Genomic DNA, 576716 nt, shown 5'->3' on the forward strand with positions numbered 1-576716 from the left:
CTTCAAATAAAATGTACATATTTATCCCGATTTTACCCAGTTTTGGTACTTTTTTGTCCATGTCTGTTCTCCCGGATCTTTCCCAATCTAACCCTTCTCACTCAAGTTCCAAATAACAACATATTGGTTAATTTTTGTAAGACTGGAGGAACCAATGTTTAATATTTTATCAAAAAATTGGCTTAATTATGTCGGATAAAATGTATTTTTTGTCCATGTCTGTTTTCCCAGATTTGTCCCAATTTAAACCTTGTCACTCAAGTTGCAAATAACAACCTATTGGTTAATTTTTGTAAGACTGGAGGAATTAATTATTGGCTTAATTATGTCGAATAAAATGTATTAATCCAGGTTATACCCGTTTTTGTACTTTTTCCCATGTGGAGATGATACGATTTCACATTTATTTCAATGGTTATAGGTTAAAAAGTTTTTACCCGTTTTCTCCCCCAAACTGTTCGAATTTCAAAAAAGTACTAAACAACTGTTGCATTTCAAATTGTGTTTGTATAAGTTTAAAAGATATAATGTCAACGAATTTACCCGTTTCTACCCCCTAAATCTACGAATTTCCAAAAATTCCCTTTTTCCTTTGAAATATATATCACAGATATGGACGTATTCGGTGAATATTTTGACCTCAAAAACTCATTTTCAAAGGAAATCTGAGATTTTTTTATTCCTCATTTTTTTTTATTATTTTATAGCTTAAACCAAATTCGTTTAGACCCCATAAAATTTGAAAATAATTTAAGACAATTTTTATGTCTGCGGTTTTGTATATTTATCTCAACAAAATATCTATCTATACATTCAATATATAATGTTGTGTACAATATTTTTTTAAGATTAAATAAAAATTCGTATAATTTTTTTTGCAAAATAAAATTTCTATCTATTTGTAGGTTTGTATGCAGATGTATGTATTTGGCAAAGTTAATTATTTATGACTTAATATTTTTTTTTTAGTAGCAAATGGATTAAATTATTATAAACAAAAATAGAAACAATTATATAACCATTTAATATCTATTACAAATATTTGTGCAATACGACATTAAATTAATAAAAAATAAAAAAAAAACACCAGAGTTTTTAATTACAAACACAATTTCATTACTTAAAGCCTTGTGTGATTGCCTTACTACCTCAACAACAAATATTTTATCTAAATGTTTATTTTTTTTTGTATTTTTTTGTTAAATAAATTTCAAAATTTTTAAGGAATGGCTTGGCTTGCTTATTTATTTAAATTTGTTTGTTCATAAAGAGGTCACCATTTTAACATTCTTTTGGTCTTTGGAGGGTTTACGTTTTGTATTTTATTTTCCTACATTTCTTGCGATATTTCCTGCTATGAAATAATTGTTCAAACGAACGTGAGTCATTTTTTTTTCTTTGTGTATTTAGATACACATATTTTTATTTATTTATGAATATATGCGTTTGCTTGGTTTTACTCAGTTTTTTTTAAGGAAAAATATTCAATCATATTTAAAAAAATATACATATATTGTTGATAGATATTTAAAAATGATTAAGAAATGTATGTTATTCTATACATAATTTAAAAAAGGGACTTTGAAATACAAACAATTCTAGATATATTTGAATGTAATTTACTACTTCTGGTTTGTTTCTTATGAAAAATAGCAGTTTAAACTATTAACTGTATTATCGTTACTACAATATGCCGATCTATTTACTTCTACTTTTGGTGATCTAACATCGTACCGAAACTCAATGTTTCGCTAGTTTTCGGAATACATTTGTGACCCTGTTTAAGCTCAAGAGAAAGGATTTAGATGTTCAAAGATCGTTAAACTAACGATCTTTTCAGAAGACGAGTCTTTCGAAACTAGTCAAATCCCATAAAACTGTTTTGTATATAAAACAATTCGGAGCTAATGATCACTATTTTCTTTAAAATAACAAGACAAGCAAAAAATACTTTTGCCAGGAAGAATAACGCGACTAAATTGCATTTATTTGAGTTTGATCCTCAAAAATATAAAATAAACTTTTTCTAATTTTTAGCTTTTATTTTCAAACATTTGTACAATATAAAGTTATTCAAAGTTAGATATCATCTTTTCCCATCTTTCTGGCAACATATGGATTCCGAGCCAAAAGAACTGCTCATCTTTTGAGCACTCTGTTCCGAAGTGAAAAATATCCGAGAGAGAGAGCGATCTGCATCGATCGCAACAAATAGTAGTGAGAGGGGGCAAGGTCTAATCTATAAGGAGGAACGGGCAAGACTTGCCAACCTTATTTCTAAATAGTTTTTAACAGGTTTTGCAACATGAGACCGAGTGTTGTCGTAATGGAATATTATAGTTTCATATCTGGCGGCAAATAATCGCTTCAAACAAATCAGTTGCATGCGGTACAGGTTCTCTGTGATGGTCTGGCTAGATTTCTTCAGCAGCTTATAATAGATAGTACCCTTTTGTTCCCACCAAATACAGAGCATTGCCTTAGCGCCATGGATATTTGGCTTTTGTATCGATTCGGCTTGTTGACCGGGCTTCACATACGATCTCTTACACTTCGGGTTATCGTAATGGAAGCACTTTTCATCGCAAGTAATGATTCGCTGCAAAAATTACTTTCTTTTATAGAGTTCAAGCATCATTTCGGACTTGCGAAATCGTCTTTCAAGCTTCAATTCGTATGGTATCCAATTTCCCTGCTTTTGGATGAATCCTGCTGATCGCAAATGTTTTAAAATTTCTGTTTGAGATTCTTCCAATGATTTTGCAAGCTTTTGTTGAGTTTTCATGGAGTAATGCCCCCAAATCTTGGTCTTCTAACTTTTTTGGCTGGCTGACAAAGATCGCCAACTTTATCTTCGGTGTCAAAAACCATTTGTATTTGTTGAAGAGTTTTTTCGGTCTTTTTATACCCTTCACTATGAGTGGCAAGGGTATATATAAGTTTGTCATTCCGTTTGTAATATCTCCATTTTTCATTTGCGACCCTACAAAGTATAAATATTCTGAATCATAGATGGCGGAGTCGATATAGCCAAGTCCGTCTGTATGTTGAAATCAACTTTCCGTAGCTCCAAATAACGTGCATACACGATTCATACATCAATATCTCCGGAATTCCTCCGATGTTTCAAAGACCTTTGCAATGACGTATATAAGACCTTAGTAAGTTGGACCTAATGGTCAAAATCGGAAAAAATATTTTTTAACCAGAATATTTTTTTTAACCAAAAGTTTTTTTTCGCTAAATATTAAAAAAAATAGAAAAACAAAAAAAAAAATTTTAATTTAAAAAAAATATATAAGGCCATAGTAAGTTGGACCTACAATGGGTCAAATCGGTAAAAATATTTTTTAATCCGAATTTTTTTTTCACCAAAAAAATGTTTTTGTTATAGATTTTTATTTCACTAATAATTTTTTTTTATAAAATTACAAAAAAAAAAATTTTTTAATAAAAATTACAAAAAAAATTTAAAAAAAACAATTTTTATTTTAAAGTATAATTTGGTGAAGGATATATAAGACTCGGCAAAAATAAGAATAGCAAAAATAATATTTTGATGAGATCAATGTTTTGTTATAAAAAAGTTTTGAAATTGGTTCAAACGTATTAAAATTAATTATACCCTACACCACCATAGTGGGGAGGGTATAATGCGTTTGTGCAGATGTTTGTAACGCCCAAAAATATTGGTCTAACCTTAAAGTATACCGATGGACTTAGAATCACTTTCTGTCCGTCTGTCTGGCTGGCTGTCCATGTAAACCTTGTGCGCAGAGTACAGGTCGCAATTTTAAAGATATTTCGATAAAATTTGGTACATATAAGTTTTTCAGCCCAAGGACGAAGCCTATTGAAACTGGCTGAAATCCGTCCATTATTTCACCTAGCCCCCATACAAATGTCCTCTCGAAATTGGACTTTATTGGTCATCAATGTTTAATTTATATATGTATCTACACAAATTTCGCTCCAAATAAGTTTTATATATACAAAATTCATGTCACCAAATTTTGTTACGATCGGTCCATAATTAGGCATAGCTCCCATATAGACCCGCTTCCGAAAATCACTTTAACGTGCATAAATCTCTTAAAAATGTCGATATATACACCAAATTCAACATAAATAACTTTCATACAGACATAAATCACACGACCTAATTTCATGGCGATCGGTCCATAATTGGTCATAGCTCCCATATAAGGCCCATTTCGAAAATCACTCACGAATATAAATTATTGATATTTTAAAAGAAAAATCTTTTTGATCATTTACTTGGTGTAGGGTATTATATAGTCTGGCTTGACCGACCATACTTTCTTACTTAATTTTCTATAATTTTCAATTTTATTGAGAATTTAAACAACATTAAAATTAGCTCAGGATTTGTCGCGAAAGTAAATTTTTAGAATATTGTGCAGAATTAATAAATATTTTAACCAAATATCAGTTAGAAGATAGGAAATGCATAAATATTTGACAAAATAAGCGATTGATTGAATTACTTTATCAAGGTGGTTCGGATGGTTTTAATGTTACGGCAAAATGATCGAAATAGTTTAGAATTTTAATGAGATTTATTCAAAATCGGAAATAGTTTGTTAATTTTGCAAAGCAACTTTAAAACTTTTAAAAATATGGTAAATATAAGCTTTTAAAAAGTCACACTTTTTAGAATTTCATTTGGAGTATCCAATTATTACCTGATCAATATTACAACTGATCTCATTACCCAAATTTAGCTTAAACCACAAAATAAAACACCTACAATTTACAATTTATATTTATATTAAACAAATAATTGAGATTTTTGCACTAAATAAATGTAAATGTTGTGTTTTTTTGTTTACGCACCACAGAATTCAATATTGAGGACATAGAAATTGGTCACCCTCTCTATTCAGCACAATGTGTGGTACAGATTGCTGTTTTTATTTGATTTTTTTTTGTGATTTTTTTTTTAAATAGTATTATTACATCATTAAAATAATCTAGTCAGTCGTCGCTGTAGTAGCCAAACACCATACACACAAAAATTAAACAAAAAAATAAATAAGCTATGACGGCAAAAATAAAATTTTGTCTATTTTATAAACAGACACAGACACACACACAAAAATCTAACGCCGAAAAACAGAAATTGTACCAGAAACCGAAAACATGAAAAATATTTTGGTGCGTGTTGGCGTATTGAAATATAAATTGTTTGTTTTTTTTCTTCTTATTTAATAAAAATTTAGCTGAAAATATAAACAAGTGTACAAATAAATATATAAACGAAAATATTTTGCTCAAAATCATTTCTAAATATGTACGAAATATTTGTACATTTATTTGTATGAGCCATGATGAACTTTGTTCAAAACTATTTTGTAATTATATACATTTTGTGTACAATGAATGAGTGAATGAGCGAGCGGCATTTTGACAATGTTGGTAAAAAATATTGATGCCATATTTATAAAGAATTTTTTTTTATTATTATTAGTTTTGCTAAGAAACCATATGTGGCATAATCGTATATTATTACGGCTATTCTAGGAGTTAATTTCTTTTAACTGCTATTTATGGCAGTACACCCCCTACTGCTAAGAATTTTGGGTATATACAGACAGACAGCTTTTTTTGGAATAAAAAGTTTGTATTTTTTAATAATATTCCTGATATGTATTCCCTTATATAAAATAAGTAGAATTTCTTAATAATATAATTTACATTATATTTTACAACAGTGGTAGGCTCTCATAGCCACCAGGGTCAGAACATTTAACCTGTAAACTACATGAATCTCAACGAAGTTTATAAAAATTATCAACTAAACAAAAATCTCAATGCTGTTCAGTATACAACAGTGATTATTACAATCTATATTCCATTGTCTCCCTATGCCCACCATTGCTTTACAGCGACATTAGTTTTCACGAAGACTGAGTCTTCGTTTCGGAACGATGCGAGTTACTCCCGGCTAAATATTGTGTGGTCTGCAACAACTGTATCAATTTAAAGTTTTTCCACAAAACATCAATGTTGGCTACCGTAACCGCTAAGCCAAACCGCAACACCAACTCAGCAGCACTATCGTTACCTCTCAGTAGCGTTAACAAAATAACTGTTATTACTGCTAAAATAGTTTAAAACTAGTTTGGCTGGCTACATTTACCTATAAAATACCGTTGCCGTTATTCTATAAACATTTTGAGTTATGAAAATATCTACAGCCTAACCACAAAAGCCTTAAAGTCAATTTTAAGTCCATAAAGTTGACTATTATATGAAATTTCGTACCATAAAACAAATTTCAAACTTTAATTTAAAATGTTTTGTTTTATTATTTTAAAATAAGCTTTTTGTTTGGAACTTTTATGTACTTTTTTTTTTTTTTTTTTTAATTTTTGAAAAATATTTTCATTTATTATACCCTTCAACTTCGTGAGAAGGGTATATATAAGTTTGTCATTCCGTTTGTAATTTCTACATTTTTTATTTCCGACCCTATAAAGTATATATATTCCGGATCCTTATAGATAGCGGAGTCGATTAAGCTATGTCCGTCCGTCTGTCTGTCTGTTGAAATCAATTTTCTGAAGACCCCTGATATCTTTGGCATCCAAATATTCAATAATTCTGTCAGACATGCATTCAAGAAGTTTGCTATTTAAAATCAGCAAAATCGGTCCACAAATGGCTGAGATATGATGAAAAAACCAAGACAACCTCGATTTTTGACCTATATCTGGATTACTAAGTCTTTAATATAGACAATATGGATATCTAATGGTAGATATTTCAAAGACCTTTGCAACGACGTATATAAGACCATAGTAAGTTGGACCTACAATGGGTGAAAATCGGGTGAAATTTTTAAATTTAAATTTTTTTCCAAAAAATTAAAAAAACTGCAAAGAAAAAATAAATTTTGTTTAGCTAAAAATATTTTTATTTTGAAGTATAATTTGGTGAAGGGTATATAGGATTCGGCACAGACGAATATAGCCCTCTTACTTCTTTCCTATGGTTCGAAAAAAACAGAAATTAACTTTAAATTTTCTTTTATGGTTAGGGTGACAATGTTTTGATAACAATAATTGAGTTTATTAAAATCTAAAGAAATTAAAATAATTTTATTAGTTGTAATTCAATTCAGAATAAATTTATTTATCAATTAAATACCGTTACCGAAATAAACCAAACTACCGTTATGAAATAATCCAAATTATCGTTACCTTATAACTGTTTTGAATTGCTAGCCAACTTTAAGTTACATTAAGGAAAACCTACGTAAAACCAAGGTTGGCTTTTCTTACCCCTAAAATATCATTTCCAAAATATGTAAATCCAAAGGCCGTTACCGCTAAAATACTTTTTAGCGAAATAATTGAAAATACCGTTACCTCAAAAACCGTTATCGGTTAACTGTAAATGTTAATTTACGTTTAATTCAGAATGAATTTACCGTTATAATTTAAATACCGTTACTGAAATATGACAAACTACCGTTACCACTAAAATATCGTTAGCAAAATAAACGTAAATACTGTTGCCTGTAAAAAGTGCCGTTATCGTTTTAAATACAAATTTTGTATTTCCATAATTGAGTTTTTTGAAATCTACAGAATGTAAATGTAATTTAATAACACCTATGTGTCATCTTATTTTTAATTTTTATAAAGTTCATTAATCATTTAAGTCAGACTGAAATAACCATTATCATTAAAATATCATTACCGAAATAATCAAACTTATCGTTAGCTAATAAACATTTCGCCAGTGATACCCCTAAAATATATTTTAACAGTGACTACAGTTACATCTAAATCCGTTACCGAACTAATTGAATTAACGTTACCGTTAAAATTTCTTCAACGAAATAATCGAAAATACTACTATCGCTGTAATTGCAATTTTTTTATTTCCATAATTGAGATTATTGAATTCTGAAATTGCCGTTACCGTTAAACCAGGAAATACCGTTTTATTTCAAATTCGTTACAGAAATAATTGAAAATACCGCAAAATAGTTTTAAATCAAGAAACTACAAAGTTTTGATTTCCATAATTGAGTTTAAAGAAGTTAAAATATATTATTAAAATACCGTTAACGTAATAAAAACAAATACCGTTACCGAAATAATCCATATAAGCGTTACCTTTGCCTTTTAACCGTTTCGAATCGCTAACAAAAGTGTTTAAATTGTTTTATTTTTTAAATCAATTTATAAGAGAGCTAAATTCGGCTATGCGGAATCGTAAAAAATTTTCAAAAAAAAATTTAAATTTTTGTAATCCAGATATGGATAAAAACAAGTATATCCTTCACCAAATTATACTTAAAAATATTTTTATTTAAACTAAATTAATTTTGTTTTTAAATTGTTTTAAAATTTTTTTTTCCAAATTGTTTTTTAATTTGTTTTAATAAAAGTTTTTTCCAACTTTTTTTTTCATTTTAAAAAAAAAAATTTGGAAAAAGAATTTTGTTTGACAAAAAAAGTATTTGATGAAAAAAAAATGCGGGTTAAAAAATTTTTTTTCTGATTTTGACATATCGTTGGAATGAACTTTGAAATATCTATCCTTAGATATCCATAGTATCTATATTAATGACTTAGTAATCCTGATATAGATCAAAAATAGGGCACAAATCAACGTTGTCCCGGTTTTTTCTTATTTCTCAGCCATTTGAGGGCATATTTTGTCGATTTTAAATAGCAACCGAGCCGGAAAAATTCCCGATATATATATAGACGGACATGGCTATGTCGACTCCGCTATCTATAATGATAGCGGATGGTGAAAAGTATAAAAATGTAAAAATAATTGCTTTGCATTTTGTAAAAGAACTTCTATCATAACATTAGAAGCACAATTTATAATTCAATGATATGTAGGAATAATTTCTGTGTAATTTCTGATTTTTTAATATTTCCAAATTCTACTTCTTTTTTGCTTCTTTGGAAGTACTTTTTGTAGGTTTTCTGATACTAAATACAATATTATATTCTACATCTTTCTAGAACTCTCTAGGTATGTAGAGTTACTCATAGTGCGACCATTAAATCATTAAATCAATACTTTGCTGTTATTTTACATTTCATATAGAGAGGTTTACTGAACCTTTTAAAACCTCTACTACTACTTATTTACAGATAATATTAGTGTGTCTCTGTTATGGCCATGACTCATTGAAAAAAACTGAATAATTCTATTAATTTTATTACATTTTACTGGCACTAAACAATTATATTTTTGCATTGAGACGACTAAGTAGAATTCGAAATTGTGTAAATAGTAAAACTTGTTTTCTTTTATCTTGGAACAATAGTTAATATTTTTCTGTTCACATAAATAATTGTCATAAACATTACTCAACAGCTAGAACAGTTAGCTAATAATTCAATTTAGACATTTAGACGAGAAGCAATATTAAAGTTTTTTGTTGAAATTTTTAAGTTTATTAATATAGATCAATTAATCATTTAAAATTTTGTAGAGAAAGTAATCTGGGTTATTATTATTTTCGGATTTATCATAGGCTCATAGTTAAAACTCTTAAGAAATAATTATGAATCTTTTTTTATTATTGTTATAATAACTTATTTAAAGAATTATATTATTGTTTTATTTTGTCGAAAATTTGATGAGCATTTAAACGAATAGAGGTGGAGCCGAATTACACCATTCGAGATCGATCGACACTGAAGACTTTGCAGCTAAACATTTTTTGAACTATTTCCGATAGTCGTTCTCATAAAGATTCAGTTGGGTTTCACTCAGAATTTTCCAAAAAAAATTCCATATATTCCATGAATGTTTTATTTACGTGTTAATATGTGATTATTATAAATGTTTTGTATTTTTATTTTTTTATTTTTAACAAATTACAAAAATATGCAAACATCATTATAATCATTTGTTACTTAATGCACAAGTTGAAATTAATTTAAAATACAAATTCTGTCACGATTTAGAATTTTTGATTTTAGAATTGTTCTTAAAAAAGAATGTGTGGTGTCATTTGTTGTACAGCAATAAAAATAGTTTGAAAAATAAAATAAAATTTTTTTTTGTTTAAATATAAATTACAAAATTTTATTCAAAGAAACAATTTTTTTTTAACGGAAACGGCAGCTACCGTTAATTAATAAATAAAGTTTCCAAAATAATCCAAAAACCTAAAAAAACTGTTTCAAATTAGAAAGAATCTTTATATTTATGTTACATTTACTTAAAGTTGCCTATCGTTACTCCTAAAATAGCCCTTCAGATCGTCCACCGTTAGCTCTATAATACCGTTACCGAAATAACTGCAATTGCCGTTACCGTTATTCTATAATTAATTTTAAATAATGAAAATACATACTATTGCTAATAAAGTTTACAACAGCGAAACCCTAACAGTAACGATATTCGTTACCGAAATAATCTAAAAAACCGTTACAATTAAAATACTTTTACCAAAATAATCCAAATTACCGTTAACCATTACCTTTTAACAATTTCGAATCGCTAACCAACCTTGATACTTGTATTTATGTATGTCACTTTTAATAATAATAAAAAAAATAAATATCCACTAAACTGGAAAAAATACCAGGTGCTGCATCAATTAAACAAAATCATATAAATTTATTTAATTTTTATTTCTGCATTTGTATACAATGAAAATATTTCCATACCAACTAACGTTTTTTCTCTCGCATTTTTTTGAATAATTAAAAATAAACATCATCATGTGTGTGTTTATTTAATAGTTTTGCATTATTTTTTACTTTTTATAATTTATTTATGCAAACTATTTTCCCTGTTGCTGCTGCTCTATACTTTTAGCGATGACACAGAGACTAAAACTGAAACAAATAATAATGACGTTTTTGCATAAATTTGAATTGAATTTTTATTTTTTTCAGTCATATCGCACAAAACTTATCAATGAATAGAAATATAATAGAAAAATAATAAAAAGGTTTTTGTTTTAGATTTATTGAAACATGAAAACTCTTTTGTTTTATTTTATTCTACATTTATTATTTGTAGGTTTTTACAAATTGTTTCTATTTTTTAATTTTGTCTGCTTTTTTAAAAAAAAATCGCTGTTCTGATGCCTTCAATTTATGTTTGTTTATTGTTATAAAACGACCCAGTTTTGTATAATTTTTATTGTTTATAACACACAGCCAGTCAGTCAGACAGACGGACGGACGGACACACACATGGCACAATATTTTTATAGTAATTTATACATGTTTCTATTCTACTCTTCAATTTTTATTACTAAAAAGATGAAAGTGGAGAAAGGCAAAACAAAAATGTATGAAATTGTTTAATTAAAATAGTAAAGAATGAATATGATTTTGTGATGTCTTGTGTGAGTCTTGGGCGAGTTGCTAGGTGCTTTAGACATGGAGAAAAATTTGGGGAAAATCACGGGTTTTAGGTGAAAAACTAATTTAATGGTGAACATTTGTTTTTGTGCAGAAAAATCTCGTTTTTTGGTGAAAATCTCTTTATGTGGTAAAAATAATTTTTTTTATGAAATTCTGCTTTTGTGGTGAAAAACTGTTTTTGAGGTGAATATCTTTTTTTGAGGTGAAAATCAGTTTTTTGTGGTGAAAAACAAATTTTGAGGTGAAAATCTTTTTTGTGGTGAAAATCTGTTTTAGTGGTGAAAATCTGTTTTTGAGGTGAAACACTATTTTCAAGGTGAAAAACTGATTTTGAGGTGAAAATCTGTTTTTGTGGTGAAAAACTGTTTTTTGTGGTGAAAATATTTTTTTGTGGTGAAATACTAATTTTGAGGTGAAAATCAGTTTTTGTGGTGAAAAACTGCTTTGAAAATCTGTTTGAAACACTATTTTTGGGTTGAAAAACTATTTTTGAGGTGAAAATCTGTTTTTGTGGTGAAAAACTGTTTTTGTGGTGAAAAACTGTTTTTGAAGTGAAAAACTGTTTTTGAAGTGAAAAACTGTTTTTGTGGTGAAAATCTGTTTTTGTGGTGAAAAACTGTTTTTGAGGAGGTGAAACACTATTTTCAAGGTGAAAAACTGCTTTTGAGGTGAAAAAATTGTTTGTGGTGAAAATCTGTTTTTGTGGTGAAAAACTGTTTTTGTGGTGAAAAACTGTTTTTGTGGTGAAAAACTGTTTTTGTGGTGAAAAACTGCTTTTGAGGTGAAAATCTGTTATTGAGGTGAAAAACTGTTTTCGTGGTGAAAAACTCTTTTGGTGGTGAAATTCTGTTTTTGAGGTGAAAAACTGTTTTTGTGTTGAAAAACTGCTTTTGAGGTGAAAAACTGTTTTTGTGTTGGGAAACTCTTTTGGTGGTGAAATTCTGTTTTTGAGGTGAAAATCTGTTTGTGGAATATCTCGAATCGTAGATAACGTATCAGAAGCAGTCGTAGTTTTTTGCTCATATATCAGAAATTTATTGATCAATTTTGCAGATTTTCAAGAGCAAAAATCTAAACTGAAAGTAAAAAATCTATCTCCAACTCTAGATTTTTTAAAAGAAAATCTATCGCCAGCTCAAGCTAATTTTAACTTTCTTAATATAAATTCTATCGCCAACCAGCTTAAGCTTATGAAATCTATGGCCAATTCTAGTTATTTATTTCTTAAAAGTGTATGTATCGCCAGCTCAAGCTTTCCTAATAGGAAATATATTGCCAGCTTAAGCTTTCTTAATAAGAACTCAATCGCCAATTCAAGTTTCCTTGAAAGAAAATCGTTTGCCAACTCAAGATTTCTTAATAAGAATTCAACCGCTAGCTCAAGCTTTCTTAATAAGAACGCATTCGCCAACTCATGCTTTCTTAATAGGAGGTCTTTCGTCGGCTCAAGCTTTCTTAATAGAAAATCTATCGTCAGCTCAAACTTTCTTAATAAGAACTCAATCGCCAGCTCATGTTTCCTTGATAGGAAATATCGTCAGCTTATGCTTTCTTAATAGAAAATTTATCGCCAGCTCAAACTTTCTTAATAAGAACTCAATTGCTAGCTCAAGATTTCTTAATAAGAACTCAATTGCCAGCTCAAGTTTCCTGATAGGAAATATATCGCCAGCTCATGCTTTCTTAATAGAAGGTCTTTCGCCAGCTAAAGTTTCCTGATAGGAAATATATCGCCAGCTCATGCTATCTTAATAGGAGGCCTTTCGCCAGCTCAAGCTTTCTTAATAGAAAATTTATCGCCAGCTCAAACATTCTTAATAAGAACTCAATCGCTAGCTTAAGCTTTCTTAATAAGAACTCAATTGCCAGCTCAAGTTTCCTGATAGGAAATATCTCGCCTGCTCATGCTTTCTTAATAGGAAGTCTTTCGCCAGCTCAAGCATTCTTAATAAGAACTCAATCGCTAGCTAATGCTTCGTCGTTCTTAATAAAAAATTTATAGCCGCTTCAAGCTTTTTTAATAAAGAATATATCGCTAGATCAATCTTTCCTAATATCACAGTGGAATTTAAAAATATTTATCAGATCAGATTTTCTTCTATATATGTATATAAAAATTAAATGGTCCATGTATGTAATGGCATCACGTGAGAACGGCTGGAGCGATTTGGCTGATTTTTTTTTTATTCGATTCGAAATTTTCAGGAGATGGTTTCCGCGTAAAACTCGGAATTTTGTTTTTTTGAGTCCAGTCAACTGTAATAAAAAAGCTCCCTAAAGTATGCAGTACAAAATTAGATATTTTATTTGCAAATAAATAAGAACTGGCGTATGCGGGTTGGTGAAACTTGAAGAACTAATATTAGTAAATGATACCGGGCGGTCAACTAGTTTATTATAAATTCAAGAAGTTTTTGAACAAATAACATAATGCAGCATAGTTGTTTAACTCCACAAACAACATCTAATTTATAATATAAAAAGCTCTCTAAAAAGTCGATTTTAATTTTGTGCAGTGTATACCTACGTCAAAACTTTCAATTGCATATAAGAATTAGGGCTCGCTTTTCAAACGCTTGTGTATTTATGTTAATTAAAAACAGTTTGTTTGTAATACAATTAGACTGGGCAGACTATCAGCTACTTTTTCTCATAAAATCCTCATAAATTGTTTATCAAATTTTATTGAAAAATACTCGTTTATGAGTCATTTATTTATTATATACAAAGATTGAATTCACATAAACACAACATGAAGTATTTTTTCTAAGAAACATACAGAGAAGCAAAGGGAATTTATTAAAATAATAAAAAAAAAACTATAGAAAGACATTAACTCCAATAAGTATTTAAAAGATAGAAAGAAGGGTGGTGATGATAATAATCACTTAAAATGGAAAAAATAAAAGAAATTATAATGCAATGCATCATAAATGTAGTGTAATATTGAATAAAGTCAGGCTAACTGTCAGCTTTAAGAACAATAATCAATGAAAGTGAAAGTTCAAAGGTCATTTAGCAGCAGATAACAATAACAAAACATTTTTGTAGATAATTTCTTCACTTAAAACTGAATTATGGAAATTTTATTTTATATTGTAATAAAACCCAAGTAAAAGGGTTCACAAAGAACCATCATACAATTTTACATAAAAAAGCAGTGATATATTTTCATAATCACACTGAGAGAAAAATAGAGAGAGAGAATAACTGCCAGTGAGAGCAGAGTTTGATAACCAGAGGTTATAATGCAACAAAAACAAACTGAAACCATTAGCACTTGGCAACTGGTGAAATAAATGGTTTAAAGCGACAGCAACAATAACAACATCAACAACTCGCAAAAGAAAGAAAATAAACAAAAATAGACCCTTTAAAAAAACAACAAAACCAGTCAGAAAACCTAAATCCAGACAAAAATGTATTGTTGTACATAGTTATTTTTTATTTTGTTTGGTTGGGTTTGTTTGTTGGAGTTGGTTTTTTTTATAAGATTTTTTGGCCAGTCAGGTTTATTATACCTCCTCGCAAAAGTGCAGCCAGCAGTCATGGTGTGAGGGACACATGCTAGTCAAACAAGATTTAAGCGAAAACTGCTCTTAAACATTTCTTACTCTCAAAACATTTGCTGCTGCTGCTTGCTGTGTTGTGCTCCCAAAAATGTAAATCTAGTATGTTGCATGCATGGCTTTTTCCATATATAAAATCATTTTCAATATTTCGTACTCTGGCTTGAATTTCGGTTTGAATGGATGCGATGGGATGGTATGGTATGGGAAAAAGGGCTGCTGCTTAATGTTGTTAACATGATAATGATGTAGTTTGTTAATGATAATAATATGACCATGTCAGGCACAAGGCTAAGCTGATGGCAATGCACTTTTATTGTGTGTATATTTTTGTTGTTGGCTGTATGCTTGGTTGCATTGTTTTTTTATTTTTTTATTTTGGCGATCTGCTGTTTCTGTCTGTCTGGGCCGGTCACACGCTTATAAAGACAAACCTCTACTACAACGGCTTTTGCTGCTGCTTGCTAAGTTATTGGGTATTAAGTAAATGATATTGGTTGATTAGGTTTTGCTGTTTTTCTTGAGGAGTTTTGTATTATTTCTTGCGTGTTGTGTTATATTTTTATAGTGCATTATTTTATATCATAAGTTGGCTGAAAATAAATTTAAAAAAATAAAAATTTGAAAGTTTAAACTAATAATCAAATAATCTACATATTTCTTAATAGAAAAGTTCGAGCATTTAGTATCTTAATAAGAACTCAATCGCCAGCTCAAGCTTTCTTATTAAGGAATCTATCGCCAGATCAGACTTTCTTAAGTCTTTCACCAGCTGTAGCTTTCTTAAAAGAAAGTAACAGCTCAAGATTTCTTAATAAGAATTCTGTCACCAGATGAAGTTTTCTAATAAGAAATCTATCGCCAGTTCAAGATTTCTTAATAAGAAATCTTTCTCCAGCTAAAAAAGACCCAGCTCATGCTTTCTTAATAAGAAATCTTTCACCAGCTGAAGTTTTGTTATTAAAAATTCTGTAGCCTGTTCAAGCTTTCTTAGTAAGAAATCTATTGCCAGCTCAATCTTTATGAATAAGAAATCTTTCTCCAGCTAAGGCTTTCTTAAGAAGAATATAGTTTCAGCTCCAGCTTTCTTAGTAAGAACTTATTCGCCATCTCAAACTCTCTAAATTGGAAATATTTTGCCAGCTGGAAATCTGTCACCAGCTGAAGATTTCTAATAAGAAATCTATCGCCTGCTCAAGCTTTTTTTTTCAAGAAAGTTTTCTTTTCAATTGAGATTTCACATTAAAATCATTTTTTCATCTCAAAAAAACCACCTTGTCCCCACAAAAACCAGTTTTCACAACAAAAAAATATTTTTTTATCAGAAAAAAATTTTCACCACAAAAAATGTTTTTCACTTTTTTACCACAAAATCCATATTTTCCCCACAAATTTAGTTTTTAAGCAAAAAAAAAAATATTCACCACAAAAATTGTTTTTCACCTCAAAGTCACTTTTTCACCATAAAAACCGATTTGCTATCACAAAACTGGGTTTTCAGCTCAAAACCAGTTTTTCACACAAAATCAAGTTTTTCACCTCAAAACCATTTTTCATCCACAAAAACCGATTTTTCATCACAAAACTGGTTTTTCACCACAAAACTAGTTACTCACCAGAAATTTCAGTTTTTCACCACAAAACCCAATTTTTCACAAAATCAAGTTTTTCACCTCAAAGGCGTTTTTCACCCCAAATCCATTTTCAACCATAAAAACCGATTTTTCACCACAAAACCAGTTATTTACTAGAAAATTAAGTTTTATTCACTAAAGGGCGATATTTTTCACCATACATACATTAAGATTTTCAATTAAAATTTTTTTCACCACAAAATCAGTCAAAAACCGATTTTTCACCTCAAAGCAGTTTTTCACCACAAACCATAAAAACCGATTTTTCACCACAAAACTGTTTTTTCACCTCAAAACCAGTTTTTTTCAATTAAAATTTTTTTCACCACAAAATCAGTCAAAAACCGATTTTTCACCTCAAAGCTGTTTTTCACCACAAACCATAAAAACCGATTTTTCACCACAAAACTGGTTTTTCACCTCAAAACCAGTTTTTTACCATAAAAATCGATTTTCCACCACAAAACTGGGTTTTCAGCTCAAAACTGATTTTTACCACAAAATTAATTTTTCACATTAAAATCCGGTTTTCACTACAAAAACCAGTATTTCATAACAAAACTGGTTTTCCAAATAATCGATTTTTCAACACAACATCAGCTTTTCACCATTAGATAATTTTTTTTTTTATCAAAAACCGATTTCTTACCTCAAAAGCAGTTTTTCACCATAAAACGATTTTCCACCACAAAACTAGCTTTTCACCTCAAAACCAGTTTTTCTCCTCAAAATCCAGTTTTTCACCACAAAAATAAATTTTTCAACACAAAACTGGTTTTTTACCTCAAAATTCAGTTTTTCACCACAAAAAAATTTTCAACTCTCTAAAATGTAAAATTTGTATAATGAACACTTAATAATTTATGTCTTAATTTCTGTTTTCTTTTTAGATTTTAAATATGGAGGATGATTCAAATTGGTATCGTGCTGAACTAGATGGCAAAGAAGGTTTAATACCCAGCAATTATATAGAAATGAAAAATCATGAGTAAGTTGGTTTTTATCAAATACAAATTATATAAAAAAGAAAACAAAATATTAATTAAATTATTATTTATGACAACAACAAAACAATAATAGCTGGTATTATGGTCGCATAACTCGTGCTGATGCTGAGAAACTATTATCCAATAAACATGAAGGCGCTTTTTTAATACGTATCAGTGAATCCAGTCCGGGTGATTTTTCATTATCGGTCAAGTAAGTAGTAGTAGAAGTAAATGTGTGTTTATTTTAAATAATAATAATAATATTTAATTGAAAAATTCTTTAATATAATTTGTGTGATGCTTATTTGCTTGTGCCAAATTTCCAAAAATGAACAGATGCCCCGATGGTGTTCAACATTTTAAGGTATTACGTGACGCACAAGGTAAATTTTTCCTTTGGGTGGTTAAATTTAATTCCCTCAATGAATTGGTGGAATATCATCGAACGGCTAGTGTATCAAGATCACAAGATGTTAAATTAAGAGATATGATACCTGAAGAGGTAATTAATTCTTAAATGAAAGTATTTGATAAAGAATTTCTTTTTTAACTAATATTTCTTATTGGTTTTCTTTAATTTAGATGCTTGTACAGGCTCTGTACGATTTTGTGCCACAGGAATCGGGTGAATTGGACTTTAGACGTGGTGATGTCATCACTGTAACAGATCGTTCTGATGAAAACTGGTGGAATGGTGAAATTGGCAATCGTAAAGGCATTTTCCCAGCTACCTATGTAACGCCATATCATTCATAATTATTGCTAAATTATATTAATAATAATAATAATAAAAATTTCAACCACAACAAAAACAACAACAACAAACATTTACAAAATAAAAATCCTATTAAATTATAAAAGAACAAACAACTGCAGTTAAATGTCAGAACCACAACACATTGTAAACACCGTCATCTCTCTTCTCTTTTTCTCTTTTTTTTGTTTGTTTAAATGTTTAGACCAACTACACACACACAACCACAACACAACATACCATTTTAAGTTAAAATAAAAACAAACAAAACAAAAACAAATCCTAAATATTATAAAAAATATTAAAGAAAGAAAAAAACTCCGTGAAAATGCATTTTTTTAGAAAAACCAATAAAACATGAACAATTATTTTTTACTTAAAAACAAAACGTAAATTAAAAGAAAAAAATAATATTTTTTTTAGTAAAAAAAAACTAATTTTTTTACTTTATAAATAATAAATTAATTACAAAACAAAATAAAACAAAAAAAAATATGATAAAAATAAATTTAAACATTTTTTTACATAAAGTTTAAAAAACAATTTGCTATAAAATCATGTATAAATTAAAATTTAACTTAAAATATTATTATTATTATAATTATTATTGTTTGCTTCCATTTTTTGTTTAAAATAAACTTAAAAACAAAAAGAAAATGAAAAAAAAATTATATAAATTTGTATTAACACAAAAATTTACTATGAAATGCTGTTTAATACAAAACAAAAACAACAAGAAAAATTTGCCATATTTATAAAACAATTTAAACAAATAATTATTAAACAAAAAGTATTTTATTAAAAAAAAAGTATAATAACTAAAACAAAAAATATTAAATTAAAAAAATTATCTTTATTTAAAGTAAAAGACCATAATTAAACAGCTTTAAATTTATATTCTTTATAAAACAATTATTTTCTGTTAACAAATTCAGCATTTCGTTTCTTACTCTTTTATTATTATTTATATAAAATTAAAACAAAAACAAAAAAAACGACAAATCATAATTTGCTTTACGTTTAGGCCATATATAGTATATATGTATGTATATTAGCTATTTTTTATTTTGAATTAAAATAAAATTTGAAATTTTAAAGAACTTTTTCAAATTACACTTTTGAAATTTAAATAAATATTGATAGAAATTAAATTAATAGAAAGTTAAACAACAAAGAAATTGAAAGTTTAAAAGATGTTTTGTTTAATAGATAATTCAAAAGGTTTTAAATGTTTTTCAAAACTGTAATTTTCATTTTATTTTGAGGACAAATTCTGTAATTCGTTAAGAAAATGTTATTATTTGAATTATAAAATGTTTCTAAACATTGCTAAATATTCTTATAAATGTTGCTAAACATTTTTAGAAATGTTTCCAAACATTTTTAGAAATGGTGCTAAATATTTTAATAAATGTTGCGAAACATTTTAATAAATGTTGTTAACATTTTAATAAATGTTGCTAAACATTTTAATAAATGTTGCTAAACATTTTAATAAATGTTGCTAAACATTTTTATAAATTTTGCGAAACGTTTTAATAAATGTTGCGAAACATGTTAATAAATGTTGCAAAACATTTTAATAAATGTTGCAAAACATTTTAATAAATGTTGCTAAACATTTTAATAAATGTTGTGAAACATTTTAATAAATGTTGCTAAACATTTTTATAAATGTAGCTAAACATTTGTATAAATGTTGCTAAACGTTTTTATAAATGTTGCTAAACATTTTTATAAATGTTGCTAAACATTTGTTTAAAGGTTGCTAAACATTTGTTTAAAGGTTGCAGACATATTTATAAATGTTGCTAAACATTTTTGTAAATGTTGCTAAACGTGTGCATAAATGTTGCTAAACATTTTTATAAATGTTGCTAAACATTTGTTTAAAGGTTGCAGACATATATATAAATGTTGCTAAACATTTTTGTAAATGTTGCTAAATATGTGCATAAATGTTGCTAAACATTTCTTTAAATGTTGCTAAACATTTCTTTAAATGTTGCTAAACATTTCTTTAAATGTTGCTAAACATTTTTATAAATGTTGCTAAACATTTGTTTAAATGTTGCTAAACATTTTTATAAATGTTGCTAAACATTTTTATAAATGTTGCTAAACATTTGTTTAAATTTTGCTAAATGTTGCTAAACATTTGTATAAATGTTGCTAAACATTTGTATAACTGTTGCTAAACATTTGTATAACTGTTGCAAACATCTTTAAAAATGTTGCTAAACATTTGTATAACTTTTGCAAACATCTTTAAAAATGTTGCTAAACATTTATATAAATTTTGCTATACATTTGTATAGATGTTGCTAAACATTTTTATAAATGTCGCTAAATATTTTTGTAAATGTGTCTATACATATATTTAAATGTTTAGAAAAATATTCAAAAATGTTTGTAAACATTTTCTTAAATAAATCTAAACAGGTTTTAAAATGTTTCTAAACATTTCTATAAATGTTTCTAAACATTTTTGTACATGTTTTTAAAATTTTTTATAAATGTTGCTAAACATTTTAATTAATGTTTCTAAACATTTTTCTTGAATTTCTATAAAAGTTTTGAAACAGCTTAATGAATGTTTTATAATATTTTTAAAAATGTTTATAACCTTTATATTTTGCAGATGTTTCATTCGCATTTTTAAACTGTTATAAGTGCTTCTAATTTTTTTGAATGGAATGAATTTCTTTATTTTGGATTTGTGTAAATCGAAACCACATGATTTGCGCTTTTTACTTTCTAGTAAACAAAACTGATTCAATTTAGAAAATCGTAAGATTTAGAGAACATAAATTTTTCAATTATTCGGTTTAAAAATAAACCTTAGAGAAATCACATACTAAAAATTGAACTGAATTGAATTGAATCTTTCTGATTACATAAATTTTTCCACAATTTCCGGTAAACCACGAATTGCGGTATAAAATATTTCCTGATGCTATAGCATTTACAGTTTTGAATTACCTTTAAAGATTTTGAAACAACTTCTGTATAATTGTTAATTTTTTTTAGCTTTATTTTACAATTTTCTTTTTTAATTTTTATCAAATCCTCAAAACCTTGCTTTTTTAATTTTGAATGAAAATTAAACCCTTTAAATGATATTTAATACTAAAAGTAAACAAATATTAAAAAATAAATAAACAACAATCTATAAAAATACCAGCATGCAGCAATATTATTAAAAAAATACGAAAAAATAACTAAAAAAAAAAAATATTTATAAAAATAATTTAATTATAAAGAAAACAGAAAAACAAATATGGTTTGCTATTTTATTTTATTATTTTTTTTTATTTAAACTTAAGTGTTTTTTAGTTTTGTTTTAAATTCTATAAAAAAAACTTTTGCTTTTTTTTCTTAAAAACAAAAAAAAAACTTAAAATATAATAAAATAAAAACATGTGTGTAAATTATTTGTTTTGTTTTATTTTTATTTTATTTTCTTTTTACATTAAAAAAAAGTATTTTTTATAACAAAAATAAATGAAAAACCATAAATTTTGCTTAAAATAAAAATCATATGTTTAATGCCTTTGATATAATCTTATAATATTAAAACTAAATAATAATAATAAACAAAAATAAAAATAAATTATATACAATAAATAAAACAAATAAATTTTAATTTAATATTTACTTTTTCTTGATTTTTTTTAATTTTAAATAAAAAATATTTAATATTTGCAAAATTAAACAATAAAATTAATTGGCTTTTATTCAAAACACATTACTAAATAAAAAAATAACACATTCACACACACAAAACAAGGAATTTTATATAGGGATTAATAAAAATAAATTCAACAACTAAGACAGCTAAAAACAAATTAATTTATTTAAAGTAATACTAAAAACACCAATATTTTACTGACAAACAAATTTCAAAACATTTTTTGTACCAACAACTTTTTAAACACAATAAACTAATTTAATATGAAAGCAAAATAAAACATCCCTTTAAATAATTATAAAAAAAAAACATTGCCAAATTATAATAAAAACAAAACAAAAAAAAAAACATCCTACTCACACTTCATCATTAATATAAATATTTAACTTTAACATTAACATCGTAAATAAAATGCCAACTAGTAGTTAGGAAACGTGAACAATTACATCACATTTCTTCAAAAAAATTAAATAAAAAATAATAAAAACCTTAAAAAATCTAGCGTTTACAACAAATTATGTAGTTTAGCCCACATTTTATATCATCATTTAAATAAAAATCATTCATTTCATCAAAAGCCGAATTAGCGCATTCGTAAATGTTTTACGAATGAAAGTCAGTTTTACTCAATATCGAATGCGTTAATTCGGCCCCCGATGTATTCAATTCAAGCACAAAATTTCTTTTAAGTTTTTATGTGTTTAAAAATTTCTTTAAATCAAGTCCGTAATATATATTTTTTTTAATATACAAACATCTTCATATATAAAAACTAAATTAATCACTATACAGAAAGAATAAAAAAACAAAAGATAATTGCACTTTTTAGTAATGATCAACACTTATAATTATTAATATTATTAAATCAAATAATAATTTAAAGTAAAAACAAAAACATTAAATTCAAACATCCAACAGAAGAAAATAAAAACATCTACAAACTTATACAATTCATAATTATTAAGAATAAATGAATCTGATTTAAATAAAGCAAAAATCACAATTGTTTAGTGATAAACAAATACTGATCAGTGAGTAAAATAACAAACAGAAAATATAAATAAAAATTATATATATTAAAACAAAAAAACAAATGAACTTGAAAATAAAATACAAGTTTTATTTAAACTGGTGGTTTTTTTCATGTTTAAATGTTTCTTGGATCAGCTTTAATTTTACTTTATATTCGGCAGTGACGAATTTTATATATCCACCACCAATCTAATACTGGCCCCGTGTTTTTTACACTTATCAGGGGGCAAATTCTCGTAATCGAAATAACGGACTTATTCTTGAAACTACTAGATTCTTGAAACTACTAGAATATGGCGCTCTGTATAGAAATAGTAACAGCGAGTTGCTGTGGTGTGGGGCTGTATATCATAAGTAGTTAAAATCAACTGTATTACCAGTTTGTGTATTAAAAGAGTGACTACATATTTATTTAAAGGAAATAAACCACCGTTTTTAAAAGGTAAAAACCTAACAATATTAACTACAATATATTTAAAGAAAGTATTTAAATATCAACTTTTTTGGATGTTGTCTGGTTCTACTTGATAGATTGTGTTCATTTTCAATACCAAACATTTCTGATCAACAAAGAATATTTTAGAAAAATGTCATACCCCTTTTGTAAATATGAATATTTCGTTGTGTTACAAATGGAATGACACAATATATGTGGGAGTATAAGAATATGATTTGATATAAATTTTGGATAAGTTTTGGTTGGATTAAATTTTAGGTTAAGTTTTGAATGGATTCAAAATCGTTACTAAACATATTACTTGTACGAGTTCTAAAATTGCAATTCCTCAAATAATTCATGTGGATACGATATACAGAACATAAAAACTGTGGACTTGTTTTAAAAACGAAAACGTTAGTCGAATTTACAGAACAGAATAATAAGATTTTTAGACAATTGTCCTATAAAACAGTAGTGGTTTTCACTCTTAGTGGTATATTTATCACACTATCGCCCATATTCTGTATGTATATCGAGTGATTTCAAAAACGAGTAAAGCTACGTTTCCGCATACACCGTAATCGGCACCGAAAACGAAATTCCATACATTTGCACCGAAAAAAGTTCGTTTCAAATAATTTTTTCGGTGCAAATGTATGTAATTTCGTTTTCGGTGCCGATTACGGTGTATGCGGAAACGTAGCTTAATTGAGTAATTGATGTTATGCAAATCGCACGATTTTGAATATTGAAACTGGTTTGTTTACTCGAAAGTAAAACGAAAAAATATGTGAATTCGTTACTTGAATTGATTGCTGTTGGAGTAACAATTAAAACCCAGAAAACATATTAACACAATCTACCCTGATTCCTATATTGAAGATATGGTCCACTGGAAGCAATTATTAGGATAAGTATAGTAGTTTTAGATTCCTAATTGAAGATATTAGTCGATCAGTATACTTGGTGATAACCTGGCAATAAAAAAGCTCAAACAAAGATTTCTTAGCAAGCAGCAGAAGAGAGTTTTCAAGCCTTCACCATGAGTGGTAAGGGTTTATATAAGTTTGTCATTCGACATTTTTAATTTGATTGATGTTAGTAGAATTTTTTTAATTATCAAATTCAAACTTACTATAACAATTTTCAAGCTTATTCTTAATCCATTACTTTTTATTTATACAATTATGAAGTAATTCTGTATAAATCAAGTGAATTTAATAGCCTTACACAGTAATTTCCATTTCCATACTATTCCTGAGCAGATTTTTCAAAAGTATTTACTAAATCTACTACCTTTTATGCAACTCTGTAATAATAATACATAAATTGTTCCAATTGTTCTCTTCACATACACATTTTGACACATCATACTTACGTTTTTTAACATCTCTAAAATACTCATACGATTATCAGCTCTCTGTCCGGTTGGAAGAAATGTGAAAAAGTAAAAGAAAAATTTCAGCGGCTAAATTAACGCAGAAATCGTAAAAAAATCACACGCAAGCAATATTAATAAAAGAAATAACAAATACATATATTTTAATAAAATAAATATAACAAATCATATTTAAAAGAAATTTCTAACAAAGCCCACCAAGAGTACAAAGTCAAACACGTGAAGCAGCAGCAGCAAAAAAAAAGAAATTTTGTACTTTTAGAAAAAAGGGGGTTGAGCAGTGTATAAGGGGTGAAGGTAAAATAAAAGTGCAAATTTAATGAGAGTATAACAAAAAATTACCAAGTGCAAATTTAAAAAGAAAAAATGTGTGAAAAATAAATACACATAAAAGTAAATAAATTATACATATAAAATTAAACAAAAAAAAAAAAACATTTTCCTTTTTGTTATAGAATCGCAATTTGCTCAAGTCCCATCTTATGCAAATCATTAAGCAAAGAAAAGTCACTTCATGGTAAAAGTGTGGATATAAAAAGAAAATTTTGTATATATTGTTGAAAGGGGAAGAGAGAGCAGGAAAAAGAGGAGTGATCAAAGAAATATACTGTTTTTTTTTATATTCAAACAACAATAATAATAATGGCCTACAAAGACCGCATACTCACGCCACAGCAATTGAAGAAATTGTCCGAACATAAGTACTCATGCAGCAGTTCAAGTTTAATGGATCCTTGGCTGCAGCCCTGGTGGAATTGGTTGGTCTCCAAGACACCGCTATGGTTGGCTCCAAATCTTATAACCATAGTGGGTTTAATCATAAACATAGTGACCACATTAATCTTAGTAGCGTAAGTATTTATACATATTTTGTTTATAGTTTAATTGCTTTTTTTTAACACATTCAATCAATGCAATTGTAAAATTTATTATTATTTTTGTTTGAGTTTCACTTGTTGACCCTGAAATTTTCATTTCTATTTTCTGTGTGTTTGAGTGTGTGAATGAATGTGGCCTTGCAGTTTTTTTTTTTGTAACAGATTCTCAGGCCAGTTTGTTTGAATTTGTTTGTTGGTTTGTCGTCGTCATCATCATCATCAGCAGCAGCATTTTCGTCGTTGTCATTATTTACTGCTACTGTATTGGGTTTGTGGAGCACAATTGCTATTTATACTAGATTATAAATAAGAAAATAAATATTATATATATTTTTCTTCTTCTTAATTTCCGGTTGTATTTTCTTTTCAATTCGTTTGGCTATTTTTTTTTTATTATATGGAAGATTTCACAATTGCACTTATTCTTTTAATGCATTCATACATTCATTCATATTGCAGCAGGCTACATTAAACAAATTTAATAAAAAATATAAATTTACCATTTTATTGCTGTAATTGTTTATAAATTTTGAATTCCACATGTGAATTGTTTATAGTCCAGTGAAATTCTTTAAATAGTTTTTTAATTGTTTGTGTAGGTAAGTAGTTGGTTCTGCTATGAAAGTTCATAGATTATAGTACTGTTTTATTGAGTCATGGAACATTTAGTATATTGGACGACATACCTAGTTAGATTGGCATTTATTCTATTTTATATTATTCATAGCTAAAACCTTTATATCTATTATAGACAAGTTCAACTTGTTATCCTCCATCTTAAATTTCTATTGACATTTTAATTTTTTTATGATTCATTGGAAATATTTATTCAAATATATTTTTGTCCATGTGAGGAGAAAACTAGCACATGCGATTTTGAGGTCTCAACTTACATATGTATGGTTATATGAAGTTATGTACGGTAACGTTTGATTTTTACTTACTAGACGAATTATTAATGCAATTGCAAGATACGATGTAGGCACCATGTTTTAAGTATTGTGGAAAGTTTTTTAGGCTGCTCTTTTAAGAAATTTTTGTTGTTCCCTAATTTGTGTATGTTTTACAAGTTCATGATATGTGGCAAGTCTTTAACAATGCTTAGAGTTTTCCTTTGTTTTACCTCGAAATAGATATCCACACCTTATTTACCTCAGAATTCTCAGATCATCAGTCTTTCCTGTTTTCAAATTGAAACTAATGAAACACATTTCTACTTGTAGTTAATTATGTATGTATATTTCTGTTGTTTTTTATAGGGATATCTATACCCAAACAGGACTTTTGTTTAATTATTCTTTATTATTTAAATTTATGACCTGGTTTGTTTTATGTTTGGGGAGCAAATATGGGAACTTATAAAAAAATAAAATAAAATTTTTAAAAAGTTTGTCTTTTTTTTAAATAAAATTTTGAATATAATTTTTTATAAAGGTACTTTTTTAACTTTTTTAAAAATATTTAAAAATGTATGTACTTTTTTTTAAAAATAAGTTTTGAAAATATTTGAAAAGGTACTTTTTTTTAAATAAAATCTTGAAAGATACTTTTCAATTAAAAATAAAACATATTACTTGTGCGAGTTCTAAATTTGCAATTCCTCATATAAACGCTTCTGTTCTGCAAATCGAGCTCGAATTCGGTTTTCAGAACACAGTCGAATAATACGTTTTTTATACAATTGATAATTTTGAAAATCACTCGTTTTTGTAACCACTCGATTTACATAACAGGGGCAAATAATTCTTGTGGATACGATATACAGAACATAAAACATGTGGACTCGTTTAAAAATCTAAAAATTAAGAAAAGCTTTTTTTTAAAATATTGAAATACATATCGCACTGGTTCCTCTAAAGAGCGTCAACTCAAAATTGTTCAATTATCAAGAAATCGATGTGCAGTGGTCATATCTACCCACTGTAAAAATCTGATATCTTTTTCTCTACTCTTTCGCCAAAAAATACAGTTGTATCCGTGCAGTTGTTTCATTGTAATGCATTGAAAAAAAATAGTTTTTTGCTTCTACTGAACATTTTAAAATTTTGAGTTGAGGCTCTTTAGAGGAACCAGTGCGATATGTGTATTCACTTTCTGAAAATGTTTAAAAAGGTACTTTTTAATATAAGATTTTTCAAAAAGTACTTGTTTAAAAGTATAATTAAAAAAAATATTTTTAAAAAATAAAAAGTATTTTTTTCAAATAAAAAGTATTTTTTCAAATAAATTTTGAAAAACGTACTTTTTTAAAAAATTAAATTTTGAAAAATGTACTTTTTTAAAAAATTAAATTTTGAAAAATTATTTTTTTTAAAAGATACTTTTTTTAAACAAAATTTATGATTTGAATTTTTAAAAATAAAATTTTTAAAAAGGTAATTTTTTAAAAATAAAATTTTTAAAAAGGTAATTTTTTAAAAATAAAATTTTTAAAAAGATACTTTTATGGCCTTTTCTACGCTGTCGAAAGCAAAATGAAAAAATTAAAATTTTTAAAAAGATACTTTTTAAAAAAAAAAAAATTTAAAAAGGTACTTTTTTTAAAATACAATATTGAAAAGGTACTTTTTTAAATAAAATGTTGGAAGATACTTTTAAAAATAAAATCCAAAAATTTAAGTAAAGCTCTTTTTTAAAATAGGGAAATATTTAATTTTTGAAATTGTTTAAAAAGGTACTTTTTAATATTAAATTTTGCAAAAAGTACTTTAAAAGTAAAATTAACAAAAAAAATATTTTTTAAAATAAAATTTGAAAAATGTACTTTTTTAAAGTTAAAAAAATATTTTTTCAAATAAAATTTGAAAAAGGCACTTTTTTAAAGTTAAAAAAAAATATTTTTTCAAATAAAATTTCAATATTTTCAAAATAAAATTTTTGATTTGAAATAAAATTTTAAAGGGTCTTTTTTAAAAATAAAATTTTGAAAAAGCTACTTTTTTAAAAATAAAATTTTGAAAAAGATACAATTTTAATAACGGTACTCTTTTGAAATTAAACTGTTTAAAAGGTACTTTTTAAAAGTTTAATTTTAAAAAACATACTTTTTAAAAATGTTTAAAAGGTACCACCTATAAAGGAAACTTAAAGTCATAAAATTTATTACAACTAAAATATTGAAACTTATTCATTGTCATAATTTATTGCCCCGATAGACCAGTCGACCAGCTGAACTATTAATCTGAGGGTTGCGGGTTCGATTCCCGCCAGAGACTCTGGGTGTAACAGCAGACAAGCAAAACGATTTGCAGTATGTGTTTGTTTTAAAAAAAAAATTAGCACAAAGAAAATCCTGTTAAGTCAATTTTATAAATCATGTTTTTTTCTATATACATACAAAATTAAAATAAATTTCTATGTCGTCTTTTTGAAACAATATTCTACTCTAATCAGGCCTATTCAAAAATGCGATCATTCCGAGATGACATGAATTATATTTCCAAAAAGAGAGAACAGAAATAACCTGAGATAATATAACTTCAACTTTAAATATACATTTCTTAAATACTTAAAACTCTTATACACATGAATTTTTTATAAGAAAATTCCTCCCTAAACATGCTGCCTAAAAACTTAAAATCCCACAGGTTATAAAAAAAACAACCCCAAATTAAAAAATAAAATCAATACTGCTTTAATATATTATTTAAAAGTCCTTTGGAAAACCAAACTAAATAATTTCTTAAGAAAATAATACAATCTATTATTATATTACATTGTTAGCCTATAATTATGGAAATAATTAAAACAGTTTTTTCATTTCTATTAATAAATGAGGTCATTGTTAAAAAGGGTTTTTGTTCTTTATTTTAAAACTAATTATTGAACTTTAGTTCAACTGTATTTTTATAATATTTTGTTTAACAAAACATTGTTTAGTGACTTAATAGTTTTAATAGTATAAAGCTTGCTAAAAAAAACTAGATTTGTTGCTATTCATATATGGTTATGTAGGTCATTAAGCAAGAATTTCATAAAGTATACATATGTATACATAAATTGCGTTTAAACACCAGTTGACTGAGAGCAGTGAGCAGTTCACTTAAACTTAAATAGAGAATAAAGTAAAATATTATTTTTTAAGTGTTTTTTTTAATAGTTTTAACTAAAAATATATAAATATAACAATAACATAAAGTATTTAGCAAGATGAGATGAACAAGTACTTGTTATTATAAATGTAATTCTTTAGTATGCTTTATAAGAACACATTCAATTAAATTTTTATTATAATATCTATTTTAATTGTTCCATTTTTTGTAGGTCTTTAAATAAAATTTTTGAAACTAAATTTTAGTCTCTAAGGCCTTTTGATTGTCTTTGATTACCTCTTATAGTTTTGTTGACTTATTTATAATCTATTTAATATTAATATTGTCTCGTCAGATGCCAAGCTAAAATTTAAAATATATATACATTTATACATACATTGTATTGTACGTACAAAACGTTTAAAACTGATAAGGAATTCTATGTTTTATTAGATTATTTCCACTACGTCTATTTATCGTTCAAAAAAAAAAAAAAAATGAAAACAACAATAAAAAGAGCGGTATTACGTATGCAAATTGAATTTTGAACTTTGACCCTAATCTGGCCACCATAAAATTTGATTTTTTTAGGGTTAAAGCAAAAAAAAGTTTTAAACTATTTTTAAATTAAATAATTTTTTTTCATAAAACAACTTATTAACTAATTTTAAAATATGTAGGTATAAATACATTTATATATTTTTCATAATTTTATATAATAATATCAAATTATATTGAAATTTGTTTGAATATCATCATGTCATGATGATAATTGTTTAAATAAACATTTGCTTTTATTTATTAGATTTTAATAATACAGTATCTAAAGTCAGTTAAATATTAAATTGTTTTTTTTTTATTCATATTTAATCACAACAATTCAAATTTCAAATTATATTTATTGTTGTTTATATGTAGATCAAAGTTTGTATTTGCTGTTTACGATAAGTTTTTTTCTCTTTCTCGTATGTATAAATGAAAAAAAGTTTAGTTTTCTATCTTATCACAGTTTACTGCAACACTACTTTTTTTAACTAATAAAAAATAAGTATGTAGTTTATTTTTACAAACCCCCCACTATTTAGTGTAGTAGTATAGTAGCCTTACTCTGATTTCATCATTATGGCGTAAATTTTTTTTTATCAGTTTTCTTTTTTTATATTTTAAATATAGAAAATAATAGAGCAATCTAAGAGTATTTTGCCTGTAGACAATTTGTTGAAAAAGATGATAAAATAGTTATTTATTTTAATTTTGTATTGAGAAAAATTTTCAGTTTATTTAATTGACTTAAGAGGAATTTAATTCTTTGTTAAACGAGGAGTGTTAGTTTCAATAATAAGACTGATAAAGAATAAGTTTTAATGTTTTAAATGAAATAAATTTTAAAACTAGAAGAAAATAATTGAAATACATAAAGAAATAGGTAAAAAAGTACCTATTTAAACATTTTATTTTAAAAGCATATTTATACATATTTTAATAAAAAAAAAATTTATTACAAAAAATTTACTTTTTCAAATTTCAAAGAAGTATTTTTTAAAAATTTTATTTTGAAAAAAAAGTACCTATTTAGATGTTTTATATTAAAAATAACATACATATCGATCTCTTAATATAGAAAAGTCGTATCTCGTATCTCGTTTTTTTTTTTTTTTTTTTCAAAATCGGGTTTTTTACAAATTCTGGTAGACAAAACTCACTAGACCTCCCTTAAAAAAAAATCAGTTTCCTATGTTGACGAATAACAGATTTAAAGTAATTATAAAAAAGCCCTAACTCATTTAAAAAATCGTTTGAAAGGAAAATCCCTAACTCATTTAAAGTTGAATGCATATTTTTTTTAAACAAACAACTTTTCTAAAAATATTTTTTGATATATTACAAATTTTTAATTGTTTTTTTTTCAATTTCACTTTCTGATATTATTGAATTTTTTCCTTCTCCTGTAAAGTAACTAAAACTTGATATACGACCTGTCTATATTAAGCCATCGATATAATCTAATTTAAAAATATTTTATTTAAAAAAAAAATTTTATTATACATACAGTGGTTGACAAAACAATAGAAACTTTTCCAAATATTTCATTAGTGACCTAAAATCTGAAATATTTTTTTAAAAAATTTTTAAATTTTTGTAGTATTTTATTTGTATACTTTTATTAACTTAATTTAACAAAAAACAAAGGACATAATTAATTAAATTCTAAAAATGAGAAAACAAAATTAAAAGATTTCTTTATTACGGCATTGACAAAACAATGGAAACTTAGGTATTATTTTAACAAATATGTTCTAAACTTTGCAATAACTCAATATTTTGTTGGGTATCCCTTATTTTTTATAACTGCTACACATCGACGATGCATTGAACCAATTAAAGAGTCAATGGTCTCCTTTGAAATATTTTGCCATTCCCTTATAACCGCCTCCGATAAATCTTCCTTCCTGGTGTAATTTTGGGTCCTTATTTTACGATCTACAATTTCCCATAGATTTTCTATGGGATTGAGATCTGACGATTGGGCAGGCCACTTCAAAATACATACCTCGTTGGACTGTAACCACTCGGTTACAACCCTAGAGGTGTGTTTCGGGTCGTTGTCGTGTTGGAATCTCCAAACTAGGGGCATATTTTCCTCAGCGTATGGATACATAACATCGTTTAATATGGTTCTGTATCCTATACCTGTCATGGTATCTTTTATAATATGAATTGCCCTGAAAAACATCCCCATACCATAATATTGCCACCGCCAAACTTTACAGTCTTATTTGTGTACTTTGGATCTAATCTTTTTCCCTTTGGTCGTCTTACAAATGTTCTCCCATCACTGCCTCTTAAATTGTATTTGGATTCGTTGGAAAAGAGGGCAGTATTCCATTTCTGTATCGACCAGTTTAAATGATCCCTGGCAAATTGTAGACGAGCAGAAGGTTTTTTTTAGAAATGAGTGTTTTTTTTCACAGGACGATAGCAACCAAGACCAGCCTCATTTGCCCTGCGACTAACTGTTCCGGTACTTATTTTTAATTTTAGGCTATTAACAACCTCTCGAGGAGTTATTTTTGGGAATTTCTAGAACTCTCTCGCTATTAAATTATCTTGTCTAGGAGTAGTCTTACGAGATCTTCCACCTAAATGTTGAGTTTTTACAAAACCGGTCTCACGAAATTTCTTTATAATTTTTGAAACTGCTGATTTATTTATTTATTGAATATTTGTCACAGATACTTGTTTGTTTTAAACCAGCTTTAAAATCGTTAATTATTTTATTTTTTAAGTCTTCACAAATCTTAACTTTAGCCATTTTCGTTAACTTTGTAAACTTAGAAAAAGAAATTGTGAAAAATTACCAGAATTTAAAAATAAAATAACTGTAAACAGGATGCTTTTTACATCGTTCTTTTAAATATTATTTTCGTTTTACACTTCTTTCTTGCAGAAGTTTAAAAGTTTCCATTGTTTTGTCAGTAGCGAAATAGTGAATATTTATAGTTTTGTTCCCTTTTTTCAGAATATAATTATGTTGTTTGTTTTTCAGTTAATTTATATAAATAAAACTATACAAGTAAAATACTAAATATTAAAAAACTATACGTTTTGCTTACATAAAAAGTGGTGCATTTCTAACCCTTTGATACAATTGAGGGTGAAACATGTAGCATATATTCAGGGTTTTAGGGTAACATTATTAGAAAAAAACACGACCAAACTACATTTTTTTCAGAAAAGAACACAAAGAAGGGTAAAGGGCAGAATAAATGCGTCATTTATGCCAGAAAAGAAAACACCATTAAATTTTGGGCTACATATGGAATATTTGGTTTTTAGAAAATTACCTTTTAAGACTTTTTTAACAGTAGCTTTTAAAACCTTTTTTTAAAATTTAATCTTTAAAAAAGTACCTTTCAAGAAAATAATTTATTTAAAAAGTACTTTTTTAGAACATTAGTTTTTTAAAAAATTATCTTTTAAAATCATTAATTTTTGTGAAAGTACCTTTGAAAAATATTTAATTTTTGAAAAAGTGACTTTTGGAAAAAAGTACCTTTCAATGATTTGTAATGATTGAAATTTAAAAAAGTTAAAATGCTACTTTGTATTTTTAAAAAAGAAACTTTAAAAAAATTGTTTGAAAAAAATTACATTATCGCAAATTTAGTTTTTAAAAAAGTACTTTTATAAAAATTTAATCTGTATAAAAGTACTTTTTTAGATGTTTAATTGTTTAAAGAGTTATTTTTCACAACTCGTTTTTAAGAATGTATTAAATGTCATTGAATGATTTAATTTTTGAGAAAGTAACTTTGAAAAATTTTTAATTTTTAAGAAAAAAAAATTCTTGAAAAAGTACCTCTTCACAAATTTGATATTTAAAAAAGAACATTTTCACAAATTTGATATTTAAAAATTACTTTTTTAAATATTTTATTTTAAATACCATATGTAGTTTTAAAAACCTAGAAACCTTTTAGAATTTTATATAAAAAAGTACCTTTTTACAAATTTATTTAAAAAAGTACCTTTTTTAAAAAATTAAGTTTGTAAAATACTATTTAAAAATTAAATTTTTAAAGTTAATTTTCAAAAATTTTATTTTTTAAAGATTTAAATTAAAAAAAGTAGCTTTTGAAAATTTTGATTTAAAAATTCCCCAATTTTGTAATAATTTTGCAGTCCCAAAAATGTTCTTATTTCGTCTAATACACAAATCTTAAATAGAATGATTGCTTTAATTTGTATAAATTATAATTTTTTTTCGTAGTTCATTACTCTCTCATCAACAAAGAATCAAATTATTTGAACTTATACGATTATTATGAAAATCTAATTTCTATATTCTATTTAAAGATGTATTCTCACAGTTTGCACACTTCTATACAAATTATTTATTTAATTAAATTGAGCAAAAGCGGCCTATAAAATCTAATTAAATAAATAATAAATAATTTGTGTAGAAGTGTGCAAACTGTGAGAAAGTCTCAATTAAAGCAAATTAAAGAAAAGAAATAAAAAAAACATGTGTTTAACACGTTTCATTAAAGAAAAAAAAACTATACAAATGTTTATTTTCTTTTATAACTAAAATGAACGTGATTTTGTCTAGTTGAATTATTTGTATAAATTGTTTATATAATAACAATTTTGAAAAACACCTTTTTTGTAAAACAATTACAAACGCCAAAATGATTCATTTACAATTTTGAAACAATTGTTACTAACTATTCATCGCCAACACAAGCAGCCAGCCACATAAACAAAAGAGATTGTTTTATTCATACTTAATAAACTAAAAAGAGATTTTGAAAAAACAAATGTAATTTTTTGTTTGAAATAAATTTAATTGTAGCAATTGCAAATAAAATTGATTTTATGAAAGGAAATTTTAAGAAACAAGTTTTAGGTAAACATTATAACTTGTTAGCTATAAATACCTATAATAATTTTGTTTTTCATTATCAAATTGTTTGTATTCATTGTTTTATTGCAAATATTACCCTCTTTTATTAGACAATATGATTTACATTTATTTATCTCTGCTGTTTATTTTCACACAATTCAGTTTTCTCTTTTTTACCCCTAAAACAAAATTTCATTCAATAATTTATTTAATAAAGACAAAAAATTCTCTTTTAGTGTCTTTTATTTTGGTTTGTATATTGACTTTTACTTGCCCTTTTCGAAATTTTGTGCATACAAATATTCTTTGATCTAGTTTTTATTTATTTAATTGCTAATTAAAACACAATTGAGGTGAACAACATGCTACATTTACCAACGAATAAAATTTCCGTTTAAAAAACAATGAAATTAAATGAAATAAAATAAAATGTATTTGATAAACTAAAGCCAGGTGTATATATTCCTCTGACCACAAAAACAACTTGATAAAGTTCATTGATTTACAATATGTACATTGGAATATGGCCTAGATATTAACTAACTAACATATGTTAAAGATAGATTTAAAATGTATTGTAATATAAAATTATTAATTATTTATTTATTTTTCTATTTTTGTAGTCACAGCCCAGAAGGCACTTCACCACCACCACGATGGACTTGTTTACTTTGTGCCTTTGGTTTGTTTGTGTATCAAAGTTTAGATTCCATAGATGGCAAACAGGCTCGTCGTACAAATACTTCCTCACCCTTGGGTGAATTATTTGATCATGGCTGCGATTCCATTTCCACTGTATTCGTAGCTCTATCAGCATGCATATCTTGTCAATTAGGCCATTATCCAAATTGGTTATTCTTCCAGGTAGGTTTCTTTACAACAAACTAAAAAGAAATATTTTAAAATATATTTAACATTTTCATAATTTTCTTTACAGTGCTTTTGTGCTATATCCTTATTTTATTGTGCTCATTGGCAAACCTACGTTTCGGGCACTTTGAGATTTGGCAAAATTGATGTAACTGAGGCACAATTTACAATTATGGGTATTCATGTAATCTCATTTATATTCGGTCCAGAATTTTGGATGACTAAGGTAAGTTGAGCGATTTTTTATTACAAGTTACTCGTATGATTGATTAGTTTGTATAATTTTTTAATTATATTTTGTTTTATTTGAAATAGCTGAGACGTAAACCATTTACTTTGTAATTAGTTTAAACAGGTCGCAATTTCAAAGATAATTCTACAAAATTTTGTACAAGTTATTGCCCCAAGGTCAAAGCCTATTGAATTTGGTTAGAATCTGTCCATTATTTCTCTTAGCCCCCATAGGATTGGCCGTCCTATCTCAAAATAGTTAAGCTATCATAAATGTCTTAATTATATAGATATCCATACCAAAATGTTGGTATTCAAATAGTCATAGCTCCCATATACATTTTAAAAGAATACTGTTTATAATCATCTTCTCGATCATATGGTCGGGCTTGACCGACTATACTTTCTTACTTGGTTTTATTGAAAAAGTTGTTTTCATTATTTTTATTGAATTTTTAAAGAAACTTATTATTTAATAAGAAATTTTTTAGTGAAATTTTTTTTTTTAAAAAAATTATTTTTATAAACTTGTTTGTGAAGAAAGCTTAATGAAAAATATTTAAAAAACGCTTTTTTTTGGCGAAAAATATTTTTTTAAAAAGCTTTTCATTATGAAAAATTTTAAAAATTTAATTTGTGAAGAAAGCTTTTCTTAATGAAAAATAATTTTTAATAAAAAACTTTTTTTGACGAAAAATATTTTTGTAAAAAGCTTTTCTTCAGAAAAATAATTTTTTACTAAAAGCTTTTTGGTAAAATAGTTTTAGATAAACAAGTTTTATTTGCCAAAAAAAAGCTTTTTTTTATTGAAAAATCTGTTTTGTGCAAAAAGATTTTTTTGATTGAAAAAGCTTTTTTGATAAAAAAAAAAGATTTTTTTATTGAATTTTTATTTTTCTTAAAGAAAAAAACTATTTTTAATAAGAAAGCTTTTTTTAATGAAAAATAATTGTTTAATAAAAAGCTCTTTTTGGCTAAAAAATATTTTTTTAAAAAAGCTTTTTTCATTTTGAAAAATAATTTTTTACTAAAAAGCTTTTTTCATTTTGAAAAATAATTTTTTACTAAAAAGCTTTTTGATGAATTTTTTTAGATAAACAAGTTTAATTTGCAAAAAAAAAGCTTTTTTTATTGAAAAAGTTGTTTTTAGTGTAAAAGATTTTTTTATTGAAAAAGCTTTTTTGAAAGAAATCCTTTTCACTAAAAAACACCTTTTCAATAAAAAGGTTCTTGTTGTTGGTAGAGATTTTTTAGATAAACCATTTCTTTTGCGAAAAAGCATTTTTTTATTGAAACAGCTTTTTTGAAAAAAATAATCAAATTATAAAAAAAAAAATGTTCCTGATAAACTTATTTTTCTCAAAGAAAATTTTTTATTTTATTATGAAGTTTTTTTTTTTAATGAAAAAGGCTTTTGGAAGAAATTTATTTCGAAAAAGTCTTCATTTGAAAGTCTTTTTTAATATCGAAACTTTCTTTTTGACAACATTTTTTTGGTGACAGTTGGCAGGTCTCATTTTAGCGTAGAATTAAGAGACCATTTGCTACGAATTTGTGTTCGAACAATTGTTTGAATTGTCTAGTCGGTTGAATATTGTTTAGTTTGTGGTTCCAAATTCATAATTCGGTAACAATTACAATCATCTAAAAAAGCCTTAATCTCATGATATCTGTTTCCATACAGCATCGCTGTTTTCTGGGCAAACTACCGATTGGTATTGAAGCAAACAATGGATTAAACTAGGAATACACTGGCTTAGAATTAGGCTTTCTGTATCATAATCTGATTAGTGTAGTCGGTTGAATATTGTTTAATTTGTTTTGTGTCACCAATTTTAATTTTTATGGAGATCGAATACTGAAATATGTATTTGTCTTACATAGGCGAACGAATTCAATAAATAAAAAGTGTCTAGAGATTCGCTCACGAATCTTCGCGAATTTAATTTTTTTTTTATGAAAGAAAAAATTAATAAATTTGAGTTCGAGAACATAAATTTTATGGAGATCGAATACTGAAATGTGTGCCTTAAATAGGCGAACGAATTCAATAAATAAAAAGTGTCTAGACATTCGCTCAAAATGAAGAACTTTGAGTTTGCGAATTTTATTTTTTTTAATGAAAGAAATAATAAATTTGATGTATTCAAATGGTAAACAAAATGTTTTAAACTCAATATAACAATTTTATCTACCCCAGTATTGCCATGTGACAAACTCTTACAACTCGTAACTCTGGATTAAGATTTCATTTATTTAATAAATGTATATAAAGTATGGTTTATGTCTTGGCTATTTTTAAACATATAAATATATTTTTTTTATTTATTTTTCGTTTATTTATTTAATTAATTACAAATTCTTTAAACATTTTTTTTTACAAAAAAAATAATATTTCCAGGAGATTATTAAATTTATTTATAAATTAAACCATAAAATGGTTATATTATTATTTATTATGCTACATAAAAAAAAGTACCCTTTAAAAAACATTTACCACATATTCTAAAAATTTATGTTGTGTTTTGTTTAAAAAAATAAACTTATAATTAAATAACTATAAAAATATTATTACATAAACACCCTCCTAACTACTCCCTTAGATATTTGGTAATTTAGAATTATGGTCTTCCTTATGCCTAATGACAATAGTTTGTGGTATTTGGTCATTGTCACATATATTCTCTGTTGTTTTGGCTGGAGGTGTTGGCAAGAATGGCTCAACAGTTGCCGTAAGTTTTGCTAAAGAAAATAAATTAAAAAAAAAAATGCCATTCTTTATAGTACATATTACCTACCTACCTTTGTTCTTTTGGCTAATTGTTTTTTATTAGAAATCAAACAGAAAACTAAACTAAACAAATATATAACGAACCTAAAAAACTTTAGTTTTTTTTACGTTAATCCTTTACTCCTAATCTTTGTAACTTACTCTGTTTTTCTCCTACCAATAAAAACCTACCCTTTTAAACTTGCTCATGTTTTAGTACTTAAAACTACTTTTGTAAATTTCTTTTTTTTATATTAAATTTGTTTTTAAAAAATTAAATTGGTTAAAGGCCCAGATTTTGTGTTGACAGTTTTTTTATAGACACGATTTTAAATTATAAATTTAAACCATTATTTAATTTAGTTGAATGATATTCTCGTATGCTATTGTTTTTTTGTTTTATTTTTTTTATATAATTTGTTATTAAATTTTTATTAATCAAAATTTTACTAATTTTTTACAAAACAATTAGCATTATAAGTTATATTAACAACTACTATATTATAATATATAAAATTGTAGGGTTTTTAAAAAAAGAGATTTTTAATTTGTTTACACACACATTAATTACAAGCTAAATGTATGGTGTCATTAAACGTAATTAAAGGGTATAATTCAGTCGTCATCAATTGAAATTTTTGTGGTAAGGATGTTTAATTGGCCCTCAACATAATTGTTCGTATAGCATTAAAGCATACAACATCCTTGTGGTTTCATATAAAAAACCATTTTAAAAATATTAAATTTTTTATTTAATTTTGTATCTATCAACCAACCAACACCTGGAACTATTATAAGGACACTTTATTTTATGTATTTTGATAATTGAGACATTAATTTGTTTAGTTCTAATACATCTTACACCATTGACATTTATTTTTTTTTTATAACAAACATATATTTTTCTTATTTATTTTTTTTTTAAATTTAGCTACCAATTGTTGGCTTTTATAAAAATTATATTATTTTATTGGGTATAACCATCTGTTATTTTGTAAATTTTACGAATTTTTGCAAAATGTTCCTACATGGCGGCAGTGGCAAAAATGGTTCCTCAGTTGCTGTAAGCATTATTCAAAAAACACCACAATAAACATTATAAACAAAAAAAGAAATTCTAAATTTGCAATAAATCGAAATACAAGGCTTTAACTATATAACCAACCAAAACAAAACCAAACACCCACCCACCACCAATATATAAACCTAAAATTCAACAAAAGTCTTCTATAAAACTCATCAATATTCCAAATTTGATAAAAAACAAGTAAGAGAGCTATATTCGGCTGTGCCGAATCTTATATACCCTTCAACAAATTATACAAAATTTTATTTTTTTTTAATTGTTTTTAAAATTTTTTTTTTGAAATTGTTTTTAATTTTTTTTTAAAAAAAGTTTTTTCCAAATTTTTTTAAAAAGTTTCTTCCAAATTTTTTTAAAAATTTTTTTTTTAGTTTTTTTTTTGGAAAAAAATGTATGACAAAAAAAATTTTTTGATAAAAAAAAAATTCGAATTAAAAAATATTTTTCCCGATTTTGACCCATTGTAGGTCCAACTTACTATAGCCTTATCTACATCGTTGCAATGGACTTTGAAATATCTATCATTAGATATCCATATTGTCTATATTAATACTTAGTAATCCAGATATAGATCAAAAATAGGTAAAAAATCGAGGTTGTCCCGGTTTTTTGCTCATATCTCCGATATTTATGGACCGATTTTGCTGATTTTAAATAGCAAACTTCTCGAAAGCATGTCTGACAGAATTATTGATTTGGATCCCGAAGATATCTGGGGTCTTCAGAAAATTGATTTCCACAGACGGACAGACAGACGGACATGGCTTAATCGACTCCGCATCTATAAGGATCCAGAATATATATACTTTATAGGGTCGGAAATGAAAACTGTAGAAATTACAAACGGAATGACAAACTTATATATACTCTTCTCACGAAGGTGAAGGGTATAAAAATAACTTAAATAACAATATCAGCCCAATTATGAATAAAAATTCCCCGTGAATTTTTTCCAATTTTTCCTATTTAAATTAAATGGGAAATAACGGGGAATTCTTTATTCATAATTGGATTGTATATACCTTGATATGAATGTTAACAGTTTTATTTTAAAGACTTTTTTGATTTTTAGTTGTTTAAATAACCTCCATTGATTTAAACTTTAAATATATCTAATACTAAACATTAATATTAATCTGTTGCTCTCCTGTGTTTAGTAGTTTTTAATTAACATTTAAATGGTTTCCATTACATTTGTTTTTTTTTTTGTTGTTTTGGTTTTATTATAATTGGATTTTTTGATTGAGATTGAGTATCATCTAATAGAGCCGCCCCATTACATTTTATTTCTCCCCCTTAATGTTTAACCCAATATGAACAAGGTTAAGGCCATTGCTGCTTTAAAAATAAAATTGGTTTTAATAAATAGCTTTAGTATCGGTCCATTATTATGTATCTCTATATATAAATTGTGTGGTTTACAAATAATATAAATTAATTTAAAACATTATTAATTTAGGTATTTTTTTATCATATAAACAAATTTTAATAAGGGTTTTAACATTTTCAGCTGTATGCACCAACAATTATTCAAAAGCTGCCTAAAGATAGTGCTGGTTCCTTGAGCAAGTCTTGAGTTTATATAAGAGAGAGGAGAGCAAAAGTGGAACATCTTTCCAATCTTCTCTCCTGTCTCTTCTATAAACTCCAGACTTGTTTAAGTAAACTTGATGTGTGTAAACCAGCACTTATATCAATTACAAAGATCAATTAAACTATTTTGTTAAATTTTAATAATTGTTTGTGCATAAGGCCGAACAAAATATTGTATTTGTTACATAAATACTTAATATTATTATAAGCTCATTATTATTATTATATTATTTATTGCTAATAGCTTTAATATATGTATATATCTAAATTTAGATCAACATATTTATTTTTAATTTTATACTATGGTTCATCACATTCTTCTACTAATGACTGGTTTAGGTATAGATATTTATTTATAATTTGATTTTAAGTCATTTGTATTTATTTAATCATTAGGTGAAAGTTTATTTATTTATAGCTAATCAAACATTAATTTATGTATATCGACTGATGAATACTATTTTTATGATATTTTAACCTGTCCACAAGGGAATAATCTAAAGTCCATAGAGAATTATACATAGAGACGAGACACTCCGATTTGTCAAACAAAAATACAACAAATCATATGTTTGATACAACAACAAAATACATTGAATTACATGTATTTAGTTGTTGCAAGAGATAGGTTTTTGACAACAGACTTAGGTTTTTGACAATTACGTCTCGTCACTATGTTACACTATGCTAAAGTCTATATTCTATTAGGATTTTGCTCAACAATATTACAAAACAATGGAAACTTCCAAATATTCCATATGTAGCCCAAAATTTAAAATATTTTTTTTTAAAATAAATTTTTTTTTTTTAGTATTTAGTACTGAAAAACAAACAACATAATTAATTATATTCTGGAAAAAGGGAACAAAATTAAAAATATTCACTATTTCGTTACTGACAAAACAATGGAAACTTTTAACTTCAGCAAGAAGGAAGTGTAAAACGAAAATAATAAGGGTACTCATTTAAACGCTTAAGTTTCCCATTTGTGCAAATGGGCAAATTTGCGCGACATGTTTCATGTCCTTTTCAATTTTGTGCAAGTTTATACAGAAAATTTATATTTGTCAAATAAAAATACATAAATTCAACAAAAGCTTTAATAATTTTTTTTCAAATTGTATAAATTTTAATTTTAAAATGTTGAATGAAAGTTAAATCTTTGGAACAAACGGTGGTATACATAGTTTGGAGGACTTTGTTTATGTTCTAGCTGTTGGTTAATGTTTTCATACACAATGTCATTTAATACAATCATTCTGTTCCAAAGTTACACAATTTTCACATGCACAAAATTTTTATATTTTATTTGATTTTTATTTCTCATAAATAAAAGTAAACAAAAGCAGCTGATTCATCAAATGCACAATAAATTCAAGTTTGCGAGTCTAAATTGTCGCGCAAACTTATCGGAGTTGTGCAAACGAATTTCCATACATTTTTTGACATTTCATTTGCGAGAGTGTAAAAATGCACAGATTGCACAGTTTGCGAGGCTTTTAAGCGTTTACATGAGGACCCTTAATATTTAAAAGAACGTTATTTATATTTTTAAATTCTGGTAATTTTTCACAATTTCTTTTTCTAAGTTTTTCGCATAATAATTGTTTTTTTTTAAAGTTAACGAAAATGGCTAAAGTTAAGATTTGTGAAGACTTAAAAAATAAAGTAATTAACGATTTTAAAGCTGGTTTAAAATAAAAAAGTATCTGTGACAAATATTCAATAAATAAACAAGCAGTTTCAAAAATTATAAAGAAATTTCGTGAGACCGGTTCTGTAAAAACTCAACATTTAGGTGGAAGACCTCGTAAGACTACTCCTAGACAAGATAATTTAATAGCGAGAGAGTTCAAGAAATTCCCAAAAATAACTCCTCGAGAGGTTGTTAATAGCCTAAAATTAGAAATAAGTACCCGAACAGTTAGTCGCAGGGTAAATGAGGCTGGTCTTGGTTGCTATCGTCCTGTTAAAAAAACCACTCATTTCTAAAAAGAACCGTTCTGCTCGTCTACAATTTGCCAGGGATCATTTAAACTGGTCGATATAGAAATGGAATACTGTCCTCTTTTCCGACGAATCCAAATACAATTTAAGAGGCAGTGATGTGAGAACATTTGTAAGACGACCAAAGGGAAAAAGATTAGATCCAAAGTACACAAATAAGACTGTAAAGTTTGGCGGTGGCAATATTATGGTTGGGGGATTTTTAGGGCAAGGTATGGGCCCAATTCATATTATAAAAGATACAATGAGAGGTATAGGATACAGAACCATATTAAACGATGTTATGTATCCAATACGCTGAGGAAAATATGCCCCTAGTTTGGAGATTCCAACACGAATGTCTAAATATTTCAAAGGAGACCATTGACTTTTTAATTCGTTCAATGCATCGTCGATGTGTAGCAGTTATAAAAAAAATAAGGGATACCCAACAAAATATTGAGTTATTGCAAAGTTTAGACCATATTTGTTAAAATAAAATGCCGTAATAAAGCAACCTTTTTAATTTTGTTTTCTCATTTTTAGAATTTAATTAATTATGTCCTTTGTTTTTCTCCGTAATAAAGAAATCTTTTAATTTTGTTTTCTCATTTTTAGAATTTAATTAATTATGTCCTTTGTTTTTTGTAAAATTAAGTTAATAAAAGTATACAAATAAAATACTACAAAAATGTTAAAATTTTTTAAAAAATTATTTCAGATTTTTGGCCACTAATGAGATATTTGGAAAAGTTTCCATTGTTTTGTCAACCACTGTATAACCTTAAAGAAAGAAGCAGTAATTTGAGGTTCTCATTGTGCAAGCAACCCAAAACAAGCCTTGTAAATTTTGATCTTCAAAAATGTTGGATAGTAGTAAAAAATTTATAATTTGACATTCCATTTATAGAAAATTCTGTGTCAATTTAGTCACATCATTTAGCTGCTAAATAAAGTAGTTTCCCATATTATTCCTAATGTTAGTAGATGTGGTTAAAAACTATGAATACTGTAGTGCAGTAAGGTAACTATAGTATATAGATGTTTTAAGTTCTCAACTAAATTATAATGTCTAGCCAATTCTTTTTATTTAACACCATTTAATATTTCAAACCTCCGCCTATCAATCCTGTAAATTGTTGTCTCTAGAATTCGACATAAATGCTGTTAAATAAGTTTGCTTAATTCTTAATTTTGTTGTTTTTTGTTTTTTTTTTAATTTTAACTACGATCTTCTGGAAATTTTGAAATTATATTTTGTTTATTATTTAACAAAATTATACAATTATACAATTTTATTTCAATTAAGTTTTATTTTGTGTTATTATTTCTAATTAGAAATCAAACTGATTTAATATTTTTTTTTTAAACCAAACATATAAATCAAAAAACAAACAAATAAAAAAAAAATGAAATGAAATATTGGAACTATAATTTATCTATAGCTACCTTATGTTGGCTGTGAATTACGCATAATGCCTTTATATTTTGCCTGTGGCATTGATATTTTATTAGCTTTACGTTATGCCAAAGTTATAACAACTGAAGGATGTGGAAAAAATGGATCTTCAGTGGCTGTAAGAGAATTTTGTTAACTTCTACTATAAATCTATATTCATATATACACTTATTATATTACATTCATTTAGTTTTAAACTTTAAGTGTTCTTCTCTTAAGTGTGTGTGTTGTGTGTGTGTGTGTATTAGAAAAATAAATCAATACATATTTTATTTATTTTATTTTTCTTTTATATAAACATTTATTTTATCTATTACTACCACACTTTGTACTTTGTTTTTGTACTCAAATTATATTTAGATTCAGTGGAAACAAAATTGTTTTATTATTACACACTGTTTACACTTTATTAAATATGAAATTGTAATTGAAATACACACATTGAAACACTACACTACTATTTACACTTACTTATAAATTGATGATATTATTGTTGCTTTAAATCCACCCACAAAATTATACTTAAAAGCTTTTTTTTTTAAACAAACAAAATAACTTAGCTCTATTCTGTAAACTTTTTTTTTAACAATTTCCAAAGATTTTTATAATATAAACAAATCGTTATAAGATTTTATAAATATCTTTAAATGTACACCATTTTCAATTGTATTTCAGAAGTTTCTAATTGTATTTCAGAATTTTTTCAATTATATTGGCTGTATGACTTAAAAATCGGGGATTTTTTAAAATGTTTAGCTTTTATTTTGAAACATTTGTACAATATAAATTTATTCAAAGTTGGCTATTCACCCCTATCGGCAATAACATGTGAAATTTTGATCCCAGGAAAATTGCTATCGTGATATTCCCATGAACTTTTCATTCACAATAGTTAATTTTGTTCGTAACAGCTGTTTATTGTTTACAAAATTCCATCTCAAAATTTCACAACAAGGGGAATTTTTTTATGTGAACAAAGTTGATGAACGAAAAAAGGAAAAGGGAAAATATTTCATGTGGAATATTGATTCGCGATAGGGGTAATTACCTTTTCCCATATTTATTTCAACACATGGATTCCGATCCAAAAGAAGTGCTCATCTGGCCGAGTTTTGTCATGATGGAATTTTAAAGTTTCATGTCTGGCAGCGTATTCTGGGCGTTTTTCGATTCGGTTGATTGGCCGGGCATCACATACGATCTCTTACGCTTCGGGTTATCGTAATGTATCAATTTTTCATCGCAAGTAATGATTCAGTGCAAAAATTATTTTCTTTTATAGCGTTCAAGCATCATTTCAAATATACAGAATCGTATTTCAAGGTCTCTCGGCTGCAATTCGTATGGTACCCAATTTATCTGCTTTTAAATGAATCCTGCTGCTCGCAAACGTTTTTAAATTGCTGCTTGAATAGCTCCCAATGATTTTGCAACCTCTTGTTGAGTTTGACAACAATCTTCATGGAGTAATGCCTCCAATTCTTGGTCTTCAAACTTTTTTGACTGGTCTGGACGATTTTTTTTTTGTCTTCCATATCAAAATTACCACATCTGAACCGAACAAGCGGAGTTAATATAGCCATTTCCGTCTAAATGTTGAAATCCCCCAAATAACTTACATACATGATTCATACATCAATATATCCGCTATAGACCCGGTTCGGTTGCTATTTAAAATCGAGAAAATCGGCCCACACAAATGGCTGAGATATAAGTTAACAAGTAAGAAAGCTATATTCGGCTGTGCCGAATCTTATAAACCCTTTACCAAATTATACTTCAAAATAAAAATTTTAAATATTTTTAGGTGAATAAAATTTATTTTTTTTGCATTTTTTTAATTTTTTGGAAAATAAATTTTTTCGAATTGTTTTTTTTTAAATTTTAAAAAAGAAAAAATTTTTTTTTTGGTGAAAAAAAATTTCAGAAATTGCCAATTAAAATTTTTTTCCAAATATTTTTTTTAAAAAAAATTATAGAAAAAAATTTTTTTTGGTGAAAAAAAAAATTCGGACAGAAATATATTTTTTATGATTTTGACCCATTGTAGGTCCAACTTACTATGGTCTTATATACGTCGTTGCAAAGGTCTTTGAAATATCTATCATTAGATATCCATATTAATGACTTAGTAATCCAGATATAGGTCAAAAATCGAGGTTGTCCTGGGGTTTTCCTCATATCTCAGCCATTTGTGGACCGATTTTGCTTATTTTAAATAGCATACTTCTCGAAAGCATGTCTGACAGAATTATTGAAGATTTGGATCCCGAAGATATCAGGGGTCTTCAGAAAATTTATTTCAACAGACGGACAGACAAACGGACATGGCTTACTCCAATCCGCTATCTATAAGGATCCAGAATATATATACTTTATAGGGTTGGAAATGAAAAATGTAGAAATTACAAACGGAATGACAAACTTATATATACCCTTCTCACGTAGGTGAAGGGTATAAAAACCAGGACAACCTCCATTTTTGGCCTAATTTTGATCTATATCTGGATTACTAATTTATTAATATAGACAATATGGATATCTAAAGTCCTTTGCAACGCCATATATAATGTTATAGTAAGTCCGACCTACAATTGGTCAAAATCGGGAAAAAATATTTTTTTCACCAAAAAAAAATTTTAAATTTTTTTTATAAAAATTAGAAAAAAAAAATAAAAAAAAAAAATAAAAAAAAAAAATTTTTAATTGGAAATTTCTCAAATTCAATTGGAATTTTCTAATACTTCGGAAATACAATTGGAAATGAAGTATTCGAAAAGTTGGTGTATAAAAAGTTTTTATTTTAAAAGAATGGGGCTGATTTTTTGTTTCTTGTTTTCATTTACAGCAAACAAACATTATGTTCAATTCGCTATTTATTTAACAAAAAAAAAGTAGAAGACAGCAAATTACAGTCATACATTCTAGACATACATACATGTGTATATAACTATTATTTTCCTAGATTAATTGTAGCAACTGAACAGTAAACACAAATTGTAATTGTAACTTTAGCTGTAAGTTTTACAAAATCTTTACACTCTGTAGTTTATTTTACTTATACAATAAAATATTATCCAGGAATGTCTCTAGTCTCTAGCCTTTCTCTATCTATACTACTAACTTTATTTATAAATTGGGGTTTTGGTCTTTATATTTTAGTTATTTTTAATTTCTTACTTTACTTTTGTGTTGTCTAATTGTTTGTGTCTTGTTGTTTTTTTTCTTATTTTATTTTAACATTATTTTTGTCACTCACCTATCCACACCATTTATTTGTCTAACCTGGTTTGTCTTTATTAATTTACTAAAAACAAAAATGTTTCATTCTCACCTTTTTTTTCCATTTAAATACTAATTCTAACAAATTTGTTTAAATTTTCACCTAAACTTGTTAACACCTTTCAAAAAGAAAAGCTTTATATAACAAGCTCAATCAATATCACTCCCTGTTATAAGTAATTAACAATTAAAAAAGCCAAAAGATTTATTTAGACGTCATGTTTTTTTTTGTAAAGGTTTGAAAATGAAATGGAACTAGACAAATTTAATTTAAAAAAATATATTATTTAAGAACCTGATTCCATAGATAAATACACAAAGATGGAAAACTCGCCTGTCAAAGACCTAACTCAGTTGTGAAAAACCTAAATGATGAGAATCATTAGAAAACAAAAACAACATTCGTATGTGTGATTATTTTGAGTATTTTTTTGTTAGAGATTTTTTCTAGTTTCCGCTCAATGTGTATTTCTCTATGCCTGATTCAGAAACACTTTGGCAGGATAGTTTCCGATCTATGTGTATTTATCTGGGGCCAAATTACCGCACTCGTGATCGAATGAGCTATCGCATCGAAAAATGGTTTCGAAATCATGTACCAAATTTCTTGCTCGATATCGAATGCCGTAATCTCAAATAAGAAAATTACGATTAATTTTACTTGATATCGAATGCGGTAATTTGGCCCCTGGTTTAAAACTGTCCTTCATTTCTGTCATTTCATTTTCAAACCTTTTGTTTTTTTGAAATACAATTTCTTTAACCACACTTATCTTACAACATAACTAATAAAATCTTTTTTCTTATTTAATTCAACAACAATTTTGAATCCGGCTGTTCATCATCATCAGGGTACTAGTGTATTATCGCCTAGTATACCATTGACTTTGGTAGTATTGCCTGCATTTATAATTGCTCAAAAATCGCCGGAAAGTATATTCACAGAGCACCCGTCTCTGTACATAGTAGCATTCGGTATGGTGGCCGCTAAAGTCACTAATAAATTAGTGGTGAGTATAAATTCTAAAATTCTGTTTTATATAAATGCTATAATTGCATTATTATTAGATTGCCCATATGACTAAGGCTGAAATGGAATATTTGGATTGGTCTCTATTTGGTCCTGCATTGCTGTTCCTGAATCAATATTTCAATTGTGTGGTGCCCGAAATTTGGCTGCTTTGGTTTACTTTGATCTGGGGTACCCAAGATTTAATCAGATATTGTTCTCAAGTAAGTGTTTTACCGATATGTTCTACCAAAAGTTTAAATATAAACTTATTAACTAATAAATTTCTTTTATTTTTATATTTTTGCAGGTGTGTTTGGAAATCTGTGCTCATTTACATATACAACTCTTCACCATACCTTATCCATCTAAGGGTGCAGCTAGTAAAACCCATGCCTCAAAATCTGGCCAGACTAACAATCATGGCGCCAAGCCCAAGGCTGGTGTACAGACCGTCAACCAGGGCACCAATCCCCCTCTGAAGCATAAAAACAAAAAATCTCTAACTATTGTCAACAATGATCTGGGCGAAGATTTGGATGCACTTTGAGTGTTGTTAGATGGTTCCTCCTTTCCTTTCTTTTTTAAATAATAATTATCATAATTATTATCATTTTAATTTTAGAATTTATCCTGATTATTTTTTTTTTTGCCTTTCTTTTTTGTATATTGTATGTGTGAGTGTTTCAATTAAAAGAAGTTTGCCGAAAACAAGAAATCCAAATAATTTAAATGAAAATGAATCAAATAATAGTAATTTTTTTTAGCTTAGAATTTATTACATAATAAACAGAAATGATGAGCGTAAAATAACAAATCTTTAATACAAGTTTAGTATATATATTTGTGCTACAAACTACAAACTAAAACAACAAAAACTTAAAGTAACAAAATCGTTATATTTAAAAAAAAAACAAATGAAAATTATTACAGCATGGAAAACATTTATGTAAAAAAGAAATAATACAATAAAACTGAATTGTTTGTGAAATTTCTTTATTTCTTTTATTTTTACTTATCAGGCCTGTCACAGAATTCCATTCCGATCGAAAGTGGAATTAATTCCGTATTTTGCTTCTTCAGAAAAAGTTAAACGAAAATTTCTTTCGGAATGAAACCACTTTCAGTTTTTGAAGTGGAATTGATATTTCTTTGTAATTATTTGTTTTTCTGTTCCAAAAACTTCACTTTTGATTCAATATAAAAACCGCTGTCAAATTAAAATTAGAAATGCGGAATTATTAAATATTTTTCAAATTAATAAATAACACGGAATTTGAAGAACCTAAAACGAAATCGATCGGAATCAAAATTACGGAATTGAAACCATTTCGAACAAAATGTGTGACAGGCCTGTATATTATAGTACAATCCGAAAAAAGAGTTTAATAGGGTTATGAAAGGCAAGTAACTGAAAATTCTTATACATGCGGGGGTTCTTTTTTGAAATACCTAGTAACTTTTTAAATAAGTATAGTTTCTAAAAAGTACCCAGGCAGAGAGAGCGTTCTGCTTTACTTTGGAACAGTATCCGATATTGGCTTGATTCGTTGTTTGCCTCAAAAGATGAGCAGTTCTTTTGGCTCGGAATTCATATGTTTCAAAATAAAAGCTAAAAATTTTAAAAAATTTCGCATCTTTAGTCATACAACCAATAAATATTGAAAAAAATTTAATTAAAAAAAAAATATTGAGAAAAAAATTTTGTTAAAAAAAATTTTATGAAACAAGTAAGAGAGCTATATATTATACTTTAAATTAAATTTGTTTAAATATTTTTAGGTAAAAATTTTTTTTAATTTTTTTTTAAAAAAGTTTTTTCCAAATTTTTTTTAATTTTTAAATTTTTTTTTTTTTTTTTGAAAACAAATTTATGACAAAAAAATTTTTTTTGGGAAAAAAAAAATTCGGGTTAAAAAATATTTTTCCCGATTTTGATCCATTGTAGGTCCAACTTACTATAGCCTTATCTACATCGTTGCAATGGACTTTGAAATATATATCATTAGATATCCATATTGTCTATATTAATGACTTAGTAATCCAGATATAGATCAAAAATAGGTCAAAAATCGAGGTTGTCCCGGTTTTTTGCTCATATCTCCGTTATTTATGGACCGATTTTGCTGATTTTAAATAGCAAACTTCTCGAAAGCATGTCTGACAGAATTATTAGAAAATTGATTTCAACAGACAGACGGGCAGACAGACAGACGGACATGGCTTAATCGACTCCGCTATCTATAAGGATCCAGAATATATATACTTTATAGGGTCGGAAATGAAAAATGTAGAAATTACAAACGGAATGACAAACTTATATATACCCTTCTCACGAAGGTGAAGGGTATAAAAACATGTTTTTTTTTTTGGAAAAAAATTATTTGCTAAAAAAATTGTGTGTGAAAAAAAATGGTTACAAATATTTTTCCCGATTTTAACTCATTTGTGAGCCGATTTTTCCAAATTTAAAAAGCAACCTAAGTTATACTATAGCAGATATATTGATGTATTAATCATGTATGTAAGTTATTTGGGGGCTTCGTAAAGTTAATTTCAACATACAGACGGACAAGGCTATTTGTATATATAAAGTGTATACAAAAATGAGGTTATGGAATTTTTAAGGTCTAAGAAAAAACATATGGTCAATTCACAAGGTTCGAATAATGCTTTTTTATAGCGGAATATTACTTTCGGTTCGACTCTCAAAAATAAGGTTCTTAATTTTACATAACTTTTAACAACATATTTGGAACGATCAGTCGCTATTGCTCTTTATTTTAAATTATATTATAATTTTAATTGTACTCTAATTCTTTATAAATAAATAAAATATTTGGAACAGCAAATCGAAATTTCATTCCCATTTCATTGTTTTGTTCATAGAGACGAGAAACTCCGATTTGTCAAACAAAAATACAACAAATCATATGTCTGCTGCAACAACAAAATACATTGACTAGCACCAAAGTATATGAGCTATATTCTTTGCTAGCACGTATTTTGTTGTTGTTGTAAGAGTTAGGTTTTTGACAATTACGTCTCGGTCTTGTACCTATGTTACCCTATGGTTTTGTTTAATCTAATTTTAATTTAAAACTACATACCTATTACAAATTTATTTTCAAATAATTTATCAATTCCATATCCTTAACATCTAATGTCACCCGCCCCCGGTGCAGTGTCAACATGTAGGCATCCTGCAGCCTTTGCGTTAAATACAATTCCGACGATGTCTGTAAAGCCTCCATGGCTGTGGGTGTTATCTTAGTTACTTCGCTGGAAGCATCATGCATGAGTTCACGCACCAAACGTGAAAACGGTAACATGGGTATAAGATTATCGGTGCGATTTTGAAGAACTTGAACGTCTTTCCAAAAACGTTTTTCAAGTTGTAAAGGATTGCGGTGTTTTCGTGGTTTCCTAACGACTTGTTTTTTATCTTCAGCTGCAGGAGTTTCGTTGGCACTTAAAGTTGTTTCTTTAGGTATTGGAATTTCTTTAGTTAATGGAGTTTCAGTGCTTTTCGTTTTGGTTTTTCGTTGCTTGGTGAGTTTTTTGGGAGGCATGGTGGATTTTTGTGGCGATTTAGTAAGAGTAGAGAGAGGTGTGCTGTTTTCTGTGAAAATTTAAGGTTAGTTTTAAATTCGATTAAAATATCTTGCATTAGATGATTTTCATAGGTTTCTTTATATATTAGAAGATATGTATGTGTTGAATGAAGGTTATAAGTTTCAAAATTAACTTTGATGTTTTAACCATTCCATTAAGGAATTCATTACGTGTTAATTTATATGCTTAATTCCTTTTATTTCAAAAGCATTAATTAAATTTCTTCCATTGAGAATTCTTTCTTTATAGAATTAATTGCATACTGAATAGTCAACATTTTCTTTAGTTTAAATACATTACAAAATAACTTAAAAATTAATTGAACTGTCAAGCATTAGAGAAATTGTTAAACCCGCCACTAAAGCGATGGGGGTATACTAATTTTTCATAGCGTTTGTAAAATATTTAAATATTCATCATAGACCCAACAAAAAGGGTCCTTATCAAATTCTAAGCCTACAGTGAAGGACTTAGGGATCCTAAATGAACAAACTCGGTTGAAAAACTTGATATTTTTCCAAATTTCTTTAAAAATGATTTTGAATCTTGTTATTTCTGTTGCCAAATACAGACTTGACGAAAGAAATAATTTAAAAAAAACACAAACAATTTAATAAAAATGCAATGCTCCTAAGTATATCTTGTAGTTTCAACATATTCCTGTTTAATATTTTACCTTTATTTGTTTTGTTTGCTTTTTCAACACCCCCGCCACTTTCCTCTTGAGAACTAGCGGCTGTTCTTAATGTTGAACATCTGCGTGGTGATGGATTTTGTATATTGCTGGTGGTGAACTCCAAACCATAATCGGTGACATCATTTTCCGCATCGGGTGTACGAAATTCCGAAACATTATTCGCTCCTCGTTGTGATCTTAATGTGTTTTCAGTTTCTGGCGTTCCTGATGCTTGGTTGCTATTATTATCTATAGTTTGTTCTGGGCTACTATCATCAGAATCGGATTCGGCACTAGTTTCGCCCAAAGTGCCACGTTTTGCTAAAATTTTACTTTGTTTCGCTGATTTGGGACCAGGTTTTCTGTGTATAACTTTGGTCATTTTTTTTTAGAAAAATTCCTTTGGTAATAATAATAATAGAAATAAACAATTTACTTAAAAAGACCCGCTCTTTAGGAAAACAGTGTTGTAAAATGTTAATTGATTTGTTTACAAGGGTTTATTTTGACATTTCATTTTACAGTATTGTTGTTGTGTTTTTTTATAGTACAAAAAATAAACGTTAGAGGTCTCATTTTCTAAGAGAATTTAGACGCCATCTGTTATAATAATTATTTGTAAAAATATAACTGTATGGTTTGGAAATTAGCTAAGTTTAGTTTTTTTATATTGTATTTTTTCTCTTTTCCTTTAAAAACTTCTAATTCTGACACTTGTTTTGTTATAACTTTCTTAACGAATTTAATTCTGACATTTGTTTTCATGCACAATTTTCATTCAGTCTTGTTTTTTGTGTCGTTCAGTCAACACGTTTGGTAAATTTACGGTCGCTTAAGAAAACGCGTTTTATTGTGTAAAAAATAAACTTAATTTAAGAGAATTTAATATCATAAAAAAAGCTTACGAAAAACAAAACAATTGTTTTAAATTAAGCGGTGAAAAGTGTTTAGTGTGTGTAATTGTTAAGCAATTTATAAAATAAATCAAAAAATGCCGCAACATTTTTAATTAAAACAAACGAAAATCTATACAAAACAAAATAAGCAAAAATCACATTACATCAAATCAAACTAATAGAAAAAGAATACGAACAAAAAAGTGTTTTTATCTTAAAATCAATTAATAAAAGGTGGGAAAGTGTTTTATTAATTGTTTAAGAAAATAAATTAATACATATTTAAGAGTTTAAAGTATTTTCTAACAAAATATTAAGGGAATTTATAGGAAAATTAATTTAAATTTTATGTTTTTGCTTTTCTTTGTTCTTGTTTTTCTTATAGTATATCTCTGCCTGACTTTCGTCTTGTTGTTCTTTCTTTCATTCATGTGTGTGTTACAATTTTTTTATTTGTTATTCCTGTATTCACTGGTGTTTCTTATTGTGTTGTTTCTTTTGATATTCTTTTTTATTGTTGTTTTGTTTGTTTTTCTTTAAATAATTTTTTTTTGTTTATTTTTATCATGACATTCATTTGTTTTGTTTGTGTTTAATTCTTGTTGTAATCGTTTGTTTTATTACAATTTCCTTTTAACAAAAATCAGTGTGTTTTTCTTCAAAATTTATTGAATTTGATTTTGTCTGACGGATTCTTAAGAAAAATCGCGCTTTTCTTTATTTTATTTTTGTTTAATGTGATTTCGGTGTGTTGGGTCTGTTTTCTTGTGTTTTGTTTTGATGTGGTTTTCGTTGGAAACTCCATTAAAGGGCGTACGTATCTCAAATGTTTATGGTATTTATTTTATTTGGAATTTATAGTGTTATAAAATGAATTTTATAAAGTTTTGATATTAATTTGGGTGCAATTATTTAATTGGAATTTATAAGAAATAGTGATAGTTTGGACAAGAGATTTTCTAAGTGGAGCACTCCGCCTGTCGGCTCAGACACCAAAACAAATAGCTAGTATGTGAGTAGTACCTTGTTTGGTTTGAGATTTGTTGTTGACTTCAATTTACTTGCCTGCATTATTCGGTGCAGAAATGCAGAAGCGCAATTTGTGTTAGTAACTATTGATTTTTTATTTTATAATATTGGGTCAGACATTTGCTGCATTTTTCCCATTGATTTTGATGATTTTAATGAAAATTTAGTTAGCTACGGCTATATTTTAAAGCTGTGTTAATATTTTAATTCAATATGTTATTAGTCAAGCTAATTTGTTATCAAATATATTGATATTTTTCGCTATAAGAAACTGGACAGGAGAATCATGCTTATTCGCCATTTAACTTCTTTTCATTTTAATTCAATTTAAACTCCACTTCCAGTAAGAGTTTTAATGAAAATACATGTCTTTAGCTAGAAATTCTAGAACTTAAAAGTGAATTTCATCAATTTGTGAAAAGTTAATTGCTCCAAGTGATTTTTTGGAATTCGACATAACCTCCCTCCATCGCGAGGATTATACAACCTGTGACAAATAAGTATCTACAGTGTGAATAAATTTGATGGATGTGTGTGACATTGTTTGCATAAAGAAATTACGAAAATTTAACCGGAACCAACATTTTAGAATAATAACTGAATTCTAAAGAAATTGTCACAAAAAAAGAAGACTTAAATGGTCTTTAACTTCCTCAAATTGTGCAAAGAATGTCAATAAGGTTAGATTCCACAAGAAAAAAATAAAGGTATTTGATGATATTTTTAAATATTTCTTAAAAACATTTCGTGCAAAGCTATTTTAAGAAAGAAAAATCCAAAATTATAAGAAGGCAGTAAAAATCCTAGAAAATCGTTTAGGATTATAATTGTATTCCAAACACAATTCTCAAAAAGGAGGCAAAAGCTCTGGAACTTTTACACATTGCGGACATAAAACAAGACAATAAGAACCGATTTCCATGTTTCGATGAATTAACTATCATAAAGCTTAGATTCTTATTAGAATCTATGGTATTGAGACATTTAAGCATTATCCTTTTATTAAACAAAAACATAGTTCTACCTTTATAATTTAGCTTAGTATGGAGCAGGTGTGAAGTTCCACTCGGATACCATAAGGTCACGGAATCTTTCAAAGATTAGCTTGTAGTAGTGACAAATAGAAGGTATTACTTCCCGGTTCCAAATACTATGGTCCAGATCTGAGGCATGTCTGGCCATTTCATCTGCTACCTCATTTCCCTGTATATTACAGTGCCCTGGTACCCAATACAATCTGATTGAATAATATATCATGTGACATTTCAGAGCCTTAAGTATCGCCTGTCACTAAAGAGAATAATTTAATTTTTATGTGAAGATAAACATTTTTGCTTTCTAAATATTTTAGGACCCTTTCAATGGATTTAAAATGCGAATAATACAGAAAGTGGTGTAAATCATGCAAATATTAAATGTCATATACACACAGGTCTCGTTTTATGCGGATTCAAATTTATGCGATTTTTAAATTCAATTTTTTTTAGAATTTTAAAAATTTTTTAAATTTAAGATGTTTTTAAAGCTTTTTTACCATTTTTAAATTAAACCAATTTTGCATCACTGATTAATGGTTATAGTTTGTTTTTTACAAAATCAAATTCTTAATATACAGTGGTTGACAAAACAATGGAAACTTTTCCAAATATTTCATTAGTGGCCTAAAATCTGAAATATTTTATTTTAAAAATTTTAACATTTTTGTAGTATTTTTTTTGTATACTTTTATTAACTTAATTTTACAAAAAACAAAGGACATAATTAATTAAATTCTAAAAATGAGAAAACAAAATTAAAAGATTTCTTTATTACGGCATTGACAAAACAATGGAAACTTAGGTATTATTTTAACAAATATGGTCTAAACTTTGCAATAACTCAATATATTGTTGGGTATCCCTTATTTTTTATAACTGCTACACATCGACGATGCATTGAACCAATTAAAGAGTCAATGGTATCCTTTGAAATATTTTACCATTCCCTTATAACCGCCTCCGATAAATCTTTCTTCCTGGTGTAATTTTGGGTCCTTATTTTACGATCTACAATTTCCCATAGATTTTCTAAGGGATTGAGATCTGGCGATTGGGCAGGCCACTTCAAAACACGTACCTCGTTGGATTGTAACCATTCGGTTACAACACTAGAGGTGTGTTTCGGATCGTTGTCGTGTTTGAATCTCCAAACTAGGGGCATATTTTTCTCAGCATATGGATACATAACATCGTTTAATATGGTTCTGTATCCTATACCTGTCATGGTATCTTTTATAATATGAATTGGGCCCATACCTTGCCCTGAAAAACATCCCCATACCATAATATTGCCACCGTCAAACTTTACAGTCTTATTTGTGTACTTTGGATCTAATCTTTTTCCCTTTGGTCGTCTTACAAATGTTCTCCCATCACTGCCTCTTAAATTGTATTTGGATTCGTCGGAAAAGAGGACAGTATTCCATTTCTGTATCGACCAGTTTAAATGATCCCTGGCAAATTGTAGACGAGCAGAACGGTTCTTTTTAGAAATGGGTGGTTTTTCCACAGGACGATAGCCCTGCGACTAACTGTTCGGGTACTTATTTCTAATTTTAGGCTATTAACAACCTCTCGAGGAGTTATTTTTGGGAATTTCTTGAACTCTCTCGCTATTAAATTATCTTGTCTATGAGTAGTCTTACGAGGTCTTCCACCTAAATGTTGAGTTTTTACAGAATCGGTCTCACGAAATTTCTTTATAATTTTTGAAACTGCTGATTTATTTATTGAATATTTGTCACAGATACTTTTTTGTTTTAAACCAGCTTTAAAATCGTTAATTATTTTATTTTTTAAGTCTTCAGAAATCTTAACTTTAGCCATTTTCGTTAACTTTGAAAAAAAGCAATTATGCGAAAAACTTAGAAAAATAAATTGTGAAAAATTATTAGAATTTAAAAATAAAATAACTTTTACATCGTTCTTTTAAATATTATTTTCCTTTTACACTTCTTTCTTGCTGAAGTTTAAAGTTTCCATTGTTTTGTCAGTAGCGAAATAGTGAATATTTTTAATTTTGTTCCCTTTTTCCAGAATATAATTAATTATGTTGTTTGTTTTTCAGTTAATTTATATAAATAAAACTATACAAGTAAAATACTAAGAAAACAATTTTTATTTTAAAAAAATATTTTAAATTTTGGGCTACATATTGAATAATTGGAAAAGTTTCCATTGTTTTGTTAACCACTGTATAAGCTAAAAACAATGAATACCCCGATTTTTACCTATATCCCGATTACTTAGTCATTTACATAGACAATATAGATATCAAATTGAAGGCATTCCAAAATCGTATAGATAAATATAAATTCGGACCGACAATGGATCGGAAAAAATATTTTCAACATTTTTTTATTTCACCAAAAAAAGTGTTTAAACAAAACTTTTCATCTCACCAACAAATTTTGTACAAAATTTTTAAAAAAAATAAAGAATTTAAACAAATTATTTTTTTTTTAATTTTTAACTAAAAAATTTAATTAGTTTACTTTAATTTTGACAGCATTTTACTGACTTACCTCGACCTTCCTGACAATTTCTAGTAAATAATTTTTATTATGTAAAACAAAACCCACCAAAAAATAAACTCGATCTTTTAGATCACGCAAATAAGTAAACAAAATTAATAAATTGTAGCAAATTTTGTGTTTATCAATGTTTAAATATGCTTATCACACAACGTACAATTTGCTTTGAACTAAAGCCGACTACGGCGACACTGCTGACTACATATTTCGTAATATTTAGCAGCTAATTGGAATAGCTGCTAAAGTAAACAAGCAAAATATAAATTAAGCCCATAAACAAATAAAACAAACACTAAATGTTTATTAAATATTAGAAGAAATATAACAATTTGTAACACAGAAATACTTTAAATTTTATATAAAAATAACTAATTAATATTCATGCTTAATAATTATTTTATAAACATTTTATTTCTTTTTAGCAAATTAATAAATAAAACAAACAAACAAAAAATGCTTTTAAAGAATTTAAAGTAAAAGGAGAATAATTTTTTAATTTTTCTTGCAAAACTAAAAAAACAAATTGGCTGGCTTTAAAGGCCTACAATTTAATAAGCCATGGCTTATGAGGACAATAAGTCATCAGTAACAGCAACGACAGCAACAACTATTAATAATTTGGCTTTAAGACTTTTCAAATGCCATAAATTGTCAACTTTACAAACGTCAAAGAGCAATCAACACAACGAGCCGGAGGTCATTAGACGAAATAACAGCAACAACAGCAATCTAAAAATACCTAAAAATATCATAAAATCTCAAAATGTGACAAAATGCAGTCACTTAATTGCAACAACTAATAAAAAGTATTTGACACAACAAAAAATTTCCACCATATTAAAACCATTAACAACGTCAATACCAACAACAATAACAACAACATTGACAACGACATCAGCAGCAGCAGAAGCAGAAGCAGCAGCATCGTTGTCATCATGTAATGAAACAAATTTATCTTGTTTTTGCGTTGCCAATAACAGCAACAGCAACACAATCAGCAATTCCAATATCACCTCCTCCGCCAATGCCACTACAACCTACTACAAACACCACAATACCCTCAACAAACCAACAACCAGCACCACCACCACATCATCATCATCATGTACACCAAAAATAAGAACAGCAGTTACAGCTTCAGCTTCAACAACACAAATTTCTATTACAACTTGGAGCAGCAGCAGCTACAGCAACACCTTTAACTGCACATCGTTACGTTTCATTATCTTAGTTTTATATTTAATTTTAACGAGCTGTGTTGGCGTTAGTTTGCAATTAAAAAATGGTAAGTACAACATTTTATTTGTTGTTTTTTTATTTTTCATTACTTTACCATATACAAAATTGTTGTAGTTTAGATAAGTTTGGGAGGGGGCTATGGGTATTTGTGTTTTCGACACAACAACTTTAGATTATTTTGTTATTATCTATCTACCTATTGTTTTTTAACTTGCTTAAGACAAAAACGAATTGTAGTTTTTTTGTTGCGCTGAGTGCAGAATAAAACTAAAATAAAATGGTTTTCGTTTTGTGGTGCAATTAATTTTGTGTCGATAAAATAGTGAGTAACTATCATGTTATGGAATTGAAATAGGTTTTTTAAGCTTAAATAAGATTACAAATAAATTGAATATATTTAAATTCAAAAGATTTCAAACAAATTCAAATCCTACAATTTTCGATAAGAGATTTTAACAAAACATTAAAAACTGAATAATCCAGTACTTATGAACTGGACATTTCCATAAAAAAAATGTTCTTAATGAACAAATGATTGGGTGTATGACTTAAAAATGTGGGATTTTTGAACGCGGTATTTGGTTTTATTAACTTATATGTTTTTTTCTGAAGGAGGGTATACGTGGTTGACAAAACTATGGAAACTTTTCCATATGTAGCCCAAAATTGAAAATATTTTTTTAAAATATTTTTTTTTTTTTTGTATTTTACTTGTATAGTTTTATTTATATACATAAATTAACTGAAAAACAAACAACATAATTAATTATATTCTGAAAAAAGGGAACAAAATTAAAAATATTCACTATTTCGCTACTGACAAAACAATGGAAACTTTTAAACTTCTGCAAGAAAGAAGTGTAAAACGAAAATAATATTTAAAAGAACGATGTGAAAAGCATCCTGTTTACAGTTATTTTACTTTATTTTTAAATTCTGGTAATTTTTCACAATTTCTTTTTCTAAGTTTTTCGCATAATTGCTTTTTTTCAAAGTTAACGAAAATGGCTAAAGTTAAGATTTGTGAAGACTTAAAAAATAAAATAATTAACGATTTTAAAGCTGGTTTAAAACATGTGACAAATCTGTGACAAATATTCAATAAATAAATCAGCAGTTTCAAAAATTATAAAGAAATTTCATGAGACCGGTTCTCTAAAAACTCAACATTTAGGTGGAAGACCTCGTAAGACTACTCCTAGACAAGATAATTTAATAGCGAGAGAGTTCAAGAAATTCCCAAAAATAATTCCTAAAATTAGAAATAAGTACCCGAACAGTTAGTCGCAGGGCAATTGACGCTGGTCTTGGTTGCTATCGTCCTGTGAAAAAACCACTCATTTCTAAAAAGAACCGTTCTGCTTGTCTACAATTTGCCAGGGATCATTTAAACTGGTCGATACAGAAATGGAATACTGTCCTCTTTTCCGACGAATTCAAATACAATTTAAGAGGCAGTGATGGAAGAACATTTGTAAGACGACCAAAGGCAAAAATATTAGATCCAAAGTACACAAATAAGACTGTAATGTTTGGCGGTGGCAATATTATGGTATGGGGATGTTTTTCAGGGCAAGGTATGGTCCCAATTCATATTATAAAAGATACCATGACAGGTATAGGATACAGAACCATATTAAACGATGTTATGTTTCCATACGCTGAGGAAAATATGCCCCTAGTTTGGAGATTCCAACACGACAACGACCCGAAACACACCTCTAGGGTTGTAACCGAGTGTTTACAATCCAACGAGGTACGTGTTTTGAAGTGGCCTGCCCAATCGCCAGATCTCAATCAAATATAAATTGTAGATCGTAAAATAAGGACCCAAAATTACACCAGGAAGGAGGCGGTTATAAGGGAATGGCAAAATATTTCAAAGGAGACCATTGACTCTTTAATTGGTTCAATGCATCGTCGATGTGTAGCAGTTATAAAAAATAAGGGATACCCAACTAAATATTGAGTTATTGCAAAGTTTAGACCATATTTGTTAAAATAATACCTAAGTTTCCATTGTTTTGTCAATGCCGTAATAAAGAAATCTTTTAATTTTGTTTTCTCTTTTTTTGAATTTAATTAATTATGTCCTTTGTTTTTTGTTAAATTAAGTTAATAAAAGTATACAAATAAAATATTACATAAATGTTAAAATTTTTAAAAAATTATTTCAGATTTTAGGCCACTACTGAAATATTTGGAAAAGTTTCCATTGTTTTGTCAACCACTGTATCTGTCATTTATTCTCACTTAATTATTGAACATTATAGTGTAACCATCAAAGTTGTTTATGCTTCAAAAATGTCGAAGTTTTGCTTTACTTCTTTAATTTGAAAAAAGTGTAAAATACCAATGGCGCTTAGGAATTTCTCTGAATTTGGTGGGATCAAAAGGGTCCTATCTGCTGAAATCTGACCAGACGATCACAGGGAACCTGTATCGAATTCAAGTGCTTCATTTAAACAACGCTCAGCAACATGTTGCCATCCCTGTTAAAAAGTAATTAGAATGAAGTGGTTGAGAAGTTTTGCTTCACCCGCTTTATAGTCCAGACCTTACCCCGTCCGACTACTATTTGTTTCGATCAATGCAGAACGCTCTCTCTGGGATACGCTTCACTTTCGAAAAGAGTTTTCGATTTTGGCTTGATTCGTTCTTGGCTTCAACAGATGAGCAGTTCTTTCGGCTCGGAATCTATATGTTGGCAAAAAGATGAAGAGACTTTGAATAAATTTATATTTTCGGCTAAACTGAGTTGTTATCATGAGAAAATTAGACGGAGAACTAAAAAAAATATTTTTGTTCTTAATCTTAGCTACTTTTAACGACAATTTCTGTTTAGTATTTATTGTTTACTACAAATTAAAAGATGCCGAACAAAGCTTGATTAACGGTAAATTGTTCATTGATTTTATTCTTGTTCCAATGTCACGTTCTGATACTCCCAGATCGCTCTAATAAAGTGGTGAAAATATGTATTCTTAACTAAATTTAATGGCCTTAACTACAAAACTAACTTACATCTAATAAATACTCCATTAAATTGATATTCAAAGTGTGTCGCGTTCGCGATAAAAAATATTTTCAGCTAAACAGAGTTGTTATCATGATAAAATTTGACTGGAAACAAAAAATATTTTTGTTCTTACTCTTAGCCGCTTTTAACGAAAATTTCTCTTTAGTATTTATTGTTTACTACAAATTAATTTAAAAAATAAAATTAAAAAGGTCGAACAAAGCTAGATTAACATTGAATTGTAAATTGATTTTGTTCCTGTTCCAATGTAGAGTTCTGGTATCTAAATCCTCGTTTGTTATCAGTATTCCCAGATCGTTCTAATAAAGTGGTTGTAAATATGTATTCAAAACAAATATTAGTGGCATCTTGCATCTAAGTAAGACTCTCTTTTAAATTAATATTCAAAGTACGTCGCGTTTGCTATCCTAAGTGTATCTGACATAAATCCAGATCATGACAACAGCTTGTATTTTAATAATTTTGTTTTGCTCCCTTAATTATAAGCATGAAAATATATCAAAGGTGTACGAATGTCACGTTCGGTATCGTGGAAATGCTCATATTGACATAAAATATCCTGCATTACAATGTTTCATTATTATAGACTTTGAAAAATTGATTATTATTGAAAACATAAGACAAAATAAGCGAATATAATATTGTAAATTTTAAGTTTGTGGAAATATCTAAAATAATAGTTGGTTTATCAAAAACATATTTTTGGGAAAACTAAATTTATTTTGAAGAAAGATTTAGGTTTTCATGTGCTAAATTCTCAAGTTAATTCTTGAGAAATTCACTGAAATTTATTATTGCCTAGTTTAGTTTTTCAATTTTAATTTAACAACCTATTCACATTCTGTCTATTGAAATCAAATGTTCATAATTGATTTCTAGTAACACTTGACCATTTATACTCGTAATTCATATACAATATTGTACGAATATTTGTATAATGAATGTTGGAAAGAAAAAAAACAATCGTTTAGTCAAATAAATTGCCCTAATCATTAGAAAACTTTCGTCTTTGATTTTTTCTCAAGTGCTATTGTATTCATTTTTTTTTATCCCTATTCTAACAATATATCACGCCACACCATCATCAGCGTCTTCAACATCATTAGCAGCAGCCAAGTTCATTAACATGCATTACGCCTTCGAAAATGAAATTCGAAGGAATGAAATTATTTAAAAAAAAATAAATATAAAAAATCAACTTCAAAAGACGTCTATTACAAAAAATATATATAAATTTACTATGAGTAAGAACGAATGACTCGAATTTTTTGTGTGTATTTCAAATTGCAGCCTAGCAAACATACGAAACATGTTAAAGTTCCTTCCTTCACTACTTTTGAAATGCATTAGGAAAACTTGTTATTCTCAGTTCTAAGGATTCCTGTTCAAAATTTTTAAATTCACAAGTATGTAGTTGATCGAAACTAGCAAAATATAAACATTCGTTTGATTTGAAATTATGTATTTGAGAAATTCGTTTCTTAAATTTGAAACTAAATTTCAAGGCTTGAGCAATGAAATCGAATCTATATTTAACTCCATTTACAATGTGTTTGCTGGGTTATTAATGTGTATTTGAACTTGTACAATTTCGATTTGTTTTTCGTTTTTCAATCCTATAAATTTTACAAAATTTTACATGTTTGTGTGTGAATTTATACAATTTAAGGTTTTTGTTGCGGTCTTTTACTACATAAATATACAACAACAAGCACAATACATATTCTGCAAGTGGCATCACATGAACAACAACAAAAACAACGGCAAAAAATTTACCCTTGAGCGCCCTTAATGCATTGAATTTTCAATTGTTTGTTTGTTTGTGTACATGTACAATATTTTCTTTTATTTTGTTTTTGTTGATGTTGTAGACTTGTGTTTGTTTGTTGTTTGTATTTATATTTACTTAATGATTGTCAATCGGGAAGTTAGCTGCTGTTGTTGGCCCCCCTCCCTCTGCTCTTGTTTTTCTTACTCACTCTTGTTCTTAATGGTACTTGTCAATATTTCTATTTTATTTACTTAGATTTCTACATACATCTGCACAGTCACTCACTCACTTACTCACTCATACAAGTGTTAAAGTGTATGTGTTATATTTTTTTGTTTTGCTCTTATTTTGGCAAATTTTCTACCAAATTTACTTTCCTATGATTGTTAAGGATGTTTGTTATACCCTACACCACCATAGTGGGGAGGGTATTATGCGTTTGTGCAGATGTTTGTAACGCCCAAAAATATTAGTCTAACACCCACCTTAAAGTATACCGATCGACTTAGAATCACTTTCTGAGTCGATTAAACGATGTCCGTCCGTCCGTCCGTCCGTCCGTCCGTCTGGTTGGCTGGCTGGCTGGCTGGCTGGCTGTCCATGTAAACCTTGTGCGCAGAGTACAGGTCGCAATTTTGAAGATATTTCGATCAAATTTGGTACATATTACTTTTTCGGCCCAAGGACCAAGCCTATTGAAACTGGCTGAAATCGGTCCATTATTTCACCTAGCCCCCATACAAATGTCCCCTCGAAATTGGACTTTATCGGTCATAAACATTTAATTTATCTATGTATCTACACAAATTTCGCTCCAAATAAGTTTTATATATACAAAATTCATGTCACCAAATTTTGTTACGATCGGTCCATAATTAGTCATAGCTCCCATATAGACCCGCTTCCGAAAATCACTTTAACGTGCATAAATCGCTTAAAAATGTTGGTATACACACAAAATTCAACATAGTTAACTTTAATATAGACATAAATCACACGACCCAATTTCATGGTGATCGGTCCATAATTGGTCATAGCTCCCATATAAGGCCCACTTCCGAAAATCACTCAAAAATATAAATTATTGATATTTTAAAAGAAAAATATTTTTACTCATTTACTTGGTGTAGGGTATTATATGGTCGGGCTTGACCGACCATACTTTCTTACTTGTTTTTCTCTTGTTGTTGTTTTTCTTGTTGTTGTATTATTCTCCATCTTTTTCTTCCTTTGCCCTGTGCCAAAATGAAGAAGAAGCTGATGAAAAAAAAAAACATTTGTATGTACTTTGTCGGCACATAATTATGGTCTAGTGATTATCATTTAATTAAAAAGTTTAAAACAATTTTGAATTTAAAAGCGTATAAATTATTTGGATGGTTTAAGAGAATATAATTAGGAAATTATGTTTAATGAAGTTTTTATTTTTGTGTCTGCCTTTTTTTTATATTTCTTCTAATTGCGTGTAAAATACTTTTTAAGGAAATAATTTTAGAGCAAGTTCACCATTTAAAATGTTAATTAAAAGTTATAAAGTATTTAAATACAATTTAGTTTTATATTTAAAAACTATAATTTTTACCAAACGATTCCTATATGAAACAAATATTGTTTGGCTTCATTATCTCATCGTGGGAAAACTTTTGGTTGCAAGTTGTTTTCCGATATGTATTATTTTCTATAATACATATCGGAATTTGGGACTATCGCTATGTAAATTCTGAGAAATTTGTTCATACATAACTGAGATAATGAAGAATAAACAAGATTGTTTCTAGTTTATTAAACAAAAATTAGTTTTCATTAAAAATGTTTAGTTATTTTGCCAAATAGTAAAAAAACATGTTCAAAAATTTTGTTAAATATTTTTGCAATAATTTTAGAAAAAAAAATCTCAGTCAATTTTAATTAAGCCCATTTTGCAGAGCAAAATCTAAGACTTGAGATACAATCCAAATTTTTCCAACAAAATCGTAAAATTCAGGAAAACTTCTAAAGAAAATATTTTTTTTTATAAAATCTTTGGATTTTCATTTCAAAGTTTTTTACAGAATTTTATTGTGGATTTTTCTGCACACTGTTATTAATTGTTCTTCTGCTTAAAGTATACCAAATATCTGCAGTTCATGCTCCTTTCAATAGTTTCAATATTTTTTTTTTATACCCTACACCACCATAGTGGGGAGGGTATTATGCGTTTGTGCAGATGTTTGTAACGCCCAAAAATATTAGTCTAACACCCACCTTAAAGTATACCGATCGACTTAGAATCACTTTCTGAGTCGATTAAGCGATGTCCGTCCGTCCGTCCGTCCGTCCGTCCGTCTGGTTGGCTGGCTGGCTGGCTGGCTGTCCATGTAAACCTTGTGCGCAGAGTACAGGTCGCAATTTTGAAGATATTTCGATGAAATTTGATACATATTATTTTTTCGGCTCAAGGACCAAGCCTATTGAAACTGGCTGAAATCGGTCCATTATTTCTCCTAGCCCCCATACAAATGTCCTCCCGAAATTGGACTTTATCGGTCATAAATGTTTAATTTATATATGTATCTCCACAAATTCCGCTCCAAATAAGTTTTATATACACAAAATTCATGTCACCAAATTTTGTTACGATCGGTCCATAATTAGTCATAGCTCCCATATAGACCCGCTTCCGAAAATCACTTTAACGTGCATAAATCGCTTAAAAATGTTGGTAAACACACAAAATTCAACATACTTAACTTTAATATAGATATAAATCACATGACCTAATTTCATGGTGATCGGTCCATAATTGGTCATAGCCCCCATATAAGGCCCACTTCCGAAAATCACTCAAAAATATAAATTATTGAAATTTTAAAAGAACAATATTTTTGCTCTTTTACTTAGTGTAGGGTATTATATGGTCGGGCTTGACCGACCATACTTCCTTACTTGTTTTTAATATTTTTGTTTGGATAGATTAAATGCAATTTCGAATCACAAACGTACTTTTTCCGCAGTTGCAAAACGGTATTTCTTATTGATGCAAGAAAAAAAGTAGGTCCTTGTGCAGGCGGATTATAACTCACAAATTCTATATTTTGAGTGATCGGTAAAATATTCAGAAGCAACTAGAATAAATTACATAGTCAATAAGTCCTTTTTAATTCAAAATATTAAATAATATTTTCGAACTAATTTCAAAATTCCAAATGCGGTAAAATTATCTTATTTTGTTGCAAACATACAAATAAAAAATTTACAAAACAATTTTCAAAGCTATTTTAAAAATTCGAAATTAAGTTCGACATTTTCTATCCATAAAAATGTGTAAAATATAGAAAAATATTTCCAATTTCATAAGCTTTTTTATATAAAAATCAAAAAATAAATGTTTTTGACCAATTTCGAAAAATCGAAATTATGTTGGAAATTTTGAATATGACAATTGGTTGATTAAAGCAAAATTTATGGGTAATTAATAAAATAAACTTTGTAAAGAAGTTTTAAAGCTTTTTTAGAAATTTGAAATTAAGTTCGAAATTTTCGAACATATAAAAATGTGCTAAAAAAAAAAATGAAAAATACGCATTTTTAATAAGGGTTTCTAAAAGGTTATATAAAAATCAAACATAAAGATTTCTGACCAATTTCGAAAATTAGATATTAAGTTTGAAATTTAGGAACATGTAAAAATGTTTAGAATATAAAAAAATATTGATGTTTAATAAGCTTTTCGTATATAAAAATAAAAAAAATAATTTTTCTGACTAATTTCGAAAATTCGAAATTAAGTTCGAATTTTCGAATATGACAAAATTTTTTAATTAAGCAATATTTGCATATCGAATATGTTTGTATGACTAATAAATTTTATTTTCTCACTAAATTTGAAAATTCGAAATTTTTGAATATATAAATATCGCTTAAAAAGTGCTTATTTGTTGCAAATTTCCAAATAAAAAACTTTGACAAGAAGTTTTAAAGCTATTTTGAAAACTCGATATTTAGTTTGAAATTTTCGAACATGCAAACATTTTTTAAATTATAAATATTTTCTGGCAAATTTTGAAAATTCGAAATTTTCAAATACATATATGAAAATCGCTTAGTTTTAAAAAAAAACTTTGAAAAGAAGTTTTAAAGCTATTTTGAAAATCGATATTAATTTTGAAATTTTCGAACATAGTAAAATCTTTTAAATATGGAAAAATATGCATGTATAATAAGCATTTCGTATATAAAAATAAAAATTAAATGTTTCTGACCAATTTCGAAAAATCGAAATTAAAATTGAATATTCGAATATGACAAAATTGGTTAATAAATGCAAAATAATGCCTATTTAATAAGATTAAGACTTGTAAATATTAAATAATTTTTTCTGATTAATTTTGAAAATTCGAAATTAAGTTCGAAATTTTGTTAATGTATAAAATCGATTAAAAAGTGCTTAAATTTGAAATTTGTTGCAAATTTCCAAATAAAAAAACTTCGAAAAGAGGCTTTAAGCAATTTTGAAAATTCGATATTAAGTTTGAAATTTTCGAACATGCAAAAATGTTTAGAATATGGAAAAATATTCATGTTTAATAAGCTTTTCTTATATAAAAATAAAAAAAATAATTTTTCTTCGAAAATTCGAAATTAAGTTCAAATTTTCGAATATGACAAAATTTGTTAATTAAGCAAAATTTGCATATCGAATAATAAATTTTATTTTCTCAATAAATTTGAAAATTCGAAATTTTTGAATATATAAAAATCGCTTAAAAAGTGCTTATTTGTTGCAAATTTCCAAATAAAAAACTTTGACAAGAAGTTTTAAAGCTATTTTGAAAATTCGATATTAATTTTAAAATTTTCGAACATAGTAAAATCTTTTAAATATGGAAAAATATGCATGTTTAATAAGCATTTCGTATATAAAAATAAGAATTAAATGTTTCTAACCAATTTCGAAAAATCAAAATTAAGTTTGAATATTCGAATATGACAAAATTGGTAAATAAATGCAAAGTAATGCCTATTTAATAAGATTTCCAAATAAAAAACATGTAAATATTAAATATTTTTTTCTGATCAATTTTGAAAATTCGAAATTAAGTTCGAAATTTTGTTAATATATAAAAATCCATTATAAAGTGCTAAAATTTGCTAATTTGTTGCAAATTTCCAAATAAAAAACTTCGAAGATGCTTTAAGCAATTTTAAAAATTCGATATTAAGTTTGAAATTTTCGAACATGTAAAAATTTTTTAAATATGTAAAACAATGCATTTTTAATAAGCTTTTCCTATATAAAAATTAAAAAATTAATTTTTCTAACTAATTTCGAAAATTCGAAATTAAGTTAGAATTTTCGAACATGACAAAATTGCTTAATAATTGCAAAATAATGTATATTTAGTAAGTTTTAGTGATTTCTAAACATTAAATAATGCTTTCTAAACGATTTTGAAAATTCGAAATTTTCAAACATGAAAAATATTTAAAAAAAAAAAAATTTTTTTTTATTTTTTAAATAAAATATTTTTAAAACATTATATTGAAATCTTCTAAATATGAAAAAATATGCAAATCTTATAGATTTTGGTAAATAAAAACCAAAAAAATTATGTTTTCTGAAGAATAAAATTCGAATATTCGAGTATGTATTTCAAAACTGAGATGGAATCGCTATTCTAATATATTGCATATAGAACCATGGTTTTTCTTACTGTTACTATTTTAAGCTAATACCGAGTAAAAATGACTAGAAAAGGTTTCAACAGTGAAAAAAATTAAAAAAAAATACTAAAATTTATTATATAAATATGTCAAAGGACCTTTTTTAACTTACTCTATTCATATTTAAAAAATAAATATGTTTAAAAAAATTGAACGGTCCCTGACATTTTCTTTCTTACTTTGTGCTAAACTTTTTCTGACGTAACATCATCCATATTAAATTTCTTAAATATTCTTTATGAACAAGACAACAAGAAAAGCGGAACAAAAACTGATGACGATGATGTCAATAAAATAAATATTTGTATAACACAGCTCTTTTCTTTTGATGTCCTTTTCACTATTATTACTTTTATTACGAATAGTGTAAGCATACACGTTGCATCATGTGGCACGTACATTTTCCCTTTAGTTTTGTGCAGTTTTCCATAGTTTTTTTTTCTTTTCTCTCTCAACCATTCTTTCTTCCTTTTGGTTACTGCAACATACTTCAGTAATCAAAAAATTCCTTTACTTCTCCAAAAACTCTTTACAAGGACAACTATCCAAAAAAAAAAGGAAAAATAAAATACAGAACATAAACTCCATAGATGAAAAAAAAGAAGTAAAATATAAATTGTTAACATAAACGTGAGAAAAAAAACTATAGTTCTGTGAACATGAAAAATAAAAACTGAAATGAAGAAAAAAGAAGTTTTGTTTTTTTCTTTCATTATATGGTTAAATGTATGATGACGACAACAACATACTACTACTACTACTTACTTTGAACTAGTACTAGCTACCGAAAAAGGGAATAATGGAATAGTTGTACATACCGGTGTAGTAATGTATAGTATATCGAATATAGTTTGTTCATATGTACCTATGTAGTGTGCCAATGTGTGTCTGCCTCAGCCAGCCTCTTCTAGTAACGTGCACTTCATGACAAGAGCTCATGATGATGTGAAGCATATTCATACATCGTTCATATTGTACTAAAGGTACTTGTACTCTTCTGTACTTGTAGTTAGTTTGGTAATGGTTTGAAAGGAGCAAATGAAAACATCCAAAAAAAGAATTACTAAAGAAGAAAAAAACCTACTTTACTTCTTCTTTTAATGGTAATGGCAGAAAGAATTCAAATAGGAAACAAAAAAATTCGAAAAAAAAGAGAAAAACAAATTCTAGTTCTAGTAAGTAAAAGTGTTATATTTTCGTCAGAAACGAATTAAAGAAACACTTCAACATACACCTACAATTCGGTTGTTCACAGTAACGGCATTTGGTAAAATAGTGGATTTAATTTGTAGGTTCTTTTCTAAAGGTTTAGTGGAATGTGAATGACATAAGGATGTAGAATTATTTCAAATTTCGTAATGAACCTTGATTATGGAATAATGAGAAGTGGAAGATCTCGTGATGTAGATCGTCACCTCTGGAAATAAGGTTACTGTCTACGTGGATAGTCAGTCAGCAATAAATACTCAGTGCCCAGTTAGGATTTCTCCTAGATGAGTCAATGTCACTCCGGAGTGTTGTAGAGTGTGCGGGGACAAAGAGGAGTTTGTTTATCAATTTGGAGATTAATGTTCTAAAAAAATAGGGAAATGTCATTTCTCAACAAACGATAAATCAGTATATCGTTAGACCAAACCCCTTTAGGGTTTGGATAAGTCTTGAAGCTTCACCGTAAATTTCCAAAAGGTCTCCTTAATGAGGAGAAGATTGAAAGGTAAAAAGTTGTTGTGATATTTCTGATTTCGGATTGTCAGGATTCGATCGTGGTATGAAATAAGGTCAAATATTCGGTCATCTACATAGTGTCGACGGACCCTAGAATGTCGTTCAGACTTCCTGATGAATGCAATGTCTTTCAGAGATACTGACAATCTTAAAATCCATAAATCTCGTGATGGAGATTGTCACAAGTGGGAATAAGGTGACATCATTACAGACTCACTGTCCAATTAGGACTTGGGCGAACAGATGGGACAACATCACTCCGGAGTATTGTAGAGTGCACAGGGACAAAGAGGAGTTTGGTTATCGAATTGATAAGAGATTGAAAGTTGAGCTTCTTGTGATGTCTGATTGTCCAGATTTGTATGAAGTAAGTCGAATATTCGGTTATCTACATAGTGACGATGGACCTCAGAATATCGTTCAGACTTCCTGATCAATGCAATGTCTTTCAGAGATACTGGCAATCCTAAAATCCATAGATCTCGTAATGGAGATCGTCACATGTGGGAATAAGGTGACCTTCTTCGTGGATAGTCAGACAGCATTAAAGACTTACAGCCCAGTTAGGACTAGGAGGAACAAATGGAACAACGTCATGCCGGAGTAATGTAGAGAGTGCGGGAGATTGGAGATTAATGTTCTACGAAAGAGGAAAGGTTTCCTCAACAAATGCTAACTCAGTGTATTTGTAGACCAAAACCCTTTAGGGTTTGTAGAAGTCTTGAAGTTTCATCGTAAATTTCAAAAAGATCATTCTCATTTCATTATTTTGCTCTAGAGAGCGTTTGAAGTTAAAAAGTTGGGATTCTTGTGGTGTTTGGTTATCTAAATAGTGGCGACGGATCCTAGAATGTTGATCAGACTTCCTGATGAATGCAATGACTTTTTGGCTAAGATACTGGCGATCTTAAAATCCATAAATCCATAAATCTTGTGATGGAGATCGTCACCTCTGGGAATAAGGTTACTTTCTAGATGGATAGTCAGGCAAAATTAAAGTTACTGACCAGTTAGGACTAGGACGAAGAGAAGGGACAACAAAACTCCGGAGTATTGCAGAATGTGCAGGGACAAGGTGTAGTTGGAAGCAATTTCTGCCAATAACCGTAACTTCAACAGCACAGATTTAATTGGTTAAGTGGTCATTTCCATGAGGGAGCTGTAGATCAGAGGAAATTATCGTCTATATTAGGGGATTGAGCTGTTTGGAGTTGGAGGTTATACACTTCTGTAAAGCTCGATTAGTTTCGAATCATAGATAAAGATTCGAAACTCTCCTGCCAAGGACCTAACTCAGTTGTCAAAAACCTAAGAGGTGAGAATGTATTTGTAAAAAAAACTATATGAAAACAAAACAACACTCGTATGTCCGATAATTTAGAGTAATTTTTTTGTTAGAGTTTTTTCTAGTTTCCACTCTATGTGTATTTCTCTATGCTTAGATTACTTACCAGCTTGTTGGAGTTGAAAAACCTAGAGATCCGTATTCGATCATGGATCTATGATCTTATTTACTTCTTTTGAAGCTACGAAAACGAAGTGGTTGAATATTTTTTAGACCAATTGATCAGATTAAATGTTCATCTACTGAAATGCATGGAAAACAGATGTTATTGTATACGATTGCTCACCAAACCTTATGGTAAGTGTTTTCCATCGATTTCAACGTGCTAGAGATGTTTTTTTCCGGTTCAGAAATGGTGATTTTGACATGGAAGATCGCCCAGAATAGCCAAAAAAGTTTTAAACCCAAGAACTGGAGGATTTACTCCATGAAGATTGCTATAAAATTCAATAAGAGCTTGCAACAACATTGGGAGCTAATCTAGCAGCAATTTCAAAACGTTTGCGAGCAGCAGGATTCATCCAAAAGTAGGGAAATTGGGTACCATATGAATTGAAGCCAAAAGACCTTGAAAGATTTTGCATGACCGAAATGATGCTTGAACGCTATAAAAGAAAATCATTTTCGCACTTCCGATGAATAATTGATCCACTACGATAACTCGAAGCGTAATAGATTGTATGTGATGACCGGTCAACCAACCGAATCGACAATGAAACCAAATATCCATGGCGCTGAGGTAATTCTCAGTATTTGATGGGATCAAATGTGTCCTATCTGTTATGACCATCCCAGGGAACCTGTTCCGAACGCAACTGATTCGTTAGAAGCGAGCATTGGCCGAAAAACGCCCAGAATATGCGGCCAGACATGAAACCTAATATTCCATCATGACAACGCTCGACCACATGTTGAAGTGGTTGGCAAGATTTGCCTCACCCGGTTTATAGTCCCGACCTTGCCCCGTCCGAATACTATTTGTTTCGATCGATGCAGTACGCTTTCTCTGGGATATGCTTCACTTTGGAACAGAATATCCGATTTTGGCTTGATTCGTTCTTGGACTCAGACCTTGCCCCGTCCGAATAGTACATGTTTCGATCGATGCAGTACGCTCTTTCTGGGATACGCTTCACTTTGGAACAGAGTATTCGATATTTGCTTGATTCGTTCTTGGCCTCAAAACATGAGCAGATCTTATGATTCTATTGGGTCCAACCATATTATGATTCCACTTCAATAAGATAAGATCATATTATGGTTGAGCCCAACCATATTCCTGCTCGATGATAATATTATTATTTATATTACATGACATAATCATATTGTGGTTATGAATAACTAAAGACATCATTTAAGATAGTTTGTAGTCTTATCTTTGCCCAAAATTTAAAAACTTCCGATTTTAGTGACATGTCTAAGCAACATTTTAATTCACTTACCCAAACAGTGTAAACGTCAAACGAAAATTGTATAGTTGCTTAAAAAAAAGTGAAACTTTTAAAGGATTTGTTTTTTTCTTCAGTACAAAGTGTATAGAACATACGCATACTTTTGTTACAAGCATTTTTTCCCTATATTTTTTTCTTTTTCTTCAGAATGTTGTGTGTGGAGTAACCCCTTCCGCATACAATTCTTTCATTTTTTTTTTGCCAGCTTCTATTTTCATTATTGCACTTTCTCAATGCCTTTGAGATTTGTATGTTTTGGATAATGATAGGAAAAAAAACTGGTAGAAGGAAGAAAAAAAAAATTATAAAATAAAAAAGAGAAAAAGAAAATGCAAAGAACTCTGTGAAATTGGTGCAATGTCAATGACGAAATAAGAAAGAAAAAAAGTTAGCAAGAGAAATGGTTTGGTGCTCCTATACGTTTATAGCAGTTTTTTTTTTATATTTTCATTCTTAGAAAACTCTGTGATTATTTGTGAAGGATGTGTGTGTGTGTGTGTGTGTATTTCCTTTATTTTCCTGCTAACATTCCAAAATGCTCAGCATATTTTTGCTGTAAAAAAGCTTTATCCATTTTTTTTCTGCTTGTATAAGCAGCACTGGCAGCGACAATATTGAATTGAATTTTAAACGTTTTATTGAAGCATATTAAATTGTAGTTTCTTTTATGACCATCAGCCATCATCTTACTCCAACTACTCCAAGCTCATCATCATTGTCAGCATCATCAACATCTACCTACTTGTTGTAGTTCTTAAGTCTAGTATGTCTTTTTCTCCTTTGACTTTTTATACGATGCGTATTTTTATATAATTTCTGATATTTTTCATTCATTTTTGTGATTTTATTTTTTATTTTATTTTTTTTTTTATCTTTTGCATTCCTGTCAACAATTTTTTTAATCCTGTCACCACAAAGAGCTGTTTGTTTTTTTTCTTCACATTTCTTGCTTTATTACGTTAAACATCCTTTTTGTGTTGGGGTTTTTTTTGTTTAATTTTTTATATATTTTTTTTTTCACTATATTTAGTTAGTCAGTACTTATCTTTTAGGTAAATGTACTTAATACTATTCATTCATTCATTCACTCATTTTGCTACAAAAGTATGTACTACTCTTTATCATTAATTTCATTTTTTTCTCCCATTTTTTTCTCTCTTTATTAAGAGCTTTGCTGTATTATTTTCTATAAATTATGCAGAAAATAAGATAACTTTAGTCATCTCATTGATATTATGTTTATTTTCTTTTTAATTACTTTGAAATAATAGTGGTTTAAAGGGAAACAAAAACGATTGTCAGGGACAAAGTAACAACTTTGTAAATAAGTTTTTTCTTTCTTTCAGCATTTGGTCAGTTAAAAGTACTTAGTTTTAAAGGAAATTACTAAAGATTTTTGTTATTTAAGTATTTATTGCAGACCTCTTGTAAAGTTGAGCCCTTCTTTTAATGTCATCAAATTGTTTAAACGTTTAAAGGCATTAAAAGAAACACTTAATTATTACAGGGTAGTGCAGAAGGTAATTAGTCTCTATTATTAAACTTCAAGAAGTTTTTGCAAAGAGATAAAGCTCTCTGCAAGTGAATGATAAGAAAATTATAAAAATTCATACAGGAGAGAGGGGGAGAGGGAGGGAGTACTTATTTTTATAAAGCTCACCTTGGTTATAAAGTGATATCAACTGTTTATGACCAAAATTATCTGTGAATTACCTCCAAACGTGCTAAAAATGCTGAATATTGATTTCAAATGGAATTTTTGTAAAAAATTAGGGTCAGAAATATTTGCCAAATAAATTGAAAATTAAATTTGTGTGGTTTCGATAATTCAGATTCTAGTGCTCCTGATTTGATTGCTCCCAACTTATTTCATTGAAGATTCGAATATATTTTAACTAGTCACAACCATGACAACCCTAAAAGAGGACATACAAAAAGAAATTTGTTAAAAGTGTAAAGGATAATGCTAGTTCCTCAATTCCGACACTTTTAAAGGATGACTAAACATTCACGGACCCGGTTGATAAAGCCAACCTTTTAGCTGAATTATTCGCAAGAAATTCTCACACTCGAAAGAGTATCAGTGACTATGCCAAATATATTCTTTCGAGCTCGTGCTGTTAAAAGGGTTTTATCGGATCTCAACGTAAATAAGTCTCCTGGGCCAGATGGGATACCAGCACTGGTCTTGAAGCAGTGTTCTTCGACGCTAGCTCGTTCATTAGCTAACTTTTTCAGCACTTTATACCGTGCCGGCAAATTTCCTGTATGTTGGAAGGTTGCACAGAGAAAACAGATTCGTAATGGCAACCGAATTTGTTGCCAATCGAATGATTCGGTTGCATATGTAGAATTTTTCGGTTTTAGCAACTGAAAATCAATTGATAAAGAAGAATTTCAGTTGAAGCAACCAAATTTTTGTTACAAGTTCTAAAATTTTGTATCCACAACTGTAAAATTCGGTCATCAAGGCAGAATCATTCGATTGGCCACAATTCCTAAAAAGGGAGAGGCTAACAACCCTGAAAATTATCGCCCAATAGCAATTTGTTCTGAACTTTCCAAAGTTATGGAGAGTATGGTTAACTACCATCTTGTGAAATATTTAGAGTCCAACAAATTACTTAGCGACCGGCAGTATGGCTTTCGTAGAGGACGCTCTACGGGAGACTTGCTAGCCTTCCTATCGGAAAAATGGTGTCGTTTCATACAACTTTTTGGCGAAAGTAAAGTGGTGGCTCTAGATATTTCTAAAGCGTTTGATAGAGTATGGCATGGTGCGCTTTTATTTTTCTAAACGACCTTCTACGTCAAACTTCCAACCCTATCTATTCTTTTGCAGATGACAGCAACATTTGCCATTCTTATTCATTCAGTTATAGACCAAGCCTGTCGGAGATTGGGGCAATGAGGCAAAACTTGAATGATTCCCTCAATCGGGACCTTGTGACAATCTCTGTGAATAGGGTCGCTTTCAACGCTCGCAAGACTCAGTGTTGCATGTTGACATAAAAACGAACAACAGACTATGTTGGTTCATCCGTATTTATGGATGGTGGAATCAGACGCTCTTGGTGTTCTCGGCATGAAAATACAATGTGATGTCCTTTGGTCTAAACACATTTTTCAAGTGTCGAAAGAAGCATTCAAGTGTCTCTGATTTCTGAAACGGTGTTGGAATTACTTCACTCCATCTGATCTCCTCACTATTTACACCACCCATATCCGACCGAAATTTTTTTTTTATGGAATACAACTCCCATGTATGGGCCGGTGCTTCAAGGTCTATTTTGGAGCTTCTCGACCGCATACAGGAGAGGGCGAAGGTGATTATTGGTGACAGTAGGGTATCCAACTCTATTGATTCACTGGAGCACCGACGAAATGTGGGTTGTGTTTCACTGTTCTATCGTTACTACAATGGAATGTGTTCTGATGAAATTAGGGAACTTGTTCCTGATACCCGCAGATTTGTACGTAATACACGTTTTTCATCAAGAACTCATCCCTTTGTGATAGATTGGCCAGACACATCGAAATATTGGTCACAAAAGTACATATTATGTGCCCTTATAAAATTCTAAGACGAGACGAGACTGAGAGAACCTAGGGGATGAAATTTACCCCAAATATTCTCAGATAGATTAGAAATGTGTGGAATTGAAAATGGACAAAATCAAATACATGATAGAGGGCACCGAACGAGTAGGACGAAGGCTATACGCTTTTCCCCAAATATTCTCAGTTGATCAGAAATGTTTGGTATTATATGGCCACCTTGGCTGTTCTTGAAGAAGCTCATTCTGGACATCCAATTATGGGCCACTTTTTCGAGCAATGCTGGCCTCCAAGGCGTCAATTGTTGCTCAGCATTCACCAGTGACTTCACGTGGACACACAGAAAATAATCGAAAGGTGACGTACGATCTTTCAGTATAATTTACAGGTTCATTTCTCAAAATCAAGTCGTCGCCAAATTTTGATTTCAATAAATCGAAGGTTGTGGTCGCCGTATGGCACGTAACACCATCCTGTTGAAACCAAATCTCTCCTGGATCAATGTCATCCATATTTTCAAACAAAAAATCATTGTGCGGCAACGATATCCATCGACCGGAACACGAGCTATGGCTTCATTTTTCAATAAATAAGGTCCGATGATGCCACCAGCGTGAAAACAGTACCAAGCGGTGAATTTTTCTGGTTGTAATGAAGTCTGTAGGGTATGTTGTGGAATGGTCTCACTCCATAAGCGGCAAATTTGGTTATTATTGGGCGTACGACTTGAAAATGTCGTATTTTTTTTTTAAATGTTTAGCTTTTATTTTGAAACATTTGTACAATATGAATTTATTCCAAGTATTGGCCATTGTTAGCTTTGATCTGTTCCCATCTTTCTGGCAACATATGGATTCCGAGCCAAAAGAACTGCACATCTTTTGAAGCCAAGAACGAATCAAGCCAATATCGGATGCTCTGTTCCAAAGTGAAGCGAATCCCAGAGAGATCGCTTTGTATCGATCTAAAAAAATAGTAGTCCGACGGGTTAAGGTCTGGACTATAAGGCGGGTGAGGCAAAACTTCCAAACCACTTCATTCTGAATAGTTTTTAACAGGTATTGCAACATGAGTCCGAGTGTTGTCATGATGGAATATTACGATTTCATGTCTGACCGCATATTCAGGGCTTTTCCGGCAAATGCTCGCTTCAAACGAATCTCTTGCGTTCGGTACAGGTTCCCTGTAATGGTCTGGCCAGATTTCTGCAGCTGATAATAATTAGGACCCTTTAGGCCCCACCAAATACAGAGCATTACCTTAGCGCCATGGATATTTGGCTTTGGTGTCGATTCGACTGGTTGGACGATCTCTTACGCTTCGTGTTATCGTAATGGACCCATTTATCATCGCAAGTAATGATTCGGTGCATTTCAGACATATAAAATCATCTTTCAATGTCTCTCAGCTTCAATTCGTAAGGTACCTAATTCCCCTGCTTATGGATGAATCCTGCTGCTCGCGAACGTTTTAAAATTGCTGATTGAGTAGCTCACAATGATTTTACAAGTTCTTGCTCAGTTTGACAACAATCTTTATGGAGTAATGCCTCCAATTCTTGGTCTTCAAACTTTTTTGGTTGGCCTGGGTGTATTTTAAAAATTCTGCCTAAAAATGGTTGAAGTCCTTGCTAAATATAAAACAATCGATTTATTTATTTATCCACATTCCCCTTCTAACGAATTTTCTACACTTTATGCAAATTCTAAGCTCTAACCAACCAAAGAGAATTCTAAAATTGCAGAATATTTATTTGAAACAATGTTGCCTTCACGGCTTCTTAACATTATGAAGACTTTTTTTAGTTTAAAACATCGTAACACTTTTGTGCCTTCCTCTTTATTTTCCGCTTATTCTACACATAATTTTATCAATTCTCCCCTCTATAAATTTATGCTACGAAACAGCCAAACATGATATGTTTCTTATAGTGATGGGGATTCTTTCTGGCTTGTTATTCTCCTCGGCTTATCACTTATCGTAATCTTGTAATTACGTGTGTAGCACAAATGTTAATATGATGGCCAAAATGAAGGAAAATCAATGGGAATAAACGAACAGCCACGAGAGCGAGAGGCATTAAAGGAAGCCTGGCAAAACATAGGAAGCGAGAATGAGTATGAACAAAACAGAATTACTGTTCGATCATCTAAGCAGGGAATGTCAGGCAGCAGTGAATGAGCATTACAAGTAAAAGTGTAATTAACGAGATATCAGCGGCAACACAGAGCATCAGGCAGACATCATTGAGCATCATTGCACGATTAACAATGTTGTTAAAGCAATAAATGGCGTGTGGAATGTTTTATAATGATTACATTAAGGACTTTGTTATCGCAATTGCAACCACATAGTGGAAGCTCTACTTAATATAAATGAAATATTTTTAGAGTTTGTTTCTACGGAAATACATATAAATAAATGAATTAAAACTACAAATTTCAAAGAACTAAAATAAATTTTGAAAACTTTTTTGAAAAGAAACCCTCTGTTAGCCTCTTGGAAGTACAAACAAGTATGTTTTTAAGATCTATCTGTTAGTTATTTATGTTTGGGTATTTAAATATTTTTTAAACGATCTTTGTCAATTGATCTTTCTGTGTTGTTTTCTGAAGATGTAGAGTTTATTATCATGTTGTTTGTTTTGGGTTTGTGTCTTTTAACGCAAGGTGTATTAAATAAAACAAAACAAAAATTTGGTTGTTTCCAGGTAAATGGTGTTTTAAGTAAATTTTGGAAATTTAATATTTTAAAGCTTTAAAGAAGTGAATTCATAGGAATTCTTTTTTGTGCAGATGCTATGAAAATGGGCGTATGTTTTTAATTTAAACAAGTAAGAAAGCTATATTCGGCTGTGCCAATATTTTTAGGTAAACAAAATTTAAAATTTTTTTTTGAAATTGTCTTTTTTAATATTTTTAAAAAAAAGTTTTTTCAAAATTTTTTAAATTTTTTTTTTCGGTAAAAAAATTTATTACAAAGAAATGTTTTTGATGAAAAAAAAAAAATTCGGCTTGAAAAATATTTTTCCCGATTTTGACCCATTGTAGGTCCAACATACTACAGCCTTATATACATCGTTGCAATGGATTTTGAAATATCTATCATTAGATATCCATATGGTCTATATTAATGACTTAGTAATCCAGATATAGATCAAAAAAATTCCAAAAATCTATGTGGTCCCTGGTTTTTTCCTTATATCTCCGCCATTTATGGGCCGATTTTAAATAGCAACCGAGCCGGAAGAATTCCCGATATATTAATGTATTAATCAAGTGCTAAAGTTCGGAAAGTTAATTTCAACAGGCATACTAACACGGCTATATCGACTCCGCTATCTATAACGATCCAGAATATGTATACTTTTTATGGGGTCGCAAAAAAGAATACACAATTTTGTTGTGAAAAAATAATCGGGTTAATAACTTTTTTTCCCGATTTTGACCCATTGTAGGTCTGAATTTCTATGGCGTTATATACGTCGATGGAAATGTCTTTGAAATATTGGGTGTATGACTGAAAAATGCGGTATTTTGTCAAATGTTTAGCTTTTCTTTTGAAACATTTGTTCAAATTTATTCAAAGTATTGGCCTTAGCAATGACCTTTTCCCATCTCTCTGGCAACATATGGATTCCGAGCCAAAAGAACTTCTCATCTTTTGAGGTCAAGAACGAATCAAGCCAATATTGGATACTCTGTTCCAAAGTCAAGCGTATCACATAGAGAGCGTTTTGCATCCATCAAAAAAATAATAGTCGGACGGGGGCCCGCGGGGCACGGTCTATTATTTATGCAAAATCGTTTTGAAATTGCTGATTGAGTAGCACTCAATGATGTTGCAAGCTATTGTTGAGTTTGACAACAATATTCATGGAGTAATGCCTACAATTCTTGATCTTTAAACTTGTTTGGCTAATCTGGGCTAACGATGGAACACATTCACCATAACCTTTGGTGAGCAATCGGTATGCTTAAGCGGCACTTTTTGTCAAATTAAAGAAGTAAAGCGAAACTTCCCACATATGACGCTCGGCAGAAAATTCGACATTTTCGAACCAAAAAAACTTTGTTGATTAAACAAAATGTTCAATAATTAAGTGAGAATAAATGACAGATATCTACCCTTCAAAATGACAGATACGCCATCTATTACAAATCCCTCATTTTTAATCATACACCCAACTGTTATGCACAAAATTTTTTTCAAAAAACATTTTCTATAGAAATATCTGTTATACAAAATTTTTTTATAGAAAATCTGTTATATAACTTTCTATAGAAAAATCTGTTATACAAATTTCTATAGAAAAACTGTTATACAAATTTCTATAGAAAAACTGTTATACAAATTTCTATAGAAAAACTGTTATACAAATTTCTATAGAAAAACTGTTATACAAATTTCTATATAAAAACTGTTATATAATTTTCTATAGAAAAACTGTTATACAATTTTCTATAGAAAAACTGTTATACAATTTTCTATAGAAAAACTGTTATAAAATTTTCTATAGAAAAACTGTTATACAACTTTCTATAGAAAAACTGTTATACAATTTTCTATAGAACTGTTATACAATTTAACATTTTGTTTCTCTAATAGTCGTCAGTCTACTTACTCTCTTAACTCAACTATTCTGAAAACAATCTCTGACTAATTTTTATGTTTAGGGTATAACAAATTTATTTTTATTACTTGTTTTATTTCTTACTACAAAATGCACATAATTTTTAATGTTGTTTTTAACTCTTTGGTGATAAAATTTTATGATATAATTGTAAAACTTTAATTTTATTTTCTATTTAAATAATTTTAATAGGGCTGAAAAAGTTTTCTTTGTCATTTATTCTCTAACTTTATTTAAAATAGTGTCCAATGTTTTGCCATTTTGGCATTTTCATAACACTTAAGTTATTTGGACATTATATTGTTGTTGTTGTTATTGCTGCTGCAGTATTTCTGTGTATTTCGACTGCCTGCTGTTGCCACAACTAATATGTTATTCTGTGCTAACAAGACACATTCGTTGCGCCTTGTCTACTCTACTCTGCTGTTGTTGATCATGATCATCCTCCTCATTATTATGTTGGGTATGCTGGTGGTGTGTGCTTGCTAGCTGTTTTTGGTGCTGGTGTGGAGGGCATTGTTGTTAGTTAGTTGTTGTGTTAACTTTGCCTTAAGACAGGCAACAACTCAAAACCAAGAACACACAGTGTACCACACTCAAAATACACACAGATACATACTTCCTTCTAGATTTTGTACAAAAGTGAACTGACTCGTGTTCATTTGATTGGGGAACATAAAACACAACAACAAGTTGGAGTAATGTATTCGGCCAAGTCGAATTTTAAATACCCCTCACATTAGAATCAAATGAAAAGCCATGAATGGCTACAGTTAACTGATCGTTCCCACAACAATTGGATCTTCGCTCTGGAACGTTCCGAGTCTTACTCGGCCAAAGATTGTCAACTCAGTGACAACTGGAAGTTTTTTCTATAGGGAAGATCTTTCGATTAACGGTGAAGTTATCTGCTATTCTAAAAATAATTTTAAATTATGAAAATAAACATTTTTGATTCCAATAATTGAGTTTATTGAAATCGAATCTATAAAAAAAACTGTTATACAGAAATTTTTCCATAGACAAAACTGTTACTTTTAATAGAAAATACTGTTATACAGACAAGTTTCTATAGAAAATACTGTTATACACAATATTTTCTATAAAGAAAACTGTTATACACAATATTTTCTATAGAAAATACTGTTTTAAACCATAAAAAACTTTGAAATAGTAATTGACTAATCGGAGCTACATAAATATGCCTTCAAAATTGGTTAAAAGTAGTTTACATCCGACTTTGTTCAATCTAATTCCAAGCAATAGGGAATCCAAATATTACATACGCCCTTATCACTCATAGTGAAGGGTGTAAAAAGGAGAATCCTATAAAAAACAAGGAATAAAAACAACAAAAATTTAAAAATTTTGATGTGGGGAGGAGTACGGCAACAACAACAGCAGCAGCAACATATATACAATACTCGAGTTTCATGACCGAGTTGAAGAAAACAAAACAAAAATCAAATAAAATAAAAACAAGTAAGAGTGCTATATTCGGCTGTGCCGAATCTTATATACCCTTCACCAAATTATACTTCAATATTTTAAATATTTTTAGGTAAACAAAATTTAATTTGTTTTCCAGTTGTTTTTTTAATTTTTTGAAAAAAAAATTTTTCGATTGTTATTTAAATTTTTTTTTTTTAAAATTTAAAATTTTTTTTTTTTTAAATTTTAAAAAATTTTTTTTTTTTTTAAATTTTAAAATTTTTTTTTTGTTTTTTAAATTTTTTTTTTGGAAAAAAAATTCGGGTTAAAATTTGTTTCCCGATTTTGACCCGTTGTAGGTCCAACTTACTATGGTCTTATATACGTCGTTGCAAATGTCTTTGAAATATCTATCATTAGATATCCATATTGTCTATATTAATGTCTTAGTAATCCAGATATAGGTCAAAAATAGAGGTTGTCTTGGTTTTTTCCTCATATCTCAGCCATTTGTGGACCGATTTTGCTGATTTTAAATAGCAAAATTCTCGAAAGCATGTCTGACAGAATTATTGAAGATTTGGATCCCGAAGATATCTGGGGTCTTCAGAAAACTGATTTCAACAGACAGACAGACAGACGGATAGACAGACAGACAGACAGACAGACGGACATGGCTTAATCGACTCCGCTATCTATAAGGATCCAGAATATATATACTTTATAGGGTCGGAAATGAAAAATGTAGAAATTACAAACGGAATGACAAACTTATATATACCCTTCTCACGAAGGTGAAGGGTATAAAAAGGGAAACAAAACAAAAGCAACATTTACTTGCACGTTATTGTGGGCTTAAATATTGTTTTGGCTTTTGTTTTGTTACGCCTGCCCTGCCCTGACTTGGGCTGCCTTGCCGGAGTTTTCAACTCGTACGTGAAGTGTACAACAAACAGGCAGCAGCAGTATAAGTTGTAAAAGGGAAGGTACGTAGTTGAGGAAGAATAACAAGATGAAGAAGAAGTTGAGAGAAGCAGCAGTAGAGTTTTGATTGTTTTGTTGTGGTTTATTTTGTATTCAAACAATAACAACCGTTTTAATGTTTTGTTGTTGTTTTCGATTCTTAAACTTTTAACTCTTTAACATTTTGTTGATGTTCTTTCTTAGTTTTTATTGTTGTTGTTTGGTTTGGTTGTACTTTTTGGTGTAGTTTCTCGTGCTTTAGTTCTTTTTTTTTTGTTTTCTTAAACTATATTTTCAATGCCAAAAGCGATTTTGGTTTTAGATTTCAATTTCAATACCATTTTTGTGTTGCTGCTGTTCTACCTATGTATGTAGTTGTTGTTGTTGTTGGTTTTTGTTAAAGTTATAATAGGAGTCAGTCCTCTTTATCTTTTAAAAGGCTTCTTTTTTTTAAATTTTTCTTGTTGTTAGAAATGTTCATGGTCTCTGTTTTTAGTTTTGTTTTCGATTAAGGTAATTTTCATCAGTAATTTCAAGATATAAAATCGTTATACAATAGAAAAAACTGTTAAAAAAAATATTTTCTATAGTAAAACTGTTATACAGAAAATTTTTTATAGAAAAAACTGTTATACAGAACATTTTTTATAGAAAAAACTCTTATAGACAACATTTTCTATAGAAAAAAACTGTTATATACAAATTTATCTAAAAAAAACTGTTATACAGGAAATTTTTAATAGAAAAAACTCTTATAGGCAATATTTTCTATAGGAAAAACTTTAATGTACAAAATTTTCTATATGTATACAATATTTTGTATAGAAAAACTGTTACACAATTTAATATAGAAAAACTGTTATAAAATTTTCTTTAGAAAAACTGTTATAAAATATACAGAATCTTTTATGGAAAAACTGTTATACAAATATTTTCTATAGAAGAAACTGTTATACAAATATTTTCTATAGAAAAACTGTTATAAAAACATTTTCTATAGACAAACTGTTTTACAAACATTTTCTATAGACAAACTGTTTTACAAACATTTTCTATAGACAAACTGCTATACAAACATTTTCTATAGACAAACTGTTATACAAACATTTTCTATAGACAAACATTTTCTTTATACAAACATTTTCTATAGAAAAACTGTTATACAATTTTCTATAGAAAAACTGTTATACAATTTTCTATAGAAAAACTGTTATACAATTTTCTATAGAAAAACTGTTATACAATTTTCTATAGAAAAACTGTTATACAATTTTCTATAGAAAAACTGTTATACAATTTTCTATAGAAAAACTGTTATACAATTTTCTTTAGAAAAACTGTTATACAGTTTTCTTTAGAAAAACTGTTATATAATTTTCTATGGAAAAACTGTTATACAGTTTTCTATAAAAAACTGTTATACAGTTTTCTATAAAAAACTGTTATACAGTTTTCTATAAAAAAAAACTGTTATACAATTTTCTATGGAAAACTATTATACACAGAATGTTCTATAGAAAAACTCTTATACACAACATTTTCTATAAAAAAAACTGTTTAAAATGTTCTATAGAAAAACTGTTATAAAATATTCTATAGGAAAACTGTTATACAAATAGCTGTAAAAAACTGTTTTCTATAGAAAAACTGTAATACACATAATGTTCTTTAATAAACTAGTATACAAACAATTTTCTTTAGCAAAAACTGTTATATAGAGAATTTTATGTTATATTCTATAGAAAAATCTGTTATTCTCATAAATATTTTTTTAAAAAATTTGTGTATAACACTATAAATATTCTTAAAAAGATATTTTTCTATATAAAAAACTATTATACACAAATTTAGCTGGAGAAAATACTGTTATACACTACAAATTTTACTAAAAAAAACGTTATACACAAACTTTTCTGTGGAAAAAACGGTTATACACTAATTTTCGGAACTTAGAAAACACAAATGAATGCATTTACTTAAACATCTGTTTTTTAAATAAATTTAATATCTTGTTCTTGTTTCGTAACGATACGAGACGAACATTTTTTGGGGCTCCCTATTGAGTTTCAGACGTTACTTGTTTAAGACCAAAAAAAAGAACATTTTGAAATCGTTGTTGTTGTTGTTTTTTTGTTGTGTTTAATGGTGTTTGCAACATACAAGCAACCAACCAACCTTTAGCTAACTAAACTCAAATTTACCTTTCATTTCTTCTAAACTTGATTATAGTATTTTTTTTATTTTTTTTTTTCAGAAAAGGTGTGATGTTTTTGTTTGTTCTTGTAGGATTTTTTTTGTTCAGTTTAAACTTCCTATGGTTCGTTTAACTTGTGGAAACATTAATTTTCCAAATAACAAGGTTCTATTTAGCACACTGAGTGCAAAAAATATTGAACAAAATACTTTAAACACAGCAGCTATGTACATGAAGATGAGAATGTTCAAATTTCATTTCATTTTATATATTTGTTTAATTTTTAAAGTTTTTTGACATACAATCATGTTTAATATTTGTCTTGACAGCCTTTATAAAAAGTATTAATAATAAATTATGGATGTTTTTTCTAAGTTTCTAGCAGAATGCCCGTTGTTTTCAGCGGTTTCATAAATATTGTGCAAAAAATCTATTAGCAACTCTAATCAAATGTCTGGATTAAAATTTATGCGCAGAATATGCTTTAATTTGCTATATATTCTAACGCCATAAGGCCAGTGCTTGAAAAGTTAATTTAAATTTCAAATGAGTTTTGTGACTCTTGGTAGAGAAATGTTATTTCTTATATTTTAACACCCACCTTCAGAGGAATGGGTAAAATTCGTTGTACGTGTACAGGAACGTATAGCAATATGTTTTTTATGGCTGATAGCTACCAGGGGCTGAACATAACACGAATGTTATTCTTTAGTCTCCTCTCTAGTTTCGTCTCAAGTCTCGTCCCTAGTCTCTTTTCTAGTCTTGTCTCTAGTCTCATCTCTAGTCTCGTCTCTAGTCTCCTCCCAAGTCTCTAGTCTCGTTCGTCTCTAGTCTCGGCTCTAGTCTCGTCTTTAATCTTGTCTCTAGTCTCGTCTCTAGTCTCCTCCCTAGTCACTAGTCTCGTTTCTAGTCTTGTCTCTAGTCTCGTCTACAGTCTCGTTTCTAGTTTCATCTCTAGTCTTATCTCTAGTCTCGTCTCAAGTCTCCTCCCTAGTCTCGGCTCTAGTCTCGTCTGTAGTCTTGTATCTAGTCTGGTCTCTAGTATCGTCTCTAGTCTCGTCTCTAGTCTCGTCTGTAGTCTTATATCTAGTCTCGTCTGTAGTCTTGTATCTAGTCTCGTCTCAAGTCTGCTCCCTAGTCTCATCTGTAGTCTCGTCTCTAGTCTCCTCCCTAGTCTCTAGTCTCGTTTCTAGTCTTGTCTCTAGTCTCGTCTCTAGTCTCGTTTCTAGTTTCATCTCTAGTCTTATCTCTAGTCTCGTCTCAAGTCTCCTCCCTAGTCTCGGCTCTAGTCTCGTCTGTAGTCTTGTATCTAGTCTGGTCTCTAGTATCGTCTCTAGTCTCGTCTGTAGTCTTGTATCTAGTCTCGTCTGTAGTCTTGTATCTAGTCTCGTCTCAAGTCTGCTCCCTAGTCTCATCTCAAGTCTCCTCCCTAGTCTCGTCTCTAGTCTCGACTCTAGTCTCGTCTGTAGTCTTGTATCTAGTATCGTCTCAAGTTTCGTCTCTAGTCTCGTCTCTAGTCTCGTCTCTAGTCTCGTCTCTAGTCTCGTCTCTAGTCTCGTCTCTAGTCTGGTCTATAGTCTCTTCTCTTGTCTCCTCCCTAGTCTCATCTCTACTGTCGTATCTAGTATCGTCTATAGTCTCTTCTCCAATATCGCCATTGCCTCCAACTTGTATAAATTCGCCTTGATTGTGTAAATTTAAACCCGAATGAATTCGCCTGAATTTGCTGTCTTTTTGTAGCACTAAACCGTTTAGTTATTTATATTTTTGAATTCAAATATTTTATCGCATATTTCTTGTAACAAACCCCATTGTCATTTTAATCAAAATCTTTATCAATTTTATTTAAATTTAATATCAAAATAAACATAATTTTTATTTCGTAAACCACTTTTCAAATTTGTTTTGCAAATTATTAAAGATGTTAGGAAAACTTTTTAAAATAATCTTTTATAAAAACAAATTTTTTAAAACATTTGTTTAAGTTTAAAACTTAAATCAATAGTTTAAAATTCCCCATAAAACAAACAAACAAATAAATAAGTGATATCTATCAACTGCCTAAATCTAAGAAATTGTTAAAACATTTTTGTATCTTTTTCAAATTCTTTTAAATAACAATTTACATGACAATAAAAAACTAATCAGCCAGCGCCATATTCAACACTTTCAAACTAAAAAAAAAACCATACACAAAATGAAATAGAAACTTAACTATTTTCAACATAAATACGAAACAAATAATCAACAGAAACTCGTTATAAAGACGGTCGTCGGTCATCTTCAAAAAGATTTGAAAATTTTTGGTATGAAACTAAAATTACTAAAATCTCTATTTGTCTCTCCAGTTGTGTTTAAATACATATGTAAATTATTTATGTATAAGTTCAAAATAGTCTGCTTCGATATTTTATTAATAATTTAACACTTGTTAAATAAAAATAGATTAATTTAAGTAGAATATATTAGCGTAAAACACTATAACATTTGCATAATTTTTTAATAAACAAATTAACCCGTTAATAAAATAAATAACAAAATGTACAGGTGGAAAATTAAAAGTTCAACAAACAAAAATTTAAAGCTAATTAAAAATCATAATACAAAAGTGAGCGATGTAGGTCGATAGCATATGTACCCTATTTTCAGATTTGTATACAAATTTTAGACTTTATGGAGTTGAGTATTCCAAAAGTCCAACAAACGACTTCTTGGTTGGATAAAAGTTGAATAATCGATTTAAGCATAAAAAGTCGAAAGGTCGAATATTCACAAATGGAAAAAGTTCTCTAGTCGACTTTTTTTAGCTATTAAAACCCTATTGTTGCCATAAATTTATTATCTTCCATGATTCAGATCATATTTTCCTTTAAAAAAGTACGATCCAACTATAGATTCCTGCTGGCAGACATGTATTTTTACAATAAAAATTTCAAAAAGTCGAAATGTTGATTCTTCATAAATCGAAAAGGTCCACTAGTCGACTTTTTTTCAGCTATTTTAAAACCTATTGTTGCCACTAAAATGATTATTTTTCATTATTCTGATCATATATTCCATTTAAAAAGTCGAATATTCATTAATTAAAATAAGGCGAAAAAGATTAGGTCGATTCAAAAAGTCGACTATTCATAAATAAAAAAGTCGTAAAGTAAACTTTGTTTCAACTATTTTTAAAACAAAATATAGGATCGTCTACGGTCTCGTCTCTAGTCTTGTCTCTACTCTCGTCTCTAATCTCGTCTCTAGTCTCGTCTCTAGTCTCGTCTCTAGTCTCGTCTCTAGTCTCGTCTCTAGTCTCGTCTCTAGTCTCGTCTCTAGTCTCGTCTCTAGTCTCGTCTCCAGTATCGTCTCTAGTCTTGTCTCTAATCTCGTTACTATACTCGTTTCTTGTCTCATCTCTAGACTCGACTCTAGTCTCGTCTCTAGTCTCTAGTGTTGTCTCTAGCCTCTTCTCTAGTATCGTATTTAGCCTCGTCTATAGTCTCGTCTCCACTATCGTCTCTAGTCTCCTCTCTAGTATCGTCTCTAGTCTCGACTCTATACTTGTCTCTATATTCGTCTCATTAATAATGTCTAGTATCCTCTCTAATCTCGTCTCGTCAAGAGTCTCTAGTCTCCTCTCTAGTATAGTCTAGTCTCGTCTCTAGTCTATTCTCTAGTCTCTTCTCTAATCTCGCCTATAGTCTCCTCTAAAGTCTCGCCTATAATCTAGTCTCTAGTCTCTACTCGTCGTCGACTCTCGTCTCTAGTCTCTTCTCTACTCTCGTCTCTATTCTGGTCTCCACACTCGTTTATTTCCACGTATCTAGTCCTTTCTCTACTCCAGTATCTATTCAGGTCTCTACTCTCGTTTCTTCTCTTTCATGTAGATACCTGTTCAAATTTTCGTTTAAGAAAATCATAAAGTAAACTATTCACAAACTAAAAAAAAAGAGTCGATAAGTTGACTTTTTGTTTCAACTATTATAGAAACCCATTGTTGCCATAGTTTGCATTTCTCCCATGATTCCTATACATATTTTGTTAAATATTTTCCGACATTTTTTCACTGAAGCCTTTTGAATTTTTTTTCCATAAAAATACCAATTCAATAAGATTAACTTTATCACAAATAAAAATGTAATATTTTTGTTTTCTTTTTTTTTATTATTATTTTACTTTGCATGTTCATATTGTATAAATGCACAGAAATTCCAATAATTTTCTATGATTTCCATTACAATTTTTTTTTCTTTTAAAGTTTCGAGTAATAAAAAACACAATATTCAAGAGCATTTCTAAAAATACCAACACATATTGTGAAAAAATATATTTCAATTGCAAATAATACGAAAAAAAATGTATAAAAAAATAGGGAAAAATTAAATAAAAAACAGATAAATGGAGAGAGAGCAAAAAATAAAAAAAAAATTACAAAGTATCAATGAACAAACATGCCTCAAGAATCATTGAAATGTGAACTGGTAATAGTTTACTTTGTGGTTGGTTAAAGTTTGTTTCACAGAGGAAATAACAACAGCAGCAGCAGCAACTAAATACATACGAGTATCTGTGTTACTATTTAACTATCTATCTATCTAGCCATCGAACCAAACAACCAAACCAACCATTCATCCATCCATCCGTCCGTCCCTCTGTCCATGTAAGTCCCTTCCTGTAATATTTATATCATGAATATAGTTGCCATCACCATTACTATTACTGTTTAATGACTAAACAGCTAGAGAGAGAGATACGGATCTGTATATTGACAGATGCAAACTGCAAAAAATAAATTACAAAAAAACCAAATGAAACGAATTAAATTGAAGAAGTTGTAGGTGGCAGAGTAATGGTGTGTTCAGGGGTTTATTATTATAAAAAAATATGTTTATAATTAAAAAATATACTTATATTGAAATCTATTGATATTATAACAATAATAAAATCTCTTTGTAATTGTTACACTCCTTTTAAGGTTTGAGAGTTTAAAACAATTGCAAAATATTTGTGTTACAAATCTTAGTCAAAAGTTACACTTTAATAATTAATGAAATCTTTAAATAAAGTTTAACCATAGTTTTACTAAACTAAGGTTTTTATTAAGGGGTTTAATAGAAAGGTTATATTTTAACTACAAAGACAGGTTGTCTTAAACACTTAAATAAAAAAGATGGCAGCTCATTTTTTGATATTTCGTCATTTGACAGCTCAACTTTTATATAGAAATTTAATTTGAAAATAAACTCGGTTTTCTGTAGAGAAACGGTCTGTTAGTATTCAATTTCATATCTCTAGTCTCTTCTCTAGTCGCGTCTCTAGTCTCGTTTGTAGTCTCGTATAGAGTCTTGTCTCTAATCTTGTCTCTAATCTTGTCTCTAATCTTGTCTCTAGTCTCGTCTATAGTCTCTTCTCTAGTCTCGTCTCTAGTCTCGTCTCTAGTCTCGTCTCTAGTCTCGTCTCTAGTCTCGTCTCTAGTCTCGTCTCTAGTCTCGTCTCTAGTCTCGTCTCTAGTCTCGTCTCTAGTCTCGTCTCTAGTCTCGTCTCTAGTCTCGTCTCTAGTCTCGTCTCTAGTCTCGTCTCTAGTCTCGTCTCTAGTCTCGTCTCTAGTCTCGTCTTTAGTCTCTAGTCTCGTCTCTAGTCTCGTCTCTAGTCTCGTCTCTAGTCTCGTCTCTAGTCTCGTCTCTAGTCTCGTCTCTAGTCTCGTCTCTAGTCTCGTCTCTAGTCTCGTCTCTAGTCTCGTCTCTAGTCTCGTCTCTAGTCTCGTCTCTAGTCTCGTCTCTAGTCTCGTCTCTAGTCTCGTCTCTAGTCTCGTCTCTAGTCTCGTCTCTAGTCTCGTCTCTAGTCTCGTCTCTAGTCTCGTCTCTAGTCTCGTCTCTAGTCTCGTCTCTAGTCTCGTCTCTAGTCTCGTCTCTAGTCTCGTCTCTAGTCTCGTCTCTAGTCTCGTCTCTAGTCTCGTCTCTAGTCTCGTCTCTAGTCTCGTCTCTAGTCTCGTCTCTAGTCTCGTCTCTAGTCTGTTCTCTAGTATCGTCTCTAGTCCTGTCCCTAGTCTCATCTCTAGTCTCGTCTCTAGTCTCGTCTCTAGTCTCGTCTCTAGTCTCGTCTCTAGTCTCGTCTCTAATCTCGTCTCTAGTCTCGTCTCTAGTCTCGTCTCTAGTCTCGTCTCTAGTCTCGTCTCTAGTCTCGTCTCTAGTCTCGTCTCTAGTCTCGTCTCTAGTCTCGTCTCTAGTCTCGTCTCTAGTCTCGTCTCTAGTCTCGTCTCTAGTCTCGTCTCTAGTCTCGTCTCTAGTCTCGTCTCTAGTCTCGTCTCTAGTCTCGTCTCTAGTCTCGTCTCTAGTCTCGTCTCTAGTCTCGTCTCTAGTCTCGTCTCTAGTCTCGTCTCTAGTCTCGTCTCTAGTCTCGTCTCTAGTCTCGTCTCTAGTCTGTTCTCTAGTATCGTCTCTAGTCCTGTCCCTAGTCTCTTCTCTAGTCTCATCTCTAGTCTCATCTCTAGTCTCGTCTCTAGTCTCGTCTCTAGTCTCGTCTCTAATCTCGTCTCTAGTCTCGTCTCTAGTCTCGTCTCTAGTCTCGTCTCTTGTCGCGTCTCTAGTCTCGTCTCTAGTCTCGTCTCTAGTCTCGTCTGTAGTTTCGTCTGTAGTCTCGTATGTAGTCCCGTCTGTAGTCTCGTATCTATTCTCGTCTCTAGTCTCTAGTGTCGTCTCTAGTCTCGTCTCTAATCTCGCCTGTAGTCTCGTCTCTAGTCTCGCCTCTAGTCTCGTCTCTAGTCTCGTCTCTAGTCTCATCTGTAGTCTCATCTAGTTTCGTCTATGGTCTCGTCTATGGTCTCGTCTCTAGTCTCGTCTCTAGTCTCGTCCTGTATATTGCCTCATATGTAGATTTTTTGAATTCCTTGGCTCAATCAATTGGAAATTATTTATTTTTCATTTAATTCAAATTATAAGCCTGGAAAAAAATATGTAAAATATTTTAAATCTTGACAACTTAATGACACATTTCCCAAACTAAAAAAAAATGGTATGAAAATAATGAAGAACCAACAAAAAAATAAAAAGGAAAACAAAAAGAGCAGGAAAAACATTAAATGAAACTCATTGAACCGTAAACATGTGGCAAACTTTTGCATTCCTGCACTCGTTTTCTGTTTTCAGTTTTCGTTTATATTTTTTCTTCTCCTTCTGTTTTGAGAAGAGAGTTTGCAACGAGCAAATTGTGATTGTTTTAAATTGCATAATTAAATTTAAATGGGTGTGAATGTTGCACACTGTCAAACACATACACACGCAAATATTTAGTAGAAGGCACCTCATGTCAAGGTATGTGAGTAAAAAATAAATGTTTTAACAAGAAACGTTAACGATACGCAATTTCAACAACTGAGTTTTTTTTCAATTTTATTTATTTACATAGGAAAATTAATATCATTTACAAAGCATAGCATCCCAGCAGTTCTGGGAGACTGTTCCATACGTAACTAGCTACGTAACTAGTTATTTTAGCATGTGTATGTTCCCCTAAGCAGGGGGACAATTGAGCCCTTGTGATTACAATCAACAGTTAAAAAATGGCTACACTCTAGATTACTTAGAGATATTTAAGTAACAATTGACTTCACCCTAGATTACATGGGATATATAAAATAACTAATTGACTTCTGTCTGCACTACAAAGAGCACATACGTGTCAAATTACCCAAAATATAATATAAATTGGAGTCAGACATTACTGTCTATAATGGATACATTTGTCGTCTTGCTTAACTGCTGGGATGTTTGTAATAAATATTGTAGAAAAACACACACACAATGAAAAAAATATAACAATTCAGAAAAAATGCAAATGACAGTAATTCACTTGAGGCTAAAACGAATTTTGAAGGCACTGCTAAAGAAATGTTTAATGTTACAAGGAATTTTAGTGTACTTCAATACAAAAATGACAAAGTTGAAATTTGTAACCATAAAACATTGTTATTCGTAATCCTCCAGTAGGTGGGTTTTTTAAAAATTAATTCTTAATTACATTTCAAAATCAAAATAAATGTTATCTCTTAATCTTTGCCTTAAATAATTAATTACAAGTTAATTCATAGGCTTAATTCCTTAGAAAATGACGAAGTTGAAATTTGTAACCATAAAACATTGTTATACGTAATCCTCCAGTACTTAGGATTTTTAAAAATTAATTCTTATTTAAATTTTCAAAATCAAATTAAATTTTATTTCTTAATCTTTACCTTAAATAATTTATTATAAATCAATTCATAGGCTTAATTCCTTAATAGTTCAAAAGTATTGAATGTTTTCTTTTGAGAATTCATTCTTCAGAATGAAGGAAGGAATTAATTCATATCAATTGAATGAATTCTATTCCAATAAATCAATTTGAATGAAGCTAAACAGTTTGTTTTGTTGTAAATGTAAAAGTAATCAAAAAAAATTTCCCGGGAGTTTTTTCGCTTTTCTTTTTTTTAACATAGAATTTGAATAGGAAAAATGAGAAAAGGGGAAAAACTCCCTGGGAATTTTTTTCCATAATTGGGCTGTATATATTCTGGATCGTTATATATAGCGAAGTCGATATAGCCATGTCCGTCTGTATGTTGAAATCAACTTTCCGTGGCCCCCAAATAAATTATAGACAAAATCGGCCCACAAATGACTGAGATATAAGGCAAAAACCGGGACAACCTCGATTTTTGCTCTATATCTGGATTACTAAGTCATTATATAGACAATATGGATATCTAATTATAGATATTTCAAAGTCTATTGCAACGATGTATATAAGATTATAGTAAGATGGAGCTACAATGGGTCAAAATCGGGAAAAATATTTTTTTGGAATTTTTTTTTCATCAAACAAATTTATTTTTGTCTAAAATCTTTTTTCCCATAAACAATTTTTTAAAAATTAAAAAAAAAAATTTGGAAAAACTTTTTAAAAAAAATTAAAAAACAATTTGGAAAAAAAAATTAAAAATAATTTTGTTTAAATAAAAATATTTTTAAGTATAATTTGGTGATGGGTATATAACATTCGCCACAGCCGAATATAGCACTCTTACTTGTTGTAATTAAATTATTAAAAGTAATCGCATAAAATCTTAAAATAAATTTTAAAAAATATTCGATTTTGTCAAATAATTCGAGACAAAATAACCGGTTTGTCGAATAACTCGAAAATCGTTCTTTTGTAAAAACCGGTTTCAAAAATTTGGAAAATTGGAAAAAACCGGTTTTCGAATAATTCGAAAACCGGTTTGACAACTCTATTTATATCTCAGCCATTTGTTGGCATTTATTTATGGTTCTGTATCCTATACCTGTCATGGTTTCTTTTATAATATGAATTGGGCCCATACATTACCCTGAAAAACATTCCCATACCATAATATTGCCACCGCCAAACTTTACAGTCTTATTTGTGTACTTTGGATCTAATCTTTTTCCCTTTGGTCGTCTTACAAATGTTCTTCCATCACTGCCTCTTAAATTGTATTTGGATTCGTTGGAAAAGAGGACAGTATTCCATTTCTGTATCGACCAGTTTAAATGATCCCTGGCAAATTGTAGACGAGCAGAACGGTTCTTTTTAGAAATGAGTGGTTTTTTCACAGGACGATAGCAACCAAGACCAGCCTCATTTGCCCTGCGACTAACTGTTCGGGTACTTATTTCTAATTTTAGGCTATTAACAACCTCTCGAGAAGTTATTTTTGTGAATTTATTGAACTCTCTCGCTATTATCTTGTCTAGGAGTAGTCTTACAAGGTCTTCCACCTAAATGTTGAGTTTTTACAGAACCGGTCTCACGAAATTTCTTTATAATTTTTGAAACTGCTGATTTATTTATGGAATATTTGTCACAGATACTTTTTTTGTTTTAAATTAGCTTTAAAATCGTTAATTATTTTATTTTTTAAGTCTTCACAAATCTTAACTCTAGCCATTTTCGTTAACTTTAAAAAAAACAATTATGCGAAAAACTTAGAAAAAGAAATTGTGAAAAATTACCAGAATTTAAAAATAAAGTAAAATAACTGTAAACAGGATAGGATGCTTTTTACATCGTTATTTTAAATATTATTTTCGTTTTACACTTCTTTCTTGCAGAAGTTTAAAAGTTTCCATTGTTTTATCATTAGCGAAATAGTGAATAATTTTAATTTTCTTCCCTTTTTTCAGAATATAATTAATTATAAAATACTAAAAAAAAAATTTATTTAAAAAAAATATTTTAAATTTTGGGCTACATATGGAATATTTGGAAAAGTTTCCATTGTTTTGTCAACGACTGTATATACATATATGGGGTCGCAAATGTATGACAAACTTATATATAGGGGCCATCAGTACAAAAGTGGTGTAACCCACAATTTTTATATTGGTTACTGTTCTGGTGTTACATACATTCCTTACATTACCATTACTATCACTATAAAGTGGAGGAAGCCACCTTTTGGTACTCAAAAGTAGATGGAACTGAAAAAATTGTTTTTGGACAGAGCATAATATAACAAAGTAATTGAGCAAAAGTGGTGTAAGTTACTCCAAAGTATATAGTTTGGGGTTACATCACTTTTGCACTGATAGCCTCATATCTTGCCACTCATTGTGAAGGGTGTAAAATAGACCAACTTTACAAATTTACAATTTGTTGAAATCATTGAGAAGAGAGTTGAAATGATTTATCTATCGATCATTTCTGGCGTGAGGGCCTTTTTTAAAATAAAAATAATAATGTCTAATTTCCAAATTCGTTACATGTTATCGTTAACGTGTCAGAAATGTTAGCTTACTCAATTAGTGACACAAATGCCATGACAAACTTAAATGTACACCAACAATCTGAAGTGTATTTTAAACGATATGTGCAAAAGTATATGCAAAAACCAAAAAAACGTATATAAATATATGTATAATATGATGTGTGTATAAAAAATTGTTTAAACAATGCAATTTAATATGCTTGGTAGGCAAAATATGTCATTATTAACATGCCAAGCAATCAGCAAACCAGTCATACCTTGTCAGAAGAAAAAAACACAGTGAGAGAGTAGTCAGTCGTCGACGACATGTAAAACGTACATACAACATGCAGACGTCACAACATTGCATGCTTCGAATCATTGGTTGTGTTACCTCTTAATAAAAACAAACGTCATAAAAACAACAACTACAATAATAATAATAATTAATACAACAACACGAAACTCCTGTAAATGTTAATACATATTGTATTATGATTTTGGACATACTTTGGTACAAGGGAGCAGCAGGAATAACCATACACATCCATCCAGCCATCCATCCACTCAACCATCCAAAACATTCAAGCAAGCAACCAACAATCCAAGCATACCTCTACCTACCTACCTACCTTTTGTACTTATATAACAAACATATCATATCCATAATGTACTACAGATGTATCCATACAAAACCAAACCATCTTCCAACTCACCACTTAACAACGACTGACTGACTGCAGCAAGTAAAGTAACCAACGAAGCCACCATTCAAGCGACCGACCAGCCAACCAACCAACCAACATACTGCATGCAACATTATTTCATACGTAAATCAGAGCAGATCAGGAGCAGAGCTGAACAGAGTATTCATATGACAGCATAGCTAATGTGCAAATTGTAACACATTCTTGTGGTAATTAAGATAAAGTGTACTGAAGCAAATGAGATAAAGAACCGATTTAAACAAGGGGAAAAACAAGATAATAATCATGTAGCTTTTATGGTTAAGTGATTTTTATTTTGTTTATACACATTCACTTTAGATTCACGCAAATATTCCCACTTTAATTTCATTTCATTGCATTTAGTTTATGCTTATGTTTCTTTCTGTTGCTGCTGCTGCTGTTGTTTTTTTTTTTTGGATAAATGAATATGACAGATTTTTGTGAAGAAGAATGAAAACAAAGCAAATTGGATTTCGTTGAGACAATTTTAAAGGATTTCTAAGGAGATACGGGACAGAAATTTGTCAGAAAGATATTAAATCAGAGTTGATTTGACACTGCAAATTGTACACTTAGATAAAATTTGAGTCATTGCAGACTTGGCACAGGTCCTGGGCAATAGTACTATAGGGTCTTCCAATAGGAACTTTCGAACTTTGACAAATGATATCGGCCATATTGTTAAAGCTAAATCTGTCGATAGTACTATAGGGTCTTCCAATAGGAACTTTCGAACTTTGACAAATGATAGCGGTTATATTGTTAAAGCTAAATCTGTCGAATTGTCTGTGATTTATTCAGTTTGTTTTGCAAATCACCATTGAAGGATATAACGTTCAATAACACCTGCAAATTTTGAAATTATTTGATCAAAATGGGTGTTCTGTTTGCGGAACGTTTCGTGCTTTTTACCCATTTTACGATGAGGTCCATTTCTAAATGAATGTGTAAGACCACAAACAAAATTGTCGAATTTGGAACGATACCAATCCACATGAGATCCAAGAGCGTCCAATGCATTCCGAAAAAGTCAATGTTTGATGTGGATTTTGGGAGACTTTGAGAACGGCGTTGGCCAAATCATAACCGTCAACGGCAAGATTACCAACGTCTATAGACCTTAATTGGATGATATGGACACCAACGCCATGTGACACAATAGGATCATGCTACATGCTACACAGCTCATGCCACATTCGACATTCTGCACGAGAGATTTGAGGGCATGGTCATCTCTCTTGGAGGTAATATGAACTGGCCACCGATATCGTTAGAATTTTTCTTGTGGGGTTTTCTTTAGTCGCAGGTCTATGCGAATAAGCCAATAACCCATGCCATCCGTCAAATTCAGCCTGATTTATGCGCCAGAGTCATGGAAAATTAGACATTTGGGAAAGTGCGCCACCCAGCCACGGCATAATGTTATGATATTCCATAACATAATGGCATCGATAGGCTTTTCAAATGAACACACACTTTGTTTCATTTAAATTTAAAGATAGGAAGCGCTTAATGAAAAACCCTTTGCTGTGCTGTGCAGACATATTTCTCCATGGATATTTGTTGGTATAAATTCGTGCAGTTTCCTTCTCAAAATCACCAAATTTTCTAGCATCATTGCCCACAAGAACATCGAGAATGGTTTTAAATCTTGAAATATGTTATTTCAGATGCTCTTTCGGGAACCTTCTTGCTGTGTTTCCATCATTCGTATTGCGTGATCTTTGTTTTGGTTGATCTATAATCAACCAGTATTTGAGAAATTCGTTTTGAACAAGTTGCTTCTTTTAACTTCTTAACTCCTCATTGGTGTCGTTGTTTCTTATTGATCCTGTAGGTCCAAAATCCAAATCATAACTGATTTTTTAGTATGTCTTCCATGAATCGTATTCTTGTATGTAGCAGTGATAATCCAAATTCATATGCATCAGTATTATCTAATCATTTTTCCGAGACTTGGTAAGTACCTTGATGTGGTTTAACATATAATGCAGCAGGATGAAGGCTTCTATCATTGTTAGCGCTAACTGGAAGCTTACTTCAATTGTCTGGACTTCAATCTGTATTTCGGATGTAGTTGAAATTTGATCTCTAATATCACTGACTTCTTTTTTTAATAGCAATAGAGTTTCCTATTTAAATGGGTTCCATGAATCGTATTCTTGTATGTAGCGGTAATGATTTTTCCGGTACTTGGTTTAAGTATCTTGATGTGGTTTAACATATAATGCAATTGGATGATGTCAATCAAAGCCTGACCTACTTTTCCATCTATCATTGTTAGCAATAATTGATAGCTTACTTCAATTGTCTGGACATCAATCTCTAATTCGAATGGCTGTAGTTTTGCAATTTCGGCTCTAATATCACTGACATCTTTCATGAGTTTCCTTTTTAAATTCAAATTTAATTGGTCTGCAGTATTTCGTTGAAGATGGTGTTTGAATTTTCCAAATATCCTTTGTTTGCATCCTATTGGTCGAAGGCTCCGAGTCTTCCAAATTCCGAGTCTTTATCAATCGCAATTGTACAAGTGATCTGCACAGAGAAAACTGATTCGTGATAGCAACCGAATTTGTTGCCAATCGAATGATTCTGTCTTAGTGACCGAATTTTACAGTTGAAATTCTTTATCAACTGACTTTATGTTGTTAGAACTGAAAAATTCAATGTATGCAACCGAATCATTCGATTGGCAACAAATTCGTTTGCTATCACGAATCTGTTTTCTCTGTGTGTATCTGAAGTATTTTCACATACATTTTTCTTGTATTGTTTTTGTCCATAAGAGCCATCACATCCCCATTAGCTGCATGATTAAGTAGATCTTGAAGTTGTACATCTGCCGAAGTCGGTGTGAGTGTAATAGGGGCCCTTGGATAGAGATTTGAGCCTTTTTCCATCGCACGCAATCTGAGCTAAGTATATTGCGGTTTTATTAACTTCCAATCCAAAAATAATGCTTATGCCTCTTCATTTGAGAACTTTTTTTCCTCGCTTGGCCTTGGAATACTTTTATCGACTTTTGTGAGTTGATCGTTATTGATATAGCAAAGTTTCTTGAATATTTTCACATCTGATTTCTTCAATGATATCCTTAAGTTTCCGCCTTTTATATCTATCGCTACAGTTGTCGAGTGATTTTGGTGGTCTCCCAAGATTGCTTTGATAAGTTCGCCATTTAATTAGTTTTCAAAGCAGGTATAAAATCTTTGTTTGCTCCATCCAACCTTTTTGTAGCGCTTTATTAAGTTTTTGAGGAAATCAGTTATTTTAATTTCCAACTCCAATTGTATTTCGGTGCTGCATGAATATAAGTTTATTATACCCTTCACCTTTGTGAGAAGGGTATATATAAGTTTGTCATTCCGTTTGTAATTTCTACATTTTTAATTTCCGACCCTATAAAGTATATTCTGGATCCTTACAGATAGCGGAGTCGATTAAGCCATGTCCGTCTGTTAGTTGAAATCAATTTTCTGAAGACCCCAGATATCTTCGGGATCCAAATCTTCAATAATTCTGTCAGACATGCTTTCGAGAAGTTTGCTATTTAAAATCGGCAAAATCCGTCCATAAATAACGGAGATATGAGCAAAAAACCGGGACAACCTCGATTTTTGACCAATTTTTGATCTATATATGGATTACTAATATAGACAATATGGATATCTAATGATAGATATTTCAAAGACCTTTGCAATGGCGTATATAAGGCCAATTTAAGTCGGACCTACAATGGCTCAAAATCGGAAAAAATATTTTTTACCCCGAATTTTTTTTTTTACCAAAAAAAATTATTTTGTCATAAAAATTTTTTCAGTAATAAATTAAAATAAAAATTTGGAAAAATTAAAATAAAAAAAATTAGAAAAATTTAAAAAAAAAAATTAAAAAAGAATTTTTTTTTTAATTTTTAAAATACATTTATTCTTACGTTATATTCCTAGGTAGCATAAATAGATACTGAGTACTGCTATTTTGGTGTTCGCAACTGCATATACATATTCTGATTTGAAAGGATCACATTCGAAAATACTGGTTTTGGCATAATTTAGTATTGAAACATTTCCAGGACTTTCCGACAATGAATAGATTTTTTTAATATTTCCCGGGAATCGATCAAGTCCGGGAAATTAGAAACCCTAGTTAGCAAACCTTATAATGATTTGAAGTACTCTTTTTGAAATTTAAAAAAAAAATAATATCAATATTCAACCATATTTTGCCTTCCCTAAGTCACTGTAATGTTTTGTTTACGTTTTTTTTAAATAATAATAATTCTACACCCAGCTTAAATTTAATGGTTGGTATAAAAACAAAATATAATAATAACAACAACACAACTAAAAGCAAAAGCAAAAACAACAATCTCAGCAGTAATAAAAAATAACACATTAAAAAACGTGCAACGAGCTTAACTAAGTTGAAATGATTTAAGCCTCGTTGTTAGCTTGTTGTATGTTAAGTGCTGGCTGTCTGGTTCGTTGGCTGCTAAGAAACTAAGAAGAAGGCAGGCAGGCAGGCAGTCAGCCAATTCAACTCTTGTAAATGTTAAACGAAATACAGGCAGGCAGGCAGCAAGCAGCACCACCATCCATCCATCCAACATCAGCAAAAATCATTTTAAACTACAGAGTTTTTGTTGGGGAACGGAGGGGTGGATACCAACTACCAGCATGATAAATAGATAGATATGTACAAGTCGAGCTGTTGTTTGAATGTTGTTTATATGCCTGCCGGGCTTAATGTCGTTAACGATAAGGTCCGCTTAGTTGGCTCTAAAGCTGCTAGCTAGAATCTCTGTGTGTTGTGGTGGCCACAGTTATGGAGTTGGTTAATTGTGTTTATGGTTTTGATGATGATCATGAAGTTTCTTAATGAAGATCATGGTGATGATCATGATCTCAAACATCATTAAATTGTGAGTCTCTGATGGTGGTGGTTGGCTGGCTGGTGTTTTGTTGATAATTTAAGTTGATGTTTGGGTGTGAAGTTCTTTATATTTTTTAATCGTTTTTAACATTTTTTTTTATTTATTTTTTTTTTTGGTTTCTTCATAACTATGCGTAAATTTATGTCTTTCATATGGGCTATATAGATATTTAAATGTTTAACATAAAAAAAATAACAATAATTTGTATTTATTGTTAATTCAAGTTTGTTTGGTTTTGGTGTGTTGCTCTGGTCCATAATGTTGCTTGAAATTATGATATGTATTTCTTTTGTTAGCTTGTGAGTGAGGAATAAATGTTATGCGTTCATTGGCTTTTTCAAAAAATTAAAAAAAAGAATGAAGATTTCTAATAAAACATAAATTTATTGGAAGATGTTTTTTCTCGAAGGTTTCTCTACATTTTAGGTCATTGTTTATAAAGTTCTTGATATTATTGGTAACAGGTGGAAATTAAAGCTGAAAGTCTGAACTATACTCTACTTTTTGTCTAGATATTGACTTATGTAGCTTTTTTAAATACTTTTTGATTTAACTTAAAAAAGTTGGGTTACTTGTTTCAAAAAGTTGCCAACTGTCGATCCAAATTTTTACTTCGTTTGAAATCTATCATTTGATATACATATCTATTGCCTATGTACTGAGATACAGTGGTTGCCAAAACAATGGAAACTTTTCCAAATATTCCCTATGTAGCCAGCCCAAAATTTAAAATATTTTTTTAAAATAAATTTTTTTTTTAATATTTTTTTATATAAATTAACTGAAAAACAAACAACATAATTAATTATATTCTGAAAAAATGGAACAAAATTAAAAATATTCACTATTTCGCTACTGACAAAACAATGGAAACTTTTAAACTTCTGCATGAAAGAAGTGTAAAACGAAAATAATATTTAAAAGAACGATGTAAAAAGTATCCTGTTTACAGTTATTTTATGTTATTTTTAAATTCTGGTAATTTTTCACAATTTCTTTTTCTAAGTTTTTCGCATAATTGCTTTTATTCAAAGTTAACGAAAATGTCTAAAGTTAAGATTTGTGAAGACTTAAAAAATAAAATAATTAACGATTTTAAAGCTGATTTAAAACAAAAAAGTATCTGTGACAAATATTCAATAAATAAATCAGCAGTTTCAAAAATTATAAAGAAATTTCGTGAGATCGGTTCTGTAAAAACTCAACATTTAGGTGGAAGACCTCGTAAAACTACTCCTAGACAAGATAATTTAATAGCGAGAGAGTTCAAGAAATTCCCAAAAATAACTCCTCGAGAGGTTGTTAATAGCCTAAAATTAGAAATAAGTACCCGAACAGTTAGTCGCAGGGCAAATGAGGCTGGTCTTGGGTGCTATCGTCCATTTCTAAAAAGAACCGTTCTGCTCGTCTACAATTTGCCAGGGATCATTTAAACTGGTCGATACGGAAATGGAATACTGTCCTCTTTTCCGACGAATCCAAATACAATTTAAGAGGCAGTGATGGGAGAACATTTGTAAGACGATCAAAGGGAAGAAAGATTATATCCAAAGTAAAGTTTGGCGGTGGCAATATTATGGTATGGGGATGTTTTTCAGGGCAAGGTATGGGCCCAATTCATATTATAAAAGATACCATGACAGGTATAGGATACAGAACCATATTAAACGATGTTATGTATCCATACGCTGAGGAAAATATGCCCCTAGTTTGGAGATTCCAACACGTCAACGACCCGAATCACTTCTAGGGTGGTAACCGAGTCATTACAATCCAACGAGGTACGTGTTTTGAAGTGGCCTGCCCAATCGCCAGATCTCAATCCCATAGAAAATCTATGGGAAATTGTAGATCGTAAAATAAGGACCCAAAATTACACCAGGAAGGAAGATTTGTCGGAGGCGGTTATAAGGGAATGGCAAAATATTTCAAAGGAGACCACTGACTCTTTAATTGGTTCAATGCATCGTCGATGTGTAGCAGTTATAAAAAATAAGGGATACCCAACAAAATATTGAGTTATTGCAAAGTTTAGACCATATTTGTTAAAATAATACCTAAGTTTCCATTGTTTTGTCAATGCCGTAATAAAGAAATTTTTTAATTTTGTTTTCTCATTTTAGAATTTAATTAATTATGTCCTTTGTTTTTATGTTAAATTTTTTTAAAAAATTATTTCAGATTTTAGGCCACTAATGAAATATTTGGAAAAGTTTCCATTGTTTTGTCAACCACAGTATATGCAAAATTGTTTGAAATTTTAAACCACGCCCACTCGAAAGTAGGCGCCACCGATTAATAATTTCTTAGGGGTAAAAATCTGTCAGTTGATTCATATCAAAATTTGAACAAGCTGTGTCATTTAGTTTGTGTTTGACAGCCATTGACTTGAGGAGAAATTGGAAAAAGTGAATTTCGTATACTCATGAAGCATTATTTCTTGCAGAAAAAACCATCACTCCAACCAAAGCTAAGCTTGATAAATACTATTAGAACTCTAAACCATCAGTTTCAATGGTAAAAAAGTGTTTTACTGAATTTCGTTGTGGACGTTCAAGCACGGAAGATGTCGAACGTTGTGGACCCCCAAATGATTGTTGGAGATTGAATGTACGATAGATTGTGGAGCCATAGGCATCTCACATGGCTCAAATTTTGAATGATCACTTGGGTATGATAAAGAGTTCCACAGGACGTCTGCCGCGTTTGTTCACAATTGGGTGCACAAAAGGTTGCACAAAGATTCCATGTCAAAAATCGATGAATTAGTCAAGTTTCCGCCTTTTAGAAATGCTCCCTCTTCCACCCTATTCTCCGGATTTAGCCCCGAGTGCCTACTTCTTGTTTCCAAACCTCTCAGTGACATTTTACGCATGACTCCACAAAGAAAAAGTGTAACGGGGTAAAATCGCACTGTGACCTGTTCACATCACCTCCATGCCCTCAAATTGCTCGTGCAGAATGTCCAATATGGCTTGAACTGTGTGGCACGTAGCGCCTTCTCATTAAAACCACATGTAGTTGGGGTCGGTATCATCCAATTCAGGTCAAAGAGGTTGATAATCATCGACCTATAGCGAAAAGGCGACGGCCTTGCCAACATCGTTCTTAAAGAAATATGTTTGTTTGTTGACCTACCTATTCATCTAGAAATGGGCCTCATCGCTGACGAAGATTTTTTTTAATGAAAATTAGGGTTAGTTTCCAACTGCTCCAGGACCCATTTTGATAAAACAATTTTATCATTTGCACGTGTCATTGAACGCTATATCCGTCCATGTTAGTTTGGCAAAACAAACTGAATAAATGATAGTCAATACGACCGATGTAGCTTCACAATGTGGCCGCTACACAGAGAAAACAGATTCGTAGTAGCAACCGAATTTGTTGCCAACCGAATGATTCGGTTGCAAACATAGAATTTTTCTGTTCTGTCAACAAAAAATCAGTTGATAATGAAGAATTTCGGTTGCGGCAACCGAACTTTTGTTACCCCTTCTAAAATTGTGTAGCCACAACTGTAAAAGTCGGTCACTAAGGTAGAATCATTCGATTCGAATCTGTTTTCTCTGTGTATCAACTTCAAAAGTCCCTATTGGAAGACTCTTTACTTTAAAGTTATTGAATTTATTCCGTTGAGAATTCATTCTTTATAGAACTAGTTCCATATTGAATCATTCAAGTTTCCATTACAAAATAGCTTAATCAAATGTTTTTTTCTTCAATTCAAAATCTATTACAAATAGGCTTTAGGCAATTTCTTCAATACATTTTGATTTAGCCATTCCATTACATAGTTCATATGCTTAATTCATTAGTAATTTTAACGTATTGCAATCACTCCATTGAAAATTCTTTACTTAATGAATTAATTTTATATTTAACTTACCTTTAATTCATAGCTATTGCAAAAATGCTTAATGAAATTTATTAAATTTATTTTCAATTCAAATCTACTAAGAAAAGGTTTCAATTAATTTTGTAAATTATTAAAAAAAAATGTCAACCATTCCAATATTGAATGAATTTTATTATGAACTACTTCAACAATGAATGAATTTTATTCAAATAAAAGGCTTTGAATAAAGCTAAAGATTTGTTTAGTTGGGAATGGTTTTTCTGATTTAAGATTGTAGAGAATTATTCGTAACCCTGCTCACCATCACCTTATAAATCATGATGCTGGATTTATATTTAATTCTCTCCTTTTCTTTTCTAAAAAAAAATTCCATTAATTCTCTACCATTAATGATACGGACCGCAACACTTCATATAAAACTACATATCTTATTCGAGTAGCAAGCACACCTCAATTAACTTTTAACCTCTACAAAATGCTATCGTTCTGTCATTTTCTTTCACACTTTACATTTATTTCTACATAACTTTTTTTTAATTAACTTTTGTATACAACAAAAAAAAAAACAAAATCCATTAAAATAATCTTACTTTTCTTATGTTTATAAGAAAACCTGTCTCTCTCTCTGTCTCCAACTTTATGTTTTATATTAATTTTTTGTTTTTTATGTATTTTCAATTATAATTTCCATCTCACAATCAAACATATCATCTTGTATTAAAATCCACCAACCATAATGGAAACAAATCACTTTTACAATTGACAAGATAAAGAAACTGCAACGCAGAAGTAACAAAAAAAATAAAATAATATGAACGCAAGAGAAAAAAAAACGAAATAAATAAAGAACCAGCGATAATAAAGTGAGTGTGATGTTGTTTTATGATCATAATATAATAACACGATCAAAACGCATACATCATTTGTAATGGCATGCCATAACATAACATGGCTATAACCGAAAACGTTAATACCACAGCTAAGCTGTAAAACAGTCACACAGTCAAACGAATGAACATTATTATCTCGAATGAATTTGGGAAGACCGTATTCAGATTCAATTTAAAAAAAAATTATGTAAAATTTTTAATCAGAGAATTAAGAAGTATATAGCGGAGCATATTTGTAGGACATCATTTTGCCTTATGCAGGACCAGAGCTTTAAATTAATTTCTTCAATTTAATAAAAACGTTATCAATTCTAAATTTGTTTACTGAAATTCATTGAAAAAAAATCAATTTTTCACTCAAAATTTTTTACAAAAAGTTAAATTTTTCACTTAAAATTCAATGTATCAAAAATTAACCGATATTTCACTAAAAACCAGGTTATTCACAAAGAACCGATTTTCATTAACAATCTAATTATTTTCTAAAAAGTTCAGTTTTCAAATTATCCTTAAAAATTTCAAACATTTTTTTTTCACTAAAAATCAAAATTCAGTACTAAAAAAAAAATTTCATTAAAAATTAAAATTTAATTTTTAAAAAAATTCAAAATTTTATTTTTAAAAAAATTCAAAATTTTATTTTTCACTACAAATTTAAAATTTCACTTAAAATATTCATTAATTCAGTTTTTACTAAAATTAAATTTTTCACTAAAAACTCAAATTTTTTTTTTACTAAAAATTCAAAATTTTATTTATCACTAAAAATTCAGTTTAAAAAAAATTGTTCACTAAAAATTCAAAACTTTATTTTTCTCTCAAAATTCAGTTTTTTACTAATATTAATTTTTCACTTAAAATTCAAAATTCAGTTTAAAAAAAAATTTCATTTAAAATACCAAATTTCAAAATTCTGTTTTTACTAAAATTAAATTTTTCACTATAAAATTAAAATTAAATTAATAATTAAAAAATTTTCAACTTAAAATTTTCATTCATATTTAAAAATTTTATTAATTTTCATTAAAAATTAGATTTTTCATTAAAAATTCTGTTTAAAAAAATTTCAAGTTTTATTTTTTACAAAAAATTTCAAGTTTTATTTTTTACTAAAAATTCAAAATTTTATTTTTCACTAAAAATTCAAAATTCATTTTAAAATACAAATTGTTCACTAAAAATTCAAATTTTATTGATCACAAAAAATTCAAATTTTATTTTCACTAAAACTTCAAATTTTATTTTTCACTCAAAATTCAGTTTTTATAAAAATTATTGGTCACTAAAATATTTACATTCAACTCTCACTTAAAATTTAAAATTCAGTTTGAAAAAATATTTCATTTAAAATACAAAAATTTCAAAATTCTGTTTTTACTAAAATTAAATTTTTCACTAAAAAATTAAAAATAAATTAATAACTAAAAAATCAAAATCAATTTTTCACTTAAAATTTTCATTCATATTTCAAAATTTTATTAATTTTCATTAAAAAATTGATTTTTCACTAAAAATTCAAACTTCAGTTTAAAAAAAATTTCAGGTTTATTTTTCACTAAAAATTCAATTTTTTCTAAAAAAAAAATCGAAATTCAATTTTTCACTTAAAATTTAAAATTCAATTTTTCACTTAAAATTTAAAATTAAATTTTTCACTTAAAATTTAAAATTCAATTTTTCACTTAAAATTTAAAATTAAAATTTTCATTAAAAATTCAATTTTTCACCCAAAATTTAAATTATCATCTAATTATTTTCTAAAAAATCCAGTTTTCCAATAAAAATTTAATTTTTCACTAAAAAATTAAAATTAAATTTTTCACTAAAAAATTAAAATTCAATTTTTCACTAAAAAATTAAAATTCAATTTTCACTAAAAAATTAAAATTAAATTTTCACTAAAAAATTAAAATTAAATTTTTCTCTAAAAAATTAAAATTAAATTTTTCACTAAAAAATTAAAATTTTATTTTTGACTTTAAAATTATAATCCAATTTTTCACTAAAATTCAATTTTTCACTAAAAAATTAAAATTAAATTTTTGACTTAAAAATTAAAATTAAAAAAAATGGTTCACCAAAATAAAATTTAGTTTTTCACTAAAAATTCAAAATTCAGTATTTATGAAATAAAATTTTTTACAAAAATTTTAAATTCAGTTTTCTAAAATTAAATTATTCACTAAAAAGTAATTTTCTTATAAAAAAAAATCAAAATTAAATTTTTCACTTAAAATTTAAAATTAAAACGTTATTTTCAGTAAAAATTAAAAATTAAATTTTTCACCAAAAATTTAAATAATTTTTTTACTAAAAATATTTTTTTTTACTAAAATCCAGTTTTGCAAAAAAATCCAATTTTCCACCATAATTTTGATTTTAAGCTAAAACTTAAAAAAATCCTATTTTTTTTTCATAACAATAACGGAGTTTTCACAAAGAACCAATTTTTTTTTACCAAAAATCCGATTTTCACAAAAAAGTTATTTTATTCTTTAAGTCCAGGGTAAGATTTTCCACAGATAGATATAGTTTTCTAACTTGTTTAATACCCACTTCAGAAACTGTAAATTGTGTGTTAACTAGGTTTAACAAATAGTACAGCAAAAACCCACCTAAATATTGAATTCCAAGACAATCTGGTCTCTCTAAGTATCGTTTTATACTTACTCCTGATCTTGGTTGCCTCAACACCATGATCATGCAACCGGCTGGCTGGCTGGCTGACTGGACCAAAACAAACATACAAAAACAAAAATAATGTATGTGTGCAACAACGAAAAAAAAACTAAAGAAGACATCGATCGTTTGTAAATGTGGAAATTGAAATTTTATTGAGACTGTGTCTTAAACTTAATGCTATAGTAAAATAATTGAGGTATAAAATATGGCTAAAGCTGTTTATAAAACGTTAAACAAATTGCTATTGAACAACTGGTGAAGAGGCAGGCCAGGCAGTCAGGCAACTGACTCAATGGCCTGGCCCGATGCTGCGAATACGTTTTAAAGTATTAACAACGCACAGGCAATAACAACAACAACAAAAACTCGTGAGGTGCAGAAATTGTATCGTAATGTAACTCAACAAATTTATAAATCAATTTCCGTGTCTGTCTTTTGATTTTCGTTGTCTGCTGTTGTTTTAACTTCTTACGTTTTTTGCTTTACATTTGGGCTTTTATCTCTTTTGGTATCAAGCTGCAAATGTAAGCAACATTTGTTTTTGTTTAATTTTTTCTTAAACAAATTGTTTGCATTTAAAAAAAAGCTAAAAAACAATTTCTTTTACAAAAAAACAACAATATTTTCCATACACAATGTTTACAAACATTAATATTTACATTTACATTCATTCTTGTTTATAACGTTATATTTTCTTAACACAGTGTTGCATTTTGATTGCATTAAGTTGTTGTTGTTTTTGTTTTTCCATTTACCCATATTCTGCTTACTCTTTTTTATTTGGTGGGATATAACGGAGTGTGTGGAGAAGAGAGAGGTAGCAAATTGTTTGTTTATCATTTCGTTAGTTTATGTCAGATAAAATAGACAAATATGTGTGTGCAGTTTTGCTTTGAAGACAGAGATAGAAAAAACTAAAAAAGATTAGTTTTTCTATTTATTCAAATTATGTGTGAGAGTGTGTGTGTGTGTTTTTTTCAAACACCATATGGTGTTAGACATTTAACAACAATAATAACAATATTTTCATTAAAAATTCAATATTTACTTAGTAAATCAAAGCAATAATTCTTTTCATAAAGATATTAAATTAAAAAAAATGGTGTTTTCCGGTGACACGTACATAAATAAATATTGCAAATGATTGAAATTAGTAGGTGTAAGTAAATAATTGTTGTTATTCATTTAATTAAACAAGTTATTTTCAATGAAATCTTTTAAACTTTGGATCTACCAAGAAAAATTTTCTAAAAAAATTTATTTCATCATTGGAGTCAAATCTCTTTCCGCCGAGAAATTTCTTTAGATGTGGAAACAAGAAATAGTTACTCGGTGCCAAAATCGGATAATTCAGCATTTCGTAGCCGATTGTGACGAAACGCTGCAGCTAACTTCCAAAAGTTTTCTCATACCCATGTGATCATTCAAAATTGAAACCACTGAGCCATGTGAGTTGCCTATTGCTTCCATAATCTCTCGCACTTTCAATCTGCAATTGGCCAACACCATATCGTGATTTTTTTCAACTATTTCGGGTGTAGAGACCTCAACTGCGCATCTTCCGTGCTTGTATGGCAACAACGAAATTCAGTAAACCACTTTTTTACCATTGAACTTAATGGTACAGAGTTCCCATAATATTTATCAATCTTAGCCTTAAAAGATAATGCTCAATTGCACACGAAATTCACTTTTTTCCAATTTCTTTTCAAGTCACGAGGTAGTCTGCTATCAATAGCCGTCAACCACAAACTAAATGACGCAGCTTTTTCAAATTTTGACAATAGTCAACTGACAGATGCTTGTTGACAGGAGCAGTGTTGAACTTTCAGTTAAATACCGGGAAATTCAACAAGTCGGACTTATAACATCACATTTATGTACAGGGTCTTCCAATAGGGACTTCCAAACTTTGACAGTTTTTCATCACAACATTACCTTTAGCGACGAGACTCATTTCTGGATGAATAGATACGTCAACAAATAAAATTGTCGAATTTGGGACGATACCAATCCAAGAGCGTCCAATGGATCCCGAAAAAGTCAGTTTGGTGTGGATTGGCTGCGACATCGGTTCATATTTCATCGACCAGGTCATCACCTTCAATGAAGACCGCTATAGGTCGATGATTACCAACTTATTTTGGCCTGAATTGGATGATATGGGTACCAACGACTTGTGGTTTCAACAGGACGATGCCACACATTCAGCCTGATCATGGAAAATTGAACATTTCGAATGGGATTCGATGATATCTCACACAAACTTTGTTTTATTTAAATTTAAAGATAGAAAGCGCTTAATTAAAGACCCTTTATTTCAAATATAACCTATAAATAATTACAGTCTCTCCAAGCTTTTAAAAGTATAGTTTTAAACTCATTTGAATTTCACAACATTTCAAAAATGTCAACATTTTTATATATAACAGTTTTGTTTTCTGTTTAATTTAATTCTTTTAAATTGAGCAATTTAAAATACATACATAGATACATACCTACCTACTACGACAATTTGTTTAAGAATAAGTGAACAAATAAATATGTACAAAACATTTTTCTTGATTTGCTCCTATATAAAATTTTATATACGTGGATACATCGTTCATTAGTTGCTGTTGGTTGTGTATTTGGTATATATTTGTATATTTAATTTAGGTTTCATTGATTATATGGCACAGACATTGATTATATTTGTCCTAAAATGCTGTTGCCTGCTGTCGTTGTTGTTATTGTTGCTGATTGCCTTACTATTACTTGGCAGTCTGTCAGTTCAGCATCTTATTGAATCAATTTAAATCAATGCAAGCAATTTTTGTTGTATAATATTTGCACAGTTTATAACTCTCAATACAGGAGATGTGGAAGCATTTGCATTAGGGGTCGACTTAAATGTGTATTCCCATGTTAAAATTAAGGTATACTTAACTTTAAGATACCATTTCTCCAAATTTGTGAACTAGCTGTAGGCCCGGACGATCAATCTTGTTCTTATAAAATTCTAAGATGATCTAGCCTTGTTTGTCCGTCTTTCTGACTGTTGAAGGCACGATGGGAATCAGAGACATGCGCCGACTAAATTTCACAACGGCGGCTGCTGACTCCAAAAAAGGTCGTCTGCAGCGGATTGCCGGCTGTCAGCCGACTAAAGAATAACTACTCAAATTCTAAATAGTCTACAATTTAAAAAGTGAAATTCTGAAAATTTTATGAAATACTAAGGAACTTTTATCAAAAAACGGCGGCTATTTTCAAAGCCGAACAAAAATTCGGCGGTGGCGGCTTTGAAAATTTATCGGCGGCTCGACTCGCCGGCTTACAGCCGTTCGGCGCAGGTCTCTGATGGGAATACAGGGAAGAACTTATGGCGATGGCATTTATTTTAGTTGACAGCATTGACATTATTTCTGGGGCCATGCTAATCTATATGAAATCAATTTTATACATATACACACAGCCTCATAAGTGAGTAAAAACCAGCGAATTTTTTTGATTTTTTTAAGATCACGAACAATAATTTTTTTACATCCGAATCTATTATTCAACCCATTCTCCAACATACCGAAACTTTTAAATTTTAATCGATAGATAAATTATAGGATTTTCATTATCTTAAAAAAAATCAAATAATTTTTGGTGTATACTCACTTTTGAGGCTCACTGTATGTATGACTATAAGTAAATATTCATACATATACCATATATATTTGTATATACGTCTATACGATTATGCTGCAATGGTCTGGAATTATCAGAAACTGTATCCAGCTCTTCAGCAAGTTGTCAATATATCCCTTATTGACAGTAATTATCACTAATGTCTGATCACTTGGCTGACACCTATTCATAGTATATTTAACACGTATGTGCTCTTTGTAGTGCTGAGAGAAGTTACTATATACGTCCCAGGTAATCTAGCATGAAGTCAATTGCCACTTAAGTGTCTCTAAGTAATCTAGAGTGTAGTCACTTTAAATGTTTTTTTTTTTTGTGAGTAATCCGAACAATGTAGTTTTATATTGGGTATGTGACTTAATAATGCGGGATTTACAATAGATGGAGTATCTTTTGAATGCGGTTTTTGTATTTAATAACTTAGATGTTATTTTGAAGGGTACATATTGATTGGTCATTTTTTTTCTTGGACCAGCACTCAGGGGATGACCCCTACTCATGCAAAGCATTGTGTTGGAACTAGGAAAATAGGTAATGGGAGGGAGTAAAGAGGGAGTATTGTTTTTTTGCTTCGAAAATGTTGAATTTTGTACCAACAAAGCGTCATGGGGAATGTGTTCCATCGGCTTCAATGTGCGAGAGATGGTTTGTTCGATTCAGAAGTGGTGAAGTGGTTTCAAAATTATTGGGAGCTACTCAAGCAGCAATTTCAAAACGATTGCGAGCAGCAGGATTCATCCAAAGGCAGGGAAATTGGTTACCATACGAATAGAACTATTAAGAATAAAGTGGTAGTCCAGATCGTACCCGTCCGAATACTATTTCTTTCAATTGAAGCAGAACGCGATCTCTGGGATACGCTTCACTTTGGAACAGAGTATCCGATATTGGATTGATTCATGCTTTGGCCTCAAAGGATGAGCAGTTATTTTGGCTCCGAATCCATATGTTGCCAGAAAGATGAGAAAAGTTCATAGCTAACAATAACCAATACTTTGAATATATTTATTTTGTACAAATGTTTCAAAATAAATGTTAAAAATTTGAAAAAATTTCGCATTTTTAAGTCATACACTCAATATTTTTGGGTAATTTGCCACGTATATGCTTTTTGTAGTACAGAGAGAAGTCAGTTGGTTACTTTATACATCCCAGGTAATCTAGCGTGAAGTCAATTGTAACTTTAGTGTCTCTAAGTAACCTAGAGTGTGGATAAAATATGCTTTAGGTCCGATAACATAACTCTCTCTGGCTTCACCCACAGCTAAAGTATTGAACAACATCTTGAAAATCTATATAAATCAAATTAATTTCCTGGAAATCAATTTCCACAAGCTCATTACGTGCCTCCCATACTAGCAGCAGAACCTCTTGTATCGTTGGCTTGAAATATTTGATTATGGTTACAGTACAAGAACGAAAAGATAGTGAGGGAGGGAGGTAGAGAGACAGAGAGGAAACCCAAGCCAGCAACAACATTTAAATTGAAAGCAACATATTATTTTTTGGCTTCATTCTGTGGTGGGTTATTTGTTTTGGGTTGCTTGTTACTGCTGCAACATACTACCAATTAAATAATCATACATAATTTTGTTTATTTTATTCGAAATACATATTTAACTGTCCTGTCCCCGGGTTGACAACTTCTTCTTCTTTTTTTTACACTTGTTTCTTTATTGGTTGGATGGCTGGGTAACTGGCTGGCTGTCTGTCTGTCTATCTGTCCGTCTATCTGTCCGCCTGTCTGTGAATATATTTATGTTTTGTGTAAACATTATGTATGATTTGAGCGTTCCTCCTCTAAATTCTGATTAAACTTAATTTTATATTCCACTCACATAATTGACAGTCAGTTATATATAATTTTTTATTTATTTATTTTCTTGGCTTGTTGATTTAAGGCAGTAAATTAAAATCATGTTCATGTTTACTTTTATTTTTTATTTTTTTTTGTATAATTTAACTTTTTTGCATATTTATGAGAATTTATTTTTTATACCGAAGAAGAGAAAAAAACATTGAACATTAACAACTTTGTTGAAAATTACATAGCTAGTCCTTTGCGAAACACACAAAAAAAATCCTGTTTTTATCAGCTTTATTTGGTTATTTTGTATAATAAACTGTCAATAACAAGCGAAACTGTCATAATCAAACAATTTTATTAAAAAAGTAAAATAAAATAACGATTGTACATTTTAATACTTAAGGGAATTTGTGTATTTTACAAGCCACATTTTTTTATGTTTAAATTTACTTTAAATATAACTCTATAGCTCTGTTTAAAAGTACGCAAAGAACATTTTGTATGCGTAACAGAATAATGTTAATGTTTCCGCATGTAGAACATTAATTTGTTATTTTATATCCGCGTAGTGAAATGATATAATAGAGGTGACAATCAAATTGCTGTCAACCCCTTATAAAATATGACATTTTCTCTGTGTTTTTCTTACTCTTTAATGTTTATCAGAAACAACTATAGGAAGAGTAAGAAATACATACTTACACAGAGAAAAAAAGTTTTGCTTTTACAAAGGAATGTAATGCCAATTGAATAATTCAGTTATCATCATCGAAATATTAATTATGTTAACAAAAATATGTTTATGAAAATTTCATTTGCACAAAGCAATAGAAGGACTAGATTTTTGGTTTGCCAGCAATATGTTTAAATTAGAAAATTTACACAGAATTAAAGAAGTATTTTGTCATAATTCCTTATAGCTGTAAAAAATCTAAATTTAAATGGTGGCAAATAAAAGCTGATATAAAAGTGGACTCCCTATTTTCTCTCTCTCTGGTCTTACTACCGGATGATTTACTGGATTATGCTCCTAGCCGATTTGTATATAAACCAAAATCAATTAAAAATTTATTTTAGAAAAAACTGTTAATGTAAAAAATGGTAGATAAGGCTATATATAGTAAGTTGGACCTACAATGGGTCAAAATCGGGAAAAATATTTTTTAACCCGAATTTTTTTTTTATCAAAAAATTTTTTTTGTCATAAATTTTATTTCAAAAAAAAAAAATTAAAAAAAAAAATTGGAAAAAAAATTTTTTCAAAAAAATTTGAAATACAAAATATTTAAACAAATTTATTTTAAAGTATAATTTGGTGAAGGGTATATAAGATTCGGCACAGCCGAATATAGCTCTCTTACTTGTTTCTAATGTATTTATTGTTGTATTATGTATTTAAAAAAAATCGCCAATTTTTAATTAAATCACTAAAGTAACAAAAATGGCCAAGAAAAATCGCTAATTCAAAAAAACTAATTTCCAAAAAAAACGCCAATCAAAAACCACATTTCATAAAAAATTAGCAATTTCTGCAAATTTAAAAAAATCTAAAAAACACAATTTCACAAATCTTACAGAAAACGTCAAAAAAAAAAAGAGAAAAAAGAAATTACTGTTTATAAAACGTAATTTAAAAAAAATATAAAATTTCACAAAATCGCCAAAATGAAACAAAAATCGCTAATTTAAAAATTTCAATTTCACAAAAATTACAAAATGAAAAAAAAAAACAGAAAAACCACAAATTTACAAACATAAATCACTTATTGAAAAATATAATTTCTCAAAAATATTTAAAAATATAAATCAACGCCAACTTAAAAAAATCCCTAATTTTACAAATATATTAAAACAAAACCTAAAAAACCCCAAATATCTCAAAAAAAAAAATATTTCACAAAAAACGCCAATTTACAAAATCACAAATAATCCCCATTATTAAAACCAAAAAAAGTATTTTGAAATAAAAAATTCTCAAAAAACAATTTAATTCCACAAAAAGCGTCAATTTACAGAAATTTATTATTTCGTTAAAAAATCGCTAACTCAAAAAATTACAATTTCTAAAGAAAAAACGAATAATTCTCAAAAAAACAATTTAATTTCACAAAAAGCGCCAATTTACAGAAATTTATTATTTCGTTAAAAAATCGCTAACTCCAAAATTACAATTTCTAAAGAAAAAACGAAACATCAGAATTAAAAACAAATAAAAAAAGCGAAAATTTCACAAAACAATTTTATTTTCAAAAAAATCTATTTCACAAAAAACGTTAATTAAAAGTCACAAACATATTTCATAAATACAATGAGACCTCGATTTTCCGTAATGGTCGCGACCGGGAGCATTCTGGATAATCAATTTTCACGGTTAATTGAGTAGTTTTTTAATACATATAGTTTAGTTTTGTTTATTTTTGAGTGGAATATTTTTGTTTTTCATTCACTGTTAATCCAGAAAATAGAGTTCCTTTAACGTTCCTTCCGGAACCATTCATAAACTATAAAATCTAATTTTAGTTCGTCAGCAGTCTTTAAAGTTGTTCGGTTTCGAAAGCCAATAACATAATCACTTTATTTTTTATAATGTCTAACACTAACAATCCGCACTTCTCAAATTTCTAAATTAAATACGTGTAAATATGTATAATGCAGGATAATAGAGGTAATTACGGTTAATCGATGCCAACAAATTTTAATCGATCCAAAAATATTTTCTTTTTCATCCACGGATAATCGATGTTACCGGTTAATCGAATCACGGGTAATCGAGGCCTTATACAATTTTTCAAAAATTCCAATTTCACAAAAAAACGCCAAAACAAAAATTTTAATTTTACAAAAAAAAAAACTATAATAAAACAAGTAAGAAAGTATGGTCGGTCAAGCCCGACCATATAATACCCTACACTAAGTAAAAATTCAATAATTTATATTTTTGAGTGATTTTTGGAAATGGGCCTTATATGGGGGCTATGACCAATTATGGACCGATCACCATGAAATTAGGTCGTATGATTTATGTCTATATTAAAGTTAACTATGTTGAATTTTGTGTGTTTACCAACATTTTTAAGCGATTTATGCACGTTAAAGTGATTTTCGGAAGCGGGTCTATATGGGAGCTATGACTAATTATGGACCGATCGTAACAAAATTTGGTGACATGAATTTTGTGTATATAAAACTTATTTGGAGCGCAATTTGTGTAGATACATATATAAATTAAACATTTATGACCGATAAAGTCCGATAAACTCAGAAAGTGATTCTAAGTCGATCGGTATACTTTAAGGTGGGTGTTAGACTAATATTTTTGGGCGTTACAAACATCTGCACAAACGCATAATACCCTCCCCACTATGGTGGTGTAGGGTATAAAGACAACTACATATTTCAGAAAAAAATACCTTTTTCTCCAAAAATCGCTAACTTCTTTAAAAAATAAAATACAAATGTCAAAAACGCCAATTAAAAATTACATAATTTCACAAACAAATACAAATAAAAAGACCCAATTTCATTAAAAATAGCTATTAATATAAATTCACAACAAATTGTTTTAAAAATTTAACGATTTTCAAAAAAAAACACTTCACAAAAAGCGCCCATTTAGAAATCGTGCAATAAGCGATTATTAGCTTATTTCAATAATTCTAAAAAAAATTTTAGTTTCAGAAAAAAATGAGAGAGATACATATTTGTCTAAAAAAAATCACCAACTTTCAAAAAAATAAAATTTCACAAAAAGCGCCAATTTAAAAATTACACAAAAAATATCCATTGTTGCTAACAAAATCCAGTAAAAACAACAAAATTTCATTAAAACTCTCAAATAATATAATTCGACAACAAACCGGAAAAAAAATTTCAGAAACAGAAAAATTTCTAATTTTACAGAAAAATCGCCAATTTAAATTTTAGTGTAAAAATCGCTAATTTTAAAACTACAAATTTTTAAGAAAAAAATAAATAAAATTTGACAAAAAATCAGCAATTTCAAAAAAAAAAAATAAAAAAACGCCAATTTAAAAAATCTCAATTATATAAAAAATTCCCAATGTTACAAAAAAAAAAAAATACACTTATTAAGACTCGCAAAGAATATAATTAAGAAAAAAACTTAAAAACGCAAATTAAAAAAATAAATTTTCAGAAACCACTTAAATTTTCTAATTTAAAAAAAATCGCCAGTTTAAATTTTAGTTTAAAAAACGCTAATCTTAAGATATCGTCAACTTCTCAAAAAATACTAATTCTGCAATTAAAAAAAAAAAAAAATAATTGATTTTTTTTATTAAAAATCACTAATTCACAAAAAAACAAATTTTGTAAAAAAAAATCCAAAATTTTAAAAAATTAGAATAGATTTATACGGGTTTACTCTTTGCAAGCAAGAATAAAGGTTATGAATGTACTTAGCAGTGGTCGGCATAAAGAGAATATGCTCTGTCTTTTTCTGTTATAGATTGTGGGGGAAATGTATGGGGATTATTTCGTTATAAGTTATATATAAAATTATTATTACAAGAATAATCATTATTAAACATTTTAAACATGCATTTATTCTAATTATTGTACTTTCTTTTTATTTCATTTTAGGTAAGTGTACCTTATTTACTAGTAAAAGTTTAAACTTTTTAAAACCGGTAAAATCGGTAAGTGTTTTTGTTTTATTAATTCGATTATTTACATTTTAAACAAATATTAATGGAATTAATTAATATTAATGGTGAAACATTTTTTGGAAATCGGTATATTCACTATAACTGTCTTGTTTTCTGGGAAAAAAGTTTGAATTGTTTAAAGTCTATTAAAGTACCAATATTGTGATTATTGCAAAAATGGGAAAACGGGCAAACTTATTATTATACAACTTGTTTTAAAAGTTTCTTAATTATTTAAAAGTATGCATTTGATAAAATGTACAACTATATTTCAAACAGTTTTGAAATAATCTATGTACTTAGTAATTCCAAATACACATGTTCCATATCCATTGGGGTACTTGAGGCTGCCCTTTCATTGAAATATTTTATTTGTACACAAAACAAAAGCAAACAAATAATTCAATAAACCCAAGGTAACCCTAATTCAATTATAAAATTACAATTTTTTTTTTCTTTTTTTTCAAAATAATTATTTACTTTAGTCAATTGAAATCAAAAAAAAAATACAAAAAACAGAACAAAACTCAAGTGTTGGTTTTCAGCTAGAATAAAAGTTTGTGTTTTTTTTTAAACAGAAAATGATTTCGTTTTTGATCCGAATTTTGTTTAAAACATACAAGTGTTTTCTTTTTTTTTTTGGTTTAAATACATATATTTTCTAACCCCCTTTAATTAAAGTTTTTTTTTCACAGTTTTCTCCAACTAATAACATTTTTGTTTTTCTGCCAGAAATTTTAATATTTCACACATTTTTTTCGTGCTTTATTTTTTGCATTCTAAAAATTTATTAAAAACTTTTTTTGTGTTTTTTTTTTCACATAAATTTTCTTTTTCTCCCCGTAGTTTTCAGTTAATATTTACTATTAAATTTCTGGCAATCAAACATGGGTTGAGCTAAAAAGTTTTCACTTCTACATACATATATTCCCCTTTTGCTATTTTAGAATAGTAGTTTTTTTATTTTGTTAACTTCTTTGCTTAAAGTGGTGTTTTTGGAGGAAAAAAAAAACATAAATATGAAATGGTTGAAAAATATGTGTATATCTTGCTGTATTTCAACTTATTGTTGAAATGTTTAAGGATAAAAAGGGGCAAATCTTTAGCACATAGAGTGCACGCAGAGAAAAAACATTGTTATATTTATAATCATAACATTCTCACTAATAATCCATAATATGATCATGTGGCTGCAATCATAATATGTTCGTGTAATATAATACGAATCATTACATGGTTAGACTCAATTATAATATGATTGTGCTGCAACCATAATATGGTCATATCACCTATCATGTTTTTGCATAATCATATTATAGTTGAGATGGAATTATAATATGGTTGGTCTCTATAAATATGTTTTAATAGTAGCATAACCATATTTATGATTCCATCTCAACTATAATATGGTTATGTAAAAACATGATGGGTGATATGATCATATTATGGTTGTAGCACAATCATATTATGATTGAGACAACCATGTTATGATTCCTATTAGATTACACGGTATGATTGCTATTATCATAGCATGATTACAATCTGTTTACCCAACAAGTAAGAGAGCTATATTCGGCAGTGCCGAATCTTATATACTCTTCACCAAATTATACTTCAAAATAAAATTTTAAATATTTTTAGGTAAACAACATTAATTTTTTTTCCAAAGTTGTTTTTTAAATTTTTTGGAAAATTTTTTTTTTTTAAATTGTTTAAATTTTAAAAATTTTTTTCTTTAAATTTTCCATTTAATATTTAGCAAAAAAAAACTTTTGGTGAAAAAAAAATTCGGGTTAAAAAATATTTTTTTCGATTTTGACCCATTAATGGTCTTATATATGTCGTTGCAAAGGTCTTTGAAATATCTATCATTAGATATCCATATTGCCTATATTAATGACTTAGTAATCCAGATATAGGTCAAAAATCGAGGTTGTCCTGTTTTTTCCTTATATCTCAGCCATTTGTGGACCGATTTTCCCGAGCTGAAAGAATTCCGGAGATATTGATGTATGAATCGTGTATATAAGTTATTTGGGGGCTTCGGAAAGTTGATTTCAACAGACAGACGAACATGGCTTAATCGACCCCGCTATCTATAAGGATCCAGAATATATACACTTTATAGGGTCGGAAAATTATATTGTGGAAATTACAAACGGAATGACAAACTTATATATACCCTTCTCACGAAGATGAAGGGTATAATAACAAATACATAATTATAACAAGGCAATAAATTATGCTTAATTATGATCATATTATGGCAGCAAGCATTAAACCAAATCATAATATGACTCTGTTCCATTATTGTCACCACAACCCTATTTTTTCTTTGCGTGTGGAGGACATGTGTTATAGGAAAGAGTTTAAAATGAAACTCATTTTTAGTTTTGCCTACTGAAAAAATTTTCTCAGCTTTAACAGCACAAAGTAAAGCAAGGAAGTGTGTTTTATTAGCCAAACTTTAGCTCTTCATATATATGTAGCATCCATATCATTATTTAAATGTTTGCTTGTCGTAAGCATCGAGATTCTTGAATCAAAATGACAGATCCATAATGGATTTTGTTAGATTTGTGGTCGCTAAACATGAATATTAAGTCAGATTTTTAAAATTCGATTAGCTTGGACCCAATATCATGGATCATAAATTGCCAAGTTAGAGATATTCTAGAGAATATGACAAAAGTAATTAGCATATGATGGAGGTCTCTTATTCAGAATCTGGAAATTAAAAAAAGTAAAAAAACATGTAAGATGTGCCGTATCTAATATAGCTCTCACCAAATTATACTTTAAAATTCAAATTTTAAATATTTTTACTTCGAAATTTAAAAAAAAAAACATTTTAAAATAAATTTTCTTTTTATTTTTTTAGTGAAACAAATTTTTAATTCGAAATTTTGAATTTTTTAGTGAACATTTTTTTTAAATATAATTTTTGTTCAATTTTGTTTTTAATTTTTTTTTTAAATTTATTAGTGAAACAATTTTACGATAAAAAATTTTGTTCAGGTGAAAAAAAATAAAATTTTTAATTTTTGTTCAATTTTGTTTTTAATTTTAAATTTATTATTGAAACAATTTTAGGATAAAAAATTTTTTTTAGTTGAAAAAAATTTCGGTTAAAATTATTTTTCCCGATTTTGACGCATTGTAGGGCCAACTTACTATGGCGTTATATACGCCGTTGCAAAGGTTTTTTAAATATTTATCATTAGTTATACAGTGAGGCCTCGATTATCCGGCAACATCAATTATCCGTGAAAGAAAAAGAAACAAATTTTGGATCGATTTCAACTTTTTTGCATCGATTAACCATAATTACCTCTATTATCCGGAATTATAGCAACATTTTTTTTTCGATTACTTTTGAACAACAAACACAATGTGAATAAAGCGAAAAAGGGGAATTCCCCATTCGACACTGAATATATTTAAAGACAGTTTATGAATTGTCAAAATATTCCACTCAAAATTAAACAAAAAAGCGACATGGAATTCACAAACTTAGGAGACAAATCTTCAGCTGATTATATAGCTACCACAATTTTTGTGGGGAAATTTAAATGAATTCATATTAATAGAAAAACTCAGCAATGAACAATTTTCCACAAAATGTGACGTCTTTGATTTAAATGTCATTATCGAAAAACTATACTGCAAAAAATATTCACGTCAGTCAATAGATACGAATTTAAGAAGACGTTTAACATCAAGAAAGCACTGTTGTCAATAAATAATTCTTGGAACGCTGTTAGTTCTGTAGTTTTGAAAAATGCGTGGACTAACTTACTCTGCCCAGAAAATGAAGGGGTGTGGGCATATGTACGAAATTTAATAAAATCCTTATATTATTTAAACATGTACATAAAATCCTTTAAAAAACTACTCAAAATTGGTACTCAATTAACCAGGAAAATTGATTATGCAGGTCCCACTGTATATATTGTCTATATTAATGACTTAGTAATCCAGATATTGATAAAAAAAATAGGTTGAAAATCGAGCTTGGCCTGTTTTTTCACTTATATCTCAACTATTTGTGGGCCGATTTTCTCGATTTTAAATAGCACCCAAATTGGAGGCTGTCTGATAGTTAAAAATCTCAAAACATAAATAGTATAACGTTAGAATATTTTAAATTTATTAAATTGTATTCATTCCTTTATTTAACAACTAAAGGGTATTTTTTTAAGGCCTATACAACTTACGAAGAGTTAACTGTCATACTGCTGTCACTTTCTGACATTTATGATCAGTATACTCTGGCAAATCATCATGAATAGATTGACGCTTGAACAACAGTAAATTATCCTCCAAATTTTCTTTGAAAATCAGTCATCGATAACAAAATTTTTTAATGGATTCATTAATCCCTATCCTTATGCAACTTATTGACGTCGATTTTATCGCTAAATTGTGTTCAGCGATGAGGCTCAATGTTGGTTTGTTAATAAACAAAATTGCCGTATTTAACCCTTTAATGCATATTGTTGCCAATTGTCTACATTCCAGTTCCAATTAATTTTAGACGAATATAACCTTGATACTAGGGATGCCAATCCCGAAATCCCGATCCCGAAAATCCCGGGATTTTTCGGGATCGGGATTTCCCGAATCCCGGGATTTGTGAAAAAGAATCCCGGGATTTTTCGGGATTAACAAATCCCGAAATATTATGAGATTTTTGATATTTTAGGAAGATTTTTGAAGCACCCAAAATACTTAGAAAGCAAAATTTCAGCATATTTATAATACTAATCTCGCTACAAATCCAAACGCAGCCAGATTTTTTCATTTGAATCAGGGAGCAGCACGTCTCCCTTGCATTGACAGGCTTTTACACAATTTACATTTTTACGAATTTTATGTTCAAGTTATTTTCTGAAGGGGACTAGGGGCAAATGTAGCCCGATTTCCGCAGTACTCTACAGTATAATTTCAGTACTTACAACTTATTTTGTGCAAAATTTTATAAGGATTGCCGCATAATCAAGATATTTATGACTGCTCAAACAATACTCCGGGGGACAATTGTATGGAGCTAGGGGAAATCATGGACCATTTTATTTTAATTTAATGCATTAGTTTTTGATTTTTTATATTTTTACTTAAATATATTAATGAAATTAATAGTTTTTATTGTTGAATTTGATGTTTTTGAAGTTTAACTAAAATCCCGAAGTCCCGAAAAATCCCGAAATCCCGAAAAATCCCGGGATCCCGAAAAATCCCGGGGTCCCGAAAAATCCCGGGATCCCGGGATTTACATTTCTAAAATACCGAATCCCGGGATTTGTAAAACCCAGTCCCGTTTGGCATCCCTACTTGATACTAATTCAGATTCTAATTCAGAAAAATCAAATGGAGTACGAAAAGTTTCAGTTAAAGAAATTCTAAATCAAACTAAAGCTAAACTAAATACAATAAATAAAAATCAACTAAATATTTAATAATTTATAGAAAAATAAAAGTAAAAATCATGCATTTAAGGGTTAAAGTGAATCCCTACAGACTTCATTACATATAGAAAATTGTAACGCTTGGTTGGGGACCTTATTTCTTCAAAAATGAAGCCGGTCAATGGAGATCGTTACCGCAACATGATCAATGATTTGTTGTTGTTTAAAAATATGGAAGATTGATCCGGGCTAGATGTGGTTTCGACCTCATCTTGATTACGACAAATCGACCTGTCAATTGGCCTTCAAGATCTTTCGATTTGACGCCTATCGATTATTTCCTGTGGGGCCTCGTAAAGTCACTGGTTTATGGATGATAAATCAGCAACAATTGACTCCTTGGAGGCCAACATTGTTCGTGTTATTCGTGTTATACGACCAGCAATGCTTGAAAAAGTGAAAAATCATTTTCATTTCATGTTGATTTTTCGAATTTTTTGTTATTTTTTACAATTTCAAGTTCTATCGGTCTTAAAAAACACCCTTTATATAATTTTGTTTAGTTTGATAAAAGAAAATAATATATTTTTTTGTTTTTAACTTTTTCTGAACACATTCAGGCTTGTTAAAGAATTTTAACAGCTTCCAAAGTTCGTTCTTTATACGTTTTATTTTTTCAAGAAGAAAAATAGAAAAGAACTGGAAAAAAACCTTAACGAATTTGAAGTTTCGTGACCATACTCAAATGTTGCCAATAACTTTCTTTTGTATTTACAACTTCCTACTACCATATCTACGATATTGCATATAGTAAAACTAAAGTACTACAGGCTGCTTCCTTTAACATACAACTCAATACGGCAGCAGGCACTATGAAATATTTGCAGCTGCAAAAAAGTTTACTTTTGAGACCTTAACTCTTATTGACTTAAGTTTCTTTTGCTGTTCAGCTTTATCTTATATTGCTTACAGTTTTTTACTACAATTTAGTTTTCTAAAAAGAAAAATAATACATTTTCATATAGTCTGAGTGGAGGAAGGTAGGACGAGCGGAAGGACGCAAACTGACAGCCAGTTAGTTTGCTTGAAATACATATTGCACGTACGATTACTCGTGCATATGGAGGCTAAAGTGGCATTTAACAAAGAAAGAATAAAACCCAAAATATAAAATAAAAAAAACACAAATCGAGTAGGAGGTGTTGGCTGTTGTTACTGTTGAATATTGTTCATATTGGTTGCCTGATATTTGCTGCTGTTTTTTTTTCTTCTTGTTTTGACAGTAACGATTACAATTTGTGCTGAAATTTTTTTTTTTTTTTTTGCAGAGGCGTGAGTGAAAAACTTTTTTTTGGTTTTTGTTGCCAGCCGGCAGGTATATTAATCAGTATGAATTTCATATTGTATGCAGAGTTTTCTAAAGATAGTTTATGGACCTTTTATGATCATAGAGATTAACTAAACCAGGTTTAACTAGTGGAAACTTATTTTTGGGATTAAATTTTCGGTTATTACTTTGTTTTACCTTGGTAAAGGCTATCAAAACGATTTAACCCTTAAAGAAAAGCCTTAATTAAGTTTAAATAGCTTTTAAATTCATAACCAGATTAACTAAACCAAGTTTAACTACTCTTATATCTTTAATAAACCCTGATTTTGTTGTAAAATTTTCCCTTTTTTTTAATGTTGTATTGTAACAAAAAGGGCGAAACAAATTCATTTGTATTAAACTACAACTGCCCACAACTTTTTGCATAGTTTTCTTTCTTTAAATTAAATTCATTAAAATATACAATATTATTATTATTACTGTTTTTTTTAACCAGCGAAAGGGAAAAGGAATATAAAACACACGGCTCTTAGTAAAAATTTACATTATTCATCAATTATGCAGCTGCATTTTTGAAGGAATATAAAGAAGGCAATGCAACAAAACATAACTGAATCAACTCCAAAAAGTCTCCTCCAACTCAATTCACTCTAAAATAATGGTTAGTATAGTCAGTCAGTATGTAGGTGGTGTTGACGATGAGGAGTAGGATGATGATGATGTTGTTGTTCATGATAATAGTGGTTGGTGGTAGTATTAGTTTGGTGTTGAAAACTCTTTTATATCCCAAAACCAAACTATTGAAAACTGGCTGTACGAACAGCAGCCTTAGGGGCTTTTTTCCACATCATGATGCAGTTGTCAGTGGTTTTTTTTTTAATTTTTGTTTAAATTTTATTTTGTGTATCTTGCAAATGTCCATCTGCCTGTCAACTGCCTGCTTAGGTTCTGTGCAATTTTTTTTTCGGAAATTTTTAGCCTAAGTACAGTGGAGTTTGATAATGAAATGTAGAAAAAATATAAAAAAATCAGGGATGTTGCACTTTCTATTAGGCTATACACTAAGATTTTCCTCGATTATTCGAATAAAAATTATTCGAATAATCGAATTTCTCAATTTAGAATAAAAAAAATATTCAATCAATAATTGTCGATTAATCGAATAGTCAAATAAATTTATTTTCATGTTAATACTAAAAAAAAAGCTAGTAAGAAAGCAATATTCGGATGTACCGAATCTTATATACCCTTCACCAAAGTATACTTCAAAATAAAGATTTTAAATATTTTTAGGTAAACAAAAATTAAAAAAAAAAAATTATTTATTAGCGAAAAAAAATTTATACCAAAACATTTTTTTTAAAAATTGTTTTTAATAAAAAAAAAAAAAATTATTTGTGAAAAAAAATTTTATTCCAAAAAATTTTTTTTTCGTGGACAAAAATTCGGGGTAAAAAATTTTTTTCACGATTTTGTAGCTTTGAAGGTTATATACATTATATACGTCATTGGAAAGGTCTTTAAAATATCTATCATTTGATATCCATATTGTCTATATTAATGCCTTAGTAATCCAGATATACGAATAGATAAAAAAGTATAAAAATCGAGGTGGTTGTGCTTGTTTGCTTATATCTCGGCCATTTGTGATTTTCACGATTTTAATTAGAAACTGAACCGGGACTATATCGAATATATTGATGTATAATTTGTGGGATACGGAAAGATCATTTTAACTTACAAACCGATAGGCGGTTTGTCGAAACACCCATTGTTCTAATCTGTATTTTTAGACTTAAAAAATAATAACGAAAAAATACCAATAATTACTTATGTTTCTAGGTCCATTATAAAAAAAAACAAAAAGTACCATTAGAAGAAAGAAAAAGTACCATGATTTCTCCATATGTTTGAATCAGCTATGTTTTATTTCGATTAATTTAATAACTTCAAATACATATTAAAAAAGTACCATTAGCAGAAAAAGTACCAATTTCGCTTTTCACTCTTGAACACCCATCAAGTTTGAATTTTCAAAATACTCCGTTTTGCGCACATTTTTTTGTGATCTCAATCGATTGAAATCTGTATCCATACTTTAAAAAAGTACCAAATCTACACCTTTTCCCAGTCTACACCTTCACACTCGAAAAGTACCTTTAGAAGAATGAAAAAGTACCATTACATCTTCTTATATTTGAATCTAACCTCACTGCGATGTACATCAGCTAAGTTTTATGTCGATTAGTTTAATTTTCTAATATATAAAAATCTCGTGTCACAATGTTAGTGTTTGAACTCCTCCGAAACGGCTCAACCGATTTTTATGAAATTTTGTGTGTATGTTTGGTAGGTATGAGAATAGGTCGTAAAGTATATTTCATACAGCTAGGTCATTAGGGTGACCCTATCCAGAATTTATTTTTACCATTTTTTGGCTAAAAGCTTTTTTTTCGCATTTTATTTATTTGGCATTATAAAATTCAAAATTCACCCTCACCCAACCGTTTTTTAGCCGAGATTTTAGTATTTTGTATGAGCAATATCCAAATATCAATATTTAACTATTTTTATGAAATTTTGTATATATTTTTGGTAGGTACGAGAATATTATATATCATACCGCTAGGACATTAGGATGTCCCTATCCACCCATTTTTTAAAATATTTTACGCCAAAAAATTTTGTTTGTATTTCTCTTCATTTGGCATCAAAAATACCTATAATGCCAACTTCACTTAGAATGCATTCGCTATTTTTTATTTAACAAACAAAATATTCACTAGAAATAATTTGTATGGCAGAACAACGTTTGCAGGATCAGCTAGTAATTTAAAAATATTAAAAAAGTTCTATTATCAGAAAAAGTACCAATTTCTTTTTTCACTCCTGAACACCCGTTAAGTTTAAATTTTCAAAATTATTTGTGATCTCAATCGATTGAAATCTTAATTCATATTTTTAAAAAGTACCAAACTGTTTACCCGGATTTATCCCAATCTACACCTACACACTCGATTGCCAAATAACACCAAACCCTATTAGTTAATTTGTGTATGACCCGCAAATTTAAAAATCCAATTTCCGGTTTAACCGAAAAAACCGGTTTCGATTATTGTCTTTTAAAAAACAGGTTAAGCGGTTTCGGGTTTTGTCTTCAAAAAAACCGGTTTATATTAAATTTTTATTTGATGTAAATTTAGCATTTTTTTAATTCTTTATGCAATTATTTTATATCTTTTACGAAATGTTGTCAAATGCTACAATTTTCTATAAAATAAATCAATATTTTTAAAAATGGTATCAAAGTTTTTCATAAATATGTTTGAATGAGCTTTAGAAAATATATTTCATTAAAAACCGGTTTGTCAAAAAAGCGAGAAGTTAAAAAAAACCGAAACCGGTGGAGTTTACAAAGATTAAAAAACCGGTTTTCGGTTTTGGATACTCTAGAGTCTAGACTGCAGCAACCAATGTTTAAAATTTTATTAAAATTGGCTTAATAATTTCGAATAAAATGTAATTTCCCGTTTTCACCCCTTTTGAGTACTTTTTTGAACCCACTGAAATGATACTGAATTTTATTTAAATAAATTTTAGCATTTTATTGGGAGGTCATAATAAAATATTCATTTTTCTATGTCAACAATCTATGAAACAAATTATTTTATGAAAAAAGTTTAATTTCAAAAAGTACTAAATTTGCTAGTTTTTGATAAGTAAAGAATATAATTTAAAATTTATTTCTATTTTAAAAGATATATAGGGTAGCAAAAAAGTACCAAAATACGGGTTTTACCCGTTTTCTCCCCTAAAGGTTCGAATTGCAAAAAAGTACCAAACACATGTCTGTAATTTCTTAAGTAAATAAAGATAAATTTTCAAATTTACCCTAAACCTTTGAATTCTCAAAAATTCCTTCTTATTTTCCCTACATAGGTTTCATGTCTCGACCTTTTGGCGTTTTTGCTGGGCGATGTTGAATCAGTCAACCACTCAGTAACGTTACTTTTAAATTGTTTGAATAACATATTTTACATTTTATTCGTTCCAAATTTAAAATCAATCGATTACTCGAATAATATTTATTCGATTAAAGTAAAACTCGAATAAGTGACAAACCCAAAATGATCATCGCAATCATTTCAATATTATTATATGATTGCTGCAATCATGTGAATCGTAACTAAGATATTATTGTTGCCGCAATCATATAAAAATAACAGTGACCATAATATTGTTAAAAATTATTACGGTGATCATGTATATTATATTTTTTATCTACGTGTAGATTTTTAGTTCTGCCACATTTTTCCCTTGATACAACCACTGTGCCTCGCAGTTTTTGTTGTTGTCTTTGTTGGTCCTTCAGCCGTTGTTAATTTAAGTTTTGCAAAAATAATGCAGATTTGCTTGGTAAACACATAATGATGTTGGCCTGCCTGCTCCATTGCTGCTGATACTCGTGGTAACTGAGTCCATGACGTCCGTCTCACCCAAAAAAAAAAAAAAAAAAACTCTTTAGCTCTGTTTAGTGCTGCAGCCTTATGCTTGTGTCATGGTCAACATTTATTGCTTCAACTAAAGTTATGTTGTTGTTGTTGTTACTGGGCATTTCTGCAACTCATCAACTCTTTCTGCTTGTTCATCATGTTTATAAATGTCAGTCAGTTAAGTTAAAGTCGGTCTGTTTTTTTTGCTGTGAGTTGCTTGGTTCCTTGTAAGCTTTTCATTTAAATTATTTAGTTGGAGGGCTTTTTTTCTTGTTTAAATTATATCCTTGTTATAATACATACATACACACACATGTGTGTATGTGTGTGTGTGGGTTTGTGTTAGTATTTATACATGTGTGTTGGTGTAAGCCTTTTTAGCCTGGTTCGCTCGCTAGCTCGTTCGTATGTTTGTTTTAGTTATAAATTAACAGCTTGTGTTGCCTTAGGGCAAAATAAATATTGTTGACTATTTTAAATGCCACTTATTTCAGTTTTTTTGTATCCCTGCTCTCACAAACTTAACTTCTATATGAGATTTTTTTTTATTTAATTTTGCAAAATTCCTTAGGATTTTTATTTTCTACACCAGTCTATTAAATCATGGCTGTTAACACTGCTGCTGCTTTGTTAGGAAAGTTAATTTGTGTGTGCGGGGGATTAAATTTATTATATTGTAGAATAATTGCAATTTAGAAATGTTTGCTGCTTATGGGCTCTTAAATAATTTATCTAAAGCAATGTTTAAGTTAGCCTAAAAGTGGGGTTATGTTAGCTTCAACAGGCAATTACTTTTGAGTCCACTTTAAAGCGGTTGTATAGAGTATTTAGAGGTGCAGTTTATATGATCATTATCAGTTTATATGATCATTAATTCAGACCTAAATTACATTTAAATACCGTTACCGAAACAGCATATACCGTTGCCGGTAAAATGCTTACTGAAATAAACCAAAATACCGTTAAAGCTAAATTGACGTTACCGAAAATATCCGTTTCGAAACGGTAGCCAAACTTGCTTGTTACACAAATTCGGTTTTAATTTTATTCTTTCCAGAAATTTGTTTAATATTTTTCAACATTAATTTAATTTATTTCTTATAACATCCGTTCAAATCAAACTTCTAACCTTTTCAAAACCAAGATTAGCTACCGATAGATAGACAGTTAAAGGTAACTTATTGCTGTAGCGAAAAATCCTAAATTATTTACCATAAAATTAACAAGATTCACTTACCTACATAATTGTGCTCTTATTGTAACAACAAATTTTAATTAAACACAAAATAAAACGCAAAACTTGTTAATGACTATCATCAAATTAACCTTAAGTGTAATGTCAAATAAAAATGCTGACATGACTGACTGCTGACCGTATAACAAAATAACATGGGGGGCTAAGCTAACAACACACTATAATCAACATGTTGGCAACATTTCCAAACTATGACAGCCAGAAAAAACAACCCACAACTATGGCAACATTTACTAAAGTAAACAACAACAAAACATGCACAATAATGCAGTTAAATAAAGAAGAAGAGTGTGTGTGTATTTTGAGGTTGTCAAATTAAAACAAAAACAAATAGAGAATGAGGAGCAAGAGTTACCCAACAAATTAACCAAAAAGTGAAACAAATTTTTATATTTTTAATGTTGAGTTGCCAGTTGTAGTTGTCAGAGTTGATGGTGATTTTGTTAGAGTGCCGGAAAATATTTACTTACTAAACCATAGTGTTGTATTTAAATGAAATCATGTTGGTAACATTAGTGTTTATATTGCAGAGGTTTTAGTTGCTAGAATTGAAACTTAAACCAAAAAGAAAAAACACCTTGATGTTTAAAATGTGCTACAAACTAAAACAACAACGAAAAATATAATTTAAATGATGTTAGTTAACGAGTGGCTCCTCCGCCGCCCTCTTTCTATTTCTCAAGCGAAAAAAACAAATTCAACCAGTTATCGCCAACCAAACATGCAGTCATCCATCCATCTAAACATCTAACCAGCCAGACAAATAAATTTCAGATATTAAAGGTACAAATTCGTTAAATTAATGTAATCTTTAAGGGATTTTAAAGAGTTTAAGTTTAACAAAGTAGACCCCGCATAAAATGCATTCAATCTTTGAATATTTAATTTTTTTATACAAATCCTATCCAAATTCATTCAATTTGTTATTGTTTTGGTTTTAATCATTTAAAAAATTCAATTAGAGACAATTTTTATGAATCTATAAGAAATTAATTCTATAAATAGAAAATTCCCAAAGGAATGAATTCAATATGTTTCTAGGAATTAAGTTTATGATTTTTTTAAGGGAGTATTTATTTAAGAGATAAAATTGAATTTGATTTTGAAAATTTAATTAAAAATTAAACTGAAATTGAATTCTTTCGAACCATTGCTCAAACGTCCGCCATTTGTAGATATATTTAGATAGGTGGGTTGCTTCTATCCCAGACAGGGTCAGAATATTTTCCATATTCTGCAACTGATGATAGCAGGCTACCTTAGTTCGGTCTCTCTCAACGCCTATTCATCTATCAAATTCGATATCGCCACTAACCAACAGACCCTAAAAATCCCATAAGAAGACGAGGATACATCAGCCATTTGTAGATATATTTACACAGAGAAAACAGATTCGTGATAGCAACCGAATTTGTTGACAATCGAATAATTCTACCTTAGTGATTGAAGTTTACAGTTGTGGCTACAGAATTTTGGAAAGGGTAACAAAAGTTTGATTGTTTCAACCAAAATTCTTCTTTATCAACTGACTTTCTGTTGATAGAACTGAAAAATTCGATGTGTGCAACCGAATCATTCGATTGGCAACAAATTCGGTTGCTATCACGAATCTGTTTTCTCTGTGTACGTAGGTGAGTTGCTCCTTTGCCCGAGAGGGCTAGAGCATTTTCGAAATTCTACTATTGGTGATAGTAGACCATCTGAGTTCCATCTCTCTCAACGCCTATTCCTCTATCAAATTCAATAACTTCACCAACCAATATAGCCTAAAAAGCCCATAAAAAGACGAGGATACACTTAAAAGCTAAAAAGGGTGAAGGCTAAAATCCTTAGGATGGTGGATAGCAGACTACCACCATCTTGGATAGCGTCAACAAAACAGTGGCAACAGAAAGCAAGACAGAGTTCCTAATTGATCAGTATTTAAAGTAAGAAGAGGAGGATACAAACAAAATCTAAAAAGAGAGAAAGCTATACTCTCTAGGATGTTGAATAGTAGACTACAACCACTTTGGCAAGAGTCAACATAGCTATGGCAACAAACTAGCAGGACCATGTTCCTGATTGATTAGTATTTAAAGTATTTGCATAAGAGTTGCCTCGAAGGATGACCCATTATTTCCGCACTCGTTATCGATTTCAATTTCCCCAGATGCCCTAGAGACCTGGAACCCATGGTGTTGTTCAAGTTGGGAAAGTGTATGAATACAGTCGGGAAGACATTTCGATCTAATAACGTTGGTGTTAATAGAATTGATTGGCGTAAGGTTGTCCAGGAAGATACTAATAGTCGAAGAAGTTTCATGATTTAATTCGCGGATTCTTCTTCTTGCGGCTGTATCGATGCCATAGACCTCTGCCTGGATAAATTCCGGGCAGTCTAAAATATACCAAAAGATCAATTTCAATTCTCAAGCCCTTTTCCGTCTTTGAGTGGTTAGGTTCTATGGGCCACTCGTCAAGCAGCTCACTGATCCCTTTGTGATACCCAAGAGGTAAACAGCAGGGTATTTATAATACTTCCGTTGTCTCCGAGGGGAACGAACCAGATTCTCTAAAGAAGGAGTAGATTCATCCTTGATAGCTCATCTAAACACGATAGGAATGGGCAGGGCCTTGTCAGAATAGGTGGAACACAGTCTTCTCCTCGTCTTCGTTATGACAGCTTCTACAATAGTCGTTCCACCGTAGGCCCAGTCGTCTAACATGTGTTCCAATTATACAGTGTCCTATAATAAAGGAAACAATTAGCCTTATTTGCTCACGATGGAATTCCATAAGTAGATTCGTCCTACCGGCATCATATACGGGCCTAATCGACATCGTTGTAGCACAGGTGCGTTCATTGGGCCACCTGTTTTGTGCAGTCTCTTTGAGGGAGTCAGTGTTGATTGAAATCGCGTCGTTTCGATGAACAGAGTTGGTGGCCCATTCATCTCTTGTTGATATTATAATCCTAAAGGTCCTATCAAAATTCAGTGTAGGTACTATAAGTGCCTATAAAGTCATACTTTAGTTCTCCCGACTTCTTGAATCTTAGAACAGACTTAGCAGAAATGAATTTGATATAGATATCGAGAGGAGGTATTTATATATTTAGAAAACAGATTAAAAAACAAATCGAATTTGGAACATCATGGATTGAAGAACACATTCTTTGTCTGCTCTGAGAATCCCATATATAAGTTACTATAAACATGTTAAAATCACAACAACATCCTTGTTATAAACGTCACCATCATCATCAACTTGATAACATCGTAGTCGTCCTCAACACAGCATCTCTCCTCAGCCATGGATGAAAATAAATAAAAATAAAAACACAAACAAATAAACAAACAAACAAACAGCAACAACATCAGCTACAGCAAAACATAAACATTAAAGTAGCAGTTAACATAAACATGCCTCTTGTAGATGCAACAACAATATGCAACATTAAAGCTTTTTTACTTGTATTTATTTTTGTTTGTCCGTCTGTCTGTCTCTGACTGACTGTTTGTATTCCTATGGTTGGCAATGTGTGCGCATCATTTTGGGATGTTTTTTGTTGTTGTTGTTGTTATTTCCAGACGGACAAAATACTTATTTACAAACAAACAACCTTATATTGCCAACTACTAAGAAGATGGCTGGCTGGCTGGCTACACAGTTGCATACATTTCTATACGTGTAGTTAGCAGCCAAGCGAGCAAAGAAATCAGCTACAGCAGCAGGCAAAGGCAAGTAGTCAGAGCCAGTCATTGTTGTAGTACGGATACGCAAATTCATGGTTAAATATACAGCAAGAGCAACAACAACAAAAAACTTCAGCAAAATGTATAAGAAGGCAAAGAAGGTGTTGTTGTAACAAGCCAACTTAATGCAAATACCTAAATAAGCATTAAGTCAACGAGATAAAGAGATACAAACATAGAGACAGACAAACATTCAGACACAGACTCCCAAACAGACGAGACATTTTAAACGGGGCAACAAACAGACAGACATACACAGCCTCACAGACAGACTAAAAGACATTGTCGTTCGTAACGTGTAAATATAGTTACAAGTTAACGAAACCATCAAAAGTATTTAATCATCAACGCTATTTTCTACGCTGTAGTTGTTAAATTATAATGTACAAAATCCTTTAGATACAGTTGATTGTTCATTGCTGATTGTAAGTTTATGCCAGAGCTAGCTATATGTGTGAACTTCATAGAACTAACTTACAAAATTAAATACTTTAATGTGAAACGTAATAGTGGAAACACAATTTCTTGTAATCATATAATAACAGATATTTTAGCGATTATCACAGATTTGCAGTAAAGCTTAAATAAATGTTATTTGGCTTTCAGAAAAAAAGTAAATAAAAAATAACATGGTTGATAATAATAATGCTCTGGTGGTGGGTATTTTATTTTAAAGCGGCGTTGCCAATTGCAGCGAATTTAATGGTGAAGCGAAAACTTCATAGTGTAACGAAATGTAATATAATTTAGCTTTTAAACTGAAGTTAAAGCTACTTTATTAGAAAATTTAACAGCTTAAATGTTATTTTTTTTAGGGGCATGAAAAATATATCATATATCAAGATATCTTGGATAGAAATTCCAGATTTAAGATCTGGTCAAAGAAATTTATTGTTACGATTGTTGAGCTGTTGTTCTCTAATGTGTTTGATGCCTGGACGCAAAGAAAAATCATGATTGTAGTGATATGATTATGCCTAACCATATTATGATTCCATCTCAACTATAATGTGGTAATTTAGAAACATATATAATATGGTTGTAGCTCAACACAGAACATCTATTTTGATAAAACAATTTGATTTCAACTACTATTTCGGTCAAAATGGTCACCGAAAAAAGTAGGTGGAAAAAAATTTAAATTTTTTTAAAAAAAAAACAAGTAAGAAAGTATGGTCGGTCAAGCCCGACCATATAATACCCTACACTAAGTAAAAGAGCAAAAACATTTTTCTTTTAAAATTTTAATGATTTATATTTTTGAGTGATTTTCGGAAGTGGACCTTATATGGGTGCTATGACTAATTATGGACCGATCACCATGAAATTAGGTCATGTGATTTATGTCTATATGAAAGTTTACTATTTTGAATTTTGTGAGTATACCAACATTTTTAAGCGATTTATTCACGTTAAAGTGATTTTCGGAAGCGGGTCTATATGGGAGCTATGACTAATTATGGACCGATCGTAACAAAATTTGGTGACATGAATTTTGTATATATAAAACTTATTTGGAGCGCAATTTGTGGAGATACATTTATAAATAAAACATTATGTATCGATAAAGTCCAATTTCGGAAGGACATTTGTATGGGGGCTGGGTGAAATAATGGACCGATTTCAGCCAGTCTTAATAGGCTTGGCCATTGGGCCGAAAAAATAATATGAACCAAATTTGATCGAAATATCTTCAAAATTGCGACCTGTACTCTGCGCACAAGTTTTACATGGACAGCCAACCAGACGGACGGACGGATATCGTTTAATCGACTCAGAAAGTGATTCGAAGTAAGTCGATCTGTATACTTTAAGGTGGGTGTTAGACTAATATTTTTGGGCGTTACAAACATCTGCACAAACGCATAATACCCTCCCCACTATGGTGGTGTAGGGTATAAAAAATATCAGTATATTTCAGACCCAAGTTTAAAGGACTATAACAGGAAAATGGATAGGCCCATAAATATAAGATATACACTTAATAAAAGCCTATATCAATGTTTATACATATATGTTTTGAAGTATGAATTTCTATATGGTAAAACAATTGAGATATATGTAATTAAGTAAAGCAGTAAAATATTAAAAAAAAATTAACAAAAATATGATTCAAAATTTTTTGAACTTCTGGCGCTTCTGTCGGTAAAACGAAATGTCCAATTGAAAAACCCATTTGTATTGGAGGAGAGCAGATTGGCAGCTTCGGAAAAAACTTCGTTTTTCTAAATTCTGAAGATACCGATTTTTATAATTTTGTACACCAAGATTTTGATTTGGAACCACAGTGCGGATGTGTTGGGAGCTCTTTTGAAAAAGCTTTCTTGGCTTTAGAAACATCAGGTTTTCTGTCAACAGACAAGTTCTCACGATACTGTTTAATAAGATTGGAATCAGTGGGTTTGGTTTTTGTTGATTAACGTTTTTGTTAATCTGATTAAATGAGCGACGAGATTTAATCAGATTAACAACAAATGAACATAATTGATATTAAACATAAAACTGACATACTTTTCAAAGCGTTAAACGTTTTAAGGAAAAACGTGTGTTAAGGTTATTTCGATCTCACTCCTTAGAACACAGGTAACCCAGGACATGTCCAATTTTAAGCGTAAGTAGACCACCTCGTCCAAAAAGGTAACGGAAGCAACTAAAAAATCTTTAAAGGGATAAATTTATAAATACCGAGTAATATGCCAATTAAAGTATCCAAAAAACCGGCAAATTTAAAAAAACCGGTTTCCGGTTTAACCAAAAAGGTGTGTTTTTGAAAAAACCGGTTTTGATTTTTCAAACCGTTTCGGTTTTTGTCTTCAAAAAAACCGGTTAACCGGTTTATATTAAATTTGTATTCAATTTGAAAAATACGCACATTTTTGAATTCTTTAGGCAATTTTTATATATTTTATGAAATATTGTCAAATGCTACAATTTTCTATATAATTAATCAGTATTTTTAAAAATGGTATCAAAGTTTTTGAAAATATATTTCATTAAAACCGGTTAGCCGTCTTACAAAAACCGGTTTTTCATAAAACCGAAATGTTAAAGAAACCCCAAACCGGTCGAGTTTATAAAGATGAAAAAACCGGTTGACCGGTTTTCGGTTACGGTTTCGGTTTTGGATACTCTAATGAATGAATTTGCATAGTTTTGAGAATTTTTATATTGAACGGTTTAAATTTTATTTAACTTAATAGAAGTGTAAGTTTTTTTAGGCTCACTCTTTGTATAGCTCTGAATAAGAAACCACAAAGTCGGAATTAATGGTAATTTCTCTTGTTTCTATTATAATATTGAAATATGAAATTAAGCATATATGCTCCTAAATAAGAATACACAAGGCCTGACTCTATGGTACTATTTGTCTTCTATTGCTACTTTTTAAAAATTATTTAATAATAAATCTACAAAAATATAATTAAATTAATGAAGTGATAAAATACAAAGGGAAAATTAATTGTACTTTTTCTTTCTCTTAATGGTACTTTTTGAATTTTGGATCTAGAAACACAAAATTAAACAAGTATTGCTCTGAATGAGAAATCACAAAGTGGGAATTAATGGTACTTTTTCTGGTTTCTATCAAAAATTATTTAAATTTTCTATAATAATGGACCTTGAAACATGAAATTAATGGTACTTTTTCACTTCTATTGGTACTTTTTAATAATAAACCTACAAAAATAGAATTAAACTTAATTATATGATCCTGAATTATATGATTTCTTCCTCCTAATGGTACTTTTTGAATATTCTATAATAATGGATCTAGAATCACAAAGTGAAACATTTATGGCCCATAATAAGAAACGTCAAATAGTTCTTTTTGAATTCTCTATACCTAGAACACGAAATTAGATACATTAGAGAGCATCCACAAAAGGGTACTCAATGGTACTTTTTCTGACGGAAAAACGTACCCTTTAAATTGGAATTAGAGTTTTTTGTTTTTGTATATAAACCATAAATTTACTGCACCACACTCGTTATAAAATCTAGTATAGATCATGTAAACGATTTTGTTTATTATTTATTTACTTTTTTTAAAATTAAATTCTATATAAAATTAAAATTACAAACAAATAATAAAAAAAACCAACCCTACTTAACAATTATATTCAATTTATGATAATTATAGTACTTGTCGAAAGATTTACTCTTCACAAAACTTCACAAGTTTACTCCTTATATAGTTTTTTTTTTATTATTTTCATCTCATGCTTCCTCCTCTGAAGATTTCTTCTTGTTGATGTTGTAAATAAGGCAATTTTCTTGCCATATTTAAAGAAAAATAAAGAAAAAACGTTCCTTATTTCTGCGAGCAACATGGGGAACGAACGAAACAACACACACATCATTGTTATTATAATCATGTTGTGTAGCATTGTTTTCAAGTTGATGATTTTAAAATCTGTTGTGTCTGATGTCGTAGTAGAGTTTATTTTATAAAATTTCGTTCGAAAACAACTTATTCATCGTTTCGTCAATCAGGCGATGACATGCAAGAACCGCCTTAATACCTTTAAACACTCCTCAATATAATCGAGTCAGTTGAGTCTTCAGACACAGCCATGCAGCCTGCCTGCCAGCCATCCAGCCAGACAGACTCAACACACAATAATGCACAATCCAACCAACTAACTCCAAAGCTCACTAAAACAAACTGACCCACAAGAATAAGTAATTTTTTCCATTTCTTTCTTTCGCAATTTGCTTTTTTTGTGGCAAGTTTTATTTTTCTTGTTGCAAGTTGCTGAATATGTGGAATATGTTGTTTGCAAACATATTTAAGATTACAATTTTAGTTGGCACAACAAAAACAACCTCAACAACTTCAGACAGCACATATGGAAACGATAATAATACATGCTCCCTAACTAATGAAGGCTTGAGATTTTAAATTTGGTGTGTGTTTTTTTTGGTCCTGTTTGTAAACTCAATTTTTAAATGATCAATTTTAAGATACAGGATATCCTAAATTTTTGCTTGTTAAAGATGGTAAATAAATGTTTATGTATTATCATATGGATTTAACCCTTTAAGTGGAGGATTAATGTATGGTTTTTTATTCAATCAGTAGCAAAAAAACTCAAAAATCTAAAACCCTTAATATCTTTGTAAATACGGGTTTAATCGAGAAATGGAGATCGATCTGTGATCACTCATATTTCTAACCAAAAATCGATTTTTCATATGAAAAAACTTAAAAATCTAAAATCCTTATTAATTTTGTAAACAAGAGTTTAATCGACAAAAAGGAGCTCGATCTGTGATCACTCATATTTCTAACCAAAAATCAATATTTTATATGAAAAAACTTAAAAATCAAAATCCTTAATATCTTTGTAAATACGCGTTTAATCGAAAAAAGGAGATCGATCTGTGATCACACATATTTCATACCAAAAATCGATTTTTCATATGAAAAAACTCAAAAATCTAAAATCCTTAATATCTTTGTAAATACGAGTTTAATCGAGAAAAGGCGCTTTATCTGTGATCACTCATATTTCAAACCAAAAATCGATTTTTCATATGAAAAATCTCAAAAATCTAAAATCCTTAATATCTTTGTAAATACACGTTTTATCGAGAAAAAGAGCTCGTTCTGTGATCACTCATATTTCTAACCAAAAATCTATATTATATATGAAAAAACTCAAAAATCTAAAATCCTTAATATCTTTTTAAATACGCGTTTAATTGTGAAAAAGGAGCCCGATCTGTGATCACTCATATTTCAAACCAAAAATCTATATTTTATATGAAAAAACTTAACAACCTAAAATCCTTAATATCTTTGTAAATACGCGTTTAATTGAGAAAAGGAGCTCGATCTGTGATCACTCATATTTCTAACCAAAAATCGATTTTTCATATGAAAAATCTCAAAAATCTAAAATCCTTAATATTTTTGTAAATACGCGTTTTATCGAGAAAAAGAGCTCGATCTGTTATCACTCATATTTCAAATCAAAAATCGATTTTTCATATGAAAAAACTCAAAAATCTAAAATCCTTAATATCTTTGTAAATACGCGTTTAATCGAGAAAAGGAGCTCGATCTGTGATCACTGATATTTCAAACCAAAAATCGATTTTTCATATGAAAAAACTCAAAAATCTAAAATCCTTAATATCTTTGTAAATACACGTTTTATCGAGAAAAAGAGCTCGATCTGTGATCACTCATATTTCAAACCAAAAATCGATTTTTCATGTGAAAAAAGTCAAAAATCTAAAATCCTTAATATCTTTGTAAATACGCGTTTAATCGAAAAAAGGAACTCGATCTGTGATCACTGATATTTCAAACCAAAAATCGATTTTTCATATGAAAAAACTCAAAAATCTAAAATCCTTAATATCTTTGTAAATACACGTTTAATCGAAAAAAGGAGCTCGATCTGTGATCACTCATATTTCAAACCAAAAATCTATATTTTATAATAAAAAACTCAAAAATCTAAAATCCTTAATATCTCTGTAAATACACGTTTAATCGAAAAAAGAAGATCGATCTATGATCACTCATATTTCTGACCAAAAATCGATTTTTCATATGAAAAATCTCAAAAATCTAAAATCCTTAATATCTTTGTAAATACGCGTTTAATCGAGAAAAGGCGCTCGATCTGTGATCACTGATATTTCAAACCAAAAATCGATTTTTTACATGAAAAAAGTCAAAAATCTAAAATCCTTAATATCTTTGTAAATACGCGTTTAATTGAGAAAAGGAGCTCGATCTGTGATCACTCATATTTCTAACCAAAAATCGATTTTTCATATGAAAAAAGTCAAAAATCTAAAATCCTTAATATCTTTGTAAATACGCGTTTAATAGAGAAAAGAAGCTCGATCTGTGATCACTAATATTTCAAACCAAAAATCGAATTTTCATATGAAAAAACTCAAAAATCTAAAATCCTTAATATCTTTGTAAATACACGTTTAATTGATAAAAGGAGCTCGACTCATATTTCAAACCAAAAATCGATTTTTCGATTTAATCGATTTAAATACTCGATTTATCGAGAAAAGAGCTCGATTTGTGATCACTCATATTTCTAACCAAAAATCGATTTTTCATATGAAAAAACTCAAAATTCTAAAATCCTTAATATCTTTGTAAATGCGCGTTTAATAGAGAAAAGAAGCTCGATCTGTGATCACTGATATTTCAAACCAAAAATCGAATTTTCATATGAAAAAACTCAAAAATCTAAAATCCTTAATATCTCTGTAAATACGCGTTTAATCGATAAAAGGAGCTCGATCTGTGATCACTCATATTTCAAACCAAAAATCGATTTTTCATATGAAAAAACTCAAAGATCTAAAATCTTTGTAAATACACGTTTAATCGAAAAAAGGAGTTCGATCTGTGATCACTCATATTTCAAACCAAAAATCGAATTTTCATATGAAAAAACTCAAAAATCTAAAATCCTTAATATCTTTGTAAATACGCGTTTAATAGAGAAAAGAAGCTCGATCTGTGATCACTAATATTTCAAACCAAAAATCGAATTTTCATATGAAAAAACTCAAAAATCTAAAATCCTTAATATCTTTGTAAATACACGTTTAATTGATAAAAGGAGCTCGACTCATATTTCAAACCAAAAATCGATTTTTCGATTTAATCGATTTAAATACTCGATTTATCGAGAAAAGAGCTCGATTTGTGATCACTCATATTTCTAACCAAAAATCGATTTTTCATATGAAAAAACTCAAAATTCTAAAATCCTTAATATCTTTGTAAATACGCGTTTAATAGAGAAAAGAAGCTCGATCTGTGATCACTAATATTTCAAACCAAAAATCGAATTTTCATATGAAAAAACTCAAAAATCTAAAATCCTTAATATCTTTGTAAATACACGTTTAATCGATAAAAGGAGCTCGATCTGTGATCACTCATATTTCAAACCAAAAATCGATTTTTCATATGAAAAAACTCAAAAATCTAAAATCTTTGTAAATACACGTTTAATCGAAAAAAGGAGTTCGATCTGTGATCACTCATATTTCAAACCAAAAATCGATTTTTTATATGAAAAGACTCAAAAATCTAAAATCCTTAATATCTTTGTAAATACTCGATTTATCGAGAAAAGAGCTCGATCTGTGATCACTGATATTTCAAACCAAAAATCGAATTTTCATATGAAAAAACTCAAAAATCTAAAATCCTTAATATCTCTGTAAATACGCGTTTAATCGATAAAAGGAGCTCGATCTGTGATCACTCATATTTCAAACCAAAAATCGATTTTTTACATGAAAAAAGTCAAAAATCTAAAATCCTTAATATCTTTGTAAATACGCGTTTAATTGAGAAAAGGAGCTCGATCTGTGATCACTCATATTTCTAACCAAAAATCGATTTTTCATATGAAAAAACTCAAAATTCTAAAATCCTTAATATCTTTGTAAATACGCGTTTAATAGAGAAAAGAAGCTCGATCTGTGATCACTAATATTTCAAACCAAAAATCGAATTTTCATATGAAAAAACTCAAAAATCTAAAATCCTTAATATCTCTGTAAATACGCGTTTAATCGATAAAAGGAGCTCGATCTGTGATCACTCATATTTCAAACCAAAAATCGATTTTTCATATGAAAAAACTCAAAGATCTAAAATCTTTGTAAATACACGTTTAATCGAAAAAAGGAGTTCGATCTGTGATCACTCATATTTCAAACCAAAAATCGAATTTTCATATGAAAAAACTCAAAAATCTAAAATCCTTAATATCTTTGTAAATACGCGTTTAATAGAGAAAAGAAGCTCGATCTGTGATCACTAATATTTCAAACCAAAAATCGAATTTTCATATGAAAAAACTCAAAAATCTAAAATCCTTAATATCTTTGTAAATACACGTTTAATTGATAAAAGGAGCTCGACTCATATTTCAAACCAAAAATCGATTTTTCGATTTAATCGATTTAAATACTCGATTTATCGAGAAAAGAGCTCGATTTGTGATCACTCATATTTCTAACCAAAAATCGATTTTTCATATGAAAAAACTCAAAATTCTAAAATCCTTAATATCTTTGTAAATACGCGTTTAATAGAGAAAAGAAGCTCGATCTGTGATCACTAATATTTCAAACCAAAAATCGAATTTTCATATGAAAAAACTCAAAAATCTAAAATCCTTAATATCTTTGTAAATACACGTTTAATCGATAAAAGGAGCTCGATCTGTGATCACTCATATTTCAAACCAAAAATCGATTTTTCATATGAAAAAACTCAAAGATCTAAAATCTTTGTAAATACACGTTTAATCGAAAAAAGGAGTTCGATCTGTGATCACTCATATTTCAAACCAAAAATCGATTTTTTATATGAAAAGACTCAAAAATCTAAAATCCTTAATATCTTTGTAAATACTCGATTTATCGAGAAAAGAGCTCGATCTGTGATCACTGATATTTCAAACCAAAAATCGAATTTTCATATGAAAAAACTCAAAAATCTAAAATCCTTAATATCTCTGTAAATACGCGTTTAATCGATAAAAGGAGCTCGATCTGTGATCACTCATATTTCAAACCAAAAATCGATTTTTTATATGAAAAAACTCAAAAATCTAAAATCCTTAATATCTCTGTAAATACGCGTTTAATTGATAAAAGGAGCTCGATCTGTGATCACTCATATTTCAAACCAAAAATCGATTTTTCATATGAAAAGTCTCAAAAATCTAAAATCCTTAATATCTTTGTAAATACTCGATTTATCGAGAAAAGAGCTCGATCTGTTATCACTCATATTTCTAACCAAAAATCGATTTTTCATATGAAAAAACTCAAAATTCTAAAATCCTTAATATCTTTGTAAATACGCGTTAAATCGAGAAAAGGAGCTCGATCTGTGATCACTCATATGTCTAACCAAAAATCGATTTTTCATATGAAAAAACTCAAAAATCTAAAATCCTTAATATCTTTGTAAATACGAGTTTTATCGAGAAAATGAGCTCGATCTGTGATCACCCATATTTCAAACCAAAAAATCGATTTTTCATATGAAAAAAACTCAAAAATCTAAAATCCTTAATATCTTTGTAAATACGCGTTTAATCCAGAAAAGGCGCTCGATCTGTGATCACTCATACTTCAAACCAAAAATCGATTTTTCATATGAAAAAAAATCAAAAATCTAAAATCCTTAATATCTTTGTAAATACGCGTTTTATCGAGAAAAAGACCTCGATCTGTGATCACTCATATTTCTAACCAAAAATCGATTTTTCATATGAAAAAACTCAAAAATCTAAAATCCTTAATATCTTTGTAAATACGCGTTTAATCGTGAAATAGAGCTCGATCTGTGATCACTGATATTTCAAATCAAAAATCGATTTTTCATATGAAAAAACTCAAAAATCTAAAATCCTTAATGTCTTTGTAAATACGCGTTTAATCGAAAAAAGGAGCTCGATCTGTGATCACTCATATTTCAAACCAAAAATCTATATTTTATATGAAAAAACTTAACAACCTAAAATCCTTAATATCTTTGTAAATACGCGTTTAATCGAGAAAAGGAGCTCGATCTGTGATCACTGATATTTCTAACCAAAAATCGATTTTTCATATGAAAAATCTCAAAAATCTAAAATCCTTAATATCTTTGTAAATACGCGTTTAATCGAAAAAAGGAGCTCGATCTGTGATCACTCATATTTCTAACCAAAAATCGATTTTTCATATCAAAAAACTAAAAACTCAAAAATCTAAAATCCTTAATATTTTTGTAAATACGCGTTTAATTGAGAAAAGGAGCTCGATCTGTGATCACTCATATTTCTAACCAAAAATCCATATTTTATATGAAAAAACACACAAATCTAAAATCCTTAATATCTTTGTAAATACGCGTTTAATCGATAAAAGGAGCTCGATCTGTGATCACTCATATTCCTAACCAAAAATCGATTTTTCATATGAAAATACTAAAAAATCTAAAATCCTTAATATCTTTGTAAATACGCGTTTAATCGAGAAAAGGTGCTCGATCAGTGATCACTAATATTTCTGACCAAAAATTAATTTTTAATTATGAAAAAACTCAAAAATCTAAAATCCTTAATAATAAATTCCCCCTAGTTATAGCAAATACAGGAAACCCATTTTTGTTATCCCTTTAAAAAAGGGTTAATTGGAGTTTCCTTCTGTTTTTATTTATTCGTTGCTGTTTTGCTTTTTTTTAATTCTACTTTCCTTTCCTTATTTGGTGGCTACTCTTTTTTTTTGTATTTTTTTCGGTTTGGGATGGTTGGTTGGTTGTATGTATGGCTGGGATAGGATAGGATGGATGGATGTATTCATTTTATATTCCTTTTACATATTTTATTTAAATTACCATCACGCATCTTAACGAAGCAATGTACAAAATGAATCCACTTAACTTCAACTTAACACATATGCTCCGTTGCCTTCGTTTCTGCTGTCGATGCTGAAGTTGCTGCTGATGATGATGAGGATGATGATGGTGATGACAATACTTCTGCTTCAGCTGAAGATGATGATAATACTGTTGCCAGTCTGCTTAGTGTAGTATGTATAGACCTTTTTCTGAGTACGTGTTTTTTCTTCTTTTTGTTCCTATATATTCTTGGTGTTTTTGTTATAGTAATCATCGTCATCATCAGCATCATCATCATCATTAACATCGTCGTCCTCATCGTGGTGCTTGTAGTTGTATGTTGGATTCTTAGTTTTGTGTATTTCTCAGGTTTCCACATACAGCTCCTCTCAGTCATGTATAAATTTGGTCGTTGCTTGCTGCTCTTCTATTGTATGGAATTGAATATTCTTCATCATCATCTTCCAGTTGGACCTACAAACATCCATCCATATTTACTTATTTATTTATTTAGTTAGTTGTTTTTGCTGGTTCTTTCAAAAAAAATACACAATGAATGCATTTTAACTTCTTGTTCAGGTTCTGTGGTGTTTCGTTATTTATTTATTCATTTATTTATTTATTTTCTTTACTTTAGTGGAGTGTGGAGTTTTGTTCTTGCTAACGTAGTTGCTGTTTTATTTCATAAATGCTTAAGCTTCCTTCAACATTGTTTCTCATTGAACATCATTATCGTCGTCGTCCTCGTCATCATTGTTATGTTAGCATCCACACATGCAATTTTATCTTGCCACGAAAAGGAGTTTGCTCACGTTCAAATTTTCTGTTACTTTATTTATTTATGTATTTTGTTGTTGTCGTTGCTGTTATTGTGTATCTTTCCTCATTTAGCAGCTTATAGGGTTTTGTTTGGTTCATGCAGGAAATACATGATTTCTTTAAATTTGCAAATCTATTCAGTTGTGCTTTATTTGAATTGTAAATATGTATTGTTGTTGTTTTTGTTATCAAAAATTGAGGGAAGGATTTCTCTACATCACATATAGTTTTAGACTTGTGTAATTTGAAATTTTATACATTAAATTAATCACCCAAATCGACGATTTACTTGGATCCTATTACTATCACAATTTGACAGATGCTTAAATCCACGGATTTTACTTTTACGTTTTAACCTTTTCAAAACGTTTGTTTATTTCCTTTAAATAAACCGGATATTTTTGATTGCAAATAAAAGCCGTTTAGTAGTTTAAAAATTGTAATAACTCTTTATTTATTTAAAATGTACAACAACAGAATTAAATAATCACTCAATGTTGAAATACAGACACACTTTATAATGTACATGAATTCACTTGAAAAACACAGCACTCAATTGATGTTTATTCGAAAAGCGTCTCTGATAAACTCACTAACGACTGCATTTTCTACAATGTTCTTTAACTGAATATTCGAATTCGAATATACGATCGCTGCAAACAGCGTTGCCAAATTACGATCAATGGTCAACTGAAAGCTCTTATTCAATGTTAATAATGCCCACAGATATGTTACAGTTTGCTATTACAGCACTGCTATTTGAAAACATTATACTACTTTTAAATCAGCCGCTAAAATCGTTCCATTTGAATTCAAGTACAATTATTCAAAAACATTACTATTGTAGAATACATGAAGATAGTGAATTGTTCTTTGAACAATTCAGAAGAAAATTGGGAAATAGATAAATGAATCTTAGGGAAGGAAAAAGTACTTTCTAATGTGCTTTAGAAAAAGTACTTTCTAATGTACATACTTTAGAAGAAGTACTTTCTAATGTACATACTTTAAAAAAAGTACTTTCTAATGCACTTTTGAAAACGTACTTGCTTGACCCTTTACCATCTTTCTGGCAACATATGGATTCTGAGCCAAATGAACAGCTCATCTTTTAAAGACAATAAAGCATCAAGACAATTTCGGATACTCTGTTCTAAGATGAAGCGTATCCCAGAGAGAGACGGAGAAAGTTCTATACTATAAGGCCGGTGAGGAAAGCTTCCCAACCACTTCATTCTAAATACTTTTTAATAGGTATTACAACATATGGCATATCTGGCCGCATATTCTGGGCGTTTTTCGGCAAATGCTAGCTTCAAACGAATCAGTTGCTTTCGGTACAGGTTCCATGTGATGATCTGGACAGATTTCAGCAGCTCATAATAGATAGGACTCTTTTGCTTCCACCAAATACAGAGCATTACCTCAGCGCCATTAATATTTGGCTTTGGCCGGCCTTCACGTACTATATCTTATGCTTCCGGTTATCGTAATAGGTCCATTTCTCATCGCAAGTAATGATTCGGTACAAAAAACTACATATGGTACCCAATTTCCCTGCTTTTGGATGAATCCTGCTGCTTGCAAACGGTTGAGTTTGACAGCAATCATTATGGAGTTATGCCTCCAATTCTTGGTCTTCAAACTTTTTTTTACTGGCATGGGCCATTCTTGTCAGCCGTGTCAAAATCACCACTTCCGAACCACACAAACCATCTGTCTCACGTTGAAACCGATGAAACACTTTCACCAGGAAAGAGAGCAGCTCACTTGGTACCCTGGTGTTATCTGAAAATAGAGATAAATAGGGCCAGATAGAGATGAAAAGAGAAAGGGAAACTCAGATAGAATAAAGGAGCAGTAGAAGTAGAGAGGAAGGTGGTCAGAAGAAGAGGTCACTCTCTGGAGATTTCAGTGTCTGGCTTGATGAGCCAATTGCTATTCCTAATAAAGGCATCCGAAAGCTCAGAAAGACTATTTAAGGAACGATGTCCCAGAAACCTGAAGCGTAGATCTCCTAATGCCGGGCAATGACAAATAAGATGAAAAATCGTCTCATCCTCTTTATTTTGACAACTTCTACAGAAGTCGTCCGGTGTCCGGTTATCACCGCCACTACATTGCTTTAAGCTAGGGATATTTTTGTTAAATTTTGAAAGCTAAATTAATGAAATTATATATGAAAACATACTTAACTTCACTTCTGTTGGCCACTAACCGAATTAAGTTTTAGAAAACTTCAAGTTTCCTATAACTAAATGCATCAAAAATAACTCTTAACCTCTTAATAGTGATTAAAAGAGAAAGGGAAACTCAGATAGAATAAAGAAGTAGTAGAATTAGAGAAGAAGGTGGTCAGAAGAAGAGGTCACTCTCTGGAGATTTCCGTGTCTGCCTTGATGAGCCAATTGCTATTCCTAATAAAGGCATAGATGCATTCTAACTTCATGTTCGAAAGCTCAGAAAGCCTATTTAAGGAACGATGTCCCAGAAACCTGAAGCGTAGATCTCCTAATGCTGGACAATGACAAATAAGATGAAAAATCGTCTCATTCTCCTCTTTATTTTAACAACTTCTACAGAAGTCGTTATAGGGCAAACCAAGTCTCCTCGCATGGTTGCCAAATATGCAGTGTCCGGTTATCACCGCCACTACATTGCTTTACGCTAAGGATATTTTTGTTAAATTTTATTTTGCTAAATTAATGAAATTATATATGAAAACATACTTAAATGCATCAAAAATACCTCTTAACTTTTCTTATTTGTTACGATAATTAAATTAATAAGTTAATCTTATTACACTTGCGAATTCAAGTACATATGTACTACATACATTATACAATAATATAAATTCATCATCCCTTATTAAATATACAACTAATAAGAAAAACACAACTTAATTTCCATTAAGCAGCTAAAAAAAATAATAAAACTTGTCAATTTAAGCTTCACTAATTTCAACTAAAAACAACAAGAACAAAAACAAAACAACAGCAACAAACCAACAACATGCATTCATGCCAACAGTGAACTCAATAAAAACATCAACAACTACAAGCAACACACAGAGTATGAGTGAATGAGAGAGTGAGTGAGAGGGAGGAGAAAATAAGTAAATAAATAAAACTATTCTAATGAAAATACACCCCAAATATTTTCATCAACTTTATCAAGTGGAGTTTGGTTCCAAAAAGTTTGTTTGTTGAAGTAGACTCTACATTAATTAATCATGCCTAACTTGGCAATTATGTAGGCTGCATTTGAAAAAAATAACATGCATTCACACACACTCACTCTCTACTCAATAAGATTGAAAAATTAAAAAAAAAAATAAAAACAAAAATTATATGTATAGAAAACTATGGTTAGAACAGACTTTCCTAAAAACAACAACAACTAACTACGACGACTACAACAACAACAACTACAGCCACCCAGTATTGAAAATGTTGCATTCATTCATTTTGTCAAGTGGCATCATCAGCATTCAACAACCTCAACCATCATCATGACGGAAAAAACCCACCAACAACAACAACAACGGCAGCAAGAACAACAACAACACTAGAATACAACTGCAATTCCACCTGAAGTGGTTGGCTATGTAATCGTGTATGAATGTATATTTGGGTGGTCCTTATTTTGCTCTTTTTGAATTTTCTAAAATTGTTCTTCGAAAAATTAAAATGACCTTTTCCCATCTTTCTGGCAACATTTGGATTCCGAGCCAATAGAACTGCTCATGTTTTGAGATCAAGACCGAATCAAGCCAACTTCGGATACTCTGTTTTGAAGTGAAACGTATGCCAGATAGAGTGTTCTGCATCGATTGAAAGAAATATTAGTCGGACGGGGCATGGTCTGGACTATATTGCGGGTGAGGCCAAACTTCAAGCACTTCATTATAAATAGTTTTTAACCGGTATTGCATAATGTGGTCAAACGTTGTCATGATGGAATATTACGGTTGCAAGTCTGGCCGCATATTCTGGGTATTTTTCAGTAGCTTTTTAATAGATAGGAACCTTTAGGTCCCACCAAATACAGATCATTACTTAAGCGCCATGTATATTTGGCTTTGGTGTCGATTCGGCTGGCTGGCAGGTCTTCATATACGATCTCTTACGGGCTATCGTAATGGATCCATTTTTCAACGCAAGTAATGATTCTGTGCAAGAATTATTTTCTTTTGTAGCGTTTATATCGAATTTCGATTTTCTTTTATAGAATTCAATCAGCATTTCAAACATACAAATCGTCTTTCAAGGTCTCTCAGCTGCAATTCGTATGGTAGACAATTTTCCTGCTGCTCGCAAAAGTTTTAAAATTTCAGCTTAAGTAGCTCTCAATGATTTTGCAAGCTCTTTTTGAATTTTACTTTTTTTGGCTAGCCTGGGCGATCTTTGTCTTCCGTTTCAAAATCAACACTTCTGAACCACATTCACCGTAATTTATAAACCTTTTCCAGAAACCCTTCCATTAAGGTTTTTATTGAGCTTTCTGTAACTTTGTTCAAACAGGTAATCCTTTTTTGTGCTCTTCAATTCTCTTTTAACAAGATCTCAATATCTCTCCACTGGCCTTAGCTCCAGGCAGTTTGGAGGATTTGCCTCTCTTGGTGTAAATAACATATTATTGTTCTTGTACCACTCAAAACCTTGCTTACCATAGTGACAGGATGCCAAATCAGGCCGAAAATAAGTGGATGGATGGAAGCATACTCTTTTGTAAACATTTCTTCATGTAAATTTCGGTATTTATAGAGCCCTTTGTAAAAAATGTTTGGCTTTTTTGCGCAACTGCATATTGCGTGTCATATCAAGAACTTTTTGGGAATAATTTCTGCTTTTGGGTCCTAAACTTTTCAACAACATGCCCTCGAGCATCAGCAACACAAAAATATAAATACATTATAAAGTGTGTCTGTATTTCTGCGAATTTATAAACGTGTATAAAAAAAAACATTGAGTGACTATTTAATTCTGTGGTTGTTGTACATTTTATATAAATAAAGAGTTGTTACAATTTTCAAACTACGGCTTTTATTTGCAATCAAAAGTATCCGAATAAAATTTTGCATGCTGTTTTGTTGTTGGGCAAGAGACTTGTGCAACTAAATTGCCTAGTGAGAAAGGGGTCTTAGGAAATAGGCTACGAAGTGTATATTTAAGAAACAATTTTAACAAAAATTTAATTTCATCGAAATCCGCCAATTTCAAAACGTTCCCCACGATAACCCATAATAGCTAAAACTGTTAAAATTTTAATTTTTAATCCCAATTTAACTTTTAATGGAATTGTAATTGAATCATTAAATTTTTGGAAATTTCGTTTAAAAAAAATTTGAAAATTTTAAATTTTTAAAAATTATTCGAAATTTTATGATTTTTTGTTGGTATCGAATAATAATGGGTTATAGATGTCAGAAAATAGATGTAATGCTGGGTATACACGTTACGATAAGTCGTACGATAAATCGTATAAGTATGAAATTAGTAACGTGTATCATGTTGTCGTACTAACGAAGTATGAAAATCAAAAATTTTTGATTTTTGTGATATTTTTTTTTATTTTATTTTTTTTTCAAAGGAAATAATACGATTTGTAGTAACGTCTATCACAAAACCGTACTTCTACTCATACTACGATTAGTACGAAAATTAGTATCGTGTATACCCAGCATAAGAACTATTTGTAATTGGAATATTTTTTTTTCAATATATAAAATGACAACAGGTAACTGAGAGCCAAAAACCTTAGTCTGTTGTCCAAAACCTAATTCATGATAATGTATTGCCGTGTATTTTGTTATTGTACAATGTGAAAATAGAGTTATTTTGTTTAATCTTTTTCATTGACATTTCCCTCTCCTTCCCTTCTATGTGTTTTTTCTATGCGTTAATCGATTTTGTTCAAATTTATAGCATTTGATTTTTAGATGATTATAGAACTTTGGAGTATCGAAAATTGTAAAAGTGCAAAATAAGGGCCAGTCTAATGTACATATATAATATGTATATAATAAGTATATGTATGTATATATTTACGTGTAAGTTTGTGTGAGGCATGTAAATGTAATTGGTGCAAGTAGGTTTTGCATATGTTTATACATATGTATGTATATGTGGGGCTTTTCCAAATCCCTCAATGTTCACTTCTTCTGCTTATACTTCTTACCTACCTTCCCACAATCTAAATGTGTTGATGGGAGCTGAAGGAGGTTATGCATAAAATATTTCAAGAGGGTGAAAAAAAGTAATGTTCTTGTTGTTTTTATACTATTTGCTTCCTTTTTTCCCCTCTCTAGCCAACTCTCTACATTTTCATATATTAAATAAATAAATATTTAAGTATGTTTGTCAGAGTGTGGGAGTTTGTACATATGTATGCATGTAGTATGTGTTTGTGTAACTGAATAAAATTAATGGAATTTAATATTATACATTTTTGTCATAAATAAATTTAAATTAAATTCCACTGCTTATAATCACACTGCTTGCTGCACACTAACTAAGCAGGGCGGTAGTTGATGATTATTTGTTTATTAACATTTTTTGGAGTCTAAGTCAAACTCCAAAACAAACATGAGATGGAATTTCCAGTTATAAGGAAATTCCAATATCATAAGTATTTCCGTACTCTATGGTATTCAGCAAAACAGAATTGATATATGAGAACCCCTGCATATTTCTATAACTGCTGCTTTCTACATTCATCATGTTTATAAACATTTCCATCGGTAGAAACTTTTGCTTATAAACAATGTTGATAACATGCTGTTAGTATGAGAACATTAACTGTGAAGCAGCTTATAAGCTTCTAGATGATTATTGTGAAAATAGAACATTCTAGTTTTTCCATTAGATTATTCACGAGACTTCTAGAAAGAAGGTGGCGCTGTGTATATAAATAGTAACTGCGAGTGAGTCAGTGATATCGTAGACGCTGTTCGAGTTAACATCAACTGTATTACCAGTGTATTCTTGAATATTATAAAGTGTGTGTATTAAAAGTAGGATCCCTGGAATTCCCGGTACAAATTTCCCGGGAATTTTGCCAATTTTTCACTAAACGATTCCTGGGATTTTTAGTCGGGAATCCCGGGAATTAAAAACTGACATAGAAAACAAGTTAGAACTCTGTTTTTTTCACCAAAAAAAAGTGAAAAGTGTTTTACAGTTTTTTTCTTATATCTTGGCAATAATAGACCGCTTATTATTATTATTTATTTAGGGTTTTTCGTATGAAAATTTAAAAAGAGAATTCATTATTTATAGAATTTATTTCTTATTGAATTATTCTAATTTCTTTAAGTTTCTTCATCAAATCCATAACAAAATAGCTTCAAAAATTTATTAAATGACAACATTTTTCTTCAATTAAAATCTAGTACAAAAAGGTAATTTTGTAAATGATTTGATTTAACAAAAATTTAATCATTCAAAGTTTGAATAAATTATGTTATTAATTAACTTTAAAATTAATTCAGTTTAAACAAAGGCTTTGGAATAAATCTAAAAAATTAAATATTAGGAATGGATTTATGGAATGAAAGGCTGACATTTTTTAATTACGGATTATGATTTTAGTGAATTAAGCTAAAATTTTATTAATTAATTCGAAGCTCTGATATTTAATAATTATAACACTAAGTTTTTATATGAAATTTGGCTGTAATATTCCTAATTTACAGTATCATTATATATTTCGGGAATAGCCGGGTACCGGGGAATGTAGAAAAAAAAATTCCGATTCCCGGGAATCAAAAATGGTCGGAAAATTAAAAACCCTAATTAAAAGAGATTGCCTATTGAAATTGTTGCGTAAATTTAAATAAATAAAAAGTTGTTACAACTTTTAAACTACTTTAATTTGCAATTACAAGAATCTTGCTTATTTAAAAGAAAGAAACCACCATTTTTAAAAGGTAAAAACTTAACAATATTTTAACTTTTTTAAAGCTCTGCAAATATGAAGTCATTAATTATATTGTGTTGAATTAAATATAATTTTTAATTAATTTTAACTTTCATAACATCTCCCCTCACTACCTTGCCGCCTACTCCCCTGTTTATGAACTGTTTACTCACTGTTCCATAATACGTTATTGTGACAATATTTTTATTTTATTTGTATTTGTATGTATTTTTATTTTTTTTAGATTAAATTTTTTTATATGCATATTTTGTCATGCATGCCTACATAAATGCCTGTGCTTGTTCTTGTTGTTACTCTTATTATGATAAATTAAAATTTATTCATGAACAAAATTAATTATACACCATGATGCCAAGTAAACTACTGCTGCTGCTGCTGCTACTACTACAACTAGTAGTTGTAGTATGTAGTTAGCACATACAACAACTAGTACTTCCACTGCCAACAAACCCACACACTCGTGCTTTAAACTACTTTACATGCAACATACACATGCATCATCATGCATAGTTAAAGCATGGTACTTAAAGTCAGAAGTTCCTAAATGTTGCACTGACAATTGGTTGGCTAAATAAAGGGTAATTAATCAATATGTAAGTGGTTGTTTAAATTAAAATCGTGGTTGGTTACTGATTTTAAAGGGTTAATAGGTAACGGTAACGTTAATTTAAACTATTTCGGTAACGATAGTATTTGTAAAATAACGATAATAGCATTTTTTTCTTTAACGGTATTTTCTATTACCTAAAAATATTTATAAGTCTCCATCATAAAGGATATTTTTTATGACCGATAATACTTACGAAAGGATTAACTGTCAAACGAACTGTCATACTGGGCTCATTTTTTGACATTTATGATCAGTGTAGTCTGGCGAATCCAAATTATCCAAATTCAATTTGAAAATCAGTCATCGATTCGCTCAACTTATAGACGACTGTTTTATCGCATAATTGTCTTCTGCGACGAGGATCATTTTTGGATTGGCTTAACGGGTTTTGTTAATAAACAAAATTGCCACATATTGAGTGAGACCAATCCACAACAGACCCTATAGACTCCATCATTACGGTTTCCTCACTGGTGGCATCATCGGACCTTATTTCTTCAAAAATCGTTACCGCACCATGATCAATGAATTCTTGTTTAAAAATATGGATGACATTGATCCGGGCTAGATGTGGTTTCAGCAGGATGGCGCCCACCCATCGATTTATTGAAATCAAAATTTGGCTACAACTTTATTTCGAGAATTGGACCTGACAATTGTCTCCAAGGTCGAGCGATTTGACACCTCTCGATTATTTCCTGTGGGGTCAATGGTCGTTATAGAAAGCGGAGTCGATATTGCCATGTCCGCCTGTATGTTGAAATCAACTTTCCGTAGCCACGGCGTATATAACGCCAGTGTAAGTCGGACCTACAATTGGTCAAAATAGGGAAAAATATTTTTAAGTCTAGAATTTTTTTTTTCACCAAAAAAAAATTGTGTCTTTTTTAAATTTTGTTTTTTCCAATTTTTTTTTAATTTTTTTTTTTTTTAAATGTATGACAAAAAAAATTTTTTAATGAAAAAAAATTCGGGTTAAAAACTATTTTTCCCGATTTTGACCCATTGTAGGTCCAACTTACTATAGCCTTATCTACATCATTGCAATGGACTTTGAAATATCTATCATTAGATATCCATATTGTCTATATTAATGACTTAGTAATCCAGATATAGATCAAAAATATGTCAAAAATCGAGGTTGTCCCGGTTATTTGCTCATATCTCCGTTACTTATGGACCGATTTAGCTGATGAATTGAAGATTTGGATCCCGAAGATATCTGGGGTCCTCAGAAAATTGATTTCAACAGACAGACAGACGGACATGGCTTAATCGACTCCGCTATCTATATGGATCCAGAATATATATACTTTATAGGGTCGGAAATGAAAAATGTCGAAATTACAAACTTATATATACCCTTCTCACGAAGGTGAAGGGTATAATAAAAAATTTAAAAAAAAAATGGAAAAAACTTTTTTACAAAAAAATTAAAAAACAATTTGGAAAAAAAAATAATTTTTTTTAAGTATAATTTGGTGAAGAGTATATAAGATTCGGCACAGATTTATAATATTTGACTTCAATTTATTCTTTTGCTTCTAAATTCTTTACCGCATTGCGATCTAGAACTTTATGAAGAATCATTTATCATTTAACTTTACGAGCTGCTTTTCTGATAGAAGTTTTCGGTGCTCTTCGCAAGAGTTATTCAACTTATTTTGCGTTAGACCTTGTTCAAGTCTTCCTTTAATAGCTTTGAAACAGTGTGACGATGAACCTTCAGATCTTTTGCTATTTATTTGGCCTCGATTATTTCCTCTGGGGCCACCTTAAGTCACTGGTTTATGCTGATAAACCAGCAACAAATGAGGAGGCCAACATTGCTAAATGTTCGAAAAAATTATCTTTCGAATAAAAACTATTTTTTCATTAAAATTTACTTTTTTGTGTAATTTTTTTACAATTTCATGTTCTATTGAGCTTAAAAAACTCCATTTACTTCATTTTAAATGTGATTATTTATCATTATAAATCATACCAAACACAACTGCATTAACACATAACAATAAAATGGACTTTTTTTTGTGGATCCTGTACAATTTGTGAAAAAGGACTTAACACGTTTGCACACTAAGCTAACGACATATTAATTTAATCTTACATGACTTTTGTAAGAGCAACCAATGCATTCACATCCGGAATCCTTGAATTTAACCAAACTATAACACATAAAGGCTCAGAGATTATAATTCTTAACCTAAATTTAAACAATTAAATGGTGGACGCCATTTAAAGGATGAAAATCGCAAATATTTATCGATTTTCTTTAAAAAATCTCTTGCATATTTTTAGGCGCATTATTTTATTTATAAATGCGTGAATATCCGAATCCTATGCATGTTTTTAAAAGTCTAATAAATTAGTTCATATGTATATTAGACTACTTCAATGTAATGCGGACAGTATCTTGAAGTCTTTAAAAAATGTGTTATTTATCGATTGCAAAATTTTGACTGGGTACTATCGATCTTGCTTAAAGTTATTTTCACATGTTATACAACACTTTGCAAATCTCTGATGCAACTTAAATTTTGTAAGTTTGTGTATATAGAGGCTTCCATGTACCACAATATCGCATTAAAGTGTATGAGTATGTATGTCATTTTTATATTTGCATCCGTTGGTATGTAAGTAAAGTAAGTAAGCAAGCAGGCAAATGAGTAAGCCAACCATTCAGCCAGTCAGTCAGCCAGCAAGCATAATCTGATATCGTCCTTCGTTTTGGGTGTTGCAACCAGCATCATCATCCATCTACTCCCTACATCCAGCACTCACCCCCACATCCAGCACCTTCGTTGTTATACATTTTAACAAGTAGCTAAAATTTACTTGCTTGCTAGCTAGCTGGCTGACTGTTCTAGGCAGCACCTCTCAATTGCTGGATTATGAAAAGAGTGGAGTGGGACTTGCTACGTGTGTGCTTGTACTTAAATATTAAATTTCTGTTGTACGAGTAAGTACTAACTAGAGTTGGGTGTGTGTATCTTCGGTTGATTTTTGCATTTTGATAAGTATTTATTGTTGGAGAGTAACCAACGCTTGCTTGTGCATGCTCACTTAATGTCATGAAGATGGAATTTGTTTTTGTTGAACATAAAAACTTCCTTATTACGTTCCAGCTCCGGCTGCTGGATGCTGGCTTGTTGGTTTTCCACTTGCTGCCAAGCCAATGGTACGTGCAACCATATATTGCAAACTTTGCATGCATAAAAACCAACTCGAGTCCATTTTCACCCATTAAGCATTTAAGTGTTGTTCTTATTTATTTTTTATTTTTTTTTCCTGAGAATATTTGTTTTTTATTCATTTGCAGAGTAAGTTTTTTTTTCAGATATTACTGCTTGCTGTTGGTATGTTGGTGCTGTAGCAAGCAGTTTTAACCATTTTGTTGTTTATTATTATTATTATTGTTTGGGGGAATGTTGCATTTACATTTTCATATACATATGTATATAGTATATTATAATCCACCCACTCTCATTTTTAATTTACCTTCTGGTGCTAAAGGGTCTTTTTTCCTCTTCTAATATTACATTTTCCTACTACACTGTAAGAAAAAAACCAATACTTTTTTTCTATAGCTGCAAATAATTAAAATTTTAGTTAAACTTGTTTAAACTCTACTAAACTTGTGAAAACTTTAATATTTTTGTATATTTTTCTTAATTAATTTTCTGTTTAGTTTCTTTTTTTTGGTTTTATTTTCTGCATGTCTTGTTAATGACGTTGCTGCCTGCATACACATTAACAAGGTGAAATGTTGACTCGGTCATTTGAACTATGCCATTTACGATAACCATCTTTTACTTGCACAGTCATCTACACTTACAGCTACATCTTCTCTTACCTAGGTCCCATTCTCCTCCTACCTCCTGCATTTTTCATCAGCCCCTTCTGTATAGTAATGTATTACATTTTGTTTTCGTATACAGTTTTTTTGTTTTTCTTAAATACAATACGGCGAACATAATGTACAGTATTGGCATGTGTTATGGGAAAGATACTTAAAGTTGGAAAATATTTTGAACTAATGAAGGCTTCTTAATTAAGTCAGGTTCTTCCGTCTAGGACATAGCTTGATCACTTTAGGATTTTATAATGACCCAGAATATATACACTTTTGTGGGTCTACAACCAATATTTCGATGTGTTATAAACGGAATGAAAAAATCAATATATTGTCCATTGAAACTTAAATAATATCTTTAAAATTGTAAGAGATAACTTGGAAAAATAAACAAGATTTGCTATTTTCTTTAAAGCAAAGTAAAATTTCATTGAATTATTTGTACAAGATACGATCTCTACATAATATTGCAAACTAGAGGTGGTCTACTTTGACACCCTGTATTTAACCTTGTTTTCTAACAGGGTGGTCACAAATTATATTTTCTGAAATTAATCGGACCAGTTTTAATTTAAAAGATACAGATTAATTACAACCATTTTAGCGATAGACTCCACTGTGCGTTGTCAGCAATCTTCAGTTATCGAATATACATATCTTGTAAAAATCATCTGTTTTTTTCACGATCGTTAGTAAATACAATTTGAAATTGATTATCGATTTTCACAGCCATAAAATGTTTTGAAGTATTTGGAGTATTTCATGGACATAACGTTCTTTTTGCCAAGAAATTTCAACAAATTTGAAAGCAACTCTTGAAATATCATAACGATTTTGCAAAATTAATCATTTTTGAAATTTTAAGTTTTTTAAATAAAATTTTCCAACTTTAATCTCTTTGAGATACAAAATATTATTAAAAGCAAAATTTTATAAAACGAAACGTTTAAATTTTGCTTGTAAATCAGCTATTTATTGAATTTATTTTTTTAGGATTTTCAATAGAATAGTTATCGATAACTTCGATATTCTTTGAACAAGTTTTCGGTAACTTTGATTTTCTTTGGAAAAGTTATCGATAACTTTGATATTCTATAGAAAAGTTATCGATAACTTAGATATTCTATAGAAAAGTTATCTAGAACTTTGATTTTCTATAGAAATGCTATCGATAACTTTGATTATCTATAGAAATGATATTGATAACTTTGATTTTCTTTTTAAAAGTTATCGATAACTTTGATTTTCTTTGGAAAAGTTATCGATAACTTTGATTTTCTATAAAAAAGTTATCGATAACTTTGATTTTCTATAGAAAAGTTATCGATAACTTTGATTTTCTATAGAAAAGTTATCGATAACTTTGATTTTCTATAGAAAAGTAATCGATAACTTTGATTTTCTATAGAAAAGTTATCGATAACTTTGATTTTCTATAGAAAAGTTATCGATAACTTTGATTTTCTATAGAAAAGTTATCGATAACTTTGATTTTCTATAGAAAAGTTATCGATAACTTTGATTTTCTATAGAAAAGTTATCGATAACTTTGATTTTCTATAGAAAAGTTATCGATAACTTTGATTTTCTATAGAAAAGTTACCGATAACTTTGATTTTCTATAGAAAAGTTATCGATAACTTTGATTTTCTATAGAAAAGTTATCGATAACTTTGATTTTCTATAGAAAAGTTATCGATAACTTTGATTTTCTATAGAAAAGTTATCGATAACTTTGATTTTCTATAGAAAAGTTATCGATAACTTTGATTTTCTATAGAAAAGTTATCGATAACTTTGATTTTCTATAGAAAAGTTATCGATAACTTTGATTTTCTATAGAAAAGTTATCGATAACTTTGATTTTCTATAGAAAAGTTATCGATAACTTTGATTTTCTATAGAAAAGTTATCGATAACTTTGATTTTCTATAGAAAAGTTATCGATAACTTTGATTTTCTATAGAAAAGTTATCGATAACTTTGATTTTCTATAGAAAAGTTATCGATAACTTTGATTTTCTATAGAAAAGTTATCGATAACTTTGATTTTCTATAGAAAAGTTATCGATAACTTTGATTTTCTATAGAAAAGTTATCGATAACTTTGATTTTCTATAGAAAAGTTATCGATAACTTTGATTTTCTATAGAAAAGTTATCGATAATTTTGTTTTTTATAGAAAAGTTTCGATAACTTATTTGTTTATAGAATAGTTTTTGATAACTTTGTTTTTTTATAGAAAAATTTTCGATTTTCTATAGAAAATTTATTGATTACTTAGATTTTCTATAAAAAAAATGTTTGGTTATTTTAATTTTCTATATAAAACTTTTCGGTATTTTGGATTTTCTATAGAAAAGTTATAGATAAAAAGATAAATCATTTTTTTCTGGAAGAGATATCGATAACATGGATTTTCTTTAAAAAAAAAGATATCGATAGATTTAATTTTCTATAGAAAATTTATTGATTACTTCGTTTTTGATTACATTGATTTTCTAATAAAAGTTTTCGATATTTTGGATTCTCTATAGAAAAATAATCGAAATACATGACAAAATCTATAAAAATCATAGAGAAGATTAAAATTCTTTAGAAAAGTTATCGACCTCGGATCATGTAAATTATGCATTAGGATGTCATCTATAAGTACAAGTTATTTTGGAACCGTGGAAATTTGATGTCCATGATTAAATCAATCCTCCCCTTACCTATAAACTTCCCTAATACATTGAGTATATCATCTCTTTAAATGGGTATTTTCTTTAAATTGTTATTTTAAATCGCATTAAGACTGTATTTACATTGTAATCTACTGCATTATTTTAAAGCTCTTATTATAATTGTTGTTGTTGATGATGATGATGATGTTTTGTTGCTGTATATTTTTGTATATGTACTTGTTGTTGTTGTTGCTGTTTCAAAATGATGACGTTACTATGCTCTTGATGATGGTTTTTGCTACTGCTGCATGTGTATACATTAATAATTAAAAATATTCCTGCGTTGCATTATAATCCATTTTTTGTTTTGCTTATATTTTTTTCTTCTTTTTTTATTTTCCTACTCAACTCTACTGTATTCACGACTCTTGTTGTTGTTGTCGTTGTTGGTTATTTGTTAAATAGTCAACCATCATCGTCATCCTCCTCATCATGAACGACAGTAGCAGCAATATCAACAACATGAAACCACCTTCCTTGTTGCAACAGCAGCAACATCAACAACACAACGATTAATGCATAAACACACACAGGCAACATTAACACAATAATATAGTACCTCGTCAGAACATAGCAGAATGAATGAATGAATGACGATGATGAGGAAATTTCGTTGTAATGATGATGATGTTGATGATTTCTGCTTCAATACTGCCATCCATCAACCATCCATGTTGGTTGGTTTCGTATTTATTTTTTTTCCTGTTTCGTTATTCGTTCAGTTATATACCCTTCATCACACAGGGATCGCTAGGGGTGATATGTTTAACTTTTCACAGCTTTTACTGCAAAATATTCGTTATTTAAATTTAATGCAATTTAAATTATTTTTATTTGAAAATAATTAAAAAATAATAAACCATTTGAAAAATGTATAACAAGTTTTTAGTTTAGCAAAAAAAATATGAAATTTGTTAAGAAATATTTCAAAATATCAGATATTTTTTAAAATTATCTGTTTAAATATTTCTACTAAAAATATTATAAAATTTAATAGCTGCTTATTGTCACAAGATATTTATTTTTGTTTTAAATATATTTGTTTAAAAACTTTTAGGTTTTGAAACGGAATCTGTTTTAATTTAAATTTAGTTAAAACTGAAATTTATTTAATATTTTAAAATTAATTTCCCTTAGTTTAGTGTACTTTTATTATTCGCCTCAACCAGCACTGCATCATTTTTATTTGCTTGGTTTTTTTTTGCATTGTTTTTTTTTAAAAAATTTTTTTTTTGTTTTGCCACTAGAGCAAAATGTTAAAAAATGTAAATTATTTACAAGGATTTCAATGTAATTTTCTCTCTCTGCATACAGCTGGATGTTGGTGTAGTTTTAGCTGGCTTGCTAGCTATACATTCATAATAAACGAGTACATTACCCAGTAAACTTTAAGATTTTCTATAAAATTGAGAATGAATTCAATTCAAATACTTGCTACAATTTTAAATATTTGAGAAGGATTTGATAATTACTCGAATATGAAAAAGAATATTCGTTACGCTTCAGATTTGATTAAATTGAGAATGAATTTAATTCAAATACTTGCACCAATTTCAAATATTTGAGCAGGGGCCAATTATCGCGTTCGTGATCGAATGAGCTATCGTATCGAAAAATGATTTCGATATCGAAATTATGATAAAATGTACTAAATTTCTTGCTCGATATCGAATGCCATAATCTCAAATAAGAAAATTACGATAAATTTTACTCGATATCGAATGCGGTAATTTGGGCCCAGGATTTAATAACTATTTGAAAATGAAAAGATATGTTGATTCTCATCAGTTACGTTTGTCCGGTTTTCTGTAATGAAAAAATGCACGATCCTTTAAAAGTATCTTCTCCAAGCTTTCTTAAATGTACAATTATATGAGCGATTTCGGAAAATGATTGGTTCCTAGAGGATAAAACTGTTTTGTCAGATCAAAAGGGTTTTCAGTATTTTGATAAAGCTCTTTAAAACAAGTTAGAAAAAAGTGGTAATAAATCAGTATATTCTATTTGCATACTGATGTGCGAAGGAAACGTAAGCTTTCACAAAATGAAAATTGTGACCTGTTAGAAAACAAAGAAAAATAAAATTATTTTTTTAAATTTAATGAAAAACAAGTAAAAGAGCTATATTCGATTGTGCCGAATTAGAGTGTCCAAAAAACGGGCAAATTTAAAAAAAAACCGGTTTCCGGTTTAACCGAAAAAGTGTGTTTTTGAAAAAACCGGTTTTGATTTTTGTCTTTTAAGAAAAACGGTTAAAGCTGGGTTTCCGCATACACCTTAATCGGCGCCGATAACGTAAACTGAAACTGAAAAACGTTGGTGTTCGTCACCGCCTCGTTTTCGTTTCAGTTGGGTGCGTTGCGGCATAAAACAGAAACGAACTTATTTTTTAAGTTGTCATTTGGAAATTAAATAGAAGTTCATTATTTTTGACAAAATCTATTATTTTTTCCTCTTCCAATAAAGAAAATTTATTTTTTTTTATTAATTTTCATTTTCTTTAAATTTGAAATAAAAAAATAATTAAAATAATTTCGTTCCTACAGCAACGAAAACAACCTACTTGAAGTTGTTTTCTTATGTTACTGATCGGTGCCGTTTCGTTCCCAATTTTCGTTGCCGATTTCTGAAACGAATTTTTTTTCGGTGCAAATGTATGGAATTTCGTTTTCGGTGTCGATTACGGTGTATGCGGAAACGTAGCTTAACCGGTTTCGGTTTTTGTCTAAAAAAAACCCGGTTAACCGGTTTATATTAAATTTTTATTCAATATGAAAAAGGTCTACTTAAATTTATTTTAATTTTTGGACGTAAGAAATATGTATGTTAGGAATTGTGTACTAAATCTTTGGAAATTTAATATTTTTGATTCTTAAGGCTCTATGCAATTATTTTATATCTTTTACGAAATATTGTAAAATATTTTTTAAAAATGGTATCAAAGTTTTTCAAAAATATGTTTAAATGAGCTTTAGAAAATATATTTCATTAAAACCGGTTAAGCGTCTTAAAAAAACCGCTTTCTCAAAAAACCGAAAAGTTAAAGAAAACCGAAACCGGTCGAGTTTTTTGTTTCGGTTTTGGATACTCTATGCCGAATCTTACCAAATAATACTTTAAAATAAGAATTTTAAATATTTTGGGTAAAAAAATTAAAAAATTAAATTTTTTTTTTTAATTTTTCAATTTTTATTAAAATTTTTTTTTTAATTTTATAAAAAAATAAATTTATTTATTAGTAAAGAAAACTAAAGAGAACTTTTTAAAAATTTTTTTTTTTAATTTTAGTAAAAAAAAACTAGAGAAAATTTAAAAAAAAAAATTTTAAATTTATTAGTGAAAAATATATTATGAAAATAAAATATTTTTGGTGAAAAAAATTCGGGTTAAAACTATTTATCTTGATTTTGACCCATTGTAGGTCCGACTTACTATGGCGTTATAAAAGCCGTTGCAACGGTCTTTGAAATATATATCATTAGATATCTATATTGCCTATATCAATGACTTAGTAATCCAGAAATACATAGATCAAAAATAGGTAAAAATTCGAGGATGTGGTCCGATTGTCGCGATTTTAAATAGCTACCGAACCAGGTCTATAGCGTATATATTGATATTAATCAGGTATGTAAGATATTTTGGGGCTACGGAAAGTTGATTTCAACAAACATGGCTATATCGACTCCGCTATCTTTAACGATCCAAAACTTTGTGGGGTCGCAAATGAAAAATGTAGAAATTACAAAAGGAATGACAAACTTACATATATATGTATAGCATTGCCACTCATGGTGAAGGATATAAAAATGGGGCGAAAAAGAAATTTGGATAAAAAAAAAAATTGGTGAAAAAAATAATTTAGTGAACATTTTTTTTTTGAAATTTTTGGATTTTCTCGATTTTAAATAGCAATTAAAGTTGGACCATAGTATTTAAATAGATGTATCTATCATTTACTATAAAAAAATTATGTTGCATGCAACTGATTTGATTCCCCTTTGTAATTTTAACGAGTTTTACTCAGATTTCTGTTATTTTTTTATAATTGCATTCGGTCCCTGCTGTCTATAAGTGGCGTCCACTGCTTTGTAGGGTCACAAATTAATGTTATAGAAATTACAAACGAATTAAGGAAATACAATTGCAAACCTATTTGAGATATATAAAAAGATTCGATTTAAAACAGCTGGCCCTATGTTTACTGGGTTCTCACTTACTGCTACATGTACACACTTATATACCTATATTTATATACATCCATACATACATATGTACATAAGTATGTAAATAGATGTATGTATGTAAGTATTAATGTATATGTATGTGCAGTGTGTTTATTTAAACTTGTAGACTTAACTGTGGGGTAAAATATTTACTTCAAACCCTTAACGCCTTCATAGATTCACCTGCACCATGGACCCCCCAACAACCCCTTGCAATGGAGATGTGCGTGTGTGTATATTTCTAACCTATTGAAAATATTTACGGTTATGTACACATATACACCTAAATTTTAATTGCACTGTGTTAAGGAAGTTAAAAAAATAGGGTTAAAATGTGTTGTTCTGCGTTGAGTTGAGTTGAGATGTGTTGTGCAGCAGTAGTAAGTGTAACCGAAATTAGGTTAAAGATATAATAGGTTTTTGTGTAAGAAGATTTTAAGTGCTGCCAGACTATTGTTATAAGATTTTTTTTTTATTTACTTTAAGTCTTCTAAATATGTAATTGTAAAAAAAAAAATTAGAAGAAAATTAAGAAAGTGGCAGATTTTAAGTATTTATATGCAACTTGTAACCCTTATATATTTTACCCTTACAGTTTATTTGCACAATAGCTAAACCATACCATGAATGCAGAAGTTTATTTGCAACTATATATTAAATTTGCTATTCAGTATTCAGCATAACAAGTTCCCCTTGCCAAAACTAATGTATGCAAGGGGCAAAACAATTTATTGAAATCTTAAAAACAAAGACAAAAGTTTAGGAAATGAATATAGTAACCCTTCTAATGGCTTGAGCTAGATTCAAAACTATATTATAAATATCTTATGAAACTTTTGCCATCATGGGTGAAAAAAAGAACTGACATGGGACAAAATAGTGCATGAATTTTTATAATTTTTAACACAAAATGATCAACAATCAAGTTATGACCTAAAAATTGGGGATTTTTTCCAAAATTTTTAGCTTTTATTTTGAAACATTTCTACAATATAAATTTATTCAAATTATTGCCCATTGACCTTTTCCCATCTTTCTGGCAACATATGCATACCGAGCCAAAAGAACTGTTCATCCTTTGAGGTCAAAAACGAATCAAGCCAATATTGGATACTCTGTTCCAAAGTGAAGCGTATCCCAGAGAGAGCGTTCTGTTTCCATCTAAAGAAATCTAAAGTCAGACGGGGTAAGTTCTGGACTATAAAGCGGGTGAGGAAAACTTCTAAATACTTTTTAATAGGTATTGCATAATGTAACCGAGCGCTGTCATAATGGAATATTACTTTTTCATGTCTGGCCGTTTTTGGCAAATGCTCGCTTCAAACGTTCCATGTGATGGTCTGGCCAGATTTCAGCAACTCATAATATATAGGCCATGGATTAGAGTGTTCAAAAAACCGGCAAATTTAAAAAACTGGTTTCCGGTTTAACCGGAAAAGTGTGTTTTTGAAAAAACCGGTTTTGATTTTTGTCTTTTAAAAAACCATTTAACCGGTTTCGGTTTTTGTCTTTAAAAAACCGGTTAATATTTAAAATTTTTTGATTCTTAAGGCTCTATCTTTATGCAATTATTTTACATCTTTTACGAAATATTGTAAAATGCTACAATTTTCTATAAAAAAAAAAACAATATTTTTAAAAATCGTATCAAAATTTTTGAAAAATATGATTAAATGAGCTTTAGAAAATATATTTCAATAAAACCTATTAACCGTCTTACAAAAACCGGTTTCTCAAAAAAACGAAACCGGTAGAGTTTACAAAGATGAAAAAACCGGTTGACCGGTTTTGGATAATCTACCATGGATATTTGGATTGGTGTTGTATTCGGCTGGTTGGACGGCGCGATTTCTTTCGCTTCGGGTTATCGTAATACATCCATTTTTCATCGCAAGTAATAATTCGTTGTAAAAATGATTTTCTTTTATAACGTTTAAGATAAATTTCGGACATGAAAAATCGTTTTTCAAAGTCTCTCGGCTTCAATTCGTATGGTACCCAATTTCTCCGCTTTTGTACACAGAAAAAACTGGAGCTCTAAAATTGCCAACAATTTTATTTGTATTAAATAAAAAAATTATTGATTAAAAATTTTGTAAAGTTGTTAAAATAATTAGTCAAAAGTTGACTTAGGGAAAATAGCAACCGATAAATTCATTTAATAAAATAATTAATCAATTTGAATAAAAAAATTATTCAATTTGATTAATCAACGTTAAATTATATATGAATCCTGCTGCTCAAAAACGTTTTGAAATTGCTGCTTGAGTAGCTGCCAATAATTTTTCAAGCTCTTGTTGAGTTTGGCAACAATCTTGATCTTCAAACTTTTTTGGCTGACCTGGGCGATCTTTGTCTTCCGTGACAAAAGCACGTTGAAACCGATGGAATAAATTCGGCACTTTTTTCAATTAAAAGAATTAATGCAAATCTTTCCGCATATGAAGCATTGTTGGCACATAATTTCACCAATAAATAAAAAATAAAAATTAAATTTTAAAAAAAAAATTTTTTTTTTCAAAATTTTTTAGTGAAAAAAATTTATGAATTTTTTAGTGAAAAAAATTTATGAATTTTTTTTTTCAAAAATTTTTAGTGAAAAAAATTTATGAAACTTTTTTTTTTAAATTTTTTTTTAATTTATTAGTGAAAAAAATTGGTTATAAAATATTTTCCCGAGTTTGACCAATTGTAGGTCCAACTTACTAGACGTCTTTGCAAAGGAATTTCTCTAATTAATTTGTCTAATGTCTATATTAATGACTTAGGTTGTCCTGGTTTTTCCTTATATCTCAGCCATTTGTGGGTCAATTTTCTCGAACCAGGTCTATAGCAGATATATTGATGTATGAATCATGTAAGTAAGTTATTTGGGGGCTACGAAAAGATGATTTCTACATACAGGTAGCAGTGGTTGCCGTCCCTTGCCCGTCAACTCATTTGTGCCGACCACTGGTTTAAATTCGCAGAATATTTGTTTTGATCAGACTTTATAGAAGCTTAAAACTTGTTTAAATTCGCAGAATATTTGTTTTGATCAGACTTTATAGAAGCTTAAAAAATAATTATACTCCCCTATTGTGAAAAACATGTGAAATTTATGTTCCCATGAAATATCCATTTTCCTCGAAGGGAAAATTGATATCGTGATATTCCCCTGAACTTTTCATTCACAATAGTTGATTTTGTTCGTAACAGCTGTTTATTGTTTACAAAATTCCATCTAAAAATTTCACAACAAGGGGCATTTTTTCACGTGAACAAAGTTGATGAACGAAAAATGGGAAAAGGCAGCAAATTCCATGTGACATATTGACTCGCGATAGGGGTGACTATTTCACATGAAATATTTCACTTTTTTCGTTCATCAACTTTGTTCACGTGAAAACATTCCCCTTGTTGTGAAATTTTTAGATGGAATTTTGTAAACAATAAACAGCTGTTACGAACAAAATCAACTATTGTGAATGAAAAATTAAGGGGAATATCACGATAGCAATTCTCCCTTCCAGGAAAATGGATATTTCATGGCAACAAAATTTCACATGTTATTGACGATAAGGGTGAAAATAGAGCCTAAATAAACCACTGTATTTTAAAATTATTTTTATAATTGTAAAAATTGAATGTGTAGTAAATAAATTGTTACTTTTTTAATGCAAATCTCATACACATACATCAGCTATAGAACCAACACTACACCCCACGGATTACATTAGTTATTAAGGTAATTTTTAGAAAAAAAAATAAAAATAAATAAAAAATATAGTAAATGAAACTTGAAAATTTTTATTCAACATAAATCCTTTTAATATGCCCCATTAAATGAGGATACATACACGTACTTACGTAGTACCAATAAAAAATAATAACAAATCTACCAAATCCTTGCTGTATTTAGTTGCTAATGGAATACTATTGCTGCTACTTACTTGGTTGGGGGTTTTTTGCTCACATTTTGGTACTCGTATCTTCTTGAGGACTTGTTCTAGTATAATTGTTACTCTTCAACTGACTCAAGTAATGTTGTAGCTAGCTAAGTTGTAGTAAATATTTATGTAGGTTTTTTTATTATTATTATGTTCATATTTCCATTGAGACAAAAAACAATGCGTAACCCTCATGCAAATTACTGTAGAATATTGTGTTTGTTGCCCGTAGTAGTGTACTTGGACGAGCATCATCCATCTTCCAGCCAGCCAGCCATTCATTCATCATTAATCAGAGAAAGGAGAAAGCAAAACTACACTCATACTTGTACTTGTGCAAATACTTGTGTGTCATGCAACATGAATACATTCATTTTATTATTTAAATATTTATTTACGATTGTTGGAGTGTGTGCATGGGTTTGTACACTGGAGTGCACGCATCTCCTTTCAGCCAGGGAATAGATTCATTTATATTCATCATCGTCATCATCATCCTCCTGGCAGCCAGCTTCTTTTCTACGTTGTTCTTGCTCATGGTTGCTGGTAGAATCACACCATTATTTTACCATGATGCAATTCCACTTTTTTGTTGTTGTTGTTCTTCTTGTTGCCTCTGCAGCATCTGTTGAAGAGTTTGCAAATGTTGAATACAAATGCTTGTGTTTTAGTTATACGAGGATTTTTTTGTTTTTTTTTTTGTTTTATTATTTTTGCTCATTCGTAGCTGTTGTATTTTCTTATTCATTTGTTTGCATTTTACGCGTATTCATTTGCAATTAGACCAACAACACAAATATTGTTAACATGTTTTGTTGTTGGCTAAATTTATTTACTACACTATTCAACGAAAATTTAAAAAATTTTATTTTAAAGGAGTTTTGACTCTCTCCTATACAAAATTGACAGTGAGTGGCACTACAATGGTGACTTTTTTTAAAAACTATTTTTCCGTTATTTCAGTTTTCAAAAACATGACATATTTCTAAGATAAATTCAAATTTACTATATTTGTACCCTTCACAAGTAATTTCTACATTTTTCATTCGATGTAATCGCTGTTTTTTGTTTATATCTCAGCCATTTGTGGGCCGATTTTCTCGATTTTAAATAGCAATCTATGTTGGACTATAGTAGATATATTGATCTATCAATCACATATGTTAGTTATTAGGTGGCTTCGGAAAGTTGATTTTAACTTACAGATGGACATGAGGACAGTCCGTGGCTTTTTATACGAAACACAGGTTTTTAGATAAAAACTCATTTTATTTTTCAACATAGTCTCCTTTGAGCTCTATACTCTTTGTCCAACGTTTCTTCAATTTTTTTTATCTCTTCCAAAAAATAGGATTTGTCGAGGTCTTCAAAGTAGGTATTTGTTTGTCATCCTTGGTGTCAAATCTCTTTTCTCCGAGACATTTCTTCAGGTTTGGAAACAAGAAAAATAGTCACTCGGGGCTAAATCCGGAGAATACGGAGGATGAGGAAACAATTGGTAGCCTAATTCATGAAGTTTTGCCATTCAACTGCACATGAGTGCAATCTAGGTGAAAAATAACTTTTTTCTAGCACAAATGCGGTCGATTTTTTTTCAAATCGTCATTAAATCTACTCAATATTCGCCACTGATTGTTTTACTCTTGTAAAAGTAAACACGGTTGTCATAACTTTATTTTCTAACAAACCCACCTTGGCCTTCTTTGGTGCCGATTCACCCCAATAAACCCACTGTTTTTGACTGCTGTTTGGTCGGTAGTGTGTTGTTTTGTCGATTTAACGACACCAAACTCTCCTGCAAAGTTGTCACACGATTGCGTTTGTGGTTGATTGTGAGCAAACGCTGTACCCATCTTGCGGAATGCTTTCTCATTCACAAGTTATCGTTCAAAATTGAAACAACTGAGCCATGTCAAATGCCTATGGCTTTCACAATCTCGGATCGGTCAAAACCAGTCGTTACTTATTTCAATTTTATCGGGAGAAGAAACCTCAACTGGGCGTCCCGAACGTTCTGTATCTTCCATGCTTGTACGTCCATAACGAAATTCAGTAAACTAATTTTTTACCATTGAAATTGATGGTGCAGAGTTCCCATTTTATTTATTAAGCCTTAGTTTGAGTGATGGTTTTTTTCTGCTGTGCTGCCAAATAATCACCCCTATCATCAATAACATGTGAAATTTTGTTCCCATGAAATATCCATTTCACTCGAAGGGAAAATTCCATGAACTTTTCATTCACAATAGTTAATTTTGTTCGTAACAGCTGCTTATTGTTTACAAAATTCCATCTAAAAATTTCACAACATGGGGAATTTTTCACTTAAACAAAACTGATGAACGAGAAATGGGAAAAGGAAACACATTTCATGTGAAATATTGATTTGCGATAAGGGTAAATAATGAAACTAGCCGAGACAGAAATGGAATAATGTTCTCTTTTCCGATGAATCCAAATATGAAATTTTTAAGACGGACTAAGGGGAAAATACTGGACCCCAAGTACAAAAATAATACAGTCAAGTTTGGCGGTGGCAATATTATAGTATGGGGCTGTTTTTCAAAGTATTCAATTCATATGATAAAAGATACTATGACTGGAATAGGATATAGATCCATTTTAAACAATGTTATGTATCCATACGCTGAGGAAAATATGCTTCTAATTTAGATATTCCAGCACCATAAAGACCCCAAACACACCTTTAGGGTTATAACCGTGTGTGGTTAGAATCCAATGAGGACCATGTTTTGAAGTGGCCTGTCCGAACGACAGATCTGAAGCCCATAGGAAACCTATGAAAAAGTATAGATCGTAAAATACCTCGAAGGAAGATTTTTCAGATGCTGTTATAAGGGAATGGCGAAATAAATAAGAGGAGCTGATTGAATCTTTAATTGGTTCAGTGATATCCAACAAAATACCGAGTCACTAAAAGGGTTAGTCTAAAAGGGTTAGATCCTTTTAGAAACCTACGTTTCTCTAAGTTTTTAATTTGTTTTCTACTTTCTGAAATTAATGATGTTCCTATTTTTCTTGTTAATATAAGTAAATAAAAGTACAATTAATAAAAAAACCTATACACCCCTATCGCGAATCAACATTTCACATGAAATATTTTCCCTTTTCCTTTTTTCGTTCATCAACTTTGTTCACCTGAAAAAAATTCCCCTTGTTGTGAAATTTTTAGATGGAATTTTGTAAACAATAAACAGCTGTTACCAACAAAATCAACTATTGTGAATGTAAAGTTCATCATGATATTCCCGATAGCAATTTTCCCTTCGAGGGAAATGGATATTTCATGGGAACAAAATTTCACATGTTATTGCCGATAGGGGTGATAATTTCTAAAAGTTTCCATTGTATTGTTAACCACTGTAAATATTATATTCCTAATCTCTATCTCCCTCTGCTCTTTTACTTTCAGTACACACAAGCTTAACATCTGTATCGTCATCGTCTTCCACATTCTTCAATACACCTGCCACCCTACTCTTTACCACATATCATGACATACAGGTGGCCAATATAACCAAACCCACCGGTGGACCACAAATAGATGTTCTTGTCAAAGATCTCACCGAAACGATGGCCATTGATTTTTACTATGCTAAAAATTTAGTATGCTGGACCGACTGTGGTCGCGAAATAATCGAGTGTGTTAATGTAAATACAACGGGACCGATACTGAAGGCGCCCAAACAAACTGTGATATCAACTGGTTTAGATAAACCTGAAGGTTTGGCCATTGATTGGTATACTGATAAAATCTATTGGACGGATGGCGAGAAGAATCGCATTGAGGTGGCCACGCTCAATGGTAAATATCAAAAAGTATTATTTTGGACAGATCTGGATCAGCCGCGAGCCATAGCTCTAGTACCTGCAAAGAAATTTCTAATATGGACGGACTGGGGTGAATATCCGAAAATTGAAAGGGCCAGCATGGATGGTGACCCAATGACACGTATGACTTTGGTTAAGGACAACATATTCTGGCCAAATGGTTTGACGGTGGATTTGAAAAATGATTTAATCTATTGGGCCGATGGTCATTTGAGATTCATTGATGTTATGAAACTAGATGGCAGTAATCGTAGGAATATTGTCAATAACCTGAAGTATCCCTATAGTTTGACCTATTTTGATAGCCGCCTGTACTGGACAGATTGGGCTCAGGGTTCTTTAAATGTTTACGATTTAAAATCAAAGGAAATGAAAGAGTTAATTGATACTCCCGAAGCTCCCAACTCCGTACGCACTTGGGACCCTTCTCTACAACCCTATGAGGATAATCCTTGTGCCCATAACAATGGCAACTGTAGTCATCTTTGCTTACTTAGCACCAATGCTCAGGGGTTTAGTTGTGTTTGTCCTACGGGAGTCAAACTAATATCGGAAAATACCTGTGCCAATGGTTCTCAAGAAATGCTGTTCATTGTGCAAAGAGGTCAAATCAGCAAAATATCTTTGGATTCTCCAGATTTTACAATATTCCCCTTGCCCCTGGGAAAAGTTAAATATGCCATAGCTATCGACTACGATCCAGTGGACGAGTATATCTACTGGTCGGATGTGGAAGCCTACTCCATTAAACGAGCTCATCCTGATGGTACCGGGGTTTCGGATTTTGTTACCTCCGAGGTGAGACATGCCGACGGTTTGGCTGTAGACTGGTTGGCAAGAAATCTTTATTGGACCGACACGGTTACAGATCGTATAGAAGTATGCCGACTCGATGGTTCGGCTCGTAAGGTTTTGGTTTACGAACATTTAGAAGAACCTAGAGCTATAGCTCTTGCACCCACATTGGGTTGGATGTTTTGGAGTGATTGGAACGAAAAGAAACCCAAGGTGGAACGAGCCTCTTTAGATGGTTCCGAGAGGGTGGTTTTAGTATCAGAAGACTTGGCTTGGCCCAATGGCATAGCCCTGGATATAGAAGCTAAAACCATTTACTGGTGTGATGGCAAAACCGACAAAATAGAAGTGGCCAATATGGATGGCTCTGATAGACGTGTAGTTATAAGTGACAATCTTAAACATCTGTTTGGCTTAAGTCTGTTAGATGACTATTTGTACTGGACCGATTGGCAAAGGAGATCTATAGATCGGGCACACAAAATTACAGGCAATAATCGTATAGTGGTAGTCGACCAATATCCCGATTTAATGGGCTTGAAAGTAACCCGTCTAAGGGAGGTGAAAGGCAGTAATGCTTGTGCTGTACGCAATGGTGGCTGCTCTCATTTGTGCTTAAATCGTCCTAGCGATTATGTATGCCGCTGTTCCATAGAATATGAACTGGCCAATGATAAGAAAACGTGCGTAATACCCGAAGCTTATTTGCTGTTCTCCAAACAAGAGTATATAGGGCGAATATCCATAGAGAATAATGAGGGCAATCATAATGATGAGAAAATACCCTTTAAAGATGTACGCTATGCCCACTCGCTAGATGTAGATGTAGCAGATAAGCGTATATATTGGACGGATCAAAAATCCAAATGTATTTACAGAGCTTCTCTCAATGGTTCCTATGTACAGCGCATAGTTGATGCTGGTATCATTAGGCCTGAGGGTATTGCAGTAGATTGGCTGGGACATAATATTTACTGGACCGATTCGGAAGCCAGACGTATTGAAGTTGCCCGTTTGGATGGCAGCAGCCGTAGGGTTTTACTATGGAAAGGTGTGGAAGAACCCAGGTCTTTGGTATTAGAACCACGCAAAGGTTATATGTATTGGACTGAGTCTCCTTCGGATTCGATAAGAAGAGCTGCCATGGATGGTTCTGAATTGCAAACCATAATTTCAAGTGCAAATCATGCAACAGGCTTAACATTGGATCCGGAAACTAGACGCCTGTACTGGGCCACTCAGTCACGTCCTACTAAAATCGAATCAGCTGATTGGGATGGCAAAAAACGACAGGTTTTGGTGAGCACTGATGTTGACGAACCCTATGCTGTATCGCTGTATCAAGACTATGTATATTGGAGTGACTGGAATACGGGAGATATTGAGAGGGTACACAAAATAACAGGACAAAATCGCAGTTTAGTGCACAGCGGCATGACCTATATCAGTTCCTTGGTAGTATTCTACAGTCAACGGCAAGTTGGCACCAATCCCTGTAAAGTTAACAATGGTGGCTGTTCTCATTTGTGTTTGGCTTTGCCGAATAGACGCGGCATGACCTGTGCTTGTCCCACCCACTATACTCTGGCCAAAGATAATGTTTCATGTATACCACCCAAGAATTACATTATCTTCAGTCAACGCAACAGTTTCGGTCGCTTAATGCCAAATACCACGGATTGCCCCAATGTGCCACTGCCAGTAACAGGAAAAAACATCAGAGCTGTGGAATACGATCCCATTACTCATTTTGTTTATTGGGTAAGGATGAGAAATTATTGAAAATGTGATTTTGTATTAAAAATGTTGCTGTTAATTTCAGGTTGAAGGTCGTAGTCATAGTATTAAAAGAGCCTTAGTAAATGGCACCCGTGCCTCTGTACTAGTGGGTTCTGGTTCACAACCTTTTGATATTGCCATTGATGTTATCGGACGTCTACTATTTTGGACCTGTTCTCATTCGAACAGTATTAATGTTACCAGGTTTGTGGTGGTGAACTGAACTTAAAAAAAACTTTACTAATTAACGTATTTAATTTAGCTTTGCTGGAGATTCAATTGGTGTCATAGATACAGGAGATTCAGAAAAGCCTCGCAATATCGCGGTACATTCCATGAAACGTTTACTGTTTTGGACGGATGTTGGCAGTAAACAGGCCATAATACGTTCGCGAGTAGATGGTGCTGAACGTGTGGTATTAGCTTTTAAGCTGGAAGGTGTTACCGCCTTGGCAGTGGACCAACAAATTGATATGATTTATTATGCCCATGGCAAACGTATTGATACTATGGACATAAACGGAAAAAATAAGTAAGTGGCAATAAGAAATATAGAATTAAATTCACCTTACATCATCCAATAAATTACCTTGGGTCTTAAGATTTTGGTAAATTTTGTCACACTTCCATTTTTGAGTTTTTGAAAAACTCGCGATTTTATTCCGATTTTTAAAAACGTGACAAAATTCGTGAGTTTTTTCAAAATTATAAAAAGTTTCCAAGTAAGAGAGCTATATTCGGCTGTGCCGAATCTTATATACCCTTCACCAAATTATACTTTAAAATACAAATTTTAAATATTTTTTGGTAAACAAAATTTAAAAAAAAAAATTTTTAAAAAATTTAATTTTTAACGAAAATATTTTTATGGCAATAAATATTTAAAAAAAAAAATTAAATTTTTTTTGAAAAAAATTTTATAAACATTTTTTTAAATTTATTTTTAAAAATAATTTTATAAGAAAAAATTTTTTTTATGAAAAAAAATTTCGGGGTAAAAAATATTTTTCCCGATTTTGAACTTTGGCCTTATATACGCCATTGCAAAGGTATTTAAAATATCTATTATTGGACCTCCATATTGTCTATATTAATGACTTAGTAATCCAGATTACAGGCCTGTCACACAATTCCATTCCGATCGAAATTGGAATTAATTCCGCATGTTACGTAAAACGAAATTTTCTTTCGGAATGAAACCACTTTCAGTTTTCAAAGTGGAATTAATATTTCTTTGTAATTATTTGTTTTTCTAAAAATTTTAATCAATTTCTGTACCAAAAACTTCACTTTTGTTTTAATATTAAACATTTAATCAAATCAGAAATACAGAAGTATTAAATTTTTTTTGAATTAATAAGTTACACGGAATCTGAAGAACCTAAAACGAAATCGATCGGAATAAAAACTACCTAATTGAAACCTAATTGATAGATCAAAAATATGTAGGTCAAAAATCGAGGTTTTCTTGTCTTTTCCTTATACATATCTCAGCCATTTGTGGGCCGATTGTCTCGTTTTTGAATAGAAACCTAGTCGTATGTATGAATCAAGTATGTAAGTTATTGGAGCCATGTATGCATTTCGATTTTTTTTAGAAAAGAACATTCCCTAGTTTTTTCAAAATTAGAAAAATTTAAAAAGCGTTCAATATGTGTCAAATTTTAACAAAGTCTGAAGTTACACGGTTAAAATGTGATATTTTTTTAATAAATTGTGGAATTAATTTTTTTCTTATTTCAGGAAAATTTTAGTCTCCACCCACATTTCCCAAGTTATATCCATAGCCGCCCTGCAGGGTTTCGTTTACTGGCTAGATGACAAAACCGGCGTTGAAAGAATCACCATTAATGGCGAGGGAAGACGCGCTGAAATGCAGCGTATGCCACAAATTACCGATATTGTTGCTGTATGGACACCCGAATCCAAATTGTTTAGAAATCACACTTGCCTGCATGCCCGCACCAAGTGCTCACATATTTGTATTGCCTCGGCCGAAGGCAGAAGTCGGGAGGTATGCTCTTGCCCCAAGAACTTAATGCTATTGGAAGATGAACAAAATTGTGGTGCTTTACCGGCTTGTGGCCCGGATCATTTCACTTGCGCTGCTCCGGTAGCGGGCAGTGGTGCCAATAGTGATATGAATAAAGATTGTATACCAGCCTCATGGCGTTGTGATGGTCAAAATGATTGTCCCGATAAATCCGATGAAGTGGGTTGTCCCTCATGCCGGCCGGATCAATTCAGTTGCCAGTCGGGTGAATGTATAGACAAGGCTTTGGTGTGTGATGGCACCACAAATTGTGCCAATGGCCATGATGAGGCTGATTGTTGCAAACGGCCGGGAGAGTTTCAATGTCCCATTAATAAGGTGAGTCATTTTTAAAACAAATAATAGTAAACATGTATTTAATTATGGTTTTTTAATTTAAAGCTTTGCATATCTGCTGCTTTACTGTGTGATGGCTGGGATCATTGTGCCGATGGCGCTGATGAATCAGCTGATATTTGTTCTCAGGCCAATACTAGGCGCATGGCGCCTTCTTCTGATAAAAAAGCATTTATGATTTTAATTGTGGCCACCATGATCACTATATTTTCCATAGTATATTTATTGCAATTTTGTCGCACACGCATTGGTAAAAATCGTAACGAACCCAAAGACGATCAGGCTTCTGATCCCCTAAGCCCATCGACTCTCAGCAAATCACAGCGTGTCTCGAAAATCGCTTCTGTAGCAGATGCAGTACGCATGTCAACTTTGAATTCCCGCACCAGCATGAATTCCTATGATCGTAATCACATAACAGGAGCCTCAAGTTCTACCACTAATGGTTCCAGCATGGTAGCATATCCCATCAATCCACCACCTTCGCCGGCCACACGTTCTAGGCGACCCTATCGTCATTATAAAATCATTAATCAGCCACCACCTCCCACACCCTGCTCCACCGATATTTGTGATGAATCCGACTCAAACTATACCAGCAAATCGAATAGCAACAACAGTAATGGCAATACAAAACTGTCATCATCATCGGCCAATGCCAATTCCTGCCTACAATATGGCTATGACAGTGAACCCTATCCACCACCACCCACACCACGTTCTCACTATCACAGTGATGTTAGAATATTGCCAGAATCTTCATGTCCTCCCTCACCTAGCTCTAGGTCATCAACATACTTTTCGCCACTGCCACCACCTCCCTCACCTGTACAATCACCTAGTCGAGGTTTCACGTAACAGTTTGAAATTTTCATGTAAATTGTTTTATTTTAAGTATGTTTTTTTTCCTTTAACTTTAAAACTATTATGCTTCCATGTTTCGTAAGAGAAATCAAAAACACAACATCCTCCCCCTCCCCCATTTAGTTTTGTTGTAAATAGTTTAACGAAATTAACAACAAGTATTAAACTTTATTTTATAAATTTAATATTGTATATAAAATATTGAATTCTTTAACAAAAAATAAGAATTAAAAAAAAACACACAATGTTGTAAAATAATAACTAAACAAACATATCCATTTGAAGAATAACAAATAATTTATAGTTTTGAGGCCACTTTCTTAAACAACCCAACCCAAAACATAAATCCTCTTCAAACAACGAATGATAAAATGAAATTTAGACAAAAATAAAGATTAAAAATAATGTAAGCTCGGCAATTAAATAAATTTAAAACAAAATATTTCAAGTGTCTCAAAAGTTTGAAAAATTATAACCAAAACGAATTTGTAAAACGATTAAATTTATAATTTTAAATTCAAATTTCAATTTCCCCATACTGTGTATGCAGTGTTAGTGTTAATTATACATTTTAAATCAAACTAAAGGCCATTGGATTGTAATGAAAAAAGCAACATTTATATTAATAGACTGCATGTTTTACATTTAATTTAATGAGTATATAGTAGGAACGAAAACAAATAAAACGGGATTAATTAAAATATTATGTAAAAAAAAAAAATGTTCAAATTTAAAATAATGTGCCAAATTTAAACAAAATAATACTTACAATACATTAAATAACTTATATATACATATTATTAACAAAAAAAACAAGCATAAAATATCAAAAAGAAACCAACAAGCAATTCTTAATTTGTTCTCTCTATATTTACCACTCACTCCTTGCCTCTCTCCCCTGACCCCCACCTCCTCACTTTTTGAGTTGTTTAGTGTTTTAAATTGATTAAATTTTAAAAGAAAATTTCTACAAGGATTAGTTTTTAGAATAAATTTGTTCAAATGTTATTAAGAAGATTTTTTCAAACTTATTCAGTTTTGTGACAGATGACATTTCGCACACCCAGTTCAAAAGTGACATAACTCAAAATTTATTTTTTGGGTTTATATGGATAAACTATAGACAATACACTTGTTTATCTATAAAAAAAAATATCAGTGTATTTTGTTGTTGTTAACTGTTGCTAAAATAACAGTTATGTCTTTCATTATATTTCAATTTGTATAACATTTTTTGCGATTTCTGAAAAATTAAAATTTTGTGTTGTGTCACTTTTGAACTGGGTGTGCGATTTCTTAATGCAAATGTTTTGGACTATTTAAATTTGAGATAAATTTAGAAGAACAGTAGAAGAGTATTTTGACAAGTTGTAACATTTTGAAAGGTAATATATAAAGGCTTAACTCCCTGGATATACTTGACAAATATTTATCATAGCAATTAATGACGTTTGTTGTCACGAAAAAGCACTAACAATTTTGTCATAACGAAGCAATAACACTAATAAATGGAGATCATACCAACCATTTTGACGTTTATCATGACAAAAATTTAACAGTTATAGACATAAAGTAATAATAGCGACATTAATTTGACGTCAATAATGACTTTGATTTTAAAGTAACTTTAAAAATGTGTTGAAAACCCTCTAACGATGCAGTTTTAATGGAAAAATTTTACTGATGATTATTTTGGACAATAAATTTGTTCAGATTGTATTAAGCAAGATCTTTTTCAAACTTAGTCAATTTAGTTTAAGAAAACATTTCTAAATGAAAATAGTATAGACTATTTAAATCTGATATAAATTTTGAAGAGTTTTAAGATAGTTTAGGAATGTCAGACATAAAGTTACTTTAAATCCATATTGAAAACCCCCTAACGATGCAATTGTAGTTATACTCTAATGCTAATTATATTCTTTTTTATGCCATTTTTTATATTTATTTAATATAACCCTCTCCTCTCTTCTTTTTAACCCCATTTTGTAAATATTTATTTATTATTACTATTGTATTTTATTTAACTTTAAGTTAAAAAACGTTTTAAAAGAAAGAAAAACTTTCCGTGTCATTTTTTTTTAAATAGTTATTTAATCTATTACTAGTTTAATTATAACTTTATTATAAGTATAAATTTAATATAATTTTTTTTAATAGTTAAAAGTAACGCCAAAAAGTGCCTCAATTTATTAATATGTGTTAATTTTAATAGACATACATGTATGTAAATTATGTTTTTTTTTTTTAATTTAATTGTGTTTATACTACCATAATTGTTTTATAGTTTATTTTTTTTGTATGTTTTATTTTTTTCAAACACTATACAACAATATTTATACATACTACATTTATAAAACAAATTATATATTATAATAATAAATAGTAATAAAATATTTAAAACGTAATAAAATTAAACGAAAAATTACAGACAAATTTAAAACAAAACGAACATGATAACAACATATTTAAACATTTAATATTATAATATAAAAATAATAATAAAAACAAAAAAAAAATATGATAATGTTACAGATTTTAAGTGTTTTTTCGATTAGTTAATAATATTTAGTGCAAATATAATTTTCACAATAAAAATTTAAATGAAATGAGAACAGATGAAAGAAAAAAAAATTACATATTATTAAAATACATTAAATGTTTTATGAAAAATATTTCCATTTGTTATGCATTTTTTTTTTATATATATATTTGATAAAGTCAAGTGGAGGGTTTTAAAGAAAAGGTGAGTGAAGCTGAAAGAAAGGCCTGGAGATTTTGCACAATGAAATTGGTTTTATTTCTTATTCTTTCCTAATATAAAAGTACATTTTAAATCTACTACTAACAGTGTTTAGTTTTTAAAAGGTTTTTAAAACCAATTCACGATTATTTCACGTGCTGTTTATAGTGTAGCCAATATAGATATGAACAAAGATAGTACGCCAGCCTCATGGCGTTGCGATGATCAAATTAATTCACCCCATAAATCTGTGAATGTTTACATAAGGCCTATACAAAAGCCTTATCTAAATGGCATCAGCACAGTTTCTCGAAGTTTTTGTTTTTCATAACCTAACTTTTTAATAAATGATTTAAAGTTCCAGCTTCCTATATGATGATATAGGACGACTGGGAACTAAAATCAAAGTGGGATAACCTGGCAATTTGAGAGTTTTCAACTCCGACAACCAAATTTCAATTTCAAAAAAAAAATGGCATCACAAACTGTCCCAATGAAAAAATGAGATTGTCCCAATGTCACGCATTTTACATTGTGGCCTCCATTAATCTCTTTGCTGATAAAAAAAAGTTTATTTGTCTATTATAGATGACAACCGAACTAAAGTTGCATTTTTAATTTGTATTACAGATGACAACTGGCAGCTATAATTTTCTGTTGCCAAATTAGCAACCAGAAATGTGTGGTCGATCTCTGAAAACTCAACTCCATAATCGACCCATTATATAAATTAGAATCATTAATCAATTTTGATAATTAATGGAGAACGACAACTTCATTCTCTCTTCTACTAGCCCCTGAATATCGGAATTATTATCAATTAAGTAGTAATAGCATTTGTACAAACGTTTTTATTCAGATATAGAAGTTTATTTAAATTATAGATAGTTGAGAATAATCAAAAGGCCCCTAATATTAACAATTATTCAAAACTTCAACTAGCCCTGATTCGCTAGTGGTATGTCTGTCTTATCAATTTACTAATTTAACCGCAGCCACACAAAAAATCGTTATAAAATTCATACCTAAGTGTCAGTAAATACACAAAGTATACTTTTTATAAAAACAACTTAAGCTGAAAACCAACACAGATTAAAATAGACATGATCTTGATATACATACATAACTAAGTTTATAATTTAATATCTTTATTACCCAGCATCTTAAAGATATTAACAGCTCAGCTCATAATAGACGTTACAATAAATCAAATAATAAATTTCAACTTACAGTAACACATTAAACATCATACAATCAACATTGCAAAAAAGAAATATGTCGGAACTTGCAGAAAAAGGACTTTTAAATACAAAAAATAAAATTACTATAACAACTAGTACAAATAAAGATACATCCAGCAAACCCAAAGAACAATGGGGCAATGATATAGAATTTCTATTCTCTTGTATTTCTTTGTCGGTAGGATTGGGCAATATTTGGCGTTTTCCCTATATAGCCTTTCAAAATGGTGGTGGAGCCTTTGTTATACCCTATTTAATAGTTTTATTGATAATTGGTCGTCCGGTTTACTATTTGGAAATATTGTTGGGACAATTTTCGGGCAGAGGTTGTATTAAAGCTTTCGATATGGCGCCAGTATTAAAAGGTAGGTTAAACAAAATAATCTCGTTTAAGTGTATTTTTATGAAAATCGTAATATCAACTGATTTCCGCAAAAAAATAATCCATTTTTTTCGGATTTCGTAAAAATTTATTTTTTTATGTATATAAAATTGTTATTGTTGTATCATGCTTTTTAATAATTGTACCTGGTTGATTCTGCCATGATTAAAACTTATGTATATTGAATTTGTATTAGAATTTAACAACAGATTTGTAAAATTTAATAATAATTGCTTTACCCATCACCAATCACTTTTAGAAAAATATTCAGCCCAATTATGAATAAAAAATTCCGCGGGAGTTTGTTCCCCGGGAGTTTTTTCCCATTGAATTTGAATAGGAAAAATGAGAAGGAGAAAACTCCCGGGGAATTTTTATTCATAATTGTGCTGATTAAAAACAAATTGTGATGAAAAAAATTTTCTTGTTAAAAAAATTTTTTTGTTGAAAAAAAATTTGGTTGAAAAACTCGCAAGCTTTTTTGAGCCGTTTACAAAAATGTTAAATTTTGTTTTTAAAAATATTGATGATTTTTTTAAAAATATCGTAAATTGATTATTTCTAATTAATTATTTGAATTCTCACAACTATATATAGGTGTTGCTGCTGGTCAAGTCTTAGCCACAGGAGCTTCAATCACCTATTATTCCAGTATAATGGCTTTAACTTTAAGATTTTTAATAGCATCCTTTTCAAAAGTGTTGCCCTGGAGTTATTGTCGCCAAGAATGGGGTGCAATATGTTTGGAAAATGATTCAATGGAAAATAATACAACAGACACCTTGAATAAAATGTCTCCAGCTGAGCTTTATTTTCAGTAAGTTGAGAATTTATTCAATAATAATGACACATTTCGAAATTGCTTTCCATCTAAAAACTCTTTGTAGAAATGAAATTTTACAAGAATACTCCAATATCAACAATGGCATTGGCTTACCCAATTGGGAATTGGTAGGCTGTTTGGCATTATCCTGGTGTATTATAGGAGCTGTATTAATAAAAGGTTGGGTAAAACCGTTTATAAAAAAAAACTTAGTTTTTACATAAATTATTCTTTAGGCATTAAAAGTTCGGGTAAAGCGGCTTATTTCTTGGGTGTATTTCCCTATGTGGTTTTGATTATTCTCTTAGTAAGGGCTGTAACTTTACCGGGAGCCCTACAAGGTATAATCTACTTTTTCAAGCCTCAATGGCAGGAATTACTCAATCCTTTGGTATGTTTGGTTTAATTATATATTATTATCACTTATACTTTATTATTAACTTAATTTTCATTTACAGGTCTGGTATGCTGCCGTTACCCAAGTCTTCTTTAGTTTAGCCATCTGCTTTGGAACTTTGATCACTTATGCTTCTTACAATAATTTCAATCGAAATGTTTACAAGTATAATAACACTTACCCAAACTTTTTAAATAGTTTGTTATACATTTAATTTTAAATTCCAGCGATATTGTCATTATTACCACTATGGATTCTTGTTCCTCGATTATTGCCGGTTGCATAACATTTGGTATTTTGGGTAATTTAGCTTTTCAAACTGGTAATACCGACATTGCCAAAGTGGTTAAGGGTGGTGCCGGCTTGGCATTTATTTCATATCCAGATGCCATAGCTAAATTTGAATTCATACCACAGGTAAGCTATCGCGGCTTTACAGCCCCCTCGATGCTTTAAAACACAACTACCTAAAGGCATTCGCGGTCCTTTTCTTTTTGATGCTATTTGTCTTAGGCATAGGCAGTACAGTGGGCATGGGTTCCTGTATTATACGTGTACTTAGAGATCAGTTTGTCAACAGCTCCAATTGGCCGCTGGCATTGGGTTTAACAGTTGTGGGTTTTGCCATTAGCATTGTTTACATGTGTCCTGGAGGTCAATTCATATTGAATTTAGTGGATTTTTATGGTGTTTCTTTTACCGCCTTGATTTTAGCTATTGCTGAATTACTAGCTGTTAGCTGGGTCTATGGTAAGTTTTGGTTTTTCAATAAAACTTGATACCTATATTAAACTGAAAATTTGTTTAATTAGGTATTAAACGATTTTGTGAGGATATTAAATTCATGGTGGGTTTGAAGACCGGCTTATATTGGCGTTTATGTTGGGGCATTATAACACCCGGCCTAATGTTAAGTGTTCTTATTTATACTCTGGCTGATTTGAAACCTTTAACCTATAAAAATGTGGACTATCCAAACATAGCTCATGGTAAACATATTTGCAGTTATTAAAAATAAAAAACATCTCATGATATCCATATTTCTGTTTTCAGTTTTCGGTTGGTGTTTGTCGGCTTTAGGTCTACTGCAAATACCTGGTTGGGCTTTATATCAACTTTTGCGCCAAGCTAAACAGTTAAGCTTTAAACAGGTTAGTTCTTGCCACTTAAACAGACACACAAATACAGATATTAACTATTTCTTTTAGAAAGTATTGGCTTTATTTAAACCTTCATCAGGTTGGGGTCCTTTGGATCAAAATGTACGTGATGAATATGACAGCTATCGCAAGACTATCGAAAATAAGAAGGAGTTCAATAGAAAAGGTCTTATCTCAAAAGCTTGGGTTAATTTATTTAATTAATTAATTTGAAAGCTATTAAAATAGTTAATTTATAATAAAGACAAGAATGAAATATCCATTACTAAAATGTAAAATAAGTTAAATTGTCATAATTAAATGAAGCATATACATATATTCTTGATCATTATTTTTTTTAACAATACCAATTTCGTGTTACATTTTCAATATCAGGTTCAATATTATTTTGATCTTCCAGATGCCAGATTTCATAAAACAATGTAAAGTCATTGTGATGCCAGATATTTCTTGTTATAACTTACCTTAGACACGAACCATATTAGGCAATTTCAATAAGATTTATTTTATTTTTTTTAATGAAGCTAAAAACACATATAACTATTAGCATGGAAATACCCATACTTTAATTTTAAGTTTTTTTTAAAATAAAATACGTCTTATTTCTTGATTTATGCCTTGTTGAGCAAGACTTCTTTATAGCAAACATTTTACAGTCTTCTTTTTATTTATTCATATTTTATTATTTAGTTTTCCATTAATTTGAAATCGCTTACCGTTAGCTCAGCCAAATACACTCGTTTCGTTATCAAATAATCACGCATCAGTTTGAAGAATGTAAATTGATTAGTCAAAGTAATAAAGCTTAAAGATAAAATGAAATGCCATTCAATGGCATAATACAACAATGAAATGCCCGATAAAACTATACAAGTTTGTATAATAGTTAAGGTGGCATATATCAGAGAAGGATTATGGAAAAGTTTCTAGAAATAAATGAAATGTAAATATTGTTAATAATACGTGCATATAACATAAAATGGTTCACAATACTACTTACATAAAATCTAGCATGTGATGAATTGCCTGGAGTGGCAACCGTAACCGGACCAAAACTGCGATACAATTCGCCACTGCATTTGGCCACGGTATTGTGACCCCAGAGAGCACTCTTTATCCAATTAGGGGCGGTAGCGCTTATAACGCAATCAGCACCCGCACGCAATTCTAGTTTAAACCAGTAGCCCAGATGCAGTGCAGCTCTATGCAGAATATCGCTATATTTGGAGGGAAAACTAAATACAGTGCACATGGTGAAAACACTGAAGAATACCAATAGAATGTGTATGCTGGCCCATAGGACATTGTAATGTACTTGGGTGGCAAAGTAACAGGGAAGAAATGTGGAGAAATAGGTATTTAAAAGAGATGTAAAGATGACTTGTTTAAAGCGGCAATTGAAATCGTTGCGTAACACATCAATTTCATAGCGTATGGCATTGGGATTTGCTGAACAAGAATGCAAAGGAAATCCATTGAAGTAAGCACCTTTAACTTCATAATTGAAACGCAAGAATGGTTCTAAAGTAAACCCAAAAGCCAGAAAATAAACTATGAATCTAAAAGAAAAATATAAATTTAAAACTAAAATAGGTATGTTAAAATATCACACAACTTACGGATATATTAGCAAAAATATAGTCAAGTAATTGTTGTTGTTGTACAGCATTACTATGCAAGCAATAAGCAAAGCCAAAATAATGTCCTCTACGACATATTTACATATGCCCATCATTTGTTGCAGATGTGTGGGCAATAACAATTCCACAGCCTTCAAGCACACACAATACACTAATCTTCTAGCATTTATGGATACAATTAAAATTATCAAAAAAGGTTCAATGTGATATACATTCTAAGAAATGGAAAATGTTTTAAATTTCATTTGCCTTCAGATCACGGGAGAAAGAAATTTAAGATTGTAGTACTTACCATAGTATTGGTTATTTGCGAGTGGGGTAACCACCAGTTTGTGCGATATATATTGATAAATTGCATGGCAGCTGCACATGTTGTAAATAAAAACATTAATAATTCATTTAGGATCTCTGAAGATCCTGGATAGTCTGGAAATGGTATGTGTTTGGGCATTGGTATTGCAGATTGTCCTATGCCGCTTGTATCTTCTTCTTTATTATCACGCATTTTTTGTAATTAAAATATGTATATGTTTTCAGACCTGAATATTGTTAAGTTTTTAAAGGAATTAAATTTTAGGAAAATATGTATGTACGTTTTTCAATATTTTAAATTGTTGTAAAAAGCAAAATATAAACAAATCTAATCAGCTGATGTAATTAAATAATATTGCCGGATGGATAGAAATATTTTCCCAATAAGAAATGTTTTCATAAATTCCATCTCTAATATACCTTGATAATATGAAATGTTTACATTTACAAATATTAACCCATTGAAGCGCGCAGTTTTATAACTTTGATAAAATTGTTTACAAAAATAAAATAATTTAGAACTGACTGCATTTTTCCTTATTTATGTTATTTAACCGGACGTCTGAAAATGGAGCTTAATCAAATTAAAATCAACTTATGCTTCTTTTTTATTTAAACTCGAATAATTTAATTAAATAAACAATCAATCTTAGGTATTATTATTTATCTTAACTAATAAAAACATTTTTAAAATTTAATAACATTAATTCTTATTTTCTATAAAATTCCATGAACTACCTTGAGAGTGATCACGTATTTCAATGCCATGTTGGCGCAAACATTTCCTTAAATCATCACATACTTGAAATAATTCCTTATTTTTCCCCTTCACTGCATTCTTGCGTATGTTTTCACGCGTATTCAAAATATCTTCAAGTAATATATTCATATCCAATTTGTCTGTATTATCCATTCTTTGATTCGATTTCAATTCAGCAAATGTAAATCCAAATGATTGCAAAATATAATCCACATAATTATTAACAGCAGCAATAGCATCTAAACAAGATGATTCATTTTCTATAGGATTTGTCGCATTTGTATTAATGCAACGACTAACGCCTGAGATTTGATCTAAGAGTATGCTAATTGAACGGGAAGTATCAAAATCATCTCTGATACATGTGTCTATATTTGATTTGGCATAGTGCAGATTTTGTATTATTGTGTTCGCATTTAAATTTGAACCAACTTTCTTGCCACTTAAGTAGGCTAAACAGTCAGATTTGAATGTTTTGAATTTGCTTAAGGTATTTTTAGCAGTTTCCATTAATTCTTTGCTGTAATCCATTGAATTTCTATAATTTGACAGGGCACAAGCCATGCGAAAATCATCAGCGCTAAACTCCTTTAACATTTCATCTACGGATATAGTATTTTTCAAAGATTTGGACATTTTTTCGGCGTCTCCTTTAATATTTAGATGTCCAGTATGCAACCAATAGTTTACCCACTGGCGAGTATTGTGATATACACAGCTTTGAGCTTCTTCATTTTCATGATGTGGAAATCGGAGGTCCATACCTCCTGCATGGATATCAATACATTTCCCAAAAATCATATTAGCCAAGGTGCTGCACTCAATATGCCAACCGGGCCTTCCAGGACCCCAAGGCGATGCCCAACTAGGTTCAGAATCCGATTTACGTGCTTTCCATAACGCAAAATCAAAAGGTGAATTTTTGTTTTCTGACTGCAAGGCCTCATCTTCATTTAAATTCAAGTTCTGCAATTTGCCATATATGGGAAATTGTTTAACATCAAAATAAACTGACGAATCTTTACCCACATAAGCGCATTTCTTTTGTACAATATCAGCTATGTAATTTGTAATTTTGGGAATATGATCCGTAACTCGCATTTTAATATTTGGCTCTATAACGTTAAGTTTTCGCAAATCTGACCAAAATTCTGTTTCATAAAAGCGCGATATTTCTCTCCAATCTTTGCCATCTTCCTGACTCTTTCTTATAATTTTATCATCGATATCAGTTATATTCATGGCACTTACGATATTAAAATTAAAATGCTGCCGAAGTATTCTTTGTATAATATCTAACTTTACATAGCAACTGGCATGACCTAAATGAGAAGAATCATATACTGTGGGACCACAAGTGTACCAGGTCAAAAAGTTTTCATTAGGCAATATTAGAGGAACTTGACGCCTGGCAGCACAGTTATAAATGCGTATGCCGGTATCTATACCAGCCGGCTTAAACCAATGTTGTTGCGTACACATAGTTCGCAAAGGGTTAACAAAAATTCCCAAACTACTTTTTGTCATGTTGCAACTGCACAATATAAAATTTATATTATTTCTAGGTTTGTGAATTATAATTTAATTGTCTTACCTTGTTTTTAACATATTGACATACAGTTTGTGATAAATGATATTTATAAAAAATTTAATTGGATTTATTTATCGCAAAATTGCAAAATATCGGCAATAATAAAAAACGAAACAGATGTTCAGGAATTTTTCTTTTCTCAATAATGCCATATTTTCCAAACATGTCCCAAGTTTGGGAAATTTTGTTTGTTTTCAATTGCTAAAAATAACTTTTATTACATACGGCATCACTTAACTGCTCATATGTTTTGTGTAATTATTTAACTCAAGTGGATTCTCTAATCTAAACATTTTTACAAGAAATTTAAAATAAAATCTTTTCAAAATGATGCGTTATGAGGATGATAATGAAAAATTGGCTGATAATACAGCATGTGCCGGTGTGCGAGCCGACTTGAAGATGTGTTTATTGGAAAGCGATTGTTGCAAAAAGGTAAAAACTCAACACCCAATTGGAAGCACTAGTTATGATGTTATATTTTAGGACAAGAGGACACCCAGGGAATGTTTGCAATCTCACTTGGTCCCCGAAGAATGTCAAATGCTGCGCAATACCTTTTTTGAGTGTAAAAGATCTATTGTAAGTTATTTTTTTAATGATACAATAATACAAAAAATAATTTAATTCATTATTTGCAGCTTGATAATCGTATGCGTTTCAGGGGTCGTAAAGGCTATTAAAAATTCGTTTCTGCAACATATTTAGTAAACAGCTAGGTTTAAATAAATGGTTTTTTAATCTTAAAATTTTATTTTTTAATTAGAAATAAATGATAAGCAAAATTTAAAATTTGTATATCCCATTATTAATTAAACAATTACGGAAACAACTCAGGATCCCTGTAATATGGTACGTTCGAAATGCACTAACATTTCATCACTGCAGTATAATAAAATACAAGCTGTTACGATCTTTTTTATGCAAATTACCTCCATACTTTCGTACATCTCGAATGGCTGTAAAGAACTTGAAGGAATAAAAGTTGGGGCATATCACGATTTCAGAACAGTTTATATTTTCATAATCTTTTTCTGTTAATATTCATATTTTCTGTATTAACGGACTTCGGCTGGGAGAATCGACTTCAAATTCTTGGGTGTATCGCACACCGGTTTCGCTAAAATCACGTTTTCTATATCTGAAGTACTGTCATATAAATTTTAAAAGGAAGTATATCATATTTAAGTTATTTTGAAGCACTATTCAATGATAATCATAATGATGAGATTATTTTCCATATATATATGAAATTTACTAATATATCTATTGACTTTTATTTCTTTAAATTCCTATAACTCTTAAACTAAGTGCGGGCAAAAACTTTAACATTTTTATGCTTATAATTAAGAGAGCTATTAACACCAAAAAAAATTAAAATACAAGCTGTTTTTCGATGATCATAATTTATGCCAAAATTTAAAACAATTCCATTTTTTGGAATTGTTAAATTTTTTAATACATACGATCAGAAAAAGTCCCTAATATTAGCAAGTTGCCGTGTCATACTTAACTAAAAAACAATATGGCATCTCTAAAATTTAAAAATACAACACTGTTTTTATTTTCAACCAATTAAAAAATTCCTTTGCAAGGGAAATTTTGTTGTATGAAAAAGCGAAAGAAAGAAGCGCCATTTATATTTTGCAATTTATATCTATAATAAGGCGGCATTGGAGCTACTAAGTTTTTTTTCGAATAAATTTACCCATAAAACCATTAAATATGGAACACCACATAAATTTATATAATGATCTTCGATCCCAAACACCACACCACAAAAGAATAAATCGAGAGTTGCGAGAAGCCAATCGCAATAAGCAAAGAAGGGATAGATTTCAAAATTCCAGAAATATTTCGGTTAGTCCTGTGCGGCACAAACAAATTATAATTCCATTGTGTTCGGATGGTAAAGAGAATGAGGCCGAGGAGGAAAATCGGAATACAACCCGTTTAGCAAAATTAGTGTGTAACACAAATAATCCTGAGAAGTTAACAAAACAGGAAGAGTTTTTGAAGCGGTTTGTAGAATGGATGGACAAGAAAAAAAACATGAAAAAGGAGAAAGAGGGAACTAACAAAAAGAAGCCATTTATAGCGGTTGTAAATAGTGCCAGCAAGCCAGCTGCGTCTACTTCATTAGTACCAAGAGGACATCATGACGGTTTTCGCCCGCCAGTTTTAAAAAATCCCATAGAAAAAGTAAAGGTAAGTTTGTCAATTTATGCTACAGTGAAAAACCAAAGGCTAAAAATGTACTTTTGAAATAAATTTTATAGGAAAAATGCATTGTGCTTTCGCGGTTAGTTAGAACTAGTGCCGCAATGTACCACTAAATTACTGCGATTTTTTACTATTAATAGTGTTTCAGATTTGAAGACTAAACACTTCAATAGTCTTATTGTAATGTATCTTATCAGTATCGTAAAGTTGACTGAAGTTGGCTTAATATTAGAATTATCGATGGCTTAATATAGAAAGTTCGTATCTCAACTTTTAGTTACTTCACAGGAGAAGGAGAAAACTCAATAAAATCTGAAAGTGAAAAAAAACAACTAAAACTTTGTAGTATATCAAAAAATACTTTTAGAAAAGTTGTTTGATTTAATATAAAACAAAAAATATGCATTCAACATTAAATGAGTTACATACAGGAATTCAAATCAAATTTTTTATTGAAAGCTGTACATATTTGTAAGTTAAAAGTAACGAAATATATTTGTTAAAAAAATAAATTCATACTAAAAAAAAATTAAAACAACATCACTTAAGTCGGGTTTAGCAATATTTCCTATCACGTCCAAAATTTCACAGTTATTGTTCAAAATATTATGAAACTTAAAAGCCCCGCCTACCCAAAAGTAGGCGTTGCCGATAATAAATGTTTCGTTATTTTATTCAGAATCAATTACTCTAATAACGGTGAAATAGACATAAGACGTGTATTATTATATATTTCATTAAAGAAACAAAAAAAACTGCTTTAAATTAAAGTAACACAATTAGTTTTCCTGTATCTAGAATTTTTGTCACTAAAAAATTAAAAAAAAAAATTAAAATTAAGATACAAATTTTACCAAAAACTTTTTTTAAAAAATCGTATACAAATATGCCAAAACTACAATTGTTTAACAAAAATTTTATTTTCCATTAAAAAATATTTTTTTAACTTTAATGGTCCTTAATATTTTTTATATTTCCTTTTTGTATATCGATTCAGTTATTTTTTCAAGGTTCAAAATAGTTGTATTATTAAAAAAAAAATTGAATTCTTTGCTTTTTCAGGCTGATGCAACTAAAGCTGGCGTAAAAGGCAGACCATCAATATACACAGTGGTGCCCACTCCACCGAGAAAAACTAAAGAGACCGATGAAAAATTAAAAAAAAAATTTCCAATTGCCAGAAAAGCATTGCCTACAAATTTACACACAAAGATTTTAAATTCAAATAAAACACCAAACGTTGCTGCCACAAACTTGCAAACAAATCATGTAAGCTCAAATAAAACACCAAACGTTGCAGCGACAAGTCTAACCAGAGCTGGCAGTAAATTGAACCATAAAACACCATTGGACAATCAAAAACCTATGGTGCGAAAAATTTCTGCTACGAAATCTGCGTTTGAAACTAAAACTAAAATTGCAACTGCAACCATGCCACCACCACCACCTTTAAGGTCAAAACTAAAGCCCCGTGCTTTAAAAATGCCACCTCCTCCAAAGTCGGCTGCAAAAAAAGCTTTAGAAATTAAAAAATCCGATGACGCTTCAAATAAAGCAAACGGGCAGACGGTCGCAGCTAAATTAAGAAACATGAATTCAAAACGTCTAGAAAACGTAAAACCAACAAAGAAATCTCCTTTAAAACGCTTGGCACAAAATTTAAAGGCCAAAAAGCCTTTAAATACTTCTAAAAAAATAAATGTACCCAACGTACAGGTTAATGGTAAACAAATTATAAATTTACTTAAAACAAACAACCAAGACATGGTAATTCAAACGCCAAAAGATTTCACTTTAAATCCCTTCGAAGAGTTTGTCACATCCACAAAGTTGAGAAATTCTAGCCAAAATATGGACAATTTACAAGGCGAAGAAGGCATAAGTCCTATAGAATCATCTCCTAAAAGAGAGCCCGTAGTTAAGAAATTTAATTTTATGCGATATTCCGAAGCGGCTGATAATGATCACAATGACAGCGATGATCTTGAAGGAAAGGTGGAGTTAGATGGAGATAATAAGACCTTAGTGCCAGCAGCAGCAATCGAAGAAAAAACTCCAACGAAATCTGGTCCAGAAGAAAGACCCGCCAATTATTTGAGTCCATTCGTTAGTGTCACCCGTGGTAAGGTCAGTTTGAAAAGGGAGAAAGAAAAGCGCAACAGTGTATATCTACAATCTCCTGCTGCAGATAATGATTTGCCTACGGAAAGTAATAGTCCCAAAACATCACCGAAATATTCAGTCGAAGTCCGTAGAACTCTAGAGGCTGTGCGGTATTTCCGCCAACAATTGCAAAATGAAACTGATAGACTACATCAGCTATGTGACGTTTGGGAAACTTATAAAAATGAAAATCTTGAAAAAATACAAAATGCCAATGGTGAAGATATGATCAATGTAACGATTGGTCAAAGTCGCCTCTTGACAAGCAAGAAATTTATGCAGTTTAAAGGTTTAATAGACCGCTGTGAGGCCGGTGCTACGGGCATAGGCGATGTTGAGAACGATGGTAGTGAGGCCACAAAACCTATAAATTCTGTGGATTTGGAAGGATTTTGGTCCATGTTAGGTTTGCAGGTTGATAATCTGGAGAAACGGTTTGACAGTTTAAATCGCTGGAAGTTAAATGATTGGTCCGATCCAGATGAGGTAAAATCCAAACCCAAAAAGAATTTAACAAAAGTTAAAAAAGCCAAAGCGGCTCCAGCTGCTAAAGCCAAACCTAATTCAGCATTACAACAAATGTTGCGCAAAATGCAGGCAGAAATGCGCAAAAATAAGAACAAGAATAATGAGATCAGCGGAGATGTTGTGTTAACACCAACAAAACAAAGACGTTCTGCAAACAGCAATAATTCAACTCCACGCAAATCTTTAGATAGTAGCTCAACACGCCGTCTATCTATAGTAGTAAAAGATCGAAAATATTTCTCTCCTGCCGCTACAGTCATTTCAGTTTCCTCACCACATCGTAGGTCATCTATATTGCAACAAAAGTCTTCACAAGACTCTCCAAAAATGCTGAAGCATATAGAAAAATTCCAAGAAGCTTTGGGCAATATCCAATCGCCTTTCGATCTAAGAAAATCGGTTTTAATGAATGGAAACCCAAGACGCATGAGTTTTAACCCACAATCGCCTATGATGGCTTTGGATACTGTCGCCGTAAATGGCGACAATGATGACGTGCCAACTTCAAGCCATATGGTTATATCCACAGAGTCACCTCAGCGTTCGCCGGTACCCACAGGACGTAAATCAATTTTAAAGACTCCAGGAACGGCTAAAAGTAGGCTACGCAATGTAATTTTTAACGAAAAACTGCGCGTGAAAAAGTTTAATTTCATACTCAATGAAGATGATTCGTTGAATGGAGCTAATGATGCCAATGACTCTCACGAAGAAGACTTGGCTCAAAGGGAAGGTAAAACATAAACAATTTTTTAAAATAAAATTTTAATTTAAAAACAATTATATTTTTAGATGAACCACAACGTACGTTGACATTACGCAACCGTAAAGTACGATTGCGTCCATCCTGTGAAATTGTAATACCTTCTTTGCCTCCTAAATAAAATAATTTACTTCATTTATATTATTTTAAACATTTTATTATTTTTTGTATATTCTGTTGCATTTTTAAATACATATTACATATAAATCGAAGTAGATTTTTATTGCACTACAAAGATGTAAGAAAGTAACATAAAATTACAAAAAAAAAATCTTATTACTATTTATCCTTTTTGTTTTGATTGTTTGAATCACTGTCAATGTTTTATTTTTACTTAATAAATATTAGTTTGAAGCAAAAAGGCTACTGTACAATTTATTTTTACTTTATACAAATTGGGTGAGTTTAGTTCAATAAAATTCGTAAATTTCAAGATGTGTATGTAACCTACAATGAGATTTGTTTTTACTATGTAGATTTTTTAACCCTAATTAAAAAAAGTTTCGCCAAAAAAATTTTATCTCAATTAGTCGCAAACAAATTAATATAGGTACATAGCTCTTACTATTGGAACTTTTTGCATTTTTTATTTATGTACATGTAACTAGAAAATAAAATTATACACAGAATGAGTTATATTTCCCAAGAGGAAACTGATATTACTTTATTCTAATGGTACCATTTTGAATTACAATATTCATGAAATTAGATATAAATTACGGTGAATAAGTGAGAATCCACAAATGCACTTAGAGAAATTAAATTAGGTGGACTTGATCCTGAATGAGCGTGAATTGAGTTTTTAAATTTTCTCTGTTAATAAACCCTAAATGAGTAGCATCTTTTTGATTAACGGAAAGCAACATTTTGTTGGGAAAATTCAAGCGGGAGGGGCACCATCCATTAAGAATAAACAAATATTGAATATCTTTATAAATAATAAACTTGTTATGATTACATGTGGATAAAAATAAGTGGGATCAGTGGACGTTATAAATTTAATACAAAGTAAACTATCATTATCGAACCATAATTTTTGCGAAAAATGTATAAACATTTTTCTCATAAGCTCAAAATTGTGAAATTTTCAGAGTTCTTCATAAATTTGATTATTGTAAATTTGATGGTAAATTAAATACTGAGATGATCGTAAGATTTAAATATTACTCCATACAACATTGAATACTATATTTGCACTAGTTTGAATACTATTCATAATATTAAGTAGGTGTATAAAAAATAATATATTTAATTTGAATTATATTATATAAAAATCGGTGATTAGTAATACATAGATATTACTTTTAAATTCATAACTAAAAATTCCTTCTTTAATAAAATGCAACTCTGTATTACATACGCATGTATAAATTCAAATAAAACAAATCGTAATTGTATCATTCTAAAATGTATAAAGTTAAAATCTCAAAAGATAAGCTAACCTTTATTTTCTACAGATAAATGAGAAGTTTTAACGTTAGTTAAAATTTAAAATTTTTATATTTATTTAATTTAAAATTACTAAAAAAAATAATTTCCCTTGTTCCTGTCTCTCACACTCAACAGTACAGCCAACATTGACAACACAAATAAAAATACAACCCTAAGTTTATTATAACACGAATGTCATCATAAAGCAAAAAAATCTATTTCAATAATAAATGAAAAAATTTCCTTCTACACACGATAACGCAGAATACAGCAAAAATTTTAATTTGAAATTTTATTCAAAATATATTTAAGTAAAATGTGTTAAAAGTATTGTATGTGAAATAGGATTTAGTGCTTAGGTGAAAAGTGTAAAAACGCGTTGGACTTTTGGTAGAATAACGCGCCTATTTTGTGCTGTTACTCTCCCACAAATTGTCGTAGTAGTGCTGTGCAGTGTTTACTTACTATTTTGGTGAACTTTTTTTTTTTACAATAAATTGCAACTTTTGTGATTATTATAATACGTAATATTATAAAATCCACTAAGGAAGGCTCTAACAATGGATATCAGTGATAATATGGGTAAGTGTTGGCATATTTATGTTTTTGGAAAGATTTCTTTTGGATTTCAAATTGAATTTTCAATTGCTGGTTGTTGTTGCCTGTACCACTCTATAGATGTGCGAATGTCTAAGGCATGGAACAAAATGTAATATATACGTATAATTTTAATATTTACAAACTATTTATTGTATATGTATATATATATGAATTTTAATTGTTATAAATAGGAATTTATTACAAAAATATTTACAAAATAAGAATTTATGAAAATAGTATTTTCGTTGGGTGTACATTATGTAGATTGCCAACGGCCACTGTCCGTTTATGTTAACGGGATTTTACTTAAATATTTGAAATGAATTTATCAAAGTCGAAAATTGATATTTTACATATTTGTCCAATTAGTTTTATGTAAATGTAATAAAAATTCATGAATTTGTTGAATTTTCCTAAAAAATATAAAGTTTTTATCATTCATTGCCTCCAATTTTTTTTATTGAAAACGTGTTGCCATATTTTCTTTTTATATTTCTTTTTTATGCCATATTAAAAAAATTCCCTATTTAATGCGAAAAATGAACAGTCTGGTCAGAAATTATCATATGGGGGGATATTTATAATTTGACAGTTTTCTTTGCACATTTTGAGGGTTAGTTTTACGCAATTGCCTGCTTTCTTTGTGAATCGTCTAAGAAAATTATAAAATTTTCTGGAAAATATCTAGATTATTTAATATTGGTAAGTTAAATTATATTCATTATTGAGAAGGCAAATAATAAATAATATTTTTTCTTTAGTTCTGTTTTAATTCACAAGTAAAACTATAGTCCGGCATCATGTCTGCATTGTGTGCTGTACGTCAAGCTAGCGGTGTGACCTCTTCCGTGTTGGGAAGATGTTCTTCGGTACGAAGAGCTCTTAGCACAGCTCGTTTAGTGCGTTTGACACAAGGAACACCAGCTGCCCTAATGCAATTGCAACGCTTTACTCCTATGACTGCCACCACCCAAGGATTCCAACAATTTGTTCGTGAATATGCCAACGAGAAGAAGGTGTTTGAGCGTACAAAGCCTCACTGCAATGTTGGTACAATTGGTCATGTAGATCACGGAAAAACCACATTAACAGCTGCCATTACCAAAGTATTGGCTGACAAACAATTGGCCGAAAGTAAGAAATATAATGAAATCGATAATGCCCCCGAAGAGAAGGCTCGTGGTATCACCATTAATGTGGCTCACGTTGAATATCAGACAGAGAACCGCCATTATGGCCACACTGACTGTCCCGGTCATGCTGATTACATTAAAAACATGATTACTGGTACCGCCCAAATGGACGGCGCCATTTTGGTTGTCGCCGCTACAGACGGTGCTATGCCCCAGACCAGAGAACATTTATTATTGGCCAAACAAATTGGTATCAATCACATTGTTGTTTTCATCAATAAAGTGGATGCTGCTGATCAAGAAATGGTCGACTTAGTCGAAATGGAAATCCGCGAGTTATTGTCTGAAATGGGTTATGACGGTGACAATATTCCCGTGATTAAAGGTTCAGCATTGTGTGCTTTAGAAGACAAAAAACCTGAGATTGGCTCCGAAGCCATATTGAAATTATTGCACGAAGTTGACAACTTCATTCCCACACCTGCTCGTGAATTGGACAAACCCTTCTTGTTGCCCGTGGAAAATGTGTATTCTATTCCCGGACGTGGTACTGTGGTGACTGGCCGTTTGGAGAGAGGTGTCGTCAAGAAGGGCATGGAATGTGAATTTGTGGGCTACAACAAAGTATTGAAATCAACAGTAACCGGTGTTGAAATGTTCCATCAAATATTGGACGAAGCTCAGGCCGGTGATCAATTGGGAGCACTAGTTAGAGGTGTTAAACGTGATGATATCAAACGTGGTATGGTCATGTGCAAACCCGGCAGCGTAAAAGCTCTCGATCAATTGGAAGCTCAAGTATATATCCTTGCTAAAGAAGAAGGTGGTCGTACCAAACCCTTCATGTCTTTCATTCAATTGCAAATGTTCTCACGTACCTGGGATTGTGCTGTGCAAGTACAAATTCCCGACAAAGAAATGGTTATGCCCGGTGAAGACACAAAACTGATTCTTCGTTTGATACGTCCCATGGTCTTAGAACAGGGACAGCGTTTCACATTGCGTGATGGTAATCTTACTTTGGGAACTGGTGTAGTTACCAAAGTATTACCTCCCTTGTCCGAAAACGAACGTTCTTCATTGACAGAAGGCAAAAAGGCACGTGAGAAGAAAGAGGTTGCTAAAAAGTAAAGCTAGTAATAAATAAAATTTATTCATAATGTAAGAATTTACACATTACTTTTCCTTTAATTTCTAAAATTTGGTAAAACGAAATTGATTGTTGTTTAGTGTGTTATCTGATACCAATATTCCAATTGGCAGTTGTTAAATTTTCGTTTTAAAAGCATTTGTGGTATATTACTTCGATGGTTGCCAGAAGCGTTGGCCTTAATTTTTCTGGGGCTCTAAACAATAGTATCGTTTTTTATTTCTATATTAAGTAATAATTCAATTATTTTTTTGCTTTGTAAAATCATTTTACTAAAATGAAAATTTAATAAAAATTAAATAAAAAAAATTAAACAAACTAAAATTATTATTATGTGTTTTATTTACAGTTGGTTTTCAGTTGGTTTACTTTTTTTATATTCTTTAATAAAACAAGTAGGTGTACTACTTACTATATGCTTCACCAATGTAAACTTTAAGATAAAAAACAATTAAGAGAGTTATTTTCAGCTGTAACGAATCTTATATACCCTTCACTAAATTATACTTTAAAATATTAATCTTAAATATTTTTTGGTAAACTAAATTATTTTTTTTTTTCGAAATTGTTTTTCCAAAATTGTTATTAAATTAAAAACAAAAAATTTTTAATTTTTTATTTTTAATTTATTAGTGAAATAAATTTATGACAAAATTTTTTTGGTGAAAAAAATTTGGTGAAAAAAATGTTGGGTTAAAAAATATTTTTACCGATTTTGGACCATTGTAGGTCAAACTTACAATGGACTTTGAAATATCTATCATTAGATATCCAAATTGTCTATATTAATGACTTAGTAATCCAGATATAGATAAAAACAATGAGCCAAAAATCGCGGTAGTCGATTTTAAATAGCAAACGAACCAAAAATTTGATTTCAACATACAGACGGACATGGCTATATGGAATTCGGTGGTACAGCCAAAACTATGATAAAATCCACAAAGAATAATTTTTTACTAATATATTTTCTAAGCATTTAATTTAAGATTCGGTAATTTTGGTATTAAATTTTTGCAATTAATTTTAGATTCTCTAGACGATTCCACTGCTCTACCCGAATTAAGTTTTGACGATCTTTTAGATCCTTCGCCCATAAAGAAGAGTAACAAGTCGAGTTTTGATGATGATGCTTTGGAACTGGATAATGAACGAAAAAATCGCACAGATGATACCCTCAATACGCCCGGACCTAAGAAACCACCATCAATGCAACAAAATTTAAACACAACTATAGTCATTTCAAGCGGTTCGAAGATATATACACCCGTCAGAACGCAAGCTGTCAAATTGGGCAACAGTTCAAGTACCTTGAGCAATGTTAATAAAAATAACGGAGGCTCAGCGACAACCCCAGTTTTACTAAACACCAAGAATGTTTTACCAAAAACATCGGCCCAAATTTCAAACAGCTCCATTAAGTTAACACAAAAAATAGTGGGTGGTGGTGGTGGTAGTACTGGCACAGCAAATTTATCAATGTCGGGTAAAACTGCGGTAAGAACTTCAAATGGACAAATTATTTACATACAAAAAACACCAGCACCATCGAATGTTAAGGCGACTGCTGGTGCAACAACCGTTATGAAATCACAGACTTTGGGCGGCAACAATTCTAAACCGGTGACTATTCAAGTCTTGCGTACAGCCGATGGCAATTACGTACCCATCAAGACCACAACAGCTGGAACAAATGCAAAAAACACCACATTAACGCTATCACCCACTAGTTTGGCTGGCAAAAAGATCATATCGTCTGCAGGGGGCCAGGTTATAATAAAGGGTACAATAAAGCCTACAGATTCTACAGGCACTGCATCTGCTGCAAAAACAATGACAACAAATTCCATAACAGGTGTCAGAACTATGGTAAAACCCATGACTACTTCATCATCTTCAATTAGCGGGCAAATAAATGATTCGAATAAATCCAAACCTATAGTAGTTCATGGAACGAGTGGCAAGCAAATCATAGTATCGAATCAAAATATTGTAAAATTATCACCAAAAACCCAAACTATAACAACTACGGCCGGCGGAGGTTCTCTTAATACGTCTACTAGTGGATCGGGACAGATACATGCTATACAAATACCTGGTAAAATAGGTGTACAATATGTACGTGTTTTACCCAATACAAAGGTGCCCGCAAAAACTTTAAATACCACGGCGACATCATCGGTAACATCCACGGTATCAGCAGCTACGAAAACATTGAATACACCAAACCAGCCTGTAAAAATTTTAAACTCTTTGCCGCAAAAGTTTACTGTTGTAAAAGGTGGTAATACGAAATTGGTGGTGACTCAGAAGAAAGAGGCAACTGATGGCAATAATACGGACTTTTCACCTATGACTTCTAAGGTTCAAAAGACCATAGTGACGGTGCCGACAATAAAGTCTCTGAACGAAGATAAAAATAAAAATCCCCAAACGCAACAGCAACAACAACAGCAGTCTCTAATTAAAACCACGCTGCCAAATATGTTGGCCATTAATAGCAGCACAAACCAGTGGTTGATCCGGAAACATAAAATCTCGGAAATTAATACAGAAATACAACGAATTACTACAACAACAGCTGACAATGCAGGACCACCGGAAATTAAAAAGCCCACGCCAAATAACAGAGTTGTCATTGCAAATAATTCACAACCAAAAATTCTCAATAATAGTATACAACAACCAGGACGCATTACGTCTTCTGTCTCCATACCCACTAAACCGCACACCACCTCTACCACAAGCAAAATTGGTGGTGGAAATATGGTGCAGGTCACCCAAGTAACACAAAATGGCAATAAATTGTATACAGTTTTAAAGCCCTCATCGGTTGATCAGAAAACTAACCCGAAACTATATAGAGTACTGAAAACAAATAATCAAACATCGTCAGCAACAACATCAGCTAATGGAGACACCACCAATAAACCTTTGATTAACAAACAGCAACTAATACAACATCAGCAGCAGAAACAGCAGCAATTTAAAAAACAACAGCAACAAACTGCAAATACAAAATCTTTAAATACAGCAACAACGTCCTCGTCCTCGTCGTCGTATTTATTGCCAATTCAAATTAAAGAAGAGCCAGAAGACTCAAACTCAACCGCAACCAGCAATGCAGAGGCAACGGCTGCTCTACTCAATTTACCCACATCTATGGGCGAAGAGGAGCCCGAAGCTTTAGATCCGATGGTGGGTGGTGTACGTCGCAAACATTGTAACTGCAGTAAATCACAATGTTTAAAATTATATTGCGACTGTTTTGCCAACGGGGAATTCTGTCAGGACTGTACGTGTAAAGATTGCTTCAACAATTTGGACAACGAAGATGAACGTCAGAGGGCCATAAAGGCTTGTTTGGAAAGAAATCCAAATGCTTTTAAGTAAGTACATACAGACAAACAATAAGAAAACGATAAATATTATATGAAATATAGTTTAAATTAAACTTCAGCTTTGCATAAATTAAATACTTGTGATTTTAAAAAAGTTCAAACTCCCTTTAAAATCGATAACTCACAGCGTTGCCAAACTTTAAATTTCTTATGTTGTTATAAATTCAAATTATTTTTCAAACACAGCAGTAGGCCAAGCTAAAAACAGCTAAAAAATAATTTTCATATTTCCTTTGATTCAGGCCAAAAATTACATCTTCAAGAGATCAGGCTGATATGCGTTTACATAATAAAGGATGCAACTGCAAACGTTCTGGATGTTTGAAGAACTATTGTGAATGCTATGAAGCTAAAATTCCTTGCAGTTCGAATTGTAAATGTGTGGGTAAGTAAATGAAATCAGCATTAAATTAATGACAACCAGCTAAAATTTAAAATTTCTTCAACAGGATGTCGCAATGTTGAAGATCGACCAGACTTGGATATGGACCCAATAGATCCACAAATTATGGCCACTATAGCAATGGGCGGTACAACAGATAGCCTAACACTTAAACGTAGCTATGAAAAATCTCAAAGAGATTTTAGTGGATCGTTACCAGGCGTTACCATTAAAACTGAAAAACTTTCTAAGGATTCAGTTAAGCCTTTCAGTAGTTATGACGCAACGGCTGGAGCTGTTTCACCTACACCAGAGCGCCAGCAGTGTAATTTTATTACTCAAGAAGTAATTGATGCCACAATTCAGTGCATGATAACCCAGGCCGATGAATGTGAAAAGAATAATTTGCCAGTGTATCAAACGGAAAAAATGGTTATGGAAGAGTTGGGCCGTTGCTTGGTAGAAATTATTGACTTTTCCATACGCAATACTGATAATAGTTATTCTCAAGATTAAGTGTTATAATTAATAATCCATATATTGTAAAGATGTTAAATACATACACCACGTAATACATACATACACCTAAGCTGCGAAGTCAGTCATAGTTTTTATTTTAGCTGAAAGCCTTAAGATTGTTAAATTATGCTGGTGGTGTATCACAGGCAATTTGGGTGAAAATTGTAACCACTCTATTTCTGTCCATTTCGAAATAATTTAAGATAAATGCACGAGTGTAAGATGAGTTTCGAAGTGTGTTACTTGCTAAACCTGTTAATTGTGTATGTATAAAAATAAAATCACAGATTTTAAAAATGTCCCACAAATGTTATTTATATTAAAAATGTTGAAATTAAGAGTTTGACCAAGATGGATTATTATCATTTTAAATATGCTTAAAAATTCGATTCTTTTAATATGTAGTACTAATACCAACTAACTAATAAAAATTTATATAACAACGTATTTATAACCTCTTAAACTAACTGTATATAATAATAAAAACTCTTTAAAAATCTGAGCTATCTGATTGGCTCTAATTAAATTGGTCTTGCAAAACTTTCTGAAAGTTTTTACATTTATTTTAGGCTTTCGTTTAAAACAATTTCTTTTTTTTATAATTTTTTCGATTTGTTTTTCTTTTATTATAAATTAAATTAAAAATAACTTGACTTTTATCCCTTTCTGATTGATATCTATTCAAAATTACAAATTTTTAATGATAATCATAAACATATTAATGTTCGGTTCTATTTGTAAGTTAAATAATTTACTTTATTGTAAATGTAAAAAAAAATATTTTAATAAAAATATACGTATAAAGTTGAAGTGATGATGTTTAATTTAAGAAAAAGTAATGTTTGAAAAACATTAAATTTTCAAGATTCAATTAATCCTAATTATACAAATTGATATTTAAATAGATGAAATTAAGGTAATGCTCCCAAAAGTTAAAATTTTTTCATCAAAATTGTGTTTTATTTAACAATATCCAAATTTTCACTAAACATTTCTATTAGAGTTCGTAGACATTTTACAATAAAATTTAAGACCGCTGATTTGATTCACTATCAGCCCAATTATGAATAAAAAATTCCGAGGGAGTTTGTTCCCCGGGAGTTTTTTCCCATTGAATTTGAATAGAAAAAATGAGAAAAGGGAAAAAACTCCCGGGGAATTTTTATTTATAATTGGGGTGTATGTTTTTCCTTGTTCCTTCTTTAAAATTTCATAATATCGTTTTCGGTATTCCGCCAAATATTACATACTTGACCTAATTCGAAACCGAATATTTGGACGCTGTCTAGATTTTGATTTTTATATGGATGGAAATTTGTTACTAATTTATTATAGTTTTAATAGAAATAAGTATGAGTGATATACATACATATAAGGCGTTTTTCATTTCAGCATGTTTTGAAAACCACGCGATTTGCTATTTATTTGAGTATGCACTAGCGTTTTGAAAACGCTAAATTTCTACATGGGGTAGAGAGTAAGCAGCTAGACTTTCAAGCAGGAATGGCAAAGTTGGTACAATTATTTCAGCATGTTCTGAAAACCACGCGATTTGCTATTCATTTGAGTATGCACTAGCGTTTTGAAAACGCTAAATTTCTACATGGGGTAGAGAGTAAGCAGCTAGACTTTCAAGCAGGAATGACAAAGTTGGTACAATTATACTTTTTTGGTACAAATTCAACATGAAAAGTGGTACAAATTTGAAATTTCCAACATTAAATTTATAATTGACTAGCTGAACCCGGTCCGCGTTGCTGGCCCTTACAATAATTCTGTTTTATATTGCATCTCGATTTGAATATACAGTGTCGGACAAAAAAAAAACGGACACCCCGACCTGACATCGCACCCGAAACACGGAGGTGGTCATTTGACAAACTTGTAGCAGATATCTATAAGTACATCCGTTTCTTTTTTTAAGGGCATATCATCCCTTAAAAAAAAGAAACGGATGTATTTAAGACAAATGGGATATTATATTTATGAATTCATCTTAAGGACAGGTGATATACGTTTTTTTTTTTATTTACTCGGGAGCAAACCTTCAATGTTTCAGTAGCATAATTGACGCTTGTTCTCCGTTCATTACTGTGTCAATCGATTTGTATTTCATTGTTTCGCCAGTCAGTTTCAATTAATTCGCTCATTGAGCTTGTTGACCTCATCATTTTTTGGTACCAAAATTGCACGTTCCCACAGCCAATCCGAATTTTTGTAGTTGGTTGTAAGACTTGTGAATACCTTGTCGACAACGGATGAAAAAATAAAATTTTTTTTTTTTTGATTTTTTTTTATTTGTAAAAGTTTGGCCATCATTAGCGGTATAGTGTCATTAGCCCCTCCGCCCATAGACTGAAAATCAAAAATCTGAAGATTCACTGAAAATTTGATAAAAATCGGTCTAGCCATATCTCCGGAACCACTAGCCGATTTCGTGCAAACTTCACATAAACCATCTGCAGACCATCCTCAACGTACCCTGAAATTTTGTTAGTGCAGTTAGTGGTGACATCAAAATGTACACTTCTTTTTATATATAAGATTTTAAATGGCAAGTTAATAAAATATATTTTAACTTATTTTGATTTACATTTCATCGAAAATCTCATCCATTAGAAGATGTCGTCAGAGGAACGAACACAGGTAGACATACATAGATATATTCAGAACATACTGGTAAATGATAAATTTCGACTATAGATATAAAGGGGTTTATTATATTCTAGAAATTACGAACACGTAAATAAGCAACTCAAAGAAATAACATGAAATTAAATACATATTCAGACAAATTATGAATAAAAAATTCCCCGGGAGTTTGTTCCCCGGCAGTTTTTCCCCATTGAATTTGAATAGGAAAATTGGAAAAGGGAAAAAACTCCCCTTGAATTTTTATTCATAATTTGGCTGATTATAAAATCGGCTACGCAATATACATGTGCACATATTTTAAAAAAATAAACTTTATAAAATTTATCCTCTTATCAATGATAAAATTGGAATTGAAATCTTTAATAATATGTTATAGATATAATTTTACATCAGTTCCCCCACTTCCCATGGCTGTCTACCATTAACTGTTAATGAAATCCAATTATCAAATAGAATTTCATTTGAACTGGCAACTCTGCTCAGTTTGCCAAACATTTTAGTTGTTACACGGTCTCCTCTAAAATCGTTCGTTTTAAATTCGTCGTTATACTTTGTGTTGTCCGTAATTAATAGAAAATTATATAAAGTGTAATGTAAGTATTAAATAAAATATTAAACGCCTTTTAGTGTAATTAAATAAAATACCTATTTAAAATTATGTATAAGAAGAAATCATTGCGTTAAAAAAAGTTTTTTACAAAAAAAATCAGTGAAAAAGTTAAATTATAAGATGTGCTTAGTTGTTGTTGTTGTTATTTTTCTAAAGTCCTTTACACATGATTTTGCGTGTGTGTTGGTCGTGTGATTCTGTGCATTCAAATGTGTTGTTGTTGTTTGTTTTTGAATGAGTAAATAAATAAAAGCAGAGCACTCAAATGTGTTGTTGTTTGTTATTGTTTTTGTATAATAAGAAAAACATGAATAAGAAAATGAGAACAAAATAAAAGCAGAGAAAAACATGAACTTAATTATTTAGTAAATGAAGAGTTAATGAAGAATTAAGAATTTTTACAGAAACATTTATTTGAATTGAGTAAAGCAGCTAGTGTAAATAAAACGGTAATCGGTTCGGGTATTAACTTTTTATATAATAAATGTAATGCGTATGCATGAATAAGAAAATGAGAACAAAATAAGAGCAGAGAAAAACATGAACTTAATTATAATTAACGGCAATCGGTTCGGGTATTAACCGATTGTAAAATAAATGTAATGAAATGTAAATTGTATTTCAGGTGAGTTTATTATCAGCCCAATTATGAATAAAAAATTCCGCGGGAGTTTTTTCCCATTGAATTTGAATAGGAAAAATGAAAAAAGGGAAAAAACTCCCGGGGAATTTTTATTCATAATTGGGCTGTATTTTGGAAATACATAATAATTTTTAAAGCTTTTATTATTTATTGAATTGATTTTCCCAAGATTTTAATTTTTAAACAAGTGATTTTTGTATATGTATGTAGGTACATAATAAAAATAAATTTTTGAAATTTTCATTTATAGAATAAAGTTATACATTCATAGCATTATCAAAACAATGGAAAATTTTATACTTTTTTTCCTATTCAAATTCAATGGGAAAAAACTGCCGGGGAATTTTTATTCATAATTGGGCTAAATATTTTTTTTTTTAATTTTTTCGCATAATTTTTTTATGTAGTTAAATGATTTTGACAATTAAGAGGGCTATATTCGGCTGTGCCGAATCACAAAATTATACTTCAAAATAAAAATTTTAAATATTTTTCGGTTAACAAAATTTATATTTTTTTCAAAAGTTATTTTTTAATTTTTTGGAAAAAAATTTATTTCGAAGGTTTTTAATTTTTTAAATTTAAAATTTTTTTTGTTTTTTTTTTTAAATTTTTATTTAATATTTAACGAAAAAAACTTTTGGTGAAAAAAAAATTCCGGTTAAAAAAATAAATTTAGCGAAAAAAAACTTTTGGTGAAAAAATTCGGGTTAAAAAATATGTTTTCCGATTTTGACCCATTGTAGGTCCAACTTACTATGGCCTTATATACGTGGTTGCAAAGGTCTTTGAAATATCTATCAGTAGATATCCATATTGTGTATATTAATGACTTAGTAATCCAGATATAGGTAAAAAAATAGGTAAAAAATCTATGTTGTCTTGGTTTTTTCCTTATATCACAGCCATTTGAGGACCGATTTTCTTGATTTTAAATAGCAACCGAGCCGGAAGAATTCCAGAGATATTGATGTATGAATATAAGTTATTTGGGGGCTTCGGAAAGTTGATTTCAACAGACAGACGGACAGACAGACGGACATGGCTATATCGACTCCGCTATCTATAAGGATCCAGAATATATATACTTTATAGGGTCGGAAATGAAAAATGTAGAAATTATAAACGGAATGACAAACTTATATATACCCTTCTCACGAAGGTGAAGGGAATAAAAATGTTGGTTTATTTCCTTTAAAATAAATTTAAGCCGTTTGTAAAAACTATTTATTAAAATTTACACTACATGTTGTTTACCGGCTGCTAATCGTCCGGTAAAAAACATTCTCCACAATTAGAAGTCTCCGGAAATATAAATGTTTAGAAACATGATGCAAATTCAAACCAGCCGTTAGAAACCGTTGTATTTGATTTCAAATACAATTTCGTAATTCCGAAGCTTTGAGTTGATCATGAAGTAACTAAAAGGAAGATGGCGCTGTGTATAAATAGTGCAGTCAGTGATTAGTTTATTATAGGCGCTGTTAGAGTTAACATCAACTGCATTATAAAGTATAAAATTTAAGTGTGTATATTACGGTGAATTATATACTGTTGTTGTGTAAGTTTGAATAAATAAAGAGTTGTTAGAATTTTAAACAATTTAAAACAAAAGTATCCGGTTTATTTAAAGGAAAGAAACCACCGTTTTTAAAAGGTAAAAACTCTTGAAGAATACTACATCCTTTTGAGAGTCTAAAGGACATTCTTATCTTAAATTCAAGAATGTAGACACCTCAGCCCACTCTATCCCGTTTTTTTGGAGCCATCCGTATAGATGGATAGCCCTATTAAATGAAGAAAGGGACCATCATCAGATTCCATACTTAACAGAAATCTCAATTACTCACCTTTATGCTAATTGAAGTAAGAAAATAAAAGGTGTGTGTGTTTTTTTTTTGAGTGTAGCTCAGTTTTATTCACCAACAACGTATTTATTTCTTTCAAATTTTATCATATTAATGATTTAGTAATTTGTTAAGGTTTTATAACCATTTATCAATTCTTAAAAATCTAAAATATTAGGGTATTTCAAAATACATTTATTAATTTTATATATGTATATTTTATATAAATATTTATTTAATTTAGTTGCTTTTGTTAAGGGTTTCCTTTTAGTTTTTTTTTTTTATTAATATTTTCAAATAACTTTTTGGTTTAATGTCAAAGTGGTTTCTTCCATTGTAATTTAAATGTAGTTGTTATTATTATTTTATAGTTTTAATAATATGTAAAAGCTAATATTTTGGGTTTATAATATTATTTATAATATTTATTAAGTATAGTATATATATTTTGACTATTATGCTCAAATGCAAAACAATTTTATTTTTTTTTTGTTAAATTTTTTTTTCAGGAATTTTTGCTATAATTTTAGTTATAGATTAAAGTTTTAAGTTTAGTTAGGATTATATTATAATATTTGGCCACAAAGCGCTTAAATACTAAAATATTTTTTTTTTTTTTAATATAAGTTAGATAAATTTATAAATATTTTTAGGTTATGAATAATGTATTGAATAGTTTGGTTAGTAAGTTGATTATTGAATATTATAAGTGAATAGTGTGTTTGACCCCATACCAGCTTTTTATTATGTGCAAATATGTTTAAATTTGTTTTATTTTTAACAATAATGTAATAATGATTGATTATTAATTATAGGTTTATATATAGTTTAAATAGCAATAAATATATTATTTTATTTAATACTTTGAACTTATATTGTCTAATTCACACAATAATACTCATTAACGGATTAATGGTTTGTTTTTTTTTTATTAAATTTGTTTAATAATTATATATAAACTACTATATATTTAGTAATGTAATGAAAACCGTTTAAACTTTTTTGTATTTTACTTTTATAATTACCCTGTACATAAGCTTTTTTTTTGAAATTTATAATAATGATTGCATTTTTGTGGCAATTCTTGGGCTTTACATTTAAAAAAGAAACGTTCTAATACATCAATTACTTAATTTTTTTGTTTTCTTCTAAATATCAGCAAGTATTTCAGCTATTTTATTATGTACAATTTTTAATATAACTTTTATAAATACCTGCTTTCAACTACAAATGTTTGCTTTTCAACTTTGGTTTTGCAAATTTAACCCAAATTTACATTCAACACGGTTAAACTGTAAATTTATATCATTTTTTTTTTTTTATAAATTTGTCTTATAATTCTAAAACATATAATTTTATTTAATAATATGTGGTTTTTATTATGTTTAAATTAAGCGAAAATTGTTTAAAAAAAGAGAAAATTTTGAAATTGTGATTTTTTGAAATTCAAATTTTCTTTGTATGGAGTATTTATTTGTTAATATCGTTACGAAATTGTATTTGAATTCAAATATAACGATTTCTAACGACTGGTTTCAAGTTGCATCATGTTTCTAAACATTTCTATTTCTGGAAACTTCTAGCAGTAAACATAACTGTGGACATTATTAACATACAGGCCTGTTCTGTAATCCACGTGATTTCAAACCACTTTTATAAAATGTGATTTGCAGAACATACCTGATAGTTCTGGATATTATTAACATTGAATAAAAGCTTTCAGTTGATCATTGTATAAATATAACTTTCAAGAAGCATCGATAGATGGAGCTGGAAACATCTGGATGGTAATGCAGTGTATATAAGGTGGTCGAGAGAACATCAACCAGTCACACTTATTTGAAGCATCGTTAAGTAAAGATAAACACATTAGCGGAGTTCACCATTAAGTGCAAATGGTCTTGCATCATTGCAAATGCAAAATTTTACACTAAAACCTATACAATTTTGCTTTTGGAATGATGGAAGACCATTCACACTTAATAGTGAATTCCGCTATTATGACTATTTAAACTGTTGTAGTGTAAATTTGAATAACTAAAGAGTTGTTACAATTTTTAAGCTACTAAACTGCTTTTATTTGCAATCCAATGTATCCGGTTTATTTAAAGGAAATAAACCAACGTTTTTAAAAGGTAAAAACGTAACAATATTTTAAATAACTTTTGGACACTGACAATTATAACAAAAATATTTTTAATATTAATTTTTATAAAAAAAATTTTAAATTTTCCGTTATGTTATAATTTTGTCACTGATAGTGCTGGTTCACACACGTCAAGTTAACTTGATCAAGTCATGAGTTTGTAGAAGAGAGAGGAAGAAAAAGCGGAAAATCTTTCCAATCTCCTGTCCTCTCTCTTAAATAAACTCAAGACTTGCTTAATTCAACTTAATTATAATTTTGTCACTGATAGTGCTGGTTCACACACATCAAGTTTACTTTATCAAGTTATGAGTTTGTAGAAGAGAGAGGAAGAAAAAGCGGAAAATCTTTCCAACTTCTGTTCTCTCTCTTAAATAAACTCAAGACTTGCTTAATTAAACTTGACGTGTGTGAACCAGCACTTATAATGTTCAGAATACAGGTTTTAATCTGTTGAAGATTTTTTTGATTCCTTTAGCATTCAGAAGTAGATAGAATAATATCATTCTCCACCCAAAAAACACCAAAGCCCAAAAAATTCAAGCACTTGAACATTTTGTTGGAATTTGACTTGAATGCAAATATAATTATGTTTTAAACTTGAAAAATATTTAAAAAAATTAAATATTTTCAAACATAAAACAAATGGCTTGAATTTATTGCCCAATAAGCATTTTTACTGGAATTCAAGTTGGAAGCAAGTGCAATTCAAGTCTTGATTTATAGTTGTATTACACTTTATATCAATAGCATTCTCCAGTAAAAAGGAAACAGAAAATTTTTTGTTTGAAAAATACTTAATTTTTTCAAATATTTTTCAAGTTTAAAACATAATTATATTTGCATTCAAGTCAAAGTCCAACAAAATATTCAAGTGCTTGAATTTTTGGGGGCTTTGGTGCTTATTTGTAAAACATACTAAAATAAAACCCATCCAGAAGATGGAAAATATTTTATTGAATTGCCAATTTTAAATACTGAAATATGGTCCTTCCAGCCGAAGGAAAGAAATTTAAAAATCGTAAACTACAGAGAAATATAATATTTTGTTAAATTTTTCTTAATAATATTTAAAAATAGAAATCTTTGGATTTCTTAGGTTATGATTGTATTTTGCTTAATTAAAGAAATCTTAGTTTCTTTCAAATATTACAAAATATTGAAAATATTGTTTGTATTTTTCTCAACAAAAATTTGCAGCCATTCAAATTTTTGCTTCAAAAATACTTAAAAATTTTAGAAATATATAATTTTTAAACAATTTTCGTTTTTAATTTTTTTTTAATTTAATATAATAACCATATTTGTTTTATTAATAATTTAATGCTAAAACTACTTTATTCCCTTTTTGTGTCAGATAACTTGTGCATGAAAGCTAAATTTTACAAATTATTTTATTTATTTATATTTAGTTTTTCTTGATTTATTTTCTCTATAAATTTTTTCTTATATATTTAGATTTAATAACGTATATGAATTAAACAAAATTACTTTTTAATATTTTATTTATAAATTGATTTGTTTAAAGAAGATTTTAACCAGGGTTTTTTCTAAAATAAATTATTAAAGAAAACCCCTTCTATCATCGCTGCTCCACTCAAATTTGTAACATGTTTCAATAAGTTTCTAAAATTGTTTTTAAATTTCAAACCCTGTTTAGATTTATTAATTTAATTTTCTTTTGTTTCTTTTAATTTTGGGAAATTTTTAAAGCAAAAGTCAATAATATATTTTGATTTTTTTTAAAACAAATTTTGGAAAATCAAAATTCTTTAAAATCTTTATAAAAATTTACTATGAGTTTAAATCGCGGTAGACATATTTGTAAGTTTTTTTGCTCTTTTGTAAAAGAAATATTTATTTAACAACATTTTCATTTCCTCAGTTACTTTGGGAAATTTCCTATCAAATTCCAAACGACGTCAATCTAACGATCCGTTTGAAAGAGATCCCTTTAAAATTCAATCTTACAATTTTCGCTATGCCGAGAGGCCATCATTTCCCATGCCAGCTGTGCAGCAAAGAGTTAACAATAATCGGAAGGAGTCTGATTGTCAAACCTACTTTTATAACTATGATTTTCCCCTGGCCAACAGCTCTTTTGAGCAAAGAAATACGGCTTTGCAAAATGAGGAGAGGTTTTTAAATTTAAACAAATTTCAAGAACATCGTAGAAGAAAATTTTTACAGGAAACTGCATTTAAGAGAAATTCTCATTTAAGAGAATGTAATCAGAAAAAGCCTTATGAGAGTAAAATTTTGAATTTATATTATGGCAAAGGAAATGTTCCAACATCTAGTAGTAGTGGAAAAGCTAAATCAAATTATACTCAAAACAATATTCCAAGAAATTCTTCTCAGAACAATAATCAAAATTCATCTATTAGATCGGTTAAAAATAGCACTGTTAAACCTATCTCGTCATGCCAACCTCTTAACAGTGGCCACCAATCATTGTCCTCATCATCGCAAGGTGTTTGTGCCGGTCGTAGTAGACGTAGTTTAAGTTCAGGTTGTGAAATTAACATTAATATCAAGAGTTTGGAGGATAATTCTTTACAGGACAATATCAATATTAAAATAGAAACCGATTCCTTGTGTAAACAATTAAACATACCCTTGAATAGATCTGCTAAAGTACATTCTTCCGATACATTTGTTATAGACAAAAGATTGTCTAAATTCTCCACAAATCCTGTTAAACCATGCGATATAAAGAAATCGGATAAGGATCGTATTAAAGAATTAACTTCGATATATAGTTCTCAAAAACTTAAGAAATTTGCCAGCAAGGGCCATATTAAATCTGAGGAACGTTTGCCTACTTTAATACCATTTAGAACAAGCAGTTACAGGATAAAAAATAGTTCATCATGTGCAAAAGAAAACTTCTTTCAGAGAGCTAATACAAATATGGAAGTCTACGATAACAAAGCTAACACCAAAGGCTGCAGTTATAATAATAATTTATATCGTAGTGCTTATATTAAGAATAATGGAGGAACTAAACTTTTAAACAGTCCGTTTTTGAATAATCTTAATATCAAACAACCACCTTTGAAATCCTCCTCCTCAGCAGCCAATAGATGTGACTTCAAGCCCATGGCTCCATTAAGATTGCGTAGCAGCTCAAAATTACCGCTGAATGTGAACATTAATGTATTTGCCGATAAATTGAAATTATTGAAGGTTTAAGATTGCAACCTTTTCATATCTGTCATTAAGATGAAACCAAAAATCTGGATAGTTACTGCTTAATTCGATTCGAAAGGAAAAACTTTCGAATTACATTTGGGGGATACAAACGGTCTGCTATTAGGTCGTATTGTCATAATGTCGTAAAATATTTTTTTAGTTTAAACAAATTCTTGTTGTGCTGCAAACAAAAAAAGTGTTATTTTATAACAAACCAATAAACATAGTTCTAAAAGTCTTATTAGTTTATAACTTTTTTGTTTGAAACCCAACAAAAATTTATTTAAACTAAAAAAATATTTTATGACATTATGACAATACGACCTAATAGGAGACAGTTTGAATCCCCCAATTGTGTTTATTATACAAATTCGAACATTTTAATTTTCGAATCCAGGGGGGTTTATGGTGTAACTCGATTCGAAAGATATTATTTCGAATTATCATGTAAAAAGTATTCAAATTCAAATGATGTTCTTTTCGAATCGAATTACACAATAACACCCCAGTTTCAAAATAACTCCCTGTTTAAAATATATCAAATGAAATTTATATTTATTAAACACAAGTTGCAATAAATTAATGAATTTGGAAATGATATTGAATTCTTGTAAATATATATTTGAAAGTTACCAAGTTCATTTACCATATTTTTGTAGATCAAACATTTTTATTTTCGAATCAACAAGTTCAAAAAATTTAATAAATATGGAGATGATATGGAATTCTTGTAAATATAAATATATGTATTTGAAAGTTACCAATTTCAATAACTCAATTTTTGTAGTTTGATATGAAGTTTCTTTTAAACTGCCGAACATTTGTTTCAAATACTACATGTCGTATTTATGTTATGCCATATATATGGCTTGTATTTGCTATTAAATATTATAAATTCTTTTACTTATTTCGAGACTTAAATTCTCAAGGCATCAATTGTTCTTGAAATGCTGTAAAATTATAACTATAGATTTCCTATCATAAATATTCCTTTTAATAAAGTAACTACCACAAGACATTTTTATGTTATACAAATGTTAAGCCATAATTATGTCATGTAGTATAAATTAACTGCAAATACATGATGGAATTTTTATTATTTTTTTTTCAAAAATATTAGAACAGAAATATGTAAAGTAACCCCCTGTCTATACTTGACAAATATCTATCATAACAATTAATGACGTTTGTTGTCAAGAAAAAGTTGTCTGAGCAAAAGCACTAACAATTTTGTCATAACGAAGCAATAATACTAATAAATGGAGACTATACCTGATAATTTTTTATTTTGACAACCATTTTGACGGTTATCATATAAAAATGTATCATGTATGTATAGACAGGGGGTAAGGCATAAATATGTCTGGAAAATATAAAAATTTTGTGGAAATTTGAAATTTCTGAAAATTAATTTCGAATTTTAACAGTTTTTAGAAACATTATTTAAATTTTGTTGACTTTTCATAAATAATCTTTTGAAAAAAGTAACCAACACAAGATATATTTATGTTTTACAAATGTTAAGCCATAATTATGTCATCGTCGTTGTTATGAAACTTTAAAATTTAATAAACAGTAAATTAACTGATAATACATGATTGATTTTTCACTTTTTTATGGTCATTATATAGTACGACATAAATATGTCTTGCAATTGTTGGAGAACACAAACATTTTGTAGAAATTTCGAAATTTCTGAATACTCATTTTGAACTTTAGCAATTTAATTTATTCATTATTTTTTGTTTGTTTAAATAGTATCTTTTAGAAATATTCTTAAAATGCTGTTGACTTTTTAAATGAAAAATTTTTTAAATAAAAAAAACTAACACAAGACATATTTATGTTTTACAAATGTTAAGCCATTATTATGTCATCGTCGTTGTTATGAAACTTTAAAATTTAATAAACCGTAAATTAACTGAAAATACATGATTGATTTTTTATTTTTTTTATGTTCATTATATAGTACGATATAAATATGTCTTGCAATTGTTGGAGAACACAAACATTTTGTAGAAATTTTGAAATTTCTGAAAACTAATTTTCAACTTTAGCAATTTAATTCATTCATTATTTTTTGTTGGTTTAAATGGTTTATTTCAGAAATATTCTTAAAATGCTGTTGACTTTTTAAATAAAAAATTTTTTAAATAAAAAAAACTAACACAAGACATATTTACATATGTTTTAAAAATGTTAAGCCGTAATTATGTCATGTAGTTGTTATGAAACTTTTAAATGTAACAAACTGTAAATTAATTGAAAATTTATGTTTGAATTGTTATTATTTTTTTATGTTTGACATAAAGACATAAGGTAAGCCATAAATATGTCTTGCAGTTTTTCGAAACAAAAAATGTTTGTAGAAATTTTAAATTTTTTTCGAAAATTAATTTTGAACTTGTTTAAATACTAAATTTTAGAAAAATATTGACTCATCTCAATTCCAATGGTTACATTGACAACAATCTTCTTTACTGGGAGTAGGAATTTTCAATTTTAAATTTTGAAAATTCCTTTTAAAGAGGCTTTAACTTTTTACAAAGCAAAGTATCTAGGTTTTGATTTTTTTTTAAATAAAAACAATAAATTTTATACAACTCTACACATTAGTTTAAGAAAAAAAAAATTTCATAAAAAATTTTGGAATATTTTGAAAATTCAAAATTTTTTATGGAAATATTTTTAAAGTGAGGTGAAGTGTAAAATTTTAAATAAAGAATTAAATAAAAATTTCAATAAAAATCGGCCTTATTTTTAAGCAATTAGAATAAATTGTTGTTCGTATGAAAAGTTTTCAGTGATTTTTGTATAAAATTCTAAAACAATTTTCTTTTAAGTTACTTTGATAGTGCTTTAAACTTTATAAAATAGTTGAAGTATTATTAATATTTGAAATATGTCTGCGATAATATTGAATGAATATTATTCTTTATGTTTCAGGGTATTATCAATAATGCTTCAAACTTTATAAAGTCCTTCATTATAAATCCCTTTAATTTAATTTTTCAAAATTTTCATAAAAAAATTAATTTTTTTTTTAAATTTTCATAAAAAATTTGAAAATGCATAAATCGCTTTACTTTAATTTCACAAAATTTTAATAAAAAATTTTAGTTTTTTTTTTAAATTTTCATAAAAAATTTTCAAAATTTTTATATAAAAATTAGAATTTTTTTTTTTTAATTTTTAAATGCAAATATTTAGAAAGAGATTTATAAAATAGGTCGGCCATTCATTTTTTATCACATAAATAAATTTGGCAGAATTCTTAATAACAATGACAGCAAGTGTTTGCCATCAAACATTTCAAATTAGTTTTGAAAATCTATTGCTTCCGGCCTTAATTTTATTAGAAATTCTATTTTATATCTTTAATAATGTTGATGAAATAATAAAATTAATTATTTTTTGTTTTGTATTTAAACAATACAGCAGAATTCCTAATAAAGTTACAGCAAGTGTTTGACATCAAACATTTCAAATTAATTTGGAAACTTTGTTGCTTCTAGCCTTAAATTTATTAGAAATTCTGTTGTAAATCTTTAATAATATTAATAAAATAATAAATTAACAGGGTATTTTGCTAGGAATTATTTTTTGTTTTATATTTAAACAATATTTTTTGTTTTTATTTTGCCTATAACACCCGCTTGAACGAACTATTTTGATTTTTCGTTTAATATTTGTTTGTTTTTTTTTGTAGATTTTTGTGGTTTCTTTTTGTAAAACCATTTGCTTTATAATAATTTTAATAACTATATAAATATATATATGTTTTAAATTTAATAACGTGTTAAAAAATAAAATTTCAAATTTAAAACATCAAAAGCTTTTTTAACCAAAAAAAAAAAAAACAATAAATTTTTCATATGATAGTTCTGATATTATTGGTTGATTTTTTTTTTTTTTTAAAGATTTTATTATTTTTTTTTTAATCCAGAATTGTAGTTTTCGTTAGATTTTAAGTGAGAATCGTTAGCCGTTTGTGAGAATTATTCGTCATCGTCGTAATTTTGATATGTAACATAACGTACCGCTGGTCGTTCGCCAATGATAAGGGACTGGAAAGAGAGTTTAAGATGGAGGTTTTTAAATTGTGTTAAAGAAAACTATAAAAACACTACTGTAATGTAGTTGATAACAGGGCTGATGAATCTTAAGTTATAATACAGTGAGCCCTCGATTTATGTAACTAATAAAAACCAAAGTTGTTGCAAAAGCCATGTTTACTGGGTAAACATATATGGGTATTACAATAAACGAGGAGTTTTTTTTAATCGAGGGTTATATAGAATGAGGTTCCACTGTAAATATGTGTAGCTACATTCTTCATCAGCTATGTTCCTGTACAGGAACTGATTTATTGTTGATAATTATTGATCATCATTAGGCCTCTAATACACGTCATATTCTTATAAAGTTGTTCTAACAAAGTTGTCAGAAAATGTTCAATAAATGGTTAACAAGCATATGTTTCAACATAAGTTTTCATGGTTGTGTTAACCATTTTCTGTGCATGTTTCTGACAACCGTGTTTACGTAGCATTATTGTTATTTAAATAATAAAAATACATAAATTAAACTAAAAATATGTTTGTTTTTTATAAACAGGCACTTTTTTAAAAGTATTTTATTAATAAAAATAAAAATTACATAAAAATTAATATTAAAAAAAGAAAATTAAATAAAATAATGAAAACTTAAAATTAAAATTCTCAAATTAAAATTAAGAAGAAAAAAATTATAAATAAAATATTTCTATAATAAAAGCAAGAAATTTTAAACAATAATTAAAAGCATTTGTTTACAATAAATCAATTTTAAACCATAACTTTCAAAATATTGAACAAATCTCGATAATATTTTACAAATAATACAAAAATTTAAATTACAAAAAAAGAAAAATTACACAAGCTTAATAAAACTACAGAAATCTACTTTTAAATTTACATTAACAACTAAAAGAAAATCAAGAAAAAAAAATATGTAAAAAATAAAATTCTCAAAGCCTTTCACTTTCATAAGCAGTATTTACAAGGCCATCTTGTAAAATGGCAGGACTGGTTGCTTGTACCGACGTTACATCATCTACACTACCCACCTTCTTTTCTTCCCGAGTGGGCGGATTTTTAAGCAGTGTCAAGAGGGGTGCATACAGGAAACACAATATAGCAATACCGAATAACATCCATTCAAAACCGATGGTTTTTACCAAAGTACCACTCAAGGCTGGGCCAATAGCGAAGCCCATACAGAAAGCCACATCTCCCAAAGCATAAACACTGCCGTAAACTGCGGAATGACGTATGTCCACCAAATAACCTAACTCGGGCATCATGGAAGAATCAACCATGCCGATGGCAAAACCAAGGCCGGCATTGGGTATAATCAAATGGGTAATGGAAGTGGCCATGGGAATCTATTAAATTAAGGAAATAATGGAGTTTAAAGAAATAAAATTTAGTTTTTTTTAAGATTAAAAAACTTACCATTATCAAACAACCTCCTATTATTACTAAACCTAAACAGGCTGCAAACCATCTGCCTATCTTATGGCCCAAAGGACCAAACAGATTGGTGCCCACTAAATAACTGATAGAGGCAGGCAGAAAAGCTACACCCTGTTCCCAACGGCTAGAGCCCATGTTGTCCACCATCCACAAGGGTAATGAAGGTTCCAGCATAGCAATACCCATATTGGCAAAAGTTATAGAACCTAAAACAATTTAAAATTAAAATTAAATTTTAACATGACAACAATTTTTCTAATCCCAACCCAATAAGCACCAAATTGACTTGAATGCAAATGTAATTATGTTTTAAACTTGAAAAATATTTGAAAAATCAAATTTTTTTCAAACTAAATATGGCTTGAATTTATGTTTCCTTTTTACTGGAGAATGCTATTGAATTAAAGTGTAATACAACTGTAATTCAATTGCTTGACTATAATTCAAGGCTTGAATTACACTTGATTTCAACTTGAATTCCATTTTTAGTGTGAAGGATATTTCATTTTTCAAATATTTTTCAAGTTTAAAACATAATTACATTTGCATTCAAGTCAATTTCCAACAAAATGTTCAAGTGCTTGAATTTTTGGGGTTTCGTACTTTGGTGCTTATTGGGATAAACTATTTCACAAAACCCACCAGCTGCTATCAATATATAAGGATCCGATATCAAGGCCTTTAAAGTGGGCGGTTCTGTCTCTGCTTTCTGTATGGAAGGCTGCAGCATAAACAATTGCAATAGACCATCGCCGAGAGCCAATACGGAAAGTACTAAAAATGGTGCCGATTTGCCTACAAACTCATACATTATACCACCAAATGGCGGACCGATTAAAACACCCAACGCCAAACCACCCAAGGCTATGCCCATAGCATTGCCACGTTCTTTGTCATCGGTATAGCGATCGGCTAACATGCCCATGCCCGACACAGAACTGCACGAAGAGCCAATGCCTTGTAAGGCACGAGCAATAAAGAGCACCAAATAAGAGCGGCCAAAAGCAAAAACTACATGGAAGAGAATGATTAGTACCATTACAAATTGAGAGAAATTTAGGTTGCTGGTTTTTATAAAAAAAGATACTTACTTATCGTCGATACAAACATAATAACGAAACCGGCAAACATGGGAATACTGTAACCAATTCTGTAAGAGTAAAGGGGGAACAAATTTCAAATTATAATTAACATCCACCTGAGTTTAGTAACACAGTGCAATACGAAAAAAAAATAAACATATACGGACACCATTACTTGATAAAAGACGCGTGTCTCCCAGTTTTGCTCATAGTCATGCAATTTTTGATTAATGGGCCCCCAAAGATTTGGGACCTTGATATCATTTCTGCAAAAAAGTGATAATTTTCTCAGGCTCATATCTTGCAAACATTTCGGAATTTTGATTTACTCTCTGAGGCAAAGTTGTTGCCCTTGTCATAAAGAACAAAACTTGGGAACATATAAAATCAAAAAAACTTCATCTTCAAGATCAATATCGCAAAAAACTTTAAAAAAATTGATTTTTTTTACCTTTTTTACCCTCATCACGTCCATAGGTAGCAAACCGTTCAAAATTCAACAAAACAATCAACTACAAAAATGTACCCAAGATCACAATAAACAACTTTCTAGAACATATGAACTTCCTAGGAATGATTCTTAACACCGTTTAGATAGGTCAAAATAAGTTAGTAAAAAAAACTAAAGGAATTAAGTGTTTTGGGAAATAAACTGTTACATTATTATAAACTAAAGCATACTTTTAGGCAGCTTTAAAAAATGTTTTTCTAAATTTATTTCGAATTGTTTTTTGTGATTTTTGTTCTTTATGACAAGGGCTACAACTTTGCCTCAGAGAGTAAATCAAAATTCCAAACTGTTTGCAAGATATGAGCCTGAGAAAATTATCACTTTTTTACAAAAATGACACTAAGGTCCCTAATGTTTGGGGGCCCATAAAACAAAAATCTGCATGACTTTGGGCAAAACTGGGAGACACGGATCTTTATTTTTTTGGTCTTTTATCACATAGTGGTGTCCGTATATGGTAATATTTCCATGACTCAAAAAATTACACACAGTGTAACTTTACATAAAATGAATCTTATAAATTTTCTTTTATTCTCACCTGTGTGTTAATGGCCCGACAATTGGATTAACCAATAGTTGCACAAATGCCTTGGAGGCAAACAGTAGACCAACTTCCACAGTTTCTCCCACCAATTCCTGATGACGCTCCTCCATTTCACGATAAAATGTTTCATTTTCTAAATTATATTAAAAAAATCCATTAAAAACAGTCTCGCTCTCACTCTCTCTGTCTCTCTCTCTACTTTTTTTGTATTTCCATTAATTGTCTATTAAACTTACCCTCTGAACTAATTGTGGAAACTTCCATAGTGGGTATGGCTTCACCATCCTTAAGGCAGGGACATTGGGTGGGTGGAGGCGGTGTGTGTAAGGTTAAAGGGGTACGTGGAAAACTATCCAAGGGTGCATCTGGATGTCGTATATCATAAAGGAACTCAGGTATAATAGGAACTGCAATGTAAAAGTAAAAAAGAAAATAAAAACAATTCAATGAATAAAAGTTTGAGTTTGAGTAATTAAGTTGTTGAAAGCTTTAACAAAATAATTTTGCCAAACAATTAGGTGGACTAAAACCACTTTTGTACTTAAGTTTGTTGTGCTTTAATTGGGTTTTTTTAAAAAAATGGTTAAATTGAGAGTTCCTAAGCAAGTGTCACACATAATTGCAAAACAGGTTTGTGCGTCTGTCCTTCTGTCTGCCTAACGTTTGTTTGTTTCCATTTAAACTAGAGTAAATTGCATTAGGAAACTTGTTGAGGTTATGTTTTTAAAAATTTGTTCCTATTTTAATTACTTTTTGTTTAACTAACGAAAAGCAGATCTTTTTATATTTTTCTCTAAAAAAATGTTAACAACATTGTCTAGCTGTTGGTGTTTTAGGTAACTACAGTTGGGGTTAAAATGTTAGCTTTATTAAGTTGTTCTAAATATATTTAAAAAGTTGCTATAACAATTTTAAGATGTTGTTTTATATTGAAAGCTTATCAAGCTCAATAAAACATGATTTTATTAAACATAATTTTGAGTTCCCATAAGTATTATTTTACACTTTCCTATTTAGTTTGAAGTAGTTAAGCATTTACCCTGTTTTTTTCACAACAGTTCAACATGTTGCATGTTGCAGGGTTTGTTTTTGTTTGTTTTTTTCATATTTACATACTTCATAGTTGGAGTTTATCATGTTTACGTTGTTGTAAATTCAATTTTATAGTCTAAAGTTTAAAATTTGTTTTGTTGCTGGTACTTCTAGGCCATAAAGTGCTAAACACTTGTTAATTGCTTTGGCATAATATTGTGGCCATATTTAGACATTTATCCTTGCGTGTCGGAAATATGCCGTTATATGTATAAATGTTTATAATGGCAGCCAGTCTGCCTTATGGGGTCTCTATGACTGCCTGTTAGTTATGTAATTCTCTAAGCAGTAATTATTTCCATTATTTAAATGGAGGGTAATTTTTTTCAAAGGTATCTATACCAGTTATATATAAAGTATTTAGAACAACAAGTATTTTAGTGGGGTTTGTTGTAGAAATATTTTAGCTAATATTTGTTTTGCTTTTAAATTTATAATTTAAGTTTTGTTTTTATATATTTCAAGTTTAAATATAATGAAATTATTAGTCATAGATAAGTACACATAGATCGGAAACTTTGCTGTCATAGACCTAACTCAGTTGTCAAAAACTTATGTCCTTTTGAAAACAAAAGCAACACTTGCCCTTTAACTTATGAGGTGGTGTTAAATTTTACACCCTCTCTTCATTTTTTTAAAGTTTTATCAAAAAGACTTGCGAAATAAAGTGCCTGGATTTTAGTTTCAAATAACATTTTGCTTTCTTTTTTTAATTTTTTTAAATTAAAATTGTTGTATGTTATTGTTAAAAAGCAAATATTAACGAAAAAATATTTTTTAAAGTAAAATTTTTTGCAAAAATTATAAGGTGTAAAATTTACACCACATCTGTGACTATGTTAAAAATTTTTGGGTTTGAGTTTTTTTTCTAGTTTCCACTCTATGTGGATTTCTCTATGTTATTAACCACCATAATATTCATTCACCACTTTTTCCATGCAAAATTCCTGTTGTAAACCTTTGAATATTTCAATAATCGTTTTTGAATATCTAAATAAAACGTATAGTTATTGTACCTATAATATCTACATTAATGAAAACTTGTAGGAAATTAGTTAAATAATTTTTAATGAATTATTTTCTATGTTGAATCCTGGTGATAAAAACCATAGAAATATAAAATTCCTTTAACTGAGTTGTTTTTAAGCAATAGTCTGGATATTGGAAATCTGACAAATCGGTCCAAAATGACAGATGTAGTTGTACATATACAGTGGTGGTCAAAACATATGCAACCAGAAACAGAATTTTACAAAAGTGGTTTAAACTAGTTTAAGATGTAAACAAAAATATTCATTTGCTTATAATATTTTAATTAATGCTTTAAAAATAAGAATATGAAATTTAATTCAGAATTGTTTGCATTGAAAAGAAAAAAAATTAAAAAACTACGTAAGGGTTGATATTTCATTGGTCAAAACATATGCAACTAATTGCTTTTAAAACATTTCTGTCTATAAAACTTAATATTTCGTGGCAAATCCTATATTTTCAATGACGGCCTTACATCGGCAAGGCAGTGAAGCTATCAAATTGGTAATAAAATTTGCAGGAATAGCGTTCCAAGCATCTACCAATCCTTGAAACATAATATCTGAATTAGTGCAATTTTCGGGGTCGATTCTTTGATTAACGATTTCCCAAATATTCTCAATGGGATTTAAATCTAGTAATTGTGGTGGCCATTCCATTACCGAAACTCTTTCTTGTGCTAACCACGATTTAACAACATGTGAAGAGTGCTTGGGGTCGTTATCGTGCTGAATAACTCATCGAAGAGGCATATTATCCACAGCATTTGGAAGCATTACTCTTTCCTAGATGTCTCCATAGATAAATCCATCCATTATTTCATTAATTTAGAGCGATGGGACAACTCCAGCAACAGAAAAACTGCCCCCATACCATTAGAAACGTATTACATAACGAATCTTTGAAAAAAACTTGTGAAAAACGCTTTTTCTTGTTAGAAACGGGTTTTTGATGAAAGAATGTTTTTTTTTTGTGAAAAAATGGGTTTTCTCGAAAAATATTTGAATTTGTAGAAATTTGATTTGAAATTGAAAAAATGCTTTTATTTTGGTGAACATTTTTTTTGTAAAAAATTTTTATGAAAAACAAGGCTACCGTTGTTGCTAAGCTATCGTTACAAATAATCCAAATTATCGTTACGAATTGGTAGCCAACCTTGCGTTTTTGGAAAGAAATCGCTTCGTGTGAAAACGGTTTTTTTCACAAAGAATGTTTTTACGCGAAAACAAAAATATTTTTTATTGAAAAAAAAAAATTGTTGTCTTATGAAAAATCGGATTTTTTGTTAGAAATTTTTTTTTTGTCATAAAACGATTTTAATTTGAATAAATGATTATAAAATTGAGAAAAACTTTTTTTGTATAAAATTTTTTTTAAGTAAAAAAAAAACGTTTTTCTGTTAATGAACGTTTTTTGATAAAAGAACGGTATTTTAGTGAAAACGCTTTTTTTCTTGGAATATATTTGATGTGTAAAACAATTACCAAAATAATGGAAAATACCGTTATCTAAAAAATACCGTTACCGTTATTTTATAATTAATATTTAATTATAAAAATACAAACATTTGCAGACCGTTACCGAATTAATAGCAAATACCGCTTCCGAAATAATCCAAATTATCGTTACCGTTACCTTTTTAAACGTTTCGAAACCTTGGTGAAAAATCAGATTTTTTGGATAGAAATCGTTTCTGAAAAACGTTTTTTCTTCAATATAATTTTTTTAGTGAAAAAAATTAGATTTTTTTGGTAGAAAATATTTTTTTTGAGATAAAACGATTTTAGTTTTGGTAAAAACTTTTTTATTAAAAAAAAATTTTTGTAAAAAAACGTTCTTTCATGAAAGTTTATGTTATGCCGTTAACGAAATATTCGCAAATACATTTATATTTAAAATACCGTAACCGAAATAATACAAATTAGCGTTACCCTTACATTTAAAACGTTTCGAATCGGTAGCTAACCTTGGTGATAAATCCGATTTTTTGGAATAGAAATCGGTTATATAAAAATATTTTGTGAGAATCCTTGTTTTTGTTTAAAGAACGGTATTTGTTGAAATATAAGTTTTTAGTGAAAAATCCTACTTTTTTTGAAATTCTATCTTTTTTAGTGAAAAAAGATTTTTTTTGTTTTAAAAAACGGGTTTTTATTGAAATATGTATAAATTTTTTTCGTTGAAAAATCAAATTTTGTGGGAGGAATCGTTTTATCGTTTGTCATTCCGTTTATAATTTCCACAAAAAAATTGTCCGACCCTATAAAGTATATATATTCTGGATCCTTATAGATAGCGGAGTCGATTAAGCCATGTCCGTCTGTATGTTTGTTGAAATCAACTTTCCGAATGCCCCAAATAACACTGTTCATACATCAATATCTTCGCAATTCTTCCGGCTCGGTTGCTATTTAAAATCGAGAAATCGGTTCACAAATGGCTGAGATATAAGGGAAAAACCATGACAACCTCTATTTTTGACCTATTTTTTACCTATATCTGGATTACTAAGTCATTAATATAGACGATAGGATATCTAATGATTTATATTCCAAAGACCTTAGCAAAGAAGTTGGACCTACAATGGTCCCGGATTTTTTTTTTAACCAAAAGTTTTTTTTTCGTTAAATATTAAAAAAAATATAAAAAACAAAAAAAAATTTTTAAAATTTAAAAAAAAAAATTTTAAATTAAGAAAATTTTAAAAAACCAATTCGAAATTTTTTTTCAAAAATTGAAAAAACAATTTTGGAAAAATAAATTAATTTTGTTTACCAAAAAATATTTAAAATTTTTATTTTGAAGTATAACACAGTACAACATTTTTCAGTTCATTGCTTTGGGACTCAATTCTGACAATTGCACGTGAAAGTAGCCCCAAAAATAAGAACTTCTGCATCATTAGTTTTGTCAAGTTGGCTGCCGTATTAATTTAATGGCCATACGAATTTTTTTTCCTCAAGGTGGATTTTTATCACTTTTTCTATATTTTAGCACGGTTATATCTCGTATACCGTACGGAATATCTCTTTTGTGGCTGAAGCAAAGTTGTAGATATTGAATAGTAGAAAAAAAGTACGGAACATACCTACACGAAAAAGGTGCATCCAGTGCCTTAAAAATCGCAAAAATGCCCATTTTTTTAAATTTTTTACCAATTTTTCACCTTTTTTGCTCAATAGCTGGATTACAAATGCAATTATGGACTGATCACCATGAAATTAGGTCGTGTGATTTGTGTCTATATAAAAGTTATTTATCATGAATTTTGTATGTATACCATCATTTTTAACAGATTTATTCACTTTAAAGTGATTTTCGGAAGCTGGTCTTATATGGGAGCTATGAATAATTATGGACCGATCATAATAAAATTTTTTGACATGAATTTTGTATATATAAAACTTATTTGGAGCGAAATTTGTGTATATACATATATAAATTACTCATTTATGACCGATAAAGTCCAATTTCGGAAGGACATTTGTATGGGGGCTAGGTGAAATAATGAACCGATTTCAGTTAATTTCAACAGTTTTCGTCCTTGGGCCGAACAAATTATATGTACCGAATTTGTTTATGATCCGTCCATAATTAGTCATAGCTCACATATAAGACACGCTTCCCAAAATCACTTTAAAGTGCATAAATCTGCAAAAAATTATGGTATACATACAAAATTCATGATAAATAACTTTTATATAGACACAAATCACACGACCTAATTTCATGGTGATCAGTCCATAATTGGATTTGTAATCCAGTTATTGAGCAAAAAAGGTGAAAAATTGGTTAAAAAATTAAAAAAATGGGCATTTTGGCGATTTTTAAGGCACTGGATGCATCTTTTTCGGGTAGGTATGTTCCGTACTTTTTTTTTACTATTCAATATCTACAACTTTGGTTCATCCACAAAAGAGATATTCCGTACGGTATACGAGATATAACCGTGCTAAAATATAGAAAAAGTGATAAAAATCCACCTTGAGGAAAAAAAATTCGTATGGCCATTAAATTAATACGGCAGCCAACTTGACAAAAGTAATGATGCAGAAGTTCTTATTTTTGGGGCTACTTTCACGTGCAATTGTCAGAATTGAGTCCCAAAATCATGTGTTGTACTGTGTAATTTGTTGAAGGGTATATAAGATTCGGCACAGTCGAATATTGTTTTTGATTAAAAACGTATTTTTTTTTTATGAAAAAACGTTTTATTTTATACACGTTCTTTTGTGTGAAAAAGTTGTTTTTTAATAAAAACGTTAAAAATAATTTTCTTGTGAAATAATGGTTTTTTGTTTAAAAACATTTTTTTTAAATATATTATTTTTTGAAAAAATCTGATTTTTTGTGGAGAAATTGTTTTGGTGAAAAAAGTTTTTTGCCGAAAAAATTTTGATTTGTTTTAATGATTTAAACTACGATTTAAATTTAGAATAGATCTGTTGACATCTAGATCAGTTTTGGTAAACAACAATTTGGTTAAAAATTGATTTTATGTAAGGGGTTGCAAATTTGAGGTTAGGAAGTAAATTGACATATCTCGACAAATTTAGTTTTATTGATACCAATTTAAAGTAGAAATGAGTGTACTTATTTATTCTATGGAATATGATATCGGTCAAATATCCTCCTATAAATGACGGCAGACGTTCGCTATATTCACAATATTTTTTCAATGCATCTGCGAATTTCATCTTTCAGAGCATAAGTTTGTTCAAGTAAATCCGGTATTTCAAATGGCCACACAGAAAACATAGTGCATAATTGTTAAATCAAAGAAACCAAATATCACTAAGATAATCAATAGTTTGTTTACATGACCCCATAATTCAAAATTGGTCTCATGTTTTCGTTTAGTTTTTCAAAAAGCAAATTGGCAACGTTCTGTGCATCCAAAGCGTTCCGTGGTTATAATCCCAAGTTTATACTAAATAAAAAGCAAAGGATATAGCTCAATCATCATAACCTCAGATTTGTCCACTCTTTAAATAAGATATGGTTACGTTTTTACCTTTTAAAAACGGTGGTTTATTTCCTTTCAATATATCGGATTATTTTAATTGTAATTAAAAGGGACCAGTAGTTGAAAAATTTGTAACAACTCTTTATTTATTTATTAAAATCTACACACACACTTTAAAAACACACTGGTAATGTGATGTTAACTATTACCGCGCCTACGACTGTGACTACGATACATTGCCATCCTCACAACTCCCTCTTATTATTTATATACACAGCAACATCTTCTAGAAGTCTCATGAATAATCTAACGTAAATACTAGAATGTTCTATTTCCACAATGATTAATGTTATCATACTTCTAAACAATGTTAATAACAGCTTGTTATTAACATTATTAAATTAAACCAATTTCATTTCACTAAATTAAACATTTGCTTATTTAACGATACACATTTATAAACAATTTTAAATTGATAGCGTTTTTATACAACTTTATTTACCATTTAAATCGTTTCATTTCCAGCTAAATCGTTAAAATTAGTTTTATTAGGTTCATCATTAAAAACTACTAAAGAATAGAAAAGAAATTCCATTAAAATCTTGGAAAACTGCAATGAAAATTACAAGTCTGTTTTATGTGGCTTGAACCACGTGCTGGCAAAAAACTTTTTCCAAGAATAAATAAATAAATACACAATAAATGCAAAGACAAAATTTCGCGTGTCAAAGACACTTTTAGCCGCAACTAACAAAACTTTATTTGATTTGTTTTTTTTTTTTGCTGTAGTTTTCTTTGGGGATTGATTAATTTTGGTCGCCAAGAGAACAAGAGCCGTTGTTTGCTATTAAGTAAAACTAAAATAGTTAATATTTGAAACATTAGAAAACAGGAAATGCTAGTTGCCACATCACAGTAATTTACGGCTAACAGAAAATGATGTGTTGATGGGGAATCGTATTGTACAAAAAAAGTGATTTAAGTGATTAAATTAACATTAAAAGTTTTATTAATGTAAGTGACAAGTATTATGAAAAATCCTACTATTTGGGAATCAGCCAGTCGTCCGCTATTTGTGCGCACTGTATGGCTGGAGGGCTCTGAGCTAAGACGTGGCCTACAGCGACATTTTCTATTGGATTATGATACCAAAAGGCCTTTGGAAAGATTAAATTCAGCCATAAATCCTGTGCAGGAAAAGCGTAAAGGTTTGTTGGCTGTTGTTTTCATAAGTTTTTATTGTATAATCTTTTAATGTATTACAGATACGTTAAAACGTTCAATTTCCTTGGAGCTAAATGATTTTAATGATTTGGATGATTTCCATTATAATGAACAGGATAATTTCTTAATAGGCTCTGCCAAAGTTAAATTACATGAACCTTCTAAATTTGTGGCAGGAAAAAAATCAAAATTATTGAAATTACGCAGAAGATCATCACTATTCAATCGTAAATATCAAAGTTATGATAGTTACCATAACTTTTCCACCAAAGATAACAGCAGAAGACCTTCAGATATTTCATTATTACACACCAGGAAAAACTCTTTGCAACACCAGCAGCAGTTTGGCGAAACAGCCGATGAACTTTTAGCAGAAAGAGTTTTACATTGGCTGGATTTGGCGGGTAAAGAGGAGTTCTTGAAAAATCTACATGAACTTAAGGAAATGGAGGTAAAATTAAGCAAAACCTCCAAACTAAGGCAAGATGCCATCAAGAGATATAATGCTAAAGGACAAAATCCACAGAGAACTAAGCATCAGAAAACCAAAAGCAATCAACGTGCGGCCACAGCTAATAACCAGACCCAGAGCCAAAGAAATCTTAAATCTTCAGAGGCAGTTAAACATATAACCATTATATTTAACAAGGAGGGACAGCCCATACGTTTGAATAGACCAGCTAAGAATATAGATCTGTGTGCCTTGTCCAACAGCCCCACTACCACACGTAGGCTGGCTGGCACTTTGGCCTCAGCTCGTTTGTATAAAAGTGCCGAAAATCCCAGATGTTTAAATGTACCCAAACCCCATTATACAAAATCTAAACCGGGGAATGAAAGTAAAACCTCGTTGTCTGCTCGCAGACGTTTGGATACAGTGGCAGATTTAACCAATTCCACTTTGCAGAAACGTTTGCATGAGAATCCCATGCAAGGCAGCGGCCAAAGTTTTCATGATTCCAAGAAACAGTTGCATATCTTTATGCCCACTTTGCCGAAAAAGGGTTTAAACAAAAGTAACTATATAAACGATGATGGCCTCAGTGAATTGAGTCATAATTTTAGTGAATTATGTAGAATATAAGCAACTAATTAAATATTTTCACTAGGGGATTTATTAACAAATTAATCCCTTAAGTTTAATTTAATTTTGTATTTTAAAATTTTATTTTTTTTTTCAAATTTAGTAGTAATTTGTTTAGCCTATCAACAACATGGGTTTATTTGTTAATCCTCAAAATTTACCAGAAGCCTTTGGTTTTGTTGTTTTATTATTAAGTCTATCCGGTTTATTTCCATTTTACTTTGAAGCCCAGCAAAATACATTTAAAATTTCTCGTTTATTATTTACATTGACCCTGTTGCATGTCATAATGTACGCCTATGTGAATATAACCTCACTTATGGAGAATTGGAAGGATTTTGCTCAACCCATGATTGGTAACTCATCGCTGACAGCATTTGGTAATTTGGTTTTACGTCTACTGGCCATAATAATAACATTTTTTATATTGGCTCCCCTGCTGGTCGGTAGTCGTTATTTTGTCTCATCTCTTAACATTTATGTCCACATTATAGATCAATTAATGTATTTGGGCGTAGATGTCAAATGTATTTACCGCCGTGTCTATCAAGTGTGTCTTTTTCTTTCAATCACCATAATTGTTAGTTTGCTGTTTACCGCCTGGCATTCAATTTACTTTTACGAAATGATAACCCATCATCCGCCCGCTTGGAAATATTATTTAATGGTATTTTTGTCTAATTTTTATAAAGTGCTATTTATGTTTTATGGCAATATACAATTGTTTGCGATTTATTTGCTATCAAAACAATTGAATTGTTTTATGAATGAATTGCTAATGCAATATCAGCAGGATTATGAAAGGCAGATGATTCAGAAAGATGTTATGAGGAAGAAAGATCTAAGGAAGTGGTAATTTATGTAAGAACTTGAATAATTTGTGAAATTATGAGGATGAAAAACCTATGTAATTTAAGTAATAACTTGAATAATTTATTAAAATAAATATTAACTTTTTTTCAATTATAATTTTGGTGTCTTTAATTAAATTGTTTAAAAACAAGTAAGAGAGCTATATTCGGCTGTGCCGAATCTTATATATCCTTCACCAAATTATAATTCAAAATAAAAATTTTAAATATTTTTAGGTAAACAAAAGTTATTTTTTTCCAACGTTGTTTTTTTAATTTTTCGGAAAATAAAATTTTTCGAATTGTTTTTTAAAATTTTTTAATTTTTTTTTTTCATTTTAAAAAAAATTTTTTTGGTTAATTTTTTTTTTCAGTTTTTTTATAAATATTTAACGAAAAAAAACTATTGGTGAAAAAAAAAATTCGGGTTAAAAAATATTTTTTCCGATTTTATTATGGTCTTATATACCTCGTTGCAAAGGTCTTTGAAATATCTATCATCAGATATCCATATTGTGTATATTAATGACTTAGTAATCCAGATATAGGTAAAAAATAGGTCAACAGTCGAGGTTGTTCTGTTTTTTTCTAGATTTGTGGACCGATTATCTTGATTTTAACAGCAACCGAGCTGGAAGAATTCCGGAGATATTGATGTATGAATCGTTTATGTAAGTTAATTTCAATTGAAATTGAAAGTTGATTTCAACAGACAGACAGACGGGCATGGCTTAATCGACTCAGCTATCTATAAGGATCCAGAATATATGTATATACTTTATAGGGTCGGAAAATTGTATTGTGGAAATTAGAAACGGAGTGACAAACCAAGCCCAATCACAAATAAACATTTCAAATATTCTATTAATTTCCCGAAAACTGTATTTTTTTAATTTTAGAACATGTTTATGCTTAATTTTGTTTACTTTTATCTTGAACCAGGGATGAAATATTAAAATTTTGTTAGGTATCAAAACAAAATTGTATTTTTTCCAACCTTACAGTAATAAAATTGAAAATTCGGGATTTTTTTTTCCAAATTTTAGCTTTTATTTTGATACCTTCTTTGCACAATATAAATTTATTCAAAGTATTGGCCATTGTTAGCTATAACCCCTTCCCATCTTTCTGGTAACATATGGATTGCTAGCCAAAAGAACTGCTAGGTCTTTTGAGGCCAATAACGAATCAAACCAATTTCGGATACTCTGTTCTGAAGTGAAGCGTATCACAGAGACAGCGTTCTGCATCGATCGAAAGGGAGCAAGGTCTGTACTATAGATTGGGTGAGGTTAAACTTCCTAACCACTTCATTCTAAATAGTTTTTAACAGCTATTGCTTAATATGGTCGAGCGTTGCCGTGATGGAATATTACGGTTTCATGTCTGGCCGCATATTATGGGCTTTTTTCGGCCAATGCTCGCTTCAAACGAATCAGTTGGGTTCGGTACAGGTACTTTGTGATGGTGTGGCCAGATTTCAGCAACTCATAATAGATAGGAGCCTTTTGCTCCCACCCAATACAGAGAATTACCTTAACGCCATGGATATTTGGCTTAGGTGTCGATTCAGCAGGTTGACCGGGATTCACATAAGATCTCTTATAAATCCATTTTTCATCGCAAGTAATGATTTGGTGCAAACATTATTTTCTTTTATAGCGTTCAAGCATGATTTCGGACGTGAAAAAATTGTCTTTCAAGGTCTCTAGGCTTCAATTCGTATGGTACTCAATTTCTGTGTTTTTGTATGAATTCTGCTGCTCGCAGACGTTTTGAAATTGCTGTTTGATTAGCTCCCAATGCTCCCTCAAATTCTTGGTGTTCATACTTTTTTGACTTGCCTGGGCGATCTTTGTCTTCCGTATCAAAATTATCACTTCTGAATCGAACAAACCATCTCTCGCACATCGAAACCGAAAGAACACATTTAATATATTCTGGATCCTTATAGATAGCAGAGTCGATAAAGCCATGTCCGTCTGTCTGTACGTCTGTTTGTTGAAATAAATTTTCTGACGACCCCAAATATCTTCGGGATCCAAATCTATAATAATTCTGTCAGACATGCTTTCGAGAAGTTTCCTATTTAAAATCAGCAAAATCGGTCCACAAATGGCTGAGATATAATTTTTGACCTATTTTTTACCTATATCTGGATTACTAAGTCATTAATATAGACAATATGGATATATAATGATAGATATTTCAAAGAGCTTTGCAACGACGTATATAAGACCATAGTAAGGCCATTGGACTTACAATGGGTCAAAATCAGAAAAAATCATTGTTTAACCCGATTTTTTTTTCACCAAAAATTTTTTTTTACTAAATATTAAAAAAAAAATGTTTTTTAAATTTTTTTAAAATTAAAAAAAAAACAATTTCGAAAAAACACCTGGAAAAAAAATTTAAATTTTGGTTACCTAAAAATATTTAAAATTTTTATTTTAAAGTATAATTTGGTGAAGGGTATATAAGATTCGGCACAGCCGAATATAGCTCTCTTACTAGTTTTCTTCAAATTTTGTTTCACTCTTACTTGTTAGACTTCAAACAGTTCAAAATAAAAGTATTTCTGTATTTATAACTAAAGGCACTAAAGGCAGTCTTTTCAGCTGAGGCAAAATTTGAAATTAAAAAAAACCTTAAAAAATATTGCTTTAGGAAAAACGACAATATATTTGCATGAGTTTTATTTTAAAAAACTACCCAATGTGCCAGGTAAAAGTGTTGGTGATAGATAATCTGATTAGAGTTATTAATAGTAAACTAAACTAATTTTCTAATATATTTTGTATCCCCCAGGTATACAAAATCAATATGTTTTAAAAATAATTAAAATTGATGTATTTTTATTTGAATGAATTTATTTAACCATAAACTCAGTCATCATCTCTTAATCCTACACCACAGACATGAGTTTCTTTGCAAATCCCCGGAATTTGGTGGAATCCTTTGGTTTATCTTTACGTTTATTTCGTTTGACTGGCTTATTTCCATATCATTACAATGATGCCACAAATGAATTTCGTATATCCTGGAAACTCTTAATAATAACAATTTTACATCTAACCATTTACGCTTATGTAAATATTACCTCATTGCTGGAGAATTGGTACGACTATTCGCAGCCCATGATTGGTCATTCATCGCTGACGGCATTTGGTAATTTGAATTTACGTTTGCTGGACATTACTATAACGTTTCTGGTATTTGTACCACCGCTGTTGGGTAATCATCATCATGTGGCATCTTTAAATCGCTACATGAAATTATTAGATGAATTAGTGTTGATGGGCATCAATGTGTCGAGTGTTTATCGGCGTCTTTATTATTTGAGTTGTGCATTTCTGGTGGTTTGTGTGATGGCAATGATTTTTTCGGCTTGGCATTCGATTTACTTTTTTAAGCTTATAACTGAACGGCCACCGGAATTGAAGTATTATTTGGTGGTTACTTTATCGAATTTTTACAAATTACTGTTTATGTTTTATGGTAATTCACAATTATTTGCTTTGTTTATGATTTCCAAGCAAATTAATTGTTATATAGAGGGTCTAATTAGGAAATATCGTGAGCAATATGAGAAGGAACGTGGTTTGAAAAGTGAATTGTTGCCACAGGGAGTTTAAAAGGTTTAAACTACAAAAAGCCTAATTTGTAATGTTGTTTTTATTAAGAAAGTAAGTTCGTGAATAAAAATTAATTGGAAAAAACTGAAATTGTTTTATTTTGTTTTAAAAATACTGGGATAAACTATTTTTGCTGAAGTTTTAAGACAAATTTTTAATTTTCTAGATTAACAAGGCTTTTTTGTTCTTGCAAGAATGGCATAATAAGCCTAATTTTTCTTAATTTTATTAAGAAGTTAAGTTTGTTAAAAAATATGAATTAAAACAACCTAAAGTTGTTTTATTTTATTTTAAAAACAGAATTTTTTAAGACAAATTTTCAATTTCCCGGTTAACAAGACACTCTTGTTTAAGTTTTTCGTTATTAAGTTAAATTCTCTTTACTAAGGAATATCAAACGAAAAATTAATTTAAAAATTTTTAAAATTTTCGAACTGAATTCTTCATTATTTTTACATAAACAAGTAAATTTGTGTAATTTAGAAAAATAAAAAATTTAGATGAATCCTTTATATCGAATTTCATACGTTTTGTAAAATAAATGTTAATTTTTCATGGTTTAAACCATGGTTACATGTGGCGTATGATTGTTATTTAATTTTCCATCTAAAAGCTTTTATCATATGTGGCGTATGATTAATATTTAATATAATTGTTTTTAGCATATGTTGCGTATGAGTGTTATTTAATTGTTAGCAATTAAATATTAATTATACGCAGTTTATTTATATATCAATCAATATAAATATTTTCTGCATAGAAATTTCTACATTCATTTATTTGCAGCTTGATTGCTTTATATAAATTTGAAATATTACAACTTTTGTGTGTAAAATAGGTGTAAACATACATATTTCACCTTGATAAAGGTTGTTGATATATTTTTCTTTTATTTAAAATAAATATTGAAGTCTGTCATATATAAAAACTCACATGTATTAAATATTTATGGAGTATTGGTTATTTATTGGTTATTTATTATTTATTGCTACACACACGTGAACTTTTTAAATTACACGCAAATTATTGCGTATTATTATACACAAACTAAAAACGTAATAGTTTTACGTCAATAGCTTAACGCTACTAAAACTGTAGCAGAAGTTATATTTATTGATAAGTTTGAAGATTAAAAGGTCTACAACAATTTTAAACAATATTGAATACATAAAAAGAACAAAGAATTGTATTCCTACTTAATTTGATAATTTTTTGATGACAATATTTTTTAGTGAACTAATTTTTTGGGTGAAAAACTATTTTCTTCTGAAAATTTTAATTTATTATCGAAAATTAATTTTAATAAAAACTAATTTTTTAAGTCAAAAATTGCTTTTGCTGGAAATTTTTCTTTAACTATATTTTGTGTTATGATTTTTAGTGAAAACAAGAATCTTATATAGCCTTCACCAAAGTAAACTTAAAGACAAAAATATAAAAAAAAAAATTTGGTGACAAACAAATTTGTTAGTGAAGAAATAGTTGGAAGCAAATTTCTGTTGAAAAAATGTTTGGGTGAAACATTCATGTAGCTGCGGTTTTTGGCTTATATCTCAGTCAATTGTATGCTGATTTTCTCGATTTTAAACAGTAAACTAAGTGGGAATATAGCGGATATATTGATGCATTAATCATGTGTGAAAGTTACATATTTGAGGGCTTCGGAAAGTTGATTTCAACAGACAGATGGAAAATGTAAAAATTACAAACGGAATGACAAACTTATGACAACCTTTGGCATTCATGATGCAGGGTATACAAAAAAATTTGTTGGAAGTTTTTTAAAACATTTAATGTATTTTTAAAGCACTTTTAGTAAAAAAACAAGTAAGAGAACTAGATTCGGCTGTACCGAATCTTATATACCCTTCACCAAAATGAAATTTTTCTTTTTTTTGAAAATTTAATTTTTTTTTTCAAAATTTGTAAAAAAAAATTTTTGAAATAGTTTTTTTTTTAATTATTTTTATAATTTAAATTTTTTTTTTAATTTATTAGTGAGAAAACATTTAAAATAAAAAAAAATTTTCTTGATAAAAAAAATTCGGGTTAAAAAATATTTTTCCCGATTTTGACCCATTGTAGGTCCAAATTACTATAGCCTTATATATATAATGGACTTTGAAATAACTATCAATGGACTTTGAAATAACTATCATTAGATATCCATATTGTCTATATTAATGACTCAGTAATCCAGATATAGATCAAAAATAGGCCAAAAATCGAGGTTGTCCTGGTTTTTTTCATATCTCAGCTATTTGTGGGCCGATTTTCTCGATTTTAAATAGGAATCGAGCCGGAAGAATTCCCGATATATTGATGTATCAATCATGTTTGTAAGTTATTTGGGGGCTACGGAAAGTTGATTTCAACATACATATCTATAACGATCCAGAATATATATACTTTGTAGGGTCGCGAAGGAAAAAATGTAGAAATTACAAACGGAATGACAAACTTATATATACCCTTGCCACTCATGGCGAAGGGTATAATAATAGTAACATTTTCGAGAAAATATTTTTTTTCTAATTTTTTAAACAAAATTTTGTTAAAGAACTAAATTTATTTATAATAAAAAAATGCGAGATTTACAATAGATGGAGTATCTTGTGTACACGGTTTTCTTATCGTATCTTTTAAAATTTTTTTTGCTTCGAAAATGACGAATTTTTTACCAACATAGCGTCATATGCGGGAAGTTTTGCTTTACTTCTTTAATTTGAAAAAAGTGCCGCTAAAGCACATCGATTGCTCTCCAAAGCTTATGGTGAACGTGTTGTCGGTTCAGAAGTGTATTTGGACATGATAGGCCAGCCAAGAAAGTATGAAGACTAAGAATTGGAGGTATTACTTCATAAAGATTGTTGTAAAACTCAGGCAGCAATTTAAAACATTTGCGAGAAGCAGGAATCATCCAAAAGTAGGGAAATTGGGTACCATACGAATTGAAGCCGAGAAACAAAGACATGTCGATTTTGTGCTTGAACGGTATAAAATAGATTAATTGCCATGAAAAACGGATCCATTACGATTATCTGAAGCGTAAGAGATCATACGTGAAGCCCGACCAACCATCTGCATCGACACCAAAGCCAAATATCCAAGGCTAAGGGAGCAAAAGGATCCTATATATTAAAGCTGCTGAAATCTGATTCGTTTGAAGCGAGCATTGGCCGAAAAACGCCCAGAATATGCGGCCAGACATGAATGCACTCGGCTACATTATGCAGTACCTGTTAAAAACTATTTGGAAAGAAGTGGTTATGAAGTTTCGCCCCACCCGCTTTATAGTCCAGACCATGCCCCGTCCGACTACTATTTGTTTCGATCGATATAGAACGCTGTTTTTGGGATACGCTTCACTTTGAACTGAGTATCCGATATTGGCATGATTCGATCTTTTCCTTAAAAGATGAGCAGTTCTTTTGGCTCGGAATTCATATGTTGCCAGAAAGATGGAAAAAGGTCATAGCTAACAATGGTAAATACTTTGAATAAATTTATATTGTAGAAATGTTGCAAAATAAAAGCTAAAACTTTTTAAAAATCCCACATTTTTGAGTTATACACCCAACAATTGGACCTTAATTGGTTTAAGTGAAAATAAGTTTTGGTCAAACAATCGAGAATAGTTATGAAATTTAATAAGAAATTTAAATGGTGTGTTTACCATTTTGTTCCTTCATTCTTAGTTAAAATCAGATAACGATAATAAGGGGACCACTTATTTCCTGAAGTTCAATTATCATTTTAAATTAAATTCTTAAAATACAACCACAAAATAAACAGAATTGCAATTGTCACATCATTGTGTCCTTGCAATACTCAAATGGGTTTAGGCTCTTTGCAATAAGTGAAATTAAGAGAAAATATGATTAACAAGACATGAACGGACATGCTTATATCGAAGAGCAAATCATATTGAAGTTATTTCAAATGCTTTTTATTTTATAACTGATAATTTCTTACTTTTGGATTTAAGGACAAGTTATTTTTGGGATTATGTTTAGTAAATGTATTTGTTTATTATAATTATGAAAATATATACGCTGCTAGTGTAAACACATTTGGCAATACCCAAATATATGTAAATGTCAGCCTGCTGCATTGAAACCTCAATAACATTTAACATTTCAATAAAACTTTTTAATGTCAATTTTAAATATTTACTTTCTTTAAGTTTAAAACTTTTAAGGAGTATATAAAATAACATTAGCAAAACATTAAAGCATATAATAACAAAAAAAAAATAAGCAGTTTGCAGTTCATGTCTTGAAGACATTAAATTTTTATTTAATACTTATACACATAGTAAATAATTAAAGGTACATATATTTACATATGTACAATTATTAATAGGTATATTTGCATTTTTATAAAATGGGCATATATATTACATATAATTTTAATAATATATATGAATATTTATATAAATAAAATGTCCTTTTTTGTAGCTTTGAAATATAATCTTATGAGTTTTAAATGGAATACGTATATGAAACAATAGCAAAGCCGTCAAAATGTTTACCGAATAGTAAATATAATTGACATGCAAATGTTGACAGAAATTCACCATGAAAAAGTTGCTTGACATTTGTTGATTTTTGTTTTACTTGTTATTGTTTAGGTTGCCTTTAGGTACTTAAATGCTACACATCATATAAAATGAGTCATATGATTCTTAAGGGTATGACAAAAGTTGCGTGACCTTTTGCATGTTGTTTGTTCATATACCATTTCTTCAACAATTACCACGCAGTGATAACAATTTAGCGGTTTGTTTAATTGGAAAACCCCGCAAACGTTATTTAAAACATTATGGAGACATCATGTTCAATTAATTTTACCTTCATATCATCCTATAAAAGAACTTACATTGTTTACCCTAGTGTGTTGTTTTCCACACATATGTTATGTCCACATATTTTGCATTACGAAATAAATTTCAGTGAATTTTCAATGAATTTTACATTTAGCTCACCTTTTTAAAAGACTTACGTTACTTAACTCTCGTGTGTTGTTTTCCACACACATGTTATTTTTACATATTTTGCATTGGAAATAAACTAAATATAAATTTAAGTGAATTTTCAATGAAATCTACCTTCATCTCAATCTTGAAAAAAAAACATACGCTGTTAACCCTCGTGTGTTGTTTTCCACACATAGGTTATGTCTACATATGTATTTAGCATTACGAAATAATTTTTAGTGAATTTTCAATGAATTTTACCTTCAGCTCTTTCTTGAAAAAAGAAACTTACGTTGTTTACCCGCGTGTGTTGTTTTCCACACATATGTTATTTTCACATATTTTGTATTACGAAATAAACTAAGACTACGTTTAAGCTAAAAAATAAATTTCAGTGAATTTTCAATGTATTTTACATTCAGCTGTGCCTTGAAAAAAAACTTACGTTGTTTACCCTCTTGTGTTGTTTTCCACACATATGTTATTTTTACATATTTTGTATTATGAAATAAAATAAACTAAATAAACTATAAATTTCATATAAATAAAAAAAATTACGTTGATTACCCTCGTGTGTTGTTTTCCACACATATGTTATATCTACATTTTTGCATTACGGCTGACTGAGAAATAAATTTTAGTGAATTTTCATTGAATTTTACCTTTAATCACCATATGGAAGAACTATCGTTGTTTACCCTCGTGTGTTGTTTTCCACACATATGTTATTGCTAAATATTTTGCACTACGAAATAAATTTCAGTGAATTTTCAATGAATTTTACCTTCATCTCACCCTTAAAAAAAACTTACGTTGTTTACCCTCGTGTGTTGTTTTCCACACATATGTAATTTTTACATATTTTTACTAGCAACCAAATATTTGATTCAAATTAGTTGGCATCATTGTTTATACTAAGTAAATAAATTTTCACATGTTACCCTAGCACTGCTCATTGAAAAAACACAAAAAACAAGCATGTAAATAAACTTGAAACAAAACCAAAATTACAGACAGACAAACAGAGTAAAATATCTTTGGTAGACAATCTAAAAATAAAGCCAATAATAAAAAGAAAAAAACATGGAAAAGAACAAGAAAAATACTGTTTTCGTCATAAAAAACTAGTAAATATTATTAAATAAGTAAACACATATTAACATTACAACTTTAACTGTCACTAACTGCGGTTGTTTTTTAGCTCAAAAAGAAATAAAATAATAAAGAAAATTAAACGGAAAATTAAAAATTAACTCTTAAAACAAAGTTTTCAAAAATGTCTTCAAAAGATTCAAAAGAACCGGGAAAGTCGGCTACAACATCTCGCTGTGAGTCACCTGTGTTTCCTTTGAAACATCAACACAGTTTTGAGGAACGCTATGCAGCCATTATAAATCAACAGATTTTGGAAAACACCATTAACAAAGAAGTTTTGCACAGACAAGTGCAGGCTTTTTTCCCCTTCAGTCGCAGTGCATCCCGGGAATGTGCAGATGACAGGAAAGTTGTAAACAAAGACTCGGAAGCCGAGGAGGAGCAGAAAGATTTGGATAAGAAACTATTGCAAAAATTGGATACTTTGGATATAAAGGATAAAGAGCAGACTTAAAAGAAATTTGGGCTTAAGAAAGAAGTGTAAATAAAATGTGTTTTTGAAAAGCTTTAAGGACATATAATATGTGATTGAAAACTGAAATTTATAAAAAAAATTATTTAAAAATTAAAATTTTTTGCAAAACTTAATAAATAAGCTTTATAAACCAGCTTAAAATGAGTAAATTTTTATTACAAACTATGTGTGAATTCTTAATATAAGTTATATACGGAGGTTTCCCAGTTTATATAAAAAAACATTCAAACCTTATTTGAAAACTGTGTGATTTTCAAAAAAAAAAAAATATTAAAATTTTACAAACAAAATTTAAAAAATGTAAACTCGTTTGTTTTTAAATTTTTGTGACGCCATATTTTGGATCATTATAGATAGCGGAGCCGATAAGCCATGTCCGTCTGTATGTTGAAATCAAATTTCAGACATCAGTATATCCGCTATATTCTCAGTTGGGTTGCTATTTAAAATCGAAAAAATCGCCCTACAAATGGCTGAGATATAAGCAAAAACCAGGACATCCTCGATTTTTACCTATTTTTGATTTATATCTGTATTAGTAAGTCATTAATATAGAGAATATGGAGAAATAATGATAGATATTTTAAAGACATATATAACGTCATAGTAAGTCGGACCTACAATGGGTCAAAATCGAGAAACATTTTTTTTCCTTTTCACCAACAATTTTTATAAAAATTTTTTTAATAAATTTTTTTTTAACAAAAAAATTAAAAAAAAAACTTTCGAATAAATTTTAAATTAAACCAATATTTCCTTAAAAAATATTAAGTTTTTTTCTTATTGTTAAACAAATTAGTTAACATTGTATTTATTTTATTTATGGGCATATTTTTAACAATATTTTACGGTTGCAAAGGTTCGAAAGAACTAATTCTTAATTCAATTTTGAAAATCAAATTAAATTTTATATCTAACTATTCTTTCAAATAATTCATTATGAATTAGTTCATAGACTTAATTCATTTCTACTTAAAATGTATTGAATTCACTCTTTTAAGAATTCATTCTTTATAGAATTAATTCCTTATTGATTCATTCAAATTATCTTGAATTCAAATCCCTTACAAAATAGCTTTAAACATGTATTGAATGATTAAATTTTTGTTCAATCTAAATCTAAAAGATAAGGTCTTAAGTGAATTTTTGCAATTAATTTTGCAAATGATTAAAAGCAAAACAAAACTGAATGAAAAAAAATATTTTCATACAATTTGGATTAGATTCGAATTAACAAAAATTTAATCATTCGAAGGCTGAAAGAATTTTATTATGAATTAACTCCATTATGAACTAAATCAACAGTAAATGAATTCTATTCAAATAAAATTAAGCAAAAGAATTAGATATTGGGAATGGTCTAATGAAATGAATGGCTGAAATTTTTAAATTCCGAAATAAGATTTTGATCCAAAATTTAATTAATTAATTCGAAGCTCTGTAGATAAAGAATATTTTTATAATATAGGAAAAATTATTTTATTTACTTGAATTTTTTTTTTGTGAATTCTTTTTTTTTCGTTTTTAGTAAAATAATTAAGATTGTTTATTAGTTCATATCTATTTTAATCCATTTCTTAGCAGATTTTTTAATAAATTTTTCATTTCCTACATTACAAAGATTCGAAAGAATCTTAACTCAATTTTTAAAATCAAACTACATTAAAGAATACATTACGAATTGATTCATAGGCCTAATTCCTTAGTACTTCAAAAGTAGTGGCTTCATTTCTTTGAGAATTCATTCTTTAAAGAATTAATTTCTCATTTAAGTTTTCTTAAATTCAAATCTATTACAAATAGACTTTAGAAACTTTTTTTGTAAATGATTAAAAAGAAAAACAAATTAAATGAAGAAAAATTTGAATTTGAAAAAATTTTAAAAAATAAAATTTTTTAATATTTTTAAATAAACCAATTTAAAAAATTTTTTCTTTAATTTATTAGCAAAAAACTGGGAAAAATAGTTTTTTGAAAAATTTCTTTTGAATTTTTTCTTGAAAATTTTTAAATTTATTAGTGAAACTAATTTTATAACAAAAAAATTTTTTGGATGAAAAAAAAAAATTTAGGTTAAAAAATATTTTTCTCGATTTTGACCCCTTGTCCGACTTACTTTGGCCTTATATACGCAGTTGCAAAGGTCTTTGAAGTATCTATTATTGGATATCCATGTTGTCTATATTAATGACTTAGTAGTAATCCAGATATATATCAAAAATTGGTCAAAAATCGAAAAAATTGGCTCGAGAATTCCCGATATATTGATGTATGAATCATGTATGTAAGATATTTGGGGGCTACGGAAAGTTGATTTCAACAGAAGGACATGGCTATATCGACTCCGCTATAACGATCCAGATTATATATTCTTTGTGGGGTAGGAAATGAAAAATGTAGAAATTACAAACGAAATGACAAACTTATATATCGATGGCTTAATATTGAAAGGTCGTATGTCGTTTTTTTTTCAAAATCGGGTTTTTTACATATTCTGGTAGACAAAACTCAAATAGACCTCCCTTAAAAAATTCTGTTTCCTATGTTAATGAATAACAGATTTACAGTAATTATAAAAAAGCCCTAACTCATTTAAAAAACCGTTTGAAAGAAAAACCCCCTAACTCATTTAAAGTGTAGTGCATATTTTTTGGTTTATAAGGAGTGAGATCGAAAAATTCTTAACACACGTTTTTCATTACATTTTTTAACCCAAGTATTATTTGAATTTTTTTTTGATCAAGTTACCTTTGAAAAACATGTCAGTTATTATGTGTAATGTCAATTATATTAATTTTTTTGTTAATCTGATTAAAATGAGTGACCAGAAAAAAGTGCGTACTGAAATTATTAAATATTTTCAACAAAACCCAACTTGGTCTTACAAAAAGTTGGCCAAGCATACAAAGGTCTGCCGTCAAACTGTTTCCAATGTTATTAAACAGTACCGGGAGAACTTGTCAGTTGATAGAAAACCTGGTTCAGGTAGAAGGAATGGTCCACATGATGTTTCTAAAGCCAAAAAAATAGAACGCATTTTCAAAAGAGCTCCCAACACATCCGGTAGGAAAGCAGCCCGGTTAGCTCAGTGCTCGGACTATTTGGTACGAAAAGTTAAAGCTAATGCAGGTTTAAAAACATACAAGGCTCAAAAAGTTCCTGACAGGAACGCTACTAAAAATTTAGAGGCCAAAAACAGAGCACGGAAATTGAAGTCAAGTTTTATAAAAAAATATTCTTGCTGCATAATGGATGACGAAACGTATGTTCTGGCAGATTTTTCGCAACTTCCAGGTCAAAAATTTTATGTTGCTGATGCTCGAGGGAATGTTGAAGAAAAGTTTAGGACCCAAAAGCAGACAAAATTTCCCAGAAAGTTCTTGGTATGGCAAGCAATATGCAGTTGCGGCAAAAGAAGCCACTCATTTGTTACAACGGGCTCTATAAATACCGAAATTTACATCAAGGAATGTTTACAAAAAAGGCTGCTTCCATTCATAAGACTTCATAATGTGTCCACTTATTTTTGGCCTGACTTGGCATCCTGTCACTATGGCAAACAAGCCCTTGAGTGGTACAAGAACAATAATGTGGTATTTGTACCAAGAGAGGCAAATCCTCCAAACTGCCCGGAGCTAAGGCCAGTGGAGAGATATTGGGCTCTTGTTAAAAGAGAATTGAAGAGTACAAAAAAGGTGTCCAAAAGTGTGGTAGATTTTAAACGGAGATGGACTACATGTTCGAGCAAAGTGACAGAAAGCACTATAAAAACGTTAATGGAAGGGTTTCCGAAAAAGGTTCAAAATTTCATCACTAGTGATTAAAACTATAAAAATAATTTTTTTTGTAAATTGTAATAATAATTTCAATCAAATAAAAAAAAAATTAAAGCTGTAAGTTTAGTGGTTTCTTTTTTATAAACATATATGTATGTTAAGAATTTTTCGATCTCACTCCTTATTAAACCAAACTACTTTTCTAAAAATATTTTTTGATATAAAACAAATTTTTAGTTGTTTTTTTTCAATTTCACTTTCTGATATTATTGAGTTTTTTCCATCTCCTCTAAAGTAACTAAAAGTTGAGATACGACCTTTCTATATTAAGCCATCTATACCCTGGCCACTCATGGTGAAGGGTATAAAAATAAGTAGCCATTCAAAGGCTGAATGAATTTTATTACGTTGAATTGTATTGTTACGAATTTGCACTAGCGATTTGAATTTAACGGTCTGTAGCAACTGCCAGCAACATTCACCAAGATCATTGTAGAAGGTTCACGAAAGATGACGTGTGTATAAATAGTGGCAGAGGTTGCAGTCGTCAGTGAGTCTAATTTGAAACATCGTTAAGTAAAGACATCAACTGCATTACCAATGTATACTTCTACATTATAAAGTGTGTCTGTAATTCTGTTGTTGTACATTTGAATAAATAAAGAGTTGTTACAAATTTTAAACTGCTAAACCGCTTTAATTTGCAATTAAAAGTATCCGGTTTATTTAAAATAAATAAACCAACGTTTTAAAAAGGTTAAAACGTAACAGTATTAATAATTTTTGAATGAATTTTATTCAAATAAAAGTCGTTTAACGATACTAAAGAATTTGTTTTGTTGAAAATGTTTTTACGGAATAACATTTGCTTTCATTATTATAATTCTGAATTAAGATTTTAGTGAATTAACTTAAATTTAATTAATTATTACGAAGGACAGCTTATTATCATATGACAGTTTTGTCAGATGCTTTAGATTTGTTGGAGTGTTTTTTTTTCTGTTAATATTTATACCCTACACCACCATAGTGGGGAGGGTATTATGCGTTTGTGCAGATGTTTGTAACGCCCAAAAATATTAGTCTAACACCCACCTTAGAGTATACCGATCGACTTAGAATCACTTTCTGAGTCGATTAATCGATGTCCGTCCGTCTGGTTGGCTGGCTGGCTGTCCATGTAAACTTTGTGCGCAGAGTACAGGTCGCAATTTTGAAGATATATCGATCAAATTTGGTACATATTATTTTTTCGTCCCAAGGACCAAGGCTATTGAAACTGCATCAAATCGGTCCATTATTTCACCTAGCCCCCATACAAATGTCCTTCCGAAATTGGACTTTATCGGTCATAAATGTTTAATTTATAAATTTATCTCCTCAAATTGCACTCCAAATAAGTTTTATTTATACAAAATTCATGTCACCAAATTTTGTTACGATCGGTCCATAATTAGTCATAGCTCCCATATAGACCCGCTTCCGAAAATCACTTTAACGTGCATAAATCGCTTAAAAATGTTGGTATACACACAAAATTCAACATGGTTAACTTTCATATAGACATAAATCACGCGACCTAATTTCATGGTGATCGGTTCATAATTGGTCATAGCCCCTATATAAAGCCCACTTCCGAAAATCACTCAAAAATATTAATTATTTTTAAAGAAAATTTTACTTAGTGTAGGGTATTATATGGTCGTGCTTGACCGACCATACTTTCTTACTTGTTTTAATGTTGAATGATATTTAATTTTAGTTTTTTTCATGTTTAAACATGCACATAAAGTAGTTTACATTAATCCCTTTTTGTTTATTTTATGTTTTTTTTTTTCATTGTTCAATCATTTGGAAATTGTCCAATACCTAAGAGACTTCCTAATAATGACAATTTTATACAAAGCAAACCTTTCCAACAATGATGGACCAAAACACTTAAATTAATGAAGAAAATAGAAATAAAAACACATAAAATTAACATTTATAAAATCACCTTACGATTAACTACTAATACTGAAACATGCATATAATTTGAACCCCTGAAGTAAGTAAACATTGTAAGATTAATCTGCAATTCTGAATATTTAAACAAGTTCTTATTTTCCTTAAGATAAACTAAATTTATGCTTTATAGCAAATCTCTAATCTAATCTTCTATTATTTATATAAAACTCTTAACCAAAATTTATTACTTTATTATACAAAAAATTTGCAAATATGTTTTATTTCATTTCTCAGCACTCATCAGCTAAATTAATTTAATGATTTGAAAAGCTTTTCTTCTTGCATTAAGCAAATATCATGAATAAATTTTTGCACACCTTTTTTTTTTCTTCTAAGATTTAATGCTGTTACTTGCAGTTATTTGAAAATCCCCCCTTCTGCTTTTTTGTTACAGAAAATGTTTAACAAGACGTTTCACACTTGAACTCAAATAAAGTCAGATAAAAGTAAATGTTAGATTTATCTTTAATGTAGCCACTTAAAGGTAAAGTTTATTATACAACTAACAATCGTACAACCCAAAAAAAAAAGATGGATTTCCTTAATAGAGTGAAAAATAGAATTGGAAAAAAGTCAGTGTTACACCTTCTCCCCCTTTTTAAGTTTTCTTAAGCATTTATAGACATTTTCCTTATTTTTGTATTTATTTTTTTTGCTATTATCCTTGTCTATGTTGGTACTAGCTTTTTATGTTGGAAAAATGTGCGTTCTTTGTATGACTTAGTGACTTCCGTTTCCCTGCTTTTTTTCGTTTAAGTTTCAACAAGTAGTTGTAGAAGTTTTTCTTTCTTACTTTCTTGGCATTTACTTTTGTCATTTATTTCTCCTTATTTTTTTGTTTGATTTTGTTGGGGAATTTGTACAAATCTCTATACACTTGTGGTCTTTGTGTCATGTACAAGTATTTGAATTTTTTTTCATCTACTTAACAATTGTCTGTTAAAATTCAAATAGTCATTTTGAAAAGACGAGTTTTTTCTTACAAGCTAAATTGTTTGTACAGGAAAAAGGTTGGCATAATAGTTTTAGTGGGGCTTAGGAATATTCTATAACATGTAAAAAAGTAGCTCCCTTTTTCTATAATTTTGAAGTTTTTAACTAAAATATCCTATGTTAATAACTTGACTTATACTTTTTATATAATTTTTCTCATTTCAAAAGATAATTTATGTGTGTCGATTGTTTAAAAGGAACTAGTTCTCTGAATCGCCTCAAATGCATTAACAACTTGTCAAAATCAGTTAATTTTAAACTACTTCGTTCAGAATGAACCCTTGCTAGAACTATTGCATATTGAAGTGATAGCTCCGTTTTGTATAAAGTGTTTGAATTTGAAGTCTTAGGAAGTAGTTACATAACAAGTTCTATGAGAGATCCTTTCTCTTAGAGACACCCAGTTGGTCTAATCAACTAGTGATTTTTTATCCTAAAGTAGGATTTCAAATTTCTAGGAAATTAATACAAAATTTCATTAGCTTCCGGGAAATTCCTAGAAATTTACTAAATATTTAATCAACTTCTGTGTTCTGTAACAGAAATTGGGTATTATCTAAAAGTGATTTCTTTTAAAAGTATGTAGTATTTTTAGTTTCTCGGGAATTGAAAAAAATGTAATTCATTCCCGAGAATTCCCAGGAAATTTACTAAATATTTAATCAATGTCTGGCCAATAAGCACCAAATCCCCAAAAATTCAAGCTCTTGAACATTTTGTTGGAATATGACTTGAATGCATATGTAATTATGTTTTAAACTTGAAAAATATTTGAAAAAATTAAATATTTTTATGTTTCCCTTTTACTACAGAATGCGATTGAAATAAAGTGCAATACAACTGTAATTCAATTGCTTGACTATAATTCAATGCTTGAATTACACTTGCTTTAAACTTGAATTTCAGTAAAAATGCTTATTGGAAGTTTTCTGTGACAATTCTCTTTTGAGACACCCAACTGGAAATTGGATCTAATCGACAAGAGTGGGATTTATAATCTCGGGAATTGATAAAAATTGGGAAAATTTAGTGAATATTTAAACCAAAGGATGTGTTAAAAACTCGAATCCATTTTTGGATCTTTACATTTAAAAAATAAGTAGGAGAGCTATATTCGGCTGTGCCGAATCTCATATACCCTTCACCAAAGTATACTTTAAGATAAAGATTGCAAATATTATTTGTTAAAAAAAAATTTAGTTTGAAAAATTTTTTGGTTTGAAAATTTTTATTAGTGAAACATTTTTATATAAAAAAATTTTTTTGGTGAAAAAAAAAAAATCATGTTAAAAAATATTTTGACCCTTTTCTTGATTAATATTATTTTTATACCCTACACCACCATAGTGGGGAGAGTATAATGCGTTTGTGCAGATGTTTGTAACGCACAAAAATATTAGTCTAACACCCACCTTAAAGTATACCGATCGACTTAGAATCACTTTCTGAGTCGATTAAACGATGTTCGTCCGTCCGTCTGGTCGGCTGGCTGTCCATGTAAACCTTGTGCGCAGAGTACAGGTCGTAATTTTGAAGATATTTCGATGAAATTTGGTACATATTATTTTTTCCGCTCAAGGACCAAGCCTATTGAAACTGGCTGAAATCGGTCCATCATTTCACCTAGCCCCCATACAAATGTCCCACCGAAATTGGACTTTATCGGTCATAAATGTTTAATTTATATATGTATCTCCACAAGTTCCGCTCCAAATAAGTTCTATATACACAAAATTCATGTCACCAAATTATGTTACGATCGGTCCATAATTAGTCATAGCTCCCGTATAGACCCGCTTCAGAAAATCACTTTAACGTGCATAAATCGCTTAAAAATGTTGGTATACATACAAAATTCAACATAGTTAACTTTAATATAGACATAAATCACACGACATAATTTCATGGTGATCGGTCCATAATTGGTCATAGCCCCCACTTCCGAAAATCACTCAAAAATATAAATTATTGAAATTTTAAAAGAAAAATGTTTTTGCTCTTTTACTTAGTGTATTATATTGTCGTTTTTATTGTTTTTATTTAAATTCAAAACCAAGCCCATTGGGCCAAATATGGCTTATATTCTACTCAACAACAATAATACATTTAAATTATTATATAAGTCGTTGGAAAGGTCTTTGAAATGTCTATCATTAGATATCAATATTATCTACATTAATGCCCTAGTAATCCAGATATAGATAAAAAATAGGTAAAAAATAGAGGTAGTCGTGGTTTTTTGCTTATATCTTAGTTATTTATGGGCCAATTTCCCCGAATTTAAATGGCAAGCTAACCGGAACTATAGCGGATATATTGATGTATGAATTATGTATGGAAGTTAATTGGGAGCTTTGGAAAGTTGATTTCAACAGATAGACGGATAGACGATAAGAATGGGATTCCGAGGATAAGTTTTCTCAAGTTAATCAGAGCCGGGCATTTTATTTTATGTGAATATTATTTTATTTATATATAATATACGATTTTTAAACAAGATTGTGTGACCATGTCATCTCACTAGCATCTGGCCAAATGTCCATGTGAATGTCAAGGATTCCTGTACAAATCTATCTAAGGTATTTGAACGATCTATCTGAGGTTTCGGAAACCCGACTATGTGATCTTGTTGGGTACATGAAAGCTAAAGGTTGGATGTGTTAAACATACTTATTACAAATATTTAGTCTTAATCTAGACATCAAGGATTTCTGGACAAAGCTATCTGAGGCAGGGATGGCAAAATTGGTGCAATTGTACTTTTTTTTGGTACAATTCGATGTTGAAAAGTACAATGGTACTCCAATGACTAATTAAGTACAATTTAAAAATTTATTTCATAATTAATATATTAAAACCAATTTACGAATTTATGTTCTCTATCTTATATAATAATATTAACAAATAAACTGTTTAAAATTGAAATAAAGAAGCAATAGCGTCATTTGACCAAAAAGTATATAAACAAATTTAAGCCATCCTTAGAATATCCATAGAAGTTGTAATGTTAGGACTTAAAACTTCTATTTGTATTAAATCGAAATTTTATTGTTTTAAATATACGTTTGGCTGTGTTTGTCACACCGATAATACAGTTTTGGTTGTTATAACTTATTTGTTGCTAATCGAATGATTGACCCATGTTAGATGGGTGAGAAAAATAAATTGGAACTTTAAAAAAAATCCCGAAATTTTCTTCAATTAAAAAAAATATTCCCGGTAAAATTTGTTCCGCCTAGGAACCCTAGTTTTGAAAGTACAATTTATAATGCTGTTTGGTACAATTATTAAATTCCATTTGCCATCCCTGATCTGAGGTATTTCAACGATCTATCTGAGATGCCGGGAACCAGTGTGATATATTAGTCATGTCAGTAGCATCTAGTCTAGATCCGGTTCAATGTCCAGCTCTTAATAGTTATCGACAAGGATTTCTGGACTAATCTCTCTGAGGTATTCAACGAAACTAAGGAACCTGAGCTTGTAACCTTAATTTATTTAAATGCGAGAGATTGGATTATAATATGAAACTTCAAGGATATATAGACGAATCTATCTAAGGTTTTTGAATTGTCTATCTGAAGTGTCGGCAACAAGAATGCGTGATATTATTGAATACTTGATGCTTTAAATGCGATAGGTTGGATCTATTATTCATCTCTCTAGCATCTGTAAAACTCTATCTGTGATAATGGCAACCTGATTGAGCGACCTTATTGGATACCGGGAGGCGAGAGGTTGGAATTATTCGAAAGTCAATATGATTGTCCAGCTCTTAATATAAAATGGAAATGATTTCAGGATAAATCTATCTGAGGTGTCGGGAACCAGACTGTGTGAACTTGTTGCATAGCTCACAATAATCTAGTCTAGAACTAGTTTCTTAATCTCATTGATTGATGCTATCCAGTTAAAACGGAATCATCTGGAAAATATAGCAAGACACAAGCCGCAGTGACTATAACATCAATAAGTATTTCTCATTCAAGAAATTTCCAACTAGATATTTAACAATTTTTGAGAATCTGTTGACAAAGTATGAAAATTATGTCAGGGGAAGACAGAAGTTTTTTGTATGACCAGACCAAGTCAACTTTGATTACTATTGTCAGCAGAGAATCTAACACGTTATTAAGAATTTTTATAGAAGAAATTTTTAAGAAATTTCCAACTGGGCTTGTGTGAATTAAAATTTAGTTCCTTTAATTAATTTTTATTTTAAACTGATTTAAAGTCACTATTTTTAATTAAGTTCCGCTATAAAATATTTATAGAAAATCTTGTACTTCTATAACTGATTTGCTTTTACTTTTTCTGTAAAATTGCCTCTTATTTTTGCTGCTCTGTAAGTCCTTCTTTTATAGAATTTATGGCTGGAATATTTGCTTATTGCCTTTAAGTGTTTATTTAATTGATTCCTTTGAGAAAAGTGTCAGTGTGACAAGCAGTGTGTGTGTGTGTTTGTGTGCAAGAGTATTTATAGCCAATACACTTATACTGGCTCTCATTTGCCCATTTTCTCCCACTCCAGCTACTTAAGTGCGTGTTTGAGTTTGTATTTCTGTGTGTGTGCATTTGTCAGACAAATAAGTAGAAAAAGTACTTAAAGTTTGATGGGCTGTGGACAAAGAGCCGTAACCCATTATTGTTGGCCGTTGCACAAAGTAAAGGAAATAAAGTTGTCAGTTAACAAGACAAATACACACTCACTCGTAAAGGAAGGAGAGTAAATAAATGATTAAATTGAAGCAGTTTCAATTAATTTCATACGGCTTTTTTATATATTGTATAAAAAAGGAAATTGATTAAATAGTTAAATTGCAAAAAGAAAAACTTACCGACTGTAGTCAACAACATATTATCCAAAAGCAAAGCAATGGCCACTATTACCAACACCAAACGTCTGGATCCACGCCATCCGATCATCCAGTTCTTAAAGGCGGCCCAGGACCCGGCAGCTCTATAATCTTCTTGACGGCTATGATCTGGCGGTGGTATAGGTGGTCCACTGCCACCAACCGATCCAGCCGAGCCGCTGCCATTACCCGAGGACGAGGTCATTTTGTTTGAGGGCGGTGGTGTTGTGGCCGACCCCACTCCCAATATGCCGGAAAAGTTTGAGCCGCGTTCGGCATTGTGGGCCGCATCCGAGTGGCCATTTTGATTATGTGGTTGCTGCTGTTGCTGTCGTTGACTTAGTTGCTGTTTGAAGGGATTCTTACTAGGTGTATCGTTGTTGAGTGCTGTTGAGTTCGGTGTATTGGTAGTGGTGAAGGATGTTGTTGTTGTTTCGTTGATACCCGTCTTGGCGGTATTCGTCGTCGTCAGCGTTGATGATGATGTGTTATGCTGTTGTCTCAATTCACCACCAGTATCAGTCGATTGCATTGCGTTACAAAATTATTACTGTAATTAAAATAAAATAAAGATTATTGTCATTATGTTTCATTTAATTAAACCTAAACTTTTTTCCTTGTCTAGAAAATTTCTTAAGTAGGAAAATGAAAAAAAACAAGCGGAAACATCTGTTGTGAGTTGTGATTTTTAACGTTAATTTGATTTCCCAAAGTTAATGCCAAAATAATCCTATTAAATACAGACATAAATCATCCCCATTCCCATTTTCATTCCTACAAATCTAAAATTATACACAATTTAACAACAAGTTCCATATCATTAAATATGAATTTTGTGTGGGATTCTTTTAAATACTTTGCTTTACTTTTTAATTAATTTTAAATTATTTATAATTTAAGAAGTTTTTTTTTTAACAAAAATTATCATATTCATTAGTTGTGTTTTTCTAAATTTCCCACAAATATCAAGTTAAAAAATACTTTTTTTCCCATATTCAGTTTTTTTCCTTTAAGTTAAATTGTATTTAAATTTTTTACGTTTTTATGATGAACATTTTCTTTAGGTTGTAAAATTCTAATCCGATTTGCATTTCTAAATCATTGATATTCAATGTAAGCACCGGTTGTAATAATAATTTGCTGATGTGATTACAATTTATGATGATTTTGAAAAGGTAACATAATATTGGAGATTATTTAAGCGGTTGACTTAAGAGTTGCCCATGGAGATTAAGTAGATTTTTATGTTTAAATGTCATAGTTTTACTGGAAATTAAAGTTATATAAATATCAATGAGTTTAAAGAAAGTTTAAACTTTTTAAAAAAGTAGTAGAAATACTTCTTTTTTAAAATAGTACTAGAATTACTACCTTTTAAAAATGTAGTAGAAATACTTCTTTTTTAAAATAGTAGCAGAAATAGAAATTTTTGAAAATAGTAGTAGAAATACTACTTTCTTAAAATAGTAGTAGAAATACTACCTTTTAAAATAGTAGTAGAAATACCTTTTAAAAAAATATTAGAAATACTACCTTTTTAAAATAGTAGTAGAAATACTACCTTTCAAAAAGTAGTAGAAATACTACTTTTTTATAATAGTAGTAGAAATACTTCTCTTTTAAAATAGTAGTTGAAATACTACCTTTTGGAAAAGTAGTAGAAAAGCAACCTTTTAAAAATGTAGCAGAAATACTACTTTTTTAAAATAGTAGTAGAAATACTACCTTTAAAAAAAGTATTAAAAGTACTACATTTTAAAAATGCAGTAGAAATACTTCTTTTTTAAAATAGTAGTAGAAATACTATTTTTAAAAAATGTAATAGAAATACTACCTTTTAAAAATGTAGTAGAAAAATTACTTTTTAAACAAGTAGTAGAAAGAAAGTAGTAAAAATATTACCTTTTAAAAATGTAGTAGAAATACTTCTTTTTTAAAATAGTAGTAGAAATACTACCTTTTAAAAATGTAGTAAAAATACTACCTTCTTAAAATAGTAGAAATACTATTTTTTTAAAATAGTAGTAGAAATACTACCTTTCAAAAATGTAGTAGAAATACTACCTTTTTAAAATAGTAGTAGAAATACTACTTTTTTTTAAATAGTAGTAGAAATACTACTTTTCTAAAAAGTAGTAGAGATACTACTTTTTTAAAATAGTACTCGAAATACTACCTTTTAAAAAAGTAGTCGAAATACTACCTTTTAAAAAAGTAGTAGAAATACTTCCTTTTTGAAATAGTAGTAGAGATACTACTTTGTAAAAATAGTAGTAGAAATACTACTTTTTTGAAATAGTAGTAGAAATACTACCTTCTAAAAAAGGTAGTAGAAATACTACTTTAAAGTTTAAATTAGTTTTCCTAAACCATGGTCTAAACTGACTAATATTAAATTAACGTGTTAGTTAGTTAAACTTTGCTTAACAATCTGAAAAGATGAGCTGTTCAGAAAGATGGGAAAATATCATAGCTAACAATGGTCAATACTTTGAATAAATACACCCAACAGTTTTCCCAAAACGATCGTTTAAGCTGTCAATGATTGATGTTCAATGACGTATTAGTTAAGTTTGGCTTAACAAAGTGTTTAATTGTGTAAAAACATATTGATGGTTTAACAGCTGTTAATTTCCTTATAATAATTTAACTTATATGCAGCATACCTAAAGAGTTCAATGAACGTTTAAACTGTCATTAAATTGCAAATTTGCTTTCCCAAATAGATTGTTCAAAATGTCACTGTTTACTGTGTCACGATGTTAGTTAGTTAAACTTGGCTTAACAATTTAAACGCTTGAACTTCCTTTAAATTGCTGAATTTGTTTTCCCAAAAGGATCGTTTAAGCTGTCACTTATTAATGAGTCTTAATGTTAGTTAAACTTGGCTTAACAAGCTGTTTAGTGTTAAAAACACGCAATAATTTTAATGTAGATTTTATCAATGATGTTATTTTTCATTGGTGGTTTAGACAGTATATATAAAGGCTTTAAACTGTTAACCCCGGTTTAACTGTTTAGTTATGGAAACAGGAAATTAATTTTATAGGGGGTTATTTTTAATATTTTAAAGAACGTTTAAACTGCCTTTAAATTGCAAATTAGTTTTCCAAAATGATAAATTAAACTATCACTAAAAGATTTGCTATAACAAACTGTTTAGTTATTTAACCACGCTGTTACCAATAATATTCGTTTATGGTTATGGTGGTTTAAGAACTTTCAATTTCTAAATGGTTTAAAGAAAATTTAAACTGCCTTTAAATTGCAAATTAGTTTTCCCAAAACGAGCGTTTAAACTAGCATTAGTTAGTTAAGATTCCCTCTTTCAATAGAGACTTAAAAACTGTAAATATTTCTTTTGTCGTTTAACTTAAATGTAGCCTACCTTTAGGATGCATTAGGCCCTATCATAATCAAATCTTGTTTACACCTGTCTGATATTGAAGTCATTAAGTTTGACAACTTGATAAAAACTATAACAAAAGTTCACACAGCAGCAATTAATTTTACTACAAATACGATTATAATTACCTCAACTTAAGTAATAAACAAATAATAAAAAATTATACAAAATAATATATTTAACAACACGTTTGAGAGCAAACACAATAGACAAAACAAAATAAATTTCAAAGTTGAAAATCTATAATGATAAAAAAAAAATTAACAATAATAATTAATTATGACTTGTTAAGGCCTGTGATGATTGCTTAGGAAACAGTTAAATTATTTAAAAATAAAATGAAATCAGTAGCAAATGAATTAAAATAATTGATTTAGAATTAGAACGAAGAACAGCTGTTAAATAAAAAACGAAAACAATTGATGGGAAGTGAATTTTTAAATTTTGTAAAAGAAATAACTTTAAAATATTAAAATGAATTAAGAAAATTCATTTAAAAAAAATCAACATAAAATGTAAATGATATTTTTCTTTGGGAAAATATAGAGACAACCTTAAAGTAATTATTTTATAATTACACACTATGTATAAAAAAAACACTTTGAATACAATAAAAAAAAAATAACCAACACTTCCCCTTTGCTAAGGGTTCTTTCTATTATAAGACTCAAAGTGTTGTAAAATTGCTATCAATTGGCTGTCAATGTCATAGAAAATTTGTCAAAATATAAATTACCAGTATCAAAGCTACCCCTGCCCTTGCCCTAAAGGTTGTTCACAACATTTTTCTATCATTTACATTATCAGCAACATCTACTGATATCACATCATCATCAACGCATTTATTTTATTTTCATTTAGCATCTTTAGAAAATGAAAATTGAATTTTCATAATTTAATTTGATTGCCTCTCTATGCATAGAGTATATGTCAATAATAATAATAGACTTTTGACAAACACAAGACACCAAAAGTTGTTGCTTTGATAGAGTTAGAGTGAGAGAAACAGAGCAAATGGCAAAAGTTTTTCTAAGCAATTTGATTACAACAAATATGATTTGTTGTATGGTAAATAGAAATTTAAAACTAAAAAAAAACGGAAGTGTCATTTCTATTTCTAAGACTTCTCTGTCACGCCTATTACTTTAGCTAAATTAGCTTTTTTGTCTTGTGCCGTTATATTTCTTTTAAATTCAGTTTTAATTTAACCCAATTAGCAACAAAACGAAATTTTATTTAAACTTAATATGAAGTTTGAATGGTAGGAAAGAGAAGGAAAAAGTTTTCAAATTGGGTTTGTTTTAGAAATTATAAGACGATAATTATAACCTTCAACATGAGTGTGAAGGGTATATCATCATTTGCGACCCCTTAAAGTATATATTCTGGATCGTTATAGATAGCAGAATCGATATAGCCATGTCAGTCTGTATGTTGAAATCAACTTTCCGTAGCCGCCAAATAACTTACAAACATGATTCATACATTAATATATTCGCTATAGACCCGGTTCGTTGGCTATTTAAAATCTAGAATATCGGACCACAAATGGCTGAGATATAAGGAAAAAAACAGGACAACCTCGATTTTTTTTACCTATTTTTGATCTATATCTGGTTTACTAAGTTATTAATATAGACAATATGGATATCTAGTAATAGATATTTCAAAGGCCTTTGTAACGGCGTATATAACGCCTTAGTAATTTTGACATATAATGGGTCAAAATCGGAAAAAATATTTCTTAAACCGTATTTTTTTTTCACCCAAAAAATTTATTTTATCATATAATTTTTTTCACTAATAAATTATAAAAAAAATTGTATTCTATGGTCGGTCAAGCCCGACCATATAATACCCTACACTAAGTAAAAGAGCAAAAACATTTTTCTTTTAAAACTTCAATAATTTATATTTTTGAGTGATTTTCGGAAGTGAGCCTTATATGGGGGCTATGACCAATTATGGACCGATCACCATGAAATTAGGTAGTGTGATTTATGTCTATATGAAAGTTTACTATGTTGAATTTTGTGTGTATACCGAAATTTTTAAGCGATTTATGCACGTTAAAGTGATTTTCGGAAACGGGTCTATATGGGAGCTATGACTAATTATGGACCGATCGTAACAAAATTTGGTGACATGAATTTTGTTTATATAAAACTTATTTGGAGGCAAATTTGTGGAGATACATTTATAAATTAAACATTTATGACCGATAAAGTCCAATTTCGGAAGGACATTTGTATGGGGGCTTGGTGAAATAATGGACCGATTTGATGCATTTTCAATAGGCTTGGTCCTTGGGCCGAAAAAATAATATATATCAAATTTGATTGAAATATCTTCAAAATTGCGATCTGTACTTTGCGCACAATGTTTACATAGACAGCCAGCCAGCCACCCAGACGGACGGACGGACGGACATCGTTTAATCTAAGTCGATCGGTATACTTTAAGGTGGATGTTAGACTAGTATTTGTGGGCGTTACAAACATCTGCACAAACGTATAATACCCTCCCCACTATGGTGGTGTAGGATATAAATATTTAAAATTTTTATTTTAAAGTATAATTTGGTGAAGGGTATATAAGATTCGGAACAGCGAATATAGCTCTCTTACTTGTTATATTATCAAATTATTCTTGTGTCTATAATATCACAACTAGCCAACAACCGTCATGGAAATATAACCATATACGGACCAAAAAAAAGACCAAAAAAAAGACCCGTTTTTTATAGACCCCCAAAGATTTGGAGACTCGGTGTCATTTTTGCAAAAAAGTGATAATTTTCTCAGGCTCATATCTTGCAAACAGTTCGGAATTTTTATTTACTCTCTGAGGCAAAGTTGTAGCCCTTGTTATAAAGAACAAAAATTCTGAACATATTAAATAAAAAAAAAAACTTCATCTTCAAGATCAAAATCGCAAAAAAAAAATAAAAAAGTGTTTTTTACTGTGTAACAGAAACCGATCGTTTTTCAATTATTTAAACCGAATTTTTTCGGATTTTCTTAAGCTCTAATTCAAAGGTTGAATCCAAATAAAATGAATTATATTCAAATAAAAACCTTTTGAATGGAGCTAAAGAATTTATTTTGTCAGGAATGGTTTTATGGAATGAATTAAGATTTTAGTGAATTAAATTAAGCCTAAATTGAATTAAATTATTCGAAGATCTGCGCATACTTAAAGAGTTAAGTCTTTTTTGAGATAATATAAATGGAATAAGACTAATAAATTATGAATAAAATATGCAAGAAATATTTAGTTAACTTTTTCTATCTTACTGTGCAAGAAATTTCAATGTTTAATTCAAAATTTCAATGTTTAAAAATTAAGTAAAGTATTTACTTTTATCGTATAACTAACTTTATTATAATTATTTAGATATCTTTCTTTATCTTTACTCAGTATTTCAATAATATTTTATATTTAGAAATACTTTTGATACATTTGTACGATCGTCAACGAACAGTTTAATTGTTCATTAAAAATTAATTTTGATTCATTTGATTTTTTAGATAACATGTTTTTTTTGTTATTGAATACTCTGATGAGACATTTTTCATATGAGTGGTTTTAATTAAATTATATGTGATTATTTTTAATGATCTTCGGATAAGATAATCTATTAACATCTTAACAACAGAATGACGTTTCAATTCTTTGTGATAAAACTGAATCACAGAAAACCGCGTCGATATGTGGTAAGCAAACGTGCATTTTTTGTAATTTTGAAATTTTTTATTGTCAAAATTACAAATGGAATGGCAAGGGTTTGTAATTTCATTTCATTTGTAATTTCTACATTTTTCATTTGGATCGTTATAGATAGTGGAGTCGATATAGCCATGTCCGTCTGTATGTTGAAATCAACTTTCAGAAGCCCCGGTTCGGTTGCTATTTAAAATCGATGAAATCGGCACACAAATGGCTGAGATATAAGAAAAATACCAGGACAACCTCGGCTGGCAGCCTGTCCATGTAAACCTTGTGCGCAGAGTACAGGTCGCAATTTTGAAGATATTTCGATCAAATTTGGTACATATTATTTTTTCGGCCCAAGGACCAAGCCTATTGAAACTGGCTGAAATCGGTCCATTATTTCATCTAGCCCCCATACAAAAGTCCTTCCGAAATTGGACTTTATCGGTCATAAATGTTTAATTTATAAATGTATCTCCACATATTGCTCTCCAAATAAGTTTTATATATACAAAATTCATGTCACCAAATTTTGTTACGATCGGTCCATAATCAGTCATAGTTTCCATATAGACCCGCTTCCGAAAATCACTTTAACGTGCATAAATCGCTTAAAAATGTTGGTATACACACAAAATTCAACATAGTTAACTTTAATATAGACATAAATCACACGACCTAATTTCATGGTGATCGGTCCATAATTGGTCATAGCCCCCATATAAGGCTCACTTCCGAAAATCACTCAAAAATATAAATTATTGAAATTTTAAAAGAAAAATGTTTTTGCTCTTTTACTTAGTGTAGGGTATTATATGGTCGGCCTTGACCGACCATAATTTCTTACTTGTTTTTATACCCTTCAGCTTCGTGAGAAGGGTATATATAAGTTTGTCATTCCGTTTGTAATTTCTACATTTTTCATTTCCGACCCTATAAAGTATATATATTCTGGATCCTTATAGATAGCGGAGTCGATTAAGCCATGTCCGTCTGTCTGTCTGTCTGTCTGTCTGTCTGTCTGTCCGTCTGTCTGTCTGTTGAAATCAGTTTTCTGAAGACACCAGATATCTTCGGGATCCAAATCTTCAATAATTCTGTCAGACATGCTTTCGAGAATTTTGCTATTTAAAATCAGCAAAATCGGTCCACAAATGGCTGAGATATGAGGAAAAAACCAAGACAACCTCGATTTTTGACCAATTTTTGACCTATATCTGGATTACTAAGATATTAATATAGACAATATGGATATCTAATGATAGATATTTCAAAGACATTTGCAACGACGTATATAAGACCATATTAAGTTGGACCTACAATGGGTCAAAATCGGGAAAAAAATTTTTAACCCGAATTTTTTTTTCCAAAAAAAATTTTTAAAAACCAAAAAAAAATTTTTAAAATTTAAAAAAAAAAATTTTAAATTTAAAAAAAAAAAAATTTTAATTTAAAAAAAAAAAAAATTAAAATAAATTTTTTTCCAAAAAATTAAAAAAAACAACTAAAAAAAAAATAAGTTTTGTTTACCTAAAAATATTTAAAATTTTGAAGTATAATTTGGTGAAGGGTATATAAGATTCGGCACAGCCGAATATAGCACTCTTACTTGTTTTTTTTAAATTTGGTTTATCTAAAAATATTTAAAATTATGATTTCAAGCTTTATATTTGGCTCAAAATAAGCAGTTAATGATAGCTAATGAACTTTTAAAAATAAGTGGACCCCTTAATTAACAATCTCTTTGGATTTTTCAAAATCGGCATTGAAATACAGTGAGCCTCAAAAGTGAGTAACACCAAAAATTATTTGATTTTTTTAAGATAATGAAAATCCTAAAATTTATCCATCGATTAAAATTTTAAAGTTTCGGTTTGTTGGAGATTGGGTTGAATAACGATTTTCGTGATCTTAAAAAATTCAAAAAATTCGCTGGTGTTTACTCACTTTTGAGGCTGTGTGTATAATGTTGTAAAACTTTATAACAATAAATTTAAGTTGTTTAAATTTGCAATTAAATACTTTAATTAAATACAGAACTATAAACAATATTTATTATATGTTTTTTTCTTTAATGATTATTTAATAAATTGCATTTTAATTAAACAATAATAATAATAGCTATTTGCGGTATTAACTATTCAAAATAGTTCATTTATTGTTTTTAGCGGTAATTGTATATATATTTGATCACTTTCACTTTAAAAACAGACTATTTAAATATGTGGTTTTATAAAGTTGATATTTGTTATCAGCTGTATTCATAATAAAAAATTAAATTCTAAACAATTAATAACTAAATAGCTTTTCTGTGTGTAAATTAGCATAGGGAAAATTAGTTTTAGAGATTATTTTTTATTATTTATTTAAATATTGAAAAATATTTCTTATCACGTTTTCAGTAATTTCAATGAAATTCTTAAGAATTTTTTTAAAATTTATTTTACAATTATTTCAAACTTGTAATTTATGCCATAAAACGTTTTTATGTGAGAATGTTTTTAATATTTGCAAATATATTAAATTTATTTGTTAAACACTTGTCACAAATTCCAATAATTTTGGAAAATTTGTTTAACTTATCACTTGTAATTTAAATATGTACTTTTATTTTATTTGTTTAAACAAATTGTAACCGTTATGTGTGATATAAACAAACTATAAATTCTTACTAAACAATGCATGTAAATAAAATTTATTTGTTTACTCGATTTGTGAACAAAAAACAAAAATAAATAAAACTAAACAAAACGACAAGACGATGTAAAATTTACTAACTACTGGCAAGTATTAAGCCGAGTAAATGAAAATATTGCAATAAATATACAAAAAAATAAAAAAAAACATTGTTGCATTGATATCAAACGTATGAACATTTACTACACTATTTAGTTATACTGTCTTGCCTGCTGCCAGCCCAGCCAGCCTATTGTTAGAATATCACACGATAAATATCAACAAGTTGTTTTCCGTTTAGTTTTTTTTTCTTCATAAATTATTCTTTTATTTATAAAAAAAAACACAATTATGCGGCTTTTCTAATAAAAAAAAAACAAATTAGCTGCCTGATGACTTTCTTTATAAAAAAAAGTATGATATCTAGGGAATTGTAATGTGTGTGTGTTTATTAGTAAAAAGTAATGTTAACCTAGCGGTTTTTATATAAACATTTAAATAAAAACGTCAAATAATTTGAAGCTGTGATAGATCAATAAGGTATAGCAGTTTATAGAACATTAAAGGGATTTATTTCTAAGATTTTATAAAAAAATTAAAGAACAATTGAAAAAAAATATTCCAAAAATTGACTAACTTAAAAAAAGTCGTGAAAATTTCGACTTTTTTCCAATAAAAAGCTATAAGAAATATGTTTATAAAAAACTTGTCGAAAAAATTTGTATAAAAAAATTTAAAAAAAGTCGAACAGTCGATTAAAAAAAAGTCGACTAACTGAAAAAAGTCGTAACTTAAAACTTGTTTATAAAAAACTTGTCGAATAAATTTCTATTAAAAAAATTTTAAAAAAGTCGAACAGTCAATTTAAAAAAGTCGACTAACTGAAAAAAGTCGTAAAGATGATTAAAATAAAAGTCGAGTTTTTTTTTGCTATGAAATATTCAAAATATGATTTATAAAACGAAAAATGTTCTATAAAAAAAATAGTTTTAAAAAAATCGAAAAGTCGACTTATTGAAAAAGTCGTTAATTTTATTGTAATCAAAAAAATATAAAATTTTGTATAAAAACTCTTTAAACAATTTTCTATAGAAAATTTTAAAAAAGTCAAAAAGTCGATTGAAAAAAAAAAATAAAAAAAGTCGACTAACTGAAAAAAGTCGTAATGATTAAATAAAAGTCGAGTTTTTTTTTGCTATGAAATATTCAAAAAATGATTTATAAAATCTCTTCGAAAAATGTTCTATAAAAAAATAGTATTAAAAATATCGAAAAGTCGACTTATTGAAAAAGTCTTTAATTTTATTGTAATCAAGAAATATAAAATTTTGTATAAAAACTCTTTAAACAATTTTCTATAGAAAATTTGAAAAAATGTCAAAAAGTCGATTGAAAAACAAAATAAAAAAAGTCGACTAATTGAAAAAAGTCGTAAAAATGATAAAAATAAATGTCGAGTTTTTTTTTGCACTGAAATAGTCAAAAAATTATTTACAAAAACTCTTCGAAAAATGTTCTATAAAAAAATAGTTTTAAAAAAATCGAAAAGTCGTCTTATTGAAAAAGTCGTTAATTTTATAGTAATCAAAAAATATAAAATTTTGTATAAAAATTCTTTAAACAATTTTCTATTGAAAATTTAAACAAAAGTCAAAAAGTCGACTGATTGATAAAAGTCGTAATAAAAAAAGTCAAAAACCTTTTTAGAAAAAAATAAAAAATTTGATGAAAAATTTAAAAAAATTAAAATAGTCGTACAGATAATTAAAACAAAATGTCTACTTTTTATAAAAAACTCGTCAAACTATTTTTTATAAAAAATGTTGGAAAGGTTTAAAAAAAAACAAAAAGTCGACTAACTGAAATGTCGTTAACTTTTTTGAAATAAAAAAGTCGAAAACTTTTTATAAAAACCTGTCAAACAACTTTAAGAAAATTTAAAAAAAAAGTGGAACATTTTTTATATAAAAACTATTTCAAGACAATTTTAAAAAAACTAGATACTATAGAACATTTAACGAACGATTGAAAAAATAATAAAAAAGTGGATTAACTAAAAGTCGATTTTTTTTTAATGAAAAAATCGAAACGTCGACTAACTGAAAAAAGTCGTTAATTTTTTTTTATAAAAACTCCTCAAACTAAAAATCGTGAACATGATAAAAGAAAAGTCGAGTTTTTTGCAATGAAATAGTCGAAAACCTTTTTATTAATATTCTATAGAATATTTTAAAAAATTCTAAAATTCAAAATCTTAAAAAGTCAATGATAAGAAACTTGTCAAACAAGTTTCTATAGAAAATTCAAAAAATGCGAATAATCGACTTATCAAGATGAAGTAAAGATAAAGTCGACTGAAAAAAATTTAATAAAAAAATTTAGGAAGGATTTAAAAAAAAATGAAAATTTAAGAAAAATTAATTAAAAAAAAAAAAATTTAATAAAGTCGAACTCTCAGAAAGTTGACTAACAGCAAAAAGATTATAAATGAAAGAGAACATTTTATTGTAATCATTTTTATAAAAAAAATTGTCGAAAAAAGTCGAAAACTTTTTATAAAAATTTTAAGAAAAATTAATTAAAAAGTCGTAAAGGGTAACAAAAAATCGAATTTTTATAAAAAAATTATAAAAAAAAACAATTTTCTATAGAAAATTTGAAGAAAAATTAAAAAAAGTCGACTAACTAAAAAAAAGTCGTACAGATGATACAAGAAAAGTCGACTTTTTTGTAATAAAAAGGTCTAAAACATTTTTATAAAGAAAAAAACTCATTGAACAATTTTCTACAAATTTTATATAGAAAATTTGACGAAAAATTAAAATAAAGTAAAAAAAAACTAACTGAAAAAGGTCGTAAAGATGATAAAAGAAAATTTTAGATTTTTATAAAGTCTAACAATTTAATAAAGTCGACCTCTCAGAAGGTCGTTATAAAAGAAAGATAACATTTTTTGTAGAAAATTGTTCAATGAATTTTTTTTATAAAAATGTTTTAGACCTTTTTATTACAAAAAAGTCGATTTTTCTTGTATCATCTATACGACTTTTTTTAGTTAGTCGACTTTTTTAATTTTTCTTCAAATTTTTTAAAGAAAAATGTTTTTTTTTACAAAAAATTTAACGACTTTTTTCAGTTATAAAAATGTTTTCTTTCCTAAATTTTTTTATTAACTTTTTTTCATAAAAGTCGACTTTTCACATTTTTTGAAATTTGAGATTTTTATAAAGTTTAACAATTTAATAAAGTCGACCTCTCAGAAAGTCGTTATAAAAGAAAGAGAACATTTTTTGTAATGATTTTTACAAAAAAAAAAAAATTTCGAAAAAAGTCGCAAACGTTTTTATAAAAAATTTAAAAAAAATTAATTAAAAAATCGAATTTTTTAAAAAAAAACTCTTTGTATTGAAAACTCTTCAATAGAAAACTAGTTTTATCAATTTCAAGCTAAACATTTAACACCTATGATTTTAACAATTCTTAAAAAAACAAAAAGTCAAAGAGTCGACATTTTTTAAAAAAAGTCGAAAAATTTAAAAAATAATCGAAAACTCGAAACAATATTTTAAGGTAACGGCAATACGTATTATTTCGTTAGCGTTATTTTAGCAGTAACGCTATTTCCATGACAACGGCAATTTTGGTGTGACTTAAATTAATAAAATTTACATAAAAATATTAAGTTGAAAAAGGTGGTATTATATTACATTTTAACAAGCTTATCAACCGATTATAAAACGGTTGTAAGGGTAGTAATTGTAGCGGTAACGGTAACGGTAATTTCGGTCTGAACTTAATTTTTAATTTTTAATAAAATGTACAAAAATTCAAAACAAATTGACATTTAAACTTCTTTAGATTTCAGTAATCTCAATTATGTACAACAAAAATTTGTATTTTCATAATTTCAAATTATTTATAGAATAACGGTTTTAAGAGGTAACGATATTTTCTATTATTTCGATAACGGTATTTGCAGTTATGTCGTTAATGGTAGCTGCTTAGCCAGCCTTATTTTATAATATTTCAAAAGGTATGATACCTAGAACAATAATTGCTCTGTTACAACTGTTACAAAACTGTCGACACAACTAAATACACATGTCAACAAATATTTATTTATTTATGTATATGGATTTTTTTTTATATTGTATTTTTAATTTGTTTACATTTGTTGTACTCGTATTGTGTATTTAGTAAATGACAAGTTTAGGTTTTAATTTGTGTAAAGAACAATTAAATTTGCCAGCTGTAACACAACCAGAAAATGTCAAATGTCTAAATTCATACATGAAGATGAATGATGTTTTTTAAAATAAACAAAAAATCACGCAGTCTATTTTTAAATAAAAAATTTTAAACAGTTAATTAAGAAAAAAGACTTACTAAGAATATATTTTAAGGAATAAAAAAAAAACGAAAATTAATTCTGTTTAACCAATTTATCTTTTTAAATAAACAATTTTTTTAAATAAAAACTTTTTATATTAAATTTAAATTGCACTTTAAATTTCTTTTAAATTTTTAAACACTTTAGTTATTTAGTTTTCTGTTAATTATTTTCACAACAAAGTTATTCTTTGGAGAGTTAAATGCAACTGAAAAGATTTCATTACATATCTGCCATTATTAAATAAAAAAAAATAGAAAAAAACTAATAATAAAATTTATTTATTTAGTTTTCACATCTTAACAACTGTCGATTGCGTTTATTTTAGATTTTGGAATAATTTATTAGAATTTGTTGTTGTCTCAGTTATTGTTTGTTTGTTCTAGCTGTTTTAAATTAGTTAAACATTTATTTCTTTAATACATTTAAAATTTAGATTTTATTAGGAATTTGTAATGAAATTAAAATTTTCTTTTGTTTTTTAATACAATTGTAAACTAAAATATTTTAAATTAGTTATCAATCGCATTGTAATTTCTAATATATACAGCATAAGTCCTCTGAAATTTAAAGTCAAGGGAAATTCAAGGGAAATTAATTATTTCTAAATTTAATTTTCAAGGTTGCAAACATAGGAATTGAATACTGTAGTCGTATGCAGTTATTAACTTAATTGGGAATGAAGTATAAAGCCAAACCCTTAAATACATTGCAGAAAACATTAATTAAAGTAAAATCTTAATCATATTTGAGCAGAACAAAAGGTACTAGAAGATTTCAACCCAAATATTATAAAAATAAAAAAGAATCAATTTGTAAAATAATTCCAAAAAGTACCTTTTGTTCTGCGGCTCCTCATTTATGATTACTGTTTAGGCAACTTGAAATATGAAATATGTTAGACCAGGTAAAGGTTAGAGATCACTATGAAGACTGGGTGATCTTCATGAACTGTGATCTTAATGGAAAAAGTCTAATATGACTTTATTTTTGATGTCGAAATTATTCCTTAACAAATTGAACATAACATACTTTTTGCCATTATTAAATGCAACAGATAACCGGGAGGTACCTAGGTCCTAGGGGTATCAAAATTTCCTTAAATATGCTTTGTTGATCGGAGATGCTTGCTATTGAAAATAAACAAAATCGGTCCAACCAAAAATTATTTTAAACAAAATGATCGTCCGACGCACAGTGGCGTAGAACATGTGAGGCTGCAAAAATCAAAACTTCATGTGCCCCTAAAAAATATTGAATAAACCTTTTTTACACTAAATTGTCTATCGATTTTAAAAATGCTACTCTTATTACAATCAGATTTTTGGTTCAGAAGATATGGCCCTTCAAAGTTGACTGATTTTCAGTTTTCAAAAAAACAGACAATTTTTAGGTAATTTGGTCCGCTTTCAGATACAATATATCGAAAACTATGTAACTGATCACCATTGTTTTTGATTCTATTGATAGTTATGTTTATTAAAAATGGAATAAACAAAAATTGTACTGTTTGCTTTGTACTTGTCCAGGTAAATCGATATTTACCAACTATCCATTTTTTCAATATTTCTCAACTTTGAAGGAAAATAAAACAAAACTATATTTGCCATATTTTCAAAATAAGTTCTTTGATTAAATTTCAAAAATTTCCAGCTGCCCGTTCTTGCCCCATTTTGTGTTATAGGTAAAATTTTTAAAAAAAAAATGCTTCCAAAAATGACATATGACCGTGAAAAACCAATTTTTTTATCTTTTCTGCAATAATTTTAAATCATAAAAGCCTTTAAAAAGAAACATAAAAAATTAAAACATTTTTGATTTTTCCACAAATTTCAAATTTGCTAACCCATAAGTAGGCACTTGAAAGGCGTAGAACAATTTTCAAACACTCATTTCATAGGCTGATCAATTATCTATCATAAGCTTTTTAAATTTTTTGATTATCTCAATTGGTTCAAAAGTTATGATTTTTACAACGAACAATTCAAATGGCGCCACTGTGCTACGTTTAAAAATGAATTTTAGTGAAAAACTTGGTTTATTAGTGAAAACCCTTCACCAAATTATACTTAAAAATAAATTTCATTAAATATTTTTAGGTAAACAAAAATATTTTTTTTTTTCAAAATTGTTTTTAAATTTTTTTTTCGAAATTGTTTTTTTTTAAAAAAAGTTATTTTGAAATTTTTTCCAAATTTTTTTTTTAATTTTTTAAAATTTTTTTTGGAAAAGAATTTGTTATTTTGAGATGTTTGCTAATGAAAATAAACAAAATCGGTCCAACCAAAAATTTTTTTTAACAAAATGACTTCCGACGTTTAAAAATGTTTAAAACTAGTAGAGTCTTAACGAAAACCAAAGATTTTGCGAAAACAATTTTAGTGGAAAAAGCGTTTCTTAGTGAAAAATCGAATTTTAGTGAAAAACATGGTTCATTAGTGAAAACCCTTCACTAAATTATACCTAAAAATTAAATTTTTCGAAATTGTTTTTTAATTTTTTTTTTAATTTTAAAATTTTTTTTTTTTGGAAAACGAATTTATTGCAAAACAAGTAAGAAAGTATGGTCGGTCAAGCTCCACCATATCGAGCCCTTAGCACCAAATTATCGTAAGCGTAACCTCTCGAAATGAAACAAAATTATTTTCCAGATTAAGACTCGGCCATACCTTAACTACTCATCAATACTTGTTGTCAAAAGAAGATAAGCCTACATGCAGATTATGTAATACACCACAGTCTGTAGAACACATACTCGATTCTTGTCAACTGTTTACTCAGGAAAGAATCTCAACATTTGGATCAACATTACCTAGCCTACTGCTGTATTCACCATCTCATGAAAATATTAGCAAATTATTTTCCTTTATTAAAAAATGCAAACTTGTAAATAATATTTAACTATACATAATTCATATAAATATTACTATTATTAATTAACACATATATTTAAATAACTCCAGAGTTGAAGGCCTAGTTGCTCATACTCGTACTCTGTATTATATAATTTCATTTATTGTATTATATAATCATTAATAAAAAAAAAAATAAAAAAAAGATTAAAACTAGTAGAGTCTTAACGAAAACCAAAGATTTTGCGAAAACAATTTTAGTGGAAAAACCATTTCTTAGTGAAAAATCGAATTTTAGTGAAAAACATGGTTTATTAGTGAAAACCCTTCACTAAATTATATATGAAATAAATTTATTTAAATAGTTTTAGGTAAACAAAATTATTTTTTTTTTTCAAAATTGTTTTTAAATTTTTTTTCCAAATTTTTTTTTTAATTTTTAAAATTTTTTTTGGAAAAAGATTTTGTTATTCGGAGATGTTTGCTATAGTAGTAGTGTCTTAACGAAAACCAAAGATTTTGCGAAAACAATTTTAGTGGAAAAACCGTTTCTTAGTGAAAAATCAAATTTTAGTGAAAAACTTGGTTTATTAGTGAAAACCCTTCACCAAATTATACTTTAAAATAAATTTCTTTAAATATTTTTAGGTAAACAAAATTAAATTTTTTTTTTTTCAAAATAATTTTTTTAATTTTTTTTAATTTTTTTCCAAATTTTTTTTTTTGGAAAACGAATTTATTGCAAAACAAGTAAGAAAGTATGGTCGGTCAAGCTCGACCATATCGAGCCCTTAGCACCAAATTATCGTAAGCGACATTTTCTAAATTTTTTTTATTGCAAAAATTAAAATTTTATGGACCGACTGATGTTTTAGCGTTTTTAGAATATCAAAATAATAGGGGGTAAGATTTTATCGTAAGTTAATGTTTATATTTTACAGAATTTAAAAAATTTTAAAAAGACGATTTTTTCTTTTTAAGTTATCGCAAAAAATTTCTAAGTGGATCTATAAGGAATATATACTTTCTGAAAGCTAGGTTTTCATAAAATATTTTCAATGAAAAAAAATTAAAAAATTGTTGTTATCGAGGGGACCAGGTCCATTAAAAAACACCTATTTATTATGTAAAATTAAACTTTAGGGCAAAAATTCTCAAATCTCATATTCGATATCAAAATATAGTAACCGATTTAAGATGGCCCAATATGTTTCTAATTAATTTGTAAAGGGTTCCGATAACCCCTTCCTGGTATGGATATTATAGCCAAAAAACAAAAAATTCCCATTTTTGGAATTTTCAACACTTTTTTGGGAATTCGTTTTATTTTTCCACTTTGAATAGAAAAATCTATATAACTGTGAAATTTCATTAAAACCTATTTATAAATAAAAATTTAATTTCAATTTGAAAAATATGTATCTATGCAAAAATTCAATAAAAAATATTTTTTGTCATGAATTTTTAATTGTCAAAAGTTATAAATATTTTTGAAAAATAGACAAATAGTTGAACGAAATTATATTATATCGCATCATAAATTTTTAATTCTATGTATAAATTCCAAAATAATCAAAAAAAACCTTCTCCTGTAAAATTTGTGTTTTGTCGCTTACGATAATTTGGCGCTAAGGGCTCGATATAAATACCCTACACTAAGTAAAAGAGCAAAAACATTTTTCTTTTAAAATTTCAATAATTTATATTTTTGAGTGATTTTCGGAAGTGGGCCTTATATGGATGCTATAACCAATAATGGACCGATCACCATGAAATTAGGTCGTGTGATTTATGTCTATATGAAAGTTATTTATGTTGAATTTTGTGTGTATATCAACATTTTTAAAAGATTTATGCACGTGAAAGTGATTTCCGGAAGCTGCTCTATATGGGAGCTATGACTAATTATGAACCGATCGTAACAAAATTGAATTTTGTATATATAAAACTTATTTGGAGTGGAATTTGTGGAGATAGATATATAAATTAAACATTTATGACCGATAAAGTCCAATTTCGGGAGGACATTTGTATGGGGGCTAGGTGAAATAATGGACCGATTTCAGTCAGTTTCAATAGGCTTGGTCCTTTGATAGAAATATCTTCAAAATTGCGACCTGTACTTAGACTAATATTTTTGGCCGTTGCAAACATCTGCACAAACGCATTATACCCTCCCCACTATGGTGGTGTAGGGTATAAAAAATTTTGGATGAAAAAAATTCGGGTTAAAAAATATTTTTCTCGATTTTGGTCCATTGTAGGTCCAACTTCGTTACAATGGACTTTGAAATATCTATTATTGGTTATTTATATTGTCTATATTAATTACTTAGTAATCCAAATACATAGATCAAAAATCGAGATTGTTCTGGTTTTTCCTTATATCAAAGATTATAGATTTTTTGTAAAAAATTCAATTAAAACGTAATAAAGAGATGCTTGTCGCCTGAGGCTGTAATTGTGCTTCCCAGACAACTACAAACTTAACTGATTTTAAGTCTACGTTACTAGCAGCACGTGTTTTCTAAATTTTATTAATTCAACACTATTTTACAACATAAAATATATGAATATACATATGTATGTATTTACTTTATTGTAAAATTTTATTGAAATCTTTATTAATGAAAAAAAAAATCTCTTATTCGTCTGATCAAAAATAAAATATTTTTCTTAAACAATTTCTATCACGCAACTTGGCTTAAGGTTAATTAAAATTAATGTTATTTTTACTATTTATTCTATTTGTACTCATAGCTAATGTGTAAACTAGAAATAATTTTTAATTATTATTTAAACAAAACAAAATCTCTAATCTCAACAATTATGCTTTAGTTTCTTGTGGTTTAAGGTAATAATTTTTAATTAACACGAGCATGTTTTAACATGCACTTCATTTGAAAATTTTAATTAATTAATTCTCATTCATTATATAATTCAGCAAAACACATTGACTTTGAATTTTGAGTGTTTTTCAGTGTTTTCAATTAAAAATTATGTAAAAAAAATATATGAATTTTATTTTCATAATGATTCAATTAAATTCAAAGATTTTATTTTTTTCGAAATAATTAAAATGTAACCACAATTGTTTAAGATAATTAAGTTATTAAGAATGAATTAAGCATGACATTGTAAAGAATTTTTTAATAAATAGGAATTTAGATAAATTTAAAAAAAAATAAAAGTATTAAGAAAAAGTGCAACATTTTAAGGGGGAAATTTTCTAGTTTTGTCAATAGTGTGAAATAGTTGAAATATTTAATTTCAAGTGGAATATTTAATTTAAAATTTGAAACATTTTGAATTGGCCGCAATAATAATGAATAAAAAAAAGAAATCAGTAGCTGTGGCAAATTCCCTAGCTGATTTTTTGTGTGTACTTAAATAAAACAAAAAGCATTAAATCATTTTTAATCGTTTCAACAAATTGTTGTTACACAAATGACAAATATGTTTGTATTTACCACACAAATAGCCGCAAAAACAACAACCTGTTGCCTGCCTCCCACTGCAACTCTTGGGTTGAATTTTATAAACATAAAGAGTATTCCCAATTGTATGAGTATTTTGTATACAATTCCTCACAAACTCACAAACAAATGTAAACATTCTTAAATTTTTACAGAAATAAACATGATTTTATAATGTCAACTTAAAATTGTTTTCCTTTTTTTCATTCTTTCTTTTTTTCTTTCCTTTGTACTTACCGTTTGATTGAGATGCTTTATTTGTATGAGTATGAAGAAGAAGAGTATTAAAGGGGAAGAGAATATTGCCTTATACTCTTGTTATGTAGACGACAATATTTGTTGTTGGTTAATGATGATGATGGAGGATTGAATAAAGCAATGAATTGATAGAGCAAGTGTTGACGTTTCGCACTGTGTGTTGTAGAGTTGTTGTGAAGGTAAATCCTTGCAGCTGGGTTTTTCTTGTCTGCCGGATTTTTTTTTGGTGAGATTTTTGTGGTTTGAATTATAATTTCCTTTTTGTAAAATTTTCAGCAGCTATTGTTGTTGTTGCTGGTATTATATTTATTGGGTGAAATATTTCATCAAGAGAATTCCTAAGGGAGATTATGTATTTTTTTTTAATATTAGTAAGATGGTTTTATATAAATTTTAGTTATAATTAAAAAATAATGAAATAAAGAAGCATTAAAATGGAAACAGATATGGACGAAGATAAGCAGTTTGAAATAAATTATAAAAAAAATATTTAAAAAAAGAGCTTCGAATTAATTTGTTAAATTTAAGCTTAATTCACTGAAAACTTATTCCAGAATTAAAAAATTTCAGTCAAACCCAACAAAACACACTCTTTACTTTTGAATGGCTTTAATTTGAATCGAATTCGTTCATTCATTGTTGAACTAATTCATAATGGAATTAAATCAAAATAAAATTCATAAAACTTTTCAATGTTGAAGTTTTTGAAACTAACAATAATTATCTAAAGGCTATTTGTAGTAGATTTGAATTGAAGGTATATTGAATCATTTAATAAATTGTATTAGCTATTTTGTAATGTATTTGAATTTCATTTATAATAAAATTCATTTAACCTATGAATGATTCAATATTTGTTAATTCAATTGCATTACAATTTCATTCAATTTGTTTTGTTTTTAATCATTTACAAAGTTAATTGAAAACAAGAGATCTACATAGCCTTCACCAAATTATAATAAAAATTTTAAATATTTTTTGGTGAACAAAAAATTTAAAAAAATTATCAAATTTTTTTTTCTAATTTGATAGTGAAAAAATTTTATGGCATAAACAAGTTTTTAATTTTTTTTTTTAATTTTTTTCAAAATTTATTATTGAAAAAATTGTATGAAAAAAATTTTTTCGTGAAAAAAAAAATGTCGGTTAATAAATATTTTTACCGATTTTGACTCATTGTAGGTCCGACTTACTATGGCCTTATATACGCCGTTGCAAAGGTCTTTGAAATATCTATCATTAGATATAGGTAAAACATCGAGGTTATCCTGGTATTTTTCTTATATTTTAGCTATTTGTACGCCGATTTTCCGATTTAAAATAACAACCGAATCGGGTCTATATCGTATATTTTGATGTATGAATCATGTATGAAAGTTGATTTCAACATACAGATGTACATGGTTATATCGAATCCGCTATCTATAAAGGAATGAATCAATGCGTATGAAGTAGTAAGGAATTAAGGCTAAGAATTAATTCGTAATGAATTATTTCAGTGAATGTTTAATTTGATTTTGAAAATAGAATTAAGAATTAATTCATTGGAACCCCTTGTATGTTTGATTTTGGATGTATGTTTGATTTTAATTTAACTAATTTTCTTAGTACCTTAAACGTATTGAATTCATTCCTTTGATAATATATTCTTTATAGAGTTAATTCCATATTAAATCATTCCATTAAACCCATGAAATTTAAATTTTTCTTCAATTCAAAATCCATTAGCAGCAAAGCCCCAAAAATTCAAGCACTTGAACATTTTGTTGGAATTTGACTTGAATGCAAATGTAATTATGTTTGAAACTTGAAAAATATTTGAAAAAATTTAATATTTTTCAAACAAAAAAAACTTCTGTTTCCTTTTTACTGGAGAATACTATTGAAATAAAGTGTAATACAACTGTAATGCAATTTCTTGAATATAATTCAAGGCTTGAACTACACTTGCTTTCAATTTGAATTCCAGTAAAAAATTCTTATTGTAAATCAATTTGTTTGAAAAATATTTAGTTTTTTCAAATATTTTTCAAGCTTAAAACATAATTACATTTGCATTCATGACAAATTCCAACAAAATGTTCAAGTGCTTGAATTTTTGGGGCTTTGGTGATTATTGGTTTACAAATAGGTTTTATTACATTCATTTTGTAAATAATTAAAAATAAAAATATTTTCATACAATTTGGCTTAGATTTGAAATGAAAAAAATCAAACCATTCAAAGGTTGAATGAATTTTATTAAGAATTAATTATATTATGAATAAATTCAACAATGAATTCTATTAAAATAAAAGCTTTTGAACTAAATTTTGTAAACTGTTTTGTTGGAAATGGTGAATTGCGGGCATTTTTCGAATCTGAATTAAACTGTTAAGCTTAAATACAATAAATTAATTCGATATGCTTATAACTTTGTGTTGCAGTGAAAATTTACTAGAACAAGTAAGAAGTATCTTACAAAATGGTGCTAAATCTTTTAAAAACATCCTCAACATTTTGAGTTATTTTTAAGTTTTCATGTACAAATACACGCCTTACTCAGCTATCGTCTCATCTATTATTATTTATACCCTTCACCTTCGTGAGAAGGGTCATTCCGTCATTCCGTTTGTAATTTCTACATTTTTCATTTCCGACCCTATAAAGTATATATATTCTGGATCATTATAGATAGCGGAGTCGATTAAGCCATGTCCGTCTGTCTGTCTGTTGAAATCAATTTTCTGAAGACCCCAGATATCTTCGGGATCCAAATCTTCAATAAATCTGTCAGACATGCTTTCGAGAAGTTTGCTATTTTAAATCAGCAAAATCGGTCCACAAATGTCTGATATATGAGGAAAAAACCAAGACAACCTCGATTTTTGACCTATTTTTGACCTATATCTGGATTACTAAGTCTTTAATATAGACAATAAGTCATTAATATAGACAATATTTTAACCCGAATTTTTTTTTCATCAAAAAATTTTTTTTGTCATAAATTTTTTTTCTGCATACAATTTCTTTTGTTTTTATAAAATATTGAAAATAATTTTCCAAACAATATCTGAAAATTTTAATTTTTTCCACTTTGACTTTATTAATTTTTCTATCAAAGCTCTTATATTTATTAACTTGTTTTTAAAGAATGATTTGTTGTAAATACATCAATATTTTACTTTTATAAATCGGATGAAAACTGAGGAATTTATACCATTTTATTATAAATACTTAAGGTCACTTTTCTTATTGACCCCTAAAATTATGCAATAAAATAAAACCGAGAACTGGGTGAGAAAAATATATGATGAGTCTTAGAAAAATTGTAATAACTTTTATAGTTTTCGAACGATTTTAAAAAGAATTGTTTTATTTTATTCAAAATACAATAATCTTTAAAAATATGAAAAAAATATATTTCCGTTTAAAAATTTTGCATGCATTATATGAAAAAACGTACAAATTTGTCAAAGGGGGCAAGGTTTGTGGAACTTCTGAGAAGTAAATAAAGGCCTTTTATATAAGAATTTGATATTGTTGAAATCATTAGGACTTGAGGATTGATATTTTAGTAAAATTAAATAATTTTATAAAATTTTAGGACTTCATTTATCTTAAAAACTAAAAAAATTACAGTATGATTTTCTACGAATAAAAATATAAAATTTGAATTAATTTAAAATTTTAACAGTTAAAGATATCATAACAAAATTTGGAGCCAATATAGACTCAAATGTCCTTAAATCAATGGCATTAGAATTTTTGTCAATTTTTTTTATTTTTAAATACCAAAATTTCTCTATACATTTCTTGTAACGTCAAACTAAAGAAAATATGAAAAAATATGAAAAAAATCAAAATCAAAGTTTGACGTTATAGGGCTAAATATTGAAAACTCTCCCTAGTGATTCTACCTTCTACAATTATTGTATCATGGCTTGAACGAAATTATATTATATCGCATCATAACATTTTTAATTCTATGTATAAATTTCAAAATAATCAAAAAAACCTTCTCCTGTAAAATTTGTCGCTTACGATAATTTGACGCTAAGGCCTCGATATGTTGATGAAATAAAACAAATAAATAAAGGGTAGTATTCCTTAGTATACGATTAAGTTTTAAAAAATTAAAAGACACGAGATATTACTTTTAATCCATTTAGGTGTGAACAGAAAACAAATGATAACATTAAGTGGACTACGACTGGTATGAGTAATATTAATATGAATTTTTTTGCAAGAATACGTAGTACTTTTATTTTTGCCCATTTCTATGCTATTTGAAGAGTGTTGGAGGCTGCAGTAAAAACCATATCTGTCTGTACTGAATTCTAATAAAAAAAATATAATGAAAATTAAGTTACAAGTGTGTGACTTAAATGACAATTTTGAAAAGGGTTTAAAAAAAATATAAAACACTGTCATGTTGTTTACATATTTACATTTCCATAATTACCGCTATTTACCTATTCACACTCATTTACTCACACACAAAACAAACACCCATTTAAACACTCATTGTGGTCAATTATTTCAATATTTATGGATTTTAAAATGTACGTATGTACGTCAAGTGTGTGTATCGTGTATCTTGCAATATTGAAACTTGTTTACATGTGTAAAGCTTGTGCTCTCCTGACGATGTATTTGTTGTTGTTGTTGCTGTTATTGGTTAAGAGTCTTTAACTGTTTTTGACTTTGACATGCTGTAAGTGTTGTTGTCTTTAACTGTCATAAAGTTGTTCGACCACTGGTCAATTGTTATGAATGAATATGAATACTTGTTGTAGTTGTTGTCGTTGTTAAATTTATAAAGAGGGTTGTTTGATTTTGACAAATATTTTCAAAACAATTAACTGTAAAATATTTGTTATTACAGGGGAGGGCAGTTGGAGGTGATTTTGAAAAGTGAGTTGTGGTGAACAAAAGGGAGTTTAAATTGGAGATTAGAGAATGATTTAAGGGGGAAGTAATTTTTTATTAGGAATCTTGCATTATAATTAATTGAGGGAAATATTAGGAAAAATATTTTGAACTTCAAAATTAACCCCTGAAGAATTCGATATACTTTCGAATCGAGGGATTTAATGAAGTAAAATTTTCTATTGTTTAAAATACAATTTTTAAAAATTTTTTTAAACTCTTATATATACCCGAACTTTTAATTCAATGTGTATATTAAATGAAAGCAAATGATTGGTGGCATTGAGAGGACATATTTTCCCTAGTCACTTAATTCCATTACGATCGAAAGTGGAATAAATTTTATATTTTGTTTCTTCAGAAAAATTAACCCTCTAACTGGCCAATTTTATTTCGAGGTAAAAGAATATACCAGGTTATTGTTTGAAAAAAAAAGAATTACTTTGGAATAAAAACAAACAAAAGTGCGTGCACTTGTTTATCACAATAACCCTTTAATACATATTGTTGCCAATTGTCTACATTCCAGTTCCAATTAATTATAGACGAATATAACCTTGATACTAATTCAGATTCTAATTGAGAAAAATCAAATGGATTACGAAAAGTTTCACTTAAAGAAATTCTTAATCAAACTAAAGCTAAACTAAATATAATAAATAAAAATAAACTAAATATTTGATAATTTATAGAAAAATAAAGGTAAAAATCATGCATTTAAGGGATAAGTAAATTGTTTGTCTCTTTACACATATTTACCGTTATAACGAGAAAAATAACCAAATAAAGCAGCATTACATACATTTAACATAGAGGGTTAAAGGGCCTGTTAGAGGGTTAAAACGGATGTAACCAGTTTCAGTTTTCTAAGTGTAATTGATATTTGTGTGAAATTATTTGTTTTTCTAAAATTTTGAATCTATTTCTTTAGCAAAAACTTCACTTTCGTTTTAATATAAGAGGACTTGTCAATAAGTCCGTGACTTTTTGAATGAAACTCTGGTTTTTGTATAAAAAATCATTTTATTTTTCAACATAGTCTTCTTTGAGTTCTATACACTTTGTTCAACGTTTCTTCAATTTTTGTATCTCTTCCAAAAACTAAGATTTGTCGATGTCATCAAAATAGGTATTTGTTTGTGAGATGAGGAGGAGGTTTGGTGCTAAACCCGGAGAATAGGGCGTAGGAGGGAGCAATTCGTTGTCTAATTCATGGATTTTTGCCATGGAAACTACACCCTTGTATTGTTCTGGTGAACAAGAACATTGTCAAATTGTAATCAGAATAACAAAATTATTAAATCTTTAAGGAATTAACAAAATCGAATGGAATCTAAAGAAGCTATCACGAAAACGATCAGAATTATAACTACGGAATTGAAACCAGTCCGATCGAAGTGTGTTACAGGTCTTTGTATTTGGATTTAACAAAAGAAACAGTTGCTAAGAGATAATCTGTGATATTCCAGTTTTAAATTACATTATCCATATTTGTAATTTTTAACTACAAACAATTTTAATAAATTGTTTAAAAAATCAAATACAATTTGTTTGAAAGTTCCTTTATTCAACCTATTTTAATAATTCAAGTGCTAGCTGCAGTAACATGATAAGCCACAAAATCAAAATATTGAAAAAAATAACATATAAAATCAGTTTTCGAATTAGGTTGGCTGATCAAGTTACTGCAACAAGCTTTTCAATTATTAAAAAGTATATCGTGTCGCCTTTTCTTTGAAAATACAGTTTATAATGAAAACAATTTGATAAAGTGTAAGTTACAGATCTTACAAAGTTCATCAGAAAATAGTCTATCAAATTTCAGGGTTGAATTATTCTGAAAAAAATCATTTTATGTTAGGTTCATGCACAAATGTAGCCCTAAATCAGTTTTCTTCTCAACAATCATTATTTTGTTATAACATTCTTATAAATAAATATAAATTAGACTTTCTTAGTTTTATTTTCTCTTTAGTTTTGAAATTAAAATTCCAAACTACACACAGCCTCAGAAGTGAGTATACACTAGTGATTTTTTTAAGATTTTTAGAACCGAATCTATTATTCAACTCAATCTCCCACAAACCGGAACTTTTAACTTTGAATCGTTGAATAGATTTTATGATTTTAATTATCTTAAAAAAATCAAATAATTTTTGGTGTTTACTCACTTTTGAGGCTCACTGTATATCTGAAAATTTATTTTTTTTTTAAATTTTTTTGACTTTGATTCATTTCCTTTACATTTGTCTCTTAAAACACTTATATTTTTGTAACACATTTTATAGTATTTTCTTTTCTGAAAACATCAAAGTTTTACTTTTTTTAATCGTTTAAAAACTCTTAAATTTATTCATATTGACCCCTAAAACTATACTATGAAATAAAACAGTAAATTGAAAGTCTGTATGTTAATAAATTTTACAATTTCCAAGCGATTTTAACAAAAAAATGTGTTATATTATTCAAAATTCTTTAAAAATGTGTTAACAAATATATTTACTTTCAGACAATAATGTTAAAAGTAAAAAACTGATATCAATGTAGATGACTCGAAAAAGAGAAAATATTAAGAAAATCATTATAAATTTTTAAAATGCATTTCGGCTTTTCTCGAAATATCAATTAGCTGTTCTATGGAGCTGTTTATTTGAGAACGAACTAAAATTTGCTAGACACAAGTGTTGTATAATTAATGTAAAGTTCCTTATAAAGCATTTATTTTTCAACTCATTTTTGGAAACAATACAGTTTAAAAGCATAAATGTATGAAAAGGTTCTAAGTCGGGGATCTAAGAATTTCATCTTTTTTCAGCCTTTTATATATTTTTGTGTACTACAATTAATTAAATTAAGCACTTATTCATAATGAACATTTTATTTTATAAAATTTATATAGAAAATATGACTTTAATAAAATAGAAATTACATTTGAGGGGTTCAAACGGTGTGCTATTATGTCGTATTGTCATAATGTCGTAAAATATTTTTTTAGTTTAAACAAATTTTTGTTGTGCTGCAAACAAAAAAATTATTATTTTATGACAAACCAATAAACATAGTTCAAAAAGTCTTATTAGTTTTTAACTTTTTTGTTTGAAACCCAACTAAAAAATATTTTACGACATTATGACAATACGACCTAATAGGAGACCATTTGAATCCCCCAATTATGAATAAGAGGGTTAGTATGTTATTTCATTTTTATTTGTACTACACAAACACAAAGGCAACTGAATGTGATAAACGTTTCCTATTTAAAAAGGCAATTAAATACTTCAAATTAAGTACCAGTTTTTCCACAACCGTCACAGCTAAAAATTATTATTTAAGTGAAATTTTCAAAGAAAAAGAAAATGAATGAAATCTAAAATATAATTTGTTAAAGGTGTGATGAATTTGCTTTGAATCAAATTTATATAAGAGAAAAACATCTTTATTTTGAAAATATGGTTCATATGTACTCTTCTTATTTATTTTAAAGAAAATATAAATTCCCAATAAGCACCAAAGCCCCAAAAATTCAAGCACTTGACAAATGTAATTATGTTTTAAACTTGAAAAATATTTGAAAAAATAAATATTTTTCATACAAAAGACATATGGTTTGAATTTATGTTTCCTTTTTACTGGAAAATGCTATTGAAATAAAGAGTAATACAACTGTAATTCAATTGCTTGACTATAGTTCAAGGCTTGAATTACACTTGCCTTGAACTTGAATTCCAGTGTTTATTGTGTTTATTGTTTATTTATTTCCCAATAAGCATTTTAATGGAATTCAAGTTAAAAGCAAGTGTAATTCAAGCCTTGAATTATAGTCAAGCAATTGAATTACATTTATACTACACTTTATTTCAATAGCATTCTCCAGTAAAAAGGAAACATAAATTCCAGCCATATGTTTTTTGTTTGAAAAAATTCAATTTCTTAAAATATTATTCAAGTTAAAAACATAATTACATTTGCATTCAAGTCAAATTTTAAACCAAATGTTCAAGTGCTTGAATTTTTGGGGCTTTTATGCTTATTGGATTAGTTATTTATAAATACGGTGTGAAGTTTTAGTTCATTGAAAACCAAAGAATTTGAAAGAATTAGTTGTTAATGTTATCCCTTAAACATTATATTTAAGAATTCATTATGAATTAGTCCATAGGCTTAATTCCTTAGTACTTTAAATGTATGGTTGAACTTTAAATACAAAAATCAATGAATAGATAATTTTCGTAATTGAAAACACATTTTTGTTATTTTTTGTTTTTTTCCATTACGAAAATTTTCTATTCAATAATTTTTGTATTTGAAGTTCAACCAATAACGAAAATTGTATATTCAAATGTCAAAATTATCAAATTCAAAACACAAAATTCAATAGAAAATATCAGAAAATTTTGTTTTTAAGCACATGAATACTCGATTCAATTATGAAATAATTGAAACCAGTTCAATATGTGATAAATGTTTGAATTGAAATATAGTTTTTTCTGTGTATATTTATTTTCAATCCATTTTGAAAATGGTTTTAACCAATATAAAATCCATGAAGAAAAAAATAGAAAATAGAAAACAAACACAAACTGTGAATCGTTTGGCTTGTCTGCAGAAACACTTGAAGTCTCTGGCAGGAATTGAACCCGCAACCTTTGGATTGATAGTTCAGCACACTATCGTCTAGTCTATAGGGACACTCATACTCCGTTTTGTCAATCATAAATATGGAAAAAACATATGTCTGATACAACATAATCCATTGATCCAAATGAATCCAAAATACATGTTAGATTTTGTTGTTGCGAGAGTTAGGCTTTTGACAATACGTCAAGAGACCATAGAGATGAAAATTAAATTAAGATTTAATTCATTCGAACCTTATCTAGAGTAATTTTAATTAGACTTTCTACGTAACAATTTCCCGGGTTTTCCTCGGAATATTTTATTTTTTTTTTTTTGAAATTTCCAAATTTTTGTCTGTAATATTTGGGAATTTCTTTAAACGTTTTCTTCTATTTATATTTAATATTTTGATACGTTGTGATGACTAAATTTTTTGCTAATCAAATGATTCCATTATATCCATAGAATTTTCATAGAAGAATTACGGTTGAAATAGCTGTATTTTTGGCACCAATTTAAAATTTTTCAGACACATCAGAAAATTTCGCTCATTAATGGATAAAATTGAAATTTTATGTTTTTATAAGAATGAATATATTTTTTTATTTCATCCCGGGAAAATAAAAAGTCCAGGAAATTAGGAACCTTACTTTCTATACATATTAAATATTAAGTTTTAAAAAATATTTCTTTGTGAATTAAGGTATGTAAACCTGAACCTTAACACATTTTTATTTTATTTTTAAACAAATATTTATTTAATTCGATATGCATTTATTGGAAAAGGATCACAATATTTTGTTGTTATGTTTATTGCTGTTAGATGTTGTTTTGCTCTTACAAATTAGGCTATCAGGGCAAAAGTGGTGTAACTCCAAACTATTTATTCAGTGGTATGTATATTCAACTTAGACTAAAAACGATTTTTTCAGCTCCATCTGCTTTTAAATACCAAAAAAGGTAGCTCACCGCACTTTTGAATTGATATTGGTAAAGCAAAGACTGTATATAACACCAGAACATCAACTAAAAAATTGTGGGTTACACCACTTTTGCGCTGATGGTCTCAAATATCATGTACGATCGAATAAACATTTATCTCAAACAAATTAATCAGAAATACGTTATTTATAATAAAATACAAATTTGAGCAACAACTCCACCAAATTTCCTTATGAAAACTTATGACTAAAGTAGTTCAACAGTTATTGTTCAGAGTTTTGTTTTTTTTTTGTTATAAATTTCGAACGAAATATATTGAAATTTTATATGAAGGACATTTGAATTTAGAGGAAGCTGCAAATAAAATCTTAAAGTTTAGATTGTTGCTCGGCTTTTTGTTGCTAATTTGTAAGCCCTTTGAAAAAATATTTGAATATGACAACAAAATAAAAATTTAAAATTTTTTTTTAAAAAAAAATTCGAAATTTTAAAAATTAAAATTTAATTTTTTATTAATGAAATTGATAATTTTTAAAAACCAAAAGATTTTTTTTTTAAATTCAGCCTCTCTTAACAAATTTCAACTTACACCTTTTTGTATACGTTTTGGAATTTAAGCCAGTCTGTTACATTATATTCTGCTGATTTTTTTTATTCTCAATTTAAGCTATTGTTACCTTCGTTTTATAGTCGTTTTAATTTAACAAATTTCTTATAAATTTAACACTTTTGTTTTAACATGTTTTATTTAATCGTTTACAACAAAAACTAAAATAAAAGTTCGCTAAAAAATAAACTGCAAATAAAAGGCGTTAAGAAATGAAATTAAAATCATATAAACAAACACACACACACTTGTTAGATTTGAATTAAGTTTTTGAAATCTTTTTGTTTTTCTTATTTTTTATTTATTATTTACAAAGAAGACACAAAATCAAACTAAATACAAAAATAATTCACAAAAGTTAGTTAGGTATAAATTTGTTGTGTAATATTATTTTCAAAGTTAAGAAGGAAAAAACTAAGAAGACACTACCAACAGCAACGAGATCTCGTCTCGCACTGAATTTAGCAAGTGATTAATTTCAGCTGGCAAGGATGCTGGATACTACAAACTGACACTAAACTTCAGAGTGGTGATATTTAATATCAAGTGTTGAGACACATATACATTCATATGTATTGTGTATATGAAACAATACATAGACAAGTAAATGCTCACACATACTTATATACAGATATTCATATATATGAATTTTACGAGTTGTATGTAGTTCGCAAACTCACGCATTTGCTTGGCTTTTTATCATCGTCATCATCATTATAATTTTTTTTTCATTTCGAAAATAGAAAAACGGCTCAACAATACGAAAAACGTTTATTTCAATGATGTTGGTAATTTGTTCGTTTTTCGTCCTTTTTACAGTTTTTGTATGCTGCAACATAGTTGTTGTTGTTGTTGACATTGAAGGCATAAAGAGAAGAGGAAAATTTGAGTCCTGTTGCTTTAACAGCCTGTTGCAGCTTCATATACATACAAGCTACATGCTAAATTTATAGTGCAAACGATTGTAATGAGTGCTTTTATCTATGTATGTTGGGGTGGTGTTGTAAGGAGGTGGTGTAGATAGATTTGAGTGATTTTATTTGTGGATTCAGCTGGGGAGAATAAATAAATATTATTGCCGGTTTTCATGCCTAATTGACTCTCAAAGCAGTTATTTATTCAATGTTTTAGAAATGTGTTAATAAAAAGGGTAGTTTAGAAATTCAGAAATATAAATGTGAAGGACAAATTTTATTCGAGAAACAAACGAATTTTTAAGAATTATTTTGCTCGAGAAACAACATTTTTACACAGAGAAAGCAGAATCGTGATAGCAACCAAATTTGTTGCCAATCGAATGATTCGGTTACACACATAGCATTTTTCAGTTCTAACAACAGAAAGTCAGTTGATAAAGAAGAATTTCAGTTGAGGCAACCAAACTTTAGTTACGAATTCCAAAATATTGTAGCCACAACTGTAAAATTCGGTCACTAAGATAGAATCATTCGATTAGCAACAAATTCGGTTGCTATCACGAATCTGTTTCCTCTGTGCAGAGAATCTTTGTTCGAGAAACGAACAAATATCCAAGAGAATCTTTGTTCCAAAAACAAAAAAATTTCTAGATAAACTTTGTTTCAAATTTCCTAAAGATACTTTGTTCGAGAAACGAAAAAATTTCTTAGGGAATCTTTGTTCAAAAAATTAAAAAAATTCCTAGAAAAACTTTTCACTAGAAATCAACAAATATCCTGGAGAAATTTTGCTCCAGAAAGTATTAAATTTCCTAGAAAGACTTTGCTATAGAAACTTCATTCAAGAAACGACCAAATTTCGTAGATAGACTTTATTCGAGAATCGAAATTTGTTCAAGAAACTAACAAATTTACTAGAGAATCTTTGGTCAAGAAACGAACAAAGAGAAGCTTTGTTTAAAATACGAATAAATTTCAGATAGAGACTTTATTCAAAAATTATCTAATTTCCAATAGAAGCTTAAATAAAATTTTGCAGAGAAACATTTTTGCGAGAAAGGAAACAGTTTCTATTGAAACGTTGCTCGACACAATAATAAATTTCCCACAGAGACTTGTATCAGAAATGAAAAAATTTCATAGAGAAACTTTAGTCAAGAATCGAAAAAATTTCCTGGAGAAACAAATTTCCTAGAGAGACTTTGCTCGAGAAATTAACAATTTTCCTAGAGAAACTTTGTTCGAAAAGCGAACAAATTTCCCAGAGAAACTTTGTTCAAGGAACGAAAAAATTTCGTAGAGAAACATTGTTCAAAAAATTAAAGATTTCCTAGAGAAACTTTCAGCGAGAAATTAACAAAAATTTCCTGGAGAAATTTTGCTCGAGAAACTATAAAATTTCTAGAAAAGACTTTGTTCGAGAAACTAATTTATTCAATAAATTAACAAATTTCCTAGAGAAACTTTGTTCCAAATACGAATTAATTTCAGATAGAGACTTTGTTCAAAATATATCAAATTTCCAAGAGAAGCTTAAATAACCAATAAATTTCCCAGAGATCCTTTTTTTCGAGAAAAGCAAAAATTTTCTATTTAAATGTTCTGAGAATTTGTCTCAGAAATGTACTAATTTCAAAGAGAAACTTTGCTGAAGAAACGATCAAATTTCCTGGAGAAACTTTGCTCAAGAAAGAGACAAATTTCCTGGAGAAATTTTGCGTGAGAAAGTATCAAATTTTCTAGAAAGACTTTGCTAGAGAAACTTCGTTCCAGAAACGAATAAATTTCCTAGAGAAGCTTTGTTTATAATACAAATAAATTTCAGATAGAGACTTTGTTCAAAAAAGATCAAATCTCCAAGAGAAGCTTAAATAAAACCAGAAAATTTCCCAGAGAAACTTTTTCGAGAAACAATTTTCTATTGAAACGTTCTGAGAATTTGTCTCAGAAACGAACGAATTTCATAGAGAAACTTTTGTCAAGAAACGAACAAATTTCATGGAGAAACTTTGCTCGAGAAAAGAACAAATTTCCAAGAGAGACTTTGCTCGACAAATGAACAAATTTCCCAGACTATCTTTGTCCAAGTTTCGAACAAAATTCGTAGATAAACATTGTTCAAAAAATTTCTTTGAAAAATTTCCTGGAGAAACTTTGTTCGAGAGAAAAAGAAATTTCCTCGAGACTTTATTTGAGAAACGAAAAAATTTCATAGAGAAACTTTGAGCGATAAACAAACAAATTTCCTCCAGAAACTTAGTTCGAGAAAAGAACAAATTCCCTAGGGATACTGTGTTCGAGAAACTAACAGATTTCGTAGAAAAACTTTGTTCAAAAAACGAAAAAATTTCCTAGAAAAAATTTACTTGAGAAACTTTGTTCAAGATATTAAAAATTTCCTAAAGAAAATTTGTACAAAAATCGAAAAAAATTTCTATAGAAATATTGTTCTAGAAATGAAAAAATTTCGTAGAAACTTTGTTCGAGAAACAAACAAATTTCCTAGAGATACTTGGTTCAAGATAAAAACAAATTCCCTACGGAAACTGTCTTCGAGAAACTAACTCCTAGAGAATCTTTGTTCGAGAAAGAACAAATTTCGTAGAAAAGCTACGTTCGAGAAATTAAAAAAAATTACTAAAGAAACTTTGTTTGAGAAAAGAACAAATTTCGAGAAATTAAAAAAAATTACTAAAGAAACTTTGTTTGAGAAAAGAACAAATTTCTTAAAGAAACTGTGTTCAACATGCGAGAGATGGTTTATTTGGTTCAGAAGTTGTGATTTTGACATGGAAGTCAAAGATCGCCTAGGTCAGCAAACCAAGTTTGAAGACCTTGGTCTTCATTACTTCATGAAGATTGTTGTCAAATTTTTAAACAAGGGCTTGCAAAATCATTGGGAGCTACTCAAGCAGCAATTTCAAAACATTTGCAAGCATCAGGATTAATTGAAAAGCAGGGAAATTAGATACCATACGAATTGAAGCTGAGAGACCATGAAAGACGATTCTGTAGATCTGAAATGCTGCTTGAATGCTATATAAGGAAATCATTTTTGCACCGAATTATTACTTGCGATGAAAAATTTATCCGTTAGAGATCGTATGTGAAGCCCGACCAACCAGCCGAATCGACACCAAAGCCAAATATCCATGGCGCTAAGGTAATTCTCTGTATTTTGTGGGACCAAAAAGGGTGCTATCTATTATGAGCTAATGAAATCTAGCCAAACCGTCACTGGTAACCTGTACCGAAAGCAACTGAATCGTTTGAAGAGAGCATTGGCCCAGAACCGCTCAGAATATGCGGCCAGACATGAAATTGTAAAATTTCATCATGACAACACTGGGCCACATGTGGCAATACCTGTTAAAAACTATTTAAAACTACTTGACCCGCCCGGCTTCGCCCGGTAGCATTTACTAATGTTAGTTCTTCAAGTTTCTCCAACCCACATACACCTGCCTGTTCTTATTTATTTGCAAATAAAATATCGAAATTTGTACTGCATACTTTAGGGAGCTTTATTATTAAAGTTGACTGGACTCAAAAAAAAAAAAATCGGAGTTTTACCCGGAATTTTTTAATTTTTTTCTTTACAAACCATCTCCTGAAAATTTCGAATCGAATAAAAAAAAATCGGAGTTTTACCCGGAATTTTTTAATTTTTTTCTTTACAAACCATCTCCTGAAAATTTCGAATCGAATAAAAAAAAAATCAGCCAAATCGCTGCAGTCGTTCTCACGTGATGACATTACATACATGGACCATTTCATTTTTATATATATATGTAGATGAAGTGGTTGGGAAGTTTTGCCTCAACCGCTTTATAGTCCAGACCTTGCCTGGTCCAACTATAGTTTTGATCGATGCAGAACGCTCTCTTTGGGATACGATTCACTTCAGAAAAGAGTATCCGAAATTAGCTTGATTCGTTCTTGGCCTCAAAAGATGAGCAGTTCTTTTGGCTCGGAATACATATGTTGCCAGATTGGTAAAGATTAGAGCTAACAATGGTTAATACATTGAACAAATTTATTCTGTACAAATGTTTCAAAATAAAAGCTAAAAATTTGAAGAAATCCCGTATTTTTAATACGAAAAAATGTCCAAAGAAACTTTGTTCGACAAACGAACAAATTTACAAAAGAAAATATGTTCGAGAAATAAACAAATATCCTAAAGAATCTTTGTTCGAGAAAAAGTAAATTTCCTGGAGAAATTTTGTTTGAGAAACGAACATATTTTTGAAAGAAATTGTGTTGGAAAAACTGACAAATTTCCTGAGGAAATTTCCTAGAGAATCTTTTTCGGAGAAACGAACAAGTTTCCTAAAGAAACTTTGTTCGTCATTAAAGAAATTCCTTAGTTTCGGTTACTTCCCATATATTTTTTTTATATTTCTTTTCATTTAACTCATTGGGAGTATTTTGCACAAATATCTCTTACATTGTTGAATGTTTCGTATACATATGTACATATATGGGCAATTCCACGAGAATCGCTACCACGACTGAAAACACAAAAACCCTTGAAACTTTTTTTCAAGATGATTTGAATAGAAGAAAATAATAAAATGTTACTATGCGAAAGTATTTAGATCATATTACAACATTTTAAAGACACAAATAATAGTTTAAACTGATTATATTTAATTTTTTTATGTTTTAGGCATAGAGAACATAGAGCGGAAACTCGAAAAAAACTCAAACAAAAAAATTACTCAAAAAAGTTACACATATGAGTGTTGTTTTTGTTTTCACATAGTTTTTTTTACTAATACATTCTCACCAATTAGGTTTTTTACAACTGAGTTAGGTCTTTGCCAGGAGAGTTTCCGCTCTATGTGTTTTCTCTATGGTTTTAGGTATGTTTTAGGCTAAAATTGCGGCGAAAACTAGGCTCCCAATTAGCTTGTAGTATGAAATGAATTTGAGTCTGATTGTTTTATTGCTATTGTCAAATTGTTTATTGAAACCGAATGTATATTTTCCATTAATTTTTTTAGTTTTTGTATACATATATTTACAGAATATATATTGTTTTATTATAAGAGAAAAATCTGTCACGTAAGGTATGTCACGTACGATATTAAATTTTATTTATTAAAAAATCATCCAAATATTGTTTTTATTTAAATATGAAGGATTGTAAAGGAAAACTATTTCGTTTAGTGTAAGAAATTAAAAGAAAACATAACTCCTCTCAGGATTCAAATATTTTCGCATATTTCTAATGTACCTCAAAATGAGTTCCGTTTTATGTCACGTACGATATACCCTTATTTCGATCAAAATTTTGTACAACAATATTTCGAAAGAACTTTTTATTATTTTAAAATATAGTACCCTCTGAATGGAACATAAATACCAAATTATATTTCAGATACTCTTATTTTTGCACAATCTATTCCACTCTATAGGCATACGAATGTCACGTACGATGATATGGAATTGCCCATATATTTTATTCGCATCAATTGAGTGAGTGATTTTATTCCGCAACCTTAACTGATATAAACTCAAAACACTTGTTGATGCTCGTTCTGCTACCATTATTCCATAATATAGAATATATTGTATAAAGATTTAACGTTCGAAAAGGGCAATGTATTGTTGGGCATAACACACAACATAATTACTATTTCAGAAAACAAGTTTTGTTGCTCAAAAATCATAAAACATGTATATAAGACAATTAATTTGGCATTTTTATTAAACTGAGAAACTAATTTGCAAAAACTATATTTAAAACGAACAAACAAATTATTGTATATTTATGCAAACATGCTAAATAACTTTCTTTTGTTATAGATATTGCAATTTAAATAAATAATAAAATTTTGGAATATTTGAATTTGCATTCCAGCCACTACATCTTCCAGATTTCGGATTTCTTTCATTTACTTACAGTGGTGAAGAAAATTTTTCACACCTTTTTGTTGGTTAAGAAACTGTTTGCATGACTTTTATTTTCATAATTGTTTTATTCACACAGGCACTGAGATTTAAACGTGTTATTTGTTCAAATTAAGCCAATATTTGTTACACCATTTTTTTGATTTAAAAATTGTTATGTTATTTATTAAAAGTATTTTTATGTTTTCAAAATATAAAAACTGGTTTACAATATTTTTTTCTTATCTTTTTATTAATTTCTTAAGAACCTTTTTTATGCTTTTTTTTATTAAACAACCGCGTTGTGTTTTAATGGACCAACATTTAACGATTAAACAAAACAGTCTGCCCAAAAATGATTCTCATACATGAAACCAAAAAAAAAAAGGTTTTCGTGTGCCGTGATATATTCTGTCTTCAAAGCAGAATAACTAGTAACATTGCGTAGCGTATCTTTCTTTTCTTTAATCGTATCGTAATATCTACGTCACATATTTGATTCACATGTAGCGTTATGCTGTTTTTTGTGTGTTGCTGTGATACCTTTGATCTGGTATTTAAATATTCATACTTTTTTTTTTGGTCACATTTTTAGTTTAAAACGAAAATGTATGTATTAAATAATTTTTTAAAACTGGTATTTAATAAGAATCTATAAAATTATTTAATTATATTTAAATAAGTTAGTTAAGCCTCTTTAAATACTTTTCTTAATTCATAAATTTTTGCATAAATTTTATAAATATCGAAAAGATATCTGTGGCTTATTGACATCCATCCACCGAAAGGGATTCCCAATTAGTTCGAATATCGAACATAATTTCTTTAGAAAATTTGTTCGATTTTCGAACTAAGTTTCTACAGAAAATTTTGTTCGATTTTCGAACTTAATTTCTTTAGAAAATTTGTTCGATTTTCGAACTAAGTTTCTACAGAAAATTTTGTTCGATTTTCGAACTTAATTTCTATAGAAATTTTATTCGATTTTCGAACTTAATTTCTATAGAAATTTTATTCGATTTTCGAACTTAATTTCTATAGAAATTTTATTCGATTTTCGAACTTAATTTCTATAGAAATTTTATTCGATTTTCGAACTTAATTTCTATAGAAATTTTATTCGATTTTCGAACTTAATTTCTATAGAAATTTTATTCGATTTTCGAACTTAATTTCTATAGAAATTTTATTCGATTTTCGAACTTAGTTTCTATGGAAATTTTATTCGATTTTCGAACATAGTTTCTATGGAAACTTTATTCGATTTTCGAACTTAGTTTCTATGGAAATTTTATTCGATTTTCGAACATAGTTTCTATGGAAATTTTATTCGATTTTCGAACTTAATTTCTATGGAAATTTTATTCGATTTTCGAAGTTAATTTCTATGGAAATTTTATTCGATTTTCGAACTTAATTTCTATAGAAATTTTATTCGATTTTCGAACTTAATTTCTATAGAAATTTTATTCGAATTTCGAACTTAATTTCTATGGAAATTTTATTCGAATATCGAACTTAATATCTATGGAAATTTTATTCGAATATCGAACTTAATTTCTATGAAAATTTTATTCGAATATCGAACTTAATTTCTATGGAAATTTTATTCGATTTTCGAACTTAATTTCTATGGAAATTTTATTCGATTTTCGAACTTAATTTCTATGGAAATTTTATTCGATTTTCGAACTCAATTTCTATGGAAATTTTATTCGATTTTCGAACTTAATTTCTATGGAAATTTTATTCGATTTTCGAACTTAATTTCTATGGAAATTTTATTCGATTTTCGAACTTAATTTCTATGGAAATTTTATTCGATTTTCGAACTTAATTTCTATGGAAATTTTATTCGATTTTCGAACTTAATTTCTATGGAAATTTTATTCGATTTTCGAACTTAATTTCTATGGAAATTTTATTCGATTTTCGAACTTAATTTCTATGGAAATTTTATTCGATTTTCGAACTTAATTTCTATGGAAATTTTATTCGATTTTCGAACTTAATTTCTATGGAAATTTTATTCGATTTTCGAACTTAATTTCTATGGAAATTTTATTCGATTTTCGAACTTAATTTCTATGGAAATTTTATTAGATTTTCGAACTTAATTTCTATAGAAATTTTATTCGAATATCGAACTCAGTTTCCATATGTTTTTCGAACTTAGTTTCTAGAGGAAATTTGTTGGTTTTTCGAAATTAGTTTCAAGAGGAAAATTTGTTCGCTTTCCGAACTTAGTTTCTAGAGGAAATTTGTTCGTTTTTGAACTTAGTTGATAATAGTACATATTGTTAAAAGCGTGAGAATATATTTAGGGTTTCTTTATATAAAAAGTTAACATAAGTTGGTCAATCATTGGAAAAATCAAAGTTAATGGTGTAGAAATTCACAACTACCGTCTTAAAACACAATTGTAAAACACACCCAACCTTAGCAAAATTCAATACTTTTCAACAAGTGTAAACACAGCCTACAAACACAAAAAACTCCTCAAACACACACTTAGCCATTTATGCTACTTGAAAATTCACACATGCACACATGCTTAAAGGACGACCATTGTGTTTGAGAAAAAAAAGGACACATTTGTTCTTGGCGGAAACAATTGGTCACCATGAATAAAATAAATAAATGAAACACTTAGACAGGATTTAAAAACCAAGTCGTATTTACCTACTTTATTTTTTTTCTTCTGTTTTTTTGCTGTATTTCTTTCATTTTAATGTTGGGCATATTTTTCTTATTGTGTGAGTATTTTATTTGATTTAATTTTTATTTCTTTTCTTTTTTCCATCCATTTTATCCAAGATGTGACAAATTTGTGGGTTAAGAGGTTAAAATACAAAAAAGCACTTAACCATGGAAAATTTACTTAAACGTATATTTCTGCTTCTTTTTTATTCATCCATAAAATTTAAGTGGGGTTGTGTATTTAATATGGAAGGGAGGCATTGACATGAGCATCTTATTTAGTATTTCTGTTCAAAATTTAATTATTTTTTTTTATACAATATTTCCATCCATTTGTTCATTTCTTGTTAAGAGTTCTTTGCATATTTGCACGTTCTTTTTGTTTTATTTCAACAATTTTTGTATTGAATCTACGTTGGTGTATTGCTGGTGATGTTAATTCATTTGACTTTCTTTATCCTTTGTTTTCAACTTAAGAAACTTCATTAGGAAATTCCTAAGTTATTGTTTTCTTGTGGGCTAAAAATAATCTCATAGAGAAAGGAATTTATGAGATGACACTGCTTATATTCATACGTTAATGGAGTAAACGTCAAAGTGCATACAAATTTAATTTGAAGTTGTTTCTAGAACACATTTTATATAACGAAGTTTCCATAGAAAATTTGTTCGATTTTCGAACTAAGTTTCCAAAGAAAATTTGTTCGATTATCGAACTAAGTTTCTATAGAAAATTTGTTCGATTTTCGAACTAAGTTTCTATAGAAAATTTGTTCGATTTTCGAACTAAGTTTCTATAGAAAATTTGTTCGATTTTCGAACTAAGTTTCTATAGAAAATTTGTTCGATTTTCGAACTAAGTTTCTATAGAAAATTTGTTCGATTTTCGAACTAAGTTTCTATAGAAAATTTGTTCGATTTTCGAACTAAGTTTCTATAGAAAATTTGTTCGATTTTCGAACTAAGTTTCTACAGAAAATTTGTTCGATTTTCGAACTAAGTTTCTACAGAAAATTTGTTCGATTTTCGAACTAAGTTTCTACAGAAAATTTGTTCGATTTTCTAACTAAGTTTCTACAGAAAATTTGTTCGATTTTCGAACTAAGTTTCTACAGAAAATTTGTTCGATTTTCGAACTAAGTTTCTACAGAAAATTTGTTCGATTTTCGAACTAAGTTTCTATAGAAAATTTGTTCGATTTTCGAACTAAGTTTCTATAGAAAATTTGTTCGAATATAGAACGAAGTTTCCATAGAAAATTTGTTCGATTTTCTAGCGAAGTTTCCATAGAAAATTTGTTCGATTTTCTAGCGAAGTTTCCATAGAAAATTTGTTCGAATATCGAACTAAGTTTCTATAGAAAATTTGTTCAAATATCGAACTAAATTTCTATAGAAAATTTGTTCGATTTTCGAACTAAGTTTCTATAGAAAATTTGTTCGATTTTCGAACTAAGTTTCTATAGAAAATTTGTTCGATTTTCGAACTAAGTTTCTATAGAAAATTTGTTCGATTTTCGAACTAAGTTTCTATAGAAAATTTGTTCGATTTTCGAACTAAGTTTCTATAGAAAATTTGTTCGATTTTCGAACTAAGTTTCTATAGAAAATTTGTTCGATTTTCGAACTAAGTTTCTATAGAAAATTTGTTCGATTTTCGAACTAAGTTTCTATAGAAAATTTGTTCGATTTTCGAACTAAGTTTCTATAGAAAATTTGTTCGATTTTCGAACGAAGTTTCTATAGAAAATTTGTTCGATTTTCGAACGAAGTTTCTATAGAAAATTTGTTCGATTTTCGAACGAAGTTTCAATAGAAAATTTGTTCGATTTTCGAACTAAGTTTCCATAGAAAATTTGTTCGATTTTCGAACTAAGTTTCCATAGAAAATTTGTTCGATTTTCGAACTAAGTTTCCATAGAAAATTTGTTCGATTTTCGAACTAAGTTTCCATAGAAAATTTGTTCGATTTTCGAACTAAGTTTCCATAGAAAATTTGTTCGATTTTCGAACTAAGTTTCTATAGAAAATTTGTTCGATTTTCGAACTAAGTTTCCATAGAAAATTTGTTCGATTTTCGAACTAAGTTTCCATAGAAAATTTGTTCGATTTTTGAACGAAGTTTCCTTAGAAAATTTGTTCGAATATCGAAATAAGTTTCCTTAGAAAATTTGTTCGAATATCGAACTAAGTTTCCTTAGAAAATTTGTTCGAATATCGAACTAAGTTTCCTTAGAAAATTTTTTCGAATATCGAACTAAGTTTCCTTAGAAAATTTTTTCGATTTTCGAACTAAGCTTCTATAGAAAATTTGTTCGAAAATCGAACTAAGTTTCTATAGAAAATTTGTTCGAATATCGAACTAAGTTTCTATAGAAAATTTGTTCGAATATCGAACTAAGTTTCCTCAGAAAATTTGTTCGAATATCGAACTAAGTTTCCTCAGAAAATTTGTTCGAATATCGAACTTAGTTTTTCGAACAAGGAAATTCGTTAGTTTCTCGCACAAGGTTTCTAGCAAAATTTTTTTCGTATCTCAATCAAAGTTTCTAGAGAACATTTTTAATTTTTCTCTCAGTTTCTATAAAAAAATTGGTAATTTTCCGACCAAAGTTTCTAGAAATAATTGATTCATATAACTTTTTCTAATGATCTAAATACACAACCAACAAAAGGGCCAACGGGATTAAATGAATTGTCACGTAGAAAATTAAGAAGGAAAAATCATCATTTTACACTTTCATAAATAAATGCAATCCAACCAACCAACATTCTCAGGCGCACGCACAACTGCCACTAATTTCAAACAATACACGATTTAAGAACACACAACAACTCCTGCACTTTTTCAAATATTTTTCGCTAAAGAGCACAATAAAAATAGAAAAGCAAACGAACGAACGAAGACTTTATTAAATTTTCAAAATTCCATTAACAGTGAAATGAAGGCAAAGCAAAATAATTGATAATGACACCCGGCGTATGTTAGAAATCAAGGCGAGAAATATCTACCAACCTAAAAGAAAACCCCAAACAACATTTTAGCAACAACAATTACATGGAAAATAAAATAAAGTCAAATGGAAAATAAAAGCTAAATAGCACGAGTATAGGCAGGCAGCCAGGCATAATTGAGAAATAAACCCTTAAAAATACTCGAACAACACACGCACTTTAAACATGCTGCAACAAAAAACAAAAAAACAACAACTACTACACCACATTCTGGTGTTTGTAGTACAAAACCAGGAGCCAGCATTAGTAGCTGGAATATCAAGACAGCCAGCACTTAATAGAGCATACCATCAGCAACAGCAATTTGTCATATTTATAGATATGAAATGATAGCAATATGTATTTTTTTTTTGCACTGGATGCAGGAAAATATGATTTCAAGGGGAATTAAAATGTACCTTGACCAGAATTGTACCAAATTAAGTACTTAACGGCTTTAAAAATGAAATAATGTAAGAATCCCTAAGATCCCTAGCAATTATATCACAGTTATTTTGCTCAGACGTGTCTCTGATATTATGTAGTGGAGACAAGCACCTCTAATTTTCTAAATCCCGGAGTCAAGTGATAGTTTATATGGAAAACAAAGCCATAATATCAAAAATAAAAAAATGAAATCATTGCCAGAATTTGTATGATTTGCTTTGCTTTTTAAAAACAATAGAATTTTCATGAAAACTTAAATCTATTTTTGAAATTTTTGGTATTTTTTTTTCATTATAAAACTATCACTTGGCACTGGGATTTAGAAAATAAGGCCATTTATCTTATTTCGAAGCTCTGAACTTTAGAGGTGCTTGTCTCCACTACATAACAGCAGAGACACCTCTGGACAAAAAACTGTAATATTAATGCTAACTGTTATAGCTACTTGCAGTAAAATTTTACGGATTCTTATGTTATTTCATGTTTAATAGTTTTAGAATGAAATAGTAAATACAAGTAAGAGAGTTATGTATATGTATATTCGGCTGTGCCGAATCTTATATATCCTTCTCCAAATTATACTTCAAAATAAAAATTTTAAATATTTTTAGGTAAATAAAATTTATATTTTTCTTTCAATGTTGGTTTTTTAATTTTTTGGAAAAAAAATGTTCAAATTGTTTTTTTTTTAAATTGAAATTTTTTTTTTAATTTTTTTTTTAATATTTAGCGAAAAAAAACATTTTGTGAAAAAAAAATTCGGGTTAAAACATATTTTTGCCGATTTGGACCGATTGTAGGTCCAACTTACTATGTTATTATATACGTCGTTGTAAAGGTCTTTGAAATATCTGTCATTAGATATCCATATTGTCTATATTAATGACATAGTAATCCAGATATAGTTTAAAAATAGGTCAAAAATCGAGGTTGTCCTGGTTTTTTCATTATATCTCAGCCATTTGTTTACCGATTTTCTCGATTTTAAATATTGATGTATGAATCGTGTATGTAAGTTATTTGGGAGCTTCGGAATGTTGATTTCAACAGACAGAAAGACGGACAGATCGACCTCGGAAAATTATATTATGGAAATTACAAAGGGAATGACAAACTTATATATACCCTTCTCAAGAAGGTGAAGGGTATAAAAACGTAAGATTTTACTGCGAGAAGCAGCTGAAATTATTTCTATTACATCCAAGTCGGTGTATCTATTGCTCAGACGTGTCTCTACTATTATTTAGTGGAGACAATCACCTCTAAAGTTTAGAGCTTCCACAAAAGACAAAATGTTGTTTAAAAAACTATTTTTTTTAAATTTTAGAATGAAATCATAAAAACAACCGTAAGATTTTACTGCGAGAAGCAGCCAGCCTAGACTCTATGCTGAAATTATTTCTATGTTATTATGTAGTGGAGACAAGCACCCCTACAGATCAGAGGCTTTTGTTTAGATTTTCCTTTAAAATAAAAATAATCAATGAATAATAAAATGAAGTCTTTTGTTATTAAATATCTGAAAACTCAGCTTGTTAGTTTTTTAAGTTAATCAAAAACCTATTAAATATTGGGTACAATTGTGCCCTCAAAAGTATTTTTTTTAATACTGGGTACAATTTTGAATTTTAATTTCTCATCCCTGCTCTTTATAACTGTTTTAACACATGCTCTCACTCATGGACACAAACACCCTCAGATAATTTATCACACTTCGGTTGTAGTACTACCCAGCAGTTCTAGAAAATAGTCCCCAGCTAGTGATTTTAATCATTATTGGGATCACCACTAGTTACAGAATTAGTTATTATGTGACTAAATATTTTAACATGTTTGTGTACTAGGTGGATTGGCAATTGAAACTGCATAAGTTACGAAAAGTAAACTCCGTACTACAAAAGCACATTTAGTGACAATTGACTCTGCAGTAAACTACTTCTGGTGGGTAAAATAACGACAATTAACTCTCCAAAGTAGTCTAACTTTTGGGGTATAAAATAACTACTTTCTTAGATTACATAGAAACACTAAAGTGGCGATTGACTTCACGCCAGATTACCTGGGATATGTAATGTAGTCTCTTTTAGATAGTATTTAATTTACCCTAATCCACCATAGTGAGGAGGGTAAACGGTGTTAGTGCTAATATTTGTAACGTGCCAAAGTATAACAATCTGCTCAGGATCACTTTTTGAATTGATTAAGCCATGTCCGTCCGTCCAAGTAAACCTACCCAGTAAGCACCAAAGCCCCAAAAATTCAAGCACTTGAACATTTTGTTGGAATTCGACTTGAATGCAAATGTAATTATACTTTAAACGTGAAAAATATTTGAAAATTTATTTATTTTTCAAACAAAAAACATGTGGCTTGATTTTATGTTTCCTTTTTACTGGAGAATGCTATTGAAATAAAGTGTAATACAACTGTAATTCAATTGCTTGACTATAATTCAAGGCTTGAATTACACTTGCTTTCAACTTGAATTCCAGTAAAAATGCTTATTGGGTAGTAATCAAACTACTGATTGCAATTTCAAAGTTAATTCTACAAAATTTGACATAAACTTTTATATTGCGATAGAATTTGGTTAGAGTCGTTCCATTATTTCTCCAAATTTTATAACGATCGTTCTACAATTAGTCATAGCTCCCATATAAGGCCCGCTCCGGAAATCATTATAACGAGCATAGAACTGCCGGGATACATGTACAATAAAATGTAAGCTATTACAGGACTTTATCGATATTTTATGACAATGTGTGTCTCTGTGTTATAACCAGAATACAAGTATGAAAACTACCCACCACCAACCATACCATTAATATAAAATATATTATATTTTTTTAATTTTTAAATTCCAAGGATTCTTCTTGTTTTATTTAGAATCTTTTAATTTGAAGTGTCATGTCAGTTGCAGTTAAAAATATTCATGTATAAATGCTATTGTTGTAAAAAAAATAGAACAGAAGGTTTAAATACTGGTTACTGGTGGTTATTTATAAAATATAATATTTTGTACAATATTTAAATATCAAATTGACCACATTTTCCCACTAGTTATGGAGAAAAAAAAATATTATCTGTCTACATACATTGAATCTCTTTGAAGATTTCGTATACTCATATTAAATTTCTAAAGATAACAGAACATTTTGACTGTATGCATAAGGAAGTCAAGCATATAAATTTAATTTCCTGTTTTAAATAATTTTGTTGAATTAGAAGTTTCCATGAAATGAAGTCTCCAGCACTTTATTTCAATCATTTCAATTGTTTTCATAGCTAAATCTTATGATTGAATTAAATATGAGAAATATAAGGAGATTTATAGTAAGTAAAGCTGTTTAAATTTTATTATTAAGGGTAATTTAATTGTAGCGTATTTCAAAATAGTCAAAAGAGCAAGTATTAAAGACAGTATTATTTACATTTATTATTAAAATGATTTATTTCTATGTCAACTAGGGACAAGTTTCCGTTAATGAAATTTCTAAGTTAAAATGTACTCCTGGTTAAGATTTAAATAAACATATTTGGAATATAAAATTATTGTTTTATAATTCTTTTAAGGGCCATTATTACAACTTGCCGTTATAGTTAAAGTTACCTTTAAGGTACCTTTTTCTATTGCTTAAAGTTACCTTTAACTATAACGGCAAGTTGTAATAATGGCCCTAAGAATTACAAGTTGTTTGTATTAAAGCAGTTTACTCAGAATCACCTTCTGAGTCGATTAAACGGTGTTTATTTACCTTAAATATACCCTTTACCAAATTATAATTTAAAATAAAATAAATAAATATTTTTAGGTTAAAAATATAAAAAAAAAATGTTTAAATTTTTTGGTGATATTCGAACTAAGTTTCTATAGAAAATTTGTTCGATATTCGAACTTAGTTTCTATAGAAAATTTGTTCGATATTCGAACTTAGTTTCTATAGAAAATTTGTTCGATATTCGAACTTAGTTTCTATAGAAAATTTGTTCGATATTCGAACTTAGTTTCTATAGAAAATTTGTTCGATATTCGAACTTAGTTTCTATAGAAAATTTGTTCGATATTCGAACTAAGTTTCTATAGGAAATATGTTCGAATATCGAACTAAGTTTCTATAGGAAATATGTTCGAATATCGAACTAAGTTTCTATAGAAAATTTGTTCGATATTCGAACTTAGTTTCTATAGAAAATTTGTTCGATATTCGAACTTAGTTTCTATAGAAAATTTGTTCGATATTCGAACTTAGTTTCTATAGAAAATTTGTTCGATATTCGAACTTAGTTTCTATAGAAAATTTGTTCGATATTCGAACTTAGTTTCTATAGAAAATTTGTTCGATATTCGAACTTAGTTTCTATAGAAAATTTGTTCGATATTCGAACTTAGTTTCTATAGAAAATTTGTTCGATATTCGAACTAAGTTTCTATAGAAAATTTGTTCGATATTCGAACTTAGTTTCTATAGAAAATTTGTTCGATATTCGAACTAAGTTTCTATAGAAAATCTTGTTCGATATTCGAACTAAGTTTCTTTAGAAAATTTGTTCGATATTCGAACTAAGTTTCTATACAAAATTCGTTCAATATTCGAACTAAGTTTCTATAGGAAATATGTTCGAATATCGAACTAAGTTTCTATAGGAAATATGTTCGAATATCGAACTAAGTTTCTATAGAAAATTTGTTCGATATTCGAACTTAGTTTCTATAGAAAAATTTTTCGATATTCGAACTTAGTTTCTATAGAAAATTTGTTCGATATTCGAACTTAGTTTCTATAGGAAACATTCGAACTAAGTTTCTATAGAAAATTTGTTCGAATATTCGAACTATGTTTCTATAGAAAATTTCTTCGAATATTCGAACTAAGTTTCTATAGAAAATTTGATCGATATTCGAACTAAGTTTCTATAGAAAATTTGATCGATATTCGAACTAAGTTTCTATAGAAAATTTGATCGATATTCGAACTAAGTTTCTATAGAAAATTTGTTCAATATTCGAACTAAGTTTCTATAGAAAATTTGTTCAATATTCGAACTAAGTTTCTATAGAAATCTTGTTCGAATATCGAACATAATTTCTATAGAAATTTTGTTCGATATTCGAACTTAATTTCTTTGGAAATTTTATTCGAATATCGAACTCAATTTCTATAGAAATTTTATTCGAATATCGAATTTAATTTCTTTGGAAATTTTATTCGAATATCGAACTTAATTTCATTGGAAATTTTATTCGATTATCGAACTTAATTTATTTGGAAATTTTATTCGAATATCGAACATAATTTCTATAGAAATTTTATTCGAATATCAAACTTAATTTCTATAAAAATTTTATTTGAATATCGAACTTAATTTCTATAGAAATTTTATTCGAATATCGAACTTAATTTTTATAGAAATTTTATTCGAATATCGATCTTAATTTCTTTTGAAATTTTATTCGAATATCGATCTTAATTTCTTTTGAAATTTTATTCGAATATCGATCTTAATTTCTTTTGAAATTTTATTCGAAGATCGAACTGAATTTCTTTGGAAATTTTATTCGAATATCGAACTTAATTTCTATAGGAATTGTATTTGAATATCGAACTCAATTTCTATATTAATTGTATTCGAATATCGAACTCAATTTCTATAGGAATTTTAATCGAATATCGAACTCAATTTCTTCAAGTTCATTTATCGGAGATTATAACAAGTTCATTTAATCGTTGTTTATATGAAGTTAATTTTTCTGGGATAATCATAAATTGTATCAAGTTAAATTTTCGGAGATTAATCGTGGATTGTATGCAGTTTCTGAGGTTAATTGTGGATTATGTCAAGTTTTTCTCTGATATTAGTTGTGGATTATAAGAAGTTCATTTATTAGTCTACTAAACAATTGAAGCTGTCTCGCGAATAAGGGCGAATAGATCAGGAAAAATAATTTTGATGAGAAAAATGGTGAAAAACTCGAGGATCGAAAGTAGCAAATGAAAAATGTGGAAATTACTCGTGGGGAAGGGTATACAAATTTTATTTCTTAATCAATTTTTATTGAAGAATTTTTATCTTCACAAATGGTAGGAGGTCTCACTAAACATCCAGGTTTTAAATGACCAGTTTATCTGAAGATTTTTTCAGAATTATCAATACTTAAATTAATGTTTAATATTTTAAAATTTCAAATAATAACACTAGTTTACAAATCAAACATTTTTGTTTGCTCATGGAATGAGACTTATATTTTTGAGAAGAGCTAGGGACGCTAGTTAATTGACCATTTTTTGTTTCCCACCTATACGTCAAAATATTGAGATATATGGGTTTTTATTTTTCACCTGCCCTGAGTACTACTAATGCTTACTGTAGTGTACGGAATTGTAGTAATTAAGTATTTACATCGTTTTTGGGTACTCAACACTCTGGCGAAGCTACTGGATACTTTCAGAGTTGTATTCTTTTGACAAATTCCAAAAAAAATTAACGGGAAAAAAATAAATACTGTTTAAAAGTACAACTTTCCTGTAGATAAACGTTAATAAATCGCTATTAAATACAGATTTCTAAAATAAAAACAATTTTAAAATGTCTTCTAGAAAGTGTAAAATAAACCCAGACCATTTTTGTTTTATTTGCGGAAAAATTATTCAGTCAAATCGAGGTTTTCCTATAACACAAACACTGCAAAATGCTTATTTACATTAAAAAAATTTCGTAAAAGCTTTAGATAAGACAAAACCAGCATTTCAATATTTATGCAGCGTGTTCCCGAGTCTTTCTGAGACTAAACTAAAAGAAAGGATATTTGGGTCCTCAAATAAGAAAAATTTTGGTTGATACCAAATTTGAGTGTCTATTAACCGATGTTGAAAATGCAGCATTGAATTCTTTTAAACTTGTTGTTCAAGAATTTTTGAGGAATAAGAAAAGTCAAAATTAAAGAGATATTGTTGCGAATTTATTACATAATTTTAGCTGATGGGTGTAAATATTTCCCACAAAATTCACTTTTTACATTCTCATGTGGATTTTTTCCCGGAAAACCTCGGACACATGAGTGACGAACATGGAGAGCGTTTCCATCAAGATTTGAAGTTTTTCGAGAGGAATTATCAAGGTTTTTGGGATCAGAATATGCTAGGAGACTACTGTTGAAGTGTCGTGAGGGAGACAAATGAAAATAATTATAAAAAGAGGACTAAACACTTCACTTTTAATTTGTTTGTCCTAATTTAATGTAAATTTTTATATGTTTCGTTTTCAATAAATATCTCAAAAGTTTGACGTCCAGGATTTTTTTTAGTATTTTTTCCGAAGTTAGAAGACCTAAATATACAAATCCCCATACGTTTCAATTCCTGAGCAAAAACCTTGTAAACTAGTGTAATTTGTTGCTCCTTAAATTTTAGCCCTTTTTTACTTTTTGTTTAATATTTCAATTAGAATTTGTATAATTTTCAAAGAATGTACCATACATTTCAATTAATTCTATTGTTTTGTAAAATTTATTTAAATAAAACTAACTGACCACCACTTGCTTGATTTTTTAATTTAATTTAACTATAAACAAAGTATCAACTATTAATTCTATTTAATAAATATACAACATTTACCGCAAAAAAAAACCAAAAACAAAATAATATTATTCTTAAATATTCCTTACAAATGTATTGTTTTATATAAAAATCCGGAGCCTGCGCCTTTCATCCATTTGCAGCATCAATAAGAGGCGTGTCTTATATTAAAAAAATATCCTGCCAATCACATTTAAGGGATACAAAAATAAGGGGAATTGTGGCAGGATAAAACAAATTGTATGCTGTTGTCGTTGTAGTTAAATTTTGCTAATAAAAGAGGAAAATCTTTTAGAAAAAAAACCACTTGTTGCTTGGGAAAACGCAGAAAATGTAAACGCATACACATCATTAACATGACCATTTTATAGATCTTATTGTTTTCTACTTGGTTGTTTTTCTTTTTAGTCCTTCAAGGATGTTAATGTGTTGAATAGATTTGATGAGGTGTTACATTCTTTTTTTTCTTCTAGCTTTTCGTTATAAATTGTAAGTAATTTCAGAAAAGGAAGTAAAAAAAAATAAAATAAAAGTAACAAAACAGCTTATCATGTAACAATCATTGGGCTCGCACGACGTTTTTATTTAAACGATTAGATGTATGTGTGTTAAGTTGTTAAGGAACAGGAACAGGAAACGGAAACTTTTTTAGATTTACCGCAGTATGTGTGTAATTTTTATTGTCTTTCATATATGTATGTAAGTGTGTGTGTGTCTGCTAAGTAGATTTAAGATTTAATTTTATGATTTTTATTGTTGGGCTCTAGAAGAATGATTTATTGTTTTACATTTGTGCTTTTCTTTTCTTATTTTTTTTTCTTGAATTTGTTACTAGGAAAGATAGTAGTGATTATAGTACTAACTAATGCTTATTGTATGAATTATTGTAAATATATATTTAATCCTTGTGTATTAAAGAGAAAAGCAGAACTTTAAAGGGTTTTCTTCCATTCACAAGATATTTAAAAATTCAAAATCATTTCATAGTCACTTCAATGAAATCAAATTGAAATTCAAAAAATTTGTAATAATGAATGACAGCTGACAATGAAATCAAATCATAAGGCAAACAACAGCAGTAAATTTCAAATTCCGACCCGAAATGCTAGATCTAATAAACTGTGTGATTTCTTTTGAAATGCAAACTATTTATGAAGGACTAACCTAAATTATTGGTTGAATTTATTAAAAACCCCTTTAATTGAGAAATGAATTGATTCTTTCATTACCCTGTCATAGTTAAAGGAATCCATTTCAAGTCTTACAATAAGTGGTTAATAGTGTTAAATGTCATTTGGTATTTTATTAGATGGAAAGGAATAAAATAGTGTTAGACAAGAATCGTAAGTTTTTGCAAATGTTTAATATGATATAGAGATTCTTAAAGACTGGAACATAAAATATTCATTAAAGCGAACAGGATTTCTACAAACATAACTTTGTTTATAATCTCTAGAATAAAAATATAATAATACACAGAGAAAACAGATTCGTGATAGCAATCGAATTTGTTGCCAATCGAATGATTCTACCTAAGTGACCGAATTTTACAGTTGTGGCTACAAAATATTAGAAGGGGTAACAAAAGTTTGGTTACTTCAACCGAAATTCTTCTTTATCAACTGACTTTCTATTGATACAACCGAAAAATTCAATGTGTGCAACCGAATAATTCGATTGGCAACAAATTCGGTTGCTTCTATGAATCTGTTTAATCTTTATATTTATACCCTTCACCTTCGTGAGAAGGGTATATATAAGTTTGTCATTCCGTTTGTAATTTATACATTTTTCATTTCCGACCCTATAAAGTATATATATTCTGGATCCTTATAGATAGCGGAGTTGATTAAGCCATGTCCGTCCATCTGTCTGTCTGTTGAAATCAATTTTCTGAAGACCCCAGATATCTTCGTGATCCAAATGTTCAATAATTCTGTCAGACATGCTTTCGAGAAGTTTGCTATTTAAAATCAGCAAAATCGGTTCATAAATAACGGAGATATGAGCAAAAAACCGGGACAACCTCGATTTTTGGCCTATTTTTGATTTATATCTGGATTACTAAGAGCTAGTTTCTGGGATAGAGATAATCTACATTCTTCGCTTAAACCTAAAACAGATGGAAAATAAAATAAACAATTCAGCACAGCAGCTCTTTGTTTTTATTTGCTTTATTAACATCAATATAATTTTTAATATACATTTTATATACTTTTATGTCGCTTTTTCTTTTAGAAAGTTAAAATTTACAAAAAAAGTTATGTAACGCGGTTGCTTTTTCTTATAAAATGTATAGTATTGCCATATTTATATGAAAAAATTTGAAGAATAAACATGTGATTTGACTGAAAAGTATGGCAATGCTAACAAAATTATTCCACTAGTGAGAAACACAATCATTGGTTAAATTCCGGCAACATATGTTTCAGGATTAATATAACAGCGTGTTAAGCTGAGTTTAACTGACAAGTAAGAAACTAGCTCTAAGTCACTAATATAGACAATATGGATATCTAATGATAGATATTTCAAAGTCCATTGCAACGATGTAGATAACGCCAGTGTAAGTTGGACCTACAATGGGCAAAATCGGGAAAAATATTTTTTAACCCGAATTTTTTTTTCATCAAAAAATTTTTTTTGTCATACATTTTTTTTCGAAAAAAAATTAAAAACAAAAAAAATAAATTTTTAAAAAAATTTGGAAAACCTTTTTTTAAAAAAAATTAAAAACAATTTAAAAAAAAAAAAAATTTGTAAACCAATTAAAAAAAAATAAATTTTGTTTACTTAAAAATATTTAAAAAAATTTATTTTAAAGTATAATTTGGTGGAGGGTATATAAGATTCGGCACAGCCGAATATAGCTATCTTGCTTGTTTTTTATCTATATCTGGATTACTAATAAAAAAAATAACTTTTTATATAGCGCCATAGTAAGTCGGGCCTACAATGGGTCAAAATCGGGAAAAAATAATTTTTAACCCGAGTTTTTTTTTATCAAAAATTTTTTTTTTCCAATAAATTCTTTTTTAAAAAAATTTCAAAAATTATAAAAATTTGTTTGCTATAAACTTTTTTTCTATGACATTTTTTCACTAATAACAAAAAATGATTAATAAAATTATTTAAAATTTTTATTTTGATGAACTATTTTTTTTACAAAAATAAAGTGCCTATTGTTGATTTAGTTATTTCGTCAACTTCTATAAATTCGCCTTGTTAAAAGTATTATTTGACCGGTATTTTTATATTTGAAGCTTTTATAGCCAAAAATTCTAAAGTATGGAAGAATCCATAATTCGTTTTCAAATCAGAATGTATCAGGCCGTAGTTTTTATTCCGATCGATTTCTTTTTACTTTTTCTGAATAAGCGAAACACGGAATTAATTCCACTTTCGATCAGAATTAAATTCTGTTAAATTCAAACCACTATTGTCACTATTGTCTAAATATGAATATCCTTAGTAGTTTTAATGTTAAGCACCTTAATTCCTTTAAGCACTTACAATTAGAATTTGTATTTGGTCAATTCACAAGGTCTCTTATCATGTCATATTGTCATAATGTCCTAATATTTCACATTGGTTTTTATTGTTTTTCAAGTAAAAAATGTCCTAAAATAATATTACTCTGTATGCTATGTTTATTTTGTTATCGTAACCAACCAGTAGAGAAGACCTTCGCCGAATGCCTAAGTGTCGGTTAAGCCGAGCTGCCGAGTCGAGATATATTAAGACATTATGACAATATGACTGATAAGAGGACCTTGTGAATTGACCAATTATGTCTACCTACTAGCAATGTAAATTTTCCAGTTTAAAATAAAAATGTGTCTGTTTTTGTAACACACAGAACAAATTTTTGGTTCTGATAACCGAATTTATAGCTAATCGAATTATTTAGGCATAATGACAGAATTTTATTGTAGTGTCTGAAATATTTCAGTTGGGGTGACAAAAATTCGATTATTTACATTGTAATTATTTTATGTGAACTAACTTTCTGTTTCTAGAATCGAAAAATTCTATAGAAATAATCGAATCAATTTTCAATTTTATGTGTGTATTGTAACATTAAGAAGAAATTGCCGAAATTTTCCGTCAAAATTTTACGGGGAATTTCTAGAAAAATATTCCCGGGAATCAAATTCCACCATTCTCATTTCATACAGTTCCAGACATATTATTATTGCTATATTTAATGTCCACACATATTTTTATTAAATTATAGCTGAATTTTACCGTATTACATAAAATGGATTGTGAGTTTTTGTTTTTATCTTGTTGAAAGTTGTAATTTGATAGCATCTGCCAAATACTGAATACATTAAACCAAGATTTAAGAACTATTGATTGAAATAAAAAATAGTAAAGCATACTTTTAGGCTTATTTTATAAACAAAAAGCTTTTATAAGGTCTAGAGTAGCCAGAGGCAATAAAATTTAATATTTTATGTATTATTTATTATTTGATCAATTTTTATCGCAAAAATATCATTTAACATTTCTTAATAATCAAATAAATGTGTATCACTTTAACCTTAATTTTTCAGGAGATCCAAAAACGATCATTATTTCCAATAACCGCTTACAGCTTTAAAGGAAAATTTTCCGGAGACATAAAATAACATTCATGTTGATATTGCACGTTTGTTGTGGATTTGTTTAAATGCTTGTTTAAACACTAAATAATCTCTCAATAGTCTCTTGAACTACTTCTAAAAATTCTAGAATTTTGTTTTTTGTCTTACCCATTTATCCAGAAATGGTCCTCATCACTGAAGATGATTTTTATTATGAAAATTAGGTTATCCTGGGTCAGTTGAATTTTGCAGGTCCAAGTCATGGCATAAAATTCGCCATCTTGTGGTCTGCGAAAGGCAGAATTCTTGTGAAGGACGCAAAATCGACAGCCTCACATTCCCCTCAGATTTATCCACCGCACTGCGAAAAGTTCATCATAGATCTGAAAATCTCCTGTCAAAGACCTAACTCAGTTGTCAAAACCTAAGTGGTAGGAATGTATTAGTAAAAAAAACTATGTGAAAACAAAAACAACACTCGTATGTGTGATTATTTTGAGTTTTTTTTTTGTTTGAGATTTTCTAGTTTCCACTCGCCACTTAGGTTTTTGACAACTGAGTTAGCTCTTTGAAAGGAAAGTTTCTGATCTATGGCTTTAACCATATAAATTCTAACAATTTTCTTTTCGAATCGAATTACACTCAAAATATAATAAGCAGCTTTTAAGTAAAACAAACACAATTTTCATTTTAGTTTTTTTTTTACAAACAAGAGTATTTTTTTTTTATTATTATTTTATATCTTTTTAAAAAATTGTAAAACTTAGTAGAAAAACAGGACCTAAGTAAATTTGAATACATACATACATATTATTAATTAACGATTAATATTTATATATATAAAAAAAATATTTTATTGTTTATTTTGTTTGTTGTTTTAAGTAGTAGAGTGAGTGTGTATGAATACTAAAACTAAAGAAAACCTAATTTATAGAATACACAAGACAACTCTTAAAAAAAGCCAACCATTTTTTAAAATAAAACTAAAAACTCAGCGAGCATTTACAGAAACTAAAAAATAAACCAAAACAAATAAACTTATAAACATTTTTTATTTTTAAACCAGCTTAATAATAATAAAATATGCTTTGGAATAATAACATTTGCTTTTTTAAAAATTTTAAAACAAAATTTTAGATGTCTTTAATGTTTTGTTTTGTTGAAGAGGGGAGTGGGTGTAAAATTACTAAAAAACCCTATAAAATAGTTAGTTTTTAAATTAAATAGAAATAAATTAAGCTAAACAAAATGTTTACAACATTTTTGAAACAAACTAAAATGAAATTTTTGTGTAGAAAAAAAAAATAAACAATTTGAGCTTACTACAATTGGATTTTACTAATAATGTTTGTTGATAATCATGCATTACATTTATCAATATTTCATAATTGGCAACAGATACTATATATTTCAAACTATCATTATTAACATAATTAATACATTCATTCATTGCTTTCTAAGACTTGTTTTTTTTTGTTTCTTTTACATATAAGCTTTTATAAGTAATTTAAGCTTTTTAGTTTAATTTTTGTTTATACCTATTAACACCAACTTGAAGCTTATTTATTATTGCATTTTTAATTTTTTTTGTTTGCTTTGCTTTGCCTTACTAGTAATATTGTTGTTATTTAAATGAAATTGTATGCTTTTGTATGATTATAATAGCGATTTAATTTAATTGTTTAACAATTAGTTTTTTTAACTATCTAACAAAGAATCCGAGCCTCTTTCCAGCTCATCCAACGTATCCTCCGAACCCGAAGCGGTCAAGTCCGACAATTCGTCTAGGCACTTTTGCTTCTTGCGCACATTCCAGTGCAAACATTCGGCCAACGAATCAAACCAATCGGATATTTGATCTTGAGCACATATACTGGGCACCGGATAAATCGAGGTGGTCACTCTTAAGCTGTCACCATGGAAAAGCTCTTGCCGATTGCGACCATCAAATGATACCCAGGAGGTGTTTCGGCTGTCGGGTGATACAGAAATCTGAAAAGAGATGAAAGAAATGGAATTAATAAGTGGGTTAAGATTTAGTAAACATTTTTAAGTTTTAAAATTTAGTACCAATTTTTAAAATTAGTACCTATTATTAAATTTAGTAAAAATTTGCAAATTTAGTTCAAAATTTCAAATTGAGTCAAATTGACTTTTAAATTTTAATGCTAATTTTCATATTTACTACAAAAATTTTAAAATTTAGCCCAAATTTAAAATTTGATGTTTAGTACAATGTTTGATATTAAAATCAAATTAAAGTTTAGCACACAACTGGAACTTTACTACAATTCTTAATTAAAATTAAGATTTACTACAAATTTGAAATAATTTTAAAACGAATATTGAAAATAAAATTGATAAACTATTTCTTAAATCAAGTAAATTTTTAAATATTTCAATTTACTTTCAAAATAATAAACATTTTCATTTTCAAATTTTTCAATATTTGGAATTTCTAATTTAAAGATATACAAATGTTATTTATTTTTGTGCCGATTTTGATGAAACTTAGGAAAAGTATAACATAAACTCTAGTATTTATAATAACAGCACAATAATTGAAATTAACCCTTAATGGCACTTGGGGTTAAAATGACCCCAAACTTTTAAAATCATAATTATTTTTATGGTTTTAGAAGTTTGGGGTCATTTTAACCCCAAGTGCTATATAGGGTTAATTTTAATTTTTCTATTGTTTTTGTAAATACTAGGCTTTGTGTTATATTTTTGTTAAGTTTCATCAAATTCGGCCCAAAAATATACAACATTTCGCTATCTTTCCAAGAGAAATTTCAAATATTGAAAAATTTGACCTTCACGATTTAAGGATTAACGTTTTCCAATTTTAGTAAAACTTTCAGAGTATATTTAGAATTATCTGTACTATAATATCCTGAATAGGTTTTACTTAAAATTCATAACAATAAGGAAATAGAGCTCATTCGCCAAAAAATGGCCAAATAATTGGTTTTTCTCGAAAATTTCAAAATTTAAATCGCAGGCACGGAAAAACTATAAGAGATATTTTCATAATTTTTTTTTTATTTTTATTCCTTATTATATTCTCAATAAATCCCAATGAGATGATAAAAAAATTCTGAAATTTGTTTAACAAAATTTTTAAAAATTTGAAAATGGAGTTTTAAAACTGCCGTTAAAAAAATTTAATTTTTTTGGTCATATCTGCGAATAGGTTAACGGTATCCTACGAAGACAAAAACTCATATACAAGTAAATATGGATATATTTTAAGTAAAAATAAGCTTTTATTTTAATATTTATCAAAATATGTTAATTTTGTTCCTACATTTCTTGTTCTATTTGCCTTAGACACGGTAATTGCCTGGCGAATTTTTAATAACTTTAATATTTTGTCTGTTTTTATGTCTCATTAGAACGACAATTACGTACACATTTATATTCTTTTAAATTAAATTGCAAAAGTAATTTTTTAATGGCAAAATTTTTACAAAAAATTAAATAATGCATTTTCCCCTTGTAAATGCAACTCAAAACTTCAGAGGGCTTGCGGCACGTCTTAACCCCAAGCGATTAACCTAAAAATTTTTCAGGATGATTTTTTTTTACTAATGTTCACCAAACTGGGGGGTGAGAATGACCAAAATCCAACTTACGTTAATTAAGAGCCACCCTAGTGTGTATATGTTAATTTGGGGGAAAATACAAATATTTTTCAAAATTGAAAAAAAGTTTTTTTTGAAAATGGTCCAGCTCACGAATAGTTATTACTAGACCCATAATATTTTAGGAGACATCCAAAAACATACCAAGGTTTATTTTGAGGGGGTGTAACAAATTAATCATTTTCTTTGAGTTGGCTTAATATACATATGTATGTATAAATGAGTAAAGTTACTGAATGATTGACTGAATTAACATCGCCCTGCCCAAACTCCAAAAGATAGAGACATATGAAATATGGTCTATAGGTTCCTCTCTCCCTATGTAGATCCACTAAGAAGTGATTTTTAGATATTCGAAGGTTTAGGAAGTAAATACGGCTAACTTCGGTAAACTTATATCTTCTAAACTAATACAGATACCAAACACAATGAAAATGCATCTTTATCTACATAAAAATTAGCAGACAGGTGTTTTATACTTTTTTAGATATTCGAGTCTTTTAGGGGAGGAAGCGGTTTAAAACTATTGGTTAAATCTATGACTTTGAAATGGCTTCGAAAATGTTCAATTTTGTGCCAACAAAGCGTCAAATGTGGGAAGTTTTGCTTTACTTCGTTAATTTGAAAAAAGGGACCCCGAATGAGTTCCATTGGTTTCAACGTGAGAGAGATGCTTTGTGCGGTATTGAAGTGATTTCTGAACCAAAAATGATTGAAGACTAAGAATTCTGAACCAAAAATGATTGAAGACTAAGAATTGGAGGCATTACTCTATGAAGATTGTTGTCAAACTCTACAACAGCTTGCAAATATTCAATCAGTAATTTCAAAACGATTGCAAGCATCAGGATTCATCCAAACGCAGGGAAATTGGGTACCATACGAATTGAAGCCGAGAGACCTTGAAATACTATTTTGCATGACCAAAATTATGTTTGAACGCTATAAAAGAAAATCAAATCGAATCATTACTTGCAATGAACAATTTATGTATTACGATAACCTGAAGCATAAGAGATCGTACGTGATGCCCGGGCAACCAGCCGAATCTGTTCACTCAGGTTTCGTTTTATGCGGATTCAAATTTATGCGATTTTTAAATTAACAATTTTTTTTAGAATTTCTACAGATTTTAAAATTTCAGATGTTTTTTTAAATTCTAGTGATGAAAATGATATTTTACAATATGAATATATTCTACTGATGAAAGTGACGTTGAACCAATTCCAAAACGATGCAGACAATTATTCAGTCAGATTAGTCATATATTTACAGAATTTTCTTAAAAAATGTTTTAGCTTATTTTTTGGATACTTTTCAGTTTTTTCTGTAATTAATGACTTATTTTTTTTAAACGGGATTTGTTTTTACTGTTTAAGTAAATCAAATAAATATATTTTTGTTGATTTTTTTATGCGATTTTGCTTTGGTTTTTTAATTAAAATTTGAATTTATGCGGTTGTTCAGAATTTTGGAACGAATCATTAGTTTTTATATGAAGCTAGAGTATCGTTTTATGCGATTTTTTTGGGACGCATCTATCGCATAAAACGAGACCTGAGTGTATTTGGTAGGAGCCAAAGAATCCTATATATTATGAGCTGCTAAAATCCGGCCAGACGATCACAGGGAACCTGTACCGAATGCAACTGATTCGTTTGAAGCGAGTATTTGCCGAAAAACGACCAGAATATGCGGCCAGACTTGGCTTGATTCATTCTTGGCCTCAAAAGATGGACAGTTCTTTTGGCTCGGAATCCATATATAGCCAGAAAGATGGAAAAAGGTCATAGCTAAAAATGTTTCTAAACAAAAGCTAAAAAATTTTAAAAATCCCGCATTTTTAATACCCAATACTTTTCTGATATTCGAGTTCTTTAGGGGAGGAAACTGTTAAAAAAAACTGGCAAACCAATGGAAATATAAAAATTATTTATTAATTTGGCATTTTTTGCAAACTCAGACCTTTACGAAGTAAAAAGGGGAAAATACATTTTGATAAAATTTAAAATATTTGTTTCTGTAGTCATACAAAAAAAACGTATTTAGAAATCGAGTGCAAAGGTGTAGATTGGTCCAAATCCCGGTAAACAGATTGGTACTTTTTTAAAACATATATTTTTTGTTGAGCACATGAAGACAGATTTGGGGCATACCTTTGTAACACAAAATTATGGCAAAATGGAGTACTTTGTTATTTCGAACTTGATGGGTGTCCAAGAGGGAAAAGCAAAATTAGTACTTTTTCTTCTAATGGTACTTTTTGATATATGTTGAATATTAAACAATTTAATCAGAGTGCATCAGAGTAAAGAAATAAGTAAGAATAGGGGGCTTAATTCTATTAAGGTACCAAAAAGGCAGAACTGATGTTCGTTCTTCAAATGGTACCTTTTGAATTTAATATAATAATGAAGCTAGAACCAGGAAATTAAGCACACATGATCCTGAATCCACTAAGGTCGTACCTTCGTCTTAAAGGCACTTTTTTAATTTTCTATAATAATGGACCTAGAAATATGAAATATGGTACTTTTTCTTTATTCTAAAGTTACTTTTAAAATTAAAAATCTATATTAATGAACGTGGAAACTTTTAATGGTACTTTTCTCATATACTCTATCCCAACAACCTAGAAACTTGAATTTAGAAAATGACAAAATATCCAAAAAAAATTATATATACATATTTATTTCAAATACCTTCAGTTCAACTCCTGCTGGTACAACAATCGGACGAAAACTTAGTGAATGTGGACAAATGGGTGTCACCATAATCGCGGGTACTGATGGATGTATCATAGAGGCACCAGCTGCCACAGCATACGCCGTACTGCCGGTGGGTGTGGAAACAATTAAGCCATCACCCTGCACCGATGTAATATACTTGCCATCCAAAAATAAATCAATATTACTTAAATAGGGTGATGGCCCACGATCAATAACAACTTCATTTAAAACCTTAACAAAAAGAAAGCAAACATTACAATCAATAATCAAGCATAAACTAGCTAAATGTTAAAGAACATACCAATATATTTGTGGAAGGTGATCTGGAGCAACCTTTGCCCACTGTTGGTATACCCGCACAGGAGTCCATAGACACACCACTGTCCGCCGACATGCTGCAATTCAATTGTTGCGTTTGCTCTGAGGAATCTTTACGACGATCGGTTTTTCTGTAAATGACGCAACGCAAACGGCTGCGCAATGTTAAAGCGGCATGACCTTCTAAAACATTTGTTACTTGTTCTTGGAAATTATCAAATTGGAATGGTGTCAGAAAACCCAAGGAGCCCAAATGAAAGGCCATGACAGGCGGCACAGATTGTTGGAACAACAGCGAAGCATACAATAGAGTACCATCACCACCCAAGCAAACAATGAAATCTATACGATCTGTTAAATCATCACGACCATCTCTGTTTAACAAAAAATATATAAAAGAAAAACATTTAACAGTTTCTTATTTATTAAGAGTATAGTTTGTTTTCCAAATTAATACTTACTTGAATGTTACCAGTTTTTCCTTAACCGACTGAAATTTCTTATCTTCTTGTAGCGTAGGATCGTCTAATACAGCCGATTCCACCCATACAACCATGTGTTTTTCTTGCACCAACCATTCAACTAATTGGACAAATGGTGCCATCACCATAGAGTCACGTACTTTTTTGATTACCAATACCGTTAGAGGGGGTTTGTACCAAGTCAGACGCTGACTGGCAGGGTCCTGAATTTGCATAACCATGGCCGGATTTTTCATTATACGTCCACATGGTCCAAATTGTTGAAAAGGTGAGGGGGCATTTAAACTTCGTGTGCGCCTAAAATAAATAAAATAAAATTTTTGGAATTAGTATTTGAATTAGTCTGTAAATCTTTAAATTTTGCAACTCATAATTAATGATTTTGTTTTGGTTTGATTTGATTTCGTATTCCGGTTAAACTGTTTTTTTTGTAGGTATTTAAAATGATTGATACCGTCCGTTTCTTGTTGTTCATTTGTCAAATTTATTTTATAAATTTCCTACATATTAATGGCATATTTAAACTGTTCGCATAAATTCGATTCCTCACGTGATTTATTAATATTAAACATTTATTTACGTTCAATTTAATGAGTGTAATTTAAATAAAAATAAAATCAATAATGGTCGCCGTAATTGCTCTTTGTAAGCCTTCTGGGCTTATTTGGCTAAACGTAAAACACATTTCTAAATATAGTTGTTGAAGTCGATCAATTAATTAAATTTAATGATGATAATTAAATAAATCGCATATTCCTGGGTATAATGTTCAAAAGGCAATGGAAATGTGTATCATGGAATCTTTAAAGTTTTCTGAAATAACTATGAAGTGGATTATCTCAAATATGTCTGAAGATTTTTTTTCATGGAAAAGATTTCAATTTTGATTCAGTACTTATTTTAAAATTTACTAAAAAAAAAAAATTAACATTTATATAATTTTTGTACCAATCAATCAAAATTCATTAGAAATTTTAATTTAATGAGTTTTTAAACTAACAGGTCCCTTTCATATAAAGAATTATAACTCCGAAGAACAAATAACGGGACCAGTTCTGTAAATCTATATATATAAAAATGAAATGGTCCATGTAGTATGTAATGGCATCACGTGAGAACGGCTGGATGGCTGATTTTTTTTATTCGATTCGAAATTTTCAGGACATGGTTTGTAAAGAAAAAAAATTCAAAAATTCCGGGTAAAACTCGGATTTTATTTTTTTTTGAGTCCAGTCAACTGTAATAAAAAAGCTCCCTAAAGTATGCAGTACAAATTTAGATATTTTATTTGCAAATAAATAAGAACTGGCAGGTGAAGAACTGACATTAGTAAATGCTATCGGGCGAAGCCGGGGCCGTCAACTAGTTTTGAATAAAAATCACTTCAATGTCTTCAATTTAGAACAAATTTTACATATTTGAAAATTTAGTACAAATTTGAAAATTTAATATAAATTTGAAAATTTAGTACAAATTTGAAAATTTAGTACAAATTTACCATTGAAAATCTAATACAAATTTTAGAATTTAGTACAAATTTGGAAATTTCGTACAAATTTAACAATTGAAAACCTAATACAAATTTAGGAATTCAGTACTAACTTGAAAATTTATTACAAAATTTAAAATCTAATACAAATTTGAAAATTTAGTACAGATTTGAAAATTTAGTAAAAATTTACAATTGAAAATCTAATACAAATTTTAGAATTTATTACAAATTTGAAAATTTAGTAGAAATTTGAGAATTTAGTACAAATTTAACAATTGAAATTATAATACAAATTTAAGAATTTAGTACTAATTTGAAAAGTTAGTAAAAAATTTAAAATTTAGTACAGATTTAGTTAAAATTTAACAATTGAAAATCTAATACAAATTTAAGAATTTAGTACCTACTAATTGGAAAATTTAATACAAATTTATAAATTTAGTAAAAATTTGAAAATTACAAATTTGAGAATTTAGTACAAATTTGGAAATTTAGTACATATTTGAAAATTTAGTACAAATTTGAAAATTTAGTACAAATTTGAAAATTTAGTACAAATATGAAAATTTAATATAAATTTGAAAATTTAGTACAAATTTACCATTGAAAATCTAATACAAATTTTAGAATTTAGTACAATTTTGGAAATTTAGTACAAATTTGAAAATTTAGTACAAATTTGAAAATTTAGTACAAATTTAACAATTGAAAATCTAATACAAATTTAGGAATTCAGTACTAACTTGAAAAAATATTACAATATTAAAAATCTAATACAAATTTGAAAATTTAGTACAATTTTGAAAATTTAGTACAGATTTGAAAATTTAGTAAAAATTTAACAATTGAAAATCTAATACAAATTTTAAAATTTAGTACAAATTTTAGAATTTAGTACAAATTTGAAAATTTAGTACAAATTTGAAAATTTAGTATAAATTTGAGAATTTAGTAAAAAATTTAACAATTGAAATTCTAATACAAATTTAAGAATTTAGTACTAATTTAAAAAGTTAGTACAAAATTTAAAATTAAGTACAGATTTCAAGATTTAGTTAACAATTGAACATCTAATACAAATTTGAAAATCTAATACAAATTTTAAAATTTAGTACAAAATTTAAAATTTAACACAATTTTGAAACATTATTCAGATTTGAAAATTTAACAATTGAAAATCTAATACAAATTTAAGAATTTAATACTAATTTGAAATTTAGTACAAAATTGAAAATCTAATACAATTTTGAAAATTTAGTACAGATTTGAACAATTGAACATCTAGTACTAATTTGAGAATTTAGTACAAATTTGAAAATTTAGTACAAATTTGAAAATTTAGTACAAATTTGAAAATTTAGTACAAATTTAAAAATTTATTATGAATTTAAGAATTTAGTACTGATTTTAAATTTAGTACCAATTTGAAAATCTAGTACAATTTTGAAAATTTAGTACTAATTTTCAAATTTAACAAAATTTTTAGTACAAATTTAAGAAGTACTGATTTGAAAATTTAGTACAAATTTAAAAATTAAGTAAAATTTTGAAAAATTAATACAAATTTTTAAAATTTAGTACTAATTTTCAAATTTATCAAAATTTAATTATAAGTAAAATTTTGTATGATTTTGATTAATTTTAAATTTTTTTATGAATATTGAGGTTAGTTTTTGCGGAATAAGATTTTAGTCTATTAATCTCAAATTGAATTAACTAGTTTGAAGCTCTGATTACGAATAAAAAATAAAGTACGTAAACAAATAGTGAATCAAAATTTTGTTTTGACTGGACCAAAAATATTAATAAATCAGAGAAGCCTTATTATTGTAGTACTTTTATCGTTTTTAAACAAATTCAAGTAGCAAGAGAATTTTTTTTTTTAAATTTAAATTTTAGTACTTAATTTTATTGTTTTTGTAATAAAAACTGGCTTCCCAAATACACATTTGTTCACAGTTTAAAAATTAACACCCCATTAACAACAAGTCTGGTTATATGTTAACTTGTAGTTATAGTGTCAGTATAACTTTAGATTAAAACATAACTATACTTTGTGATAATGGGGGATAATTAACAATATATATTTGAAAATTATAGGTTTTGTATAAAAACAATAAAAATTTGAACTTAGTTCTAAAAATAAACAAGTCTTCGATTTAGGTTTAGTTTTTCATATAAATGTATACACTTTTATAACTAAAACCTTATTAATAACCATGTAATTGATTTTTCTATAACTTTAGCTAATTGTCACACAAATAGTACTTAATATTTGAAAATTGTACAAGAATTTAAGTACTAAGTCCACATGAGTGTGCAAATTTTATCTAAATAAAATTTAAAACGTAATTAATGTATACAATATAGACAATAATATTGACATTATAACTATTGGAGATGCTAGTGCAAGTATGTAACTACATATTTAGCCGGAGAAGGCTAAATAAAAAACGCACCTTTAAAAAAAATACAATTTTTTACTTCCAATAAAAAAAGAGAACAAATTTTAAAACATTATTTAAATTCACACCTGAGAATACGTAAAGAGGGTGGAATTTTGTCAGGCATGGACATATTTTCCAAATTGGCAGCAGTAGCATTTAATTCACTGTTAAAATCTTTATCCATCATACCGCCACCGCCAGCTTCCATGCTGGAAGAACTATCCCGCACATAAGCCTCCTGCAACAGCTGCTGGTGACGTCGATGCAAGGGTAACATTATATTTTTTTTTATTATTTACTTAATTTGTAAACAATTTTAAACTCAGTAGAAACAATTTATTTAATTTTTTATTCAAACTGCACACAATTTTATATTGAAAAAAAATTTATATCGTTTTCAAGAATTTTAAGAAAAAATAAATAAAAAAAAAACAAGTTGCCGAACTTGTTAGGCGCGCTTGTTGTTATTGAGACGAGACTTTAACTAAACAACAATTATTAATGGTAAATTATATACAACAAACAGTATTAATAAAATAATAATAATAATGTTTGAATATATAGACACGACTCAAATTGACTTGAGATTGAAATAATAATAATACGAAAAAAAATAAAATAAAACACAAATTCACAATCTCAATCTTTGTGTGGTATGAACGAAGGTTACATTAATACTGCTAAATAAAGTTAACATTTATTGCCAATAAACCTTTTGGCTTGAAATTGTAAATTCAGTTTTGGTATTTATTTATTTAAAAAAAAATATATATAATTATTTATTTAGCCAAAAACAAATACAGAGAGTAGAGATATTGTTATCTCTATACAAAGCAACAAAATTTAAATATGAAAAAAAAATTAAACAACATGCTGTTTTATAAATTATATATTGGCAACTCTTGCTATTGTTGTTTTTGGAATTTTTGTTCTTTACTGTCATCCCCGATATAATTATGCATCAAGAGAATCAATAAATATTAAAAAAAACAGTTGCAATTGAGTAACTGGCCAAATGCTTTTCAGATTAATATGAGTAAATAAGTTTGATTCAACTCTCTCAATAGCTGTTGTTCTGAGAGGACTTGATTATTAACTCATTCCAAATAGGAGAATAAATAGTTGAATTTAATAGAATTAAATTCGAATTTAAGATGTTTTAAAGGTTACGGCCATAGAATATTGATTATAGCTATAGTGGGAGCAACAACTTAAAGATTTGGCACTGTTAGTCAATATTTTATTTAAATTTTTGGCTATTTCCAAAACAATGAAATAAAAAACTATTTTTAAAATGTCCATGAAGATTGCGAGACTTCTCTACAAATGTTTAAACAGTGGATTTTTGTTATAATGATCTCAGCTCGATCACGTTCCTTATATCATTTTTAAATTCAGTAAACATTTGAAAGTACATTTAGGTCTAACATTCAAAATAAAATTGAAACAAATTTAGTACAAATATGAAGATTTTGTATTTGAAAGTTTAGTTCAAAGTTTAATATGTATTGTATTTAATGATTTTATAAATTTTAAATTTTTTACAGAAACTGAAACAAATTTTTAAAAATTTAAAAAATATTTTATTTGAATATTTAAAATTTAAACAAAATTTTCAAATTCAAATAAAATTTTTTCCAAATTTTTAAAAAATTTGAAAATTTTGTTAAAATTTTAAAATTTAGTACAAATTTGAACCTTTAGACAAATTTTAAAATTTAATACATATTTGAAGATTTAGTAAAAATTTTAACATTAGGAACAAATTTGAAAATTTTGTGTGTACAAATTTAGTCTAAATTTTAAAATTTTGTCTAAATTTGAAAATTTAGTCTAAATTTGAAAATTTAGTACAAAAATGAAAATTAAGTACAAATTTGATAATTTAGTACATAAATTAAATTTAATTACATATTTGAAAATTTAGTACAAAAATTAAAATTTAGTACAAATATGAAAATTTAGTACAAAAATGAAAATTTGATAAAAAATTAAAATTTAGTACAAATTTGAAAATTTAGTACAAATTGTAACATTAAGTACAAATTTGAAAATTTAGTACAAAAATGAAAATTAATTACAAATTTGAAAATTTAGTACAAAATTTAGTACAAATATGAAAATTTAGTACAAAAATGAAAATTTGATAAAAAATTAAAATTTAGTACAAATTTGAAAATTTAGTACAAAAATTAAAATTTATTACAAATTTGAAAATTTAGTACAATTTTGAAAATTTACAAATTAAATATAAATTCGAAAAATTAGTACAATTTTAAAAATTTTGTATATACAAAGAATATTTAGAACAAATTTTAAGATTTAGTATTTGAAAATTTAGTACAAAAATTAAAATTTAGTACAAATTTGAAAAATGACTACAAATTTGAAAATTTAGTACAAATTTGAAGATTTAGTTCAAATTTGAAAATTTAGTACAAAAATGAAAATTTAGTACAAATTTGAAAATTTAGACAAAAATTAAAATTTAGTACAAAAATTAAAAATTAGTACAAATTTGAAAATTTAGTACGAATTTGAAAATTTATTTTAAATTTGAAAATTTAGTTCAAATTTGAAAATTTAGTACAAAAATGAAAATTTAGTACAAAAATTAAAATTTAGTACAAATTTGAAAATTTAGTACGAATTTGAAAATTTAGTACAAAAATGAAAATTTAGTAAAAATTTTAAAATTATTATAAATTGGAAAATTTTTTAAATTTTGTACAAATTTTAATTTTTGTACTAAAACTGAAATAAATTTGAATAAATCTTTATAATTTTAGCACAAATTTAAAGTATAGTAAAATACAAAAGCTTAGTACAAATTTAAAAATTTAGTATAAAATAGAACTTCAGTACAAAACTGAATATTTAGTACAATTGAAAATTTAGTATTAATTTGAAATTTTAAAATTAAAAACTAAAAATTGAGCCCAAATTCCAAAATTAGCAAAAATTCAAATACAAATTTGAAAGTTTATTACTGAATTAAAAATTTTAGCACAATTAAAATTTAGTTCAGATTAAAGAATTAAGTATAAAGTTGGAAATTCAGTACCATTTTGAAAATGAAGTAAAAATTCAAATTTAGTACGAGTATAAAATATAAAAATGAAGAATAAATGTGAAAATTGTGTTACAAAATTGAAAAAAAATAAAATCCGAGCAAATTTTATTCCAATTATCAATTTGTTCGTTCGTTTGTGAATGAATCTGATTTGAAAAATGTTTTGATTCCAAATCATTTATAATTTTATATAAAACCTCTGTGTTTTTTCAAACTTGAAATTATGATTACACCCGAGCGAATTGAAAAAACAAATTCTAAATTGAATTATCAAAATCAAATTTGTTTCTATCTCTTAAACATTCAATTAAACTAATTTTACGAACTAATTCCTTAGTACTTCAAACTTATTGAATTAATTCGTTATTAAAACTTTAATTCAAATCCATTACAAAATAGCTTTAGGATATTTTTTAAATTGTTTAAAAAATAAATTAAATGAAGAAAAAATATTTTTTCAATTATATTTAGATTAGAATTAACAAAAAAAATATAATCAATTAAAAGTTGAATGAATTTTATTATGAATTAATTAAATTATTAATTTTTATATAATTTGAAAGTAAATTTTTAATTAGGAATATCACTGAATACTAATTTTTAGACAATTGGCAAATTGGAATGCATTTTCTATTTAAATAATGCATGAATTTTGTTTAAACAAAAACCTTTTAATGAAGCTAAAGAATTTGTATTGTTGGTAAGGGATTTAATGGAATGAACTATGCTGAAATTGTTTTAATTCTGAACTAAGATCTTAGTGAATTAAGCTTAAATTGAATTAACTAATTCGAAGCTGTGTTTAGAATACATATTGAAGAAATCGCAATATTTCAAGACATGGTTTTATATACTTTTATGAACTAAATATACAAAAAGATACTCTAAAAATAAAAGATAATTTTAAAATAGAAATCCTTGGTATTTAAATTTGCTTAATTTAGAGAACTTACTGCTCTATCCTCGCAATAAATAACAATACAATTGAAATACAATTATACTTTGTTAAGAAAAGACGTAGGTACTTTTCAATATTTTAAGATGACAATTACACATGAATAGATTTTAATAATAATAATAGGCGTAATTCTCTGTGTTGCTATTTGGAAACCACAAATAATTGTAACTTCAAACATCATTAAATTAAATTTCTTTATGGTCTGTGTTCATTTCTGTCCATAGCTAATTAATTGTTTTCAATTATTTTTGGTTGAATTTTGATTTTTTGTATTATATTTTCAGCACTTATGCAATGTGCTGTTTTTTTTGTATTGATTGATTGTCTATTTAATAATGATCTTTGATCAGTACTCGTTGTGCCCCCTGAGGTTTAATGTATAAATTAAAGAGTTTTTTTTGTAGTTTTCTATAATTGAATATTTATAAAGTGTTTGTTGGTTAATGCTTTAAGAGTGTTTGGGAAAAAAATGAGGATTGAAGTACACTTAGCGAAATTAATTTAATTAACGAATGAAAATATAACGGAATGAATGTCTAGGAAATTTCCCAAATATTGTTAAGTAACAGTTTCTAACATTTTAGTTAAACTTAAATTGATATTAGATTAAGTTAAACTTACAATTTAGTTAAGCTTGTGATATTAAGTTTAAGTTATTAGACAAAATAAAAAACATTATAAAAGCAATAGATATTTCAAATTTAGGTTTTCAAAGTTTAATCTTTAAAGAATATTGAGATTATGTCATTATTTTTGTCATAAATGGAAATATTTATATGCGGTCTTAAACAATTTTATATAATAATGCATTGCATTGCCTAAAGACTTTAGACCTGTTCTAGCATTTAGTTTTTAATTAGAATATTTTGTTTGCAAAACCAAAAGAAACTGAATATTATTTCCTATAACAAAATTGTATTTTGTATTTTGAACTTTGAATTAATTTCAAATTAAAAAAATTCCATTTAAAACACAACAATTACTAAATTGTTATAATAACAGCAAAGCTGCTATATTTATTCACAGAGACCTATCTTAAATTATTAATTTCACACATTTGATTTTAAAAAGATTTTCACCAAAATTTTGAGATAAACTATTGGTATAACAGTTTACTTAAACAGCTGTTAACATTGCTTTGACTGGGTTTAATTCAAGTTTAATGTATTCCACTTAATGTAGGCACCACTCAAATCAAATGATTCATATTTAATGATAAATTTTGTGTTCTCCATAAAAATAATGAATTATCGATAATTTATAAAAGACACTATAAAACAATAAAGCATTTTTTTAAAAAAAATTATTCATATAAAAACAAAAACCTACTCATTTCTTAATCCTTAATTGCCTAAGAAATTACCCGACACTTTTGTAGTTTAATCTATGCCCAAAATCCGCTACTAAACTTCAGTAAGGTCCGCTTAAAACTAAACAAGTAATTTTATTGAAAAATACATTTAAGTCTTAAAGAAAGTAGGTTCTGTTCTGTCTGCCTTTCAAGTTTATGAACGCGTGAAATTAATTTAATTCATTTCAAATGATTAATTAAAAATTCTATTAAAAATTTGCATTTGCTGGCGTATTTAAAAAAAATAAACTTTAATCGTACAACGCGAAAGTTGTAAAAATCAGTACTTAAATCAAATTTATATTAATTTAGAAATGTTTATAAAAATTCAAATTTTGTTTTTTAATTTTAAAGTCCGGTTCAAGCCAAAAAAAACACAATTTAAAAAAAGACACAACTATTAAAAAGATATTTATCTTTTATTCCAAAATAAATAAAAAACATAAACAAATAACTTGAACACAAACAAAAAAAAAAAACTTGAAGTGATTTATGGCGCTTTGCACAAACTGGTACGAAATTCATAGTTTATTTCTGCTGGTGTTTTTTTTTTTTTTTATTCTTGTCCAAAAATAAATACAAAAAAATCTTTTTAAAATTCTTTAAATGTTTTTTTTTGGTATGAATGTATAAACGTTTCTTTAAAATGTTGCCTAAGGTTAGTAATTTATTTAGGAGAGTTTATAATAACGGGTTTTTACTGTAATTGCCGGAAAAACAATAAGAGCAGCGTTGCCGCTTTGAGGCAATTTGGACTAACGCCCCTTTACACGATCACATTTGACGACACACATTTAAGGACAGTATTTTAAATGTAGCTAACTACATACAATTAAACTACTTCTTGAATGCCTTATTTTGTAGCCAAGTCAAATACATATAAATCCAACCGTGAGGTTGCAAGTTCAACCCCCGGTTGGGTCAAATTTTTTTTTATTTTTTTTGTAATTATTTTAATTATATTTAATTAATTAATTAATTATTTTTAATTTAATTAAAATATAATTTAAAAAATTTAATTAAAATATAATTTAAAAAATGGTTGAATTATGTTGATTTTTTGTTTGTGCATGAAAACATGTTGCTAATGCTAAAGCTTTCATTTGGGAAATAGCGAACAGTCTAATCGTCAAATTCCCCTTATTTTTCAGCTTATTTGAAAGTAAAGCTTTTATGAATCGTATGTATAACGTAAATACTGACATCACATACCCCAATACATATGGAATACATACCGTGTGACGCCCCCCGCTTTAAGCTGCATTTACACCATCACATTTTACGACACCATTTGGCACAGTATCATCAGGAGAACTTTCTCTTAAATCCAAATTATCAAAACCACAATAATGGCGAGCGGGAAAATTTAATTCTTAATTTCAATTTATTTTTTAAATATTTCTGTTTAAAAAAATATAAACCTAGTTACCAATAAGTATTTTTACTGGACTTCAAGTTGAAATCAAGTGTAATTCAAGCCTTGAATTATAGTCAAACAATTGAATTACAGTTGTATTACACTTTATTTCAATAGCATTCTCCAGTAAAAAGGAAACATAAATTCAAGCCATATGTTTTTTGTTTGAAAAATAAATAAATTTTCAAATATTTTTCATGTTTAACGTATAATTACAATTACATTCAAGTCAAATTCCAACAAAATGTTCAAGTGCTTGAATTTTTGGGGCTGTGGTGCTTACTGGGTTATAATTAAATATATATGTAATTTCAAACCAGTATGTTTTAGTTAAAAACAAGTATGAGAGCTATATCCGAAATTATATTTTAAATTAAAAATTTTAAATATTTTTAGGTAAAACAATTAATGTTTAAATTTTAATTTAATAATTTTTTTTTAATAAAATTAAAGGAAAAAATATTTTTTTTGGTGAAAATATAGAAAAATCAGGTTAAAAAATATTTTTCCCGACTTTGGCCCATTGTATGTCCGACTGATTATATATGTCGTTGCAAAAGTTCTTTGAAATATCTAACATTAGATATCTATATTGTCTATATTAATGACTTAGTAATCCAGATATAGGTCAAAAATAGGTAAAAAAATCAAGATTATCGTCGTCGTTCTCAAATAAATAAGTATCGATAACGCCGCCAGCCCAAAATCCACACCAAACAGTGATTTTTATGAGATGCATTGGACTTTCTTGGATAACATGTCGATTGTTATCGTCCTAAATTCGACAAGAGTGTTTTTTGACTTACATATTCATATAGAAAGAGTCCTTTCACACTAGGAAATTTAGTTGCGCAAGTCTCTTGCCCAACAACAAAACAGCATGTAAAATTTTCTTCAACTAAATTGCCTAGTGTGAAAGGGGTCAAATGGGCCTCATAGATAAGGAACGCGCGCGGGACGTTGTCCAAACAGAACATCGATTTGGATAAACCAATGTTATCATTTGCACGTGTTGTTGAATGCTATAGCCGTAAATGATTTGTCAAAACAAACTGAATAACTGACAGCTAATTCGACAGATAAAGCTTCAATAATTTGGCAGTTGATTAAAGTTCAGAAGTCCCTTTTCCACAAATTTTGATATCGAGCCCTTAGCGCTAAATTATCGTAAGCGACATTTTCCAAAAAAATTTTTTATTGCAAAAATTAAAATTTTATGGACCGACTGATGTTTTAGCGTTCTCAGAATATCAAAATTGTTAATAACTTCAAAATTATATTGGGTAAGATTATATCGTAAGTCAATGTTTACATTTTACAGTAAACGAATTTTATCGTAAGCGACACACAGTGGTATAGAAAAAAAAGGGAAATAAATCTGTAACTTCTAAACGGTTAGATTGGTTTGAATGAAATTTCACATGCGCAAAGAAGAATTGTTGTCGAGTTTAAGTTTTGAACGTGGACGTCATAGATCCACCAGGGGCGCGACTAAGGGTCCTCACAGTAGGACACCTCAGGTATGTTACATTTTTAAAATGATGCTAATTCTTCGTTTGAGTTCCGATTTCAAAAAAATTACACATATAGAATCTTCGCATAGTTGGATTAACAACACATCTATTTCTCAAATAGAAAAAGAATTATTTAAAAGTAATGACTAAGTCCAAAGTTATATGCATTTGAAAATTAAAAATGGCGATTTTTCGCTAATTTTTTGGGAAAAAATAACTTTTTTCTTTTTAAGTTATCGCAAAAAATTTCTAAGAGGATGTTTGTCATATTTTTCAATAAAGTATTCCATGAATATTTAATTGTCAAAAGTTATAAATATTTTTGAAAAATAGACAAATAAAATTTTTAATTCTATGTACAAATTTCAAAATAATCAAAAATACTTTCTCCTGTAAAGTTTGTGTTTTGTCGTTTACGATAATTTGGCGCTAAGGGCTCGATATGTTTTGGTATTTTTCAAACAAAAACATGGTAGGAAAAATATTTCATGTATGGCAACGCTCAACAATAGAATAGTAAAGCTACAATACGAAAACTGAATAGAAAAGCTTTTCCTTAAAAAGCTTTTTTGTTTATGCAGTTGAAATAACATTATAATTGTTGTGGCATGTTAAGTTGAATGTTAAACATTAACATTTCAACATCCTCGATAGTATAGTGGTCAGTATCCCCGCCTGTCACGCGGGAGACCGGGGTTCAATTCCCCGTCGGGGAGACGTAAAATTTTTGTTTGTTTTTTTTTATATTTTTTTAAATTATTTTTCTGTATTTGTTTTTTTTTTTTGTTAAAATATTTAATTATTATTATTAATTACTCGTTAGTATAGTGGTTAGTATTGCTCTTAAAAGTTGAATTCGATTTTTAATTAAACTGATAAGTTGAATTAATTATTTTATTATATATGATAAGATACTCAGGATCTTCTGGTAAAAAATGTAGTAAAGTAAATGTTACAATTATGGACTATTTTTTAACCCTACTAAAAAACTAAATCAGGGATAGAAGTAAAGGACATTTCAGTCTTCAAAATAAATATTTCTAGAAAACATACAAATAAAGCGGATCTTAAAGCCCAAGTGGTGTTTTTAATTAAAAATCCATTTCCGGGCACATTTGTTTTTAAACTGATTTCATATAAAATGCATAACTTTCAAGGTCACCTGGGTTCTTTTGTCCCAGACGCCACACTCATCAAATCAATAACAATTTATGGCAATTTGCTAAAAATCTGCAGCACGTGCAAAATTATTGGGGAAATTCCATTTAAGCAATTATTTTTTAGTATTTTGCAAAACAAAACAATCAACATACGAATCTTCTATATTTAGCAAGCAATAAACTAAAAAAAATATCAATGAGATATTTGCAAGTAGCTAGAAATCAATTTCTCTTTTTAAAGTTTTTCATATTTACTTTTAATTACTAAGAGAAAAAAGTGTTTAGAACAGTGGTTGGCATAAAGAGAACATGGATTAAATAACTCCAGTTCTCTTTTCTAATCTGACCAGCTATTAATTCGTTTCATTTTTAATATTTTTGTCGCTGACGTTCGTGTTCGGCCCCTTAAGTATGTAAGTGCCGACCACTGCTTTAAAATAAATAGAATTGAAAGTAATTCCCACTAAATTCAAGAGCAAAAAACTTTGTTATATTTACATTTCGAATTAAATAGTTTCACTAGACTATGGAAATCAATGAATGAATCAATATTTATTTTATTTTTAAACAATTTAATTTACAAACTGAAACAAATAAGTTTAAACAGATTTCACATGTTTACAACAAAAAATCAAAAAAATTTGCCAAATCATTTAACGCAAACTGAAAATTATCAACAAGTCGAACAATGTGCAACAAATTGCTGACTCATTTACACATGAGTACTTGTATTTAATAGATAGATAAATTAATTGTGGTTGTGTAAAATTGTAGAATAGCAAAACTAAAACTTACGGCCATGTTCCTGAACGGCGTCTTCTAGTGCTGGATGAGAAATAATTTAAATCCTCATCATCATCTAAACTTGACGAAGAATCACCACGATTTATTAGTAACTTTTGTTTATTCATAAAATTCAAATGTTTTATTTTGTTGGTTAAATTGTCCATGACGCAATTGCCATTTAAATCTTTTGTTTTTGTGGCATTTGCCTCGTTTGTGGCATGATGATGATGATGTTGTTGTGGATTATAAACGGCAGCATTGCGTTGCAAACACATGCGGGTCATGTTGCTGAAACCATCGTAGGTGTGGTGATGATGTTGATGATGATGGGGTTGTTGAAAGGATAATTTATAATTTAAACGTTCTTCCAGCCGGGTTTTATGTAAAGTGGCCAAATCAATGTCTGATACACAAGCCATTTTGTTTTTGTTTTTTTTAATATTTTTCAAAATTTTATTTTTTTAGTTTTTCTATATTTATTTTTTGTATTATTGATAACAACAGCTGATCTATTGTTTAATTTAAATATTCATTATTTTATTTATTTGTATTTGTATATTGCCATTATGTATTTATATAGTATATTAATGATCTTTTGTCGCTATTTGCTATTGGGTTATAAAGGTTCAATATAATTATCACGTCTGGTTAAATCTATTTAATTAAATACGCCATAAGCTAATAATAATAGTGTTTTTTTATTATTAGCAATGAGGTTTTATAGTTATTGACTTATTAAACATTTTCCAGTATTAAGCAGTAAAAACTGCATAAAATGCTAAATTTTAGCAGCAAAAAAATTATAATGATTGCACTAATTAATAAACTTACTTTGTAATGACTGCTACATACAGTCAGCATTACTTGAAAGTAGTTTAGTTAACAACTTTCAAAAGGGACAGGAGTAGTATATGTTTCCCCTCGCTAAAGCCATAAATAAAAAACGAATCGTCAACAGATTCGTTACCGTATTGATTTTCTATAGAAATTACTTTTATACTCTTTTTTTTCTACACTAAATTTTATATAAAAACTGTTATACACCAAATTTTGTATAAAAAAACTGTTGTACACAAAATTTTGTATATAAAAAAACTGTTATACATAAAATTTTCTATAGAAAAAACTGTTATACATAAAATTTCCTATAGAAAAGACTGTAATACATAACATTTTCTATAGAAAAAACTGTTATACACAAAATTTTCCATAGAAAATACTGTTAAACACAAAATTTTCTATAAAAAAACTGTTATACACAACATTTTGTATAAAAAAAAAACTGTTATACATAAAACACTGTAATACACATAATTTTCTATAGAAAACACTGTAATACACAAAATTTTCTTAAAAAAAACTTTTACACACAACATTTTGTATAGAAAAAACTGTTATACATAAAATTTTCTATAGAAAATACTGTTATACATAAATAATCTATAAAAAAAACTGTTATACAAAAAATTTTCTCTAGAAAAACATGTTATAACAATATTTTGTATAGAAGAAAACTGTTATACATAAAATTGTCAATAGAAAACACTGTTCTACATAAAATTTCCTATACAAAAATCTGGTATACACATAATTTTCTATTGGAAAAACTGTTATACATAAAATTTTCTATAGAAAATACTGTTATATACACAATATTTTATAAAAAACAGTTATACACAACATTTTATATAGAAAGAAACTGTTATACATAAAATTATCGATAGAAAAAACTGCTATACATACAATTTTGTATAGAAAAAGCGGTTATGCATGAATTTTTCTATAGAAAAATCTGTTATACATATGGGGCATTTCATGTCAAGTGAACCAACTTTTGAAATCGATGTCTTCCGATCGGGATGAAATTTGCACCAAGGTTAGCTCTATTGGATAGTAACTCAGACTCAATTTTTCAACAACATCGGTCGAGAACTCTCTGAGTTATAGGGGGTAAAATTTTGACAATTTGGTCAAACAGGGGTTTTTTCTTATCCATGTAACTTATTACCTATTGTTCTTAGCAAAATGTGTCCCAAATAGTATAGATAGCTATTTCTTCGATCTTTCGAAAAAAAATATTTAAAAAAAAAAATAAAAAATTTTTAATATTTTTTTTCCGAAATCAAAAACTTTTTTGACTTTTTTTTAAAACACGTCCTTTTTTTTTTTTTTTTTTTTTCTTAAAATAAAGTTTAGATATTTTCCTTGAACACCTACTTGGTCGCTTAGTGGGATGCGAGTGGGATATCTATCAAAATAAATATTTTGTAACTCAAAACATAAAATTTTTGACTTTTTTTGCAAAATCAAAAACTTTGTTGACTTTTTTTTTCAAAATGGACCCTTTTTTAATTTTTTTTTTTAGGTCAAACAAAAGCTTAGATATTATCCTTGAAGACCCTTTTGGTCGCTTAGTGGGATGCGAGTGGGATATCTATCAAAATAAATATTTTTTAACTCAAGACTTACAATTTTTGACTTTTTTTTTTGCAAATACGATTTTTTTTCCAAATGGGCCCTTTTTTTAAAATTTTTTTTGTAGTCAAAAGAAAGCTTAGGTCCATTCCTTTAAGATATTTTTAGTCCCTTAGTGGGATGCGAGTGGGATATCTATCAAAATAAATATTTTGTAACGCAAGACATACAATTTTTTAATTTTTTTTTGCAAAATCAAAATTTTTTTCCAATATGGGCCCTTTTTTAATTTTTTTTTTTGCTCTAGGTCCATTCCTTTAAGATATTTTTAGTCCCTTAGTGGGATGCGAGTGGGATATCTATCAAAATAAATGTTTTAACACAAAAATCAAAATTTTTTTCCAATATGGGCCCTTTTTTAATTTTTTTTTTTGCTCAAAAGAAAGCCTAGGTCCATTCCTTTAAGATATTTTTAGTCCCTTAGTGGGATGCGAGTGGGATATCTATCAAAATAAATATTTTGTAACGCAAGACATACAATTTTTTAATTTTTTTTTGCAAAATCGAAATTTTTTTCCAATATGGGACTTTTTTTTAAAAATTTTTTTTTAGTCAAAAGAAAGCTTAGGTCTTTTCCTTTAAGACCTATTTTGTCACTTAGGAAGATGTGAGTAGGATATCTATTGAAATAAAAATGTTGTAACTCAAGACATTCAATTATTGACTTTTTTTTTGCAAATTCGGATTTTTTTTCAAAATGGGCCCTTTTTTAAAAATTTTTTTTTAGTCAAAAGAAAGCTTAGGTCCATTCCTTTAAGATATTTTAGTTCCCTTAGTGGGATACGAGTGGGATATCTATCAAAATAAATATTTTGTAACTCAAGATATACAATTTTTGATTTTTTGGCAAAATCAAAAACTTTTTTGACTTTTTTTTAAAATGGGCCCTTTTTGTAATTTTTTTTTTTGCTATAAAGAAAGCTTAGGCCTATTCCTTTAAGATGGTTTTGATCGCTTAGTGGGATGCGAGTGGGATATATATCAAAATAAATGTTTTGTAACTCAAGACATACAATTTTTGTGTTAAAACATTTATTTTGATAGATATCCCACTCGCATCCCACTAAGGGACTAAAAATATCTTAAAGGAATGGACCTAGAGCAAAAAAAAAAATTAAAAAAGGGCCCATATTGGAAAAAAATTTTGATTTTGCAAAAAAAAATTAAAAAATTGTATGTCTTGCGTTACAAAATATTTATTTTGATAGATATCCCACTCGCATCCCACTAAGGGACTAAAAATATCTTAAAGGAATGGACCTAAGCTTTCTTTTGACTACAAAAAAAATTTTAAAAAAAGGGCCCATTTGGAAAAAAAATCGTATTTGCAAAAAAAAAAGTCAAAAATTGTAAGTCTTGAGTTAAAAAATATTTATTTTGATAGATATCCCACTCGCATCCCACTAAGCGACCAAAAGGGTCTTCAAGGATAATATCTAAGCTTTTGTTTGACCTAAAAAAAAAGATTAAAAAAGGGTCCATTTTGAAAAAAAAAAGTCAACAAAGTTTTTGATTTTGCAAAAAAAGTCAAAAATTTTATGTTTTGAGTTACAAAATATTTATTTTGATAGATATCCCACTCGCATCCCACTAAGCGACCAAGTAGGTGTTCAAGGAAAATATCTAAACTTTATTTTAAGAAAAAAAAAAAAAAAAAAAAAAAGGACGTGTTTTAAAAAAAAGTCAAAAAAGTTTTTGATTTCGGAAAAAAAATATTAAAAATTTTTTATTTTTTTTTTTTAATATTTTTTTTCGAAAGATCGAAGAAATAGCTATCTATACTATTTGGGACACATTTTGCTAAGAACAATAGGTAATAAGTTACATGGATAAGAAAAAACCCCTGTTTGACCAAATTGTCAAAATTTTACCCCCTATAACTCAGAGAGTTCTCGACCGATGTTGTTGAAAAATTGTGTCTGAGTTACTATCCAATAGAGCTAACCTTGGTGCAAATTTCATCCCGATCGGAAGACATCGATTTCAAAAGTTGGTTCACTTGAAATGAAATGCCCCATATATAAAATTTTTTATAGAACAACTGTTATACGAAAAATTTTCTATAGAAAAACATCTTATATACAATATTTTGTATAGAAAAAAACTGTTATACATAAAATTTTCTATAGAAAAAACTGTTATACATAAAATGTTCGATAGAAAACACTGTTATACATAAAATTTCCTATAGAAAAATCTGTTATACACATAATTTTCCATTGGAAAAACTGTTATACAGACAATTTTCTATAGAAAATACTGTTATATACATAATATTTTATAAAAAACCGTTATACACAATATTTCATATCTATAGAAAGAAACTGTTATACATAAAATTATCGATAGAAAAAGCTGTTATAAATGAAATTTTCTATAGAAAAAACTGTTATACATAAAATTTTCTATAGAAAAACTGTTATACAAAAAATTTTCTATATTAAACGCCAAATTTTCTATAGAAAAAACTGTTATACACAATATTTAGTATAGAAAAAAACTGTTATACACAAATAATCTATAAAAAACTGTTATACATAAAATGTTCGACAACAAAAAAACTGTTATACCTAAAATTAGATATAAAAAAAATATTATATACAAAGTTTTCAATAGAAAAAAACAGTTATACGCCAAATTTTCTATAGAAAAAACTGTTATACACCAAATTTTCTATAGAAAAACTGTTATAAACAACATTTTGCAAAAAAAAAACTGTTATACATTAAATTTTCGATATAAAAAAACTGTTATACCCAAAAGTTTCTATTAAAAATTAGAAACTAAGGAAATGGTTTCAAAAAAATGCCATTTCTTACAGTATTTCCCAACCCTGCTAGTCATCATTGTTTACAAGAAACACCCAACAATTGAAATAAATCACTTTAAAACGTTTTGAAAATGAAACAAAAATGTTAACAATTTAAAAAGAATTCCAAAAGTTTGTTATTTTTTTTACAAAACCACCAAACAACTCTAAAATACAAGTTAACAAAAAGAGACAGAAAAAAACAACCTGTTCAAAAGATGCTACTGGTTGGCTTAAATATGTTTTGGTTGAAAATAAAAAACCAAAAAGACAACAACATAACCTTGATCTGTTTAACTGAAAAAAATAAAAAAAAAACATGATGATGCATGCCAACTATGCCAGCAGCAAGAAGTAGCAGACACAACTATTGTTATTTTATTAAACAAAAAATAAAAATAAACAAATATTAAAAAAAAAAAAACGTTACCAACATTCCTTAATATAACCATAGGTCTGGGAAAATACATTAAATCTCACAGCCATTAAAAAGAGTGTAAAATATTTAAATAAATACTACCTACAACAAAACAGTAAAAAAATAATAATTATGAAATTTTTAAAGTGATCTTAGATAATAGCCAAGTTTTATAATACTATTTAAATTTAGTTCCGGTATAATTATCGAAAAAAATAACAAAATCTGCAAAACAAATTACTTATTATTCATACATTTATACATTTCGCACATTCATAAAAAACCAAAAAATAAACTAAGAAAACAACGTCAATTTGAATTTTAAACTTGTTTTAATATTCCATTTCAATACCGTTATTTTATGTTAAAATAACAAGAGTTTTAAGAAGAAATGTCAAAAAACCTTTTCCGTATGACAAATACCCCCCAACAACACAAACACCAAAAAAAATGTTACAAAACGAAGACAACAACAAAAAGGGTTATTGACCATCTCTTCAAAAATAAAAAAAATACACCAAAGAAAGAACAAAAGCTTCATAACATAAAAACAACAACAATACAACGGTAAAAAAATGGCAGAATTAGAGCAGAAATAACATGTCAATTTCTTTTACAGGGCAACAGCAAGTTGTTCTTGTTTTCTTTTCTGTTCTTGCTGTTCCTTCTCTGCAAATAATAATGACATTTTTATAATCTGTAGTTGTTGTTATTGTTTTAAACATGTGTAAATAATAGATAAACCAAATTGTATCTAGGTACATATTGTTTATAATTTGGTACTTTATTTAGGTACTTTGTGTAGTTTAGTAGTTGTTAACTTTAAGTTTTTTGATTTTTGTTTTCATATTTTTTTTTTGTTAGAAGGTAAAGCACGTATTACATACTACGTACCACTGACTGCTTGCTGGTGGTATGATTTTTGTGTAAATTATTTTATACTTGACATTAATTTGAAATTTAAATAGCCATGGAAATACCTCATTGCTAAATGTTAAGAACATTATATCATACAATATTTATATTGTACATATGAAAAATATATTATACATATTGCTGCTAATGATTGACAATTTTGTGAAACAGAAATTAAATGTCAAGAAAATTACTGAGAACCCAGCAGATGTAGAACATTTCACAATATCTTATATGTATCGTAATTAAATAAATTTACAAACAATTTATTGGAAAATTCTTAATTGAAGTTATGTACTGGTTTTTATTTTTGGTTTTAAACAGAATTTTTTTCCTAAACAGAATTTGCAATAATTGTTGGGTTTTTAGATATGAATTTAACGGTATAAATAAATGTGTCAAATTTGTTGTCAAAATGTGTATACTGCAATTTTTCTAACAAAAAACTGCTAAGATACAAATTTTTATAAAAAAAAAAACTGTTATACTGAAAATTTTCTATAAAAAAAAACATAAAAATGGAAATTTGTTATAGAAAAAAAACTGTTACACTGAAATTTTCGATAGAAAAAATTTTTATACTGAAAATATTCTAAAAAACACAGTTATACCGAAAATATTCTATGAAAAAAATTATTATACTAATAAGTTTTTTCTATGGTAAAAACTGTTATACTGAAAATTTTCTTTAGAAAAACTGTTATACAGAACATTTTCTATATAAAAAATTATTATTATACTGATAAGTTTCTATGGGAAAAATAGAAATACCGAAAATTTTCTATAAAAAAAAACTGTTATACTGAACATTTTCTATAGAAAATATTTTTCCGTATGCCAGTTTTTTCTACAGAAATTGTTTAGTATAAAAGCTTTTATTTCTATAGAAAAAACTGTTATACTGAAAATTTTCTAAAAAAAAAAACTGTTATACTGAACATTTTCTATAGAGAAATTTTTCCGTATGCCAGTTTTTTCTACAGAAATTGTTTAGTATAAAAGCTTTTATTTCAAAAAATTTTCAGTATATCAGTTTTTTCCATAGAAACTTATTAGTGTTTACGGAAAATATTTTCTATGGAAAAAACTGATAAACTGAAAATTTTTTGAAATAAAAGCTTTTATACTAAACAATTTCTGTAGAAAAAACTGGCATACGGAAAAATTTCTGTAGACAAATTGGTGTATTGAAAATTTTCTATAGAAAAAACTGTTATACTGGCCATTTTCTGTAAAGAAAATACTGTTATACATAAAATTTTCTGTAGAAAATACTGTTATACACATAGAAAATACTCCTATATACAAAATTTTCCATAGAAACAATTGAATTGAACATTATAGTATAAACGTTTTTTTTTTTTTGCTTCGAAAATGTCGAATTTTGTGCCAACAAATCGTCATATGCGGTCAGTTTTGCTTTACTTCTGTATTTTGATAAAAAGTTTTTTCACATTTATGAAAAAAAAATAGTATTACAAGTACAAGCATTGTAAATTGACTTCTTTCTGCACTAAACAATAACTTAATTTTGGATTTTTGTTGCTTGACTGGTTTTTGAAATAAACGATTCAATTATGCTTGCCAGACTTAAGGATTTTCTTTTGGGAATAAGGGATTTTATGGGGATGTAATATTTAGAATAACGTTGTTATTGATAATGATATTAAAATGCTAATAACTGTTGTTTAATTTCAAAATAGATTTTGAATGGAATTGAAATACTTTGCATTATTGTTGTACTTCTATGACAAATATATCAAACAAAAAAAACCTACATCAAAACTGCATTCTTTACTTTTTAAAAAAACAAATTAATTATTCGAATAATTCGATTAATTTAAAACGTGTGATCGAATTATTCGAACAAGTTAAAATCTCTTAATCGAATTATTCGTTTTATTCGAACAAGAGATAAATCGAATAATTCGAATACTCTAGTAGCTACTTTTTGGTATCCAATTATACCACTAAGTAAATAGTTTGGGGTTACACCACTTTTGCGCTGATTTGCTCAATTTATTTGTAATAGATAGAAACTAAATTTTATTAATGGATTTGAATTGAAAAAAACTTGAATGACTCCATAAGGAATTAATTCTATAAGGAAATAATTTCCAAAATAATGAATTCAAAACGTTTGAAATATTATTGAATTAAGGCTAAGAACTAATTCGTATTGAATTCGTTAATATAATAAAATTGAGTTAAGAATTAATTCTTTTGAAACTTTTGATTACATTTAAGTGGAGTTGGTATGAATTGAATGAACTGTTTGCAAGCAGTTTCGTTATAGTACAGATCTATATTAATTTTCATGGTCCAATTCAATGCAAGTATTTACGGAAAGAGCTGCTTATACATGAATTATATATTGAATACCACTACTAATTTTACAAATAATATAACTAGAAGTGACAAGTATTTAGTTCACAAACTAATAAATGCAAAAAACCCCACATTTAAGTACTAATTGGAAAACAAATAAAACACGATATTTTCCCAAAAAATATAGAAATAAATAAAAAACAAGTAAGAAAGTATGATCGGTCAAGCTCGTCCATATAATACCCTACACTAAGTAAAAGAGCAAAAACATTTTTCTTTTAAAATTTCAATAATTTATATTTTTGAGTGAGTTTCGGAGTGGGGCTTATATGGGGGCTATGACCAATTATGGACCGATCACCATGAAATTAGGTCGTGTGATTTATGTCTATATGAAAGTTATTTATGTTGAATTTTGTGTGTATACCAACATTTTAAAGAGATTTATTCACGTTAAAGTGATTTTCGGAAGCGGGTCTATATGGGAGCTATGACTAATTATGAACCGATCGTAACAAAATTTGGTGACATGAATTTTGTATATATAAAACTTATTTGGAGCGGAATTTGTGGAGATACATATATAAATTAAACATTTATGACCGATAAAGTCCAATTTTGGAAGGTCATTTGTATGGAGGCTGGGTGAAATAATAGACCGATTTCAGCCAGTTTCAATAGGCTTGGTCCTTGAGCCGAAAAAATAAAAATAAAGGTTTACATGGACAGCCAGCCAGCCGACCAGACGGACGGACGGACATCGTTTGATCGACTCAGAAAGTGATTCTAAGTCGATCGGTATACTTTAAGGTGGGTGTTAGACTAATATTTTTGGGCGTTACAAACATCTGCACAAACGCATTATACCCTCCCCACTATGGTGGTGTAGGGTATAATGAATTATTAATAAAATATGTAATTAAAATTTGTAATTCCCCTGAAAACAATGTAAAACATTTATTAGTTGCAAACAAAAAGTTGTAAATTCTACGGAAGTTAATTATTATTACTTAAATAATTATTACAATATAAAAAAATTTAAAATTTTTGCGGAAATCTTTGCCATAATTTACAAAGGAAAAACAAATAAATCCTTGAGATTTTTTTTTCTCTTTTAGAACAATAAAAATTATACAACAAAAACATACAAACAAACAGAAAATAATTCAATTTTCATGTCGAATACAATAAATCAATAACAAAAGATTAAACAGAATATCATGATGATGATGATGACGTATTATCAAAAGAAAATTCATTTAAAAGGCAAATTATTTAGCCAAAATTAACAAAAACAATTAAACTAAGTAAATTTAATTTACAAAATTAAAATAAACAAAGGCATTTTTTCTATATTATATTGAAAAAAAAAAACATGAAAATTTAACAAGAAACTAAATAGAAACAAAAATATTACGTATTTAAACAAAAAGAAACAAGTTCTGTAAGTAATTAACCAAACCACCTCTTGCAATACTTGGTAACTGTTATAATAACTTGGTCAATTGAGCAATATCTATAGAATACTTTACATGGAAAAAAAAACTAAATACTTGTAACTAAAACACACAAAAATATAGTTTAGTAGGTTTCTGGTCATAAACAGAAATACTTTAAGCGCCAAACAAAAAGTACCCACCACAACGTATAATTAACGACTGAAAGAGTACTTTTTCATACAAGTACGTTATGCGTAACTAAATGTTAAGGTGATTATGATCATTACAATGATAATCATTTATTAGTAAAGAGAGGAACATTATGGAATTGAAACATTTTAGTTGTGGTTTTTACTGTTCAACGAAAGGGAAACTTCTGCTTTTGTTTTGTTCCATTTATTGGTATGTATTTATTTGTTGTTGCCGTTGGCCATGGAGTTTGTTGTCTTTATTGTTGTTGTATGTGAAATTATGTCAACTTTAATTGCTGGTAACGGTATTGATTGATATTGACCGCCTTTATGGGTCTTTAAAGAACATAAAAAATGTGTTTCTGTCTTGCCTTTTTTTTAACTGAAATAAAATGTTTGTTTATATTTTTTTTTTGTTTTTTATTGATGTCTTCTTTTACTTTTGTTTAGGCCGAAAAGTTTACCAACAAAATCAGAAAGAAAAGAGAAAGCTTTTGTAAATTTATTTAATTAAGTGTAGTAATTTACTTGTCATGTTGATTTTAAGATAAAACGAATGACTAATTCAGGCGTTTAAATGCTTTCAGGCGGGAAAATAGAGCGTGGGGAATAGAAAAAATCCTAATATGTAGAGGCAATTTAATTTTGATGAGAAATATAAAATGTAAACGATTTAAATTGACAAATTAATAATCTGTATTACATGCAGAGCTTCGAAATAATTAATTCAATTTAAGTTTAATTCAATAAAATCTTAATTCAGAATTATTTAACAATCAAATTATTTACTTTCATTCAAAGGCTTTTTTATTTGCACAGCCTTCATTCATTGTTGAATTAATTCTTAATATAATTAGTTCATAATGAAATTCATTCAACCTTTGAATGTTAAAATTTTTTGCTAATTCAAATGTAATCCAAATTTAATGAAAATATTTTTCTTCATTCAATTTGTTTTGGTTTTGCTTTCAATAATTCAGGCCATCAGCGCAAAAGTGGTGTAACCCACAATTTTTGTTGTTGCTTTTTTTATCATTACAAAAGTGGGATAGCTATCTTTTGATATTCAAAAGCAGATGAAACTGAAAAAATCCTTTTTGGACAGAGCATATTATAACAAAGGAATAGAGCTAAAGTGGTGTAAGTTGAATATACCACTCAGTAAATAGTTAGGGGTTACACCACTTTTGCGCTGATAGCCTCAATTTATCTATCTATATATATAAAAATGAAATGGTGAAATGGCTGGAGCGATTTGCAGATTTTTTTTTATTCTATTCGAAATTTTCAGGAGATGGCTTGTAAAGAAAAACAAATTCCGGGTAAAACTCGGAAATTCTTTTTTTTGTGAGTTCAGTCAACTGTAATAAAAAAGCTCCCTAAAGTATGCAGTACAAATTTACATATTTTATTTGCAAATAAATAAGAACAGGCTGGTGTGAGTGGGTTGGAGAAACTTGAAGAACTAACATTAGTAATTGCTACCGGGCGAAGCCGGGGCGGTCAACTAGTTTGTAATATAAATAATCTAAATTTTATTAATGGATTTGAATTAAAGAAAACTTGAATGACTTCATAAGGAATGAATTCCCAAAATAAGGAATTCAAAACGTTTTAAGTATTATTGAATTAAGCCTAAGAATTAATTCGTAATGAATTCCTTAATGGAATGATTAAGAGATTAAATTTAATTTGATTTTGAAAATTGAGTTAAGAATTAAATCTTTTGAAACTTTTGATTACATTTAAGTGGATTTGGTATGAATTGAATGAAATGCAATTGTAGAAACATCAAATAGGAAATATATTAAAATTATTTTAGAAATAAGAGTTTTCCAAAAAGGGCGTGTCGATATAGACAGTCTCTGGGTCCATGTTGTAAAGATGGCGGCAATTAAATCTTTCGAACTTTTTGATTACATTTAAGGGGATTTGGTGTGAATTCAATGAATTGCAATTGTAGAAACATCAAATGGGAAATATGTTAAAATTATTTTAGAAATAAGGGGATTCCAAAAAGAGCGAGTCGATATTTAGGCGCCGTTTGTCTATTTATTATTCAGAATCACATCAAAGTCGGAACCGGTTGCCGGGACTTGAGTCTGCACCAGTACAAGATCCAACAAGATCATTAGCTCAAAGTGAATGTTCATAGACAACGTCATTGGTTCGCTGACTGTATTTCGAAGCGTTTGGAAGGAACCACAATTCTGACAGAAAAATTTTCTTTAGCGACGAGGCTCATTTTTTTGGATGAATAATTATTTTAATAAGTAATATTGCGGCGCCAAACCATATAAAATTCACCAGGTGTTAATGAGTCCACAAAAAGTAGCTATTTGGTGCTGATTTTTGGCCAGCGATATCATTGGCACGTACATAATTCTTTAAAAATGATATTAGTAATGCCCATCCCCACACTACAGATCAATAATAACCAATTTCTCCTGGATATAATCGACCGATATGGACGTGGGGGATATGTGGTTCCAGGTTGCACGCAGGAATCGCCGCAATGGACATTCTGCATGAACGATTTGAAGTATATTTATCTCTTGCGAATGTGACGTGAATTAGCCAGCAATATCGTGAGATTTTACTTTTTCTTATGGAGTTTTGCTAACGTCACTAAGGTCTATGACAACAAGCCGCAAGCGCTCGATACCCTCAAAGTCAACATAACCCGTACCATCGCATAAATTCAGGCGGATCCTTGCTACCGTGTGAAACCGCGGAATCACACAGCATGTTTTGTTCCATTTTCCATTTAACCATAATAAGGATTAATATGACAATTGGATCAGAACTCCAGAATGAAACGAATGCCATTTTGCCAAAGATTATCATACAATATCATTGACAACTTTCGAGAACAGTGCAACTGTTTTAATAGCAGTAAGTAGCCGTGACTAGGGCTACCAGATACTTTTATTCGTTGCCCCCAAATGGGATTAAAATATACATAAATTCTCCAAATAAAATGTTTCAATCAAAATAAAACTGTATCAATTTTAGTAAGATTTAGATTTCATTTGATAAAATTATTGATAAATTCACATAAATTTATTGTTGGGGGAAAAGCTAGTTCCTATGCACATTTCACTGGTTTCTTAAGACAGATCATCGGGAAACCTTTTCCCAAAAGGCTTTAGAAGTTATCTTCTATATATATAAAAACGAAATGGTCCATGTATGTAAAGGCATCACGTGAGAACGGCGGGAGCGATTTGGCTGATTTTTTTTATTCGATTCGAAATTTTCTGGAGATGGTTTGTAAAGAAAAATTCAAAAATTCCGGGTAAAACTCGGAATTTTTTTTTTTGAGTCCAGTTATCTGTAATGAAACATTTCCCTAAAGTATGCAGTACAAATTTAGATATTTTATTTGCAAATAAATAAGAACAGGCAGGTGCATGTGGGTTGGAGAAACTTGAAGAACTAACATTACACAGTACAACATTTTTCAGTTCATTGCTTTGGGACTCAATTCTGACAATTGCACGTGAAAGTAGCCCCAAAAATAAGAACTTCTGCATCATTAGTTTTGTCAAGTTGGCTGCCGTATTAATTTAATGGCCATACGAATTTTTTTTCCTCAAGGTGGATTTTTATCACTTTTTCTATATTTTAGCACGGTTATATCTCGTATACCGTACGGAATATCTCTTTTGTGGCTGAAGCAAAGTTGTAGATATTGAATAGTAGAAAAAAAGTACGGAACATACCTACACGAAAAAGGTGCATCCAGTGCCTTAAAAATCGCAAAAATGCCCATTTTTTTAAATTTTTTACCAATTTTTCACCTTTTTTGCTCAATAGCTGGATTACAAATGCAATTATGGACTGATCACCATGAAATTAGGTCGTGTGATTTGTGTCTATATAAAAGTTATTTATCATGAATTTTGTATGTATACCATCATTTTTAACAGATTTATTCACTTTAAAGTGATTTTCGGAAGCTGGTCTTATATGGGAGCTATGAATAATTATGGACCGATCATAATAAAATTTTTTGACATGAATTTTGTATATATAAAACTTATTTGGAGCGAAATTTGTGTATATACATATATAAATTACTCATTTATGACCGATAAAGTCCAATTTCGGAAGGACATTTGTATGGGGGCTAGGTGAAATAATGAACCGATTTCAGTTAATTTCAACAGTTTTCGTCCTTGGGCCGAACAAATTATATGTACCGAATTTGTTTATGATCCGTCCATAATTAGTCATAGCTCACATATAAGACACGCTTCCCAAAATCACTTTAAAGTGCATAAATCTGCAAAAAATTATGGTATACATACAAAATTCATGATAAATAACTTTTATATAGACACAAATCACACGACCTAATTTCATGGTGATCAGTCCATAATTGGATTTGTAATCCAGTTATTGAGCAAAAAAGGTGAAAAATTGGTTAAAAAATTAAAAAAATGGGCATTTTGGCGATTTTTAAGGCACTGGATGCATCTTTTTCGGGTAGGTATGTTCCGTACTTTTTTTTTACTATTCAATATCTACAACTTTGGTTCATCCACAAAAGAGATATTCCGTACGGTATACGAGATATAACCGTGCTAAAATATAGAAAAAGTGATAAAAATCCACCTTGAGGAAAAAAAATTCGTATGGCCATTAAATTAATACGGCAGCCAACTTGACAAAAGTAATGATGCAGAAGTTCTTATTTTTGGGGCTACTTTCACGTGCAATTGTCAGAATTGAGTCCCAAAATCATGTGTTGTACTGTGTTAGTAAATGCTACCGGGCGAAGCCGGGTAATAAACCTTGAAACCAAAATTCTTATAAATTGTTCATAATTTTTTGTCTAAAAAAAGACACTCCAATTGGCCACTGGATAGCCAACATTTTAATTTAACCACAATATCGATCTACATATAAAAGTTAACTGATCATCGATTTTATTTCACAGAAATACAACTGTAATTATTAAAAATCTCTTCCATCCAAAGAACATGAAATATTTTAGTTATTGATATTTTATCCAATAGAAAATTGTTTCTCTCCAAAAAGCCTTTTAAATCCTAAATTTAGGGACAAATCTGGCAAGACTGTGGATGATAACTATTTTACAAATTTTCCAAAGTAAACTACTAGCAACAAATATGATCTATAAGTCAATTTGCGTAAAGCCAATATATTAAATAATTTGATGGATATGTAAAGATTCTGTTATCAGATTTATAAACAGGTTTATTCCTGATCTCATTTTCTCTCTATTCTCATGCATCGAAACCCCAATACATACATTCTCGAAGAGGTTTTTATAGGTATATGAATTTTATTAATAAATCAATTATCTTTTTTGTTTAAACCTAATAATAACCCTAAAATATTTGATCTTTTTGTTTTTAATACATTTGTATTACACTTAAAATAATTTTAAAATTTGTGATTTTTACATTAACCCAAATAAATTGAAAAAAAAAGATCATTAATACACACGTTAACAAATGTTTTGAACATAAACACTTTAAAAAATTTGCTTAAATTTTGCTAAATTTATAACAAAGTCAACAAATTTCTTTTAAACACTTCAAGTACTTTTATTTTTAAAACAAAAAGAAAAGTACGTAAACACTTTTTTTGAATAAACAAAATTTTATTTTTTAATAAACCGTCATTTCAAACATTTAACTGGCCACATAACGCCGCGCATACAATATTAAATAACCGCCAAAAACAAAACGAAAACAATAAAAAAAATGTGTATACACAACAGATTTTAATTTATTTTTATATTTTTTTCTTTTTTCATATAGGTATGAATAATTTTTTTAAGCCAGGTTAATAATAAATACTAACTAGTTTACAAAAATATTTTGAATAGAAAAACGAGTAGACAGCTTAAATAAGCGACAATAATTTAACGAAAAAATAAAACACACGCGATTTGTTTATTTAGACGCACGATTTCTTTTAAATTTGACTAGACCAAAAAATATAAAACGCGATCGTTGGTTGCTACTACCAACAGCAAAAAAAATCTTGGTGGAAACAAAGAAAAATATACAAACAAATTAAGTATAAATAAATGGTAAAAAACCACCAACCAGTAAGTCAAAGTGTCGAAGACCAACTGAATCTACTTTTTTCAGTATTTTAAAAACAAAAGTTTGCACTTCAGCCACAAAAACAAAATATAGAAGAAAACACAAATTACAACACCACAACAAAAACAATAAAATAAAACACAACAAAATCAAGCAAAACCAAGAGAATAACAAGCAACAAGCCAGCATTAGCAAAAAAAACACCAAGTATTTATAATTCATTTACAAATACATAATACGAAAAAAAAACAATAAATAAATAAATACTTAATAGCCAAAAAGTACTAACGCTCAAAGCACCACATTGAATTTATAACCAAAACAAAAAATACAGCCCAACCAGCCAGCTAACAACAACAACAATAACAGTAATAATTTTAAATGTAAATAATGAATGCAAAACGTTTTTTTAACGGTCAATTTTCTGTTAGAAACCATCATAATGTAACTCTGTCTCATTCTGGCTCTCTCTATTACTAACCTCATTGCTAAAGCTCTCTTTTGCTCAAATAAGTGTTGGTTAGAGCAAAAGCTGCAAACAAAAATACTGTTAAATAGGTACCCCCCCTGTAAACAAACAGCTGATCAACACTTTATTTATGACACACATACTTTTGTACATAGTTTTGATAATTTGTTTTTGTATTGGAATAAATTCTATAATTTTTATCGCTAAATTAAAACAAAAATAATGCTCATTTTTGTTTGAGTCAACTAATTAAAGGCCAGTAATTTAGTTTGTCCACCATTTTATGGAGTAAATCTCAGGTTAGTTAATAAAAAATCATCAGCTGATTATTTAAATTGTTGTTGTTACAATTTGTATCTCTTTAGTGCTCTCTATATAATTGAGATTATTTTTAGTACAGGTACAATATTGTTAATGTTTTATAACCATGGTTTTAATTAAAATAATTATATGTAGATGGTAGGTATAATATAAATAAATAAAATACTTTTAATGGCTACACTTAAATTTGTTTAAACAAATTGTGTGTATGTTATAAAAAGGTTTTAAATTAATTTGAGTTATTAAAAAAAAATTAAATTTTAAGCAGCTTATTGTCAAGGGAACTTATGTTTTAATTACAAAGCAACAATTTCAGGTAATGAAACTCATGGAACTAAAGATTTTATCAGATAATCTTTTTTTCTTATCAAACTTTTAAATTCACAAGAATTAATGCTTTTTATATAGCATAATAATTAGTTATAATAATAGTTTTAATTTTATTTTCTTATAAAATTATTTGCTAGTCATGTTATGATTTTATTAAAGTGGAACAATGTGAAATGAAACAGGTTGAAATTTAAACTTTTCCAAAATAATTATATAAAAAAAATAATACAGACAAATTTTATGATTTAGAACATGCATGGTTAGCCATAACCACTCCTCATCGGCATTTTTCTGTATCGTTATTAAAGTCACTGTAAACATTATCTATTTAACTCAGTGGTGGGCATTCATAGCCACCAGCAACCGAACATGCAGAAACAGAGCTTCAAAATTAAGCTTAATTCACTAAAATTTTAATTCAAAAATTTCACCAATCATTCCATAAAACTATACCCAACAAAACCAATTCTTTAAGAGGCTTTCTTCAAAGACTTTTATTTGAATAGAATCCATTAATTGCCTGAATTCAAAAAAAAATATTGTTATTTCTCTTTATTTACAATGATTTCGCCGTTGTACTCCTTAGACATCTATGTCGTTTATCAGAGCTTTAATCAGACACAAACGACGCTGCGGTAGTTATTTCTAATTTTGAAATATAACGGGTATATGTGTCAAAATTACACATGATTATCTTTAGAATGACTTTCATTTTTATGAACTTTTATTTTTATGAACATTCGTGATGTTTGTTTTCTTATAAACACTTATTGTGCATAAATTGTTAAATTTTATAGTGTAGCTTTTGATTTATCGATATCCTGAATGGAAAAAAATGGAACGTTGGAATGAAAGATGCTATCCTAGCCGCTCTTTTAAAGACTGATGACGAGACTACATGTGAAGAAACGGATAGCGAGTTAGAAAATCACGAGAGCGAAGATGATGTACAGAGTGATGTTGAAGAAGCTTTCTAAGATGTAGAGACCGAAGAATAGTCGACTCCTATCGCAGGCGAGTACATAGACGAAGTTAATGTAGAGCAACCAGCTTCTTCGTCAGCATCTCGCCGAATAATAACCTTGTCACAGAGAGATATAAGAGGAATGAATAGATATTGTTGATCGACATCGAAATCAAGGAGACGTGGTTGAGTCCCAGCCTGGAATATTTTTAGATCTCAAAGGGGTCCTACACGGATGTTGATCAATTAATTACGGATCAATTAATTTTACGCATGATTATCTTTAACGTATATCAGAATATGATTATCTTTCTAGGGTTAAATAAAACTCAATCAACCCACAGTGGGGCAGAATCAAAAATGTTTGGATTTTCCAAAAAAGCGGTCCAAGGTATGGCAAAATTTTTATATTTCAAATTTGAAATGCCTATAACTCGGAAATTATATAGAAACTAGCTGTCCCGACAAACGTTGTTCTGCCATAGCTCACACAAAGTTTGAAGACTACCACTATAATAAAAAAAAATAAAAGTATAAAAGTACTACAGATATGCAATAATAAATTTTTACTTTGTATGGGAGCTGCCATGCCCATTGTTCCTATATAGATGAATCTAAACCATCCAGGGACCCACTCAAACACACACAAAAAATTTCATCGAAATCGGCCCAGCCGTCAAGGATGAGTTCAGTTACTAACACACGTACAGAAGAATTATTTATATAAAGATAAATAGCACACGCAATCATTTTTATCAACACCTAGCCGAGCGCTATCCTAAAATATAAAAATCTTTGAAATCGGATGGAAAACCAAAATAATGCACGTGTTTAAAAATGTTACATGTCGAAGATACCCTACTTTGAGCCCCCTTAGCGACCGTCCTGGATCATTTGCAGGACCCATTTTAATAACTTAAACTCGAATACTCCTTGGCTATGCCCATCACCCGATCGGATGAGCCGTTTAGAAATGCCAGATTTATTTCCAAAAAATTTTGATTCTGCCCCACTGTGCAACCTTTTAATGATTAATGATACTCTGTTCTGAAGTGAAGCGTATCCCAGAGAGATCTTTCTGCATCGATCGAAACAAATAGTAGTCGGACGGCGCACAGTCAGGACTATAAAGCAAAACTTCTCAACCATTTCATTCTAAATACTTTTTAACTGGTAGTGCAACATGTGGCCGAGCGTTGTCATGATGGAATATTACGGTTTCATGTCTGGCCGAATTTTCATAATAGCAGCTCATAATAGATAGGACTCTTTTGTTCCCATCAAATACAGACAATTACATTAAAGTCATAGATCACGTACGATCACTTACGCTTCGGGTTATTGTAATGCATAAATTTTTCATCGCAAGAAATGATTCGGTGCAAAAATGATTTTCTTTTATAGCGTTCAAGCATCATTTCGGACAAGTATCATTTCTTTCAAGGTCGATCTTTGACCGGGGCGATCTTTGTCTTCCGTCTCAAAATCGCCACTTCTAAACCGCATAAACCATCTCACGCCAGTTGAAACAGATGGTACACATTCACCATTAGCTTTGGTGAGCAATCGTTGTGCTTCAGCGGAACTTTTTTTAAGAAAATAGGTTGTGGAAGGGTTTATAGAGTACAATTGTAAGATGTAAACCCAACCCTTTAGCTTTTAATCACACATTAGAAAAATTTCCCTTAAATTAATTAAAAAAAAAAAACTATATAAACTTTAAACCAGGCTACAATTAATCGTTACACTTTTACCTTTACCACAATCTAAATCAACTACTAACTATATTTAATGAAAATGATTAAGTTATTGAAAATATAGCTAAAACCGCAATTAGATTTATTTATAATGAATATAATAACCAAAACCGCTATTGAACTTAACTCCCCTTTAGTAAAAATCAATGCCTGCCTGGTTATTATTTTTAACTGGCACAAAATCATCATGACTGGCTGGTTGGTTGGTTGGTTGCCTGACTAACAGACTAAATGATTGGCTGAGTGATTGCCTGATGCCAGTAAATATTCTAGAATTAAAATTAAAATGATACCTTTTTCTTTTAAACGTGACTGTAATTTCTCAAGCATAAATGCATATCAATTGGGGAGATATAAAACAAACTAAAAAAATATGCACGAGTAAGATAGTGGTAGCTATTGCATTTAGGTAAGAGTAATGGAACCAACTGTTTAAATATTAAGAAGTTCAGAAATTGGTTGCCATTAACATTTTTCATTTCCGACCCTATAAAGTATATACACATCTGCTCAAAATAATAGATACACCTAATTGGAAAAAATTTAAATGGCGGTAACATTGAAAATTTCCTCGCAAGCGTTAAGAATACATCATATTATTAAAATTTCTATCTGGCAATGTCATGTCAGTCAAAAATCTGGCAACTATTTGCTTTCATGTTGATTTTTAAAAACGAATTTATTTGAATTACAAAAAATTATTTGCTCATAAAAATAGATACACATCAGTAATTTGTAATTTGTTTATATACAATTTTTTTTTTGTGCAATTTTTTGTTCCTATTTACGTGAAACAGTAAGTATAATTTAAATTTTAGCAACAATTTTATAAAAAATAGGACTCTTTTGAAGAAAATGGGACGAAATCATCATTGTACCGAAGATGAGAAAAAAATTGTTCAAACGATGAGAAATCAAGGAAAATCATTACGGGAAATAGCAAAGAGCATAGGAAGATCTTTACATTTTGTCCAAAATGCTTTATCTAAAAAACAAAAAAGAGAAACTCGCGGTAGACCAAAGAAAACCAGTCCAGAAACAGATAGGCGGATCGTCCTTATGGTTAAAAAAGACCCTTTCATATCATCGAAAGCTATTTCTGAGGAGCTATGTAACGAAATCAGTCCACAAACAGTTCGTCGTCGTCTTTTACAAGCTAAATTGCCGGGAAGAATTGCCAGAAAAGTGCCACTAATGCGCCAAAAAAATATCAAGACAAGATTAGAATTTGCTAAAGAGCACTTACAATGGTCCGGGTGTGAAGGCGAAAAAAAATGGAGAAATATTTTATGGAGCGACGAAACAAAAATAAATTTGTTTGGAAACGACTGCCAAAGAAATGTACGCCGACCAAAAGGAAAAGAATTCCACGTTAAATTTACAAAAAAGACGGTAAAACATGGCGGGGGAAACATAATGGTTTGGGGTTGCTTTTCATGGAATGGTGTTGGTCCGATATTCCGAATAGAAGATACCATGAATGCTAGTGGGTATAGAGACATATTGGAAAACGTAATGCTTCCATATGCATCGGAAAATATGCCATTAATATGGACATTCCAGCAGGACAACGACCCAAAACATAGTTCAAGATTAGTTAAAAACTGGTTCTTGGAGAATAACGTACCTGTTTTAAGCTGGCCCAGCCAATCCCCTGATTTAAACCCAATAGAAAACTTCTGGAGTGAATTAAAGATAAGGCTTTCGAAGGAAGTTTTCAAAAATAAAGACGATTTATGGGAGAAAACGCAAAAAATATGGTACGAGATTCCATTGGAGAAGTGTCAGAACTTGATATCCAGTATGCCCAGAAGAGTGGAGAAAGTTTTACAAAACAAAGGTGGATATACTGGATACTAGCTTTACTTTAATAATAAACTAATTTTTTTAAGATAAAATTTATTAGCTTTTGTTTAATAAGAATTTTTAAAAATGTATCTATTATTATGAGCACCAAATTTTTCGAAATTTAAGAAATTTAATTTACTTTATAATATTTATTATTAATTATGAAATATTTTGTTTTTGTTTTTTACTCTCCTTTTAACTATAAATAAAAATCGACTGAATTTTTTTTATAATTTTACAATATACCATTATTTTTTTTCGTTTTTAAAAAATAAATTTTGGTGTATCTATTATTTTGAGCAGATGTGTATATTCTGGATCCTTATAGATAGCGGAGTCGATTAAGCCATGTCCGTCTGTCTGTTGAAATCAATTTTCTGAAGACCCCAGATATCTTCGGGATCCAAATCTTCAATAATTCTGTCAGACATGCTTTCGAGAAGTTTGCTATTTAAAATCAGCTAAATCGGTCCATAAATAACGGAGATATGAGCAAAAAACCGGGACAACTTCGATTTTTGACCTATTTTTTATCTATATCTGGATTACTAAGTCATTAATATAGACAATATGGATATCTAATGATAGATATTTCAAAGTCCATTGCAACGATGTAGATAAGGCTATATAGTAAGTTGGACCTACAATGGGTTAAAATTGGGAAACATTTTTTTTAACCCGAATTTTTTTTTCATCAAAATATTTTTTTTGTCAAACATTTTTTTTCCAAAAAAAAAAAAAAATAAAAACTAAAAAAAAAATTTTTTAAAAAAAATTGGAAAAAACTTTTTTTAAAAAAAATTAAAAAACAATTTAAAAAAAAAAAATTGAAAAACAATTAATAAAAAAATTAAATTTTGTTTACCTAAAAATATTTAAAAAAATTTATTTTAAAGTATAATTTGGTGAAGGGTATATAAGATTCGGCACAGCTTGTTTTTTTTAGTTTTGGTTACCTTTTGGTGAAGGGTATATAAGTTTCGGTACAGCCGAATATAGCTCTCTTACTTGTTTAATTGAAAATTGTTGTGAACTAGATTTAGCAAACAAATTATATTTTTTTTCCATGGGAAATGTTCCAAAAAAATTCTATAGCAAAATAGTTGGTCACACTTTATAAAAATTAAAAAAAAAATTATACATTTTAAATTTCAATTCTATATCGGAAATAAGAATATAAGGAAAATATAATAAATAGACAAAAAAATAAAAGACAATCATGGAATTAAAAAGCGCATAAAATAATCGTGACTCTTAAGGCACATTTTATTTTCAAAATGATCAAAACGATTCTAACACTCTTAACTAAGATAGGTATTACAAACGGAGATCATTAGATACATTTATGCAATGCAATTTACAGATATTTAATCATTTATAATATGATTGACAAAAACAAGTTGTATATAATGTAGTCCCTATAAATTGCAAGCACACTTCACATTAAAAACTTTTCTATAAATATTAATAAGTATAATTCTATAAAGAGAAATAATGAAATAATGAATATGAGTAGAGTAAAATATAAATCACTTACAATATGTGGCCATAGAAGTTGTCTCTAATTTAAAATTCTATTGATTGATATTTTGTGAACAACTTTTTTCCATGTACGAATATCAGCGACACTTAAAAGGCGGAAAGTCTACGTTTTTAGAGATCAATTGAAAATGCAGACATGACAGCAACCAGCAGCATACAACACACTTGACAAACACACACGCTTACTTGCGATAGATAATATTGAAATAATTTATAGGGAGTTAAATAAAAAGCTGTTTTTTTAATGAACGTTAGAGATACTTTTTTTTGTAATCAATTCAAAAATCAATTAAATTTACTCAAACAAGTGATTGAAATGTTAAATCCAGCAAGGCACTTTATTATAAAAAATATAATAATAATTTTTTTTTATTAATGAATTCTCGTCTTGCATATGTTCAGCCGTAATTTTGTAAATAAACTACTTAAAAGCGGGAAATTGTATTGTTTATATTGTAATTTTTTTCTTTTTTTTAATTTCAACTCATTCCCTTCACACTCTCTCTTGCCTCTAACTAGATGACACATTGACGAACGATTAAAGTATAAAGAAGAGATTCAGTCAGATCTTTTGTCGGCACAATATCTTAATTGCGCAAGCGTTAACTTTTATTCGAGTTTTTTATTTTTTTATATTTTAACTCGATTTATGTCTCATGTCATTGTTTTAGTATTTCTTTTGTTTACTTGTACTCTTCAGCCACATTGTTCAACATCATCATCAATTTTTGATAAGAAGTCAAAAGGCTAGAAATATAACACCACCACCACCACTCACTTGTTTAGTAGAATTGTTGTGTTCTTTTTTCTTTCCAAGATAAGATTTTGTTGTGTTATTGACCATAATTGGTTAAAAAAACGTGAGTACTAATAAATAAGAGTGAGATTATGTTTAAATGTTAATTTCAATACTAAATATGTACAAAATTGTAAAGTTTAATTGGTATCTTAGCTAACATTTTAGATTTAGATCTGCTTGCTTTCCACAAATTGGTTTGAAAATGTTAGTTTAATGTTGTGGGACTGTGGGTTGATATCAAATTTTCGAAACTGCCATTTAGTATACTGACATATTCCCTGTCTCCACATATCGGTTATACTTTCAATAGTTGTGTTATTCAAAAACGGTTACTAGATCAACTGATATTAAAAAAATTATCTCCAAAATTAACTCCACAATTAACGTTATTATTCAACTTAAAAATAAAAGTTCGCATGAAACTCTTTAAAAAGAGTTTTAAATTGTCATCAGAGAAATAAAACTCATTTGAGGAGTTTTATTTCCCCTTCAGAAAAAAAAAACTCATTTGAGGAGCTTTATTTTTTCCGTCAGAAAATAAAACTCATTTTATTTTTCAGTCAGAAAAAGGAGTTTTATTTTTCTCGCTCAATTGAAGAGTCTTATTTTCATATAATGAGTTTTATTTTCTGACGGAAAAAATAAAACTCCTCAAATGAGTTTTTTTTCTGACGAAAGAAAATAAAACTCCTCAATTGAGTTTTTTTTTTCCTGACGAGAAAAATAAAAAAATACTCATTTGAGGAGTTTTATTTTTCAGTCAGAAAAAAACTCATTTGAGGAGTTTTATTTTTCTCGCTCAATTGAAGAGTCTTATTTTCATATAATGAGTTTTATTTTCTGACGGAAAAAATAAAACTCCTCAAATGAGTTTTTTTTTCTGACGAAAAAAAATAAAACTCATCAATTGAGTTTTTTTTCCTGACGAGAAAAATAAAAAAATACTCATTTGAGGAGTTTTATTTTTCAGTCAGAAAAAAACTCATTTGAGGAGTTTTATTTTTCTCGCTCAATTGAAGAGTCTTATTTTCATATAATGAGTTTTATTTTCTGACGGAAAAAATAAAACTCCTCAAATGAGTTTTTTTTCTGACGAAAAAAATAAAACTCCTCAATTGAGTTTTTTTTCCTGACGAGAAAAATAAAAAAATACTCATTTGAGGAGTTTTTTTTAAGAGTTTCATGCGAACATTTACTTTTACTTTGAATAATAACGGTTTTAGATGGATTTTCATTAGAAAGTTCTTTCAAATAGCTCTCAATTTTTGCAACTAAAAACAATTTGTATAATTCATTAAACACCAACAATTCAAATAGTATTTCTACATAATTGAATGTTTTTAACTACATCCGTTACTAACTAAAACCCGGTGTGCTTCACTACCCGTATCGTAATGAAATATAAAGTTTAGAGTGCATGGGAGGTGCCACGCCCACAAATACAATACTGCCCAAACTGGGCAACATTTTAAGACTTCCACAACTATAGTTCTCCAGATATTCCATGATAACTATTTACTTTGTATGGAATGGTCCACACCCCCTATTCCGATCCGTCCCATTTCTGTGATTTTTTCCAAATCATCCAATTTACCGAAGTAAATTCCGCGAAGTTTTGCGGCTTCCACAATTATAGTTCTCCCGATTCACCAGATATTCCCTAATAACTATTTGCTTTTTATGGGAAGTGCCACGCCCACATGAAATTTTTGATTTTGGAAAAAAATCAACTACTTTTTTTAAAGATTAAAGAAATAGCTATCTAAACTATTTGGGACACATTTTGATTTAAAAAGTGGGTTCACTTGGCATGAAACCCCCCATATACATAGATATGAGAGCTTCCACAAATTAATGTGTGTCATTTTGAATATTCACCAAACAATAATGATAAAAAAAAATGTTGCAGAAAAAAAAAAATTGTTAAAAAAAAATCGTAACAAAAATATTGGAGAAACAAAATTTTGGTGAAAAAAATTTAGTGAAAAAATGTTGGTGAAAAAAAAATCGTAAACAAAAATTTTTGTCGAAAAAAATAATTGGAAAAAAAATTTTTGGTGGAAAAATGTTAGTGAAAAAATTTTGGTGAAAAAAAATTCGTGAAAATAATTGTAAAAAATTTTTTGGTAAAAAATAAATGAAAAATATTTTTTAAAAAAAATTTGGTGCAAAAAAGTTGCTGAAAAGTAGGTGAAAAACAAGTTTTTGTTTAAATCTCAGCCATTTGCGGACTTCGGAAATGAATATATCGACACCGCTATCGCAGAAGTAGAAATTACAAACGGAATAAACAAATTATACCCACAGAGAAATTAATACCCTTTTACCACTCCTGATATTCATATTTATTTTTATACCCTTCAGCTTCGTGAGAAGGGTATATATAAGTTTGTCATTCCGTTTGTAATTTCTACATTTTTCATTTCCGACCCTATAAAGTATATATATTCTGGATCCTTATAGATAGCGGAGTCGATTAAGCCATGTCCGTCTGTCTGTCTGTCTGTCTGTCCGTCTGTCTGTCTGTCTGTTGAAATCAGTTTTCTGAAGACCCCAGATATCTTCGGGATCCAAATCTTCAATAATTCTGTCAGACATGCTTTCGAGAATTTTGCTATTTAAAATCAGCAAAATCGGTCCACAAATGGCTGAGATATGAGTAAAAAACCAAGACAACCTCGATTTTTTACCTATTTTTTTACCTATATCTGGATTACTAAGACATTAATATAGACAATATGGATATCTAATAATAGATATTTCAAAGACATTTGCAACGACGTATATAAGACCATAGTAAGTTGGTCCCACAATGGGTCAAAATCGGGAAAAAATTTTTAACCCGAATTTTTTTTTTAAAAAAAAAAAAATTTAAAAAACAAAAAAAAAAATTTTAAAATTTAAAAAAAAAAAAAATTTTAAATTTAAAAAAAAAAAATTTTAAATTTAAAAAAAAAATTAAAATAACAATCGAAAATTTTATTTTTCCAAAAAATTAAAAAACTGAAAAAAAAACTAAATTTTGTTTACCTAAAAATATTTAAAATTTTGAAGTATAATTTGGTGAAGGGTATATAAGATTCGGCACAGCCGAATATAGCACTCTTACTTGTTATTTTTGACAGCGTCCTTATTTTTTTTGTTATTTCTTTATGGTGAAAAATGGAACTTTTATAAAATATTATTAAAAAAAAAATTGTGACAAAAACAAAATCAATGTTAGTATTTGTTCCCACTTAAACTTACCACCACTCCCTCATAGCTTCAACATCAGGCGATGAATTTGTGCCACCAGGACCCGGAGCCGATGAGGCATTACCGCCCGTATTTAGGCGGTTAACGCTTAGATGATCTTTTGCCGCTACAGCAGCAGCATTTGTAGACGATGGTGTACACTGTAAAGCAGCTGTGACCCCAGCAACACCAGTGGGGGTGGAATGGGTGGCAGTAAAAGTTTTGTTGTTGCCACTGCTGCTGCTACCGCCGCCGATGCCATGCGAACCATTCATTTGTGATTTGGACATGTTTTTTTTAATAGTTTTTTTATATTAATTCTTTAACACTTTATTGATTGTACGTTACACAAACAAAAACTATCGAAAGCTAAATTATGTATTTAATAAACTTTTTCGATAAACAAATAGCGCACTAACGATATGACGTACATAGATACAAAACAAGATAAACACTACTAAAACAACTTGGTAGGTATTATTTATTAATTAATTTCGTTACTTCTCTGGTGTTCTTGTTGTTGGCTGCTTGGAATGATAATGGTTTTTAAAACAAAATTATTGTTTTGTTGTATTTCTTAGAGGGTTATTGTATTTGGTAATACAAAAAAAAACAAAAAGCACAACCGACCAAAACTCAAAAACTTGACCAATTTAATGCACCTCACTAAACACACATACGCACACACGCGAATACAACACCTGCACACAGATACACTTTATATTAATTCTCTTTCCCTTTTTATTACTCTTTAGCTTTTACTACTCTACTAGGCAGCACTTGTCAAAAAAAAACTCTTTTGTTGTGTTAATGGAAAAAAATTTCACTTTTTCTAATTTGTGCAAGTAGTAGAATTTTAACTTAGGTTTTTCCAACTAGCTTTTATGGAATTTTATAATTTTTATTGTTTATAAACTTTATAACTGCCACACTTTTGATAAAATTTTGTTTTAGTTTAAACTATTATAATGTTTTTTGTAATAAAAAAATTCCTCTGCTAGTTTAGTTTTTCTTTCTTGATATGCGAGGATAGGAGAAATAACAAAAAGACAAAAAATACACCAACTAAATGTGAGAGAGACAAAATAATGAATGTGTATCAGCTGGCAGTGTGGCACAGTGATGCCATATCTATTTGCTGCTGTCACTTAACAGAGAAACTATAACAGAATATGGCAAACAAATGATAAAAACGCCTAATTGGAAAAACAAGTAAATGGGAATAATTTAAATAACAGTTTTTAACAGAAAAGCGGCTAATTTGAATTCAAAATAACTCAAATAGATTGCGGTTTTTGTTTTTAATAATTGAACTTTAGACTGTAAACAACAAAGTTATTTCTTATTTCTTTAATTTAAAAAAAATGAAGCTGAAGCACACCGATTGCTCACCAATGCTTATGGTGAATGTGTTCCATCGGTTTCAACATGCGAGAGATGGTTTGTTCGGTTTAAAAGTGGTGATTTTGACACGAAAGGCAAAGATAGCCAGTCAACAACTTTTTAAAACCAAGAATTGGAGGCATTACTTCATGAAGATTGTTGCCAAACTCAACTAGAGCTTGCAAAATCATTGGTAGTTACTCTAGCAGCAATTTCAAAACGATTGCAAACAGCAGGATACATCTAAAAGCAGGAAAATTGGGTTGTTGAGAGTTCTTGAAATACGATTTTGCATGTCTGAAATGCTGCTTGAAAGCTATAAAAGAAAATCATGTTTGTATCGAATCAGTACTTGCGATGAAAAATGAATCCATTACGACAATCCGAAGCATAAGAGATCATATGTGAAGCCCGGCCAAATTGACTTCAAAGCCAAATATCCATGTCGCTAAGGTAATTCATTATTTGGTGGTAGCAAAAGCGTTCTATCTATTATGAGCTGCTGAAATCGATTGCAACTGATTTGTGAAGCGAGTATTGGCCGAAAAGCGCCCAGAATATGCGACCAGACATGAAGCCGTTATATTCCATCATGGCAACGCTCGGACACATATTGCAATACATGTTAAAAACTATTTAGAAAGAAGTGGTTGAGAAGTTTTGCTTCACCTGCCTTATATTCCAGACCTTGCCCTTGTCGACTACTATTTGTTTCGATCGAAGCAGAACGCGCTCTCTGGTATACGCTTCACTTTGGAACCGAATATCCGAAATTGGCTTGATTCGTTCTTGGCCTCAAAAAATGGGCTGTTCTTTTGGCTTGGAATCCATATCTTGCCAGAAAGATGGGAAAAAGACATAGAAAACAATGGCCAATACTTTGAATAAATTTATATTGTACAAATGTTTAAAAATAAAAGCTAAAAATTTAAAAAAATCCCGCATTTTTAAATAAATATATTTAAGCTTAATTCTCTAATATCGTAATTCAGAATTAATATGGTAGAGAGCTATATTCAGGTGCCGAATTTTGTAAATCATTCACCAAAGTGAAAACAATTTTAGTTGAAAAAAAAAAATATTGTTGAAAACAAATTTTTGTTTAGGATTAATATAATAAATATTTTTCCCGATTTTTATCCAAAATTATACAAAGTTAGTTATACAAAATTAGTTTCACAATATTTTCATTTAAAATCTGCTTAAAATGTTTATGAATATATTTAGTTGATCTGGTAGCTCAATTGTTAACAGTTGAGCTGTGTTTAGTAAGCAAAATGTAAATAAACCGTTATTGGCCGTAATGCCAGATAGATAGAAATACAAAATGTTGCCATATAAGTTTAAGAATGAATTTATACGTTACTAATTGTTATTTAAATCAAATTAAGATTTGTATGGAATTTTTTCAAATTAAATACTATGGAAAGAGAGTTTTGTTTTAAATTATTAAAGAGTTTTATTAAGTTTAAATAAAAATTAAATGATTTTATATAGTGTTAATAAATTTCAAAGCAAGAAATTTGTATATTATTAAAATTTGCATATTATTTGTTTAAAAATGCTAATGTACACATCTCATTTCTCATTTTAATTCATAAAAATGTTGAATACATATAGTAAATAAATTTTGTTTACATAATTATTTACTTTCCCACAGGAAACTCTTTGATAAATTATCATAAAAATACAATATCTAAAATTAAATATAACACAGCTAAAAATAACTTATATAAAATGCAAAAAATTTACAAACAAATAAAGTACACATACACATATGTATGTACAAACAACACAACAATTTCAAATACTCATGAATGAAAAAAATAAAAATATTGTATATAAATTTGAGATTTATTTCAGAAATTACCTTGTGGCTTTTTTTAAGTAAACATTTTTGGAATATATTTAAACTTACCGAAATTGATTTCTTTTTTCAATTAAATCCTGAACACGAGTACGTCTTAATGGTGCCGGTGAAGTACCTGGTGAAGAGGATTGTTCCTGACTTTCGGCCACTATGGTGCGAGCCATGGCTAAATCTTCTTCTTTCATATTAATAAGGATTTTTTTTCAAACAACTTTTTTTTAATAAGGTTTTTAGAGAGAAATATTTTGAATATTTTAAATAATATTTGTATGTTTGAGTTTAATATTTCAGCAACATGTTGCCAAGGGAATCAAATTGTAACAGAAATGTATGATTTTTTAAAGAATTATTAGAACACTTATTAATATTAAGTAAATATTGTTATTTTTTTGGAATTTCTTTTAGGAATTATTTGTTTAATTTAAATTTTCTATTAATTTTTAGAATATTCCATGCTTGTTATGTTTTCTTTAAAATTTAGTTAAAATTTTTCTTTGTTTCAAATCTTATTTTTATAAACTTGTGTTTATTTTCAATTATTTATTTAAATTTATTATTTTTTATATGGTTTTTAATTAAATTTATTTTCTATTTCATTTATTTATATGTTTTTTGTAATAATATTTATATTTAATAATAAAAAAAACACAACTGTTCGTGTTAAAAGTCAAAATTCAACTGATGCGTTCAAATGCATGAGCAAATATCTAAACAAAATATATTCTGAATATCAAAAAATGCTAAACAAAATAACAAGACGAAATAATTTTAAAGATCAACAACGAATTAGTTGTAAGCTACACTAAATATATAGAATTGAGTTCATAGTATCCAAGGTATTTATTCAAATAAAAAAGATAATTTTTACAGTGGTTTAGAAACTTTTTATTTTGGAAATATGTTATTCGGTAGCTCGTGAACGCTTGGTCATATCTAATTCAGGCTAACGACTACAAATGCATTTGGAAGCGTTCGCTGCCCTGTAGTCAGCTACTTAATTATATTGAAAACGACAGCAATATCGTAACCAGCTGATATTGAACTTGCACGTTTCGATACATTTTGTTCATTATCGCCTACGAAAATAGAAATTAGCTTAAATTGACTACAGTGGCAACGGTGGTCGTGTCGCCTACGGAAATATAAATTAGGTTAATGCTTTAAACACATAGACTACAGCAGGCTACCAGCTACAAATACCGTTGGCAGCAATCATCGTCCTGTAGTCAGCTACTTAATTAAATTGAAAACTACAGCAATATCGTATAGCTGACAGTAAAGTTTGTCGTTTCGATACATGTTGTTCATTATCGCCAACGAAAATAGAAATTAGCTTAAGTAGACTATAGCGGAAATAGTGGTCGTGTAGCCGATGTAGCTGTGATGACATCAAAAAAACTAAATTTTTTTAACATATTTTCACAGTTTTAGGAATTTCATATAAATTATATACCCTTCACCAAAAAAAATTTTAAATAATTTTTTTTTAAATTTAAAAAAAAAAATTTTTAAATTTTTTTATTTAGTTTTTTTTTTAATTTATTAGTGAAAAAAATTTTATGGCAAAAAATTTTATATTTTTTTTAAATTTATTAGCGAAAAAAATTCGGGTTAAAAAATATTTTCCCGATTTTTAACCATTGTAAATGTCTTTTAAAAATCTATCATTAGATATCCATATTGTCTATATTAATGACTTAGTAATCCAGATATAGATAAAAAATAGATCAAAAATCGAGTTGTGCTGGTTTTTTCGTTATACTTCAGCCATTTGTTGGCCAATTTTCTCGATTTTAAATACAACTGAACCGGGTCTTTATCCGATATAATATAGAATATACTTTTTGGGGTTGCAAATGAAAAATGGGCGTTTTATGATTTGAAAAGTAAAGAATTGTTTTGAAATTATTTTAAAACATCCAGCAAACATATTCCAGACCATTCAAAAGATTTCTCGGAATTTTAATTTCTACTTGCAGTAGGGTATTCAAAAAATAAATTTTAAATAAAATAAATCTACAAAACAATCTATAAAAACCCCACACACACAAATAGAAAATCTCATTGTAGAACAACACAGAAACATTACACAAAACATCTGAAACTAACAACAACCATATGAATAAAATCTCATATAATGTCATATTCAATACTATATGTATTGAATATATAAGATTCTGTAGAGTAAAGTGTTCATAATATGAGTACACACACTCTATATGTATTCTGCCAGTATTCAATTGTTGATGAAAAACTAATTTTGAAACTGAAAGTATGAAAAATTCAAAATTAAAAAAAAAATTAATTTACATTTTTTGAGTACGAATTCTCGCCGAACTCAAAACAAAAAATTCAAATAAAATGTCAACTATTTAGATGTTAGTGGTGTTGGGATAGTACAAATACAAGTTCTCTCCTTAGAATAAAAAAAAATAAAATCAAAAATTTACATTTAACCTGAACAATATAAAGGGTGTTTTTTAGAGGCCAATAGAAATTGGAATTGTAAAAAATAAATGTTTATTCAAAAGATCAATACGTGGCATTAACATTTGAAAATGATTTCGGGCTGTTCTTGAAGAATCGCATTCTGTATGTCCAATTTTGGGTCACTTTTTCGAGCATTGCTGGCCTTATGCCACGAAGAATGTTGGCATCCAAGTCGTCAATCAACATAAACCAATGAGTTCATGTGGTTCCACAGGAAATAATCGAGAGCTCGAAATCCAGTTATCGCAAAATTTTGATTTCAATATCTATGGTGAGGTAACGATCTCCATTGATCTCTCACGCGAACTCCGGCATATTTTTTGATGAAATAAGGTCCGATGATGTTGTGGATTGGTCTCACTCCATATGCGGCAATTTTGTTTATTAACAAACCCGTTAAGCCAAAAATGGGCCTCATCCCTGAACACAATTTTGCGATAAAACAGTCGTCTATAAGTTGCGATAACGATAACGATCGATAACTGATTTTCAAAGTAAATTTGGTAGCGTTGTTCAAGTGTCAATATATACATGATGATTTGCCAGAGTATATTGATCATAAATGTCAAAAAGTGAGCTCAATATGACAATTAACCCTTTCGTAAGTTATATAGGGCATAAAAAACCACCCTTTACAACCAGTATTTTAGCATTTTTATTTCATTTCATGTTTTTTTTTGTTTTATAATTGTAATTTATACATACTCGCGTTCAGCAATGACAAAAAAAAATTAAATCCATAGACAATTAGTTTTGAAAAGTGAAAAAGTTGTCTGTTTGGTGGTTGAATTTATGAGACACCAACAGATCAATCTTACGAATCAATGGTATAAATATTGGCGACACGGATCTGATTTATAGGTAAAACAAAACTGAGTATCATCACATACATTATTTCAATGGCCAGCAACTTGCCCTTAACAAGTGTTAGAGAATATTCTATTTTTTATATTAATTTTCTTATAATTTATAAATAAATTATAAGGAATTTTTTTTTATAAAAATGTTTAAAGTTTAAATTTACCAATTATTGCCTTGAATAATTTTAAAATTTCAAAACGTAAGAGAATAGTATAAATTTATCAACAGTATTGAATCTAAAATTTTACACCAAATTTCTTTAAAATATTTCTTAATACTGTACAGTTTCTTGAAATATGATTGTGACACTCCTTTCCCAATACTTGTTACTGTTTTCCAAAAAGCGAAGGTTTCATTTTATTAATTATAGTTTTATTATTCAAATTGTAGGCGTGGTATTTATTTTAACCTTAATTTGTATAAAAAACAACAAGGATTTCATTCAAGGTTTTTATTAGAACGCATTTTTAGCTACTAGTTCGAATTATTAATGTCAAATTATAGCAAATTTTTGTATTTATTACAACCATATTTGCTGTCTTGCGGCTAAACAAATAATTATAGATTAATAAATCTATCAGCAACAGATTAATACATTGAAGTCTAAAGAGAATTATAAAATCAGCTACATTTGGTATGATACAACAAATTGTTAGCTAGAGATTTGTATATATAAAGACTGTTATATTAAGTTTTAGATAAAGGTTGGTCATATCAAAGTCAAGAAACTTCAACAGATACTTAAAAAATATTTGATAGTAAATCAAAAAAAAATATTTGTTTTATTTGAAAATGTAATACAATTTTTGTTTAGACAATGAAATTGTATTATGGCATAAGTTTTTGACAATTATTAATACTCAGTATTGTCGTCTGTAAATACCTTATCCTGCGTCTTGAAAAGCCTCCAATTTGTTTGCTCAATGTACAATTTATTGTTCTCACTAGAATTTGCCTCGTCTAGACAGGAACATAACATTGGCAAAATGCGTCCAAACAGTGTTGGCTCATAAAATTTTTTTCATTTGAAAATTCTACTTCCTTAACTCCTCGACTAGCTATCAATTTGTTCCCTAAGCTAACAATTGTCTTGTTTGAAAGCCTTTTGTCAATGTTATGTTCCTGTCTAGACGAGACAAACTCATGTGTGAACAAGAAATTTTACATTATTGACTTAAAATTCTGCTAACTTGGCAACCTTTAACATTTGCCCTTTACCTTTGTTTACTGTTAACAAATCAAAACAATGTTAATTTCTACATACTGTTAACAACAAATAGGGTAACATAGAGACGAGACGAAATTGCCAAAAACCTAAGTCTGTTGTCAAAAACCTATCTCTTGCAACAACAAAATACATGCTAGTCAATGTATTTTGTTGTTGTATCAAACATATGATTTGTTGTATTTTTGTTTGACAAATCGGAGTGTCTCGTCTCTATGTATAATTCTCTATGATGTAGGGTTTTCATTAACATTACCATTACCGTTATACATAAATGTGGCTGTAAATAAATTAAAATGTATAAATTTTTATGTCAACTCTCAATATTGACTTGAACAATTTTTTGTATATCGATTAATTGAACTTTTATAGCAATAAAAATCAAAACTAAGGTAAACCACATACAAAATAACAATTAAAAAACTGAGTTTTTTCTTAAAAACAGTAACAATTTTAAATAGAGTTAAACTAAAATAAATTTATAGTAAAGTGTATCTATAACACAAAATACTACTAAACAATTTTGCTGATTTTTTTTGTTGTTTAAAGCAATTAATTTAAACTTGAACGTGACAATCGTTTTGTGTGCAAACAACACAACACACACTTGTTAAAACTAAAAATATATATTGAGAAAACAAAAATGCGTTCAAAATTTAGCACACAAATCTGTTTTAAACAACTCTAGTGCACATTTTTTTTTGTGCCAGCAAAATTAAGAGAAAAACTCAAAATGATTAATGTTTTTAGATTTCCATAATGATGAAGATAATGTTTAGGTTAAAATCGTGCTACAAATTAAATTCTTATTCACACTTCAAACATATTCAATTTTGAAAATGTTATAAATTAAGTTATTATTCTGGTTTGAATTGTAATTCTTTATTTTTTTATGTTTCTTTTGTTAATTATTAACGTGATTTAATAATTTATTGTTTTTATTTTGTTATCAATTGTTTGATCAGTTTTTAATTGATTTTTCATAAGAGCCGTTTTCAAATCGTGACATTTAAGATTTATGTTTAAAAGGATTTTTTTCAGAAAAAAACAACTAAATATTTATTTAATCATAACATTGTGTGGCAGTTAAAGTTTCGTTTACAATAAATAACATTACAAAATTAATTAATTGTTATAAATAAAACAAACATTTACTGCAATAATTAAATACAATAATAAATTTCAAATAATAGAATGTGTATTAAGTTTTATTATTAAGAAGAAAATTCGTGAGAAACTTTTATTTTTCGGAATTTTTTCAGCAGAATTTTAAAAATTAAAATACATTTTTATTCAGTTTGTCATTATGTTTGTAAGTTCTACAGTTTTCACTTGCGACCCCAAAAAGTATATACCTACATATATTCAGGATCGTTATAGATAGCGGAATTGATATACCCATGTCCGTCCGTCCTTCCGTCTGTATATTGAAATCTTTTTTCCGTAGCCCCCAAATATCTTACATACTTGATTCATACATGAATATATCCGCTATAGACCCTGTTCGGTTCTATAGCGAGAAAATTGGCCCACAAATTTCTGAGATATAAGGAAAAAACCAGGACAACCTCGATTTTTTTACTTCGTTTCGATCTATATCTCGATTACAATGAGTCAAAATCGGTAAAAATATTTTTCAACCCGAATTTTTTTTATCAAATTTTTGTCATAATAAATTTTCAAACTTTTTTTTAATTTTTCACTAAAAAATTAAATTTTTTTTATATTAGAAAAAAAATTAAATCATTTTGAATTTTTTTTTTTAATTTTGTATATTTAAAATTATAATTTGGTGGAAGGTATATAAGATTCGGCACAGCTCTCTCGTTATACCCTTCACCTTCGTGAGAAGGGTATATATAAGTTTGTCATTCCGTTTGTAATTTCCAAAATATAATTTTCCGACCCTATAAAGTATATATATTCTGGATCCTTATAGATAGCGGAGTCGATTAAGCCATGTCCGTCTATCTGTCTGTTGAAATCAAATTTCTGAAGACCCCAGATATCTTCGGGATCCAAATCTTCAATAATTCTGTCACACATGCTTTCGAGAAGTTTCCTATTTAAAATCAGCAAAATCGGTCCATAAATAACGGAGATATGAGCATAAAACCGGGACAACCTCGATTTTTGACATATTTTTGATCTATATCAGGATTACTAAGTCATTAATATAGACAATATGGATATCTAATGATAGATATTTCAAAGTACATTGCAACGATGTAGATAGTAAGTTGGACCTACAATGGGTCAACATCGGGAAAATGTATGATCAAAAAATTTTTTTGTCATACATTTTTTTCCAAAAAAAAAAAATAAAAATAAATACTAAAAAAAAATTTAAAAAAATTTGGAAAAAACTTTTTTAAAAAAAATTGGAAAAAACTTTTTTAAAAAAATTTGGAAAAAAAATTTTTTTTAAAAAATTAAATTTTGTTTACCTAAAAATATTTAAAAAAAATTATTTTAAAGTATAATTTGATGAAGGGAATATAAGATTCGGCACAGCTGAATATAGCTCTCTTACTTGTTTTTATCTAATATGGGTCATAATATTTTGAAATTGTTTAATTAAAACACTGTAAAATACCGTTTTGTATGAACTAGTTTTAAACCTTTAACTCATTTATTATTTTATTTTAAGAAATTCAAAGTCGAGACATTTACTAGGGGCCTTCACTTTTTATTTCGAAAACATAAAAACAATATTAAATGCAATTTAAAAGAGTAATACAAAAAAAATGCAGTTATAATATTATTTTATCAACAAATAGCTTAAAATTTAGGGTGTTTCAAAAAATTTACAATAAAAAAATGTTTGCCTGTATCAACCAAATCTGTTGCGGGTAACGGAGGGTTAATTAAACGTATCTTTTTTATTTATCATCTTCGCAGAATTATATAGAAAAATCTCATTTTCTAATTATTTAAATATAAAATTCAATAAAATTTTCTTAAAACATGAAACAAATTTCCACGATTTATATTTAAATACTTGTTTCAATTAATAAAATTGTCTTAGAAAGTAAAGAAAATGATTCATAGTTAATATTTAAAAAAAAATATAATATTTAAAATACAAATTCATGAGAAATTTCAATTATTAATTTGTTTAAAAATAAAATTCAATAACATTTTCTTAAAACATGATGTAAATTTCCACGAATTATAGTTAAATAGTTGTTTTAATTAACAAAATTACCTTAGAAAGTAAAGAAAATGATTCATAATTAATATTTAAAAAAAATTAAGTTGTTTAATTGAATTCCAATGAAAATTTTTAAAATTTTTTGAGTTTTTCTAATCTATTCAAATAAACATGAAAATTAACGGGTTTTCTTGTATGGCAACACTTCAAATAATAGTGCTGCCATATGGAAACACACAATGTTATTAAAAATACAACCCTGTGTCACATTGCATGTCACGAAGTTTTCTCATTACACAACTGTCAAAATCATATTGAGACAAAATAAAAAAAATAATCGTGCGTGCGGTACAAAACTATATTGTGGGTACAATTAAATCGGAATTTTTATTGGTTTTTAAATAAAAACTTAAACAAAAATGGCCACAAAACAATTGGTTAATAAACAAAACACAAAATTGGTGTCTCTGTTGGTAGCCAACAAGCCCTGGAAGAGGTAAGTTTAGGACAAAATAAAATATGTACTATGAAACCTAGAAAAAGTGTACATAATAAAGCAACAAATGCTGATAATGATTAAATACAATTTGCGAAATAACGTGAACATACTATGTGACGTAATAAGTTAACCGAAAGTGATAATTAATATACATGAGTTTAATTTGTATTAAAATGTTGAATGAATTTGTTTTATTTAAAATATTTTAGTTGTTGGAGCACCTCCTCTAGATGCTATAGCAATGAGAAATCCGCTGAAAAGGAAGCCGCACAAAACGGACAAGCTGCTGCCGGCAATGGTGAAGATTTGAAAAAGTTAACCGAAAATGTGGAAGCTTTGAACAAAGAAGTCACCGAATTGAAAGAGAAAAATGATGAATTAATGGACAAATATCGTAGATCCTTGGCAGACAGTGAAAACTTGAGAGTACGTTTGAATAAGCAAATAGCCGATGCCAAAATCTTTGGCATACAATCATTCTGCAAAGATTTACTAGAAGTGGCCGATATTTTGGGACATGCTACTAAGGCAGTGCCTCAAGAACAATTGAATGATAGTAATCCTCATTTAAAGAATTTATATGAAGGTTTGACCATGACCAATGCCTCTTTGATGCAAGTATTTAAGCGTCATGGCCTAGAAGCCATGAATCCTATTAATGAAAAATTCAATCCCAATTTACATGAAGCTTTATTCCAAAAGGTAGGTTTTTTTCAAATAAATGTATAAAAGATTTTTATTTAACTGAAATTATTTAATATTTCCAGCCCGATTCAACTGTAGATCCCGATACCATTGTTGAAGTAACAAAATTGGGCTACAAATTACATGAACGCGTTATAAGACCTGCTTTAGTTGGAGTTTCTAAATCCTAATAGTTTGACTGTATTTGTTCATCAAACTTTGCTTAACGTTTCCACAAATTAACTTTTAATTATATAAAAAAAAGTAAACCCTGCTCTAATTTGGGAAAAAGAAAAAGAAATTTTTTAAGAATTACATACTAGAAATTTCTCTGTATTTGAGCTTAAGTTTTTCTTTTTTTAAGGCTTGTTTTTTTCAGTACAACATTTTCATTACCTATTGTATTGAAAACTCCTTTGATTATTAGTTATTTGTTTAGTTTTATAAGTTTTATGTGTAAATATTACAAAATAAACAAAATTGTTAAAAGGAGCTTAGTTTTATATTCATAAATTTATAACTGGACTTGTTAATGTTTTTATTATTTTACCAACAAGTCTAGTTATTCCTTTACTTAATATATAGACTACACCTGATACAAGGACTTATTTTTGTAATTAAATTATAAGAATTTAATTTGTTATAAATAAAATACGATTAAAAACAAGAACCAAAAGTTGTATTTTTAATAAAAAATTATTGGTAGAAAATAGATACACGATTTCTCCCAATTTACATCCCTTTATGGTAACGCTACTGGGGTTGTAAAACAAAAATGGAGTACCAAATCCCTGTCTGTAGTATCCCAGAAGTTTAACGTCATGCCAAAGGAACCTTATTTCGTATAGTCTTCTTAGGAATTCAATAGAATGGAAAATGTATTTAGGATTAAGTTTTCCTTTGATAACAGACTATTAAGAGAAATCGTAATTTTTATAAAAATGTTATGCTTTCTCCAGAAAAAAGTTTCGCTACCAAGAGAAGTTTGTATAGACAATTTGAAGCGTTCATTAGTGATATTTTATAGGAAAGTATGAAATTTCACTTACGCGAGAGATTTTAAAGAAAATTCTGAAATTTTCCTAGCGAGAAACGATCATTTAGAAAATTTTGATAAAAACAACCTATTTCTGTTGAAATTATAAAGTTTTGTTAGCGCTAGATATTTCTACAGTAAATTCTTAGTTTTCAGTAGAAAAATATCAGCTTTCGCTAACGAGAGAGATTTTTATAAGAAAGCTATTTCACGATTTGAAACTCAACTGAAATATCTTTAAATCCAAATCCAAGTCATATTTGCTTTACATTTCCCAAAAAAAAAAAAATTAAAAACATTACATTTTTTTTTGTATTTTTTATTTCTTAAAAAATATAATAATATTTTCTAGAATCTTAAACAAATCTTAATTAGAATTTCATTAAAACTACATATTACGAAAGCCTGCAAAAGACTTTATCACTTTAAGGTGGCTGTAGAACTTAAAAGTTTCTTCAAATCTTCATCTTGTTCGATGGCTCTTTGCACGGCTGCCATAACTTGAGCCTCCATGGGTGAAGCGCGGTCATAGCCAATGGGGAAACGGCTTACTTTAGTAGCCAATTCCAATAATTTCGGTTTGCTGGCCAAGAAATCTTCGATTTTTTTGGAAGGTATTTTCGTGACACGTGACAGATGCTGGACATGAGGTATTAACATTTTGGGTGTATTCAAGTGGACCACAGTTGGAGTATTGATTGCAGGCGGTGGAGTAGTAGTGGTGGTGGTTGTACTTTGAACTCTAATGGGTACTGGATAGTTAAAAGGTATGGACGATTTTAAATTAACACTTTCATTTGCATCGGGATTTACTATTTCAGATTCTGTTTGATTTTCTTGATTGTCTGTGGTGGGATTTTTCTTTTGTAACTTTTTGCCATTTTCCGTTATTCTGTTGAGTTGATGGTACTCTTGGTTTTCGCTGGGTTTTGTGTCTTCCGATTCCTGTTTGTCTTTATGAAACAAATTATTCAAATGCATGTAATTCACTATACGTTCCATAAAACTGGGATGAGTGTTGGGCAATTCTTTAAGTTTTTGTATGATTTTTGGTGTTTTACGTGGCTTTAAGGTGGGTTTGGGAGAGGTTTCTTTTGGTTGCTCGTCTTCATTAGTTAGTTCATAGTCACCATTTGAATCATCATCGGTTATAACTATTAAACCTTCATCATTAACTTTAAGGGCTTCTTCAATGTCACCTATATCCTCTTCTTCATCCTCCTCCTCATCATCATCATTATCATCATCTGACAAAGCTTCATTTTTATTATGCAAATCTCCCGAATTGTCGGTATAATCTGTGGATTCTATGTAGGCTTTCATTAAGGCTACACCCTGTTCATTGGAGGTCAATTGTCTGATATAACTTAAAGTCTCTTCGGGACTATTGGTTCCCAAAAGTTGACCCAATTCTGAAATACTGGGTATTTCATCGAGACTCTTAAGACCCAATTTATTTTGGGCTATATCCAATAATTCTGTGGGAAATTCATCATCTGTTATAAAGGGCGAGGAGGTGCTAGATTTGGGTATAGCAGTAGTAGTGGGTTTAGGTGTTGTAGTGGTGGTGCTGGTAGTAGTTGTTGTAGATGTGGTACTAGTAGTACTTGTTGTGGAGGTTGTAGGCATTGTTACAGGTTTTGAATTTGCATTTTTGGCCCAGGTGTTTATACCCAATATTTGTCCGGGCGGTGGAGGCGGTATGATGTGATAACGTGGATAATGCCGCCATAGAGGAAATGGCGGTGGCATTCTTATTCTATTGGGATAGTGTATCGCTATATTATTGCTTTGCGACAAGGATTTATCCGAGTCCACAATAACTGAACTATCTGGACTAAAGAATTTTGGCAGGAAATCATAACGAGCTTGTGTTAATTTTAAGATTAAAATTAAACAAAATATCTGAAAATGAAAAAATAACAAGAATTGGATTGTTTAGATTATTATGAGAAACATTAGAAAGATAACAAGACAAAGGTAATTTGAAAGTAAAATTAAGGCCTGTCACACATTTTCTTCGAAATGGTTTGAATTCCGTAGTTTTTATTCCGATCGATTTCGTTTTAGGTTCCTAAGATTTAATAATTCTGTATTTCTGATTTAAATTCGTCAACAGTTTTTATATTAAAACAAAAGTGAAGTTTTTGGTAAAGAAATTGATTACAAAGATTAGAATGAAATTTGAAAACGAATAAATAAAACAGAAAATAAGTCTTATTTATCTAGCAAATGCTAAAACTAAGAAAGAAATGAGCACAGATAATTTATTTTAAAATTTTGTATGAAAATCACTCAGTTTTCATCAAATTTGTTAGTTTTTTTCGTACAAAAATGTGAAAATAGTTTTCTGCTTGTGTTTCTGAATTAGATTTAGTCCCTATTGGTCTCCAAATGACCTCTGTGCCTTTAGTAAATGATTCAATTGTTAGAATTTCTCAATTTTCTTTATTCCGATCTTGATTATATTTAATTTTACCCAATTTTCAAGGTTTAATTTCCTCGAAAACAGGACACATGAATACAATTAATTTGAAGAATAATAAAATTGCCTAAAAAACAGTATTTTGTGTTAGTTTAAGGATGCTGTTCTAAATGGGCGAAATATTCAGGCCTGTCATAGAATTCCATTCCAATCGAAAGTGGAATTAATTCCGTATTTCGTTTCTTCAGAAAAAGTAAAACGAAAATATTATTCGGAATGAAACCACTTTCCGTTTTCAAAGAGGAATTGATATTTCCTTGTATGTTTGTACGAAAAAAACTAACAAATTTGATGAAAACTGAGTGATTTTCATACAAAATTTTAAAATAAATTATCTGTGCTCATTTCTTTCTTAGTTTTAGCATTTGCTAGATAAATAAGACTTATTTTCTGTTTTATTTATTCGTTTTCAAATTTCTTTTCACCACCCAGCAAAAAAAGTGAGGAAGAAGATGCAGAATTTTCACAACAAATAGCATGCTTGATGTACTTCCAATTTTGGTGAAAAAGCTATGAATTTTACATTAGCTTGTCATTACTTAATAAATTCGATGCTTTCGATGCGATTAAATTTCGATTTTAAGGTGTTATTTTAATGTACATAGGTAGTGGATACCTATATTTTTTGGCATCTTGGATGGAAATATAAATAATAGAAAAAAAGTGATGTAATTGAGCATTTATGAATTGATTTTAATGTAGTTATAAAATTTATGAAACAATGGTTGATTAATTTTAATGATTAAAAAATGTAAAAATTGTTTGTATACCAATTTTTACAGGTTTTAATAAATTTTATAAAATTCAAAAAATGTAGGAAACAATTACATCAACGAAATATTTATAATTCAGTGTCAAATACCCATATTTAAAATCACATCTTCAGAGGTAGAAAAGATTCATTTGCAACTTTAGATGTGATTAAAATGTCATATGTAAAGATGCACTTCCATTATTTTTTGCTGGGCAGTTTAATAGAAAAATGTCTATAGAAATATAGTTTCAGTGGTTTTGATGTAATTAAGAATAATTTATTAACAATTTCGTATTTATAAGACACTAAAATTTAACTTTTTTAAAATCACTTTAATGTTAAACATTTTTTGGCTTTAAAATCATCTTATTTACACTTTTTGAAAATAAAATCATTACATTTTCACTTTTCCTTTAAAACACTTACCTTTTTAAACATTTTAGCACCAAAAAAAAACTTGATATTTTATTTTTTAAAAATGTAAAGAATTTTTCAAATATTTTTTTACCGAATCGTTTTACTTTAAGCGTTTTTAAATTTCTTCTAAAAATATTTCTTGTGTGTGTCGTGTTTAACAACTAAAGGACTACTGAATAATTTTGAAAATATTGAAAACATCTTAAGCCAGGTTTTGAGTTTCAAATCATATAATTCAAGCAACAACAAGAAATTTATGACCTGCTTTTCCAAATGTAGAAAGAAAGAAAGAGTAAATTACACGTACCCTCCTACCAAACGTACACACATTTGTTCTATTAATGAACTAAAATTTTTAATTTTTGTTTGAATCATAAAAGCAAAGACAAAGAATTTCATTAGAAAATTAACGAATGGCTTGTTCAACACATCTTTTACACATTAATTTTGTGCTGTGTCTCTGACAGCCAGCAAATCCCTAGAGTTATTTTGTTTGTCTATGCAACTCAGGTCATCCGTCGCCTATAGTTTTTCCAGCTAATAATCTTGTAACTTAAATTTATCATTATTATTTTGTAAAGAAGCCTTCAGGTAGGTCGTTCTGCCTCAATTTATCTTTAACCTTAAAAAAATTCTTTGAATCTGTTTTTATTTTCCTTTAACAGTGCGTGTTAAGCACGTTCTGTCTTGGGGTTAATTTTTTTCGTAATTTTCAATTCGTATTTCATTCTAATTGTGGTTTATTTAAAATTTCCTAAAGAAAACATTTGTCCATATGTTTATTTGGGTATTTTTGCTCCTATTTAAGAGGTTTTCTCTGCTCGCAGTTGTATTTTAGATGGCTTCAAAGCATATTTTGCCGACGCCTACGATTTTTCAAATTTCCATTACAACCATTTACATCTCAAATTACAGTTTAACCTTTTGAGCAGTTAAGTTGAGTATAGTTGTTGTTGGTTTATTTCAAATGCATATTGTTGTTGTTGTTGTAGTTTGTTAAATGTTTTACATTTGTTTTAATAATTTTTGGAATTTTGTTTAGAATTCTGTGCTGGTTTTATGTCTGTTTTATGGTGAAGATTAGTTGGTGTTTGTTCTGTAAAGGTACCGTTTCATGCAGGTAGTCCGTAAAACTTTAATTGCCTCACGAAGGTTTTGTTCCAAATACCATTAGTTTAAGATGTTTGTCTACTGCTCTTTTTGTAAAGGCGTAGGTTTAAAAGGGGCATTAGATGAAATGTTAAAGGGAAAATATATAAAGTTGTCAAACAATATGTGTTTGGATTTTAGCAGTAAATAATGTTTTACTTCAAATTTTCAATCATCAGTAATCTAAAATCTTACTAAAAGACAAATTAATTTTATTATATTAAAGAGTAAGTTAAATCAGAAACAAATCTATGGAATAGATCCACTAGAAATATATAGATCCATAGAAGTATTTAATTTAATGAAAACTAATTAATACGGTTTCTATTTTACACTGCTGATTCCTATTAATAGTTTGTTGACAGCTTAGAAGCCATCATCTCTCCTTTCTATAATATTCATAATTCATTATATTCATTCATAATTAATTATATCCTACATTTTAATTTCCCGGTCTTTATTTTAATCCTGGGAATCGATAAAAAGTCAATTCATTGAACTTGCATTGGTTCTATACAATCATTCAAATCATTTAAACACTCGCATGAACACAAGCATGTTTCATCTAAATCGAACCACTTCATCAATTGAACCCCTGCTTAAACTATTTTTATATCCACTTTCAAAAAAGATTTTTTCATTCCGATTTAACAAATCGAAATATTCATCGCGTACCCACAAAAGTATATATATTCTGGGTCCTTATTAAATTCTTAGACTATGTCCGTTCGTCTGTCGAAATCACGATAGGGCTCAAAAGAAAGGAGCTGGTTGAAATTTTCCACAAAAACCCTCAGTTGATAATTTTTGTAAATATGTTGATTATGCGACAATCCTGATAAACTTTTGTACAAATTATTTATAAGTACTCCGAAATTATACTGTAAAGTATAGCGAAAATCGGGAAACATTTGTTCCTAGTCCCCCCATATAATTGAGTGGTGTGGTATTAATAAGACGTCATCATATCGATGCTTATTATGGACATAGAATAAATATACCAAACGATATCATCTAGAAGATATAACTATCATTTATGATATTGTTATCGTGTCATAAATAATAGTTTTCCATTGTTTTCGATATCATAATTTCCAATAAAAAACGATAGTAATACTATTTAATACCAAATTCGTTAAAATAATACAAAAAACTGAAAAGGAAAATACATTACAGAACAAATCATCATGAATGATATGAAAACATTCTTATCACATGTGCATACATATTTTGTGGCAAATATTTGAAAGTTTTAACAATTGCATACAGGTCAATTCACCATAAAACTGAAAAAAGGTTAACGTGTTTATTACCTACAATTTAAATTAATTAATGTTAAAAGTGTTTTAATCCTTCGTATTGAAAACAATATTATGTTAAACTATCGTTTTCAATAACAAAATATGATATCATAATCCCACCTATAATCGCTATTATATCGTAACACATTCGCTTGTAGCCGAATGGGTCGTTTAGAAATTCGTACTTATTCAAACGGAACTTGTTACAAAGTTGCTTAAAAGGTAGTAGGTCAAGTTTTGAACGCTATAAATAACCTCAGTGACGAATACTTGTATCCTCATGAAAAACAAACTATTTTTATAAGCTAGTAAACCCGAATATTGTTTATTGTGAGACAATTGTTAAAAATTCTTCGTTGGAATTATTTTGTGAGCATGAAAGTTCTACAAACCTTCATAAAACATTCCAACAAAATAAAGAATGAGCAATTGCAATCTGGATTTGTCATTTCGAATTAAAAATGTATAAGATTTTTTACAATTAAATTTTTTCATGAATATTTTTTCCTATAACTTCTAGAACTAATTTTAAACAAAAACAAGTATATTTGGCTGTGCCGAATTTTATATACCCTTCACCAAATTATACTTCAAAATACAAATTTTAAATATTTTTAGGTAAACAAAATTTTTTTTTCCAAAGTTGTTTTTTTTTATTTTTTTTTGGAAATTTTTTTTAAATTTAAAATTTTTTTTTTTGGTTTTTAATTTTTTTTTTGGTGAAAAAAAAATTCGGGTTAAAACATATTTTTCGGAATTTGACCCATTGTAGGTCCAACTTACTATGGTCTTATATAAGTCGTTGCAAAGGTCTTTGAAATATCTATCATTAGATATCCATATTGTCTATATTAATGACTTGGTAATCCAGATATGGGTCGAAAATCGAGGTTGTCCTGGTTTTTTCCTCATATCTCAGCCATTTGTGGACCGATTTTGCTGATTTTAAATAGGAAACTTCTCGAAAGCATGTCTGACAGAATTATAGAAGATTTGGATCCCGAAGATATCTAAGGGTCTTCAGAAATTTGATTTCAACAGACAGGCGGACATGGCTTAATCGACTCCGCTATCTATAAGGATCCAGAATATATATACTTTATAGGGTCGGAAAATTATATTGTGGAAATTACAAACAGAATGACAAACTTATATATACCCTTCTCACTAAGGGTATCCAAAAGGGTAACCAAATGAATAAAAATTTTAATATTTTAGGAAAAAATAGAAACACAAAATTTCTAAATTTTTTTAAAACTTTTTAATATGTTTAATGAAAAAGATTTTATTGAAAAATTTTTTTTTTAATTTAGTCAAAAAAATTTCATGACATTTTTTTCATATTGATATATGAATCATGTAAGTTATTTGGGGTTTGCAAATGAAAAATGTAGAAATTACAAACTGAATGACAAACTTATTTATACCCTTGCCATAGTGAAGGGTATAATTATAAAATTCATCTACAAACATCAGCCGATACCAAGCGTGATGATTATATAAATTGAAATTTTGTACTAAATTATGTATACCATTTGTTTAGAATAACCTATTATTTGAAACTATTTAAAATAATTATCATCATAACTAATAAAGTAGGCATAATGTAACACCCAAAAATACCCATTTCAGAACCTGTAAAACATTTAAGTATAATTTCCAGTAAAAATCCCTTTGAAAATAAAGCCCATTTAAAAAACCGGCTAAATTTAATACTATTTTAACATTGAAAAGTATTAATACACAGTACATATTGTCGTCTGTGAATACCTTTAATAAAATAGAAGAATTAAAGAAAAGAGACGATTAAAGTTAGTGAGTGAAATTTTGTGGCAGCATCTTAAAACGTATAAATTGGATTAAAAATCAACATTTACACGAAGTTATAATACTTCAATAATTAATTTAACGCCTTAAATGAAAAAAGTATCATATTTTATGGAAATAAAAAATACAATACACACGAATAAAGGCGATAATAGTGAATTGTGAGTGCTAGTTTAAAGAAAATTAAAAAAAAAAATAAAACCAACAGCAAACAACCACACCTGTGTTTAACCAATCAGTAAGTAGACACCAGTTTTAAATTAAAATGTTTTATTTTGTTGCAGTACCTCAAACCGTTTAAATTGTAGATTTTCATTTAAACGTTATTATAATACTACAATATTAATCTATCGCCAAGTGCATAGGTTGCAATTTTTGGTTAAAAACAAATTGCTACTAAAAATAATGACGATTCTTAATGATTGTTAACTTTTTGACCGAAGAATTTGATTTAATTTGTTGAAATAAAATCCCATTCAAAATAAAGCCGCTAAAAGGACTTTTATCTCGTGGAATTTTTTTCTAATTTCAGTTTAATCTGTGTCCTTAAAATAGCACTCGAAAAGTTCTGGTTTATAGTTAAACTAATGAGCGTGCATAGGACAGGATAATTTTTGGTGACCAATTGAAAAATATTTAACTTTTTGACCGAAGAATTTGATTTAATTTGTTGAAATAAAATCCCATTCAAAATAAAGCCGCTGAAAGGACTTTTATCTTGTGGAATTTTTTTCTAATTTCAGTTTAATCTGTGTCCTTAAAATAGCACTCGAAAAGTTCTGGTTAATTTTAAATTAATGAGCGTGCATAGGACAGGATAATTTTTGGTGACCAATTTATAATTTAAAATGCGAGAGAAATAAATAAAACACGTTGTTTCACGATTTAATGTTGCGTTAAAAGTGAGCTAGTAAAACGCAAATGAATCGTTAACACGTGTGTTTATTTAATCATAATCATTTCATTAAAATGCTTGACAGCGCCACCATGTTGTTTGATGGCATTTAGGAAGTGTTTGTAAACAAATTGTTGTTGTTGTGAACGTGTTCAAGCATTCAGGGTTGTATTTTTAAGGTAGTAAAAAAGTGTAATGTTTTTTTTTATTTCCAATAAAGTGAAAGAAACTGATTAAAATAATGAATTTATAATATACTAGCTGAACCCGGTCCGCGTTGCTGGCCCTTACAATAATTCTGTTTTATATTGCATCTCGATTTGAATATACAGTGTCGGACAAAAAAAAAAGCACGGATATACGTTTCTTTTTTTATTTACTCGGGAGCAAACCACATACAAAACATGAATTTTCCAAATGTAAATAGTCAACGATTGGCCTTATGCTTTGTCGTTGGAAATCTTTGGTATGCGTGAAATCATTACGTCTTTGCATTTTAATCTGCCAACGATGATTTTTGCCTCAATTAAATTTGGTGAACGTTTTTTGATGGTCAATCGTGTTCCGTTGCATAATTTTGGCGCGTTTATTTTGGCGAGAAACATAATCTGTGATCCAACCTTCAATGTTCCAGTAGCATAATTGAGGCTTGTTCTTCGTTCGTTACTATGTCAATCGATTTGTATTATATTGTTTCGCCAGTCAGTGTCATTACCGTCCCCAACGTACCCTGAACTATTGGTTGAAATCGGTCGACCCGTTTTCGCAGTTAGTGGTGACATCAAAATGTACACTTCTTTTTATATACCTATATAAGATGCAATTAGAAATATATCTTATATCTCACATGTTTTTCATATAACCTTGACATTACTTTAAAAATTCGAATTTCTTAGAGAAATTCTAGGTTAGCTACTGATTCAGAGCGTTTAAAAGGTAACTGTAACGATAATTTCGGTAACATTATTTTATTAATAATAGTAATTTCGGCTTAACATTAATTGTTAATAAAATTTTCAAAATTTCGTATTATATTGAATTTAAGTCTATCTTATATACCCTTCACCAAATTATAGTTTAATTTTTTTTTTTAATTTATAAGTAAAAAAATTTTTTTTGTCATTCAATTTTTTTTCAAACAATTTTATACAAATTTTTTTTTGTGAAAAAAAATTTCGGATTAAAAAATATTTTTTCCCGATTTTGACCCAGCGTAGATCCGACTTACTGTGGCGTTATATACTTCGTTGCAAAGGTATTTGATTTATCTATCATTAGATATCCATATTGTCTTGATTAATGACTTAGTAATCCAGATATACATAGATCAAAAATCGAGGGTGTCGTGGTTTTTCTCATTTTTTGAGAAATGCGGTGTTTTTGGAGAAAAGTGTTTTTGTTGAAAACTTATTTTTTAGTGAAAAACTGAGTGTTTGGTTAAAACCGTTTAAAGTTTAAAGTTAGTTTTTTTGACAAAAAATGCGAGATTTTCCAAATTTTTACCATTTATTTTGAAACTTTTCCACAATATATAAATTTATTTAAAGTATTGGCCATTGTTAGATATGACATTTTCCCGTCTTTCTGGCAACACATGGATTCCGACCAAAACAACTGCCCAGAACGAATCAAGCCAATTTCGGATAATCTGTTTCAAATTGACTGGTCGCATATTCTGGGCGTTTTCGGCAACTGCTCGCTTCAAAAGAATCAGTTGCGTTCGGTACAGGTTCCCTGTGATGGTATGGCCAGATTTCAGCAGCTCATAATAGACTTTTGGTCCCACCAAATACAGAGCATTACCTTAGCGGCATGAATATTTCGCTTTGGTTTCGATTCGGCTGGTTGGCCGGGCTTCACATACGATCTCTTTGACTTCGGGTTATCGTAGTGGATCCATTTTTATCGCAAGTAATGATTCGTCGCAAAAATGATTTTCTTTTATATCATTCAAGCAGCATTTTAGACATACAAAATTGTCTTTGAAGGTTTTTCATCTTCAATTCGAATGGTACCCTATTTTCAAACGTTTTGAAATTGCTGAATGAGTATAGTGTTGAGTTTGACAACAATCTTCATGGAGTAATGCATCCATCCAATTCTTGGTCTTCAAACTTTTTTGGCTGGCCTGGGTGATCTTTGTCTTCCGTGTCAAAATCAGCACTTCTGAACCACACATTCACCATAAGCTTTGGTGAACAATCGGTGTGCTTTAGCGGCACTTTTTTTATACCCTTCATACTGAGTGGCAATGGATATACATATGTATGTATATAAGTTTCTCATTCCGTTTGTAATTTCTACATTTTTCATTTGCGACCCTACAAAGTATATATTCTGGATCGTTATTGATAGCGGAGTCGATACCCCAAATAACTTACATATATATGATTCATACATCAATATATTCGCTATAGAACCGGTTCGGTTGCTATTTAAAATCGAGAAAATCGGCCCACAAATGGCTGAGATATAAATAAAAAAACTAGAACAACCTCGATTTTTGGCCTATTTTTGATCTATATCTGGATTAGTAAGTAAGTCATTCCTATAGACAATATGGATGCCTAATGATAGATATTTCAGAGTCTTTTGCAACGATGTATATAAGGCCATAGTAAGTTGGAGCAACAATGGATGAAACTCGGGAAAAATATTTTTTAACTAGAATTTTTTTTCACAAAAATAAATTTTTTGGTCAAAATTTTTTTTTTCGCAAATAAATATGAAAAACAATTTAAAAAACTATTTTGAAAAAAAATTTCGATTTTGTTTATAAGCCGAATTATGAATAAAAATCCTCGCGAATTTTGTTCCCTTTTCCCATTTTTCCTATTTTCAATGTTGAAATTGGGAAAATGGAAAAAAAAACTCACGCGGATTTTTTATTCATAATTGGGCTGTATATAAAAATATTTAAAATTTTGATTTTGAAGTATTATTTGGTGAAGGGTACATAAAATTCGTCTCAGCCAAATAAAAGATCACATGTTTTAAATTAAAAAAAAGTAAAGCAAAGTAAAAGTTTGTACAAAATTCTATATTTTCGAAGCTAAAATAAGTAAGAAAGTATGGTAGTATTTTTCTTTTAAAATATCAATAATTTATATTCGTGAGTGATGGAAGTGGGCCTCATACGGGAGCTATGATCAGTTATGGACCGATCACCATGAAATTAGGTCGTGTGATTTATGTCTATATGAAAGTTGTTTATGTTGAATTTTGTGTGTATACCAACATTTTTAAGAGATCTATGCACGTTAAAGTGATTTTCGGAAGCGGGTCTATATGGGAGCTATGACTAATTATGGACCGATCGTAACAAAATTTGATGACATGAGGACTAGGTGAAATAATGGCCCGATTTCAGCCAGTTTCAATAGGCTTCGTCCTTAGGCCGAAATAATTGTATGTACCAAATTCTATCGCAATATCTTCAAAATTGCGACCTGTGCTTTGCGCACAAGGTTTACATGGACAGACAACCAGCCAGACGGACGGTCATCGTTTAATCGACTCAGAAAATGATTACAAGTCCATCGGTATACTTTAAGGTGGGTGTTAGATTAATATTTTGGGAGTTACAAACATCTGCACAAACGCATTATACTCTCCCCACTATGGTGGTGTAGATTATAAAAAAACTTTGCTGTTTAGACAACTAACAAAAAATTCAAAAGTAAAACATGAATAATCCCCTACAACAGCAATTTATCGCACGAAAAGTTGCCAATGTAAATAGGCTTTTAGTTGGACCTGTAAAAATCATTTAGTAAAGGTATTCCAACTTTCATGAATGGACCAGTTCATTGCCACCTTCCTTCCTCCTTTCTACAATACACTCTAAAATAGAATAAAACTTATTTTAACTGTAAGTTTGATGGGGGTTGAAAAGTGGAAAAAGAATGCGTCATTTGAATACATTTGAAGTTTCCATTCCATAAACTTATAATGTGGCGAGTTTTAAATATGATTATTTTTATACCCTTCACCTTCGTGAGAAGGTTGTCATTCCGTTTGTAATTTCTACATTTTTCATTTTCGACCCTATTAAGTATATATATTCTGGATCCTTATAGATAGCGGAGTCGATTAAGCCATGTCCGTCTGTCTGTTGAAATCAATTTTCTGAAGACCCCAGATATCTTCGGGATCCAAATCTTCAATAATTCTGTCAGACATGCTTTCGAATCATCGAAAATCTTTCGAAAATCAGCAAAATCGGTCCACAAATGACTGAGATATGAGGAAAAAACCAAGACAACCTTGATTTTTGACCTATTTTTGACCTATATCTGGATTACTAAGACATTAATATAGACAATATGGATATCTAATGATAGATATTTCAAAGACATTTGCAACGACGTATATAAGACCATAGTAAGTTGGACCTACAATGGGTCAAAATCGGGAAAAAAAATTTTAACCCGAATTTTTTTTTCACAATAAAAATTAAAAAAACAAAAAAAATATTTTTTAAAATTTAAAAAAAAAAAATTAAAAAATTTTAAATAACAATCCAAAAAATTATGTTTTTTTCTGGAAAAAAAATTAAATTTTGTTTACCTAAAAATATTTAAAATTTTGAAGTATAATTTGGTGAAGGGTATATAAGATTCGGCACAGCCGAATATAGCACTTTTACTTGTTTTTTATTAATTTACCAACACACTAGTGGAGTTCAGCATTAAATGCAATTGACTTTGCAAATGCAAAAAAAATTCAAAGCAATTAAACAATTTTGCATTTTTAATGTTACTATGCAGACTAATCGCATTTAATACTGAACTACATACGTTATTTAAATTAACATTTTCATTTTAATTTTTATAAATAAAAAAAATAAAATGCAAATTATTTTTGTTATTTTATAATTCAAAATAAACTAAATTTGTATTTTTGTTTTGTTTCTTTACAGTTTAATATAAATTTAATACAATAATAAATGTTAATAAATTCATAAATTTAATTTAAAGCCACCAAATTCGTTTACACACAGTGAGTATATTTTTTAAATTTTCTATATTAATATTAACATATGTTTTTTTGTTTTTATTATAATTATTATTTTTGGGGTAAAAGTCCTTGAAATTAACTGAACGCCTAATACAATGGCCTTAGTTGAGGTCATTTTGTAGTTCACGTATGTATAAAAATAAACACAAACTAAAAAAAGCCCTTCAAATATTCAAAGAGCATTGAACTCAAATTAACAAAATTTTAAATATATTTTTGTATGATTTTTTTTATTAAATATTTTATTTTTAAATTTTGGAAGTTTGCTTATTTAAAATGATGAGTTACTGGTGCTTTGAGAATGAAATTCTCTCAATTTTTGCACAGAATTCTTGCTCTAGGATCCTAGAAATGTTATTATTTATACTGAAATTCTTATATTTATTTTATTATTTATTTATGTATGTTAGTTAGGTACATTGGGTTAGAAGTAGAGTTTATTATAAACAAATTAACATATTTTAAATGTATAACAAATTATTAGGCTTACAGAACTGATGAAAAAGTAACAAGTGACATATGTCATTTGTTAGTGAGTGGCCCAATGTGTGTTTACTTAAGTTGAATTGACAAAATTTTCTAATCAAAATTATTTCCACTTAAATGTTTAGCCCTGCCCGTATGTTTTTTTATGAGTTTTTTTTTTTGTGTTTCTGGCTGATAAGTGCGTGATAAAAGTATGTAACGACCGGTTGCTTGTGGTTGTTATCATTACAAACACAATGAAATGTTTATAATCATAGTGCACCCGCCTTATCTATTATTTATGGGTTTGAAGGCCTTTAAAAGATTTTCTCCAAATAGTTTTTTTATAAAAAATTTTAGTTTTTCTGGTGTTTTTTATTCATTTGTCTAATTAGCTGTCTAATTTTTCTGTTAACCCATTACAAACAACCACTATTTGTTTATAGAAAAAGTTTATTAAACTTTTTTAGTTTTAAACTTTTAAGAAATTGTTTATAATAAATTAAAGATTTTAAAATTTTCAATTAACAAAACCATATAATAATAAATTGAATTCTGTTAACCCATTACAAACAACCACTATATGTTTATAAACATATCAATTATTGTTTAACAAATATAACAAATTGTTTAAACAATTAAATAAACTTTGTTGAAATGTAAAACCACAATTGAAATGCTGTCAAACTAAAAACCATCAATTTGTTTATAAACAAATTCATATACATTTGAAATTTTACAAACCAAATCTACTTAATTGTTAAAACAGAGATCTAAGGCGAAGAGTTGAAAGCTGTCACAGTCTAGCTGCCGATAAATTTTAAAAGTAACGCCGTCGAAAATTATTCATCTTATGTCAGTTTCGAAATAGTTTTTTTGGTATAAGTTCCTAAGTAATTGCCAAGGTATTTCTAAATAACCCTAAAATAATGTTTCAGATTAACTACCGTTACCGCTAAGATAGCAGGTACTGCAACATATGGCCGAGCATTGTCATGTTCGAATAATACGGTTTCATGTCTGGCCTCATCTTCTGGGCGTTTTTCGGCCAATGCTCGCTTCAAACGAATCAATTGTGTTCGGTACAGATTCCCTGTAAATGTCTGGTCAGATTTCAGCAGCTCATAAAAATAGGACCCTTTTTCACCCACCAAATAAAGAGAATTACCTTAGCGCCATGTATATTTGGCTTTGGTGTCGATTCTGCTGGTTGGCGGCACTTTTTTCTTCAAATTAAAAAAGTAAAGCAAAACTTCCCAACGCATTGTTGGTACAAAATTCGACATTTTCTAAGGAAAAAATACTTTGTTGTTTACACTGCACAGTGGGGCAGAATCGAAATTTTTTGGAAATAAATCTGGCATTTCTAATCGGTTGGTCCGATCGGGATAAAATTTTACGTGGGCGTAGCCAAGGAGCATTCGAGTTTAAGTTATTAAAATGGGCCATACAAATGCTACAGGGGCGTCGATATGGGGGCTCAAAGTAGGGTACCTTCGACATGTAAAATTTTTAAACACGTGTCATTGTTTTGTTTCCCATCCGATTTAAAAGATTTTAATATTTTTGAAAAGTGCTCGGCTAGGTCTTCAATATCTGTATCTCTTCTAATTTTCGAGCTATAGGCATTTAAAAATTTAAATTTTAAAATTTGGCCATACCTTGGCCCGCTCTTTTAAAAATATAAGACGTAATTTTGGACCGAATCGACTCGAATTTTTTTTTGTTAGACAACTAAATTAGTAATAATATACAAAAGATTTGAGGTCAATATCTATTATGGATCCAAAAATAAATGATTTTCAATTTAAATATTAAAAAGGTTTATTAAAAAGATTTTTGCTGTTTTTTTTATTAAAAAAAACTTTCTTTAAGAACATATAACAATTTCATGTTTTTCTGTAAGGTATCTTTACGGAGAAAATTTTGGTATAAAAACATGTAAAATTTTTCAAATATGTCGCTCCTACGCCCTTCGGAATTTGACATATTTTTTTATCAAAAATTAAACTTTGGGCCACATGTTCTATAATTCCAAAGCTGGGATCAGAAAACAAAAAACAGCTTTGGAAACCTTGATGTGTTCCCTATTTATTGCCAAAGTATTTTCCCAGCCCTGAAGGAAATGTGGACCCAATAGGCAAAATTAAAAAAAATACAATTTTTGGGATTTTCGCGGGATTGCCTTTGACCTTTTGACAAGTTTTTTTACACTTTGTTATTTAGAATGACAAACATAAAAAACATTAAAAATTTCATTGAGTTTCGTTAATAAATAAAGATTTTATTACATATTTATTGAGTTTCTAAAACAAAAATTTATATCAAAATTTTAATAGGATTGCAAATATTAGGAAAAATTTTATCTACATTTATTCCGAGATATATTGTTTTGTTTATATAAGTTAATTTTTGGTATTACAAAAAAAATTTCAAGTGAATATCTCAATTAGATTCATAAATATGCCACTGTAAAATTAAGTCTATCAAAAATATTGCACTTTTTCATACTAAAATTTTTTTATAAATTTTCTTAATATTCAATAACTGAGTGAGAATAAATGACAAAAACTGCGTTGAAAAGATACGCCATCTATGTATTGTAAATTTCTTAAAAAAACATTTCTTATAGCCGACAACCAATTTTACAGTCAGCCGGTGACAATTTAAGAGTCAGATGCCGGCGTCGTGAAATTTGGTCGGCGCAGATCTCTTCGTCAAAAGTTTATTTTAGTCACTGAAGTGCTACAATTCAAAAAATCCAATTCTGTAATCCCGTTACACACAACCAGTATTTGTTTATAAAAAACCTAAATTTAAAATTAAATTATTATTAAAGTTCTTCTACATAATTCTAAATTTATTTTTTCGTAAAATTTGGTCACCATTTATCTGATTTTAAATTCTGTTAACCCATTACCAGCAACCACCATTCTTTCTACAGGAAATTTATAATAATAAACTTTTAGAAAGAAATATTGACAAGAACTGTTTAACAATTTTTAATTTTATTTGTTTTTAAGAAAACTTAAGTTTAATTTGAAACCAAAACGAATTCTGTTAACCCATTACAAAACAACCACCATTTGTTTATAAAAAAAATAAAAACTATAAAAACAAAATGTTTAAACATTAAATTTAACATTTCCAAAAAAAAACCAAACCTTGAAATTGTTTAAACTTTTTTAAATAAATATTTAGTTAAAGCTACTAAATAATACTTCATGAACTACAAACAAGCATTGTAAATAGTTTTATTAACTAATTTAGTTAATAATTTAATATAAACAGGTGTAGCCAATTGAATAGGCTCACAGCAATTTCTAACAAAGCTTTCAAACTTTGAAAATCTTTAAAAAATTTATTCCCCCTTAAAAAAGTTTGGGGCTTTTCAGTGTAAAGCAGCCACTACTGTGAGAATTTCGACGGATCATTTTTAAAACAACACCCACATTCTAAAAGCATAGGACCCCCTTTCTACCAGGCTAGCAGCAAATTTAGTACCATATTAAAGATCCTCCAAAATTGTCATTATTTTTCTACAAAAAAAAAATACACTCCCAAACGTGATCATAAATTTGTAATTGTTGTGCTTGTTAAAAGTCAAATAACCTCTTATTAGTTTTGATTAGGTTAACAGAAAATTTTGTAAGTAAAACTTACCAAAATATCTAGTAAAACATTTATGATTTATTTAAGTACATGAGAAAATTAAAGAAATTTTATATTTCATTTTCTAAATGTCATTCAAACATTCATTTAATGCCTACTGTTTTTCTTTGAAACCTATTCTCTAATAATTTTGGATTTCCTGAGTAGTCTCCACATTAAGTTTGTTTCTTTTCATATTTTCAAGATGTTTTATGAGTAGTAATAATTATGACAGTAGTTCATCATAATTTGTTCACGATAATCAACAATTATTTCATAATTTCTACTAGGGCCTCAGTGAAATGCACAAGTAATGTTCTTCCAAACAATTTATGCAGCTAAAGCCCTAAACTACATATGACATTAACCCTAAAATGTTGTAAAGGGGTCAGAATAAAATTTGTTGGAAAAAGTGTAAAACTAAATGCTTGAATTGAAATAAACTTATTTTGTTTAGAACCCAACTAATAATGTCGTCCTATTGTAAATAACAAAGCTGAAAACTTCCAATGTCAGTTAAGAACGAAATGAAGCACTTGCTTGTATATAACAAATAAATCATCTATATATCTAATTTAGAGTAAGTAGGCCTAATCTCGGCACCAAAATCTAGAAGCAATCTCCTAATAAGATCCTACCCTCATCATCAATTGAATTGTTTATTGCAAAAACCAATCAAGGAACAAAAAATCCAAAATTGAGTTATTGGGCGATTTTTTGGGTTTTTGCAATAAACAATTCAATTGATGATGAGGGTAGGATCTTATTAGGGGATTGCTTCTAGATTTTGATGCTAAAAAAAAATTAAATAGTGCCCCTACTATGGTTAAGAAAAGCCAAAAATGAAGTCAAGGGACAGCGCTTGATTGGCCCTACTAGGCCCTAATCTGTTTCTCTTTATAAATGTGAAAAAATAAGAGATTTACAAGCTCTAAAACCTTACTTGGTGGGATATGAAGAGTTTTATGGGAGTATTTTTCAATGGCCTACAACGGAAGTAGAATACACTATAGAACGACTGTACGATGACGAATAATTATTTCAGAATAAACATCTATATATGAATATGATGTTAAACTCTTCAAAAAGTTCATTTGTTATTTTACTTTTGAAGTTTCTAATAAAATTTGGAAAAAAAATATCAGTAAAGTAATTTTAAGGTTGCTAGGAAGTTTTATTTGATTTGCTCAAAATCATTTATTTGTTGCTTGACTGGTTTTTGAAATAAACGAGCAATTGTTAGTCAGATTTTTATTATCATTTAATTTAATTTAGACTTCGTGTTAATGGGGTTAAGGTGGTATTTTAGTAAAGGCATTTTAATATCATTCATATGACTATCTCGACTGGCTCGGCAGTACCTCATCCGATCAAACCCATTTTTAAGTACATTATCGATTGTATTGGCTCGGAACTCTTCAATGGAAGCCACATGAATGATATTGTATTCCATTCTTAAATGAAAAAGTTCAACCTTTCCTATAAAACCAGAAATTTTTTTGTCACTCCAAATAAAACTTTTAACCACAACTAAAAAGTTGGATCTTTTCATTTGCAGCGTTGGATCATCATTGAACAAAAACAAAACTAATGTATACTTCTTTTGAAAAACAGGAAAAGGAAACTACCTATTCGAAAAACTTCACAGTTTTTTGGTTTAATTTAATATTAAACAAGTGAGAGAGCTATATTCGGCTGTGCCGAATCTTATATTCACCAAATTATACTTCAAAACAAAAATTTTAAATATTTTTAGGTGAACAAAATTTATTTTTTTTTGTAGTATTTAAATTTTTTTGAAAAAAACATTTAAAATTTTTTTTTTAAAATTTAAAAATTTTTTATTTAAAATTTAAAAATTTTTTTTTTTGTTTTTTAAATTTTTTTTGTGAAAAAAAAATTCGGGTTAAAAAATATTTTTTCCGATTTTGACCCATTGTAGGTCCAACTTACTATATATATCTTATATACGTCGTTGCAAAGGTCTTTGAAATATCTATCATTAGATATCCATATTGTCTATATAGTAATCCAGATATAGGTCAAAAATAGGTAAAAAATAGAGGTTGTCCTGGACCGATTTTGCTGATTTTAAATAGCAAACTTCTCGAAAGCATGTCTGACAGAATTATTGAAGATTTAGATCCCGAAGATATCTGGGGTCTTCAGAAAACTGATTTCAACAGACAGACAGACGGACATGGCTTAATCGACTCCGCTATCTATAAGGATCCAGAATATTTATACTTTATAGGGTCGGAAATGAAAAATGTAGAAATTACAAACGGAATGACAAACTTATATATACCCTTCTCAAGAAGGTGAAGGGTATAAAAATTCCCAGAAATGGAACTATTTTTTTTATTTCATGGAAATAGGAAATGTTTGGGAAATTAGGAACTCTTGTATTAAAGCATCTTTATTGATTCGTTGATACGAATTTATGTTTTCCATTTGTTTTATTTCAATCAAAATGAATTCTGAAATCTTCCTCAAATTATTGGAAGATTGCTTAATAACAGAACTTTTGATTTTCCGACAAAAATTCAAAGCAGGCCTGCCTGATTTAACTGTATTTTTAACTTAAAATTAGAACCGTGTTGAAATTTATATTCTGGATATTTGTATGTTGGCTATGTGAATTCATGGACCGATATTGCTCATTTTCAATACCAAACATACAGCAGAGACCGTCGAGTCGTGAATATTTTATGACATTATGACAATACGACCTAATAGGAGACTGTTTGAATCCCCCAAATATATTTATGTGGTTGTCGTAAATATTAAATGAAAACCTTATTTTCATTTGAAATTTGTTTAATGTTTTTATTTTACAAAATATAACAAACATTTGAGGGTTAAGGCACAAAGTGCATTTAGGTTAAATAAATATTTAAATAGGAATTCTTTATTGTTGTTGTAACAAATGCGTGGTATCAGTGAATTTGTGTGTTGTTGTTGTTGACCAAATAAACAATTCTTTTTTAAACAGTACATTTGTGGTTGTTGTTGGTGCTCAAAAAAAATAAAAATAATACTCCTCTCTGGGAGCACATTTTGTTGTAACAAATGTAAAGTATGTATGTAATGGGTTGGGGTGTGAGTGTAGTATGTTGTTGTTGTAATACGTGTCTACACGTGTTAAATTATTACAACAATGTATCAATAATATTTATTATTCATGTGAGTATGTATGTGGTTGTTGTTGTTTCAGCTAGATTCTCTTTTTTTCCGTGGTTTTTTTGTTGTTTATTTTAAATTGATGCCGTTAGTTTTTATTTGGTTGTTTCTTTTTGTTTCCATAAATTGTAGAAAAATTCTCTAGTCTTGCTTAATTGCTGTTGACCTGTTAGATTTCAAGACCCCTAGACAAACTTCTAGAGAAATGGGCCCTTCCCCAATGTGATTTTAAGATCAAGTTAAATTGTTAAAGAAAATTCAGTCCCCCTTTTAAAAGTAGAACTAGTTTATAAAAAATATTTTCTTTATAATGTCTCTAAGTTTTTTTTATAGTCTGTTTTCAATCGGGAAGTCTAGGTCTTGAATTATACTAGGTTGTCATGAAATCTCGTAGGCATTTAAATAAACATTTGTTTATCAAACACAAATTGTGATGATAACATTTAAACAAAATCATCAACCAAAAGCTTAGATAATTATTTATGTAAATAATGAATGAATAAATAAATAAACAAACATTGTTTTTTTTTTGCTGAAATAGTTTTCTTTTTAACTAAATATTTGACAAAGACTTGATAACTTTGCTGCTAGCTTGGTCAAATTAAACAAATGGCCTTTCTCAATATCAAACTATCAAAAACAATTTTGAAAAATACAATAAAATTATAAGCTGTAGACGACATCATGGTTGACCTAGACCTTGTGTTTTTGTTGCTTCCAAAATAAAATACAAAAATATTCGTTAAATGTTACAAGGTTTATTTCATACATATTTAACACATCACATGCTAGCGTTGTTAACTCACATAGAGAAGTTTACCAAGAGCAGAAACTCTAACAAAAAATTATATTTAATTCAAATTAAAGTTATTGTTTTAAACATTGAATCCATTTAGTTTTCTTTTACTAATTTATTGTCTTCATTTAAAGTTTTTGTTTAAATAGTGGCAGAGTATCTTTTCTATGTCATTTTCTATGAGTGTTTGCCTTAACATTTTAAGTTCATTGTGCTAAATATGCTTTAAACTAGTTGTGTTAATAAGTATGTAGCTATTTAGTGGGTTGATTTTTTCATGAGTAAAATAGTTTAGTTTATTTACGCTAGACCAAAAATATACATATTTTGTTACATTTATTTATTTATTTTTTTAGACTGTTTCTACTTTCTTTCTCTTAGTTATGTAGGCCTATTACAAATATGAAATTTGATCTCAGAATTTCTAGATAGCGCAGCAATCATTAATAATTATGATGATTAGAAAATGTCTGCCGTAAATATTTAAACATTCTTCATTTATAACCATAAATATTTGCATGCTTTATTTTATGTTATTCTCATAAAATTCTACATATATTATTGGAAATATTCGTACATTCATCATTATTAGCTTTCTAAATTATGGCGTCAACAAATAAATTGTTTGTTATCTGTCTCCACTAATTAACAGAGAATCTTTAAAATCGCCTATAGAAATATATAGCTTTAGAAATATACATTTGGTTTTGCCAAACTGAAATTACGGAAAATATATTTTTCAAAAACTATAGAAAATTGTGTGTTTTAAGACCGATAGAACTTATGAAAGGGTTAACTGTCAAACGAACTGACATTTATGCTCTGTATACTCTGGCAATTAATCATGAATAGATTGAAGCTTTAACAACGCTACCAAATTATCTAAATTTACTTTGAAAATCAGTCATCGATTCGCGGAACTTATAGACGACTGTTTTATCGCAAAATTGTGTTTAGTCTAATTTTTGGCTTAACGGGTTTGGTATTGATATCATTTTGAAGGGCACATATCTGCAATTTATTCTCACTTAGTTATTGAAGATTATAGTGCTTCGAAAATGTCGAATTTTGTGCCAACAAAGCGTCATATGCGGGAAGTTTTACTTTACTTCTTTAATTTGAAAAAAAGTGCTGCTGAAGCTCACCGATTGCTCAACTCAGCTTATGGTGAATATGTTCCACCGGTTTCTACATACGAGAGGTGGTTGGTTCGGTTCGGATGTGGTGATTTTGATACGGAAAAAAAATATCGCCCAGGCCAGCCAAAAAAGTTTGAAGACCAAGAATTGGAGGCATTACTCCTTGAAGATTATTGTAAAACTCAAAAAGAGCTTGCAAAATCATTGGGAGCTAGTCGAGCAGCAATTTCTAAACGTTTTTATGCAGCAGAATACATCCAAAAGCAGGAAATTTGGGTACCTTACGAATTGAAGCCGAGAGACCATGAAAGACGATTTTGCATGTCCGAAATTATGCTTGAACATTAATTGAAAATTGGATTCATTACGATAACCCGAAGCGTAAGAGATCGTACCGATGCCAAATATCCTTGGCGCTAAGGTAATTCGCTGTATTTAGTGTGAGCAAAAGGGTCCTATTAAAACGGACCTATTATGAGCTACTGAAATCTAGTCCGACCATCACAGGGAACCTATACCGAACACAAGATTCGTTTGAATTTCGCATAATATGCGGCCAGACATGAAACCGTAATATTCCATTATGTAACGCCCGGCCACATATTGCAATACCTGTTAAAAATTATTAAGAATGAAGTGGTTGGAAAGTTTTGACTCGCCCGCCTTATAGTACAGACCTTGCTCCGTCCGACTATTACTTGTTTCGATCGAAGCAGAATGGTCTCTCTAGTAAACGCTTTTCTTTGGAACAGAGTATCCGAAATTAGCTTGATTCGTTATTGGCCTCAAAAGATTGGCTCGAACTCCATATGTTAACAGAATATGGAGTTCGCTTAGATCCCAACCATCGATTTATTGGAAGCTACAACTTGATTTCAAGGTCATACGATTTGACACAGCTCGATCATTTCCTGTGGGGTCACGTGAATTTACTGGCTTATGCTGATAAACCAGCAAAAATTGAAGCCTTATAGGCCAATATTGTGACATACGGCTAGCAATGCTCTAAAAATTGACCCAAAGTTGGACTTCCATAATGCGCTTCATCAAGTGTTAATGCCAAATATTGATTTTTCAACAAAAAAATTAATTTGACTAAAATTTACTTTTTTGTGTTACTTTTACAATTTCAAGTCATAAATCAACTTTCCGAAGCCTCCAAATAACGTTCCTACATGATTGAGACACGAATACATCTCCGCTATAGTTCTACTTAGCGGAGTCGACATAAATACACGAATCATACATCAATATACAGTGGTGGCCACCAATTTAAGACAAATACTTGAATTTTTTTCATCAACTGAATTTTAAGTGCGATAGAGCCAAATAAAAGGACCTCTAAGGGTATGAAATTTATTATTTATTATTCTAGTTTCTCAAAAATGTTTTGAAAAATCGGTAAAACATATATGGACAAAGATATGTGGAAATACGTTGACCCACCTCAGCGAACATCCGCTGTTAATAACATGATATGACCGAAACTAATGGAACTAATAATAGGAAATTTGGTCCGAATATTTTATAATAATAAAAATATAATGATATAAATGTGAGAAAATATGTTTACTTTAAAAAAAATTTGGTCAAGTTATAGAAAAATTTTATGTGTTCGTGGTGAATATGTATGAATTGACACAGTCGAATAAAACACACTTGTGTGTTAAAACAGTCCTCATGCATACATATCTGTGGAAATATTTGAAAAAATAATTGACAATCACGTGGAATTTAGCAAACAATTTTTGTCTTAAGTTCCTGGCCACCACTGTATCCGCTATAGACACGGTTAGGTTGCTAATAGGGTTTTTAATTTCCCGACCTTTTTTGATCGGGAATCGGGAAATTTTTGTCTACATTCCCGGGTACCCGGCTATTCCCGAAATATATTTACAGTATCATTGTAAATTAGGAATATTATTTATAGCCAGATTTCATATAAAAACTTAGTGTTATAATTATTAAATATCAGAGCTTCGAATTAATTAATAAAATTTGAGCTTAATTCACTAAAATCTTAATGCGTAATTAAAAAATGTCATCCTTTCATTCCATAAATCCATTCGCAATATTATTTTTTTATATTCATTCATAGCCTTTGTTTAAACTGAATTAATTTTAAAGTTAATTAATAACAGAATTTATTCAAACTTTGAATGATTAAATTTTTGTTAAATCAATTCATTTACAAAATTAATTGAACAAATTGTCTTAAACTTTTTTGTACTAGATTTTCAATGAAGAAAAATTTAATTATTTAATAAATTTTTGAAGCTATTTTGTTATGGATTTGAAGAAGAAATTTAAAGAAATTAGAATGATTCAATAAGAAAACAATTCTATAAATAATGAATTCTGTTTTTAAATTTTCATACGAAAAATCCCAAATAAATAAAAATAATAAGCGGTCTATTATTGCCAAGATATAAGCAAAAAACTGTAAAAAACTTTTCACTGTTTTTAGGTGAAAGAAAATAGAGTTCTAACTTGTTTTCTATGTATTTTCGTCAGTTTTTAATTCCCGGGATTCCCGACTAAAAATACCGGGAATCGGGTAGTGAAAAATTGGCTAAATTACTGGGAAATTTGTACCGGGAACTTCCGGGATAAAAACCCTTGTTGCTATTTAAAATCGAGAAACCCGGCCCAAAAGGCTGAGATATGTATAAGAAAAAAAAAAAACTACGATTTTTGACTTATTTTCGATCTATATCTGGTTTACTAAGTCATTAATATAGACAATATCGATATCTTATGATAAATATTTCAAAGACCTTTGATTTCGGATCTACAATGGGTCAAAATCGGGAAAAATATTTTTTAACCCGATTTTTTTTTGTGCTGATTTGTGTTCTTTTTTGGGTAAAAAATAAAATGTGGTTACCACCATTTTTAAGAGATTTATGCTCGTTAAAGTGATTTTTGGAAGTGGGCCTTATATGGAGCTATGACTAATTATGGACCGATCATCATAAAATTATATGATATGACTTCCGTACCTATAAAACTTATTTGGACCGAAATTTGAGTAGATACCTATATAAATTAAAAATTTAATGAAACGATTTCATCCAGTTTCAATAGGCTTCGTCCTTGGGCTGAATAAAAATGTATGTGTCAAATTTGATTGAAATATCGTTAAAATTGCGACCTGTACTTTGCTCACAAGGTTTAAATGGACAGCCATCCTGCCAGTCAGTCATACGGACATCGCACAGTGGTATGAGAAAAAAAAGAGGGAAATAAATCTGTAACTTCTAAACGCTTAGTCCGATTTGAATGAAATTTCACATGCGCAAAGAGGAAGTGTTGTTGGACCTCGTGGACCCGCCAGGGGTCCCCAAAGTAGGATACCTCGGGTATGTTCGTTTGTGTTCTGATTTCAAAAAAAATTACGTATATGGAATCTTCTCGTCGAGCAATTATCTTCGCATTTGAAAATTAAATTTTTAACATTTTTACCCACACTACTCCAGTTTTTTGATGACCGCGGTTCCCGGTTTTCTCCATTTTTCTTTTATAGGTTTAACAACAAATGTATACATATATCAAATAAAGAAAGAATTGTTTCAAAATCATGACATGACATTTGAATTTAAAAAATTTTAAAAAGGCGATTTTTTGCTATTTTTTTGGGAAAAAATTAGAGTAACTTCGGGTAATGTGGACTACCGTTTTGTTTCTTCTAAATTTTGGCCACAATATATATGGATATTAAAAAAGTTGTGAAGCAATATATTAGCTAATATATTCCCTAATTGTTTTTGCAGTTGAAAATTTTTTCCATCAAAGGATAAAAAAATTATGTGAAAATATTGAAAGGAACCCAAAAACCAGCATTAAAAAAATTGGAGGGTAATATGGACCACTATATGAGGGTAATGTGGACTAGTATTTAATACATAAAATTCATGAACCAGCTAATCATGAATGATTAAAAAATTTAATTTCAATATATTTTTATTAATACAAACTAAAAAGTCGCGTTCTTGGCTTAGATAGATTGCTTACAAAGTACATAGTTATTGTCGGGTAATATGGACCAGTAGTACATAATCAAGTAATTTAAGTGGTCCACATTAAACGAACTTGGGTTACAGTGGTAAAAAAATATTTTTACCTAATAATCTAAATGTGCTTAAATTCTTACCAAATATATGCAAAACTACGTGTCCACTTTAACTATATAAAACAACCAAACATTAAATTCTACCAAGTAACTGTACCAAATTTTGTTTCTAACTTGAGCCGAAAAAAATGTTGAGCACGAGCATTAATTTCAATACAAGAATAAAAAGCCAACATATCAATTACTCATGAAAGCAAATGTGCAATTGTCGTTTCAAACAAATTGTAAAATGTACGACAAATCAGTTTTATCATACCTTCAATAGTTTCTGAAAAAATACACTGGTCCACATTAGACGCATAGTCCACAATACCCGAAGTTACTCTACTTTTATTCTTTTTAAGTTATCTAAAAAAATTCTAAGAGGATGTATAATTAATTTGTACTTTTTGAAAAACTAACTTTACATCAAATATTTTAAATGAAAAAAAAATTGATCATTTTTGATAACGAAAGGACCAGGTCCATTCAAAAAACGCCTATTTTTTATGTAAAATTCAACTTTAGGGCAAAAATTCTCAAAGCGCATAGTCGATATCAAAATATAGAAACCTATTTTAGATGGCCCAATATGTTCTTAATTATTTTGTAAAGCGTTCCGATAACCCCGCCCCTGGTATGGATATTATAGCCAAAAAACGAAAAAATCCCATTTTTGGGATTTTTCAATACTTTTTTGGGAACTGCGGGATACTTAATAACAAATTTCAAAATTTGTTTTTATTTTTCCATTTTAAATAGAAAAATCTACATAACTGAAATTTCATTAAAAAATATTCATAAATAAAAATTTTATTTCAATTTGAAATATTTGTATCGTGGCAAAAATTAAATTAAAAAAATTTTTTGTCATATGTGTGGTAGACTAATATTTGTGGGCTTTACAAACATCAGCACAAACGCATAATACCCTCTGTTTACGCCAACAACGTAACATATCCATGTTCTTAACCCTACAACATCCAAATACTGTATACTTCATAAATCATATACAAAAGCTGTTGTTTACGTAGATAAATAGTTATAAACACAACTATTTATCTCTTTCTAATTTTTATTAATGCCTAAAGTGAAACGTCAAACATGTCCTAACACTGCTTCCGTTTTTTCATTATACAAAATTGTTCTTATTGTTCTTGAACCATTGAAGAAAAAAGGTAATTCCAACCACATAAAAAATAAAACGTTGAATTTGTTCTAAAACATTAATTCCTTTGTTTTGTTATTTTCTTATTTCGTTCTTTTTCCTATTGGGTTTGCCGAGTAAATAAAATAATTAAACTTATTTTATTTACATTCCAAGAGTGATCCTCTCCAACCTTCCAACCACCCCTATATTTGAGCTAAACACCCTCCTCATTATGGTGGTGTAGGGTATAATTAAGCAAATATCACAATGTAAAACAGTATCTACACACATTCCACTTGAAACATTCTTTGATAGTATTTTCATGTGGTTTGTGCGGTTTAGCATTGCCCTCAAACTATTATCTAAATTAAATTGAAATAAAAGCCTAAAAATATGCTTTACATTTGTTGACCATTTTAGTACATACAATGCTATTTACACACTCTTTCACTCTGTGTGTTTGCAATTCATTCGGCTGCTTAGTTAGTATGAAAATAAAACTGTTCGTAAATATGTATTTTAACACTTTTTTATGAAACTATCAGGATAACAGAAACTTGTAGTTCGTAGTCCTATCTCGCAATCCATCTCCATCTCTATTGAAAACTCATTAACCGCAACAGTGCAGCAGTTCAACAGAAGAATGAATAAAAACATGTTCTCTTAATTTAATTAAGAGTGTGTGTAACCACCTCATTGAACATGCTGGGTTTCAGTTCATTCAATACTGAATAAAAATTATTGAAAGCGTGACAAATTCAATGCACACAATACTACTCGTACAAAATACAAAACATCCTAGTGATTGTAAATGCTGATGATGATGACGACAACGACAACGATGGTGATCATCAATTATCATGAGATGCTGTTAAGTGAAGTGAAACGAAGTGTAACATTTCAATAGGAGACCAGCATCAATAGTTAGTATTTTTTTGTTGTTTAGTTTTATATTTTACAAAAAGTAGGTGCTGCTGCACTATATATAGAAATACATACTCCAGCAGCTATAATGTCGGTTCGGCTGACGTCAATTACCGCTTGAATGCATGATGCGGGAGTTCGTGAGTTCATGTTCCCATAAACAAAGATTTTTACAAAATACAAAAACAATTGTTGTATGGGAAAAAACCATTAGAGTATATCTAATGGTATATTTTATTCTATTTATCAGCTATCAGCTACTTTTTTTAAGCTTACAGAAACTACTTTTGAACAAACATCGCTGCTAGTAACTGCATTTTGACAGACTAGTTGTATAAAGAGCGAGATAGACGACTGGTTCAATTATGAAGTGTCAACTATTTAAATATTTAAACGTTGTAGCGTGTGCTGCAGCTGATTAAAAATTCAAATATGTTTTTTTGTTTCGAAAACATGTAGAGATGCATGGATTAAGTTAATGATGCTGAGAATTATTTTGTTGGCAATGTTCATCCAGTGGAACCATATAACAGGAGATCATATATATTTAATAGGATGCCAACTGATTTTGAAAGCAGATCATGGGAATCAAACAAATAATTGTTTCAAACACTTGAGATGAAAACCATCACAAAGTTCATTGACATGTCAGTTTTACTTGCAAGAAAGACATTTTTTATTCAGGTTTAGAAATATGTACCTACAGACATATGTAATTATTTTATTTATTCAAAGTGTAACAATTTATTAGGTTAACAGAGTTTAGATAAAATGACTTTAAATAATTTCAAATCTGTTTCTGTTTTTTATTTTAGGTCAGCCAGTTAATATAGAGAATTTATTCATTTATTTATTAGTGTACAATTTTCATTTGAAAACTATTTTCAAAAAATTTCCAAAATTTCACCCCTTCTCATTTGTATCAGGATTTCAAATAAAATAGCCAGATGCTTAAAAATATTTCAAACAGGTATTTTACTTTTACATTCTTTTACAACATGTGTTTATTACAACATCTTGGCATCATGCTGAGATTTTTATTAGAGAAAATTATCAATTTAGAATGTGTATAAGATAATATTGAATATCAAACACCCACATCGTACAAACAAAGAACTACCTACTCGAAGAATTCCAAAAATAATTTCAAAAGACATTAAGTATTTTGAAAAACATAGACATTAATTTTCCTTTGAAACATGTGGGTTTGAAAATAATTGTCGATTTCAATATGTAAGAAAAATCACTCAAGTGTTACGGTTGGAAAGATTTTTATTGGGAGATCATGTAAGCTAAAATGTAGCAGAAGATCAAGGAAAATCTAAACAGTTTAAAAGAGGATTTCAACAATTTCCGTTTTCGATTTTGTAAGAAAAATCACTCATGTGTTACGGTTGGAAAGATTTTTATTGGGAGATCATGAGGTAGAAGAAGATACAGGAAAATTTCAAAATTTGGTATTTTTTTCATGGTTTCAAAATAATGAAGGATTTCTGTTAAAAAATTGTTAATAGTAGGATTTGAAAACTAAGAAACTAATAACAAAAAATTATCTTCTTAAAGCAAATTTGTCTGGGCATTAAAAATATACAGCATAACCGAGTTTCTAAGGATTTTTTATGGAAGATCAGGAATAATGCCTTTAGAAACATCAGAACAATAAGATTAGACAACTAAAATGAAACTACAATAACACTATGCAACAAATGAAGACTTTTGGAAAAACACAAGATCATGACAGTATAGGTTCGACTCTACTACCAAAGGGTAGTAAAACCCTATACTCAGTTTGACCATTTTGGTGACCGATTTTTTTTTATGGGCCCCCAAAGTTTCTGAAAAGCAGTGGGGCCTCTAAAAAAGGTGTCATCAGTTTTTGGTTAACAGCTAATTCAGACTTTGTGATACGACTTTATATGGCAATAATATAGCTAAGAGTCCGCCAAATAAATTTTGTTAAAATTTTTTTTCCAAAAAATAGCTTTTTTGAAAAAATATAGGAAGAAAATGTTATTTTTTTACTTTTTTTAAAATAACTTCCAGGGACTCCTAATTTTTACTAACAATATTTAGCAAAGTTGTAGCTACGGTAATTCTGAATAACTCTTGTGAATATATCAATGCAATCTGAACATATCTAGACACTCTAAATTACTGTCAAAAATCACTTTGTAGCTTAAAAATTATATTTTTTTTTACTATTTTTTGACTCTAAAACAACGATTTTTTGTTAAAAATGTATGTTCGAGTGTATACTTCTCTATTGTGCTGGAATAACGAAGAAGGGGCAAATCATTATCGGTATGATCCGGGCGCATAACTTTATCCAATCTTGATCACGCAAGACCGGCTTGATGCAAGATATGAAAAAACTTTTGAAAGTGGGCAAGTTTTGTTTAGCTTCTGAACAGTAAATATAAGCTTTTTATATAAGTTTTTGATATCGGTGTCAAACTTGAGGATTGACATTTTAGTGAAACGAATTAATTTTGTGTTTTTTCGGTCGTCATTTAAACTAATAATATTTTAAAATGGTGATTTTCCATCAAGAAAAATATAAACTTTGAATTAATGTAAAATTTGAACAGTTACAGACATCACAAAAAAATTTTAAGTAATATAGATCTAAATGTTCTTAAGTCAATGGCATCACTAATGTTGCCATTCTTTGTTTTCAAAAAGCGAAAGTCATAAAACGGGGAAAATGTGTTCCAAAAACTTCATCTTTGTATGCGTGTAACTTTTTATAGGGACGAAATAATTGGTGTCAGGTTTATTTTATTTTCTTTAGAATTTTATCGCAAATATACGTCATATATAAAAAAACAAATTTCGACCTTTCGTAGGCCCATCATATATAAAATACGAAAAAAAGATCGAGCAAAATTTAAAAAAACATAAATATCTCTTGAACTAAAAGAGATAACCTACAGATAAAAGCAAAAATATCATATTTTAAATTTCAGCTCATTCGGATCATAACATATATAACGAACACCTCAGCCGAGTAAGTAATACAGCACAACATAGATGTGTGGACTTGATCATACTATTTTAACAAAAAAAATTTTGTTTTAACATCAAAAAATAGTAAAAACGAAAATTGTTAAGGTACAAAGTGATCTTTATGTGCTATTTAGAGTGACCAGACACGTTCAAAATGCATTGATATGTTCACAAGAGTTGTTCAACTTTACCGTAGCTACAACTTTGCTAAATATTGTTAGTGAAAAATTCGGAGACCCTGGAAGTTATTCTAAAAAAAGGAAAAAAAAAAATTTTTCTTCCTATATTTTTTCAACAAAAGTGCACGAAAAAGCTATTTTTGGAACAAAAGTTTAACAAAATTTATTTGGCGTAGTCTTATTAATATAGATGCCATATAAAGTTAAGCCGTATCACTAAGTCTGAATTAGCTGTTAACCAAAAACTGATGACACCTTTTTTAGAGGCCAAACTGATTTTCAGAAACTTTGGGTGCCCATAAAAAAAATTGGTCACCAAAATGGACAAACTGAGTATAGGGTTTTACTACTATTTGGTAGTAGAGTCGAACCTATACTGTCATGATCGTGTGTTTTTTTAACTGTTGCACTGTGTAATTTAAGTAGAGAATCGTTTAGCTCTGTTTTAAAACACAAAGTCAAATTCAATCATGCGTAAAGATTTTTATAAGAGATGATGGATTTTGGATTAATATAAGATTAATATTTCCTTAACCAGGAAAATGTGAAAATCTACTCAAAAATCTATTAACATATAATAAAGAAATTCAAAGACTTATAGAGGGCGATCATTGATCATTGCAGATAAGATCAATGTTATTATTTGAATATGATATAAAACAAGTAAGAGAGCTATATTCGTCTGTGCCGAATCTTATACCCTTCACCAAATTAGACTTCAAAATAAAATTTTTAAATATTTTTAGGTAAACAAAATTTATTTTTTTCCAAAGTTCTTTTTTTAATTTTTTAGAAAAAACAAATTTTCGAATTGTTTTTTTAATTTTTTTTTAAATTTAATTTTTTTTTTGTTTTTTTCGGGTTAAAAATTATTTTTTCCCGATTTTGACCCACTGTAGGTCCAACTTACTATGGTCTTATATACGTCGCACGGTGGCTCATATCTCAATTTCATCGGCCAAAAGTCCCACTTTTTGTTAACTCCGATTTCATTTAATGCCATTCAATAGTAAACACATCGAAACTAAGGCAGCCAAAAAATTAGATAGAAATATAGTCAATTGTGTGCGTGCCATGCTGTTAAAGTCAAATATTTTATGTCATTTTACAAAAAATTTGATTTTTGTAAATTTGATCAAAAGTAAATTATCATTAGTCGCAAACTATTATCGATAATTGAATGATTTTTTTATGTTATGTTGGTAGGATAATAGTCTTTAAGAACTGGTATAATTTGTCACTGTACCGTTTATACCTGCTCTGTTATTAAATTTGTTCAGAGGTACTATAATTTAGTCAAATTTGAATTTCAGTGGAATAAAATTGCTTAGGGTCAAAAGGAGTTAAACTAATTTTACTATCAGGAAAAAGGCCAAAGTGTCCTCTTTAAGCCCATTTGAGTGAAGTGTTTGTTGAACACTTTTTTCATTTGAATGAAATTACTCCCAATTTTTTTTTTCTATTTTATTTTAACTGACTGGCGCAAAGTACAAGTCGCAATATTGAAGATATTGCGATAAAATTTTGTACATACATTTTTTCAGGCCCGAGGACAAAGTCAATTGAAACTGACCGAAATTATTTCACCTAGCACTCATACAAATGTTCTCCCGAAATTATACTTTATCAGTCGTAAATGGTTAATTTATATAGGTATCTACACAAATTTTGCTCCAAATAAGTTTTATATAAACTGAATTAATGTCACCTAATTTTATGATGATCGGTCCATAATTAGTCATAGCTCCCATATCTCATACAAATGTTCTCCCGAAATGTTCTCTTCGAAAATCTCTTTAACGAGCATAAATCTCTTAAAAATGTTGGTATAAACACAAAATTCAACAGAAATAAGTTCCATATAGACATAAATCACACGACATAATTTCATGGCGATAGGTCCATAATTAGTCATAGCTCCCAAAAATTCCATCAAACAATTTTTTTCTAAAATATCTCTATCGGTTCAAAAGTTACAGAGTTTTGGCCGAAGAAAAACGATAATGAGCCACTGTGCGTCGTTGCAAAGGTCTTTAAAATATCTATCATTTGATATCCATATTGTCTATATTAATGACTTAGTAATCCAGATATATGTATGTAGGTCAAAAATCAAGGTTGTCCTGGTATATCTCAGCCATTTGTGGACTGATTTTTTCGATTAAATAGCAATTCAGCCGGAAGAATTCCGGAGATACTGATGTATGAATCGTGTATGTAAGTTATTTGGGGGCTTCGGAAAGTTGATTTCAACAGACGGACATGGCTTAATCGACTCCGCTATCAATAAAGATCCAGAATATATACTTTATAGGGTCGGAAAATTATATTGTGGAAATTACAAACGGAATGAAAAACTTATGTATACCCTTCACATGAAGGTGAAGGGTATAATGATATGGTTAGTTTTTAATTACAATCTATATTAACCCTCCGTTAGTCGCAACTGATCTGGTTGATACAAGCAAACATTTTTTTATTGTTTATTTTTTTAAACACCCTAAATTTTAAGCTATTTTTTGATAAAATAATATTTTTACTGCAATTTTTTTTTGTATTACTCTTTTAAATATATTGCATTTAATATTGTTTTTATGTTTTCGAAATAAAAAGTGAATTTAAGCCCAGGACAACCTCGATTTTTGACCCATATCTGGCTTACTAAATCATTAATATAGACAATAGATATCTAATGATAGATATTTCAAAGACCTGTGCAACGACACATACATATGTATAAGGCCATAGTAAGTTGGACTACAAAGGGTCAAAATCGGAAAAATATTTTTTGAATTTTTTTGTCCGAAATTATTTTTCCCCAAAAAAGATTTTTTAAAAATAAAAAATTAAAAAAAAAAATTGGAAAAAACTTTTTTTTAAAAAAATAAAAAACTATTTTTAAGTATAATTTGGTGAAGGGTATATAAGATTCGGCACAACCGAAAATAGCTCTCTTACTTGTTGTATTAAAATTATTAAAAAGAATCGCATAATGTCGAATAATTCGAGACAAAAAAACCGGTTTGTCGAATAACTCGAAAACCGTCCTTTTGTAAAAACCGGTTTAAAAAACCGGAAAATTGAAAAAACCCGATTTTTCGAATAATTCGAAAACCGGTTTGACAACTCTATATGCAGCCCAATTATGAAAAAAACTCCTCGGGAGTTTTTTTCCTTTTCTCATTTTTCCTATTCAAATTCTGTGTTAAAAAAATCAAAAGGGAAAAAAACTCCCGGGGAATTTTTTTTTCTTAAAGGCATTTTTAAGATCTATTGCAGAAAATAATATTTTTTTTATTTATAAATAAAAAATATTCTATTATTACAGTTCAGTTCAAAGGAAAAAACGTGATCTCTTAATTCAATTAATACCTAATTGGTCGTGAGAACTGGAAGACATAAATTAGGATCATAAAAACAAATTTTCAAATAATTTTTTAATACAAATCGATTTGTATTTGTGTATTTCGAAAATCATTCGTGTGTTAAAGTCCCACGAATTTATGCCAGGAGATCAGGACATGTTACAAAAAAAAAAATATGACAGAACTTTGGAAAGATTTAAAAAAATTTGAGGTATTGTAATGAAAAAATACATTTTCAAAGCAGGTGATTAGTTTTCAGCTAGACACTGATTTTTAATAAATAAAATAGAAGTAAGTGTTCACGAAAATCACTCATGTGTTAAAATGCCAAGAGTTTATGCCAGGAAATCAGGACATTTTCAATTTCAAAGGTTCAAAACAAAAATGTGCGTATAAATTAAAAGATATAAAGATTTAAAAAAGATTAGAGGAATTGAAATGAAAAAAATATATACATTTTCAAAGCAGGTGGTTAGTTTTCAGCTAGTATTTCTGAAAATAAGTGAAATTGAGATTTTTAATAAATAAAATAAAAATGTTCATTTTAGTAAGGGTTTGAAATGATATTAAAATCATTCAAGTGTTAAAATTTCTAAGATTTTTACCAGGGAATCATGTAAAGTTGAACAAGAAAACTCAATGTTTTTTTTTAGTTTTTAAGGACTATTTGTTAATCTTAGAAAATGTGGGCGTGTATTGGAAATACAAAAAAAAAACACAATAAATAAAAGGAAATAAATGATTACATATTTGAAAATCACTGAGGTGCTAAACAGTGATCGGTACTCATAGTCAGCAGGGGCCAAACATGAAATTTATAAAAATTTTCAAATAAAAACTATTGATGGTGTTTTTTATTTGAACTTGGTATTACAGCCAGCTTAAAATATTATTATAATCCATATTCCATAATCTCTTTATGCCGACAACTGGTTTAATATCATGGTCACAGCGATTTTTTCTTGTTAAAAGAAAATGTTTGCTTTAATTTTCTGTGGAATGTGTTACCTTAATCAATTTCTTGATTGAAAAAAAAACCATCAAACCAATATTCTTTAAGTTTCTCAAAAATCACTGTGGTGTAACAATTTCAGCAATTTATATTAGGAACTCATAAAATATAGACTATTTAAGTGAATCAAATAATTTTAAATATTTTTTTTTCAAATAAATAATAGGATCTATGCATGCTGTAAAAAAATATATAGTTCGTGAGTTCATGTTCCCATAAAAAAAGATTTAAAAATTATAAATAAAAAACAAACGCATACAAAAAAATAAAAAAAAAAACAATAGCCTGGGAAAAAATCATTAGACTATATCTAATGCAATTGAGTGCAGTTGCAATTGAAGCGACAAGCGTTTCAAAAGGAAATTAAAGATTAAAAAAGAAGACGAATTGTTTTAAAAGCAAATTAAAGATTAAGAAAGATCAAATCGGGTTTTGAGGAAAACGAAGTAAAAAAATCATAAATTAATGTCAAATATTGTTTTTATTGTATTTTAATTCCAATGTAAGAATTGGTTAAACATTCAAACTGACTTTTCCTAACTCCTGGGTTATGTTGAACCAACTTTAAATTGCAATATTTTTTTGTTCAATTTGTCTAACTGAATTTAGCGTCGTAAAACTTCTTTAATTGTTTAGGTGTTTAAGTTTGTCGCCTGTCGTTCTTATTGTGTTTAAATTGTTTTAAACTAAATTTGAACTAATTAAATGATTTGCCTGTCGTGTATTGTAAATTGTTAAGCAATTGATGCTGATGAGAATTTTGTAATCTATAAGGGCTTTCTTTCTTTCTATTGGCTGTTAGTTTATTTTCATGTTCATGCAATGGAACCAAATAACAGGGGATTAGAGTTGGTGACAAGTGAATTTCAAAAGTTAAATTGTAATTTAGACAGCAATAAAAAGGATTATAATAAAGCAAAGCGAAAAGTTAGTTTGTCGCTTAACGATTTAAGCGATAATAAATATCGTTAGCTTAATATATATTCACCTTCGTGAGAAGGGTATATATAAGTTTGTCATTCCGTTTGTAATTTCTACATTTTTCATTTCCGACCCTATAAAGTATATACATATATTCTGGATCCTTATAGATAGCGGAGTCGATTAAGCCATGTCCGTCTGTCTGTCTGTTGAAATCAATTTTCTGTCTGTCTGTTGAAATCAATTTTCTGAAGACCCCAGATATCTTCGGGATCCAAATCTTCAATAATTCTGTCAGACATGCTTTCGAGAATTTTGCTATTTAAAATCAGCAAAATCGGTCCACAAATGGCTGAGATATGAGGAAAAAACCAAGACAACCTCCATTTTTGACCTATATCTGGATTACTAAGACAATATGGATATCTAATGATAGATATTTCAAAGACATTTGCAACGACGTATATAAGACCATAGTAAGTTGGACCTACAATGGGTCAAAATCGGAAAAAAAAATGTTTAACCCGAAATTTTAAAATTTAAAAAAAAAAATTTAAAATAACAATCGAAAAAAAATTTTTCCCAAAAAAAGAAAAAACAACTGGAAAAAAAATTAAATTTTGTTTACCTAAAAATATTTAAAATTTTGAAGTATAATTTGGTGAAGGCACAGCCGAATATAGCACTCTTACTTGTTTTTAATTGTTTTTCAAAAAATTTTTTTTTTTAAATTGTTTTTTAATTTTTTTTAAAAAAAGTTTTTTCCAAATTTTTAAAAATTTTTTTTTTTTTAGTTTTTAATTTTTTTTTTTTGGAAAAAAAGGTATGACAAAAAAAATTGTTTGACGAAAAAAAAAATTCGGGTTAAAAAATATTTTTCCCGATTTTGACCCATTGCAGGTCCAACTTACTATAGCCTTATCTAAATCGTTGCAATGGACTTTGAAATATCTATCATTAGATATCCATATTGTCTATATTAATGACTTAGTAATCCAGATATAGATCAAAAATAGGTCAAAAATCGAGGTTGTCCCGGTTTTTTGCTCATATCTCCGTTATTTATGGACCGATTTTAAATAGCAAACTTCTCGAAAGCATGTCTGACAGAATTATTGAAGATTTGGATCCCGAATATCTGGGGTCTTCAGAAAATTGATTTCAACAGACAGACAGACGGATCCAGAATATATATACTTTATAGGGTCGGAAATGAAAACTGTAGAAATTACTAACGGAGCCCTTCTCACGAAGGTGAAGGGTATAACAAGGGGCCATAAAAGTAAATAATCTGCCTAAATTGAGGTCATCTTTGTCTTGAAACTTGCCGCTAAAACATAAAAATGTTTACTTAGGCGCGCGACAATCTCAATTGTTGTTTTAGTTTGGGAGAGTTTGTAAGAGAGTTATTCGATTGATACAACTGAGACACTTGTAGTTAGGGAGCATAGATCCAATTGTCTTGGGAACGCTTTAGTTGTGGTTGTCGCCTGTGGTGTTAATTCTGTTTGCCATTTCATTCATATGCTCAATTTGCCAAATACTTACGCGTGTTATCAAGTGTTGAAAATTGATTACAAATGAGACGGAATTGAATTGTATTTTATTTATATATTTATATAGGGGCTTTTGCCTATTTCTACTGATGTTCAGCTAGTGGAACCAAGTATTAGGCGATCATTTTCAGTTGAAACCTTATTTTCAATTATAGTTTTGTGTTGTTTCAAAATGAAAAATGAAAAAAAAAACTATTTATTCATACAGTAAAATAACTGAGGTAGAACATGTATACAAGGATTTGTTTCAAAACTAGAAATATTTTATAAAACCAAATGCATTTGCTGCTATACGTAGAACGAAGGAATAAAAATAATGAAAAATTAATAGAGTGTAACGATTTTGGAAAGGATGTAAGATCCAGGGTGTGTTTTTGGGGCAAAAATGGCAATTAAGGGAAAAGAAAATTTGTTATTTCATTTAAAAGAACGTTTAATGCAAAGAACTTATTGTATTTTTTTTTATTATAATTAGTAAATAATGATTTCTTTACGGATTTTACAAATGATTAACTGTGAAGTTAAAAAGTGTTCTTAAGAAAACCTTATGCCTAAAAGTATTCTTTATAAGTTACTTATATTGAAATTACTGAAGCAAAGAATTTTATAACAGGACTGCATACATTTTGGGAGAGGACTCTTTTGGAGTGGAAAAGAGAGTTTTAGATTCCTCCTGAAAATACAAACCTGACTAATATATTAGCATGATTATAATGTTTAAAAGGTTTTTCCTAATCCATTTTTAGATTTAGAATATTCCATTTTATATTTATACATTTTCCTCAAAACAACTGTAGTGTAAAAATTTCAAATTTCTTCATCAGGATTTCATAAAATTCTGCTCACCAACACTACGTGTTTAGCCAAAACTATTTTTTTCAACCACTATTTTACTATTTACCACTTGAGTGCATGCTGTGGGAGTTCGTGAGTTCATTTTCCCATAAACAAAGAAAAGAAGCCAAAACGAACTTCAATTGTTTTGGTATAAAAAAAAATCATTAGGCTATGTCTAATGAAAGTCATGCTCACTTTAAATGCATCACATCGCAGCTCAGCGCATCTCATCTCATCACTTTGAACGCTCCAACAAAGTGTCAAAAAACGTGTGTTGAAAGATAATTTGAAATTCAAAATTAAAATAGTAAAGAGAAAAAAACAATAGATAAAAAGATGATGCTGGGAAAACTATTTCAAATGATGTTCACTAAGTGGAAACTTGATATTAGGAGAACAGAAGTAGTAGTATTAAGACTTTTTAAAGAAATAAATTGTTTGATAGTGAAGTTATATTTTGAGAAGAGATGGAAAAGGACAAGTAACATAGTTTTGTTTTGAATGCTTTAAAATAAATTTAAAAAAAAAATTCATATTCTGAAATGAACTTAATTAAAATATTTCTAAAGCAAACTTTCTAAATAAATATTGAAATATTAAAAATTTCTTAAATATTTTCTAAATAAAATATTAAAATAATAATCATTTATTATTTTATATCGAAACTATTTAAGAAACTTAATTTTTAATTAAATTCATTTCAGAATTTGAAATAAATTTTTGGAAATTTTTGTTTCGAAAGGAAAATTATCATAAGCAAATTTAAAAATTTTTCATTCTAATCGAATTACACAATAACCCTCAGTTCTTTTTTTAAATTTTATTTAAAAAATTTTTTCAATATTTTTTTTTTAAAAAAATTTAATTAATTCAGTAATTATTTGTGTAATTCGTATGGAAAGTAAAATCATTCGAATTTTTATGATTTATACAAAATGTTTTCTTTTAAATCGAAGTTTCTTTTTTGAAATTTCATTTCAGAATACTTTTTTCGAAATTTTTTTCAATATTTTTTTTAGTTGAATTTTAATTTTGTTTTGTAATTATTTTAGTTTTATTTCGAATAATTTTTTTAATATTTTTTTTGTAAAATTTTTAATTGAAAATATTTTTAAGAAAATTAGTTTTCTGAATTTTGAAATACATAATTTTGAAAGCATCAAATAAATTTAAAAAAAAAAAATTCATATTCTGAAATGAACTTAATTAAAATATTTCTAAAGCAAACTTTCTAAATAAATATTGAAATATTAAAAATTTCTTAAATATTTTCCAAATAAAACATTAAAATAATTATCGAAACTATTTAAGAAAATTAATTTTTAATTAATTTCATTTCAGAATTTGAAATAAATTTTTGGAAATTTTGTTTTGCAAAATGTTTTCTTTCTAATCGAATTACACAATATCCCCCAGTTCCTTTTTTAAATTTCATTAAAAAATACTTTTTTATTTCGAAAATTTTTTCAATATTTTTTTTTAAAAAATTTAATTAATTCAGTAATTATTTGTGTACTTCGTATGGAAAGTAAAATCATTCGAATTTTTATGATTTATACAAAATGTTTTCTTTTAAATCGAATTAGAGAAGTTTCTTTTTTGAAATTTCATTTCAGAATACTTTTTCCAAAATTTGTTTCAATATTTTTTTGTTAAATTTTTTTTTTAGTTGAATTTTAAAATTTTTTTTAATTTTGATTTGTAATTATTTTTAATATTGTTTCGAATAATTTTTTTAATATTTTTTTTTGTAAAATTTTTAATTGAAAATATTTTTAAGAAAATTAGTTTTCTGAATTTTAAAATACATAATTTCAATTCTATTTTTTTTTTAATTAATTTCATTCAGAATTTAAAATAAAGAAATTTGGTAAAGAAAATTCCAATATTTTTTTTTTCCAAAATTTAAAATATTTTTAAGAAAATTAGTTTTCTGAATTTTAAAATACATAATTTCAATTCTATTTTTTTTTAAATTAATTTTATTCAGAATTTAAAATAAAGAAATTTGGGAAAATTACATTTTTTTCCCCAAAATTTAAAATTTTAGTAAAATTTATTATGATTTATTGATTTTGAAATAATTTTTCACTAATTATTTGTAATATTTGTGTAATTCGTATGGAAAGTAAAATCATTCGTATTTTTATGATTTATACAAAATGTTTTCTTTTAAATCGAAGTTTCTTTTTTGAAATTTCATTTCAGAATACTTTTTTCGAAATTTTTTTCAATATTTATTTGTTAAATTTTAATTTTTTTTTAGTTGAATTTAATTTTTTTTTTAATTTTGATTTGTAATTATTTTAATTTTATTTCAAATAATTTTTTTAATATTTATTTTTGTAATATTTTTAATTGAAAATATTTTTAAGAAAATTATTTTTTTTGAATTTTAAAATACATAATTTCAATTCTATTTTTTTTTAAATTAATTTCATTAATTTCATTAAAAAGGTTAAAATTTTTATTCATTTTTGAAATTTACCAAAAAAAAAATTTAAAAAAAAAACATTAAATGTTTAAAAATTACAAATTTTTAAACATTTAATTTAAAAATTTCCAAAAAAAATTTGAAATTTCGAAGAAGAGAATTTAAGAATTATGAATTTTTAAAAATTAGTATTTTCTTGAAAATATTTAAGGCTCAATTTTGTTATATTTTGATTCGGAAATGTTTTTATTTAATTTTTTTTTTCATTTCTGAATTGAAAATTTATTTTAAATTTGTATTTTTATATTTATAGTTTATATTATAATTCAGAATTTTAAAATAATTATTCCAATATTATTTTTGGGAAATATTTTTGTCGTTTTTAAAATTTTTATACGAAAATATTATAATTTTTTACTAAAAGTTAATTTCTAAATTTTTAAAAAAAAATTCAATATTTCTTAAATATTGAAAGAATTCACTCCTGTAAATTTGAAACCGGACAAAAGGTGATTGGGACTTCAGAGTATCTAACACTGGTATTAGTACTGTAAATAGATTTACTTTACATCGAACTTTCTCGATATTGAGTCTACAACAGTGTCTAGATGAGACAATAAAGGAGAGTAAAATTAAGCAAGTTATTAAAGATTATAACACCTTCATTTTGTCAAAAAATATTCTGGAAAATCAGGTCCCATTATTCTGAAGGTACTTCTGAGTACTAGCGATATTCTATACCCTTACCGATCCGTCAAAAATGTGAATCTTTGTTATTGAGTTTAAGTTATACCCAAAACATAGATTTTAAAAAAAGTTAAAATTTGTTAATGAGCTGCCTTAAACAATGAAGGCTTAAATATTTTGAATTTTTTACTACCGCTTTTTCATTTGAAAGTGGAATTTTTTGTTTTTCTATAGAACCTAAATTCGTTTTTCACTTTAGCACGAATTTGATGTCTGTAATATATCTGATTGTTTTTCTTTTAAATATGCCTTAAATTAACTCATATTTATATCAAGTAAATCTATTTACTTTTCATTTCTTTAACATTTTTTATGAGACTGCTTGCTTAACACTCTTGTTATTGCTAGTTATAGTCCAATAATAATTGTTCCATAGAATAATTTTCTTTAAAATAGAAAATCTTTGTTTATGGGAATATGAGCGCCAAAATTCCCACGTTCGATATTTAAAATATTCAAAACAAATATTAGAATTGCATGAAAACTGCTGCTTTTTTATGAAATACTGGTAGTAAAATGTGGACGTTATGCCACAATAATTTTGAAAGCTAAGAATTTCAAATTAAACTAAATTGTTTTTACAATAATTTAAACACTTTGTGGAGACAACAACTAAATTGAACAGCTGATGATTATAATGATTAAATGATCTTGTTTAGCAAGATAATGCTTAAATTTGGACTGTCTTAGCATGTAGAATTCAGTAAATATAAAGAAATTGAACGAGGAGTTAAGATTTGACAAGATCATGCTCATATTACAAAGATGATCTCATCCTAATAATGGTGTAGTTTTCAATGTAAAATAAATTTGACTTTGATCCTTATTTTTATGTTGCTAGAAACGTTTTAATTTAGCTTGAAACGATCTTCCATTTTGATAATTGTTTACTTTATTTTGTTTTGAACGAATTGTAGAAATAAAAGTGATTTAATATTACGAAACCTGTTCCCTAATTTTTATTTTAAAACACTTAACCAGATCTCCTGAATATTTGCTTACAGTTCTAACTATTCTACTGTTAAATGGTTCCATTCTTAAGCATCATCATTTGACATGAAATGTACTTGTTTTACTGGTTCAAATGCAGTTAAATTTTTTTTTTTTTGAATTTTGTTTACCTAAAAATATTTAAACTTTTTATTTTAAAATATAATTTGGTGGTATAGCCGAAAATTTCATTTAGAAATTTTATACATTTTTTTAATGCCTAATTTTTATGAAATTTTCATTCAAAATTTCCAATTTTTTTTAGATTTTGATTCGGAAATTTTGTTTTTTTTTTTAAATCAAAATGAAAATTGAAGAATTGAAAAAATCAAATTTTTAAAAATTTTAAATTTTTATTTTCAATTTTTTTTTATAAAAATTTATTTTCAGAAATTTGTTGTTAAATGATCAATATTTTTATTTTTTTAGTTGAATTTTATTTTTTTTTTTTAATTTTGTTAATATTTTAATTTTATTTCGAATAATTTTTTTAATGTTTTTTTTGTAAAATTTTTAATTGAAAATATTTTTAAGAAAATTAGTTTTTTGAATTTTAAAATACATAATTTCAATTCTATTTTTTTAAATTAATTTCATTCAGAATTTGAAATAAAGAAATTTGGGAGAATTCCAATATTTTTTTTCCAAAATTTAAAATTTGAGTAAAATTTATTATTATTTATAGATTTTGAAATAATTTTTTTTTTTTTGGATAATTCAATTTCAGAATATTATTATTTAAAAAGGATAACATTTTTATTCATTGTTTTATAAATTTGAAATTTACCAAAAAAAATTTAAAAGTTTTTTTAAAAAAACAGTAAAAGTTTAAAAATTACAAATTTAAAAAAAAAAAAAATTTACAAAAAAAATTTGAATTTTGAATTTTTTAAAAAAAAACATTTAATTTCAAATCTTTAAGAATTTTTAAAAATTAGTATTTTCTGGAAAATATTTAATGGCTCAATTTTTAAAATTGAAGAATTGAAAAAAATCAAATTTTTAAAAATTTTATTTCCAATTTTTTTTTTCTAAAAATTTATTTTCAGAAATTTGTTGTTAAATGATTAATATTAAGGAAATTTTGTTTTGGAAATATTTAAATTCAAAAAAAATTTATTTAAGAAAATTTAATTTCCAAAATTTTCAAGAATTATAAATTTTTTGTTTTATTTTAAAATCTGGATTCTGTTACCGGAAATATTTAAATTTTCGTATCCAAGTTTAAAAAAATGATATTTTTGAAAAATTAATATTCAAAATAGTTTGTGGAATATTTCATTTCAGGATTTGAAATAAATAGGAAAATATTCAATATTTTTTTGCGAAAATGTGGTTTGAAATGTTTGAATAATTATTTTTTTTGTATTGAAAAATTGTTTCAGAATTTGGAATTAATGAATTCAAAATTTTGTAAGAAAATTTGAAATTAAAAAAATAACAAAATTTCTATATTTTTTTTGATATGTTTAATTTGAAAAAATGTTTGGCATAATTGTTTGACCTTTTTTTCAAAATTTTGTTACCGGTAATTGAGCTTGAGGTCAGTTTTATAAAATAATAATTGTTTTTATTTAAAACTAGTTGACCGTCCCGGCTTCGCCCGGTAGCATTTACTAATGTTAGTTCTTCAAGCTTCTCCAAGCTTCGCCTGTTATTATTTATTTGCAAATAAAATATCTGAATTTGTACTGCATACTTTAGGCAGCTTTTTATTACAGTTGACTGGACTCACAAAAAAAAGAATTTCCAAGTTTTACCCGGAATTTTTGAATTTTTTTTTCTTTACAAACCATCTCCTGAAAATTTCGAATCGAATAAAAAAAAATCAGCCAAATCGCTCCAGCCGTTCTCACGTGATGCCATTTCATAGATGGACCATTTAATTTTTATATATATAGAAGATATTTCTCTACTCCTTTGAAAATATAGCAATCTGTAAGTTAGTAAGATTAGTTTTTTGGTTTATCAAAGGGTTGATTGATTGTTCAGTTAGTGGAACTAAGTAACAGGGCTTCAGTATTATTTTCTAGAGTTTAGTGTTTGTTACCACTCAAATTTATTTCATACAAATTTTCTTTAAAAATAGTTTGTAACGCTTGTGATTCTATTACCAGTAGCTCATAACCTTCAAAGGTTTCTATTATAATTCTATGATTTAATGAATAAAATTTAGTGCATCTATGGCTAATGTGAGAAAATTTGAGTTAATTCTCCCATAAACAAAGATATTGCAAGATGTTATAATTACTCGTATTATTATGTGGGAAAAATCATTAGACTATATCTTATGACTTTTTAAGGGGTTCAGTTTATAGGTGGGAGCTTAAACTAACTGAAGACATAAAAATAGATTTTTTTGAAATTTAAGAATTAGAAATTTCATAGATTTTGATGGATATTATTCAAGTTTTAAGCCATTAGAAAGATATGAGTATTTGCTATTATCCTGTTGCATATAAGCAAAGCTTCTAGTTTAACTAAACCCTTGAAATCTGAGTTTAACTGAACCACAATTAAACTAGAGAAACTGGCTAAATCTAATTAACATGTAAACATAGTTAAGTACTTAAACTTACTTAAGTTTTTTATATATTTGTTTGCACGAATTCTCTTTATAATTGAAAGCTGCATTGTTAATTGTTGAGTAGGCGAAACAAATCTTGAGGGTCTTGAAAAAATGGCAAAAAATCATTTAATTTGTGTTCATCAACTGGAACTTGGTATTAGGTCAACATAATATTTGAGCAGTAATTTTGCATTTGTTAGTTTTTTTTTTCTTGTTTTTTTATAATTACTGAGGTGTAACATTAAAAAGGACTTGAAAAAGGATATCACTCAACTAGAAACATTTTGGTGGTGTAACTAGAGTAAATGAAATTAACAATTATTGTCACTAGAGTAAAATTACTAGAGTGTAAAGGTTTGCGGTTTGCATAACAGGAGCACAGGAAAGTAACAGAAGAATTTTAGCAACAATTTAAAAATAAGGACACTATTTTAAAGGAATTCAATTATTATATATTTTATTGTTCTTTTTTAATACTTGAAATGATTGATTGAATTGATTTAATTCATATTTTTTTTTCAAAATCGCTGTTGTGTAAAATTTTCAATTTTCTTACCAGGACTTCATAATAACCCAGCACAACTCTTAAAAAATTTCTTAGTTTTTTTTATTTATCACTTGAGTGCATGCTGTGGGAATTCGTGAGTTCATCTTCCCATAAACAAAGATTTCAATAGAATAATAGTACAATAAACTTTGGGAAAAATCATTAGACTATATCATTACTTTAACTGCATTTGACCCAGTAAAACTACTTAGTACATTTCATGTCACATGATGATGCTTAAGAAACTTAAGCAATAAAATAATATTGTATTTTTGAAAAAAACATGTTCAACAAATGGAACCATTTAACAGGAGAATAGTTTGAACTGTAAGCAAATATTCAAGTGATCTGGTTAAGTGTTTTAAATTTAAAATTAGGGAGCGGGTTAAATAGTTCTAGCAGGTATTAAGAAATCTTTTTTGTTTTGGAAACCCCACTGAGTTCTTATGTTCATTAATAAATTATTTTATAAAAGCGATAAAAAATAAATAATTTTTTAAATTTTCCACCCCCAATTCTAATAGGAGCTCATGATTATAGAAAAATTAAAAGTCAAGAATTGAAAAGTCTTACGTTTTTTTAAGAAACAATGAATGATCTTAAGTGTTAATTTTGTTTTTTTAATTTTAATAGGAACCATTTTTTTGAAAAACCTTTCGAAATCACTGAAGCATAACAATTTTAAGGATATTTGATAGGAGCACATAATGCCTTTTATTTGAAATTGTATTAAAAAATACCAAACAATACTTTTACATCGATTACAATAAAATATTCGAATCAGGTACTTTCAAGAAATCATTGTTATTTATACCGATTAGTTTATTTTCATGCGTGCCCGCTCTTTTTATAAAATGTGAAAAAAATCTTTGACAAATATCCACCCCCATTATTAACAGGAGCTCACTATAATCAGAAAGTGGAAAACAATAAGATCTACAAGATTTTATTTTTTAGGGATTTTGTTAGGAAAACATCTTTTAAAGAATTTGTTATTAAAATTTATTACAAAAACCTTACAAAATTATTCAAATGTAACGATTTTGGGGTTATCTATTATATGTTGGAGCCTATATAAATTCAAATTATTTATATTAAAACCTAATATTTATATTCGAGTTTAAAATATATTTTTATATTCGTGAGAAGGGTATATATAAGTTTGTAATTTCTACATTTTTCATTTCCGACCCTATAAAGTATATATATTCTGGATCCTTATAGATAGCGGAGTCGATTAAGCCATGTCCGTCTGTCTGTTGAAATAAATTTTCTGAAGACCCCAGATATCTTCGGGATCCAAATCTTCAATAATTCTGTCAGACATGCTTTCGAGAATTTTGCTATTTAAAATCAGCAAAATCGGTCCACAAATGACTGAGATATGAGGAAAAAACCAAGACAACCTCGATTTTTTACCTATTTTTGACCTATATCTGGATTACTAAGACATTAATATAGACAATATGGATATCTAATGATAGATATTTTAAAGACATTTGCAACGACGTATATAAGACCATAGTAAGTTGGACCTACAATGGGTCAAAATTTTTAACCCGAAATTTTTTTTCAAAAAAAAAAATTTTTTTTTGGAAATTTAAAAAAAAAAATTTAAATAATCGAACAATTTTTTTTCCAAAAAATGAAAAAAACAACTGGAAAAAAATTAAATTTTGTTTACCTAAAAATATTTAAAATTTTGAAGTATAATTTGGTGAAGGGTATATAAGATTCGGCACAGCCGAATATAGCACTCTTACTTTTTATACCCTTCACCTTTTTTTAATTCAAGAAGTTTCATTCTACACCATTTCCAATTGTATTTCAGAAATTTCTAATTGAATTTCAGAAATTTCCAATTGAATTTCAGAAATTTCCAATTGAAGTTTAGAAATTTCCAATTATATTTCAGAATTTTCTAATTATATTTCAGAATATTCCAATTATATTTCAGAATTTTCCAATTGTATTTCAGAAATTTCCATTTGTATTTCAGAAGTTTTCTATTTATACTTAAAAAGGTTCTAATTGTATTTCAGAATTTTCAGAAATTTTCTATTTATATTTCAGAAAAGTCTAATAGCAATACCAATGGAAATTTCTGTAATACAAATAGAATATTCTGAAATCCAAATAGGAATTTCTGAAATACAATTGGAAACTTTTTAAGAATAAATTACAACTTCTGAAATACAAATGGAAATTTCTGATATACAATTGGAAAATTCTGAAATATAAATGGAAATTTCTGAACTTCAATTGGAAATTTCTGAAATTCAATTGGAATTTTCTGAAACTTCTGAAATACAATTGGAAATGGTGTAGTTTGGCATAGGAACCAATTATTTTTGTTGGTCCCTTCCGGAACCGGTTCTAAAGAAAGCCTTGAGGAGCTATCGGAAGGTATTTTGAAATGGTTTAAAACCCTATTTTTTAATCAATGAGTTTTATTCAAAATTCTTTCCCCAGAAAAATGTTTTAGGGGAACTTTAAGGAGCAAATACACCTTCTTAGGAATAGTTCTGGAACTAGTTCTTTCATCAGTGATTTTTGTCTGAAATTGTCGCCCTTTGAACTAGTTCAAGAAGCAGATGAATGATGTTTATTGATTCTTTGGTTCATTTTAAGAATTGGATTATTTTTATCACAAATATGCTTAATAGAATTTCCAATTCATTCATTCTCAATTTTATAAAAAATTCTTAAATACAATAATATGTAATTTATTCGAAATTGGTTTTTGAGAAAATAAGTTTTCTGGAATAAACCGAAACTAGGTTTGATTTAAATCTGAATATTTCATGATACATAATATACCACAAAACAATTGATTTTTGGTTTTAACCACTGATTTTTTTTTAAGATTTTAAAAACATTATTTTTAATTTCCACCCCCATTTGTAATAGGAAATCACGATCAGTAGAAAGTGCACAAGAGATTTGTATTTTTAGGGTTATAATTAAGAACAATTGAAATCATTTTATTATCTCATTTTAATGATTTACACTTGAAAATAAAACAAAAACTAAATAAACATTTCAATACTAAGTATTAATTGTAGATCATGTTGATGTTTGAAAAGATTATCATAGAACCCCGCTGTGATTTTTTTAAAATATAATTTACAATACGTTTTAACAAAACAAATTTTTAAATCATCCACCTTCAACAGTTTTTAATAGGAGCTCAGTTTTTTCAGAAATACATACACACAGCCTCAAAAGTGAGTAAACACTAGAGAATTTTTTGATTTTTTTAAGATCATGAAAATCATTATAGTCCGACTTAAATCTTTATTTTTCTCAGCCGATTCTATTATTCAGCCCAATCTCCATCTAACCTAAACGTTTAAATTTTAATCAACGGATAAATTTTAGGATTTTTATTATATTAAAAAAAATCAAGTATTTTGTGGTGTTTACTCACTTTTGAGGCTCACTGTACATACATATATTCAATATGAATATTTTTAAAGCAGCTAAGGTACATATAAGTTTGTCATTCCGTTTATTATTTCTACATTTTTCAATTGCAGCCCCATAAAGTATATTCTGGATCATTATAGCTAGCGGAATGGATATAGTAATGTCCGCTGTATGTTGAAATCAACATTCCGTAGCCCCCAACTAAGTAACATACTTTATTTATATATCAATATATCCGCTATAGTCCCGGTTCGGTTGATATTTAAAAACGGGAAAATCGGCCCACAAATGGCTGAGATATAAGTCCCGGTCCACACTGTGAAACATTTGCTGCAAAACATTTTTAAATTCACTTTTGAAACTGCATTCGTGTCCACACAGTGAAGTTTTTGCTTTTCAGTTTTTGACATTTCTGTACAGTACGAATACGAACGAATAAATGTGGATGACATACTCAACAAAAACTTCATGTACATGAAACAAAGTTTCCTTTTTCATTCCTCTTTCCCCTTTCATCAACAAACTCAAATGTTTTGCAGCAAATGTTTCACAGTGTGGACCGGGACTAAGGAAAGAAACAGGACAACCTCGATTTTTTATATATTTTTTTTTATCTATATCTATATTGTCTGGATGTAGACAATATGGATATGTAATGATTGATATTTCAACGACGTATATAACGCAATAGCAAGCCGGACCTAAAATAGGTCAAAATCGAGAAAAATATTTTTTCAGAAAACAAAAATTTTTTGTCAAAGAATTTTTTCACTAATAAATTAAAAAAGTAATTTTGAATAATAAAAGTTTTGCCATACATTTTTTTTCACCAATAAATAAAAAAAAATTTTTTGATCAAATATTTTTTGAAAATAAAAAAAATTAATCTTTTGATTAACTGAAAAATTTTAAATTTTTATTTTAAAGTATAATTTGGTGAAGGATTTATAATGTTCGACACTGCCGAATATAGCGCTCTTACTTATTTTTTGAATCAAAATCAGTGAAGTGTATGTGGCCTTTGATAGGAGATCATAAAAACCTTAACTACAATACAGGATTAAGAAAGTGCTGAATGATAAAATATTTAACACTCAAATAACTTTGTTTTCTAAAATCACTGCAGCGTAACAATTACTTAAAAACCTAACAGGAACACATTTTTTTCTGAAATAAAATATAATTTCCAGGACTCTTTTAAATCATTTGAACAAAACAATAACCCAAATATCAAGCTAAAAGAATGACAAAATTAACATAATTGAATTAAATAATAAATTCCTAAGAAGCTTGATGTCAAGCAGTAGTTTTTTAAAAATCTCTTCAAAAATCAGTGAAGTGTATGTCGCCTTTGATAGGAGATCATAAAAACCTTAACTGCAATACAGGATTAAGAAAGAACTGAATGATATAATATTTAACATTCAAATAACTTTGTTTTAGAAATGATTTTTTCCAAAATCACTGCAGCGTAACAATTACTTAAAAACCTAACAGGAACACATTTTTATTCTCAAATAAAATATTATTTCTAGGACTCTTTTAAATCATTTGAACAAAACAATAACCCAAATATGAAGCTAAAAATCAATGTAGTGTAACGCTGAACTGACAAAATTAACATAATTGAATTAAATAATAAAGAAACTAAGAAACTTGATGTCAAGCAGTAGTTTTTTGAAAACCTCTTCAAAAATCACTGCAGTGTAACGATTTGTAACAGGCCAGCATATACCAAAACATATAACAATATATAATATTAATGCTAAAAAGGATTTCCTTTTTTAGGATTCATTACACCTATTTGAACAGTATAACTAAAACTAACACGATTATTCGTTATCAACCAAAAAATCACTGTAGTGTAACGATTGCCAGGACTTTTAACAGGATAACAGCAAAAATAATTAGAGTGTGCTAGTAATAAATACAAAGTTTTAAGTACAATAATAAATCGTGACAAAAACTAATTTATTATTAAAAGCTGATGATGCTTGACAGCAAAATACAAAAAAAAAAAGCAAAACAAACCACTGATTTGGAACATTGACAATGAATTGCTTGCTGCTGGCTCATCAGGATAACAATAATAATAATACACGAACAATAATAACAACCACAACAGCAATTAGGTATTGAATTAATTTTGTTGTCAAAATATATTATAAAATGTCTGTGATAAGACATGCTAACTAATACTTGTGGAAACAAGTTCAGACATTTACACATATACGAGAAAATTTAATACATACACATCATTGAACTAAGGAAGCAAACACAATTGCGGCGTCATGACTTTTTCCAAGGATATAAAGTTCAGTCAAAATAAGAGAAGTTAGTGCAATAAAAATTGGACAGCCCCATATTTACATAGAGAATATGTTGCTAGCAACATGTTTTCATAGTAAATATGTTGCCAGCAACATGTTTTCATAGTAAATATGTTGCCAGCAACATGTTTTCATAGTAAATATGTTGCCAGCAACATGTTTTCATAGTAAATATGTTGCCAGCAACATGTTTTCATAGTAAATATGTTGCCAGCAACATGTTTTCATAGTAAATATGTTGCCAGCAACATGTTTTCATAGTAAATATGTTGCCAGCAACATGTTTTCATAGTAAATATGTTGCCAGCAACATGTTTTCATAGTAAATATCTTGCCAGCATCATGTTTTCATAGTAAATATCTTGCCAGCAACATATTTTCATAGTAAATATGTTGCCAGCAACATGTTTTCATAGTAAATATGTTGCCAGCAACATGTTTTCATAGTAAATATGTTGCCAGCAACATGTTTTCATAGTAAATAAGTTGCCAGCAACATGTTTTCATAGTAAATATGCTGCCAGCAACATGTTTTCATAGTAAATATGCTGCCAGCAACATGTTTTCATAGTAAATATGTTGCCAGCAACATGTTTTCATAGTAAATATGTTGTCAGCAACATGTTTTCATAGTAAATATCTTGCCAGCAACATATTTTCATAGTAAATATGTTGCCAGCAACATGTTTTCATAGTAAATATGTTGCCAGCAACATGTTTTCATAGTAAAGATGTTGCCAGCAACATGTTTTCATAGTAAAGATGTTGCCAGCAACATGTTTTCATAGTAAAGATGTTGCCAGCAACATGTTTTCATAGTAAATATGTTGCCAGCAACATGTTTTCATAGTAAATATGTTGCCAGCAACATGTTTTCATAGTAAATATGTTGCCAGCAACATGTTTTCATAGTAAATATGTTGCCAGCAACATGTTTTCATAGTAAATATGTTGCCAGCAACATGTTTTCATAGTAAATATGTTGCCAGCTACATGTTTTCATAGTAAATATCTTGCCAGCAACATGTTTTCATAGTAAATATGTTGCCAGCAACATGTTTTCATAGTAAAAATGTTGCCAGCAACATGTTTTCATAGTAAAAATGTTGCCATCAACAGGAAATCGTGTCGCCTCCGTTTTATTTGTGTTCTTGACTAGTATTACTAGTCAAACAACAAATGTCAACAATAAAGCAGGAAATACTCTTGAATAGTTTATCCCCATTTTGTTGGCGATGCATATCAATGACATGAATGCAAAATCATTCAACTAAACTCTAATCGTGAAATTTTACTAGGACAGCAGCGGAAATTGCAGCTAAACTCCGAGACAAAGTTCTGGTTACTGATTTTTCCACTCGATTTGATTAGATTAGATAGATAGCGACTGAATGCGCAAAACAAATTAAGAAATCACAAATGGAAGGGTATGATCATCTTTGAGTTCACTATTCTCTCAATACAGGAAATCGTGTCGCCTCAGTTTTACTTGTGTCTGTAACATTAATACTTGTCAAGGAAATATAAACAACAAATGTCAACAATAAAACAGGAAATACTCTTGAATAGTTTTTCCCCATTTTGTTGGCGACGCATATCAATGACATGAAAAGTCATTCAAGTAAACTCTAATTGTAGAATTTTACTAGGACAACAGCGGAAAACGCAGCTAAACTCAGAAACAATTCTTCTCACTGATTTTTCTGCTCGATTTGATTAGATTAGATAGATAAACAAACAAAAAAACTCAAAGCAAACATTAGAAAAAAAATTTTAGAAATCACTAGACCTTAACCAAACACACAAAAAAGGATAATAAATGTAGTGTATAGTAAAGTAAAAGGACACCCATATACCGTTGTACATTAATGAGGTCAGGTCGCATTACAACACAATTGCACTTCCTTGATGCTAATGAATGATTACAAAATGAAAAATCACTGATTTGGAACATGAATTCTTATTTTTACTAGGCTAACAGCATTTTCGACAAATATATAAGTATTTTTATTAAGAAAAAAACTACTAAATCACAACCTTTTACCTCTGCTACTGTACGTTACACTTCATTAAAAACCACTGAATAAATCACTGAACTAGAACCACTTAAAAGGATTTTGTAACATGAAGCCGTATTGTTTAATTAAAGGATACTACTATTGTCATGTCAGGAATTAATAAATAAATACGAGAACACATGTGCACATCGCTACCTCTATTTTGCTTTTTCACATACAAACACTTCAAAAATCACTCAAATGAAACGGTGTGCAACGATTTCTACAAGGCTCCCAGAAATTGGAAACAATAATGTTGGAATTATTGTTATGTATGAGTTCTTATTTAATTTGTTTCTAAAAAAAATACAATAATAACAAATACTTTTTTCCCAACACCAATTAATGTGCCATTATGTATGAGGAAGTATCATAGGATGACATAATTTCTAAGGATATACACAATCAATTTATTGAGGAGATTGAAAGTGTATGTTCAAAAATCATCTTCCCATACGATAACTGGATAAACATCAAGTGGTGTTGTAAAGCGGGAATTTTTGGCAAGTTTTCATTGAATTTCATTATTTTCATTCTTAAGGACAAGAGAAATTTGTGTCAATTGTTTTGTACGCTATAGTCCTGTGACTTACTTGCAAATTTGTTGCTAGCAACATGTTTCTATAGTAAATATTTTGCCAGCAACATGTTTCTAAAGTAAATATGTTGCCAGCAACATGTTTCTAAAGTAAATATGTTGCCAGCAACATGTTTCTAAAGTAAATATGTTGCCAGCAACATGTTTCTAAAGTAAATATGTTACCAGCAACATGTTTCTATAGTAAATAAGTTGCCAGCAACATGTTTTAAATTAAATTTTTTATGAATTTGTTTCACAAACATGTAGAAAATTATTTATAACTCACTTTATAGTCTACCATTACTATCAACTCCTTAAGACTCTATTTATTTAATTGCCCAAAAACAAACACTATTTTTTTTATATAATTCTGAATGACAATGGCAAACACATGACAAATGATAATAATCACTGACTTGGAACATGAACAGGATTTTTACCCGGCTCACAGACAGCAGTAACAAGCAACAGCATTAAATCTTGAACATATTTTCTACAACAACTTCCAAAAGAATACAGTCAGCATAATATACATCACATCACTAAATATAATTCACTTGAAAATTCATTGAACTAGAACCCCTGATGAGGACAAGAAAACAACATTTAATTAAAAGCAAGGATGATGATGATAAATTGTCATGTCAGTGAATATTAAGAAATGCACTCAAACATCAAATCAAAAATCACTGAATTGTAGCAGGGTGTAAAAGGAGCTCAGAATTTGTAATAAAGCAAGAAAATAAATTTACATTTGAATAATTTTGTTTTAAAAGATAAGATATACATATTGAATTATATTTACGTGGAACTATTGAAGTAAATTGAAATTAAATAGATCAAAAAGTTGTGAAAGGGGATCAGCGAAGTGGCAATAATACAAATTTTAATTAATAAGTTAACAGAACTGTTAAATGCAAAGAAATCGTTTAATTAGAGACAATGTAATGTCAACTAATAGTCAGCAACTTGTTGGATTTTACATGTAAAAACAAATATATGTTAATGACTAAGACGAAATTTTGTAATTAAACACAACAGAATTGTCTTTACTCTACTGGTTTATTTGTAAATTTAAGGCCCACTTTTACAAATGAACCAACCGTTAACATTTTTCGTTTTGCCAATGAATGGTTATTTAACAGACAATCAAAACGCTTATATAAAAGGGTTCGTTTACCAAAAAATATATTTATATAACACCCTGTTGAAAATACAGAGTGTTAAAGTTTTTAACGCAAGTGTAAATGTGCTATTACTTTGATATTAAATCGTTTTTAGCCTGGACTTAAACCATTTTTATAAGCGACTGCTAAATTTTTATTAATCAAGTTGGCAACTCAAGTATTTTCTTCTTATAAGATTATTTTCTAATGATATGATAATTCTAATTGGAATTTTATCATTAAAGTTAATTTTTATTTACAAATCCTCGGAATTTAGAAAAATCAAAAAAAAAAACATATAACAAATCTCCAAATAAATTTTATAGTTTCTAATAAAAACCTAATAAATCTTTAAACAATCTTGAGTTTACTTAAAATAAAAAAAAAATATTTTTATTTATGATTTACAAAAAAAAAATTCCTAAATTTACCACCTTACAACATTGTTTACCTATGGTAAACAATATAAATAATAGAAATAACTTTGTTATACCAGTGATATATTAAAAATTGTAATACATTCTAAGTTTAACCATTATTTACCAATTGTTTACATAAGGTAAACAATGTCAACATTTGAAGTTGGGACATATTTTTCAATCTTCTTAATCAGAATTTGTAAAAATCATGTACAAACATCAATTTACCTGTTGTTTACATGATGTAAACAATGTCAACAATTGAATTTATTTATATTTGGAATTTTTAAAAATGAAAATATTTGAAAATTATTTGGTATTTGCTTATTGTTTACATGAGGTAATCTATGGTGACAGTTGAAAATTTGTCATATCTTTGTCATACCAAAGTAAAAATTGCAAATTTATTAGCTAAACTATTATTTATTGTTTACATTGTTTACCTTATGTAAATAATGTTAAGTATTGAAAAATTAAATTTGTTTCTAATAAAGTCTATAAATCTTAAAAATTTTAAGTGTTTACAATATTTATCCATTGTTTACATAGGGTAAACAATGTAAATGACAAAAAATGTTTGCTCTATATCAAAGTATATAATTAAAATGTGTAAAGACAGCATACAAACCATTATTTACACATTGTTTACATAGTGTAAACCACATCTTAAACTAAAAATCATCTTTATTGTAATTATACACATTTGAAATGTCTAAAAATCTCCAATTGACTATAGTTTACCTATTGTTTACATTATGTAAAAAATGTCAATAAAAATGTAAATAATAAAACTTTTTAAAAATTTAGAATAAACCATTCTTTACATGTTGTTTACATCATGTAAACAATGTCAATAATTGATAAAAATTTAATTTCCATAAAATTTTTTAAGATAACTAGTTTTAGTAATGTTTACCTAAGTCTACATAAGGTAAAATATGTTGCCAGCAACATGTTTGCATAGTAAATATGTTGCCAGCAACATGTTTGCATAGTAAATATGTTTCCAGCAACATGTTTGCATAGTAATTATGCTGCCAGCAACATGTTTGCATAGTAAATATGTTGCCAGCAACATGTTTGCATAGTAAATATGTTGCCAGCAACATGCTTGCATAGTAAATATTTTGCCAGCAACATGCTTGCATAGTAAATATTTTGCCAGCAACATGCTTGCATAGTAAATATTTTGCCAGCAACATGTCTACATAATAATTATGTTGCCAGCAACATGTTTGCATAGTAAATATGTTGCCAGCAACATGTCTACATATTAAATATGTTGCCAGCAACATGTCTACATAGTAAATATGTTGCCAGCAACATGTCTACATAGTAAATATGTTGCCAGCAACATGTCTACATAGTAAATATGTTGCCAGCAACATGTCTACATAATAATTATGTTGCCAGCAACATGTCTACATAATAATTATGTTGCCAGCAACATGTCTACATAGTAATTGTGGTGCCAGCAACATGTCTACATAGTAATTGTTGTGCCAGCAACCTGTTTACATATTAGTTGTTGTGCCAGCAACATGTTTACATATTAGTTGTTGTGCCAGCAACATGTTTATGTTGCAATTACCTATAGTGTACATAAGGTAAACAATGTATATAATTGAAAACTGTTCATGTATCTAAAGCAAATAGGACAATTTCTTCTAAATCTCTTTTTGTAAACGCCATGCAACATGACATTAAATATGTCTGACATCAAACTCACCTTTTGTTGACTTTTATAAACAAATGTAACAGGGACGAAGAATTTAAAAAATTAAATATGAACTTTATAAGAACAATGGAAAATGAAACGAAAAATATTTACCGAAAGGATAGGTAGTGGAATGAATGAAAAAAGTAGGTAGAAAATTTGAAATTGGAAATTTTCTTTTTGAACTCAATACAATGCAAAAAAACAACCACTTAAAATGAAAATTCTCTCATCTTTCCTTTCTAATTATGTTTTCCTTTTAAATTATATTTTGCTTTTGTTTTGACTTTGGTAAAGAAATGTATTAGGGAGTGAGAAATTTTAAGAAGATCCTTAATTTTAATTCTAAAGAATAGTGAATATTTTAAATATCTTTGACAACAAATTAAATTTTTCATGATTTTATTCTAAAATCCTTAAATTCTCCCACGATCATTGAAAAGATCATCACACTGGACGTGTGAAAATTGTCACTTCTAACGCGACTTTTGTAAACAAATGTCATGGGATCACAGGAATTTTAGCAAGAATTTTTTGAGAAATTTGAATTTTTAAATTTTGAAGATTCTACCTCGTGGGAATAATTGGGAAAATGTGGGAAAAAAGGGAGTTAAGGAAAATTTTATAAAAAATTTACAAAAAAATCCTCAAAAGAAAACTCGTGGGAAAATTTAATTGTTGGAATATATTTGTAAAGTGTGGGAAATTTTCTTTTATATATTAAAAAATGGAAATTTCTTATAAAAAACAAAGTTCTCACGATCATTGTAGGATCCTCCCAATTGAACGTGTGAAAAATTCTCGCTTAAAATTTGACTTTTGTAAGCAAATGTAATGGGAGCACAGGAATTTTAGAAGGAAATAAGGAATAACTAAATTTCATTCTTAAAATTAAACAAAGAAAAAATGTTTGCATACAGAAAATATTGGGAAATTAGGTTGGTATTGAAAATTATCTCAAGTGTGGGAATAATTTTTATTAGAAAAAAAGGTTTTCCTTTAAAATGTTTAAATGTGAAATGAAAAACTGAAATTTCTCACGCATAGATTCTAAAATTCTGATGAGTTTGAACGTGTGAAATTTGTCAGTTCTATGTAGACTTTTGTAAACAAATGCAATGGGATCACAGTAATTTTAGTAAGAAGTCTTTTGAGAAACATTAGATTTTATGTAGGAAAATTCGTAAAAAAAGCAAGTCTTGGGAAAGAAACTTAAACAAGACCTTTATTTGGATGAATATTATACAAACAAATTAAAATTCCCACGTTTTTAAGACAAATAAAAAAAATTTTCCCAGGATGTTTGGATTGATCATTTTATGAATTTCACATGATTATTGTGGATCCCAGTAAATTCGATTTAACTTTGAATGTGTGAAAATTCACAGTTTTAAGTTGACTTGTGTAAACAAATATAAAGGGATCACAGGAGTTTTAGTAAGAAAATGTTTGAGAAACCTTAGATTTAATGTCGGAAAATTTGAAATAGAAAGGAATTAGTGGGAAAGAATTTATAAAATGTGGGAAAATAAAAGGATTTAACAATTAAATAAGAATTTTATTCAATATTAAATGGAAAATGAAAATTCCCACGTTTAAAGATTTCTCACACGATCATTGTAAGGATTCATCCAATAAATGCGATCGATTGATCGATGGTGGGAAAATTGATAGTTGACAGTTCTAACTTGACTTTTGTAACACAATTTAATAGGTACACAGTAGGGTATTCATTCGACTAATGATCGTTCGATTAATCGAATAATTTCTTACGAATAATTATTCGAACACTTTAAAAATGGCCATTTTCGAATAACGAATAATTCGAACAATTTTATGTAGAATAATCGAATAAAACGAATAAATAATCATATATTTTTGAATTTATTAAATTGCTTAAAATTTTTCAAAATTTAACAAATTACTAAAGACAAAGGAACTTTCGATCATTGTAGGAGAGTGTTCCGATAGGTCCTTTTATAAATATATAAATATTACTGCAAGAAGTTACAATTCTAAAAACAAATCTTTCAAAATTTTTTAACTTAGGACTTGAACCAATGAAAATAAAAGGTACGGAATAAAATATTTGTTATTTAGCTGGCGAAATATTAGAAGAATCGCAATTAATAATCAAAATTTTAACTTAGATTAAAGTGGAGCTGAATGTGATGGAGAATGTGATTTTGAAACGGTCGTCGAAAATGATATTGAGAATGGTATTTATAATGATTACATTAAAATAGATGAAGGCCATGATCTTAAAATATATGTATATATAAGTGATGTTATTAACCGCGTACGTAAGTGTTGCAAAATATTTAATAAATCGAATGATAAACACAAATATTGCAAACTAACGTTTTGTTGCAAGAAAAGCACGGAGTTCGTCTTATACATGATTTTGAACATCGTTGCACATCTTTGTCTAACATGGTAATAAACTTTTTGCGTATTTGTAAATGCGTCAATCATCCACTGCCTGACTTCAAAATAGCCACGTTCACTGACAATGATATCAAACTTTGGACAGATTTGTGTAATTTCCTAAGACAACTTTACTAAGCAAACATTCGGCAACGTTGACAGAGCTTGATGTATAATACAATTTGTTATAAATAATTTATAAATAGTGAATAATTAATTTACTAAAGAATTCGTTACTCAATTTAAAACCCGAATTAATAAACGACATAAAAAGTTCTTAATACGTTTATATTGTATTTGAATTCAGCATCATGTCCAACTAGCTCAAATTTTTTAAAGCTTAGCTTCAAAACGGAAACTACGAACAATCAATTGTTTTGTAGATTGTTCGGGAGTTAATCTGATCAGAATATTTCGTTGAATTTAATAATGGACTTTGTTTTCGAACGTTTTTTAACATTATCAGTACTTGAATTGTTAACTTAACGTTATTTTTGTTTTTCTTTAACAATAAAATATTAAAAAACCGACATCAAAACTTCATTCTTTACTTTTTTAAAAAAATTTAAATTATTCGAATAATTCGATTAATTTTAAACGTGTGATCGAATTATTCGAACAAGTTAAAATCTCTTATTCGAATTATTCGTTTTATTCGAACAAGAGAAAAATCGAATAAATCGAATACCCTAGTACACAGGAACTTTAGTAAGAAAATGTTCTATTTGAAAAACATTAGATTTGATCTTTGAAAATTTGAAATGGCAAGAATTTTTTTAAAATATGAAAATAAAAAGATTCTTCTAATTAAACAAGATCATTATTATTTTGTTTATTATTCAATAAAAAAATGAAAATTCCCATATTTGGAAAATATTTTCTCATAAGATCATTGCAATGATCCCATTGAAAATGATCGCAAAACTGCACATGTCTTATATATAAAGAAATATAATGGGAACACAGAAATTTTAGTAGGAAAATACTTAGCAAACATTAGATTTAATGTTTAGAAAATTGAAATGAAAAGGAACTTGTGGCAAGAAATGCATATTTTAAAATGTGGGAAAAGAAAATTATAATATTGTTTAATTTGAAATTCCCATCTTTTTAAGGAAAATAAAGAAAATAATTTCTTACACGATCAATGCAATCGATAATTGAACTTGAGAAAATTAACAGTTTTATCTTGACTTTGGTAAACACATAAGTATAAAAGGAGTTTTAGTAAGAAAATGTTTGAGAAAATTTTGAAATGAAAATAAATATTCTAAAATGTGCAATTAACAAATTGACCAACCTTGTTTTTAAGGAAAATAAAGAGAGGATTTATCTCACGATCATTGTAAGGATCAGTTAATTACCATCGATTAGTGAACGTGTGAAAATTCACAGTTTTACCTTGACTTTGGTAAACAAACATAAACGGATCACAGGAGTTTTAGTAAGAAAATGTTCAAGAAACCTTAGATTTGATGTTTGAACATTTTTAAATGGAAGGAGGAGAAACTAATTTCTCACACGATCATTGTAAGGATCAGTTAAATACCATCGATTAGTGAACGTGTGAAAATTCACAGTTTTATCTTGACTTTGGTAAACAAACATAAAGAGATCACAGGAGTTTTAGTAAGAAAATGTTTGAGAGAATTTAGATTTTATGTTTGAAAATTTTTAAAATAATTTCTCGCATGATCGATCATTGAACATATGGAAATTCAGAGTTTTAACTTGACTTTGGTAAACAAATATAAAAGGAGCACAGGATCTTTGAAATAAAAAGGAACACAAGGGAATGATAAATTTATATGTGGAGAAAATAAAAAGGGGTTTTCCAATTAAACAAAAAACAAAAATAAAAATTCTATAGGAAACAAAAATGTTTATGATGAATAAAGAAAAGTCTCCCAGGATGTTTGAGTTTATCCACCTAAATCTGTGAAAATTTTCTTTCTCTTTTAACCAAATTTTTGTAAACAAATGTAATAGGAACACAGATATTATAAGAATGAATTGTTAAAAGGAATGGAATAAATATAATGTTTGGCAATTTGGAATATTTAAAAAGCGTATATCCAAACAATATCTTAGTACAGACACCAATAAAACCTTTAATTTTGTTTATGATAGAAAGTCAAGATAGAGTATTTGAAGTAAAAGGTGTTCAGCATTTTCAGCATAGATTTATTAATTTAATAAGAATTTCTTCTTAAAAGTATTCGTAAATTTGTTCAAATAAATATGGGTAATGAAAATTCATTTTCGAAATCCAGATCTAAAGGAAATCACCTGCACATTAGAAAGTCTTTGAGAGTAAGTAAGAGAAAGTTATTTAAATATTTAAGTGTATTAGGCTTACAGAAATTTCCACACACTTTAGCTGTTAACAGTTTTCCATTAAAAGGAATTCAATTTTCCTTTACTAACATTTCGCCCTAAATAGTTTTTCCATTATGTGACCTTTTTAAGATGCGTGAGTATTGTGACACATGTTTTCGTAAATTTTCCACTATTTGTAACAGGCCAGCATAGATTTTAGCACAAGAAAATAAACAAGGAAAATTAGAAAATTCTGTGGCAAACACAAGGAAAATTGGTGGAAAACCAGACACAACCACACACACTCGGAAAACTTGTTGCTTGTGATTTTCCTTAACATGGAATTTTGTTTAGGGGATGGTGATTTTCTTTCTTCCACACAAATTGTATTGAAAAAGATGCGCTATAAATAACAAAAAAAAAATAAACCCACCACCTTTCTATTGCAGGGAATTGTATTGGGAATAGTAGTTTAAATGAAGCAAATGCATTAGGAAATCTTTGGTTTTTTTTTAGCGGGAATGAAGCTGTTGTGGTTTTGGTATGAAATTTATTAGGAGGCCATAGAAAGAAAAAAGGATACTGTTGGAAAATAAACTACTAATTCTATTTGTATGGGTTTAACGATTTTGTGTAGGAATGTTTAGGCAAATATTTGAGTAATGAACAATAACCATGGAAGGAATGTCCCATTTTAATTGTTTTGTCAATAAGTTTTCCATTAAAAACACTTGTTAGCAAACAGTTTTAAGGGAAACAAACAAAAAATTTGTTATTCAACAATGTACTTTCAGCCCTGTATTAAATATTATTGGATAAATAGAAAATGGAAAAAAAAATTTGGAAAAAATTTTCGGTGAAAAAAAAATTAAAAAATTTTGTTGGACAAATCGTGGTAGTCGCTGCCGTTTTGCTCGATTTTAAATTGCAATCTAAGTTGGACTATAGCGGATATATTGATGTATCAAGTCAATTTCAACTGACGGGTCCACCCAGAATGGGGTCGCATATGTATATATCCTTCACCAAATTATACTTTAAAATACAAATTTTAAATATAAACAAAATTTAAAAAAATGTTTTTAATTTTTTTTTTAATTTTCATTATACCCTGGGGAGGGTATTATGCGTTTGTGCAGATGTTTGTAACGCCCAAAAATATTAGTCTAACACCCATCTTAAAGTATACCGACCGACTTAAAATCACTTTCGTAGTCGATTAAACGATGTCCGTCCGTCTGGCTGGCTGTCCATTTAAACCTTGTGCGCAGAGTACAGGTCGCAATTTTAAAGATATTTCGATCAAATTTGGTACATATTATTTTTTCGGTCCAAGGACCAAGCCTATTGAAACTGGCTGAAATCGGTCCATTATTTCACCTAGCCCCCATACAATGTCCTTCCGAAATTGGACTTTATCGGTCATAAATGTTTAATTTATAAATGTATCTCCAAAAATTTGGCTCCAAATAAGTTTTATATATACAAAATTCATGTCACCAAATTTTGTTACGATCGGTCCATAATTAGTCATAGCTCCCATATAGACCCGCTTCCGAAAATCACTTTAACGTGCATAAATCGCTTAAAAATTTTGGTATACTCACAAAATTCAACATAGTAAACTTTCATATAGACATAAATCACGCGACCTAATTTCATGGTGATCGGTTCATAATTGGTCATAGCCCCCATATAAGGCCCACTTTCGAAAATCACTCAAAAATATAAATTATTTAAATGTTAAAAGAAAAATGTTTTTGATCTTTTACTTAGTGTAGGGTATTATATGGTAGGGCTTGGCCGACCATACTTTCTTAATTGTTTTAAGATTTTTTTGTGAAAAATTTTTTTTTGCTGAAAAAAAAATTCGGTTAAAAAATATTTTTTCCGATTTTAACCCATCAAAAGTAGGTCAAAACTCGAGATAGTCGTGATTTTTGTCTTATATATCAGTCATTTGTGATTCGATTTTGTCGACTTTTTGTAGGTAAGTTATTTGAGGGCTTCAGAAAGTCAATGTCAACAGACACACAGACAAGGATAAGTATATCGATCGGCTCTGCTATCTATAACAACCCAGAATGGGGTCGCATATATATCCTTCACCAAATTACACTTTAAATTAAAAATTTTAAGTATTTTTAGGTAAATAATTTTCAAGGATAACACAAAACTGCAATATTCCGCTGCAATATTTAATTATTAAATCAGTTGAAGTTCTGTGATATTAGTATTAAGTTTGACTTATAGTATATGTTTGTGTTGTAATGATTATTTATTTATTTATTAATTCTGTGTCGTGAAGTCCAGTTTTTTAAATAATAAGTTAATTGACAATGTAAACAATAGAATTTCGTAAGTTGAACTGTGATATCTTAAGTTTTTCAATGATTTATAATAAAATATTTATATGTTTTTGTCGCTAGAATTCAACAATAAAAGAAAACCCCTGAAGAAGTTTGAAACAAACAAACGAAACGTTGGGTAAATAATAATAAAAATGAAAATACTTTGATTTTTATTTACACATTTGGTAACAAATGATTGACCATAAATAGCCCGTAAGATTGGAATCTTAAAAACTAAAATTGTCAACATCATTGGTCATAAATAGAAAACTAGTTTTAATTTAATTTTTTATTATTTTCCGGGTATTGAAAATTAAAATTTTTGTTATGAAACCTTTTTTAAACCTTTGCGGTTTAGTGGTCACTTTACTAACCACCTTTTCTATAGTCTTTAAAACATAGTTTTTTGGCATCTATTGGAATTTTGCTAAACAATTATATTTTTTTGGAAGTTATCGTAATGTTTTTTTTTGCAAAACTTTGGCTTAATTATCATAACTATTTTTAATGAACGGTGGTTAGTAAACTAACCACACCAATCCACAAAAAACCTTGAAATATGTTGGTTTTTTTATGTTTTGATTTATTTTTTCTGACTTTTTAAAATAAACTATTGTTGATTAAAGTAAAAATGCAATTGTTTTCATTTTAAGATTATACACAAAAAAGCGTGTGGCTGAAACCTTTTAAATTTGCTGAAATTCTGTTCAATAATATTGAATGTTTTCAAAAAAGAAAATAAAATTCTCACGAGTTTTATCACCAATCTATATGGATTTGGGATCTTTTAATACGGAAGTAGTTCATATCCGGTGATTTAAGTGTTGTTAGAAAACAAAATACCCGAACTGCAATAAAAAAACTGAGATGATCATTCTTAAATTACCAAAGTCTTCAGCAACAAGTGTCCTGTGAAATCCTGTTTTTTTAACTAAATTCCATTTAAATGCATCCTGGATCATTGTTTAAATCATTGCAGATGGATTTATAAAGAACACGTGTTTTAAATGATTTAAAAAATTTAATTCCTTGCAGCTTCCTGTTTAAACAAGTGTTTCAACACAAAGAATCATAAATATATAAAATCTATATATTTCCTACATTAAATGTGGGCGTATTTTTAAGCATTCTACAAACAATTCTTACATTTTCTTACACATTTGAAAATTTAGAAAAATTTATAAGAAAAATCTTTAAAATTATCTGAAATCCTGTTACAAATTCTTAGAAATTATAATAGATTTTTAAAATAGCAGAGTTCTTTTTTCTAATTTTTTTAACGTGTGAATATTCCAAATATTATTTCAGATATTAACTTCTCAATTATTATTATTTTCCAATGATGATCGCTTTGTTTCTCTTCCCATCAATTGTTTTAACACGTGTTTAGAACCTTTGATTTTCTTTTAAAAATTTAAAACTTCTCACGCAGGATAATTTTCTCAGGATATTTTTTATTTTTTTACACTTGGATAAATTTAAATGTTCTTATGTGAATCCTTCAAAAATTTGCTGATCTCCTGTTCAAAAATATTGAATATTTTCAATAAAAAAAATTAAACGAACTTTACAATTTTTTTATACCCTTCACCATGAGTGGCAAAGCTTTTCATTTGCGACCCCACAAAGTATATATTCTGGATCGTTATAGTTTACGAAGTCGATATGGCCATGTCCGTCTGTCCGTCTGAATGTTGAAATCAACTTTCCGTAGCCCCCAAATAACTTACAAACATGATTGATACGTCAATATATCGGGAATTCTTCCGGTTCGGTTGCTGTTTAAAATCTAGAAAATCGGCCCACAAATGGCCGGGAAAAAACCGGGACACATTCGATTTTTTGGCCTATTTTTGATCTATATCTGGATTACTAAGTCATTAATAAAGACAATATGGATATCTAATGACAGATATTTCAAATACTATTGCAATGATGTATATAAGGCTATATATAGTAATTAATAAGTCAAAATCGGGAAAAATATTTTTTAATTCGAATTTTATTTTACCAAACAATTTTTTTGTCATCATTTTTTTTTCACTAATAAATTACAAAAAATAAATTAAAAAAAAAATTTAGAAAAAAAAAAAATTAAAATTTAAAATTTTTTTTCTTTAAAAATTTTCAAAAACAATTTTGAAAAAAATTTTAATTTTATTTACTTAAAAATATTTACAATTTCGAAAAACAAAAATTAAAAAAAATTTTTAATTTTTTTTTTTTTAATTTTCAGGACAATTTTGAAAAAAAATTAATTTTGTTTACCTAAAAATTTGTATTTTAAAGTATAATTAGGTGAAGGGTATATAAGATTCGAATATAGCTCCCTTACTTGTTTTAAAATGTTTTTATGAAATTTATAAATGTTGAAACCACCGTCATGTAAAATGTGATCCCTTTTAAGACAATTTTTTTTTAATACCCATCATCCAAAAAGTGTTTTCTAGTTTTTTTTAACAAAACTAGAAAACACCGGATGTGAAACACTTCCGATTCTAAGGATTGTCAAATACACATAACAAAGAATTTAGGGAAAACACTTGTTGCAGCAGACTTTGATTTTTGTTTAAAAGGATCACAATTAAAAAATAGAAGGCACCTGGGAAATCTGTTTTTTAAGCAAATGTATTGTGAACTACTTCCGTTACGAAGAATCCTCAAGCCATGGAATTTAAAAATAAAAATCGTGAGAATTTTATTTACATTTTGGAAAATCTTTAAAATTTTTGAACAGGAGTTCAGCAAATTTAAAAGGTTACACATAAGAAAATTTAATTTTCAGTACCTGAATATTTAAAAAAGGATCAATCAGCTTGGGAAAATCATCGAGCGTGAGAAATTCTAAATGCTGGAGAGAAAATCTAGATTGATAAACACGTGTTAAAACAGTTGATGGGAAAATTTTCAAGTGGAATTTGTCCTTACTTATTTTAAAAAATTGTGAGAAATTTGAAACAGGCTTGAGAGAAAATTCAAGTGAAGTTGTTAAAAAATTAAAATTCCCACATTATTTTAAAAAATCGTGAGAAATTTTAAAATTGTTAGATTTTTATATTTTGTATTTTAACAGGACTGCAGGAATTTTAGCAAGTTAAACTCAGAATTATTTTAAAATTTTCCCATAAATAAAGGAAAATTCTCACAGTTTATGATTTAAAAGCAAAGGAATTTGTTTAGGAAAATAAATAAATTTCAATAAAAAAATTAAAATTGCCACGTTTTTTTATTTGGTTTTTTAAAATCTAAAATGAAAAAGAAAATTTAAAGAAAAAAATCTGGTAAGAATATTTCAGAATAGTAGCAGAATTTCTAAGGATTTGTAACAGGATATCAGTAAATTTAGTAAGGTTGTGAAAAATTCCTGTACAAATATTTACTTGTTGCTCAAATGTGTATGAAAATGTAGGATTTTTTTAAGAAAATGTCTAAATAATATAGATTACGTCTGGATTTAAAGTAGGAAATTGATAGTTTTTATAGATTTAGGATACTTTCTGTTGAAACACTTGTTTAAACAGGAAGCTGCAAGGAATTCTATTTTTTTAACACGTGTTCTTTACAAACGAAACAATGAGCGAGGTAAAAAGCAGGATATGATTTTATTTACTTAAATAAATCTTTGATATTTAGACACTTGTTGTAGCAGACTGTGAAAATTCAGAAAAAAAGAGTCTCAGAATTTATCACTTTGTTTTTTTTTTAAAGAAATATCACCGGATGTGTATTACTTCCGTTTTAAAAGATATTGATTATAGCTGTTAAAAAACTCGTGAGAATTTCATTTTCTTTATTGAAAATATTAAATATTTTTGAACAGGATTTCAGCAAATTTAATAGGATTCACATAAGAACATTTAATTTTCATTACACGCAATATAAAAAAGGATTGAATGAAGGCAAGGAAATCTGGGTTTCACGTGTTAAAACAAAAGAAAATTATTTTAAAATATTCCCAAACATAGAGGAAAATTCCCACGTTTTGTATTCTGTTAGCGAGGGAAAAAAATAAAGTTCGTGAGAATTTTATTTTTTTTTATTGAAAATATGCATATTCTGATATTGAAAATTTAAATATTCCCACGTTTATAAATTTCATAAAAAATTAAAAAAAATAATTTCATAAAAAATAAAGTTCGTGAGAAAATTCAGAAAAAAAAGATTCTCAGAATTTGTATTACTTCCGTTTTAAATGATTTTGATTATAGTTGTTAAAAAACTCGTGAGAATTTTATTTTCTTTATTGAAAATATTAAATATTTTTGAACAGGATTTCAGCAAATTTAATAGGATTCACATAAGAAAATTTAATTTTCACTACACGCAATGTAAAAAAGGATCCTCATTGAAAAACGATTGAGATGAGCAATTTGAAACGCATGTATGGTAATCTATGTGGGTTTCACGTGTTAAAACAAATGCAAATTGTTTAAAAATATTTCCAAACATAGAGGAAAATTCAAACGGAAAATTTTCTTCTCTAACAGAATAGCAAATGTAATTGATATTTAAAAATATCATAAAAAATTAAAAAAAATAAAGTTCGTGAGAATTTTTTTTTTTTTTTGAAAATATTCAATATTTTTGAACAGGAGATCAGCAAATTTTTAAAGGATTCACATAAGAAAATTAAAATTTATTCATGTGTAAAAAATAATGAAAAAATATCCTGGGAAAATAATCCTGCGAGAGAAGTTTTCAATGTTGGAAAGGAAATCTAAGGTTCTAAACACGTGTTAAAACAATTGATGGGAAGATAAACAAAGCGATCATCTTTGGAAAATTATCCTAAGTGAGAAGTTGAAACGAGAATATTTGGAAAATAATTGGGCTTAAAAAATTACATTCCCACGTTAAAAAATTATTGTAAAAAGTAAAACTCGTGAGAATATTTTCAAAGTCTTGTATAATTTTTAAGAATTTGTAACAGGATTTCAGAAAATTTAAAATTTTTATGATTGTTTTTTATAATTTTGTCTATGTATGTGAAAATTTTTTTTTTACAAATAAATACTTATGTTACAAATGTGTGAGAAAATGTAAGAATTGTCTGAGAATATTTCAAAATAAGGCCACATTTGGAATTTTGAAACACTTGTTTAAACAGGAAGCTGCAAGGAATTACATTTTTTAAATCATTTAAAACACGTTTTCTTTACAAATCCAGCTGCAATGATTTAAACAATGAGCGAGGCAAGGATACAATTAAATGTAATTTTGGTAAAAAACAGGATTTCACAGGACACTTGTTGCAGCAGACTTTGGAAATTTGAGACAGATCATCTAATTTTTTACAGCTGGTTAGTTCGTTTTTTAACAACATTTAAATCACCGGATATGAACTACTTCCGTTTTAAAAGATCCCAAATCCATATAGATTGGTGATAAAACTCGTGAGAATTTTATTTTCTTTATTGAAAACATTCAATATTTTGGAACAGGATTTCAGAAAATTTAAAAGGTTTCATAAAAGAAAATTTTACTTTCACTACCTGCGAAATGAAAAAAGGATCCTCTTTGGAAAATGTTTGTGTGTGGAGAAAAATAGATCCGAGTTTCAAACACGTGTTAAAGCAATTAAAAATTATTTTAAAATATTCCCATATATTAAGAAAAATTCCGTACGTTTTCTATTATTAAAGGAAACTATTTGAATATTTGGAAATATAACTTGAAACCCCTAAATTCCCACTTTAAAAAATTCTGTAAAAATAAAGTTCGTGAGAATTTTTATTTCTTTAATTGAAAATAATGAATATTTTTGAACAGGAGTTCAGAAAATTTAAAAGGATTCACATAAATAACATTAAATTTCATTACCTAAACAACTACAAAAAATCATCCTCTCTGGAAAATTATTGAGCGTGAGAAAACTGAAAATTTCCAAAAAAAAGGATCCTCTTTGGCAAATGTTTGTGTGCGGAAACGCTTAAAAGAAAATATATCTGATTTTCAAACACGTGTTAAAACAATTGAAAATTATTTTAAAATATTCCCATACATTAAGAAAAATTCCCACATTTTCATTTTGAATATTTAGAAATAAAACTTGAAAAACCTAAATTCCCACGTTAAAAAATTCTATAAAAAATATAGTTCGTGAGAATTTTATTTTTTTAATTGAAAATCTTCAATATTTTTGAACAGGAGTTCAGCAAATTCAATAGGATTCACTTAAGAAAATTTTAATTTCTGTACCTGAACATTTACAAAAACGATCCTCTCTGGAAAATTATTGTATGTGAGAAATTGTATATCCAAAAAAAAGGAAAATGTTCTGGCGTGAAAAGTTTTCAATGTTTAAAATAATGTGTTGAAACATTTTCTCACACACAAACGATCGATCAACAAGTGTTTTTAAATGAAAATTCAAAGAATATGAATTGAAATTGAAAAATGTATGCACATGCAAAATTCTGTAATCCTGTTACTGAGATTTTGAAAATGCGTAGTATCATTAAAAAATTCTCACGAGTTGTGGTTTCCCACAAGCCTTCAGAGTGATCTAGCACAAGATCCTAACAAGATATATTGTGTTACTCTATTATTATTCATGGGAAAAAAATTCCATAAAAAACTTACAATTCCTTATAAATGTATTTTTCATTCGAATTTCCCACGAAAAATCTCAGCTTAGAAAATAAATTTTCTTACACTCTACCGATCAACAAGTAATTATATTTTAAAATCTTTAGAAACAGATAATATTCGCTTGTTAAAATCCTGTTATCCTGTTAAAAAGTTTTAGAACATTCGTAGCATCTTTAAGAAATTCTCACGAGTTGTTAAAATTCTCACAATGTTTCAAATAATGTGGGAAAAAAGAAAGTATTTTCCCATCTTCATGCTGATTTCATTAAAAAATATTAGTTTCTCACGCTTAAAAAGATCGTTTAGAGTCTAGACAAGAACAGGGAGAGCCCTTTAACGAATTTTTAATACAATTTTCTCACGCTCACGCTCACTCTCAGTAACAATAAGTTTTTCCAAAATTATTTCATCACTTTTCTACAATATTTAGACATTTTCAAATTACTTTAAATACTTGTGTCCTTGAGTTTCTGTAATCCTGTTACAAATTTATTGAAATCTTTGTCAGTCTTCAGGAATTTCTCACAAGATCAGTTAAAAGGGTTCAACGATCTTGTATATATCGTGAGACATTTTTTAAAATTTCTTAAAAAAATCTCAGTAAAATTTTTCTCACGCTTAACCAGATAATTTGGTAAATAATAAAACAAGCCTCTGGATAGTATTTTTAGAATATCTTCTAATTGTAGATCAACACTATAAAGCCACAAACAAGTGCGAGAATCGTATTTCAGCACAATATTTATAAATATTATGGTTGTAGGCTATTTTCAATTCGAAATTTAAAACCCTGCTCAGAAATCTCAGTGATATTTAATATCTCACATTGTTAATGAAACAAATTAGAATTCTGACTAAAGCAACAAGTGAAAAATCCAACCAAATTAAGAGTTTTTCTCTTTTTCCACCACCACTAATGCTCTATTCAAAAACATTCCGAAACAAATTTGTGTCAGCCATTTTCAATGTGTTTAAATTTAAAAATATTTTATTTTTCTACCTGAGAGATACTTTGAAAATATAAAGGAAATTTTCTTTTAAAATCATCAAGAGTGTACATTTTGTTTAAAATACTTTTATAGGAAAACTATTTTAAATTTTCCTACAGCATCCTGCTAAAAATGCTGACAACCTATTACAAATTTTAAAGAAATTGTGTAAAATTCTTGAAATTTCTCACGCGTTTTTTAAGGATTCCTACTCTGATCATACTAAACTATAGAAATCGTGGGAATTAACATTTAATAAAATTCCTGGTCTTTTTAAGCGTGGGAATATTTATTTGTTATAGAAATAAATAAAAAATCTCAGTTCAGAAAATCTCAGCTATTCTTTCTACCTACTGTTTTATTTTGAAATTTAAATCCCTCCTAGAATATTGATTTTTTTCTCACGCTCTTATGAGCAACAAGTGTTTGTGAGAAAATTTCTTTTAAATATCAACATTATAATGAAAACTAATGGCCTTTTAAATGATTTGAAATATTCTGAAATCCTGTTAAAAATAATTAGAAATAGTTTAGAAATTATTTACAGTTCTCAAGAGTTTTATTTCATAAAAATTCGAATTTTAAATTTAAAATAAACGTGGGAAAATTTAATTTTAAATAGTATGTAAAAAATAAAAAAAAAATTCTGAAAATTAACTTAAACGAGAATATTTTGTATAAAAAGTGTATGATTTTTTTTTAATTTTCCTTGTTTTAAAAATTCTCACGGTAAATATTTAAGGCCCAAATTATCTACCAAAGGATTTCATATAATTTTAAAGAATTGTAAACATTTTCTCACAATCTATCACAACAAGTGTTTCTAATGCCTTAGAAAAGTGATTAGAAATCAATTTAAAAATTCTGAAATCCTATTACAAATCATTAGAAATCTTGTTGGAAATTTTAACAAATTCTCACGCTTTTTTCATTCTTATATAAAAAATCGTGGGAATTTTATTGTTTTTTAATAAATAAATTAATATTTCTCACACTTAAATATTCTATTCATAGTCCGTCCCAATTAGAAACTCCCTAAACTAAATTCTTAAATTTTCTCACACATTTTGTCATCAATGTAAATATTTGTAAAGGAATTTTTTAAATTCAAAGAAAAATGTATAAGAAAAACTTAAATTTTTTTGGAATTTTCTGAAATCCTGTTACAAATCCTTAGAAATTATACTAGACTTTTGAAAAATTCTCACGAGATATTTATTTATAAATAAAAACGATAGAAATTCTCATGCTAAATTTCCCATCCTTTTCAAAAATTCTAAAATTTTCTCACGATCTTATAGAGCTCTGACACTTGATCTAAAAGATCGTGAGAAAATTTTAAAAAGGATTGGAATTTTAATTATCGTTTATGGAATAGTCATGAATTTGGTGTGAGAATTTCTTTTGTTTATTTTTTAAAATGTTAATGAAATTTAGGAAATGTAAAAATATATTTAAAAAATCCTGGAATCCTGTTACAAATATATTGAGCAGAAGCTGAAATTCTAAAAAATTCTCATGAACTTTATAAATGTGGGAATTTTTATGGAAGTTTTTTTAACGTGGGAATGTAGTATTTTAGAACCCAATTTATAGATATAAAAATATTCTCAAATTCTCGCTCATGCTAGATCAGTGTTTAATGATGATCGTTATATTGAAATTCCCATCGTTTGTTTGAACACTTGTTTAAATACCAAAATTTCTCGCTCACTATCATGTTTCATTATATAAAAATAACATTTTCTTTTTCATTGTTTTAACACGTGTTTCCACCATTTAAAATTTCTCATGCACGATCATTTTCCCAAGATGATCCTTAGTTTAATTTTCATGTAGTGAAAGTTAAATTTTCTTTTGTGCATCCTATTAAATTTGCTGAACTCCTGTTTAAAAATATTGAATATTTTCAATAAAGAAAGTAGAATTCTCACGATTTTTTTTTAATATTTTGGCATGAGTATTCAGGATTCTTTGAAACGGAAATAGTTCACATCCGTGTTTCCTAAAAAACGTAACACTTGTTTAAACAGGAAGCTGCAAGAAGTTTTTTTTTTATTATTTTAAGACATTTAAAACACGTGTTCTTTACAAAACCAGCTGTAACGATTTAAAAAATGAGCCATAATGGGAAAAATGCATTTTAAGGAAAATAACAGGAAGTGATTTTAATCACTTAAGAAAATGCTAACAATTAAAACACTTGTTGCAGCAAACTGAAATACAATTTAAAAAGAAGAAATTTGGTTTACACATGACAGCTGAGAAATTCGTTTTTTAGCAAAAACGGATGTGAACTATTTCCGTTTCAAAGAATCCTGAAAACTCATGGCAAATAATTAAAAAAACTCGTGAGAATTCTACTTTCTTTATTAAAAATATTCAATATTTTTGAACAGGAGTTCAGCAAATTTAAAAGGATGCACAAAAGAAAATTTAACTTTCACTACCTGAAAATTAAACTAAGGATCGCCTTGGGAAAATGATCGTGCATGGGAAATTTTAAATGATTGAAACACGTGTTAAAACAATGGAAAAGAACATTTTATTTTTAGAAAATGAAACATGATAGTGAGTGAGAAATTTTAAACGGAAATTTGGGTATAAACAAGTGTTCAAACAGCAGAATTAACAAAACGATCATCATTAAAAAATTATCTTGCATGATCGGGAATTTGTGATATGTTTTATTTTAAAATACTACGTTCCCACGTTAAAAAAATCTATACAAATTTTAAATTCCCAAGTTCGTGAGAATTTTTTAGAATTTCAGCTTCAGTTCAAAATATTTGTAACAGGATTCCAGGATTTTTTAAATATATTTGCTTTAGATTTCTTCAATTTCATTATCATTTTAAAAAATAAACAAAAGAAATTCTCACTCCAAATTCATGATTATTCCATAAACGATTATTAAAATTCCAATCCTTTTTAAAAGTTACAAAATTTTCTCACGATCTTTAGATCAATTGTCAGAGCTCTATAAGATCGTGAGAAAATTTTGAAATTTTTAAAAAGAATGGGAAATTTAGTGTGAGAATTTCTATGGTTTTCATTTATAAATAAATATCTCGTGAGAGTTTTTCAAAAGTGTAGTATAATTTCTAAGGATTTGTAACAGGATTTCAGAAAATTTTAAAAATATATTAGGTTTTTTTATACATCTTTCTTTGATTGTAAAAAATTCCTTTACAAATATTTACATTAATAATGTGTGAGAAAATATAAGAATTATTTTAGGGAGTTTCTAATTGGGGACTGACAATGAATGGAATAAGTGTGGGAAATATTAATTTATTTATTAAAAAACAATAAAATTCCCACGATTTTGTTAAATAAGAAAGAAAGAAGCGTGAGAATGTGTTAAATTTCCAACAAGATTTCTAATGATATGTAACAGGATTTCAGAATTTGTAAATTGATTTCTAATCACTCTTCTAAGGCATTAGAAACACTTGTTATAATAGATTGTTAGAAAATGTTTACAATTCTTTAAATGTATAGGGAATCCTTTGGTAGATGATTTGGCTATTAAATATTTAGAGCAGCGAAATGCAAACTCACACCACTACAGTTTTTAGATATTGTAGTTGTATGAGTTGAGAATTATTCTCTGGCAAAAACAAAAACAAATAGCTGAAATAATGAAATAAACAAACATAAAAGCGTAACACAACCTGCTTCTATCAATGCTCATGCGAGACTGACTGTTTTTATACAATGTGTGTGCTTGCGTACATGTGAAAATAAAAACAAGAGAGCTCATTTGAGAGCTCACTGCAGCTCGCTGATTTAGAGCGAGAATCTGAAAAACAAGGCAAATTTAAAGTTTTTATATAAAATATTCTCGTTTAAGTTAATTTTCATAAAATGTTATGTTTAACATATTTAAAATTAAATTTTCCCACATTTATTTTAAATTTAAAACTCAACTTTTTATAAAAAAAACTCCTGAGAACTGTAAATAATTTCTAAACTATTTCTAATTATTTTTAACAGGATTTCAGAATGTTTCAAATCATTTTACAGACTAGTAGTTTTCATTATAATTTTGGTATTTAAAAGAAATTTTCTCACAAACACTTGTTGCTTATAAGAGCGTGAGAAAAAAATCAATATTCTAGGAGGGATTTAAATTTCAAAATAAAACGGTAAGTAGAAAGAATAGCTGAGATTTTCTGAACTGAGTTTTTTTATTTATTTCTATAAAAAAAGAAATATTCCCACGCTTAAAAAGACCAGGAATTTTATTAAATTCCCACGATTTCTATAGTTTAGTGTGATCAGAGTAGGAATCCTTAAAAAACGCGTGAGAAATTTCAAGAATTTTACACAATTTCTTTAAAATTTGTAATAGGTTGTCAGCATTTTTAGCAGGATGCTGTAGGAAAATTTAAAATAGTTTTCCTATAAAAGTATTTCTATGAAAATGTTTACCTATGAGGATTATAAACAAAAATTTCCTTTATGTTTTCAAAATATCTCACAGGTAGGAAAATAAAATATTTTGAAATTCAAACACATTAAAACGGCTGACACAGATTTGTTTTAGAATATAATAGAATTGAACATTAGTGGTGGAGGAAGATGTGAAAAATTCTTAATTTTTGGTTTGGTTTTTCACTTGTTGCTTTAGTCAGAATTCTAATTTCTTTCATTAACAATGTGAGAGATTAAATATCACTGAGATTTGTGAGCTGGGGTTTAAATTTCGAATTGAAAATAGCCTACAACCATAATATTTATAAATATTGTGCTGAAATACGATTCTCGCACTTGTTTGTGGCTTTGTAGTGTTGATTTACAATTAGAAGATATTCTAAAAATACTATCCAGAGCCTTGTTTTATTATTTACCAAATTATCTGGTTAAGCGTGAGAAAAATTTTACTGAGATTTTTTTAAGAAATTTTAAAAAATGTCTCACGATATATACAAGATCGTTGAACCCTTTTAACTGATCTTGTGAGAAATTCCTGAAGATTGACAAAGATTTCAATAAATTTGTAACAGGATTACAGAAACTGAAGGACACAAGTATTAAAAGTAATTTTAAAATATCTAAATATTGTAGAAAAGTGATGAAATATTTTTGGAAAAACTTATTGTTACTGAGAGTGAGCGTGAGAAAATTGTATTAAAAATTCGTTAAAGGGCTCTTCTGGTTCTTGTCTAGACTCTAAACGATCTTTTAATGCGTGAGAAACTAATATTTTTTACTGATATTAGCATGAAGATTGGAAAATACTTTCTTCTTTCCCACATTATTTAAAAAATTGTGAGAATTTTTAGCAAATCGTGAGAATTTCTTAAAGATGCTACGAATGTTCTAAAACTTTTTAACAGGATGACAGGATTTTAACAAGCGAAAATTATCTGTTTCGAAAGATTTTTAAATAGAATTACTTGTTAATCGGTAGAGTGTGAGAAAATTTATTTTTTAAGCTGAAATTTTTGTGGGAAAGGGATAAATTGAAAACGAATTTGAATGTAAAATAGATTCATAAAAAATTTAGTTTTTTAAGGAATTTTTTAAATGAGGAACACTATCTCTTGTTAGAATATTGTGCTACATCACTCTGAAGGCTTGTGGGAAACCACAACTCGTGAGAAATTTGAAAAGATACTATGCATTTTCAAATACATTGTAATAGGATTACAGAATTTTGCGTGTGCCTACATTTTCCAATTTCAATAGATTTTCTATTAATTTTCAGTTAAAAACACTTGTTAATCTATAGTTAATCTATATTTTTGAAACAGTGATCTTTTTCAGGGTGGAACAAAAGAAGGCATTATTTGAAAGTGTTTTTCAATTCGAAATCGATTCTGTTTTTTAAGAAAAATGTTCCCATGAATAATGGAGTAACAAAATGTTTTGTTACGATAAATCTCTTTTCCTCAATTCGTGAGAATATCTCATTCATTTTCAAAAATTATGTAACAGGATTACAGAAGTTTGTAAGTAAGAGGCATAAATTTATGTTAAAATTCAAAAAATTTCTTTTAAGTGAGAAAATGTGAGAAAATTCTTATTTTTAAGCTGTGATTTTTTTGAGGGAGTGACAAAAGAAGGGATTTGTAACGAATAATTTAAAATGATTTTGAATTTTGAAAACATTTGTTCCCATAAATAATTGTGTACGATCGTAAAAATAAATGGGAAGATCGGTAAAATCGCCTGCATCTTTTTTCTACAACTCGTGAGAATATCGCATTCATTTTCGAAAACTTAGTAACAGGATTACAGAATTTCAATAAGTTGGAGATTTTCTTTTAATTTGGTTTTCTTTTGAGGTAGAAACATTTGTTAAACCATTTCTTGATCTGTAGAGTGTGTTTTTGATGCTGAGATTTTTTCAGGCTAGACAAAAGAAGGTATCATTTACGCATAATTTAAAAACGAATTAAACATGATAATTGGGAAGATCGGGATGATTTTCTACAACTTGTGAGAATATCTCATACATTTTTGAAAACGGTGTAACAGGATTACAGAATTGTAACAAGCTTGTGGTATATGATTCATACATCAATACTAAGTCATTAATATAGACAATATGGATATCTAATGATAGATATTTCAAAGTCCTTTTCGACGATATGTATAATGCTATAGTAAGTTCGACCTGCAATGGGTCAAAATCGGGAAAAATATTTTATAACCAACATTTTTTTTTCACCAAAGAATTTTTTGTTGTCATATTTTTTTGACTAATAAATTTAAAAAAAAATTTTAAAAATAAAAAAAAAAATTTTAAATTTTAAAAAAAATATTTTAAATTTTGTTTCTGTAAAAATATTTAAAGTGGTGGCCACCAATTTAAGACAAATATTTGAATTTTTTTCATCAACTGAATTTTAAGTGCGATAGAGCCAAAATAAAAGGACCTCTAAGGATATGAAATTTATTATTAATGTTTCTAGTTTCTGAAAAATGTTTGGAAAAATCGGTAAAACATATATGGACAAAGATATGTGGAAATACGTTGACACACCTCAGCGAACATCCGCTGTTAATAACATGATATGACCGAAACTAATGGAACTAAAAATACGAAATTTGGTGCGAATATTTTATAATAAACAATTTTTGTCTTAAATTCCTGGCCACCACTGTATGTATAATGCCTTACATACCTGCAATGGGTCAAAATCGAAAAAAAATATTTGATAACCAAAATTTTTTTTCACAAAAAAATCTTTTTGTCATAATTTTTTTTCACTAAAAAATTTAAAAAATAAAATTTTAAAAATTTAAAAAAATGGAAAAAATTAAAAACCAATTTCTAAAAAAAATTTTGAAAAAAATATTTTAAATTTTGTTTCTCTTAAAATATTTAAAATTTTCACCAAAAAATTTTTTTGTCATAATTTTTTTCACTAATAAGTTTAAAAAAAAATTTATTTTAAAATTTAAAGAAAAAACTTAAAAAGCAATTCGAAATTTTCTTTTTTTTAAATTTTGAAAAAAATATTTCAAATTTTATTTCTCTAAAATATTTAAAATTTTTATTTTATTTTAAAGTATAATTTGGTGAAGAGCCGAATATAGCTCTGTTACCTGTTTTTACGTTTTAACGTGAACAAAATTGTTGTGAAATTTATAGATGGAATTTTGTAAACAATAAACAGCTGTTATTAAGAAAGTCAACTATTGTGAATGAAAATTTCATGGGAATATCACGATAGCAATTTTTCCTTCGAAGTGAAATGGATATTTCAGGGGAACATAAATTTAGCACTCTTAGTTGTTATATTTTAATACTAGTACAAATAAGAAATGTTTATTTCGTTTAATTTTTAAAGCATGTGCCAAAGCTATTTTGAAAATTGTAACGGAAATACCAGGGAATTACTTCCACTTTTTTACATACTACATTTTGATAAAATAGCATCTGTGTGTTTGATTGCTTTTAAAAAACAACTCTTGCTTCCGGTTCTACAAATGTCCTTCAATATCCTTAAAATACTAATTCCCACACTCTTCAAAACTAACGTGAGAGTTGTTCAAAAACTCAGTGAAACTTTTGAAATTTCAGTAATAGGCTTACAGGATATTTAATAAGTTTCCTTAGAGTTTTCTTGTATATTTTCATACATTTCCTGTACAATAGGTTGGTGAGAATAAAAATCTTCTTCATGTATTCTATTGTTTTTGAAACGAAATGACATTGAAGTATGTGAAAAAGAAAACTCCGGATGTGTTTTTTTGGCACAAGTTTCAAAACAATTACAATACAAGCATTTCCGTTTTTTCAGTTTTTATAGCATTTTTCACAGGTTTTAACATGCTTGAAGTATCAATCACAAACATTAAAAACTTAAATTTGCACGCTCTTTACAATTCAAGCAATTTGAAGAATACCTCATGAGAAATTTTCTAAAATTGAAAGGAAATAGCGAAATTTTAGTAGCAGGATATCAGAACTATTAAAACTTTGCACAGTGGTATTTTTTTTTTGTTTGGCAAAAAGTCTATTTTTTTACAGTTATTTTTTAGAAATCTAATGATGCAATTCTGTAAAGAAATGTTTCATTAGTAGAAAACCATGATTTGTTTTCGAAAAAAAATAAAATTTTGTATAAAAACAAGTAAGAAAGTATGGTCGGTCAAGCCCGACCATATAATACCCTACACTAAGTAAAAGAGTAAAAACATTTTTCTTTTAAAATTTCAATAATTTGTATTTTTGAGTGATTTTCGGAAGTGGGCCTTATATGGGAGCTATGACCAATTATGGACCGATCACCATGAAATTAGGTCGTGTGATTTATGTCTACATGAAAGTTTACTATGTTGAATTTTGTGAGTATACCAACATTTTTAAGCGATTTATGCACGTTAAAGGGATATTCGGAAGCGGGTCTATATGGGAGCTATGACTAATTATGGACCGATCGTAACAAAATTTGGTGACATGAATTTTGTATATATAAAACTTATTTAGAGCGCAATTTGTGGAGATACATTTATAAATTAAACATTTATGACCGATAAAGTCCAATTTCGAGAGGACATTTGTATGGGGGCTAGGTGAAATAATGGACCGATTTCAGCCAGTTTCATTAGGCTTGGTCCTTGAGCCGAAAAAATAATATGTACCAAATTTCATCGAAATATCTTCAAAATTGCGACCTGTACTCTGCGCACAAGGTTTACATGGACAGCCAGCCAGCCGACCAGACGGACGGACGGACGGACATCGTATTTTAAGGTGGGTAATAGACTAATATTTGGCTTTAGAAACATCTGCACAAACGCATAATACCCTCACCACTATGGTGGTGCAGGGTATAAAGAGTGTGGTAGAGTTATCTAAATATGCAAATTTTCCAATATTTCAGTTGTTTATACAATAAAAATGGTTCAGCTACCAATAGTTTTAAAGCATTTTTATTAAAATATAGTATTTTAAATTTAATAGTAAAGAAAAAATATGTAAATTACATATATAGTTTAAGAGATCTGAGCAAATCAAAATGGCTCCAAAAAATTTAGCATTTGCAGTTTTCATTAGAAAAAAATAAGTTATCTCGGTCTACCTCCGTGTTAGTACTACTACTAAATGAAAGTTTGGAATATTTTCTTTCATTTTATGCAAAAAAATTCTGCGACTTTTTGCGATCGCTGAACAAACTTAAATTTTGTGATAAAACTCATGTATTTTTTATGAATATTTACAATAAATTGCAATGCATATTTACAATAAAAGGTTTTGCATACTTTTAGGCTTTTACTTTTACATTTACTTTTTATACGGGGGATAGGAGCAATTATGCTCCTATCCTTATGAAACTTAACAGATAGATTTGGGTTTATATAAATATTGTTTATGTCGAATTTCATCACGATACTATTATTTTTATGTGAGTTTTGAACGATAAAACTATTTTCAGAAAGGGATCTATATGTGGACTAGGTTCAAATATGAAACGATTTTCTTCATACTTTGTAGTATAATATCTGGTCACTTGGAACTAACATATGAAAAATTTAAATAAGATCGCTGCATTATTTAAGAATTTATGACTGATATTTTGGAAGGACCCTTGTATGGGAGGTACCCTTAGGGACTATCCGATATGAACCATTTTTAATATTTAGCTTTTCTATATGAAACTAGCCAAATGTACCAAATTTTATTATCATAGGAGCACTTCTTCTACTTTTTGCCAAAAATTTATGAATCCATACCACTGTGCGTTGTACGGAAGGACCTATTTTTGTTTCAAAATAAATGTGAAAGTATTATTTAGAACACAATTTCATCATTTAAGTCTTAAATTTTAAGCCAAAAAAAAGATTGGCTGATGTTTTCTACTTTTACACATTTATATTTTAATTAGAAACTAGTTGGCCGACCCGGCTTCGCCCGGTGGCATTTACTAATGTTAGTTCTTCAAGTTTCTCCAACCCACATACACCTACCTGCTCTTATTTATTTGCAAATAAAATATATAAATTTTTACTGCATACTTTAGCGGGCTTTTTTATTACAGTTGACAAAAAAAGGCCGCTTTTAGCTGAAAATTTTTAATTTTTTTTCTTTACAAAAAAAAAATCAGCCAAATCGCTCCAGCCGTTCTCACGTGATGACATTACATACATGGACCATTTCATTTTTATATATATGATACTAGCTGTCCCGGCAAACGTTGTTCTGCCATAGCTCACACAAAGTTTGAAGACTCCCACTATAATGGTACTCCACATATGCAATAATAAATTTTTACTTTGTATGGGAGGTGCATTGCCCATTGTTCCTATATAGGTCAATTGTGAATCTAAACCATCCAGGGACCTAATCAAACACACACTACAAATTTCATCGAAATCGGCCCAGCCGTTAAAGAGGAGTTTAGTTACTAACACACGTACAGAAGAATTATATATATAAAGATAGATATTTCAATTGCATATTATTAGGCACTAGAAAATGTAAATACCTTCCATGTTAATTAACCGTGTAAAATTTTATAACAAATGTAACTGCAGAATGTTCGGGTTTGGCACATGCTTTAAAAAGATAATAAACCCTTCCGTTTATGGGTATCTGAGGAAATTAAATGTTTTCCTTAAATATATAAACATATGGTTTTATTTTCTACCATAAAAAACATAAATTCTTACACCTTTACTCGTAAAAAAAACGCGTAAATCTTCCGTGAGAATTTTCTAAACTCAGGTGAAGGTACAAACATTTCTATAACAGGCAATCAGGAAGAGTCAAGCTAAATAAGGCATATCTTCAACAAAATAAACAATAAATGTGTAAGATTTAAAGGTCATGGAAAACCTGAATACAACCTTTTCCATTTGAATGAAAACAATAAAGAAATATTTTCCCAGCGAAAAAGCGGATATGAGGTTTTGACGCATGCCTTAGAATGAAATTAAACAGGAAGCAGATGGAATTGGAATTTTGCCATAAAAGTAAAAATAATGTATAAAATATTGTTGAGAAATAACATGTGTTCTTAAGATTTTTATATGGATTTTATTGAAAACAGGTGAAATCATGTAATGTTAGCGGTTTTCCTAAATTACATCCTCAAATAATCAATTGATATTATTACCTACACGTTTTCTTACTTGTAAAAAATGTACCTTAGAAAATAATTAGAAAATCTAAATCTACCTTTAAAATTTTCTAAACTCAGGTGAAAATTTAGAAATTTCAATAACAGGATTTCAGCATTTCAAAACAAACTTTAAATGTTTTCCCAAAAAGAAATTCATTTCATCATTTTCCTTTTCCTAGCAAACAGTGTGACAGTTTTGTACAAAAGGAAAAACCGGATATGTGGTTTTGGCGCATGCCCTTACATGAAAATAAGCAGGATGTTGCATGGAGGGTTGTAGGTTATAAAATTCAAATGTTGTTAGAACTGAAAACAAACAGTTGTTAAGGAAATAACATACATATGTTCTTGTAGTTTTTATTATAATTTAAAAATTTTAAAGTATTTCAAACAGCTGCTACCGTTAGTTTTCCTTGAGTTGTTTCAAAATTTCCGTTACATTTTTCTTGTCATGGTGAGAATTTGTTGAAACCCTTAGAATTTCTAGTTTCTCATTTAATAGGAGAGCATGAGTTTTTTTGTAGAAATGTAACAAAAAATAAAATATTATTATATTTTCGTATAAGCAATTTTAGATTGTAGGACATTCCAAGGTTTCTTTTCAAGCAGGGTTGGAAAATTCATTAAAAATTAGTTTCATCAATTTTCATCAAAAAATAATCTTCAGCTTTGAAAGTCCATTTCTGGACGAATGGGTACATCAACAATCCACATGAGACCCAAAAGCGCCCAGTATATCCCGAAAAAGTCAATGATCTTGGACTTGGCATCGGTATCGGTCCATATTGCTGTGAGAACGACGTCATAATGGTTTCGATAGGACTTTGAAACGATTAAAAAAAGGCCCTATATCCCACACACAATATGTTTTTTTTTTGTTTTAAATATAGGAAGACCCTTTAAAAGAAGTTACAGAAATTACTTTGTAAACTAATAAACTTCTTACTTTTTTGTAGGATTTGAAAGTTTAAGGCCTGCTTCACGATGTCGAAAGAAAAATGAGATTCGAACAAATTTGTATGAAAACTATTCGAAAGAATTTTAAACACTGGATGTTTTTCACACAAATTTTTTCGGCTCATTTTTCTTTCGACATTGTGGAACAGGCAGTTAATCTCCACTTTTAAAAGCTTGCAATGTTTGTATATTTGTTTAGGTTAAAATTTGTAACTGAATTTCAAACCAGTTTCTTCTTTTTAGAGCACCTTGAATATTTCGAATTTAAATTCGAATTTTCGAACATATCTTAAAAGGTTATATTCTGAAATTCATGAAATTTTTAAATTTTATGTAAGAATTTTTAAGATCGAAATTAAAAAAAGGAAGAATTTGACTACAGATAAAACTAAAATTGGTTTTATCACAATCCACAGCTTTCAAAAATGTTCGAACATAAATTCGAATTTTCGAACATAATAATCGATTGTCATCAGGTTCATGCATGATCTACAGATTACTTTAGCAGTTCTAATAATAACTTTGAATTTTCGATTTTGATTTAGAATTTTTGAACATAGTATTGCATTGTCACCATTTATGTTCGAACATTTTTGAAAGCTGTGGATTGTGATAAAAACAATTTTTGTTTTATCTGTAGTCAAATTTTTAAATTTCGATCTTAAAAATCGAAAATTCGAATTTAAATTCGAAATATTCAAGGTGCTCTAAAAAGAAGAAAATAAATTAAAAATAAAATAAGTAAGAGAGATCTGTATTCGGTTGTGACGAATCCTATATACTAGGATGATCGATTTTTCGACATTTTTTAGAAAACGGTTTTCGGTTTCTTCGAAAAATTGTAATTTAATATAAACCGGTTTCGGTTTCGGATTTTTTATAATAACCGGTTAATAGGTTTTTTGGAAAAATATAAAAACGCCTAGAAATAAGAAGAAAACAAGTTTTATTTATTAAAATAATAGTGATTTAAACAATTTTGATTAACTCTTTTATCCTTCACAAGGTCTTCGGTTCAAATTTGACCCGTTTTGAAATTAATATTTAATTTTTTCTAAAAATTTTATTTCATTTCAAATGTCAACAACTATATTAGGTTTTTAGAAAAACAAATTGCCAAAAAAATATCTATAAACTAGTTTGGACTTAAAGGTCTTTTGTTACGTACAATTAAGTTACATTTTTTCAGAGCTTTGGTAGCACTACAATATATCTCTTCATCATACTTGCGGAACTAGTGTTTATCTTATCCTTCATAAAGTCTTCGAGTCAAATATTACCCATTTTGAAATCAAAAACGTATTCCTTTTTTTTTTTTTTTTAAAAAAAAGTAGTATTTCTACTGCTTTTTTTAAAAAATTAGTATTTCTACTACTTTTTTTAAAAAAATAGTATTTATATTCCTTCTTAAAAAAGTAGTATTTCTACTCCTTTTTTTAAAAAAAAGTAGTATTTCTACTCCTTTTTTTAAAAAAAGTAGTATTTCTACTCCTTCTTAAAAAAGTAGTAGTATTTCTACTCCTTTTTTTAAAAAGTATTATTTCTACTACTTTTTTTTTTAAAAAAGTAGTATTTCTACTCCCTTTTTTTTAAAAAAAGTTGTATTTCTACTCCTTTTTTAAAAAAAGTTGTATTTCTACTCCTTTTTTAAAAAAAAAGTTGTATTTCTACTCCTTTTTAAAAAAAAGTAGTATTTCTACTCCTTTTTTTTAAAAAAGTAGAAATCTACTCCTTTTTTTTAAAAAAAGTAGTATTTCTACTCATTTTTTTTAAAAGTAGTATTTCTGCTCCTTTCTTAAAAAAAAGTAGTATTTCTACTCCTTTCTTAAAAAAAAGTAGTATTTCTACTTTTTAAAAAAGTTGTATTTCTACTCCTTTTTTTAAAAAAAGTAGTACTTCTAGTCCTTTTTTTTTTAAAAAGTAGTATTTCTACTCCTTTCTTAAAAAAAAGTAGTATTTCTACTTTTTAAAAAAAGTTGTATTTCTACTACTTTTTTTTAAAAAAGTAGTATTTCTACTACTTTTTTTTAAAAAAGTAGTATTTCTACTACTTTTTTTAAAAAAAGTAGTATTTCTACTTCTTTTTTTTTTAAAAAAAGTGGTATTTCTACTCCTTTTTTTTAAAAAAAAGTGGTATTTCTACTCATTTTTAAAAAAGTGGTATTTCTACTTCTTTTTTTTTTTAAAAAGTAGTATTTCTACTCCTTTTTTTTAAAAAAAAGTTGTATTTCTACTCCTTTTAAAAAAAGTAGTATTATTTCTCCTTTTTTTTAAAAAGTAGTATTTCTACTCCTTTTTTTTAAAAAAGTAGTGTTTCTACTAATATTTTAATGACTTTAATTTAATTTCAAATGTCAACAACTACTTTAGGTTTTTTAAAATCAAAAATCTATTTTCTGAAGATGACCTGAAGATCGTTAACGTCAGTAAATTTGAATACCTTATGAAGGTAAAATTTTCTCTTAGGAATAAGTAAAACACAGTTTAAATGCTTTGGAGTATATCGATTTTTTTCTTTTTATAAAACTAGACATTGAAAATTATCTTTTATTTGGTGTATTTGTAGGACTTATATAAAACAAAGCATTGAGTAAGTTTTCAGGCTTTCCTGATCACTTGTAACATTTTCTGAATATAAAAAGTCTTCTAGAAATAGCTGAAATATTTGGTTTAATTTTTTTTTTGGATTGTGAATATTTTTAAAGTTTTTAATACAATAAAACTCATAAAAAAAAACTCTTAGAAAAAACCGGCTATTCGAGGAGAAAAACACGGTTTTTTCGATATTCGAAATTTGAGGGTTTCAAAAAACCGGTTATTAATAACCGAGCAGGGCCGATCACCTTACTATATACTCTTCACCAAATTATACTTTAAAATAAAAATTTTAAATATTTTTAGGTGAACAAAATATACATTTTTTTTCCAAATAATTTTTTTTTTTTAATTAATTAATTTTTTTAAATTTCTTTTTTATTTTTTTTAAATTCATTTTTTTTTAAATTTATTAGTGAAAAAAAAAGGTTTGTGAAAAAAAAATTCTGGGTAAAAAATATTTTTCCGATTTTGACTCATTGTAGATCCGATTTGCTTTGCAAAGGTCTTTGAAATGGATATCCATATTGTTTATATTAATGACTTGGTAATCCAGATATACATATATAACAAATAGGCCAACTAGGTTGTCCTGGTTTTTTCCTTATATCTCAGCCATTTGTGGGCCGATTGTCTCTATTTTAAATAACAACTGAACCGGGCCTATAGATGATGTATTTATGTGTGAATCATGTATGTATGTTATTTGGGAGCTACGGAAAGTTGGTTTCAACATTTAGACGATCCAGAATATATATACTAGGGTGGCCCTTAATAAACGAAAGTTGGATTTTGGCCATTCTCACCCTCCAGTTTGGTGAACATTAGCAAAAAAATCATCCTGAAAAAATTTTAGGTAAATCGGTTGGGGTTAAGACGTGCCGCAAGCCCTCTGAAGTTTTGAGATGCATTTACAAGGGGAAAAAATGCATTTTTTTCAGTTTTTGTAAAAATTTTGCCATTAAAAAATTACTTTTGTAATTTAATTTAAAAGAATCGAAATGTGTACGTAATTGTCGTTCTAATGAGACATAAAAAACAGAAATCGGTCAAAAAATGTTAAAGTTATTAAAAATTCGCCAGGCCATTAACGTGTCTCAGGCCACTAGAACATGAAATGTAGGAACAAAATTAACATATTTTGAGAAATATTAAAATAAAAGCTCATTTTTACTTAAAATATGTCCATATTTACTTGTATATGAGTTTTTGTCTTCGTAGGATACCGTTAACCTATTCTTAGGTATGAACAAAAAAATTTAATTTTTTTAACGGCAGTTTCAAAACTCCATTTTCAAATTTTTAAAAATTTTGTTAAACAAATTTCAGAATTTTTTGATCATCTCATTGGGATTTATTAAGAATATAATAGGGAATAAAAATGTGAAAAAATTATGAAAATATCTCTTATAGTTTTTCCGTACCTGCGATTTAAATTTTGAAATTTTCGAGAAAAACCAATTATTTGGCAATTTTTAGGCCAATGAGCTCTATTTCCTTACTCTTATGAATTTTAAGTAAAACCTATTCAGAATATTATAGTCCAGATAATTCAAAATATACTCTGAAACTTCTACTAAAATCGGAAGACGTTAACCCTTAAATCGTGAAGGTCAAAGGTAAAATTTTTCAATATTTGGAATTTCTCTTGGAAAGATTTCGAAATGATCGAAATGTTGTATATTTTTGGGCCGATTTTGATGAAATTTAACAAAAATATAACATAAACTCTAGGGTTTATAATAACAGCACAAGAATGGAAATTAACGCTTAATGGCACTTGGGGTTAAAATGACACCAAACTTTTAAAATCATAATTTTTTATGGTTTTAGAAGTTTGGGGTCATTTTAACACCAAGTGCTATATAGGGTTAATTTTAATTTTTCTGCTGCTTTTGTAAATACTAGGCTTTGTGTTATATTTTTGTTAAATTTCATCAAAATCGGCCCAAAAATATACAACATTTCGAACATTTCAAAATCTTTCCAAGAGAAATTCCAAATATTGAAAAATTTGACCTTTGACCTTCACGATTTAAGGGATAACGTTTTTTGATTTTAGTAAAAGTTTCAGAGTATATTTAGAATTATCTGGACTATAATATTCTAATTAAGTTTTGCTTAAAATTCATAAGAGTAAGAAAATAGAGCTCATTGGCCTAAAAATTGCCAAATAATTGGTTTTTCTCGAAAATTTCAAAATTTAAATCGCAGGTACGGAAAAACTATAAGAGATATTTTCATAATTTTTTCACGATTTAATTCCCTATTATACTCTTAATAAATCCCAATGAGATGATCAACAAATTCTGAAATTTGTTTAACAAAATTTTTAAAAATTTGAAAATGGAGTTTTGAAACTGCCGTTAAAAAAATAAAATTTTTTTGTTCATACCTAAGAATAGGTTAACGGTATCCTGCGAAGACAAAAACTCATATACAAGTAAATATGGACATATTTTAAGTAAAAATGAGCTTTTATTTTAATATTTCTCAAATTATGTTAATTTTGTTCCAACATTTCTTGTTCTAGTGGCCTGAGACACGTTAATGGCCTGGCGAATTTTTAATAACTTTAAAATTTTTTAACCGATTTCTGTTTTTTATGTCTCATTAGAACGACAATTACGTACACATTTCGATTCTTTTAAATTGAATTACAAAAGTAATTTTTTAATGGCAAAATTTTTACAAAAACTGAAAAAAATGAATTTTTTACCCTTGTAAATGCATCTCAAAACTTCAGAGGGCTTGCGGCACGTCTTAACCCCAACCGATTTACCTAAAATTTTTTCAGGATGATTTTTTTTACTAATGTTCACCAAACTGGGGGGTGAGAATGGCCAAAATCCAACTTTCGTTTATTAAGGGCCACCCTAATATATACTTTGCGGGGTCGCAAATGACAAATATAGAAATTACAAACGGAATGATAATTCATTGTGAATTCATGGTGACAAAAAAATATAAAAATACTATTGTAATTTATTTCGTGTTTAATACCATTTCAAAATCTCTATTTTCCATGCCTGTCCTAGAAAAATACATTTATTTCTACACTTGTTCCTTTGGATTAAATGACTTACGTTATAACATTTCTCTCTAACTCTAGGGGTGGTTTTAGCAACATGTATACAGAATTTGTAGTGAAAATTTATGGTTGGAAACTACTTTTATTACTTTTTCTACTACTACTACTACTTTTTGCAAGAAATTTTAAAATAGTATGGCATTTTTTGTTTCTAAAGTAAACGGAGTGCAGAATATTTAAACAAGTATATGTTTGAAAATACGCCAAAAATGTAACGGAAATACCAACTGTTCCTAGGTTAGTTACGTTGTTTGTATTTCCTTATATTGCCATAATTGACACACAGTTTATATTGCTGGTAATTTTATTTGCTTAAATGACAGATAAAGTCGGTTACTTTTCCTTCAATGTTGGATATTTCACCGTTTAGTCAGCTGTTATAACCGGAAGTAAATTTTCTGTAATAATTATTAATTTAAGTGTGCATTTGTCAGTATTTGCTGAATTTTTGACATTTATGTAATAGGAGAGCATAATTTTAAGAGTACTGTGCTTGAAATATGTCAAATTAGAATATATCAACTGTCAATGAAAATTATCTTAAGGAAAAATTCCTTATGTTTTGCAGGATAGATGATGTCACTTGCTATGACATTTAAAATAAAGAATGTTTTTTAATTTTAAATTCTCTTTGAAAGGAAGTGGTTATTTCTCTGTTTTTTTGTTTAAACTATGGAATTTTAAGTTTCAAATGTAATAGGAGTGCATACAAATTAAAAAAAACATACAAATACTCATCTTTTGTTTGTTAAATATCCATTGAAAATATAACGGAAGTAGGTACCTACAATAGTATACGAGGGTAATTATTTAAATTGTGAGCAGGATTGGCTATCGATTGGAAACGTTAGTTTGGATTATTCAGGCTTTCGAATTTATCAGAATACTGCATGATGTCAGATTTTAACATTCATATATTTATTTTTCTTAATTATAAAGGACAATTTTCCGTTCTGATGAATCAAATCTCATTTCTAATGATCAACTACTCCAATTCGATGCCTATATTGTCATAAAATAATCTTCACAAATATTTAAATATTATTTTCAAAAGTGAAAAGATGTAGAATTAAAAAACATCATAATTTTACTACAAGAAAATAATCAAAATTTGTGAGAAGTTCACATAAGTCATTATTAGACTACTTCTAAGTAATGTTGAAGGTATGTAGTCGTCACTGAAAAGTATGTTATTGAGTAATTGCAAGTCATTACCAAATTTTTACTGGTTTTGTTTATAATTTCATGTTTCTAAATTTATTGATTTAGATTTATGAAAACGTACCATCATAAAAAGTACCATAAATTGCATCAATAAAGAGTTCTTACTTCGATTGGTAACAAATTTCTAGATTCATTGGTTTCGGAGAACCGAATTAAAGGAAAAGTACTATTTGGTACCATTTTGTTGATTTATTACTTTACTTAGGTTTTTAAATGTTGACATTTATGTTGTTATATTTCAAGATTTATAAAAATTAAGACGTACCTTTAGGTGAAAGAAAAAGTACAATACCATTAATTTCCCAATTGCAGTATGTTCTTATTATGCAGAGGAACGTGTGATACATTTTATAAAAGTTCAGTATTTCCAATAAACAAAAAGTACCTAACATAAATCAATCAAAAGGTACCTTTCGGAAAATATATAGTACTTAATTTAATTTTTCTCGTTTAATTGATCTAGGAGAATCAGAAAGTAGCATCAGTAGATAAAAAGTAACATAAACTTTAAGAATTCACAATTCCCTTCAAAACGTATGTGCTAAAATTTTTATTTCAGACTATATTAATCAAAAATCAAGATATACAATTTTTACTTATGAATGCTTTTACCTTTAATTTAATATAAAACAAAATTAAAAAAGTACCTTTAGAACAAAGAAAAAGTACCAATTTCCCATATTTTCCACATTTTCATATAAATTTAAAAGGGTATTGCCCAAACTGAACTGAAATGTAGTAAAAATTTTCACCCAAGTTTGCCAGAATTTATCATTATTGGCTCATTAATTTGGAATAAAATACATTTACACATTTTGGTACACTTTTTGTCCCCATTAACAAAATATTACAAAATAAAAATTAGTGTAAATGAGGAGCCGCAGAACAAAAGGTACTTTTTTGAAAATTTAAAAATTTTGGGAAATTGATTTTTTCTAGAAGATTTCAACTTAAATATTATAAAAATACCAAAAAATGAATTTGTAAAAAAATTCGAAAAGTACCTTTTTTTGTTCTGCGGCTCCTCAAATATACTAGTAGAATAGTAAACAAGTAAGAGAGCTATATTCGGCTGTGCGTAATCTTATATACCCTTAACCAAATTATACTTCAAAATAAAAAATTTAAATATTTTTAGGTGAACAAAGATTTTTTTTCAATTTTTATAATTTTTTGAAAAAAAAATTTTTGGAATGGTTTTTTTAAATTTTTTTTTAAAATTTAAAAAAAAAATTTTGTATTTTAAATTTTTTTGGTGAAAAAAAAAATTTCGGTTAAAAAATATTTTTTCCGATTTTGACCCATTGTAGGTACAACTTACTATATACAGTGGTGGCCACCAATTTAAGACAAATACTTGAATTTTTTTCATCAACTGAATTTTAAGTGCGATAGAGCCAAAATAAAAGGACCTCTAAGGGTATGAAATTTATTATCAATGTTTCTAGTTTCTGAAAAATGTTTGGAAAAATCGGTAAAACATATATGGATAAAGATATATGGAAATACGTTGACCCACCTCAGCGAACATCGGCTATTAATAACATGATATGACCGAAACTAATTGAACTAAAAATACGAAATTTGGTCCGAATATTTTATAATAATAAAATTATAATGATATAAATGAAAGAAAATATGTTTATTTAAAAAAAAAATTTTTTGGTCAAGTTGTAGAAAAATGTTATGTGTTCATGGTGAATATGTATGAATTGACACAGTCGAATAAAACACACTTGTGTGTTAAAACAGTCCTCATGCATACATATTTGTGGAAATATTTGAAGAAATAATTAACAATTACATGCAATTTAGCAAACAATTTTTGTCTTAAATTCCTGGCCACCACTGTACATCGTTGCAAAGGTCTTTGAAATATCTATCATTAGATATCCATATATTGTCTATTTTAATGACTTAGTAATCCAGATATAGGTAAAAAATAGGACAAAAATCGATGTTGTCCTGGTTTTTTCCTCATATCTCAGCCATTTGTGGACCGATTTTGCTAATTTGAAATAGCAAACTTCTCGAAAGCATGTCTGAAAGAATTATTGAAGATTTGGATCCCAAAGACATCAGGGGTCTTCAGAAAATTTATTTCAACAGGCAGACAGACGGACATGGCTTAATCGACTCCACTATCTATAAGGATCCAGAATATATATACTTTATAGGGTCGGAAATGAAAAATGTAGAAATTACAAAAGGAATGACAAACTTATATACATATACCCTTCTCACGAAGGTGAAGGGTATAAAAAGAGTATATTTGATGTTTAAATGCAAATGTACTTTAAAACCTATTCCTATGTTTATTTCATTAGATATAAAGAGTACGAAAAGGTACTAAGTGGGTAAAATTTTTAAGACGAAATATCTGTAGAGGCCTAATAACAGTTACAAAAATTCACAATGTACATAGTTACCCTCGTAAAGTTGTCCGTACATCCACAATAGTGGATGATTTGGCTGTTCATTTCATTGGTTGCTTCATTTTTTTGTTGCTGTGAAATTTATTACTCATACCCTGCAGTTCCTGGTGAGCGTTGAGAAATGTTTTTAAAACTAAAAATACCACCCACCAGTCCACTTAGGTGTCAAGTAACATCCTCTCATTCATATATTTGTATCAAAGTCAAACTCAGACATTCTTTTGCTGAATACATTATTTGGTTTTTTGTCATTCCACTTAATGTTGTTATCGAACTAGCGATTTTATTGGTAATAGGTATAGCAGAGGATAGTAATTGAATCGTTTATTTCAAAAACCAGTCAAGCAACAAAATTATAGATTTTGTGTAAATCAAAAAAATTTCCTAGTAACCTAAAAATTACTTTTACAAAATTTATATTTTTTCCTATGAAAGTTATCCAGTTATGCGTAACTGTATGATAAAAAAAAACAAGTAAGAGAGCTATATTCGGCTGTGCCGAATCTTATATACCCTTCACCAAATTATACTTCAAAAAAAAAATTTTTTAAATTTTTTTAGCTAAACAAAATTTATTTTTTTTGCAGTTTTTTAATTTTTTGGGAAAAAATTTTCGATTTTTTTTTGAAATTTTTATATTTAAAATTTTTTTTTTTAAATTTTAAATATTTTTTTAAATTTAAATTTTTTTTTAATATTTAGCGAAAAAAAATCGGGTTAAAATATATTTTTCCCGATTTTGACCCATTGTAGGTCCAACTTACTATGGTTTTATATACGTCATTGCAAAGGTCTTTGAAATATCTATCATTTGATATCCATTAATATATTGTCCATATTAATGACTTAGTAATCCATATATAGGTCAAAAATAAGTCAAATACTGAGGTTTTTTCTTCATATCTCAGCAAACTTCTCGAAAGCATGTCTGACAGAATTATAGAAGATTTGGATCCCGAAGATATTTGGGGTCTTCAGAAAATTGATTTCAACAGACAGACATACAAACATGGCTTAATCGACTCCGCTATCTATATAATGATCCAGAATATATATATTTTATAGGGCGGAAGTGAAAAATGTAGAAATTACAAACGGAATGACAAAATTTTATTTTTTTTTCACATTTATTGAGACCTACTATATTTATGAAAAAATAGATTAGGGCCTAGTATTACATGGGCAGAAAGAAATCAATCAAGCGCTGTCACTTGACTTATTTCTGCACTAAATATGGATTTCACGACAACAATAGGGCGGCAGTATTTAATTTTATTTTGAATTAAACGATGCATTTACCATTACAAAACAGTAATCTTCCAATAACTAAATTTTTAAATTTTCTGTTGCTTAACTGGTTTTTGAAATAAACGATTCAATTTGACACACAATCTGCAAATGAGATTACTATTAGAGATTAGAGTTGTGAAAGTATTGTCTATTTTTTCGGGTACACAATACCAAAATATAAGTACTCGATAATTTCAGAGTTGTATTTGTTAATACAACAAGGGAAAAATGTATATATTTTGCAGTGATAAAGTGTTAAATAAGAATTATTATGTTAAATACAGCTTTGAAGAGCATTGAGTACCAAAAAAATGTATTAACTATAGTATTGAGTAGTCAAAAGTACTGACATTTTACAGCACTTTCTACGAAGTTGGAAGTTGCCTAATTGGTTAATTAAAACTGCAGGGTTGTTTTTTAATATTATACACTTTTTTGTTGTATTTTACCAAAAAGAAAAACGGAAACTCACTTCCAGTTACATCGATTATTTTTGCTTATTTCAAACGTTTAAAATTGCTGAAGAAATATAGAATTTTATTGTTTTTAAATTAATAGGAGGGCATCATTTCAAAAAATGGTATTAAAAATAATTTTTTGTTAAAAATTGAAAGCAATAAAAATATCTTTATTATTTTCTTTAAACATTTATATCAAATATGAGAGAGAATGTTTACGTAAACCTGTGACATATTTCGCTTTAAACTAATAGGAGTTCATAATTGTTTCTCGTAAAACATTTGCTTATTAAGAAATATTATAAATGTAACGGAAAATCCAGCTGTTCCTTTATTATATTAATTGCTAAATGTAAGAATTTGTAACTTAACCAACAGTAAGTCAAGTTACAATTTTGAAAAAATGTTTGCTAATACAATGAAAGGGACAGTCGGAGCAAATCGTCGTAGAAGTTTTTGAACAAGTATCGCAATATTCATGATGAGCGCCCATCTGGTTGTTGACACTATTACAATGGCAAGTTCCAGTATTCGATGCCGACATTATAGGATATTAATTTCAACATATTTCGTCAACATTCACAGGGGCGACAATATCCTCTAATTGTACGTAGAAAAATGTCGACGATTTTGAAAAAGTTCGCTATAATCGTGATGAGCGATATTTTCGCGCATCTTAAAGTTGACGCTGTAACAATGGCAAATTCCAATATTCATTACACATAAATAGGTATTCATTTGCACCGTTTTCTTTATTAGAGATTTAAATTTGTAACGGAAATACCATCTGTTTCAGTCAAACATGCAAATATTTTAAGGGAATCATTATTTTACCGGAAATTCTGAAATTTCTGTTACAATTTCTTTAATTAAATGTGGGAATTTATTATTTTACCTTTAGAATTTTCACCTTGCAATTTACCAGGACATCATAATTTTTGAAAAATTAAAAAGAAAAACAAAAATATTCTTCTAACCTTTATTTAAAAAGATTCAACAAAAATGTAACGGAAAAACCAGCTGTTATACAAAATAAATATTTTGAAAGGTAACAAAGCGTTAAAATGTTTAGCACCCAAAACATGTCTTCCTCATATAGAATAGAATGTAATAGAAAAGTGTTTAGAATTTGTTTAGAATAATAATTGTGTTTGGGTTTAACATTACAACACGTGTTAATGATGACATTGCCATATGACACTCACTCGTTTTTTAAATACAAAATTATTTACTAAAAGAAAGCATTTGTATGCTTAGTGGAACGTTATTTTTAATTTTATTTAGTTGAATCTAATATGGAAAAAACTCTATTACAGGTGTTTTTTTTATTTGTAGATTTCCAATAAGCGGAAGTGTGTGTTCGTTTCTTTTTTGTGAAACGGATATAGTGACATTTTTGTCAGTTACTACGACGTCTTTTTGTGTCATTTTGGTTTTTTGTGAGAACTTGTTTGTTTAGACTAAAAACTTGTTTTGCCATTTTAACAGGGCTGCAGTAATTGTAGAAAATAAATTCTTTATTGCAGTGAAATGTTGTAAGAGTTTAGTAGGGTGGTGACAAAAATGGAAATAAATTGTATTGTAATATTTCTATAGTAAATTTTAAAGCTATATGTATATTCCAGTATTCGTTACCGAAATTATAGGAGATTAATTTGCACATATTTTCGACAACATTCACATGGGCTAGCTTAACCCGGTCCGCGTTGCTGGCCCTTACAAAACATCTATTTTATATTGCATCTCAATCTAGATTGTAATATACAGTGTCGGACAAAACTAAAGCACGGACTTCCCCGACCTGACTTCGCACCCGAAACACTTACTCTCTGTAGCCAGATGTCGGCGGATGAGGTGGTCATATGACAAAGTTGTAGCAGATATCTTTAAGTAGAGTGCCATGATATGCTCTTAAAAAATGTATTAAAGGCAAATGAGACATTATATTTATGAATTCATCTTAAGGCCAGGGGTAAATTCACAAGAAACATTTGGTCAATTCACAAAGTCTCTTATCATGTCATATTGTCATAGTAGCAACCGAATTTGTTGCCAATCGAATGATTCTGCCTTAGTGACCGAATTTTACAGTTGTGACTACAAAATTTTAAAAGTGTTAACAAAAGTTTGATTTTCTGTTGCTAGAACCGAAAAATTCTATGTGTGCAACCGAATCATTCAATTGGCAACAAATTCGGTTGCTTTTACGAAACTGTTTTCTCTGTGTGGAGCCGCTTGAATTCAAATGGTAAGTCGTTGGAAATCATCGGTATGCGTGGAATCAGTACGCCTTTGAATCTTCCACCGATGATTGTTGCCCCAATTTAATTTTGTGAACATTTTTTTATGGTCGGTTTTGTTCGGTTGCCTAATTTTGGCGCGTTTAAGTTGCGGAGAAGCATTATCGGTAATCCTACCTTTAATGTTAATATAAGTGGTGGCATTCTGGCTACATATTTCCAATGAATTCAAAAATTCAGTAGGAAAATTGAAGACTTATTCTTCGTTCATTACTGTGTCAATCGATTTGTATTACATTGTTTCGCCAGGCTCATTGAGATTGAATTTGCTCATTGTTGACATCATAATTTTTTGGTGCCAAAATTGCACGTTCCCACAGCCAATCCAAATTTTTGTAGTTGGTTGTATGACTTGTCATGAATATTCTTTTGCATTTGGCAGAAGTTCAGCGGTAACGAAATCTCATTTGTTGCGAAATCTCAATGTCCAACAATTTTTTGGAGAATCAGGCCTGTCACACATTTTGTTCGGAATGGTTTCAATTCCGTAGTTTTTATTCCGATAGATTTCGTTTTAGGTTCTTCAGATTCCGTGTAATTTATTAATTCCAAAAATATTTCATAATTCTGTATTTCTGATTTTAATTTGACACCATTTTTCATATTAAAACAAATGTGAAGGTTTTGATACAGAAATTGATTAAAAATATTAGAAAATCAAATAATTACAATCAAATATCAATTCCACTTTGAAAACTGAAAGTGGTTTCATTCCGAAAGAAATTTTCGTTTTACTTTTTCTGAAGAAGCAATATACGGAATTAATTCCACTTTCGATCGGAATGAAATTCTGTGACAGGCCTGAATGTGTCGGCAGCAAATGCACACGCAAGTTCGTCGATTCATTTCCAGTGAAATAAATTTCAAGGAACTTCGCATTATCATTGGGAAGCGGTACATTTGGCCTTAAACTTTAAAGGTAGTTATGACCGCGACGTTGTTTACGATATTGGTTGCCCCGAAAGACGTCATTTGAAAGCATGAGTTGTATTTTCGGATATTTTGAAGGAAGTGCTTGGAAATCTGAGTGGCGCCGGAAATGTAACTTAGAAGCGGCTCAGGCGGCTCAATAATTGGTGTCAGAACAACTTTATCGTTCGAACATTACATTTCCGGGCATTACATAGGGAACATCAAAACGCTGCAATTTAAGCAAAGATTGTTCATTGCGTCATCATCATTACGTTCTTGTGATTCCTGTAGTCATAATCCTTATTATAATGATATGCCGAAAAATTTAAATCAATTCTTTCTCTTGATCGAGCCATTCCGGAGCGACTGGCTTCTAGTCTGTTGCTGTTGGTGTATCTCTGCAGTTCTCGATGAAGATGCACTGCGACGCATTTGCTGAAGCGGTGATTCGTGTTCTCTTTCCGTTTCTGTGGCTCTAGACTTAGGTGCCCTTTCGCGATGATCCTCAACACGTAATTCGCGTTCTCTTTCTGTTTCCGCGTCTCTATATTCCGCGTCTTCATATTGTTCATTCAGATGACAACAATCTTCACCTTCGTGAGATGGGTATATATAAGTTTGTCATTCCGTTTGTAATATATATATTCTGGATCCTTATAAATAGCGGAGTCGATTAAGCCATGTTCGCTCAAATTTCGTATATCGAAATTTTTAGTTTTAGTGTATTAAAATCTTCAAAAATATTCAAAATCCAAAAAAATTAAAACAAATATTTCAACTATTTTAGAAGACTTTTTATATTTAGAAAATGTCACAAGTGAAAGCCTGAAAACATACTCAATGCTTTGTTTTCTATATGTTCTACAAATACACCAAGTAAAAGATAATTTTCAATGTCTAGATTTATAAAAAGAAAAAAAATATCGATATACTCCAAAGCATTTAAACTGTGTTTTACTTATTCCTAAGAGATAATTTTACCTTCATAAGGTCTTCAAATTTACTGACGTTAACGATCGATTTTCGGGTCAAATTTGACCCAAGCAGAAAATAGATTTTTGTTTTTAAAAAACCGGAAGTAGTTGTTGACATTTGAAATTAAATTATAGCCATTAAAAAATGTGTAGAAATACTACTTTTTTAAAAAAATGGAGTAGAAATATTACTCTTTTTAAAAAGGAGTAAAAATACTACTTTGTAAAAAAAAGGAGTAGAAATACTACTTTTTTAAAAGGAGTAGAAATACTACTTTTTTTTTAAAAAAGGAGTAGAAATACTATTTTTTTTCAAAGGAGTAGAAATACTACTTTTTTTATAAGGATAGAAATACAGTACGGGCTCGATTTGCGCAACCGAAAGGAAATCGAGGTTGTTGCGATATTCGAAATGTGCAATAAGCAACCACTATATACGCTATTATTTTTTATTCTTTTTTTTTAACAAAAACATGCAATTTAATTAACAAAAAGTAATTAATTCATTTATTAAACAAAACAAAGTAAAAATAAATGGTGTAAATAAATATAATATGTACTCGGATGAATAAAAAAATATTTTAATAAAGAATAACTGTGAATAAACAGCCAAAATTCTTTATGAGAGCAGTGTCGTCGTGAAAGTATTTTTTAGGTGCCTATGGTTTGGCAAATAGTTTTGAATTACGCTTCTGATTAAAAAAACAACAAGAATAAATAGAGAAGAGAATATAATAGAATAACTTCTGATTAATATTACATATGAAAAAAAATAAAGTTGCACTTATCGCGTCTGTTTTCTGAAAAAAGTTCCAGTTATAAAGACTCTAATGTTAAAAAATAGGCTGTTGCGCTAATCGGTCAGTTGCAATAATAGGTAGTTGCACAAATCGAGCCCGTACTGTACTACATTTTTTAAAAAAAGCAGTAGAAATACCACTTTTTTTAAAAAAAGCAGTAGAAATACCACTTTTTTTAAAAAAAGTAGAAATACCACTTTTTTAAAAAAAAGTAGAAATACTACTTTTTTAAAAAAGGAGTAAAAATATTATTTTTTTTTAAAAAAAGGAGTAGAAATACTACTTTTTAAAAAAAAGGAGTAGAAATACTACTTTTTTAAAAAAAGGAGTAGAAATACTACTTTAAAAAAAAGGAGTAGAAATACTACTTTTTTTAAAAAGGAGTAGAAATACTAATTTTTTAAAAAAAAGGAGTACAAATACTACTTTTTTTAAAAAAAAGGAGTACTACTTATTGTTTAAATCACTATTATTTTAATAAATAAAACTTTTTTCTTCTTATATTTTTCCAAAAAACCGGTTAACCCGCTATTATAAAAAACCGAAACCGAAACCGGTTTATATTAAATTACAATTTTTCGAAGAAACCGAAAACCGGTTTCTAAAAAATGTCGAAGAATCGATCACCCTAGTATATAGGATTCGTCACAACCGAATATATAGATCTCTCTTACTTGTTTTATTATAAATTTATTTTCTTCTTTTTAGAGCATTAATCTTTAAATTCGGTGAAGGGTATATAAGATTCGGCACAGCCTATCTGAAGATTCCTTGAAAATACAAAGTCGGTCCAGCCGTTGTTGAGTCTATACGGAACATACATATCCATTTATATATAGAAGAAATATAAAAAACCTGAAATTCGAACCACCCTAATAAACAAACAGCCAATTTTAACACATTATGTGTGCTCACCACTCATTTATATTTATTTAATGTTTTCATTCTATTTTTCTTTTTGTCTACTAAGGGATTGACAATACTTTTTCCAAAAAAAAAAATCACTTAAAACCTGCTAAAATTTATGGCAGCCTAGTGAAAACTGACAATGTTTTGTGGTTATTGATTGCTTTTGAAATGAAAATGACAACAATGAGAGAGAGAGACAGTGAGGATTAATTATATTGATCGATTTTTTTTAAGGGCCATAAACAACTGATTATCAAATCAAATCAAGAAATATAAATTTTGGTTTACTAAAATTTTTAGGGGGATTTTTTTCATAGTTCACTAAAAATTTTCTTGTTGAAATTTCTGCTATCTTGTTATTTAACTATAATTTATTTGTTAATAATAATTTGTTTTGTTTAAAAAACTAAAAAGGGGGACAAAATTTAATTTTGTTAAACATTTGGACACAATTTTCGAGTGTGTAATGTTTCTATTTCTGCTTTAGCTAAATAATAACTTGGCCTAAATAATGACCAAAATGTTGGGCCTGTAATATTATAATTATTTCTTAACAAAATACCTGCTTTCATTAATTACAGCCTGTTATTTAACCAACAATTAATGATTTTTACCCTTTTTTTACTTTTACAGATAAGATCTCTTCTATTGAAATAACAAATTTCAAAGAAAATTTCTGTTATTGATCGATAGTTGTAGAGAGACTCAGGCACCCGCTCTCTTATTTGCTGGTCTCCCATTGAAAAACAAGCAATTATTGACTGAAGTACTAAATCGTGACAAATTATAATCAATATTTGAGCAATTTGTGTTGTGAAAACTGTCAACAAGGCAGACAAGGCAGATAACGTGAATGAAATCTAATTGGAATTTATGGCTAGACATAAATTATATTTAGGAGATATGGATGGTGTGGTGGCATTAAGTTCAAGGTATTTATATTCAATGTTTATTTAATTAAGGGGGGAACAGAAAATATAGTAAAGTATTTTTCAAACACTCAAAAAACAGAACTTACTTTTGGACTTTTTTCTTAATAATTTGAAAAATACTCTTCGGTTTCACAAAATCAGTGAAATCTAATGTAAAGAATTTTATTAGGTTTTCAGCATAAATAAATAGACCTTAATTAAGTTACTTTCGGAATAAATAAAACTGGAAAATTGTTTCTAATTTGAATGATTTTTAAACAAATATTTCCAGGTTTATCAGAAATTAAGAAATATTGTAAATTTTCACTTTTATTTGGAGACTAAATGGCTCCGGCCCCATTTAAAATTAACTTATTTATTCTAGTTTTATTTTCGCTCTTTTTATACATTTGAAAAAACAGTGAAATCTTCTGCACATTATTTCACTAGGTCTTCAGCATTTCAAATCGTGTAAAACAAAAAACCTAACTAATCCCTGACAATTTAAAATTTGATTTATATAAAATAAGTCAAGTGAAATCAAAACTATAGCATTCGAATAGGAGCTCAGGAAAATTGAAAAGTTGTTGGGAAGGTAAAAACTAATAAAGAAAACCTTAAGAAGTATTTATTTCTAATATCGCGGGCAATAGTTTTTATATTGTGTGTGTCTGTCTACACAGTGATTTGTAGGATTATTATGTTATTGTTTAGAATTCTTGCTAACTGCCCACAAAAAAAAAGAAAACAAATTCAAGTGCTTTGATTTTTTTTATAGAGCAACAACGAAATCAAAATACTGTACTTCAAAATTGGTTTAATGGTTTAAACAGTTTTCAAAACATGTTTTAAACAAATCAGAGAGATACATTTTTGGTTGTGCTGCATACACAAGATCATAAAATACCCTAACTAACCTACACTAAGTAAATGAGCAAAAACGTTTTTCTTTTAAAATTTCAATAATTTCAAAATTTTTATTCTTTGTACTTAAAATTATAGGCTCTATTTTAGGTAAATATTTAAACGGAATTGTAGTAAGGAAATGTAAGAAAAGATAAATCACGGTTTTTTGTTGGAGTTTTGTTTAAGCTTTGATATTTTTACAAATAAAGCTTGAGTGTCTGTAATTCTCAAACCCTCTATAGTTTTATTTGTATAATATCTTTAGTTTTTCTAAAGCCTTTTGGGAAAAGGTTTCCTGATGATCTGGCCTAAGCAACCAGTCCTTTTCAAATTGAAAATATTGAATCAAGGCCATATAAGCATATAAGCATATTTTTAATTAATTCAAAGCTGTCTTTTAAATATGATCCAAACAAATTAAAAAAATACTGCGATGTTGAGAAATTCTTTTAAATCAACTGTTGCCTAATGTAGGGTGGATACCTAAACTAATATTTAATCTATGTTACTAAATAAAAATATATTTTGTATTCACGCACATTTATTGTTATTGTTTATGTTTGTGTATTTTAGTGGTGGATGTTCATAGGGACCCAGAAAAAAAACGTACAGATTTTCAGTCAAAAAGAAATCTTTACTTTTCTTAGCAACAAAATATTAATTTTTATTTTTTTTTTATGAGAAAAATGATGATCAGTTCAGTTTTTTTGTGTATGTTTTAGTGGAGGTTTTTCATGGGGCTGCAGAAAAGTTAATAGAGTTTAAATTACTAACAAATTAATGTGTTTTTTTTATAAAAAATCAACAACATTCCTCTAAATGAAAAGAGAATAATTTGTATAGATATCATATCACTCATGCTTGGCTTCGAATTTGAAATTATTTAAATAAAACGGTAACGCTAATTTGGTTAAATCGGTAACTATTTTTTGGGTGTACCAGTGATAACTGTAGTTCAGCGGTAACGGTAGCCAAGCGTGCTTTTTATACAAACTTTTTCTACTCGCCTTTTTATCGGACTTTAGGCTTCTTCTTCCGACTACAAGTGATCATTGTAGATCGGTCAAGTTAAAATACTTGAGAAATTATGTTGATCTTTTGTTTCTTTTATGTATATTAGAAGGAAAAAATAAATTTAATGAGACTAAAAAGTTTATTGAACAACAGAATATTTGGGTCACACAAAATGATCGTCATTTTAAAAAATATAAAATTAATAATGTTCATCGTTCGGTTTTCCCCCGACACAAGAACATTATTAAATTAATGTCTGTAAATTGGCGGCAAAATTTGTTTCTGAGAGCACAAATAAACAATGGATAGTCTGAACTTAGTATAAGATCCTTTACTTCCATGGTAGGCGTTCATATTGTTCAGGTTACGATGATTTTCGTCAAACAACCCGAATGTGAACAAAAGAGCGTAACAGAGCGTAAAAATACACACAATTCATTCAGTTTATTGATGTTGTTGTGGATATTTTATTTTTTACCCAAAAGAGCACACAAATTCAATGCCTCTTTTTGCCTACCAATGCTTTACTTATTAAACAACCTTCGTATTGAAATGATCACGATCCTGATACTTGTACATTGTTTACATTTTTACCATTTTGTGATACTTTAAGTATTTAACGATCACTCATTGACGATCACAATCCAACACTTAATACACAACCTTCGTGTGTTGTTTATATACAAAACAAGAACTGAATGAAAAAAAAAACAACACAAAAGAAATAAATGTTATGGTTTCATGGGTCATTAAATGTTTAGTGATCTCTAAATAACATACCAAACTACAAAATAAACACATGTATGAGGGTAGAACTGTGACGCATAAAGAAGTTTGTTTTGTTTGTATCTGAATTTCTTTTTCTAAAAGTTCAAGTGGTTTTTTATTGAAAATTTTTATTGTGTTGTTTTTTAAACAAAGAAAAGTTACTTGTTGTTTTTGATGAATTTCTATTAAAATGATACACTTTATTCAAATTTAAATAAATTTGTTGTTAATAAAAAACATGTCAAGGAGAAAAAAGATCTTAATTATTAAAATAACAAAAGTAATAATGCTGTAGTCCTAATAAATTAATAAAAAAAAGGCAGGCTGGACTCCCATTAAAAAAAGCTTTATTTATTTTGTTTTGTTTAGCTACTAGATCGTTTTCAATTATTTTCTCATTAAGTATGCCAAGATCGTTTTTATATTGTCCAACAACACCTATTTCCAAACCCCATAAATAATAAAACTTTGAGAATTTATTTATTATAATGATCGTGTCAAGATAATTTTATGATTTTCAATAGGAGCTCAAAATTTAAAGAAGAGAAAAATTTGAAAATTTCTAAAAATTTGTTAAAATTTTAACTTTTTGTTTGATTTCATTTTAGAAACCAAAAAATCAATATTTCACCAATGTTAGACAATAGGCTGGCAGCAATTTTAACACTTAAATATTCATTCTCGTTACAATAATATTTTCCAACAGACCGATCCCCATATATTTTATGTTTCCTGTGCCCATGTGGCTTTTTATAAGGGTTACTTAATATGTTGCTTGTTACAAAGACTCAGTATAATAAACTGAAAAATATTGTGTTTCTTTTTTGTTATTTTCAAATTGCCTTCAACTAATTTTACTGTACGCCTAGTAAAAATCCATGAAATTATCGTGACATTTACACATAAATAAAATATGACAGACGGAAAGAAAAATAATTGTTATAACCACAGGGTACACACGACAAACAAAATTCATTGAATGAATGAATGTACATACCAAAAATGTTACCAGATAATTGGTAACATAATTGACATAAAACATTAAAAATAATCCCCATATATTCTCAAATAAGGCCGATGAATTCTGGAACTTTGGCAACGGTCTAGATCAGTGGTTGGCATAAAGAAAACATGGATTTTTATAACTTGTAATTCACTATATTTTTCTGCTGTAATCTGACAATCCATTGACTGTAAGTTTTTTAAAATATTTGTCGAAGTATAAATATGCTATGTCCATCTGTCGTTCTATTGAAAATACGATAGGGCCAAACGAAAGAAGCTAGCTGGCTAAAATTTTCCACAAGTACTCTATGTCCCCCCGGAATACTGTTCACGCAGTCATAAATATGTTTAGTGTTATGCGGCAATCCTAATAAAATTTTGCATAAATTAGTTTCTACTACTATTTTAAAAAGGTAGCATTTCTACTACTATTTTTACAAAAAAGTAATATTTCTACTACTATTTTAAAAAAGTTAGTATATTTAATACTATTTAAAAAAAAAATTCTACTACTATTTTTAAAATAGGAAGTATTTCTACTACTATTTAAAAAAAGTAGTATTTCTACTACTATTTTATAAAAGATAGTATTTTCAAAAAAGGTAGTGTTTCTACTACTTTTTAAAAAAGGTAACATTTCTACTACTATTTTAAAAAAGGTATGTATTTCTAGTACTATTTTAAAAAAGGTAGTATTTCTACTACTATTTTAAAATAGGTAGTATTTCTACTACTATTTTAAAAAAGGTAGTATTTCTACTACTATTTTTAAAAAGGTAGTATTTCTGCTACTATTTTAAAAAAATTTAAAAAACTTACTTTTTAAAAAGTAAGTACTACTATTTTATAAAAGATAGTATTTCTACTACTATTTTCAAAAAAGGTAGTCTTTCTACTACTATTTTTAAAAATGTAGTATTTCTGCTACTATTTTAAAAAAATTGGTATTTCTACTACTATTTTAAAATAGTAGTTTTCTACTACTTTAAAAAAAACTGCGTTCAAAAGATACGCCATCTTTTGTAGATCCCGAATTTTTAAGTCAAAAAAGTGTAGTATTTCTATTTTCAAAAATATTTCTACTACTACTTTAAAAAAGTAGTATTACTACTATTTTTAAAAAGGTAGTATTTCTGCTACTATTTTAAAAAAATCTGTATTTCTACTGCTATTTTAAAAAAGTAGTTTTCTACTACTTTAAAAAAAACGCGTTCAAAAGATACACCATCTATTGTAGATCCCAAATTTTTAAGTCAAAAAAGGGTAGTATTTCTACAACTATTTTAAAAAAAGGTAGTAGAAATACTACCTTTTTTTAATAGTAGTAGAAATACTTAAATATTTAAAAAGGTAGTATTTCTGCTACTATTTTCAAAAAAGGTATTTTTCTACTACTATTTTTTTAAAAAAATGTAATATTTCTACTACTACTATTTTAAAAAAGGTAGTGTTTCTACTACTATTTAAAAAAAGGTAGTATTTTGACTACTATTTAAGGTAGTATTTCTTCTGCTATTTAAAAAAAGGTAGTACTTCTACTACTATTTTCAAGAAAGGTATTTTTCTACTACTATTTTTTTTTAAAAATCTAATATTTCTACTACTACTTTAAAAAAGTATTATTTCTACTACTATTTTAAAAAAAGGTAGTATTTCTACTACTTTTTAAAAAAAGGTAATATTTCTACTACTATTTTGAAAAAGGTATGTATTTCTAGTACTATTTTAAAAAAGGTAGTATTTCTACTACTATTTTAAAAAAGATAGTATTTCTACTACTATTTTCAAAAAAGTAGTATTTCTACTACTATTTTTAAAAAGGTAGTATTTCTGCTACTATTTTTAAAAAAATGGTATTTCTACTACTATTTTAATAAAGTAGTTTTCTACTACTTTAAAAAAAACTGCGTTTTTAATAGTTGTAGAAATACTTAGATATTTAAAAAGGTAATATTTCTACTACTATTTAATAAAAGTAGTACTTCTACTACTATTTTCAAAAAAGGTATTTTTCTACTACTATTTCTATTTAAAAAATTTAATATTTCTACTACTATTTTAAAAAAAGGTAGTATTTCGACTACTATTTAAGGTAGTATTTCTACTGGTATTTAAATAAAGTAGTACTTCTACTACTATTTTCAAAAATGGTATTTTTCTACTACTATTTTTTAAAAAAAAAATGTAATATTTCTACTACTACTTTAAAAAAGTAGTATTTCTACTACTATTTTCAAAAAGGCAGTATATCTACTACTATTTTAAAAAAAGGTAGTATTTCAACTACTATTTTAAAATAGGTAGTATTTCTACTACTATTTTAAAATAGGTAGTATTTCTACTACTATTTTAAAAAAGGTAGTATTTCAACTACTATTTTAAAAAAGGTAGTATTTCTACTACTATTTTCAAAAAAGGTAGTATATCTACTACTATTTTTAAAAAGGTAGTATTTCTGCTACTATTTTAAAAAAAATTGGTATTTCTAGTACTATTTCAAAAAAGTAGTTTTCTACTACTTAAACAAAAAAACGTGTTTAAAAGATACTCATCTATTGTAGATTTCGAATTTTTAAGTCATTCCCCCGCATTCGGGATTAATCCCTCCCCAGGTCTGGCATACCCACATGGAATAAATAATAAACAACATAGGGGCACCACACGCACTCACTCTTTAAATGGAGACAACAACAACAAAACGAACCTAAACAAAACACTATAATAAAACGATCACCATTCGTTCATTCATTTGTTCATTTTCATTCATTCTCTCTCTCTGTTATTTTTCAAACTAAATACATTTTGAAGTTAAAAATTTGAACACACGATCGTTTGTTATTTATTTACTTGCATGTTTCTACATCATTAAGTTCTTTGGCATTTTGTTGTTGCTTTGTAATCATTCATACTTGGTTTAAGTGTTTTATTTTTGTTATTTGTTAACTGACTGCAACAACAAAACTATAATTTTTAAGAAATAATGGCTGGCTGGGCATTAAGTTTTTTTGTTTTATTCGTTTTTAATAACAGGCTTGCAGTTATCTCGAAAAAGGGGGTTGCAAATTAGTTTAAATTTTAAATATATTTTGCTGAATTTTTTTTGTTTTGTTGATTCTTGGCTAAACGAAACTATTCACAAATACATATTTCAAAATAGTAACAGGATTTCAGTTTAAAATTTGAATTAATCTACTGACAGGTAAATTTTAAGTTAGAAATTTGTTAGAGTAAAACATGTAATTCATAAATGTTTAAACCTAACAATGTATTCTATTGCTAAAACCTCAATACTTTGTAACTACTTCGTATTTTGGAAAAATAGTCTCAATTTTTGATTACTCAAATGTCGATGTTTTGTTTGAAATGGTTGAAAAAAGGTCAATCTGCGATCACTTCTAGTTTTCTTAATTAGAACTTAAGTTATCAAGAAAATAATTATCACGATCACAATTTCTTCTATAGAAAAGTCTGTCTAATAATAGAATACAACCACAATCAGTAATCAGAAATCAGAAATCGACTCCATCAAAACATAAATGATTCTGTAACTACTAAATACTTAGTTTTTTGAGAAAATAAACTCAATCTGTGATCAGTTCTACGTTCGATCAATACTTAAATCGTTATGACTCTGTAAAGCTTGAGTTTATAAGAAATTTAACTCAATCTGTGCAAATTCAGTGTTATTTTTATACAAAATAAGCTCAATCTTTATGTACAGCGTTTTTTAAGAAAACAATAATCCGTGATCACTTTTACTTTTGATCAAAAATTCACTTTTTTATCTACAATAGTTCATCAAAATTTAAATAGTATAAAACTTAGTAAATATTGCGTGTGATCACTTCTACTTTGGATCAAAAATCGATTTTTTGACAGAAAACTCTAAGTCGTTTATAACTCTCTAAATACTGTGTTTTTTGGAAAATAGTCCAAACTTTTGATCAAAAATTGATTATAAAAAAGTCTTAAATTGTTTATAAGCTTTAACATACTATGTTCTTTGAGAAAATAAGCTCAATATGTGATCGCAGCTGCTTTGGATCAAAAATTTATTTTTTCATAGAAAAGTCCATACAAACATAACGCTTAATATCTCAAAAACTATTGCAGCGAATGAGCTGGAAGTTGCACCATAGTGTAGGCTGAAATTAGGACTACAACATCGAATTTAATTTTACCGCCCACTGCCACGCCCACTTCAAGTATTTGAGGAATTTGTCATGAACACCTTTTGTTTTCGTTAACTAATAGAAGTGGTACTTCTCTGTAAATACTGCTCGATAGCCCATCTTAATTGTTTTTAGCACTCCAAATTTCAATGATCTACCTTTCCTGGAACTTGAGATATAACGCTTCAAATACAGCTTTAATGTGATCATTTCTACTTCTGATCAAAATCTAATTTTAATAGAAAAGTCCAAAAATAACTCAAATCGTCTTTTACTTTGTAAATACTGCGTGTTTTAAGAAAATAAGCTCAACCTATGATCACTTCTACTTTTGATCAAAAAACAATTTTTCATCTCTAATGGTTTATAACTTTGTAAATACTGTGTTTTTGAAGAAAATATCCTCAATCTTCGATCAAAAATCTATTTTTTATTTTTATAGTTAATAACTTTGTAAATACTGTGTTTATTGAGAAACTAAGCTTAATCTGTGCTCACTTCTACTTCGATCAAAATTCAATTTTTTTATTATAGCTCAATCTGTGATCTTTTCTACTTTCTCTCAAAAATATACTGAGGTTTTCTGAGAAAATCTCTATTGCGATCACTGTTTCTCTTAAAATTTCAAAAACTACCCTATAGTTAAAAGATCTTGAGAGAAACAGCCTACTTAAAACAAAGAATCAAACGTCTTGTAACTTTTTATTAAAACTGTGCTCCTGTTAAAGCCAAGACACAGCATGACTTATAAAACCAATACGAAACAACTTCAACAAAAGCTACAGAAAAACTAATAATACAATGTTGTAAAGAATCGTCTTGTAACGATCAATAAAATCTTAATTCCTGTTAAAGTTTGGATTTTTTAATATAGAAATCAATATTTTTTTAAACTAAAAAATATTCTTGAAAGAAAATTACATATCAATCAAACAAATTTGTTGTGTATTTTTGGTAATTGCACTCTCTCTCTTAGTTTCAAACTCGAAGATCATTTTCAAATTTTGTTACAAAAACAAATTTCAAAGATTACAAGAAAGAGCCTTCGTTCGTTTCGTTGCCTTGATTAAATAAGAAACCAAGCGTTTTACTTTTCTAGCTACAAAACTGACAACCTGTTACTTGTATCAAGTCATGTCAGATGTATCAAGTATCAATCATCTGACATGAAAAAAAAATTAAGAATCTCTGATTGGAAAAAAATATGTAGTTTGTTTTAAATTTTATGAATTAGACATTTTTGTTACTTTCTCTAAAATCTGTTCACTTAGTATATTTAACAAGTTGATTGGAAGTATTGTGACATTTTAATTATATGTTTATTTACAATAATAACAGTTGTTGTTGTTATTTATTGTGTGATATTTTTTGAATCTGAGTGAAAATTAAAAGCAATAGAAAATATCAAATTTCGTTATAAAAAAACTCTCCCTCCTTAGTTGAATATTAAATGAAATAGTTTCGTTTGAAATTTCTTGTGCTTAATAAACTGAGACCCTGTCCCTTATAAGCCAATGATCGTGTTTTTAAGATCGTAATCGTGGTTGTTTTTTTTTAAAGCGGAAATGTTGTTATTTATTTTTATTAAAACAAATTAAAGAGAAAGAACCCAGCCTAATTCTCTTAAGTCACTGATCGTGGTTTTTTAAACAATTTTATGTTCGCAGCCATAAAATTAATTATTTATTTGAAACTGTGTGTGTCAGATGACAATTGATTAAAATCTCCAATTTCCTTCGTCTCATTATTTCCAGAAAATCTCTATTATACAAAACTTTCTTAAAGAAAAATACCTATAGATTTTTATGTAACCCTATGAATAACCACCACCAAAAAAGGCTAAAAGGTTTTCGTATTTATTATCTGGAATTTATTTATTCCATCTTCTAACACAAATATTTGGTGGAGTTATTTTTTATTTGAAACACATTTCAAATTCTCTGGTCCCCTATGAAAAACCTCCACCAAATATGGTTAAAGAATTTTCAACTCTACTACACAACAAGTGCATACGTATACTCTTTTGTGAGGAAAATCGATAAAAAAAAAATTATATGATATGAGTAAAGGAGATAAAAAAATTAACACCAGTATTTTTCTACAATAGTTGGAAAGCCAATTATAAGTATTAACTTATAGTGTTATAGTTAAAATATATATGAAATATTTAATTAAAAACTATATTTAAATTTCTGATATTCAAGTCAAGCTTATTTTTATATTTGTATAATATAATACAGTTTAACAAATAAAAGAAAATGAAGAAGTGATCACAGATTGATCATATTTTCTCAAAAAAAAAACTCAGTATTTAGTTTTAGTGTACTTTTTCTATAATAAAAAACAAGTAAGAGATCTATATTCGGCTGTTCCGAATCTTTTATACCCTTCACCAAAACAATTTTGTTTTTAATTTTTATTTTAAATTATTTTTTTTTTTAATTTATTAGTGAAAATAATTGTATGATAAAAAAATTTTTTTGGTGAACAAAAATTCTGGTTCAATAATATTTTTCCAGATTTTGACCTATTGTAGGTTCGACTTACTACCCTCGTTGCAAAGGTCTTTGGAGTATCTATCATTAGATATCCACATTATCTTTATTAATAACTAGTTGACAGCGCCGGGCTTCGCCCGGTAGCATTTACTAATGTTAGTTCTTCAAGTTTCTCCAAACCACATACACCTGCCTGTTCTTATTTATTTGCAAATAAAATATCTATATTTGTACTTCATACTTTAGGGAGCTTTTTTATTACAGTTGACTGGACTCAAAAAAATTCCGAGTTTTACCCGGAATTTTGAATTTTTTTCATTACTATCTCCTGAAAATTTCGAATCGAATAAAAAACAAGTATGAGAGTTATATTCGGTGCCGAATCTTATATACCCTCCACCAAATTATACTTCAAAATACAAATTTTAAATATTTTTAGGTAAACAAAATTTTTTTTTCCAAAGTTGTTTTTTAATTTTTTTGAAAATTTTTTTTTTGGAATTTCAAAATTTTTTTTTTTTAAATTTATAAATTTTTTAAAAAAAAATTTTAATTTCAAATTTTTTTTTTTTTAATTTAATAATTTTTTTTTTAAATTTCAAATTTTTGGAATTTTTTTTGGTGAAAAAAAAATTTGGGTACAAAAATATTTTTTCCGATTTTGACCAACCTACTATGGTTTTATATACGTCGTTGCAAAGGTCTTTGAAATATGTATCATAAGATCCATATTGTCTATATTAATGACTTAGTAATCCAGATATAGGTCAAAAATCGAGGTTGTCCTGTTTTTTTCCTCATATATCAGCCATTTGTGGACCGATTTTGCTGATTTTAAATAGGAAACTTCTCGAAAGTATGTCTGATAGAATTATTAAAGATTTGGATCCCGAACATATCTGGGATCTTCAGAAAACTGATTTCAACAAACAGACGGACAGAGAGAAAGACGGACATGGCTTAATCGACTCCGCTATCTATAAGGATCCAGAATATATATACTTTATAGGGTCGGAAAATTATATTGTGGAAATTACAAACGGAATGACAAACTTCTCACGAAGGTGAAGGGTATACAAATTAGCCAAATCGCTCAAGCCGTTCTCACATGAAGCCATTACATACATGGACCATTTAATTTTTATTTATATAAATGACTTAGTTATTCTGATATAGGACAAAATTCGAGGTAATCATGGGTTTTTTCTTATATCTCAGCTATTTGTTGGCAGATTTTCTCGATTTTAAATAGCAACCTATGCTGGACTATGTATCAACCATGTATGCAAGTTATTTGGGGGGCTTCGGAAAGTTGATTTCAACAGAAAGACGGACAAGGCTACATCGACTCCTTGTGGTCGCAAAGGAAATATGTGGAAATTACAAAAAATATGATTTAAGAAAATGGATTTTTGATCCCAAGTAGATTAAGATTAGTTTCTAAAAATCTATCAATTACAGAGGTATGAAAAACTCAATTATTTTTAATGAACTTTTCTAAAAAAACTATTTTTGATCCAAATTGATATTTGAATCGAAGTGGAAGCGATCACAGATTGAGCATAGTATTTAGAAGGTAAACTATTTAAGTTTTGATGGACGTTACTATAATCAATTTTTGATTAAAAATGCAGTATTTACAAAATTTTAAAAACAATTTAAGTTTTGATGTTCTTTTCTGTAAAAAATCCGATTATTGATCCCAAGTAGAAGTGATCACAGATTGAGTTTATTTTGTCTAAACAAGCAGTATTTTCAGAGTTATAAACAATTTAAGTATTGATGAACTTTTCCATAAAAAAATTTTAATCGTAAGTAGAAGTGATCACAGATTGAGTTTATTATCTCAAAAAAAAAAAACAAAGTATTTAATGGTAATGGAATATTAAAGATGTAATTTTAAGCAAAAGAGTCGATTTCTGATTTCAGATTGTGGTTGTTTTCTGTAAATTAATGGGTTTTTCTATATAAGACATCGTGATCAAATGCTGAGCTTATTTACTCAAAGCAAACATTATTTTCAGAGTTATAAACAATTTAAATTTGGATGGACTTTTCTATTAAACAATTGTTTTTTGATCAAAAGTGATCACAGTTAGATCTCAGATTAAAACGCAGTAGTTACAATGTTATAAAACGATTTAAGTTTGGATGTGATTTTGAATGAACATATAGCTTTTTAATTCAAAGTAGAAATGATCACAGATTGAAATTATTTGCTCAAAAAACCCAGGATTTATGTATTTATTTAAGTTGGAAAAACAAAGTAGAATTTTTATTTAATGTTTTTTTGTTTTTGTGTTGCTCTTGAATTTGTTTTAAAATACTTCATTAATAAAGTTGCTGGTTTATTTGATTTCTTTTTTTTAAGATCAATTTCATTCCTTGCATTAATAATAGCCGATCAGTTTCTTAGGATCACTTCCAGTTGTGTTTTTTATACCCTACACCACAATAGTGGAGGGGGTATTATGCGTTTGTGCAGATGTTTGTAACGCCCAAAAATATTAATCTAACACCCACCTTAAAGTATACCGATCGACTTAGAATCACTTTCTGAGTCGATTAAGCAATGTCCGTTCGTCCGTCCGTCTGGTCGGCTGGCTGGCTGTCCATGTAAACCTTGTGCGCAGAGTACAGGTCGCAATTTTGAAGATATTTCTATCAAATTTGGTACATATTATTTTTTCGGCTCAAGGACCAAGCCTATTGAAACTGGCTGAAATCGGTCCATTATTTCACCTAGCCCCCATACAAATGTCCTCCCGATTGGACTTTATCGGTCATAAATGTTTAATTTATATATGTATCTCCACAAATTCCGCTTCAAATAAGTTTTATATACACAAAATTCATGTCGGTCCATAATTAGTCATAGCTCGGTCCATAATTAGTCATAGCTCCCATACAGACCCGCTTCAGAAAATCACTTTAACATGCATAAATCGCTTAAAAATGTTGGTAAGCACACAAAATTCAACATAGTTAACTTTAATATAGACATAAATCACACGACCTAATTTCATGGTGATCGGTCCATAATTGGTCATAGCCCCCATATAACCCCACTTCCGAAAATCACTCAAAAATATAAATAATTGGAATTTTAAAAGAAAAATTTTTTTTGCTCTTTTACTTAAGTGTAGGGTTTTATATGGTCGGGCTTGACCGACCATACTTTCTTACTTGTTTTTAAAATAAACCTGTCTTGATCAATTTGTTGCATGTCTTGGTTTTAACAGGAGATCAGTTTTTTTAATAAGTGAGAAGATGTTTGAAAATTGTGTAAAATTTTTGTTTCTAAACTACAAGTCTCTTTATGGCTATAAGAGAGCCATTATTTTAAAAAAATATTTTTTTCTTAAGATCATACATGTGTTTTGCATGTCTTGGCTTTAACAGGCGATCAGTTTTTTTAAAACGTTTCAAGACGTTTGAAAATGTTTAAGTGTTTCTAAAGGTGTTGATTGAATTCAAGTGTCTTGCTCTTTTTGTAAAAGTACTTTTTAAGATCTTTGTAATCTGAAACCAAGATGTTTGGTGTCTTCTAAGTAACAGGCTACCAATTTTATAGCAAGTAAATAAAGATACTTGTACAATGGTTTAATAAAAAGAAGCCCTTATAGTTTTTTTTTTTTAATTTTCTTAAGAAACACTAAATGTAAAATAATTATTTGAAGTATTTTGAGAAACAGGGTTGGTTGTTTTTTTTTGTATTCAATGTTTTTCAAGATTATTTGTCTCAAAACTATAACGTCTTGGCTTTATGAGGCTCTCAGTTAGAATAGCAAGCTACAAGATGTATTCGAAAAGTTATAAGAAGTATAAATAATTTCTTACAAATTATTAAGACTTTGAAACACTTCCCTTAAGATGCAAGAAAACTACGCAGTTTTAACAAAATTTTCGAATGATTTCCTTACAAATTTATAAGACTTCTTCTGCAATAGAAGAAGCTATTTAAATATAATTATTATTTAGAAATTCTTTATTTATTATTTCCAAAAAGGTTTCAATTTCAAATAATTTCTTGGTTTTACCCGGATTTCAGGATTTTTCGTAAGCAACAAGATGTTTCTGTATTTTTGGCTTATTTCTTAAAAGAAATTCTTTAGTTTCTTAAAAAAATATATTTGAGGGATGATTTTTTTTTATTTTGAAGCGACACAAGTTTGTGGCCTTTATAGATTAGAATCTTTGAAATGATTTCTTTGTTAGAATTAGTTTTCTTTATAAAAGAATTTTGGGATTTTAGGGTGGTTTTGATTTTTTCCTTTTGATATTTTTGTGTTATAATGAATTCAGGTCACGTTTTCGACAAAAGTAATATTCCCATAACAATGGTTAAAGTAATGAAGTGGAAGAAGTAATAAATGAAGTAAATGTAACTAAGGATTATTGAGCAAGTAATAACTTGGAAGTAATAGAAGACATTTGTTTCTTTTTATACCATCACGTTCGTGAGAAGGGTATATATGTATAAGTTTGTCATTCCGTTTGTAATTTCCACAATATAATTTTTCAACCCTATATATATATTCTGGATCCTTATAGATAGAGGAGTCGATTAAGCCATGGCCGTCTGTCTGTCTGTTGAAATCAATTTTCTGAAGACCCCAGATATCTTCGGGATCCAAATCTTCAAGAATTCAAGTCAGACATGCTTTCGAGAAGTTTCCTATTTAAAATCAGCAAAATCGGTCGACAAATGGCTAAGATATGATGAAAAAACCAGGATAACCTCGATTTTTAATCTATATCTGGATTACTAAGTCATTAATATAGACAATATGGATATCTAATGATAGATATTTCAAAGACCTTTGCAACGACGTATATAAGACCATAGTAAGTTGGACCTACAATGGGTCAAAATCGGAAAAAAATATTTTTCAAACCCGAATTTTTTTTCACCAAAAAAAAACAATTTTTAAAAACAAATTTTTTTTTAAAATTTAAAAAAAATATTTAAATAACAATTCCAACAAATTTTTTTTCCAAAAAATTAAAAAAAAAATTTTGTTTACCTAAAAATATTTAAAATTAGCATTTTGTAGTAAATTTGGTGAAGGGTATATAAGATTCGGCACAGCCGAATATAGCTCTCTTACTTGTTTTATTTAAAAACTTTTATTATATGAAGATAAACTGTCGAGCTTTTTCTACTTGAAATAAAAAAAATACTTCTTTAAGGGTAGAACGGGAATGAGTTTGAGTTTGCTGGGCAAATTCTTAAGGGGAGCACTTAGAGAAACTAAAAAATCACGGAATCATTAAAACTTTCCTTTAGTGCAAAAAACAATCAAAATTCGTCAACACAATCGCATATCATATTCAAACTCAGTTGAGACTCAGTAGTTTTACAAGTAGCCAATTTAACCCAGATATGCCGACGGTTTGAGCTTGATCATTTTAAAAGTACTTTTATATTATTCTGGAAGCAAATGAAAAATAAAAAACATTGCAAATATAGTTTTTTAAAAATTTATTGAAAAAATGGTTTTTTAAGTCGTCCTATATATACGACATTGGGGTCACAACAACAAAACTAAAACGCAATAATGAAACATTCATACATATAACAATCAAGCTACTCTTCATAAATATAAATTCCAAAAAAATATAGTATTTATTCACTTGTAAATGTACAAAATTTTACTTTCCGTACAAACGAGATATGTCCATAATGACTGAATATGGGCGTTATGAAAATATCACAAATTAAATATTTTATAACTCAAAAATAGTAGCAAAAAATAATGCGATCACACAATCTCCAATGAGGTATTGGTGAGTACTAAGTATGTGAACAAAAAAAATGATATTTTGATAAACGTGACGTATCCTGTAAACAAGAACTACATGTACTACATGTAGTACAGTCGGCATATCTGGGTTAATTTTGGGTCATTTGATACGTACATATGTGCCCTTTGTAATGCAAAAAGTAGTCAGTTGGTTACCTTGTACATCTCGGGTATTCTAGCTTGAAGATAATTGTCTCTTTTGTGTTTCTAAGTAATCTAGTAATCTACACTATAGACCCGGTTCGGTTGCTATTTAAAATTGTGAAAATCGGCCCACAAATGGCTGAGATATAAGGAAAAAACCGAGTCAACCTCGATTTTTGGCCTATTTTTGATTTTTATCATTAATATAGACATATGGATATAATGATAGATATTTTAAAGTCATTGGCAACAACTTATATAAGGCCAGAGTAAATTGGACCCACAATGGATAAAAATCGGGAAAAATATTTTGTAACCCGAATTTTTTTTTCACCAAAAAAACTTTTTTGTAATAAATTCTTTTTCGCTTATAAACTGATTTTTTTTTTTAAATTAAAAAAAAATATTTTTTTTTAATTTTGTTAACCTAAAAATATTAAGGTATATTAGATTCGGCACAGTCGAATATAGCTCTCTTACTGTTTATATTAAAACTTCTCGATTTTGGGGTTGAGGGGAATTTCCGTTTTTCTCCCCCTGTTTCCGCGCCTGAGTGGATCACTAGTTTAGCAAAGTCACCCAGAACTGTTGGGAACTGACAGCTTTCGTTCAATAGTTAGGTGAGCAAAAGAAACAAATGACGGTGCTCCTGTTTCGCTTAGCACTGTTCTAGAGTCAATGATTTGTTTTGAATTTTTGTGAAGATCACTTTGATCATTCTTTCAAATAATCTTAAGGAGAGAAGAGACCCCAAGGAAATATGATCACGTAGCAACATCTTATAAAGTAACAGGAATTTAAAAATTCCAGCAAGTCTACCAACATTTAATTTGTTTACGAAACCAAAAGATTTACATAATTTTGAAAGATCTTCATAATTACTCATTTAAAAATACATGATCATGTTTCATTGTTTTATAAAGTAACAGACAACAAATGAAAATAACAAAATTCCATGCAAATTTAAGGAATTTAGAAAAAAACACAAACAATTTTAAACTATTTTCAAGATGAAGTTTTTCTGTTCCAGCTCACAGGAATGCAACTTGAAGCCCTACCAGAATTTATGAGAACCTGTTGCTTTTCAAGACATTGCAACATTTCTTTCTATATGATCATATTTCCAGGCTGAATCTTACGATGTTTTTTCCCTAATATCCTTAAGAATTTAAAACCAACCTGTTGGGAAGGTTAACAAACTAAATACATACATTTTTAAAGGGTGGGTTTTGCAACCTTAAGAACGATAGGGGAGAAAACGTCTTACGATCCAGCCTGGAAATATGATCACATAGAAAGAAATGTTGCAAGCATGTCTTGAAAAGCAACAGGTATTCAGAAAAAATTGCAAGGCTTCAAGCAACATTCCTGTGAGTTGAAACAGAAAAACTTCATCATGTTTGTGTTTCAAGAAAAATAGTTTAAAATTAAGAAACATCTATTAATTCAAATATAAAAATTAATGAAACACAAACTAAAGACTTTGTCACCTAACCAGAGCATTTATCAATATTTAAGCGAAAATTTCTCTCAGAAACATTTGAGAACTATCGCTGAGTTTGTGACAGCAAAACCTTCATTCTCAAAGGTTCGATAACGAATCATTAGCAATATTGATGGAGATTTGTTTACTATTACAAAGATACTTTATTTTAAAAATTCTATACAATTTCAGGGATATATTTTTGCTACAATTAACCAGATTTATTCGGTTTTTCAAATACTCATATTTTAAAAATTCTCAATAATTTTAGAATAATGTAGTTTCATAATAAAGTTTCAAATAAGTATTTGAAGTATCTTGAGAAGCAGGGTTGTTTTTTATGTTATAGAGAAAAGTATTTTTTTGTATTCAATGTTTTCCAAAGTGAATAAAAAAGATTATTTGTTTCAAAACTATAACGTCTTGGCTTAATGAGGCTCTCATGTAGAATAGAAAGAAACAAGATGTTTTCAAAATGTTATAAGAAGTACAAATTTCTTACAAATATTATTGTTATGTTCTCCTAAGATGACACAGTTTTAACAATATTTTCTTATGATTTTCTTACAAATGCTTCTCAATATTCTTCAGCAATTTAAACTTATTTAGAAATTCTTTATTTATTTTTATTTATTACTTTCAAAGGTTTCAATTTCAAATAATTTCTTGGTTTTACCCGGATTTCAGGATTTTTCGTAAGCAACAAGATGTTTCTGTATTTTTGGCTTATTTCTTAAAAGAAATTCTTTAGTTTCTTAAAAGAAATCTATTTGAGGGATGATTTTTTTATTTTGAAGCGACACATTTTTGTGGCCTTTATAGATTAGAATCTTTGAAATGATTTCTTTGTTAAAATTAGTTTTCTTTATAAAAGAATTTTGGGATTTTAGGGTGGTTTTGATTTTTTTCCTCTCGTTTTTTCCGAGTTTCGATTGTTTGGACGGGTTGGTCTTAGAAATGTCAAGATATTTTTTATTTATTTTTTGTTAAGAATAAAATTTTAAAAATCTTCATAATAACTAACGTAAACAAAACTCTGGAAATATGATCACGTAATGATCACATGTAAAGTAACAGGATTTAAAGAAAAGTAGCAAGATGTCACTAAATTGTTTTATTTTTAATTCCAGAAAAATATAAAATTTCTTTTAATGCATGGAAAGAACTAAACAATTTTTTAAGGGTGGATTTTTAAAGACATCTTAAAAGATCTATAATGAAAATATGTATGCGATCACATAGCAACATCATAATGTCTTGAAAAGTAACAGTTATTCAAACATTTTAGCAGGGCTTCAAAAGATATTATTTGGCAATTAGTAAAATCTACAGTACTGCTATTAATTGCAATAAAAAAAGTAAAGAAACTCAATTTTTATATTGTAAGGGTTGACTGTAAAGATAATTGCAGTTATTTTTGCTAACTAAAGGTTATTTTAACGATAACGTTAATGGCAGACAAGCTTCTTGATATTGTTTAGTCAAGCAAATACATTTTAAATAACAAAGGAAAGAAAAAATCTTGCTCAAACTAACCTGGTAATATGATCGCGTTTTCAAAGAAAAGTAGCACGATCCTTATCCTCATCTTAGAATTTTTTCAAGAAAAAATATTCAAATTTGTTTTTTAATGGTTGGAAAGTACAACAACTAAACAAATTTTAAGGTGTTTTTCTGTAAAGGAACAGCTCAAAAAACGTCTTACGATCTATAGTGGAAATATGATCGCATAGCAATTCTACAATGTCTTGAAAAGCAACAGGTTTTCAGAATTCAAGGCAGGTCTTTGAATGAAAAACAATTTTAAGAAACTCAAAAGACTTTAGGGGTGCATGAAATATAACTCAACAAATTTAGTAAGATAACCTTCTAAAAAGCGCCTAATAAGATGATCAGTAGTGGAAATATGATCAGCTAGCAATATCATTATGTCTTGAAAAGCAACAGGTTTTCAGAATTCAAGGCAGGTCTTCAAAAGAAAAGCATTTAGAAACTAAAACTAATTTATGGCTGCATTTAAAAGATTGTAAGGGTACAAACAATAAAACAAATTTAGGAAGGTAACCTTAAAAACATCGTCTTAAGATCTGTAATGTAAATATGATCACGTAGCAATGTCTTGAAAAGCAACAGGTTTTCAGAACTTGTAGCAGTGTATTAAGGGAAAATAATTGTTAAGAAACTCAAAATATTTTAAGTGTGGATTTAAAAGAATTTAGGGGTACAAAACATAAAACTTAACACTCTTTAAGGTTGTTTTTCCAGAAAGGAAGTACCAACTCAAAAAACAAGAAGATCTGTAATGTAAATATGATGTCACAATGTCTTGAAAAGCAACAGGTTTTAAGAATTCGTAGCTGGGCTTTAAAAGAAAAACATTTTTAAGAAACTCAAACTAATTTAAGGGTGTCTTTAAAAGGCTTTAGGGGTAAAAAACATATAAATTAACACTCTTTAAGGTTGTTTTTCCTTATAGGAAATAACAAAATTAAAAAACGCCTTAAGAAGATCAGTAGTGGAAATATGATCACGTAGCAATGCCACAATGTCTTGAAAAGCAACAGGGCTTAAGAATTCGTAGGGAGCATTTAAAAGACTTTAGGGCTGTAAAACTTAAGACACTTTTAGGGTTGTGTGTCTTTATAGGAAGTAACAACTCAAAAAAAAAAATATGATCGCGTAGCAATGCCACAATGTCTTGAAGAGCAACCGGCTTTCAAAAATTTTAGTAGGGATACAAAAAAAAATATTTTTAAGAAACAATATATTTTAAAGATTAAAAAAACACTTTAGGGGTCCTAAACAATTTAACTAAACATATTTAGGAAGGTTACCTTCTACGTGATCATATTTTTTCACAACAGATCTCGTAGTGAAAATATGATCACGTAGCAATGCCTTGAAAATCAACAGGTGTTCAGAACTTGTAGCATTGTTTTAAAAGAAACAAATTTTAAGAGACTCAATATATTTTAAGGGTACATTTTAAAGACTTAAAGGAAATAACAACTCAAAAAACACTGTAATAAGATCAGTAGTGGAGAAATATGATCACGTAGCAATGTCTTGAAAAGCAACAGGCTTTCAAAAATGTTAGGAAGGATTCGAAAAATAGAAAGAAAATTTAATATAAAGAAAACAGCTAAGAAACTGGAAATATTTTAAGGCTGGATTTTAAAGATGTATAATAGTTTTTGTTGTTAAAGATCTTCACTGTAAATAAGATGACGTAAGATCTTACAAAGTAACAGGAATTTAAAAACAGTAGCCAGTATTGCAGACATTTTCTTACGAGATTTTTTAAAATCACATAAAATCTACCCTTATTTTGCACTCGTTACTTAAGGATCTTGTCAAAGGTGTAGTGTTAAACATTTGTCACGTGCATTTCAATATTTATAAACAAGAGCTCATCATATTTAGGCAGAGTAAAAGAGCTCATGTTACAGGTAAATACAAATAATAGCAGATGCAATTCGATAAAAAAAATTCTCTCAAGGATGTAAAAACCTCTTTTAATTTGTCACAAAATAAAAGCAACAGAACTACAAAACAAACCACAATTTAATTTTTCCTTTGAACATTTTGTACTTAATAACGATCTTGCCTACAAAAACTTCCTTGCATTAACATACGATCATGTAGCAAAGTGTTGAAAAATAACAGGACCTCAAAATAGTAGCAATATTGTAAGACGATTTCATGTAAAACGTTATTAAAAATACATTAATTTCACTTTAAGCTGAAACTATTTTAATTTTAAGGGTGATTTTTAATAATATTTTATGTAATTGTCTCTTTAAACTTTAAAATGTAGTTGTTAGTAACATGGGCTACATTTTTACTTAGAGATTATAAGATATTTTCAAGTGGTTGTTAAATCCGTAATAACGATCTTTCCTACAAAAACTTCCATGAAAACACGATCATGTAGCAATGTCTTGTAAAATAACAGGACTTCGAAATAATAGCAAGATTTTAAGATGTTTCCATGTAAAAACTAAATTAAAATGCATTAAATGCAGAAACTATTTTAATTTTAGGGATGTTTTTTAAAAGTATTTTATCAAATCGACATTTTTACGTAGAGATTTTATGATCTTTCCAAAGAAATAGTGTCAATGTATTGAATTTCCTTTAAAATAACTAAACAAATTTTAATATTTATTTAAAAATAATGAATATGAATCCTGGAAATATGATCACGTATCTCTTCTCTTTAAAATGCCTTAAAAAGATCAATAATGATCACATCACAATGTCTCCAAAAGTAACAGGTTTTCAAAAATTTTAGCAGGGATTTAAAAATTATTAAGAAATTACAAAAATAAAAAATAATTCATTTAAAGAAACTTAAAATATTTTAAGGGTGGATTTCAAATACCTCTAGAAGTGCAAGAAAATGTGTTTTGGAATTTGTCTTAATAACATATTCTCTGTAAAGAAGATTACGAGCGAGTATTTAGGCATTTTCTTAAGAAATTATCAAAAATACTAAAACTACCCTGTTTTGCCCTCTATAGACTTAAGGATCTTGTAATAATTTGTAGGTAAACATTTGTCACGTGCTTTAAATAATTTTTATCAAGAGCCAAGCATAGTAAGCAACAATACAAAATATCATGTTACAGGTAAATATAAGTAATAAAATATTGAATTTCGTTGATACACATTTTTCTCTCATCCTCATTGAACATTTTTTAGATATTGTTTGTATTTTGATAAATCTCCGCAGAACATTAAAACCCCACCGAATACTGTATTTTTGAAACATTCTTTTGTGCGATCTTTAAAAATTAAAGATCGTGAAAATATGATCACATAGGAATGTCTTGTAAAGTAACAGGAGTTGAAAGTAACAGCAGGATTTTAAGACGATCATTCATTAAGGGGTTTATTTTGTAAATCACTTCACCTTAATTTGAACAACAACTTTGTTTTTAAAATATTTTTATAGAAATATTTTCAAAGTGAGGTGAAATGTGTTTAAGTTAAAAATAACTGGAAACTATTTAAATTTTAAAGGGTGGAATTTTGAAGATATTCTTACTGTTCTCCCTCTTTAAACTCAAAGATCTTGACATGTAAAAATCTTAAGATTTTCAAATAATTTCAGGAGAAAAAAAGGTCACGTAGCAACGTCTTTTAATATAACAGGATTTCATAAAAAGTGGTTGCAAGACTTTAAGATTTTCCTTTTTCAGAAATGTTTAAAATCTTTTCCCTTTATAAACTCAATGAACTTATCTTGTGCGCCACATAATTACATAAATAAGAGTAAAATATCTTATATTACAAATATCCCTGTCATTGTGTGATTGTTTTAGGATAAAGAATATTAAAGTTTTTTTTGTAGTTTTGAAAACTTCTTCTCCTTTGAACTCAAACATGTTGTCACATAGGTAAGTGTGGTGGAATAACAGGATTTCTAAATAATAGTAAGACTTTACTTTTAAAGCATTCTTCCTTGAGCTTTTCATTTACATAAAATATATATAATATAAAGACGTCTACTATGGTGTAATTGTTAGAATATCAAACAATTCTAAGGGTAAATTGTTAGTGTTAGTTAGTTTATATGAGCGTCTTAAGATCTTCACGTAAGATGTTTTTATTAAAAATTTATTAATTTCAATGAATAGGTGGGGTGGATATAAGTGTAAATTTTAAGGATATCTCATATGGCTGTCTAAGGAATGACGATCATAGAAGCAACATTATTTCAAGATGCAGGAGAAATAAGATCACGCAGCAACGTCTTAAGAAATAACAGGATTTCATAACAATATCAAGTTTCTGAGAAGAATTTTTTAAGTACTTTTCAAAAAATCTGAACTGAATGATCTTGTCATGTGCATTACATATTTAAAACTAATAATAACTATGTTTTAAGGGTGAGTTTTATTGATATTTTATATGACTAACTTATGATCTTCTCGCTCTCCCTCTCCCTCAATGATCTTGTCACGTGTGATATTTCTATATTTACGTTAAAATCTTAAGATCATCGCCAGCTAAATATGATCACGTAGCCAACGTCTTGTGAAATAATCGGATTTCAAAAAAGCAACAAGACTTTTAAATGTTTTTTTTTTAAGATATTTTCAAAAATCTTTCCCCTCTCCACACTCAAAGTTATTGTCATGTGCGCTATATAATTTCATAAAAAATAAAAGATCTTCTGTAATGAAATATCATGTTATTGTGTAATTAATAGAATTAAAAACATTTTTGGGGGTTATATTTAAGTATATTTTTAAGGTCTTCTTCTCCTCTCTCCTTTTTTTCTACTCCTTCTCTAAGATCTTGGCACAGGTTTACTTACATACATATTTACGTAAAGGTCATAAGATCTAGCTCATACAAATATTGTCACATGAAATATCAGGATTTCAATATTGTGGAACAAATTTAAGCGGTTTTCTTTAAAGTTATTTTCTTACATCTTACCTTTCTCTCTAAAGTTTAGAGTCTAAACAGAGAAAGATCATAAGATCTTAAGATCTATCCCAAGAAAATATGATCACGTAGCAACGTCTTGTGAAATAACAGGATTTCATAATAAGACGTTTATTTTTACGATATTTTTACAAATGTTCCCCTATCTAAACTATTTCTTTTACATATTTACATAGAGAGTAGAAGATCTTATGTTAGAAATAAAAAAACAAACATTCCTATTGAGTAACTGAGAAGTGGAAACAACTTTAAGGGTGAATATTAACGATCTTTTACATGAGCGTCTTAAGATCTTCAAAAAAAAAAAAAAATACGATCACATAGCAACGTCTTGTAAAATAACAGGATTTCATAATAGTAAGACCTTAAGACGTTTATTTTAAAGATCTTTTGACAAATTTTCACTTATATAAACAAAAATGTATACATATTTACAGAGAGAGAAGATTTTATGTTAGAAATAAAAAAAACATTCCTATTGATTTACTGAGAGAAGTGGAAACAACTTTAAGGGTGAATATTGATGATATTTTATGTGAGCGTCTTAAGATCCTCAAAAAAAATTGGATCACGTAGCAACGTCTTGCGAAATACCAGGATTTCATAAAAATAATAAGATATTTTGACAAATTTGTGCTTATTCAAACTGTTTACATATTTACATAAAGAGTAGAAGATCTTATGTTAGAAATAAAAAATTATACCTATTGAGTAATTGAGAGAAGTGGAAACAACTTTAAGGATGAATATTAACGATCTTTTATGTGAGCGTCTTAAGATCTACGATCACGTGGCAACAAATATGATTTTAAATTAATGCAAATAAAGAGAAATACGAAATTAATTTCAAAAAAGGAAATGATCTTCACTTTGACAATATGATCACGTTGCAGTGTCATGTAAATGAACGTGTTAAGAAATACATAGTTACTTAAGAAATAAAGAAAAACAAAATTCCTCAACAATTTAACAAGGTCTCACTCAGTGTTCTTCCTGTTGCTTGAAATTTGCCACGTGCTGTTTATGTTATTGATCAAGATCACATAATATTTAGCAAGTGTCACGTTCCACATAAATGCATTAAAGTTATTGTTATATTTTTTTATCAGTGATCTCTTACTATTGTTTAAAAATTAACACGTGTATTTTAAGGTTTTCAATTAGGAGTACATAAGTTTAAGAAGGTTAATGAGAAGGAAACACAAAGGTAAACCTAACGAAAGGATTATTTAAAGAAAATATATGAAATATATTTATACATAGATCTTAGGGCGGTACGTTTTACATTTTTAATAAGGATTTCATAATTTTCACAAAGTTTTAGTAGGATAATAACGACAAAACAAAAGGATCACTTAAAGGAAGTTTAAACAATTCTTTAAAAAGATCATAAGGCAGTGAAATTTGCCTTTGCCACGTGTGGTTTTAATATTTTTAATAAGGATTTCATAATCTTCAGAAAGTTTAACAGAATCGTTTAACGGAATGTATCTGTCTCTAATTTTTAATGGCGTGCTATTTTTCACTAGTGCTTAACATTTTTAATATTATTTACAACTTCACACGTGTTTTTAAGGTTTTCAATTAGGAGTAAAATAAGTTTAAGAAGGATAAAACACTTAAGGATATTAAAATTATCATGAAAAAGATCTTAAGGGTGTGAAATGTGCCTTTGTCACGTGTGTTTAACATTTTTAATAAGAATTTTTAGTACGTTTAACAGGATCGTTTAAAGAAAAATGTTTCACCTTTTTTTAATGGTGTGAAATTTGTCACGTGCGTTTAACATTTTTAATAAGGAACTCATAATTTTCAGAAAGTATAACGGGACTGGAATAAAATTCTAATAATTTATTGTAAATTTATATTATTTATACTAAATACTGTGCAATTTGTCATATGTTTTTACATTTTTCTAAGGGGAATTCATAATTGTTAGAAAGTGTTATAGAATTTATACATTTTTGAACAATTTGAAGGATATTATTAACCATTATGTCAAAATGTTGACAAAGAATAGTTGAAGAATAAATATTTCAAGATCTTAATGGTGTGAAGTTTGTCACGTACATTGCATACATTTTATTAGGAGAACAGAAATTTAAGGCAGTTTTCTCATTTCGTTTTTAAGGATATGTAAAAAATCATAATTTTTAACCCTACAAAGGCAGAGAGGGATAAATTAAGTAAAATTTGTTTAAAAGGACAACCATGCATTGAATTGCCATTTCCAGTTCTGTAACCAATTCCTTTGCAATTAGTGCAATAATCTAGTTGAAAAACACTTCTAACCCCCATTAAAAACATAACTTAAAGTTAGCATTGACTATAGATCTTTATTTTAAAAATTTTCAGTTAAAATTTGAAGATAAATAAATTTTGTAATTTAATTTTAAAACAAGATAGTGTTTAACATTAAGACCTATAGTTAGCACTAACTTTAAGTTAAGTTTATATTGTGAATGGGGATAAGAAACTAAATATAACTGGAGCATAGTGTAGTATGTGGCTACAATAAAATGTTTAAATCTCAGCATATGCAGATAATTTATCTCAAATTGACCACAATTTGATATCAAAAGTCTCATCTCTAACATCAAAGCTTGAAATAGATTTGAAAATACGAAATTTCTCAATAAAAAGGGATTTTTATACCCTTCACCTTCGTGAGAAGGGTATATATAAGTTTGTCATTTCTACATTTTTCATTTCCGGCCCTATAAAGTATATATATTCTGGATCCTTATAGATAGCGGAGTCGATTAAGCCATGTCTGTCTGTCTGTTGAAATCAATTTTCTGAAGACCCCAGATATCTTCGGGATCCAAATAATTCAATAATTCTATCAGACATGCTTTCGAGAAGTTTCCTATTTAAAATCAGCAAAATCCGTCCATAAATAACTGAGATATGAGCAAAAAACCGGGACAACCTCGATTTTTGACCTATTTTTTATCTATATCTGGATTACTAAGTCATTAATATAGACAATATGGATATCTAATGATAGATATTTCAAAGTCCATTGCAACGATGTAGATAAGGCTATAATAGTAAGTTGTACCTACAATGGGTCAAAATCGGGAAAAATATTTTTTAACCCGAATTTTTTTTTCATCAAAAAATCTTTTTTGTCATAAATTTGTTTTCCAAAAAATTTTAAAAACAAAAAAAAAAAATTTTAAAAAATTTGGAAAAAAAATTAAAAAAATTTTTAAAACAACTAAAAAAAAAAAATTTTGTTTAAATAAAAATATTTAAAAAAAATTATTTTAAAGTATAATTTGGTGAAGGGTATTTAAGATTCGGCACAGCCGAATATAGCTCTCTTACTTGTTTTTCTTCTAATTTGTTTAAGATACTGGAAGTTTTGCTTTACTTCTTTAATTTAAAAAAAAGTGCGACTGAATCACACCGATGCTCACCAAAGATTATGGTGAATGTGTTCCATCGGTTTCAATGTGCGAGAGATAGTTTGTGCAATTCAGAATTTAAAATTTTGAGACGGAAAACAAAGATCGCCCAGGCCAGCTACAGAAAGTTTGAAGACTAAGAATTGGGGGGTATTACTCCATGAAGATTGTAGTAAAACTCAACAAGAGCTTGCAAGCAGCAGGATTCATCCAAAAGCAGGGAAATAGGGTAACATACGAATTGAAGCCGAGAGACCGTGAGAGACAATTTTGCATGTCCGAAAAATGGATCCATTTCGATAAACCGAAGCATAAAAGATTTAATGTGAATAACATAACAATGGCCAATACTTCGAATAAATTTATATTGTACAAATGTATCAAAATGAAAGATACAAATTTGAGAAAATAACGCATTTTTAAGTCATACACCCAATATAAAGAAACATTTGATTTTATATTTGATCATGAAATGCAACCCTCACGCTTTTTCAAAACATACTTTCCAAATTTCGTAATGGAAGCTAAAATCGTACCAATGAAATGTTGAACATCTCCTGTAAACTCCATAATTTGTTTAATGCAAATGGGAAGTAGTGCTTTTTATACCCTTCAGAATGAGTGGTAATTAGGGGTATATAAGTTTGTCATTCCTATATGTCAAGGCTATAAGGCACCATGTCCATCTGTTTATTGAAATCAACCTTCCTAAGTCCCCTAATAACTGTCATACATGTTGGATACATCAGTATATCCGCCATAGTCCAACTTAGATTACTATTTAAAATTGAGAAAATCGGTCTGCCAATAGCTGAGATATAAGCAAAAAACCGAGACAACATCGATTTTTCCTCTTATTTTCCACAAAATTTAGTTTTTGCAATTTTTTTTCAGAAAATTAATTTCTAAATTTACAGTACAAACAATTTTTGGAGAAATAAAAAATTTTGAAAAAAATTGTGAAAAAAATTTTTTTTAAAAAAATTTTTCTTTAAAAATGTTGAACCAAAATGTTGATGAAAAAAAAATTTTAGGTGAAGGGTATAAAAGACTCGATACAGCCGCATATAACAGTTGTACTTGTTATTTATACCATTAAGTTATAAGATCAGTGGTCGGCATAAAGAGAACATGGATTGAAACAACCTCTTATTTGTTCTCCGTTGTAGTCTGACCAGTCAGCTATTGATTGTGATTGTCAAATTTTAACTTCGTTGAAATTTGCGTTATTTACAGCTAAATAAACGAACATAGTCGGCGATCTGGTGGCTACGAGTGCCGACCACTGCCATAGATTATTATGTACTAGAAGTTAAGTGTGACGGATATTGAATTTTTACTATAACAGTGTTTCATCTTTTGTCAGTCTCATTTAAGGGTTAATTTTAAAATGCCCTTTTTTACAACAAAAGAAAATAAATAGCTTGAAATAAAAACACATCTTAAGTGAAATGTTAAGGGTAGTTTGTTAAAAATATGGCCAGTAAATACATACATACACACATTTAAAAAGATGTAAGCATATAAAACTAAAATTGCCTCAAGTATGTGGTTGCACAGGATATTAATCCTGTACACAAGGTCATCATATTAAAACCAACTACTACGACTAACAGGAATTTAACACGTGCCATTTTTATGAGAAAAGTAACAGGCTTCAAGTTTTCATAAAGCAGGGAAATTTGCAAAACACTTAAGGATTGGATTTTATTATGTTCTCATGAGTAGTTTGTAAAATTTTATTGATATTTATTAATTTTTGCTTATGAATATCCAGCTGTTGCAAAAATCTGAAATCCTGTTTAGTTTAATAAGAAAAACATGATATATTGACAGATTTTCTCACGTAATAAAATTTAAAGTGCAGGTTTTTTTTTGGATAAAAAAATAACACCTTGAAAAAAGTATATAAGCAACATGGGGAGTCCTTTTGTTAGTGGGTTTTCTTTATGATAAAACGGCAGCTGTTGCTGGGGTTGATATGTCATCTGTTGTTATGCTGTTTTTTATAGCTGGATTTGGTTTCTTTTATTATCTTTTTGAACATTTAGTGATTAATTTATATTAAGATTTTATGCAGTTTTTTTGTAAGTATTTAAATTACTTTTTTATGGCAGTTTAAAGATTTTACGATCAATTATTGAGCATTCTCTTGTTGTTTTGTACTTGTGGGTATATAGTGCAAAGTTGTAAGGATTCTCTTTGATATTAAAATTAGTTGGCAGTTACTTTTTAAGGTTTATGTTAACCTGTTAGTAAGACTCTCAATTACTGAAAGATTTTATTGAGATAAAATCTCACTCATCCATAAGACACAAACAAAATTAAAATATCTAAGAGTTGATTCAAGCAAAATAAATTATTTAAACATTTGTCTTGTGCTAATTATTATGTTATGCTGTTATTTTCCAATACAATTAGTTTGTCAGCTTCCAGAAAACTATTCTTCCAATAAGTAAGTAAAATTATAACTGTGTGCGGAAAACATGTTATGACAAATAATTGAAATTTTAAAAAAAAAAATACTTGAGATTATTTTGCAATACATTTCTGTTCTCCTGTGTTAATTATACATACATTTTTAGCATACATACAAATTTAGCAAAATACTTTTAAAATAATGTTACTTACAACCAACAAAAAAGATGGGGGTATATTGATTTTGTCATTCCTTTTATAACACATCGAAATATTCATCACAGACCCACAAAAGTATATTCTGGGTCCTCATAATATTCTAACACGATCTAGCTATGTCCATCCGTCCGTCTGTCTGTATGTCTGTTGAAGACATGTTAGGGCCCAAACGAATGTCGCTAGATGACTGAAATTTTCTCTCTCTGTTGATAAGGTTCGTTTTGGGCCATATCGGTCCATGATTTAACCTAGCCCCCATACTAATGTCCTCACGGAATACGGTTTGAACAGTCATAAATATATTGATTCTAAAATTTTGCACAATTTATTTCTAAGTACTCTGAAATTATACTGTAAAGTATGGCTATAATCGGGCAAAATTTGTCCCTAGTCCCCATACAAGGTCCCCCTCAGAAATGACTTGAACATTTATAATGTCTTATAATAATATCGTGATGACATTGGACATAAACAAGTTTTATATGAACCTAAATCTTTGTACCAACTTTTGTGAGGATCGGTCCATAATTGATATCTTCTTTTATTGTCACATATTGATGGTATATAACACTCTTACTAGTTTAAAATAAAATTGTATGAACAATCCTACACAGAGAAAACAGATTCGTGATAGCAACCGAATTTGTTGCCAATCGAATGATTCTATCTTAAGGTAGGATCACACGATTGCCGCAATGAACCAATTTAATACAAATTTTATTGTGCTGAATTGGGGCCCAATAAAGAAATTGTCCCAATCAAATTCTCTGCAGTCACATGATTGCTTCATTTTATATAAATTTGATTGTCGTAAATTGGCGCAAAGCGATTTAGTGGCAATAATTGTCGCATTTCAGTCACACGATTGTTCTAGTTTACGGCAACTCAGAGAAACAGCTGTTGTGCTAGATGTTAAATTTTGTTTTGTTTACATAAATGTAAAACCAATCTGTTTTTGAAAAAAATATTTGTTAAATAAAAAAAGAAAATTGCGTCGGCCTTAATTATCATATAAAAAATTAATAAAGAAATGTTAAAAGATGTATGTGGGTCAGAGAGTGGCTCACAAAAACAATATTTCATTTACAAAAATTAATATTGGCGCTAATTGTCTTCTTTGATTGCCGCACTAGAACACAATAAATATTGGTGTATTTTTAACTTTTTTATTGGTGCATGTTGCCTATCAAGCATTCACATGATTGCCGTACCAGGGTTGCATTTGATTGGGCCAAATAAGCACAATATTGTTGTGGTTTGACATATGAGCCAATAAGTTGTGAAATCACACGATTGACGTATAAAATAGACCAATAATTGGTGCATTGCGGCAATCGTGTGATCCTACCTTTAGTGACCGTATTTTACAGTTGTGGCTACAATATTTTGGAAGGGGTAACTAAAGTTTGGTTACTTGAACTGAAATTCTTCTTTATCAACTGACTTTCTATTGTTAGAACTGAAAAATTTTATGTGTGCAACCGAATCATTCGATTGGCAACAAATTCGGTTGCTATCACGAATCTGTTTTCTCTGTGTACACAATTAAACATAGTAGTCTCTCAGTGATCGTATTGTTTTGTTTACTTCATGTTGCATGAAATCAGTCACGTGCTGTTTATGTTTTTGAGCAAGATCACATAAAATTTAGCAGGAGTAAAATGGTTCATATTACACATAAATTCACTCAAGTTATTGTTACAATTTATTATTATCCAGGATCTCTTTATGTTATTTAAAAATAAACACGTGTATTTTAAGGTTTTCAATTAGGATTCCATAAGTTTTAGTATGTTAATAAGGAACAATTAATAAAGTAAACCCAACATAAGGATCTTTTAAAGAAAGTAAAGAGTGTTTTTTAAGCCCGAAAGAACTTACGAAAGGGTTAACTGTCAAACGAAGTGTCAAACTGCGTTGACCTTTTATAACCTTCAATATGAGTGGCCATTGTCATATTATTTGTAATTTCTACATTTTTTTATTTGCGAACCCACAAAGTATATACATATATTCTGGATTGTTATTGATAACGGAGTCGATATAGCCATACCCGTCTGTCTGTCTGTATGTTGAAATCAACTTTCCGTAGCCCATAAATAACTTAAATACATGATTCATACATCAATATATCCGCTATAGACCCGCTAAGGTTGCTATTTAATATCGATAAATTCGATGAAAATCGAAATCAAATGGCTGAGATATAAGCAGAAAACCAGGACAACCTCGATTTTGTAACAATTTTTTATCTATATCTGGATTACAATATGGACATCTAATGATAGATATTTCAAAGACCTTTGCAACGGCGTATATAAGACCATAGTCGGACATACAATGGCTCGAAACCGGGACAAATGTTTTTGAGCCCGATTTTTTTATTACCATAAAATTTTGTTTACAAATAAATTTAAAAAAAAGTAAATAAAAATTTTAAATTTCTGTAGAACGTACTTTGCTCCAATTAGAATTTAAGTAAATAAAAACTTGTTTTGCAAATTTAATTTTCATGGTACAACTCTTTGCGGTTGGGTGGTCACTTTACTAACCACATTTTCTATAGTCTTTAAAACATAGTTTATTGACAGTTATTGCTAAACAATTATATATTTTGAAGTCATCGTTTATGATTTTTTTTTTTAATTTTGTTTGCCTAAAAATATTTAAAAACTAGTAAGAGAACTATATTCGGCTGTGCTGACTTTTATATACCCTTCACCAAATTATACTTTAAAATATTTTTAGGTAAACAAAATTGAAATTTTTTTCCAGTTGTTATACCCTACACCACCATAGTGGGGAGGGTATAATGCGTTTGTGCAGATGTTTGTAACGCCCAAAAATATTAGTCTAACACCCACCTTAAAGTATACCGATCGACTTAGAATCACTTTCTGAGTCGATTAAACGATGTCCGTCCGTCCGTCTGGCTGGCTGTCCATGTAAACCTTGTGCGCAGAGTACTGGTCGCAATTTTGAAGATATTTCGATCAAATTTGGTACATATTATTTTTTCGGAAGCCTATTGAAACTGATTGAAATCGGTCCATTATTTCACCATACAAATGTCCTCCCGAAATTGGACTTTATCGGTCATAAATGTTTAATTTATATATGTATCTCCACAAATTCCGCTCCAAATAAGATTTATATATACAAAATTCATGTCACCAAATTTTGTTACGATCGGTCCATAATTAGTCATAGCTCCCATTAAGACCCGCTTTCGAAAATCACTTTAACGTGCATAAATCGCTTAAAAATGTTGGTATACACAAAAAATTCAACATAGTTAACTTTAATATAGACAGAAATCACACGACCTAATTTCATGGTGATCGGTCCATAATTAGACATAGCCCCCATATAAGGCCCACTTCCGAAAATCACTCAAAAATATAAACTATTGAAATTTTAAAAGAAAAATGTTTTTGCTCTTTTACTTAGTGTAGGATATTATATGGTCGAGCATACTTTCTTACTTGTTTATTTTTTGAAATGGTTTTTTAAATTTTTTTTTAATTTTAAAATTATTTTTTTTAATTTTAAAATTTTTTTTTTAATATTTAGTAAAAAAAATTGTTTGGTGAAAAAAAAATTCCGGTTAAAAAATATTTTTTTCTGATTTTGACCCATTGTAGGTCCAACTTACAATGGTCTTATATACGTTGCAAAGGTCTTTGAAAAATTTATCATTAGATATCCATATTGTCAATATTAATGATTTAGTAATCCAGATACAGGTCAAAATTCGAATTTAATGTATGTATTTCATATTTCTAATTATTGTTTTGACTTAATATTCAGTAAAGACCTTAGGTTACTGCTACACGTTCAATATATATTGACCGCTATCCAGTATCGCGATATTTATTGAACGTATAGCATGCAGTATTGATGGATCGCGATCCAAATCCCAAAATAACCCAATTTTGCGTGATCAATTACAATGGATCGCGATCCAAATACCACAATATATATTGAACGTGTAGCAGTGCCCTAAGGATATTTTTGTAAATTATTTTCACACAACTGTGACCTTTTCTGTTGACCTGGTTTGGTGAAGAAGTCAAATAAAATTAAGAATTTTCTCATGATCATTGGCATGTATTTAAAGAGAATACATATAATAAATAAACAATCGTTATAAACACCTTTAGCAGATGATGCCTACAATTTACAAGGTGGTATTTGATTGTTACTTAGGTATTCTAGGTCAGATCGGATTTCTAAGTATTCTTAATAATGTTTTTGATTCAAGTAGATAACAGCTTTGTGACAAAATAGTTCTCGCTTTCAAGACTTGATTGCGCTCAATAGCATCTTAGTTTTTGTAGCTATTTTTTCTTGTATTTATTACATACAAAAGTTAGGTTGACTTAAGCCTTTGTAAGGATTCCATATAATATTTCTCTATGTTTGCAATATTTTCTATTGACCTGTTACATTTGAAGTTAAATTTGGTTTAGAATTTTTATATTTTTTCACGTTTAGGCACCAGACAAAATATTCGGGAAATTCCATTGAAAAAATCTCCAAAGCAACTTTAGCAGGCGATTCAAAAAAATCCTGTAGATTAACAAAAATCTTTAGATGTTTTTACGTACATAAATTGTTGAGGCGTTATCCTTTGTAAGGAATCCAATGAAAATTACAAAAACAATGAAAAAATTCATCAATATCTGTTCTTTGATCTTTTGAAACATGATCGAAAGACTTAATTTTTTTTAAGGATTCTTTAAAATATTTGTAATATTTGCAATATTTTCTGTTGACCTGTTACATTTAAAGTCAAATATGGCATAAGATTTTGTAATTTTCTCACGTTTTTTTTGGCAGCAGACAAAATTTTTTGGGAAATTCCTTTGAAAAAATCCCTAGAGCACATTTAGCAGGTGATTCAAAAAAATTCTCTAGATTAAAAAAATCTTTAGAGTTTTTTTACGTAATCACTGTTGAGCCGACATACTCTGTAAGGTTTCCAATAAAAATTACAAAAACAATAAAAAAAATTCCTCAATGTCTTTTCGAGTCGCTCTTTCTTTGATCTTAATATTGCAACACGATCGATGTCCTTAAATTTTTTAAGGATTCTCTGATATGTTTGTAATATTTGCAATATTCTGTTGCCCTGTTACATTTAAAGTCAAATATGGTATGAGATTTTGTAATTTTCCCACGTTTTTTGGCCCCACACAAAATGTTTGGGAAATTCCATGGAAAAAATCTCCAGAGCACCTTTAGCAGGTGATTCAAAAAAATCCTATAAATTAAAAAAAAATCTTTAGAATTTTTTTACGTAATCATACAGATCCTTTGTAAGGATTCCCTGAAAAAATTACAACAATTTTTCAATATCTTTCTGAGTCGCATTTTCTTTGATCTTAATATAAAAACACGATCGTTATCCTTAAATTCTTGTATGGATTCTATGATATGTTTGTAATATTTGCAATATTTTCTGTTGACCTGTTACATTTAAAGTCAAATATGGTATGAAAGTTTCAAATTTTCTCACGGTTTCGCATTCTTTATTCCACATTCCACCTTTCTCCGAAACACCTTTAGCAGGTGATTGATAAATCCCACCTGGTAGTTGAGAGGATCCTTTCTAAGGATTCTTAAGAAAATTACAAAACTATTCCAAAATCTTTGAATTAAATTCATTAAGCTGTGGCTATACCTTTTTCAATTTATTGACTTTGTCTTTCTGAGTCGGTTTATTTTTAATTTAGGTTGAACTAGTTGCTTAAGCATGATCGATGATCTTTTGTAAGGATTCCCTGAAATAAACGTTTATTTTTGTTATATTTGCTTTAATTTCTGTTAACCTGTTACATTTAAAGTCAAATATAGTATGAGAATTTGTAATTTTCTCACGTTTTTGGCACCAGACAACAAAGTATTTGGGAAATTCCATTGAAAAAAATCTTCAGAGCACCTTTAGCAGGTGATTTATAAAATCCATTAGGTTGAAAAGAATCTTTGCATTGTACTTTATGTAAGCATTGTTGCGATGAGATCCTTTGTAAGGATTCCAAGGAAAATTACAAAATTATTGACAATGCAGCCTTTTTGTTTTTGATCTTTTGAAATATTTCTTTGTATCATGCACTGACGGCTTGATCTTTTGTAAGGATTCCTTAAAATATTTGTAATATTTGCATTATTTTCTGTTGACCTGTTACTTTTAAAGTCATATATGGTATGAGAGTTTCTAATTTTCTCACGTTTTGGCACCAGACATTCTTGAAAATGTTCTCCGAAACACCTTTAGCAGATGATTGGTAAATCCCACCAAATTTTACTATTTATTTTATATTTGTTGAAACGATCCTTTCTAAGGATTCTAAAGAAAATTACATAAATATCCAGAAATCTCTGTAATAAATTCTCGATATTGTTGCTATACTTTTTTTAATTTATTGACTTTTTCTTAGTCGGTTGTGCCTTGGGTTTGATCAATCACCTGCAAAAGGTGTTTCAGAAATTACTTGCTACCAATGGAGTTCCAGGAATTGTATTCAATTCAATCTATCATAAGTTGTAGCAACAATTTGTACTATTTCATTCAGAGATTTTTAGAATTTTCACTATAATCGACTTAACAATGAGTTCATAAAAAATGCTGGTATGATTTTTCATTCACCTGCCAAAGGTGTTTCCAAAATTATTTTCAATGGTATTTCAAAAATTTTGTCTGATGCCAAAACGTGAAAAAATTAGAAATTCTGCTACCATATTTGTCTTCAGTTGTAACAGGTTAACAGTAAATTTTGCTAGTATTTATTGCAAAACAAAATATTTTTTCTTGACATCCTTAATCAACAATGCTTAAGTAACAAGTTCATCATAAAAATAGTAATTGAAGAAACCAAGATCAAAGCAAAATCGACGACACAGCAAGACACAATTCAATCAATGAAGAATTGTAGCAACTGTTTGTAAAATTTCCGTAAATTTCTTTAGAGTCCTTATAAAGGATCAAGTCAACAATGATCATGTAACAAATGCTTGTAAAGATTAAAAAACTGGTGGGTTTTTTCAATCACCTGCTAAAGGTATTTTTCCAAGAATTATTTTCAATGGAATTTAAAAAATGTTGTGTCTAGTGCCAAAAAGTGAGAAAATAAGAAACTCTCAAGCCATATTAGTCTTCAATTGTAACAGGTTAACAGAAAATATTGCTAATATTTATTACAAAAAAAATAAATATTTCAATCCTTAAAAAAATACTTAAATAAACTAAGATCAAAGCAAAATCTTCACAGCAAGACACTATTCAAACAATGAAGAATTGTTGCAACAGTTTGTTAAATTTTAATTTCTTTTGTATGGAATTCCAAGAAGTTTGTTTGTCTGGTGCCAAAACGTGAGAAAATTAGAAACTCTCATACCATATTTGAATTCTAATTATAAAAGGTCAACAGAAACTATTGAAAATTAGTTAGAAAAATTTTGTAAATTTCACTAGAATCCTTAGATTCTGCAGAGTCGACTTTATTTTGATCTTAGTTTCTTTTAGTACTTTTTTTAAGGTTCAATTGTAACAGGTTAACAGAAAATATTGCTAATATATATTACAAAACAAAAAAATATTTCAATCCATAAAAAAATACTTAAATAAACTAAGATCAAAGCAAAATCTTCACAGCAAGAGCAAGTGAAATTTCAATAAATTTCTATAGAATCCTTACAAAGGATCGACTCAACAAGGATTTGATATATAAAAAGACATGAAAAGATTTACAAAACTGGTATGTTTTTCAAATCACCTGTGAAAGGTGTTTCTTTTGTATGGAATTCCAAGAATTTTGTTTGTCTGGTGCCAAAACGTGAGAAAATTAGAAACTCTCATACCATATTTGACTTCTAATTATAACAGGTCAACAGAAACTATTGGAAATAAGTTAGGAAATTTCTGTAAATTTCACTAGAATCCTTAGATTCTGCAGAGTCGACTTTACTTTGATCTTAGTTTCTTTTAGTACTTTTTTAAGGTTTAACTTGTTAATGAAGCCAAAATGTTTTATAATTTACAAAGGATTCCAACATAGATTTTTTTATCTCTACTTGACTTTTTAATATGTGATCATTGTTAAGGCGATCCTTTCTAGTGAAATTTACTGAAATTTTTCAACTTATTTCCAATAGTTTCTGTTAACCTGTTATAATTAGAAGTCAAATATGGTATGAGAGTTTCTAATTTTCTCACGTTTTGGCACCAGACAGATCGCCTTAACAATGATCACATATAAAAAAAGTCACGTAAAGATCCATAAAAATCTATGTTGGAATCCCTTGTAAATTATTAAACATTTTGGCTTCATTAACAAGTTAAACCTTAAAAAAGTACTAAAAGAAACTAAGATCAAAGTAAAGTTGACTCTGCAAAACATAATTCAACCAATAAAGTAGCAACAACTTCTACAATTTCAGTAAATTTCTTTAGAATCCTTACAAAGGATCGGCACAACAATGATTATGTATAAAAAACTGACTTGTAAAGATTAAAAAAACGTCTGGGTTTTTATAATCAGCTGCGAAAGGTGTTTCCAAGATTCTTTTCAATGGAATTTCAAGAATTTTTTGTCTGATGACAAAAAAAAGAAACTCTCATACCATATATGTCTTTAACAGGTCAACAGAAAGTATAGCAAATATTACATTAAAAATAATCCTTGTTAAGTCTTCACCACTAAGATCAAAGCAAAATCGATTCAGCAAGATACAATTCAAGCAATAAAGAAGCATAAAGTAGCAAGCAGCAGTTTGTAAAATTTCAGTAAATTTCACTAGAATCCTTACAAAGGATCGACATAACAATGATTACATTTTAAAGAAACATGTAAAGATTAAATAAATCTGGTGGGTTTTTAGCAATCACCTGCCAAAGATGATTCCCATATCACTTTCAATGGCTTCTCAAAAATGTTGTCTGGTGGCAAACCGTGAGAAATTTTGAAAACTCTCATAACATATCAGATTTTAAATGTAACAGGTTAACAGAATATAAAGCAAATAGAACCAAAATAAGAAAAAATTCTTGCAACAATATTGAAGAATCAATATATAGGAGAGACAATACTGCACAGCACGATATCTTGTTTATAAAGATGATTCAAACACCTGCAAAAGGAGTTCCAAAATCAATAGACAAAATTTTTGAAATATTTACTAGAATCCTTACAAAGGATAAACTCAGGATTTTTCAAACAATTGAAATGGGACTTCATTTACCTTAAAAACTAAAAAAAATATTATATGGCGATTTTCCACGAATAAAAATATAAAATTTGACATAATGTAAAATTTTAATAGTTAAAACATAACAAAATTTGGAACCAATATAGACTTAAATGTCCTTAAAGTCCTTATTTTTAAATACCGAAATTCTTAAAACGGGCAAAATGTGTACCAAAAACTGAGTTTTTTCAGAAAAGTGCCTACTGTGACGTTATTTACCGTGTGATAGTAAAAAAAAGTTAGTAAGTGTTTAAGAAACATTTGGGGCTATACAAATATGGAGCATTTTCGTGGATCCGTGCTTTGCCTTTTTAGAATTTTTTACTCAAACCGAAATTTTTTTTTAAAAATTGGCCAAGTTTGGTTAGGTCTGTGGGGTGATATGTCCGCTTAAGTGAGCCAAATTTTTCTGTACACACTTTTGCATTAAGTTATCTTTACGGATCATACAAAAATTTTATATAGTCCCGAGGAAAATTTGTTTCTACAAAAGAAAACCTAAATGGGCTTTTTTGGGAAAAAAATTAAAAAATACGGACCTTTTTACAAGTTCCAACTTTGGATGCGTATAACTTTTTATAGGAAACAGATAACTGTTAGCAAGTTTTTTCTGTTTTATTTAGAATTTTATCGCCATTATAGCTGATATTTTAAAAATAAATTTCGACCCTTTGTAGGCCCGCCAAATCTAAAAACCTTAAAAAGATTAAAAAAAAATTTAAAAAAAATAAATCAATAAACCTGAATATCTCAACAACTAATAGAGATAACCTGCACTTGGAAGCATATTCTCAAGGACTATTTATATTTAAAATTTCATTCGAATCATAAATGGATTTTTGGCGATTTTTTTAAAAAAAATTGAGACCCGAGGTGACCAACTTTGAGGAGTTACGCACTGGCCCCCATTATCGCTAGGAAGATGAACTAACGTAAATCAACTCGAAATCACCTCAGCTCAAACCATGTGAAATTTCGTAACAATATATGCAATAGTTCCCAAGACACCGAATTATTTCCAAAAAAAAAAGTTTCTAAACCACTGTGCAAAGATGTCGCCACAATATCTGCAATTTATTAAGACTTTTGCATTATTGAAATTTTACAAACAGTTGCTACAATATTTATTGATTAAATAATGGCTTGCTGAGTTGATTTTGCTTTGATCTTAGTTTATTTAAGTACCTTTTTTAGGATTAAATTGCTACTTAATCATGGTTGATTAAGGATTCCAAAAAATATTTACTTTTTTTATAAAAAATATTAGCAATATTTTCTGTTAACCTGTTACAATTGAAGACAACTATGGCTTGAAAGTTGCTTATTTTCTCACGTTTTGGCATCAGACACAAAATTTTTCAAATTCCATTGAAAATAATTCTTGGAAATACCTTTAGCAGGTGATTGAAAAAACCCATCAGTTTTTTAATCTTTACAAGCACTTTTTACATAATCATTGTTGAGCCGATCCTTTTTAAGGATTCTAAAGAAATTTATTGAAATTTTACAAACTGTTGCTACAATTCTTCATTGATTGAATTGTGTCTTGCTGTGTCGTCGATTTTGCTTTGATCTTGGTTTCTTCAAGTACTATTTTTACAATGAACTTGTTACTTAAGCATTGTTGATTAAGGATATCAAGAAAAAATATTTTGTTTTGCAATAAATACTAGCAAAATTTACTGTTGACCTGTTACTAGTGAAGACAAATATGGTAGCAGAATTTCGAATTTTCTCACGTTTTGGCATCAGACAAATCTTTTGAAATACCATTGAAAAGAATTTTGGAAACACCATTGGCAGGTGAATAAAAAATCATACCAGCAGCTTTTACAAAATCATTGTTAGTCGATTATATTGAAAATTCTAAAAATCTCTGAATGAAATAGTACAAATTGTTGCTACAACTTATGATAGATTGAATTGAGTAGAATTCCTGGAACTCCATTGATAGCAAGTAATCTCTGAAACACCTTTTGCAGGTGATTGATTAAAAACATTCGGGTTTTTCATATCATTTACTTAATAATTGTAGATCCTTTGGAAGGATTCTTGTAAAAAAGGCCTTAGTTTGGAATTGTGATAATTTTGTGTCTTAAACTTGCAATATTTTCTGTTGGCCTGTTATTTTAAAAGCCAAATTTGTTAAATTTTATGAATTTTCTCACGTTTTGGCATCAGACAAAAAATTCTTCGAGACATCTTTTAAACACCTCGCGCAGATGATTAAGGAAACTATTTAGGTGGTCATTGATATTGATCGTTTTTAAACTAAATGTTATGATTTTTTTTGGTGTTTATTCTTTGTAAGGATTCCTTGAAATATCTTAACATTACCTTACAAATCGTTGATATGTTATTTTGTAAGGATTCTATTAAAAAATACAAGATAAATTCTCAGTGAGTTGTTTAGTTTTCCCTAATTTATTTGACACGTAAAAAACATAAGGTAGACATATTATATATCAATGGATAGAGGATTTCGTGTACTTTTCAAAAAATTATATATATTTTGACAATTAAAAAATTCATGGAATACTTTTTTGAAAAATATGACAAGAAATGATTTTTATTGAATTTTGCATAGATACAAATTTTTCAAATTGAAATAAAATTTTTATTTATGAATATTTTTTAATGAAATTTCACAGTTATGTAGATTTTTCTATTCAAAATGCAAAAATGAAAACAAATTTTGAAATTTGTTATCAAGTATCCCGCAATTCCTAAAAAAATCTTGAAAAATTCCAAAAATTATATTTTTTTGTTTTTTGGCTATAATATCCATACCAGGGGCGGGGTTATCGGAACCCTTTACAAAATAATTAAGAACTTATTGGGCCATCTAAAATAGGTTACTATATTTTGATATCAAATATGCGATTTGAGAATTTTTGCCCTAAAGTTGAATTTTACATAAAAAATAGGCATTTTTTGAATGGACCTGCTCCCGTCGGTATCAAAAATTATAAATCTTTTTTTCATTTAAAATATTTGGCGTAAAGTTTTTCAAAAAATTTAATTTAAAAAAACAATTGGACAAGCCGTATATATATAATACCCTACACTAAGTAAAAGAGCAAAAAAAATTTTCTTTTAAAATTTCAATAATTTATATTTTTGAGTGATTTTCGGAAGTGGGCCTTATATGGGAGCTATGACCAATTATGGACCGATCACCATAAAATTAGGTCGTATGATTTATGTCTCTATGAAAGTTTACTATGTTGAATTTTGTGTGTTTACCAACATTTTTAAGCGATTTATGCACGTTAAAGTGATTTTCAGAAGCGGGTCTATATGGGAGATGTGACTAATTATGGACCGATCGTAATAAAATTTGGTGACATGAATTTTGTGTATATAAAACTTATTTGGAGCGGAATTTGTGGAGATACATATATAAATTAAACATTTATGACAGATAAAGTCCAATTTCGGGAGGACATTTGTATGGGGGCTAGGTGAAATAATGGACCGATTTCAGCCAGTTTCAATAGGCTTGGTCCTTGAGCCGAAAAAATTATATGTATCAAATTTCATCGAAATATCTTCAAAATTGCGACCTGTACTCTGCGCACAAGGTTTACATGGATAGCGAGCCAGCCAGCCGACCAGACGGACGGACGGACGGACATCGTTCAATCGACTCAGAAAGTGATTCTAAGTCGATCGGTATACTTTAAGGTGGGTGTTAGACTAATATTTTTGGGCGTTACAAACATCTGCACAAACGCATAATACCCTCCCCACTATGGTGGTGTAGGGTATAATAACATTTAAATAACTAACTTTAAGTTAGCTACAAATTAGTCAACTTAAAGTTAACTCCTAAATAACTAACTTTAAGTTACATAAAAATTAGCCAACTTAAAGTTAACTTTTATATAACTAACTTCAAGTTAGCTACAAAATAGTCAACTTGTTAACTTCTAAATAACTAACTTTAAGTTAACTTTTAAATAACTAACTAAAAGTTAACTTTTAAATAACTAACTTTAAGTTAGCTACAACTTAAAGTTAACTTTTAAATAACTAACTTTAAGTTACATAAAAATTAGCCAACTTAAAGTTAACTTTTATATAACTAACTTTAGTCAACTTAAAGTTAACTTTAAGTTAGCTACAAATTAGTCAACTTAAAGTTAACTTTAAGTTAGCTACAAAATAGTCAACTTAAAGTTAACTTTTAAATAACTAACTTTAAGTTAGCTACAAAATAGTCAACTTAAAGTTAACTACAAAATAGTCAACTTAAAGTTAACTACAAAATAGTCAACTTAAAGTTAACTTTAAGTTAGCTACAAATTAGTCAACTTAAAGTTAACTTTAAAATAACTAACTTTAAGTTACATAAAAATTAGCCAACTTAAAGTTAACTTTTATATAACTAACTTTAAGTTAACTACAAAATAGTCAACTTAAAGTTAACTTTAAGTTAGCTACAAATTAGTCAACTTAAAGTTAACTTTTAAATAACTAACTTTAAGTTAGCTACAAAATAGTCAACTTAAAGTTAACTTTTAAATAACTAACTTTAAGTTACATAAAAATTAGCCAACTTAAAGTTAACTTTTATATAACTAACTTTAAGTTAACTACAAAATAGTCAACTTAAAGTTAACTTTTAAATAACTAACTTTAAGTTACATAAAGTTAACTACAAAATAGTCAACTTAAAGTTAACTTTTATATAACTAACTTTAAGTTAGCTACAAATTAGTCTACTTAAAGTTAACTTTAAGTTAGCTACAAAATAGTCAACTTAAAGTTAACTTTTAAATAACTAACTTTAAGTTATATAAAAATTAGCCAACTTAAAGTTAACTTTTATATAACTAACTTTAAGTTAACTACAAAATAGTCAACTTAAAGTTAACTTTTAAATAACTAACTTTAAGTTACATAAAAATTAGCCAACTTAAAGTTAACTTTTATATAACTAACTTTAAGTTAGCTACAAAATAGTCAACTTAAAGTTAACTTCTAAATAACTAACTTTAAGTTAACTTTTAAATAACTAACTTAAAGTTAACATTTAAATAACTAAGTTAACATTTAAATAACTAACTTTAAGTTAGCTACAAATTAGTCAACTTAAAGTTAACTTTTAAATAACTAACTTAAAGTTAACATTTAAATAACTAAGTTAACATTTAAATAACTAACTTTAAGTTAGCTACAAATTAGTCAACTTAAAGTTAACTTTTAAATAACTAACTTTAAGTTATATAAAAATTAGCCAACTTAAAGTTAACTTTTATATAACTAACTTTAAGTTAACTACAAAATAGTCAACTTAAAGTTAACTTTTAAATAACTAACTTTAAGTTATATAAAAATTAGCCAACTTAAAGTTAACTTTTATATAACTAACTTTAAGTTAACTACAAAATAGTCAACTTAAAGTTAACTTTTAAATAACTAACTTTAAGTTACATAAAAATTAGCCAACTTAAAGTTAACTTTTATATAACTAACTTTAAGTTAGCTACAAAATAGTCAACTTAAAGTTAACTTCTAAATAACTAACTTTAAGTTAACTTTTAAATAACTAACTTAAAGTTAACATTTAAATAACTAAGTTAACATTTAAATAACTAACTTTAAGTTAGCTACAAATTAGTCAACTTAAAGTTAACTTCTAAATAACTAACTTTAAGTTACTTAACAAATTTGGGTATTTAATTAAACAGAATTTATGCAGATTTTAGCAAAACCATTTTAAATAATAATTTCCATTAGTTTGTTAATATTTTTAACAAACTTTAAACATATGCTTTTATATGCTAAAATATGCTTTAAAGAAAAATGGTTTGAAAATATTAAAAATGCTATAAATTGTGTTTTAAAAAGAAAAAAATTAAAAATTTCAAACAGTAAACTGTTTTATATGCTAAAATATGCTTTAAAGAAAAAGAGTCTAAAATTATATAAATTGTTATTTAAGAAGAAAAAAAGCTAAAATGGTTTTATTTTTCGAAAATTGTCAAACTTTTCAGTATATTTTGGGAACATTTTTCAAAAATAAAGGAATTTGTTAAAGTTATTTTATTTAAATATTAATATAAATGAATTTAAATAATAATTTCCATTGGATTATTAAAATGTATAAGCAAAACCTTTCTAAAACACTGCTTTGCCAGCCAAATAATCGATTTTTTATAAAACCTTTATCAGAGTTGTATTTAGATTATATAAACGAAAAACATTTTTATAAGTTTGTCATGCCGTTTGTAATTTCTACATTTTTCAGTTCCGACCCTATAAAGTATACATACATATATATATTCTGAATCCTTATAGATAGCGGAGTCTATTAAGCCATATCTGTCTGTCTGTCTGTTGAAATCAACTTTCCGAAGCCCCCGAATAACTTACAAACACTATTAATACATCAATATCTCCGTAATTCTTCCGGCTCGGTTGCTATCGAAAAAATCGGTCCACAAATGCCTATTTTTTACCTATATCTGGATTACTGTCATTAGTATAGACAATATGGATATCTAATGATAGATAATTCAAAGACCTTTGCAATAAGGTATATAAGACCACAGTAAGTTGGACCTACAATGGGTCAAAATCGAAAAAAAATATTTTTTAACCCGAATTTTTTTTTCACCAAACAATTTTTTCAATAAAAAAAATTTTAAAAAAAATATTAAAAAATTTAAAAAAAAAATCGAAAATTTTTTTTTTAAATAAATTAAAAAACAATTTCCAAAAATTTTTTTTTAATAATGTTGAAAAACAATTTTGAAAAAAAAAATTTAAACTTTGTTTACTTAAAAATATTTTAAAATTTTATTTTTAAGTATAATTTGGTGAAGGGTATATAAGATTCGATATAGCTCTCTTACTTGTTTTCTATTAAGTTTTGCTTATTTCTCTTGCCAGTTTCTTTAGCCACCCCTTAAAATATGCTGTATTTATTTCATCATTAATTTATTCACATGGTCTTTTTACACTCCCCATAAACAAGCTAATTAGTTTTCATGATTAATATCTTTTAATTTCATCATGTCAAATTAGTCAAATTTCACTAGGCGCACAGAACATAAACGTATGCCACAACGTTTATATTCATTTAAAATAAAAAAAAACTCTTGTTGTATATTTCTTTAATTTAATCTAAATATTAACTGCTGGCAATTAGTTGGCTTGGCTTAGCTTATCTATACAAATAACTCTGTTCCCTTAACACGCTCAAGGTTGTGGCTATTATCATCAGCTGAAGCAACCACACCATCCATATGAGGGCATGTACTACTTGTATGTGGCAACATGCGTTTGCTACGTTTTTATAGCTGCAACTGCTGCTAAGACTGTGTTGGTGGCATGGTGGTTTTGTATTTTTATGTGAGTGTGCTGATTATTCACACAGCAAGCAGTATGCTTTCTTTTATTTAGCATTTAATTAGTATTCATTAAATATTTAATTGCTGCATTAAACATCAATTAAAATAATGGTTTGTTGAGTTCTTCTGCTAAGAAAACCACCACACAACGAGACACGAACTTGTATACCCCGTTGTCTCTGTCTCTCTGTCTCGCTCTGACGTTCTGTCTCTTCAGTCCCTTAATATATTCCCTCCAACCCATGTATAAATTAAGTTTTCTCATATTACAGTTATAACATTCAGGCTGTCACTCTGACTGTCTGTACTGGCTGAAACAGTTAGTTGGACCGAACGACCGACCGACCGTCAGACAGTCATTCAGTTGTTATCGAGTATTGCTGTTGCTGTTAGTATTTTCTGTTTAAAACTAAACTTTAAATCCTTTCTACACTGTGCTGAACTCCTATTGAAAATTCCAACTAATTGCTCTAATTTGATATTTGAACACATCCTCTCTCTCACTCACTTTTTCTTTAATTAGTTCGGGTGTATGGGACTGTGTATGTGTATGTGTCTGTGTCTGTTGCATGTTTCATATTTAAAGTGGCAGCCAGCCACATGTACTCGTCCTACTGCTGCTGTTGCTGCTACAACATTTCCAAAACAAAGCTGGTTAATTAGTTTTATATATTTTATTTTCTATACAAAAAGTGCTGTGTTGTATTTATAAATGGATAAGTTAAACAATTAGTACTTGTACTTTTAGTAGACGTTGCAGTTTATTTATGATAGTACTCATTCCCCTTGTTTGTGCAACTTACCCTGCTTCGTACTGCACTGCAACTTAATTCAAAAACCAATTAAATTTAAAATTTATAAATGTTTATTATTCAAAAACAATCAACACTTTGTAAGCTTAAGAATACATACTATAATTAATTAATGGGTTTTACAACATGCCTCAAATACATACATACATGCCTGCTACCTATTCATTAACATGAGTAGAGTACAGTGAAGCCTTGTTAAAATGAACGGAAGAAAATGGAAAACCAACATAAGAATCTTATATCGTTTAAAATATCATATAAAAAATTGACAAATTTATACTTGTCTGATCTAACCAACAACGATTAGAAAGGATACTGAGATGGAATCCGGCAACTCTTCTTGATTAAGCAACCAGTCTCTAAAAGTAAGAAAATAGTTGAATTTAATTAGTCCCAAGCTCTTCTATTCGGCACCTTCAGATAAATGAATCACATAAGCCGGCCAATATTTCTTAAAAGTGTATTCGTCCTAACGAGTCTTAACTGTTTCCACACTACACACATTACAGGTAACTACATAATATTCATTTCAAACTATCACAATGTATGTATTCAGTATGTAGCAGGAATGAATTATTATGAGCGCATATTTTTTTTAATATTTTTTTTTTGGTTTAACAAAAGATCATATTTCATTTCAATTAATTGTGCTGAAAAGCTCATTATCTTTTTCGGCAAATTATTTACGAACTACTAGTACAATTTTTTTTTTGCCTGGTTTTTTCATTGTTTCTGTGATAATTAGTGGCAGATAACAGCTGTTATCCTGGTAAAATTTGCTTTAATTATCCTTTTTTGGTATAACCAACACTCGTATGTATTCTTTAGATTTCAATTTAATTATTTAATGAAAATTGAAATGAAAAAAAAAAATATACAAAACAAAACAAAAAAGAAAACATTTCAAAAATATACTTTCTCTAACATGCTGTGCTCTTAGTCAAAATCTACCTTAATTAAATGCAAAAATACAAAATTCAGTTTTTCTTTCATTTTGCTGCTGCTGCACAGTGGAGCCAAAACGTGATAAAAATCAGAATCTTCTGAAAATAATGTATGAATGAACAGTAGAGGAGGATATAGGCTTTTACAATACAAGGAAGGATACAGGGTGTCAAAAGTAGACCACCTCAGGTTAGGAAAACTTTGTACAGCAAGTGGGAAGGTAAATAAATTTCTGTTTAATTTACTAAGTTATCTCTTATAGTTATGAACGAATTGTGGATGAGGAGGAGGCTTTAAGAAAATTGAATTTGTGACTACCCTGTTGGAATTCAAGGATATCGGGTGTTAATCATAACCACCCCAGGTTAGGAAAACTTTGTACAGCTTGAAACTTGTACAATAAATAAAATTAAACAATTTTCAAGTAATCGAATAAAAAAGAACCGGTTCGTAAAAAATCTTTTCATAAGAATCTAAAAAATAATCAATTTAAAAATTAACCGGTTCTTAAATAATCGAAATAAAAGAATGGGATCTTAAATAATTGAATAAAAATTTAATCGGTTTATATAGATTCGAATTAAAATCAACCGGGTTTGAACGAAACGTAATAAAAACTATCCAGTTCGTAAGAATTCGAATAATAAAAACTTCTATTCTTAATTGCAAAATATCATTTATTGAAATCCTTTAAAAAAGTAGTGGTAAAATGTATTTCTACTACTTTTTGTAAAAGGTAGTATTTTTACTACTTTTTAAAAAGCTAGTATTTCTACTACTTTTTGTAAAAGGTAGTATTTCAACTACTTTTTGTAAAAGGTAGTATTTCTACAACTTTTTGTAAAAGATAGTATTTCTACTACTTTTTTAAAAGGCAGTATTTCTACTACTTTTTGTTAAAGGAAGTATTTCTACTACTTTCTGTAAAAGGTAGTATTTCAACTATTTTTTGTAAAAAGTAGTATTTCTACTACTTTTTGTGAAAGGTACTATTTCTACTACTTTTTTAAAAGGTAGCATTTCTACTACTTTTTAAAAAGGTAGTATTTCTATTACTTTTTGTAAAAGGTAGTATTTCTACTACTTTTTAAGAAAGTACTACTACTACTACTTTTTGCAAAAGGTAGTATTTCTACAACTTTTTGTTAAAGGTAGTATTTCTACTACTTTTTAAAAAGGTAGTATGTCTACTACTTTTTGTAAAAGGTAGTATTTCTACTACTTTTTTAAAAAAGTACTACTACTACTACTTTTTGCAAAAGGTAGTATTTCTACTACTTTTTTTTAAAGGTAGTATTTCTGCTACTTTTTGTAAAACGTAGTATTTCTACTACTTTTTGTAAAAGGTTGTATTTCTACTACTTTTTGTAAAAGGTAGCATTTCTACTACTTTTTGTAAAAGGTAATATTTCTATTACTTTTTGTAAAAAGTAGTATTTCTACTACTTTTTGTAAAAGGTAGTATTTCTAATACTTTTTGTAAAAGATAGTATTTCTACTACTTTTTGTAAAGGGTAGAACTTCTACTACTTTGTGCAAAAGGTAGTATCTACTACTTTCTGTAAAAGGTAGTATTTCAACTACTTTTTGTAAAAGGTAGTATTTCTACTACTTTTTGTAAAAGGTAGTATTTCTACTACTTTTTGCAAAAGGTAGTATGTATTTCTACTACTTTTTTTAAAAAGTACTACTACTACTTTTTGTAAAAGGTAGTATTTCAACTACTTTTTGTAAAAGGTAGTATTTCTACTACTTTTTTAAAAGGCAGTAGTTCTACTACTTTTTGTTAAAGGAAGTATTTCTACAACTTTGTGTAAAAGGTAGTATTTCAACTACTTTTTGTAAAAGGTAGCATTTCTGCTACTTTTTTAAAATATCGGACCATTAGTTTAGCATATTCAGACTTATTACCACTTTGTTTTGCCATTAACCCCACTGTGTGCTGTTGTTTTTGTTGCTGTTAAAGCCAATTAAAAATTGTTTATTTTAAATCTACAACATGTTGAATGTCTACAAAACTTTGTGTGTTGGTTGCAAGAGTCTCTCTCTATGTGTTGCATGAATGTGTGTATGTAGCAGTGTGTTTGTGTGAGTTTATGTATTTTATTGTAAATGAATTTTAATTGCTTGTTAAAGTGTTAATTAAGGCTTTTCATCATAATCATCACAATCTACATCTGGTTGCTATTGCTGCAACAATTATACACACAAACCAACCAACAACCATGAGGCAACAAAAATTCAGTAAAACTTTTCATTTAGCAGCACACATTCTGCCTGAAATTGTTGGTAGTAGTAGACTTGAACTCTAAAATTGTACCGAGTTGCTGCTCAAAGTTCGCTAGCTGGGTCGTTTCGTCTATTGATGGTTCAGGAGAAATGGAGAGTGATGTTTGGGGGTTTGGGAAGTGTTGCTGATGGTTAGTTAGTTGGGCTTTTGTTATTTTATTATTATTTTTAGCATATGGGAAAAATGTATTTTTAAATGATTTAATAGCTTATACTCCAACACTTTATCATCTGCTTGGACCACAAACTCTTACTCTCTTACTTGTTTTGTTTTATTTAGTTGGATTGTTGTACTAATACAATGAATGAACAGCCAGCTCCTCTAATATTCTTAATTTGTTTCTCTTCAACGTATTTTTTTTCTGTTTTTTTTTCATTTTTGTGAAAACAAAATTCCTGTAAAATTTTCTAGCTCCCAGAAACTGTGCGCCTATTAAAAATGACAACTAATTGCCTGCCTTTTTAACCCTTTTCAATTAAATGAAAACCAACCAACAGCAAACATAGAAAAAAAATTGTCTTTTTCTTTCATTAGTGCTGTTTTTGTTGTTTAAATGAATTGTTTGTTGTTGCAGCTTGTTAGTTTGCTAATTAATTTAAAAAAGCAGACACACACACACTCTGAATTGTACCACAAAATTTACCTTTAGCCATTTAAAAGCAAGTCCCCAACTGCCACCACCAACACCACCATCATAGTCGTTTACATACGTAGTACATGTTTCTGTGTCCCTTCTTTTCTCCATCCTATCCAACCACATTCATATACGCCACATTGTGGTCTTAAAGTCTTATATTTTTTTAAGCTTTAAGACAAAAAAAAATTCCAATTACCTTAATTGCCTAAAGGAGGATTTAAAAGAAGGGATTCATTAACACAAACATTGAAGAAATATTTAATTGGGATATGTCAGCTATCATGAACTCCACTTTTCCATATTTCATGCCAGATTTCCTGACTACCACCCCAGGATCTCGGGATGTTGTCCCAGGCAATATTTTCTTTTCACTTCATGGTCCTCAAGATTCTATTGGTAGTCTTCGAAAGCTTCCTTTCTTAAAAGCGGATGATATCAGACTTAAAGCTTCTTGGGGTTGTCTTCGACAGTACCCTTCCGTAACAGGCGATATTTTCAAGCGGTCCAAAATCATGCACTTCGAAGCAAGCGAATGAGTCAAGATGTAGCTTACCAGACAACTCCCGATGTCAATGCACCAGCCCCTGACTTGACACTTTCCAAAGTTATGAAGAGTATGGTTAACCACCATCTTGTGAAATATCTAGAGTCGAATAATTTACTTTGCGACCGGCAATACGGTTTTCGTAGAGGACGGAGGACTTTCTTGCCTTCTAATCGGTGTCATTCCCTTCACCGTTTTGGCGAAAGTATAGTGGTGGCTCTAGATATTTCTAAGGCATTCGATAGGGTGTGGCATGGTGCGCTCTTATCGAAACTTATTGCTTTTGGGGATCGCTCTATACGAGTTGTTGTAGATGGGATCTCATCAAACGATTTCAAGATTAATTCAGGGGTACCGCAAGGTTCCGTTCATTCTCTTATTCATGAGAATTCAGTGTGATGATCGCTGGATAAAACACATTTTTAAGTGCCAAAGGAAGCATTCAAATGCCTCGGTTTTCTACGACGGTGTAAGAAATACTTCACTTCATCTGATCTCCTTATTATTTACACCACTTATATCCGACTCAAAATGGAATACATCTCTCTTGTATGGGCTGGTGCTTCGAAGTCTATTTTGGAGTTACTCGACTGCGTACAGGAGAGGGCGAAGGGGCTTATCGGTGACAGTCCATTTCTATTGATTCTCTGGAGCATCGTCGCAATGTGGGTTGTGTTTCACTGTTCTATTCTGATGAAATTAGGGAACCGATACCCATAGTTTCTTACGAAATACGCGTTCATCAGTGGGAGCTCATTCATTCGTGGTCAATTGGTCAGTGTATCGCACAAAACACTACAGAGAAAATGTGTTCTTTAGCCGTACCGTCCGTATGTGGAAGAAGCTTCCTGTTGAAGTATTTCACATCCCTTTCAATGTAGGAAAATTCAAATCAAATGCCCACAAACACTAATCCCTCTATCCTCCTTCCCATAACCTATTTTTCTAGTTCCAACACAATGAGTACGGGTCATCCCCTGAGTGCTGGTCCAAGCAAAAAAAAAACTAAGAGCCGGCTGGTGTAGTATTCTTAACTTCTAACGTCAACTAATTGTTCCCGGGTCTTTGATTCACAGTTCCACTAAATTGCGTTCCACATTGTCAGTTAAAAAATAACTTCTTTTTAAAGTGCAGTACAAAATAAACGTTTAAAGTGACTACATTCTAGGCTAATTAGATACACTATAAAGACAATTGACTTCACACTAGATTACCTGGGATGTATAAAGTAACTAATTGACTTTTCTATGTACTACAAGGAGCAAATGATCCAAAAAAATATCAATTGGAGTTTGCCAAGTGATCAGACATTAGTGACAGAGATAAATGGACTACATGCTTAACTGCTATGTAATTGTCTTGATAAAATTCTTCAATCCCAAAGACTTTTCAATAGCCGTAAAGGTTAGTGAAATAAGTCTCATCATTTGGCTTAAGGGAGCAAGATTATTGAGTACTTAGATTCGAAAGAAAATATTTTGGAATTTCCATATATAAAGCGTACAAATGTTAATGATTTTCTTTTCGCATCGGAAATTTTGGGAATATATTCTTTTTGGCTAATAGATGCGCGCTTTCGTAGGGGCTAAAATATTTTTTGGCATCCTGCGGGGATACGCTATGGAAAGCATGCATTCTTGTGATGAATCGGAATTTGCTTGACATTGGGTTAAATTATCTGGGGTCAGGCAGACCAAATGATTCATTACTCTGTCTAGAAAAAGATCCTAAAAGTTGTTAACTTTTGGTAAGAGCTATTTGATAATATCTCCTTGATTTCATACGAGGCCTGAACCTGTCATGACGATGTTAAGTGCTACTCAAATTGGACATTTAATACTGTTTTGTTTCATTTTCATTTCTAAAACGTTTTCATTCCTTTAAGCTCCTGCTACATTTCTCATTAGTGTTCATTTCATGTGCACAAACACTCAAACCCATATGTACATTTATTAAGCTTTGCCGCCTGTTTTTTTTTTCTCTGTGTGTAATTCTAGGAAGTCCAATTAGGGTCTATGTATTCGTACTTGTATAACAACGGTAGATAGTCTGGAACTTTGTTTTTTTTTTTGCTCTTTTCACTCGCATTGTTTTGTTAATTATAGCTAATTGTTGGTGGTTCTCTTGTGTTACTAATTTCGTATATTTTTTCCTTGCTATTCTTCGTAAACATTCATATTAAATGAACTTTTGAGAAAATGTACACAGTATAATTTAGTTACTATAGTATGTATTTTCCCAGATGACAAAACAGTAGAAAATTTAGGAATATTAGAAAAAGGGTTTAATATTAGAACAGAAATGTAGGTAAGGGTATGGGAGATTTTTTAAAATATGAATTTCCCGACGTTCCTACAAGGAGCATAGGGTCTCAATAAATTGATTGAACATCTCTCTTCACTTCTCCCCAGCTTCTCCATGTATGAACTGGAGTGATGTCGTTAGTCTGCCTTCTAGGGGTGTGGACGATCCAACCAATTTTCATAATAGAGAATAATTCAAAATATGTTTTCGAAATTTTTGAGAATTGAAACATTATAGAGAATCGTTGTAATAGCAAACAATTCTTGATAGATGCTGCTAATGATTCTTCAATTTATATGGTTCTCGAATCTTTGAGGTAACTTTTTTCTAATCGTTTGCGATAGTTGTTTCGAATTTTTGTAAGTGAAACGTTCGAATAAAGTTAGTTGGTGAAATAATTTTCTAATGCTCTGGCTAGCTGGGTAGTTGGATTTTAGTATGTTTCTACTTGTTTAAATTAGTTTCTGTTGTGAATGTAGTTCACTAAGGAAATGTGTCAAGGTTAGGAAGGTATTAAGAGAAATTGTTAGTGATGTGGGTCAAATAAAATGTGTGGAAAAGTTGAATGAACTCTGGACAGAAAATAGGACATGAACTGGAATTGAAAATGATTTCGAACCAAAGCTTTATGGATACTTTATAATAATAGATCCTAAGTCTAACTTTTTTATATTTGTCACACAAATACTTCCTCCATATGCCCCTACATGCATCCCATATTCTATGTGTGTCTAGTTTTTTTTAAATATTTTTCCACAAATTACTAAATATTTACACCATAAACTTCAAAAATGGTCTTGTGTGATGGCGGCACGTACGAGTATGTGAGTATTTACTTCTACTTCTATTGACTCACACGTAAAAAAGATCCCTTTTTACACAATACTACTTTACTTTCTCCACATACAACTTGGTAAGCACAGCAAACAAACTGTGACACCAGCCAGCAGCACATTTTGCTGAGAACCTGGTAAAAAACATGAGTTTTAAATGACATTATCTAAACAAATCTAAAATTTATGACTTTATGCTAATGCAACAAACAAACACTAATAACAATAACAATAAAAACAAGTAAGAGTGCTATATTCGGCTGTGCCGAATCTTATATACCCTTCACCAAATTATACTTCAAAATTTTAAATATTTTTAGGTAAACAAAATTTAATTTTTTTTCCAGTTGTTTTTTGAATTATTTGAAAAAAAAAATTTTTCGATTGTTATTTTAAATTTAATTATTTTTTTTTTTTAAATTTAGAGTCTAAACGTATCATTTTTAAATGTTTGTCGTATTTATGTTTATTTATAAAAATTTATTTACAATTTGTTTATTCTATACAAAATAAACAAATATTTCTTTGGAACAGATACACCATTTGGTCCATAAAGATTTACAAAAATTTACTTGTTCATTTTACTGAATACCTAATCAAGACAACCTGTTCTTTACGCTTCATTGATTTTCTTTCTTCAGCCTCTCTCAAAAGAATTAATTAAGAAATTTGAAGGTTGTTAAATAAATAAACGAACATGTCTGTCTCACATACAAAAACTATTAAGAAAACAAACCATTTGTAATATATAAAATGAAAAATGCTTACAAATGTTAAAAATTTAAGAGGGTTGTATGAGAAGTATAAAAAAATCGATTTTTTAAAAAAAAAAAGTCTATAAAAACTTAAATCGTTAATAACTTTGTAAATACTGCGATTTTAAGGAAAATAAGCTCAATCTGTGATCACTCATATTTCCTACTAAACATCTATTTTTAATATGAACAAGTAAGAGAGCTATTGTGCCGAATCTTGAAATATAATTTGTTGGTGAAACCCTTCACTACAAATTTTAAATATTTTTAGGTAAAAAAATTTTTTACCCAAGATGTTTTTTTCATTTTCTGGAAAAAAAAATTTTTTAATGTTAATTTTTTTTTTAAATTAAATTTTTTTTTTTTATATTTTAAATTTTTTGGAAAAACACTTTTTTCAATTGTTATTTTAAATTTTGTTTTTTTTAAATTTTAATTTTTTTTTTAATTTAACATTTTTTTTTTAAATTTTAAAATTTTTTTTTTTTTGGTGAAAAAAAATTCGGGTTAAAAAATATTTGTTCCGATTTTGACCCATTGTAGGTCCAACTTACTATGGACGTATATAAGTCGTTGCAAAGGTCTTTGAAATATCTATTATGTAATAGATATCCATATTGTCTATATTAATGACTTAGTAATCCAGATATAGGTAAAAAATCGAGGTTGTCCTGGTTTTTTCCTTATATCTCAGCCATTTGTGGACCGATTTTGCTGATTTTTAATAGGAAACTACTCGATGACTGACAGAATTATTGAAGATTTGGATCCCGAAGATATCTGGGGTCTTCAGAAAGTTGATTTCAACAGACAGATAGACGGACTCTATCTGTGATCACTCATATTCCCTACTAGAAATCGATTTTTAGTATGAACAACTAAGAGAGCTATATTCGGCTATGCCGAATCTTATATACGCTTCACCAAATTATACTTCAAAATACAAATTTTAAATATTTTTAGGTAAACTAATTTTTTTTTATTTTTTTTCAGAGTTGTTTTTTTAATTTTTTGCAAAAAAACATTTTTTTTAATTATTTTAAATTTAAAATTTTTTAAATTTAAAAATTATTTGGAAAAAAACATTTTTTTTTTTAAATTATTTTTTTTCTATTTAAATTTTTTTTTAAATTTAAAAAAATTTTTTTTTTGGTAAAAAAATTCGGTTTAAAATTTTTTTTTCCGATTTTGACCCATTGTATGTCCAACTTACTACGTCGTTGAAAAGGTCTTTGAAATATCTATCATTAGATATATTGTCTATATTAATGACTTAGTAATCCAGATATAGGTAAAAAATCGAGGTTGTCCTGGTTTTTTTCTCATATCTCAATCATTTGTGGACCGATTTTGTTGATTTTAAATAGGAAACTTCTCGAAAGCATGTCTGACAGAATTATTGAAGATTTGGATCCCGAAGATATCTGGGATCTTCAGAAAACTGATTTCAACAAACAGACGGACAGACAGACAGACTGACATGGCTTCATCGACTCGGCTATCTATAAGGATCCAGAATATATATACTTTATAGGGTCGGAAAATTATATTGTGAAAATTACAGACGGAATGAATTCACGAAGGTGAACGGTATAAAAACTAAAATCATAGAGAATAGACATAGATCGGAAACTCTCCTGTCAAAGACCTAACTCAGTTGTCAGAAACCTAAGTGGTGAGAATGTATTAGTAGAAAAAACTATGTGAAAACAAAAACAACAATCGTAAGTATGATTATTTTGAGTAATTTTTTGTTTGAGTTTTTTTCTAGATTCCGCTCTATGTTTCTCTATGACTAAAATATCTTAAAACTTTAATAACTTTTTTAAATACTAAGATTTTAGGGAAAATAAGCTCAATCTGTGATCACTTATACTTTATACCAAAATAAATTTTACTATAAAAAAAAACGTTAAATCGTTAATAATTTTGTAAATACTGCGATTTTAAGGAAAATAAGCTCAATCTGTGATCATTCATATTTTATACCAAAAATCGATACAAAAATACTCAAATTTCTTAAATCGTTAATAACTTTGTAAATACATCGATTTCAAGGAAAATAAGCTCAATCTGTGATCATTCATATTTTATTCCAAAAATTAAATTTTTAGTATAAAAAACTCAAATATCGATTTAAGATAATTTTGTAAATACTTCGATTTTAAAGAAAAAAGGCTCAATCTGTGATCACTCATATTTTATATCAAAAATCGATATTACTATAAAAAAATTACAAATATCTAAAATCGTTAATAACTTTGTAAATACTACGATTTTAAGTAAAATAAGCTTAATCTGTAATCACTAATATTTTAAACCAAAAATCAATATTTAGTATAAAAAAAGTCAAATATCTTAAATCGTTAATAACTTTGTGAATACTGCGATTTTAAGGAAAATAAGCCAAAAATAATGCCAAAAATTAATTTTAGTATAAACAAGTAAGAGTGCTATATTCGGCTGTGCCGAATCTTATATACCCTTCACCAAATTATACTTAAAAATTTTAAATATTTTTAGGTAAACAAAATTTAATTTTGTTTTTTGAATTTTTTGGAAAAAAAAAATTTTTCGATTGTTATTTTATTTTTTTTTTTTTCAAATTTAAAATTTTTTTTTTTTTAAATTTAAAAAATTTTTTTTTTTAAATTTTAAAATTTTTTTTTTTAAATTTAAAAAATTTTTTTTTTCAAATTTTAAAATTTTTTTTTTTGTTTTTTCAATTTTTTTTTTTTTTAAAAAATTCGGGTTCAAAATTTTTTTTCCCGATTTTGACCCATTGTAGGTCCAACTTACTATGGTCTTATATACGTCGTTGCAAATGTCTTTGAAATATCTATCATTAGATATCCATATTGTCTATATTAATGTCTTAGTAATCCAGATATAGGTAAAAAAATAGGTCAAAAATCGAGGTTGTCTTGGTTTTTTCCTCATATCTCAGCCATTTGTGGACCGATTTTGCTGATTTTAAATAGCAAAATTCTCGAAAGCATGTCTGACAGAATTATTGAAGATTTGGATCCCGAAGATATCTGGGGTCTTCAGAAAACTGATTTCAACAGACAGACAGACAGACGGACAGACAGACAGACAGACAGACAGACGGACATGGCTTAATCGACTCCGCTATCTATAAGGATCCAGAATATATATACTTTATAGGGTCGGAAATGAAAAATGTAGAAATTACAAACGGAATGACAAACTTATATATCTCACGAAGGTGAAGGGTATAAAAACTCAAATATCTTAAATCGTTAATAACTTTGTAAATACATAGATTTCAAGGAAAATAAGCTCAATCTGTGAGCACTCAAATTTTATACCAAAAATCGAATTTTAGTAGAAAAAAACCCAATTATCTTAAATTTAAACTGCGATTTTAAGGAAAATAAGCTCAATAGTCTCATATTTTATAACAAAAATTAATTTTTCGTTTAAATTGTTTAAAATTAATAGGGATGGCAGGCTCGTCTCAAAAATAAATTGAGAATCATGTAGCAATAAACAGGTTTTTAGAGGTTGTTCTCTTGTCAGAGTTCATAGCAGAAAATCTATTATTATTCAAAACCATTGGATCATGACAAACACGTCCCAATTAACAGGTTGACAAAGAATCAAGACAGGATGAATTTATTCTAAAAACCCAATTGACCAACTTCGATTTAATTATTATTACATTTCAATTTATCTCCAGTTAAGTGTTCGAAACCATTGATGCATTTCAAGCACGTCCTTATTACCAGGTAAACATAATTTATTTATTTAATTTAATTTTGAAATAAATCCAGAATCTGAAATTGTACATGTTTTAAAGACCCAAAATTACTTTAATTTAATGTTATTTTCCGATGCTTAAATGGTCAAATGGTTGTATAAAGTCAAATGAAAATATTTTATATAATCAAAACTACTAAGTGGACCTCGATTGTATAGAATAAAACAAAATATCTAAGGATTAAGTAGGAAAATATTGGAATAGTTTCTGTTTTCTTATTGCTACGAAACTTAAATGTAACGCCTCAGTGATTTTCAATTATTTTAAATCTAATTTTAAAACCAAAAATATATTGAAACGATATATTTAAACGGGAGCACATAAATAATAGTAGTTAACATCATTTGATTTCCTAATTTAAAGGATGCCAGCGATGTTGTAACTATTGTAAGCAGGTAGTTCTTCTTTTCTAATCTCTTTATTTAGGTAATTCTTAGGAATTTCATTTGTTTTGATTTGAAACTCTGCGGGAGTCCATGTGGGCGTTCAAAATATTTCATGATTATTAAACAAGAAAAACTATCTGCTAACACTATTGATTAGAACTAAATCACATTAATTTAACTGTTTAAGATTCTGAACTCCCAGTGAAAAACAACAATTAGTGGTGACTTTTGTTTTAACACGCCACGCCCACTTATTTCTGCTGAATTTGAAAAAAATCAAATTCAAAAGGATTTCATGGAATATTAGTCTACAAAAGAGCAATGCTGCAATTTGTGGTTGCATTTTAAGAGTTTTACTTACAAGATTTAATCAAAATCACTGAAGCGTTAACGATCTCTGTCCTATTATCAGGAATGCAGCAAACTTTCCCAATATTAATTAAGGATTTTACTATTTGTAATCCGTTTTCCAAAATTAAAGATTTTGTTCCTTAAAAATTCTGTACTTCCTATCAAAAACCAACAATTAGTGGTAAATTTAATCACGCCCACATAGAGTCCCGCTGTGATAAAGTCTATTAAGATTAGATAAGGAGTTTAAATGTTAAACTGTCTGCTTACAAAAGGTTCAATTGCGAAAGACTGAAGTCCTAAAAACAATCAATTGCTGTTATTTATAAGCTCCTGCTATAGTGTTTTGTTTAAATTATTTAACTCTTTGTGTAAACCCAACTAAATTCAAAATTATTGTGGCCTATGTACGCCCAAATAAATAATCGTCTGCTGAGTTTCAAATAAAAGAAAATTTAAAAGGAGTTTTAATTACATGATTCAATCAAAATCATTGAAGCGTCACCCATTTCTGTTCCATTATCAGGAATGCAGCAAACTTTCCCAATACTATTTAAGGATTTAACTATTTGTAATCCGTTTTCCAAAATCAAAGATTTTGTTGATTGCTTAGTTTGGGATCCTTAAAAATTCTGTGCTCCTATAAAAAACAACAATTAGTGGTGATTTTAATCACGCCCACATAGAGTCCCGCTGTGATAAAGTCTGTTAAGTTTAGATAAGGAGTTCAAATGTTAAACTGTCTGCTTACAAAGGTTCAATTGCGAAATACTGAAGTCCTAAAAACAATCAATTGCTGGTATTTATGAACTCCTGTTAAAATGCTATAGTTTTTGTATAAATTATTTAACTCTTTTATCTTTGTGTAAGCCCAACTAAATCCAAAATCATTGTGGCCTAAACACGCCCACATAAATAAACTTCTGCTGAGTTTCAAATAAAAGAAAATTTAAAAGGAGTTTTAATAACATGATTCAATCAAAATCACTGAAGCGTTAACGATCTCTGTTCTATTGTCAGGAATGCAGCAAACTTTCCCAATACTAATTAAGTATTTAACTATTTGTAATCCATTTTCCAAGATCAAAGATTTTGTTAATTGCCTAATTTGGGTGTTCCCAATAAAAACCAACAATTAGTGGTGACTTTTAACACTCCCACATGAAGTCCCGCTGTAATAAGGTCTGTTAAGATTAGATAAGGAGTTTAAATGTTAAACTGTCTGCTGTCAAATGTTCAATTACGAAAAACTGAAATCCTAAATACAATAAATTGCTGGTATTTATGAACTCCTGTTAAAATACTATAGTTTTTGTATAAACTATTTAACTCTTTGTGTAAACCCAACTAAATTCAAAATTATTGTGGCCTAGCACGCCCACATAGATAATCGTCTGCTGAGTTTCAAATAAAAGAAAATTTAAAAGGAGTTTTAATAACATGATTCAATCAAAATCACTGAAGCGTTAACGATCTCTGTTCTATTATCAGGAATGCAGCAAACTTTCCCAATACTAATTAAGGATTTAACTATTTGTAATCCATTTTCCAAAATTAAAGATTTTGTTAATTGCCTATCTTGGGTGTTCTCAATAAAATCCAACAATTAGTGGTGACTTTTAACACGCCCACATAGAGTCCCGCTGTAATAAAGACTGTTAAGATTAGATAAGGAGTTTAAATATTAAACTCAATTACGAAATACTGAAGTCCTAAAAACAATCAATTGCTGGTATTTATGAACTCCTGTTAAAATGTTTTAGGTTTTGTATAAACTATTTAACCCTTTTTCTCATTTATCTTTGTGTAAACCCAACTATATTCAAAATCACTGTGGCCTAACAAATTTCGATATTAAATAAACTGACTCAAAATTCCAATTTTATTCAGACCAAAGAGAAAATGAAATGGAATTGCAGCCCTATGTAAAATTGTTATAAACAGTAAAATGATAAACATCTGTCATTGATTTTTGTTATCCCTACATACAACTGCAACATGATCTTTGATTTTTGGAAAATTTCATCTGTAATTGCTTATAGACTATTCGTACTTTACTATAAACAATTTTGACAGATCATATTACTTGTATAACAATGTAAACTCGCCTTGATCTTGTATAGATTTTATTTTACAAAGAAAAATCTACCTGATTTCACAATTAAGAATAGAAAATCATATAAGCCTGCTGCTATTTATGTGCTCCTGTTTGAATGCTACAATTTTGGTTGACATTTGTTAACTCTTTCAGTATTTTTTGTAAATTGTTGGAAAATAACCTGCAAAAACCAAAATCACTAGGGCGTTACAAATCAGTTTCCTATTAACAGGAAAGCAGCTGTAAAAACTCTTGACTACATGGACTCCTGCTGAGATTCAATAACATAAAATCCCTAAAGATTAGATTAGGAGAAAATTCATAGATAAATATTATAATACAAAAGGAAAACTACCTGTATTATCATAAATGTGGCTTGAAATTTAAAAAAAATATATAAGAAATGAATCCTAGTATTTATGAGCTCCTGTTCGAAAACTACAAATTGGTTTGAATTATTTAACTTCAACTACAAATCTACAATTTTGGTTAATTGTCTTCCTTAAACTCTTTCATGAAAAACAATTTAGAAAATTCTGAGATTTTTCGTCGAATTTTTGAAAATTTATAAACTGAAAAAATCAAAATCACTGGGGCGTTACAAATCAATTGCTTATTAACAAGAAAACAGCAAACTATTTGGAATTTCCACTTTAAAATCCATGATTTAGGCCTTTTTTACATTGAATTATCTAGGACCTTTTTGATTTACTGAGCTCCTGTTCAAAAACAACAATTAGTGGTGACTTTTACACGCCCACATGGACTCCCGCGGAGATTGAATACAATAAGTAATTATTAGGATTAGGAGATAATTTTCAAATATTAGACAAAAAAGATAAACTACCTGACGGCTCAGAAAAAAATTAAAATGTTGCTAGAATCTTCAAACATAGAGAAGATATTTGTACTGTATTTTATGTGCTCCTGTTCGAATGCTACAATTTTGGTTTTTAACTCTTTCATTTGAAACCATCAATCTCAATCGCATTTCCTCAATTCCTGTTTGTTCGCCAAATTCTTAAAAAATGATCAAAAAATTCGAAAAAATCAATAGGGCGTGAATCACTCAGTTTAATATTAACAAAACAAGACTATTTGGATTTGAAATCTATGATTTTCACAAGGAATCTTCTAGGAATTTTATGATATCCTGCGCACCTGTTTAAATACAACAATTAGTGGTGACTTTAGATTAGGAGATAATTCATAAATAAAATGAAATGACATTTGTTGAAAATTGTCTCTCAATTCCAAATGTAATTTGTAATATTACGTTTAAAACTGTCGTACTTTTTCACACATAATTTGACAGATCATATTACTTGTAATATCAAGCATTTAGAGATTTTTAGATATAATATTACAAAGGAAAAACAAACTACCTGTTTCCACAAAACAAATACTCCTGCTGTAATTTATGTGCTCCTGTTAGAATGCTACAATTTTGTTTTACTTTTTTTAACTCTTTCCTTTCAGGAAAAATCGATTTCTTTAGTATTTTCAAAACACCTGAAAACAAAATTTACTGGAGCGTTATAAATCAGTTTAGAATTAACAAGAAATCAGCAAACAATTCTTATATTTCAAATGATTATTTATTTTGAAAATCTGACATTTTGATATTCATTATTTCTATTAAATATTATATTCTTATATACAAACTAATGACTTCATGGACTTTTGCTGACATTCAATAACATAAAGTCCCTAAATATTAGATTAGGAGATAATTCATAAATCTACCTACCTGTTTTAAATGTTAAAAATTTAAAAAAATATATATGCAATGAATCCTATAATTTATGTTCTCCTGTTCGAAAGCTACAATTTTGGTTTGAGTTTCATCACTTCAACTACAATGCTACAATTTTGGTTTGTTGCTGCTTTGCAATCAAGAGAACATTTTCAATTTTTTCGCCGAGTTTTTGAAAATCTATAACCTGAAAAATCAAAATCACTGTGGCGTTACAATTCAGTTACTTATGAACAAGTAGACAGCAAACTAGTTGGATTTCATTTTGATTTGAAAATCTGAGATTTGGAAATTTATCTAGGACCTTATTGCTACCCTGCACTCCTGTTTAAAATCAACAATTAGCAGTGACACGCCCACATATTTCACTATACAATAAAGTTCGTAACGGTAACGACAATTTGTAAATATTAGACAAAAGAGATAAACTACCTGTGAGCTCAAAAAATAATTCTAATGTTCCTAGGATATTGGAACATAGAGGAGAAATTTGTGCTATAATTTATGTAGTCCTGTTCGAATGCTACAATTTTGGTTTGTTTGCTTTAACTCTTTCAGCATTCCGAGATTTGTGAGCCGAGTTTTTGAAAATATATTAAAATATCCAGCAAAAAGCAAAATTACTGAGGCGTTACCAATCTATTTCGTATTAGCAAGGAACCAGCAAACTTTTGGATTTAATTTCAAGAATTTAATGAAATATTAGTTGACAAGCGATTCAAGAGTTTTACTTACAAGATTTAAACAAAATCACTTAAGCGTTACCAAGCTCTTCCCTATTATCAGGAATGCAGCAAACTTTCCCAATACTAATTAAGGATTTAACTATTTGTAATCCTTTTTCCAAAAACCACAGTTTTTTTAATTGCTTAGTTTGGGATCCTTAAAAATTCTATGCTCCCTTTAAAAAACAACAATTAGTGGTGAATTTAATCACGCCCACATGGAGTCCTGCTTGCGATAAAGTCTGTTAAGATTAGATAAGGAGTTTAAATGTTAAACTGTCTGCTTACAAAAGTTACAATTTCGAAATACTGAAATCCTAAAAACAATAAATTGCTTGTATTGATGAGCTCCTGTTAAAATGCTATAGTTTTTGTATAAATTATTTAACTCTTTTAACTTTGTGTAAACCCAACCAACTAAATCCAAATTCATTGTGGCCTAACTAAACGATTTTATGAAGAGAAAATAAAATGGAATTGCTGCCGTATTTAAAAATGTGATAAAAAAGTAATTTTGTCAGCAGAATGAATAAATCTGTTTGTTTTTTTGTTTTTATACCCTTCACCTTCGTTAGAAAAGATATATAAGTTTATCATTCCGTTTATAATTTCCACAATATAATTTTCCGACCCTATACAGTATAAATATTCTGGATCCTTATAGATAGCGGAGTCGATTAAGCCATGTCCGTCTGTCTGATGAAATTAATTTTTTGAAGACCCCAGATATCTTCGGGATCCAAATCTTCAATAATTCTGTCAGACATGCTTTCGAGAATTTTGCTATTTAAAATCAGCAACATCGGTCCACAAATGGCTGAGATATGAGGAAAAAACCAGGACAACCTCGATTTGTGACCTATATCTGGATTACTAAGTCATTAATATAGACAATATGGACAATAATGATAGATATTTCAAACGACGTATATAAGCAACGACGTATATATGACCATAGTAAGTTGGACCTACAATGGGTCAAAATCGGAAAAAATCCTTTTTAACCCTAATTTTTTGTTCACCAAAAAAATTTAAAAAACAAAAAAAAAATTTTTAAATTAAAAAAACAATTTCAAATAACAATTCAAAATAAAAAATTTTCCAAAAAATTAAAAAAACAACTTTGATAAAAAAATAAATTTTGTTTGCCTAAAAATATTTAAAATTTGTATTTTGAAGTATAATTTGGTGAAGGGTATATAAGATTCGACACAGCCGAATATAGCTCTCTTACTTGTTTTACATACAAATGATCCTTGTTTTTTGGAAAATTTCATCCCTAATTATGTTTGGTCTATCGTACTCTACTATAAACAATAGATCATATTACTTGTATAACAATCTAAACTCGCCTTGATTTTGTATATATTTTAGTTTACAAAGAAAAATCTACCTGTTTTCTAAACTAAGAATAGAAAATCACATAATCCTGTTGCTATTTATGTGCTCCTGTTTGAATACTATAATTTTGGTTGAAAATTACTGAGGCGTTACAAATTCTGCAAAGATTCAGCAAACTATTTCGACTTAAAAATCTGGGTTTTAAACATTTTTACGAGGAATTATCTATCCTGCAATCCTATTCAAAAAAAACAACTAGTGATGGTTTTTACACGCCCACATAGAGCTGAGATTCATAACGTTTAGATTAGGAGATAGTTTGTAAATATTAGACAAAAAGAAAAACTACCCGAGGGCTCTAAAAATAATTTTTACGATGAATCACCTAGGAGCTTTATGAGATCCTGTTCAAAAACAACAATTAGTGGTGACTTTAACACGCCCACATAGACTCCCGCTTAGATTAGGAGATAATTCGTTAATATTAGACAAAAAAAAAGAAAAACTAACTGTGGCTTTAATAAGTATTCAAATGTGGCTCGAATTTTGAAACATGTAAAATAAAATTGCACTATAAATTATGTGCTCCTGTTCGTAAGCTACAATTTTGGTTTTGTCTGCTTAACTCTTTCATTTGCCAGTTTGTTCTCTGAATTCTTGAAAGAAAATTTATCCAAACAATATGATATCACTTGGGCGTAACAAATCAGTTCTTATTAATAAGGAATCAGCAAACTATTCAATCGGTTTCATATTCCATTTCCTAATGTATGATCTTATACTATAAAATATTGAGGACCTTTTTGTTATCCTGCACTCCTGTTCAAAAACAACAATGTTCGTATGCTACATTTTTGGTTTTGTCTGCTTAACTCTTTCATTTCATTTCCTAGTTTGTTCGCCGAATTTTTTAAAATGTATCAAAATAATATGAAATCACTAGGGCGTAACAAATCAGTTTCTTATTAATAAGGAATCAGCAAACTATTCAATCGGTTTCATATTCAATTTCCTAATCTATGATTACATTTTATAATATGTGAGGCCTATTTGTTATAATACACTCCTGTTCAAAAATATCAATTAGTGGTGACTTTTACACGCCCACATTAGACTACCGCTGATATTGAGTCATCTGAAATCCCTAAATATTTGATTCGTTTACCCTTTCATTTCAAAACAATTTCAATAATTATGATTGTGGATGTGTTATATAGACAGCATTTTTGAAAATTGATACAGAATAGGATTTTTTTGATATCCTGCACTCCTGTTCAAAAACAACAATTAGTGGTGACTTTTAACACGCCTACATGAGTTTCCCGCTGAGATTGAATACATTCATTCATTATAAAACCCTACTTAAATATTATAAAACACAAGAAAAACCACCTGCTGTAACCGAAACAAAATTCTAGAAAAGCATCCTATTATTTATGTGCTCTTGTTCGAATGCAACATTTTTGGTTTGGCTTCGGGTAACCCTTTTAAAAACCACTTCATACTTTAAATTAGTTTTCCTAATTTTCAGAAAAATAAAAATTAACGATCATTTACAATCACTTTCTTATTGAACAAATAAATAAGTATTGTAGTCAAAACAAACAATTAGTGGTGACTTTTTACATACCAACAAGAGTTCCCCCTGAGATTGAATACATTTTAAAACCCTACTTACTACACAATAGATTAGGAGATAAATAATTCTTAAATATAATAAACCAAAAAACTACCTGCAGTAAAAAAAATATACATATGTATATTGTTTCTAGAAAAGTCTACTATTATTTATGTGCTCCTATTCAAATGCTACAATTTTAGTTTGACTTTGGGTAACCCTTTCAAAACCAAATCTGATGATGATTTCCTTCATTATTTTTATTCAATACTTAAAATTAGTTTTCCTAATTTCCAGAAAAATAAAAATCAATGATCTTTTACAACCACTTTCTTATTGAAAAATTATCTATACCAGTATTTTGAATAATTTAATTTATAACATTTCTACAAAGATCGTTTATATTGTGAAATGAATCGTTAACTCTAATTTGTTATTTTTTCAATATTCTTCACTCCTGTTCCAAAACAACAATTGGTGGTGACTTTTTACCCGCCCACAAGAACTCCAGCTGAGATAAATGGAAAAACCAACAAATCAGATTAGGAGAAAATTCTTAAATATTTTAAAACATTAGCTGAACTAAAAAATATAGAGTTGTAAGAAAGTATGTCCTAAAATGTATGCGCTCCTGTTCAAATGCTACAATTTTGGTTTAACTCTTTTCAACCCTTTCAAAAAAACAAATATGATTTCCTTGCATAATTGAAATTGGTTTTACATATTCTGACAATCGATATCTCTATCTTATTACAAAATAAGTATCGAACTATATCTATACCAGTATTTTAGATAATTGGTGGCTTCAAACTGTCTGCTATTAGGTCGTATTGTCATAATGTCCTAAAATATTATTTAAGTTTAAACAAAAATATTCTAAAATAAAGACTTTTTGAACTATGTTTATTGTTTTGTCATAAAACACTAAAACACTTTTTTTTGTTTGCAGCCCAACAACAGTTTGTTTAAACTAAAATAATATTTTAGGACATTATGACAATACGACCTAATAGCAGACTGTTTGAATCCCTCAAATATATTTTGAATTTTTTTCTAGATTGTATTATTAGAAAGACATAAAATATTAGAAAAACTACCTGTAGTTCAAAAGGGAAATAAAATTTTGACATTTTCAAAAGAAAGAAAAGTTATAAGTGCTATTTGTTATGAGCTCCTGTTCAAATGCTACAATTTTGGTTGACATTTTTAACTCTTTCCTTTATAAACCGAAATTTCCAATAACAATTTCTAGAAGACCACACATAAAAGGCAAGCGAAAAATGTGCTTCTCAAGGCGAATTTAAATAGGGAGTCGACAGAACTACAACAAATACAACATGTACAAAAACAATGGTACTTTGTTTTTGTTAAAAGATAGTTGAACTGTCATAGTAGTCTGTTGTTGTTTTTGCTTTTCTGTTTGTTGTACTTTTTCGCCACAACAAACACAAGGCGTATTTAACAAGGTGACAGCAGTGGCGAATTGAAATAAATACAGGCGAATTCACTTATTTTTTATATATTGAGTCTGACATACGGGCGTACGGGCGAATATTTTTTATATATGTAGTTTGACACTTGTGCGTGCTATTTCTATAATCAGCTGTGCTGCCGATGGCACCTTATTAAATGCACCTTTCAACATAAATGATATGACAGTTAAACATCTGAACAAGTGAAGCAAGGTGCATTTAATAAGGTGCCATCGGCAGCACAGCTGATTATAGAAATAGCACGCTTTAATGTGAAACTACACATATAAAAAATATTCAAACATCATATATAAATAACGAATGAATTCGCCTGCATTGACTTGAATTCGCCATTGCTGTCTCCTACATCTTTCGCTATGTTTTCTTAAAAAATGTGGCATTTACAATGGATTTTGAAGTATACATATCTGTCATTTATTCTCACTTAGTTATTGAACACTATAGTGTAAACAGAATAGTCTGTTTTGCTTTGAAAATGTCTAATTTTGCGCCAACAAAGCGTCATATGCGGGAAGTTTTTACTTTACTTCTTAAGTTTGAAAAAAAAGTGCCGCGGAAACACAACAATTGCTTACCATGGATTATGATGATTTTGACACGGAAGACAAAGATCGCCCAGTCCAGCCAAAAATGTTTCAAGACCAAGAATTGTAGGCATTACTCAATGAAGATTGTTGTCAAACTCATTGGGAGCTACTCCGGCAGCAATTTCAAAACAAGGCAGGATTCATCCAAAAGCAGAGGAATTGGGAACCATACGAATTGAAGTCGAGAGATCTTGAAATACGATTTTGCATGTCCGAAATGAAGCTTGAGCGCTATAAAAGAAAATAAGAAATTACAATAACCTAAAGCCTAAAAGATCGAATTGAAACTCGGCCAACCAGCCGAATCGACACCAAAGCCAAATATCCAGGGCGCTAAGTTAATGCTCTGTATTTGGTGGGAGCAATCTATTATGAACTTCTGAAATCCTAGGGAACCTGGTCGAAAAATGCCCAGAATATGCGAACAGACATCATTTATAATGAAGTGGTTGGTAAAAGTTTCACCTAAACCGCCTTATAGTCCAGACCTTGTCCCGTCCGACCACTATTTGTTTCGAACGATGCAGAACGCTCTCTCTGAGATACGCTTCTCTTTTGATTATCCGAAATTGGCATGATTCGTTCTTGGCTTCAAAAGATGAGCAGTTATTTTGGCTCGGAATCTAAAAAATATGGGAAAAGGTCATAGCTAACAATGGCCAATACTTTGAATAAACTTTTATATTCAAATGCAAGGCGAATTTATATACAAGGTGGTGTCGGTGGCGAATTCAGGAAAATACGAGCGAATTCATGCATTTTTTATATATGGAGTTTGACATTCGAAACAATGAGAGAGTGGTTTTGAATGTCAAACTTCATATATAAAAAAAATAATGAATTCGCTTGTATTTTACTGAATTCGCCACCGACACCACCTTGTATATAAATTCGCCTTGTTCAAAGGTATCAAAATAAAAGCTAAAAATTTTAAAAATCTCTCTTTAAATTCATACACCCAATTTTACTTGAAATTGAATTATTCATAGTTTTAGCAGGTGCCCAGCAATAAAAGCAGGTTTAGGTTTCTTAAAATTACAATAATTCTATGGGCAATTACGACGATGGGAAATTTTATTTGGTTGCTTAATTTTTTGTGAGTGTAAAAAAATAGAAAACATAACCACGAAATGTTCAAATTAAAATTCAACGAGTGGCCAACTTTCCCTGATGGGAAGGAAATAACTCAAAAATGGTTATCATCCAAACACTTGGCTTCTCTATTTTAAATACGGCTGATAAGTAGTATTCTTACCAATACTGTTCAATAATTTTTGTTGATTGATTATATTGATTTCATTGAATGTCTGTCAAATTGTAATAATTTTTTACTGGGAGCGCAGAAATCTACTAAAGGTAAACCAAATTTTTAAATACTCCGAAAAATGCGAACATTTCAACTTGGAAAGAAACAATTGCTGGCTGGTATTGATTTTTCGTAAGCAAAACTACCTGCTTACATTTACAATACGTTTGTTTACACATTATTTTCTTAGGCAGACAAAAATTTCTTTTACTTTATAACTCTGCGGGAATCCATGTGGGTGTGTTAAAAGTCACCACCAATTGTTGAATTTGAATAGGAACTCAGTGTGTTAAAAGCGATTGTTTTGTTTATATTTTTTGGGAATTATTCGATTCTAAAAATTTTAATTTATTGATTTTTGAAAGAAATCGTTTAAAAATTATAGATTTTTAACGGGTTAGCAGGAAAAACAACTACTATAGGAAATACTTTTTAAAATTTCTGGATTTTGGAAATTGTCATAGTAAAAGTAATGTTTTTCGTTGGATATTTTTGTAGTGTTTATTCATGATTTTATCTTTATCTAATCTTTACCAAACCCAGCGGGAGGGAGTGCCTGTAAGAGTGTTAAAAATCACCACTAATTGTTGTTATTCAACAGGAATTCAGAATAGAATTACAAATGACAGTGATTTCATTGAATCACAATTATAAATAATTTCGTTAACAACACTGTTTAAAATAAAAGTGAAATAGAAGCGAAAGTTTAATATTGAAAAAAATAGTGTTATGCAAACATAACCAGACAACAAAAAATGTTACAAATTTTTCATATCAATAAAACTAAAAATTAATAATATAGATTTAGGTTCAAATTCTTCATTATGCATCAACACAAAAATGTTTATAAACATTTTCAAACATATTAACAGGAGCACAAATTCTGTAGATCAATAGAAACTATTTTTTACATTTCATTTTTGTTAAACCAAGAGTTTTATGTATTTTGACATTACAATAATTTCTTTCACATCTTCAATTGTTTCGATCATTAAAATTCTCTCTCTATCAGACAAACCAATCCAATCTAACATTTTATAAACATTTTCAAACATATTAACAGGAGAACAAATACTGTAGATCAATAGAAACTATTTTATACATTTCTTTTTTGTTAAACCAAGAGTTTAATTAATTTCTTCCACATCTTAAATTTTTTGAACATTAAAATTCTTCTTCATCCAAACAAAAATTTTTATAAACATTTTCAAACATATTAACAGGAGAACAAATTCTGTAAATCAAATAAACTATTCCATGTAGGAAGTGAAATTACATCATTATGTTGTTATGCTTTTTTCAAAAATTTTTCTGCCGGGAGCAAGATTTTCTCCTCTATGTTATAACAAACACTAAAGCTTTTCTTACCAAGAGTTAAAATTTCTTTTGAAATTTCTTCCACATCTTCGATCATTATTGTAAAGGCGTGAGAAGCACATTATGTCCATTCTAATAGGTGCTCATAATCTATAAACTTTGTGAACCAATTTTTAATTTTCTTTCTTATCTATCATGTTTATAAAAGAAATTCATAAAAAGAAACCTAAAAAAAGTTTAAAACTTAAAAATACAGAATAATTATAAATGATATTAACAAGAAAACAAGATCTGTAGATCTTGTTTCATTTTTCTAAGATTTATTATTTTCCTATAAGAATATTTATGAGTTTTTATTCTTAAAGTGTTGTTTATTTTCTTTGAACATATGTATTTCAATAATTTCTTCATTCAATTCGTTTAACATTCGAATCATTAATTGTTGGGGCGAGAGAAGCACATCACGTCTGTTTTAGCAGGTGAACAGAATTTATAAACTATGTGGATCAACATCTTTAATTAAATGTTTGTTCTTTTCTTTATCGTATTTTCTAAAGAAATTCAATCTATCTATATATATAAAAGAGTAACGCTACTAAGTGACTGACTGATTCAACATTTCCCAACCTAAACTCCAAAAGGTAGAGCAAAGAAATTTTGACTATACGTTCCCCTCTCCATATGAAGATCCACTAAGATGGAGTTTAACCTCTTCTAAACTAATGCAGCTGTAAATGTAGCTCAAATGCATCTTTATCTACTTAAATTTGCAGACAGGAGTTTGGTACTTTTTTTAAATTCGAACCTTTTAGGGGAAAAAACGGGTAAAAATAGTATTATTTTGTTACTTTTTTGCTATCCCACATATTTTAAACCAATAAACATAGAAATAACTTTCAAATCGTATTCTACACATATTAAAAAATAAATTTGGTACTTTTTGGAAATTCGAACATTCTGAGGTAAAAATTGTGTTTATTTTTGTTACTTTTTGCACCAAATAATATTGTTCTATAAATTGACAAGACATATGAATATTTTAGTATGACCTGCAACTACGATACTGAAATTTATTTTAAGAAATTTTTCGACAAAAAAATACCAATAAGAGATAAAAATGTGAAAACACATGAAATTTCCAAAATATCAAGCAAATTTTGAATAAAATTTAGACACTGGTTTTGGGAGTCATACAAAAACTGACTCGATTGTGCAGCTGTAGATATCTCATATTTTATACTAAAAATCGATTTTTAGAATAAAAAATACTCAAATATTTTAAATCCATTATAACTTCGGAAATACTACGATTTTAGGGAAACTAAGCTCAATCTGTGATCACTCATATTTTATACCAAAAATCTATCGACATTTTCAATACCTTCGTAAAAATATATAGAAAACTGGATTTCCAAATAATTTCTTTGGAAATATTTTTGAAATTACAAGAAAAATATAAAAAAACTACTCTTTAAATGCTACTTACTTTAAATGCGAATTCAAAGCAGAACCAAATAAATTCCAAAAGAGTTAAAAAAAGTCAACATAAATTGTAGCATTCGAACGGGAGAACATAAAAAAATTAACAAATAAAACTAATTTACATTCTTAAGAAGTTTTTATGAAAAAATATCAGAAAATAATAAAGTTAAAGAATATTTATTTCAAAGAAACAAAAAAATTTAATAAAACAAAATAATCACAGTTTTATTTCAAATTCACTTGACGACGTTCAGAAAAAAAAATAAAGAGTTATAAATAAGTCACCAGAAACAGGAGTTCAGGGAATTTAGAAAGAAACATTATCTAATATTATTTATAATGACTGAATTGAAAATAATCCCGAATTCTACAAGACACTGCTAAACTTTTCTGATGAAGCATATAGCGGCATTTATTTTACTAAGTGTCTAAATTACTTACTAGATCTTCAAACTATCTATCTATAAGGATCCAGAATATATATACTTTATAGGGTCGGAAAATTATATTGTGGAAATTACAAACGGAATGATAAACTTATATATACCCTTCTTACGAAGGTGTAGTAATAAAAAGTAATATTACAAAATGTTTTAAAAAAATACGATTTCTGAATTCTTTTTGTAAGTACAATAGTTTCTCAAAGCTCCATAGAATTATATTTATATATTTTAATGTTGATTTTGAAGTCCGGGAGCCACTAAATTATAAAAGAGTTAAATAAATGTTAAGACAAATTGTAGCATTGGAACAAGAGAACATAATCAAATAGAAACTTATTCCAAATTTATGCTCAAAAATTATATATCGGATTATGAAAAGAATGAGAAAAAACTATCTCGCATCATCAATTGAAATTCATTTGATTTGATTCATTATTATCACCATTACTTACTTAAATAAAGAAAGAGTTAAACTAAAAATTCAATACAAATTGCTACATTCAAACAGGAGTTCATAAAAGTTAAACTAAATAAGAAATTAAAGTAAAAAAAAATTATTATTTTTTGAGATCAGTCAAGATCAAATAAATAAATTCTTTAGAAGTGAAACAAACCATAAATGGAAGTGATCAAACAGGGTATCACAAATTTATGAAAGAAAAACAAAATCCATTTCATAAATCTTGCATCTGTTTTTAAACAATGTCAGTTTAAATAATGTCAGCCTAAAGAAAGAGTTAATAAAAATGTCACCACAAATTGTAGCATTCGAACAGGAATGCATAAATTTAGAACGTTAAAAAAATTTCACAACATTAAACATTTGAAATGAAAACATTCTAAAGTGAATTTAGTAGGTAAAATAAATCTTTTCTAAATATAAGAAACTTCGTAGATATCTAGTTTCAAAGAATTATTTGTTTGTTTTCAAACATAAAAGAATCTAAATTTAAAACTACCTGCTTCAAAGAATAAGTATACATATATTAGTTCCAAATATTTACAATTTATTTTGAAGAATAAACAATTAAAACCTTTGAATTGCTTTAGAAGAAAAATTACTGTGCTGAATTTTATGAACTCCTGTTCGAATGCTACAGTTTGTGGTGACTAACTCTTTCCTTTTAAAAAAACCTGCACCTGTAGGGAGTGAAAAGTAAAGTTCATTCATACAACAAATCCGATTAAAAAATTTCTATAATTGAAACTGTAGCATTCGAACAGGATCTCATCAAATGCAAGTGTATGTATTCGAATTTACTTTTCTAATAAATTGTTTTTTTTTTTCTGGGAAAATCAAAATCAATTTTTTTCGATTTCAAAGAATTTGTTGGTGATTTCAAAATAAATTAGAAATGATTACAATTTTATTATTATAAATTTTAAGAATTTGACTTCAATACCAATAAATCAACTCAAGAATTAAAAATGAATACAAAGTGTAGCATACAAATAGGTTCATTACCACAAAATAAAAACTCCATAAAAATGTCAGGCCAAATGAAAGAGTTAATAAAAATGTCAACACAAATTGTAGCATACGAACAGGAATGCATAAATTTAGAACGTTGAAAATAGCTGCACTTTCAATTTCTCGGCATAAAACATTTTTATTACCAAACAAATTATTCTAAACTAAGTAAATTCTTAAGTAATTCTTAAATTTCTTAGAAATCTAATAAAACTACCTGCATATAATAAATGCACATTATTTCTAAACGTTTACAATACGAGTATGCAGACCTATTTTTAAGAAAATAAACAATTGAAAACATTGAAAAATTTATTTAAAAGAACAACTAATGTGAGGCTCCTGATTTTATGAGCTCCTGTTCGAATGCTACAGTTTATGGTGACTTTGTTTAACTCTTTCATTTAAAAAACTGCAGCATTAATAATACAAAATAAATAAACAAATGTATAATTTTGAAAGAATTAAGTGAAACCATAAATAGAAGCTTTCAAACAGGGTCTCAAAAATTTATAAAAGTAATACCAAATGCATTTCATAAATCTAGCGTCTGTTTTTAACTCATGTTTAAACAAATAAAAAAGTCCATTAAAATGCCGAAAGAAAGAGTTAATAAAAATGTCACCACAAACTGTAGCATTCGAACAGGAGCTCATAAAATTCAAATGTTGAATTGACGAATTCGTAAATTTTATAAAAACCGGCTGTTAAATTAAATTGTTTTATTTTCCGGGAAAATCCTAATCTGTTTTTCTAAAGAATATTTATATTTCCCAATAATCATTAGTGTTTCCAAATATTATATGAGTAACTAATGAAATTCATGAACTCCTGTTCATATACATCAATTAGAGATGTTTTTTTTTTATTTCAAAGAATTTGAATTGAAATTATTTGAATTTCATTATTATAAATTCTAAGAATTTTATTTTATTTCAACTAATGAAGCAGCCTATAAAGTTAAAAATTAATACAAAGTATAGCATACAAATAGGAGTTCATAAATGGAAATGGTTCAGACAAGGAAAATTTAGATTTTTAAATACAATAGTACTTTAAACTTTAACGTTTAAAGCAGACATCGGCAAAGAGCCACCTTAAGAGCTCTCTGGTTTTATTTTCTTTCACACGTACGTAATTGGCAAAAAAAATTAAACGAAATCATTCTTACAAACCTTTGTATCAGTGCACTGAAGTCTAGAGAGCGCTACTCAAAATTAAAATACATACGTTTATACGAAGACGCCATTACAGCAACACGACTACCATTGCTGCTGTAGCCAACTTAAGCTAAATTCTAGTTTCGAAATAAATGTGAACTTAAAAATGTAGTTTAAAATATTTTCACCGACATATTTCCCTATCGATAGCGAAGTTGATATAGCCATGTCCATTTGTATGTTTGAAATCAATTTTCCGTAGCCCCCAAATAACTTACATACAGAAATATATCCGCTATAGACTCAGTTCGGTTGATATTAAAAATCGACGCTGAGATATAAGGGAAAAAACCAGGACAACTTCGATGTTTGACCTATTTTTTATTAATATCTGGATTACGAAGTCTAACATAGATATTCTAATGATAGATATTTTAAAGACCTTTGTAACTATATAACGCCATAATAAGTGAGACCTACAATTGGTCAAAATCGGGAAAAATATTTTTTAACCCGATTTTTTGTTCACAAAAAAAATTTATTTGTCATAAAATTTTGATCACTTACTATATGTTTTTTTTTTTAAAAATATTAAAAAAAAATAAAATTTAAAAAAAAAATTAAAAAATTTTGTTTACTTAAAACTATTTAAAATTTTTATTTTAAAGTATAATTTGGTGAAGATTCGGCACAGCTAAATATAGCTCTCTAACTTGTTTCTTTATATATCCGTCAGTTTTGGACCATTTTACTGATTTTCAGTTTCAAAGTTCTCATGAATATATCTGATATACTGATACAAATGGAATCTCAAAATAACCACTCTTGGTTGAGGGTATGAAAACACTGTACCACTGAATTTTGCCACTCCGCTACTTACACACTTTTCATTACATGCGTCAGTAAATTTGAATTTTCTTGGAATGCTGTTGAAAATTAATATGTATTGATTAGGGTTTTTTATTTCCCGACCTTTTTTGATTCCCGGGAATAGGGACATTTTTTTCTACATTCCCAGGTACCCGACTATTCTCGAAATATATAATGATACTGTAAATAAGGAATATTATAGCCAAATTTCATATAGAAACTTAGTGTTATAATTATTCAATATCAGAGCTTTGAATTAATTAATAAAATTTGAGCTTAATTCACTAAAATCTTAGTCCGTAATTAAAGAATGTCAGCCTTTCTTTCATTCCATAAATCCATTCCTAATATTCATTTTCTTGAGATTAAACTGAATTACTTTAAAGTTAATTAATAACAGAATTTATTCAAACTTTGAATGATTAAATTTTTGTTAAAACAAATCATTTACTTTGCCTTTTTGTACTAGATTTGAATAGAAGAAAAATTGAATCATTTAATAAATTTTTGAAGCTATTTTGTTATGGATTTGAAGAAGAAATTTAAGGAAATTGGAATGATTCAACAAGAAATAAATTCTATAAATAATGAATTCACTTTTAAATTTTCATACGAAAAACCTCAAATAAATAATAATAAGCTGTCTATTATTGCCGAGATATAAGCGAAAAACCACTGTTTTTTGGTAAAAAAATATAGTTCTAACTTGTTTTCTATGTATTTTCGTCAGTTTTTAATTCCCGGGATTCCCGACTAACAATCCCGGGAATCGGGAAAAATTGGAAAAATTCCCGGGAAATTTGTACCGGGAATTCCCGGTATAAAAACCCTAGTATTGATTCTAACTTTCTAAAGAAATTATTGTTGTAGGTACGATTTGAAATTTTCTACTTAAAGTTTCCAATTCTATTTCTACAACAGATGTTTGAAAGTGATCGAGTAAACCAAAACCACACTTGTTTATTAACCACAAAAGAAGATGATCTCTTTCAAAATAACTGAAGTGATCTAATTGATGTATTGAAACAGGAGCTCATAAATAAATATGCATTCAAATAAACAATTATAATAATGTGGTTAACAAAGGTTATAAAGGTTATAAAGGTTATATTATTAACTAAAAGAAAAAAACCATAAATAATCTTTTTGTGTCTGTCGTATCTCACAATTTCGTCCTACTAAATCTAAAATTACATATTAATGATGTAAAACCGTGGTAAAAGATCTATATTTATTAACCACAAAAGATCTTGAAACAAGATTGAACAACAGAATTAAAGTAGTGTAACGCTAATTGATGCATTTGAACAGGAGCTCATACATATTTATTAAAATAAACAATTAAAATAATGTGGTTGAAAAATTTATTCGAACGATCAACTGAATAAATATAACAAATATTCCAATGATTGCATAATTAAAGGAATAATATTGTAAACCACAATGATCATTCTTATTATATTTTAAGGGTAAATTACAACATTCGATATTTCAATAGAATTTATATGGAATTTTAAAACATTTATTAACGAATGAGTGAGTGATCTTTTTTGAAAGAAAAGAAAAAGTTAAAATTATTATAAACTGTAGCATACAAATAGGAGCTCAGAAATTTCAGATGTTTACTTTATTAGTCTTCTATTTAGCCTATAGATTCCAAGTACAATTTGGAATTACTTCTTCTTTCTTATATTTAAATATTGTTTGTAATAATCTTCTTAAATGCCTCTTTGCTGGAAGATGTCAGTTTCATGGTATTTTCTAGTGTTTTTTTTAACAAAAACATGTCTATTGTTTAGTTCAACATATTCCCAGAAATTAATTGATTTGGAATAATTTAAAAATTTTCTCAAAATCAAATTTACATATTCATAACCCAACAACAAATGTTCAAACTCAAATTGATAGTGAAGGAAAACATGTTTCCATTTTGAAACTTCAATATCAAGATCTTTAGTGAGAGGGAGATTTTAAAAGTGAAAGAGTTAAACAAACGTCAACGGTAATTGGTGTATTTGAACAGGAGTTCATATTTAAGGGAATGCGGAAAATTCGGTTTTGAAATAATTTTTGAGTAATTTTCAAACAAATTTTCTATACAATTTTCTTTTTGTTTGTTTAACAGTAACAGGCCCTACACAATACAATTTTATGTTTTCCTGGAATGATGACTATAGAATTAGAATTTGATGTTTGATATTCTGTTTTCGTCAGTTATGTTTTTGAAAAATCTAAAACGAATTTCAAATCCCAATAGTTTTGTATAATGTTTGTACAAACAGGTAGTTTCCAAAATAAGTGATGTATCATTTGTTTCCCTTGTTTTTATACAATTTTCCTAGAATATTTTTTCATTTGGAATCAGAAACCTGCGTCAACCTAATTTTATGGCGGCGACTGGCACTAAAAATGTCGGCGACGCGTCGCGACGCACAGTGGAGCCATTTGAGTTTTTTCGTTGCAAAATTCATAATTTTTGAACCAAATGAGATAATCAAATAATTTAAAAGGCATATGATAGATAATTGATCAGCCTATGAAATGAGTGTTTGAAAATGGTTCTACGCCTTTCAGGTGCCTACTTATGGGTTTGTGGAAAAATCAATTTTATGGGAAGTAAAATAAAATATTTTTTAATGTTTTGTTTCTTTTTAAAGGCTTTTATGATTTAAAATTTTTCCAAAAATGATAAAAAAAATTTTTTTTCTCAAAAATATGTAATTTTTAAACCATGTCTTTTTTCAAAATTTTACCTCTAGCAAAAAAATGTGGCTAGAACGGGCTGCTGGGAATTTTTGCATTAGGTAAAGGAGTAATCAAAGAACTTATTTTGAAAATATGGCAAATATAGAAATTGATAGTTTTTTTTTCCTTAAAAGTTGAGAAATATTGAAAAAATGGATAGTTGGTAAATATCGATTTACCTGGACAAATACAAAGCAAACAGTACAATTTTTGTTTATTCTTTTCTTAATAAATATATCTATCAAAAGAATCAAAAATAATGACGATCAGTTACATAGTTTCCGATATATTGTATTTGAAAGCGGACCAAATTAGCTAAAAATTGTCAGTTTTTTTTTTAAACTGAAAATCAGACAACTTTGAAGAGCTATATCTTCTGAAACAAAAATCTGATTGTAATCAGAGTAGCATTTTTGAAATCGTTGGACAATTTACTGTAAAAGAGGTTTATTCAATATTTTTTAGGGTCACATGAAATTTTGATTTTTGCAACCTCACTTATTATACGTCACACGGTTTAAAATCGGTTGTCAGTCGACTAAAAGAATTTTTTTTTAAATTTAAACAAAGAATGTGTGAGATATCAACAAAATGTTTTACTCGTTTGATAGGCCCACCGATTCCAGTATATATGGAATATAACATCATGCAAATGTCCACCGAGGCTTCCATGGGTGGCGAGCATCCGAAATGTCAAATTCTCCATGATTATCATGTCTGATAGCATGGGTAATGTGTTAGTTTTGAGGTCCGCTGTGGTTTTGTGGCTAATTCGCATAAATTTGCGACTTAAGAAAATCCAAAAAGGTCTAACGGGGTCAAATCGCACGATCTCGGTGGCCAGTTCACATCAAGTCCGTGTGAGTTGACCATTCCCTCAAATCGCTAGTACTTTATGTCCAATATGGCATGAACTGTGTGGCACGTAGCATCATCATGTTGAAATTACATTCCGTTGGTGGCCATTTCATCCAATTCAGACTAATAGCGCTCGCCGTTGACGGTGATGACCTCGTCTACGTCGTTTTCAATGAAATATGGACCGATGACGCCGTTAGCCCAAAATCCACACCAAACAGTGACTTTTGCGGGATGTTTTGTACGTTCTTGGATCTCATGTGAATTGGTATCGTCCAAAATTCGACAATTTTGTTAGTTAACGCACCCATTAGGGTGGCCCTTAATTAACGAAAGTTGGATTTTGGCCATTGTCACCCCCAGTTTGGTGAACATTAGTAAAAAAAATCATCCTGAAAAAAATTTAGGTAAATCGGTTGGGGTTAAGACTTGCCGCAAGCCCTCTGAAGTTTTGAGATGCATTTACAAGGGGAAAAATGCATTTTCTTTCAGTTTTTCTAAAAATTTTGCCATTTAAAAATTACTTTAGCAATTTAATTTTAAAGAATAGAAATGTGTACGTAATTGTCGTTCTAATGAGACATTAAAAACAGAAATTGGTCAAAAAATGTTAAAGTTATTAAAAATTCGCCAGGCCATTACCGTGTCTCAGGCTAATTTTTACTTAAAATATATCCATATTTACTTGTATATGAGTTTTTGTCTTCGTAGGATACCGTTAACCTATTCGCAGGTATGACCAAAAAAATATTTTTTTTAAAGGCACTTTCAAAACTCCATTTTCAAATTTTTAAAAATTTTGTTAAACAAATTTCAGAATTTTTTTATCATCTCATTGGGATTTATTGAGAACATAATAGGGAATAAAAATATGAAAAAATTATGAATATATCTCTTATAGTTTTTCCGTACCTGCGATTTAAATTTTGACATTTTCGAGAAAAACCAATTATTTGTCCATTTTATGGCGAATGAGATCTATTTCCTTACTGTTATACATTTTAAGTAAAACCTATTCAGAATATTATAGTCCAGATAATTCTAAATATACACTGAAAGTTTTGCTAAAATCGGAAAACCTTAACCCTTAAATCGTGAAGGTTAAAGGTAAAATTTTTCAATATTTTGAATTTCTAATTTAAAGAGCGACATGTTGTATATTTTTGGGCCGATTTTGATGAAACTTAACAAAAATATAACACAAAGACTAGCATTTACAAAAACAGCAGAAAAATTAAAATTAACCCTATATAGCACTTGGGGTTAAAATTAACCCAAACTTCTAAAACCATAAAAAAATTATTATTTACATATTGAACATATTGAAAGACTCTTTATTTCTTAAATTGTAAAAATAAAATTCCAAAAATTTATTGAAATTATGTACTAAGTAATTTATTCCCAATTTGAAAAATAGTCGGCGGAGGTTATAAAATTAGTCTCAGCTGACTTAAAGCCGTTCGGCGCAGCTCTATGTATGGATTTTAGACCATTATTGTTTGTGTTTTAAATGTGTCGAAACACACATTTATGTTACATGATTGCTACTTTTTCTATTCCCCATTCATTTCACTGTATTCTATTCATATTCTATTTATAGTTTAGAAAATCAAATATTTCTTTTAAACTGTATAAGAAGCTGACTTAATCTTATGAAAACCTGTTAAAAACACATGTTGAAATCGATAATCTGGACCATTATTTTTCTATACATTTTGCTTCCGCAATGGAATTCGAAAATAGACAATTTTTGTTTGTTTAAAAACTAAAGCTGAACATTTTTAAAAATTTTGAAATTTATATGAACTTGAGCCTGAATAATTTATTTATATAATTAGAAATACAAATATTTAGTACTGTTTCTAATTCATATTGCAGTATTGTTTCTTAAAAAAACAATAATTCTTCTAAATCTTATGAGAACCTGTTAGAAACACAACTTAAAATCGATAATTCAACAAAAAGATCATCTGGTCCCAGTATTTTGTTTCTATTTAACTGTATTTTTTCCCTATTTATTTTAATTTTTAGATTATATTTCCATTAAAATTGCCTCTTTTCAAGTTTTTTAAATTCATTAAAAATGATTTTGTTGATGAACTCACCAAATTTAAGTTATTTATCACTATCATTATTATCATAAGTTTTTTCTATATGAAAAATGATTCATCTCCAGCATCCTCATGTTTTCTCGATTCTGTGATCCCCATAATCATCTTCCTCAATGTTACACCTGAGTGGTTTTGGAAAAACGTTTTCAATTAATTATAATTGTATAAAAGATGTTTAAATAATCTTTTATGTGCCTTTTGTATTCGCCTCACTGTGTGTAATGATGTATATAACTACAAACCACATAAGTATCTTAAGAATTCTTACTAAAAATCATGTTTTCTTTATACAAATCGCTTATAATTTTACGCTTCATTGATTTTACAAATGATCTTCATTCGTTTATTCATTCATTATTGGCTTCTTTCTTTGTATGGGTACAATGACGACTGATCACGAAATGCGAACAAAGAAAAAACAACAACAAAATTGTATACAGCATCCCATAAGAAGAGAAAAACAAGTGAATGGAGGTTGTGCTGCTAAAGATTCTAGACGCCTGTTAAAATTTGTTCATCTACCCACATGAAGACAAAACAAACAAAAACACCCACCAACCAAATGAATGAAAAACGGACAAGTGCATAAACAGTGACAATCACTTATTGTTACACTAAAACTGTCACTGTGATCATGTTGTCGACAATGAAAAAAAAACATGGTGGTGGGTGCTCGCTCACTGATGATCAGTGATCTCAAATAAATCAAATTAAAGAGTTGAAAAACATGCGTAATTGTAGCATTCGAACAGGTGCTCAGAAATTTTAACAACAGAAAAATACAAAATCATTTATAAGATTTCTTTAGTACTTTCTTGTGCGTATATATTTGAAATGAAAATATTTTAGGGAAGTTTTATTTATGTCTGGTTCTCTTTCAACTCATTTCCCTTGATGCATATTTTATGAGGGATTTTAGTACTTTGTCTGTGTGTAGTGCATTTTATATTTAGTTTTTGTAAATAAAATAAATTTGTTTATTTCTTTTTCAGTTCCCTGAACTTGAGCTCTACAAACAAAACTGCTGCCCTATTAAGTCATATGGATAAAATAAATAAAAGTGAAAATATTGAAAAAGATCACAAACGGATGAAGATCGTTCGTTCTTGAAGTTGAAAGACAAAGTCAATGGAGAAATTTATTAACGCCGTTGAGGGTAAGTACTTAAGCAAAATTAAAACATATTTTTTAACTTCTAGTTTTAAATTAAACAATCAAAACTTCTCCGGATTATTTTCAAGTTTTTTTTATTAAATCATTCAATTGAGAATTTACGAGTATTAAACTTTTCTTAATTCTAAATTAAATATCAACAACGTTCAAAATTTCCATTGACGACCAGACACCAGCGATTAATAAATTTCATAAGGGCTCTAAACATGTGGGTGGCGGCTTGAAATCGGCTGTTAGCTAGTGGCTAGGGATTCGAAACTAATTTAGCGGTAACAGTATTTGCTGTTAAATCCGTAACAGTATTTTAATAATAACGATAATTTCGATCTAACTTAAATTTAAAACAACTAAGAGAGGTTGTGCCGAATCTTTTACATCAAATTATACTTCAAAATACAAATTTTAAAAACAAAATTTGTTTCCACAGTTGTTTTTTTCATTTTTTTTGGAAAATTTTTTTTTTAAAATTTAAAAAAAAAAATTTTGTTTTTAAATTTTTTTTTTTGTGAAAATATAAATTCAATTTAAAAAATTTGTCGAATTGTTGTTTTAAAATTTTATAAAAAAAAATTTTTTTTTTTTGTGAAAATAAAAATTCGGATTAAAAGGTATTTGAATATCTATCATTAGATATCCATATTGTCTATATTAATGACTTAGTAATCCAGATATAGGTAATAAAATAGGTCAAAAATCGAGGTTGTCCTGGTTTTTTCTTCATAACTCAGCCATTTGTGGACCGATTTTGCTGATTTTAAATAGCAAAATTCTCGAAAGCATGTCTGACAGAATTATTGAAGATTTGGATCCCGAAGATATCTAAGGTCTTCAGAAAATTGATTTCAACAGACAGACGGTGAAGGGTATAATAATTTAACATTTGGTATTCATAATAGGGCAAAATTTCCCTGGAAAGTTACGCCAGCGTCGTCTAGGCTTTCAGCCGTTCGGTGCAGACTTCTATTGACGGCTTAATTATTAAAAAAAAAAATCGCCAACTCTGATGTTTGCAGTCTACTATTTAGCTTCTTAAATTACTAAGTTCCACATAATTTTGTATAGTTTTTTTCTTATAATCCTTTTAATGATCTTCTCTTGGGTACTTTTCATAACTGTATAATTTTCAATAAGCATAAAAAGGCAGGCATTTCCTGTGATCACGTTTGTATCTTTAAAGACAAATTAAAATTAGTTTCAAGAATAAAACTGATGATGCATGATAGAACAGATACCCTGAAGCATCTTCTTTCTTGTCTACAGTAACAGGTTGCCAGCATATACAGCTGGTAGCTAAACAGATTATTTAAAATCTTAAAAAAACGATCTGTTGTATAGCACACAAATGACAGCAAAAACACTTTACCTTTCGATCGTGAGAACTTTTAAAGTAAAGGATGTGTTTTTTTGTTTTGTTTGGTTCTGTCTGTTCCCTATAAAATTATTGCTACACAACTACTGACCCTTGCTGAGATTTAGCAATAACCAAACCAAATGGTTGGTTAGACGATGGACAGACCAAACTGTAGTAATAAACATAAAGGCGTGACCGTAAAAGATTATCTTGGAGAATGTACAAGATTCAAAGAAAATTCCCACGTTCAGATTATTATGCGTGGGAATAAGTTATTAAGATTTTTGACTTTTGTTGTTTAAATAAACAGGAGTTAAGGATTTTTAGCAACTGATTATAGGAAAACCTCAAAAAACAAAACAAGAAGAATCCTTTTAAGTGTAGAAAGACAAAGTTTTAAGATGATTTTTTTCTTTCATTCTCAGCTATAAACAAGCTTGTTGTATGTGAAAAAAAATCTCTTGTAGTGTATTTATGTTAAAGGGTCTTTTTTAAGATGTTTTTTTTTTGTTTTGTTTTGTTCATAAGAAACCATAAAATTCCCATTGTGTTTTGTATATGGAGATGGCTGGCTGACCCAATGCAGAGCAGAGCGTGAGAAAAATTGAGAAACATGAGTCATAATGTCAGTTTTCTATTAGATGGTCAGCATATTTAGAAAGTTGCTTTTGAGAGATTTTATGTTGAACATGGCTCAATAATTTGTTGCGTTAAAGGATAGATAAACAAATATATAAATAAAAGTATAACGGAAGTGATAAATATGTTGGACACAGTACACACATTTGTCAGTTCTTAGATAGTAAATGATGTAGTAAATCATCAGTATTTAGTCAAGTTAAATTTAATTAATGAGGCTATTATGTTTTAATATCCTTAATATTGTACATTACAGATACCAAAGGCATTCTAATAATGGTTGCTAGGGAAGACTAGTGTGCTAAGCTATCAGTGTAGGGGTTAAGGGTTCGATTCCCGGTCTGTTTCACCGTAAGATATTTTGAAAGTAAATTTTGTTTTAACGTGCTAAAATTCCAATATATTATTTAAATGAAGTCATTGAAATTGTAATATAAAATAAATAAAAATCAAAAAATTTTGATACCTAAACTATGGTGCACAATAGGGCAGAATCAAAATATTCGGGAAATAAATCTGTCATTTCTAACTGGCTGATTGGATTGACATTGTATTTCACATAGGCATAAACCGCTCAGAAGCAGTGCAGTTTCGATGATTTTAATATATTCGTAAAGCTAAGATTACGTCTATAAAAACAAGCTTGCGTGTGTTATTTATCACTTATACATAATTAGTGATATATCGGGAATTCTTCCGGCTCGGTTGATATTTAAAATCGACAAAATCGGGCCACAAATGGCTGAGATATAGGGAAAAACCGGTGCTACCGCGATTTATGGCCTATTTTTGATATATATTATTACTAAGTCATTAATATAAACAATATGGATATCTAATCTATATATGTATATTAAAATGAAATGGTCCATGTTTGTAATGTCATCACGTCAGAACGGCTGGAGCGATTTATTCGATTCGAAATTTTCAGGAGATGGTTTGTAAAGAAAAAAATTCAAAAATTCCGGGTAGAACTCGGAAATTCTTTTTTTTGTGAGTCCAGTCAACTGTAGTAAAAAAGCTCCCTAAAGTATGCGGTACAAATTTAGATATTTTATTTGCAAATAAATAAGAACAGACTGGTGTGAGTGGGTTGGAGAAACTTGAAGAATTAACATTAGTAAATGCTACCGGGCGAAGCCGGGGCGATCAACTAGTGATATTTCAAAGTCCATTGCAACGATGTATGTAAGTTGGACCTACAATGGGTCAAATCGGGAAAAATATTTTTTTAACCCAAATTTTTTTTTTCATAAATTCTTTTTCCCAAAAGAAAAAAATTAAAAACTAAAAAAACATAAACAAAATTTAAAACAATTTCAAAAAAAAAAAACAAAAAATTAAATTTTTTTTGCCAAAAAATATTTAAAAAAATGTAATTTGGTGAAGGGTATATAATATTAGACACAGACGATATAGGTCTCTTACTTGTTTTTTTTTTATAAATTTTTCCGAATTTTTATCCATTGTAGGTCGGACTTAGGTCTTTGAAATATCTAGCATTAGATATCCATAATGTCTATATTAATGACTTAGGAATCCAGATATAGATCAAAAATAGGTCAAAAATCGAGTCTGTCGTTTTTTCCTTTATCTCAGCCATTGGTAGACCGATTTTCTCGATTTTAAAAAGAACCCGAAACGGTTCTATAGCTGATATATTTATGTATAAATCATGTATGTGAGTTATTAGGGGACTACGGAAAATTTATTTCAACATTCAAGCGGACAGACAGATTTGACGTCGCTATCTATATGAGGTCGCAAATGAAAAATGTAAAAAAAAAAACTTATACATACCCTCTCCATTTATGGTGAAGGATACAAAAATCATATGAAAACTGTTTCTAATGGTATTTTCTGACGACAATACTGGGTATTAATACTTTTCAAATTTAAAATATTATTGAAAACATTCGGTATGTCAAGAAATCGTTTCGAGAAATACATTTCTTGTTTACACGATAGTATAACAAATATTTTATTTGTTTGTTGATTAATATTTTTCTGCTAACTTAATTTTTATTTTATATTTTCTTCACATTTTTGTTTTCCTTATTTCCGATACATATGAAAATAAAAAGTTTTTGAAATCAAAAAAATCATTCGTATTTTATACAAATCTAATACAATTTTTGTTTAGACGATGAAATTGTATTACGATACTTGATTTTTTGACGAATATTAATACTCAGTATTGTCGTCTATAAATACCTTAAGCAATATCCAAAAATAATCGATTTTAAATTTTCGAATTTTTTGTTCGATAAAAAGTTTCTTCAGAAAATTAAAATGTTTTCATATTTTTTTTTTTCAAATACGTATCTCAACAAGTATTGTTTTTAAATAGAAAACACCTAAAATATACTAACAGTGGATTTCTTAGGCGAATTCAATACATTTTTTATGGAAATTTTGAATTTAGGTCAGTGTATTAAAATCCCACAGATTCCAAAACGGAAAACAGATTAAGATACTATAATGTATTCCAAATCAACCATATTATTCCTTTACCCGCCCCGAAGCAAATGTGGACTTTATGGTAAAAATTCCAATAAATATTTGATACAGCATTTGCTATCAAAACGTCCATCCAACAAAAATTTCATTGCGATGTTTTAAAGAACAAACCTTTTATTATATGGGGCATTTCATGTCAAGTGAACCAACTTTTGAAATCGATGTCTCTGAGTTAAAAAACAAAATTTTAATTTTGGCCAAGCAGGTGTTTTTTCTTATCCATGTATATTATTACCTATTGTTCTTAGCAAAATGTGTCCCAAATAGCTTAGATAGCTCTTTCTTCATCTTTCGAAAAAAAAATATTTAAAAAAAAAAAAAAAATTTTTAATATTTTTTTTGACTTTGTTTGCAAAATCAAAAACTTTTATGACTTTTTTTCAAAATGGACCCTATTTTTAGCTCATAAAAAAGCTTGGATATATTCCTTTAAGTCCTATTTGGTCGCTTAGTGGGATGCGATTGGGATATCTATCAAAATACATATTTTGTAACTCAAGACATAAATTTTTGATTTTTTTTTGCAAAATCGAACTTGTTTTTCCAATATGGGCCTTTTTCCAAATTTTGTTTTGCTCAAAAGAAAGCTTCGTTGCATTCCTTTAAGAAAATGTTGGTCCATTAGTGGGATGCGAGTGGGATATCTATCAAAATAAATATTTTGTAACTCAAGGAATATAATTTTTGAAATTTTTTTTCAAAATCGAATTTTTTTTGCAAAATCGAAATTTTTTTTCCTTTCCTTTTTTAAAAATTTTTTTTGTTCAAAAGAAAGCTTAGGTCTTTCCCTTCAAGACCTTTTTGGTCACATAGTGGGATGCGAGTGTGATATCTATCATAGGAACCATATGAAGGTTATATAAGATTCGGTATTGAACATTGCGATATGTATTGCAAAATATACAATAAATTTCTCAATTTCAAACAAAAATTTATTGAAACCATTGGCTGTCAAAGACGTTGAATGCTTCTCTGAAAAACTTTTTATATTGTTCCTTTGAGGCAAGTGGGAAAAACATTTTAAAACTCAATAAAGGATATTCGTGTCCTTTAATTTTGCAAAATAAACTAACGATTAGTTTTAGAGCAAACATTTACGTATTGAATCTTAAAATGTGTCTTATAATTAACCAAACTTCATTTCCGAAATAACTTTCTCCATAAACCAGTTTAAATTACTTTATTAATTGAAACAAATCTACTTTTATTAACACATTTATTATAGGAAATAACTATTAGCATACAAATTGTGATAAATAAAAATACATTAGAAGAAATCACAGATTATTTTTAATTCTATATCAACATCACTTGTAATAATTATTAAATTATAATTTGTTTTTAATGTTATCGGCCTTAATCCTCTTTCATGCTGCTGCTCTTGATCATTTAGCAATTGTTGAAATTACTCGTTATTAAATGTTTAGCCAGAAAACAATAAAATAATTTTAAATTGATTGGCTGGCTACTCGTACAATTTAGTTAAATTGCTGTCTTTTTAGTTATTGCTTGTGTTCTTTAATTAATTTTTTTAGGAAATTAGTATTGCATGCTGTTTGATGTCTGTTGGCAGACTGAATGGATGAATTTGCTTGTCTGGCCGTGTTTGGTGGCTGCTGGCTTTTGCCTGATTGCCACACACTAACTGGATGCCGGGGTTTTGCATTGTGCATGGATATGGAATGTATGTACGACTACGACGACTACTGACTGACTAACTGTGTCGTCCGGGTATTGTAGTTAAACGAAGCGGCGCAGATACCTGCGCAACAAACAAAAATAAAATTGAAATAAATATTCGTAAAACAAAAACACAAAAAACAGAACACTAAAATGCAAAAAAAAAAAAAACTACTACAACATATTGGTACAATGACGGTACAATTTTTGTATGCTGACTGTTGCTTCTGTTTCAGTTTCTAATTAAATGAATATACAATATATTTCACAGTTGTGCTGGCAAAAAAAAAAGAAAAAGAGAAAAAACTTCCTTTTCGTTTTTTGTCGGTTTCGCTTACTATTGGAAACTGGGCGCCTATTCGAAATGCCAACTAATTGCTTATTTTTATTAACCCCTTCAAAATTGATGGCTTTTGTTGTTGTACATTGTTGTTTTGGGTTTGTTAATTAATTTAAACAAAAACGATACAAACAGCAAAAAAACCATCGGCAAAAATGACAGACTCACTGCACTAACTGCTCACAGAATAATCAAAAAAAAAAACCGTCGAAAAAAGCAGGAAAATTTAATGGACACTGAGTATAGGGAAAAATGTGTGTATTCTGCATCTAAGACATGGACGTGTATTCCATTTTTGAAAGGGAAAAGGGACAATAATGGTTTACTAATACTTTGCTCCAGTGTAACAAAGCATAATCCGTATTTAGCCGACCGAGAGCCGAATCATTTATCTCGTCCGATTATATTCAGTATCTAGCCCTAACTTATAGAACCAACGAATTCATCTTCTTGGATTGCATCCGTTGCATTTACTTTATAATTAGTCGTTAGCCGACCTAGAGTCGAAGCATTTATCTCGTCGAATCATCTATTAGAAGCTTCGTCCATTAAAAAACATGTTCCACAAGACAACTCTGTGGTAAAGAGGATTTCAAAGGAAGCAGACCTTTGAAGAACCTGGACAGACTAAGCATGGACACTAATACTGCATCACAGTTTTATGAACTTTGTTGACATTTGTGTAGTCTATGGGTAAATAACTGATCAAGTTCGGACCCTGTTGACTATGAGTGCCGACCACTGTTTTATAGTCATAGCAGTATTTAGTCATAGACACGTTTAAAGAACAAATCATATTTATACTCGTAGTCATGTCGTAATAACGTAGTAACAGTCGTATTTATGGACGAAGTTTTAGCCATGTTAAAATAAAATAGAAGAAGAAGCTATTGGTAGAGATTTAATAGTTGTAGGAAATGTCATAGATCTAGTCGTAATCATAGTTATAGTTTCAGCAATAGTCGATGTCAAAGTTAGTTGTCATAAATACATTTGGGGTTATGATAAAAGATACAATCATATTCATATCATAATTGCAATTATAGCTATCAGTAGTATCAAAGTTTAGTAGTCATTACTGAAACCATAGTAAAAATTTAAGACATAGTGGTGTGATAGTCAAAGATGTAGTCTGAGTTATAGTCAAAATTTAGTCATAGTCCTAATGTGTATTGTCAGCTGATCAAAATCTTTACAAGTCACATTCGTAGACATTTCATATTGACATAGTATATTCGAAGAACGTGGTCAAAACGTTAAACAATGTGAAGATAGTATCTTAGACATAGTTCTAACTACAACATTTCCAATTGTATTTCAGAAATTTCCAATTGAATTTTAAAAATTTTCAATTATATTTCAGAAATTTTGATTCTGTAATGAAATTAAAGAGTTCTGAAATACTAATGCAAACCTCTGAAATAAAACTGGAA

The 576716-nt window shown here is 28.7% G+C and overlaps 16 protein-coding genes across 24 annotated transcripts in view; 10 read left to right on the forward strand and 6 right to left on the reverse strand.

Moving 5' to 3' along the window:
- The window catches only part of drk (growth factor receptor-bound protein 2 drk), a 25279-nt gene extending 6873 nt beyond the window's left edge, over positions 1–18406 (forward strand). Inside the window, exons 2-5 of the mRNA XM_065514522.1 lie at positions 17481–17578; positions 17671–17790; positions 17916–18081; positions 18162–18406. Of these exons, the coding sequence (XP_065370594.1) occupies positions 17481–17578; positions 17671–17790; positions 17916–18081; positions 18162–18335 (558 nt within the window). The 3' untranslated portion in view covers positions 18336–18406. The remainder of the gene's footprint in view (positions 1–17480; positions 17579–17670; positions 17791–17915; positions 18082–18161) is intronic.
- A 6628-nt stretch (positions 18407–25034) lies between these two features.
- bbc (choline/ethanolaminephosphotransferase 1 bbc) lies at positions 25035–50485 on the forward strand. 3 transcript variants are annotated; one of them, XM_065514521.1, is made up of 8 exons: positions 25035–25191; positions 25350–25745; positions 35834–36074; positions 36148–36306; positions 38915–39043; positions 49337–49495; positions 49554–49718; positions 49805–50485. In XM_065514521.1, exons 2-8 carry the CDS (start codon positions 25537–25539, stop codon positions 50042–50044), a joined length of 1302 nt encoding a protein of 433 aa, XP_065370593.1. In that variant the 5' UTR covers positions 25035–25191; positions 25350–25536; the 3' UTR covers positions 50045–50485. The 3 variants fall into 3 exon arrangements, with proteins under 3 accessions (XP_065370593.1, XP_065370592.1, XP_065370591.1); XM_065514520.1 differs by lacking the exon at positions 38915–39043 and adding an exon at positions 40013–40144; XM_065514519.1 differs by lacking the exon at positions 38915–39043 and adding an exon at positions 45190–45321.
- A 2122-nt stretch (positions 50486–52607) lies between these two features.
- cid (centromere identifier) lies at positions 52608–54167 on the reverse strand. Its single transcript, XM_065510885.1, has 2 exons — positions 53786–54167; positions 52608–53116 (listed from the first exon to the last, which is right to left on the reverse strand). Exons 1-2 carry the CDS (start codon positions 54165–54167, stop codon positions 52608–52610), a joined length of 891 nt encoding a protein of 296 aa, XP_065366957.1.
- Positions 54168–59769: 5602 nt separating this feature from the next.
- arr (low-density lipoprotein receptor-related protein 6) lies at positions 59770–184435 on the forward strand. Its single transcript, XM_065510847.1, has 6 exons — positions 59770–60566; positions 177469–180443; positions 180505–180665; positions 180724–180993; positions 182205–182832; positions 182896–184435. The coding sequence occupies exons 1-6, from the start codon at positions 59840–59842 to the stop codon at positions 183706–183708; spliced, it is 5574 nt and encodes a 1857-aa protein (XP_065366919.1). The 5' UTR covers positions 59770–59839; the 3' UTR covers positions 183709–184435.
- Positions 184436–187701: 3266 nt separating this feature from the next.
- List (Lithium-inducible SLC6 transporter) lies at positions 187702–190778 on the forward strand. The gene is made up of 10 exons (XM_065510587.1): positions 187702–188063; positions 188678–188897; positions 188968–189083; positions 189140–189294; positions 189362–189465; positions 189528–189717; positions 189774–190050; positions 190113–190289; positions 190354–190451; positions 190509–190778. The coding sequence occupies exons 1-10, from the start codon at positions 187733–187735 to the stop codon at positions 190662–190664; spliced, it is 1824 nt and encodes a 607-aa protein (XP_065366659.1). The 5' UTR covers positions 187702–187732; the 3' UTR covers positions 190665–190778.
- A 281-nt stretch (positions 190779–191059) lies between these two features.
- Positions 191060–192705, reverse strand: LOC135959608 (transmembrane protein 39A). The gene is made up of 4 exons (XM_065510588.1): positions 192393–192705; positions 192080–192315; positions 191461–192019; positions 191060–191386 (listed from the first exon to the last, which is right to left on the reverse strand). Exons 1-4 carry the CDS (start codon positions 192603–192605, stop codon positions 191147–191149), a joined length of 1248 nt encoding a protein of 415 aa, XP_065366660.1. The 5' UTR covers positions 192606–192705; the 3' UTR covers positions 191060–191146.
- A 297-nt stretch (positions 192706–193002) lies between these two features.
- Positions 193003–194896, reverse strand: CysRS-m (cysteine--tRNA ligase-like protein, mitochondrial). The gene is made up of 2 exons (XM_065511514.1): positions 194767–194896; positions 193003–194706 (listed from the first exon to the last, which is right to left on the reverse strand). Exons 1-2 carry the CDS (start codon positions 194778–194780, stop codon positions 193116–193118), a joined length of 1605 nt encoding a protein of 534 aa, XP_065367586.1. The 5' UTR covers positions 194781–194896; the 3' UTR covers positions 193003–193115.
- Positions 194897–195016: 120 nt separating this feature from the next.
- Positions 195017–195555, forward strand: LOC135961853 (cytochrome c oxidase assembly factor 5). The gene is made up of 3 exons (XM_065513477.1): positions 195017–195198; positions 195250–195345; positions 195405–195555. Exons 1-3 carry the CDS (start codon positions 195091–195093, stop codon positions 195444–195446), a joined length of 246 nt encoding a protein of 81 aa, XP_065369549.1. The 5' UTR covers positions 195017–195090; the 3' UTR covers positions 195447–195555.
- An 872-nt stretch (positions 195556–196427) lies between these two features.
- mars lies at positions 196428–200801 on the forward strand. The gene is made up of 3 exons (XM_065510585.1): positions 196428–196971; positions 198049–200410; positions 200470–200801. The coding sequence occupies exons 1-3, from the start codon at positions 196489–196491 to the stop codon at positions 200559–200561; spliced, it is 2937 nt and encodes a 978-aa protein (XP_065366657.1). The 5' UTR covers positions 196428–196488; the 3' UTR covers positions 200562–200801.
- A 1315-nt stretch (positions 200802–202116) lies between these two features.
- mip120 (Myb-interacting protein 120) lies at positions 202117–209866 on the forward strand. The gene is made up of 4 exons (XM_065513594.1): positions 202117–202453; positions 205785–208143; positions 208398–208540; positions 208605–209866. Exons 1-4 carry the CDS (start codon positions 202432–202434, stop codon positions 209051–209053), a joined length of 2973 nt encoding a protein of 990 aa, XP_065369666.1. The 5' UTR covers positions 202117–202431; the 3' UTR covers positions 209054–209866.
- Positions 203034–205078, forward strand: mEFTu1 (mitochondrial translation elongation factor Tu 1). Its single transcript, XM_065511188.1, has 2 exons — positions 203034–203173; positions 203233–205078. Exon 2 carries the CDS (start codon positions 203272–203274, stop codon positions 204733–204735), a length of 1464 nt encoding a protein of 487 aa, XP_065367260.1. The 5' UTR covers positions 203034–203173; positions 203233–203271; the 3' UTR covers positions 204736–205078.
- Positions 209867–218658: 8792 nt separating the features above from the next.
- LOC135962102 (GATA zinc finger domain-containing protein 15) lies at positions 218659–220750 on the forward strand. The gene is made up of 2 exons (XM_065513843.1): positions 218659–218781; positions 218843–220750. Exons 1-2 carry the CDS (start codon positions 218754–218756, stop codon positions 220150–220152), a joined length of 1338 nt encoding a protein of 445 aa, XP_065369915.1. The 5' UTR covers positions 218659–218753; the 3' UTR covers positions 220153–220750.
- A 3400-nt stretch (positions 220751–224150) lies between these two features.
- On the reverse strand, positions 224151–281055 carry Vmat (Vesicular monoamine transporter). Of its 2 annotated transcripts, XM_065513625.1 has the most exons (9): positions 280681–281055; positions 259912–260479; positions 228042–228212; positions 227800–227938; positions 226760–226818; positions 226311–226679; positions 225648–225874; positions 225260–225577; positions 224151–224219 (listed from the first exon to the last, which is right to left on the reverse strand). In XM_065513625.1, the coding sequence occupies exons 2-9, from the start codon at positions 260459–260461 to the stop codon at positions 224151–224153; spliced, it is 1902 nt and encodes a 633-aa protein (XP_065369697.1). In that variant the 5' UTR covers positions 260462–260479; positions 280681–281055. The 2 variants fall into 2 exon arrangements, with proteins under 2 accessions (XP_065369697.1, XP_065369696.1); XM_065513624.1 differs by lacking the exon at positions 224151–224219 and having other exon boundaries at positions 224752–225577; positions 280681–281054.
- Positions 281056–317578: 36523 nt separating this feature from the next.
- On the reverse strand, positions 317579–366444 carry Nadk1b (NAD kinase 1b). 6 transcript variants are annotated; one of them, XM_065511015.1, is made up of 5 exons: positions 366208–366444; positions 324052–324369; positions 323574–323964; positions 323246–323503; positions 317579–318888 (listed from the first exon to the last, which is right to left on the reverse strand). In XM_065511015.1, exons 1-5 carry the CDS (start codon positions 366219–366221, stop codon positions 318595–318597), a joined length of 1275 nt encoding a protein of 424 aa, XP_065367087.1. In that variant the 5' UTR covers positions 366222–366444; the 3' UTR covers positions 317579–318594. The 6 variants fall into 6 exon arrangements, with proteins under 6 accessions (XP_065367087.1, XP_065367089.1, XP_065367086.1 ...); XM_065511017.1 differs by lacking the exon at positions 366208–366444 and adding an exon at positions 362158–362345; XM_065511014.1 differs by lacking the exon at positions 366208–366444 and adding an exon at positions 338280–338706.
- An 11070-nt stretch (positions 366445–377514) lies between these two features.
- Positions 377515–379037, forward strand: Roe1 (grpE protein homolog, mitochondrial Roe1). Its single transcript, XM_065511572.1, has 3 exons — positions 377515–377674; positions 377887–378379; positions 378445–379037. Exons 1-3 carry the CDS (start codon positions 377598–377600, stop codon positions 378550–378552), a joined length of 678 nt encoding a protein of 225 aa, XP_065367644.1. The 5' UTR covers positions 377515–377597; the 3' UTR covers positions 378553–379037.
- A 711-nt stretch (positions 379038–379748) lies between these two features.
- link lies at positions 379749–478698 on the reverse strand. Its single transcript, XM_065510886.1, has 2 exons — positions 478663–478698; positions 379749–381302 (listed from the first exon to the last, which is right to left on the reverse strand). Exons 1-2 carry the CDS (start codon positions 478696–478698, stop codon positions 379818–379820), a joined length of 1521 nt encoding a protein of 506 aa, XP_065366958.1. The 3' UTR covers positions 379749–379817.
- Between the last annotated feature and the right edge of the window lie 98018 nt (positions 478699–576716).

The sequence above is a fragment of the Calliphora vicina genome, chromosome 5, assembly GCF_958450345.1.
Source record: "Calliphora vicina chromosome 5, idCalVici1.1, whole genome shotgun sequence".
NCBI classification, from domain to species: Eukaryota; Metazoa; Arthropoda; class Insecta; order Diptera; family Calliphoridae; genus Calliphora; species Calliphora vicina.

Bases quoted from the DNA above. Each gene is read 5' to 3' on its own strand.
- cid (XM_065510885.1), bottom strand. From the start codon at position 54,167: ATGACCAAAGTTATACACAGAAAACCTGGTCCCAAATCAGCGAAACAA. The intron at 53,117-53,785 runs GTAAAATATTAA...AAATTTTCACAG, and splicing joins AGCAAACAAAACAAATAAAG to AAAACAGCACACCTCTCTCT.
- bbc (XM_065514520.1), top strand. From the start codon at position 25,537: ATGGCCTACAAAGACCGCATACTCACGCCACAGCAATTGAAGAAATTG. The intron at 40,145-49,336 runs GTAAGCATTATT...CATCATCATCAG, and splicing joins AAAATGGTTCCTCAGTTGCT to GGTACTAGTGTATTATCGCC. The intron at 49,496-49,553 runs GTGAGTATAAAT...CATTATTATTAG, and splicing joins AAGTCACTAATAAATTAGTG to ATTGCCCATATGACTAAGGC.
- Roe1 (XM_065511572.1), top strand. From the start codon at position 377,598: ATGGCCACAAAACAATTGGTTAATAAACAAAACACAAAATTGGTGTCT. The intron at 377,675-377,886 runs GTAAGTTTAGGA...AAAATATTTTAG, and splicing joins GCCAACAAGCCCTGGAAGAG to TTGTTGGAGCACCTCCTCTA. The intron at 378,380-378,444 runs GTAGGTTTTTTT...TAATATTTCCAG, and splicing joins ATGAAGCTTTATTCCAAAAG to CCCGATTCAACTGTAGATCC.
- Vmat (XM_065513624.1), bottom strand. From the start codon at position 260,461: ATGCAATCGACTGATACTGGTGGTGAATTGAGACAACAGCATAACACA. The intron at 227,939-228,041 runs GTAAGTTTAATA...AATATAATTTAG, and splicing joins TTCCACAATTAGTTCAGAGG to AAAATGAAACATTTTATCGT. The intron at 226,819-227,799 runs GTGAGAATAAAA...TTACTCTTACAG, and splicing joins GTCGGGCCATTAACACACAG to AATTGGTTACAGTATTCCCA.
- mEFTu1 (XM_065511188.1), top strand. From the start codon at position 203,272: ATGTCTGCATTGTGTGCTGTACGTCAAGCTAGCGGTGTGACCTCTTCC.
- LOC135959608 (XM_065510588.1), bottom strand. From the start codon at position 192,605: ATGCGTGATAATAAAGAAGAAGATACAAGCGGCATAGGACAATCTGCA. The intron at 192,316-192,392 runs GTAAGTACTACA...TCCATTTCTTAG, and splicing joins CGCAAATAACCAATACTATG to AATGTATATCACATTGAACC. The intron at 192,020-192,079 runs GTAAGTTGTGTG...TTTTTCTTTTAG, and splicing joins ATATTTTTGCTAATATATCC to ATTCATAGTTTATTTTCTGG.
- LOC135961853 (XM_065513477.1), top strand. From the start codon at position 195,091: ATGATGCGTTATGAGGATGATAATGAAAAATTGGCTGATAATACAGCA. The intron at 195,199-195,249 runs GTAAAAACTCAA...GTTATATTTTAG, and splicing joins AAAGCGATTGTTGCAAAAAG to GACAAGAGGACACCCAGGGA. The intron at 195,346-195,404 runs GTAAGTTATTTT...CATTATTTGCAG, and splicing joins TTGAGTGTAAAAGATCTATT to CTTGATAATCGTATGCGTTT.
- List (XM_065510587.1), top strand. From the start codon at position 187,733: ATGTCGGAACTTGCAGAAAAAGGACTTTTAAATACAAAAAATAAAATT. The intron at 188,898-188,967 runs GTAAGTTGAGAA...AACTCTTTGTAG, and splicing joins CCAGCTGAGCTTTATTTTCA to AAATGAAATTTTACAAGAAT. The intron at 190,290-190,353 runs GTAAACATATTT...TTCTGTTTTCAG, and splicing joins CTATCCAAACATAGCTCATG to TTTTCGGTTGGTGTTTGTCG.
- mars (XM_065510585.1), top strand. From the start codon at position 196,489: ATGGAACACCACATAAATTTATATAATGATCTTCGATCCCAAACACCA. The intron at 196,972-198,048 runs GTAAGTTTGTCA...TTGCTTTTTCAG, and splicing joins ATCCCATAGAAAAAGTAAAG to GCTGATGCAACTAAAGCTGG. The intron at 200,411-200,469 runs GTAAAACATAAA...TTATATTTTTAG, and splicing joins AGACTTGGCTCAAAGGGAAG to ATGAACCACAACGTACGTTG.
- link (XM_065510886.1), bottom strand. From the start codon at position 478,698: ATGACCACCTCATCCGCCGACATCTGGCTACAGAGA. The intron at 381,303-478,662 runs GTAAGTGTTTCG...TTTCATTTTCAG, and splicing joins CCGACATCTGGCTACAGAGA to ATATTTTGTTTAATTTTAAT.
- LOC135962102 (XM_065513843.1), top strand. From the start codon at position 218,754: ATGAGTTTAAATCGCGGTAGACATATTT. The intron at 218,782-218,842 runs GTAAGTTTTTTT...TCATTTCCTCAG, and splicing joins AAATCGCGGTAGACATATTT to TTACTTTGGGAAATTTCCTA.
- mip120 (XM_065513594.1), top strand. From the start codon at position 202,432: ATGGATATCAGTGATAATATGG. The intron at 208,144-208,397 runs GTAAGTACATAC...CCTTTGATTCAG, and splicing joins AGAAATCCAAATGCTTTTAA to GCCAAAAATTACATCTTCAA. The intron at 208,541-208,604 runs GTAAGTAAATGA...TTTCTTCAACAG, and splicing joins TTCGAATTGTAAATGTGTGG to GATGTCGCAATGTTGAAGAT.
- arr (XM_065510847.1), top strand. From the start codon at position 59,840: ATGGCTTATGAGGACAATAAGTCATCAGTAACAGCAACGACAGCAACA. The intron at 60,567-177,468 runs GTAAGTACAACA...TTTTACTTTCAG, and splicing joins TAGTTTGCAATTAAAAAATG to TACACACAAGCTTAACATCT. The intron at 180,994-182,204 runs GTAAGTGGCAAT...TTCTTATTTCAG, and splicing joins GACATAAACGGAAAAAATAA to GAAAATTTTAGTCTCCACCC.
- Nadk1b (XM_065511014.1), bottom strand. From the start codon at position 338,689: ATGGCTTGTGTATCAGACATTGATTTGGCCACTTTACATAAAACCCGG. The intron at 324,370-338,279 runs GTAAGTTTTAGT...TATTTATTTTAG, and splicing joins CGCCGTTCAGGAACATGGCC to GCGCACACGAAGTTTAAATG. The intron at 323,504-323,573 runs GTATGTTCTTTA...CTTTTTGTTAAG, and splicing joins CACCTTCCACAAATATATTG to GTTTTAAATGAAGTTGTTAT.